General features: G+C 45.5%; 7 protein-coding genes, 4 long non-coding RNA genes, 1 other non-coding gene and 7 pseudogenes across 15 annotated transcripts; 14 read left to right on the forward strand and 5 right to left on the reverse strand.

Moving 5' to 3' along the window:
• The first annotated feature begins 15,013 nt into the window (after positions 1 to 15,013).
• LOC117978029 (putative uncharacterized protein FLJ44672) lies at positions 15,014 to 15,788 on the forward strand (annotated as a pseudogene).
• LOC117978028 (putative uncharacterized protein FLJ92257) lies at positions 15,721 to 16,210 on the forward strand (annotated as a pseudogene).
• Positions 16,211 to 16,308: 98 nt separating this feature from the next.
• On the forward strand, positions 16,309 to 19,347 carry LOC130541155 (uncharacterized). The gene is made up of 3 exons (XM_057301052.2): positions 16,309 to 16,353; positions 16,684 to 17,012; positions 17,250 to 19,347. Exons 1-3 carry the CDS (start codon positions 16,309 to 16,311, stop codon positions 17,710 to 17,712), a joined length of 837 nt encoding a protein of 278 aa, XP_057157035.1. The 3' UTR covers positions 17,713 to 19,347.
• Positions 19,348 to 57,538: 38,191 nt separating this feature from the next.
• LOC129395312 (olfactory receptor 4F3/4F16/4F29-like) lies at positions 57,539 to 58,473 on the forward strand (annotated as a pseudogene).
• Positions 58,474 to 144,670: 86,197 nt separating this feature from the next.
• Positions 144,671 to 173,257, forward strand: LOC117977634 (uncharacterized). 3 transcript variants are annotated; one of them, XR_008622805.2, is made up of 4 exons: positions 144,671 to 145,693; positions 145,911 to 146,787; positions 170,829 to 170,964; positions 171,148 to 173,257. It is a non-coding gene; the product is annotated as an uncharacterized LOC117977634 (long non-coding RNA). The 3 variants fall into 3 exon arrangements; XR_008622804.2 differs by lacking the exons at positions 170,829 to 170,964; positions 171,148 to 173,257 and adding an exon at positions 148,681 to 154,214; XR_008622806.2 differs by lacking the exons at positions 170,829 to 170,964; positions 171,148 to 173,257 and adding an exon at positions 150,309 to 154,214.
• Positions 173,258 to 178,134: 4,877 nt separating this feature from the next.
• Positions 178,135 to 178,943, forward strand: LOC117977587 (uncharacterized; annotated as a pseudogene).
• A 38,156-nt stretch (positions 178,944 to 217,099) lies between these two features.
• LOC130541161 (uncharacterized) lies at positions 217,100 to 252,708 on the reverse strand. The gene is made up of 4 exons (XR_008955208.1): positions 252,666 to 252,708; positions 229,779 to 230,001; positions 217,473 to 217,698; positions 217,100 to 217,179 (listed from the first exon to the last, which is right to left on the reverse strand). It is a non-coding gene; the product is annotated as an uncharacterized LOC130541161 (long non-coding RNA).
• Positions 252,709 to 256,633: 3,925 nt separating this feature from the next.
• LOC117977588 (tubulin beta-8 chain-like) lies at positions 256,634 to 378,754 on the forward strand. Its single transcript, XM_055106589.1, is given in 8 exon segments — positions 256,634 to 256,756; positions 262,902 to 263,042; positions 282,534 to 282,636; positions 286,821 to 286,913; positions 372,956 to 373,064; positions 373,143 to 373,253; positions 373,748 to 373,828; positions 373,831 to 378,754. Coding segments are annotated over 7 exon segments (1,623 nt in total). The 5' UTR covers positions 256,634 to 256,756; positions 262,902 to 262,908; the 3' UTR covers positions 374,823 to 378,754.
• LOC130541170 (uncharacterized) lies at positions 283,742 to 289,784 on the reverse strand. The gene is made up of 3 exons (XR_008955220.2): positions 288,489 to 289,784; positions 287,744 to 287,934; positions 283,742 to 286,366 (listed from the first exon to the last, which is right to left on the reverse strand). It is a non-coding gene; the product is annotated as an uncharacterized LOC130541170 (long non-coding RNA).
• On the reverse strand, positions 314,371 to 318,995 carry LOC134729798 (uncharacterized). Of its 2 annotated transcripts, none has more exons than XR_010111233.1 (2): positions 318,840 to 318,995; positions 314,371 to 316,712 (listed from the first exon to the last, which is right to left on the reverse strand). It is a non-coding gene; the product is annotated as an uncharacterized LOC134729798 (long non-coding RNA). The 2 variants fall into 2 exon arrangements; XR_010111234.1 differs by lacking the exon at positions 318,840 to 318,995 and adding an exon at positions 318,720 to 318,814.
• LOC129395355 (histone-lysine N-methyltransferase PRDM7) lies at positions 323,200 to 349,136 on the reverse strand. Its single transcript, XM_055106595.2, is given in 9 exon segments — positions 323,200 to 333,777; positions 334,606 to 334,673; positions 335,075 to 335,346; positions 335,555 to 335,656; positions 336,764 to 336,920; positions 340,025 to 340,074; positions 348,030 to 348,137; positions 348,465 to 348,588; positions 348,956 to 349,136. Coding segments are annotated over 9 exon segments (1,299 nt in total). The 5' UTR covers positions 349,025 to 349,136; the 3' UTR covers positions 323,200 to 333,428.
• Positions 378,755 to 381,002: 2,248 nt separating the features above from the next.
• LOC117980851 (fibrous sheath CABYR-binding protein-like) lies at positions 381,003 to 466,980 on the forward strand. The gene is made up of 18 exons (XM_063601717.1): positions 381,003 to 385,418; positions 394,853 to 395,048; positions 415,213 to 415,288; positions 425,169 to 425,278; positions 426,344 to 426,475; positions 429,768 to 430,422; positions 431,186 to 431,251; positions 433,406 to 433,464; positions 434,551 to 435,075; positions 440,809 to 441,044; positions 443,866 to 443,930; positions 446,127 to 446,316; positions 453,109 to 455,735; positions 456,574 to 456,638; positions 463,145 to 463,335; positions 465,395 to 465,452; positions 465,546 to 466,021; positions 466,150 to 466,980. The coding sequence occupies exons 17-18, from the start codon at positions 465,622 to 465,624 to the stop codon at positions 466,905 to 466,907; spliced, it is 1,158 nt and encodes a 385-aa protein (XP_063457787.1). The 5' UTR covers positions 381,003 to 385,418; positions 394,853 to 395,048; positions 415,213 to 415,288; positions 425,169 to 425,278; positions 426,344 to 426,475; positions 429,768 to 430,422; positions 431,186 to 431,251; positions 433,406 to 433,464; positions 434,551 to 435,075; positions 440,809 to 441,044; positions 443,866 to 443,930; positions 446,127 to 446,316; positions 453,109 to 455,735; positions 456,574 to 456,638; positions 463,145 to 463,335; positions 465,395 to 465,452; positions 465,546 to 465,621; the 3' UTR covers positions 466,908 to 466,980.
• LOC129395484 (U6 spliceosomal RNA) lies at positions 441,675 to 441,778 on the forward strand. Its single transcript, XR_008622915.1, has one exon. It is a non-coding gene; the product is annotated as a U6 spliceosomal RNA (small nuclear RNA).
• Positions 466,981 to 467,418: 438 nt separating the features above from the next.
• LOC129395353 (putative uncharacterized protein FLJ44672) lies at positions 467,419 to 469,252 on the forward strand (annotated as a pseudogene).
• A 20,937-nt stretch (positions 469,253 to 490,189) lies between these two features.
• On the forward strand, positions 490,190 to 509,419 carry LOC117976331 (cytosolic phospholipase A2 beta-like; annotated as a pseudogene).
• On the reverse strand, positions 509,195 to 536,016 carry LOC117976172 (spectrin beta chain, non-erythrocytic 5-like). Its single transcript, XM_063601595.1, is given in 46 exon segments — positions 509,195 to 509,331; positions 510,583 to 510,673; positions 511,568 to 511,653; positions 511,775 to 512,563; positions 512,895 to 513,029; positions 513,338 to 513,439; positions 513,525 to 513,701; positions 513,959 to 514,148; positions 514,283 to 514,488; positions 514,751 to 514,906; positions 515,483 to 515,677; positions 515,925 to 516,129; positions 516,250 to 516,446; positions 517,087 to 517,226; positions 517,229 to 517,271; positions 517,709 to 517,895; positions 518,094 to 518,350; positions 518,429 to 518,563; positions 519,461 to 519,607; positions 519,749 to 519,839; positions 521,441 to 521,613; positions 522,274 to 522,351; positions 522,590 to 522,778; positions 522,985 to 523,147; positions 523,394 to 523,515; positions 523,655 to 523,768; positions 524,569 to 524,683; positions 524,774 to 524,889; positions 526,692 to 526,787; positions 526,922 to 527,113; positions 527,228 to 527,377; positions 527,843 to 528,010; positions 528,422 to 528,526; positions 528,955 to 529,104; positions 529,284 to 529,487; positions 530,725 to 530,904; positions 531,127 to 531,237; positions 531,330 to 531,444; positions 532,259 to 532,404; positions 532,666 to 532,801; positions 533,186 to 533,343; positions 534,376 to 534,492; positions 534,729 to 534,929; positions 535,176 to 535,362; positions 535,723 to 535,877; positions 535,978 to 536,016. Coding segments are annotated over 43 exon segments (6,654 nt in total). The 3' UTR covers positions 509,195 to 509,331; positions 510,583 to 510,673; positions 511,568 to 511,653; positions 511,775 to 512,152.
• Positions 536,017 to 545,552: 9,536 nt separating this feature from the next.
• On the forward strand, positions 545,553 to 548,980 carry LOC117977743 (putative uncharacterized protein FLJ44672). Its single transcript, XM_034950490.3, has 3 exons — positions 545,553 to 545,951; positions 548,015 to 548,072; positions 548,166 to 548,980. The coding sequence occupies exon 3, from the start codon at positions 548,242 to 548,244 to the stop codon at positions 548,863 to 548,865; it is 624 nt and encodes a 207-aa protein (XP_034806381.1). The 5' UTR covers positions 545,553 to 545,951; positions 548,015 to 548,072; positions 548,166 to 548,241; the 3' UTR covers positions 548,866 to 548,980.
• A 492-nt stretch (positions 548,981 to 549,472) lies between these two features.
• LOC129395351 (putative uncharacterized protein FLJ44672) lies at positions 549,473 to 550,459 on the forward strand. Its single transcript, XM_055106592.2, has one exon. The coding sequence runs from the start codon at positions 549,480 to 549,482 to the stop codon at positions 550,224 to 550,226; it is 747 nt and encodes a 248-aa protein (XP_054962567.1). The 5' UTR covers positions 549,473 to 549,479; the 3' UTR covers positions 550,227 to 550,459.
• A 57-nt stretch (positions 550,460 to 550,516) lies between these two features.
• LOC129395352 (putative uncharacterized protein FLJ44672) lies at positions 550,517 to 552,114 on the forward strand (annotated as a pseudogene).
• Positions 552,115 to 576,716: the final 24,602 nt, after the last annotated feature.

The raw sequence follows: 576,716 nt of genomic DNA on the forward strand, positions 1-576,716 counted from the left end.
ATATATGCTTAGGGACTTACACAATTTTGAAGGTTAATCAAGCACAGTGAGAATGAACTTGATTTGCATTGTCTGTCTCTGAGAGTGGTCAGGGACTTCACCCTCAGCCCAAAGACAATCTGGTTGCCACGTCTCCTGGTGAGAGCTGAGATGTACATCCTGATTTATGTTTTTAATGTATCATATGGGACTCAGTTTTCTTTTATACTCTTACCAACCTATATGACCTCTAAGGATTTTTATTTTATTCTTTTTTTCCTCACATCTGTACTATGTTATTGTAAATCCTATGATACTTCTAAAATGAATGTGTCAGATTTACTGAAAGAAAATATAAGGAACACAGTAAAGTTTAAAATTGGGATGAGCAATGAATAACATTTTAGTATAGCTAAGCAATATTTGCATATTTGTGTGTAATGTGTTTAAGCAAGTATTGGAGGATATTTATACAAATAATAACATTACCTACCCCAAATTCAAATTGAGTCAAGTGTCTTATAATTTTTTAATTTTTAATTTTTGTGGGTACATAGGTGTATATATTTATAACATAAATGAGATGTTTTGATACAGACATACAAAGTTAAATAATCACATCACAAAGAATGGGACATCCATCCTTTTAAGCATTTATTTTTCGAGTTGTGAACAATGTAATTACACTCTAAGTTATTTTAAAATGTACAATTATGTTACTATTGACCATTGTCACCCTATTGTGCTATCGAATAGCGACTCTCATTCATTCTAATTATTTTTTGTACCCATGAACAATGCCCACCTCACCCTAGCTCCCCACGATCCTTCCCAGCCTCTGGTAATCATCCTTCTCTCTATGTTCATGAGTTCAAGTGGGTTGATTTTGAGATCCCACAAATAAGTGAGAACATATGATGTTTGTCTTTCTGTGGCTGGCTATTTCGCTTAACACAATGATTTCCAGTTCCATCCATGGTCTTGCAGATGACTGGTTCTCATTCTTTTTTAGGGCTGAATAGTACTCCATTGTGTGTATGTACCACATTTTTTAATCCATTCTTGATGGACACTCAGGTTGCTTCCAAATCTTAGCTATTGTAAATAGTGCTGCAACAAACACAGGAGTACAGATATCTCAACATACTGATTTCCTTTCTTTTGGGTATATACCCAACAGTAGGATTGTTGGATAATGTGGTAGCTCAATTTTTAGTTTCTTGAGGAACCTCCAAACTGTTGTTTATAGTGGTTGTACTAATTTACATTCCCACCAACAGTAAATGAGGTTTCCCTTTTCTCCAAATTCTCGCTAGCATTTGTTTTTCCTGTATTTTGAATATAAGCCATTTTAACTCCAGAGAGATGATATCGCACTGCAGTTTCGATTTGCATTTCTCTATCAATGATTTTGAGCACCTTTTCATATGCCTGTTTGCCATGTGTATGTCTTCTTTTGAGAAATATATCTTCAAATCTTTTTGGCCATTTTTGACCAGGTTATTAGATTTTTTCTTGTAGAGTTGTTTGAGCTTCTTACATATTGCAGTTATTAATCCTTTGTCAGATGGATAGTTTGCAATCATTTTTTTCCCATTCTGTGGGTTATCTCTTCACTTTCTTGGTGTGTTATATTTTATTTTTCATTTATTATTTTTATTTTATTTTTTCATAAGTTATCGGGGTACAGATGGTATTTGGTTACATGAGTAAGTTCCTTAGCGGTGATTTGTGAGATTATGGTGCACCCATTACCCAAGCCGTATAGACTGCACCATATTCGTAGTCTTTTATTGCTCGCCTCCCTCCCACTCTTCCTCCCAAGTCCCCAAAGTCCGTTGCATCATTCTTATGCCTTTGTGTCCTCATAGCTTAGCTCCTACATATCAGTGAGAACATACAATGTTGAGTTTTCCATTCCTGGGTTACATCACTTAGAACAATAGTCTCCAATCTCGTCCAGGTCACAGGAAATGCTGTTAATTCATTCCTTTCTATGGCTACATAGTATTCCATTATATCTATCTATCTATCTATCTATCTATCTATCTATCTATCTATATCTATCTATATCTATCTATATCTATATATATCTATCTATCTCACAGTTTCTTTATCCACTTGTTGACTGATGGGCACTTGGGTTGGTTCCACGATTTTGCAATTGTGAATTGTGCTGCTATAAACATGCGTGTGCAAGTATCTTTTTTGAATAATGATTTATTTTCCTCTGGGTAGATACCTAGCAGTGGGATTGCTGGATCAAATGGTGGTTCTACTTTTAGTTATTGAAGGAATCTCCACATTATTTTTCATAGTGGCATACTAGTTTACATTCCCACCAGCAGTGTAGAAGTGTTCCCTGTTTACTGCATCCATGGCAACATCTACTGTTTTTTTATTTTTGGGTTGCAGGAGGTAAGGTGGTATTGCATTGTGGTTTTGATTTGCATTTCCCTGATCATTAGTGATATTGAGCATTTTTATTTATGTTTGTTGGCCATTTGCATATCTTCTTTTGAGAACTGTCCATTCATGTCCTTAGCCCATTTTTTGATGGGGTTGTTTGTTTCTTTCATACTGATTTGTTCGAGTTTGTTGTGGATTCTTGATATTAGTCCTCTGTCAGATGTATAGATTATAAAGATTTTCTCCCACTCTGTGGGTTGTCTATTTACTCTGCTTACTGTTCCCTTTGCCATGCAAAAGCTCTTTAGTTTAATTAAGTCCCAGCTCTTTATCTTTGTTTTTATTGCATTTGCATTTGGGTTCTTGGTCATGAAATCCTTGCCTATGCCAATGTCTAGAAGGGTTTATCCAGTGTTATCTTCTAGAATTTTTATAGTTCAGGTATTAGGTTTAAGTTCTTAATCCACCGTGGGTCGATTTTTATATAAGGTGAGAGATGAGAATCCAGTTTTATTCCCCTACATGTGGCTCGCCAATTATCCCAACATCATGTGTTGGAAAGGGTGTCCTTTCCCCACTTTATGTTTTTGTTTACTTTGTCGAAGATCAGTTGGCTGTAAGTATTTGGGTTAATTTCTGGGTTCTCTCTTCTGTTCCATTGGTGTATATGCCTATTTTTAAACCAGTACCATGCTGTTTTGGTAACTATGGCCTTATTGTACAGTTTGAAATCAAGTAGTGTGATGCCTCCAGGTTTGTTCTTTTTGCTTAGCCTTGGTTTGGCTACATGGCTCTCTTTTGGTTCCATATTAATTTTAGAATTGTTTTTGTAATTCTGTGAAGAATGATGGTGGTGTTCAGATGGGGATTGCATTGAATTTGTAGATTGCCTTTCACAGAATGGTAATTTTCACAATATTGGTTCTACCCATCCATGAGCATGGGGGTGTGTCTCCATTTGTTTGTGTCATCTATGATTTCTTTTCTTTTTTTTTTTTTTCAGAGGGAGTTTCGCTCTTGTAGCTGAGGTGGGAGTGCAATGGTGTGATCTCAGCTCACTACAACTTCTGCCTCCTGGGTTCAAGCGATTCTCCTGCCTCAGCCTCCCGAGTAGCTGGGATTATAGGCATGCGCCACCATGCTTGGCTCCATCTATGATTTCTTTCAGCAGTGTTTTGTAATTTTCATTGTAGAGGTCTTTTGATTCCTTTGCTAGGTATATTCCTAAGTTTTTTTTTTTTTTTTTGCAGCTATTGTAAAAGGGGTTGAGTTCTTGATGTGATTCTCTGCTTGGTAGCTGTTAATGTATAGAAGAGCTACTGATTTGTGTACGTTAATCTTGTATCTGGAAACTTTGCTGAATTCTTTTATCAGTTCTAGGAGCTTTCTAGAGGAGTCGGTAGGGTTTTCAAGGTGAAAGATCATATTGTCAGCAACCAGTGACAGTTTGACTTCCTCTTTACCGATTTGGATTTCCTCTATTTCCTTCCTTTGTCTGATTGCTCTGGCTAGGACTTCCAGTACTATGTTGAAGAGGAGTGGTGAGAGTAGGCTCCTTGTCTTGTTCCAGTTCTCAAAGGGAATGCTTTCACCTTTTCCCCATTCAGTATTATGTTGGCTGTGGGTTTGTCATAGATGGCTTTTATTACATTAAGGTATGTCCCTTGTATGCCTATTTTGCTGAGAGCTTTAATCATAAAGCAATGCTAGATTTTGTCGAATGCTTTTTCTGCATCTGTTGATATACTCGTGAGTTTTTTTAAAATTCTGTTTATTTGGTGTATCACATTTATGGACTTGCATATGTTAAACCATTCCTGTATCACTGGTATGAAACCCACTTGATCTTGGTGGATTATCTTTTTGATATGTTGTTGGATTCAGTTAGATAGTATTTTGTTAAGGATTTTGGCATCTGCGTTCATCAAGGATATTGGTCTGTAGTTTTCTTTTTTGGTTATGTCCTTTCATGGTTTTGGTATTAGGGTGATGCTGGCTTCATAGAATGAATTAGGAAGGGTTTCTTCTTTCTCTGTCTTGTGGAATAGTGTGAAACGATTGGTATCATTTCTTCTTTGAATGAAAGAAGACATTCAATTTCAATTTTCTTAAATTTATTGAGACTCATTTTATGGCCTATCATATGGTCTGTCTTGGAGAAAATTCCATGTGCTGTTGAATAGAATGTGTATTCTGTGGTTGTTGGATGAAATGTTCTGTATATATCTGTTAAGTCCATTTGTTCCAAAGTATAGTTTAAATCCATTGTTTCTTTGTTGACTTTCTGTCTTGATGACCTGTCTAGTGCTGTCAGTGGAGTATTGAAGTCCCCCACTATTATTGTGTTGCTGTCTATCTTATTTCTTATGTCTACTAGTAATTGTTTTATAAATTTGGGAGCTCCAGTGTTAGGTTAATGTATGTTTAGGATTGTCATATTTTTCTGTTGGATGAGACCTTTTACCATTATATACTGTCTCTCTTTGTCTCTTTTAGCTACTGTTGCTTTAAAGTTTGTTTTGTCTCATATGAGAATAGCTACTGCTGCTCGCTTTTGGTGTCCATTTGCATGAAATGCCTTTTTCTACCACTTTCCTTAAGTTTATGTAAGTCGTTTTGTGTTAGGTGAGTCTCCTGAAGGCAGCAGATAGTTAGTTGGTGAGTTCTTATCCATTCTGTGGTTCTGTATCTTGTAAGTGGAACATTTAAGCCATTTAAAACCAACATTAGTATTAAAAAGTGAGGTACCATTGCTTTCATCATGCTCTTTGTTGCCTCTGTACTTTGTTTTTGTTTTTGCTTTTTAACTTGTATTTTTGTTTTATAGGTCCTGTGTGATTTATGCTTTAATGAAGTTCTGTTTTGATGTGTTTCCAGGATTTGTTTCATGATTCAGAGCTCCTTTTAGCAGTTCTTAGAGTCCTGGTTTGGCAATGGCAAATTCTGTCAGCATTTGTTTGTCTGAAAATGACTGTATCTTTCCTTCATATATGATGTTTAGTTTTGCTGGATACAGAATTCTTGGCTGATAATTGTTTTGTTTGAGGAGGCTGAAGAAAGGGCCCCAATCCCATCTAGCTTGTAAGGTTTCTGCTGCGAAATCTGCTGTTAGTTTGATAGGTTTTCCTTTATAGGTTACCTAGTGCTTCTGTCTCACAGCTCTTAAGATTCTTTCCTTTGTCTTAACTTTGGATAACCTAATGACAATGTGCCTAGGCTAAGATCTTTTCGTGATGAATTTCCCAGGTGTTATTTGTGCTTCTTGTATTTGGATGTCTAGGTCTCTCACAAGGCCATGGAAGTTTTCCTAGATTATTCCCCCAAATATATTTTCCTGGCTTTTAGAATTCACTTCTTCCTCAGGTATACCAATTAGTCTTAGGTTTCATCATTTAACAGAATGCCAGACTCCTTGGAGGCTTTGCTCATATTTTCTTATTCTTTTTTCTTTGTCTTTATTGGATTGGGTTAAATCAAAGACCTTGTCTTTGAATTCTGAATTTCATTCTTCTACTTGTTCAATTCTATTGCTGAGACTTTCCAGAGCATTTCACATTTCTAAAAGTATGTCCAAAGTTTCCTGATTTTTTATTTTTATTTTTTATTTAAGCTATCTATTTCCTTGAATATTTCTCCCTTCACGTATTGTATCACTTTTTGGATTTTCTTGCATTGGGCTTCACCTTTCTCTGGCCCCTCCCTGATTAGCTTAATAACTAACCTGAATTTTTTTTAGATGAATCAGTGATTTCTTCTTTGTTTGGATCCATTGGTGATGAACTGGTGTGATTTTTTGGGGGGTGTTGAAGAGTCTTGTTTTGTCAGATTACCAGGGTTGGTTTTCTGGTTCCTTCTCATTTTGGTAGACTCTGTCAGAGGAAAGGTCTAGGGCTGAAGACTGTCGTTCAGACTCTTTCGTCCCACGGGGTGTTCCCTTGACGTAGTACTCTCCCCTTTTTCCTATGGGCATGGCTTCCTGTGAGCCAAAGTGCATTGATTGTTGTCTCTCTTCTGGGTCTAGCCACCCAGCAGGTCTACCTGGCTTTGGGCTGGTACTGGGGGTTGTCTGCATAGAGCCCTGTGATGTGAACCATCTTTGGGTCTCTCAGCCATGGATACCAGCGCCTGTTCCAGTGGAGGTGGTGAAGGGTGCAATAGACTCTGTGTGGGTCCTTAGCTTTGGTGGTTTAATGCTCTATATTTGTGCTGGTTGGCCTCCTGCCAGGAGGTGGTGATTTCCAGAAAGCATCAGCTGTAGTAGTGTGGAGGGACTGGCAGTGGGCAGGGCCTTAGGACTCCCAAGATTATATGTCCTTTGTCTTCCACTACCAACTTAAACATTTGTGACAATTTCAATATCAGAAATTTATGTGTAATCAAATTTATTCTGGTAGCTTATTTTCTTATATGCTTCAATCTTTATAATTTAGTTCTCACATGAGGGAGATCTAATATTGGAAATATTTTCAATGTGTATATTTATGTATTTATTCTAGTTGTCCTGGCACAAGGTTATCGATGTTGCTGTGTGACCAGCCATTGGCTTTTCACATTTACAACCCCTCTGAATTTTTTCTTGCCTTATTTCTGGTGCTGGGAAATTCTGATGTTTTCTCCTCATCTCCATTGAACATTTTAGGGATTCTTGAAACTTTTGATGCACAAACATCCACACTTTCCACATAAGTAAAATATTTTACTTAGATATTTTCTAGCAGACACTGAGTTCTCATGAGAAATCCTCAGTCTCTTTATTTGGAACACCCCCTCCCCAGTATTCCATATGGAGTAGTTATGTGTAGAATGTGATTACTTCATTAATATGTCAAAGTATGGATACATTTTGAACACATTTCTGAAGCTGTAATTCCTTCTTAATGAATTGTACCTGCGCATGAGCAGAATTGATGTTTTCTCTGGAGCAGTAAGTTAGCACTGGTAGAATCTGTTCTGTGATCCCAGGTCCTTGGGCTCCAGTGTCAATGCTTCCTCCTTAGATCCTCCCTGACACTGTAAATTTACCTCAGTCCCTATTTCTTAATCCAATAGCTATTTAAATTGATCTTCAATTACTTTGTATGTGGCCAGATATTATTTATGGGTTATATTCTAATTCACATTTTTCTGATGTAATTTCAGAGAGCCTAGAAAATATCACCTAGTGAATATCTACTTCCATGAGGTCAGTGACACATTTTTAGGTCTTAAACTTCAATATTTAAAATATTTGTCTCTGGAATTTGAAAATAATATGTATGCCTTGTTTACTGGATAAAAAGGCTAATCAGTTGTTCATCTGATTAGTAATCAAAGTTTCTAAAATTTAATACTTCATGTTACTTTATGTTTTATATAAATGTGTATTTCTATGACAGTTTTAGTGTCACCTAATATTATTTACAATGTTGTAATTTTTATTTATATGAATCTTTGTGTTATACATTTTAATGTCATTGGTATTAAAACTATATGTGCAAATAGCTTGAAATAGCACCTAACACATCATGGATTCTATGTAAATATTCACCACTCTATTTCATCACATTTTAACCAATTCATACCATTCTTCATTTGCTAACATTTTGTTTGTCCTCATTCTAATTTGTGTTGGTGTCCTGTCTACATATTAATAAAAGAGAGGAGGTAGGCCCAGACTTCCATCTTGATTAAATACTAAGACAAATGGCACATTTTCCTAGTTCTATTTATATACAACATTACATTTGTCTCACACTATAAATAAGAGTATTCAGTTAAGTACAGCAAAAAAAAAAAAAGTAATCTTAACCTTCCTACAACAGATGTTGGGATATTCGCGGATTGTCCACAACTTCCTTCTCCCAACATTATTTTTATTCTTACGTCTCAACTGCCATGAAAACCTAGAAGCATGAAATACTACAAATTAGAAACAAATTCCCTGCTATACACAAATTGTAAAATTAAATCAAGAAGAAAGAGAATATATGCATACTCATACAGCAAGTAAATAGATTAGACTAATGAAAACTCTTCATCAGTCTAGCCCAGGCTCACATAGCTTCACTAGTGAATTCTATTAAACACTTAATGAATAACCAATCCTTCACAAACACTTGCAAAGCAGAGAAGCAGGAAAACATCAATTCATTTTTGAGGCCAGTATTACCCAGATAACAAATCAGACAAAAGCATCACAAGAAAATAAATGTGCAGACTATTAACCCTCATGAATGAAGACAGAAATCTCCAAAAACTCTAGCAAACTGGATGAAGCAACACATAAAAATGTTAGATAAGCCTGGCATGGCGGTGCACACCTGTAGTCCCGGCTACTTAGGAGGCTGAGGTGGCTGGATCACTTGAGCCCAGGAGTTTGAGGTTATAGTGAGCTGTGACTGTGCCACTCCACCCCAACCTGGGTGACAGAGTGAGGCCTCATCTCTAATAAAGATTAAAGAAAATTAGAAAAAAGTTAGACAATATAACCAAGTGGAATTATCCTACCAATACAAATTTAAAAATCAGTCAGTGTAATACATCATATTAATAGAATAAAGGAAAAGACCGTGATGATTTCAATGGACGTCTGACAATGTCTGACACTCATTCCTAATAAATCTTCCAGAAATCTAGCAATAGAAATAACTTCCTGAACCTCCAAAAGACATCCATGAAAATTTAATAAATTCCACTAGGGTATATTGAAAGGCATATTGATACTTCCAACTCTATGGTTTTAAAAATTAACAATGAAATCAGAACTAATAACAGTAATCTAACCATCTGGAAAACATTAAACACCTTTCTAACAATATTTCTTTTGATGTGATAAAGGTAAAAATCCAAATTTAATAAGAGGAGTGCTTTTGAGACAACTGAAATTTGGTGTTCCTAATTTTTCTGACTTATTAGCAATCAGAATCTAATTATCAATAATGCCAAGAAGACAGGAGTACTCTCCAATGACATTAAAATGTATAACACAAAGATTTATAGTTAGGCATAATGTATAACACAAAGATTCATTGTTTGGAGTAACAACATTTCATATTTGAATCAGTTAATAACATTGTCATCATTGCATATTCTCCTGGAAGTAACACACAATACAGACTTCAAAAACCCAGAGCTTTTGCTGGGGATATATGCTCCTTCCAAAGGCAATAGATTGTGTGCAATATTATGAGAATTAATTCCTCCAAAGGTAAAGTGTCGCTGTGTGGGCTTCTGGGAATATCCCCAAAATCCACATATTCTAAAAATCTTTTCCACTACAAACCACCATAAATGCTGAACAACAGAACATGCGCTCAACTGCGCAAATTATACTTTGGGGCTTTTGTATACAGTCTTTGCACAGGAATATTTAAGTGAATATAAATTAATTGAAATGTTTTCCAGGTGGATATTGAGGGAGAAACAGAAAAATCCAAGAGAGTCCCCTGTGGAAGAAAATTCTCCAACCCAAAACTCAACCGAACTCAAAGCGCTGAACAGCGCGTCAATTAAGACTTGTCAAATATAATCACACGATCTAATAGTTTTAAATATGCAAAATAAAGAGCACCAAAGTCAATGTCATTCAGAAATAACAACAACAAAACCAGAGCTCCCCGATGCATTTAGGCCTCAAGGAATTCCAAAGTATTGTATTAGGTATAGTAAATATATATGTAATTAGAAATGTTTACAGAAATTAGAGAGATGTGTTTTTTTTAAAAAGATTTGGCCTCTAAAACAGTTAACAATTCCAGTAAAGAAGAAAACAGAAATTCAATGTTTGATATACATACATAAAAATACATTTCAGGAAAATGAAAAGTCCGTGTGATAACAGAATCCAAATTATATAAAAGATAGAAATCTCAATGTTTGTTTTTACACATTTTAAGGAAAAAACAACCCCGAAAGCATAAAATGCAGAAAATAATGTTAATAAGTCTTGAGTTTTCAAGTCCCTCTCACTGGCTTTGGCACTTAGAGAACAGCCAGCACAGGCTCAGGATCCCCTAATGGGCATTTCTGCCAAGGAGACCATCCTCATGAAAATGGAGCCGAAAGCTATGCGCACAAGATGGATGGATGCTCCTGTCCCAGAGACCAGCAGGTGCAGGTGTAGAGGGAGTGGGCCAGGGAGGGGCTGTGAGCACCAACCTGGGAGGGGTGGCTAGACCTCCATTGGACCCTCCTGTCCGCAGGGGCCTCAGAGGGTTCCAGCAGAGGCCAGTCCTAGGTTCCTTGTCCCATGGCTGGCCCCTGAGACTTGCTTCACGTGCCAGCTCTTTCCACAAAGACATCAGGATGGCAAACCCAACCCAGCCCCCTCACAGAGAAAGGGGATTAATGTCAGGGCCCACGCCCATCCTGGTCTTTTCAGTAACTGTTTAAATAGTGAATAGGTTAGGCCAGAATGTGCTGCTGTGGCCCCTGGGATCACATCCCTGGAGGGAACCTGCCTGGGGTTGTGAACTGAAGGGCGAGGCTGGACAGCCAGCTTGGGGTTCAGTGAGCCGAGACTTAGTTTTCGGCTCAGTTCCCTCTGCCACTCGTGGGGGACTTGGGCTTGTCTAGAGCAGGCATTGAGGATGCCCCTGCGCCGGCGCTGCGCCTTTGCGAAGCTGGAGCTGCGTTCTCCTCAGCACAGACCCGGAGAGCATCGCGAGGGCGCAGCTGCGTTCTCCTCTGCACAGGTTTCCGGAGTACCGTGAAGGCGGAGCAGCGTTGTCCTCAGCACAGACCCGGGCGGGCGGACAGGCCAGGGGCACCGCGAGGGCAGAGCTGCGTTCTGCTCAGCACAGACCTTGAGGGCACTGCCTCGTTTTGGGAAAACTAGGGGCCACAGCGACTGTGAATAAAATCCTTCCTGTTTGCAGCCCTGAATATTCAGGGTTAGAGTCCAGTTAGAAGGGTTCCGTGTGGACAAGGAGAAACCAAAAGCCCCCGTGAATCCTGCGCACCTAGGTTCTCCCCACCCAAGGTGAGGCGACTGCAGTGCGAGGTCCACACCGCGGCCTTGGAACACAAACGCAGCATTCCTAATGCACACATGACACCAATAATATGACACACCCATTGCACATGTAACAAGCACCTGTAATGCTAATGCACTGCCTTAATACAAAAAGATTAATATAAGATCGGGCATCCCCACGCTGCCATGCAGTCCTAAGACAGCGATCACAATAATCAACATTGACATAGTCAATATAAACGTGGTTAGGGTTAGGGTGAGGGTGAGGGTGAGGGTTAGGGGTTAGGGTTAGGGGTCAGGGGTTAGGGCTCGGTTAGGGGTTAGGGGTTAGGGTTAGGGGTTAGGGGTTAGGGTTAGAGTTTAGGGTTAGGGTTAGGGTTATTGGTTAGGGTTAGGGGTTAGGGTTAGGGTTCGGGGTTGGGGTTGGGGTTTAGGGGTTAGGGGTTAGGGTTAAGGTAGGGGTTAGGAGTTAGGGGTTAGGGTTAGGGGTTAGGGTTAGGGGTTAGGGTTAGGGGTTAGGGGTTAGGGTTAGAGTTATTGGTTAGGGTTAGGGCTAGGGTTAGGGGTTAGGGTTGGGGTTAGGGTTCGGGTTGGGGTTGGGGTTTGGGGTTAGGGTTAGGGTTTGGGGTTAGGGTTAGGGGTTGGGGTTAGGGGTTAGGGGTTAGGGTTAGGGTTAAGGGGTTAGGGTTCAGGTAGGGGTTAGCAGTTAGGGGTTAGGGTTAGGGGTTAGGGTTAGGGTAGGGTTAGGGTTAGGGTTAAGGGGTTAGGGTTAGGGTTAGGGTTAGGGTTATTGGTTAGGGTTAGGGTTAGGGTTCGGGGTTGGGGTTGGGGTTTAGGGGTTAGGGGTTAGGGTTAGGGTAGGGGTTAGGAGTTAGGGGTTAGGGTTAGGGGTTAGGGTTAGGGTTTGGGGTTAGGGTTAGTGTTAGGGGTTAGGGTTAGGGATTAGGGGTTAGGGGTTAGGGGTTAGGGTTAGGGGTAGGGTTAGAGTTATTGGTTAGGGTTAGGGCTAGGGTTGGGGGTTAGGGTTAGGGTTCGGGTTAGGGTTCGGGTTGGGGTTGGGGTTTGGGGTTAGGGTTAGGGTTTGGGGTTAGGGTTAGGGGTTGGGGTTAGGGGTTAGGGTTAGGGTTAAGGGGTTAGGGTTCAGGTAGGGGTTAGCAGTTAGGGGTTAGGGTTAGGGGTTAGGGTTAGGGTAGGGTTAGGTTTAGGGTTAGGGTTAAGGGGTTAGGGTTAGGGTTAGATTACAATTTCTAATCTGTTTTGTTCTGTTTTTTTTTTCTGAGACAGGGTCTCCCTCTGTTGTCCAAGGCTGGAGTGTAGTAGCGCTATCGCAGCTGACTGCAGCCTCAACCTTCCAGGCTGAAGCGATCCTCCCACCTCAACCTCCCACGTGGCTGAGACTACAGGTGCTTGCCACTATGCCCAACTAATATTTGGAATTTTCGTATACGTGGATTCCAGAGGGGTGACAGCGAAACGTGAGTAAGCATGGATTTTGGTATATGCAGAGATGGGGGGCTGGAACTGATTCTGTATACTGAGGGATGGCAACTGTATATGTTTTTACAATTACGCTGTAGGATACATACTGTTGCATAGCCTTGAAAATAATAATTTTTAATTCAGTGGAATAATAATAATATTGCTAAAAGTAGCAGCTGGCCAGGTGTGGTGGCTCACACTGGTAATGGCAACACTTTGGGAGGCTGAGGCAGGAGGATGGCTTGAGGCCAAGAGTTTGCGACAGGCCTTGGAAACAAAGGGGGAGTCACCATCCCTACAGAAAAATACATGAATTAGCCTAGTGTGGTGGCATGTTCCTGTAATCTCAGCTACTTGGGAGGCTGAGGTGGGAGGATCACTTGAGCCCAGGGAGGCTGAGACTGCAGTGAGTCATTATCAGGCCTCTGCACTCCAGCCTGGGTGACAGAGTGAGACCCTGTCTCAAAACAACAAAAAAGTAGCAGCTAACATCAACTGACCTTTTATACCAGGTGCCTATGGATACCATAGTTTAATTTCTTATAACTGTTTCTTATTTCACTTACCAACTCTGTCTTCAGTTACTCCCAGATTTTTACTGTGTGTGTACAGATGACCTTTTGTTTAGATTGAATTGTCTCCCCAGAAGTAAGATTACTGTGAGTCATGGTGAATGGACATTCTCATTACCATTGATGTAAATTGACAGGGTTTTGGGTGCCTCCCAGCTATAATCTTAGCACTTTGGGAGGCTAAGAGAGGAGAATTGCTTGAGGCCAAGAGTTGGAGGAGGCAGTATGGCAGTATGGTGAGACCCTGTCTCCATTATTTTAAAAAATTGACAGGCTTTACCCTGGAAGGCTTATACACAATTTAAACACCCCTCATAGTATAAGAAAGTGCCCATTTCACTGCACCTTTGCCAGCACAGGGTATTATAATTTAGTAAGCCATTTAGTAAAGACCTCATATTACTTTACTTGTCACATTTCAACATCTTTCCTCAGCTTATTAGCTCTATTTCTTTTCTGTCTGTAAACGGTTGTTGTTGTTTTGTTCTTTGAGACAGGGTCTTGCTCTGTCACCAGGCTGGACTGTAGTGGCATAATCATGCCTCACTGCAGCCTTGACCTCCCAGGCTCAAACTTCAGCATTCCGAGTAGCTGGGACTACAAGTGTGCACCACCAGCCCCAGCTAACTTTTTTCTTCTTTTGGATAGAGACAGGGTCTCACTGTGTTTTCCAGACTGGTTTCTAGCTCCTGGCCTTAAGCAATCCTCCTGCATTAGCTTCTCAAATTGCTGGAATTTCAGGCATGAGCCACCATGCCGGGCCTGGGCTAGTCCTATATTCTCTAGAGTTCTCTTTACTTTGTGCTAGCCAATCTCTCATTATGCTGTTCACCTGTTATAATGAATAATTCTCTGTATTAAATTTTACCACTTTAAACTTTTGAGTGGTTTATGCTTCCTGATTGGACTCTGACTAATATGTTAGGAAGGGTCCCAGGAGATAAACCCACACAGATGGGATTTGGGCATAGGTTTGGTTTCCCAGGGGGCAGTGCTGAGCTCTTTGCCAGTGGGAAATGGGATGCTGGTGATTTCCAGTAGGTGACCTCACAGTGACTCAAGCTACCACTTACTGTTGATTGTGACGAAATGCCAGCTGAGGCAAATACCTTGGGAGCTAAGTGGTTGCTGCCTTTGACCACTGTGAAGACTGTTTTGGGAAGGGTCGTTTTGGATGCACTTGAGCAGGGGTCCCCAACCCCTGAGCCATGGAGCCGCAAGGAGCCACACAGCAGGAGGTGAGCGGTGTTGAGTGAGGGAGTGAGGGAAGCTTCGTCTGTATTTACAGCCACTCCCCTTTTCTCACATTCCCGCCTGAGCTCCACCTTCTCAGATGAGCAGCAGCATTAGATTCTCATAGGAGAACGCACCCTGTTGTGAACTGGGCATGTGAGGGATCTAGGTTGCGCTGTCCTTATGAGAATCTAATACCTATTGATCTGTCACTTTCTCCCATCACACTCAGGTGGGAACATCCAGTTTCAGGAAAACAAGCTTAACACGCCCACTGATTCTACATTATGGTGAGTTCTATAATTATTTTATTATATATTACAGTGTAAGAATGGAAATAAAGTGCCTAATAAATGCAAATGTGCTTACATCTTTTGGCCCAGCTCCTACCTCCCGGCAGCCTCTCCAGGCCCAGAACTTTCTCCAGTCAGCCTCTACAGACCAAGCTCATGACTCACCATGGCCTATTTAGGCCCATACCGTACATCACGGCAGTCTCCGCAGATGAGCCTACTGCCTCACAACAGCCTCCACAGGCACAGCTCCATCGTTACAATGGCCTCTTTAGACCCAGCTCCTGCCTCCCAGCCTTCTCTCCAGGCCCTGAACTTTCTCAAGTCGACCTCACCAGGCCCAGCTCATGCTTCTTTGCAGCCTCTCCAGGCCCAGCTCCTGCATCTTGGTGGCCCCTCCAGGCCCACCCTCTACCTCCCGTCAGCCTCTACAGTCCCAACATCTGCCTCACAGCAGATTCTTCATGCCCAGCATCTGCCTCACTGTGGACCCCCCAAGCCAAGCTCCCAACCTTTCAGCAGCTTCTACACACCCAGTGGCCTCTTTAGGCCAAGCTCATGCTTCACAAGGGCCTTTCCAGGCCCAACTTTTGTCTCATGGCAACCTTCCCTGGCCAGATTCCTGCCTGTCTCCCAGCAGCCTAGACAGGCCCAGGTCTTGCCTCACACTGGCCTCTCTACATCCAGCTTATGCCTCATGGTGGCCTCTCCAGGCCCAACTCCTGTCCCAGGACGTCATCTCCGGGCCCAAAACTTACTCAAGTCAGACTCTCTAGTCCCAACTGCTGCCTCCTGGTGGCCTATGAAGGCCCCAAATCTCCTCAAGTTGACCTCTCCAGGCCCAGCTCTTGCCTCCTGTTAGTGTCTACAGGCCCAACCTCTGCCTCATGGGGGCTTCTCCAGGCCCACCTCTTCCTCTTGGCTGGGTCTACAGGCACAACTGCTGCCTCACAACAGCCTTTTTTGGCCCAGTTCCTGTCCAGCTCATGGCGGCCAATGTAGGCCCAAAACTTCCTCAAGTCAAACTCTCCAGGCCCACCTTCTGCTTCCCGGTGGCATGAACAGGCCCAGCTTTGACTTGAGAACAGCCTCTGCAGGCCCTGCTCTTGCCCCCCAGGGGCTTTTTCCAGGCCCAGCTCTTGCCTCATGGCAGCTGCCCCAGGCCAAATTTCTGCCTGCCTGCCAGCAGCCTCAACAGGCACAGCTCCTCCCTCACAGTGGCCCATTTAGGCCCAAGTCATGACTGTCGGGCCATTTCCAGGCCTAGTGCCTGCCTCGTGGCTGACTCTTGAAGCCCAAAACTTCCTCAAATCAGCCTTTTGCCCAACTTCTGTCTACTGTCGGACTCTACAGGCCAGCCTCTGCCTCACAGTGGACCCTCCAGACCCAGATGGTGTCTCACTGTGGCATCCTCAGGCGAAGCTCCTGCCTTTCGGCAGCCTCTCCAGGCCCAGCTCCTCCTGCCTCCCAGTGGCCTCTTTCGGCCCAGCCCAGCTCATGCCTCCTGGCGGCCTTCCCAAGCCCCGCTTTTGACTTTCGGTGGCCTCTGCAGGCCTCGACAAGGCCCAGCCTCCTGCCTCCCGAAGGCCTGCACAGGCCCAGCCTCTGCCTCACAGCGGACTCTCCATGCCCAGCTAGCTGTCGCCTCACTGCGGCCTCCCGAGTCCAAAGCTCCTGCCTCTCGGCCGCTTCGACGGGCCCAGCTCCCGCCTGCCAGTGGCCTCTTCAGGCCCATGGGGCTCATTCCTCACAACGGCCTTTCCAGGCCCAGTTTTTCCCTTCCGGCGGCCTCTCCGGGCCCAGAACCTCCTCCCGGCGACTGCCGCAGGCCCAAGTTGTCCTGGAGTCGGCCTCTCCCGGCCCTGCCTCCCAGCAAGTAAGCAAGCTCTTTTGGCTCAACTCCTGCCCAGCTCCCAACCGCCTTTGTAGGCCCCGAACTTTCTCCAGCCAAGCTCTGAGGGCCCACCTCCTGCCTCCTGGTGGCCTGTACAGGCCCAGCACTGGTTGGAGAACAGCCTCTGCAGGCCCCGCCCTTGCCTCCCAGGGGCCTCTCCAGGCCCAGCTCTTGCTCCCACGGCGGCCTCTGGGGGCCAAGTCCCTGCCTGCCTCCCAGCAGCCCGCGTGCAGCCCAGCTCCTCCCTCACGGTGGCCTGTTGATGCCCAACTCATGCCTCTGGCACCCTGCCCAGAGGCGTGAGCCCCTGCCTCACACCGGCCCCTCCCACGTGGACAGAGGTCAGCGTGAGCCCCTTGCCTCACACCGGCCCCTCCCACGCTGAGAGAGGTCAGCGGGAGCCCCTGCCTCAACAGGCCACCGTGAGGGAGGAGCAGGGTCGCACGCGGGCTGCTGGGAGGTAGGCAGGGACTTGGGCCCGGGAGGTCACGGTGGGGCGAGAGCTGGGCCTGGAGACTCCCCTGGGAGGCAACAGCGGGGTCTGCAGACGCCCTTCTCCAGCCGGAGCTGGGACTGTTCAGTCACTGGGAGAAGGGATGTGGGTCTGAAGAGCTTGGTTGCAGAAACTTCGGGGTCTACAAACGCAGGCGGGAGCTGAGCCAAAAGAGCTTGTTTGCTGGGAGGCGGGAGATGCAGCCAGGAGGAACAGCTGGGCCATGTGGGAGGCAGAGGCCAGGCCTCCTCAAGTTGGCCTCTCAGACCCACTTGCAGCCTCCCGGCGTCCTCTCCGGGCCCAGCTCTTCCTCCCGGCTGCATCTCCGGGCCGGACTCTGGGCCGACTCCAGGTCCCAACAACGTCTTTGGACTCAGCTCCTGCCCAGCTCCCAGCGGCCCTGGTAGGCCCACAACTTCCCTAAGCCAAGCTCCCCAGGCCCAGCTCAGGCCTCACGGTGGCCTCTCCAGGCTCAGCTCCTGCCCTCCGATGGCATCTGCAGGCCCCAAACGGCCTCCGGTTGGTGGGCTCCTCTAGGCCCAGCTTGGGCCTCCCGGCGGCCTCTGCAGGCCCAAGTCGTCCTCAAGTCGGCCTGGAAGAGCAGCAAGTCAGCCTCCCCGGGCCCAGCTCCGTCCTCTCGGCGGCCTCTCCAGGTGCAAAACTTCCTCGAGTCAGCCTCTCCAGGCCCAGCTCCTCCGGCCTCCCAGTGGCCTCTTTCGGCCCAGCCCAGCTCATGGCTCTCGGCGGCCTTCCCAGGCCCCGCTTTTGACTTTTGGCAGCCTCTGCAGGCGCAGAACTTGATCTCCAGTCGGCCTTTGCAGGCCCGGCCTCCTGCCTCTCGAAGGCCTGCACGGGCCCAGCCTCGGCCTCAGCCTCATAGCAGACTCTCCACGCCCAGCTAGCTCTCGCCTCACTGCGGCCTCCCCAGTCCAAAGCTCCCGCCTTTCGGCCACTTCGGCAGGTCCAGCTACTGCCTGCCAGTGGCCACTTTAGGCCCAGCTCATTCCTCACAACGGCCTTTCCAGGCCCCGTTTTTCCCTTCTGGCAGCCTCTTGGCCTCTAATTTGTTTATCTTTTGTGTATAAATCCCAAAATATTGAATTTTGGAATATTTCCACCATTATATATTTTGGTAGGTAATTTATTTGGAGTGAGTTTCTGCACCATGCCTGAATTTTTTATTTTATTTTCCTTATTATTTGGTGTTAAACAGGTTTAATGACGGTCATGGCAGCTTTTTGGCACAATGAAAAATATCGCCCATGATCAACGTGTTCTGTTCTGGGGAAGGGGGCAAAGGCAGGGTGAATCACTTTCTTAAAAAGTATAGCTCAAGTTGGGAGTGCAGAGGGAATGGGGAGAAAACCCTCCCGCTGCCTGTGTCGAAGTGCAGGAGCCCCCACCCCCATACTCACCTGAGTCCAGCCCCTCTGGGGAAAGAAGGGGTGCATGAACTCCCCCTAGTCCACAGGCGCCTCCCTGTGGCCCAAGGCCCTCTTCACACTCCATCTTGTAGCCCCAGCAGGAGCTATTTTCCGAAAAGTTAAAAGCTCTGAAGGTCCCACAATTCATGGTATGTACAGGGGCTCGGAGGAGGGAAACTGCCCAGCTTTCCCCCCGGCACAGCTGCAGGGGTAGGGGGTATAGATAAGAGGAGCAGGCCTTGGCCAGGCGTGGTGGCTCACGCCTGTAATCCCAGCACTTTGGGAGGGGGAGGCAGGCAGATCACGATGTCAGGAGATCGAAATCAGCCTGGCCAAGATGATGAAGCCCCGTCTGTACTAAAAATACAAAAATTAGCCGGATGTGGTAGCGTGCACCTGTAATCCTAGCTACCCGGAAGGCTGAGGCAGGAGAATGGCGTGAACCCGGCGGGAAGAGGTTGCAGTGAGCCAAGATCACACCACTGCACTCCAGCCTGGGTGACAGAGCAAGACTAGGTCTCAAAAAAAAAAAAAAAAAAAAAAGAGGCAGGCCTTACTCCGTCCCAAACTGAAAGGATTAAATGGCTTTACCTGGGAGAAGATAACCATCCTGCCCTCCATTGCTACCCCCACATACTTTCCATGTTCTCAGGGGGTACTGTGAGTCCTGGGATCTTTGGGGTTGCCCACCTGCCTGTGGTAGTTATGGAGACCCCCAGGTGTTGAGGCAGGGCTGGGGTGTCCCTTTCCAACCAGGCTGTCAAGGCCCCAACTCTGGGGCAGAGGCAGTGGCAGGGCAGCCAGGGTTGCGCCAGAGCCTGAGCAGGTTGAGGTGGGGTCAGGCAGGGCTGGGAGTCAGGGCAGGGGCAGCAGCAGTGGACCCGCTATGCACACATCATCTTCTCCAAGGTTTGTGTGCAGAACATCCTGCCTATGCTGCCCCAGCAGCTTCACTTGGCACCTGCCCCAGTCCAGCCTCTGGGAACCATGCAGCAGCTCCCAGCAGCCCTGCACCCACCACCAGCATCCGTTTCACCTGCAGCTGAAGATCCGTGAGGTGCCCAGAAGATCATGCAGTCATCAGTCCCACGGAGCAGCCCGCGAGGCTGAGGCTCCTCCCACTGGACCGCCCCCCAACTGGCACCACTGCTGCCCCTGCCCCTACTCTCAGCCTCACGTGACTCTCGGGCAGAGGCAGTGGTGGGGCAGCCAGGGCAGCGTCAAGAGTCTGAGCCAGGTGAGGTGCGGTCAGGACCCTCACAGGGCTGGGAGTCAGGGCAGGGGCAGAACAAACCTTGGAGGGGAAGATGTGTGCATAGTGGGCCTGGAGGGCGGCTGTGGCCTAGTGGACAGGAAGAAGAAGTGGGCCTGGAAGAGCTGCTTGATCAGGGCCGGCACTGGTCCAGGGCACGTGCAGTGAAGAGGACAGCGCCTTCTCAGTCTCCGGTTCCCTGAGCCTGTCCTCGTCTTCTGCACCTGTACAGGCAAAGGGGAAGCTGTCCCCATCACACATGGCACACTTGGGGGTGTCGGGCTTTGGACTGCAGCTGGAGCATCTTCTCATCTTGCATTTGGGCATGGTGGGGGTCCTCCAGTGTGGGATCCATGTCCGTGGGGTTCCCTCTGCCCCGACCCCGAAAGCCCAGTCAGTTTCTTTTCAGGCTCTGCCCCCCGGGTGGCTCAGCTCAGCTCCTGCCTAGGAAAGCCTTAGTGTTGGGAGGGACCCTGATGACTGAGGAGCCTGGTAGCTCCAGGTCGCCCACACTTTCAGGTCTCTTGCACCAGAAGGTGGCAGGATCCATTGGGAGGAAACAGGTCACCTTGGAAGGCATCCCTGGGCCCCCATCCCCAGGGGTAGGGGCCGTAGGGGGCCCGCTCTGCTGCCTTGACCAGACTCCTGGGCTTTGAAGGCTCCTGGGCCCAGTAAGCAGGAGGTGGGTGCCAAGGTTGAGGAGGAAGCATCCGAGTATGTGTAGGAGGAGGACAGGGTGGGACCATAGACTTTGCCAAAAGCTGCAGGTGGATCGGGGGACCCTGGGGGCTCAGGATCCAGCAAGGGGCGGCACGAGTAAAGGAGGAAGGAATGACAGGTGCAAATACCTTCCCACCAAAGCCCTTGTTGCCCTCTGGCTCCTCCCCAGAGTTGTCCCCACTCTCAGTCGGTCACCCACTCCTTGAACTTGAGATCGGTGTCAGTGGTGCTAAAGCCATCATCAGCAATGACATCATCACCCCTTCCTCCTCATGGATGACCGTGTGCTCCTCGTCACTCACTATGTCCTCACTGGCCATGTGCTGGGAATGAGCAGCTCAGGTGGGCAGCAGCAGGGCTGCCCACTGGTCACCTCCCTCACCAGGGGCTGCAAAGTGGCCTGGAGCTCCATACTGAGTAGAAGGCTTTGGGCCAGAGTATGATGCAGTGCCAGACACCACCTGTGTCAGTTCCTGTAGTGCCTGACCGTCTATTTCCCTGCCATCCAGGCTGTGTACCCCGCTGTGGGAGAAGGCTTGGGCCAGGCTGAGCCAGGTTCCCTGACTGTGTGCAGCCGTTCTGCCCCACAGAAGCTGCTCCTTGGTATCCGAGCTCTGGAGTGTTTGGGCTGCAACTGACAGGAGTTCAGAGGACACCCCAGGGGCAGTGGCAGTGCCCGTCTCTGATATGCTCTGCTCCCACGAGCCCTTGTTACACTCCTGCTAGCCCCTGGCTTGTGGGCTTGGCCTCTGAGCTGGACTTCTTTTGGTCTTTGTTGCAAGTGGGCCACCTTCACCTGGAAGGCCAGGTCATATTTCTGCATCTCATTGGGCCCCAGTGTGTACCACCGCTCACTCAGCATCTGGCTGATAGTCCAGTTATCCTGGTTGGGGTGACCCTGGTGCGCCCCGCCAGGGCCTGGTGCCGCTTGCTGAAGATCATGACTGCCACTCATGGGCCACCGGATGTGGTCCTTGTCCCATTTGTTGGGGCTGCATCCATCCTTCTCAGAAGATGAGTCCTGTTCCTTGCGCAGGGCACTGAGGGACTGGGCCTGACATCATCTGAGTGGTAGAGGCAACTGGGTGTCAGGAGACATGATGGAGAGGAAAGCATCATCATGGTCATTCTCTGTCTCACTGTCCAGCAGGGACTCCCCTGAGGGGCCCAGGGCTCCTCCTCCATGGTGGGAGGTGAGCTTTTACCAGGTTCCACCACCCCCAAAGTGTGTGGGGTTGCGGGCCCTGGGCTTTCAGGGCAGGTGGCTCCAGGGAGCCGCCCAGGGTCAACACTCCCTGTCCCACCTGGTGGACGCTCATGAGCAACAGCTGCCAACTTGGCAGGTTGTTTTCTCTGGTTGGAGGCCACTGAGTGACTGGCAGGTTGCTGGGCCTCGTGTGGCTGCAGGGAGGGGTGAGGAAGGGGATGGAGTACCAGGGGAACATGGCCGCAGAGTGACCTTCCACATTCCTCCACACAAACATGCTGACGCCACGGGAGGCCTCACTGAACGCAGGCCTGGGGGCCGAGTACTTGGTCCGGGCAGGGGGTTCCTGGCAGGGGCTCACACCTCCTCGCCCCCTCCTCAGCCAAGGTGGCTTGGGCCCAGAGAAGGGGAGGTTGGAGAGGAGCAGAAGGCCAGGCCTCAAGTTTTGTTTTTTTTGTTTACTTTGTTTTTTGTTTTTGAAATGTAGTTTGACTCTTGTCACCCAGGCTGGAGTGCAGTGGCACGATCTCAGTGGCCTTCATACCTGGCTAATTTTTTGTATTTTTACTGGAGGTGGGGTTTTGCCATGTTGGCCAGGCTGGTCTTGACCTCCCGACCTCAGGTGATCCACCCACCTCAGCCTCCCAAAATAGGATTACAGGCATGAGCCACCGCTCCCAACTTCATTCATTTTTACTTGAAAAACTCCGTTAAGCATTTTTTTAAGGTAGACCTAGTGGTCCTGAATGCCCTCAGCTTTGTTTGTCGAGGAAACACGTTATTTCTTTTTTCTTTCTGAAGGACAGCTTTGTCAGACATAGTATTAGTTGCTGGCAGTTTTTTTCTTTCAGCACTTTGAATGTATTATTCGATTCTGTCCTGAGCTGCAAAGTTTCTTTAACTTTTGACTATTTGATTATATTGTGACTTGGTGAGTATCTATTTGGTTTGAACCTCTTTAGGAATCTTTAAGCTTCATGGATTTAGATGTCTAAATCTTTCCCATGATTTAGGCAGTTTTCAGCCATTCTTTAAATAAGCTTTCTTCTCCTTTCTCTACTTTCCTTCTCAAACTCCCATAACCTGACAATGGTTTGCCTAATGGTGTCTTGTTGGCTTTCTTTTCTCTGTCTCTTTTTTTTTTCTTTTTTTTTTTTTTGAGACAGAGTCGTGCTCTGTCACCCAGGCTGGAGTGCAATGTGTGGTCTCGGCTCACATTGCACTCCAACCTCCGCCTCCTGGGTTCAAGCGATTCTCCTGCCTCAGCCTCCCAAGTAGCTGGGACTACAGGTGTGTGCCACCACACCCGGCTAATTTTTGTATTTTTAGTAGAGATGGGGCTTTGTCATGTCGGACAGGCTGGTCTTGAACTCCTGACCTCTTAATCTGCCTGCCTCAGCCTCCCAAAGTGTTGGGATTACAGGCTTGAGCCACCACACCCAGCCTTCTTTTCTCTTTTTTATTCTTTTTTTCTTTGTCCTCTGACTGGATAATTTCAGAAGATCTATATTCAAGTTTACAGATTCTCTCTCCTGTTGAAGTTTACTATTGTGTTATATCACCCAGTCTGGTCTTGAACTCCTGGGCTCAAGCGATCCTCCCACCTTGGCCTCCCAAAGTGCTGAGTTTACAAGCATGAGCCACTGCATCCAGTCAGCCCCAGCACTTTGGGAAGCTGAGGTGGGAGGATCACTTGAGCTCAGGAGTTTGAGACCAGCCTGGGCAATGTACTGAGAACTTGTCTCTATATTAAAAAAAAAAAAAGTCTTTGGGAGGCCAAAGCGGGAGGATCACCTGAGGTCAGGAGTTCGAGACCAGCCTGGCCAACATGGCAAAACCCCATCTCTACTAAAAATACAAAAATTAGCCAGGTGTGGTGGCACACGCCTGTAGTGGTGGTGCATGCCTGTAGTCCCAGCTACTCAAGAGGCTGAGGCAGGAGAATCACTTGAACTGGGAGATGGAGGTTGCAGTGAGCTGAGATCGCACCAGTGCCCTCCAGCCTGGGCAACAGAGTGAGACTCCATCTTATAAAAGGAAAAGAGAAAGAAAAGAAAAATTCCATATGTGAGTGTTTACTCCTGAGTTTTTGAGATTGTTATTAAGATCGTGCTCTACTGTGATGATTTGGGTTTGTTTGATAATCAGAAAAAAGCATATTCTTTTGGGTGTTCAGCCACACTGCTTTGGTGTCACAACTGCACATTGGTTTCACAGCTGCAGGACAAATTCGAGCATCTTAAAATGATTCAACAGGAGGAGATAAGGAAGCTCGAGGAAGAGAAAAAACAACTGGAAGGAGAAATCATAGATTTTTATAAAATGAAAGCTGCCTCTGAAGCACTGCAGACTCAGCTGAGCACTGATACAAAGAAAGACAAACATCGTAAGAAGCAATAGTTTCTCTTACTATTCTGAGAGCCTTATCATTCTACATCCCATCTTCCTGTGAGATTGTCTTTGTAGCATTTAACTCTAATTGCAGTTCTCTTTTTAAAAATTGGCTTGCTTATTGTATATTTTCCCCAACTAAAGCGTGAACTCCTAGCAGGGCGTGGTGGCTCATGCCTGTAATCTCAGCACTGTGGGAGGCCGAGGTGGGTCGACTACCTGAGGTCAGGAGTTCGAGACCAGCCTGACCAACATGATGAAACGCTATCTCTACTAAAAATACAAAAATTAGCTAGGCGTGGTGGCTGGGACCTGTAATCCCAGCTACTTGGGAGGCTGAGGCAGGAGAATCACTTGAACCCTGGAGGTGGAGGTTGCAGTGAGCCGAGATCTCACCATTACACTCCAGCCTGGGCGACAAGAGCAAAACTCCATCTCAAAAAAAAAAAAAAAAAAAAAAAGGGTGAACTTGAAGGCAGGTCCTGTGTCCATCTTTTCAGATTCGGTATCCCAGCACTTAGGACATAGAGAAACACGAAGATGACAATCAATATTTGCCAAAATGTAAAAACAAAAGAAACATGTAACATCATGTAAAAGAAGCCGGTTAGGTGGAGAAATTTCTTTACCATAGTCTTGCTTGTGGATCCAGTAGTGACTTTTACATTTTATATCTAAATAGAAGCTGGAGGTTTTGTTGGGTACTCATAGGCATAAAATATTATGTTATTTATTATAGAGTTAAATGCTACAAAGACAAATCTAATTAATAGGCCTATTTTCTTTTTTAAGTTCTACTCATAATTTCTTCATAGTTTTTATGATAAAAGGTTGGATTTTGATTAGAACTCCCATGCTTTTGTGTCAGAATTAAAACTGGTATTAGAATAAATAATTCAAAAGCTAGAGAAAGAGTACAATGAGAAGCCATGAGTTGCATTCGAATTATAATATTATGTCTTACAGATTTGGGGTATATGCTAAAGTTACCAAAGTTGTAGAAAATAAGGCCGGGCATTGTGGCTCACATCTGTAATTCCAGCACATTGGGAGGCCGAGGTAGATGGATCATTTGAGGTCAGGAGTTCGAGACCAGCCTGGCCAACATGGTGAAACTCCGTCTGTACTAATAGTACAAAAATTAGCCAGGCGTGATGGTGTGCACCTGTAGTCCTTGCTACTCAGAAAGCTGAGGCAGGAGAATCGCTTGTACCCAGGAGGCAGAGGTTGCAGTGAGCAGAGATTGTGCCACTGCACTCCAGCCTGGGTGACAGAGTGCTATGAGTCACCACACCTGGTATGAGCCACCGTGCCTGGCCCACAATGACTTTTACACATGTTGTTAAATCATCTTACAGATTTTATAATTTGGGGGAAGAAAAGTTTTACTAAATGGTCTTTTAATGGAAACTCTACAAGAACCAGAATCTTTGCTTTGTTCACTTATGTATCCATTCCTAGGCCTAGAAAAATGTCTGACACATAGCGGCAATTATTCATTGAATAAATGGACCCAGCGATAGTACATTAGCTATGCTATATGCATACATTAAAGATGTAGATTATTGACTTTCAAAAGATAATTAATGTAACTTCTTACTGCTTCTGAACATGTTTGTGAGTTATATTGCTGAGGGACCTTTATCTTCTCATTCTTTCATCGTAACCCAGTGTTATAAAATGGAAATCACCAATATTATTCCATATCTAAAATTAATATCTACCTTGTAAAAAATACCACTCTGCTGCATTTGACAATAGACTTTTTAGGTAATAATGATGCAATCCATAGGGTTTTTTGGGGGCACAGAGGGATTCATGCTAACAGAACATTTTATTTTCTATTTTCCCAGAGCTGTAAAACATGAAATTGGGGTAGTATAAGGCATATTTTTACTCTTTTTATAATTTTGTCTAAAAAAATTAGTGTTTGTTCCCTATATAACTTTTAACTTTATAGGTAAATATTTGTCTCTTTCAGCTCCAGTTTTATGTGAAATAGAGTTTTCAGATTTATGTAGCATGGAAAGTTTTAATACGTCAGAGTTACTGATTTTTGCCATTTTCTCAATTATTTCTTTTTTATCTTTAGTTGATTTTTTTGTAGTGACACATTTTGTTTCTAGTCTCATTTCCTTTTGTTTATATTCTATGTATATTTTGTTTTTGGTTACTATGAGAATTACATATAACATCCTAGAGTTATAACATTTTAATTTGAATTTATTTCAACTTAAGTTCAATCACATACCAAAATTCTACTGCTATACATATAGCTCTACTCTTTTTATGTTATTGATGTAACAGATTATATCTTTATTCATTGTATACCAGCTAACAGATTTACAATTACATTTTATGCATTTGCCTTTTAAATTATGTAGAAAATAAAAAGCAGAGTTAGAAACCAAAATTACAATAGGACTGTTTTTATGTTTGTTTATGTATTTACCTTTACCAGAGAGCTTTGTATATTCATACAGCTTGCTTATTTACTTATATAGTTATTGCCTAGAGTTCATTTATTTCAACCTGAAGGACTTAACACTTCTTGAATGGCAAATTCAGGGATAAATGGATTTTTTTTCAGTTTTAAAAAAAAATCCGGAAATGTCTTAATTTCTCCCTCATTTTTGAAGGATAAGTTTTCCAGCTATAGATTTCTCAATTGACAGGTTTCTTCATTATTTTAAATATATAATCCACTGCCTACTGGCCTTCAAGGTTTCTGCCGAGAAATCAGCTGCTAATGTTATCTGGATCCCTATCTGTGAGAGTTGCTCTTCTCTCTGAGTTTTCAACATTCTCCCATTATCTTTTGTTTGTTTGTTTTTGAGACAAATAATTGTACATATTCATGGGATACAGAGTGATATTTTGATACATGTATACAATGTCCAATGATCAAATAAGGATAATTAGCATATCCATCACCTCAAATATTTGTCATTTATTTGTATTGTGAACAGTCAACATTCTTTCTTCTAGTTTTTTAAATTTATAAACATTTAAATTTTATTACAGAAATTTAAATTTTTTGATTCTGAAAATGTCATATATGTATGCAACATCGTTTTATCATTTATTTATATATTTATGCATCTTTCCTTTTAGTTTTGACAGAGATTTTCTATTTTATCATTATTTCAAAAGAACTCTTACCTGTGTTTATTTATCAATTATATTTCCCTTGTTTTTTCCTACTATATTAATTTATTTACTTATCTTCTAAAAATCCTCCATATAATCTGTTTATTTTGTTTCCTTTCTGTAATTTCTTCAATGATTAGTTCTGTTCTATTTTCCATTAAAATATTTAAATCTTGTATGAATTTTTGTCAGATTAGAAATTTAGGGCATTTCTTAATTTCTCTATATTCTAGCTTTTGACTTTTTTTTTCTGACCTAAGAGGTATTTAGAGCACATTTTAGATTTTTAATTTTGACTAATCATTTAAAATGTATACTAATCTTCAATTTAAATAAAAAACTGGTCTATAGTGACAAAAATTACAAATGAGCCTAACTAATAAATTATCAGCTGTGTTTATATGTATAAGCATGCACAGATTTTGGTAAATATGTACATAGTATATTGGTGAGCTTATTTTTATCATTCTTAACTCATTGTGTAGTCTAAACGTTGGGGAAAAAATAAAATACAATAATCAGATGGTGTGAATAAGAAAATTGTTCTATTGTTTGTAAACCAAGCAACTGTTTTAACTGCTCCCCTCTTCCTGATTGACTTCTAAAAGGGATTAATCCATATTGGGTCCTATCATATATGTCACGGTATAACATCTCCAGCTATAAAATGGAAATTTGAGAATAACTTTGCTGCTACTCAGATACATTTTATTTCAAAAACATACACTAAGGTGTTGCTGTTTTATCTTTCCAAAAACATATTCACACAGAACTTTCAATCACACTGAGCCATATTTGAACAATCTTTCAAGGTCAGCTCTGGCATAAGCTAACATTATACCATTTAACTCAGAAATTTCTTTAGTATTTGATTAATGGGTTTATGTTTGATATGTAATGTAATTTTCTAATGCTAAATCAAGTGGTAATTTTGTTAGTCAAGTTGATTTAGTGGCTTGGGAAGAAAGCTTTTAATGTTCCCCTAATTTTTCTTACCTTTGACATGATGCTTCACATGTCTTATTTTGCTTAGTGATTTTTCTTTTTTTTTTTTTTGAGACAGGGTCTTACTCTACCACCCAGGCTTGAGTGCAGTGGTGCGATCACAGCTCTTTGCAGCCTTGACCTCCCAGACTCAAGCTATTCTTCCACCTCAGCCTCCCAAGTAGCTGGTACTACAGGCACATGCCACCAAACTTGGCTAATTTTTGTATTTTTTGTAGAGACAGAGTTTTGCCAAATTCTCAGGCTGATCTGGAATTTCTGGGCTCAAGCAATCCTGCCTTGGCCTCCCAACATGCTGATATTACAGACATAAGCCACAGTACCTGGCCAGTTTTCTTTTTTAAAAAATCTATTGGTTATTAATTTGAAGCCTTCCTTTTCATAGCTGTGCTCCTTAATTGGGAGCAAACATGAATGGACCACAACTTAGCCAATTTTCTATATACGATCTTTGCCATCCTAATTTAAAGGAATATTAATTCTTTCTTTTCCTCTTTCATTCCACAAACCTGTATTGACTACATCTAAGTTCTAAATGGTGCACTGGATGTTGAAAAAGTTGATGATGAGCAAGAACAAAATTCCTCCTTTCAGGAGACTTACAGTTCAATATGGGAAATATAATTTGTAAAAATATAAAAGTGCAATTGTGTTACATGCTGTACGAAGTACATGTTGACATGTGAGTATATAACAAATGTGCTGGAGGCCAGAGGATTGCCAAAGAGAATGGGCCTCCTGCTGAGATGAAAAGTTGAACAGGGATTAGTTGGCGAAAGTGGAGGGACGATCCTTTCTAGGCAGGAGGAAGAACATGCACAGAATCTCTGAGGTGTGATGCAACAAAGTCTATATAAAAAACTGAAGAAAGGTCTAATGTGGCTTAAATACAGAAGCTAGTAGGAGAGGAGTTGAAAAGAGGCTGGAGAAGTAGAAAGTGTCTGCATTCTGCAGGAACTTATATCGTATAAAAAGAATTTCTCTTTATTCTAAGTGCAATGTGAAGCCAATGAAGTGCTTTAAACAGGTGATGTGATTTGATTGAATTTATTACTTCACTTAACAAATATTCATTACATGCCCACTGTTTGTCAGATATTGCTGTAGCCCCTGGTGATACAGTAGGGAATAAAACAGGCAAAAATCCCTGTCCTCTTGCAGCTTATAATGGACTGCAATGTTTAATATGTCAGAGGAGGTCCACGGAGGAGTGACTTCTAAGCAAGAATCTGAAAAAAATGAGGATATCTAAGGAGGGAACAAATGGTTCAAAAGCCCTATAATTGCAAGCAGGCATGATGAAGCAATTGCAGTTGTCCTGACTCTCAACACCGTGGAACTCAAAGGAGATGGAAAGATTCCTTCTCTCCCTCATATATTTTCTCTCTTTCTGTCTATACATATATATATGTAATTGTAATTACACATAATGATTAGGGAAATGTCTCATATTCTTCTACTCAGAAATAAGCAATATAGCAATTACTGTTTTTTTACATTTTACAGTTACAGTTTCAGAGAAAGTTTGATATTTATCTAAAATTTTTCAATGTATGAACTTTTTCATTTGACAAACCATAATTGTACATATTCTTGGGATACAGAGTGATATTTTCTTTACATGTATAGAATGTGTAGTGATCAAATCAGGGTAATTTCCACTAATTTAAAATGCCACCTTTATGTTATTGTAATTTATATATATACTATATATATACACACACATATATATACATGTCCACATACAGTGTGTGTGTGCATATGTACACACATGCATATGTGTATATAATGCCCAGTATAAGCAATGTGCACGAATAAAATTAGCTAACAGAGATAGTATAGAGTGAGAGGAGAGGCAGATTAATCTTTGAGGAAAAGCACAATTTTATAGCTGAATGGAGAAAGCTGAGGTGGTTTCTAAGATGGAGAATAAGACGAAAAATGTAAGTACGTTGTCTGACTGAATTCAAGAAAGAAGGGTAAAAGAGAAGAAAGTAGTGGTCTTATCATTAAATGCCACAGAGAGGTAAAGATAAAAGCAACATATTGTTTTGGGTTTGGTAATTTAAGGGTTACCAAATTCCGTTTTGGAGGAGGAACAGATTCCATGTCCACTAGAATGGAATGAACAAGAAATGGAGGAGGAAAATAGGTAGTTTTTCAAAAGTTTTCAAAAATATGAAAAGAAGAAATGAAATGGTACTTGGAAGAGATTGTTGAAATGGGAGAGACTATGGTGGCTTGTTTAGAAGCAGCTGAGATAGATCCAATTGAGATAGAGATATTGACTACATAAACAAAAGAATGACAAATTAATAGTGTAATGGATAACTTGACTTTGGCAAATATTGTGAATTTTTGTGAAAGTACAACTAAAAGGCAATGTCACTCCAATAATCACCAGAGTAATCAATTTGCTTATTGCTGTCCCTTTAAATATAGTTCTCTGGTATCAACTAACATATTTTTAACTAATGATGCTTCTTAAAGAAAAGGGAAAAGACCTTTTTCTTTCTTTCAGTCTTCAATGATTCACTGCTTCATCTCGCTCCACCAAAGATAAATGAAATCTACATCTCTTATACATTAACAATGCATGACAATTTATAAATAGCTAAATTTTTGAAGCTAACTTTAAGTACCTGAATGGAATTTAATCAACCCACTAATCTCCTTCTCACTTCTCAGTTATTTATCAAGTTTATGTCAAGGGACAAGGAAAAATTATCCAAACATTGTTTAAAACAATCATCATTAATTAGTAACACTTATCCAGGGGGGTTTTTAACCTTTCCCCCACTCAAGGATTATTCTAATGTCAGAGTAGAATAAAAAATAAGGGCAGCGATGTTGACTCTTCCAAGCTTAACATTTCTCACAAGTCAATTAGCTTTGTACTGGGAGGAGGGCGTGAAGGGCTGCTTGCGGTAGTTGTGTAGCAGCAGCACAATGGCCGCAGACAAGGAAAACAGTTTCTAGAAATTCCTCATATATAATTTTATATTTTTGACAAGATTAATGACCCATGCTCCCTTCCTCTCCATTTCTTTTTCTGGAATTCTGTGTTGGTATGTAGTTACTATATTTTATTAAAGGAAATTAGCCTTATCTCTTATTATATTTTATTAAAGAAAATTATTATATTATTCCTTTATATTTTTATTAAAGGAATTTATTATTGTTATTATTAAAGAAAATTAGCCTTATCTCTTATTATATTTTTTATGACCTTCAAAGTAGTGTCTCTGCTTAAAAGTGTACCCTGGCCGGGCGTGGTGGCTCACGCCTGTAATTCCAGCACTTTGGGAGGCCGAGGCGGGTGGATCACGAGGTCAGGAGATCGAGACCATCCTGGCTAACACGGTGAAACCCCGTCTGTACTAAAAATACAAAAAATTAGCAGGGCATAGTGGTGGGCGCCTGTAGTCCCAGCTACTCAGGAGGCTGAGGCAGGAGAATGGCGTGAACCCGGGAGACGGAGCTTGCGGTGAGCTGAGATCGCACCGCTGCACTCCAGCCTGGGCGACAGAGCAAGACTCCGTCTCAAAAAAAAAAAAAAAAAAAAAGAAAGTGTACCCTGAAGCACACATCAAGCGACATGTAGAGTTCATAAATTCTGGCCAAATGGTCATACCTCAAACCTAATCAGAACTAAGGCTCTTTACTTGCACTGACAAATATGAATGCCGGGGAATTTGGAAATGATATCTAATATATAATATTATATATATAATATATATATAATATATAATAACATATATATAATATATAATAACTTTGCATGTGATTTTCCTCTTAATTTTTTTTCTAGCTGATCCATATGAATTCCTCTTATTAAGAAAAATAAAGCATCCAGGATTCAATGAAGAACTGACTATCACCTTGTTAATCATTCAGAAACATGTTGCAGGCTTAAGCCATTTTTGATATAGATACTGAAACAATTACTTGCTAAGAGCAAACTTGAAGGTATGGATAAGGCCCTGAGTCATCTTCCTGAGCTGAATGATAGTTAAGCTGAATGTACGTATAAAATATGATTTTCTAACCACTTGCTCACCAACAAGGAAAACTTTTAAGTAGAGCAGAACCTGAATAGACAAGACATTTCTTTCTTTTGGTAGAAAATGATTTACCATCACTGTCTAGTTAATTGTAGACTAGGTAATTTTAACTTTGTGATTTATTGCCGGAGATATTTTCTTCTGTACTGTAAAGTGTGTGTCAAAAAAAAAAATAGCGATTTTGGAGGATTAGGGGACTTTGATAAATTGCCTGCAATTCTGGCAGTATGAACTGCATATTAATTTCTCTCTTTCAAGAACATTTTTATTTATTAATTCCTTACAAAAACTCCCTAAACTTTGGAACAGCTCTCAATTGCCTGTATTCTTTTTTTCTTATTATGGTACTCTTCTAGAGATTTGGCTTGCATCTGTGAATAAGCCAGGACATCTTCAGAAATTGTCTGATTAAAAACACCACCAATGGAGTTTCATTAAATTTGTATTGCTCTGACTAGTGAAACACAAGCATCTATGTTGCTTAGGATATTTTACTGCGGTTTGAGTTGTAATAATAGCTCTGTTTAAGATCCATCAGTCACTTGAATCTTCTCTAAGGCTTTGTATGTTAGAAGTTTATTTGCTTTCTTACAAGGCCACATTCTATCTTGTAACTAAACAACTGAATTTTATGTCTTAGCGTAGATGGTTTATTACTTTCTGGTTTTTCTTTAGTAAGATTCCTATAAAAACACTAGTATTTTTCTCTGAGTTTAAAATTCAACACATGCCTACTGATATGGTTAGGCTTTGTATCCCCACCTGAATCTCATCTTGAATTGTAATCCCCATAGCCCCCATAATCCCCACAGGTCAAGGGAGAGACCAGGTGGAGGTAATTGAATCATGGGGGCAGTTTCCCCTGTGCTGTTCTTGTGATAGTGAGTTCTCACGAGATTTGATGGTTTTATAAGGGATTCTTTCCCCTTTGCTCGGCACTTCTTCATGCTGCCTTGCGAAGAAGCTGGCTTGCTTCCTCTTTGTCTTCCGCCATGATTGTAGATTTCCTGAGGCCTCCCAAGCTGTGCTGAACTGTGAGCCAATTAAACTTCTTTCCTTTATAAATTACCCAGTCTTGGGCAGTTCTTTATAGCAGTATGAAAACAGACAAATACACCTACTATGTAAAACTTAAAATACAAAAAAAAAAAAACATTATCTCACTAACATAGGAGCTAATATTTTGGTGTACTTTGTTTAGTATTTTATATTAAAAATATGTACATATATATTTATATATAATTAAGAACATGTATGTACAATCGTGCATACATCATGCACATACATCTACTTAAGAAAATAGCTATGTAATATACCATTACTCAACTATATTATAATTTTTTCTCCATTTCTTTATTGTATGTTATTTATCATTTTCTACTTTTTTGTTTTCTTATTTTTATTGCATAATATTTAATTATGCAAAAAATACATTAAATACATAGAAAATATATAATGTAGCTATAAGAATAAAGAACGATGGTAAAACAAATGCTAATACCCACTACCTGACTTAAAGAATATGATACTATTTTTTTCCAATTGAAATCCCCTCAACTACTCAGAATTACTGCTATCCCTTTTATCCTTTCATTAATTTTCTTCTAGTTTTCTCACATGTGAATCTATTTCTAAATACATTTCTTTATTTTGCAAGTTTTTGGACTTCATATAAATGTAACCATATTGCATATATTCTTCTTCAGCTTCTTACTTTTTCACTAAACAATATGTTTTGCTGATACTTACATTCATATGTACAGTAATAGTTGATTTATTTTAATGGCTATATATTATTCCATTGTTAGAATACACCAGGATTTATTTTTACTTATTTTTTTTGCTGGAAAATTGGGTGTCTTTTTTATTTTTTGATAAACAATGTTGTAATCGTTTTGTATTTACTTCCTAGTCCACTCCTCTAAGTTTCTCTTGAATACATACTAGCAATGAAGATGCTGAGTCACTGCATATACATACTCACAACTTTATTCTATAATGCAATATTCTATAAAGTAGCTGTATCAGTTTATACTTTAACCAGTAATGGACAAGATTTTCTGTTACTTCCCATCTTTGTTAATTATTACTTTTAGACTCTAACTTTTATCAGGCTCATGGATGTAAAAAGCATCTCAGGGTGGTTTTAATTTGCATTTATCTGCTCATCTATGAAGATGAGCTTCTTTTCATATAATTATGAGTCATTATTTTTGTTTTGCCTTCTTTTGTTTATGCATTTTGCTTGTTCTATGTCTTATTTTTCCTGTTGATTTTTGGGAGTTCATATATATTCTAAATGTATATTTATTCACTCATATATATGTTGCAAATATTACAGTTTATGATTTGTCACCTTATGATATCATCCAAATAGAGAAGCTTTATATTTTGATGTAGTCATATGTTCATTTTTCCTCCTTAATGTTTGTTTTTTTTGGTTCTACGACCTACCAAAAGTAACAAAAATTCTCATTTATTTTTAATCTAAATGTTTTAAGTATTTTCCTGGAATTCACCTTGAATTGATTTCTATTGGAGATAGGTATCCAATCTAATTTGCCTCATATGGATAACCACTTGTTCTATTACTGCTGTAATAAATTTCTACAAACTAAGTGACCTAAAATAACACAAACTTATCATCTTACAGTGTACACAAGTCAGAAATCAGGCATGAATTTTAGTGAACTAAAATCAAGTTGTCGACAGGCATGTTTCTTTATGGCGGCTAGGGTAGAATCCATATCCTGGCCTTTTCTATCTTCTAGAGAACATCAGCATTCCTTTTCTCATTGCCTCTCCTCTCTCTTTTTAAAGCTGGCAATGTCACATTTCTCTGACCATTCTTTCATTGTCACATCTCTCTCTGGACTCAGCTAAGAAAGTTTCTCCATTTTTAAGAACTCATGTGATTAGACTGGGCCCATCTGGATAACCCAGGAAGATCTCTCCATCTCGGTTTGCATCCTTAATCACATCTGATAAGCCTTTATTGCATTCAGTGTAACATATTCACAGGTTCCAGGGTTAGGCATGGGCATCTTTGAGGGCCATTATTCTCCCTACCACATTATTTGCCTAGCATCTTTCATTACATTGTCCATCTATTTACTTACTGATTTCTAATGACATCCAAATCAGTTACAACATTTTATGTAAGCATTGTTTTTATTTTTATGTTATTCCACTAGTCTATTTTTCTACTCATGGATTATGGTACATGAGTTTATTTTTGCTACTTTAAGCTCCATAACATGTTTTAAGATTTCCTCAACTTTCTTTTTCCACTTCTTCAGAAGTTGACTCTTTTGGCCCTTTGGTCTTCTATACACATTTTAGAAATGCTTCGTTGAGGACTAAGAGGAATGCTAAGATTTTGATAGGAATTTCATTGAATTTTGAGTATATTGGCATGCTACAATGGTTAGTGTTTTATACATGAAAATAATATATCCCTTCCTCTTTTCCTAGTATCATGAGATGTTTGTTAGGCAGACATGAATATTGAGTTGTATCAAATGTGTTTTTCTGCATTATTGTGGTGGTGATGTGATTTAGCTCCTTTAATTAGTTAATGTAATGAATTACGTTTGTAGATTGCTCTAACTATTGAAACAAGCTTGAATTTCTGGAATAAGCCCAATGTGATATTTATTCAACAAATATTCATTGAGTATACCTAGTATGTAACATGCTTTAAGAATACACCAGTGAACCAAACAGAAATATCTGACATTACAGAACTTAACATTCCAGTATTTGGAGACAGACGATAAAAAAGTGAACATGTATATTTACAGTTTGTCAAGGAATGATAAATGAAGACTCTTAAAGTAGATGGGGAATTGGGAGTGAAGTCTGTAATTTAAATAAGGTGGGCAGGAAAGCTTCACAGAGAATGGGACATTTAAGAATAGACTTGAAGGACAGGCAAGAGCAATCTCTATGTTTATATGGGAGAAAAGGCTCCAGGCAGATGCAGTAACAATGGCAAATATCCTGAAGTAGGATCATGCTGGAGTTTTTGTGGAGCAGCAAGGAGACTAGTGTGACTGCCACAGAATCACCCAAGGGAAGATGAGAAGATCAGACCAGACCAGCACTTGGGCATCTAATGGGAAAAGTTTCTCAAGCCATCATAAAAATTTCACTTTTATTATAAATACTACGAGAAACCATGGGATGTTTTACAGTAAGAAAGGTGGCATAATATGTTACATGTTTTAAGCAAACTCTATAGCTTCTGAGTTGAAATAGATTGTAGGGGCTCATGGCAGAAGCAGAGGGAATATTTAGGAGACTACTGTAAAGAATATCATGAAAAGAACAAACAACGCTATGTAACATGCTTAAATGGACTGAAGAAGATGTATAAAATCAAAATGATGTTACCTTCACACCTTGAATCAGTACGATAAACCCCCTTCCCCAATCACAAAAGAAAAACTAAACACAAAAACCAGGCTTTGGTTGCTCAGACAATTTTACAGGTGAGTTCTAGCAAACATGCAAAGAACGTTTAATTGCACTGTTACAGAAATTCTTCTGGAGACAATAAAATAAGACACATCACCCAACCAATTTCATGATAACAATGTCAATGTCTAATAACAGAAAAAGTGGATCTCCGAAGAAATAAATTTATTTGGAAATAAACAAGGATTATAATCTGAGATATTTGTGCTATGATCAATCATAGGTGCATCCCAAGAGGTTGAGGTAAGGAAAATATTTAAAGACAAAAAGAAGTCTATGCAAGCTGTTTTGAAACAAACATCATTGGTCACAGGGCCTGATGCAGGAGCTGGTGTTAACTTACTGGCAGAAACAGCCATTGCTAGGCAAGTGTTCTTGTGAGGGTGGCTTATCTGAAATGCAGCAGTCTTGAGGAATTTTTTATGATAGGTCCTATTATAGAGACACCTACAGGATGAGCTGGACAAACAGAGTGTGCTGGGTGGGCAGAAATTTCTTGTGAGTTTATAGAAAGTCCTTGTGATAGTGCTTATCGTGGACACACACACAAGATCCCCTTTTTCATGACCCGGCTCCACTTTGCTTTGGGTCTGATGTAAGTGACTTTGCCTTGTCATTGGCAACTTTCACTGTAGTATAATCTGCACATTAAAGTTACCTAACAATAGTACAAAGAAAGAAAATTAAAGGTATATCTCTTTCAAAAATATAAACCCCAAAATTGTTAGGAAATTGTAGTGAGTATAAAAGATAATTCATTATAATAGACATCTCAAGCTTCACAGAATTCTGACCTTTGCTACACTCTCATCCACAATCTTTTCTCCTAGTAAATGGCAGCTCCTTCTGTTAAGTTGCTGAGGCTTCTTATTGCTTTTTTCTTCAAATAACAGTCAGAACTGAACAACTGTAATCATCCTAGTCCATACAATTGTTATATTTTCATTTAAAGAAGATCAATGTGTGATTCTTTTTTATATATTTCTGGACAATTCTTTATATTTTAATAGTAGTCAGAATTTGATCAGGAAAACAGAAGACATCCTAAGTATTATAATGATAAAAGTTTAATATTAATTAGGGCCTTATGCTATTATTGGAAGAGCTTGGTGAATAGATATTAGAAAAGCAGCTAGACAAAATCAGAAGAGGTCTGTTTTATATCAGAGATCTTAGCCTGACAGTCTAGAGTGTGGGCACAGAACCAAAGCTTATAGGAATTTCTGAAAGGTCTGTAAATCTTATCCAGATGGACAGTGGGAGCTCATAAAGAATTCTGCAAGCCATCACATCTGTCAAACCTGCTATGTCTAATCCTTAAGCCTGCTTTATGTGAAGACCTCCTCTTCACTCCTCACTTCCAGCTCTCATGAGTTTCTTTCATAGGCAAACCCAAACCTGGAACAATGTGCCTGAAGACTCCGGGTGACACAGTACCCAGACTTAAATAGGAGGGGAGCCATGGTGGAAGTGGCCATCCAGCACAATTTTCTTGGTCTTTACTCATAGTTTTGATTCCTTAAAAAAATTAACCACATTAAAATATGTATTTCATAATCTACATCTAATAATACAAATATTTAAAGTCTTTTCAAGTTTGAATACGCTACCCATGTTGCTGCTACCCCCATTTTGTGTGTGTGATTTTTGTGTGTGTGTTAGAAGCTCATGACCTTTGAAACCTGCTCTTATGAGCTTGCTTTGATGATTTATTTGTCCAGAGAGAATTGTTTTTCCTACCTGGCATTTTGGACTGCTATCAACCTGAGACCACTTTGAATTAAATTCTCAGCTTGCAAATTTGGAAGCCACACAGATTGTGTGAGTTCAGGCTGAAACCTGTTTGAGAGCTGGATTCTGGCTATAAACTCTACAGGGAACATTTTCTCTCTCCACTCAGAGCTGAGAACATAGGGAAATTTATTTGCTAGCTCTCTTTGAAGGTTTATTTTATTTTTTTTTTAATTTCTAGTACACGTGCTCACTGAAGGTGTAATACTTATGTGAGAATCTCAAAATCAGTTGTGTTCTTTGTATGACCCTGGTTTTGTTTCCTCCTGCTCTCTTACTTTCAGTGTGTCTCAATATGTCTGCTCAATATGTCATCTTAAATTTCAACTGAGGGTGGATCTTCTTCCCAGCTCACTCACATGGTTCTTAGCTAGATTCAGTTTCTCTCCATTTGTAGGACTGAGGACCTCAGTTCTTCACTTAGGGTTGGCTACAGGTAATCATCAATTTCTTGTAACAGGACTTACACTGGGCCACTGACAGCATGCCAGTTGGCTTCATTCAAATGAGAGGGCAAGAGAAAGAGAGAGAGGGAGAGGGCACAAGATGAAATTCACAGTATCTTATAATCTAATCTCAGAAGTGGCATCTCATTACTTTTGTCCTATTCTATTCAATAGAAACAAGTACCTGGGACCAGCTTATACTATAGGAAAGAGGTTATATAAGGGTATAAATACCAAGAGGTAGAGATCATCAAGAGCCATTCTGGTAGCAGCCACAATATCTTATCCAGAATATTTCTTATTCAGGCCTTCAAATGTGCTGTCTTTTCTGGTCTAATGGAAATGAACCTTCCTTCCATACAATTTCTTCTCCTAAATTGTACTCTGGCTCTCTTATCACATACAAATGTCTATGTTAGGTATTTGTGTCTGTCTTGATTCTTGGTAGGCTTTTAAACTCTGTGAGTGTTGGACTGTGATGTAGACATCATTTCACCGCACACTCTGTAACCACCAAACCTTAGCAGCTTATTCAGTAAGCACATACTTGGCTCTTAATGAGTATTGCTTAAATTGATGAATTGAATTAGTATTTTACCTTCTCTGTTGCTTAGCTAAGCAGAAGAATTTGTCATTTTTTAAATTTAGTGACTGGTTCTATTAAAAGCTACCTTTGTCTATATCATTTTGTTATACTAAAGCACAAATGTATAAGGTCAAAAAACATTCTCAAGATTTTGTTTAAACCACAGCCCTCAGTTGTGTTTATTTATCTCTTGTTTTCATATGCAAGATTTCTCCTGAAATGGGCAACAATTACAAGAGTTTTTTTCCTCTTCTGAACTAAGAAAATAAATATTTAATTCACAAGTTTAGAAAAGTGAACCTGAAAAATCACAGGGCTAGGTGGGTTATGAGGCCCACTGGTACATGATAGTGTTGAATGTGGATTAGAATGAACTCCGTGGATTAGAATCTCAGACCATAGGCAAACATTTACTTGTTTTAGAATAAGCACATTTGAGTCTGCAATAAGTATTACTATTTTTAAGTTGAAAATGTAATTGGTTTCTAATAATAACCATATTGGCTAGCATTATTTCAATCGTGTTTAATGTTTTCCAATGTCATTTCATGTCAGATATATCTCTTCATTCTTAGTAACAATTTGGACAAGACAGCAAATGCTATTGTCCAAGTTTTCTAAAGAAGAATCTGAAGTGAAATGACATCAAGAGACCTATCAAGACCTGTATCCAGGAAAAGGTAAATCTGAGCTGAAATTGTAGCCCTTGTAAATTACCTACGTGACATACCAGATAGTGTTCATGATCCATTTAGTACTCTGTTCTAAAAATGAGACAATATCCATTTATTCACTTGTTCATTTATTTAGTGTTTGTTCAGCCCTTACTGCATATTCCAGGCACTATTCTGACTGTGGCAGGAGTGAACAAACAGGCATGGTTCTTACTTGCATGTAATTACAGTCTTATAGTGAAAACAAGTGTTAAACAACAAAATCTCCCAATTATTTTAAAATTATAAACTTGATTCGATACTATGTGGCCATGTAATTGTTCCTAATTTGGTTGGAGAAGGGAGGCAGTTAGGGAAGCCTTCCCTGAGTTAGTGCCATTTAACCTGAATTATGATAGATGATAAGTAATTTGTCAGGGGAAAAATACTCCAGGAATAAAGAACAGGTACAAAGGTCAGGTTCTGGGAAGAGCTTGTCTTGGTCCAGGAACTAAAAAATGTTAGAGTGGCTGGATCTGGGAAAGAGACAAAGAGTTATTAAATGAGGCAGCAGGCTTCAGCAGGTGCCACATTGCTCAGGGCCTTGTAGGCCATGCTAAGGATTTGGGATGTTAATGTCAGTACAAACAATTGAGTCATAAGCGGAAAGTAAAAGCATGATTCCATCAAATGTTATTCTCTAAACAGTAATTTTATAAATGCAGGTTAAATGTGTGTGGTCCCAGCTACTCAGGAGGTCCCAGCTACTCAGTATTCCTTTTCAACAAATATTAGGTGCCTACTATTAGCCAGGTACAGCCCTTAGCTACTTTGAATGAAGCATATATTACAAACTGGCAGAATTTCTTAAACAAAGAATCTAAAGTTGTTTATACACCATAATCTCAGTATTTTATAAATTTCTTGAAATTATTTTTATGTACACTGCTTTGCAGAATTTTAACTGGCTTTGAAATAAACAATGACAATAGTCCTCCATGTTACTAGTTTCAAATTTTCCCAATACCTACTAAGACATTACTTAATCCACAGATTTACTGTCAATAGTTTGTATCAAATTGTGATAACATATTTGAAGTTAATATTTCAAATTAAAGCAAAATCACAAATTTATACTTTATATTATGAATGAGATTCACAAAAGGAGCATGATAATATATTCTGTTGTCATCGCATACAAAATAATAACATATAGAGTATGAATCAATAATTTTTCAAATACAAAGCTATTACAATTAGGAATACAAAGAAATCATAATTAGGAATACTTCTGCAATATTAACACACAATAGTGGTAACACTTGCAAAATGATGGTGGTGGTTTTTTTTTTTTTTTTTTTTCCCGACAGAGTCTTGCTCTTGTTGCCCAGGCTGGAGTGCAATGGCGTGATTTTGGCTCACTGTAAACTCCACCTCCTGGGTTCAAGCGATTCTCCTGCCTCAGCCTCCCTAGTAGCTGGTATTACAGGTGCCTGCCACCACACCCAGCTAATTTTTGTATTTTTAGAAGAGATGGGGGTTTCACCATGTTGGCCAGCCTGGTCCCGAACTCCTGACCTTAGGTGATCCACCAGCATCGGCCTCCCAAAATGCTGGGATTACAGGTGTGAGCCACTGCGTCCAGCCAGTGGTGGGTCTCATATCTCAATGTGGACTTTTACTAACTCCCGATGCCTCAGTTTCCTCATCAGTTGAAAGGAATGAATGAAAGATATGTGTTTTTCATATTACCAGGTAGATGATAAGGAGATTTTAATTTTCTTTTTTTTTTAACTTTTATTTTAAGTTTAGGGGCATTTGTTACATAGGTAAACTGGTGTCACAGGGGGTTATTGTACAGATTATTTCATCACCCAGGTATTAAACCTAGTACCCAATAGTTATCTTTTCTGCTTCTCTTCCTTTTCTCACCCTCCACCCTCAAGTAGACCCCAGTGTCTGTTTTATTCTTTGTGTTCATTAGTTCTCATCATTTAGCTCCCACTTATAACTGAGAGTATGCTGTATTTGGTTTTCTGTTCCTGCATTAGTTTGCTAAGGATAATAGAAGGTCCATCCATATTCCAGCAAAAGACATGATATCATTTTTTAATGGCGGCATAGTATTCCATGGTGTATATGTACAGCTTGCATATAAACTGTGGGCTAAAGACCTGCACCAGAGCAGTCTGACAGAACCTCTCTGAAAGACTTCTCCTAGGCTGTAATCCTCAGTCTCTTGTTCTCAGACCCCTAAATAAATCTAACTTTAATTTCTTAAAAGCTTAATTTTTTTCTTTAGTTGACACCAAAAATCTCCCCAGCCAGATCCACAAACATTTTTGGTATTTTTCCTATTTTTTATATCATTCCAGGCAAGCGTTTTCTAACTCTCCCATCAGAATATGACTTTGGTGCGTTTTCCTTAGCCTCCACTGATGATTTTTTCTCATTATCCTTAAAGCCCTTTCCAGTAGACTTCTTAAGCTCTTTCAAGTTTTCAGTCTCCTTAAGGACCATTCAGTGTTTACTGTCAGTTCCCAGAATGCTTTTACAGGTTTTGCTATCATTTTCCTTGAAGTCTGTTCACTTTTCACTAACAGTCTTTGTGAAATCCTTCTGGCTTCTATCCATTGTCTGATTCCAAAGCCAATGCCACATAGTTTAAGTTTATATTATATTAGAGTGACATCTTATTCCAGGTACCACAAACCACCTCAAAACTTAGCAGCTTAAAACAACAAACTTAAAAAAAATTGTGGACTTGTATTAGTGCAAGCAGGGCTTAGCTACATGATTCTGCTCCATGTGGTATTAACTGTAGCCATCTGTGGTATTCAGCTGGCAGCTGGGTAGTCTGGAGAGTTGAAGGTGGCTTCAGTGATGTGCCTGTTTTATTAGTGGATTGGATGAAATGTTGTGGTAAGGTGGGCCTCTCTTGCTCTCCGTGTAGTTTGAGAGCCTGTCTACATGATCTATTCAGCAGCAATATGGTTTGGCTGTGAACCCACCCAAATCTCATCTTGAATTGTAGCTCCCATAATTTCCGTGTCTTGTGGGAGGGATCCAACGGGAGATAACTGAATCACAGGAGTATTTCCCCCATACTGTTCTCGTGGTCTTGAATAAGTCTCACAAGAGCTGATGATTTTATAAGGGGGTTCCCCTTTCACTTAGCTCTCATTCTGTCTTGTCTGCCTTCATGTAGAGATGTGCCTTTTGCCTTCCACCATGATTGTGAGGCCTCCCCATCCACCTGGAAATGTGAGTCCATTAAGTGTCTTTTTCTTCATAAATCACTCAGTCTCAGGTATGTCTTTATCAGCAGCATGAAAACAGACTAATACAGTACATTGGTACTGGTAGAGTGGGGTGCTGTTGTAAAGATAACCCAAAAATGTGGAAGCGACTTTGGAACTGGGTAACGGGCAGGGGTTGAAACAGTTTGGAGGGCTCAGAAAACGACAGGAAAATGTGGGAAAGTTTGGAACTTCCTAGAGACTTGTTGAATGGCTTTGAATAAAATGTCAAATAATGATATAGACAATGAAATCCAGGCTGAGATGGTCTCAGATGGAGATGAGGAACTCACTGGGAACTGGAGTAAAGGTGTCTCTTGCTATCGAGAGAGACTGGCAGCATTTTGTCCCTGCCCTAGAGATTTGTGGAACTTTGAACTTGAGGGAGATGAGTTAGGGTATCTGGCAGAAGAAATTTCTAAGCAGCAAAGCATTCAAGAGTGACTTGGGTGTGTTAAAAGCACTCAGTTTTAACAGGAAAACAGAGCATAAACGTTCAGAAAATTTGTAGCATGACACTGTGATAGAAAAGAAAAATCCATTTTCTGAGGAGAAATTCAAGCTGGCTGCAGAAATTTGCATAAGTAACAAGGAGCCAAATGTTAATCGCTAAGTCTTCAGGCCATGTCAGAGATCTTTGTGGCAGCCCCTTCCATCACACACCCAGAGGCCTAGGAGGAAGAAATGGTTTCATAGGCTGGGCCCAGGGCCCCTCTGCTGTTTGCCTGTGTACAGCCTAGGGACTTGGTGCTCTGTGTCCCAGCTGCTCCAGCCATAGCTAAAAGGGGTCAAGGTACAGCTCAGGCCATGGCTTCAGAGGGTGCAAGTCTCAAGCTTTGGCAGCTTCCATGTGGTGTTGAGCCTGTGGATTCACGGAAGTCCAGAATCGAGGTATGGGAACCTCCACCTTGATTTCAGAGAATGTATGGAAACGCCTGGATCTCCAGACAGAAGTTTGCTGCAGGGGTCCTCATGGAGAACCTCTGCTAAGGCAGTGGGGAATGGAAATGTGGGGTTGAAGCCCCCAACACAGAGTCCCCACTAGGGTACTGCCTAGTGGAGCTATGAGAAGAGGGCTGCTGTCCTCCAGACCCCAGAATGGTAGATCCACCGACAGCTTGCACTGTGTGCCTGGAAAAGCTGCATACAATGCCAGCCTGTGAAAGCAACCAGGAGGAAGGCTCTCCCCTGCAAAACCACAGGGGTGGAGCTGCCTGAGACCATGGGAACCCACTGCTTGCATGAGTATGACCTGGATGTGAGACATAGAGTCAAAGGAGATCATTTTGGAGCTTTAAGATTTGACTGTCCCACTGGATTTCGGACTTGCTTGGAGCCTTTAGTCCCTTTGTTTTGGGTAAATTTTACCATTTGGAATGGCTGCATTTACCCAATGCCTGTACTCCTATCGTATCTAGAAAATAACTAAATTGCTTTTGATTTTACAGGTTTATATGCGGAAGAGACTTGCCCTGTCTCAGGTGAGACTTTGGACTGCCAACTTTTGAGTTAATGCTGAAGTGAGTTAAGACTTTTGGGGACTATTGGAAAGGCATGATTGGTTTTGAAATGTGAGGACATGAGATTTGGGAGGTGCCAGAGGCAGAATGAGGTGGTTTGGCTGTGTCCTTCCCCAAATCTCATCTTGAATTGTAGCTCCCATAATTCCCATGTGTTGTGGAGGGACCTGGTGAGAGATAATTGAATGATGGGGTGGCTCCCCCATACTGTTCTTATGGTCGTGAATAAGTCTCATGAGAGCTGATGTCTTTACAAGGGGCTTCCCCTTTCACTCAGCTCTCATTGTCTCTTGTCTGCTTCCATGTAATGCATACTTTTCACCTTCTGCCATGATTGTGAGGCCTCCCCATCCACATGGAACTGTGATTCCATGAAACTCTTTTTATTCATAAATTACCCGGTCTTGGATATGTCTTTATCAGCAGCATGAAAATGGACTAATGCAAGCAGAATAAGCAGAATTCTTCGATACTGACTCAGCACCCCACACACGTTGCTTCCAAGATGTAGAAATGGAAGCTTCAAGGCTTTTAACATCTGGACATCAAAACTGGAAGTTTTACTTTCACTGTATTTTATTGGTCAAAGCAGTCAAAGAGCCCACCCAGGTTCAAGGAGAAAGAATATGTCCCCATATTTTCAACGGGATGGTGCCACAAAATTTCTAGTCATCTTAATTCACCACAGATAGAAATATGAAGAGCTCATTTGTTATGTTATTTGTGAATGCAGACTAAAGATATTTGTTGGTTTATATAGTAGTGGGAAAATGAGAACTTTTAAAATATTCAACTTTTAGCCCTTGACATGCAAAATGAGTTCATTACATGGTAAGGATGAGGGAGAAAGAAAAGATCGGAAAAAGTAGAAGAGTGATGGATTCAGAAAGTATAGGACGATTGTCAGTGTGATTGTTTTATCTAGCCACATATAGCTGTGTGGTATCAAGATGTAGAAGGCAGAGAGTTGGATTTAACAGGATTGTTGTTTGGAAAAGTGAGTACAATCATTACGAGGGAGCAAGGTATTGAGCATGGAATATAAAGTGGGAAAAGAGGTAAGGTAAGAAGGATATCAGTAAAGTGAATGACAGCATAAATATGGTAGAACCATTGGATTGGTGGCTCTGGAGGAATTGAATAATTATTAGACTTGAAGCATTAGATGGTGCATTAGTGAGGGCATCTCCAACTAAGTCTACCATCAAGTCCTGGTGATTTATTATCTCAAATATATGACAAATTTATCTACTTATTTCCAAAACTCCCATATCTAGTTTAAGTAATCAAATTTCTTGCCTTGGCAAGCATGTTGCTTTCTAATTGACTCACCTGTATCCAATTTGAATTCCTTAAAATCCATTCTATACATTGTAACCATAGTGATATTTACAAATGTGAAATCTGGTCAAATCTTTCTTCTGCTTAGTAGTCTTGGATTTCTCATTCTCTTAGGAAGCATCTTCCACTACTTATTTCAGCATTATCTGCACAATGCTTCCCCTCACTTCCTCACAATGTGGTTTCAGGCACAACTCCCAAGGCCCCACTCTGGCCTTGGGGAGCAGATTGTTCCCCCTGCAGGAAAACCTTTGTTCTCCACTCAGTTAACTGCTGTTTACCCTTTAGATCTCAGCTCCAGTGTTGCTTTCTTAGGGGAAACTTCTCTGACTCACATCAAATCCCTCTCTTATAGTAATTTTCATTGTATTTCAGAGTAATTTTTATGGTTGCAATTTTACATTTGTGTGATTGTTTGATTAATCTCTGTCTCCTCCACGAAAACTCCAAGATGCAGGAACTATATCTTACTGGCATTCAGCACAATACCTGGCACATAGGTGTTCAAAAAATACTAATAGGGTAAATAAATGAATTAATTTTATGCTTTTATTTTAATATTTTCATGGTATTAATATTTCTCTCTATGTGATATTTTGTATGTACATATTTTCTTTTAATTTGAAGATTTATAGTTTATTTTAGTTATGTGCTGTATAAATTATATTTAGTTCTTTAATTTTTGTGTTATTTCCAAGGGTACTCTCCATTGACTCTTTTAATATAGTTCCACTTTACCCTTTTAACCCACTTTCCTCTCCCACCTTCATCATTCAACTTTATTTGATTTTGTTATTTTTAATTTTTCTAATAATGACCTTTATCTTTTAAAATAATATTTAATCACCCATAACATAATTTGTTGATTCTCTCCCACTGTGAAAGTTGAATGGACCAGAATATATTTCTACTCTCTTTCTCTTCTTATTTTTGTTATGAATATAATTAGTCTTTATACAGTTATGGTTTGTAACATTTGCATTCTGTTCTTTCACCGCAACCCCCAGAACATTTTGATATTAGGCTTCAGAATGCTCACTTGTATCATGTTATCTCTATTCATTTTTAGTGGATAGTTTTCTTTTTTAAGTTTTTCTGATAGAGATGGGGTCTTGCTATGTTGCCCAGGCTGGTCTTATCTTGAACTCCTGGGCTCAAGTGATTCTCCTGCCTTGGCCTTTCAAAGTGTTGGGACTGTAGGTGTTAGCCCCTGCGCCTGGCCTCTAATAGTTGTCTTCATTAAAGCCTCATGGGGACTCTATTTTTTTTTTTTTGTGGGTTGTTTATTTTGTGTTTGTGAAGTCCGGTAAATTCAGTTGCATCTGCCTTGATGTGGTCGTACTATAACACATTTTTTCTGGATAAAGATAAGCCCTTTAACCATTAGATTCAATGTTCTCTTCATTTCAGAAAAGTTTTCTTTTATCTTTGAATTTTTTAACCAGATATTGTGAGCTCTTTCACACTAATTTCTCATTTGTTGGACCTGACTTTAATGTTACATTTCACCTTCTTGTGTTTTCTATTTCGTTTTGCTCAGGATATATTTAAGCCTGTCATTTATATTCTTATCTGTGTTTTTAGCAGCATTATTCTCTCCACTTCCCACTTTTTTTCCTGCTTTTATTGATCTTCATTTCTTTCATGGTTGTCTTTACTCATTACATCCTGAATTTTGCCAGATTATTTTTTATCACTTTATTTTGTATTTATTTTCAATTATGTCTTCTAAATATCATTTCAGAGAGAAAACATTTTAGAGAAGGCATATTTTTAAAAAACATAGAAAATTTGATCCTATTTTTTACTGCTTCATGGTATGATTTGTATGCTCTGTACCTTATGTAATTTTCCCTTTTTCTTCTAGTATTTTTATAAAGGTCATCAAGTTTTATTTTTGTAATACAATTATTATAAATAATTATATAATATTATTAGTCTTTGAATATTCTAGATACCTGTGAAAGGATATTGTGGAGGAGGAGCTGGGGTAGTAAGTATGATGGAAGGCAGACGAGTTTTGGAATCTTGTCTCCAAAACACTCTCATCTGTTAGAATGACTCCTAGGCTATAGGATTGACTATGGCCTAGAGTGGATTCATAGTTGTTAATTTCATCATGTGACTTGTGACTTATCCTTTTCTTTTCATAATAGAATGAAAATTGCCATCTGTCTGGCTTCTTCCCCATCTTCTTGCCTTCTTTCATTACACCACACATGTGTCCTAATTATTCCAAAGGTGATACATTTGCATGTTTCCCTTTAAACTCCTTTCCCTCTGTCACTCTGTGGAGGGTTCACATGCTGCAATATTTCTGTTCCAAGTAAAGATCACAGGTTTTGATCCTCAGTCCTCAGTATACACACCTCTTTTAGGGATTTCTGGGCTTCTTGACTAGCTCAAGCTCTTCAGAGGCATGCACTTTATCTTGGTGTTCAGTCTTGACTGGTTTAAACTTTTGATGTCCAGAAGGTTTTCTTCATGTGTTGTTGTGTGGAGTTGTAAATATTTTCTAGCTTTTGTAAGGTTGTGGCTCATATTTATATTTCTCCTGGTTTGAAAGAAGAGAGAGAAAGAAGTATCTCAAATTGAGACTCTTAGATTGGAAATCTGAACTTATTTACACGATTGAGATTGATCTAGAGTTTTATTTTTTCTGCTGTAACTGAAATTTGGATTCAAGATTATATGTGTTTTGTGAATATGTTTGGTAACATTGTGACTTTTCTATAATTTAGGGAAGTTTGACGTAGGAGAAAGAGAAAAAATTTTTGAGAGAATCCTAAATTCATATATGGCCTAACCTTTTAATATCTATGTAATTTTAGATAATAAATAATTTGTTTGAGATTATGTGGCTCTAACAACACCTGCTTCACAGTGTAATTATGAGGATTTCATAGAATTTGTATAGTGAGCGTTAGTTTTGATGTTACTTTAAACCTCTTTGCCTTATACATTCTGTTTTTTCCATGGAATATTATATGATTTCATGTCCACATATTAATCTCATACTTTCAATTACATTTTATGTTTAAATTGAATATTATGGTAATCGTTATGTAAATGATTAAAAATTTAAAGGGACAACATTTAATGTTGCTCTGGAATTCACCTTTAGTCATAAAATAAAGATTTAAAGTATCTGTAGACAATGGCAAAAGGCCTTTTTTGTCATAAGAAAATCAAATATGCTTTATTTCACCCAATTAACAGTCTCTGGGCTTGGCTACCCCTGGAAAACCAAAATGACCATAGGCGGTAATTCCCCAGGCCGTGTGATCTCAGTCTGGCATTCTCGGATCTCCAAGGCATCACTTTGGCCACTACCCTCTGGGGCTGTGATTAGCAGCTCTCTTCCTGTTTTATGCAGCTCTGCGTGTATGTGTGCAGTGATGCCGTACTGGATCTGGTTCATCTTGTGAGAACTATACCTATCTGAATTTTGGATGATGCTGTTTTCTTAGTTCCCTTGGCAAAACAGGTAGGTGAGGGATAGAAATAAAATCTATACTTAGTAGATCGGTGAGCCAAGGTCTGTGACTGGCGATGAGTGAATTACATTCTCCTGAGTTGGGTGCAGTGTCCGCCTTCTGTGTGGCCATTTGCTGTTGCCACTAGAGAAGGAGGATGCAGCAGGGATCAGGCACCGTGGAGAAAAGTCGCCGTGTGTAGGCAGCTAAGAATGTAGGAAAATGAACATCTCGGCTCCCAAAGGACGAGAATAAAGCTGTAGAAGAATGTCAGGGAGGAATCTGAGTTGATCGTATGACTATTCATCCTTCTTCCCACATTTTCCCAACTGTTTAGCCCTACTTTTTTTCGCGTTGGGTCTCATTTTCCTTCCTGTGTGGCCTGTGCCTTATGGTCAGCTCAGACGTCCATCAGTCTATCAAATGCCTAGAAACCTTTCGCCCTTTGTCACCTTCTGTGTCACCCAGCATTCCCCTTCTCAGCCCTTTTCATTCTCATGGTGGAATCCTTTTGGTTTGATTTCAAGGGTCCGGCACCGTTGATGTCACAACAGAGTGGCATGGAAAGTTTCTGAAAATTTTGTCATCTAACCTCTTGTGGGGACTTTTAATTAATTCAGCTTTTGACAACTCCATCACATTCATTATATTATCCATTCATTCATTCATTAATACATTTGACATTTATAATGCGTGCCAACAATGTGCCAGGTCAAAACTGCCCACTTACAATGTAGAACATTTCTGTAAATTTTATTTCAATTTTCTTGTATTTCTTCTCCTTTATTCTACCATCCCACTTGATCTTCTGCCACAGAAGTTCTCTTCTCTCTCTCTTTGTTCTCTCTTCTCCTCCTTTATTCTTGATACCTGCTTCTGTGTTGGCTCCTTGAGGCCAGCACTTGTCCTCCTACCTCTGTGATGTTCTGTCTAGTTTATTGGTTCCTTTTCCTACTTTACATAATCAATGTGGATAGTTTCTATAGTTGGGTCTTTGCTTTTTAATCTTTTTTTCCTGTGTATTATTTCCTTCAGGGACCTTATGCACTCTTACACATCCGTCTATTATTTTTATATGGATTACTATACAATTACATGTTGGATTTGTACTTTTCCCCCATATATCCTGTCATATGTTTTCACCTCAGCATCTCAATATCTAATACTCTTATTTGCTTAAAATACACGTGATTATTTTCTCCACCCTGACATATTTTATGTTCAACTTTCTAATTTCTAAAAATGGACCTACCATTGTCCTATTTATTCGTGCTTAAATCTTGATATTTTCTTTGAGTTCATGCTCCTTCGTATTCACTCCAGCTGTGATAAGTCACCAATCCTTTGGGTTTTTACTTATCAGTATTTCTATTTCTGTTTCCATAGCCTTAAAGCTGGAACTGTGTAGTCCCAGTGCCTCTGTGTGGCCCCCAAGTCTGCTCCATTTCAATCTTCTCTTAAGGGAACTCCTTCCCTCCGTTTTTCTTTTCCTCCATTTGATACCTCGCACTTATAGATGGGGCATCTTCCCTAATTACTCGCCTCATCCTCAATTCCCGGGACCCATACCTTCACTGGATCCCTAAATTTATTTAATAATTCTCATATACCTTTGAGAAGTTTCTAATGATAGGCAACAAATGAATCTTGACTACCTTTCTTATTTTCCTTTCTTCACCAAAATGATTTTTAGGATGTAGACAATCTGTATGCTTCAACATACACCAACTTACCATTTTTGAAATATTTTACAATCTACTTGAAAAGACTTCTTTAGACCCTATATTCATGTATTGTAATATTTATCCTCTTTTATGGCTATACTCAAATGCCACATCACTATAGTGCCTTCCCTCATCACTGTAGCTATCTCTTTTCACTCTACTTATATTGTAGAGGATTTGTTACACTTCTTGAACTGCTGATCTCAAGCGATTTGCTTGCTTTGGCCTCCCAAAGTGCTGGGCTGACAGGCGTGAGCCACTGCACCTGGCCTGATTTGTTCCACTTCTACTATATGCATCACACATGCCTGATGCATATTTTAATGCACGTTGGATAAGGATCGGCTTTGTACGACTTCAATCTTTCTTGATATGTGACACCCACTTCTATTTTGGCTGCACTTTAACAAAATGAATAAGTGAGAAGGTAATACTGGAAACAGAACATAACTGTGACTAGGAATTTGGTCTTGACTCGCCATTTAATTTTCTGATGTGCATGACTGTTTTCTTCACATGTGAAATTTAACATGAGATTGAAACTGGAGAATTTTATATTTTTCATGAAAAAGGCAATTTGGGAGAAAAGTCCATTTTCCTGAGGATAAGGTATTGTATGGTTTGACTGCTTTGCCTTGGCTGGTCAACACATTTGTACACCTGGATAGGCACAGTTTTCAGAAATCCTTTCAAGCATCTACCAATTCTCCTGTCTACAAGTTTACCTTCCTCCCATTTCTCATTCCTAATGACAAGGGAAATATCCAGTGTTATCTGAAGTGGTCATAAAAGACATTTTTTTTCTTTTTATGTGAGGAATTGAAACTTATGGCTTTAGATTATGGGGCTTACCATCAAGGAAAGGGCGTAGCGTGGTCAGAGGACAAAACTTCTTCCTGCATTTCTCAGGAAGTCTTTGATTAGTGTGTCCACCTAGGAGCAATTTTTTTTTGGTGGGGGGGTGCTGGGAAATATACTTAAGTGATTAAATCCAAGTGTAGACATGAGAGCTTTACCTAAAGCCAGGTCTAATTACCATACCTGAGAATCAGGGAGTATTTAAAATTTGAGAAATAATTTTCTATACTTGAAAGTCACTTATGTAGGTAGGCCTCAGATTATAATAAATAACGTTTATTGTGCTATACTATGTGGTAGGTATGAGGTTAAGTATTTTTACCTATATTATATCACTTATTTCTTACAAATGGAGCAAGGGAGCAAGCAAGCAAGGGAGGTATTATTATCCCTATTTTATGTATTTATGTATTTGTTTTTGATTTCTATTCTTTTGGTTTTTTTGTTGTTTTTTATTGATGTATCATAGTTGTACATGTTTTGGGGTACGTGTGATATTTTTGATACATGTATACAATATGTAATGATCAAATCAGAGTAATTTGGATATTCATCACCTCGAATATTTATCTTTTCTTTGTGTTGGGAACATTATAATTTTTCTCTGCTAGCTATTTTAGAATATATAATAAATTATTGTTCCCTATGATTTCTCCATTGTACAATTGAATACTAGAATTTATTATGTCTATCTACATATCCCCAGTTCAATAACTATAATTTCTCTGCTGTGCAATCAAATACTAGAACTTCTTCCTTCGAACGCTATATCCCTAATTCAATAACAAGTAAACTGAAGCTCAGCATGGTCTAGGAACTTTGTTACGTTAACACAGCAAGTGAGTGTTGCAGCCTGGATCCAAAAATCAGGCCTGGTCGACCTCAAAGTCCAGATTATTGACCTTTCTATCATAATGTATGGAGGTAAGTTTGTGAATTTATTCAAAAATCAGGCCTGGTCAACCTCAAAGTCCAAATTATTAACCTTTCTACCATAATGTATGGAGCTAAGTTTGTGAATTTTCATAGTTTTAGGATTTGAAGATAAAAGAGGTGAAAATTTGGAAATGGTTTCTGGACTTTTGAATTTTGGCAAACAGCTATGTGATAAGTCCACCCTGCAGACCCACAACTTTTGGAAATAACTCTACTGTGACCTTCAGTAGCAGAAGCTGCTCCTGGGGTGGTAGAACACAAGGAAAACACACACTAGTAAAAATTTCATGTGCCTTCTTCGTTCTGTACATGTGTTTCTCTTGATTAGTATATGGTAGTATCCTCAAATCATAATAACAAGTATACTTTTTCCAGTGAATTGCATGTGTATATTATTGTATACTATAAAAGGCAATATTTCCATTTATTATCATCTGTGCTTTTCAAAGAAACTCTGTGAGTCCAACAGGGCAGATAATAGAAGCAACTGCCCTTTCTCTCCCCCTTTAAATGCAACCCAATGTCAAAGTCCGTAGCATCCCCAAATGAGTGTATTAAAGGTGAGAAATTCCCAAAGTCAAAGTCAGTAGCATCCTTGAATGAGTGTATTAAAGGTGATAAATTTATTTTATTTATGTTCTTTTTAACCTGTGTTCTCAGAAACAGAGACTACTGTATTTCATCCTACCTTAGTCTTACTTAGCAGTTTCTCTTCTCCTTTGAGGCTCTTTTATTTTTAAATCATTGTTCATATCTTCTAATCTCCCCTTTCTCCCATTCTTCCCATATTTTTAATCTTTTTTTAACTTTATCTCTGTTCTACTTTTTCTGTATTTCAAATTGATCCATAGACTTTAGAAAAATGAGTTGAATGCTGGCTGTAGGCTGTCTTATCCCCAGCAAGAAACATGTTGTAAAGTCTTAGTACCTTCCCACTGGAAGATCATTAGTCATGGCTACTATGTTTTTAAATGAGAATTGTTTTAATTATGCATTTTAAAATTATTGGAAAACATGAGGGAGAGGAATGAACCATAAGTAATAAAGATTATTGGCTTGAAGTTAAGACCTTACTATGATCTGGGATTATTAGTCTTACTTGTCAATCAAGAACTATCCACTTTCTATTTGTTTGTGGGTATCTAATATGGTTATATACACAGAAGTAATGATAATTGATATGAAAAGGTCTCCTCCTGTTATATCAATTTAGGTGTTTTTCACACATTGTATACCTCATTCTTCTCCTATTCAATTTTCACTAATTCCTAAAGGGTCAGGTCAATGTCCTTGGCATAACCTCCTCCACCTGTTCTTAATGGCAATTGTATCTTCTGCCCTCCAATATCTATAACACTTTTTTCTTTAAAACTCTTTGAATGTTTATCTTAATACTCATTTGATATATATTGTATACCACATATGATTGTTTGTTATATGTACAATACAGGTTTTTTCAACTTTTTTTGGTTCTTTCTATTTACAGGAATTAGAGAAAGAACAAATCAGTGTGAAGGAGAATTGTCAGTAAAATTACAAGAAAAGATTGAGATCATAATTGACCTTTGAGGATAATAAAATTTAAAGACCAAAAGGATGGACTTCACAGAAACATGACCTTAGGTTGTTTTTGCAGTTGTAGTAACTGGTTATATGACCAACAAAATATGAAGAATGGGTAAACAAATTCTGATAGTAATGATCAGTCACTTTGCAAACATAAAGTTACTACTTACTACTGTATTGTACAGGCTCAATAATCTTCGTGTATACATTTTATGTATTTATTGTCAGGCTGCTATATAATTCAGTATTTATAATAGATACTATGTATAGCAATCTATGGTTAGTTTTGGTCTTAACCAGGAAAAATCACTCTTTTGAGTTTTGCTGTTTTTACTAGATTATTTTTACTGGATGATTGCTCATATTATTTGATTATTATTGCAATTTGTCTTTCTGGAATAGGAATCAAGAGGCCTGGATTCTGGTTCCTATTCTATCAATTGTGTGAATTTTGGAAACTCAGTTTACTTTTCTGGGCCTCATGGTTTTCATCTGAATGATGACCAACTTGGATAAAATGGTCTTTATATAATTTCGTAGGCATTTCCCTTGCCAAGGGCTTGAGTCTTTTTCAACAATTACAGAGTTTTCCGGTCCCTCTTCCCAGTGCCTCAGCACCTTGCTATTCATGTTCATCTGATCAGTTGTTTGCACGCTGACTTACATTACCCTGATGGGCAGTACCTGTGGCTGTTTCTGCTCCCTCACCCAGTCCATAGGCTTCTGGTTGTAAAAAGTGTGCATCTTGAGACTGTGGACAGTTAGCTCCAGAGGTGACAGTAGAATCACTTCGCGTAGAAGAGGATAGAGAGAGACTCATGCCAGTGGTGGTGAGCAAGTATTAGAGATATGATGTGTGCCTCTGTGAGTTTTAGGGTCTAAGATAAATTATGGCACTAGGAAGATGGTCCTTTGTGTCAGAAGAACTGGAGTTGTTGGTGCAAAAAAGTGTGATGTCAGCATAGCAGTTTTATTTGTACCTCAGCAACTTCTAAAACTCTATTAAGTGTTTTCAGGAACTACTTTCTACTATAGGAAAATCATTGAGGTGAGTATCCATCTGGACACAGAGAAATATAACACTGTTTTCTGCTCACCCTCCACTTCACATATAAATACAACATGTGTTAAAGGACTAAATTTCTAGTGTCACAGTTTGTGCTTTATAGTTTGAAGTCAATAAGAAAGCTCATATACCTTCCTAAAAGTCACTTGTTAATGTTTGATATTAATCTAATTTTATCATAAATTAAAAGTATAAAACTACAAATTTCTTAAAGATAAAATATCCAAATGGATTCAGTCAAATTAAGCATGATAATATCAAATATCAGAATAGGTTACCATGCAGGAGGTACTGAGTACTTAAAAGGGTGGGGAATGCAATGAACATAAAAGCTGGTACCAAGGGAAGGAGGAGACAGTGATGAATTAAAACATTATCTTAACTAATCCAAGTGCTGGTCTTCAATACTTTCATGTGTATAGACAAAGAGAAACTGCAGAGATTTCTCACAACCTCTGTGGCCATTTTATACATCTTAGCAAAAACTCTGGTGAAATCCCTCCAAAACATATTTATTAGGCATGGAAAAAGCCTTACATGACAGGTGGCATAGGCTCCTTATGAAATCATTGCAGGATGGGAAGCCATTTAGGGCTTCGTAATTGTGAAAGATTGTATAGAAACTGAGGCACTTAAATAGCAGTGAGCATGAGAAAATGTGGTAGATAATGGTGGTGATTCTATTTCTTGTGAAAGTCCACTTACTCTGTTCTGCTACAGTTGTGGGCTTTCCGATTTCACATACCCCAGTCTCTATATTCTGTCTCAATCCACAGCCTACCTCAACTAAGTCCGTCCCAGGCACCTCTTACTGCAGGTGATAATCCATCTGTTAATCATGTTTTCCTCTTATGTCTACTTTCTGTCAGAGAATTGTGGGTGCAAACTGGGAAGGGAAGGAAATTATAAGAATATGTATAAGTACAAATGGAATATGTTGGAAATGAGGAATAGTTAATATCACAGGTCATTTAAACACCTGATGAACTTCACGGATAGTCAGGAATCTTGTTCTTACCTAACCTGTTAATTTTAGATCAGACATTACACTGAAAGTATTGATGATGGGTTTAAATCAGGTTGCAGCTCACATGTTGTGATGATATTATGTTGATTTTTTGTTTTTAATATGTGAGGAACAGAATAACTGTATACTATTTATTCATAGTGACATTGCAATATTAATGATTTTAGTACATATTATTATCTTCATAATCACAATTTCCTCCCCATTTTCTTAGTTCTCATAATTTTAGCCACAGCCCAGTTGGCTGGACCAATGGATGGAGAGAATCACTCAGTGGTATCTGAGTTTGTGTTTCTGGGACTCATTCATGGGAGATCCAGCTCCTCCTCCTAGTGTTTTCCTCTGTGCTCTATGTGGCAAGCATTACTGGAAACATCCTCATTGTGTTTTCTGTGACCACTGACCCTCACTTACACTCCCCCATGTACTTTCTACTGGCCAGTCTCTCCTTCATTGACTTAGGAGCCTGCTCTGTCACTTCTCCCAAGATGATTTATGACCTGTTCAGAAAGGGCAAAGTCATCTCCTTCGGAGGCTGCATCGCTCAAATCTTCTTCATCCACGTCATTGGCGGTGTGGAGATGGTGCTGCTCATAGCCATGGCCTTTGACAGATATGTGGCCCTATGTAAGCCCCTCCACTATCTGACCATTATGAGCCCAAGAATGTGCATTTCATTTCTGGCTGTTGCCTGGACCCTTGGTGTCAGTCATTCCCTGTTCCAACTGGCATTTCTTGTTAATTTACCCTTCTGTGGCCCTAATGTATTGGACAGCTTCTACTGTGACCTTCCTCGGCTTCTCAGACTAGCCTGTACCGACACCTACAGATTGCAGTTCATGGTCACTGTTAATAGTGGGTTTATCTGTGTGGGTACTTTCTTCATACTTCTAATCTCCTACATCTTCATCCTGTCTACTGTTTGGAAACATTCCTCAGGTGGTTCATCCAAGGCCCTTTCCACTCTTTCAGCTCACAGCACAGTGGTCCTTTTGTTCTTTGGTCCACCCATGTTTGTGTATACATGGCCACACCCTAATTCACAGATGGACAAGTTTCTGGCTATTTTTGATGCAGTTCTCACTCCTTTTCTGAATCCAGTTGTCTATACATTCAGGAATAAGGAGATGAAGGCAGCAATAAAGAGAGTATGCAAACAGCTAGTGATTTACAAGAAGATCTCATAAGTGATACAATAAGCCCTTCTCATTAAACATGATATGGCTTTATGTTTCTTTCTTTGATATTTTAGATTCAGGAACTATGAGACATTACGTATTGATTTGAATGTTATTAGACCTGTAACATAATTCTTATCTGATGAATATATGATGAATATATTCCTTGTTCAAAATGAGTCATAAATTCAACACATCTCTACATCTATATTATGCCCATTTAATTTCTTTCAGCAATGTTTTGTAGTTTTTGGTGAACAGGTACTTTATGCATATGTACTTTATATTTATCTCTAAGTTTTATATTTCTGATGCCCTTTTAAATGACATTTTTATTTCAATTTACAATTGTTTATTCTTAGCTTATGGGCACATAATAGATCTTTGTTGGACATTATATCCTGTAAACTTGCAAAACTTATTAGTTCCATCAGTTTTTTATAGGTTATGTAGGATTTTCTTTATAGATGATTATGTTGTCAGTGAATAAAGACATTTGCTTTTAAAATTCTAGTATGAATTCATTATATTCATTTTGTTGAATGCTGAGTAGAATTAGAGCAGACATCTTTGACTTGTTCCTGTTATGAAATATATTAAATATTTCATTATTAAGTATAATGTTAGCTATAATTTTTTTCATAGGTACTCTTTAACAGGCTGAGAAAGTTTTCTGTATTCACAGTTTGCTGAAAATTTCTTTTATCTTTAGTCAGGAATGGATCTTGGATTTTGTAAAGTTTTTTTGTTTCAGAATCAGGGTAATGCTGGCCCTTTAGAATGAGTTGGGAAGCATCTGCTCTTCTTAAATTTTCTGCCATAATTTTGTAGAATTCATATAATTTTTTTCTTTAAAAAGGGAAGTACTTAAGTATTTTTTCCCATAAGTTACCCATAAGTAAATCTAAAGGAAAATGGGAAACTTTGATACACATTGGTTGCCCCCTGGTGGAAATTTCTGGGTTCTTGATTATTTTAACACTGGAGATAGAATCTGGTGGAATGACGTCAATGCTACCGTGATTAAGAGGTGTGTAGGAAATGCTTCATGTAAGAGAGAAAATAGTCTTTATGAGAATCTGCCTGATGGAAAGGAGTTGGTGCGACAATAACAATATAAATTAGTGAAAAAATTTAAATTGACAAATAATAATTGTATCTATTTATGGGGTACAATGTAATGTTTTGATACATGTTTAAATTGTGGAATGATTAGGTCTATGTTATTGACATACATATCTTTTTTGTGGTGAAAACATTTAAAATCTACTCTTAGTCATTTTGAAACATACAATACCTTGTTATTTATTACAGTCACCATTCTGTGCAATAGTTCACTGAAACTTTGTCTAACTGAAACTTTGAACCCTTTTATCAACATCTACCTTTTCCATGTCTACCCCCAACTCCTAGCCTCTGATAATCACCATTCCATTCTCTACTTCTATGAATTCAACTTTTTTAGATTCCACATATCAGTGAGATCATGTGATATTTGTCTTTTCGTGCCTGGCTTATTTCACTTAGCGTGATATCTTCTGGGTTAATTCATGTTGTCACATATATCAGGTTTTCCTTCCTATTAAGGCTGAGTAGTATTCCATTGTATATATACACTACATTTTCTTCATCCATTTGTCAGTTGATAGACACCTGTGTTGATTTCATATTTGGGTATTGTGAATAATGCTGCAATGAACATGAGCCTGGAGATATCTCCTCAGCATACTGACTTAAATTCCTTTGGATATATACAAGGAAGTGGGATTGCTGGATCATATAGTAATTCTAGTTTTAGTTTTTTGAGTAACTTTTATCTATTTTTCATAATAGTATTAATTTACATTTCCACCAACAGTGTACGAGGGTTCCCTTTTCTCTGTATCCTCTTCAACACTTGTTATCTTTTATGATTTTGATAGTAGCCATTCTAACAGGTATGAAGTGGCATCTCACTGTCATTTTAATTTGCATTTCCCTGATAATTAGGATGACAAACTTTTTTTATGTTAGCCATTTGTGTGTATTTTTTTGAGAAATGTCTATTTAGGACCTTGCCCATTTTTTGACTTGGTTATTTGTTTTCTTGATATTGAGTTGAGTTTCTTATACATTTGGAGATTAGCCTTTCATCAGATGTATGCTCTGCAAATATTTTCTCACAACTTGTAGGTTGTCTCTTCACCATATTGTTTCCTTTGCTGTGCAGAAGCTTTTTAGTTTGATGCAATCCCATATATTTTTGCTTTTGTTGCCTGTGCTTTGGGGGTTATATCCAAGAAATCTTTGACCAAACCAATATTGTGGAACTTTTCCCCTATGTTTTCATCTAGTAGTTTTACGGTTTTATGTTTAAACCTTTAATGCATTTTGAATTGATTTTTGTGTATGGTATGAGATAAGGATACACACCATACACATTCGTGTTCTTCTGCATGTGGATATCTAGTTTCCTTAACACCATTTATTGAAACAAATGTCTATTCTTCATTACGTTTTCTGGGCATCTTTGTTAAAAATTTATTGGCCATAAATGCATGAGTTTATTTCTGGGCTCCTTATTCTGTTCCCCTGGTCAATGTGTCTGTTTTTGTGCAAGTGTCATATTGTTTTGATTACTATGGTTTTGTGATACGTATTTGTTTTGGGGGGGATCGATTTTTATTTGGGTTTCTCACAGTGGTTAGAGAACAACCACAGCACAGGAAATGCATCGCCAAGATTGCCCAGAAAACTGACCAGCTGCATCTTATTGCTTAAAAATACACATATTCACAATAACTGACAAATGGTGATGTGCCTCACACAGGAATGTGTTCACATTTGCAATGCTGTGTACAGACTTCACTTCATTCAACATAGATTTTGGTTTAGTGGAATTCAAATGCAGATGCTTGTTCACTTCACAGCCTTGGATTTGTCTGTTTTTGGAGAGCTACAACCTCTATGAGTATATCTGCATGAAAACCACAGACAATGAAGGCATTTCTTCGTTGATTTATTTATTCCTTTGACTATAGCAACAAACCCTGGATGACACCCTTCCTTTTAATTCACCTGGAAACCAGACTCAATCAAATCTCCCTGGTCCCCTCACTATTCCTTCAAATTCCCTATTTCTATCTCTTCCTGAGGAGGGTAACCTCCTGTAGCAGGGGTCAGACTGTGACTTGGGAATCAAGCCTAGGTCTGCAGGTTGCATTTTCATCTTCTTGTAAAATATGGTAGGACACTGCAGTGAATCCAACAGTTAACACTCAGAGCAGTTCCCTGCTCTAACTCAGGAGAGAGACTTCAGAGGGTCAGGATTCATCCATTTGATCAGTTAACTGAGAAGGATTCATTTTGGTAAAACTTGTTCAGCTTTGAGACACTTCAGTGAGTTGTTTGAGATTTTTTTTAAAATTGTACTTTAAGTTCTGGGGTACATGTGCAGAACGTGCAGGATTGTTACATAGGTATACACGTGCCATGGTGGTTTGCTGCACCCATCAACCCATCATCTACATTAGGTATTTAACCCAATGCTAACCTTCCCCCAGCCCCTACCCCCAGACAGGCCCCGGTGTGTTGTGTTCCCCTCCCTCTGTCCATATGTTCTCATTGTTCAACTCTCATTTATGAGTGAGAACATCGGGTGTTTGGTTTTCTGTTCTTGGATTAGTTTGCTGAGAATGATGGTTTCCAGCTTCATCCATGTCCCTGAAAAGGATATGAACTCATCCTTCTTTATGGCTGCATAGTATTCGATGGTGTCTATGTGCCACATTTTCTTTATGCATTCTATCATTGAATGGGCATTTTGGTTGGTTCCAAGTCTTTGCTATTGTGAACAGTGCCACAATAAACATATGCATGCATGTGTCTTTATGGTAGAATGATTTATAATCCTTTGGATATATACCCAGTAATGCGATTGCTGGGTCATATCATATTTCTAGTTCTAGAACCTTGAGGAATCACCACACTGTCTTCCACAATGGTTGAACTAATTTACACTCCCACCAACAGTGTAAAAGCATTCTTATTTCTCCACATCCTTTCCAGCATCTGTTGTTTCCTGACTTTTTAATGATCGCCATTCTATCTGGCGTGAGATGGTATCTCATTGTGGTATTGATATGCATTTCTCTGATGACCAGTGATGATGAGCTTTTTTTCATATGTTTGTTGGCTGCATAAATGTCTTCTTTAGAGAAATGTCAGTTCATATCCTTCACCCACAGATGAGTTTGTTTGTTATTTTCTTGTAAATTGTTTAAGTTCTTTGTAGATTCTGGATATTAGCCCTTTGTCAGATGGATAGATTGCAAAAATTTTCACCCATTCTGTAGGTTGCCTGTTCACTCTGATGATAGTTTCTTTTGCTGTGCAGGAGCTCTTTAGTTTAATTAGATCCCATTTGTCTATTTTGGTTTTTGTTGCAATTGCTTTTGGTGTTTTGGACATGAAGTTTTTCTCCGTGCCTATGTACTGAATGGTATTGCCTAGGTTTTCTTCTAGGGTTTTTTATGGTTTTAGATCTTACGTTTAAGTCTTTAATACATTGTGAGTTAATTTTTGTGTAAAGTGTAAGGAAGGGATCCAGTTTCAGTTTTCTGCATATGGCTAGCCAGTTTTCCCAACACCATTTATAAAATAGGGAATCATTTCCCCATTGCTTGTTTTTGTCAGGTTTGTCAAAGATCAGATGGTTGTAGATGTGTGGCGTTATTTCTGAGGCCTCTGTTCTGTTCCATTGGTCTACATATCTGTTTTGGTACCAGTACCATGCTGTTTTGGTTACTGAAGCCTTGTAGTATAGTTCGAAGTCAGACAGCGTGATGCCTCCAGATTTGTTCTACTTGCTTAGGACTGTGCTAGCTCTGTGGGCTCATTTTTGGTTCCATATGAAATTTAAAGTAGTTTTTTACAATTCTGTGCACAAAGTCAATGGTAGCTTGATGGGGATAGCATTGAGTCTATAAAAACTTTGGGCAGTATGTCCATTTTCATGATATTGATTCTTCCTATCCATGAGCATGGAATGTTTTTCCATTTGTTTGTGTCCTCTCTTATTTCCTTGAGCAGTGGTTTGTAGTTCTCCTTGAAGAGGTCCTTCACATCCCTTGTAAGTTGGATTCCTAGGTATTTTATTCTCTTAGTAGCAATTGTGAATGGGAGAGTTCACTCATGATTTGGCTCTCTGTTTGTCTGTTTTTTGCATATAGGAATGCTTGATTTTTGCACATTGATTTTGTATCCTGAGACTTTTCTGAAGTTGCTTATTAGCTTAAGGAGATTTTGGGCTGAGACCATGGGGTTTTCTAAATACACAATCATGTCATCTGCAAACAGAGACAATTTCTTTCTCTTGCTTGATTGCCCTCGCCAGAACTTCCAATACTACGTTGAATAGGAGTGGTGAGATAGGGCATCCTTGTCTTGTGCTGGTTTTCAAAGGGAATGCTTCCAGTGTTTCACCATTCAGTATTGGCTGTGGGTTTTTCATAAATAGGTCTTATTATTTTGAGATACGTTCCATCAGTACCTAGTTTATTGAGAGTTTTTAGCATGAAGGGCTGTTGAATTTTGTCGAAGGCCTTTTCTGCATCTATTGAGAGAAGCATGTGGTTTTTGCCATTGGTTCTATTTATATGGTGAATTATGTTTATTGATTTGCGTATGTTGAACTAGCCTTGCATCCCAGGGATGAAGCTGACTTGATTGTGGTGGACAAGCTTTTGATGTGCTGCTGGATTTGGTTTGCCAGTATTTTATTGAGGATTTTTGCATCGATGTTCATCAGGGATATTGGCTTGAAATTTTCTTTTTTTTGTTGTGTCTCTGCCAAATTTTTGTACCAGAATGATTCTGGCCTCATAAAATGAGTTAGGGAGGATTCCCTCTTTTTCTGTTGTTTGGAATAGTTTCAGAAGGAATGGTACCAGCTCCTCTTTGTACCTCTGGTAGAATTCAGCTGTGAATCCATCTGGTCCTGGACTGTTTTTTGGTTGGTAGGCTATTAATTACTGCCACAATTTCAGACCTTGTTATTGGTCTATTCAGGGATTCAACTTCTTCATGGTTTAGCCTTGGGAGGGTGTATGTGTCCAGGAATTTGTCCATTTCTTCTAGATTTTCTAGTTTGTGTAGAGGTGTTTATAGTATTCTCTGATAGTAGTTTGTATTTCTGTGGGATCAGTGGTGGTATCTCCTTTATCATTTTTTATTGCATCTGTTTGATTCTTCTCTCTTTTCTTCTTTATGAGTCTGGCTAGTGGTCTATTTTATTGATCTTTTCAAAAACCAGCTCCTGGATTCATTGATTTTTTTTGAAGGTTTTTTTGTGTCTCTATCTCCTTCAGTTCTGCTCTGATCTTAGTTATTTATTGTCTTCTGCTAGCTTTTTGTATGCTCCTGCCTCTTGAGTTCTTTTAATTGAGATGTTAGGGTGTCAATTTTAGATCTTTCCTGCTTTCTCTTGTGGGCATTTAGTGCTATAAATTTCCCTCTACACACTGCTATAATTGTGTACCAGAGATTCTGGTATGTTATGTCTTTGTTCTCATTGGTTTCAAATAACTTATTTATTTCTGCCTTAATATCTTTATTTACCCAGTAGTTGTTCAGGAGCAGGTTGTTCAGTTTACATGTAGTTGTGTGGGTTTGAGTCAGTTTCTTAATCCTGAGTTCTAATTTAATTGCACTGCGATCTGAGAGACTGTTATGCTTCTCATTTTTTTTTGCATTTGCTGAGGAGTGTTTTACTTCCAAATATGTGGTCAATTTTAGAATAAGTGCAATGTGGTGCTGAGAAGAATGTATATTCTGTTGATTTGGGGTGGAGAGTTCTGTAGATGTCTATTGGATCCACTTGGTCTAGAGCTGAGTTCAAGTCCTGGATATCCTTGTTAACTTTCTGTTTCGTTGATCTGTCTAGTATTGACAGTGGGATGTTAAAGTCTCCCACTATTATTGTGTGAGGGTCTAAGTCTCTTTTTAAGTCTCTAAGAGCTTACTTTATGCATCTGGGTGCTCCTGTATTGGGTGCATATATATTTAGGATAATTAGCTCTTCTTGTTGCATTGATCCTTTTACCATTATGCAATGCCCTTATTTGTCTCTTTTGATCTTTGTTGGTTTAAAGTCTGTTTTATCAGAGACTAGGGTTACAACCCCTGCTTTTTTTTGCCTTCCATTTGCTTGGTAAGTATTCCTCCATCCCTTTATTTTGAGTCTATTTGTGTCTTTGCACGTGAGATGGGTCTCCTGAATGCAGAACACTGATGGGTCTTGACTCTTTAGCCAATTTGCCAGTCTGTGTTTTTTAATTGGAGCATTTAGCCCATTTACATTTAAGGTTGATATTGTTACGTGTGAATTTGATCCTGTCATTACGATGCTAGCTGGTTATTTTGCTGTTAGTTAATGCAGTTTCTTCATAGTGTCAATGGTCTTTACAATTTGGTATGTTTGTGCAGTGGCTGATACCAGTTGTTCCTTTCCATGTTTAGTGCTTCCTTCAGGAGCTCTTTTAGGGCAGGCCTGGTGGTGACAAAATCTCTCAGCATTTGCTTGTCTGTAAAGGATTTTATTTCTCCTTCACTTATGAAGCTTAGTTTGGCTGGATATGAAATCCTGGGTGGAAAATTCTTTTCTTTAAGAATGTTGAATATTGGCCCCCATTCTCTTCTGGCTTGTAGAGTTTCTGCTGATAGATCTGCTGTTAGTCTGATGGGCTTCCCTTTGTGGGTAACCTGACCTTTCTCTCTGGCTGCCCTTAACATTTTTTCCTTCATTTCAACCTTGCTCAATCTGACGACTATGTGTCTTGGGGTTGCTTTTCTTGAGGAGTGTCTTTGTGATGTTCTCCGTATTTCTGAATTTGAATATTGGCCTGCCTTGCTAGGTTAGGGAAGTTCTCCTGGATAATATCCTGAAGAGTGTTTTCTAACTTGCTTCCATTCTCCCCATCACTTTCAGGTACAGCAATCAAACGTAGATTTGGTCGTTTCACATAGTCCCATATTTCTTGGAGGCTTTGTTCATTTCTTTTCATTCTTTTTTCTCTAATCTTGTCTTCTTGATTTATTTCATTAAGTTGATATTCAATCTCTGATATCTTTTCTTCCACTTGATCGAATCAGTGCTTGATCCTTGTGCATGCTGCATGAAGTTCTCATGGCGTGTTTTTCAGCTCCATCAGGTCATTTATGTTCTTCTCTAAACTGGTTATTCTAGTTAGCAATTGGTCTAGCCTATTTTTCCAGGTCCTTAGCTTCCTTACATTGGGTTAGGACATGCTCCTTTAGCTTGGAGGAGTTTGTTATTACCTACCTTCTGAAACCTACTTCTCTCAATTCGTCAAACTCATTCTCCATCCAGTTTTCTTTTGTTCCCTTGCTGGTGAGGAGTTGTGATCCTTTGGAGGAGAAGAGGCGTTCTGGTTTTCGGAATTTTCAGCCTTTTTGCTCTGGTTTCTCTCCATCTTCGTGGATTTATCTACCTGTGGTTTCTGATGTTGGTGACCTTCTGATGGGGTCACTGAGTGGATGTCCTTTTTGTTGATGTTGATGCTGTTCCTTTTTGTTTGTTAGTTTTCCTTCTAGCAGTCAGGCCCCTCTGCTGCAGGTCTGTTGGGGTTTGCCCTAGGTCTACTCTAGACCCTGTTTGCCTGGGTATCACCAGCGGAGGCTGGAGAACAGCAAAGATTGCTGCCTGTTTCTTCCTCTGGAAGTTTTGTCCCAGAGGGGCACCCACCAGATGCCAGCCAGAGCTCTCCTGTATGAGGTGCCTGTTGGCACCTACTGGGAGGTGTCTCCCAGTCAGGATACACGGGAGTCAGGGACCCACTCAAGGAGGCCATCTGACCCTTATCAGAGCTCGAATACTGTGCTGGGAGATCTGCTGCTCTCTTCAGAGCCATCAGGCTTTTCAAGGATGCTCAAAGTCTGCTGAAGCTGTGCCCACAGGCGCCCTTTCCCCTAGGTGCTCTGTTCCAGGGAGATGGGGGTTTTATCTATAGGTCTCTGACTGGGGCTGCTGCCCTTTTTTCAGAGATGCCTTGCCCAGAGAGGAGAAATCTAGAGAGGCAGTCTGGCTGCTGTGGCCTTGCTGAGTTGTGGTGGGCTCCACCCAGTTCAAACTTTCTGGTGGCTTTGTTTACACTGTGGGGGTAAAACTGCCTACTCAAGCCTTGGCAATGTGGAAGCCCCTCCCCCCACCAAGCTCGAGTGTCCTAGGTCAGCCTCAGACTGCTGTGCAAGAATTTCAAGTCAGTGGATCTTAGCTTCTGGGCTCTGTAGGGGTGGGACCCGCTGAGCCAGACCACTTGGCTCCCTGGCTTCAGCCCCCTTTCCAGGAGAGAGAATGGTTCTGTCTTGTTGGCATTCCAGTTGCCACTGCGGCATGAAAAAAAAAAACTCCTGCAGCTAGCTCGGTGTCTGCCCAAACAGCTGCCTAGTTTTGTGCTTGAAACCTAGGGCCTTGGTGGCAGAGGCACTGGAGGGAATCTCCTGGTCTGTGGATTGTGAAGACCGTGAGAAAAGCATAGTTTCTGGGTGGAGTGCACCGTTCCTCATGGTACAGTCCCTCGGGGCTTCCCTTGGCTAGGGGAGGGAATTCCCCCAATCCCTTGCACTTCCCGGGTGAGGCGACGCCCCATTCTGCTTTGGCTCACCCTCCGTGGGCTGCACCCACTGTCCAACCAGTCCCAGTGAGATGAACCAGGTACCTCAGTTGGAAATGCAGAAATCACCTGCATTCTGCATTGATCTCACTGGGAGCTGCAGACTGGAGCTGTTCCTATTTGGCCATGTTGCCAGCAAATTCTGAGATTTTTTTTAAAAGTGCAAAGAAGGACATCTGAGGGGTGCTGACATATTCGGGTCACCTCAAGCCACATGCCAGCTTGCTTGCCCCTGTTGGATTCAGCAGAGGGAGATAGGCCTTGCTATACCTGTGGTGTCTGCCAAAGCTTCCTCCTGGCAATTCTTGGGAGTGCTGATACCTGGGCCACAGTTAGTCCAAGTTTATCACTGAAGATCCTATCAAAGTTTTGTCTGAAATTCCACTTTTGCCTTTTGTCCTAAGTGGTTGTGGACATCTCCAGGGGCTGATACCAAGGACTAGGAACAGCTGAGGGAGGCAGAAATGTTCAGAGTACATCTCTATTTACAGGGAACAGAACACCGGCCTCTGAGAGTCCATGGAGCAATGGGAAAATTGCAGTGATTACTCATCACTGTGAAACCTCTACTTTGAATACAGTATCTTCTGGCAAGCACTGGGGACTGCAGTCGACAATGCTGCTGAATATACCTGAGTACATAGTAAGACATTTGTTTGGTAAACAGTCAATGCATACAATAAATTACCTTGAGAGGGCCATCTGTGCTTCAGATGTGAGAGTTCATGTGAATAGAATGGCCACAATTCAAAGAATCTTCACAGGAAAACGGCTCAGAGCTCATCTACAATGGACAGACAGGGAGGGAAACAGGTGGAGATTAGTTCACCACTTCCTCATAAGAAGGTAATAAATAGTTTGGTGAAATAAAATGGTAGCACTGAGTAATTGCGGGCTTCTGGATAGGCAGTCAGGTTGATTTCATGTTGCTACTGCTGGACTTGAGGGCTGGCTGGGCTGTGGTGGCAGACACAGCAGCAGCTCAGGATGATGGTGATGGTCCATGCCAGCCAGAACCACCAATGTTCATAGTAGTAGTTACAACACTGAGACTGCCCATAGCAGTGTCCTGTTGTGTCACAGATGTAGCTTTGATTGTTGGTACACACACAGGCTTCCTTATCCTGTGGGGGTTCAGCCCTGGCTGACACAGGGCTGGGCAGTGCCTAGAGGTGCAAGAGCTCCATGCCACCCAGGAGTCTTCCCTCCATACTCCTCCTGCTCCTCCGACCCAGCGCGGGCACCTCCCTCCACCCTTGCTGCACTTCTCCTCTACCCTCTTCTTCCTTCTTTTGTTCTTTTCCTGTAATATGTTTTGAAGTCAGATTGTGAGGCCTTCAGCTTTGTTCTTATTGCTCAAGAGTCCTTTAGTTATTCAGGGTCCTTTGTGGTTCCATATAAATTTTCAAATTGTTTTTCCTATTTCTGTGAAGAATGACATTGAAATTTTGATAAATATTGCATTAAACCTATAAATCACTTTGGGCAGTAAGGACATTTTAAGAATATTTATTCTTCCTACCCATGAACATAAAATATCTTTCCATGTATTTGTGTCATCTACAATTTTTTCACCAATGTTTTATAGTGTTCAGAATACAGATCTTTCACCTCCTTGGTTAAATGTACTCCTAAGTACAATCCTAAATGTGCTCCTAAACAAAAAAAATACGGTTTTTTTGATGCTACCGTGAATGAGATTGATTTCTTTATTTTTGTCATATAGTTTGTTGTCAGTGTAAAGAAACTACTGAGTTTTGTACATTGATTTTGAATTCTGCAATTTTATTGAATTCATTGATCATTTCTAATAGCTTTTTGGTGGAGTTTTTAGGGTTTCCTATATATAATATGTCATCAAACAGAGACAATTTTACTTCTTCCTTTTCAATTTGAATATCTTTTATTTCTTTATTTGACTTAATTGCTCTGGCTAGGACTTCCAGAAATAAGTTGAAAAGAAGTAGTGAGAATAAATATCCTTGTCTTGTTCTTGATCTTAGCAGAAAAGATTTCACTTTTTCATTGTTGGGTATGATGTGAGCTGTGAGCTTGTTATATATGTCCTGTTTTGTGTTAAGGTAGATGCCTTCTACGCCCAATTTGTTGAGAGGTTTTGTCATGAGAGGATTTTGAATTTAGTCAAATGCTTTTTCTGCATATATAGAGATAGCTATTTTTTTATCCTTCATTCTGTTAATGTGGTTTATCACATTTGATTTGTGTTTGCTGAACCATCTGGAGGATAAATCCACTTTATCATGGTAAATGTTCTCCTAATGTGTTGTTAAATTCTGTTTGCTAGCACATTTTTTTGAGGACTTTTGTATCTATGTTCATCAGGGATATTGGTTGGCCCATACTTTTCTTATAGTGTCCTTGTTTGCCTTTTTATTTTTGTTTTTATTTTTTTGTTTTTGTTTTTTTTATTATACTTTAAGTTTTAGGGTACATATGCACAACGTGCAGGTTAGTTACATATGTATACATGTGCCATGCTGGTGTGCTGCACACATTAACTCATCATTTAACATTAGGTATATCTCCTAATGCAATCCCTCCCCCCTCCCCCCACCCCACAACAGGCCCCAGTGCTAATATCCGGAATCTACAATGAACCCAAACAAATTTACAAGAAAAAAACAAAAAACCCCATCAAAAAGTGGGCAAAGGATATGAACAGACACTTCTCTAAAGAAGACATTTATGCAGCCAACAGACACATGAAAAAATGCTCATCATCACTGGCCATCAGAGAAATGCAAATCAAAACCACAATGAGATACCATCTCACACCAGTTAGAGTGGCCATCATTAAAAGTCAGGAAACAACAGGTGCTGGAGAGGATGTGGAGAAATAGGAACACTTTTACACTGTTGGTGGGACTGTAAACTAGTTCAACCCTTGTGGAAGTCAGTGTGGCGATTCCTCAGGGATCTAGAACTAGAAATACCATTTGACCCAGCCATCCCATTACTGGGTATATACCCAAAGGACTATAAATCATGCTGCTATAAAGACACATGCACACGTATGTTTACTGTGGCACTATTCACAATAGCAAAGACTTGGAACCAATCCAAATGTCCAACAATGATAGACTGGATTAAGAAAATGTGGCACATATACACCATGGAATACTATGCAGCCATAAAAATGATGAGTTCATGTCCTTTGTAGGGACATGGATGAAGCTGGAAACCATCATTCTCAGCAAACTATCACAAGGACAAAAAAACAAACACCGCATGTTCTCACTCATAGGTGGGAATTGGACAATGAGAACACTTGGACACAGGAAGGGGAACATCACTTTAAAAAAAAAACAATAATGCTGATCTTTTAAAATGAGTTTGGAAATACTGTTTCTCCTTCAAGTTTTTGGAAGAATTTCAGAAGGATTGTATTATTATTTTTTAAAATGTTAGAATTCAGCAATGAAGTTTTCTGGTCCTGGGATGTTCTTTGATGGGAGATGTTTTATTATTGATATACTCTCCATACTCAGTATTGTTCTGTTCAGATTTTATCTTTCTTCTTGACTTTCTCTAGGTAAGTTGCATTTTTCTAGAAATTTATCTGCTTTTTCTAGGTTATCCAATTTGTTGGCTTGTAATTGTTTATAGTGGCCTCTTATGATCCTCTGTATTTCTGTGGTATTAGTTGCAATATTTCCTCTTTCATTTCTGATTTTATTGCTTTGAGTATTCTCTCGTTTTTCTAGTCTAGCTAATGGTTTGTCAGTTTTGTTTATCTTTTCAAAGAACAAATTCTTAGTTTCATTGATCTGTTCTATTTTCTTTCACAGTCTTTTTTGTATTTGAAGGACTCGTATTTGTTAACTGGCTCAAGCCTGGAAATTTGTTGAGGTGCTATGAGTCTCTATTGCTCTCATTTCTTTTCACTAGACATAGAAATTTTCTGATTACACGAATCAAATAAGACTAATAAGCTTCCCAGGGATGAATCCCACTTAAGCATGGTGAATTTTTTTGCTGTGTTTTTTAAAAAATAATATTTGCTAATATTTGGCTGAGGGTTTTTCCATCTAAGTTCATCAGGAGTATTGGTCTGCAATTTATTTTTATTATAGTGTCCTTCTCTGGGTTTGGTATCAGGGTAATGTTGGTTTTGAAAAATGAATTTGGAAGTATTCCTCTTCTTCATGTTTTTGGAAGGGTTTGAGAAGGATTGGTGTTAGTTATCTAAATTCAGCCACCAAGCCATTCAGTCCTGGGTCTTTCTTTTATGAGAGACCTTTCATTGGTGATTTAATTTCCTTATTCATGATTTCTTCTAAATTTTGAATTCTTCATGATTCAGTTTTGGTACGAGTTTATCAATTTCTTCTAGGTTATCTAATTTGCTGGTGAATAATTGTTTATAGTAGTATGTTATGATTTTTTAACTTCTGTGGTATCAGTTGTAATGTCTCTTCTTTCACTTCTGAGTTTGTTTTCTTTTTTCTTAGTCTATGTAAGAATTTGTTAATTTTGTCTATCTTTTCAAAAAACAATTCTTATTTTTATTGAAAATTTCAGTTTCTATTATATTATTTCTGCTCTGATCTTTGTTATTTGTTTCCTTCTGCTATCTTCGGGCTTGTATTGTTCTCTAATTTTCTCGCTCCTTTAGGCATAATATTAGGTTGCTTATTTGAGATCATTTTTTCTTTTTTGATGTAGGCATTTATTGCTCTAAATGTCCCTCTTATAACTGCTTTTGTTGCATCCCATATGTTTTAGTATGTTATGTTTCCATTTTCATGCTACCTGATTTTAGAATATATTTCAAACCATGGTGTACAGTGCTTTTAAAAAGAGGCTATATATAGGTATATATAAAAACAATACACACATTATATATAAACTATGACATGCTTGTAAAGAAAAGAGAACATAAAGTTTCTGAGGAAATAATTAGAAGAACAAGAGGATGCAAAGTGGTCTGTCAAAGATTCAGTGAAATGAGGGTTTTTGGATATTCACAGCTAATAGATTAATGCATTAGGAATGAGCAAAAAAATTGATGGTAGTCAAACAGAGGGAGGGAGGTAGATTTTGAATGATTCAAAGCAGGAGTGTTTTGAAGATAAACAGAATAACTAAAAAGAAAGACTCAGATGAAAAGCCTAGATTTAAAGCATTTGAATCAAGAGGTGGTAATCTAGGAATTAGGTTGATTTCTTTTTTTTTAATTTGTGTAGCTTTTTATTTTATTTTTAATTATACTTTAAGTTTTAGGGTACATGTGCACAAAGTGCAGGTTTGTTACATATGTATACATGTGCCATGTTGGTGTGCTGCACCCAGAAGACTGGTTAATTTCAATAACCTAAAAATCCACAAGGTGGGAGTGTTTCACTGAAGCCAGTTGTTTGAGAAACGTTAGAACCAACTTCCTTTTTTTCTCTGTCCCTTCTTCTCTGCTTTCTTCTTTTCTCCTCCTCCTCCTCCCTTTACTCTCCTTCTTCTCTCTCTGTTTTTCTAATCATGAAAACAAACAAAAAAAAACTATGAGCAAGAGCACAGAAAAAAGACTAGCAAAGACTGCAGTTATTGAAAGTATCACATACAGAAAATAAAATAACTATACTTAGTATGTCTAAAGTAAAACAAAAAATTAAAAATATCATAATGGAACAGGAAACTCTGGAGAATGGCCAAGAAGATTACAAGAAAACAAATAGAATGTCCATAGAGAATAACATAATTGAAATTTAAACCCAAATGAATGGTTTTAACAGAATATTAGTATGTTAGAAGCAGTTGAAGAGTGAACTAGTAAACTGTAATATAGGTCAGAAGGGGCTATCCAAAATGAACACAGGAATAAAGACATGGAAAATAAGAAACATGTAGTTAGGAGACATGGAAGACAGAGGGGGAAACGCTAAAAAATTTTAAAGAGTGTTTCAGAAGGAGAGGAAGGAGATCATGAATCAGTGTATATATTTTTTAAATTTTATTTTATGTTCTGGGATACATGTGCAGAAAGTGTAGGTTTGATACATAGGTAAATGTGTGCCATGGTGGTTTGCTGCACCCATCAACCCATCACCTAGGTATGAGGCCCTGCATGCATTAGCTATTTGTCCTGATGGTCTCCTACCCTCTGTCCCCCTGAGAGGCCCTGGTGTGTGTTGTTCCCCTCCATGTATCCACGTGTTTGTCCTGATGGTCTCCTACCCCTGTCCCCCTGAGAGGCCCTGGTGTGTGTTGTTCCCCTCCATGTATCCACGTGTTTGTCCTGATGGTCTCCTACCCCCTGTCCCCCTGAGAGGCCCTGGTGTGTGTTGTTCCCCTCCATGTATCCACGTGTTTGTCCTGATGGTCTCCTACCCCCTGTCCCCCTGAGAGGCCCTGGTGTGTGTTGTTCCCCTCCATGTATCCACGTGTTTGTCTTGATGGTCTCCTACCCCCTGTCCCCCTGAGAGGCCCTGGTGTGTGTTGTTCCCCTCCATGTATCCACGTGTTTGTCCTGATGGTCTCCTACCCCCTGTCCCCCTGAGAGGCCCTGGTGTGTGTTGTTCCCCTCCATGTATCCACGTGTTTGTCCTGATGGTCTCCTACCCCCTGTCCCCCTGAGAGGCCCTGGTGTGTGTTGTTCCCCTCCATGTATCCATGTGTTTGCTCTCATTGTTCAACTCCCTCTGAGTGAGAACATGTGGTGTTTGGTTTTCTATTCCTGTGTTAGTTTGCTGAGGATGATGGCTTCCAGCTTCATCCATGTCCCTGCAAAGAACATGATCTCATTTATTTTAATGGCTGCATAGTATTCCATGGTGAATATATATCACGTTTTCTTTATCCAATATATCATTGATGGGCATTTGGGTTGATTCCATGTATTTTCTATCGTAAATAGTGCTGCAATAAACATATGTGTGCATGTATATGTATGTGTGTGTGTATATATATATCGTAGTTACATACATGTATATATATGTGTATATATGTGTGTATATACACATATATATACATTTACATATATTATATATATCTATATATGTATATGTATGTGTATATACACACATATATATACATTTACATATATAATATATGTATATATGTATATATATGTGTATATATATGTATGTATATGTGTATATATATATTTTTTTGAGATGGAGTTTTGCTCTTGTTGCCCAGGCTGGAGTGCAATGGTATGATCTTGGCTCACTTTAACCTCTGCCTCCTGGGTTCCAGCGATTCTCCTGCCTCAGCCTCCAAAGTAGCTGGTATTACAGGTGTCCACCATTATACCTGGCTAGTTTTTGTATTTTTAGTAGAGATGGAGTTTCCCCATGTTGGCTAGGCTGGTCTCAAACTCCTGTCCTCAGGTGATCCACCCGCCTTGGCCTCCCAAAGTGCTGGGATTACAGGTGTGAGCCACTGCACCCAGCCGTGTGCATGTATGTTTATAATAGAATGATTTATATTCCTTTGGGCATATACCCAGTAAAGGGATTGCTGGGTCAAATGGCATTTCTGGTTCTAGATCTTTGAGGAATTTTCACACTGTCTTCCACAGTGAATGAACTAATTTACATTCCGACAAACAGTGTAAAAACATTCCTATTTCTCCACAGCCTTACCAGCAACTGTTGTTTCTGGAGTTTTTGATAATCACCATTAAGACTGGTTTGAGATAGTATCTCATTGTGGTTTTGAGTTGCATTTCTCTAATGATCAGTGATTTGAGCTTTTTTTCATATGTTTGTTGGCCACATCCATGTCTTCTTTTGAGAATTGTCTGTTCATGTCCTTTGGCCAATTTTTGATGGTTTTTTTTTTTTCTTGTAAATTTAAGTTCTCCATAGGAGCAGGTGCTCTAATTGCTTGGAGGTCTGCCTATGTGTGGAGATGAGAGGGCCCCACTGCACTATAATCTCAGCACAGGAAGGTTGGGGAAGCTCAGGCTGCTGATCCAGTCAAGTGGGTACTCCCCATACCTGGAAATCTGCCTGGCCATAGACTGGAGAGGGCCCCACTGCACCACAACCTATGTTTATAAGTGGTGGGGTAGCTCAGTATGCTGGTCCAGGTAGGCAGGTGCTCCAATGCCTGAATTTCTGCCTGGGGGTGAAGCAGAGAAAGCCCTGCTGTATCACATTCTCAGGGGAATAGGCTGGGGCACCCAGCAATGACACCTGCAGACTGGTTGTAGGTCTCCAAGCTGGCCCTGGCTGCAAGTTTCATCACCTGGGAGAAATTACAGCTGTAGCAGCTTTTCTGCTGCCCCGAGGCTGCGATGGGGGAAAGCACCATTCCAGCACATACTGCTGAGGTGTTTTCCACAATATGGCTGTGAAGGTCCCTACCAAGCCCCAAAGCAGTTGTTCCAATCTTTGGCCTGAGACTAAAATGCCTGTGCAGGCATTCTGCTGGGTCACAAAAAGAAAAAAAAAAAAAAGCTGACTTTGCATGCATCCAGATTGAAAATGGCATCTTGCTCTTACTTCCTGGTCTGGGAAAATGTCTGCAGCTGTTCCCAGTGTCTTTGCTTCACAGCATCTCCAAGCCTCTCCCCATGTTGACTCCAGGCCTTGGGAGAAACAAAATGCGACAACTTGGCTGGGGTTGCTCAGATTCACAGTGAAAATGTCAGTTACAGAGGGAGGCTCTCTGCCTCTCTCACATACTAGGACTTCACTCACTTTTATAAGCTGGTTGCTGTCATGTTGACTGTTTGCCCACATTCTCCTTCTTGGGATCTAGGATGTCCTTCATGATTCTGGTGGATTCCCATTTTCCTTCTTGACTTAGAGCTCACAGAGTTGACCTTTGTGCACTCTCTTGCTATTTCTAAGTGGCCGAGGCACACTAAAAGCCTCTAATTTATCATCTTGGGGGAAAAAAACAGGGAAGTTTGCTTTTGCAAATTGTTGTCTGTGGGGGTCTGTCCTGCAGACCCCAGCTGCACGAGGGATGAATAATGTACTCAGACACCAATTATTCAGTGAAAGAGCCGCTAGGGGGCTGGGCCATGCACAGAAAGAGTTGTGGCAGCCACGAGCCCTGACTAGCTAGCCCTGCCAGCATTTATTGAAAAAACATTAAATGACAGGGGCTTTTAGTCAACACAAATAGAGGGTAATTAACCTGGTCACCCTCCCCCGAGAGAGAGCCATCCTGCCTGTGAATGATCAAAAGTTGGCTTCAGGACCACATGAGTAAACAAGTTATTTAGATAAACTCCCTTACATTCCTTTGCACCTACTTTAAGCTATTTACTCAAGGAAGGATTAGGCTGCCTTCATTCAGATCTATTACTGAAGCTGTGCAACACCCCCAGCCTTCCATGACGGTTTGCGTCAATTTCTTATAACTATCTTTAAAATTTTTCCCACCAGCCTGACTGAACTCCCACAGTTGTTGCTATTTTTTGAAACTGAAATACTTCTAGGAAGACTGATTAAGAACAATATAGAGAAAAGACATTTTTCAAACTCCTGATGAAAAAGAAACATCCGTATTAATATATAGCTAATAAAAAGATAAGAGATGTTATGGAAAACTTCATACAAGGGTGCCCACTCTCAGAACTTCTATTCAACATAGTACTGGATGTCCTAGCCAGAGCAATTAGGCAAAAGAAAGAAATAAAAGGCAAGAAAATTGGAAAGGAAGAAGTTAAATTGTTTCTGTTTGCAGTTGACATGATCTTATATATAGAAAACACCAATAACTCTGCCAAAAAAATTTAGAATTCATAAATGAATTTAGTAAAGTTGCAGGATACAATGTGAACATACAAAATTCAGTAGCATTTCTACACATCAACAACAAACTATACAAAAAAAGAAATCAAGAAAACAATCCTATTTATAATAGGAACAAAAAATAAAATACTTAGATGTAAATTTAAACAAAGAGGTGAATGATCTTTACACTGAAAACTACAAAACATTGATGAAAGCAATTGAAGAAGCCACAAATAAATGGAAAGATATCTCATGTTCATGGATTGGAACAAGTAATATATCTGAAATGTCCATACTATCCAAAGTGATGGACATATTGAATGCAATCTCTATCAAAATTCCTATGACATTTTCCCACAGAAATAGAAAAACAACTCTCAAATCTGTATGGAACCACAAAAAACTCTGAAAAGCCAAAATAATCTTGATCAAAAAAAGCAAGGCAGGAGATATCACATTACCTGACTTCAAATTATACTACATAGCTATAGCAATCGAAACACCATGGTACTGGCAAAAACGCAGACACATAGACCAATTACACAGAATAAAGAGCCCATAAATAAATCTACATATTATAGTCAATTGACTTTCAACAAAGGTGCCAGGAACACACATGGGGAAAGAACAGTCTCTTCAAAAAATGGTGTTGAGAAAACTGAATGTCCACAAGATTGACATTAGGCCCTCGTTTCATGCCATATAAAAATATAAACTCAAAATAAGTTAAAGACTTAAATGTAAGACCTAGCACTATAGAACTCCTAGAAGAAAACAGGGGAATAACTCCAAGACATTGGTCTGGGCAATAATATTTTATGATATGACTCTAAAGCACAGGAAAGAAAAGCAACAAAACACAAATGGAATAGCATCAACCTAAAAAGCTTCTGCACAGCAAAAGAAATTCAACAGAGTGAAGTGATAACCTACAAAATGGGAGAAATTATCTGCAAACTATACATTTGATAAGAGGCTAATGTCCAAAATATCTTAGGAACTCAAACAACTCAATAATAAGAAAAGAAGTAACCCTAATGAAAAATTGACAAAGGATCTAAATAGACATTTCTCAAAAGAAGACATACAAATGGCCAACAGATATATAAAAATGCTAATTATCACTGATCATCAGAGAAATGCATATTAAGACTACAATAAAATGCCATTTCACATCCGTTAGAATGGCTGTTACAGAAAAGGCAGAAGATACCAAGTGTTGGGGAGGATGTGGAGAAAAGGAAAACCTTGTAATTGTTGAGAATGTAAATTATTTCAGCCATTGTAAAAGACAGTATAAATGATTCTCTAAAAATAGAATTACCATATGATCCAGTAATGCTATTTCTGGGCATATATTAAAAAGATATCAAATCAGTGTGTCAATGAGTTATCTGTACTCCCATATTTATTGTAGCATTATTCACAACAGCCAAGATGTGGAATTAACTTAAGTATCCATCGACACATGAGTGGATGAAGAAAATGTGGTACACATACACAATAGAATAGTATACAACCTTAAAAAATAAAAAAAGTATCATTTGTTGACAACATGAATGAACCGGGAGGACATTATACTGAGTAAAATAATCCAGGCACAGAAAGCCAAATACTGCATAATCTCACTTGTATGTGGAGGTCTAAGAAGGCTGAACACATAGAAGTACAGAGTAGAATGATGGTTACCAGGAGGATTGGGTAGATGTTGGTCAAAGGGTACAAAATTGTATTGTACAGGAGGAATGAATTCAACAGATCTATTGTGCAATATGGTGACTATAGTGGATAACAATGTATTGTTTTTAAATTTAATTTTTGTGGGTACATAGCAGGTGTATACATTTATGGGGTACATGAAATATTTTGGTACAGGCATGCAATGTACAATAAGTACATGATGGAAAATTGGATATTCATCCCCTCAAGCATTTATTCTTTGTGTTATAAACAATCCAATTATACTCTTTCAGTTATTTTTAAATGTATAATTGAATTTTAGACTGCAATCCCCCTGTTGTGCTATCAAATACTAGGTCTTATTAAATCTTTCTTTTTTTGTACCCATTAACCATCCCCCACCTCTCCCAACCCCCACTACCCTTCACAGCCTCTGGTATTCTTCCTTCTACTCTCTATCTCCATGAGTTCAGTTGTTTGCTTTTTAGATTCCACATATAAGTGATAACACATAGTATTTGTCTTTTTGTGCCTGGCTTATTTCACTTAACATAATGACCTCCAGTTTCATCTATGTTGTTGCAAATGACAGGGTCTCATTCCTTTTTATGGCTGAATAGTACTTCATTGTATATAAGTACCACATTTTCTTTATTCATTCTTCTGTTGATGGACACTTAGGTTGACTCCATAACTTCGTTATTGTAAATAGTGCTGCAACAAATACGGGAGTGCAGATATCTCTTCGATATACTGATTTCTTTTTTGGGGGTTATATATGCAGCAGTGGGATTGCTGGACCACATGGTAGCTCTATTTTTAGTTTTTTGAGGAGCCTTCAAACTGTTCTCCATAGGAGATGTACTTGTATTCTTCAAAATTGCTAAGAGTAGATTTTTAAGTGTTCTCATAAAAAAAGATAAGCATGTAAGGTAATGCATATGTTAGCTTAACATGGCTATTTTACAATGAATATATATTTCAAAACATATATAATTTTATTTATCTGATAAAATAAATATAAAATATGAAACTTCATATTAATAAATTTGACAATCATAAGGAATAGTCAAGTTCCTATGAAAAACACCTATTTTTATGAAATGATCAGAAAAAAACTAGAAAAACTGAGTAGTTTTTTTTTCATTGTAGAAATTTTATTTAGAAAAATTTTTTTTTCCTGTACAAAGAACTCCAGGGCTAGGTGGATGCAATATTTAATAAAGAAATATTACCAAATATTTAATAAAGAAATAATGCCAATGTTACATGAATATTTTTAGAGAATTGGGAAGACATAACACTTTCCAACTTGTTTTATATGGTGGTACCTCCTTGATAATAAAACCATACAAGGATATTAAAAGAAATGAAATTACAGACTAATATACTACATAATAATTCTAAACAAAAATGTTTGCAAATATAATCCAACAATATACTCCAAAGAAAAATACATCGTGACTAAGTGCAGTAATTTCAAGAATGTATGGTTTAAAATTAGAAAACCAAACAATTAAATTAACCACATTAACTGAATAAAAGAAAAAAATATGGTTATTTCAATAGCTGCGGGAAAAGCACTTGTTCACATTTGAAACTATTTGTAATAATAACTCAACAAACTAGGAATAGAAGAGAACTGATGTAAATATCTTAATATATACACAAAAACTACTCAACATTATAAATAATCATGACATATTAAACAGTTTCATTCTAACACAAGGAACAAGGTACACATGTCCAGCTCAACACTTTATTCATCATTAAAATAATACTGTGCAGTAAAATTAACAAGGAAAATTTTAAAAAGAACACAAAAGTACAAATCCTTATCCCTGATCAACACAGATTAAAAATACTCAACAAAATTCTAGCAAACTGAAGCTAACAGCACATCAAAAAGATAATTCATCATGATCAAGTGGGCTTTATTCCAGGGGTGCTTGAATGGTTCAAAATAGACAAATCAATAAACATGATTCACCACATAAACGGAACTGAGAACAAAAACCCTATGATCATCTCATTAGATGCAGAATAAGCATTTGATAAAATCCAACATCTGTTTATGATAAAAACCCTCAACAATATAGGTATAGATGGAGTATACCTCAAAAAATGAGTCATCTATGACAAAGCCACAGCCAACATCATCCTGGATGGGCAAAAGTTGGAAGTGTTGCTTCTAGAAACTGGAAAAAAGCAAGGATGTTCACTTTCATCATTCCTATTCAATACAGTACTGGAAGTGCTAGCCAGAGCTATCAGAAAGGAGAAAGAAATAAAAGGTATACAAATTAGAAAAGAAGTCAAATGATCTCTGCTCACTGATGACATGACTGTAGGCCTAGAAAACCCTAAAGTCTTCAGAAGACTCCTAGACTTGATACACGACTTCAGTAAAGTCTTGGGATAAACAAGCCACAAAAATCAATTGTATTTCTATACACCAAAAACATTCAAGCTGTTTGAATGTTTGTTGAGATTAATTTGTTGAGAACCAAATTAAGAACTCAACTGAATTTACAATAGCCATGAAAAATACCTAGGGATGCATAACTATATAAATGAAAGATCTCTACAAGGAGAACTACAAAATACTAATGAAAGAAATTATAGATGACATAAACAAATGGAAAAACATCCCATGCTCATGGATTAGAAAAATCAATAGCTAAAATGACCATATCACCCATACAATCTATAGAGTTAATGCAATTCCCATCAAATTACCAACGTTATTTTTCACAAAATTAAAAAAAAAATCCTAAAGTTCATATGGAGCCAAAAAAAGATCCCAAATAGCCAAAGCACTTCTAAGCAAAAAACAAAGCAAAACAAAACAAAGCCCCCAGAACAAAATACAAATATCGTTCCTACAAATGAAGACCAATGGTAATGCTTATCTGTTCGTGGTAGAAGTGTAAATTGGTAGGATTGTTAAAAAAAAATAGTGTAGCATTTCATGGTAATGTTGAATAACTCAATAATTTTACTTTTAAATGTATACCCCAGAGGATATCTTGCACATATGAACCAGGAGATTTACAAAAGAATGTTCATAGCAGCATTGTTTGTAATGGTTAAAAACTGGAAAAATTTCAAGTGTTCATCAACAATAGATCTGAGGAATGAAGTCCGACATATTCATGTAGTAGAATATCATATAGCAATATGAATGGATAAATTACGGCAACATTCAACAAGGTTGTAATATGCAAACTTATTATTGAATCAAGGTGAAAGTACCTTCTGATAAAGGTGAAAGAACTTCTACAAAATAATTTCATTTATATAAGTTTCAAAGAACCAAACTAAATAATGCATCATTTGAGAACCATTAAAGTCTATTAAAAAACACATACAATGCAATGGAAGGATAGTGGTCGTATCCAGCAGGAAATAAAGGAGAACACAATTGGCAAGGAGCACCCAATGGGCGTCTAAGGCACTAGTAAAGTTCTATTTTGTTTCCAATCCTCCAAGACATCTAGTTTTTTTATTTTTCTGAGACATGGTGGCCCAGGCTGGAGTACAATAGTGTGATCTTGGCTCACTGCAACCTGTGTCCTGGGCTTAAGTGATCCTCCCACCTCGGCCTCCCAAAGTACTGGGATTACAGGTGTGAGCCACCATGGCCGGCAAATGTTCTATTTCATATCCTGTATGGTGGACACATAGATGTTCTCTTTTTTATTATTCCTTGAACACTAAGTATATTTTTTTTATATTCTCTGTGGAATACCTCCTTATTTCTGAGTCAATTCAGGATACCTCCTTACCCCCATCCCCTTTTTACTTTTCGTCATGTCATATAGTTTCTGAAATACAGAAAAGCTTACATATTATCCTGTCATCAGAGCGGCATGGAGGCATTTGGTAGAATAAATATTATTTGTTGATTATTCATCCTTTCCTTTCACTTTACAGAGTCAATCAAACACCAGGTCATGTTAATTTTACTGTCACGCACATATCTTGAATTTGCCTCCTTATCTCTATTTCCACTATTCAGTTCAGACCTTGATAATCACTCATCTGCGTTGTAGTTGCATTTTTCTAATTATTCTGTTTCTAGTCTTGTTCTAAAACCTTTTTTCCTCCCACAATGCAGCTAGAGTGGTCAATTTAAAGCATCATCTATCTCAAGAACAAAAAACCAAACACCGCATGTTTTCACTCACAGGTGGGTCTTGAACAATGAGAACACTTGGACACAGGAAGGGGAATATCACACACCGCGGCCTGTTGTGGGGTGGGGGGAGAGGGGAGGGATAGCATTAGGAGATATACCTAATGTAAATGATGAGTTAATGGGTGCAGCACACCAACATGGCACATGTATACATATGTAACCTGCACGTTGTGCACATGTACCCTAGAACTTACAGTATAATAAAAATAAATATTAAAAAAAGAAGCATCATCTTTATTAAAACATTTAATGGTCCTACTATTCCTTATGCTATAAATTTCTTATAATTTAATAAATATTTTTCCGTAATTGTGACTCTCTTCTATAGCTCTTGTTACTCCCGATATTCTTCTAATTATCAGGCAGTAGCACAAAGCTGCTTACACCTCTTTACACATCTCTTTATTTTAGGCCTCCTTGCATTTGCTCATGCTGTTCCTTTTTGTTTGAAAAACTTACACATTTCTTCATTTGGTTAATCCTTGCACACTTTCAAGATTCATTTGAGGCCTCATTGACTTTGGAAACCTTCCCTGTAATCTTGTATTATTAATTTATCTTAGTTTTCACTTATTAGCTCTTATTAGATTACTGTCCTTACGTGTATAACTCTTCCACTAGATAGTAAGCTTTTGGACGGCACAGATGATGTCTCATTCATCTTTGCATCTTTAGCACCCAGCCTGGTTTCTGGTTTCCTATAGTCACTCAGTGTTGAGCTAAACCATATTTTTGGGGCAATGACTTGACAATGCAGTATCATGATGGAACTATCACAGATGGACAGAATGAGTCTCTTGATTCCTACATTTATTTTTCTATTGATATAGCTGATTTAAAAAGAAACCTCTGTTAATTATATAATCATGTAATTACCCTGACATAACATCAAACTCCATAAATTACTTTCCATCTCTGCCTCTCTCTCTTTCTATATATATAACATATACATGTTACAAAAATGCACAGGGAATAAATATGAGCAAAATGGTAAGAAGTGCAGGTTCTAGGTCAGATTTCCTGCATTTAGTTGCAGGCTACACCAACTTTAGAGAAAAGATTTAGTGAAAAATAAAAATGAATCATTAATACACCACTTGGCACAGATAAATTATTCAGTAAACATTAACATATTTGCATTTATGTTTAACCATGGGTTTAAGTGATTATCCAGAAATCTCCCTCTCTTTGACTATGTTTGAATATTAGATACTTCTTAATTTATGTTTGCTCTGAATTTTTTTTTCACTCGTTGTATACTCATGGACCATTTTATGTGTTTAAGGAATTGATATTTTATTTAAAAACTGTTACTATAGAAATTAACTTTTGGATAGTCCTGTTGAGACTAAAACTATCATTTGTAAGATCTGTATTACTGCAATCATTGGTGTTAATACTTTGCATTAATTAAAATTTTTTATGGACATATAATAAGTATTTCTCCCACCTAGATATTTGTGGCTATCATTTTATTCATTCCATTGCTTTTTTCTCCCAGTTTGCTATGAGGAAGTTGATAAGTACGTAGGCAAAACGATAGATTGTTTTGGCAGCTTCAGTGTATTTAAGTGCCTGTGATGAGGCTATGGTTTATTTTTCTAATGTAGAATTCATAATGTAGAATGAATTTTAAAAACATAAATTTTACTCCTGCACATTGTGCACATGTACCCTAGAACTTAAAGTATGATAAAAATATACATATATAAAAAACTAAAAACATAAATTTCTTTGCACAGCTTTTTCTTTCTGCTATTTTTATTCAATGATTATTTGCTTCCCTTGTTATTTAAGAGCTGACTTTTGGCTTCATGGCCAAAAATAAAATTCTTAGTAGGAGAAAGTAAATGTGATTTACTGATGAAGATGCCACCCCCAAGTGACCCATTAACCACTTTCCCTGCGTTACCCTGGGAAAACCAAAGAGATTCCAGGAGACAATTCCCGTGACAAGTGATTTCTGGCTGGCAATGCCAGGTCTCTGAAGTTCCACTTGGCCACTGCCCAAGAACAATTAGTGCCGTTAGTTAACTACCTTTACTATGACAGCATTTTGTGTAACTCTTTGCACAGGGGAGTTTTATGCAACAGACAGAAACTTTCTGAGTTGTTCTGATTGCCTGAAGATGCCCTGTTTTAGAGGAGCAAAATTTTCCCTGTTTACTGTGTTTCAGTGTTAAAAATATGAATGCATTGTCAGGGTTAGCTCTGACAATGGTAGTTAAATGCAGATATCCAGACAAAGGAGGTTATAGATTGGAGACTTTGTGCTACTTGATAATGAAGCCTTGGTTTTGATTTTATTTATTTTTAAGTTGAAAAACAAAACACACACAATACAAAACATGGCACAAAACAAACTTATAGTTTAATATTTGTAAACATCCCTGTAATCATCACATAAGTCAAGATATAGGACTTTGCCAGCCCTGAAGTCCTGCATGTGACTCTCCTCAATTGCAGCCACTTTTCTCCTGAAAAGTAACGATAATCATGACTGTTACAATAGAGACGTCCTTGCATTTTCACGGCTGTATCCTTCATGTATGCATTCCAAGACACTATGATTTAGTCTTGCCCATTTTTTTTCATTTGTCATGTTTTTAAAATCTCTTCTAACATACAGGTTTCTTTTCAAAGTTTTCTTTCCCATACAATATATTTGTTGAAAAATTTGGGATTTTTGTCACTTGATGTCCACACTGTGAATTTTGCTGGTTAGACTCTCAGTGAAGATCAACATTTTCACTATCCTTTGCATTTTATCCAAATGACAGTTGAATCCAGAGGTTTGACTAGGACACGTGCTTGATTCTATTTTTGGTAAGATTGTAGGTGATGGTGTGTTCATTCACCAGGAGGTTTAATTATGGCTTTTATCTTAGCACCTACTACTACTTTCTACTAACACCTGTTAATACAAAGAAAGTTAATATTTTCTACTAGCACCTGTTAATCCTCAATATGTATATATAGGATATGTATAGACACACGTGTGTCTATGCATATAATATATAATATGTACATATTATATATTTTTTAAGAGAAGGAAAGAGCATGTGAGAGAGCACATTGTATATTTATGTTGATAATACTGATTCTAATGTAACTCAGTGGGCTGCTTCTTTCCTTCTCTTATTCCATATCTGTATCTCTGTCCTTTCACAGTGAGAATCTGGGGTTCTAGCAATACAAATATATGAATATTTACTCATTGGCTTAATCTTACAATGCACATACATTTGTTTCAGAATTGCTATATTTATACTAATATAAAAAGAAAAAATCCTATCATGAAGATTTAATAATTTTTTGCAGATATTTTATTTTTTCAAGTAATAGTATGTAGTCAAAGTATGTTCAAAAGTCAATTTGAAATAAGAGAACAGTCAAAAATTAATCAGATTAATTATTATTTTCCCCTTAAGTTTGATTCTGTCATTCATTCATTGGAAATATATTTGGATTCACTTGTTTCTCATTGCATTCGGTTTTAGAGTCTTGTAATAACTTATCTTTGCTTGCTTAATATCACACGTTGAGAGTGTAAAAGATTAACTTAATTAAAAATGTACAATTATGCACAAAAGCATTCACAGAGCAATGTCCCATTCTCCCATATTTCTTTCACCAAATTCCCCTCTAATTCTTCATAGATAATACATGTTTTCAGATTCTGGTACATTTTGGCTACATTTGTTTGTTTCATGCTTGTATTTTTGGTGTATTATCTAAGAATGCATTGCCAATCCACAGCAATGTTTTATTTCCATGTTTTCTTCTAAGCATGTATGGTTTTCACTCTTATATTTACATTATTGATCCAATCTAGATTTTGTATATAATGTGAGGTAGGGGTCCAGCTTCATTTTTTTTGCATATGAATATTCAGTATTCCCAGCACTTTTTGTTGAAAAAGCTATTATTCCCCACTGAATAATGTTGGCTCCCTTGTAAAAAAAAGTCAGCTGAATAGAGATGTTTTGCTTAGTCTATGTAAAAGTGTATTAATTTTATTGATATTTTAAAAGAACCAACTTTTAGTTTTGTTGATCTCTGTATAATTTTTTAATTCTCAATTTCATTTATCTCTGCTCTAATCTTTATTTCCTTCCTTCTGCTAGCTCTGGATTTTGTTTGCTCTTCCTTTTATGGTTTATTGAGTAAAGTTTGGTTATTGATTTGACATGTTTCTTTTTTAAAATGTAGGTGTTACAACTCTGAGCACTGCTTTTGATATATCACACCCATCTTGTTATATCTTTGTTTTCAATCGTCTCTAAACATTTTCTAATTTCCCTCATGATTTGTTCTTTGATTCATTGGTTGGTAAATACTGTGTTGTTTAATTTCCAAATATTTGTAAATTTTCTAGTTTTTCTTTTGTTATTGATATCTTATTTCATTCCATTGTGGTCAGTGAAGATACTTTGCATGATTTCAATCTTTTTAAGTTTATTGAGCTTATCTTATGGCCTAACATATCATCTATGCTGGAGAATGTTCCATGTTCACTTGAGAAGAATGTGTATTCTGCAGTTTTTGAGAGAAGTGTTATCTATAGTTATTGCTTATAGTTTTATTCAAATCCTCTAATTCCTCCCTTGATATTTGCTCTAGATGTTTTATCCTTTATTTAAAGTTGGGTTTTAAAATGCCCAACAATTTTTGTGGAATTGTCTGTCTCTCCCTTTAATTCTCTCAATGGTTACATTATATATTTTGGAGCCCTGTTAGTTGGTGTACATATATTTATAATTGTTATATCTTCTTGTTTAATTTTGAAATCAATATATACTGTTCTTTGTATTTTGTAACAGTTTTTGACTTAAAGTCTATTTTGTCTGATATATTTGCCTCAGATCTCCTTTGGTTATTACTTACATGGAATATTTTCTCCCATCCTTTCATTTCAACTCATTGTGTATTTTGATCTAAAGTGAGTATCTTGTGGACAATATAGTTGGATCATTTTTTAAAAATCCATTCTGTCAATCTCTTTCTTTGGATTGGAGAGTTTAATTCATTTGTATTTAATGTAATTACTGATAAAGAGGGGCTTACTCCTACCATTTTGCTTTTGTTTTCTGTATGTCTTATACCTCCTTTGTTCCTAATTTCCTCAATTATTGCCTTCTTTTGTGTTTAGTTGCTATTTTGTAGCATATCACTGTGTTTACCCTCTGCTTTCCTTTTCTGTATTTTCAAAAGATGTTAACTTAGTGGTTACCATGGGGATTTACAATTAACATTCTTAATTTGGAACAATTTAGAGTAAATTGAAACAACTTCAATAGTATACAAAATCTCTATTATTATTTAGTTTCCTATGAATTTCTTTATGTTGGTAATTTCACAAACCACATCTTTATACATCATGCTTCATTAACATAGATTTATAGTCATTATTTTACACATTTGTTTGAAAACATATAGAATATTTAAAAAGACTTACAAAAATATGATAATTGCTTTTATATTTACCTATGTAGTTATCCTTACTGGAGTTATTTCTTTATGTGGTTTTGAGTTACTTTCTAGTGTTTTTTAGTTTGTATCTGAAGGAGTCTTTTTTTTTTAAAGTGTATCTTGAAGTACAGCCTACCAAACATGAGCTTTTAAAGCTTGCTTGCTTTTCTTTCTTTCTTTCTTTCTTTCTTTCTTTCTTTCTTTCTTTCTTTCTTTCTTTCTTTCTTTCTCTTTCTCTCTCTCTTTCTTTCTCTCTCTCTCTTTCTTTCTCTCTCTTCTTTCTTTCTTTCTTTCTTTCTTTCTTTCTTTCTTTCTCTTTCTTTCTTTCTCTTTCTCTCTCTCTTTCTTTTTTTTTTTAATCTGGGAATGTGTAATTTATCCTTAATACACTTGAAGGGGCATCTTCCAAGTTATAGAATTTTTGGTTGACAGTGTTTTTTTCTTTCAGAACTTTAAAATGTCATTCTAAGCTCTTCTGGCACCCATGGTTTATAATGAGCTCTCTGCTGTCAAACTCACTGAGGATCCTTTGTAAATGATGCGTTGCCTTTTTCCTAAGCTCTTCTGGCATCCATGGCTTATAATGCACTATCTGCTGTCAAACTTATTGAGGATCCTTTGTAAATGATGCGTTGCCTTTCTCTTGCTGCTTTCAAACATTCACTTTGCCTTTTGACAATTTGAAACATAGTGTGTCTTGGTGTGAATATCTTTGTATATTTCCTTGATGAAGTTCACTGAGCTTTTTGAATGTATATATTTGTTTTTAGTGAAATTTGGGAAGCTTTCAAACACATTTCTTCAAATAGTCTTCCTGCCCCTCACTCCCCACCAGGATTCTGTATGTAGGCATTCTTGATGTTGTTACACAGGTCTTTAGGCTCTATTCTTTTTTGTTGTCATTCTTTCATTTTCCTGCTCTTCAGAATGAATCATTTCATTTGATCTATCAAGTTCACTGATTCTTTTTTCCACCTGCTCAAATCTTCCATTGGAACCCTAAGTAAAAAGTAACTTTTTACTTAGTTATTGTACTTTTCAGCCTCAGAATTTTTTTGTACCTTTTAAAAAATTCATATTTCTTATTTATTTATATGTCATTCTCTTGGGTTTCTTTAGCTCTTTAAGTTTATTTAAGACAGTTATATAAAGTTTTTGTCTAATATTTCCAATATCTGCTTACTCAGGGAGAGTCTCATTTATTTCTTCTGTAAATGGGCCATAGTTTTGTGTTTATTTGCATGCTTCTTAATTTTTGTTGAAAACTGGACATTTTGGATATTATAATGTGTTTATTCTGGAAACCAAATTTTTCCCTTCTTCAAGGTTATTTTTGTTACCCACTGTGGGATGTAGTTTTTATTTGTTTAGTAACTTTTGTAAACTGGTTTTGTAATATCTGCATTCTTTTTTATGTTTGGTGTTTGAAGGCTCGGTTCCTTTAGCTTGTGTTCATTTAGCATTTAGTGATTTAAAAATGATTTCCTTGACTGCAAGGAGCCAAAAAAGAAAAAAATATGAAAAACATCTCCCAGACTTTGCTTACTGACTCTGTATTGGGGCTCCCTCAACACTTAGCGGAGCCATATATAATTCTGCCTTAGCCTTCATTTTTTCTTGCTGTGAGCCTAGGAATTACTAAAGGTGAGTTATTAGTGTCTTCTCAGGCCTTTTCTGAGCATGTGTCCCACCTTGGCCATGCTTATGGATTTCCAAATTTTTCATTGTATGTAAGCACTTTTGAGTATTCGAATTTCCCAAAGGAACTTTCTCTCCTGCTTTTTCCTCAAGTTTTCAGTACAGTATATCTTGCCTCAATTGTAATATTTTGCCTCAAATGGCTGAGGGTTGTTAATTTGCCTTTGGACAATCTGATTTCTAAAGGTTTAGTGGAATTCTTTGTGAAAACATCTAAACCTAGTGTTTGTGTGTGTGTTATAATTCCATGACAACTGTATTTCTCTATGGAAATTGCTCACATAAGTGCTGTACTTCTTTTTTTTTTTTTTGAAGTCAATTGTGGTGAATTGTATTTTTCTGGAAAATTACCCATTCCCTCTAGCTTTCAATGTTTTTCATAGATGTGAACAACATTGTTTTTAATGATTTTTTATTTGCTGATTATCAATAGTTATTTCTCTCACCATTCCTTATTCATTTTTGTGCCTTCTCTTTTTTTAATTCATGATTAAAAGATCTAATTTTTTGTCAACTTTGTTGATTTGTTTAAAGAGCAAGATTTTTGGTTTACTGATTTGATCTGTTTTTTGGCTTCTTATTTTATTAATTTTCACTTTTTTCTACTTTGGGTTCTTTCTTGTACTTTCTGCTTACTCTTTTAGATACTTTTTACATTTTTCAGCTGATATTTTAATTCCTACACTTTTATTAATAAATGTGTTAAGGCTATAGATTTTCCTCTGATCACTGCTTTAACTATATCCCATATACAGATGCTCCTTGATGTATGATGAAGTTATGTCTCAACAAACCCCCGTAAGCTGAAAATATCATAAGTTAATAATGCATTTAGCACACCAAAAATTATAGGTTAGCCTACCTTACTTTGAACATGCTCAGAACATTTAGATTAGACTTCAGTTGGTCAAAATAATCTAAGAAAATGTCTAAATAAAGTATTGAATAACTGATATTTATTAAATATGGTACTGAAAATAAGAAACAGAATGGTTGTATGGGTACTCATCATTAATGTACGTAGCTGAAATTACACAGGGCCTGAAGAATTTTTGAAGCATTGAGCTAAAGTTAATTGCTGAATGATGGGACTAATACTTTGACACAGTCAGTGTCTGTCTCTTCCGATGATGAAGGTTGAGAATAGCTGGTAGAAAGTATTGATGCTTGTTGATGGTAGGCAGGAATTATGTTCTTCAGGAAGATATCAATAATATTGATATCAGGAAGATATCAATAATGTCACAGATTATGCTTCATACTTGTCTTCCTGAGTCTTCTTTATCCCGAACACCCTGAGTTTTTGAATGGTTGACATGCCAGCTGGCTTTCTGCAGATGTACTTCTCGTGTGTAAATTTCCTTCTCTGTGAGATATTCATATTGAACATGACCTCCAAGTGTGTTTGGGTCTGTGCAGAAGACAATAGGACTGTGATTTCTGATGATTAAAACCTGGATTGTATATTACTGTGATCAGACCCTGAGACTGCGTTAGCAAGTTTTATAGCATCTGAGTTGCTCTGTTGGAGGAAAGTGCATGTGATGGGCATTTGCTTGCTTCCGCACCAGATTCTCTACCTTCACCCTTCCTGCAAGATTCCCTAGGAAGCTGACTTCTGCTGAATGCAACACTCAGGTTCTCTGCTTCCTAGATTCTAGTTGAGTTTGGTCCATGGGAGGCCTTGGCAGAAATTTTGAGAGTAAGAGCAAATAATTACTTAACCATTAGAAAAAAATAACATGAATGTGTCCTTCTATCCATGGCCTCAGTTCCTGTTGGGGAGCCTCGGTGCCAATCCCTCGGTGCATCACCATTTCTAATTAGTTCCTGTTTTAGTCTGCTTTTGCGTGTGTGTGTGTGTGTGTGTGTGTGTGTGTGTGTGTGTGTGTGTTGTTATAAAGGAATACCAGAGGCTGAATAATTTTAAAGAAGAGAGGTTTATTTGGTTCACAGTTCTGAAGGTGTGCAAGAAGCATGGTGCCACCATTTGCTTCTGGTGAGGGCTTTAGGCTGTTTCCACTCATGGCAGAAGGGGAAGGGAAGCTGGCATGTGCAGAGATCACGTGGCGAGAGAGAGGGGTTTGTGCCAGGCTCTTGTTAACAACCAGCTCTTGTGGGAATTAAGAGAGCTAGAACTAGGTAGGCACGGTGGCTCACGCCTGTAATCCCAGCACTTTGGGAGGCCGAGGCAGGTGGATCACCTGAGGTCAGGAGTTTGAGACCAGCCTGGCCAACATGGTGAAACCCCGTCTCTACTAAAAATACCAAAAATTAGCTGGGCATAGTGGTGGGCACCTGTAATCCTAGCTACTCTGGAGGCTGACACAGGAGAATGGGTTGAACCCGTGAGGTGGATGTTGCAGTGAGCCAAGATTGCACCACTACATTCCAACCTGGGCAGCAAGAGTGAAACTACATCTCAAAAAGAAAAAAAAGAGCGAGCAAGAACTCACTTGGATGGCACCAAGACATTCGTGAGAGGTCCACACTCAGGACCAAAACACCTCCCATTAGACCCCACCTCCAACAATGGGGATCACATTTCAACATGAGTTTGGAGTGGTCAAATATCCAAACCCTAGCAGTTCCCTTAACCCTGGAAAGAGACCCTTCATTAAACTCTTTCTGCTTAATCCTTTGAGAGTGCAACAATTTCCTGCTAGGACCCTGACAGATAGAGGGACCATACAGATCACTAAAATGCTGAGGAATTTTTCAAATGAACTGCACCCAACAGACCTCCCTGATTCTGAATATATCAAACTTTTATTTTTTATTTTATTTTATTTTATTTTTTGAGACAGAATCTCACTCTGTCACCCAGGCTGGAGTGAAGTGGTGCGATCTCGGCTCCCTGCAACCTCCACCTCCTGGGTTCAAGCGATTCTCCTGCCTTAGCCTCCCGAGTAGCTGGGACTACAGGCATCCACCAGCAGGCCCGGCTAATTTTTTATTTTTAGTAGAGATGGGGTTTCACCATGTTGACCAGGCTGGTCTTCAACTCCTGACTTCATGATCCACCCACCTTGGCTTCCCTAAGTGCTTGGATTACAGGCGTGAGCCGCTGCACCCAGCCAAACTTAAAAAAAAAAAAAACCCAAATAGTACTTTGAACTTCACCCGCAGGGAGTTATTCAAATTGGTTGTCAGCCAGTTATTTCAGGTTGTTGAGATCATCTGGCTCTTGATTTTATTAATCATCTTAGCCTTCCCTTTCAACAATTTGCCGACTTTGTGCAAATTTTATTAATATGTGATCTCTGTCTTTATCCATGGAGAGGCAGTATAGTATCATGAGGAAAAATAGACTTTGGAGTAGGCAGAAATTAGGTTTGAATTACTAGCCACGAGGCTTTGGGAACATTACTTAAACTCTATAAGCTTCAATTTCTTTATCTGTAAGGTAGGTATAAAACCTGAAAGTTTTGGCATGAGTTTAGTAAAACTGTCTGTGAAGCCCTTGTGGACTGCTTGGTCCATGTAGGCATTTGATAAACGGTGGCTTTATATAGAGGAGGGAAATGCAAGCTATCTCAAAAAGAAATCAGGGAAATAAGAATGCCATCTGAAATCTGTCATATGAGAATGAAAGGAGCATAGACAGGTTTTGAGTGTGGGGTGAGGAGTAGGGGAGGGGAGGAGATAAGTGAACTGCCCCTCAGACTTCCAGGGAGGAGAAAAATGATGTCACTGGGAACTGCAGTCATTTGAAAAGATAGCAATCAAGCATTTCTTTCAGAGCCCTGTTCATCTTTCAGTGGCTTTGCTTCTCCAGATGCGTTTGCTCCTTCAATTATCTCTGCCTTCTCCCACCTCGTCTCCAACCATCTCTTCCCTTCCTTAATTCACAATTTTTCTCCCTCTTTTCAAGGCATAGTGCTTTGATTTATAAATTAGTTCTATGTTTCTGTTTTCTAATTTATTAGTTTCTGCTTTCTTATTTATTTATTTTGAGATGGAGTGTCACTCTGTTGCCCCAGTTGGAGTGCAGTGGCATGATCTTGGCTCATTGCAACCTCTGCCTCTCAGGTTCAAGAGATTCTCCTGCCTCAGCCTCCCAAGTAGCTGGAATTACAGGAGTGCGCAACCAAGCCTGGCTAGTTTTTGTATTTGTAGGAGAGACAAGATTTCACCATGTTGGCCAGGCTGGTCTGGAACTCCTGACCTCAGGTGATCTGCCTGCCTCAGCCTCCCAAAGTGCTGGGATTACAGATGTGAGTCACCGTGCCTAGCCTGCTTTCATATTTATTAATACATTATTTCCACTTTCCTAAGGATAGTTGTTGTTCAACCTTTACTAGCTTTTTTGTTGTTCATACTTAATACATTTATTTTTATTGTGCTATAGCTATTTCCCACATGTGATTTTTTATTTTTATTTTTTGAGATAGGATCTTGCTCTGTTGCTGAGGCTGGAGTGCAGTGATATGATCATGGCTTGCTGAAGCCCTGAACTCCTGAGGTTGGGTGATTTTAAATTTCCATGCTGTAATTTCTATGCTTTTAAATTTCCATGCTTTTAAATTTCCATGCTGTAATTTCTAGTTTTGTTGTGTCATAATCAGAGAATAGAATCTGTAGCATTTCTACATTCGTTACTTTGCTTAGATGTTTTTAGGGTAGGGTGTGTAATATGTACTCAATTTTGTAAACATTTTATGGACATACAAATTTCAATGTTTACTTTTTCAGGCTATAGGCTTTGCTACATAATTTTTGTGTATTTTGTAGTCCTCATATAGATTTTTTACTTATCTTTTTGCTGTGATAGAGATTAGAAGGGTAAAATAATGTCTCATTTACCATCATTTTTCTTTCTGTATCTCTTTTCATTTCCTGATGCTTTGGCTTTATGAAAACTTTATGTATAAAAATTGTGCACACATATCTTTATGCACAGTGTTTTGGATTTTACCCTTCATAATGAGCTTTTTTCTCTCCTTTGAATTTGACCTGGCCTGGTGTTAACAGCCCAGGTGTAAAATTCCAGTGAGAAAGAAGTCTGATGAGGAGTCAGTAGGATCTTTGTGTTGCTGAGAACTGCTCAGTACCACGGACAGCTCCCTGCACTCCAGGAAACATCCTGATTCAGTGTCTTGAGTATTGTGAAGCACAGTTAGAGCAGAAACATGGAGAATCACCTTAAAATGGCAAATTGGCTTCTGGTCTTGCATAAGACTTCATTGAGGCCTAAGGGGCTGTGCAGGTCTACTGTCCAAAGTACAGAGGTTATTCCTAGTGTCTTTAATATTACTGTCCCTTTAGGCAAGATTATCCTTATGATAAGAGAGACTGAATTAAGCTATTTTGGCTGAGGCATATTTTTATAAATTCATCCAATTAGCTTTCCTTGTTGTAGTTTTGGCTCACCAAACATTGTTCTGATTATAATTTAGCATCCCATATAATTTCATCTGCAGGGAGAGTCTGTACTAGGCATGGCGATGCTTACATGTCAGCCCGTGTGACTGCAAGAGTCTCAGTATAATTTGATAACATGGCACTCAGATTCTAGACATTATTCTCTGTGTACTTAGTGAGTGTGATGACATAACCTTCAGAAAGATTCATCCTTTCTCACATATTGATAAATCAACTTTTACATCTACAAAGTTGAGAGCCAGAAATTAAAACCTTATTAATTCACTAAAGCATCCCTATGATGGCAGTCTTCCAACTAGCTCCATTCTGGGGCACTCTGACATCATTATACACTTTCCAATGAAAGCAGGGAGTGTATGTGATTAAAGGGAGAGCGCTGTGGCACTCCTGAAAAATCTCCCCTCCCAGTTCACATTGACTTATTAACCAACACTCATGATCATGTGAAACTCTAGAACTGGATCTGGGTGCCTGGCAGGATGACATGGTGTGAGGCTCAAGCAGCACTGTGGGAATTCAAGCGTCTGTTTATTTCTGAGAGAAAAAGTGTAAAGCAAAATAATATCTTTTAACAAACATTTGTATTTGACTAAAAAGGAAGCAAGCACTTAATTTATGAATTTGCTAATTGCTCTTCTGAGCTGAGAATATCTGTGTTGAATATTAGTCATTATCCATATTTGGCACAGAATAATCCCGAGGGTTAAATGACATTGTTCCTACAGTGGGCACCTGAAGACTGGCTATAAAAGCAATCCTGGCCAGGGGCGGTGGCTCACGCCTGTAATCCCAGCACTTTGGGAGGCCAAGGTGGGTGGATCACGAGGTCAGGAGTTTGAGACCAGCCTGGCCAACATAGTGAAACCTCATCTCTACTAAAAATACAAAAAAATTAGCTAGGCATGGTGGCAGACACCTGTAATCCCAGCTACTTGGGCGGCTGAGGCAGGAGAATCACTTGAACCTGGGAGGCAGAGGTTGCAGTGAGTCAAGATTGTGCCAATGCACTCCAGCCCAGGCGACAGTGTGAGACTCTGTCCAAAAAAAAAAAAAAAAAAAGAAAGAAAAAAAGAAAAAGGAAAAAAAAAAAAGGAAAAATAAATAAATAAATAAATAAAAGCAACCCTAACACTACTGAGGCTATTGACAGTGGCACTTTGCTCTTCTGTTAGAACCTTGGGAAAATTTTTTCCCCCTGAATACAGTATAATAAACTTGGTTCTTATTTCTCTTTCTCTCCCCCTCCTTTTTTCTTCCCTCCCCACTACCACATGCACACACACAAATAGACAGATTTGTTTATATTTGACTTTCTAAAAACCTGTTACAAGAAAGGCACATTAATACATTTCTCCTGTGCTGATTGTAATCAGGCAACTCCGGTTTCTATCAGAGGCAATTTCTTAAGTATTAAATGCCAGAAAAAGGGCATCCCTCCGTTTTTGTAGAGAGCCTTTCTTTATGAAGACTAATAACCACATTAGTTAGTCAGTCAGTCAATAATACTTACCAAATGTCAGTAGAGCAGAAGTGAACACCAACAGAAAATCACATTTTACAAATGCAATTTACTTGGTATCCTAACATGCCATGTCATAATAATTATTGAGGCTTTTCTTCTCTGCTGCATTGGTCTAATGAATGTGGCTAGAAAAATATGAGTGCCCATGTAGCCTCCTGGAAGCACCTGGATGACTTTTCTAGAAGCGAGGTTCCTGGATAAAGATGAATTTTTAAAAGCTGGAATGAATGAGCAGCAATAGCAGAAGGAGAAAAGTGAGTGAGGGCTCTCCAAGAAGCCATCTGGCAGGCTAAGGGTTCCGAGGGAAGCTCTGGTTTCAGAAGCAACTCAGGAATTACTTCTGTCATATTAGGATGGGATGGTAGGAGATTGGGAACTCTAGGGACTAGAAGTCATTTAATTTCCTGTCTACAATCCTTAGAAGAGGTTTTGAGACTTGCAACCTAGGACCTTAACTAATCATCTTCCCTCAGCATTGATAGAATTCTTTATTATACATGTTAATATCAGATTAGTCAGGATGGGCTGGATTATGCTGTGTTAACAGCCATTCTCTAAATCTCTGTGGCTCAACAGGGAGCTCTGCCTGTCATGGTCACTTGGGACCCAGGCTTTGGGTATAAGGCTACAGCACATGGAAAACGTATGAATGTCTCTCAGATTCTTAAAGCTTCTGCTGGAAGTGACATGTCATTCTGCTCACAGTTCATTGGCTAAATGAGTCACGTGGCTGTCTCTAACTTCAAGGATGGTATGAAATTGCAATCCTACCATGTCTCTAGAAGGAGAACCAGCCCTAATCACAATGCTACATGTTTATAGCTTGCCTCATAGAGTTTACTGTATTCTCCTGGTATAATTTTCTTACATGCTCAACTGGAGAGGAAGCTCTTAAATAGAAAAAAATCACAGTAAATTTCCTTTAAAAGATCTATTTTACAACTCTGGCATGATGGAGCACAATGGAGTCCTTAGTAATGGACTCCATCTCTTCCATCAGATAAAATCTTGAGAACTGAAGTTAAAATTTGAATAACGAAACCAAAGGAAAAAAATTAAATGAATTTTAAGACAATTGAGATAAGAACAACTGTGGCGTCAGCATAATTCAATTTAATAATGTATTAAATATTTTGCAGAAAAGTGAAAACAAATTGATAGCCAAATCAATGCAGCATTAAGCCACCATTTGGTCTAATTTCTTGCTGAATTGACAAAACAAAACACTAGTTTAGCTATATAAACATGGCTGATGTTTATACAAACAACAGAATTTGCCGGTAGCATTATCACTGGAAAATAAGATATGTACTTAATTCTTGTATGTTCTGAGCCCATCTAGGAAGAACATAAAAGACGAAGAACAAAGCAATCACAGGATGTTATCATGAAAATATCACCTTTGGCTGGAGTAAAGTTTTGGCTAAATGTGGCACTAGTATTTATTACAGCTCACCTTTTTATAATGAAGGGCTGTGGACTGAACATTCTTATTATTTCCCATTTTCTTACCACTCTATCCCAACACACATGCAGATGCATGCACACACGCGCACACACTGGCACCCACACCCATGCATGTGGGACACACAGAGCAGCCCAGGCAATTTCAATTGTTGGCAGCTTTGCTTTTATTAGGTATTAGTCTACCGACTTGCTTTCTCTTTAGAGAGACTAAGTGAAACCAAACTCATTTCCACCCAGTTAGCCTGCTGGAACCTGTAACAGTTACTGTAATGTTAAAAGCAGTAAAACAAAATAAAAACCAGCCAGTTCACTTACTCCCGAAGTCCGCAGTTTGGTGTTCAGCTTTAAAACATATGCTCTGGGTGTCCTGTGGTGGCTACCAGAGGCTTTGGTGAGTCATTGTCAACCCAGTGGCTAGAGAAGTGCTGGAATGCCCCTCTTAAATACAGAGCCACGTTTGTCCTTCAGAATGGCTGCTTGAACGTATTATTGCTCAACTCGAAAGGCCATTTTTTATAACCCACTGCAGTTGTGCTTCATGGGTTTCTCCACCTATCCTGTAAAGTGTATTGGGAAATTAATTTTGTAGATTTCCTCACACTGCAGTGACTAGGGAAATCACCCATTCGTTATTATCTAATGAGGAGAAAGTGGAAACATCTAGAAGCACTGCTCCCATCCTCCTCCCCAGCCCACACAGACACCTACCTCAGGCCCTCCCTGTCCCGGGTGAGCAGAGGGCCCCACCTTCGGAGGTTGCCTCCCTTCCACCTTCACCAATCCTATGACCAGGTTATCCCCAAGGAAATGTCAATTTCCAGGCAGCAAGGGAATCATATAAAGATAAGATCATTGAGAGATTTTTTTCCTCCGTGATTGGCAGTTTATATTTTCTTGGGTCTACAAATCGGACAGCATTTATTAAATTTTCTAGTTTGATACTGACCTCTGTCTGATGCTGGGCTGTCACCATGCCCAAGACTGAGGGGACCCACAGTCTAGCTAGAAGGCATGGATCAATTCCAACTGTCTACCCCTAGCCTGTGGGCAGGAGAAAGCTCTCAGGCTCTGGCAGAGGAGTCCCAGGGGCAGGATGCATGATCTTCCACTGTGCCTCCCAGCCATGCTGAGCAGCAAAGCAGACCATGAGCAGGTCTCCCTTAAATTCATTTGCTTGATTTGTCCTTGAGTGTCCTTGGATGGCTTTGTTCCCTCCTTGTCCAGTATGTCTTGGTCATCCTGATTCCTGGGCTTGGCTCCCAGGTTGATTCTTTCCCTGACACAAAACAGGCACTATGGGCAAAGACACCTGCAGCCTTGGAGAGACCAGAGATGCTGGATGTTTCCTGTTAGCACTCAGGAAAGCTCAGAGCCTTTGATGAGCATCTTTTGAGCCATTAGTTAAAACCACGCTGGGTTCTTTATAGTGGTTAGTTAGCTCTGGGCTATGGGATTGTGGAAGACATTTATTTCTTCTTTGGATTCACCTGGATTTTCTGCAACGGACATGTATTGATAAAATACATGGTGCTTTTCAGAAATTGCCCCATCGTCATGTTGCTGTTGTTGTTATTGATATTGTTGTTTCTGATGGATAGAGATCTAGGCCTGACACTCCAAGCAGTGTGAACAGCATTTACCTTGATAAGCATCCTTACATCTTAACCCTCGGGAATTTTAAATAGAAGTGTTCCGTGTGATTAAATTAACAGGTTTAGAGATGGGTGTCCTGGTTATTTCCTTTGTTCTCATCCTGGTAGCTGCCTGCACTCACAGCATGTTGGGAATGGTGATTATAAATGTAACCATGCTCTCTTCTTGTAAGTGGAGAGCCCAGGTACCTCTTATCCAGCATGTGGCCCTCTTTCTACCTCAGGATAGTCATACTCTTAGGCTTCCTGGATTTATTCAGGGCCAAAGGAGTGGTCAAGTTCCTTTTTGTTTTGCCCTATTCCCTTTGGAAAACATTTAGTTTATGCCCATGTTACAGATTGCAAAATACAGGCACATATTCTCACTAATGTGGTCTGCATGTCCCTTTGCAAGGACATGCAATGTGACTTCACTACTCCTTTCATCAAGAAAAGGAGCCTCTTGGTTGGGCACGGTGGCTCACGCCTGTAATCCCAGCACTTTGGGAGGCCAAGGCAGGCGGATCACGAGGTCAGGAGATGGAGACCATCCTGGCTAACACAGTGAAACACAGTCTCTATTAAAAAATACAAAAAAAAAAAATTAGCCGGGCATGGTGGTAGGTGCCTGTAGTCTCAGCTACTTGGGAGCCTGAGGCAGGAGAATGGCATGAACCCAGGAGGCAGAGCTTGCAGTGAGCCTAGATCGCACCACTGCACTCCAGCCTGGGCAACAGAGCGAGATTCTGACTCAAAAAAAAAAAAAAAGAAAAGGAGCCTCTTTGCCTCTTTACCCTAATCTGGGCAAGCCTTGCAACCTGATTTGCCAAAAAAATATGAAGGAAGGAATGTGATGTGATTTTCCAGGCTAGAATGTAAGAAGCCTTGGAGCTTCTGCTTTTACTGTCTTCAGATGCTGCCTGAAACCACTGTAAGAAGCTCTAACCTACTGGAGGATAAGGGGTGAGCCCAAGAGCATCAAGGCTCCCATCAACAGCCAGTCCTGTGAGTGAGGCCATCTTGGACCTGCCAGCTCAGTAAACCCTTTTGCTGAACACAGCCCAAGGAAGGAACCCTTGCAAAATGAAATCATGTGGTCAGTTTGCGGGGTGGTTATTACACAGCAGTAGATGATTGAAAAGGCCCAGTGTCTTTCTGGGGACTGAAACACCCACCTCCTGTTCATGTTGATACACGGTGAGCAGCATATGGATGTGGGAGTGGTGTTGGTTGCAGGTGAGGTAGAGAAGCAGTGAACAGAGCACGAAGACCTGATGTTCCAGGGTCGGGAGTTTAGACTTGATCCTAACAGCGGCCATAGGTGGATTTAGGCAAGAGAGTAACGTGGTCAGATTTTCATTTTAGAAAGTTACTCTGACATCCATGTGGAGAATGAACTTGAAGGTCACAAGGCTGCTGGAGCCAGGAAGACCATTTGGGAGGTGATTGTAGTAATCTACTTAAGAGTTCATTATGAGCTGGGGAATGGGGAGGTGTTAGAGAAGAGAAAATGGATTTGAAGAGCTGAGGGATGTTAAAAAGGCAAAACTGGGCCAGGGATGGTGGCTCACGCCTGTAATCCCAGCACTTTGGGAGGCCAAGGTGGGCAGATCATGAGGTCAAGAGATTGAGATCATCTGGGCCAATATGGTGAAATCCCCTCTCTACTAAAAATACAAAAATTATCTGGATGTAGTGGCACACACCTATAATCCCAGCTACTTGGGAAGCTGAGGCAGGAGAATCGTTTGAACCCAGGCAGCGGAGGTTGCAGTGAGCTGAGATTGCACCACCGCACACCAGCCTGGTGACAGAGCAAGACTCCGTCTAAAAAAAAAAACAAAAACAAAAAAAAAACGGAAAATTGTTGGGACTTGTAATTAATTGGGTGAGGAAACTGAGTGGCAAATGGTCTCAGCTCTACACATGGAGAGCCCTGGGGACATAGGGAGAGCACATTTGGAAGGAAAGATGATGATTTTCGTTCTTAAAATTTTGTGGAGGAGGCATTCAGACAGAGAATTCTGTTGGGCAGTTTTATGTAGAGAACTACATCTAAAGAGGTCAGAAGTGAACTTCAATAAAATTGAGGTGACCAATGATCATCAGTTTTAAAGAGGACATATTTTCTTTTTCTGTTAAAGGGAACACACCTATGAGTCAGAAAGCCAGACTTTTATTTTTTCTCGCCAAAGGTTATTGTACAACCTACAGAAGAGAGTGGAAACACTGGTCTTTAAGATGAATTGTAAAGCTCTAAAGAGAATAAGAAAAATTGTGTTTCATGATTTATGACGGATAACATTTTAGAGTTGATTTCATAAGAATTCGTTAAGCCAATAGACAACCGTAGCATTTTAACTGTAGTGTTTAAGTATCTTTAGCTCTGATTTTTTAATTAGCAGAAGCAAATAAAGAGAGCTTCGTTTTAACCATGAGAAATCTCTCTTCTGTATTTCATGTGACTAAATTTGTCCAGATGCTGAAGTTCAAATAATCACAGTGATTGCCAATATCATGGTTAATTTCCTGAGAAGTAAGTTCATGCTTTGCCACAGTTTGCTCCCCTGTAAGATCAGACAGAAAAATAAGAATAAAACCGGCTAATAGCTATTGATTGCCTCTGGAACAGCTATCAATATAAAGAGCCAGACAAAACACATAATAAAGAATTGTGTTAGTGCCAGAGAGACTTTAGAGATCATTTGCCCATCTCTTTACCTTCTCCCACTTCTTTCTGTCCCTCCACCCCACCAGCTCTGATACAGACACACAGGATATTAGTAAAGGATAGTATTTGTTGAGAGCCTTTTGCATGTCAGGCACTGCTTCTAAACGTTGTATAATACCAGCTCATTCAATCTTCAAATCAATGCTATACAGTAGGTACTCTTCTTCTTTTTTTTTTTTTTTTTTTAAATTTACAGCTGAGGGACTGAGGTATGGAGAGGTTAGGTAACTTGTTCAAGGACACCAAGCCAGTCAGGCTGCCACTGGACCTAAGACAAGGTAACCTGGCTCTGAGACCAACCCCACAGAGAAGTATGTGGATGCTGACAACTGTAGGAAGTTACAAGGAGCAAAAGAATAGCAGCCTCAGCCCTGAATTCCACTGTAAGCTTCCCTCTAATCTTCCCTGCCTCACTCTCAATCAAATAAAGAGCTGATCAGGAAGCAACTATGCACGGTCTTCCCCTCCACACCTCCAGCCCCAGCTCCCTTCCCCAGACTCAGTGCCAGCCTGTGCCAGCCCCCAAGATGGCAGTGTGGAGCCATGCACTAGATCTGCTGTGCACCCAGCTGTCGGCTGTGGGTTCTTTGTATCTGTCAGAGTCCTGGCAGGAAATGGTTTCATTCTCAAAGGGTTAACTAGGAAGAATTTAGTGAAGGGTCAGTTTACAAGGTTCAGGAACTAACTGAAAATGGTGAAGCACCCAGGGACTGGCACTGGAGCTTCCCCACAGGAGCTGAGGCCAGAGAAGTATACATCCATTGTTGTTTTAAAGAGTGGTTAACTATCTATTTGCTCTTACTTTCAACATTTCTGCTGGGGCCTTGCATTGAGCAAACTCAACTGTAATCTAGAGAGCAGGGGCTCCTGAGTGGCACATTCAGTGGGAGTCAGCTTCCTAGGGAATCATTTATTTATTTATTATTTATTTATCAGACAGAGTCTCACTCTGTAGCTGAGGCTGGAGTGCAGTGGTGCGATCTTGGCTCACTGCAACCTCTGCCTCCCGGGTCTCTGTTCAAGCAATTCTCCTGCCTCAGCCTCCTGAGTAGTTGGGATTACAGGCACGTGCCACCATGCCCATCTAATTTTTGTATTTTTAATAGAGACGGGGTTTCACCATGTTGGCCAAGCTGGTCTTGAACTCCTGACCTTGTGATCTGACTGCCTCGGACTCCCAAATTGCTGGGATTACAGGCGTGAGCCACTGAGCCCTGCCTTCCTAGGGAATCTTGTAGGAAGGACAAAGGTAGAGAATCTGTCTGATGGCGGAAGCAAATGTATGCCCATCACATGCACTTTCCTCCAACAGAGCAACTCGGATGCTATGAAACAATGCTAAGTGAGTCTCAGTGTCTGTTGCAGTAATATTGTACATACTGTAGGTCTTAATCATAGGAAATTACATGCCCATTGCCCTGTGCATGCACCGGAGCGCACTTATGGGGGGCCCGTAGTCCTCCTTTCAGACATCTTTTGTTTCTCTGCCCAAACAAGTGGCCTTCCCATAGAAGACTGCCCAGAGAACCCTATGGCAACCCTACCCTCTTATTCCACTTTATTTTTCTTCAAAGTGTTTATTACTCCCTGTTGTTATGTTAGACTCTATATTTCTGTATTTGCTGTCCTCCAACTTGAAAAGAACCTCTGAGAGGGGAGGGACTTTCCTGGTCACATTCACTTGTCCCAGCACCTACGATGGTGCCTGACATATCTCAGGGGCTCCTTAAATATTTATTGCTTGACAATGGGCATCATGGCTCAGCCTCCTCTGGGGTTAGGAGGCTGGAGGAAAGAAACTTTAGCATGAGTGCAGTGAGAGTAAAAGAATTCAGCAGCCCTCCAGAGTTAGTCCTACCTCAAGACCAGGAGCCTTTTGTGCCCTTCAGCCAAGGGTGTGAGGTGGAAGGGGGCCTTCTGTTTCAGTAAGGTCAGTTCTCTGGGGAAAAGGGCAACTGTGCGCTTCCAACTCAAAGCAATTGGAGGATGAATGTTTAGGCAGGGTGCCAGCAACATCCACAAGCCACCCATGTGTACATTGCTCAGATCCACCTGCTTCTTAAAGTTCATTCCATCCAGGTAGAGCTGCTCCATGTTTCTAACTGGTCACCGGTCCTGGGGGAATGTACAAGAGAAGGGTCAATGGGAAAGGACAAACCATAGCCCCTGCTATTGTAGTTGGACCCCATGCAGAGACTGATACTTGTCACCTCTCATCCTCTGGCTAGCACTTTTGCTGGTCTAGGTTGTTTGCCTGGTGGGTTGATCCTGCTCCTCTTGCCTAATGGGGTCTGAGCCCCTGCTTACTATGCCTTTATGAGGCAGTGGTTGATAACACTTAAATAGTTATATCTAAACATGCAAGTACCAAGAGACAGCATGAATCATCTGAGTACCAAATACATTGCTCCTTCCTATTATTATCTGGCAACATCCTTTCTTCCTAATGACGATTACAGGCAATCACCTCTTTCCAGAATGCTAACTCTGCTTGCCAGTTACAAACGCATGGACTGTCTAGGAAGCAGCCATAGCTTTGTGTTTAGTGAAACTCTTACTGTATCACTTGGTGGAAATGCCTCCCCCACTCCCCACACTGCCACTCACAGAGTCCAAGACTTCAGCTCACAGAGCCTAAAGCTGTAGACACAAACACAGATTCCCCAAGTGTGTCACTGAGAGTGCTAGCGAGCGGGGCACTCCTATGTCCACTCCTTGGTTACTAGACATGTTGGGGACATAAAACCATATAATGAATATTAAGTTGTATATCACATCATGAAGGACCCCATCCTTACAGGGTATCATATCCGAGATCGACATCTCTGCTATCCACAAAGATAGGAAAGACTCAGAAGTGGAGTGACATCAGGAAAATGGCAGAGTAGACAGCTCCAAACTCCTGTCCCTCTACAGAAACATGGAGAAAAAGCAGCAGAAACTTTGCCAGAACTCTGGAAAAAGTAAAAGACTTATATCAATCAGGAAAGCACTGAAATGAGGAAAGGGCAACTTCAAAGTGACAGAAAAGTGCTGTGGCATTTTCACTTGCCCTTGCCCCACGCCTTCATCAGCTCGATGGTGATCTTGAAGAAAGTAGTCCACTTGCCCAATTTAGGACCCAGGTCCCAGGTTCCAGAGGGAGCAAGGCAGACCTTATTCACAAATGACTTTGTTTGTCTATTCTAACCGGTCAGAAACTATCTGAGAGACTAAAATGAGGCATTTGTCTGTTTTGCCCAAGTCTGAATCCACTCAAGGTAGAAAAGTGGCAGGCATTGCTTGAAAACATTCTGAGATGACCAAAAAACCCACAGCTCCCTGGGACAAAAAGTTGTGGTTCAGACATACAATATATTACATAAAGCCTGGGAGGAAAATCTGGGAGAGTTTCTTTGGGAAATCAGGACATTCAAAAAATACTTGTGTTTATTGGGGATTTCAAATGTCATGCACATACCCAGGGCAGGTCACGCATTCAGGAAAGATCTGAGAAGACCCTAAGCTTTTTCCTTTGGAAGATCTCTAGGGTTATCAAGAAGTGAAGGCTAAGACAGAGTTGTTAATATCCTGGTTAGGTGTTGAAGGAATGCCCCAGCACAAAGCCAATCTGCAAAGATTGAAAGAGATGCTTAAAAAAAAATTTTTTTTCAACCACGGATGAATAGATAAAGAAAATGTGGCATATACGTACAATGGAACATCATTCAGCCTTTTTAAAAAAGGAAATCCTGGCCTGGCGCAGTGGCTCACGCCTGTAATCCCAGCACTTTGGGAGGCCGAGGCCGGCGGATCACAAGGTCAGGAGATGGAGACCATCCTGGCTACGGTGAAACCCCATCTCTACTAAAAATACAAAAAAAAAAAAATTAGCCAGGCATGGTGGCTGGCACCTGTAGTCCCAGCTACTTGGGAGGCTGAGGCAGGAGAATGGCGTGAACCCAGAAGGCAGAGCTTGCAGTGAGCCTAGATCACGCCACTGCACTCCAGCCTGGGCAACAGAGCGAGACTCGGTCTCAAAAAAAATTAAAATAAAACAAAATAAAAAGGAAATCCTTCCATTTGCAGCAAATATACTAAGTTAAAGAAGCCGGCCACAGTAGGACAAATACTACACGATCTCACTTACATAAGGAATCTAAAATATTCAAACTGAGAAGCAGAGAGTAGAATGGTGGTTGCCAAGGGCTAGGAGGAGGAGGAAACAAGCAGGCATTGCTCATTGGGTGCAAAGCTTCAGCTATGCCAGAGGGATAAGTCCTAGAGACCTCCTGTACAGCATAGTGACTATAGTTAACAACACTGTATTACATACTTAAAGATTTACTGGAAATAGATCTTATGTTAAGTGTCCTTATCACAAAACATAAGAATTAGAAATGAAGAGAGAGGGAGCAAACTTTTTGAAGTGATGAATATGTTTATGGCATTCATTGTAGTGACGTTTTTATGGGTATATACTTATTTCAAACTCATCAAGTTGTATACCTTAAATATGTATATCGATAAAATGGTTTTTAAAAATACATGAAGCAAATGCACATTTCTCCAAAGAAAATATACAAATGGCCGATAAGTACATGAAAAGATGCTCAACATCATTAGTCATGAGAGAAATGCAAATCAAACCCAGAATGAGATGCCACTTACTGGTAATGAAAAAGATAATAGCAAGTGTTAATGAGGCTGTGGAGAAATCGGAACCCTTATACACTGCTGAGGAGGAAGTAAAATAGCGCAGGCACTTTGGAAAACAGTTTGGCAGTCCTGGAATGGTGAAACATCGAGTTAACCCTATGATCCTGCAAATCTACTCCTAGGTATACACTCAAGAGAAATGAGAATATGTGCTCACAGAAAAGCTTGTATGTGAGTGGGCATAGCAGCACTATCCATAATAACCAAAAAGCTGGAAATAATCCAAATATCCATAAAATGTGGTATATCCACACGATGAAATATTACTCAAAAATACAAACAAATGAAGTGCTAATACATGCTACAACATGGATGAAACTGAAAAAAAGTATGTTGAATGAAAGACGCCACGTATAAAGCACCACAGGTTGTGCGATTTCATTAATATGAAATGTCCAGAATAGGCAAATCTACAGAGACAGAAAGATTACTGAACAGAAAGATTACAGACAAAAATAACAGATTAGTGGTTGTTTAGGGTGGGGGGTTGCCGGTGAAGTTGGGAAGGAATTTGGTGGGGGCCAGGAAGCTAAGGGTACAGATTTTCTTTTTCAAGTAACGAGAATACTTTAAAATTAATTGTGGGTGGGTGCAGTGGCTCACGCCTGTAATCTCAGCACTTTGGGAGGCCAAGGCGGGCAGATCACTTGAGGCCAGGAATTCAAGACCAGCATGGCCGACATGGCAAAACCCCGTCTTTACTAAAAACACTAAAATTAGCTGGGTGTGGCGGCACATGACTGTAGTCCCAGTACTAGGGAGGCTGAGATGAAAGGATCGCTTAAGCCCAAGAGTTCAAGGCTGCAGTGAGCTATGATTGCACCACTACACTCCAGCTGGGATGACAGAATGAGACCCTGCCTCTAAATAAAATAAATACATAAATAAATAAGAGAAGTCCAGCAGCATATTAAAAGGATAATACACATGACTAAAGTGGAGTTTATCCCAGGAGTGCAGTGTCAGTTAAACATTTAAAAATTATTTAATGGGGCCGGGCGTGGTGCATTTTTAGTAGAGACAGGGTTTCACCGTGTTAGCCAGGATGGTCTTCATCTCCTGACCTCGTGATCCGCCCGCCTTGGCCTCCCAAAGTGCTGGGATTACAGGCGTGAGCCACGCGCCCGGCCTTGTGAGTCCTTTCGCCAGCATTTTCTAAACTGTATTCCATGGAATGGAAGTGTCTCTGCGTATGAGAATAGATGGTTAGCAAAAAAGTAAGGACTTATGGGGTGGGGGAGTATGAGGAATCAGTGATCAAATGAGCATGAAGAAAACTGAAAATTAGGCCACATCCTCTCTTAAACCCTCTTATCCTCTTTAAAATCCCCTTTATTTATGTACGTATTGAATCTTTCACACAATGCTGCAGTAGAGAGTCCTGTTTCACTGCTACGGTGAAATCTGTGAACATGTTTCCCAAGTTTTCCATCCTAGAATTAGCTTTTGTTTTTATGTTTTGTTTTGGAACACCCATTACCTTCTGGGCCACTAGTACTGGTTTTAATTGAGAAACAGTTTCATGTGGGCGCAGGCTGGCTGTTCAGGAATATGTGTAGGCGCAGGCTGGCTGTTCAGGAATGTGTGTGGGCGCAGGCTAGCAGCTCAGCCGGCTTTTGGGGTTTCTGCTGGAACTTGTGGGCAGAGGCTGAACAACCCAGTAGTCACCACATCTTCCAAGAGGGAGAACGTTGCCAAGAATATTGCTTAGTCATAATTGTTGATATGTCAAGCTGAAGTCTTTGTGGTATGAAACAACTGAGTAGTTGATTATAATTATACTCATGGCAAATACTTTTGCTGGAACATTTTCCCTCTCCAATACGCTGTATGAAGAGCCCGTCTTTTTTCCTCTTCACTTAAATGTTGTTAACCTCAATGCCCATGTAGCAACTATGGTGTTTTGCTTATAAGATTTCAAAGTCCATTCAATTTTAATCAAGGCCAATAATGAAATTTCATTACAGCTTGTGGGCATTTTCACTGAATTCAGTAGCCAATGCTGGCAAAAAAAATCCTAACTAGTAAGTACCTTCAGATTACTTAAAAGTAAAGCATTTTTATCTTGTTGAAACTATTGACCAGATATTAATGGAGGGCATTAAATTTTTATTTTCACAGTGAACAGTGTTTCAGTACTTAATACACCTTGTTCCAGAAATATTAGAGCCTGGAATTTGTGACAATAATGAGCCTTGTTTTATTGAAATAATAGAGAAAAATGGATTGCAGAAAGAAACATGGTAAACAATAAGTCGGACAACTGCTGTGATAAAATCATTCATTTTGGGGCAATATGTACCGCGTCTGGAATTATGAAACAGTTGGATATTGCGAGATTGAAACCAGAGTTGTTGTGCAGAGCTTGGCACAACACCAAGGACTGCTGACTCCCAAGCCGAAAATGAAGGATGAAAGTTGCTGTGTGCAGTGTCACGGTGACGGGAGAAGTTCTGTTCTTTTTTTAAAAAAAAATTTTAAATTTCTTGAGACAGAGTCTTGCTCTGTCACCCAGGCTGGAGTGTAGAGGGACAATTGCAGCTCACTGCAGCCTCGACCCCCTGGGCTCAAGCAATCCTCTCACCTCAGCCTCCCCAAGTAGCTGGGACCACAGGCATGCACCAGCAGGCCCGGATAATTTTTTAATTTTTGTAGAGGTGGGGTTTCACCATGTTGCCCAGGCTGGTCTCGAACTCCTGGGCTCAAGCCATCTTCCCGCCTTGGCCTCCCAACGTGCTGGCATTACAGGCGTGAGCGGCGGTGCTGGCAGAAGCTCCTTTCTTGGATTGCGTGCCTGGCTTCGCGCTGCTGAGGGTGACCTGGCTGCGGGGTCCCCTGAGATGCCAGGAGGGAAAAGTGTTTTCAGCCCCTCCCTCCTCCATTTGATGACAGCATGCCGGCTTCTGATCTGCTCTGCCTTTAGCCCCTCCTTACCCCAAAATAGTCACCAACCTTTGTAAGAGCTGTCCACCTATCAACCTGATAGGCTTTAAACCAACCAACCAAACAAACGACGCTTTATCACGGGACTGAGGAAACAGGGCTGATGACCCCACGCACCGCAGCATCTCAGCTGAGTGATCTAGTGAGAAGGAAGACAGGGCTGTGTCTTTCATTCCCACTGACCTGCAACTTCCCATCTGGGATTTTGCCCCCAAATTAGTCCAAAACGTATGCTCAGATTGAACCAAATCACTGCACCGTTTTCGGGGTTGGGATCATGTTAAACTGTTCACACTGTGTTGTAGAAGAATGTTTAACAACGTAGAAAGCTATGGAATGAGACCATGCCATGGGTTTGCTCAGAGCCCCAGCAGCCTCAGGGCAGATGTGGACGGGAGGGCTCCCAGCGACACAGACGCGCAGCCATTGCATCAGCGCTGGGGACCCAGGAGCAAAAATCGACTCTACAGTGCTCCCTTTGTCCAGCACTCAGCGGCGTGGAGGTTTTGTGGAGATGGTCACGTGGGACCCTGGAGAGGGGAAGGAGGATAGCGGGGCCCTGAGTGATCACCATTTGGCACGACAAGGGCCTGAGCCTCCTGTGTAGACGCCTTTCATGTACGGCAGTGGAGTTGGAGCCATGTGGGTGGGCCTCGAGGGCAGTCTGATGGATTGGGGTCCCCGAGCAACAGCAAGAGGCTGCGGGTGTGGTCCAGGGAGGAGGGGATGGGAATGTCCTGACCGTCCAGGGACTCAGCCAGCAGGGTGGAGAGGAGGCAGGAGTGTTGAGGTCTGGGAGCCGGGGCGGAACCCGCCACCACCCTCTCTGACGCCCCCTTCACAGCAGGCCTGTAAGCCTCAGGGAGAGGGTGCGTCTGCTGTGGTGGAGGCCGGTTGGGGCAGGGACCACACCCTCCTGCTGCGTCTGACCCCTCAAGTGCCCACTGAGATCCAGAGCCCCAGCTCGGGTGACCCTGGAAGGGCACAGCCTCCATTTCCCTGGCCTTTGCAAAGCCAGACTTTGCCACCTGACTTGCAGGTTGAGAGGCCACGTGTCTCCTTGGTAATTCGGGAGCCCCTGCCATCCATGGTTTTGGGCAGATGGTGTCCCGGTCATGCCTGGCACCTGGGTGTACATAGGCCCCATGACCCTCTGGCCAAAGTGCCCTCTGCACCATGCCATGTGTTTCTTATGGGGCTGCAACTTCTTGGGGATTATTTATTTTATTTTTTGAGATTGGATCTTTGTCTGTTGCCTGAGCTGGGACTAGAGTGCAGAGGTGCGATCATAGCTCACTGCAGTCTCAACCTCCTTCAAGTGATCCTCTCCCCTCAGCCTCTTGAGTAGCTGGAACCATCAGTGCCTGCCGCCATACCCAGCTAATTTTAAAAAAAAATTTTATTTTGTGGAGATGGGGTTTTGCTATGCCGCCCAGGCTGGTGTCGAACTCCTGGACTCAAGCGATCCGCCTGTCTTGGCCTCCCAGAAGGTTGGGACTGCAGGTGTGAGCCACTGTGCCTGGCCAATATTTTGAATATGATGAAAAATGTCTGAGGCTGGCCAAGTTTTCAGTGAAGAGAGAGTGGAGTAGGTTTGCTGGGGCAGACATGAGGAGAACTCAAGTTGTTGGTGACTGTACCCCAGTAAGAATTGTTGATATCTATGGAGTTAAATGGGCAAGTTACAAAACCATGTAGTATGTACTGGCTTTTATAAAAGAACTGTTTTTTTCTATAGCAACTTCTGCCACTGGAGGTTTATGGTCTAAAACACATATGTACCCAAAGGCAGTAGCACACAGGTATGCATGCACACGCATGTACACACATGCACACAGGAGTGTGTCAGCTCCAGGAGGGCAGTGTTCGGTCTTGCTTGTTCCCTTGGTGTTCTCAGGACATAGACACAGGCCTTGCCTGTCATGCGTGGGCCTCGGGAGTGCCAATTGCAGGTGCACCAGTGAGGGAGGGGGAGGGATGGCGAGAGGGGTGAGTGCCAGCCAGCGGGAGTGAGGTCCTCACGCCTGAGACACTTGCTCAGGAGGGCCGGCCACAGGAGGAGCCTCTGGAGGGAAGGACCCTCTGCCCCCACAGCCCAGCTGGGCTTCCAGGCTGCTCCTCTGCCTGGCTCCTCATGGTTCCCTAAGGAATCCTACCTACTTTGTGCTAACCCAGGAAAAAACGGAAGTGCTAATACAGCAATAGTGGTGTCTAATGCCAAGGCCTGAAATTGATTGCTCATAATACTGCTTGCTTTTAACATAAAAACGAAATGATGTATAAAAATAAAGCTTTAGGGAGACATAAAAAGTTAATAGAAAAGATAAAGTTGACAACTGCAGTCACAATGAAATGAGAAAAATTAATCCAATGAGAAATAACAATTGTTAACAGAAGAAAGAATAGGATTAATCAAAGGAAACTTTTTACAGCCAAGGAGAGAATGTAAACAATCTATTATGGTTTTCAGACTTAATTTTGTGTGACTACCTATTAAGTTTTACAGATTGTATTCCTTTATAAGATATTTTGTAGATCTGAGATTCAAACATCAGATTAAAACAGATTAAATCCAATTATGCCTTTCTATTAAAAAAACTAAGTCTTATAAAAGTTAACTATTTTTTATCACATACGAGAAATCTGCAAGATTAAAATGCTATTAGAGAACAATGGCTTGTCCAGGTGCGGTGGCTCATGCCTATAATCCCAGCACTTTGGGAGGCCGAGGTGGGAGGATCACTTGAGACCAGGAGTTCCAGACCAGCCTGGGCAACATGGTGAAACCCAGTCTGTGCAAAAAAAGCAAAAACAAAAATTAGCCAGGCGTGGTGGCATGTGCCTGTATTCCCAGCTACTCAAGAGGCTGAGGTGGGAGGATCATTTGATCCTGGGAGATGGAGGCTGCAGTGAGCTGTGATTGAGCCACTGCCCTCCAGCCTGGGTGACAGAGCGAGACCCTGTCTCCAAAAAACACAAACAAACAAAAAAGACAACGGTTCCTTACTTTTTTGACCAAAAAGTACACTTATATACAAGGGATGGAAATTACCATTTCTTCAGGTAGTTAAATTAATTTGTGAATTAATATTTTGAAAACTCTTAGTTCTTAAAAGACCTCACATTTTCAAGAATAAGTAGGTGACATTGTTTGGAGAATGGAGAGTAAGCAGATGATTCTGAAAGAGAAAGAGGCCATTTTGGCTCCAAAATACATGAGGTCAGGGTTTTCTTCAAAACCTATACTATTGTGTGATTATGTTCCTGTTTATTTTTCTTATTATATCATAATTTTAATGCTATACATTTAAAATCCTGTTAAAGGACAATTCTGCATCTTACCCTTGCAAAATGTATGAAATGTCTCATTTGCAACTTGAGGCTGGACAGTGGTACCTGCATGAACTGGTCGTTTTACTGAAGCTCAGAAGCAACTCAGGGTCAGCTGGGGGTGGCCCCTTCTGCTGCCAGGTCATCTCCATCAAAGATGAAAATGCCCTCTACATCACCCGAATCAAAGGGAGCAGGTATCAAGCACGCACGAATGCAGGTCTTCCCTTCCAGAACTGTGACGTCGCACATCATCTCCAGAGCCTTGGATAATCGCAAGGTTTCCAAACCAATAGGGCCTGATTTTCACACCTCAGGTTCTTACCTGCCAGCATATTATTACTGCTCAGAAAGCACTTTAAAAGCAAATGCATAAATGATGTGGACAGACATGGAAGGTGTCTTTAAGTCCTCTGGTGGACTGAGACACTGAGATGAAGTCAGGAGAGGAGAGAATGTGAAGCTCAGGCCAAGACCCAGGCTGGAGATTGGACAAGGGAAGCCTCACATCACAGTGCAGACAGCAGGTGCAGATGTGACAGGTGCGGATGTGACGGGCCCTGAGGGAACCCAGGCTGGGCCCCCAGTGAGGGGAGCCCTGGGGAAGCCCTACCGAGCTCCATTGCTGGCTGGCTGCTGGGAGGAGTGTGGCCCTGCTCAGCAGGGGCTGTGGGCTCAGTGGCCTCCTTGCAGCCAGCAGCATGTGCTCTCTGTAGGGAGGTCTGCATGGTGCACCTCCACATCTTAACATTGACTTTGGGAGGAAATGGCAGCTTGCTGTGTCCACTCAGCAGTATGTGTTGGGGAGGCACCGCCAGAGCCACTGCCCCTGCTCCAGGTCTCAGCCCATTGTGATGCCTACGCCATGTGGTGCCACAGAGACCATTTTCCATGAAGACTCTGTAATCAGTAATGTGTCAGGCCTGGCGAAGCACAGCCCAGATTCCGCCGCTTCAGTCACTCAACTCTGTGCTCATTTTCCACCCACAGTCCCCAGACACGGAGCAGAGTGTGGTGGGAACCAGAGAATGTCGAAGGCAGTGCTCCAGCTTTTCATTCTGCTTGAGGCTCTGAGTTTCTGGGCCATGTTAAAATTTGAATTTGAAATAGTTATAAGCTTTCAAAAGTATTCTCAAAATAGTACAAGTAATTACTCTTTACTCAGATTTCCCAAAGGTTACCATCATACCACACTTGATTTATGATTCCTGCGTGTGAATGTGTGTATTCAGATAGACAGGAGCATGGATGGATGGGTAGGTAGGTGGGAAGTAGATGTGTGGAGAGATGGGTAGTTGGGTAGGTGGATTGTTAAAGAGATAGGTGGATGGGTAAGTAGATGAGTAGATAGGCAGGTAGATGGGTAGGCAGATGGTTAGATGGATAGGTGGGTAAGTAAATGGATGAATAGATGTGTAGAGAGACAGATCAATGGGTAAGTAGATTGTTAAGAGATGCATAGATGGGTGGGTAAATGCATAGATCGGTAGGTAGATATGCAGATACATGGGTAGGCAGATGGGTAGGTAGGTGAGTAGATGGGTAGGTAGATGAGTATATGTATAAGTAGATGAGGAGATGGGTAGGTAGATGAGATGGATAGGTGGATGGCAGATGGGTAGGTAGATGAGGAGATGGGTAGGTAGATGAGGAGATGGGTAGGTAGATGAGTAGATGGGTAGGTAGATGAGGATATGGGTAGGTAGATAGGTAGATATGCAGATATATGGGTAGGCAGAGTAGATGGATAAGTAGATGAGGAGATGGATAGGTAGATGGGCAGATGGGTAGGTAGATAAGTATATGTATAAGTAGATGAATAGATGGGTAGGTAATGAGGAGATGGATAGGTAGATGGCAGATGGGTAGGTAGATGAGTGTATGTGTAAGTGGATAAATAGGTGGGTAGGTAGATGAGTAGGTGGGTAGGTAGATGGACAAGTGGGTAAGTAGATGGGTAGATGGGTAGGTAGATGGTAGAGGGCTAGGTAGATGGGTAGACAGCGTATTAGTCTATTTTGGGACTTCTATAAAGAAATACCTGACACTGGGTAATTTATAAATGAAAGAGGTTTAATTGGCTCACAGTTCTGCAGGCTGTACAGGAAGCATGATTCTGGCATCTGCCCAGCTTCTGGGGAGGGCTCAGGAAACTTACACGCATGACAGAAGGTGAAGGGGAGCATGGAGTCTCATGTGGTGTAGCAGGAGCACCATGAAAGTGGGGAGAGGCGCTGCACACTTTTAGACAAGCAGATCTCGTGAGAACTCTATCAAGAGAACAGCACTAGGGGGACAGTGCTAAACCATTCATGAGAAACTGCCCCCAGGATCTAATCACCTCCCACCAGGCCCCACCTTCAGCATTTGGGATTACATTTCAACATGAGATTTGGGTGGGGACACAGATCCAAACCATATCAGCTGGGTAGGTATGCAGAAATATGGGTAGGCAGATGGGTAGGTAGATGGTAGATGGGTAGATAGATGAGAAGATGGGTAGGTTGATGGGTGGACGAATAGGTAGATGGCAGATAAGTAGGTAGATGGAGACGGGTAGGTAGATGGTAGATGGGTAGGTAGATGGGCAGGTGGGTCAGTAGTTGAATATATGTTTTCATCACTGGAGACTTCCTAAGGTGCTTGTTGTATTGAAAATTTCTTGATTACTAGAGTTGCAGTTCACCTACATCCATATTAAAGTATCCATATTATGAATATTTTAATAATAATTAATCCCATTAATTGACTTCATTTATGCTTTTTTACACTTACAAAACTGTAATATCTTTTTTTCACATTGAATTTGCCAGCGCTGAAGGCTCTGTCTTTTGTGGAGCTATATGCCTGTTTTATTTCCGTGTGTTTTAGAATCGACATGCAGTCGGGTCCTGCCTTCTCTTCCGAGGGCTGAAGCTTCACGACTGCACTCTCTTTCTCATGAAGAAGGGCTTTGTCAGGGTATACGCCAACGTCTAACCACTGAGAAATTATGGACTTAATAGGGAAACATTTATTACAAATGAAACGGCCATGAAATCATGAGACATCCGTTCAGTTTGAGGGTTCCCACTGGCCAGCACCTGCGCTGCAGACTGGACGGCACCATCCAGGGAGAAGAGCCGGGCAGAGAGGGTTCCACGATTTTATGAGCCAGGAGACATCAGGGGGCCTGTGGGGCTCAGTCTGAGGGGACTTTCTGATGGAGAGGAGGGGTGAGGTTTCACATACTGGGGAGCCTAAAGGCCTGGCACACCACACAAGTTAGAATTGGCAAGAAGGTGGATTTCAGAGCCACGCGAGGATAATTCTCTTGGGAGCAGGACTCTTTGGTGACACGAAGCTTCCTGGGAGAGAAGCTAGCCACCGCCTGTGGCTGCTGGGGAGGAGGCATCCTGCAGGCAGTGAGAGATGCTCTTTTATTGTTCAAGGTCTGAATTTGATGGCTGCCTCTGTATTGGTCCAGTTGGGAAACAGAAACCACCCTGGTATTTCAAATGAATGTGAGGTTGAACTTGGGCATTGTTTGCATAGACACTGGAGGATGGGGAGGGCACTGGGCATGTTAGTTCTCTATTGCTGGGTAACTGGTGACCCTCGCTCAGCCAACAGCAACTCATTCATCACCCATGGCTCTGTGGGCCAGGGTCAGGGGCTGCACTGGGTCCCCTGCTAAGGGTCTCACAAGGATGAAATCGAGGCGTTGACTGGGCTGGGCTTTATCTGGGGGCTCTGAGAAGGGAACCTGCTTCCAGGGCCATCCAGGGAGTGTGCAGAGTCCAGTCCTTGTGGTGCAGGACAGGGGTCCCCCTTCCTCGCCACTCTCAGCCTCTCAGCCCCGTGAGGCCGTCTGCACTCCCCATCATGTCCCCTTCCCCACCCGACGTCTTCAAATCATCAGGAGTGGCTTGAGACCTTCTATCGCTTCAAACCCTCTGCAGTCCCTTTCTGCAGACTCTCTTCCATGTCTGCTTGGAGAAGCTTCCCTGCATTCCAGGGTTCATGTCATTGCCCTCTGCCTGCTGGATTGTCCCAGATACTCCCCCTGTTTTAAGGTCAGTAACCTTATTTGCATCTGCAAAGCCCATTTTGCCGTGGGACAGCGTTTGCTCACAGGTTGTGGGGACTGGAGTGTGGGCGTTTTGGGGGGCATTTATCCCAGGGCAATGGGCAGCCCTGATATCAGAACCGGAGGGAGGCAGCAGCTGCCCTGAGGCCCAGGAGTGAAGAGGGGGATTGGGCTCCCAGCATGGCAGAGCTCAGAGGAGAGCACTCCCCGGTAGGCACGCAGGCCCAGAGGGCAGGGGAGTGTGACTCGGAGGTCTTGAGCCCCAAGGCCAGGCTCCAGCGGTGACATGAGACCTGGCAGAAGCTGGAGCCGGTCGGGTGCTGGAATGGAGGGTGGCTTTCCTCTCTCCCACCTTCCAGGTCTCTGCCAGTGCTGCTGTTTGGCAGAATGTTCTGGAACTTCCCTGCTGGTGGTGATCTGGGAAAGGTTTGCAGATCTCAGTTCCAGAATCCCAGAGCAGAATATGGAAGCGGGGACTCCGTGGGAATATTCAAGCCACATGCCCTCCGAGAAACCCTCAGACTGGGAGATTCTGGGACTGTAGATGGTATTTATTCTGTAGACAGCATTTTTATCACTGAGAATACTTGACAACATTCTGCACATGGTGAGTGAGGAGGGGTGGCTCAGGGTGCACCCAGGGTGTGTGTTTGGCACTGGGTCTTTGCATCCTGCAGCTGGGGACTGACTTGGTCCTGCAGGCGGTCGGGAGTTGCTGCCAACCCAAGATCGCTTCCCAGAGGGCGGAAGGCTGTGGAGAAGTGTGGGCGAAACCCAGTTTCTCCGTTTAGACGCTGTTGTGTAAACTGTGCTTGCATATCAGGGGATATGTAGATTCCAATGAGTTTATCAAAAGCAGGACATATGTTCTGAGGTGCAGAGCAGATGGCGTTCTACTGAAATAGGCAGGGGAGTTGATGCCAAGCCATGCCCAGGTCGTACTGACAGGTGGCATGGGTGAGATGGCTCCCGGGAGCTCCGTGGAGACTGCAGGGTGGGCGAGGGACACAGGTAATGAGGGGCCTTCGAAGAGGCCGTTGCACACAGTCTCACAGTCTAGGCTTTGTCCCTACCCCACGTGGAGTGCATTTTCCAGGACGTGTGGAACAGAAAAATCCATGCGATGTTTGCCTTGAGAACAGCTTATTCTTATTTATATTTTTATTTATAGAATAGCTATTTTTCTACAAAAACATGATTTTATTTTATCATGGAATCACAATGTTATTTATAAGGGATAACTTCATGGGGAGCCGTGGATAGAGGCCTGCAGCTGGTGGTGTTCATCATATAACTGATTGATGGGAATTTGCGTAGAAAGTCCGAACATTGTTTCGAAAGTGAGCCAAGGCAAGCTGTGTAGACAAGATAGTTTTGTTGTGTTCTTGGGGGAATATCCAGCGTTCATCAATGGCCCTGGAGCACCTGGCAGAGACTGTCAGCCCTGAGTGGCCAGCAGAGACTGTGCCGCAGCCACGGGGAAAGGAGCCATTAGACTCAGCACCTTCTGTTCCCACTTGGTGATCTGCCCGGTCCTGGCAGGAAATAGGTTAACCACGGCCAGGGAAGGACCAAGGCGGCCCCGGTGGGCATCACCCCACCTGCCTGGAGGCAGTCGCCACCCGCAGCTCTGCTCCCACCCTTCTGGTACGGTTTGATGTGTCCTCTCCAAGTCTCCTGTGGAAACATGGCCTCCAATGTGGAGGTGGGCCATGGAGCAGATCCCTCATGAATAGCTTGGCACCATCCTTGCCATGGGAGCTCATGCGCGATGTGGTGGTTTAAAGAGCCTGGTACCTGCCCCTGCTTGCTCCCGCTCTCGCCCTGTGACGCGCAGGCTCCCTTCACCTTCCACCACCAGAGGAAGCTTCCTGAGGCCTCACCAGGAGCCACTGCTGGCGTCAGGTTTCCTGCATAGTCTGCAGCACGGTGACCAGTTAAACCTCCTTTCTTTACACTTCACCCAGCCTGGGGTGTTCTTTCATAGCAATGTGAAAATGGACTGGCACAGGCCTTCTGGGCACCGCCTGACAAACCCAAGCGAAGCCCCAGCCGGAGCCTGCGGTGGGAGTGGGCCGGGCAGGTGGGGCTTGGGGCAGAGGGTGCAGGGCGGGAGTGTGTCCAGGTGGAACCAAGTTGTCCAGCGCCACCCAGGGGTTGCCGTGGCACCAGTGGGCGTCTGTGGCTTTCCGATGGTCCCTACGTAGGGACCAGGCACAACAGCTCTCAGATGCACCACGAGGCCTGATGGGATTTGCACAGGTGCGGGGACACTGCAGCCAAAATGGCTTCAGATGATCTTTTTCAGGAAAATATTGTCTCAGCAGTTTGCAGCACCCATGGACCATGGTCACCCCTGACCTGTTTTACAGACCTCACTGACTGTGAGAGGATGTGTGTGATCTGAACTAGGAAGTGTGGGTGAAATGAGCATGCACGCGTGTGTGTGCGTGCGTGTGTGGGTGTGCGTGTCTGTGCATGTGTGTGCGTGGGGGTGTAAGTGTGCACTGTGCGTGCATGTAAGTGTGCATGTGTTTGTGTGTGTGCGTGAGTGTGCATGTGTGTGCGTGTGAGTGTGCCTGTGTGTGCGTGTGTGTGCGTGTGAGTGTGACTGTGGGTGTGTGCGCGTGTGAGTGTGTGTGTGTGTGCATGTGAGTGTGCTTGTGTGAGTGTGTGGCCATGGCCGTGGAGGGAAGTTCATGCCAGTGAGCTGGGCTGTCCCGAGACGCCTTTAATGTCAGGATGCACGGGGTCTGCAGCTCACTCGTTACCCACTCCACATGGGCTTTGCTGAGATAGGCAGCTAACTTCACTTTTTTTTTTTAAAAATAATAACAACAACAACAACAAAAAAACAGTGTCTCACAATGTACTTTTATTATGCAAAATCAAAACTCACCCACAGTACTAAGGAAGTTTAAGGCTTTCTAAGAAGATGGGAAAGGACAAACCCGCGGGACAGACAAAAAGACAAAAGGAAAATGGAAGCGTGTGTGGGCAGCAGAAGGGCAGCCCCCGGAAGGGAGCACTGAGTGCGGTGCGCCCAGACCCCCGTGCGCCCAAACCCCCATGTCCCTAAACCCCAGGGTGCACAAACCCCAGGGCCTAAACCCCAGAGCGTCTAAACTCCCGTGTCCCTGAACCCCGGACTTAGCTGTTCTTTAAGCTTCCCTATTTTAACAAACTTCCAAACAATTTTAGTGGAGTTTTATATTTACAGGATGACGGAGAAGAAGGCAGAGTCCCATGGACCCCACGTCCACGTCCCCGTACTGGTGCATGTGTCGTAACTGACCAGCCCACACTGATCACTGATCCATCATTATCGACAGGACAATATTTCATTCCGCTTTCTTAGTTTTCTCCCTCTTTCTGTGCCAGCCCCGCCTCTGGGACTACATGTGACGTTTAGTCACCCGACCCCTGGGGCTGCCCTTGGCTGGACGTTTCTCAGGCTTTCCTTGTTTCTGACGACCTTGAGGGTTTTGAAGGGTTCTGTTAGGAACTCTGCGGAACGCCCCTCTTGGGGTTTGGGTTTTCTCGTGCACCGACAGGACCATCCCTGACCCCGAGCTGGATCACGTGCTGGGCTCTCCTCGCCCAGCGGTAAATCTGTCCAGAGCTTCTTTCTATCAGTGTGGACTTGCGGATGCTTTCGTGACACCTCGGGTTACCGCCCAGCGCTCCGCTGTTTTCCTGTTCAAATGGTTCCGGCGTTGGCCTCGGGAGCGCTTTTCACGAGCCCCAGTGTCCTCGCGGCGAGCCCCGTCGTTGTGGTGTGTGTTTGTGCATCTCCTCACTTTCTGACACTACAGATACTTCCAGTGTCTCCAGCTCCGATCCGTCGGTCGCCCCATGGATCGTTCTGGCCCCGCCCTTTGCCCCTGCAGCCCCACCCCCCACCACAGTGAAAAACCCACGCCCGCACCTGCCGTCCATTCACGTCGCTGCCCAGATCCAGCGTCCACGGGTAGAGGTTTCAGAATTTCACACGGTGTTTCCATTTACTGTTTGCATGTGTGTGTGACGCAGAGGCGATGGGAAGCATTCTGTTTATCTGTGGCCTGGGGTGAGGCTCCCTGTGCAGGGCCATCTGCCCGTGGGCCTGCCCAGACCTGGGCTTACCGTCCTGGAACGGAGAAAGGAATCAGGAGCAGTGGTTTCGGGAGGCTGGGAGGGGCGAGGCCCGTGGAATGGGGCTGGGGCAGGGAAGGAGGTCACGTGCTGTCTTCATAGGCTTTGATATTTGAGGCATGTGGCTTGTTACTATTTGAGGATAAAATTTGAAAACCGTAGCACGAAGGACTTAGGTTAGACATCGGAAAGCACTTCCTGGCAGTGGTTACGGGGCAGCTTTCTGAGCTTTTCCTAAGCCACCCTGTCACTGTGACGGGGAATTCCCTCAACCTGCCCTCCAGCGACAGCCTCCACCTCATGGCCAACCCCCGAGGGCGGCTTCCGGGGCTTGCCCTGCTGTGGATGAGGCCAGCTTTGCTCCCCACTCTCTCTGGACTGCGTGGGGAGTGACTCCTGGACTGTCTGCAGCCTTCTGGACCCTGGCTCCGAGTCAGATGAGGGTTCTCATCTGGTTCTTGCAGAGTCTCCTGCTGAGCCGGGTCTTCTGTCCACACCTCGGTGGTGGAGGCCGCCCTAGGAGCCTCTTTCTCCCCCTGCACGGGAGGCCGGGTCTGCTCAGCCAGCGCCCTCACCTGCGGTCGGTGAGCTGTGCACGGGGAAGCAGAGCCTGGCAGCCACGTCGGCCTCCTGTGAGAGGGTCGAGGGCTCCAGCCCCGAATGGGACTTGAGCAGTGCTTCCGCGACGTGTCTGTGTGTGTTCATGTGTGTGTCTGTGTGGTGTGTATGTCTGTGTCTATATGTGATTGTGTGTCTACGTGTGATCATGTGTGATTGTGTCTGTGTGATGTGTGTGTCTGTGTGTGATAATGTGTAATCGTGTGTGTCTCTGTGTGTGTCTGTGTGTGTGATGTGTAATCATGTGTGTCTCTGTGTGTGTGCGATTGTGTCCGTGTGTGATCATGTGTCTGTGCGTAATGATGTGTGTGTCTTGGTGTGTGATGGTATGTTTGATTGTGCATGTGTCTGTGTGTGATTCTGTGTGTGTGATGGTGTCTGACTGCACATGTGATTGTGTCTGTGTGTGTGATGTGTGACCGTGTCTGTGGCTGCACGTGTATGTGTCTATGTGTGTATGTGTGATGGTGTGTCTGGTGTGATGGTGTGTGATTGTGTGTGCGTGATGGTGTGTGAGTGACTGCATGTGTGTGATGGTGTGTGTCTGTGTGTGATTGTGTGTGATGGGGTGGATGTGTGATTTTGTGTGATGGTGTGTGATTGTATGTCTGTGTGACTGTACGTGTGTGTGAGGTGGGCGAGCAGGGCTGCGGGGCACAGGGCAGAGGAGAAAGGTTGCATGTGGGGGTTGATCCCTGGCTGGAGGAGGCTGGAGAAGCCCTGGTGGGCAGGGATGCGGTGGCCTCTCCGGACCCCTTTGCTGCAGCATCACAGAAGGAGACGCGGTCTCTGTCCGGCTTGTGGGCACGGAGCTCCCACTCTGGATCTTCTCACTCTTCGATGCTAAGGGGGCGGCTCCCGGAGGGTGGGCTGGTTGCCAGTAGAACCGGAGCGGGTCAGCCCGGCGCACCCAACCCCACCCCACCCGAGAGGGAGAGGCCCGGATGGGGTCAGTCCCCAGAGGCCTGTGGCCTAATCGGTCATGTCTGGAACCCCATAAAAACCCCAAATGAGGGTCCAGGGGCCTGCATGGCAGTGACCATGGTGGTTCCCGGAGGCCCCCCCACCTCTCCTGTGCCTGGCGTGTGCCTCTCCCAGGTGGGTGACAGTGAGGCGCCTCCGCGTCCTGGGAGCTGTTCTGCTGAATCTGGAAGCCGGGGGCCAGGGGTGCTCCATGTACCGTGGGTGTTGGAAGTGGGGGCGTCTTGTGGGCTCAATGCCTGTGGAGAGTGGGTGAGCACTCCCTGGGCCGGGTGGGAGCTGAGGACTTACTGGTGTGAGAAGAAACCTGCACAGCCGCGGTCAGGGGGCCGTGGGGAGAGCAGCACCGGGGACCCCACCTCACAAGGGGGACGGAGGCAGAGGGAGCCAGGGGAGGCAGGAGCCCTGGCTTGGGGTGTGCTTTGGGTGAGGTCCTCTCATCTCTTATGTGCCCCCTCATCCTCGCTGGCCCTAACTCCAGTTCCCAAATTGCTCTGAGGGAGGACTAAAGTTCCAGAAAGGCTGTGTGAGCCAGCCACCAGTGCCAGCACGAAGCTGCAGGGACCACAGCACCCACTGTCCTGGGAGGTGCCTGCTCCCCCACAGCCTGTCCCCCCGAGAGGAGCCAGGCTCCCCCCATCTCCCATCCCCCTAGAGGAGCCACGCTCGCCCCAACCCCCATCCTTCCTGGAAGGAGCCGTGCTCCTCCTATCCCCCGGAATCCTCCTTAAGAGAGGCCATGATCCCCGGTCCTCCTGTCCTCCCTGAAAAGGGCTGTGCTTCCCCTGTCTCCATCTTTCCTGACCACAGGTGCTCCACCTGGCCTGTGCTGGAGGCTGGGAGGGTGGGCCCAAAGGGGGAGTCTGTGTGAGGGAAGCGTGTCCCTGTGTGTGTGTGTGCATGAATATGTGCACACATGCGGCTGTGTGGGTGTGTTTCTCTGTTTCTGTGTGCATGGGTCCGTGCATGAGCACAGGTGTGCATGCGTGTGTCTGTGTGCATGGGTCCGTGTGCGAGCACAGGTGTGCATGCGTGTGTCTGTGTGCATGGGTCCATGTGTGAGCACAGGTGTGCATGCGTGTGTCTGTGTGCATGGATCCGTGTGTGAGCACAGGTGTGCATGTGTGTGTGCACACGTGTCTGTGTGCGCATGCTGTCTCAGGGCTTGTCTGTGCGTACAAGTGTCTTTCTGTGTTTCATGGTTGTGTGTGAACACACGTGTGTGTCTGCATATATGCCTGTCTGTGTTTTCCCGTGTCTGTGTGTGCGTGTGTTTGGGGTGGGTAAGGCTCCATTGTTTAGGACGTGTGTGACCTGCCTCGCCATCTCCCCTGCCATCCTCTGGGTCATTCTTGCACAACAGTGACCTGCTGTTTGGAGCCGAATGGGCACAGTGAATAATGTGTTTCATTTATTTTCCCAAACCTGTGGTTGCAAAGCCAGCGTGAGACGCAGGTGAGGCCGTCACACCCCTCGTCCTGGCGGAATCCACGCCTCCTTGGGCCCCTGCTGCCAGGACCCCACACCTCTTTAGAGTAAATAAACCTTGGCGTAGGGGCAGTTTACGGAAACGAGAGAATTGTGTAACTATCGACCCTGTGGACAGGTTTGACTCTTGGGTTTGAAGAACCACGGTGACGTCTTCCTGATGCTGCTGCCTCCTCTCGTCAGTGAAGGGAGTGGGACTTGCCGGAGAAGGAAGCAAAGGCTCCAGCCCTGGCTGGATGAACCCTGCAGCTGGTCCTCACCGTCTCGGGAGGCAGCTCCGGCTTCTGTCCACTAGGTGGAGCGCTTGCTGTTTGCGATGAAATCGTGGAGCCTTGAAAATTCCCAGGCTGGCGAAAGGCTAAGCGGCATTGCTGGTCAGCAGGCGGGGCCCGTGCTGGTTGGAGCTGCTGGGGCTGAGATGGAATGGCGATGCCATTGGGGTATTCCCTGTGGGAATGCAGCTGCTGTCCGCAAGCCCCCGCGACCTTTCTCCAGGCAGAATGTGGAGCCCAGAGGGGGTTAGGGCCGTGTGCTGCAGGGCGGGGCCTCGCCTGGTCGCGTGGCAGCCTCGAGGTTTGTAGCAGGTGATGGGGTGAGGAGCAGCTGGGCCCCACTAGCTCTTGGCCGCATTGTCCCTCCTTTCACCCCTAGAAGTTACCCCTGCACTGTAAACCCCATGGGGCATTGAGCCTCCTGTTTTCTTCTCCTGCTTCACAAGTTTAGAGTATTTGCTTAAATGCAATGCTTAAAGCCGCCCAGACGTTTGAGAAAATAAGTTCAGTGAGAAACAGGAGGCTTCACCTCAAAGCATTTAAGGCTGCTGTGAGAAATTATCCCCATCCTTAAAAGCCTCCAGATGTTTGAAACTCCTGTTTTGTGTAAAATAACAGCAACAAATAAGTAAAAACAAAAACCTCCATACCGACTGCATTCCTTTCAAGTGTTTAACTGTTTAACTTCAAAGTCAGAAGTGCCCTAAACTCAAAAACGGCACCAACAACTACTTGAGTGGGACTCTTTTGTTTGCAGTCATCAGGAACTCACTTCAAGCTGATAAAAGCCAGAAAAAGAATGTCATTGAAGGGGCAGGGGTTGTTGATGTATGCAATTACTAACTGCAAAGGGGCATTCAGGAATGGGTGGATCTAGGGGCTTCAGTGGTCTCTATCTCTTACCTATGCCTTCCTCTGAAATGAGTCCCCCAGATTTCTCCTCCTGCCAGCTCCTGGCAGCCACGGTCATTTCTTTGGAGCCTCAAGTCTACTCTGAGATTTCCTCTTCCCAGCAGTTCAAACAGGAGCCTCTGATTGAGACGCTTGCACTGGCTGGGGCCTTGTGCCCACCTCTGAGCCCATCACTGCAGCGGGGCATTGGGTGCTCTCATCGGCCAGGCCTGGGTCACGGGACCATCTCGGAGGGCAGGGTAGGGCAGCCCACGGAGCCCAGGCTGCGTGTCTCCGGAAGAGAATCGAGGTGGGACTCGGGAGGGAAGGGTGCTGGGCAGGGAAGGTAGGGAGTGCTCAGGAGCGCTTCAGCGGAGGGACCTGGAAATGGCTCTGGCTGGCTGTGGTCAGTTTCCTGCTCCTTGCACATCCAGAGAAGGAAAGGACTTTTTTTTTTGAGATGGAGTTTCACTCTTGTTGTCCAGGTGGGAGTGCAATGGTGAGATCTCGGCTCACTGCAACCTCCGCCCCCCAGATGTGGGTGATTCTCCTGCCTCAGTCTCTGTGGTAGCTGGGATTACAGGCAGATGCCACGACGCCCAGCTAATTTTTGTATTTTTAGTAGAGACAGGGTTTCACCATGTTGGTCAGGTTGGCTTCCAACTCCTGACCTCAGGTGATCTGCGGGCCTCGGCCTCCCAAAGTGCTGGGATTACAGGCGTGAGCCACTGCGTCCAGCCAGGAAAGGAATTTTTAAAGCTTTGGATTACAAGAATGGGTGATGATCTCTCTCGGCTTGCCTGGCATCATTTTGAGAGAGGGTTGTCTGTTAAACCCTTTTAAATACAAATAAGATGCATATTAACGTTTAAGGAAATCTAATGTTTTCCATGATATGACTTTGAGAGCCTTAAGCTCTTGCGTGTATATTTACCGGGGACGGACCGTGCCCTTTGTGGAAACCCAAGCCTCACTGTGATGACATCTGGAGGTGGGCCTTTGGGAGGTGATTTGGGTTAGATGGGGTCATGAGGGTGGGGCCACATGAGGGGATGCGTGCCCTCCTAGGAAGAGGAGGAGACCAGAGCTCGCTCTCCACCGCCTGCTGGCCAGGAAGCCGCCCTAGCAAGAACCTGGCCCGGCCGGCCCGACCTCAGACACGCAGCCGCCAGACTGTGAGCAATGGAGGTCTGTGTGCGCCCCCTCTGTGGTGTTGGTTGCAGCAGCCCCTCAGACGGAGAGTGAAGAGTGTTTAGCTTGTTCTCCGGGAAGCAGCGCCTGAGATACAGGCTCAGGGCTGCCGGCTCACTAGGGAGTGAGGCTCAGGGGAAAGGGGTGGGGGAAGAGCAAGGTGGGTGCGGGGGGCAGGCGAGGGAGAAGGGGGGAGAGGGAGGGGAAGGGGTGGGGGGAGGAGAGGGAGAAGGGAGGAACCGAGGGGACGGGGGGCTCAGCGCACGGGGGCATCTTCCAAATGGCCACATAAATGAGCGCAATTCCGGGTCCACCCAAAGGTGCGGGGGGAGGGTCCTCTCCCGGTTTCCACCTCACACAGGATGCTGTTTCCCCGCACGCGGCTGCTCCTGGAGGGTGAGAAGGGGTTGCAGTGGTTCCGCTCAGGGCCAGGTGGGGCAGGAGGCCGGACCCCTGTCTTGGTGGACGCTCGGCTGCAGCCCTCTGTTGTGGCCTCAGCAGCGACTCCAACCGAATCTGTGGCCAGAGGCTGTGGGGAGTGGGAAGCTGGAGGACCCAGGCTCTGAGGGCGTCTGACCCAGGGAGCCCGCAGCAGGCAGCTCACCCCCACTTCTGGCCCCGTGATGCTGCAGGGACCCCAGCTGTGGGAAAAGCCACGCTACTGTGCCCCAGAGCAGAGGACCAAGTGCTCAGCTGCACAGCCCGGCCGGGGGTGCTCGGCCGCCGTGTCTGCAAAGGCCTGGAGCAGATGTACCCAGGCCCCGGGGAGGAGCCGGACGTGCCCAGGCCCCGGGGAGGAGCCGGAGGTGCCCAGGCCGCGGGGAGGAGCCGGAGGTGCCCAGGCCCCGGGGAGGAGCCGGAGGTGCCCAGGCCGCGGGGAGGAGCCGGAGGTGCCCAGGCCGCGGGGAGGAGCCGGAGGTGCCCAGGCCGCGGGGAGGAGCCGGAGGTGCCCAGGCCGCGGGGAGGAGCCGGAGGTGCCCAGGCCCCGGGGAGGAGCCGGAGGTGCCCAGGCCCCGGGGAGGAGCCGGATGTGCCCAGGCCGTGGCTGTCCTGAGGTCTCCGCTGGCCCGTCGCTGTCCTCTCTCTCCTGTGCCGGGGTGGCTGCCCTGCAGGCTCCAGTGAATATAATTTTCTCTTGGCTTAGCTGCATCCTGCAGTTTTGATGTGTCTTTTCTTCATCACCATTTATTCAACACATATCCAAATTCTGCTCTGATTTCTTTTGGCCACTGGATTACTTAGAAGCATATTATTTAATTTCCAGGATGTTTAGCATTTTTTAGTATTTTTTTTCACTTTTAAGTTTACTGAGGTCAGAAAATATGCTCTGAATTTTAAATTTAGATCCTTTGAAATTATTTGTGGCTTTCCCTATGTCCCAACATATGGAAATTTTGGTGAATGTTATATGTACACTTAAGAAGAAGAGGAAGCAAGCCATTTTGGATACAAGGTCTGAGGCAGAACAATTGGGCCGCTCTAGTTGATTATGTTGCTCAGGTCTTCCTTATCCTGCCTAATTTTATGTTATCCCAGTTACCGAGAAAGGCATGTGACAATTCCCCTATGCTTGTGGATTTTTCTCTTTGTATTTGGCTCTCATTACTCTTAGTAGGGTGCTCCAAGGTGGGATTTACATGTACCCCCCTTGGGATTTGCTGATCTTCATGAATCTGTGGATTAACGTCTTCCAACAGTTTTCAAAGATTCCCACCCATTATCGTTTCAAATATTTCGTCTGTCCCATTAACTCTGATCTCTCTCTGGGATTATGTATATCTCAGACCTATTGACTATGTCTCATCTGTTATTTTTTTCCTTTCTGGATTTTCTATTTATTTTTTCCCATTCCTTTCATTTGAGTATTTTCTATTACTTCTGTTGAGGTAGTTTCTAATGACTTGCATTTATGTTTACAAATTCTATCTTCTGCTGCGTTCAATTTTTATTAAACCCACCAATTTCATTCTTAATTTCAGATATCATACTTTTCAATTCAAGAACGTCCGTGTTATTATTTTAACGTTTCCATTTCTTTGTCGGAATCCCTCATTTTCCCATCTCTTGTGACTGAGCTCATTCATCACAGCTGTCTTTAAGGTCCTTCTCTGGCAACACCATTTTGGATCATCCGTGGGTCCCTTTCTGCTCTTTCTTTCCCTCTTTGTTATCAGTCACATGGTCTTTATTCTTGACACACTCTGGTCATGTGTACCGAATGCTGAAGCTGGTGAATTATCATAACAGCAGTGCCCTGGTGGTTCCAAGCCATATTGTCTTTAAGCATAAAGTGCTCACCGTTTCCTCTTCTGAGGAATGGATTGAGGCCTGATCATTCTTGGTGGAGGATGGAGCCTGGTGAGAGTGAACTGCACTTTCTGTTGCACTGAGGCTTACCCAATCTTGTCTTGCCCCTCAGGGTGGCTTCCCAGGGCTCCCAATCCAGAGCCTGGTGGCCCCCTGTCTCCCCAGTACTGGAACAAGCAGGACAGAGAGGCAGGCCCTCAAGGGAGGGAGACATGGGCGTTCAAGGGGGAGAGACATGGGGGTGTGGAGGAGAGAGGTGTGAGTGTGAGATGTGGTCATGCACAGGAGGAGGCTGCCCTGCTGCAGGACAGGCATCCACCTCCTCTTGATCCTCCCCTTTCCAGGGAAGAATGGGATCGACGTGTCCCCTTTCCAGGGATAGGAGGGGGTGGAAATCTTTTTGACGCTGCAGGAAGCTTAGAGTGGCCATCCCTTTGTCCGCCTGGGGTGAGGGTTTTTGCGGAAAGGAGACATCAAGTGTCTTGGTGTCCGATTGATTGGACACGCTATTTGCCTGTTATTTACAGTACTTCTTTACATCCACCCCTTAGGATCATTTTTCTCCTCCCCATGGGTACGTGTCCTCAACCTTGGAAAAATAAACTTTCTAAAGTAACTGAGACAGGTCTCACAGCCTCAGGAGGCCCTGATGACATGCTGAAGGCAGTCGGAGCACGGTTTGGTTTTATACATCGTAGACACGAGACATCAGTCAGCATATGTAAGATGAACATTGGTTTGGTCTGGAAAGACGGGAAGACTGGAAGCAGGGAGGGGGCTTCCAGGTCATAGGTAGATAAGAGACAAATGGTTGCATTATTTGGAGTTTCTGATGAGCCTCTCCAAAGGAGGCAGTCAGATATGCATTTATCTCAGTGAGCAGATGGGAGACTTTGAAGAGAATGGCAGGCAGGTTGGCCCTAAGCAGTTCCCAGCTAGACTTTTCCCTTTAGCTTAGGGATTTGGGGGCCCAAGGTTTGTTTTCCTTTCACACCTGTTAGGCATTTGGGCTGTTTCTACCTTTCGTCGGCTGTGAATAATGCTGCCATGAACATATGTGTACCTTCTGCCATGAACATATGTGTACCTGCTGCCATGAACATACGTGTATCTGCTGCCATGAACATATGTGTATCTGCTGCCATGAACATATGTGTACCTGCTGCCATGAACATACGTGTACCTTCTGCTGTGAACATACATGTATCTGCCACCATGAACATATGTGTACCTGCTGCCATGAACATACGTGTATCTGCTGCCATGAACATGTGTACCTGCTGCCATGAATATGTGTACACACTTTGAGGCATGAGGACGAGCAATGAGCAAACTGCTGAACCATCTGCCTTCAGGGGCCACACATGACAAGCCTGACCCTAGACACCACCAACAGTGCACACGTGAGGATGATGGGCAGACATGGCAGGGTCAGGGCGAGTGTGGCAGTGGAGGGCAGGGAGAGTGGCAGGGAGGCCTGTGAGGGGCAGATGTGGAGAAGGAAGGCAGGGGTCTGCAGCTCTTGGGGGGTGCCTAGGGGCACTCGATGTGAGGGGCAGCTAGGACGGGAGGTGGAGAGTGTCGAGGGAGCTGGCCCAGGCAGTGGATGTCATCAAAGACCCCCAGGAGCACAGGTAGGGCTCACCCAGGGCTGGCTGGGCAAGGGCCTGGCCACATTGTTTGTGTTGGACAGTGACTTGAAGGCAGCTGGGCTGGGGAGCTTCACAGTGGAACAGATAGCCCTGGCGCACCCTGGTGGAGGCTGTGGCTGGGGGGAGCGGGGGTGGCCTACGGGCTTGGTAATGGAGCACGTGTGGCTTTCCCAGCTTGGTCTTGAGTTGAAATGCGATGAGGAGTCCAACTCAGGAAGCCACAGTCATTGACCAAGTCCTGGCTGTCTGGGATACGGTAATGTGGCCCACAGCTTAGCGTCACTGCACTCCAGCCTGGGCGACAGGGTGAGATCCTGCATGTGAGTCTGTTCTTGCATTGCTATAAAGAAATACTGAGGCTGGGTAATTCATAAAGGAAAGAGATTTAATTGGCTCATGGTTCTACAGGCTGTACAGGAAGCATAGTGCCAGCCTTTGCTTCTGGGGAGGCCTCAGGGAACTTCCAGTCATGGTGGAAGGCAGTGGGGAGGCAGGATTACGTGGTGAGAGCCGGAGGGTGGGTGGGGGCAGACTCTTAAACAACCAAAGCAGTGAGGAGGCAGGATTACATGGTGAGAGCCGGATGGTGGGTGGGGGCAGACTCTTAAACAACCGAAGCAGTGGGGAGGCAGGATTACATGGTGAGAGCCGGAAGGTGGAGGGAGCAGACTCTTAAACAACCAGCTCTCCCGAGAACCAACCGAGCAGGAACTCACTCATCACCCAGGGCATGGTGCTAAGCCATTCACGAGGGATCTGCCCCCATGATCCCACACTTCCCACCATGCCTCACCTCCAGCACTGGGGAGCAGATTTCAACGTGAGATGTGGAGGGCACACATCTAAACCGTATCACTCCGTCTAAAAAACAACAGGAGTTTATTCTCGCTTTTGGAGACCAGAAATCTGAGACCAAAGTGTTGGTGGCCTCACTCCCTTCCCAGGCTTGAGGAGGGAAGCCTTCCTGCCTTTCTTAGCTCCTGGTGTCCCGAGGTGTCCCTGGGCCTGTGTTTTTGTGCCTGCATTGCTCCCATCTCTGCCTCTGTTCATGTGGCCTCTCCACTTTCCTCTCTCTTCTCCTGTTCTGTCTGTGCCAATCTCCCTCTTCCTTTCTCTTATAAGGACACCACTCAGTAGATTTAGGGTCCACCAGGGCAACCCAGTGTGATCTCATCTCAACATCCTTCACTTAATTACATCTGCAATGACCTGATTTCCAAATAAGGTCACATTCACAAGTACTGAGGTGTATTAGCGCGTTCTCATGGTGCTATGAAGAAATACCCAAGACTGGGTAATTTATAAGGAAAAGAGGTTTAATTGACTCACAGTTCTGCATGGCTGGAGAGGCCTCAGGAAACTTACAATCATGGCAGAAGAGGAAGCAAGCATGTCCTTCTTCATATGGCGGCAGGAAGGAGAAGTGCCCAGCAAAAGGAGGAAAAGCCCCTTATAAAATCATCAGATCCATTAGGCATGGTGGCTCAGGCCTGTAATCCCAGCACTTTGTGAGGCTGAGGTGGGCAGATCACAAGGTCAGGAGTTTGAGACCAGCCTGGCCAACAAAGTGACACCCTGTCTCTGCTAAGAGTACAAAAATTAGCCAGGCATGGTGGCATGCACCTGTAATCCCAGCTACTTGGGAGGCTGAGGCAGAAGAGTCACTTGAACCCAGGAGGTGGAGGTTGCAGTGAGCCGAGATTGTGCCACTGCACTCCAGCCTGGGTGACAGAGCGAGACTCCGTCTCAAAAAAACAAAAACAAAACAAAAAAGACCCATCAGATCTCATGAGAACTCACTCACTATCATGAGAACAGCATGGGGGGAACCACCCCATGATTCAATCACTTCTCATGACAGATGAGGATTATGGGAACTACAGTTCAAGATGAGATTTGGGTGGGGACCTAGCCAAGCCATATAGGGTTAGGACTTAGACATATTTTTGGAAGACATAATTCAACTCACTACTCCAGTCTTCCCTAACTCGGCTATATATCAGACCCTCTTGGGGATCTTATAAAAGTTACATGTTATTATAATTTCTGTTCCAGAATCCCAGTAGGTTGCTCAGTGCCTGGTTCTGACGCTATCCCTCAGAGCCTGTGGAAGTTGCTGATGCCAGGATGCAGTTGCTCTCCTAAAGCAGAGTGGGAGATCCTGAGGAAGGGAGCCTACTGCTTGTGCGTCTGCGGTAAGAGCGGCTGCACCGACGCACGGGAGATATGAGGAAGGGAGCCTCGTGCTTGTGTGTCTGTGGTAAGAACGGCTACGCAGACGCTCTGAAAGTCCTTATGCCTCTGTGCTGTCATAAGAACTGTTATGAAGACTCAGCACAAAAAATCCAGACAAGTGGCTTCTAGGCTGATGCCTCCCCAGCAGCAATCAGCATTTTCAATGAGTCATCAGCAGGTCCTGCAATCAGCCTCTGCAATCTATAAACTTTGTTTCAAAAAAGCTCACAGGAACTTTTCCCTTTTGCCTTTAAAAGCCTCCCCAGCGATGCCTGGGGTCTGCCATGGCTCACATGTGCAGGATTACAATCTGTTGCCACTTCCAAATAAACTCACTTATCCTGAGAGCCGCTCCCTTTGCTGCTCAGGATGGCACAATCTGGTGCCAGAAATAGGACCAGAAGCAAGATGGCCTTCAGAAGGAAGTGACAATTCTTGGAACTGCTGTGTAGTGCCCGCCTGAGGCCTCTGAGCTCTTCCTTTCCGCGGCCCACCTCTTCTGCCACGTGCGTCTTCTCCCAGGCTGAGAGCCCTCCTTCCGGCAGAAGCTTGACTTCGCTCGGGATCTGCCTTGGACCAGGCCACCTTAATATAGGACCTTGCATCCGTCCTGGGACCCTGTGAGGCCGGGTTGTCCTTTCTGGTCCTGGGGAGTGCTCTGGTTTGTTTGTTTCTGTGCGTCCATAAGTGATTAAGTGATTTGGCTTTTTTTACTTCTGCTCTCCCTGCTTGTTTCAAAACATCTTTAAAGAGCAAATATCACATACAGCGGTTATATGAATTTCTTTTTGCTCTCAAAAGTGCAGTAGGAGACAGAATGGGATTCTCAAAGTGTAAGGCACACCCGGCTTTCGGGGGCTTAGCTGGTCGTACGTTCAAACATTGTGGCCCTTTGTGCACATTTTAAGCTCATGGACAGATGACACCAAGGGTGATTTGGAATTCCAGTGGCCATTTGAGAATCATTCCAACTCCCCAGACTGGTTTCCTAGAACTATATTAGAAAATTGCAGCTATTGGGTTAAACAGTCTGAATGAGGCACGTATTTTTAATTGCCATCTTGAGGCTTCAAAGTGCATTCAGGACTTTAAAAAGGCCTCGCTGCAAAATACTGTCTCCACGCCAGCCAAGGCGCCTCCTTCCCAGAGCCCTTCCTTCCCCTTCCCACGCACATCCTCCTCCTCCTTCTCTGGCTGACCTCCCCACCCCCTTTATTCAGAGCTCCCCAGCTTTTCTCCACAAACACCAATTCATCTTTTAACACATGGAACCTCTAGGGAAGTTCTAGATGAAGGAGATAAAGTAGTTAAATATGCTCTTCTGGCATATTGACAATTTAGTTAGAATCACTTGAAAAACAGCAGGCTTGCTTCTTTTTCAAAGCTACCCATGCTGATTGCAGACATAAAAAAATGTTTTCTCCCCACTATTCCTTAATGGGCTCTACCCTGAAGTTAGCAATCTAATCAAGAAACAAGCAAAGTTGAAAAGACTGTCTATCAAACTAAACACTTTCTGGCATTTAGCTGGCTATTTTGAAACTGTTTTGTAAAAACTCACGTCTATAAAGGAAAACAGCTTTTGGCTTCCAGAGGCAAAAACTATGAGAATAAATGAGTGAAGTAAGATGTAATTAGGATTCCCCTGCTGCCATCTCTGTGCTGGTAAGAGTTGTGTCCAGTTAAGAAAATTAATATCCTTCTTCAGATGGAAGGAAAAATAGAGCCCTTCCTCTGCTACTTCTTCATTGCTTTTAGCAGAAAAGAATATTTGTGTTAAAGAAGCATCATCTGGAATGGTCCTTCCTAACTCCTTCAATGGCCAATTTTGATTAAGAAGGAATTAAAGCATAATTGTAGGTGAATGTAAATGACTTTAAAGTTCATCAACTTTTCAATGATAGTTGTTTTATAAACTGTGTCTACTTAAAATGAAGTCCAAACATATTTTGGGGGAAACTTGAAGCCTTAAAATGAACTTAAATAATAGATATTCATAAAATGAGTCATTTTCAAATAAGATAAAACCCAGTGCTACAACTATAATTAAAACAAAACCAAAAAACACACTGATTTCAAAGCTGCCTGGAGGTTTTTTATTCTCACCAGCCCTAGCTGAAATGTAAACATCCAAGAAATTAACTTCTACACCCATTGGAGACCATAAATAGGGGTGAAGGAAGCAAGGAAGGACGGAAGGAAGGAAGAAAAGGCAGCCTTCTTATCTTCAAGGATGAGAAGCTGAAGCAGACAGAACATTGTACAGACCTTGTTAGATAACTCGTATGTTTTAAGCCCCCTGGAATAATTTAGTGAATTGATAACGGCCTCTCTGGGGTCTTCATTTCCATACGGGGGCTCCCATGCTACGTAAAACCTGTATGATGCTTCTCTCCTGCTAGTCTATCTAGCGTCCAACTGGGACGCTAAAGGCTGGGACATCCCACTTTGTCCTCTCCCCGGAACCTGCAGGTGGAATTCCAGGACACCTGACACAGGGCAGAGGCAGGAATTCTTCCCAAAGTCAGCTCTCTCACGCCACTACCTGGAATGCCTGGTTGAGAAGGTAAAAGGTTTTCTTGTCCCTTTTTAAATTTGGATCGAAAGGAGAACTTTGTAAGAAGTGGTTCTTTAAATGGTGACTCTTGTGAATTTGGTGCTGGGTGCCCGTTGCTTTTTGGCCACAGCTTCCCAGAAATAGCCGCTGTTTTCTTTGTCTCTGCCTTTTGTGGGGTTTGTCCTAAGGCCTGTTTTCTGTCTTGAGAACTTGGTCATAACCAGTGAGGATGCTGTCTCTGGTCTCTGCCCACTGAGAGATCCGTGTTGCCAGGCATGCTTCTGATGGCGGTCACCGGCCAGGACCGAAACATGAAGTGTCTCTGTTCGACCACATCAGCTCTCAGGAACTTACCTTAACTGCCTTGCCATGGTTACCTTGTTACCAGTGAGCATCTTTACTTCCTTAGCCTATCTTCAGGAGAAATTTTGGATCCTGAAGGGGGCTACATCCTTTGCATCCTTTCTGGGGACCTCTTGCATCCATGGTTAAGCCATACAGGGCTTACTAGTTTTGAATCACAGCGGAAGTAGGTTTACCTTTGGTTTGCAAGTTGGTTAATATTTGGAGCATTATAGGAACTTTTTGTTTGTTTGATCTTCTGTCCTAAGCTAAAATGGAACTAGAAGGGAGGAAAGAAAGACTTCAATACCACTGGGAATGTTTACTGTTGTCCTGGTTAAAAGCTGATAATAACATATTTGAAAAGGGACTTTCTTTAGAGCTCCCTGATGAGAAGTCAGGCTAACTGGAAGCTGATGCTCAGGCTATAACTCTTGGTGGCTCTGTGTTTTCTCTGCCAGACTCTGCTTCTCCCCCTGGGAACTTCTCAGCCAGCCGAGCCATCCTTTCCCAGCACTGCTGACTGTGTGCTGTGCACATTTTTTGATTGGCGTGATTCTTGACTGTTTACAAATGCAGCAAATAAAATATCTTTAAGGTCTTTCCTACTTAGTAAGAGGCATTGTTTAAATTGACTTAGAAATAAATGAGCATACCTACAACTGTAAAAAAAAAATAGGAACTAACCCAAATGTTTTTAAAGTTCACTTGACCTGGGGTAAACTTTGGTGAATAAAGGTGAGTTTAGATTTGCCGGTTTGATAAAAGCAGGTGTCTTCAGAGTCCTCAGCGTTAAAGATGATGCAGACACACAACTTTCATTTCTGCTAAATGTTTAATTGTAAAGCATGAGTCTGACCTAAAAACAAGTGTGCCCGCAGAAGTGAGGCGGCCCGCCCGTTACTCCTCACGTGGGAAGCGCAGCAATGAAACAAAACGCCGTGCGTTTAACGCTTCGGTCTCTTGATTTTGAGATGACCGCCTGACAGTCACATGCTGTAAAAATGGTTAATAGGAAAACACCTCAAGATGATGGATGCTTAATATCTCAGGAAGTTTCTCAGGAGTAACACAGACAAGTTAAAATACTAAAACATTAATCGCTGAACATAAGTGTAAGCTTATTCCTGGCTTCGAAAGTTCTGTGGAAAGATAAAATTTGTTTGGGTCTATTAGAAAACATTGTGTCTTGTTCTACATTGAGAAATTGTTCTATGAGGAAGCACGTTTCTGAAAAATTATAAAATATGTATTCATAAAATGTTATCATATAACAGTTCAAAATTGCTTACTTCCTAGGTTCCACTAAAAATTAAGGGCACCAAGATTTAAAAATTCTAATTAATGTGTGTAACTCTATACACAAAGTATGAAAAATAATGATACAATTTTTGGTATTTTTGGTAAAAAAATTACAAAAGACATGAGGGTTTTTTTTAGAAGAAGAATAATTTTGTCTAATTTGGAGGTTATTTAAAGGTTGCTTGAAAATGCAAATTTTGAAAGGAAATAGAAACAAGGCAGAAAGGAACCAGTAAATGGGACAAAAAATAAGCAAAGAAAGTTATATCTTTGGTAGGGAAAGTTGAAAAGAAAAAGAGAATAAAAATTTTTTTTATATGAGAAAATCTTGTGTGTCCAAAATTATAAGGGAAAAAAGAGTAAATTTTTATCCTAAGTTAGAATGATTGGTTGTTCCAGTATAAAAAAGAGGAAGTATAGAACGAAACTGAAGGTTTGAACAAATTCTAGAAGGTTTGAGAAAATTGCAAAAGGTTTATGGAAGATGAATTTTATGAAATACATTTTGTATGTGATCAAGTTGACTAAAAATAGAAGGAAATAATTTATAAGTCTTTCTAAAATAGAACATTAAGATCTAGGCTGGGCGTGGTGGCTCATGCCTGTAATCCCAGCACTTTGGGAGGCTGAAGAGGGCAGATCACTTGAGGTCAGGAGTTCAAGACCAGCCTGGCCAACATGGTGAAACTCCTTCTCTACTAAACATACAAAAATTAGCTGGGTGTGGTGGTGCATGCCTGTAGTCCCAGCTACTAGGGAGGCTGAGGCAGGAGAATCGCTTGAACCTGGGAGGCGGAGGTTGCAGTGAGCTGAGATTGCGCCACTGCACTCAAGCCTGGGCAACAGAGTGAGACTCTGTCTCAAAAAAAAAAAAAAAAAAGAAGAAGAAGAAAAAAGATCTAAAGTTTGCCAACATGAAACTAGAATTTGGTCCTCTCTGTTAATACGACAAGATTTTCTTGTAGTATTGATCTACCCCTGATTAAAAAATAATCAGGGTGTTCCTTGCCTTTTTGGTAACTGTTGCAGGTGAGTGGTGACCCTCTGGAGCTGGTGGTGTGGTGAGAAGAAGAATTTACCAAGACAGTTGCAGATAAAGAAAAGCAGATTTATTAAAGAAAGTATGAAAATACATTGTGAGAGTGCAATGGGCAAGTTAGCAGAGAGGAGCTGACTGCAAGGAGGCACAGGCTTAGTGGGGGTTTTATAAGACAGTCTTTGTGCTGTGAGCTGAAGAGGCTTTGACAGTGCTGAGAACGCCAAGGCTGCCGTGAGCTAACTTGTAATTTTTCTATCAGTCAAGGGTCTGGTGATAGCTGGAAGACTGAGTTATTTGTGCAGGAGGGTTATGTGTTCTGGACCATGAGAAAGGCAGACTTAAGGCTTATGTGCCTTCTCTTTTTGCTTCCTTCAGTCCCGCCAGCCCCACTCCCCCTCCGTAATGAGGCCTCCACTGTAACTGGCCTAGAAAAATTTATCAAGATAATGTTGTGTACTTTGCGCTGTCTTTATTAGGTTTTTGATTGCTTGGAAAAATTCTTCCTTTAAAGAGTTAGGGTTTTTTTTTTTTTGTCTGTGTAACTTTATTTGCTTTTAAAGTATTTTAATTATCACTATAGTTAAATGGATGACTATTATTTCACAGTGACCTATTATCCTGTTTTAATTAAGTGTTTTAAACCTTTGACATTTTTGACAAGCTTTCCCAAGATCAAATTCTAAATTAAATCTTTTTATTCTTACCTTGTAAAAGAGATATATTAATTAAGTTTATTTGACATGCTAAATTATTAAATATGTGGGAAGCATTGTAAACAAGAAATGATGTTTAACCTTTTTTTTTTTTTTTTTTTTTTGTGAGACGGAGTCTGGCTCTGTCACCCAGGCTGGAGTGCAGTGGCGCGATCTTGGCTCAGGGCAAGCTCCACCTCCTGGGTTCACGCCATTCTCCTGCCTCAGCCTCTCAAGTAGCTGGGACTACAGGCGCCCACCACCACACCCAGCTAATTTTTTTGTATTTTTAGTAGAGACGGGGTTTCACCTTGTTAGCCAGGATGGTCTCGATCTCCTGACCTCGTGATCGGCTTGCCTCGGCCTCCCAAAGTGCTGGGATTACAGGAGTGAGCCACCGCGCCCGGCCTTAACCTTTCTTTAAGTTATATTTGTATGGATACAGTATTAGTGTATTCCAAAAGTTATATAAAATTCTTAAATATCTGATATATCTTGGTATAATGTTATCAGTGGTAGTTCTAATTATTGTGTTAAAATGTTCTATGCTATGGAAATAACCAAAGTTCCTTGTCAATTTCTCATTATAATGAACTCTCATCAGACTTTTAACCATGACCCGTCTATGTTTTTGTCATCCATGTAAAGATTCAAATCCAAATTATTGTTTTGATGTTTCTCTAAAAGCTTTTGCAATCAACTACAGTCCAAATTGCTTCTAATGAAATGACTTTGGCAGTCCTCTTGAACTCTGATTGCTGATACCTTTAAGATCATACCGTTGGACAGAGTCGATATTTTTGGGACTCTGTTGAAGAAACTGATGGGTTCATAAATCTGCTAACCTAGATCAAGCAGAATGAGAATTAATTACATGGGACTGAATGAATTGACGAAAAGGAATTATGGGTTTTTACAGTTTTAATTTAAAATATTTTTGGTTCTCTATTTTAATGTTTTGTTTTCCAGGTTTAAGGAAAATAGTTTTCTTAAGCTATCTATAATTTACACCAATTTGGTAAAGTATAACTTTGTGAACAAAAATTGAAACATAGGCTTCTTTCCCTACCTTATCTCTCCAAAATTTGTGAACTATTTGTGAGTATGATTATGTTTTTGGCAATACAGTCATTTGTGTAAGTTCAATAAGAGCCTGTTCTCTTCACAGCAGCATACAATGGAAAATATTGGTTATATTACCAGGTTTTGACTGGAATGCCAGGCTTAACGTTGCTCAGAAGTTGCTTCTATGAGGACGTCTCCCAGCAGCTGTCAGTGTTTCCAATGAGTCATCGCCAGCCCCTGCAATGAGCCTCTCAGGCTGGTAAGTTTTGTTTCAGAACCGCTTCCTCAAGCTTCTTTTGCCTTTAAAAGCTTCCTCTTGCCCCAGCCTCCCAGGGAATGCCTGTGGTCTGTCATGGCTCACACATCCTGGTTGATAATCCACTGCTGTTCTCCACGGAATGCCTTCATTTTGAGAGCTGCTCGCTGCCTGTTGTGGTTTCAGTTGACAGCCCACCGCTGTGTGCAGAGTTCACCAGCCGCTGTGGTGTGCAGTGCAGCACCTGACCTGCCTGCCTTGTGGTTTTCTAATCCCATGGAGGGGACGTCTTAGGTGTTCTCACCAAGAATGCACAGCAACAGTGCTGGGTGGGCCACATCCTCCCTCATGTTTGGTGCCACCAGTTTTATAGATTTTGGCTACTGTGGGTGTGTGTGGTGGTTTTTGTTGGTGTTTACGATGCAGCTTCCTGGTGCTCGAGTCTGTCGAGCACTTTTTCTTGCGTTTATTTGCCATCATTTGGCAAAGTGTTCAAATCCTTTGACCGTTGTTTCACCAAGTTGTTTTATTATGAAATTTTAGGGGTTACTTATTCTGGATGTCAGCACTTGGATCAATATTTGAGAATATTTTTTGCGGTAAGTGACATCGTTTTATGTGGATGAACAGAAGATTTTAATTTTGATAAAGTCTAATGGATATATGTGATGTTAGTGTATTTTGAATGCATACATATGTATATTTAATGCATTCTTTTATGATGATTGTGCACTTCATATGAAATGCGGCAACCTTGCCTTGCCATCCCGGAGGCCTCTGCTTCTCTGATCTGTGGGTGTCACAGGCACTTCGCTTACTCACACCTTACGGCACGGTTTCTTTTGCTCTAAGCCTGCACGTGTGTTTTAAAGGTAATTTCTTCCGTTAGAGAAGTCGCGTATGCTCACCCTGCTATTTGCCATTTCTGGAGCTCTTTATCTCCTTCTTCATATCTGCATTTCCCTCTGGAATCCTTTCCATTCAGCCTGAAGAACTCTTCTGCCTGGGACTCCACCTTCTTTTCTAGCAGCTGGTCTCATTGGGAGCTCTGTCCTCTGGTGGGTCTGGCCAGGGGACGCTGGGTTTTCTCTTAGGGTTTCAGTTGGCCCGTGTGGTGCCAATGTCAACGTGTCTGTAGGCCGGAGCCAGCAATGAGCACCCCCTTGGTCTGGCCCTGAGCTCCAAGGCCCCACTCCCACGGGATCTTGCTGCCAGGACCCCACTCTCTGCATCTTGTCCAGAGTGTCGAGGAGGGCAGGGTCCAGCAGGATCTCTCGGCCCTCCCAGGGCTGAGTCTGTGCTCTGACCTTTCCTGGGAGGCGCTCAGGGCCAACAGAGCAACAAGGGGCCTTTCCCTGTGGCTCCCTCCCCTCTGGAGAAAATGGGTCAGACCTGGGTTTCTCCATAGTCACTGTCCCTAAAATGAAGCTGGGCTGCCAGAGGCGGTTGCATCTCCCGGCACCAAGACCCCAGAGTCCCTGTGAGAAAGAGGACCAATGACGATGGAAGGCTTTCTCTAATGTGCGCACAGCCAGGCCGCTCCTCTCAAGGCGCTGAGCCGCCTCTAATCACAGCGCCACACTGGCCGCAGGTCGCTGGGTATAGGATGAACCCAGCTGTGAAGAGGCTGCATTTCCTGGGAGGTTTCTGTGAAGTTACTGAACTGCCAAAAGGTAAGCAGTTTTAATTGATTTGTGAGTCTTCAATTAAGCACAGCAGAATGCTAATTAAATATTCTCTGTTCTTTAAATAGAGAATGCTTTAAATAATTCAGCACAATCTTTGCATAAATCACACCTTTCAGCTGAGGTGCCTGTCAGCAGTCAAGTGATTGAGAGCACAAATTGTCCCAAAGACACAGCCCCCTTCCCTCTGGGGATGCGCACAGCCTGCAGAAGAGATGTCACCTGATGCAGCGTTGTGGTTTAAAAACTCATTATGGGAAGCATGAGGCTGGACCCAGGGGACCCTGGAGGCGATGCAGGGGCTTTGGCAGCCTGGAAGCTGTTGGAGGAGGGGCCCTTGGTGGAAGTGGGGACAGTTTGAGCCTCCGGCCTCCAATTCCCTCCCGCTGGCTTCTGGGCCGCACCTCCAGGGATCCAGCTAGACCCGCAGGGCTCTGACTCCAGACTTTATTAAATGTTTCCTCTAACGGTTCTGGCCATTCTGCTGGGCCATTAAAGGCTACCCCAGGGCCTCAGATATGAGCGTCGTGTCTGTATGTGGTCCTTTCATGGAGGGCAGGAAGCATCATAATTACTTTTTTAACGGTTTTCAATTTGTGTTGACAAAGAGCCTTAGTGAACCTGTTGGAAGAAGAGTGACTTGAAAATGAACCTGACTCCCTGTATCTTAGGAGTCCATATTCTCTGATACAGTTAACGTTTTCCTTCCAACCTCTTCACTGTTCAAGCAAAGTGGTATTTTAACTATTCACTGTTTGACACTTTAATAGGAGTTCTGATGAGCAATTTCAGGATGTGGAATTGCTACACTGCACCAGGTTCCTGCAGGAGCAGCAGCCTCAGCCTGTGGATGGGACGTGAGATCTTGGTGTTTCTCCTGGAGGAAACGCTGTGCTGCTGTGTTGATGACGGGGCGTGTGTGGGGTTGATGATGGGTGACAGAGCGTGGGGATGATGATGGGTGATGGAGTGTGGGGTTGACGACGGGTGATGGAGTGTGGGGATGATGATGGGTGATGGAGTGTGGGGATGATGATGGGTGATGGAGCATGGGGATGATGATGGAGTATGGGGTTGATGACGGGGTGTGGGGTTGATGATGGGGTGTGGGGTTGATGACGGGGCCTGGGGTTGATGAAGGGGTATGGGGTTGATGATGGGGTGTGGGGTTGATGACGGGGTGTGGGGTTGATGACGGGGTGTGGGGTTGATGACGGGATGTGGGGTTGATGACGGGGTGTGGGGTTGATGATGGGGCATGGGGTTTATGACAGCTTGTGTCAGACGAAGCCACATCAACTCATTCTGAGCACCCCGTTCCTCAAAACATAAGGATGAGCATGATCAAAATCTCAAGACATTTTTCCTAAGTCCTTAAGATGGATGAACTTCTACAGGTAAGTAGGTAGATTAATAAACAGAGGTAAGGAATGTTGGCATGAAGAAGCTCCCTAGGCCGCTGTGTGGCTGAAGCTCTGACTGGTCATGCTGGTTAAGGATGCGTCTGAGCAAGATCGGTCGCTGACAGGTAGGTGTGTAGAAAATAACCTATATGTGGTGGTCCATTTTCAATTCTAAGTGCCTTCATATAGGTTTAAGCAGGCTATGTGGAAATAGAGAAATAAAGAAGCAGAAATGTACTGAGTCCCCACCCTGCCCTCCTTCCTGCTTTCCCTTTCACGCAGCGGCCATGTGCCTATCAGTAGGAGCCCCCTCAACTACCCTCTCCTCACCCCACCAAAGAATTTAGTTTAGGCTAGCTTGCAACATAAATAATTATACCCTTTCTTATCAGCTACGTGCAGCCACCAGGGCCATAGTCAAATGTTTGAAGACTCCTGAGACAGTTGCAATGCATGGTGGGCTGCAATAAAATGCAGCAGAAAGATCCTAAAGAACATACTTGAAATCTTAATCCAACGACCAATAGGTGATGTCCAGGAAGATTGTAACCCCATTTAGTCAGTCAATGAGGAACTGGGGGAGGGACCTGCACACTAGGGGATAAATTGCTTGTTGAAACTCTGCTGGGGGTGGCTGCATGCCAGCCAGACACCCAATCTTGCAAGACTGTCATTGAAAATCTCCGTTTTGCTGTTCTCCGGGTCTCTGCATCCAGTCTTTGGGTTTGGACGGGTGAGTTTGTCTCTCACAGGTGCGACTCTGTCTCTATTTGCATCAGGTTCAGTTTCTTCCTGGTTGAACTTGTGGGTGTGAATGTTGTCACAGACCTGCCGGGCCATCTTTCTGAAAGAAGATAAAGGAAGACCAGGAGTGCCTGCCGAACTCCTATGGAGGAAGTCTAGGAGAGGAAGGGGTAGGACCAAGGGCACTGCTGTGGGCTGAAGGTTTGCATCCCCACAAATCCTTACATTGAAATCCTAAACCCCAGTGGGATGGTGTTTGTAGATGGGACCTTCGGGATGTGATTAGATCATGGGGTGGAGCCCCATGAGGGGATTAGTGCCCTTGTAAGAAGAAACACCAGAACCAGCCTCTTCTCTCTCTACTCACCACCCTTCCTCTCTGCTAAGGACAGGGAGGAAGATGGTGTCTGCAAACCAGGAAGCAGCCTTGCCAGACACAGGATTGGCCACAACCTTGACCCCAGACTTCCAGCCTCCAGAACTGTGAGAAATAAATGTCCATATTGACTAGGGGCACAGGGCATGGGGGAACTGGTTCCAGACCTGCCTCCTGGGAAGTTGGGAGGGGGCATTTCAACCTGTTAATTTCTCAAATTATGTAGTCATTCAAAAAGAAATAGAAACACTTCATTAACTTTGTGATTGCCAAATTATTGATCAATTCTCATAGAAAGTTATAACATTTCCCCTTTTGGTACATTTCTGTTAAAAAGAAGGTTGTCTTTCCAGCCTTATGTTTTGTAGTTTAATTTGCTCACATTCATTATAATCCATTATTTAATACATTTTTCTTCCATTTGATCATATTACTTGCTGATAGGAAGGACTGAGTTCATTTTCAGCATGTCTGGCTTTTCCATTTCTGTGGCCTGGGAAGGTGGGTGGCTACATCATCATCCATGGTCTCTGAAATATCCTGTGTTACCAAGGCCTGCTTGTTCCACCAAACTGCTCCATAGGCAGTTGTGACACCCAGAAAAATGCTGATATGGTTTGGCTGTGTCCCCACCCAAATCTCATCTTGAATTGTAGTTCCCATAATCCCCAGGTGTCTGGGAGGGACCCAGTGGGAGGTAATTGAGACATGGGGGTGGGTTTTCCCATGCTGTTCTTGTGATAGTGAATAAGTCCCAAGAGATTCTGATGGTTTTATAAACAGGAATTTCCCTGCACAGGCTCTCTTGCCTGCTGCCATGTAAGACCTGCCTCTGCTCCTCCTTCACCTTCCGCCATGATTGTGAGGCCACCCCAGCCATGTGGAACTGTGAGTCTATTAAACCTCTTTTTCTTTATACATTACTCAGTCTCAGGTATTTCTTCACAGCATTATGAAAATGGACTAATACAGATGCAGCTAGCATGAGGGAACTGTCCTTGCCAACTTGGAGTTGTTCTCAGAAACTGCAGTAACTCAATATTGGGAACAGAAATGCACTACCCTGAGGTCAGGGATTTTAGGATACAGTCCCGGAGCTTCTGTTGCCTTCAATGCCTTCACTGACGTGGGATTTAGGGATTCAGAGTCCTGAAGCTTCTGTTGCCCGGGTAAGCCCTCAGTGCCTTCACTGACATGCACAGAGCTGCTCTTTCTGTGAATGGATGCTATCCCAACCAGGAGGCCTGGAAACTGCAGCTTTGCGATTTTGAATTTATGGAAGGAGTCCTTGGTGACCCTCACAATCTGGAGGCTGAGAGTCCAAGGTCAAGCAGCTGGTTCCTCTGGAGGCTCCATGGAAGAAGCCCTTCCATGCTGGTTTTCTTCCTCTGGTGTTCCTGGCAACCCTTGGTGTTCCTTGCCTGGTGAATGAATCACCCACCTTTGCCTCCGTCTGTCCATGGTGTTATCCCTGTGTCTCTGCCCAAATCTCTCTCTCCTTATGAGGACACCGAATGGATGAGCTCATTTCAACTTGATCACATGTGCAAAGACCCTATTTCCAAATGAGGTCACATTTTCAGGTGTGAGGGTTAGAACTTCAACTATCTTTTTGGGGGACACAGCACCATCCACAGCCGTGAGGACATTGGACAAAGCCCAATTTGGACCTGACTCGGGTCGGGGGGGAGGGGCACAGGGAGATTTGCCTTTTTCCTGTTTTGCCATTTTCCACGTAACTCGTATTTGCTACTTTAGAGGAACCATTTATGGAAAACTACAGGATAAAGGAAAAACAAATGGTGGAGGAAAGGAAATCTGTCAGCAATCAGAGAGATTGTTAATTTCCTTGATGAGGAGCCAATTGGTTGAAGGGTGCCTGTAATTTACAACTTCAGTCTTGGGAAAAATGTACACAGTTATTTTTTGGTCTCCATGAAGGAAACGTTTAGACAGGCACTCATGGGGCTGATTACCGATTCAGAGGAACATGCAGGGAGCATCCACCCTCCAGGCGTGGGAAGAGAGAAGCACATGCTTCCGGGAGGCCGAGGCTGAGCCGGGCTTAGGAGTGTCCTCTCCGGGTACTAAGTTAATTTTATGGGAGCTGAAGCCTCGCTGCTTCTCGGAGCCTGGGGAGTTGGGAGCACTGGCCCCGGGCTCTGTGTGGCCTGGAACTGTGACTGCAGCTTGGAATTCTCGGGCTCAGCTATGGCGGCCTGTGCCCTTCTCCAGGCATGGTTTGGGCCGTGTCCCTGGAACAGCAGCTGAGGTCCTGGTGCCAGCCCCATCACAGATGGCAGGGGACCTGAGACAGACATGGCCCCCTCTGCCCAGGCCCCCTTGCTGGAAAGGCAGAGGCACATCTTACCTCCGGGGACCCCACTCTCACCTCGGAGGATGTTTTAGGCCATGCTGTGTGTTGCCATCTTTGGGAAAAACTAGTTTAATGAAGCAGTCATGAATTTGGCGAGGGGCCGCCTCTGCTGACGGTGTTTCCTGAGTCCCTGCCCTTCACTGGGGCATGAGGGCACATGTGCCTCCGTTGCGCACCTGGGTGGGTGGGGCTGGCCGTGACCGGCTGTTCCAGGTGACGCTGCCCTGGGAGAGCTCCTTGGCAGGGCTCTGGGGTGAGCTGGGCAGGGACCCGGGAGGTCAGAGGCCCCTGGGTCTTGGCCAAGCAGCTGGAGAGCTGGTGCTGGGAGTGTGTGCTGAGGAGTAGCACGGGCCGAAGGGCTCCTTCCCACTGGCTCTGTTGGCTCAGCCTCGAATTGTCTGCAGGGACGCCTGCTGGCCACACATCACCATGAGGATGCACTTGACTGAATCTGGAAGAATCCCAGGGCTGTGGAAGATTTTGGAAGATAAAATGCCCCCAAGGAAGCATTAATTAATAAATGAATAAATATGCCCAGGCTTAAACGAATTTCCTGCAACAACTATTCACTGGGCAGGCCCTGGTAGGGTCCTTGCCTTCCCCACACCTGTTTGAAGTGTAGGTCCTTCTCAGAATAGGCAGAAGGAGCAGGTGGCACTGATGAGATGGAGCGGTCGTCACCCACATTCCCACACCTTACCAAGATGAGGATCTCCAAACCGGGGCAGAGCTGGGCTCCATGAGTGAGCATTGCGTTGAGAAACCACCCTGTGTAAGTACAAAGAGGCTTGTCCCACAGCTCCTGGTCACCAAAAGCTGTCAGCAACTCTCACTGGACCTTGGGTCTTGGGCACGTCCCTCCAGCCTCAGTGCCCCGGGAAGGAATTCACAGAGAGCGGCTTCAACCTCCCAGGGCCATGTAGAGGCCAAACCAGAGCGACTGTGGGTAGAGCGCCTTGCCCAACCTGGGCCCGGCTACAAGGGCATCGCAGGCCAGACCCTTCACTCGGCTCTCCCCATGTGCCCACGTCCTCCAGGAGCTCCGGCTGTCACAGCTGAAGGTAGAAATCTTCTTACGGTCCCCCACACTGTGTCTGCACAAAGTGAGATGCTGACTTCCCAACTCACCCACCCCCTGCGCTGGGTCAAGCTGATAAGAGCAGCCCCTGAAGCCACAGAAAAATCCTAGGCATGCCAGGAAAGTATGAAGCCCCTGGGGGCCCTGGGATGTGAGCTCTGTGCGTGGAGGTGTGTTGGCTTGGGGTGATCTTTCCAATGGACTTCAGAGCCTCCAGGAGACCAGAGAACAGAGCTCTGGGACGGGGGGCACAGGAGCGGTGTGGGGTCAGCTTGTCTCCCCGAGGAGACTCCACAGTCCAGAGCTCTGGGACAGGGGGGCACAGGCGTGGTGTGGGGTCAGCTTGTCTCCCCGAGGAGACTCCACAGTCCAGAGCTCTGGACAGGTGGGCACAGGCACAGTGTGGGGTCACTTGCCCCCCTCACCCTGGGAGACTTCACAGTCCAGGCAGAACTCACCGGAAGGAAACAAACTCAGGTCTGCCAGGGCACATTTTGCACTTGCCATGAGTGTGGTGGTTCTGTTAACATTCCCGGTAAATCCGCGGTCCCATCAGGACACAGGAAGGGAGGTTCCTGGGGCAGGGGCCTTGCCAGGGGCATGTGACTTCTGGTGGAGCTCTGGGCCCCGCAGGTCTGGACATGGCTGTATTCTTCATTAGTGCCATCTCTGGGCCATGTTTCTTTAAAGACGTGACGAAGAGTCTCTTTATTTTTATTAATTGAATCATTAATTAGTTTTTGCATAGGGAAGTTGCCAGGTTTTAGTTGTTTTAGAGAATTCTCAGCTTCCCAAATAGGTATTAATGATCAAAGCTCATTTTCAGTCATTGGAGGGGGGGCAAAAGGAGATGTAATTGCTAATTATTTGGAATCATCTGAATTGCAATCACTCGAATGGCAGACGATTTACGCAACAGCCTGGAACCTTGAAGCTTGTTTGGAATTCTTCCAGGTCAAGAGGCTGGGAGGTGCCCTCTGCCTTTCAAGATCAGAGAGTAGCTGATCCCCCTCCTGCCGTCATTTATGGACTGAATAACCACAGAGAGTGTGAGGCCGGTGGAAACTTGGCAGTGCCTGTTTGTCATTGTCAGTTTCAAATACTTTTTAATTTTGAATAGTTGTAGATTTTCAGAAGGGTTATGAAGATCGTGCAGGCAGTTTCTGCAAGCTGCTGCTAATTTCCCTCAGCTTCCACGTCTTCGCTGCCATGGTCCACCTGCAGCAGCCAAGAAAGCCGCGTTGCATCGCCACGAGCTAAACTCCAGCCTTCGGATTTCAGAGCTTCCATCCATGTCCTCTCTCTGCTGTGACCCCACCTGGTGTGCCACGTCGTGTCTGATCCTCCTGTGTCCTCGGCTTCTCTGGTCTGTGACATTTCCGTCTCTCCTTTGCCACGACCCTGGCAGTGTGGAGGAGCCTGTTGGGCACCCTGTGGATGCCCCTCAGTCTGGGTTCATCTGTCCTTTTCCTCGTGGTTGGCCTGAGGTGGTGGGCTTCCGCAAATAATACCAAGGAGGTGAAACGTTCTTCCCCTCACGGCCTCTCAGGGGCATAGAACATCCTCTTGACTTCACAGGTGGCGTTAACCCAATCGCTTGTGTGAAAATAACGCATTGGGAGGCACTAGGCTGAGGGCTTCAGTACCTCAGAAGCAAACCCAGTTCCTGCACACAGAAACCCCATTCAGGGTAAGGGGTCCTGTCCTAGGAAAGAAAATTCAAGTTTAATCAGAAACTGCCAGCTAACTCAAAACAGAGGCTTTACGACTGCTGTTTCACTTTAATCAATCCTTTTTTTGTTCTTCCTTCCAAGAACACTTGAGAAAGGTTTTTTCCCTCGTGCTCCTTGGTAGAGCCCAAACTGCTGTAGTTCAGTGCTGCCCAGCTCATGGATTCCTGTCTCCTCAAATAACTCTTTACACTTTCACGTGCCTACATTTATCTTTCAACACTTGGATCAGGTGGCATCCGCCAGGTGTCTTCGCTGTAAAGTCACTGTCTTCCCTTCCACCGCTCCACTCTTTGGGATGAGTCACGAAGCCTGTGCTACCTTCAGGGGAGGGCTGGGGAAGAGTTAAACTCCATCTCCTGGAGGGGCTGCTACATATGATCATATGATGTTATTTGGAGTAAGAAAGATTTGCCTCTTCTCCACATTTACTTGTTTATTCAATTATTTATACCAGTATGGGCTCATGAATATTTACTTTATATTTTTTATTATAATTCAATCATCCAATATATTATTTCTTTTGTTGTTCAAATTTTTCCATCTTTGGCCATTGGCAGCCCTTTCACGTTGGCATCTGTGTCCATTGGACAATCCCCCATCCTTTTGTTTTTTTGAAAATTTCCTTACTTTTTGATATCATGAGATACTCCAGGCTCATCTTGTCTTCTCTCTGATCCACCCTAGAATCAGCCATGGTTCCCCTCATTGGAGAATGATATTTAGAAACAAAAACCTGGGTGCTGGGTGTGCTCAGTGGGACGAGGGTGTCACTGCCTCCAGCCCTGTCAGTGAAGAGAGCTGCGTAATGTGCGTGCAGATAATACCCTATGTGTGAACACATACTTCAGATTATCTCTGGATCTGTCCATCCTTATATCGATGCAAAGCTAAACATGAGTTCACACTGATGTCTCTGATTCTGATCTAGTACCACAGGGTTCAGTCTAAACTTCCTCTTATTTACAAATAACCTTCCCCTCCAACACAAGAAGCCTGCCTCCCATGGTTTGCCATCCGTTGACTTATCTGTTCAATCCCAGTGTTTGTGAATTGTTAACTTGTACCCCTGTGGGAAATTTACCAACAAAGGAATGATATTAATGTCCTTTTGTCTTTAGCTTTACAATTTCCACTCAAAACATCATATTCTGAAGTTACTCAGGTCAGCTTCCTGTTTCTTTAAGTTTGCCCTCATTACTGTCTGCGCTTTGTGATGTGCAGTCATGTGTTACCACCCCAGTGCCAGAAAGAAGAGCTCCTCGTGTGTCCGCCGATGGCCAAGCACTCCTCTCCCCAGCCCCTGGCAACTGCTAGTCCAAGCTTGTCCAACCCACAGCCCGTGGGCTGCATGCGGCCCAGGATGGCTTTGAATGTGGCCCAACACAAATTTGTAAACTTTCTTAGCACCTTATGAGATTTATGCATGGATTTTTTTTGCTTAAGAGCTATTGTTAGTGTTAGTATATTTTATGTGTGGCCCAAGGCACAATTCTTCTTCCAGTGTGGCCCAGGGAAGCCAAAAGATTGGACACCCCGGCCCTAGTCTGTTCATTCCTATAGTTTTAATTTTTCCAAAGTATCATATGAATGGAATCATGTGATATGTAGCCCATGAATCATGTATATGGGTTTTTCACTTAGTAGAGCACATTTAAGATTCATCATTGTTGCTATGTGAATCAATAGCTGGTTCCTTTTATCTCTCTGCAGCTCCCACTGCACTGAGAAGCACGTGTTCTCCATTTCCCTGGGGGAGACCATTGTATTGGGCAGTTTGGAACAAAACACCATGGACTGGGAGGCTTACACAACAGAAATTTATTTCTTGCTGTTCTAGAGGCTGGGAAGCTCAAGGTGCTGGCTGCATATTCATTCTGAGGCCTCTTCTGATGTGCAGGCAGCTGCCTTCTGACTTGTGCTCACATTGGAGAGAGGGAGTCAGCTTTGGTGTCTCTTCTTGTAAGGACACTAACCCCATTCACAAGGGCCCCACCCTCATGACCTAATCACCCCCAAAGGTCCTGTCTCCAGACATATCACATGGGGCAGAGCTTCAACGTACCAATTCTGGGGGGTCACAAACCCTCCGTCCATAGCAGACATCTTGGTTGCTCCCAGTTTTTAGAGATTAAGAATAAAACAACTGTAAATATTTACATGCAGGTTTTTGTGTGAACAAGTTTTCATGCCAGCTGGGTAAATAGCTAGGGCTGTGATGGCCAGATCCTGTGGTAAGATTCTGTTCCACATTCTAAGAAACTGCCCAACTGTCTTCCACAGTGGCTGTGCCATTTTGCAGTTCTGACAGCAATTCTGTAGCTCCACAACCTCATCAGCACTGGGTGGTGGTGCTTGAATTTTGCATTTTAGCCATTCTAATTGGTGTGGGTAGTTGTTCTCATTTGGGGTTCAATTTGCTTTTTCCTTTTTTTTTTTTGGCAGGCTGGACATCTCCTAGAGGGCAATAGATTCTGGTTTTGTTTTTTTTTTTAGACAGAGTCTCATGCTGTCACCCAGGCTGGAGTACAATGGCATGATCTCTGCTCACTGCAACTTCTGCCTCCCAGGCTCAAGCAATTCTCCTGCCTCAGCCTCCCAAATAGCTGGGGTTACAGATGCTCACCACCATGCCTGGCTAATTTTTGTATTTTTAGTAGGGATGGAGTTTCACCATGCCAGCCAGGCTGGTTTTGAGCTCCTGAACTCGAATGATCCACCCGCCTTAGCCTCCCAAAGTGCTGGGATTACAGGCTTGAGCAACTGCACCTGGCTGAGGGCAATCGATTCTGAATAAATAGGTTGTGAATTGGAGATTTGCATTAACCCTGCCCAGGGCCGGGCTGTGTTTGCTGTAGCTGTGTGTGTGTATAACTTCAGATTCCTCTGTGACCTCCTTTTGTCTCCCTTTGTGGTTTCGGGCTTTCCTTTGCTGTTCCTCGGACAGCCTGTGTCTCTCAGGTCTCTTAGCTGTAATCCAGTTATCCCAGAGCTTGTCAGTTAGAGGGGAGGGAAGGGTTGGGGAGGGGCAGTTCCCTGGTCTCTGTCTTTGGACTTCATGGGGCCTGTGCCCCTTCCTGCCATGGCCTTCACAAGAGTTTCTGTCCTCGCTCCAGAGTGAGGCGCCACCCATCCCCTCCCCACCCCCATCCCATCCCCTCCCCATCCCCCACCCATCCCCTCCCTATCCCCCACCCATCCCCTCCCTATCCCCCACCCATCCCCTCCCCATCCCCCACCCACCCCCATCCCCCACCCCTCCCCTCCCCACCCCATCCCCCATCCCCCATCCCTTCCTCATCCCCTCCCCACCCCCTCCCCATCCCCCATCCCCTCCCCATCCCCCTATCCCCCACCCATCCCCTCCCCATCCCCCACTCCCAGCCTCGGCAGGGATGCCTCTGTTCCTTGTCTGTGTCCTGGAGTCCAGCATGAAGACCTTTGCTTGTGAATACCCTTCCCTGGGACCAGGACCCTTGGGGAAATGCCTGATCCCACATCTGGAGTAGGAGAAGCACAGGTTGACCTTGGGAGCTGTTGCCCTGTATTGCAGCTGCTGTGTGCAGGGGGCATGTAGGCCAAGCATGGGTGTGGTGCTTCCATCCAGCTCAAAGTGCATTGTCTGCTCTTAAGTGTTCTTGGCAACACGTGATCCCCAGTTCAAGGCTGGTGTGTATTAAGTTCTCATTTCTTTGGAGAGACAAAAAAGATGGAAAGCGGCATTGCTTGCTGAGCCCAGGGAATACAAAGGAAAGGCAGGCCGAGGGGGAAACCAGTGTCAACAGCAGAGGTGGCTCTCTGATAACCTCGTGGAGCTGGAGTTTGGAGTGCAAGTACTCAGACGTCCAGAAACCCTCTTTCTCTGTAACTCAGCTATCCATGGACGAAACCAAAGGAATGGCCTACATTTGCAACCCACTCTTGATTTCTCCCTTTTGCAATGCCAGGGAGCTGTGTTGGTCTGCTCAGTGAAATACCGCAGCCTGGGTGGCTTGAACAACAGAAGTGTATTTTCTCAGCACTCTGAAGGGAAGAAGACTGAGATCCGGGTCTCGGCAGGGCTGGGCTCTGTGGAGGCCACTCTCCGTGGCTTGCAGATGGAGCTTCTTTGCTGTGTCCTCACAGCATTGTCCCTCTGTGGGTGTCTGTGTCCTCATCTCCTCTTATATAGGACACCAGGCAGGTTGGATTAGAGCCCACACTGGTCACCTCATTTTAACTTTATCACCCTTTTTAAAAGGTCCTATGTCCCAAAACAGTCACATTCTTTGGGGCTTGGGGTTAGAGCTTCAACACATGAATTCGGGAGGAGCACGACTCTGCCTGTAACACCAGCAATGGATTCGGGCCTGTGGACTTCAGCAGCGCTGCCCTTTGTGTGGAAGTGACGGAGTCAGCCTGCCCCATAGGTTCCTGGGTGTGAGCTTCGGCCGCACGCAAATGGTCTATTTGGCGACTCTGGCCACGCTCTTAGGACAAAGGACATGGATTGACAAGTGGCGGGCACGGACGGAGGTGCAGATGATGTCCACGGACACGACAAGTCCATGAGGCCTGCGAGGGCCCCGGCCACCCTGGCCTCACGTTCCCTGAGTCTCTCCTGTAAGCCCAGCTTCCCACCCTTCAGGGTGTAGATGCCCATGTTAAAATCCAGATTCCAGCCCGGGAGGCCTGAGGTGGGCCTGAGACTCTGCATTTCCAGCAAACACCCAAGTGATGTGCCAGCATCCCTGTTCTCATGCCATCTCTGTGTGCGAAACTCTAACTCACTCGTGGCCGGTGCTCCTACCTCCTTGTCACTCTGCAGAGAATGCAGTGATGTCAAGTTCACTTGAAGGCTCGTGGCCAACATGCTCACGTGGACACCCGCAAAGGGGCCACCCAGACTGTGGTATTTTATTGAGCGACTAATACAGCTCCCTGGCATTGCAAATGGGAGAAATCAAGAGTGAGTTGCAAATACAGGCCATTCTTTTGGTTTTGTCCACAGATAGCTGAGTTACAGAGTAACTGTGTAGTCTGTGTGGTGCGGGGGGTGGCAGAGGGGAAGGGGCAGGTGAGGCTTGGCATGAGGGGCTTCTCATTGCAGGCGTCCGAGGGAGTTCAGTGGAGGAGTAAGACCCAGGGAGAGGCCAGCTGGGCTGAGGCTTGTTTTCTGCACATGGGTTGCTCCACTGTGAATAGTTAATGAACTAAGTGTCATTTTCACTAAATCTTTCCTTTGCACCAAACTCACTACCATTCTTCATGGAGTCTTTCTGGGGCTTCTGTTTGCAATGACTCATCTGGGGAGAGGAGGGAGGGACAGTCAGTGTCCAGCTTGGTTGGTAGATGGGTAGGTCAGATGGAGATGAGAAAGACCTTTTCCCCTCATCACTCTCACGCAGTTAATCCAGAGCCCCTTAGAGAGGTTTACAACTGGAGCTGCTATTTAAAGGCCTAAATGAGAATGTAATAGTAATAATGATCCTCATTTTTATTCTCAGCTGACAGAGCAAGGGAATGTGTGTGAATGCTAATCCATGCACATACATGTCTATAAATATTCTGCATGGAACCGTCTGTGTCTATGTCAAGCTAAACTGGGGTTCATACCAGGGTCTCCAACCATAGCCCATCCCCACTGGGGTCCTTCCAGCTCACTCGGCTTCTGGATGTACGACTCCCACAGGTGGAGGAAGGCCCCCAGAGAAGTCTGCTGAAAATTGTTATTCATGAATGGAGGTTGGACTTCTTCAGATACGCTTCCTGAGTCTGTTAACATGGTGATGTGACGTTTGCCCTTCATGTTACTCATAGGGACTATTCTGTTAGCTACCAATTCTGCTGCTTTAAATAAAAACACCATTAAAAAACAAAAAGAAACAAATTGTAATAAAATATTTGCATACATATAAAATCTGAAAGACATATATCAAAATATAAAGGTCCTTCCTTTACAAATCAATAAATATACCTTTTTAAAAAAACAGACAAGACAGACATTAGACAAAAGGTGATACAAGAATGACCAATAAGCAAATTGAAAGCACTCAGTATCCTCGGCCATCAGGAAATGCACATTCATCATAATGGGATGCTGCGTGACGCACGTTGAAATAACTGGATGTGAAGATCCTGGCCCCGCCCTGTGCCGGGAGGGTCTGGAACATCTGGAATATTCACGTCGCCGGCGGGGAGGAGATGCACAGGCACAGGCACTTTGACCATAGTGTGGCAGGTCCCCCACAACTATATGTACACCTGCCCTGTGCCCAGCAAAATGTAAATGTCTTCCACAAATAGTCCTGGACAGGGTCTCTCAAAGGGGCTTTAACTGTAACAGCCCACACCTGGAATTGTCCATCGTCCTGGGCGGGGTCACTCACAGTAACAGGCCACACCTGGAATTGTCCACAGTCCTGGGCGGGGTCGCTCACAGTAACAGCCCACACCTGGAATTGTCCACAGTCCTGGGCGGGATCACTCACAGTAACAGCCCACACCCGGAATTGTCCACAGTCCTGGGCGGGGTCACTCACAGTAACAGCCCACACCTGGAATTGTCCAGCGTTCCTCAACAGGAAACAGTTAAAGAAAGTGTGTCTAACCACACATGGAAGGCCACTGGGCAATAAAAATGCATGAACTTCTGGCGTCCACAATCTAGTGGATGAATCTCAAAAGATACTTCGAGCAAAAACACTGGACGGAAGCGTCCGTGCCGGCCCCGCAGGCTGCCTGTGTGCCAGGCTATCCCCTGCCATCTGATCCAGGAGAAGCAGGACTTTCTTGCACAGGTACTCAGCGCTGTGGCTGTGGGAGGAGCCGGGAGGTCCCTGGCGTGGGTGGGCTTGGGGAAACTGTAGGAGCTGGAAATATTTCATATCTTATTTATTTGGGGTGTTGTTTACGGGGGAACTTGACAAACTCATCTAATGGTACAATCGAGACATCTGTGTAAATAAAGTGTCAAAAATCATCCTGCTGACATCCATGCTCCCCGCCCCACGGCGCTTCCCGGCCCTCAGCCCTCCCATGCGGCTCCTGCCCCCTGGCCAGGGCATCTCCCAGACCAGCACTAGGCAGCAGGCACTGTGCTAACCCCAGAGCCTGTGGGCCTTGGGCATCAGTGAGGAGGAGGCTGAGGACTGATGGTTTGCAGGTTGCTCCGGGAGACCAGAAACCTGGTGAGGAGAGGCATTAGGAGGTGAGGTAGGAGGTGTTACGAAGGCCCCCGAAAGCTGCCTGTTTGTTTGGTTTTAGTGGGGAGATAGTTTTCCAGTACAGAATTTCTACCAGAAATTTCTACCATACATAAAACATAACAATGACATGAGATGCTTAGGGGCAGCCTTGGGGTGGATGGGACCTGTGTCCCCCTCTGCAGTCCTCACAGGCACCCCCCGTGTGGGTCTCACGCTGAGATGCACCGAGCCAGCTGGAAAATGCCGGGTCAGGGGGCTGCTCAGGGGTGGCTTCTCTTTAGGTAAAGTCAGTGAATCCCGATGGCCAAGTGCGAGGCATCGGGGAGATCGCAGAAAGGGTCAAGGGACTCAGGCCCAAGCCCGGGGTGACAAAATCTTATAAGTGGAATCATAGAGTATGTAAGATGGCCTGTGTGTGTGTGTGTGACAGAGAGAGAGACAGAGAGGAGAGTGGGGGTCTTGGTAACCTTTAGGTCACATTTGGCAGTTTAAATATAAACCTGCTTCCAAATTAACTGTCTTTGGAGACGTCTGTGACTCATGGGCACACCCTGCCCCTGAGTGGAGAATCTCACCATCAGCTTCTCCGGCTGTTGATGCACTGATCGGCACCCACTGACACTGAAAGGATGCTGATTTCTTTCTGAACCGTGAAATGTTGATCTGATTCTGTGTCATGACATTCTGCTGACTTGCTTCTGAATCACGAAGCTTTGCTGGTTTGTTTTGGAATCATGAAGCTTTCTGATTGCCTTGCATGGAGACGTTTTAGCCCTCATGGTATGATCTGTGTGCACTGGCTGTGCCCTCCAACCTGTCCCCCCATGAGAAGGATGCCTCTGTTGTGAGGAGTCCCCTCCCTTCTAAACTTTTCCGGAAAGTCTTCCACCTAGTAGCCGACCCCAGAACATGCTCAGTTCTGTGGGCGTCTTCCCAAGTGGATCCCCGTGTTCAGCTTCCAGTAAAACTTTATCCAGTTACTTCTGCCTGCACAGCCTTAGTTTCCATCAGAAGTCTACACGTGTGTATGTGTATAGACACACACACACGTGCACATGCACACACATGCACGTTTTGTGTCTGGCTATTTTCACTTACAATTTTTTTTTTGTCAGCCTAACAGGTGAATCTGATTTTGATTCTTTAGATGCTGCCTAAGGAAGTTGAAGAAAAAAATTCCTTTTTTTGTAGTAGCTGGATCTGTATCCAAAATTTAATGTATTGTAGCTCTCCTCCTGTGCCAGGCTCAGTTTGTTTTAAAGATTTCCCGGAGGGGACGACTCAGAAAGAGGCTCTGAGGGTGTGGCATCCTTTGCACACTTTGGGTGGCACCAGCTGACGTGTGACTGTGACTTCATGGGTGGTGCCCCGGCCTCATATGCTTCGTGGTTCTCTGTCTCACTCCTGCTCACGGGCGATGCCCTGGCCCGACATGCCTTGTGGTTCTCTGTCTCTCTCCTGCTCACAGGTGGTGCCCTGGCCTCACGTGGCCCGTGGTGCTCTGTCTCGCTCCTGCTCACCTGTGGGGCTTTCGTCTCTGCCCAGGGATGAAACCATCATGTGGCTTAATTGATATTTTGTGAAAGCTGCAAATTATGTGTGCAGTCCTGTCAATAATTCTTATTGGCTGACTTTCTCTTTTCTCCAATATTCTACAACCATATGTACAGTCAAAGCTGTCCACCTTTTACATTCATGATTGATGCTACATAAATATGCTGGCTAGATAAAGCCACAGCTGTTAGGCAAAGGAAAGAAAGACACATTTATCTGAGACCCGAGGCAGCTGTCAAGCAGTGGGAATGGCCCTGAAGGCCATAAAGAACCCAGAATGACCGACTGGGATCCGGGTGGACAGGAGCAGGGGGGTGGATTCTGACCCCATCCACGCCCACACCTCCTATCCTTGCACTGTTCCGGGGATGAAGTGGATTTTGGGAGCTGGGCATGGGGCACAAACTCTCTCTAACAGCTGTGGTGGAACCAGGGCTCACTGCAAACCCCCTTTCCTGTTGGGGCGCCTCATGGGCTGGACCCCATGAGGGCTCTTCAGAAAGGTGAGAACACGCAGTAAGACCTTTCTCCAAAGTTACCAAAGATGACAGCAACACACGGTTAGCACAATTTTATAAAGACTGAAAACTTGCTGAGCCTGTGTAGTTAATAAGTGGAGACACAAGGCAAAATCCAATGATAAGCAAGTGAAGATCCATCGTTATGCGATGAACAGTATTTCCATGAAGTTCTGCTTAGTGAGAATAGAGATCACACGCTCCCTTCCATTTTTCAAACATTATTTCTTGTTCTTGCGGTCTGGAAGAAAATGACTGAAAGATTACTTTGTTTCTCTTTGATTCACTTTAAAAGATGTGGGAAAGGGAATGCGAGCTGCCCAGCTGCCCGCGAGACCAGGTTACCTTCCTTTACCCCGGAAGGCAGCCTGCCCTGCTACAGCATTGCCTCATGCTCCGATCACCACACACATCAATGGCAGGAGGAGAGGGTCAGGATAACTCGGGACGGACTCCTCCCAGGAGCTCCCTGGGCAAAGGCGGTCCCATCGGGGAAGCGGGATTCCCTCCTCCAGTAGGGAAGAAGCGCCCTCAGCAAGGAGACTGCCAAGGCGTGGGGACGCTCTGCTCTGCGTTTGTGGAAACTAGCTACTCGCCTGGCACAGGGTCTCACACCCCGGTCTTGGTGCAGCCTTGTGTGGGTCTGGTGCTTGGGAGGGCGCGTTCCCCACGTGCCTACTGAGGAGCCGCTCCCTGGCTCAGGGCTCCTCCTCCACCCAACACCAGCATCTCCACATGGTCAGGTGCAGTTTTAAAAGCCACTTTCTCAAGATATTCTTCACATATCATGACATGTGCACAGGCAGAGTGCCAATCAAGTCCTTTCAGAGTACTCGGAGATCCAGTCACTGCGTTGGGTGTACTCGGAGATCCAGTCACTGCGTTGGGTGTACTCGGAGATCCAGTTGCTGTGTTGGGTGTACTCGGAGATCCGGTCGATGGCATTGGGTGTACTCGGAGATCCAGTCGGTGGCGTTGGGTGTACTCGGAGATCCAGTGGATGGCATTCAGCGTACTCAGAGATCCAGTTGATGGCGTTGGGTGTACTCGGAGATCCAGTCGGTGGCGTTGGGTGTACTCAGAGATCCAGTTGATGGCATTCAGCGTACTCGGAGATCCAGTCGGTGGCGTTGGGTGTACTCGGAGATCCAGTCGGTGGCGTTGGGTGTACTCAGAGATCCAGTTGATGGCATTCAGCGTACTCGGAGATCCAGTTGATGGTGTTGGGTGTACTTGGAGATCCAGTCGGTGGCGTTGGGTGTACTCAGAGATCCAGTTGATGGCGTTGGGTGTACTCGGAGATCCAGTCGGTGGCGTTGGGTGTACTCAGAGATCCAGTTGATGGCATTCAGCGTACTCGGAGATCCAGTTGATGGTGTTGGGTGTACTTGGAGATCCAGTCGGTGGCGTTGGGTGTACTCGGAGATCCAGTGGATGGCGTTGGGTGTACTCGGAGATCCAGTCGGTGGCGTTGGGTGTACTCAGAGATCCAGTTGATGGCATTCAGCGTACTCGGAGATCCAGTTGATGGTGTTGGGTGTACTTGGAGATCCAGTCGGTGGCGTTGGGTGTACTCGGAGATCCAGTGGATGGCGTTGGGTGTACTCGGAGATCCAGTCGGTGGCGTTGGGTGTACTCAGAGATCCAGTTGATGGCATTCAGCGTACTCGGAGATCCAGTTGATGGTGTTGGGTGTACTTGGAGATCCAGTCGGTGGCGTTGGGTGTACTCAGAGATCCAGCTGATGGCATTCAGTGTACTCGGAGATCCAGTCGATGGTGTTGGGTGTACTCGGAGATCCGGATTGATGCTGAATATAGGGGGTCAGGAAGATGCAGTTCCTGACTGCTGGGTGTGGTCCCCGGAACAGCCAGGCTGCGCTGGGTGCTGAGGCCACTGCTGTCAATGAGGAGAGACCTACTTTTGCAGGTGGATCAGAGAGTTCTGAACTCCTCTGTCATTTCATTAGGAAACAGGTTTTCAGGCCCTGTGCTGCAGCTCCTGGTGCTGAGAACTTTCCAGAAGGTTGGTGGCTCCTATTCTACGCCTTGTCAGGGAAGATGTGGGTTCGCCCCAGGTGCTCCAGAAAGGTCATGTTCTCTATGGAGTGAAGACGGGTGGGCATAAGCATGGGTCCGGGGCCACCCTCTGTCGTCCGCTGGCGTGTTTCTCATCCAGCCACGTCTCGGAAGGTCTGTGACTGCTGAAAACATTCTGTGCATGAACGTTGGGGAAGGAAACCCACCCAGAGGAGGGGCAGGCGCCACCCCAGGCATCAGAGCACCAAGCCGCAGAGAACGGAGGCAGCAGGTGCCCGGGACACACCGGGGAGACCGCAGGAGCAGCCCGTGTCCTCTGTGGCTCGGTCCCACGAGAAACTGGAGGCCAGCGCTTCACAGCTCCCATTTGCAGAGACCAGCTCCCGTGAATGAAGCAAACAACCTGATGTTTGCATTTGCAAGAGGAACTATGATTGTGCCAGGGACGGGGTCTTCAGGTTGTGCATGAGAGTCTGGGGTCCATGCGTGGAGAGGGAGTGGTGTCAGAGGGTCAGAGCCCATGGGCGGTTCTGGGACATGGAAGCTGGTGTCGAGTCAGTCGGGGACGTGGCCTCCCCAGCACAGCCAGGGTGAGTGTCCTCTCTCTCTAAGGCGAGGCAGGAGGGGCCTCTTGTTTCTCAGCCCCCGTAGCTCTGGCCACCCCAGGCTTATGGCACACGGTAATGGATATTTCTGAATGTCTCTTTGGCCAAATGAGTCTGGAAAATGATGTGCTAAGGTGCTCTTGGGATTGTTTTCATGGATCCCAGGTTCGTCGTGTGTATAATGTGGCAATCTGCACCGTAAACCCCGAGCTGCACAGCCTGGCGCGGCGTGCGTCCGTAACGCATTTAACCACCATTTATTGTTGTTATTATCATTTTTATTATTGTCATTATTTGGGTAATAGTAAAGAAGTGTGCTTTATGTGGCTTTTCATCATTTTTTAAGCCAAGTTGGCAGTCTTTTGTTTTATGCATGTTTCTCTTATTTTTAATTTCTTGAAATGTTCCTCCCTGGGTCCTCAAGGCAGATGATAAAATAAATGTTATGCGTTTTTCACATTTCCAAAGAAAGAGTAGGGAAGTCCTGGAAAGATTTGCTAAATGTAGGAGCCAAGGATTTCAGAAAAAGCAATTTCTGTTTTTGCAGAAAGAAATCAGGCATTTCAAGTGAGTTACTATTTATTTAAGTTAATCATTTATTAAGCTATTTTCATATGGTGCCAATGTAATCACTGGACATACATGTTAAGTCTAGGAAAAAACTATCATTTTTATTAATTTAACTAATTAATTATCAGAAATGCTGAATTGTGGCCAATGTATGTGACGTTAACTCATCAGAATCCCTAAATTTAGGACCAGATGGGGCTGGCGGCAGGACACTGACACTCCCGGGGCGTGGGACCAAGGGCCACAAAAGAGCAGGTCCCCTGAAACCCTGAGAGCTTAGCAGAGGCTGGGCCTTTGTTGAGAAACTGGTTCCCTTCACAGAAGAGCAGCCCTGGACACACCCTTTCCTCTCCACAGGCTCCGCTGCACCCACCTGGTGAACCTGACACCAGCTGGCGCAGAGGGAGGTGAGACCTATGTCCGACTCAGCTCTGCTGCAGTGGAGAAAGTGCCATACCTTGTGACCTAGTTCACCATTTCTCACCTCTGAATTTGTCTAAACTTCCTTCTCCATCTATTCATCTGTCCTTCTCTCCACTCACCTCTCTCTATATTAAACTACCCATCCATCCATCCATCCATCCATCCATCCATCATCCACCATCCACCATCCATCCATCCACCATCCATCCATCCATCCATGCATCCATCCATCCACCACCATCCATCCATCCATCCATGCATGCATCCATCCATCCATCCACCATCCATCCATCCACCCACCATCCATTCATCCATCCATCCATCATCCACCATCCACCATCCATCCATCAATCATCCACCATCCACCATCCATCCATCCACCATCCACTATCCATCCATGCATCTGTCCATCCACCATCCATGCATCCATCCATCCATCCATCCACCATCCATCCATCCATCCACCATCCATTCATCCACCATCCATTCATCCATCCATCCATCATCCACCATCCACCATCCTCCATCCACCATCCATCCATGCATCCATCCATCCGCCATCCATGCATCCATCCACCATCCATCCACCATCCATGCATCCATCCATCCATCCATCCATCCACCATCCACCATCCATCCATCCACCATCCATCCATCATCCATCCACCCATCCATCCATCATCCATCCATCCATCCATCATCCACCATCCATCCATGCATCCATCCATCCATCCATCCATCCACCATCCACCATCCATCCACCATCCATGCATCCATCCACCACCATCCATCCACCATCCATCCATCCATCCACCATCCATCCCCATCCATCCACCATCCATCCATCCACCCATCCACCATCCATCCATCCATCCATCCATCCATCCACCATCCACCCATGATCCATCCACCATCCATCCATCCACCATCCATCCATCCATCCATCCATCCACCATCCATCCCCATCCATCCACCATCCATCCATCCACCATCCATCCATCCATCCATCATCCATCCATGATCCATCCACCACCATCAATCTATCCAGCCATCCATCCATCCATCCATCCATCCACAATCCATCCACCATCCATCTATCCACCATCCATCCATCCACCATCAATCCATCCATCCATGATCCATCCACCATCCATCCACCCATCCATCCATCCATCCATCCATCCACCACCATCCACCATCCATCCATCCATCCATCCATCCACCATCCATCCATCCATCCACCCATCCACCCATCCATCCATCCATCCATCCATGCATCTGTCACTCTGTTCTTCTACCCACCCATTTAGCCACCCACCTCTGTCCATCTGTCATCCCTGTCCAGCTATTTATACACATCAAGACGTAATCTGGCACTGCTGGGCAAGGTTAGTGAATAAACTCTGAAATGTTTTCCACAGAGGCAACCTTGGCACTCAAGTGACCAGAGTCGCCCTGTATTAGCTTCAGATGCTGTAACAAAATCCCCTAGACTGTGGCTTATCTGACAGGAATTCATCCCTCAGAGTCCGGAGGCTGGAAGGGCCAGGGCTGGCAGGTGCCACGTTTGGTCTCTCTCTGTGGCTTGAGGATGGCCCCCTTCTCCGTGTGTCCTCACATGGCAGGGAGAGAGACAGCTCCGGCCTCTTTCTCATCCTATAATCACCCCACAGAGGCTCCACTCCTAATCCCATCACGTTGGGGTTAGGGCTTCAACACGTGGGTTTTGAGGGGACACATTCCGTCCCCCCTGTATTCAGCATCAATCAGGGGAAGGAAGATGAAGTATGAAATCGCCAAGCTGTAAAACCCTAAAAGGGAAAGTGAACGCTCCTCTGCCAGTGGCTTTGGGCTTTAGTTTGACGTTTTGAAATTCAGACCTAAACCAGGTCTTTGACATTTGATACGGTTTGGATCGTATCCCTGCCCACGTCCCACGTGGACGTGGAATCTCCAGCGTTGAAGGCGGGGCCTGGTGGGAGGTGATTGGATCACGGCCGGCGTTCCCACGAATGGTTTCGCACCGTCGCCTCCGTGACGCCCTCGTGACACTGAGTGAGCAAGTTATTGTGAGACCTGGTTGTTTGAAACTGAGTTGGAGGGGCCCAGCTCAGTGGGCACGACCCTGCTCTGGGCCACGCTTAGGCGCTTGTTCCTAACGCAGCCCGTCTCTCCCTCCCGAAGAGCCTGCTTCCCTCACCTTCGCCAGGACTGAAAGTTCCCTGAACTCCCCAGAGGCCGAGCAGAAGCACGAGGCTTCCTGTACAGCCTGCAGAACCGTGAGCCAATTAAACCTCTTTCCTTGATAAATGACCCATCTCAGGCATTTCTTTATAGCAGGGTGAGAACAAATGAATACACCATTCTAAGTATTAATATCATAACTTGTCCGCTGGTCTCACAAAACCTACCCTTGCTGTATATTAACTTTGTGATAATGCGTATTAATTTATAAGTACGTTTTAAATTCTTTGGCAATTTTTATTTTTATAAATTAGATATGTCCTTAGTTCTTTTTACATTTGATGAAAACATTGAGTCTTCCAATGAGTGTCATAACAAAATAGGTTTTTTAAACTTTGTATACAAATGTTATATACAATATTATAGAGAGATATTTTATAGAATGTGCCCAATGTTGAGAAGTTAAAATATTTTTATTTTGCATTGGGTAGAAAAAAAGGAAATGGGATAGATGCAACCTCTATTAAAAGACATTTCTCTTCCACTTGCAACCGTGATGTGTAACCAGCAGCGCAGGGGTCACGACCTTCCTTCACACATGCAAAGGGTAAGGAAGACCCCGGCCAGCAAGACACTTCTTGAGTGGGGGATTTTTAACATTGCGCTGAAATGGAAATGCCAGCTCTGTAGAAGGCATCATATTTTTAATTTTTAATGTAATGTAATTTATTTTAAAGACAGGATCTCGCTCTGTCACCCAGGCTGGAGTGTAGTGGCACGGTCAGTCACGGCGCACTGCAGCCTGGACCTCCTGGCCTTAGGGCTCCTCCTACCTCAGCGTCCTGAGTAGCTGGGACTCCAAGCACATGCCACCATGCCTGGCATATCATTAAAAAAACCTACACTTTCTTTTATCTGTTTTAAATAATATTTTAATTATGCATTAGATATTTTAGTATTTTTGTGCGTGGAAGTGGCTTTTGAACGTGTACTAGGAATTGCCTAATGGTTTCAAAATGCACATTTTTAAAAGCATCTTTGCTCTTTATCTAAGAAATGCGGTATATCATTTTACAAGGTTAATTATTTGATATATTTGGATTATTATAATAAGTGTTTTAGTTATCCTATGTATACTGAAAACACATTGCTGTAGTATCACGTAGCTGTGTAACAATTACTTAAATGATTTGTGTTGTCCATTTGTATTTGAACTTTCTGGATGGAAATGTTTATACTTGGCTTACCTGAGATGGAAAACACTTCTGTCTGGGGTTTGAAGAGGGCAGGGTGTTTGGCGCTGGTGACGTTTGCACCCAGGATGCTGGGTCTCCCCAGGACCCGTGGGTGGATTCAGCCTCTCCCAGCCTCCGCCCCTGCTGCCCCAGCTGGGACCAGTTCCCAACTCAAGGCTTAGTCCCAAGCCTGGTTAGCAGAAGGTCAGCTTATTCCCTTGAGTCCCCTAGTGTCAAATGAGAGGCCCTTCCTCCTCTCATCACGGAGATCGAGATTGCGCTCCCTGTACTCGACGGCCAGCCACTGCATGAACCACTGACGGAGCAGCTCAGATGACAGACACCCCCGTCCCCAGCTCCTGAGGCAGCTCAGACCACAGACACCCCGTCCCCCAGCTCCCGAGGCAGCTCAGGCCACAGACACCCCGTCCCCAGCTCCCAAGGGGGCTGAGACCACAGACACCCCGTCCCCAGCTCCCGAGGTGGCTCAGACCACAGACACCCCCGTCCCCAGCTCCCAAGGGGGCTGAGATGACAGACACCCCCATCTCCCAGCTCCTGAGGCTGGACATCCAAGGCCAAGATACCCAAGGGCTTGTTCCTTCCAAGGCTGCGAGGGAGGCCTGTGCTTGGCTGTCTTCCCCCGTGTCCTCACCTTGTCTTTCCCTTGTGCGTGTCTTTGTGCCCAAATTTCCCCTTTCCATGAAGACCCCATTTGCACTGGATCAGGGTGCACCCTAATGAACTCACTGTAATTTGAACTCTGTGAAGACCCCATCTTCAAACAGTCACAGTCTGAGGTCCAGGAGGTTCAATCTCCAGCATGTCTTTTTGGAGGGGCCCAGCTCAGCCGGCACGACCCTGCTCTGGGCCACGCTTATGGCGTCTGTCCCTTACGGGGCACCACAGTCACCCCACCGCCACGCCATGCACTGACACATCCCCCTCGGGGCTGGGACTCTGCTGGACATTTCCCAAGTTATCCAATTGGTTTCTGAGTCTCTCAAGGATTCTTGAGAACAATGAATATCTCCTTTCAGGACAGAACTCCTGGCAGCTTCTGCTGGGTCCACTCCTTCACCTGGAGCCGACCCTGCCTGCTGGGCTCTTGGCCACTGGCAGTTGCAGAAGGAGATGGGGTGGGGAGGGGCCCACCATTCTCCTCACATTCTGATTCTTGCTGAGGTGGTGACTAAGGCTTCACTCGGTACCTCTGCGATAGGGGAGAAGGTCACACTCAACTCTGAATAGAGCAAAGGCGGCTGACTTGTGCCGATGAGCACAGTTGGGGGACAGAAAATGACCAGGAGGAGATGTCGAGGCACAGGTTTCTTGTTGAGGGCAGGGCAGCGGGATCAGACAGGAAGAGTGAGGTTGGGGAATTTGGTCAGACACCAGGAGTGGAGTGTTCTGGATGAATGGATGTCACAGGATTCTTGCTAAGGCTGGGCAGGCCCAGCAAGCTCAGCGTGGACACAGAAGGTCAAGGTCCAGGCGTGTCGGAGAGGCTCAGAGGAGCCCGAAGGAAGGAAGGCTGGTCCAGGAGGGACCTTTGCCACCACCGAGGTCCTCTGACGCCACCTCATCTGCTCGACCTGACAACATTTCCCCCCGGGGAGGCGGTGCTGCAAGTGTGGAAGTGTCTCCTGGACTGACCGCCCGCCCTCATCATTGGATTCCATCTGCAGGTGCTGAAGGTGCCCTGCACAATGGGAAACGGTTGGAATTGGAACTTTAACCAGAGTGATAACCGTGAGAGTTACCTTGCAAAGTGCCTCCACCTGTTCCTTTTATTTCAGAGTCGGCTGCTCCCACACTCTGTGTCCAAGACTCTCGGACGTGAGGCTGAGAGTGGGAGTGGCAGAGCCTTCTTTAGCTTCACCTGCAGCTGCCGGCCACGTGCTCTGACACCTCTGAGGCCTACATCTCCAGATCGCACCTTCCATGGGTCCTTGCTTTGTATTTTCCCGCAACTGGACTCATGCCTTCTTTCTCATTCTGCAAACCTGCCAAGGCCATGCAGGCGCTCTGGCTCTCAAAACCAGCTGGGATGCCAGGACTGAGGCTCACTCTGAACCACCTGCGTGCCCAGGGCTGGGCAAAGACGTGGTGCAGCCAAACCTCAGAGGAGGAAAGGCAACGTTGTGACCAAATTAGAAAGGGGTCGGGGGAGAAATTCATACACACATACACATATACATGCATACACACATGTATACACACACATGCACATACATATATACACACATTACATGCATACACACACACATATACACACGTATACACACATGCACATGCACATACACACACGTATACACACGTATACACACATACACACATGTACACACATACATACACATACACACAGGCACATTGGTATATACAAGTATACATAGCGCTGATCTCAGTTTACACAAAGTAGTCTTTTCAAATGTTTGCCTTGGAATAAACAATCTTTCTCTAGTATTTTTAAAAAATAAAACCAAAGACACTGACAAGTCTGATGCAAAGAACGAAGCTACTGCTGATCCGCCTGCTTCTACATGGGCAAGATTGACTCTGGGTAAAAACAAGAGAAAGCAGGGAAAAGTTGAAAATAGGGACAGAGCCAGCCTACAGACACTACCTTCCTATCCTTCCCTTCTCCCCTGCCTGCCTGAGGAGCAAAAAGCCTTGTCTAAGGGAGGCTGGACAGAATCTAAACAGATAAGCCAGCAGTGAAACCGCTTCCCGGGGCACGCGCAGCAGGTGCAGTTGCTGGGTCAGCATCCCCTCCTCCCGGCCCACAGCTTTACTGGAGGAGAGCAGCAGGACAAAGCCAGGCTTACCTGGGCCACGCGGGGCCTAAGTTCTGCTGTGTGGGAAGGGCGGGTGCTGGAGAGGGGTCCCTGTGTGCAGGGCATGGGTCTCACCTTGGCTTCTGTCAAAGCTCAGCCTGCACGGTGTTCCCAGGATGCAGCTGGTGATCGCATCTGTCCTAGGAGGACACAGTAACTGGTATCCAGGGCACTCCTAATGTGGCGTCTGATGCCTGGGGGTCTCTATGGTAATCTCGGCTCACTGCAACCTCTGCCTCCCGAGTTCAAGCGATTCTCCTGCCTCAGCCTCCCGAGTGGCTGGGATTACAGGCATGCTCCACCATATCCAGCTAATTTTTCTAGTTTTAGCAGAGACGGGGTTTCACCATGTTGGCCAGGCTGGTCTTGAACTCCTGACCTCAAGTGATCCACCCACCCTGGCCTCCCACAGTGCTGGGATTGCAGGTGTGAGCCACTGCGCCCAGCCCACCAGCCTCCTTCTCAATGTGCTTTGTAAAACTTGCTCACAAGCATTTTTTGAATCTTGTCTAACAATTGACACACTGGTCATAAGCAGAATTTGCTTCTCAGAGGAATTCACACTGTATTTCTTGACAATATTCTTTTGCAGGATCCCCAGGGTTCCCATGGCACAGCTGCGGTGGACACTGTGAGACCTCCCTTGTCCTGGGGAGTGGGTGGTGGCCTTCGTCGCAGGCAGAGCTGGTTGGAGGAGACGCCTGTCCTGGCCTGCTTGTCACAGCCAGGTAGGCACCAGGCCAGAAGCTGCAGAGCCCAGGCAGTATTGCTCACCTGTCCAGCGCGTTGTCCGTATTTATGGGAAGTTTTCATACGCGCATGCAATGTGTGATGTTCAAATCAGGGTCGCTGGGATGCCCACCGCTTCAGACATGATTTCTTTGTGTTGGGAACATGACTTTCTCTTCCAGCTCTCTGAAATACACAATAAGTTACTGTGAACTCTACTCACCCTACCGTGCTCCTGAAGGCTGCAACGTATTCCTTCTATCTCACCATACGTTTGCACCCATTCACCTGCTCCTGAAGGCTGGAACATATTCCTTCCATCTCACCATACGTTTGCGTCCGTTCACCTGCTCCTGAAGGCTGGAACGTATTATTCCTTCCATCTCACTGTACATTTGCGCCTGTTCACTGACCGCTCAGCTTTTTCCTGCTTCTGCCTGTGAGTTTGGAAGTGACAGAGGATACGCTGTTTATGCGTTGGAGCTAACACTAGAATTGCTAATTATTTTTATCATTACATTTTACTTTATTTTGTAACTTACTAGCTAAACTCATTGCTGCGTTAATTTTGTGGTTGCTTTGGGTTTCTGATACACATGGTTAACATACCACAGTCTTCCTCCGAGCAACCCTGTGCCATTTCACGGCAGTGAAAGGCCCGGGAAGGATCCCCTTCCATTGTCTGCCCGCAGCCACAGTGCTATTACCAACGTACGTGTTATTCTATGCATACTATAAACCCAACGATGCGCTGATACTAAACTTGTTTTAGGAGGTCAAGTATCTTTTAAGTAGATGAAAATAATGAGAAGTATTTTCTGCGAAGCGTGCAGGAGCCATTTCCCTTATTCTCTTCCCTTGCTGGAGGGCCAGCTCCTTACCCGGCGCCCTTGACTTCACTCGGTGCATGTCCCCCGTAAGTGCGTGCCGCCAACACTGGCCATGGATGTCGTCATCTTTTCTGCTTGTGAAAATGTCTTCGTAGCACCCTCATTTTGGAAAGATAAACCTGCTGAAAAAATATTCCAGTTTGACCATGTATTCTCTCGTTAGTTAAGACCTCCCACTCTGCCCGTTTGCTGGGTTTCTTGGCTGTTTCTCTCTGCAGTGTGCCCTTTTTCTGGGTCTGCGAAGCAGGAGATTTTGCCATTTCATTAGAATGTTCCCTGATGTGCTTTTCTTCATGTTTCTTGTGCTTGGGGTTGCTGGAGCTTCCTGGATCTGTGTTGATAGTTTTTATGAAATTTTGATGTTTTGGCTAGTTTTTTCCTACACATTTTCTTATTTTTCCCCAAATCCACTCTCCTTTGTGGACATCAACTTTGAGTATATGAGGCTTTGTGAAGCTTGCCACAGCTCACAGGTCCTCTGTCTCCGTTTGAGGGGTCTCTGTGGCCGTCTTCAAGTGAACCGATTTCTTCTTTTGCAATGTTCACTCACCCTCCACCCCACCAGATTTGTTGTGTTTTTATTTCTGACACTGATGTTGTTATCTTCAAACTTGGATTTTGGCCTTTCTGATTTTCCCTGGCTCTATTTAATGCGTCCTGTCTTCCCTCTTCCTTCCCGAACATCCAGAACACTATCCATATGGCTGTTTTAAAGTCTGTATCTTCTATTTCTATTGTCTGTTCTGTTTCTGGGTCTGTTTCCATAGATTGATTGATTCTCCTCTTCTTGGAGTCTATCGACCAGGGGCTCGGGGTGGGTGGCTGTCCAGACACCCTGTGCTCCTCTCCAGAAGGAAGTCTTATGAGACCACTGCTCTCCCAGAGGGCAGAGGAAGCTGCTCAGCTCTCACAGCATCCACAGGACCCCCCAAAACCCCTGCCCAATCCTGAGTCTGAGTCCCTCCTCTGAATGCACAAGGCCTCAAGACACAGTGTCACAGCCTCCGCAGGACCCCCCCAAGACCCCTGCCCGATCCCGGGACTGAGCCCCTCCTGTGAATACACAAGGCCTGAAGACACAGCGTTCAGAGGAAGGAGCTCAGACCTCCCCGATCAAATGGTATCTTCTTTGAAAGAATATGGCGCCATGTTTGGGGTTGTCAACTGCGGCCAGATCAGTACGTCTTCACTTTGATCAATTGCGGCCAGATCAATACGTCTGCACTCTGATTCCCTTGTGTCTGTGCCTCTCTGCTCCTCAATGCAGGGCCCCGGATGAAAGGAGTGAGTGCTGAGTTTTGTCTAAATCCAATCCTTGCAAGAGTCACTGAAAGTAGCATTATAAATTGTTTGCAAGAGGCCTTTGACACTGAAAACTTGGCCATGTGACTGTTGTCCAAAAATCCTGCTTTCACATCTATGAGTTGCTTATTTCTAAACTTTTTTGGTGAGAATAAAGTTATCTAATACTCAATGACTCAATGCTGTGTCATTTTTCTTTTATGGCACTTTGCATCAATCAGAGGAAATTTCCTCAGTTTTATTTAACAAGCACTCTGCTTTCATCAAAAATCACAGCTCTTGAATCGCGCTCAACACCCAAACTTAAACTTTACAAATGCATTAAAAATTATGTAGTATCCTCCATGTGACTGTATCCATAACTGCCTTGAAACTCTTGCACAAAATAATATTATGAGTACTTTTTTTTCAATCAATGAGAATGCTTTCAGATCATTAAATCATATATGAAACGAACAGGCAGAAAGGTGTTAAGAAAGCAAAAGGAACCCTCTTTCTCCAATCTGTCCTGAATATTACAAACAATATTACAAATGATAGCATGTATAAATCTACACTCAGCCATCAGAAATAACCCAGAAATAACGGCTGGTGCACACTCACCACCCGAGTCCTGTTCCTGAGGCTGTGCTGCCTCCTCCTGAGTGACGGGCAGTGCACACTCAGCTCTCAGGGCTTTCTTCCTGGGTTGTCGATAGGAAGCAGCATTCAGGAAGCCGGAGCCCAGTTCATGACACTGGGGTTTGCTCAACATTGCTCAGTGTCTGCTGTTTTCCCCCGGGAGACCTGGGTGGGACCAGAATCAGGGCTCCCATGGGTCAGGTCAGCGCTCGGCCCCTGACCCATCCCCTTGTGGACTTTCTGGGCAGGCTGGCGATCTCTGCGTGGTGAGAACACAGCTGCACGGGGTCTGTCCTGCTCTGTGGTCCAGGTGTGGTCCAGGTGAGCCCGCTCGCCAGCTGCAGACAGGATGAGAAGCTCATGAAAGAGGCTTCTGCAGGTGTGGTGGCCACAACATTCTCTGACTCTGGGAGCTGATCCTAGTCTTGTAGCCGCTGGGCACAGACCCTTGGGCTGGATGTGAAGACCCCAGTCTTCTGCCGCCTTGTTCCATGGTCCCCCCCGCCGAGTCCCAGATGGTGGATCTTCTTGTGTGTTACCAGAGGGTGGCAGGAGGGGACGCTGAGCCTGTCCCCAGACCCCTGACTCTGTGTAGTAGCACATCCCGTATGCAGACTTGTGTTAGAATAGTCTATGTTGATATCTTAATGTGGTAAATTCTAGACTCAGGATAAATTAACTTAACATCTCTACCAGGGTGTAATGTAATATTGAACACGTGTAACGTGCTTTAAAGGTGAGTCCACACTCCAGACCCAGCTCTTGTTCTTCCTACACGCTGATTACCTATGCATTGTACCTAAATTGGCATATAACCCAAATAAACACCAAAGTATCATCCTTAGATACATTTTGGGTGGAAAACCTCATAATTATCAGTCTTCTAAAGGCAAGTATTTACGTGCTTGGGCTCATAATTATTATCCTAATTGTGTCATTTTTTTAAGTCAAAAAATGCTAAACACAGAGCATGTAGAATCAGAAATTGCATAGATTTGCCTCAGAGAAAGACGCCCCTTTTTATAACAAACATAAAATATAAGACATCTGAAAAAAGCTGACCCTGAAAAATTATCTTATGGTCACATTTAGTTTCCTTTTTTCTAAAAAACTGTATTTTATGACTGTTTTAATGGAAACATTAAAATTTCTGTTACATTATGGAGTAAAAGTGGTAGCTCATGCTAGTGTAATTATATGTAAATTATTCAACCTTTAAAGACAACAGTGTCTCCTGAGTTTCAAAAAATACAATTTTTTATTTTAGCCTTTTCTCCAATATTAGGAGTATATTTTACTCTACCAAATTAAATAATTTAAGCTTAAAGTTGGATTTCCTTATGTAGCACTTTAAATATAAGAATCTCTCATAAGTCTAGCTACCTTCAAAAACAGTTGTGATAAAACAACTGTTTATGCCTCAGAAACATTTTTGAGATTTATATTCTGCTCCTTATGTTAATATTCCGAGGATTATATTCATCCCATTTTTAGTGGACCTCAAATTCATTTCATGAGAAGTAAAGACGCACTCAGCAGCAAAGTCAGACAGCTTGACATGTCATTAAAAACCTCATTCTCTTCCTCTGTTTCCCCTTCCATGGTGAATTTCTATGTGATATCTTATCACCTCCAGGGTGGAGAGATGAAATCAGCTTTTTGAATCATTCCTGAGAAAAGAGGTGTGTGAGAAAACACAACTGTGAAATGTTGTACCAGCCAAACCGAGGCATTGACAATCCCCTGGCCACTTCCCTCGGCCGATCGTCTTCTCGTTAATGCTTCTTAGTGAAATGCATTAATAGAATTTTAAAAAGTGTGCTCCATTTACTTTAGACTTGGGAAGAATAAATTCTCATCAACTCTTCTTTACCCAAAATACAAATGGCCGCTTTTTAATCTTCTCAAGGCCTATTTTCCTATTAGTTTAGCTTTTTGGTAAGCCTCATTCCCGAGCTGTGCAATTCATCCTTCTTGGTCTCCCTGCAAAAATTGTAGAAAAGGATGGAAATTTTCTCAGAAACACAACAAAACCTACTGGAGTTTTGAAAGGAGTTGCATTGAGTTACTGGTCAGCTTGAGGTGGACAGACTAAAGTGGAGTCTTTCAATGTAAAAACAGTATAGCTCTCGCGTGTTTAGGATTGACTTAATTTCTGTCAAAAACATCTCACGATTTTCTGTGTAAGGCTCTTACATATCCTGCTTAGATTTTTTCCTACCTATTTATAGTTTTCCAATTTCATTTTCTGTTTGTTTCTGATGTAAAATTGTGTTTTTGTTTCATTACCTTGTATCTAACACACTTACTCAACATATTAATTAATTCTCATAATCTTTCCATAAGTTCCTTGTGGTTTTCTATAAACACAATCATGTCATCTTTGAACAAAATGAGTTTATGTCTCATTTTCTAATATTTTAATTTTATATATGATGTGAGGTTATGATCAAAGTTTCCTTTCAGAATTCAAGTTTTCAACTGTTCCAGTGCAAATTATTAAAAAGATTATTCATTCCCCACTGAATTTCCTTGGGACCTTTGTTCAAAATCCATTGACCATATGTACCTGGGTTTACTTCTGAACTCCTGTCCTGCTCTGGGGACCCCTGTGTCCAGGCCACCCTCCAAGGCCATGGGGACCCCTGTGTCCAGGCCACCCTCCAATGCCATGGGGACCTCTGTGTCCAGGCCACCCTCCAATGCCATGGGGACCTCTGTGTCCAGGCCACCCTCCAATGCCAGGCTGCCCCAATGACGGTGGTCATAGTTGGTCCATCTGAGCTACACTTGATCTGCTTAAACTGTTCATTTCTTTTATTCTAAGGAGATTCTGCTGATATCTTCCTTCCTCCTGGGTATCTGATTATCATCAATTAAGTGTCAACCATTTTAGTAGAAAAATCGAAGAGGTAATTTTTCTTACTAAAGTGAGATAAGAAGAAAGAAAGAAGTAACATTTGCTCTGTAGGGCATCTGCACATTCTACTAAAACTTTGGGGTAATCTTGGCCCAGTTCCAGAGACTTAGTTGGCTTATGGGGAGCTGTGTTCACGGGGCGGACCAGCCTGGGGTCATGTGGATCTGGGCTCGGCCCCAAGCCCCTCACCAACCCTCAGCCTCTGCGGCTCTACCGTTGGGAAACAGCCCCAGGGGAGGCTTGTCCCTGAGTGAGCACTCCCCAGCGGGGCCCTGTTCTACAGCATATTCTGACTCAGCAGCCCCTTCCTTACTATCAGCCCTCTCGCATCTTCAAGGATGTTTTCTTACATCTCTTTCCAGACTTTTGGTTGTTTTCTGTTGGAGGGTGGTATGGGGTTACTTGGTAGAGCAACACTCAAAGCCTTCCTTTTTAAACGAGTACAGACAGGTAGCAGTCAAGATAAAAACCAAAATAAAGAAATCAAAAAAGCCCAGAGGAAACAAATAATCAGAGAATACGGATAATTTCCAAAAAATATAATGACTACCCTCCAAGAGATGATGGGACTATGCATTCATGGAACAAGAACAGATTGCTGAGAATAATTATCCAAGTATTAAGTGTGGGAGCTTGATAAGGCTTGGCTCCGTGTCCCCACAAAATCTCCTGTTGACTCTTAGTCCCCAGCGTTGGAGGTGGGGCCTGGCGGGAGGTGCTTGGATCTCAGGGTGGATTCTCATGAATGAGCTAGCACCATCCCTTGGCACTGTCCTCGAGACAGTGAGTGCGTTCTCATGAGATCTGGTCATTTAAAAGTGTGTGGCAGCTCCCACCTCGCTCTTGCTCCTGCTCTGACCCTGTGAGACGCCTGTTCCTGCTTTGCCTTCCACCATGATCGGAAGCTTCCCGAGGCCTCCCCAGAAGCAGAAGCTGCCATGCTTCCTGTGAAGTCTGCAAAACTGTGAGCCAACTAAACCTCTTTTCTCTATAAATTACCCAGTCTGGGGTATTTCTTTATAGCAATGTGAGACTGGATTCATACAGAGCTCTTCCTGAGAGAAAAAAGAATGCGAAACACAGTGAGTGATCAAAGAATCAGGCAGGAAGTTCTAACATTTGAGAAGGGCCTGGGAAGGCGGAGGTGGCAGACAGCATGGGAGACAGTCAGCAAGAAGGCGGAAGACACGTCCCAGGCCCCGGCAACGGAGGGTCCCACCGTGAGAGGACCCCCAAGGCTGGAGCTGGGTGAGAGGGGAAGAGAACCCGTTGAGGCATCCTGGTGACTCCTTAGGGGAGGAGACCCTGTGCACTTCCAGAGAGAGAGAGGGGATTTCCCAGCCCTCACACATCTGAGGGCCTGGGGCGAGGGGGTGCTGCAGCAGTGGCACCGTTCCCCTCAGACTCGCTCATCAGGACTTCAGCACTGCCCATCCATGAGGACGTCTGCACACACAGTGTCCTCGGCACTGCCCTCCGTGGGGACGTCTGCACACACAGTGTCCTCGGCACTGCCCGTCCATGGGGACGTCTGCACACACAGTGTCCTCGGCACTGCCCTCCGTGGGGACGTCTGCACTCACAGAATGTCCTCGGCACTGCCCTCCATGGGGACGTCTGCACACACAGTGTCCTCGGCACTGCCCTCCATGGGGACGTCTGCACACACAGTGTCCTCGGCACTGCCCTCCGTGGGGACGTCTGCACTCACAGTGTCCTCGGCACTGCCCTCCGTGGGGACGTCTGCACACACAGTGTCCTCGGCACTGCCCTCCGTGGGGACGTCTGCACTCACAGAATGTCCTCGGCACTGCCCTCCGTGGGGACGTCTGCACACACAGTGTCCTCGGCACTGCCCTCCGTGGGAACGTCTGCACTCACAGTGTCCTCGGCACTGCCCTCCGTGGGGACGTCTGCACTCACAGAATGTCCTCGGCACTGCCCTCCATGGGGACGTCTGCACACACAGTGTCCTCGGCACTGCCCTCCATGGGGACGTCTGCACACACAGTGTCCTCGGCACTGCCCGTCCATGGGGACGTCTGCACACACAGTGTCCTCGGCACTGCCCTCCGTGGGGACGTCTGCACTCACAGAATGTCCTCGGCACTGCCCTCCGTGGGGACGTCTGCACACACAGTGTCCTCGGCACTGCACTCCGTGGGGACGTCTGTACTCACAGAATGTCCTCGGCACTGCCCTCCAGGACGTCTGCACACAGTGTCTTTGGCCCAGCTCGGGTTAGGAGCACTCGCTCTGGAGGCCTGACTGTGCTTTTGTAAATTTTCACAAACAGTCACTCAATAGGTTTTATTTTTTGTTTCTAATGATTCAATGACCAATTCTGCTAAATTTCACAGAGCTGAAACACTTGAGAAAATTGGTAGTAAAGAACATTTGGAATCCCTGAGGATTTTCAGAGTTGAGCGTGTGTGGTGGTTAGCTGTATTCCTCCACTGGGCTGGGCCACGGTGCCCAGGTCTGATGGGACATTACTCTAGAGGCCTCTGGAAGGCGTTGGATGGGTGGGCTGTGAGGAAAGAAGATGAGCCTGCATAGCGTGGGTGGGTCTCCTCCGATCCGTTGAAGGCCTGAGTAGAACAGAGATAACGCCCTGCACCAGGAAGGAACTCTGCGTCCGATGGCTTCAGACTAGACTGGCAGTGCTGGCTCTTCCCCGGGTCTCCAGCCGAGGGTCCACCCTGCAGACCTTGGACCTGCCGGCTTCCACGGTCACACGAGCCAATTCCGTAAAGATAAATCTCTCTCTGTGTCTCCCTCTTTAACAAAAGGCCACCTTTAACCTTTAACAAAAGGCAACCTGCTGAGAAGTCCTTGTGCTCTGTGCTTTGAACTGGACATCAACAAACAAAATGGCACTTAGTGTTTTTAAACTGACCAAGGGACAAGCCTGGAGCAGCCTCTTCCGGGGCCTCGATTAACCAGGAGGAGGTGGCTGCTGTGCCTCAACCCAGGTGACAGATTGGGGTGCCGGCACCTTCCCTGAGTCTCAGAGTCCAGGGAGTCACAATTCTATAGGGACGACAGAAACACACAAAAGTGGGCATAAAATAATCATCCATAGAAGGTTTGTCACTTTGATGTCTCTGTGAACTGATTTAATGTGGTATAGAAAGATGGTCCCGTTACTTTAGAGGTGGTTAGATATCTCTGTATAATGCCTGTATATAATAACTCTTACGTGATATAGAAAGATGGTCCCATTACTTTAGGGGTAGTTAGATATCTCTGTATAACACCTATATATAATAACTCCCATATGATACAGAAAAATGTTCTCATTACTTTAGAGGTAGTTAGATATCTCCATATAATGCCTGTATATAATAACTCTTACATGATATAGAAAGATGGTCCCATTACTTTAGAGGTAGTTAGATATCTCCGTATAATGCCTGTATATAATAACTCTTATGTGATATAGAAAGATGGTCTCATTACTTTGGGAGTAGTTATAAATCTCCCTATAATGCCTGTATATAATATTCATATGTGATATAAAATGATGGTCCCATTACTTTAGGGGTACTTGGAAATCTCTGTATAATGCCGACATATAATGCTCATGTGTGATGTAGAAAGATGGTCCCGTTACTTTAGGGGTAGTTACAGATCTCTGTAGAGCTCCTGTGTGTAATACCCATATACTATGCCTCTGTTGATTCAGATAGATCAATTACTTCATAGAATGAATCTGCGTGTCTATTTTTAGGTGGATGAGTTGCTATGTTTTACCATTACTATTCTTGCTACATTAGTTCAGCTTCTACAGGTAACCAAATGATTTTCATTATCATATATTTATAATGTCTAATCCAGTTATTTTCTGGAATGAGAGTACAAATAAATGCATTTCTCAAGCTGAAAACATACTTGTTTCTCAGACAAAGTCCACTGAGTTTGCACTTGCCATTAGTGAAAAATGCAGTAAAAACCCATACCCCTGCTGAGGCCTCGGAACCTGAGAGGTGTGGCCTGTCTCCTCTAAGCCGTTTATCATCCGTGGTCCACGTACACATCAGAGAGTCTCCAAACACTTTCCTGATTGCTTCTCCCAAGTACCCCGGGCAGGCACTGTTGTTGGCACCAGGGAACACCCCTGGGAACAGAGCAGATCCAACACCAGGCCCAGGAGAGTCACCTCCCGGTGACGCCTGAGATGTCTGTGGACTCCAGGCAATACTTGTGCAAGAGGCCGTGGGGGCCAATGGGGCATGATAGTGTGATCTTCAAATTACCAGTGTGCACGGCACACGGAAGGAACACACAGTGTGGCTGTGTGATTGCCAGTGCACACGGGGGGGGACACACAGTGTGACCGCATGTTTGCCTGTGCATACGGGGGGAACACAGAGTGTGACTATGTGATTGCCAGTGCACACGGGGACGGGGGGACACACAGTGTGACCACGTGATTGCCAGTGCGCACGGGGAGGGGGACACACAGTGCGAACACGTGATTGCCAGTGTGTACGGGGGGAACACACAGTGTGACCATGAGATTACCAGTGTGCATGGAGGGAACACACAGCGTGACTGCATGATTGACAGTGCACACAGGGGGGACACACAGTGTGACTGTGTGATTGACAGTGCACACAGGGGGAATGCACAGTGTGACCACGTGATTGCCAGTGCGTACAGGGGAACGCACAGTGTGGCTGCGTGATTGCCAGTGCACACGGGGGGAAAACACAGTGTGGCTGTGTGATTGACAGTGCACACGGGGGGAACACACAACTGCGCTTTGGGAAGGACCGACTGGTCGAGGGGAGGAACCATGAATGGTCATTTAAAACCATTTTAAACCTTTTTATTAAACAAAAAAAGCAGAAATCACAAAAAAAGGAAAAGCAAAAGTCAAAGTTATACAACACAAAGTTGAAGTTTTCAAAACCTGAAAATGGAGTGTGTGTATTGAAGGGAGTTTCATATCTTTCATAAATGATCACTAATGCAGAAAATTTCACCTTCAATTACTATCAGTGTATTCATCAGGCGTTTTGGAATTTGGTTTATCTTAAATGCCTTCTATGTTTGTAGGTTTTTTTCTTTGAATTAGAACATTTTAAGGTGTGTATACCTGTATGAAAATAGACGCGTGACAAACACGTCATAAATGGAAGATGTCTTCACTCTAAAGATGCACACAGGTTTTTAAGTTACTATAAGTTTTTACTAGTTACCTACTCAGGTAGCAAGTTAATAGGACCACAATCAAGACTGTCTACTTTTGAAAATATCAACCAGGTAGACAATTATGGGACAAAACGACGTCCCCAAAGGACTTGGGGCTGTGGTGTGGTAAGACTCATCGGAGATGCTGGACACCAGTGCTGATGCCAATGGAAAGAAAGGGCGTGGGGGGCTGTGGGTTTCCTCATGTTATGACCACGGTTTCCTGGGGGTGCAGCGTGTTCTCTGATGCTCTGACCACGGGTTCCTACATGGGGTGTGTTTTCTTCATCATCGTGGGCCCTGTGTTTTAAGTTCTATAACCAACATTTCCATGGAGTCTCTTTCATACTCAAAACCCATGTTTACATTTGTAAAAGAAAATTTACAGTTATCTATTTAAACCTTCCAGTGGATAATAATGAAACTCTTTAAAACACAAGCTACTAGGCAGAAAGTCCACACCGAGGTGCTGGGGTCGCCTCAGAAGCTGACAATGCCAGGAGCTCCGTCCAGCCCAGCAAACTGAGGCAGGAGGCTGGGTTTCAGGTCCTGACCGGCTCAGAGAGAGGGCGGTTTCCAGTCTGGGTTCGTTTCTTGCTGAGAATGTACTGTGGATGCAAGGTTGGTACGGGGTGAACAGATGCTTAATTCACTGGGGCCCCTTCCCTGGGCAGGAGGCCCACGAGGCTGAGGAAGTCAATGAATAAGGACAACCACCTAGCGAACAAAACCCAGCCCAAACCAAAGCAAATGAAAGCAGCCTTCCGTGTCGCTGGTGCTCTAGTGGGTGGAAATTACTAGCAGCTTCTTGCATATGGTTGACTTTTGTGCTTAATATCTGGTGTTTTCTACTTTTGGGATTTTGTCCTTGGATGCCATGCAGAGGTCGTGCTGGAGTGGATAATCCCAGCTCCACGCCCGTGCCCCACATCGAGGTGACTTTGGGTGTGAACGAGGCAATGGAATGCTAGACTGACGTCTTCATGCTGTTGACCGACAGCTTCGCAGCGATGGCAATGGTGGGACAGGGGTCATTCCGTGGAGAGTCGGGCGGGTGCTGAGAGGTCACAGCCGCCACCGCCCTGCTCCGAGCTCCAGGTTTGGGATGGTGTCACCAAAGAGAACTCGGCCTCTGCGAAGGGCTGTGCGGGGAGATGCGGTGGAGAGGAAGAGCCGCCGGGGTGTTGAGACACGATGATTTCAAAAACTTCTGCTGAAAGTGAGGAATGCATAAGAAGTGGGTGGTTTTCAGTTCTGCTCTTCATGGCTCCCACACTGCTGGTTACGGCCCATTTCCATCTTTCTTTTTTATTTATTTATTTATTTATTTATTTATTTATTTGAGACGGAGTCTCACTCTGTCGCCCAGGCTGGAGTGCAGTGGCGCGATCTCAGCTCACTGCAAGCTCGGCCTCCCGGGTTCAAGCCATTCTCCCGCCTCAGCCTCCCGAGTAGCCACGGTTACAGGTACACACCACCACGCCCGGCTAAGTTTTTGTATTTTTAGTAGAAACGGGGTTTCACCGTGTTAGCCAGGATGGACTTGATCCCTGACCTTGTGATCCGCCCGCCTCAGCCTCCCAAAGTGCTGAGATTAATAGGCGTGAGCCACTGCGCCCCGCCCTTCCATTTCCATGTTTCTTACACTGAGCCCTGGTGAAATATTTTTCATTTATGTAGCTTTCTCATCTAAATCATTCCAACTCTCCTGCCAACATTGCATTAGCGTGACCTTCCCCTTCTGAGATCGTCGTAGGGCAGTAGAACGTTTTATACCTAATTTTAACCTCAGAATCGAAGTGTTGGGGGGAGTTTTGGGGGGAGTGAAAAGCCGTCTTAGCCTCAGTCAGGCTCTGCTTCTAACACGTCTACAACATTCCCGTCAGTAGTTGGACTAAGATTGATTAAAGCAAAACAAACAGAAAACCGTTTTGAAACAGGGATGACGGCTGCATGTCGGGGGAGCCTCCCTCACCGCCTCGGGCTGGGCCACGCAGACCCCGGCCAGGCCCCAGCCAGGACTGCCCGACCTGGTCCCCGGGGCGATGGATGGAGAGAGGACTCTACACTGCTAGGTGAGTAGATCTCAGAGGCTCCACAGAGAAGGGGGAGCCGGGGCCTGTGCAGCGAGTGGAGTCCCAGGGATCCCGCCTGGAGCCTGCGGTGGGGTCGGGCAGGCCTGGGGGGTCTTCGTGGCCCAGCCCGAGGTGGCCGGGGAGGCTCTCCAGGGATGCAGCCATCGTCCCTGTTTCAGTGCAGTTTTCTGTTTGTTTTGATCAAATCCTGGACCAGCAACCGACAGGAGAGCATCGGGGGGTGCGCGTGGGACGTGCCTAGCCCCTGCCAGCCCGGGCAGACTCCGCACATCTGCAGGACACACTGCGTGTCGTTACAGGCAGCTGCAGGCCTCTCTGGGGGGCGTGGGGTGCCCTGCACCCCTCCATCCTTCTGCGGGGCTCCCCTCCTTCCATGCCCTGGGCTTCATGCCCCGTCAGGGGACACCCATGGGTCCCACCCAGAGCTCCGCCTTTCGCATCCCCAGAGACGGCTAGTGTCTTGCTCCTCTCGAACCCAGCAGTGCTGCGTCCTGCCTTCCAGCCCGCCTGGAGCGGATGAGCTGAGACAAGGGGCCGGATGCGAATCACAGCTGAAAAGGCCGCTCCGGCCTGGTGGGCAGGATGTCTGCACTTTCACAAGACTTTTCAGCCACCTTGAAAAGGGATCCTGAGAATATTAGATCCTATTGCAGGGTTACGGGTGGGAAATTGTTTTAGGAACTCCCGATTCCCTGATTCTCAGAAAGTCAAGCTGAACCTCCTGCCGACAGGAAAGTTTGTGCGCAGCTGAGCTTGGCGAGGCTGCCAGGCCCCGCGTTCCAGAGAGAGGCAGGTCAGGGCCTGGCTGCCCTGCAGCTGCCCCAGAAAATCCGCAATGGAAATTTGCCTCTCAGTACTGAGGACATTGCTCTCACATGTGGTGAGTTTGTTTTCTGAAGAATCCATCCACTTTATCTGAGTGTTGAGTTCATGTGTGTGGAGTTGTCATGTTATTCCCTGTTTATCCTTTAGTGCCTGCAGTGTCTGCAACAATGACCCATCTTTCTTTTCCAATGTTGGTAAACTGTGTCTCCCTCCCCTCCTTTTTTTATTCAATGGTAGTGTTAGAAGTTCACCAATTTTATTCAAACTTATTCAAAGAATTGGGTTTGGTGTCATTCATTTCTCTATTGTATTTTAAAATAATTTTGTTGTTTTTGATCTTACCTTTATTATTTCCCTACTCCTGCTTGGTTTTGATTCATTTTGGTTTCCTTTTTCTACCTTTTAAAAAGTGGAAACCTACATTATTGAGAACTTTCTATCTTTTTTGTATAATCTCTGTTAATTCCTGACTGTGGACTTTTGTCCATTTCTATTTTGGGTTTTTAAAATTTTTGTTTCAAGTGTTTTAGAGTTCTGGCACTTGGTGAATTCACATGTAGGACTGTTGTTTTCTTGACCCTTTTGTCATTATTTATTTCTTCTCTTTATCCCTGGTGATTTTGTTTGCTGCAAAGCCTACTTTGCCTGATACTAACGTGGCTTATCCTGCTGTCTTCAATGAGGGTTTGCATGGTGTTTGCTTCACTTTTCATCTTTTGATTTTCATTCTATCTCTATCATTCTATTTGGGGTGATTTAATTTTACACAGTGCATCGCTGTCCAGGAAATAAAATGTACATCGTTAACTTTTCACACTTTGCCTGGAACCCATATTTGCTAGTTGGAATTTGTGAATCCATCTTCATGTAGGTCTCCTTCACCTGCCCCTCCGGTGACAGGAGAGTTATGAGCTAGGTCTGCTCACTGAGTCTCCACGAGAAAATATTCTCATTTAAAACATTCCTTTCTCATATTTTTCTCTGTTGTTAAGATTGGATAATTTCCGTTTAGCTATATTCAAATCCACAGACTCTTTGTTCCATTCTGATATTTCTTTACCTTCTGCTGTAAGTCCCATCCAGTGAGGATCTTTTTTTTAATATTGCCCCTCCATTCTAAGATGTCCATTTGTTTTGTATTTACATCTTCTAGTTCCTTCGTGAGATTTTCTCTGTTCCCAATGGATTCAAGAGTGTTTGTGACTATGGGTGGAGTGATTTTCATGTTTCTGTCAGCAGATCACACAGCTCAGTCATCTTGCCACGGGCATGGGCTGGCTGGCTCCTGTGTGAGTTATTTTCCTGGTTCTTCATATCCTAGTAAGGTTGAATTGCATTCTTGACACCATGAATATTATGTCAGGAGACTCTGCATCTTATTTCATTCAGTGAAGAATGTTGATTTAGTGTTTGTTTGTTTTAATGAGCATTAACCTGATTAAATTCAGGCTGCGAGTTTCAATAACATTTTGTGGTCTAGGCTTCCACAGCCAGTTCCTTTCTGAAAGCCTTCAGTACTGTTTGCAACTGCCCTGAGTGTGCACCACCAGGGTCTAGGCTGAGGTCTGTTCATGAGCTCAAATACATGTGAGCAACTCAGGGCAGCCCAGGAGGCCACACGCCACTTACCAAGACTCTCCCTCTCTCGAATCTCCCTCAAATGTCCTCTCTCCCTGGGACCCCTCATTTTTGTTCTTGAGCTAGAAAGCCGGGGATTTAGTTACCTCCTGAGCTGTGCACTCCCACAGCTGAGCCAGGCCTGGGCCAAGTGCTGGGCAGACGGAGGGAGAAAGAAGCAGTGGGTCTGGCCCCATCTTGCTGGAGCCCCACATGGAGAGGAGGTTCCCCTGTGGGGCTGGGTCCTGCCCTCTGCCATTGTTGGCACAGTTGCTGCCACAGACCCAGGTGATTGCCGAGGGCAGGGGGCAGAGGGAAGGGTGTGGGGAGGGTGGGGTGTCTGCCCTTCCCCTTAGGTCCTCTCTCTGTGGCCCCAAGCTCAGACTGTGTGGTCCTTCCTGGAGTGTCCTGCACGTGGCCCCTGAGCGCTTTTGGACCCTGCTGCCTCAATGCGGGCAGGGGATGCAGGAGGGATGCAGGAGGGGACGCAGATGCACCCTCTGCCTGGTCACTGCTTCTTGTGTTCTGCACCATTGTTCTTTCCGGAGTCTGTGGTCAGGGACTACCTGGGAGAAGTGGGTGGCATGTCTCCCCTCCTCAACCAGGAATAGAAGCTCCCTGAGCAGGGCCTTTGCAGCGAGGACTCCATAGGGCTCTGGCCGCAGACCTGCCTCAGCTTGCTTGTATGTTCGGTCCTAATGCTCAGGAACGAAACTCGCTTGGATATTTATGCAAACTTTTGTCCCTAGAGTCGTGCAGCTTCAACCACTGCGTACTTTTCATAGAGTCCTTGTTCACATGCATTAGTTTCCTTTTCTAATATTTATACTTTCATGGTACATTAAAATTTGTTCTGTAATGTTTCTGTCCCCTAAAAATGTCTTTAAAAAATGAAATTAGATACATATAAAATACCGACGCTTCTTCAGTTATGTCTTAGCCCATCCGCATGATCACGAGCTGGGATGGGTCAGCTCATGCGGTGCTGAGGAACCACATGGCTTAAGAGTTGTGACGATCTTCAGGACTTTGTTATGTAGAAGATGGTTTCTGTTTCACTTTGAATATGAATGTACATTGGTAGGAACAGGACGGGAACGCCACCTCGTGGCATGTCACTATGTGTTAAGAATTCTAAGATGTATTGTCCCGTGAAGAACTTCCAAAGGGATGGCTCACTGACTGACGGTTCCTGACCGCGTTTCACTGCTTCAGGGATGGTTCTGCTGCACTGGTCTTTCCTCGTGGATGATGGCCAGGATTTCACCCCAGTGCAACCTACTGAAGCCCCACTCCTCTGACTTCAGAGCTGTCCAGGGTCCAGCCAATGAGGCAGCTGCCAACAGGTACCACATACAGGTTGAAAGCACCTTTTTTCAAGGAACTTATAGGACAGCTCCGGGAACTGAGGCCTACACAACAATGGAGAATTCAGGCTTTATTTCACTTTCTTAAAAAAGAAGTCCAATTAGATGTATGAGTATGACCATGACCATGCATAAATATAACTAATTTCTGAAAGTGCTGCATACGTGAGTGCTGGTTCTTGGGTGCCAGTACAACGCCACGTGTGTGAGGCTGTCAACACTAGGAAGAAGAAAGACACTCCCAAAATACAAGTCAGAACAGGGGCAAGCGCTGGAGGAGGCCAGTGAAAGGCCACCCGCCACCCCCAGAGCCTGGTAGAAAGCAGCTCGCCCAGGAGGGGTGGCCGGGTTCTGTGCCAGCTTCCCGGGGCTACTTAACAGTGCTCCAGAGACTGGGGCTTCAACAACAGAAACCTATTGTCTCACAGTTCTGGAGGCCAGAAGTCTCTGAGATCAAGGTTAGTCGGAGGTGGTGGCAGGTGCCTGTAGTTCCAGGTACTCAGGAGGCTGAGGCAGGAGAATCGCTTGAACCTGGGAGGTGGTGGAGGTTGCAGTGAGCCGAGATCACACCACTGCACTCCAGCCTGGGCAACAGAGTGAGAATCCGTCCACAAAAAAAAAAAAAAAAAAAAAAAAAGGAGATTCCAAGTACTATGAAGAAAAATGAAGCAGACTGGACTTGGTGGCTTATGCCTGTCGTCCCAACACTTTGGGAGGCTGAGGTGGGAGGATTGCTTGAGACCAGCCAGGGCAACATGGCAAAATCCTGTCTCCAAAAAAAAAAAAAAAAAAGTTTAGCTGGGTGTGGTGGCGTGTGCCTGTAGTCCCAGCCGCTGGGGAGGCTGAGGAGGAAGGATTGCTGGATCCCAGAAGGTGAAGGTTGAAGTGAGCCAAGATTACACCATTGCACTCCAGCCTGGGTGACAGAGCCAGACCCTGTCTCAAAAAAAAAAGAAAGAGAAGAAAAAAAAGAAGAAAGAAAAAAGAAAGAAAGAAAAAAAGAAAGAGAGAGAAAGCAAGCAAGCAGAGATGGGGGCATGCAGGGGAGGGGCTGGGGACGCAGGGGAGGGGCTGGGGATGCAGGGTAGGGGCTGGGGATGCAGGGTAGGGGCTGGGGACGCAGGGGAGGGGCTGGGGATGCAAGCTTCCCTGAGCTTCCACAGTTCTCTGCTCCTCTCCTGTCTCGCGGGGCGTGGGACCCCTGGGGCTTGCGGTTGTTTTGCGCCAAGCTAATATCTTGTTCTTCCCAACAGACGGAGGCCGATTGAGGCTTCTCTGTCCTCCACGGGGAACAGCATTGGCCTAAACCTGCAGACACCATTGCAAAGTCAGCTCAGGTGAACCCGCTGGCAAAGGATTCCAGCGTGGAGACACAGAGGTTGACATTTCTTGCCGTGGGTGATTTAATGTTGGGCCTCAATTTTTCACTTCCCCCGTAAGAGTATGACACAGCCCCAGCCTTCCTAGGGCCCGAGGGAGGGTGGATGGACTTATCCATCCCATAGGTGCTGCTCGAGACTGGGTGACTTGCTTCTGCCAATGAGATTTTCACAGACATGGCACAAGCAGAAGCCTGGAATGTGTGGGCACTGCCAGGCCTGCCCTCTAAGGCTCTTGATTTTCCCCACGAGATGTGTGAGCCCCAGGGGAGGGTGACTCTGGCTGTGGGATGAGAGGCGTGTGGAGCAGGCATGGTTCCCATCCTCAGCCTGGAGTCAAGGCCAGACTAGATCAGCCTGAGCCCAGCCACGCCACGGGTGCAGGAGTGAAGAGCAAATGCCAACGGTCCATGACAGTGACTTTCAAAGGGGCGTGTCATGTGCCTCATCCCAGCAACAGGGAAGGCATTTCTCTATCAGTCAGTTGGTAAATGATTATTGACAATGTGTGGGAAGGTGGAGTGATTTGAGTAGATCTGGCCTCTACTCTCATGGAGCTTCCTTTCTAGAGGGAAAGGCAGATGTTGGATGGATAAACATAAATGATTCTAATAGGTTGGTGCAGCAGTCATGAAAAGTAATGGCAAAAAAAGAAACGGGGAGGAGCCGCTGCTGCGGTTCATTAATAGTAACGGCAAAAACCGTGATGACTTCTGCACCAACCTAACACGGTAACCACAGGTGTGTGAATGTGGCGATGGGCAAGTTCCGAGAGCTAGGAGAGCATCTAGCTTCCTGGGAAGTTCCGAGTGGTAGGAGAGCATCTAGCTTCCCGGAGTCAGGAGACGGGGGTTGGCAACCTGACCAAGGTTAAGTCCAAGGGAGGGGGGTGGGCAGGGAGCGATATGTCAGTGGAGACTCCAAGGATGAATGGTATTTAGAGAGTAAACCCCAGTGGTGAGAGGGGGTGTGTGTCCGGCACAGAGAAGAGCCTGTGCAAAGGCCGGCGGGGCGAGAGGACACCGGGTGCTCTTCCACCTGAGGGGCGACCAGCAGGCTGGAGCTGAGCGAGCTGAGGATGTGGAGCCCGGGAAAGGCACCCCAGGCAGACGGCACAGCAGGGGAAAGGCTGGAGTCAGGCCTGAGCCTGTGTGGTTTGAAGAACTGACAGAGGCCTGTCCGGCAGAGGGGAGAGACCTTAGGCCAGAGTAGAGGGCAGGGCCATGAGGGCACTGTGGGCTGTGGATGGAGCTGGCATTTAAGAGGGGAGACCATAGACCGGGGCAGAGGGCAGGGCCATGAGAGCGCTGTGGGCTGTGGATGGAGCTGGCATTTAAGAGGGGAGACCATAGACCGGGGCAGAGGGCAGGGCCGTGCTGGGCACTGTGGGCTGTGGATGGGAGCTGCCATTTATGCTCGGGTGATGGGAATGTGTTAAAAGATTTTAAGGAGGGGAATAACAGTTGGGATTAATGTGTATTCTGGGAATCTCAACAAAGTAAATTCATAGTTTGAATTTTCATAAGGCTTCTGCACAGGCAGAGAGAAATAGATCGTGTCTACAGCTGTGTGATGATTATATTAAAAATATTACTAAGTTTTTAAACGTCATTTCAAATGGTGTGTTTCTATCTCACATTGGTCATAAGTAGATTGCAAGGTTAATGGAAAGTAGAAAAGTTAACTCATGAATGTAAGAGACATCGGTTTGAAAACAAAACATTTATTCATTTACTTCTGCTGCAGTTTTCTTGACTGCTGAATTTCATGAGAAGGGATTGTTCAGGGAGGGTTGTGGGGCGGAAGACTTGGACGGCAGCTAGTGATTCCGCTGTTCAAACCTGAGGGTGGTGGAGCTGGAGCCTTGGGGAGGGGCCGATGCTGCCCTTTAAGTCTGAGAGTCGTTGAGCTGGACGTCCACGGAGGAGCCAGTGCTGCCACTGATGTCTTAGATTGTGGAGCTGAAGGCAATGAAGGAGCTGGTGTGGCTGTTCCTCTGTGAGGGTTGTGGAGCTGGAGATCCAGGGGGAGAGGTGTCCTAGTTTGAGGTTCCTGCAGCTGCAGACCCAGAGAGGAGCTGGTGTTTCTTTTGTTTGAGGGTCGCACAGCTGTAGAACCCGGGAGGAGCTGGCGTTTTTCTAGTATTAGTGTCCTGCCACTGGAGAGGAGCTGATGTTCCAGGAAGCTGATGTTCCAGTTAGAGGGCCGTGCAGCTGGAGACCCGGGGGGGGGAGCTGATGTTCCAGGAAGCTGATGTTCCAGTTTGAGGGCCGTGCAGCTGGAGACGCGGGGGGGAGCTGATGTTCCAGTTAGAGGGCCGTGCAGCTGGAGACCCTCGGGGGAGCTGATGTTCCTGTTTGAGGGCTGGGAAGCTGATGATCTGGTTTGAGGGCCGTGCAGCTGGAGACCCTCAGGGGAGCTGATGTTCCAGTTTGAGGGTCATGCAGCTGGAGACCCTGGGAGGAGCCGATATTCCAGTTTGAGGGCCGTGCAGCTGGAGACCCTGGGAGGAGCTGATGTTCTAGTTTGAGGGTCATGCAGCTGGAGACCCTGGGGGGAGCTGATATTCCAGTTTGAGGGTTGGGGAGCTGATGTTCCAGTTTGAGGGCCCGGAAGCTGATGATCCAGTATGAGGGCAGTGCAGCTGGAGACTGGCGGGGAGCTGATGTTGCAGCTTGAGGGCCGTGCAGCTGGAGACCCTGGGGGGAGCTGATGTTCCGGTTTGAGGGTCGTGCAGCTGGAGACCCGGGGTGGGAGCTGATGTTGCCGTTTGAGGGCCTTGCAGCTGGAGACCTGGAGGGAGCTGATGTTCTAGTTTGGGGGTCATGCAGCTGGAGACCCTGGGGGGAGCTGATGTTCCAGTTTGAGGGCTGGGGAGCTGATGTTCCAGTTTGAGGGCCGTGCAGCTGGAGACCCGGGGGGAGCTGATGTTTCGGTTTTAGGGCTGTGAAGCTGGAGACCCGGGGGGAGCTGATGATCCAGTTTGAGGGCCGTGCAGCTGGAGACCCTGGAGGGAGCTGATGTTCCAGTTTGAGGGATCTGGAGCTGATTATGCAGTTTGAGGGCCTTCCAGCTGGAGACCCGGCAGGGAGCTGATGTTCCAGTTCGAGGGCCGTGCAACTGGAGACCCTGGGGGGAGCTGATGATCCAGTTTGAGGGCCTTCCAGCTGGAGACCCAGCAGGGAGCTGATGTTCCAGTTTGAGGGCCTTGCAGCTGGAGACTCTGGGGGGAGCTGATGTTCTAGTTTGAGGGTCATGCAGCTGGAGACCTCGGGGGAGCTGATGTTCCAGCTTGAGGGCTGGGGAGCTGATGTTCCTGTTTGAGGGCCGTGCAGCTGGAGACCTGGCAGGGAGCTGATATTCCAGTTTGAGGGCCCTGCAGCTGGAGACCAAAGTGGGAGCTGATGTTCCAGTTTGAGGGTCATGCAGCTGGAGACCTGTGGGTGAACTGATGTTCCAGTTTGAGGGCTGGGGAGCTGATTTTCCAGTTTGAGGACCGGGGAAGCTGATGTTCCAGTTTGAGGGCCGTGCAGCTGGAAACCCGGTGGGGAGCTGATGTTGCAGTTTGAGGGCTGTGCAGCTGGAGACCTGGCAGGGAGCTGATGTTCTAGTTTGAGAGTCATGCAGCTGGAGACCCTGGGGGGGCTGATGTTCCAGTTTGAGGGCCAGGAAGCTGATGATCCAGTTTGAGGGCGGTGCAGCTGGAGACCGCGAGGGGAGCTGATGTTCTAGTTTGAGGGTCATGCAGCTGGAGACACTGGGGGGAGCTGATGTTCTAGTTTGACAGCTGGGGAGCTGGTATTCCAGTTTGAGGGCCATTCAGCTGGAGACCTGGGGGGGAGCTGATGTTGCAGTTTGAGGGCCCTGCAGCTGTAGACCCGGGGGTAGCTGATGTTTTGGTTTTAGAGCCGTGCAGCTGGAGACCCTGGGGGGAGCTGATGTTCCAGTTTGAGGGCCCTGCACCTGGAGACCCAGGGAGGACCTGATGTTCCAGTTTGAGGGCTGTGCAGCTGGAGACCTGGGGGGGAGCTGATATTGCAGTTAGAGGGTGGTGCAGCTGGAGACCTGGGGGGGAGCTGATGTTACAGTTTCCTGGTCATGCAGCTGGATATCCCAGGGGGAGCAGGTGTTTTTTAATTGGGGGGTCATTCTGTAGAACCTGGGAGGAGCTTGCCTCTTTCTAGTATGAGTGTCATACAGCTGGAGACCCGGAGTGGGGCTGATGTTCTAGTTTGCGAGTTGTGCAGCTGGACACCCGGGGAGGAGCTGGTGTTCCTGTTTGAGGGTCATGCAGCTGGAGACCTGGGGAGGAGCTGATGCTGTAGTTTGAGGGTTTTGCAACTGGAGACCTGGAGAGGAGCTGATGTTGTTCTAGTTTGAGGCTCCTGCATCTGGAGACTCAGGTAGCAGCTCATGTTTTCTGATCAAAAGGTCCTGGAGCTGGAGACACAGGGAGGAGCTGGTGCTGCTCTTGTTTAAGTCTGAGGATAAGCTGATGTTCTAGTTTGAGGCTCCTGCAGCTGGAGACCCAGGTAGGAGTTCATGTTTTTCTGATCAGAGGGTCATGGAGCTGGAGACGTGGGGAGGAGCTGATGTTTTCCTAGTTTGAGGGTCGTGTCGCTGGAAACCCGGGGAGGAGCTGCTGGTGTTCTAGTTTGTGGGTTGTGGAGCCGGAGATCCGGGGAGGAGCTGGTGTTTTTCTCATGTGAGGTTTGTGGAGCTGGATACCCAGGGAAGGAGCTAGTGTTTTTCTAGTTTGAGGGTCGTGCAGCTGACCCTCAACTGACCTCAAACTAGAAAAACACTGACCCCCAAGGGTGTCCAGCTCCACGACCCTCAAACTAGAAAACCACCAGCTCCTCCCTGGGTGTCCAGCTCCATGATGCTCAAACTAGAAAAACACCAGCTCTTCCCTGGGTGTCCAGCTCCACGATGCTCAAACTAGATTAAAATCAGCTCCTTCCCAGGTGTCCAGCTGCACGACCATCAAACTAGAAAAACCTGGGGAGTTTTTTTAGTTTGCTGCTGTTTTTCTAGTTTGAAGGTCATGCAGTTGGAGACCCGAGGAGGAGGTGATGTTCCAGATTGAGGGTCGTGGAGCTGGAGACCAGGGGAGGAGCTGGTGTTTTTTCTAGTTGGAGGATTGTGCAGCTGGAGACCCTGGGAGGAGCTGATGTTCTAGTCTGAGAGTCCTGCGGCTGGAGACCCTGGGAGGAGCTGATGTTCTAGTTTGACAGTCGTGCAGCTGGAGATCCAGGGAGGAGGTTGTCCTGTGGTTCAAATCTGAGGGTCCTGGAGCTGGAATCTACGGGAGAAGTTAGAGACCTGCAGAGGAGCCGGTGTTGGTGTTTGTAGTTGAGGGTCGTGGATCTGGAGATACAGAATGGAGTGGTGTTGTTCTAGTTGAGGGTCATGGAGCTAGAGACCCGGAGGGGAGCTGCTGTTTCTAGTTGAGGGTCGTGGAGCTGGAGACCAGGGGAGGAGCTGGTGTCTTTCTAGTTGAGGGTCGTGGAGCTGGAGACCTGGGGAGGAGCTGATGTGTTTCTAGTTGAGGGTCGTGGAGCTGGAGACCCAGGGAGGAGCTGCTGTGTTTCTAGTTGAGGGTTGTTGTGGTGGAGACCCATGAAGGAGCTGATGTTCCAGTTGAGGGTCGTGGAGCTGGAAACCCAGGGAGGAGCTGGTTCTTCTGTTGTTTAAGTCTGAAGATCGTCGAGTTGGAGATCCAGGGAAGAGCCAGTGCTGCGGTTCAAGTCTGAGGGTCTTGGAGCTTGAGCCCCCAGGAGGAGCTGGTGCTGCCACTAATGTCTTAGGTTGTAAAGCTGGAGACCCGCGGAGGAGCTGGTGTTGCTGTTCTAGTGGGAGGCTTGTGGAGCTGGAGGCTGAGGGAGGAGCTGGTGTGTTTCTAGTTGGAGGGTCGTGCGGTTGGAGACCCGGGGAGGAGCTGATGTTTTCCTAGCTTGAGGGTCATGGAGATATAGACCCACGGATGAGCTGGTGCTGCTGTTGTTTAAGTCTGAGGGTCATGGAGCTGGAGATCTGGGGAACAGCTGGTGCTGCAGTTCAAGTCTGAGGGTCTCAGAGCTGGAGCCCCCTGGGAGGAGTAGGTACTGCCACTGATGTCTTAGGTTTTGGAGCTGGAGACCTGTGGAGAAGCCGGGCTGCTGTTCTAGTTTGAGGTTTGTGGAGCTGGAAACCTGGTCAGGAGCCAGTGATGCTGTTTAAGTCTGAAGTTCATGGAGCTAAACGTGGAGCTGATGTTGGGGAAGTAGAGAGAGAGAGTTTCAGGACGCCGTGGAAACTGTACATGTAGCTGAATCCCAAGCAAGTTAAGCCTGGGAGCTTCTCAGTCCTCGGGATTAATGCATTCCTTTTTCTCTTACACAGTTTGGATTTGTTTTCTGTCTCATGAGACAGAAAGACCCTGATTAATACCCTCAGGAATTGAAAAGCTTAAAAAAACTAAATGATATTGGAATAATAATAATAGAAATTAAACTATGATTATCCTGACTGACAGACAAAATCACACACCACACACAATATATATTTTCAATCAGTTAGTAAAATAATATATAAATTGAAACATAGACCCATGAAGAGCTGTAAAAAGTTATTTCATGGAGAAGTGATGGATGACAGAGATTAATCTGAGAGTTACTGTTAATGGAGAAACTTAGAACTTACCATTTTTCCTGTGAGGTTTCGGTGTGATACTGATACTCTGTGAGTTCTGACAGCTGAATCCATTCACACAGCCTGGTGATGCAGCAGGTGTCACAGAAGGACCCTGTCCCAGCTGGTCCTGCTCCACTGCTAGGATGGTGTGGCCTCTGATCTCTGACTGTGTCTTGAGGGGAGACCAGGCCCTTGATCACAAGCGTATCCATGGTGAGGTTCCGTGGATGGAAGCTCATGGATGTTCCTTCCTGATGTTCATTGGCCATCTTGCTATTGAATGCATCTTGTTAATAACTGTCTTCTAAACATTGAATAGAAATAAAGTATTTGTACAATATGGGTAAGGTATAAAGAATATTGACACATTGGACACAGAGGACCTCCACCAGGTTTAGGGAATAGAATCTGAAGAGACATAACTTTGGATGCTCCCTGGAGGCCCTGCCTGAGTCCCAGTCCCTTCTCTTCTCCTACAGAGGGAACCACTTCCTGCTTTAGTCTTTATTATTCCCACACTTTTCTTCATAGTATGTTTCTTTCACCGCGTATGTGTACATCCCTAAACAATAAGCCATTTAGTTTTTGAACTTTGTTTTCTTTTTGAGGCAGGGTCTTGCTCTGTTGCCTTGGCTGTAGTTTTGAACTTTGATGTGAGGAAATTCTCCTGCGTGGCTGCTCCTGCACTGCATGGCTCTGAGCATCTGCTCTATGTCTATTTCTGTCCTCCATTCTCTCCTTGAGACCCACCCACACTGACATGGTTCATTTTCATTGCTGCGTGATCTCCTGTCTCCATTCTCTCCCTGAGACCCACCCACACTGACATGGTCCATTTTCATTGCTGCATGGTCTCTCGTCGTCTGAGGGGAGCATGGGAAATGTCTTCATCTTCCCGTGGATGAGTGTTTGGCCAGGTTGGGGCCCTGAGGACTGCGTTTTGCTGGGAACATTCTTGGGCATTTCTTTTGTCCACAAGTGCAGGTTGCTTCTGGTCAGTAGCTTTCAAGTTTTAAAATTTCATCCCAGGTAAAAAATGTAATTTTCCTCATAACCCACAACACACATCCTTTCATATACAAGCATAACAAAAATATACTTCACAACCATTCTTAGCAGTGCCTGGTGTTCCTGCTTCTCTCCATTCTCCCCAACACCTGCATGGATTGGGTGGTGGGATTTTTGCCCATCTGGTGGGTGTCACGTGATATCTCCCCGTTAGGCTGAGCCCCTCTTCATGTTTTCATTAGTCATTCCTCCATATTTCCTCTTTTGTGGAGGGCCGGTTCAGCTCTTTTGCCCAGTTTCTGTTAAGTTGTTTGAATTTTTGCACTTTTCTTTTATTATTCCTATTGTTATGTGTTTGAGACACAGTCTCACTCTGTTGCCCAGGCTGGAGTACAGTGGCACAATCTCAGCTCACTGCAGCCTCCACCTTCTGGGTTCAAGTGATTTTCCTGCCTCAGCCTCCTGAGTAGCTGGGATTACAGGCGCCCACCACCACGCCTAGCTAATTTTTATATTTTTACTAGAGATGGGGTTTCACCATGTTGTCCAGGCTGGTCTCAAACTCCTGACCTCAGGTGATCCTCCCATCTCAGCCTCCCAAAGTGCTGGGATTACAGGCATGAGCCACCATGCCTGGCCTGCATTTTTCTTTTTCAAGAGGACTCTTTATAGATTATGCGTGCTCATTCTGGTGACTATGTGTGTGGCAAAGATGGGTTTGAATCCACCAGGATGAATGTGCAGGATATCCTCTCTGGTGGGAGAAGAGACAGAGAGGTGTAGACGGGTACAGAGAATCAGAGCCAAGAGGAGGCCGAGTCAGGCGGGGGTTGCAGCTGCTGTGAGGACTTGGCTCCTTCTCTGAGGCAGGTGGGATTAGCAGGGGATTTAAACGGAGGAACTGTGGGATCTCCCTTATGCATTTCTGCCATGGTTGGCTCAGCTGAATGCACCTCTTGAACAAGACTTGGCCTTGGACACCCAGAGGCCCTTGGTTGAGGGTTTACCTCCTGGCATGGCCACTGACACATCCACGTTTGGCTCCCACAGGGCTGGGCGGCCCCAAGACCTGCTCTGCCTGGGCCTTTCATTGGTGGCATTTCTCAAGTTTGTCCCCTCTCAAGTCTGCTCCCTCCGGAAAACCAAACACCTCTCTCTCCCACATGGAAACCCCCATCAGCACCTCCCCCAACTCACAAGGCATACCGTCAACATCACAGTCCCGACCTTCCCACACGGACAAGCTCACGGGACCCCCCCCCGATGGACCAGGACAGCGCCAGCACTAAGACATGCCCTGAGACTCACAGGAAGAGTGGACCAAGAAGACAGGAACAGCACGGGGCACTGGGAGCTGCAAATGCCCACGATACTGTGAGAGACGGAGAAAGGTATGACAGGAGGAGTGGACCAAGAAGACGGGAGCAGCATGGGGCACTGGCAGCTGCAAACGCCCACGATACTGTGAGAGACGGAGAAAGGTATGACAGGAGGAGCAGACCAAGAAGACGGGAACAGCACGGGGCACTGGCAGCTGCAAACGCCCATGATACTGTGAGAGATGGAGAAAGGTATGACAGGAGGAGTGGACCAAGAAGACGGGAACAGCACGGGGCACTGGCAGCTGCAAATGCCCACGATACTGTGAGAGATGGAGAAAGGTATGACAGGAGGAGTGGACCAAGAAGACGGGAACAGCACGGGGCACTGGCAGCTGCAAATGCCCACGATACTGTGAGAGATGGAGAAAGGTATGGCCATGGCTGACACAAAATGTTACTCAACATTTATCACAGGCCTAAATGGAGAACATAACGCTATAAAACCCTTAGGTAAAAACACAGGGGAAAATTTGTATGGCCTGGGGTTAGGCGAAAAGTTCTTAGACATGATACCAAAAGCATGATTCATAAAAGATTGACAAATTAAACTTGATCATAAATTTAAAATTATAATTCTATAAAGCAATATAAAAATCTAAAGAGAATGAAACACCAACTATGGTCTAGAAAAAAATATTTGTGAATCACACGTCTCACAACGTACTGGCACGCAGAATATATGAAGAACCATCAAAACTTAACCATAAGAAAGTAAAAACCCCAGTATTACAGAGAGGGCAAATATTTGAATGGAGGCCTCATCAAAGAAGGTATAAGGAGGGCATATTGCCCGAGAAAGAGGCTCAACGTCATAGAGATGCTGGAGAAATGCCAATCAACAGAACCTCTGCAAATCTATTAAAAGGGCTAAAAACAGACAAAAACCATGGGCCAACCCAGGTTCTAATGATGATGCAAAGGAACTGGGACCCTCATAAGCTGCATGGGAATGGGAGGGGCCCCACCATGCTGGAAAGTGGTCCAGGAGTTTCTTATTAAGTTAAGCACATCCTTACCATGTCATCCAGCAACCCCACTCCTGAAATTTCCCCCAAGAGAAAACTTAAATGTGCACACACAAAGCTGCACACAAGTGTTTAGGCCTCATTCCTCATTGCCAATAACTGGAAGAAAACAAAATGTCCACTGGCAGGAGAAGGTGTGAACCAACGCGGATGCTTCCACATAGGGAGCACCAACCTGCAGTGGAAAGATGCACCCACAATGCCCCAGGTCTCCCAGGCCACATGCCTGGTGAAGGAAGCTAGTTTCGGTGGGCACAGGCCGAAGGATGCCACCACGTGACATCTTAGAGAAGACAGTGTACCGTGTCGGGGAGCAGGGCAGTGGTTTCGAGAGGCTACGGGTGGAGGGGCAAATGGAGGAGCTCTCTGGGGAGATGGCGTGAGCACCTGAACCTCACTGTGGGCTGCTGCAGTTGAGAGGCTGTACAGCAGACACTGGCTTCAGTACACACAGACTGAAGGAGGAAGGCTCCCACAACTCAAAGACAGAGGGTGTCACCTCCATGAAACAAAAATATATTTTAAAAAACTCCTAAAATTAAGAAAAAACCACAACAAGTATTTTATAAGCGCGTTGGACTTTGAGTTGACATAATCGACCTGGGAGCATGGAACTGAAACCACAGGCTTGGCAATCCCGGAGGGAGAGAGTGGAGGGTTTAGACCTCAATTGAAGGGCTCAGTACCTGGCTATAGGAAATAACAGATTTAAAAAGCGGCAGGGAGGAAATAATTTCTGCTGATGAGGCTGCATTTCTCCAGATAGCCGGCAGAGTAAATTAAAGCAATATAGTAAAACAATGCACATCTTGATGGAAACTCACGATCACAAGGTTGTGGTGAAGGAGATTTGAAGATGTCCAGGAAAGAAAGACAAATGAGATGCATGTTGCAGCTGCCCTTCAAGGGGGGTGTGGGCCAGGTAGCTGTGATTCTCCGTGACGTTGCAGGAATTCTCCTGGCTGGGTCCTCAGGAGCCGTTTCTTCTTGTCCACACTCACCTCCAGGGGCTGGTATGGGTCCCTGGTGGTCATGACTGCACTCAGGGCCGGGGGCCTGCTGAGGCTGCTCTCCCTGTTCCCGAAACACAGGGGTTTGGTCCAGATCCCGCTGCTCACCACACAGAAAGCCTGTCACTGAAACGACGCTTACTGCCAATGAGGAAGGCATGCATCAGGAGCTGCAGGCCTGGAGATGGGAGGTCAGCTTCAAATCCATCTTCCTGACTGACTATATAGCAGGGAAGAAGTGTGACTGTGTGTAAGGAAAACAGGAATTAGGGAGAGTGAGGAAGAGGAGTTGGTCAGGAGGAGGCAGGTGGCTGGTCAGGCACTCATGATGGGTGAGGGGTTTGGCATCTCACTGTCCAGATGCCGTGATCTGGTGAGTCTCTCTTCCTTCACACTACCCGGGAGCCCTGATGGTCAGTTTCCTGAGAAAGGAACTCAAGACAAATGTCAAGTTCTCAAGTTTCAAGACCACAAGGATCCATTTCTATGTTATTCAGAGAAACCATGAACATCAGTTCTATGGGACAATCGGGCCAGTTCAACACCAGATCTGATCTGCCACGACACCGGCTGCTCGGCCCTCAGATAAAGCCCAGAGTCCAGTGTCCTCTCCCCAACCCCAGCCTGGCCCCACACCCACACCCCCCCACTTCACCCTGGGCCTCAGTGCTCTCCCACTGCAGAGGGGTCAGGGAGCTGCACACGCCCCACGTGCACCTGGGCACGTGGTGTATTTCAGATGCACCTGGTGTCACTGTTCGCACAAACCCAAGTGGGAAGAGATCCAAATTCTCGTTCACCACAGATGGATGAGGACGTCCCAGCAAGTCCCTCAGTGGAGTCAGCCAGCACAAGGCGAGTGAGGGACCTCCGGAGACATGAATGGGTCTCAGACAGTGTGTGAGTGGACGAAGCAGGAAAAACACATGCTGCTAGTTAATTCATTTATGTTGAGCTCAAAATAGTCCACATCAGAAAGACTGTTTGGGGCTGCAGGAATTGAGTGGACAATTGCAAACAAGGCAAGGAAAGGAGGACTAGAGAGGTGAGGAGGACGCTCCCTTCGGGGGCGGAGAGAGTAAGACCTGGCATTGCACATGGGACGGGGGGCCCGTCGAGGCACCTCTTTGCTTCTGAGAGTCTGTTTTCATGGACAGTCTTCTACAAAATGTACATGGCAGCTTTTCAGGGCCAGGGTCACCGGGATTTGTCTTTACACCTCCCCAGCCCGGGAGCCACCACCTCTACCAGCCCCGTCCACACAGTTGAATCTCATCTTAAGTTCTCTGGAGCCCGACCCCCCACGCACACCCTCCTGGTCTGGGCGTCTCACCTGCATCCGCACAAGTGCCTCAGGAGGGTGGAGTGTCTGGTGCTCGGCACTGGAGGCTCAGCCCACACTGTGCCGGACAGTAGCAGGCCTCCTGGATGAATGAAGCATGAACGAATCCCGATCCTGTTACCACAACTTCTCCCCAAGCATCCCCAGCAGAACGTTGTGTAAAAACCACACCAGGATTCGTACATGCCAGAGGACTGAACTTCTGCGTGTTGAAGATAATTCGTCTTCCTGAATCACTGCCGATCTGCCATGTGGTTAACCACGGAATAAACATGGGGGAGAGTGTAAGCACCGCCCTAACAACCTCACGCTTCTTCCGTTACCCTTTAAAATTACAGGGTACTGACTTCATAATTGTGTTTCTCTTGTAAATGAGACTCTCATGGAAAAATCAGCTATGTAGGTGATAGCTTTGTAAACCTTTAGATTGAAATGTCACTTCGATTATTTCAAGTGTAAAAGTGTTTCAGCTTTTTTGAGGTATAATTGATACTCAGAGAGCTGCACACATTTCATGTGTACACTTTGGTGAGGCTTGACCTGAGCAAACACCTGTGAAACCATCACCAAATCAAAGCAATCGAGGAATTCTGCACCTCCTGGAGGCTTCCTTGTGCCTGTGCCCGTGGTGAGGACACAGCACGAGATCTTCCCTCTCAGCCAGTCGCAAACAGCCAATAAGAAAATAACACCAGGCCTCCTGGTGAACACACACCTGTAATTTAATTGTTGATCTTTTAACCTGGCATTCACATTCTTCATCCAGAATACGGCAAAGACTTTAGAAGTCATCTAAAGTATCAGTAATTTGAAGTCCTTTAATACAAAAAGTATAGAATATTACCTTTCGTCACATAGCAATAGGGAAATGAAAAAAGAAAATTGACTTATGTTCTTTACTGGCTAGGAAAATATTCTTAAAAAGATACGTGCAGGTGAATCTAACAAATAACAAATTTATTTCTTTACGTAGATAAATATAAGGTTAGATCCGTGTAAATAAATGAAGCCATTAATGGTAGAGTCCCACAGATCACAGAACTGACCCAGCATCCAGCTCTGCTCACGATTTCAGGGAGTCATTTTCAGGCGCAGGTTGAGCTGGAGAAGCTGGGGACCCTTGTAGCCCCACTGTCCTTCCTGCCTCACAGGGCCTCTGAGGGGTGCCTGGAACATCTCTCCTCTTGGTCTTTGAAGATCATTTCACTTATGCAACATTTTCCAGGTGCCATGGACCCGAGCCCAGAAACCACGGTACCAGAACAACCCGAGAGCCGGGGTAACCCGAGAGAGGGCAGAGGGTAGGCGGTGGCTCCCCAGGAGTGAGCTGAGAGCCGGGGTCACCCGAGAGAGGGCAGCGGGTAGACAGTGGCTCCCCAGGAGTGAGCCGAGACCCAGGGTCACCCAAGAGAGGGCAGAGGGTAGACGGTGGCTCCCCAGGAGTGAGCTGAGAGCAGGGGTCACCCCCAGGAGTGAGCTGAGAGCCGGGGTCACCCAAGAGAGGGCAGAGGGTAGACAGCGGCTCCCCAAGAGTGAGCCGAGAGCCGGGGTCACCCCCAGGAGTGAGCTGAGAGCCGGGGTCACCCGAGAGAGGACAGAGGGTAGACAGTGGCTCCCCAGGAGTGAGCACCAGGCACTGTCAGGGGTTCTCTCCCCAGCACATTTACAAGGGACTCGATGGGTTCTTCTTCCCTCAGGAGCAATCCCAGTGGGCAGAAGGAGGGGATGGGAGGCCTGGCAAATGCTCCTCCCCAGTTCCATTCCAAGCTCCACGGGGCTCCGGCAGGCCCCATGTCATGTGCAGATGAGGGATTAGGGTTCCTGCCTAGCCTCGCTGCTCTCAGGCCCTCATGGGCTCCTCTCCCCACCCCCCATGCAGCCGGCAGACCCTGCTCCCACCCAGCTGTTCTCAGTGTTTCTCATCCTTCCTGGATGACGCCCTACCTGGGGCACCCATTCCTGTGGCACCCCAGCCCTTCACTGCAGCACGCATCCCGTCACCTCCACAGTGAGACCATCCTGGAACCATGATCAGCCCATCAGTTTCATCCACCCTCCTCCTAGCCCATTTTCTGTGCTTATTTATTGTTCCCCAAACTCCTGCCTATGATTTAAAACTAAGTGTGAGTCTAGTCTGTTACAATGATATGGATTCCAGATCTTCGGAATCAAAATGCTCCAAGGTTTAACTCACAACCTTGTCTTCTTTATTTTGCATTTTATGTGAATGCCTTTGGTAATACCATCATCGGTTGCGCCGATAGAGGGAGCAAAGATCTCATGGTGTTGGTTAAAGGGAGTGTGGCCCAGGGCCTGAGGTCTGAGAAGGAGCTTATTCCTCGGCGAGGTGGAAATAACACAGACTGCAAAGCCCACCTTGGGGGCACCACAGAGGAGAAAGCAACCACATTACTGAGAGGCCACAGAATAACTGAGCTCGTTTGGGGGTGAGAACGAGGCTGCATCTCTGCCCTTTCCCTCTCCCCTGCCCTCATTCTCTCTCTCTCTCTTTTTCTCTTTCTTCCTTTCATCTGGGTCTAAATGGGCTCATTTGTCTTCAGCATCCCTAGGAAACTTCATGAAACCAGTGTTATTATGATAAATTTGCAGTTTAAAAATTCAGTGCAGAAAGGTTAAACAAATTGCTCAAGTTTGCCCAGCCAATATCTGGCAGAGTCAACGGCACTGGAATTCAGATGTGGCTACATGTTTTGTGGTCTTTCTATTCTTTCTGATACATAAAGTTTTCATTTAACCAGACTTATAATGCATAACACGGTTTTGAAAGGTGAAGACAAAGTGAGGTGCACACTAAGGGGCAGCCTCCCCTGCAGGAGTGAGGTGTGAACGCTCCCGGGAGCCAGCAGCCAGCAGCAGGCTTGGCCTGAGGACAGAGCCTGTGATTCCACCCATGATTTACCAGTGCTTTCAGCTATGAACAGGCGTTAAATAAATAGAGCTGTTTTCAAAATTAAATGAACAATACATTCTTTACAGCATTTCCACCTAATTGCAATTCCTTTTTCTTTTATTCATGAATTCAATAGTCTATGCTTTTTGAAAACTGATATTCCCTGTAATGAAGCCCTGTGGTTTCACTGAGTGTCGGGTTTGAAATGTTGTAAAATACATGTAACACTCATCCCATTCAAAAGGTGTAGAAATGGATTACTAAGGGGTACTCAGGGGAGTTTTGCTTGGAAGCTGAGGCAAAATCATAGTTGATGCAGGTGAAAATATTTAATTTAATAACCTTTAATGAATAATTCAGTTTTCAGGTTACATGAAAGCGACACCTTTATTTGCATTACACATCTCTGCCCCCAGTCATGTCAATGTGTCTTTCCTGAATGCAGTTTTAGGATAAGGACAATCCTTGGAAATCCACCTTCCAGAAGGTTCCACTGTTGCGGCTTTGGGATCAGGAAAGGGGATTTGCAGGAAGGGACAATTGAGAGGGCTTCTCCCTGCTATGGAGACACAGAGCTGTCTATACTTCACGGGACCCCCTCCTTCAGATCCAGAAGACACTGAAAAGAAACGCAGGGCTTTGAACCTGGGCTGGGGCTCCTGGGGCTGGGCGGCTGCTGCCTCTCGCTGAGGGAATCCACACTCTCGAGGCAGCACCTCGCAGAGCAGGTCACCTCGACTGCCCCATGATGTCCATGAGGCTTGTTCCTGTCTTACTACGATCGAGAAGACAGCATGTGATTTTATGAACACCCCATAAAGAAAACCTGAAAACCGTGTTCAAATAAATGCCGTTGAGCAAAAGGGCAGCTGTGGACCTGGCAGGTGGGGCCTGCGGTGCCTGAGGTCATGGCCAGCAGCTCTGGGAACGGCTCCATCTCAAGGACATCTTAAGGCCAGTAGGGGCATTTGGGACGGCAGAGGCCTCACCCTGAAAGTGGTGGTTTCCACAGCTGGACACGTCCACAGGACCTCAGAGGGGAGGGTCAGAGCTGAGAGCTGAGATCCAAGCCGTGGTGTGGGTGAAAGAAGGAGCGGGCAGGGATGGCTCTCCGGGAGAGGCCTGGATCTGGGCCTGAGCAGAGCCGCTGCGGACCAGACACAAGTGGCCACGGCAGCCAAACCAGATTCCCGGATCCCAGCCGACGCCCTTGGAATCCGGGTCACAGAGCCTTTCTCACGCGGTTTTCATTTTGCCTGGCATGGATCGAGTTTCTTAGTCTACAAACGTACAAGGGCTCACTTCAAGGCCACAATCCATCAACACAGCCAGCCAGGCTCATGCTCTCAGTCAATTTTCTTACTTTAAAAACCTATTTTACCTCAGCCTGCAGTCCCTGAGATGGATGGGTGTGAGCAGAGCTGTGAGGAAAGCAGCCCCTACTTGTGAGAAACACCTGCGCCTCACTGGGCAGACTGCAGGTGCGACCCACGCAGCCTGCAGGTGGGAGGCGGGACCGGGCTGGCTCAGAGGTCGGGTATGGAAAGCCATGGCCGAGGCTGACATCCACTCACTCCCCCCACAGTCCTCTCAGCTGGACAGCAACACACACCCACACTCTCATGCCAGTTTGCACACACAGCCATGATCATTGCACACACACGCACACACAGGCTGCTGCACAAGTCACACCTACTCATTCACACTCATGCACACTTACATGATAGATGCAAAATCCTTGTGTTCCAGGGGAGGATGTGAGGACGCAGGGGTGTGTGGCTGTCCATCCCACCGTGAGGGTGCAGGTGTGTCTGTACTCCTCCGTGCTGGGTCTTGGGGTGTGTGTGCAGGTGTGTCTGTCTCCACCTCCGCACCAGGTCCTGAGGTGAGTGTGTGGCTGTCTGTCCCACCGTGAGTGTGCAGGTGTGTCTACTCCTCCACACCAGGTCCTGGGGTGAGCATGTGGCTGCCCGTCCCGCCGTGCGTGTGCAGGTGTGTCTGTCTCTCCTCTGCACTGGGCCCTCACTCTGCTGCTCCCCCATTTTGTGGCTGGGAAAATTGTGATATCTGTGATTTTTCTCATCAGTCACAGCTGGAACTTGCACGACTCTGTCTCACACCCATTCACACAGCCGTGAGGACATCGATGTGCAGCCTTGACCTCCTGCAGCACATTCATCAGGCTCCCATCACCGCTGGGCCATTGTCAGGGCCTGGTTGCCCACCTGGCTGAAGCCTCCCCGTCATCACACCCCTCACCGGAGCAGCCCCAACTCACAGGCTGTTAGTTGTCACCATCAAGCACACCAGAAATTTTAAAATGATTTCTCTAAGCCAGGCACAGAAAGGCAAACATTGCTCTCTCTCTCTCACTAATTTGTCAGATTTAAAAATTGAAACAATTGAATTCATGGACATGGGGTGGGGAAGGACGGTTGCCAGAGGCTGGAAGGGGTAGCGGGGCCGGGAGAGGTGGGATGGTTAATGGGTGCAAAAATAGAAAAATGAGTAAGACCTGGTGTTCGATAGCACAACAGGGGGGCTACAGTCAGTAAGAACTTGACTGTGCATTTTAAAATAACTTAGGGAGTGTAGTTGGGTTGTTTGTAACTCAGTAGATAAGTGCTTGAGGGGACAGACGCCCCGTTTTCTGTGATGTGCTTACTTCACACTGCATGCCTGTATCCAAACATCTCACATACTGCATAAATACATACACCTATGTGGCCACAAAATTTAAAAAAATCATTTATCTAAGGATAAAAGTGAAGTTCCCCTCGTTTCATGCAGCTTCTCTTCAGTGCTTTTGTTTTTCGAGATGAACCTTCCTCACTGGTATTGTCGGCACCAGGAGTCTGTTCGGGACAAGCTCCCGCCATTTCTCACCACTCCCAACTTCGGGGGAGTCTCTCTAAACACACGTGTTTTGTGGTATTTGGCTGACATTCTGACTACTGTAAGAAATCAATGCATGACATACAAATTCACACAATTTTGGGGAGGGAGAGACTGCAGGTTATGCTTTCAAAAACTTTCATGATTTTAGATTGTTTTTTCTTTTTAGAAGTTTTCTTTTTACGTGAGATATTTGACTCAAGCATTGTTAAAAATGCAACAACATCATAAAAGTTTGGTGGTTCAAAAAATAATGATGACACAAAACTCTAGTGCCTCTACACTTGGACAGTTTTAATTTTTTAATTTGGTAAATCTGGTTACAGAAGCCAAGTGATTTTTCAGGCACACCAAGTTTTCAGCGCTTGGCAGGAAGTAGAAATGAACATGTCTAGAATTTTCCACCATGCAGACCTTCAGAGCATGTGTGCCTGTGTCTCTATGTGTATGTATACACATATGTGCAGACGTGTTTGTGTGTATGAATGTGTATCATGTGTGTACATGTGTGTTATTCATGGATTGCTTTTGCTAAGCAACCGATAATATAGTGATTCCAAAGGAGTTTCAAGCTCATCTTTATTCTTTTTTATTTTGCTGAGTAAAAAGTACAGCTGTAGCGGAACGTCCTGCTTAACTCACTGTGCGAGACGGATGTCACACGGATGACTATAAAACGTAGCATGCATGACGTATGCAATTTATAGAAAGAAAACCAGATGGAAATAAAAGAAAAATAAAATTGGCATAAATGACCCCAAATCACACCTGAAACACACTCTGTGGCCACTGATGGCTTCGGGCGCTCTGCTTTCAGGAGGCCTGGAAAGTCCCAGCTGTGAACATCTCCGCGGCCCCGTGACTCGGTTCACCGCATTGCTCAGACATCCACGCCTCCCGTTACTTTACCTTAAGCCTTGACTTATTTTTCACCTTTTTAAGTTAAGATCCGTGATCAGTGAGTGCCACTCTGTGGGGAGTCACGTGTTTGAGACGGGAATTTCCACAGGCAGCTGAGAGAAGAGGATGGAGTGGGTGTCCCTCCGAATGCTGGTGTCTGATGCCTCAGTGAAGGCGAAAGGGTTGATCCTGAGAGGAGAAGAATGAGCTCATTTGTGGAGGAAATGATAACTGCTGACCACAATACAGGCCTTCAGGAGTGGTGCTGAGTCCAGGGAGCATGTATTAAATGCCATTTATGTGGCAAGCACAAAGCTAAGGACTGACCAGTCTGTGGAGAGTAAATCTCCTTCCTGCCTTGCAGGCTGACAAAGTCCAATCATTAGTGACCATTCATGCCAGGAAGGTGGAGCTGCCTCCCCAGATGCAAACAAATCCTGTGGCTTTTCCCTGGTAGCCTCGGTGGCAGGTCCCGGTGAGGAAACAGTGACAGATGGGGGTGATTCCCAGGGGTCCTGCGAGAGGCCATGGTCGGAGGGCTGGAAGGAGGCGGGAAAGGTGCTGGTTCATTCACAGCTCCAGGTGAGCTGGAGGCATCCAGGCGGGACTGTGCCTGGGAACACAGGTGCCACCCATGGGGAGCTGCTGTTCTAGAGAAGGCCATGGGCACCTCTGGGAACCCAGGAGACCCAGTGACCCACAGCTTTTATCACCTGGCTTCACAGATGGGATCTGGGACTTGGCAGTTAAACTGCTTAGGGAGGTCCCATGACTGCCAGGTGGGAGGGCTGGATTCGAATCCCAGAGGGAGGTTGCCTCCACCTTCCGCCACCGTATCCCCGACTCACTGCCTCTCCACCCTGGAGATGGGGAGAGGGAAGAACTTCGGAGACCAGGGTGGGTGGGTGTGTCCCTTCACCCCGGGGACTGAGGCCTCCCTCCTCCCCGTGACATGTGACCCCCAGGGCCTGCAGGTGCCCAGACAGCCCAAGCTCACGGCACCCTACAGGGAAGCCTTTGATCAGGTATGGAAATCAGGGCTGAGAGTCGATATCCTAAATCAACCTTTAATTTCCAGAAGTGCTTTAAGGCCCACTTGAAAAGGGAAGGAAAAGGCAAAAGTTTATGGTGGGGGTGGGGAGTACCGTTGGCCACAGCCTGGCCACTGTCACCACTTCAGATGGTCACTGTGGCACTGGGACCAGTGCTTTTGAAGGACAGACACACTGGCTGGAGCTTTGGAGACTGACAACCTTGACCCCTGCCAGGCATCCTAATTACAGCCTGGAGGCGCTGGGACAATGCACTCCCAGCTCTTGTTTGTTTGTTTCGAGACAGAGTCTCACTCTGTTGCCCAGGCTGGAGTGCAGTGGTGCAATCTCACTGCAACCTCCACCTTCCGGGTTCAAGCGATTCTCCTGCCTTAGCCTGCAGAGTAGCTAGGACTGCAGGTGGGTGTCACCACACCCAGCTAATTTTTGCCTCGGCCTCCCAAAGTGCTGAGATTACAGGTGTGAGCCACCGTGCCCGGCTAAACTCCCAGCTCTAATTCCGGTTTCTCTCTGGAGTTTTGTTCTCCTCAGTTGTTGACTCAGCAAAGATGAATCCAACCTTTTAGAGAATAAAAGTCAATGGGGTTCATTCCACCAGCCAACTGAAGCAGAGAGAGTGCGAACGAGGAACATCCCACACAGAAAATTGAGACCCACAGAGGACAGAGGGGCCACAGACACCTGGGGCCGCTGAGTCTGCAGAAAGTGAATCCAGCCTGCAGGGCTGAGGCTGCTCAGATGTAGCAAAACTTGAGACGCCACTGTTGAGTTTTCTTCCCGGGGAGGATGGACCCAAGAGGCCGTTCCCCACTTGGACGGCAGCCAGCGGTTTGCACCCCAGATAGTGGCCCTGGCTGAAGGGTCATCTGTGTCCATGCACCCCACGTACAGTTAGACACACACACACACGTGACCTAATGTGAGGAGGAGAGAGGTGCAGAGCCCACAGGAGGGAGAGCTCAGCGGGAATTGATGGAGAGGAGGACTCAGCTCCCTGTGGCCCAGACCTGGCTGACCATGTGATGGCCGCTCTCCGCCCATGCTGGGGGACACAGGCAGGTGGTGTCCGCCCCACGCCTGTCCAGCGGAGTCTTACTACCAAGCATGCCCCAGGTTTACCTGCCCAATCTCAGGTGCTGCAGCAGTGACCTGTCCACCCACTGTGAGCTGCTGGAGCCCTGGTACGGGTCCTTCAGCCTCTGCACTGAAGCTTCCTTATGTCGTGTCAGCAGCAGGCTGGGCGCACTGCCGTCAGGATGAAGAGCATTGCCCTGGGTGCACCTGGGCAGAACGGAGGTGTTGGCTCCTGCCGATCACATGCCTGTGGAGGGCCCAGCTGCCCTGCAGATGCGCGTGTGCATGCGTGGAGCATCATGAGGGTCACTGGGCAGTGCACACTCCTAGGCACAGCCACTGAGAGTCCGCTGCTCGGTGAGGACAGCATGGATGAGGGGCTCAAACAGGGGCCTCCCAGCCAAGCCAGGCATGTGGAGGAAAGTGAGGGCTTCAGCCAGCTGTCGGGACCCTGGCTGGTGACACAGGAACCCTGGACCCTGCCGGTGGGCCCAGAGCAGCGATCCTGGAGCACCATGGTCAGGACACCTCTGCGCCAACAGCTTGGCTGCCGGCCACACCCCGGCCGAGGCGGCCTTCCCTCCCCCAGGCTTCGCTCACTCCAGACAGATTTCTTCCTGACTCGGGTGTCAACCTCCCCTCTCCAGAGGACTGCCTTTGGAAAACATAAAATTGTAAACTCTCTCTGCCTCTTCCAGGTGTAAATCTTCTTCCAGCCACTGGCCAGTTCCACAGCCCAGGAAATGTGCTTCTTCAGGCCTGGGAGCTGCCTTGGAAAATGAGGCATCGAGAAAGAAATGGCCCAGCCCCCCAAGCCCTGTGGAGGGTTAGGGGGCCTCTGACGAGGGTTAGGGGGCTGGCCCCCTGCTGAGGCCTCCAGGGCTCTCCCACCTGCTCGGTGGCCCCTCAGGCTCCTCAGCCCTCCTGCCATGTGCTGCAGAGGAGCTGGGTGCTCTCCCTTACCGCATGGTCTTGAATAAAGCCTTTCTTGCTTGTTTAAAACCGTCTGATACAATTTTTGTCACTCCAATTACTTGTTCTCATAAGAGACTGTGCATTGGGGTGGTCATCCACACCCTGTGGGTGGAGACGGGGTCCTGAGGCCCACCTGCATCCGTCACCAGGGTGTGCACAGAGAGAGTTTTGGGGTCACCAAAGAAGCATCCACTCGACACTAAGAAATGAAGGATGAAAAAAGCAACACCTACAAAATTTAAAAATAAAGGTAAACGAAATGGCACCTAAGAGTGTGATTAACATAAACGAGAATAACAGATGTGCACACATGCACGTGTCCGCCCTCCCAGGTAGAGACACCCCTAAATCACATCAGAACCTTCTACAGGGCCAGAGCGGTGACAGCAAGGGACACAGAGAATGGGGATGAAGGGAAAGGACAAAGAAACCCACCTGGAACAATGGGTTACCTTGGAGGAGACAGCATCCTGTCCGGTGGGGCAACCGGGGCAGTGACCCCTCCAGGTACCTAGGCAGAGAGTCACACAAGGGGCTGAGAACCCACAATATGAGAGGGTGGGTTCTCGGCTGAGCTCCAGGAGTGATTTGGGGATTAAGAGAATGGCCACATCAGGAACCCCACCCCTGAGGTCCCCTGGCCCCCACCATGCTGCATTCCTGGGTCATTCCAGGCCCTAGCTGCTGTTGCCACACCTGCTGCTGCAGAAACCCGGGTCCCATTTAAACCCTGATATGGTTTGTCTGTTTCACCACCCAAGTCTTATCTTGAACTGTAGCTCCCACATTTCCCATGTGTTGTGGGAGGGACCTGGTGGGAGGTGATTGAATCATGCGGGCAGGTCTTTCCTGTACTGTTCTCATGATGGTCTCATGAGATCTCCTGGCTTTCTAAGGAGGAGTTTTCCTGCACAAGCTCTCTTCTCTTGCCTGCTACCATGTGAGACGTGTCTTTCACCTTCTGCCAGGATTGTGAAGCCTCCCCAGTCAAGTGGAACTGTAAGTCCAATAAGCCTCTTTCTTTTGTAAATTGCCCAGTCTCGGGTGTGTCTTTCTCAGCGGCATGAAAATGGACTAATACAAACTCCCTCTGGTGAGGGCCAGTTGTGGCTGCTCAGCCGCTGTGGAAACCTGGGTTCGCTGCCGCAGACTCAGTGGTGTTTCCAATTCCAGTTCTGGCCTGAGAGATGATTGATGGGCTTTTGATCATAAAGTTAGAAATACACACATTTATATTAAGAAAGTAGCCAAGAAGCCATCACTGTGTGCCCCATAAAAAGTAAATGCTAATTTTTTTGTGAGAGAACTGAAATCTCCGATGTGGTGTTTGGAACATGGAGCCACTTGATAGGAAGGCAAGGAAGGCCCCAAAATGCAGCCCTGATGGAAGTTCAAACATCCTGGTAGGCAACAGAGCAACAGAAATAGAAAAGGAGAAAAATAACAGAAAACCAAATGAGGAGCCATGGACAAAGAAACCCAGGATGGAGCAGGTGCGGCTGTCACCTAAGGACGGAGCAGGTGCGGCTGTCACCTAAGGACGGTGCAGGTGCGGCTGTCACCTAAGGACGGAGCAGGTACGGCTGTCACCTAAGGATGGAGCAGGTGCGGCTGTCACCTAAGGACGGAGCAGGTGCGGCTGTCACCTAAGGACGGAGCAGGTGCGGCTGTCACCTAAGGATGGAGCAGGTGCGGCTGTTACCTAAGGATGGAGCAGGTGCGGCTGTTACCTAAGGATGGAGCAGGTAGTGGCTGTTACCTAAGGATGGAGCAGGTGCGGCTGTTACCTAAGGATGGAGCAGGTAGTGGCTGTTACCTAAGGATGGAGCAGGTGTGGCTGTTACCCATGAACTAAATGCAGCTCCACATCAGAGAAGAGAACACAGTGAATACAGCAGTGCTTGAATTGACATACTTCACATTTAGAAACATACCTTCTATAGTCACAATTTCATTTGCCAAATTAGACACACTTTGCTGACACTTGTGTAGGTTTTATTGCTTTGGATGAAGGCAATCTATCATAGCATAATCGGTTTTGCCCTCCCACGGAGCTTCTCAGGACACTGTTTAATCAGACTTCCTTAAAGCTCCCCTAAAAGAGGTCTCCTCCCTCCCTTATACTGACATCTGAGAAACCCAAGGTGCTCACACAAATTTAAGATATTCATCACCTTTCCCAAATTTATGGCTCTGGCTCCTTTCACACCCTGACATGGGGCATTTTGGTCGGCAATGCCCTCCCAACCCCAGTGCCGCCTCTGATCAAATTCCACCTGGTTCCTTGGCTTTCCTTTCCCATAAATATCATCGAAACACTCAGCTTGCCTCCTGATGGAGTGATTTTATGCAAATTTCCTTACTCATCATTAATTTTAAAGAACAACATTCATCAAGGAAGAAAAACTGTTTCTAAAAGGCACACACATCTTATATAAAACATTGCTTAATACAAGAAGATCTGATTTTGTGGGAACCATTGCTTTGAAGCGGTTTCTATATCCAGTAATTTGATGCTATTCTGTGGGACTTTAAGACAGAGAGCCTCTGCTAGCAGAACTGGGGCGGGCACACAGGGAACTGGAGTGGGCCCGTAGGAAACTGGGGTGAGTACACGGGGAACTGGAGTGGGCACACAGGGAACTGGGGTGGGCACGCCGGTTCAGAGCTGCCCACGTTTGTTCTCAGCTTGCACATCCCAGAATGCATTTTCATATCACGCTGTAACAATTACAGACGTCCTTCACAAGGCAAGGGCTGATAAATGTGCAATTCTGGGGAATCTGAAATGAACATCTGGAAAGGAGAAGGCAGCCTGGCCAAATGAATGTGCTCATCAGACACACTCGCCAAGGTCTCCCTCATCTGGCAACCTTGTTCCTCCTAGAAGCAGGGGCCCCTCAGAGCCGCCAGAAGTTGGGGAGGGGCCTCCATAGACATCTGGCTGAGGCTTCACTCTGAGCCTCCTTAGCCATCAGCGAAGCGGCGTGGGGATGCAGTGAGCCTGGACCTTCCTGCAGGATGCAGCACTGGGGGGTGCGGGGTCACCTGTGGCCCCCCAAGCCCAGCTGTGGAAACCTGAGTTCATCCCTAACAGGAGCTGGGCTTCCCTTGGGATCTTCTTTCCTGACACACACTCCATGTCAAGGGGTCGCTAACACAGAACTGGCTTGGTGTCAAAAATAGCTGCAACCTTTTTTGCACCCCTTGAATATGCAAAATCAGGTAGACAGTCATCTGAACTCTCCACACCCAGCGTCACCTCCACACAGACCACACAGGGGCCCTCAGTCCAGCCTTGTGGACAAGTCCCCAGGCTGTTACGGTGTCAGAGGCAAAATTACAACAAATCTAGTTTAAAGACTGAATTGGCTTCTATTTGTGATTCTAGACTTGGGAACACCTGGCCTTGGAAGCAGGATGGGTGCAGTGAACTGAGCGATGGTGTCCCATGAACTGAGCAGGGGTGTCCCACGAACTGAGCGATGGTGTCCTGTTAACTGAGCAATGGTGTTTCGTGAACTGAGTGGGGGTGTCCTGCGAACTCAGCGGGGTTGTCCTGTGAACTGGGTGGGGTGTCCTGTGAACTGAGTGGGGGTGTCCCGTGAACTGAGCGATGGTGTCCCGTGAACTGAGTGGGGGTGTCCCATGAACTGAGCGATGGTGTCCCGTGAACTGAGTGGGGGTGTCCCATGAACTGAGCGATGGTGTCCCATGAACTGAGCGGGGGTGTCCCGTGAACTGAGCGGGGGTGTCCCGTGAGCTGAGCGGGGGTGTCCCGTGAACTGAGGCTCTGCAGATAGAAGAGCCTCTGGAGAGCAGGAATGAAACACAGAAGGCAGGTGGGTCGTTTCCAGGCTACTTTCCTTCAAGGGTTAAAAAATAGAGGGCTTCTGTGTTAGGTGGACTCAGGTTGATTTCAATGGCCTGAGATTTTTTGAAAACTGCCCATTTCCACCGTCAGTTTGGTGATGTGGGCCTTAGCACGGGGGACTCCATTCTGGCTTGGTCGGTTCTGCTGGGCCTAGACCAGGACACTATTCAAAGGCTGGTCCAAAGTTGTTAACCAATTTTGTTTAATAACCGCATTATTGCATACTATGGAGATTAATTTGGTATTAATTTGCAGTAGTTTGCTTTAAGATAAGATTTTAATTACATTCTCCAGAACAACCACTGAGCAAGTAAATTAAAAAGGAGTAAAAGGAACATCAAAATAATTAAAATTGTATAAATGAAATATCTATTTAACATAAAAGTAGGCAGTAAAAGAAGAGTAAAGAAACAAAACAGATACAAGCCATAAAGAAAACAACTGGTAAAACAGTGGACGCAAATCCCACCTTTTCAGTGATCACATTCAGTGGAATCGCGGCCAGAAAGCAAAGGGCGGCAGAACAGGAAGCAGCGCAGCCCAGAGATGGGCTTCCCACAGCAGAGAGAGACGCCGGGGCCGCGACGGGCTTCCCACAGCAGAGAGAGACGCCGGGGCCGCGACGGGCTTCCCACAGCAGAGAGAGACGCCGGGGCCGCGACGGGCTTCCCACAGCAGAGAGAGACGCCGGGGCGGCGACGGGCTTCCCACAGCAGAGAGAGACGCCGGGGCGGCGACGGGCTTCCCACAGCAGAGAGAGACGCCGGGGCGGCGACGGGCTTCCCACAGCAGAGAGAGACGCCGGGGCGGCGACGGGCTTCCCACAGCAGAGACGCCAGGGCGGCGACGGGCTTCCCACAGCAGAGAGAGAAGCCGGGGCGGCGACGGGCTTCCCACAGCAGAGAGAGAAGCCGGGGCGGCGACGGGCTTCCCACAGCAGAGAGAGAAGCCGGGGCGGCGACGGGCTTCCCACAGCAGAGAGAGAAGCCGGGGCCGCGACGGGCTTCCCACAGCAGAGAGAGACGCCGGGGCGGCGACGGGCTTCCCACAGCAGAGAGAGACGCCGGGGCGGCGACGGGCTTCCCACAGCAGAGAGAGACGCCGGGGCGGCGACGGGCTTCCCACAGCAGAGAGAGACGCCGGGGCGGCGATGGGCTTCCCACAGCAGAGAGAGACGCCAGAGCCGCGATGGGCTTCCCACAGCAGAGACAGACGCCGGGGCCGCGATGGGCTTCCCACAGCAGAGACGCCGGGGCGGCGATGGGCTTCCCACAGCAGAGACGCCGGGGCCGCGATGGGCTTCCCACAGCAGAGAGAGACGCCGGGGCGGCGACGGGCTTCCCACAGCAGAGAGAGAAGCCGGGGCGGCGATGGGCTTCCCACAGCAGAGAGAGACGCCAGGGCGGCGACGGGCTTCCCACAGCAGAGAGAGACGCCAGGGCGGCGATGGGCTTCCCACAGCAGAGAGAGACGCCAGAGCCGCGATGGGCTTCCCACAGCAGAGACAGACGCCGGGGCCGCGATGGGCTTCCCACAGCAGAGACGCCGGGGCGGCGATGGGCTTCCCACAGCAGAGACGCCGGGGCCGCGATGGGCTTCCCACAGCAGAGAGAGACGCCGGGGCGGCGACGGGCTTCCCACAGCAGAGAGAGAAGCCGGGGCGGCGATGGGCTTCCCACAGCAGAGAGAGACGCCGGGGCGGCGATGGGCTTCCCACAGCAGAGAGAGACGCCAGGGCGGCGATGGGCTTCCCACAGCAGAGAGAGAGGCGGGGGCCGCGATGGGCTTCCCACAGCAGAGACGCGTCAGAGTCCAACGGGGAAAGGTGGAAAAAGACGAACCGTGTAAACAATAATCAAAAGGGACATCGGGTGGCTGAATGCAGACAAAATAGACTTTAAGCCAAAAGTCGTTGTTTGAGACACCAAAAGGACATTTTATAAAAACAAAAAGTCAATCTCTCCCAAGACATAACAAATATGGACACATATCACCCAACACCAGAGCCCAAAGTATGCAAAGTAAAAACGGACAGAATTAAAGGGAGAAATATATGGACACACATCACCTAACACCAGAGCCCCAAAATACACAACGTAAAAAACGACAGAATTAAAGGGAGAAATAGACAATCTGACAGTGAACGTTGGTGACTTCACTGGTTCCACCTTGAATGAGTGATGGAGCCACTAGGTAGAAGATCAACAGACAGGAATGAACCCCGTGAACCAACCAGTGTATCCAGCATATGAGCCTCTGCCAAACGGTCCACGCACAGCCGCAGCCACGTTCCTCTCGAGAGGAGAGCGAGACATTCTCCAGGGTGGACCACATACCAGAGCCTGAAGAAGCCTCAGGAAATGGAGAAGGACTGAGATGCGAAAGTTATGCTCCCTGAACAAAACGGAATGATAGGAGGAATCAATACCAGGAAGGAACTTGGGAAATTCAAAAACAGGTGAAACAATGCAAATAACCAAAGAATTCAAGAACACAATTTAATAAAATTATAAAATAACTGAATACTAATTAAAAGGCAAACACAAGATACTAAAATTTATGGGAAATAGTACTTAGGAGAAAATTTAAAGGTAAAAATGCCTGTATTTAAAAAGAAATATTTCAAGTCAATAACGTAATCTTCAATCTTAAGAAATGAGAAGAATAAACACAACTCATGTGCAGCAGACACAAGGAAGGAAATAAAGATACGATGGGGGGTAAATTAAATAGAGAATTAAACAACAGTAGCAACAATTCTTGAAACCAAAAGTTAGTTTTTGAAAACCTCAGCAAATTTAACAAACCTTTAGATAGGCTGACCGAGGAATAATAAAGATTAAAATTACTAAAATCAGCAATGAAATAAAGGGCATTACTACTGACCTTAGGAAATGAGAAGGATTATAAGCAAATATAATAAATAATTGTATGCTAAAAATTAGATAAACTAAAAGAAGTTGACAAATTTCTGGAAAATCTCCAAAAGAAATAGAAAATCTAAATAGAGCAATAACAGCAAAGAGATTGGATTAGTAATCAATAAACTTTCCACAAAGAAAAGGCCAGCCCCAGATAGCTTCATGCATGAATTCTACTAAATATTTAAAGAAGAATTAATACCAGTCACTCAAAACAGGTCAAAAGGCCAAAACCAAAACAGAAGAAGAGAGAATATTCTCAACTCATTCATTCCATAGTCCCAGGATTACCCTGGTACCAAAACTGCACAGAGAACTCACAAGATAATAATCGATATCCCTTATGAACAGAGATACAAATATTGGCAAAAATATTAGCAAATTGAATCCAGCAATATATAAGAAGGAATTATACACCATGAATGACTGGGATTAACTTCAGGAATGCACAGTTGATTTAACATAAGGAAACAAATGAAAGCAATACACTGTATTAAAAGAATTTTAAAAACCATAATAATCTCAAAAGATGCAAAAAATTCATTTGACAAAATCCAACATCTTTTTAAGGATAAAAGATGAATGAGCTAAACATAGAAGGAAACTTCCTCAATCTGATAAAATCCTTCTAAGAAAAGCCCACAGCACACTTAAATTTGAAAGACCAAATGCTTTCCTCTTAAGATCAGGAACAGTACAAGGACGTTCACACTCTCAACTTCTATTGAACATTGTCATCGATGTTCCTGTGAGGCAATCAGGCAAGGCAATGAAATGCAAGTCATCCGGATTGGAAGAAAGAAGTCAAACTCCTGCGATAGTTTGCTGAGAATGATGGTTTCCAGCTGCATCCATGTCCCTGCAAAGGACATGAACTCATCATTTTTTATGGCTGCATAGTATTCCATGGTGTATATGTGCCGCATTTTCTTAATCCAGTCTATCATTGTTGGATGTTTGGGTTGGTTCCAAGTCTTTGCTATTGTGAATAGTGCCACAATAAACATACGTGTGCATGTGTCTTTATAGCATTAGGAGATATACCTAATGCTAAACGACGAGTTAATGGGTGCAGCACACCAACATGGCACATGTATACATATGTAACAAGCCTGCACATTGTGCACATGTACCCTAAAACTTAAAGTATAATTAAAAAAAAAAAAGAAGTCAAACTCTATTATGGATGACATGAACTTGTATATGGAAATCTCTAGAAACACACACACACAATTTTAATGAATAAATGACTTCAGAAATGTTGCTGGGTACATGAACAATATACAAAAATCAATTGTAGACCTATATGATGGCAATAAAAAATTCAAAAATCAAATTAAAACAATTTCATTTACAATAGCATCGATGAATCAAATAGGAAGAAATATAACAAAAAAGTTATGACTTGTTACTGTAAACTACAAAACACTGTTTAAAAAATTAGATACATAGAATGATATTTTATGCTTATGGATTGGAAAACTTAACACTGTTAAGGTCAGATTGATCTGCAGATTCAACAAAATCCCTTTCAAAAATTTCAACTCAGCTGCTTTACTTCTAGAAATTGACTAGTTAATCCTAAAATTCATATGGAAATATAAGGAGCTACAAACACCAAAAACAATCTTAAAGAAAATTTTAAACAAAGTTGTTGGATTCGTGCTTCATGATTTCAAAGTGGCACGGCCAAGCTACAGTAGTAAAAACAGTATGACAGAGGCATAAAGATAGATACATACATCAATGAAATTGAACTGAAAGTCTAGAAATAAGCCCTTATATTTATGGCCAATTGATTTTTGACAAGTGTGCCAATGGAATTCAAGGAGGAAAGAATGGTCTTTACAACAAATGGTACTAGGACAACTGGATATCCACCTGCAAAAGAATGTAATTTGATTTCTACTTCACACCATATACAATTTTAATTCAAAATGAATCATAGGTCTAAAAGTAAGGTTAAAACTATAAAACTTTTAGCAGAAAACATAGGAGTACATTCTATGTGACCTTGGATTTGGCAATGATTTATTAGAACTGACACCAAAAGCACAAGCAACAAAAGACACATCAGATAATTTGGACTTTATCACAATTATGTAAATATTCAAAATAAATTTAAAGATTATTTTGCAGTTTCAAAAGACACCCTCAAGTATGTGTAAAGACAACACACAGAATGGGAGAAAATATTTGCAAATCACAAATCTGATAAAGCATTGGTATAAAAATATATAAAGAATGCTAATAACCAGTGATAAAAAGAAATACAAGCAAATTAAATGAACAAAAACTAGATAGTTCTCCTAAAAAGATATACAGATGACCCATAAGCCTTTGAAAATGCTCAAAATTATTAATTAGGAAAATGCAAATTAAACCACAATAAAACATCACTTCACAACAACTACATTGACACGAGAGAGAGAGAGAGAGAGAGAGAGAGGTGAAAATATCAGAAGCTTCAATCATTGCTAATGGAAATGGAAAATGCAGCCACTTTGGAAAACAGTTTGGCAGATCCTCAAAACTGCAACAGAGTTACCATATAATTCAGCTATTTCATTCCTGAATGTATACTCAGGAGAACTGTGGTAATATTCACACACAAAAGCTGGTACACAAATGTTCATAGCAACATTTGGTATTGATCATAATACCAAAAAAAGGAAACACATCAAATGTTCAACAACTGATAAATGGAGAACCAAAATGTGGTATATTCATACAACAGATTATTATCAGCAATAAAAAGAAATGAAAAAATGTTGTAAAATAGTTGCACCATCAAAACATCGCTTTAAATGAAATAAACCAAAGATTCTATTTACATGAAATGTTAAGATTCCATTTGCATGAAATGTCTATAATCAGCAAATCCACAGAGGCAGAAAGTAGATTTGTGGTCGCCAGGGCTTGGGGGAGAGGGAGGAAGGGGAATGACTGCTATTGAGTCCAAGGTTCATTTTAGGATGATTTAAATGTTGTAAAATTATATAGCAGTGATGGTTGGACATCTCTATGAATACACTAAAAATGTTGAAGTGTATAGTTGAAAGTGATGACGATCGTGGTCTGTGAATTACATCTTAACAAGCCTATAATTTAACAGAAATTTGCAGGTAGTCACTATTATTGGAATCATAACATAGAGAAGAATAATGAATAAGCTTCAAGAAACTGTGTTATGAATATGAATCTGGAACAAAGAATGAACGACGAGAACACATGGACACAGGAAGGGGAACATCACACACCGGGGCCTGTTGTGGGGTTGGGGGAGCGGGGAGGGATAGCATTAGGAGATATACCTAATGCTAAATGACGAGTTAATGGGTGCAGCATACCAGCATGGCACATGTATACATATGTAACAAACCTGCACGTCGTGCACATGTACCCTAAAACTTAAAGTATAATCATAATAAAATTTAAAAAAAAAAGAATGAAATACAGAGCCTGCAGCCTGAGTTCTAAGCTCCATTATATTTTGGCAGCCAATGACATACTGAACATCCAGTGGTGATTCTCCACCGTGTCTCTTCTGGACTCAAGGGTAGCCAATGATAGATACTGAACATCGGGTGGCAATTCTCTGCCGTGTCTCTTTTGGACGCAAGGGTGTGATGGGGATTTGCCGGGAACTTGTGCTTCCTCCATGGGTTAATGAGGGGCTAGTCATTTACAGACTGGTCGGGGGCAGTGCCTGACACTCAGGGGCCTGGGGCAGTAGGGAGGGTCAGATTTTGACATTTTAGGGAGTTTGGTATTGACTTGAGATGAGAGAGGTCGCCGAGGACTGTGATGGTCGCTCTTGTATTTGAACAAAATGACTGCTGCCAAGGTGTAGGACTGATGGAGGGAGACCCTCAGTGTGGACAGCACTGCCCCAGACACCTTGCAGCGTCACAGATGGGCACTGCTGCAGTCACAAGGGGGTACCCACCACTGGCAGGAGCAGGAGAGGGCAAAGCAGGCAGCATCCAGGGCTCTCATGACCAGGAGACAAGGAGAATGGAAAGGTGGTCACTGGGATTCTCGCCTGGGTGACTCCAAAACTGGGGGCGTGGTTAACTAAGATCTGGAATTGGAGGGAAGAACCACATTTAAACATAAATGATCTTTTTAAATATAAGGATGATGATGATGATAGTGTGTGTCTGTTTTGATGCATGTCACATTAAAATCTGGGGGTCTGTGAGCCATGAAGTTGACAATTTCCAATAAGCATAAAGTGTGTTTCCTTAGCTGAGAAAATTATTTACAATAAAGGGAATGCTAATGTATGTTTCATTGCTATGTGCAAGGAAGCTGAAGTTACTGATATATAATTTCTCCCAAGGAGAATTGTGGCTTCAGTGGAGCCGAGAGATGTATCCTTGGGAAACCAGCATATTTAGATACAGCTTAAGAAACAGGTGCCCCTGAAAACACAACCTGAGCCCACTTGGAGACATGAGCAGCCTTTGACTATTTGGAGGCCCAAATAGACCTCCAGCAGCAGGGATGGGATGGGGCCCTCTGTGGAGCTTCGAGGGACAGATATGGGCCACAGAGTGTAGATGGCTCTGTGAAGACAGGAGGTGTTTGGAGAAAATAAAGGACAAAGTGGACAGAGGGACGGAGACACAGAGAGACAGATATACAGACACACAGACAAGATAGAAGGACAGGGGACAGAAGGAGAGGGGACAGGGGACAGAGGGGCTGGTTCTTCCCCCAACTCTTTGTTCCCTCTTCTTCTTTTGCAATGAGCTAAGCCATCCTCTTAAACTATAAAATAGTTGTCACGCATCCTGCAAAACTTTTGTTCCTTAAGTTATGTTAGGGTGTAATTTTCTCACATCTCAGTCTTTCCAAAGAATATTTACTCTCCTTAGAAATTAATTACAAGTCCTTTTTATAGAGACTACTCCCTAGTTGAAAAAGTATTGCTGAAAAATTATATGCTGTCATTGACTTATGACTGATCAATTGATGTCATTTGACAATTATAATTCATACCGTATTGCCACTTACAGCTAAGTGTAGTTATTTACTTAGCACTAAATTGTTTTGAAGGTTACTTAGAGCAGTACCAATTTATTGTATGGGATGGTATAATGGCATTCGATGGCATAAAATACTACATGCCTTTATCATCCTTGTTATATTTTATTACAACACTTAATTTTCCATTGAAATATGTATGACAGCAATTTTGCTGCATAAAAGAGAATTTTATATTTTAAAACTATGACTTTCCCTTGAGAGATAACGTAATGCCTTTGAACGCGGCAGGAGCCCTGCACGATGGCTGTACATGTGGAGGCAGCGGGTGAAGCCTCAATCCTGTCACCTGCTCCGTAAACAAGCACTCGATTGGCTGGAGCACACACGAAGCTTCTCTGCAAACTTTGGCTGCCCACTCGGATTTTCAGCAGCACAAGGCCATTGTTAATGAGATGCTAAATGTTCTACCCTCAGAGCTGCGCCCCTCGATGACAGAGAAGGAATAGAAAGTAAGGTTTGATTGAATGGCATTTAGTTATCCATGCTCGCCATGTTTAAACACCTCAGGCAGGGGTGGAGGGGGCTCCCTCTTCCTTTTTACACTTTGACTTTTTGGCTTGGACACTTGATGTGGCTCTGTGACAGTCCTGAGTGGCTTCATTCCTGGTGACTGCCTGTGGACGTGCTCCTGCCAGGCTCACCTCAGAGGAAGCAGAGGTCGCTGAGGTGTGCAGTCACTAGAGCTGTGGATGACTTCAGCCCCCAGGGCCCAGAGTACATGTTTGCCAAAATGTGGAGGCAACATGCATGGCCCTGAACACCAACTGAGAGTAAGATGGAGACCAAGAGCAACCAGCAGGAGTTTGACCTCTGGATCGAGCCATACCTGAAGCCTCCCCTTTTTGAACTGTCCAGTTAATGAGAGTTCATTTTGTCCCTTTTTTGCATAAGTGCATTTTGGCTGATTTCCCTCACTCGTAACCAAAGCTTTTTGATGCAGAGATGGTACTGGATGTGGGTCTGTTCACATCACAAGCTTCAAAGGGGCAATGAGCAGAGTTAAGTGTCTCCTGGCTGGAGAGGGTTGAAGCTTTGTCATGAGGTAGGAAGACTCCTGCCAGACCTCAACCTGGCAGGTGATAGCCCGTGGGGATCCCGACAGCTATGCATTCCCAGAGAAAGGGCAGCTCAGGGGAGTTTGTGGTTTGGAGAGAAATGGTGCGTCCAGCTGATGTCAGAGGAGACAAGGACGAGCTCCAGCCCCAGTTAGGTTCCGGGAGTGCACAGCCCACACTCCTGGGTGTGAGCAGGACGGGAGCCCGGAGCCAGGGCCAGCATTCACCCACAGTTAGGTTCCGGGACTGCATGGCCCACACTCCTGGGTGTGAGCAGGACGGGAGCCTGGAGCCAGGGGTCCTTCCAGTCCATGACAAGGAGGCTGGGCTTGCTCTGAACAGAGCCGGAGGCCAGACTGGCTTGAATGGGGGAAGAGGAGCAGCGGCCGGAGAAGTGTGGGGGTTGGGCGGGGTCGGAGGGCTTCCGAAGGGCTGACCGCATCTCTTAGAAAACAAGCGGGAACAACGCGGGACCCACTAAGAGCAGGTGTTTGTCCCGGCCTTGGAAGCGGTGCTGGGACCCTTACTCAGGTCAGCAGGCCCGGGAGGCCATGGCCCCCATGGCTCCTGACTCAGAGCTGGACGAGGTTCTACGGTTCCAGGGTAGGATCGGTCCCTCCCACCATTTGTGCAGAGCCAGGGGCCTGCGAGACCCAGAAGAAAGCTGTGCCCTTGCTCCTGGCGGCTTGTCCCAAGTGGGCGGCTCTGGGCCTGGTCGCCCAAGGGCTTTGCGGCTGACATGCTTCTCTCCATGGCGCCCTGGGACCTGCCCTGCTCAGCACCATTCCCTAGGTAACGGGGGGACCTGGGGTGTGCTGCCAGGAGCAGGCGGAGGAGCAAGCCCCCTCTTCCCAGGCTCCACCCTTTAGGCACTGACTGGGAATGGTGCTCCCCGGTGTGGCCGTTGTCTCCTCAGCCTGGGGAGCAGGCCCTCTCTCCGGATGGCCGAAGCGTGTCCCTCAGAACTAAGCTCTGGCCAGGCAGACCTCTGTCCCCATGTCTGTTTATGAACCTGCACTGGGACCAGAAGTTAAGAATCCAAGCATTCAAAATAAAAGCGGTAAAAAAATTTCCTAAACTTAAGAAACTGCACATTTTCTGGAACGCACAGTTAGGACGGGTTTATGAGGGGCAGTGTAAAGCGTGTTGTAAAGCCCCCAAAACCTAAAAAGGACCCAGAAAGTATTGACTGCATCCTCCTGGATATAATCTATGTGCGTTGCAAGCGCTAACACCGCCTGGCCAGCGAGAATGGCTGCTCGCACATCCTGTGGGCTTTATGATTTACTCTCATAGAAAAGACACACATATCTAAAAGCACATATCACCAGCAGAGTTAATCACCTGTTGGACACACAATGCTGCCGCACACCCCAGATCTGGAGCCGCCTCCAGGTCTGCAGAGCCTGGCGGGGTCAGAGGCATCCATCTCTTCAAATGACGCTTTCTCATAATTCAACAGCCTTCAGCCTATGAACAATAATTTAGTTTTTGTAAAGAATAAAAAACACATCTTTTTATAAATTTGTTGAAAGGTAAAGTTCATTTTTTTTCTCATTCCCCTCTTCTTTCCATCTCTTCTTGATGATTATTTTTTGAGGTTACTTTAATCCAGGATTAAATACAGCAATTAGAAAATAACATGCATTAAATCTTACAGTATATTAGAGAAAATAGTCAAAATTAATAAAAGCAGAAAGAGTCCTCTTTTGTAAAGAAAAAAATGAAGAAACTAATAGTCTAGAAATATGCGTATGCATTTAGTGCATAAAAATGGAAAATGGAGGGTAATTCCGTGCAAGCTGGACACCTGTATTTGAATAAGTTTAGTAATGAAAAAGGGCCAACCTATTTTATTTTAAGATGAGGATTCAGGGGGACTGGAGGGCCGTGGGCACCTGTGTCTTCCAGAGGCAACCCCGGAATGAGTTTGTTTCCATTTCTTGCAGTAGCTGGCTTAGCTAACCACACAATCTGAAAGATGCCTGAAGGCAGTTAAACAGTCCTCACCTATTCAGCCGTAATTCACCCAATTAGGTGACAGGTCCGACCCGAAGGACCTGGAGAGGCTCTCACAGTCATCACATCTTCTTTTTGGCCAGTTGAGAGCTGGCTCCGACTCGGAGGCGTGGGGGGCCCTGCACAGACCCAGGGGAGCTGCTGGGACGGAGCCCACCTCAGGGGTCTGGGACGTTGCTTCAGACTCGCCTTTCAACGGAACATGCTGGGCTGACAGCCTTGTGGTTTGCCTGACTTTGAATCGGGTCTGTTTGGCATATTTGCTTAGAGACCTAGTCTTGAAGAGTTCGATGGTTTGGCTTCAGAAATTGTTTTAGAATATTTTCGAATAGGACAGAGTGATCAAGGGAAAAATGCTGAATAGGAAACACTACCATGTAAACGTGGAATCTTTTAAAGAGCTAAAATATTAAAGTACTGAAACAATATGAAGATGTTTGATTTACTTATTTTCACACATACAAGATGTGTGTGTATTTGTGAGTATATGTGTATCTGTGTGCATTCCTGTGTGTGTGTGCACCTGGGTGTGCACACCTGCGTACCTCTAAGCACCGTTCTAGCTGTGGGGAAATAGCAGTGAGCAATAGTCTTGCCCTCCTAAAGGGAGAGAGAAATAGGAGAAACGGGTAAGGAGCCTGGTACGGGTGGAGTGATAAACGCTGTGGAGAGCGAAGCAGAGGGGCTGGGGTCCCGGAACGCCAGGCAGGGTCCACACTGAAGTTTTAAATTTAGGGGATCGGGAGGGTTATTTTGGTCAAATAGGAGGGGAACCTGCAGGAGCTACTGTGCTCTGGACGAGGAATGAGGCTGGCAGGCCTGGCCGGGGCATCCAGCTCTGTGGACCTGAAGCTTCCGTGACGATGGCACTCATTTAGGGATGACAAGCCTTAGAGCCAAAGGTGGAGGTGAGCGCGAGACCAGGTTGAGCAAAGCCCCATCGGCCACGAGGCTTCCTAGAGGGCAGGGGGACTGGAGGACACAGGAGCATGAGGGCAGGAGCCCTGAGAACAAGGGGCCATGCTGGCGGGCGAAGATGCGGCTGATTGTCTGGGAAGGGGAGGCCAGTGCTGGGTGAGGGCGTGAACCTGCGTGCCCTTACATTTTGTGGTAGCCATATTTACAAAAACGAAACAGTAACCGGTAAAATTCCTGCTGCCGATGTATTTTACTGAACTCAGTATATCAGAACAACTATCCACTCACCCTGAAATCAATGCGACACATCTTTGGACATTTGAGACTCTATGCCACATACCAAGTCTGTAAAATCCAACTTGTATTATACATCTATAGCCCCCGCCCCATTCAATCCAGGGCAGCATTGCAGTGCCGTGGCCCCGAGTCCACACTGCAGTGCTGCTGCCAGTGGCCCGCAGCAGCCCACATCAGAGCCTGGGTGCTGACGTCCTGGCAGGAGGAACTGGAGGCGCCAAAAGGAAATGCCTTCTTCAGTAGGGGAGTGTCCCCCGCCCCACTGCTCTGGGAACAGCTGCAGGCAGGTTCCCTCTCTCCAAGCACTCTCAGACAGTGCTGTGATGAGACCCTTGTCACAGGTATTTGTGGGGACTCTGTGTCTTCTAGGAAAGGCTCCCGGGTCGTGGTCTCCCTGACAAGAGTCCTGCACTATGCAGGTTGCTCTCCTGATCCTCAAATGTGTCCTGGAGCTTCCCCTGGACCCTGGACACCCCAGCACGTGGGTGAGCCGATGTCCAGTGCAGGCCACGCACGAAATGCATGCACAGTGGGAGCCAGTGGTCATCCTGGTCAGGGCCAGCCTGCAGTTACCCCTGCCTGGCAAATAAGACATGGAGGTCGGGAGGGCTGGTTCCCTACTCCTGGTCATGTCACGGGACATTCTGGAACTGAGGCTCCATGTCTAGAAGCAGTGCCTGCTGGTGTCCCTGTGAGCTTGGGGCCCATCTTCCAGGCCAGTCCTTGGTTCCTGCATAATCATTATGATACTGCCTTTCTTCTTCATAATTTTATAGAGGCTGACTTTATTTTCATTTCTCTGGTATATTTTTAAAAACAAAAAGCAAAGTAGAAAGAATAATATAAGACAAATACCATTTGTTTTCTACCCGATAATATTCTGTAATAATTGTAACTCTCTTTTAACAAAATAAAAAACATGAACTGTTGCAGGCAAACCCCTCTGTCACCCTCCACTGTCTTTGCCATTTCTGATCTTTGCCAGAATTGTCTTTTAAAATTTTATTAGTGGTGAAATATGGCAGTTTCCCACCTAAGATCGGAAGCAGCAGAGGGCTGCCTGTGCTCACCAGAGCCATTCACGATGGTGCCAGGAATCCTAGTCGGCTTACTCAGACAAGCAAAAAACACATCACGTTTGGAAAGAAAAGAGTGAGATTATCATTACTCACAGAGGGCATCATCATCTGTAGAAAATTCTGCATAACATGTAAACCAAAAATAAATTCTAAGCCCCCCAACAATCTAAACAGACCCCTCCCCTTGGCCGAGGGCATTCCAGAGTTAACCTGAAAAAATAGCTCAGCCCATGATGGGAATGGGGTCGACGAGCCTCGTTATTCCCTCTCCCATTTGGAATTCAGGAAAAGCTGACTAGCATTAATATCAACACAGATCTCTTAAGTCTGGGAAGAAACATTTACAGTCTATACCTGGAGGCTTCATTTGCATGATAAAACCTTGGTCTCTACAATCCCCTATCATAACCCAGACACTCCCTTCTATTGATAATAACCAATTGCCAATCAGAAAATCTTTAAATCTTAAATGACCTGGAAGTCCCCCACTTAGAGTTGTCCCACCTTTCGAGATGAAACCAACGTACATCTTACATGTGTTTGATTGATGCCTCATGTCTCCCTAAAAGGTAGAAAACTGAGCTGCCCCCGACCACCTGAGGCACATGTTCTCGGCATCTCCTGAGGCTGCGTCACAGGACATTGGCCACTCTCTTTTGTCTCAGAATAAATCTCTCCAAATACTTTACAGAGTTTGACTCTTTTCATTGACACAAAAAAATGCCTAGAACTAAGAGGGAAGTTACCAAGGCTGAGGATACGCAGAACAACTGTTTCTATAAACTTGCAATGAACAATTGGGAATTTACATTTAAATATCATTTATAAAGTCATCAAAATATGGAACATTTTGAGAAATTTTTGACAAATATTTTTAAGACTTGTAAAATGAAAACTAGAAAATATTGCTAAGATAAGTTTTAAAAGACCTAAATAAACAGAGAGGAAAACCATGTTCATGGACCAGATGACTGGATATTTGGATGGTGTCTCTCTCCTTAAATTAATCTGTTCAAAGCAATCCCAATAAAATCTCAGTAGGTTTTTTTTTTGTAATTAACATCAATTTTCAGCTGCTTCTTAAATTCATAGAAAATAGCCAACAGGCTGAACAAAACTGGAAGGCTTACCTCATCTGATTTCAAGACTTCCTCTAAAGCAACCGCATTTGGTACTGTGGTATTGGCCTCAGATAGACACTCAGACCAAAGAGACAGAACAGAGCTCAGAAACAGGCCCATAGGTCCCATAGGTGTAGAGCTGACTTTTCAGCTGGGATGCTAGTGACTCTTGAGAGGAGCATGTGTGTGTTTTGTTTTTGCTCCTGGGATATTTCCTTTATTTCTTCTAAGCCTGGAAATGAAAAACACAATCAGGATCTAGTTAATCTATAGCAGGAAGTTTCTTAGAATATCTGGTCTAAAGGTGTAGAAAATCTGCATGGTTACTCATTCCTGAGTGTCTGCAGGGCTCTGGGCATTCAGCCAGGCGCTTTGCATGCATCTTCTATTGAATCCTCCCAACAACTCTGAGGACATTTCTGCAACCAATCCTTTTACAGGAGCCCAGAGACTTGTGCAGCTCGTTCTCCAACACATCCCAAACCTGTGTCAGAGCAGAGAGTTGGTGTCAGGCCTGCGACCTCTCAGTAGCCCCAAATGGACTCATTTCAATGATTAACAAGTTCAAAGAATCCCAGACAGGAGATCAGCTACTAGAATCTCAACAATTAACACCCTCACCTGGGTGCTTCATTTAAATGTTAATAGCCTTGCAGTAAAGCTGCACAGGAAGGCGGGGCAAAATCAAGCCTGCCAAACATAACTTAAAAAAGACCCCAGGAGATGTGTTTGAGGCTGACAGATTCTTCTGTGCACCCAAATTGCCAGTGAGCCCGTCATTTCCCGATCTCCATGGCATGAAGGGAGGCCTGCTCTTCTTAGATGCTTCAACAAGAGACTGGTGAAGGAAGATTAGGCGTGGAAATGGATCCTGTGTCTCAGTGGCCTTGAATATTTGAGTTGAAAACATAATAAAACAAAAGAAGAGGGCTCCTCTCGGCATCCCCATCTTCCTTTTCTTACCTGGGATGAAGGGTGTGATGTGCATTAACAAGAAACAGGAGGACCCTCCCCAGACACACCAAGGTGGGGGGTGCAGTATGAGGGTGCCACGAGGACCCTCCCCAGACACACCCAGGTGGGTGGTGCAGTACCAGGGTGCCACGAGGACCCTCCCCAGACACACCCAGGTGGGTGGTGCAGTACCAGGGTGCCACGAGGACCCTCCCCAGACACACCCAGGTGGGTGGTGCAGTACCAGGGTGCCACGAGGACCCTCCCCAGAGGCACCCAGATGGGGGGTGCAGTACCAGGGTGCATGGCTCATTTTTTTATTTTTTATTTTTTAGTATTTATTGATTATTCTTGGGTGTTTCTTGGAGAGGGGGATGTGGCAGGGTCACAGGACAATAGTGGAGGGAAGGTCAGCAGACAAACAAGTGAACAGAAGTCTCTGGTTTTCCTAGGCAGAGGACCCTGTGGCCTTTCGCAGTGTTTGTGTCCCTGGGTACTTGAGATTAGGGAGTGGTGATGACTCTTAAGGAGCATGCTGCCTTCAAGCATCTGTTTAACAAAGCACATCTTGCACCGCCCTTAATCCATTTAACTCTGAGTGGACACATTACATGTTTCAGAGAGCACCGGGTTGGGGGTAAGGTCATAGATCAACAGCATCCCAAGGCAGAAGAATTTTTCTTAGTACAGAACAAAATGGAGTCTCCTATGTCTACTTCTTTCTACACAGACACAGCAACAATCTGATCTCTCTTTCTTTTCCCCACATTTCCCCCTTTTGTTTTTGACAAAACTGCCATCGTCATCATGGCCCGTTCTCTCTCGATGGTCGCTGTCTCTTCGGAGCTGTTGGGTACACCTGCAGAAAGGCTGTCACTTCACACTTGGAAGATTGCACAGCGGCCAGGCAGACGGGCTCCTCACTTCCCAGACGGGGCGGCCGGGCAGAGGCGCTCCTCACCTCCCAGACGGGGTGGCGGCCCGGCAGAGGCTGCAATCTCGGCACTTTGGGACGCCAAGGCAGGCGGCTGGGAGGTGGAGGTTGTAGTGACCCGAGATCACTCCACTGTGTGTGATGGAGTCTCACTCTGTCACCCAGGCTGCAGTGCAATGGTGCGATTCTGCAACCTCTGCCTCCTGGGTTCAAGCAATTCTCCTGCCCCAGCCTCCTGAGTAGCTGAGATTACAGGCATGCACCACCACACCCAACTAATTTTTATTTTGTAATTTTAGTAGAGACAGGGTTTCACCATGCTCATCTCAAACTCCTGACCTCAGATGATCCACCCACCTTGGCCTCCCAAAGTGCTGGGATTACACAGGTGTGAGCCACTGCACCTGGCCTCATTTCTTAAATTTTTCAGTTATGATTTTTCTAACACATTCAGCCTCATATGATGTCCTAAGGCAATGTGCACCTGATAATCTATTGATTGGAAAATGTAGTAAAATGTTTTACTATATTTCAGAATAAGTAGATTCACAATGATAAAGTAACAATATCAGGAATGGTCAATATTTATTTCACTAAACATCTTCTAGGAAATAGTATCTTGCAATTTGTGAACCTCGAATGTCTGAGACAGGTCTCAGTCCATTTAGAAAGTTGATTTTGCCGAGATTGAGGACACGTGCCTGTGACCCAGCATCAGGAGGTCCTGACGACGTGTGCACAAGGTGGTCGGGGCACAGCTTGGTTTTGTACATTTTAGGGAGACAGGAGACATCAATTCATATATGTAAGATGTACATTGGATCCATCCAGAAAGGTGGGGACAACTCAAAGCAGGGAGGGGGCTTCCAGGTCACAGGAACGTAAGAGACAAATGGTTGTATTCTTTTGAGTTTCTGATGAGCCTTTGCAAAGGAAGCAATCAGATATGCTTTTGTCTCAGTGAGCAGAAAGATGACATTGTCTAGAGTGGGAGGCAGGTTTGCTCTGAGCAATTCCCAACTTGACTTTTCCCTTTAGCTTAGTGATCTTCCGGCCCCCAAATTTATTTTCTGTTCACAAATTGATACTATTGTTGACCGAAAAACCCCCCAAACTCTGTAAAATATGTAAAGAAGTTTCTTCTAAGCCAATATGAGTGACCATGGCCCGGGGAACAGTCTCAAGAGGTCCTGAGAAAGTGTGCCCAGGGAGTCGGGTCACCGCTCGGTTTTATACATTTTAGGGAGACAGACGTTACAGGCAAAGACATAGATCAATACGTGGAAGGTGTAAATTGGTTCTGCCTAAAGAGGTGGGACATCTCCAACTTGGGGTGCTTACAGGTCACAGGTGGATTCAAAGATTTTCTGATTGACAATTGGGTGAAAGAGCTAAACATTTTTTAAAGACTTGAAGTCACTAGAAAGAAAGGCTTGGGTTAAGATAAGGGGGTTGTGGAGACCACAGTTCTTGTTATGCAGATGAAGCCTCCCAGGTCACAGTCTTCAGAGAGAATAGAAGGTGAATGTCTCTTTTCAGACTTTGAAAGTGTCAGACTCTCATTTAATCTCCCTTAGATCCGGGAAAGGACTAGAAAGGAAGGCCTGGCTGCATTAATGGAGATTCTCTACAGATGCAAATTTCCCCCACAAAAGATGGCTTTGCAGGGCCGTATCAACATAGGTCAAAAAAATACAGTTTGGAGTGAAATATTTTGCTTTCCTACAGGGTCTTCAGGAACTGGATGTTGTGCCAGCCAGTTTTCTGTAATTAGTCATCTCAGAACAATTTTTCTCCCTGAGCTGCCGCCCCTCCCAAGGCTCAGCTTGGAGGACACCAACAATGAGCACCTCCTGGGCAGCCCTGAGGACCCACACATGGAGGCCGCATAGCCCAGCCCCTACCCTGAGGCACACCGTCTACACAAACCCCGGCCTGGACCCAGCCTCATGGCCCACAGGCAGGTCCTGAGGACACCCACAGCATTGCTGTGAGCCACTTCCTGCACAGTGTGCAGGATCAGGACACAGCTGCTGGAGCCTCCACCCTGAAAACCCCACTCTTCCCAGTGCCCAGAGGCCAGGGCAGGTCCCCAGCTGTGCACAGCGCTGTTTAACCCAGGCCCTTGCTCTTTGAGCCCAGCCTCTGGGAGAGTTTAACACAGAAAAGGCCCTGCCCTGGCCTCCCAAGATGAAAATCTAGGTGGGGACGGGGGGCACAAGTGTAGTTAAACACCTGTGAGCAAAGCACTGCTGTGGACGGATTTGCGGGGAACACATTGACACCCTACCCTTTCCACACAGAGAAACACAAACATACTCATGCACACTCACACACATGCACACTCACACACATGCATGCACACTCACACGCATATACACATTCACACTCATACGCACAATGTTCACACACGCACAATGTTCACATTCACAATGCACATAATCACACATGCATTCACACTCACACGCATACACACACATGTTCACACACACATGCACACACACCCATATTCACCCATACACACACTGACACACATGCTGAAACACACCCACACATGCATACACACAATGCATGCATACTTACAAGTACACACATATGCACACACATTTGCATACATACAGTTGCATGCAGAGAGCTTCACACATGCACACACTCACAGGCATTCACAAGCTGTCCCACACATGCACATACACTCTCACTGACACTCTCAGACACACATGCACACTCGCGCTCACACTCATGCACACAACACAAGCCACGCGAGCAGCAGCCAAGAAGCACATGGCGTCAGGTGCGCCCTCCCTCACCTATGACCCAGCCAGGCGGCATCCTGCATTTTAAATACAACGGCTCCCCCCAGCCCTTCAGGTCTTCTTCTCACCGATCAAGTGTGTGTTCACGCGTGTGTTCCTGACATCCCCTTTGGCATGGGGCTGTGCTTCCAGCCTGCAGAATCTGCATGTGGCTGGTGAGAGCGATCCCTGGGGACATTGCCAGGAAGCCTCCCACAGCCGGGAAGCAGCGCTGAGGTATAGGAGGGAGCTTCTCTGGGGGCCTGGAAGGGTTAACTGAGACTGTTAGGCGTGCTCTCAAATGATTACACAAATCACTGTTGTAAATCACAATATCCCTGACTTTGGAATTTTTATCTTGTTTTCAGGTAAAGATCATCTTGTTCTGCTGAAAGTCAAAAGCAGCCCCTATTGTTGTTTTTTAAATAACTCTCTAATTAAAACCAAACAATTCTGTAGACTCTTCCATAGGAAATATATTCATGAGGCTGATGCTTATAGAAAGTTTTATCTTGTGAGTTATTAAATAAAAATGCATTCAAATTTCAAGAACTGTTTATTGGGCCGCAAGCATAGTTAATTTTATCAAATATTGAAGACGTTTTAAAATGGCACATGCTGGGTTCAGGTTGCGGTTCCAATGATCCACCTATGGTACGTGTTTATCTACCATAAACACAGATTCTTGCATTTGAAACAGAACACTGAAAGTGAAACTTAGCAGAAAAGCAAACGTATCAACGTCCTTTGAGAAAGAATAAGCACAGGGGTGTGGAGGAGAGCCGGGCCAGCCTCGAACTCAGCCTCCCTGGAGCCTGAGACGTCCACTTCCGTGAGGTCCCGAGGGAAGCGGATGTGGGCCTCTTCTAGCTAGCCACATTTTCCTTTAAGTAAAAAGGCAGCTGACAATCTTTCTCAAGTCATCAAAAACTCAAGGAAAATCCATCCAAACAATAACGACAAAAATCAACCAAAGAAATAAGCCAAGAATACGGGTGGCAAAGTTAAAATTTACTTCAACAGGCTGGGCGCAGTGGCTCACACCTGTAATCCTAGCACTTTGGGAGGCCAAGACAGGCGGATCACCTGAGGGTGGGAGTTTGAGACCAGCCTGACCAACATGGAGAAACCCCGTCTCTACTAAAATTACAAAATTAGCTGGGCATGGTGGCCCATGCCTGTAGTCCCAGCTACTCGGGAGGCTGAAGCAGGAGAATCGCTTGAACCCGAGAGGCAGAGGTTGCGGTGAGCTGAGATCAAGCCATTGCACTCCAGCCTGGGCAACGAGCGAAACTCCATCTCAAAAAAAAAAAAATTTCACTTCAACAGAGAAACTAAGACTCAACCAATGTGAGCATTATAAATAAAGAGAATGTAAATGTTATGAAGTTGAAACATTAAGTTGGAGTTTTCTGAAGAGAAAGCTTTTTCAGGGCCCATACCTCTCCTGCCTTTATAGATTTTCTTTTCCTCGAGCTACCAAAAGATGCCTTTGTCCTTGAGGTCTGGTTACAAGTCAAGGTATTTTACGATATCGATCTTTATCACTTTTTTTCTTGGAACAGAAGATAAACAGGTACAAATGTTTCATTTTTTTAAAGACGCTTTGTGTTCTCAGCTCTTTGATTTTCTTTATTTCTTTAGTCTTCTTTAAGAGTACCAACTGCACCCATGCTATTTCCCGTCGTCTCCATAGCTACCATCTTCTCTGAGGTCACTGCAGTCGCATTGCTATTTTTCGTGTCATCCTGTGTGACTTCCTCAGATCTGTTCCACGCGTCAAGGGCTGTTTCCTGTCAATTTATTCTACTTCCTTGGGCTTCTCTGTCAGCTAACATGTTTACATCTGGAAGGTTTTCCTCTTGCATTTATTTCCTGAGCCATCAGAGCTCATTCTTCCCTCACTCCGCAACCTGCCCCTGGGCCCTTACACCCTTCAGTTCTTTTCCCTAGAAGGGCTTAACTGGACTCTTACTTTGGAGCGATTTTGTTGTTTCTTTGGATTTCTTCCTTCTTTGCCCTTTTCAGTTTTGATTTTTGTTTGTTTGTTTGTTTTTTGAGATGGAGTCTCAGTCTGTCACCAGGCTGGAGCGTAGTGGCACAATCTCGGCTCACTGCAACCTCCGCCTTCCGGGTTCAGGTGATTCTCCCACCTCTGCCTCTTGAGTAGCTGGGGCTACAGGTGTGTGCCACCACGTCCAGCTAATTATTTGTATTTTTAGTAGAGATGGGGTTTCACCATGTTAGCCAGGATGGTCTCGATCTCCTGACCTTGTGATCCACCTGCCTCAGCCTTCCAGAGTGCTGGGATTACAGGTGTGAGCCACTGCGCCCAGTCTTGAAACATTTTAAAGACAAAAAAAAGTACAAATAATTTTATAAAACAGTCATATTCCCACAACCAGAATTAACAAAATATTTTGCCACGTTGGTTTCTAGTCCTTTGGAAAGGACTCTGGCGAGGTAGAAGGATCCTTACAGCAACACAGTTGCAGCCTCTCCCACCCGGGGCGGCCAGTTTGAGGTATTTGGTTTGTATTTTTATATGACTGTTTTTTAAGTTTCACATATCCGTATATTTGCATTTATCCGTGACGTAAACCTGTCTTTTGAGCATGTTACTGACGTGATGGGCACTGACCTGCATTGATGACTCTGCTCCTTCCTCTTCTCACAGTGCTAGTTATCCCAAAATCCATCTGGTCTATTTCATTCTACTAGTTTTTGGCTGTTCACACCTAGGCTTCTATTTATCTAAAGTATCCTTTTGAGGGTGGAATGAGGCAGGAACCCTGTTCCCCAGATGAAAGCCCAGTCCCTGGGCTGTGTGCTGAGTGCCTTGTTCCCAAACTTAGGAAGCTATCTCCATCGGGTCACAGACTCCCACGAGAGTCTGTCTCTGAGCTCTGCACTTTTCTGCCAACCTATTAACGCCACACTGTTTTCATTACCATACCTTTGTATATATTTGCTTTCTCTTCCAATTTGGCTTTTTTTTTTTCCAAAAAAAAAGTTTTAACTGTTTTTTCTCCTCAAACCTTTTAAACGTTATGTTATTTTTAAAAATGTTAAAAAACAAAAGTAGATGGGATAGGAGAGTGAGCTCCTATGTGTCTGTCCTCAGCATCAAAAAATCACCAAATCAGGCCCAATTTCATTGCCTCTGCTCCCCCACCGGCCTCTCCTCCTCCCCCAGACTCTTTTAAAACCAATTACAGGCACTACACCATGTCATCTGTGAGCATTTCTGAAGATATTTATTCACATATATTCTTCCATATGTGCTCTGGAATCAGTTTGTTAAAGTCCCCATATATTTTGATGAATCTTGATGGAATGTTCACTGAATGCTAAGATGTTGGAGAATTTACTGTTATCCAAATACTCCTGTCCGAAACACTGGTGCTTCTCCTCCTCAAATTCTTCCTTCGGGCCTTTCAATAACATGTTTGTAGTTCTCTCCAGGAAGGTCTTGCACATATTTTTGGATTTTGCTCAACTCTGACTGTCATAGATTTTACTGTGGCCACGAATGGCCCACATTTAGGGTTCTATTCCCCATCTGGTGACTGCCAGAGTAAATGCTAAGAACTCCCAGTACAGCTCTTGTTCTCTGCACTCTTGCCGAACTCTTGTATTGATGTCTGTAATTTATTCAAAGATTCTCTTGAATTCTATATGTATAGAATCATAGCATCCGCAAGAAAGTCAATCTTTTGCTTTACTTTTTTATTCTTGTAGTTATTCGGGTTTTTTTGTTTGTTTGTTTGTTTGTAATTTTGAATTGTATTGCAATGGCTTGGGATTTCAATGTGTTGCTGAATAAGAGCAGTGATAATTGGCAGCATTTTCGTGTTCTTGATATTTATGGGCAGTGTATGCTTTCCATCTGCCTAATGTCTTTTTCCTGCCTAAGTGTTTGATTTTTCCTGGTGTCTCTGCGTAGCCCTGTGCGGTTCCTGGCTGGTGTCGTTCCTCTGTTTCCTGGTGTCTCTGCGTAGCCCTGTGCGGTTCCTGGCTGGTGTCGTTCCTCTGTTTCCTGGTGTCTCTGCGTAGCCCTGTGCGGTTCCTGGCTGGTGTCGTTCCTCTGTTTCCTGGTGTCTCTGCGTAGCCCTGTGCGGTTCCTGGGTGGTGTCGTTCCTCTGTTTCCTGGTGTCTCTGCGTAACCCTGTGCGGTTCCTGGCTGGTGTCATTCCTCTGGGGAAGGAGGCAGCTCTGCTGAACCAGCTACATCCCTAGGCCCGGCAGGAGGCAGGGCGAGGGAGTGAGCTGTGGAAAGAACACATCGACCTGGGCTTGCTCCCCTGAACACCTTCAACACTCTTACCCTCCGCTTTCACTTCATTCTCCTCTTCTCAGCTTTCCTGGGTCACCAATGGGTGGAGGCGGCCTCTCGCTCCTGTCCACCTCGTCACAGGCGGAAACCCTGATCATGAACAATGGAAACTGTTTATGGACTCAGGCGCATTCTCGCCTCCCGCATCTCCATTCCTCCTTCCCAGTGCCCCTCAGCTGCGGTGCCCATCTGCACCCAACACTGGGGCAGAACCTGGCTTTGGGGCAACAAGTACTCCACAGAGTAGGTCAATGGGGTGGGGCATTCAGGCAGAGTGACACACGGGTTTGCCCCAAACTTCACCTCTGGTAGGGGGTCTCCTGGGAATCCCACAAAGGTTGGGCCTGGCAGGGATCGGTGGCAGGACTCTGCCCTGGCTGGGCCTGTTTCTGTCCATCTGCTCTTTCCCTTCCCTGCCCAGCTCGTTGCTGAGTCTGTGGACATGAGATGCGCCAGGGACAGAGAGCTTGTGCGTGGGGGGGCCTGTGACCCTGGGGTCTTAGGGAGCCTGCTTGGGTCACACCATATCTCCTCTCTGCCCTGCGCCTGGCACTGAGCTGCCTTTCAAGGCTGAAAATGTGGGCTCTGTTTTCCATCTGTCTGCATAATTTATGTTGAGACGCTCCCAGTCATCTGATTTTCCGTGTTATCACCTCAGGACATTTAAACAATTAACGGTTTAGCAGCAGGAAGATAACTGCCACATACACAGTCAGTGTCCTGGTTAGAAAACAAGCAATCAGAGAAAATATGTTTTGAAAAGAATTAGTGGGCGGGCTGAGCTTCCTATCTTTCACCTGGTAGATTAATGATTGTATGTCAACACAGCGACAGGCTAACATTTTCAAATAGAAAGATATGTGATTAAATCTCTCTTTTGATGTGTTCTGCAAATTGCTTCTCTAAGCTCTGCTTCCAAAGGGCGGCTCTCCAATTAGAGTCAGATTATTATTACGGGTTAGCGATCACTCCTGCTCCCGTAGCTGACTCATTCTTTAACATGCTAATTAGCAAATACATCCAGTGCCTTGCATCGTATTTGACCTTCAGCGTTCTTTTCTAACTGGAATCATTTCATGCCATTCCGATGAAATGGAGACACTGTTCTGAGGTTTCTGACCCCTCCCTCCTAAGGGCCCCGTGATCTGCCACAAAGCCCGGGAAGATCAGCCACACACACACCCCTCTCCAGATCATTCTTTTCCAGAGGTCAATGACTTAATAAATTCACTTTCGTTCAGCAAGTTTACCGTTGCTCCTCTTAAAGGGACAGCTTGTGTGTTCGTGACAATTTGGTATTGTTACTGAAGTGGACCTCACACTGGGGTCAAGAATTCCTAAATTGCTACCTAATGGTCACTGTGAAGAGAGGATGCTGTACTGACCACAGCTGCATCCCACGGGGTCTGGAGAGGACCAGAGGCCTGGGCCCCACCAGGTCACAGAGTTGGTCATGAATTCCCCTTCTCCTTTCTCTCCTTACTTCATGTAGGTATATTCTTTCTAAAAAGATTAAGTGGCATCATATAAAATTGATATACATGCTTCTCACTCTTTCAGCTGCCAGAGGCTCCAAGGCCCTTGGTCCTGGCTAGGCCCCTCCATGGTCACAGCAGTGATGGCCTCGTCCTTCCCACATGAGGACCCCAAGGGTAACCCTCGGTAACTCCCACCCAAGGGCCCTGCTTGGAGCCTGAGTCCACCTGCAGCTGGGTGTCCTTTCCCCCATGCCCAACACACTCAGTCTCTGGGGATCAGGGTTTGTGCATCTCTGGGTGGCTGCTCCACCAGCCCCAGCAGGGCGCCGTGGGTGCGTGGGTCCTGTGCCAGCATCTGCCTGGCTGTCACCATGGGCATCTGCCTGAAGGCAGCAGTTCCCCGCCTTCCCGCCTGCTGTGAATCTCGTTTCTGCTCCCTGGTTTCTACCTGGCTGTCACCATGGGCATCTGCCTGAAGGCAGCAGTTCCCCGCCTTCCCGCCTGCTGTGAATCTCGTTTCTGCTCCCTGGTTTCTGCCGGCTGTCACCATGGGCATCTGCCTGAAGGCAGCAGTTCCCCGCCTTCCCGCCTGCTGTGAATCTCGTTTCTGCTCCCTGGTTTCTGCCTGGCTGTCACCATGGGCATCTGCCTGAAGGCAGCAGTTCCCTGCCTTCCCGCCTGCTGTGAATCTCGTTTCTGCTCCCTGGTTTCTGCCTGGCTGTCACCATGGGCATCTGCCTGAAGGCAGCAGTTCGCCGCCTTCCCGCCTGCTGTGAATCTCGTTTCTGCTCCCTGGTTTCTGCCTGGCTCCCACGGAAAAGATCATCGCATTCTCTGCTTCTCTCCACTGTCTGCCCTGCTCCTGTAAGCACAGCCATTTCTGTCAAGTGCCTCTCAACCTCAGAGTTCATGCAACGCTTGAGGTGAACAAAAAGCCCAGGCCTCTCCATCTGGAGCAGGTTTGCAGATTCTCATAGCCCCCATAATTGTCGCTCCGGAGCGGGTTTACAGACTCTCATAGCCCCCATACTTGTCGCTCTCAGCAGCTATCTCAGAACCTGTTATTTATTAGCCAAGTGATGTGATTGGTCTCTCTTCTCATTAGATCACGACCCCTATGGGGACACGAACCTGTTTATTCCCACACTGAGGTTTCAACCCAGGGCCTACGCTTAGGAAATACTTGACATTTGTTGAGTTTGTGAACAGACGAACACGTCCCCCATTAAATGAAGCTGAGTGAAGTGGAGGCTTAGAGGAGATGGTGACAGCAGGAGATGCAGCCGTGGGAGCAGATTCTCCCTGTCAGTGACATCACCAGTGCAGCAGCTGACCGGCGGCTGACTGTGTGTGGGGGTCAATTGGGCAGCTTCGGTCTGTCCCTCTGTAGAGATGGCTCATGGTGCAGATGTGCAGCGAGCAGGCCTGGCTCTCCTGCAGGCCAGTCCTCACCCACCTGTGCCTCAGTTTCCTCTTTTGTAAAACAGGGACAAGGCACTCCTCCTCTCGTAGCAATGTGGGGGTGGCCGAGGGAGCTGTGAGCATTTGTCCGTGGACCTAGGACAGGGTCTGGTGCGCCCTTTGAGACTGGGCCACCCTTTAAGCTCCAGCACTCCAGTGACTCCAGCAGCATCAATTGTGCTCCACTCACACGAAGATGCTCTAGACTGTAGACACACCATTGCGTTCATGGAACCGAGAGAGGAAAAACACTTCCAATTAAACTATGACAAGCCATGTAACTAAGATACATTCTGATTCCTGAAATGTGAGGCTGTGAACACCATGTGTGCCCCAGCATCTCTAAGACACCAGTGTCCCAAGGGAAGACACTGAGGACCATGACGGGGCAGTGCCCAGCGGGGCACGATGGCTGAGCGGGCTGCTGGGGGCCAGCTGCCAAGTCAGGTGGGCTAGAGCCCCACTCCCATACCACCTCCCCGCCCAGGAGCTGGCGGAATGCGTCTTCACGTTGTTTTTGCTGTGGCTGCTGACTCTGCCAGCATGAAACACAGTTATCTCAAAATTTCTCATGAACACATACTTGATATTATTGTTCTCAGAATATTTACTGGGAAAGGGCATAAGGACAAAAAGGCACTTTGTTTAGTAACATTTTACTGAATTTGTATTTAATTCATCACAAAAGCATCTAAGCACCTTGGTGGACCCAAAACCACACCTGGAGACATGTCAGTCTCAGACCACAGTTGCTTGAAGGGCCCTTATGACAGCTCAACATATTCCCAGGGGTCCCAAGACCACAGCCTGGGACTCTGCACTCCAAAATGAGGTTTACAGCCCTTAGTCAGGTCTGCAAGTTCTTAGCTTCTAGAGCAGCCTCCAAGATGGGAGCTCATTTAGAATGGCCCCATACACCCTTGAGCACCCCAACTCTGAGCCTCCCCAGCAGCCAGGTGTTGTCCTGCTGTGCAAAAACCCCTGATTGTTTTTAAGCTGGTGTCGACACGCTTCCCTGTCATTGACCCTCATTGTGCCTGTAAATCTGTGCTACACAATTCAGTTGTATGTTGTGGGATTCACTAAGAACCCTGCTGCAAGGTGGGTTGTTGCCCCCGAGGCACCTTCTTCAGAAGCCTGGATTTCTATTAGTTCGTCTTCACGGGTGGAATGGCTGCATGCATTTCCCACCCGTGCACCCTGCCCACGGTAGATCAGAAGGAAGATTAGCAGGAAGGAGTTTGCAGCAAAAGAAATGTTTTTTCCTAATCTCTAAGCACGCTATACAGACTGTCCTAGCCTTATCTCAGAGCCAGTAATGAATTAATCAAAACGCAGAGAGCTGCTTCTGCAGGTGAAATGAGCACTGCTAAGAAGCTGCTGATAACATCCTTCAGGTGATCCTCTTTTTTAAAAAAACATATATTTTGTCTCTATTGGATTATTTTCCTTCTCTCAGGGACACTGCAGCGGTGTATGCCCAGATCAGCATGAGCATGCCCAGATGCTCCAGGGTCCAGCACAATGACCACACCCAGCCCCTCTGTTACCTGCAGTGAGCACTGGTGAAGGGGAATGAGGAAGGCCCTGCTGCAGGGTGGGCAGCGTGGAGGGAGGGACTCGAAGGGGCCGCGGGTCTGCTTTCTGGGGGAGGGACCATGGGTGCGGGCGACAGACACACCTGAGCACTTGCGGAATCATCTTCCTGACTTCTCGGCTCCGGGCTCCAGGGTCCAGTCCAGCTCCCATCCACACGGAAGGAAAAGGATGAACAAACTGAAAATCAACAACTCTTCTTCACCCGTCGGAGAACTGAGTCACCAGGCAAAGCACGGCCCCCAAATCTGGAGACACAGACAGGTGGGTTCCGAGAACCTCAGCTGACAGGAGCAGAACCTCTGCGGGGCCAGTGCCAGGGACTTGAGCTGCCCCTCATGAATTTCTGGAGATGCCACATGGACAAGTGAGAGAAAAACTCCAGGGGAACCCAGTCATGGGGGACCTGCGCTTGGTGAATTTTACCTCCGAGAGCTCGACCAGGTTCCCACATTAGAGAGGAAAAATCGGCCGGGCGCGGTGGCTCACGCCTGTAATCCCAGCTCACTTTGAGACGCCGAGGCAGGCCAATTGCCTGAGCTCAGGAGTTTGAGTCTACCCTGGGCAACATGGTGAAACCTCATCTCTACTAAAATACAAAAAATTAGCTGGGCGTGGTGGCGCGCGCCTATAGTCCCAGCTACTCAGGAGGCTGAGGCAGGAGAATCGCTTGAACCCAAAGGCAGAGGTTGCAGTGAGCCAAGATCGCGCCACTGCACTCCAGCCTGGGTGACAGAGGGTGACCTTGTCTCAAAAAAAAAAAAAAAAGGGAGGGAGGAAATATCCCCTTTTACTTACAGCCAGGGGAAAAGGATTATTTTGAAATACACCCTGTTCTCATGAGGGCTGCTTTAGGGGGAATTATTTCACCAGAGTCTAACAGACCCAAGTTTTTCATCAGTCTAACCTACTTGGGGAAAAGCAAACCCCAACTCCAGCCCCCTCTGGCCTTCCAGTCCCACCCAAGGGGGAAGGGGAGATACAAACTCAGCAGCACTTTGTGAGGTCATGGCACAGGGCACAGGCTCTGGAAACTCTGGTCCTAAATCATAGGGCCGTGCGCACACCTTCCAACCACCACAGTTCCCTGTCTACAGGCCCCTCTGCAATAACGGGTGATTCCCAGGAAGAATGCTTGTTTCAGGCCTGGCTCTAGGAGAACTGCCTTTCTGATGTTAAGGTGTCAGAGGGCTGGCTTCTAAACCCTGGGTTAAATCATTTAGTGGCACATTTAGCCATCACCCCGTGAGAGTTCAGAAAGGACGCACGTTCACATGCACAGAAACAGTAAACAGGCCGGTGCCATGGCTCACGCCTGTAATCCCAGCACTTTGGGAGGCCGGAGGCGGGCCGATTGCTTGAGCCTAGGAGTTCGAGACCTGCCTGGGCAACGTGGCGAGAGCCCTCCTACACAAAAACTACAAAAATTAGCTGGGCATGATGGTGCATCCCTGCAGTCCCGACTACTTGGGAGGCTGAGGCAGAAGAATCACTTGAGCCTGAGAGGTGAAGGCTGCAGTAAGCCGAGATTGCCCCGATCCACTCCAATGTGGGCCGCGGGAGTAAAACCCTGTCTCAAAAAAAAAAAGAAAAGAAAAGAAAAGAAAAAGAAACAGTAAGCAAGCTTGCTTCTCTACTCCTCCTCAAGGAGAAGCAGCCATTGTCCCGTAATATTCATAAACCTGCTGTTGAGGGTTCTCAGGGAGTCTTGCCTTGCACACCTGTGTATGTGCAATGGCCTCTCCTGTGCCCTGGTGACGTCTCCCTGGCATTGTTTCTGCTCCAAGTGCCAACTTGGGGATCAGGCCTCACTGTTACCAGCCTGGTGTCTGCACCACCCCTTGTGGTTTTCTTAAACCCTCCTCACAATTTTGTACACTGTCCTTTTATTAAACACTCCTTAAATGATCCCAACTTGAATGTTTCTTTGTTTCTTCTCTAGTGGGACTCTGACTGACACCCCTGAGAAGGGACAGGAGGATCAACAATGTAACATAGACCTCTTTCCATCCCCTTTGGCAGATACACATGTCACGTGGTTGCTGTTCTCTGTCTTAATTTGGGTGGTGTAAGTACTTGCAACTTCACAGATCTCTCCCTCACCTCCTCCTGGGAGAAGGCCAGAGGAATGTTGAGGCCACAGCAAACCACAATGAGGACCCAAGCGTCTGCAGGACCACAGGGAATTCTGGGCACAGCTCTGCCAAGAATCCTTCCTACCCCCTATTTTCTCAACCAAAATGCTGTCTAATATATTTTCATCACTTCCCTGTACCCACTATGAAAAGTGCTCTTGGAAACTGACATTGGGTCAAGCATACAGAAATAGTTAATATTTAGTTTTACCTCAGAAATTGTGGTCGTTCTGTTATTTATAGCATCTGTGGGAAATGCTTATTTGCTCTTGGAATCCAACATTCTTAATAGGACATCAAGCAATGTTTTCCAGGCACACAGGGTTTATATGGTAGAGCCAGGAGCGTTTCATTTGTCCTTCTTACCGGCACCCACCTGGGTCACACAGTACCTGGCCATTCAGCACAGGAGGAGCAAAGGGTGAATTGAATATTGGCATCCAGCTGGGTCACGCCTGGAGGTTGGCAGACATCCGAGTACGTTACGCTTTCCTCCTCCTGTGCTGTATTCATTCCACAAATGTTTATGGCATATTGACCACACCCAGACCCTCTGTTACGTCCCCTGTGGGAGGTCAAATACATGAAAATGACTTGGTGCTGTCTTCAGAGGCTGCAGTTCAGCCCAGCCACGTGAGGCCACCATCAAGACCGCCTTTCACCCAGAGCCCCTCAGGACTAGTGTGGAGATTTGGGGAGCCTGAGTCTGCCCAGATTCTCTGATTTGAATAGAGCAATAAAACTTTATTTGCTTTACATGTTAACTGAAAGCCCAGTCAGTCACTGGAACAAAGAGTTTGAGCGTTTCAAAGTCAGGTAGGAATGCACTGATCTGTAGCAGGGTTCCAAGCCTGTCTACCCAGGATCAGCTGGAAAGATGTTTGATAATGGAGGGCACAGGTTTTACCACCATTAAAATGAACGACACCTGGTGGAGGTACATTCCAGAGCTTTAGCAAGCTCTGCAGGTGAGCCTGGGTGCACAGCCTGGCAGACTTGGGAGCCGTGTGTCTAGACCCAGGGTGAAGGCGGTGCTGTGCATTAGGGCAACAAGCTGCTTGTTTATGCCCAGACCCCACCCCAGAAAATCTGTGTAGGCACGACGGGGCTTGAGCATCCATATTTGACATAAATAGTACAATACTGCAGGTGACTCTAGTGCAAGCAGCTGGGGACCACAGGTGGAGAAGCATGGTGCAGAGGACCCTGAAATACAGGAACACAGCGCCAGCACATCTGCTGTGCTGGAGTTCTGCAAATGATGGCTTCAGCTCCACAGATGGTGGTTTCCCTTATAACAATTTGAGGTTTAAAAATAGGGCTTCACTTAAAAAGAACAGTGGATATTTCTGAGTGGTGGAATGATGAGTGGTTTCTAAATGTGTCTTCCTTATGTTTGTCTGAACTTTCTGGGTTTTTTTCTATCTTTATCCATTTATTGATGCAATAAATCTTAAGCATATAGTATATGCCACCTACTATATTGTTTCAGCAAAATGATAGTAATTAATAATGTAATAATATACTAATTAATATAGGAGTGCAACTAAGAAATCTGTCTGCTTTCTAAGCAATAATTTTAGAGAGGCATTTTTATCCTCCATAGTTTGGTTCTTGGCCTCCTCATTCATAGAAATCACATTATATACACTTCCCAGGGGCTTGTCAAAGCCTATTTAATCAATGGCAAGCTGACATATTTTATTTGCTCCCTTCGAGTTGACCCATCTATTTTATAAATGTGCGGGGTGAGGCTTCCTCTTCTTCAGGTTCCTTTCCCGTATCTTTTTATTTTCTGCAACCTCTTATGTTGTTCATAACCACATTTCTCTTATTAGTCATCTTCCCTGCTTTGAATCTCTAGTTAATATAGGAAAAGCTTCATACAAAGTACTGACAATGGTAGCAAATCAGTATCTTAATGTTCTACAGCTGTATTAAACAAGCAAGGAGACTGTCAAACTTTAGTAAGTAAAACAGCAACAGAATCTGCACATCTCCATTTACCAACCTTCTTCGTGCATTCTTTCAGTTACACCGTGTAATGAATAGACTCTTCTGGCCTAGAACAATAACATCCACAGATAAGACTGCTTATATGAGAAATGTGTTCTGTAATTTGTCCATTCATTCATTTATTCACCAAGTATTTGTTTAGTGTCTGCTATGTGCCTGGACCTTGGATGCAGCAGTGACAAAAGAGACAAAAATTTCTGCCCTGGTGAAGCTTATGTCCTGCGGGTAGAGACAGAGAGAATAAATAGGTAGAAGACACAGTATGTTAAAAGGTGGAGAAATAAGCCCATGTGAGGGGTCCCTGAGTGTGCGGAGTGGCAGCTCTAACTGAAATAGTAAGGGTAGAGCTAATAAGAAGTGGCTTTTGAGCAAAGCCTTGACAAGGTGAGGAACCACTCACACTGTAAAAGACACCTGCAGGTCAAGGTGTCCTCAGGTTGAGAAGTGCCTCATCTCATGCCAACTTTTCAACTTAAAAGATACAGTTTTTGTATGATACTGCACAGATACTGTCTTACTGGGCAATTTTCCTTCCATCTCAGGATAATAAAAGGTAAAACCAGAGGGCACTTCACACATCATAGCCAGAATCACAGTAAATCTGTGTTTCCTTCTTATAAGTGCTCTTTTAAAGTTTGATAGCTCAACAAGTATTGTAGACTGTACAGTTGTCCTTCAGTGGAAGGAGAAACATCTACACAAAGTATGTCATTTATTTTCTTCTCAGGCTCTTTCTTTAGAATACCTGCCATTTGTCATGGACCTCTAAGGCTGTCTGGCTCATAATGTTAGCAGAATCTTTTCTATTAGTGTAATTTGCTCCCAGTAGGGCAAAAAATCTCAAAATAATAATATTCTTACGTTTCTTTCCTCTACTTCCTTCTGCATGACTTTGCACTCACTAGTTGACTACAGCATCCACATTGCCTTGAAAAGAAGTAGGATTTTTTTTTTAGCTGAAATGAAAAGTGGAAGAAAGAGTAAATTTTCCTTTTTTTCCTTCCCAAACAGGAACAGTACAACATGAGGAAGCAGAATCAATGCACAGAAATTAAGCTAATGTCTTCAGTCTTTGCAACACCACTTGAGCAGCTTGACCAAGTCACTCACGCCTAGTGGCCCCGTTAGTTGCTCTTCTCCCATCAATGAGCTTTGGAATTTTCGTCAGTAGCTGCCTATGCATTACTCATGGATCAGAGAGCAGAAAGACACCAGACATTGCCAAGTCCCACCTAGGTAGCTACACAGGGAGCCCTGTATTGACCATGGCCCAGAACATGTGCAAGCACCTTCCCATATGAGAGGGAGGGGCATTGGATTAAGAACCTGGTGACTCAGGAGGAAATATCCCCACCAGTGCTTTGGTGGGACTAGAAAATGGAGCCCACTCCTGACACCAGGAAGTGCTCATCTGGAGTTTAATTGAAGACAAAAACCCCAATGTTGGTGCCCAAATGTCTCTGCCTTTTGAAATTGTTGTGTAAATTCACTGATAATTCTCTTAGATTCACGTGGAGACATTAGTATTAACTGTTATTCATCCCTTTAAGGTCATCTTTAGAAGACCCTACATTGTGTTCTAATTGCTCAGCAGGGCTCCCTCCTAGAAGTTTAGACACTAAACTTATGCACATGTGGACTGCACCATCAGTGCCCTGGTTATGTTGGAGTAAAAGTATAGAGAATTTTTAGGAAAACAGGCAGAAGTGTGGGTATTTTTGCTATTCTTTGCTTCACCTATCCACGGAGGTGGATAAAGACACCTGGGAAGGGGAAAATGTGGGCTAGCAAATAGAGAAGAGGCTGCTACTAGGCTGGGAAGTGCCTCCCTCATTTACGACTAGCCAGAGACACTGAACTTGGCTGTCCAGGCAAGCTTGGGTCCTGGGATATACCGAAATAAACCTTGGCCTTTATACAGACTTATTCCTCAAGCCAAGTTGTTTCACCAACTTGGTTCTGAAGATCCAGACCCCAGTTGGCATGAATCCATCCCCCTTAGACCCCAGCTGGCACGAATCCATCCCCCTTAGACCCCAGCTGGCATGAATCCATCCCCCTTTCCATCTTGCCATCTTCAGCCCTCCCGGTGGAGCGGAGGTTCTCACCTAAATAGAGAAGCTAAATTTCTACCTTCTGATTTTACCTTTTCCATGTGTGCATCAGGCACTTTCTCCAAAAGATAAGAATCATTTGTGTTGACATCTTCACTTATTCAATTCCACTTTCTCTTCTAACTTAGTAAGGATTTCTGCTAGTTAAATTGGCTTTAATTTCTTTTGCTCCCAGAAGTTATTGGAAGAATGCCCATTAACCATTTCATCATATTATTTCTATAACCCAAATTAATTTTCCAGAACATGCAGCATATCACCGTAATGATTTGCTATGACCAGTTGCATTAGAAAATATTGCCTTTCTATTTTTTCTGTATTTTTAAATTCAATCAAAAAGGAATAAACTTCTGCTGACAAAACTGCTTGGAAAAACCCATGCTGTTTAACATGCACTTTTACTATCTTCAGTTTACTAGCTTCTTTGCTGAAACCCTGGTGACCAACCATCTGTGGCAAGTTGTCATCATTTGTACAACCAGTGGCCCTAACTGGAAACTTGGAAAATTCCCACTCCTGGACAATCTGGCACATAGAAACATTCTTCTCAAGATGTGCTAGAATTAAGACTCATTAACGAACAGAAAACACCAACAGCTCTCATAGTTTACAATAGCATAGGCCCAGTGGGGTGCTGGAGGTGGCTGGAATCGGCTTGGGGGAGTGGACCAAGTGCACCCCTTCCTGGCTCCTCATTCAGTGTTGTCTCATGGGCAGTGTGAAATTAGCCATGGTTGGAGTCTATACATAACAGAAATTAGCAAATGCTACAAGTAAGGGCTTCCTCACACTCCTGCCCCTCTTTGGAAGAGCTGGGTTTTCAGCTCACCCCGGACATAATGCACTTGGCTACCTAGGCCATGGCCAGGGTATGAATGTTTGGTTCCCCCACAAGATTCCTGTGCTGAAATCCTAATCCCCATGTGACGGTGTTAGGAGGCAGGGTCTTTGGGAGGTGATGAGGTCACGGAGGGGAGCTCTTGTAAATGGGATTAGTGCCCTTAGAAGGAGACCCCAGAGAGCTGCCTCTCCCCTCCAGTCATGGTGGACAGGAGATCAGGGTGAGTGAAGTCAGAGGCTGTCTGAGGGCCAGCCCTGCCAGTGCTGAGAGGTCCTGCTGCCTGGACACCCAGCCACTAGTGGCCTCATATTTGGTGGACATAGGGAGAAGGCTGTAGGAATTCCAGGCTCAAATGACAACAGAGACAGACACCACCTGTTGTATGAACAAATTGCAGCCAGGAGTTTGGTCCGGGTCTGAGTTCTGCCATCCCTGCTTGGGCTGTGTGCATCTCATTGCTTGGATCTCATGTAAGGCAACAGAGAAACAAAAAAGCCATGTCACCATGGAAATAATCATTAACACAATGGGCAAACACTGATACCACATCTGACTGACTTTGCGGCCTTGGCCCCCTCCCGGGGTTTCAGCAAAAGTCGTGCCCTTTGGATTGCACATTTCCAGCTAGATGTGCAGCCCGTGTGTTGCACCTCTCTTTCCATTCCTTCTCCACAGTTAGAGGTAGACACTCAAGACTCCAAAAAGTATAAGACTTTCATCTCAGCCTTCAGAGGGCTTTCAGTCTCCATGGGGAACTGAGTTTTTTGTTTGTTTGTTTGTTTCATTTTGTTTTGTTTTAAGTAGAGAGCAGGGCTGGGCTAAGATTTAAATAACTGAAACAAGTCATAAGGTGCTGATTTCCTGGAAGACAACCTAGGCAATACCATCCTGGACACTGGAAAGGGCAAATATTTCATGAAGAACACACCAAAAGCAATAGCAACAAAAGCAAAAATTGACATACGGGATCCGATTAAAGTTAAGAGCTTCTGCACAGCAAAAGAAACTATCAGCAGAGAAAACAGATCATGTGTGGAATGGGAGAAAATATTTGCAAACTATGTATCTGACAAAGGTCTAATATCCAGCATCCTTAGGGAACTAAATTTACAAGAAAAAAAACAAACAACCCCATTAAAAAGTGAGCAAAGGACATGAACATACGCTTTTCAAAAGAAGACATACATGTGGCTAACAAGCACATTTTAAAAAGTTCAACATCACTGATCATTAGAGAAATGCAAATTGAAACCATCATGAGATACCATCTCACACCAGTCGGAATAGCTATTACTAAAAAGTCAAATAATAACAGATGCTGGCAAGGTTGCAGAGAAAAGGGAACACTTATACGCTGATGATAGGAGCGTAAATTAGTTCAACCATTGTGGAAAGCAGTATCGTGATTCCTCAAAGAGCTAAAAGAATTACCATTCCACTCAGCAATCCCATTACTGGGTACATACACAGAGGAATAGAAATTGTTCTACGGTAAAGATGCATGCATGTGTTTTTTCATTGCAATCCGCAGCTCACTTCACCCTCCACCTCATGGGCTCAAGAAACCCTCCCACCTCAGCCTCCTGAGTAGCTGGGACTATAAGCCCACACTACTCTGTTCATAATAGCAAAGGCAAGGAATCAATCTATTGCCCAAAAATGATAGACTGGATACAAAAAAAATAAGTGGTACGTATACACCATGGAATACTATGCAGCCATAAAAAATAATGAGATCCTGTTTTCTGCAGGAACATAGATGGGACTGGAGGCCATTATCCTCATATCCTGAATTATGAGAACACATGGACACACAGAGGGGAACAACACATACTGGGGCCTACTTGAGGCTGGAGGGTGGGAGGAGGTAGAGGATCAGAAAGAATATCTATTGGGTACTAGGCTAATACCTGGGTGATGAAATAATCTGTACAACAAACCCCCAAGACATGAGTTTACCTATATAGCAAACCTGTACATGTAGCCCTGAGCCTAAAATAATAGATTTTTTTTTAAAAGATACTGGGTTTATGAAGTCCCCAGGAGGTCAGGAGGAAGAGAGAATGCTTGAGACAAGCATGGTTAGTGAGGAGCTTGCAGGGATGGCAGAGGGGCAGGGAGCAGCAGAGTTTGAGTAGAGGAACCAGAAGCCCAGCCCTGGACCCATCTCTGCCTTCCTGTGTGTGCGCCTAACTCAGCTTTCAGGTGAGAACTGGGGCTCAGGAGGTTATGTACTCACTTGAAGTTGCACGTCTAGGAATCCAGATGATGGTCCCATGTCTGCTGTGCCCCCGCCCTACTCTATTGCTAGGACAGCCAACCTCTACTCAGGGGCTGCAGCCGGTCAGCTGGCATCTACCAGGCTCAGCTGAGAGGGGTTCAGAGCCTAGAGGAGCTGTGGCATGCCAGGTCTAGGCTGCCTGTTGGCTGCTGTCAGGATGAATGCTGTTGTAGATAGATTCTTTTTGGCAACCAGAGACTTTCAGACGTCAATGGCCATGCAGTCTCCATGTTGCCCTTCCCATCCTGACACCACACACTCCTTATGCTGCAGCCACCATGGATGCCTGAGTGAACAGCCCTCAAATTCTATTCTAACTCCTTATTTAAAAGATAAGGAGACCCAAGACTGAGGAATTTGACATAAATAAGCAAACCGGCTTGCCTGAGCTGAGTACTGCCTTTGGCCTCACGATAGCTGCCTGCTGGCGTCTGATTTTCACAGCTAGTACAACCTTCCAGCACCTTCCAGGATTGGTTTCTGAAAGAGGGGATTGTTTTTGCTCCCAGTACCCCTAAACATTCTGTAGGTAATTACAGCACTCATGGCCCCATTTTCTCACTGTGTATTTGCCACCTTGGGTCTGTTCAGATGGCAATCTCCCGAAAACCAGGCACCTCCTCCTTGTACCCATGGCACTGTCGTGGTGCTTGGTTGCTGTCAGCACAGAGCATTAGCTCTGAGACACCTCCTCCTTGTACCCATGACACCTTTCGTGGTGCCTGGCTGCTGCATTAGCTCTGAGACACTGCTGTGTTTCCCTCCCAGTTTCGCATCAGGTGGTTCTGTTTTGTTTTGGTGGCTTGGTTCATTTTTTCTTATTGCAGTATTATCACTGCATAGAAAGCAGAAGTGGTCTTCCCATATTGTGTAAAGACCCCATTAAACATATGCCACATGCTTCAGAGCGGCAGGAACAGGAAGAAGGAAGGGATTCCCTGTGCCCAAAGGTAACCAAGTCTACATTGTCCTGAGAGTTAGGGACTACATACACCTGTCTGTGCAGCATTTGGGAAGGTCAGAGGAGACGACTGTGTGGTGTGCATTGGAGAAGTGTGGGGCCCCTGTGCTCACCACCACCCTAAGCCCCTGTGAGGCAGGGGGCACCTGGTGCACTGTGACCAGCACTCTCCCAGCTTCCTGCCAGGAGGAGCTCTGACTGGACGGTGGCTGTAACAATGGGCTTAAATTTCCCCAGCTCCTTAGATACTGTAGGGTTTGACTTAAAGAAAATTTTAAAACATGATTTTTCAATAAGTTGGTTGCCAAAAAATCTCTGTGGTCAAGGAGGCACCTCCCTCCTGGTCACTACTTCCCCCTGCCGAGCCTTCTGCCCGGGCAACTGCACCACAATCTCCAGCTGCACCATGTGTTTTGAAAAACGTTTCTCCCCGCCCCTCTGGGGTTTTCCTCCTCCTCCAGTGGCGAAATTCCAGAGGGCATTGAGTGGGTTACTCTTCACAAGCACAGAGCTAAGCCCAGTCCTGGTAGAAAGCACACACAAAGAAGACCCAAGACCATGAATATGCTGACCTAAGTTGGACAGAACTGCTTCATGGCTTCCTGCTGTTACTCCATGGGTTTCTGATCCTGTTCTGTAGGTTTCTGCTGTTACTCTGAGTTCCTGCTATTACTCTGTAGGTTCCTGCTGTTACTCTGTAGGCTCTGCTATTACACTATGGATTCTGATGTTACTCTGTGAATTCCTGCTGTTACTCTGTGGGCTCTGATGTTACACTGTGGGTCCTGTTTTTACTCTGTGGGTTCTGATATTACTCTATGGATTCTGATGTTACTCTGTGGGTTCCTGCTATTTCTCTGTGTGTCCTGCTGTTACTCTCTGGGCTCTTGTGTTACTCTGTGGGTTCTGACATTACTCTGTGGGCTCTGCTGTTACTCTGTGGGTTCTGACGTTACTTTGTGGGCTCTGCTGTTACTCTGTGGGCTCTGAAGTTACACTGTGGGTTCTGCTGTTACTCTGTGAATTCCTGCTGTTACTCTGTGGATCTCTCTGTGGTTACTCTCTGAATTCCTGCTCTTATTCTGTGGACTTCTTTTGTTGCTTTGTGAGTTTCTGCAGTTAGTTTACCTCTTTACCATCCAGCCAGGAATTCTTTCACTAGGAATTGTGTGGATGCTGGCCAATTGGGCTAAATTTAATATTACTATGTCCCCTATTGTGGTGGTGGGGTCTTGGCTTGGCAATTTCTACTAGTATTCCATATGCAGTTAATCTTGACACATCAGTGAAAGAAAAATAAAATCTCAGGCCTCCAAACTTACTATGCCAAAGGGAAAAGTTAATATTGGCAACACACACACACACACACACACACACACACACACACACAGCCTTCTTTTTGTTCCCAAAAGCTTACTTTATCTTATGTGAAATGTAGATCTACTGAGTATGAGACAGATGTATAACCCTCCCCCATACCTTTCTTTTCACATGTGAAATGTAAATTTGCTGTACTCTAATCAGAGCCTCACAAAAATGTGACCACTTGCCTCATAGCCTACTCTCCCCTCTTTCCCCTCCTACCGGCGCTTTTCCCTTAAATATTTGGAAAAAAGTACAGGCCAAAAATCCTACTGTAACCTGTGTTTCTTTTTCCCCAGGCAAATCCACAATTTTGGCAAAATAAACCTCTATATCACAACAATCCAATCATAGCGATTTATTTGGAAATATACCTTCACAAGTTAAATCAAACCACAGCGCTACTGGGCATTATTTATAATGGCAAACTATTGCAAACAATCTAAAGCCAATCATAGACATCATAGAAACTATTCTCATAAATTGATACATTTATATAATGGAATAATCCGCAACCTTGAAGGGAATGAAGGAAGGAATAAAGAGAGAGGGAAAGGAAGAAAAGAAAGGAGAGAGGGAAGGAGGGACAGACAGGTGTTTAAATTGGGGATGTGCAAGCAATATTGCCTACTTCATTGCCTTCACATTATCTAAAAGCATGTGGTCAAGAAACACTATTACAATAAGCACATCAGAAATAACTTCTAAAATTACTTTTCCAAAATATGAATCCATACTATACACTTCCTGTAATGTGCACCAAATGTAGATGCACACATTTTAACAAGGAAAAGACTAATACTCATATTTGCTTGCTACACACCAGACACTGTTTTAAATGTTTTGCACACGTTAACTCATTTGTTCTTACAGAAATCCTGTAGCGTGCACCGCCACCTCCATGTTTCTAGGAGGAAACTGAGGCACGGGGGCTGCGGCTCCTGGACGCACCTGGCCTTCTCGGCCTGCCTCTCTCCCTCCAGCTGCCCCACATTCTTTTTTCCTAATTGGAAAAAACTGTTCACGCTGCTCCTCCAGGGCATTTCAACCTTCTAGAAAGATCCGACAAGATTCGAAACTGTTTATAAAGAGAACGTGCTTGTGCCTGAATGCTGACTGTGAGCGCGCAGTGATGCCCTAGAGTGCAGTCATCCCGGGCTTGGCGCCCAGCGGGTGCAAATACAGCCGCAGGGTGGAAATGCGGCGGCGGGGCTGCCCAGGCTCCTGTGGGACCCGCGCGGCGCGGGCACGCACATTCTCGGGGACGCGCGTCCTCAGGCCACAAGAACGCCTGAAGGCCCCGGCCAGCGTCCTCCCGTGAAGACCCGGACCGGCGTCGTCACCCGCCGCGCAGGCCTAAATCTCAGGTCTTCACCGTCATCTCCCAGCGATCGCAGGTATCTCGGGCACTGACCGCGCCCGTCCCTGCGCACCCGAGCCCCACCCCGCGCCCCCACGCCCCCACGCCTCCACGCCCGGCACTCTGGGCGCGCGCGGACGGCGGGGCAGTGCCTACTACGCAGGCGCACGCTGCGGGCGTCAGGACCTGGCAGCAACACTGCCACGCGAATCCGCGCCGGCCAATCAGCATGGCCAGGGGCGGGGCTTCCCTGAGGCGCGCCGAGAGGCGGTGGCCCACTTCCGGCAATAATCGCCTGGTCGCCGTCAGGTGCCGGCCCAGGTGGCAGGCGCGCCCGTTGGGCACTGGGGGACGCGGGCGCGTCAGGTGAAGACTGGGGGCTGCAGGCGCGCTAGGTAGGTACGGGGTGCCGCGGGCGCGTCAGGTGAAGACTGGGGATCGCGGGCGCGTCAGGTGGGGACGATGGGCCACGGGCGGGTCAGGTGAAGACCGGGGACGGCGGGCGCGTCAGGGGAAGACATGGGGTCGCGGGCGCGTCAGGTGGGGACGGGGCCTGTGGGAGGGTCAGGTGGGGACCGGGGGTCTCGGGCGCGTCAGGTGGGGACGGGGTTGTCGCGGGCGCGTCAGATGGGGACGGGATTGCCGCGTGCGCGTCTGCTGAGGTCTGGGTCCGCGGGCGCGTCAGGTAGGGACGATGGGCCGCGGGCGCGTCAGGTGGGGTCTGGGGGCGGCCGGCGGGTGTGGAGGGTTCATTCAGGGAGCTGCGGGCGAGTCAGGTGGGAACGGGGGCCGCCCACAGGTGCATCGCGTGTCCTCAGCCGCTTCCCCTGCCCACCTTCTGCGACCCCTTCCCGCCCCCACCCTCCTGGGCCGTCTTGCAGGCCCGAGCTTGTGTCCGCCTCGCTGGGCAAGGTGTTTCGGGGACGACTCCTGCCGGCGTTTGCCCTCCGGGCTCAGCCCTTGCCTCTTCGCCGGTGGACACCTGCTAGGTGTGATCCCTCATTCCTCCAGGCCACTCTGCCCCGTCTGCTGCTTACCTTTTTTTCCTACTCCTGGTCTGTGGCTCTGGCTCTGTCTCCTCCCTTAATTTCTTTCCATGCTTATTTTTCTTGCAGCAGACACTAATTTTGCATCCTTCTCCTCACAGTAAGCTCAATTTGACCTTTTTCTCAATTAGATTCCACCTCTGTCCTTGGGTCTATTCAAACTCATTTTGAAAGACTAAAGAATCTAGAGAACCATTTCTTCCCTTATGAAGCTGTCTCTTGCTGCCTCCAAATCCTTACCATCCGGCCCTAATCAAAAAAGACGTTTACTCTTTCATATTCTGTTTTCTCCTCGTCTTTACATGTTTACCTTTCCCATGAGGAATCTGTGATTATCTGTAAGTCCTTACAGTAAATCTTATTTCTGACTCTCAGCCCTCAGTGTGCCATTTTTTAAAATGTCCTTTCTGGATCAAATTTGTCCACACTTTTAAGCAAAACAAATAGGGAAACACATGTGGTCTTTTAAAATGGATTAGAGTTTTCTTTCCTGTCTTGTTTTCCTTGTTTTAGTGCCTTTATATTTAGATTCATCATTACTTGAAATCATATTAGTGATCTGTAATAGACGGTAAAAAAAAAAAAGTTAAAAGGCTTATAATTTAATGGCATCTGTTTTAATAGGGTTTTCAGGAACTGCTATTATAAACATAGTGGTTAGGAGCATGGATCCCGGAGTGAGACTCCATCATTTTGAATCCCAGCTCCACTGAACTCTTTGCCTCAGTGTCTTCATCTATAAAATAGATAATGAAACTTGTAAAACAAGAATAATGTTTTCTATCTTGGAGGACAGCATGAGGATTAAATGAGACAACATATGTAGATTGTTTAGAGTAATGCATAGCCTATAGTAAGCTCTAATAAAAGTTTGCCATTATTATTGTAAAGAAAAAATATGCTTGTTGAAGGAAAGACTTTTTTTTTGTTCTGAGTCTCTCATGCCAAGAGTTTCCACCAGCAAATGAACTTCATGAAGTCCTTTTCTACTGAAGTACCCCACCCACATGTCCTACCACATGAAATAGAAATTAAGGGAAGATTTAAAATAGTTAATCATTGTAGGCTGTCTGAAATAAGTTGGCATAAAATGTGCTTAAAATTTGCAAATTATACAAGCTACACCCTTTGAGTGCTTGCTCTTAAAAGTTTAATAATTTTCAGGAGTAATTTCTAGTTTTTTTTGTATTTGCAAATCCCAAAATAAAGGTAATTTTAATTAAAATAAGCATACAAAGCTCTAGCAATTCACATTTTTTTAGCTGAACAAATACATTCCCATTAAAAGCCGTGGGTTGTCATCATTCTATAAAACTTTAGTAGCATTGTTTTCTGATTTACAAACTCAGAAGCCTCAGTTTGGGAGTATTTTTGAAAACTTGAGATCCAGACCCCAGACCTTTTAAATTGCAACTTGTCTTTTTTCGTTGTTGTTGTTGTTTTTAATCTGCATCCAGAGTTTGTGCTTTAGTTCATGAGCTGTATAGATTATGCTTTAAGAAAAACTTCATTGTGATCCAAAGAGCATACCATAACAAATCTGTGAAGCACACACATCTTCAGAGAAACAAATCTTTTCCTCTGTGTTGAAAATAAGCCTTTGGGCGTGGACTATTTTTTTATTTCCATGGCTGCATTTCACTCCTTTCAACCCTTAAAAAAATCAAACTTAGCAGCTGAGAAATTCAGACCAAACTATTCATTTCTCACTGAGTTGCCAAAATGAATTAACTGTAGAGTTTAGGTAGTTGTAAAAGAATTGGTTATATTAATGGAAACAGTAGGCAGGCTCTTTATGTAAATGTTATAAAGATTGTTTGTGAAACTAGAAGATAAGTGTATTAAATGATGAGTGGGCATAATGTCTAAATAGGTAAGTACAATATTTGTGTGTCATCAAGTTTTAAAATATTTTGTCAGCTGAGGATACCGGGATGTACATAGGACAGTCATCCAGATAAGGTTCTGTTGGCAAGATATTTGTTGCCTAGTTGTTTTTTTCTGTCTCCATGTTTTTCATTTAATCTATCCTACAAGCCCTAGAAAATTATTATTCTCAGAACACCACTGCTCACACTGATCTGTTGCTGAAAAACATTTAATTACTGACAGAATAAAGTCTAAACACCTTTGATATTCTTTGATATTCTTCTATGACCTGGCTTCTAGTCACTTTTCCAGCTTATGTACCAGTCCTCTGATAAACTTTCTCCATTTTATCCAATCTTTTCTGCTTATTTTTCTCAAACTGTGGCACACATTTTGACCTTTATACTTATGCACCCACCATTCCCATGATTGATATTTTTTGCCTTGCCTCTCCATTCATTTAAGATCTAACCATGCTTTAGGGCCAAGATCAAGTCCTAGTTTGTCGTCAGAGCTTTCCCAGCTGATTTGCTTTCTGCTCAAATTAACTTTATTCTCTCTTTACCACAAGTTACAAGATTGTGGACATATGTGTATGTATGTATACATGCACACTCACATATCTACATGTAAACACACTTTATTATAGTACACTTGTATGGAATTTGTGTGTGTTTTGCTATTGTTCTTTTTTAGTTCCTTAGCTAAATTGCACACTTTTGAGGGCAGGAACACCTAGCATAATAACATGTAGTTGGTGCTCAAATGTTTGTCGTTGAAGTAATCCTGTATTTGTTAGCAGTAACAAATACAAATCCTGTATTTGTTAGCAGTAACAAATACAAATCCTGTATTTGTTAGCAGTAACAAATACAAATCCTGTATTTGTTAGCAGTAACAAAATCTGTTAGCAGTATTTTTCAGGATTATCCACTTGATTTTTTTTTAAATATATATTTCTGAATCCACAGTTTCAAGTTGATATTGAGAGATAATTTGATAATTATCAGAGATGTTCCTAGCAGCCATTTTCTGTTGAATGTGTTTTATGAGACTCAAGGTGCCACTTAAACAGTCATCTGCTACTTCATGGTCTTTTCTGCCTTTGGTGGGAATGTTCTTGAAAATCATAAAATCAGCTGTATGCTATTAGAGACAGTTTTAGATAACTCTAGATTGACTGAACATGGGCATTGAGTTTTGCATTTTAAGATGTTCAGTAGTTGTGAAGCAGTTCTGTGAGACAAAGTTTATCAAAATTGTGCTGAAATTTAAGGAATAAAGTATTTTCTAAAGCAAGAATTTAAATTAATCATTATGTGACTGAAAAAGACATGTTCTGACTATAAGTCAGTTTAGCAAGGTTTGAGATTTTCTTCGTGTAAAGAATAATTACTTCATCATACATTTCCTACACCAGTCAAGAGTTAAGCATTTGTGGTTGATCCAGGAATATTGTTGAAGTCTATGTAATTTCCTTCCTTTTTTTTCCTGTATCTTCTAGGATTGTATAAGTGCCCATTTAATAACTTGTTTTTTGTTAATTATACTAAATATAGTTGGGAGGTGGTGTTTGGAGATGTTCATCTCTCATTTATTCTCCATGATGTAAATATTCTACATTATTCTCTATGATATAAATATTCTACATTATAAAATACTCAAGTCTGTTCGGGACGTGAAATTAAAGTAACACATTACAGAAACCACTTTTGCTTGAGTAATTCAGCTACCTTTCTGTAGCTAAATTCAACGTATATTTTCAACTCTTGCCATGCTTGGCGTTTTTATAACATTTTCGTCTCTGTCGATCATTTCTTTCTTGAAATACATTTTTCTCCTGACTTCCTACTTCTCCCTCTACCTTTTTGGCTCTTCCTTTTCAGTTTTTCTTCTTGGCTTATATCTGCTGGTCCCTTAAATGGTGATGTTTCTTAGGGTTTTTTTCTTGGCTCTCTTGATTTCCCTCTCGACATATTCTGTGATATTATTTGTGTGGTCTTGATTAGTATCTAAATGCTCATGATTTTCCTCTTTCTCTCTAGTCCAACTCTCTTCTGAACCATGGATCTATATATTTATTCATTCAGTAAATAAATACTTATAGAGCTCCTGTTGTTTTCCTGGCATTGTTCAAGGTAATAGAATACGGACCTGAACAAGACATTGCATTTTCTTGGAGGAAAACAGATGATGAACACGCTAATCATTTCAGACAGCCCTTACAACTATGAAGGCACTAGATAATGGCTTAGACTGGTAGGGATGGGGTTGAGGCAGCAGAACGGCACTGTTTGGACAGGGAGTCAGGGAGCCTTTCTGGGATGTGACATTTTGAATCAGCAGTGTGAACATCTGAGGTGGTTTTTAGCCTCATGCACAGTCTCACTGTGTATGAGAATCACCTGTGGACCTTTAAAAACTATTTAAACTTAGCCTTCACCCCCAAATATTCATATTTAACTGAACTAAAATGGGACTAAGCACTTGAATGTATAAAAACCTTCCTGTGATGTTAATGCACAGCAGTAGTTGAAAATCACTGATCAAGAGGAGCAGAAATCAAGTTAATGGGAAGAACTAGCATTTGAAGTCTCACTCTTATCAAATTGTGAGCTTCATGAAGTTAATCACGAAGTTGCATCATTTTTTAAGTCATAATTTTTATACCTGGAGTCTAGTATTTCAAACTGAACAGGCATGTCCAAAGCTGAAATTAATATCCCTTATCTCTCCTTTCCTAATAAAACCCTGCTGTTCCTTCTGTATGTCTTATCCCAGAACCAGGGGCTACAAAACAAAATCTAGATAACTTCCTTGATTTCCTCCTCACGTTTCCAGCCAGTCTTCAAGTACTGTTTGACTCTGTTTCCTAAATGTTTCTGTAGTCTCTGCTCTTCTGTTTCTTTTGCCACTGTACACTCTCACCTTTTAAAGATCAACATTCAGAAGCCTCCAGTCCCAACTACTTTCCTGCAGGTGATCCTCACCCCATACCTTCTCCCAGTGTGATACTGAGTTCTTTGTAAACCACAAATCTAATTGAGTCACTTACCTGCTTACTTCCCTTTTTTGGCCCCTCATTGCCCTCAGAATAGCATCCAACTCCTCTGACTTGATCCAGCCTTAAATGACTTCTCCATCCTTAATTCTGGCCCACTCCCTCTCATCTATTCTAAGCTTCAACCAAACTGAACTACTTAGAGTTGCTGAACATGAATACATTTCATTTTTGGTTGCTCCTAACTTCTGGTAAAGAGAGAATACTTGTTTGGGATAATATTCCCTATTCCACACTCCCTGACCCCTGCTTGTTTTTCAGGTATGAGCTTGAATGTCACCTCTGGTAAACCTTTCGTGGGATATGCAGTATTAGGCCAGTAAAACCACGTTTACTTACCCCATTTTACCACTTTAGTACAATCAAAGTACTGTGTTATTGTCACTGTCACCAATGTCCAGCCAACATTTAATTAATGAGCAGACATTTAAATGTTAAGAACTTTAATCTTTAAAATTAATGAATAAATGTTCTAAGTGAAAAGAAACTTTTATGAATTATATATACTTTTTAACATAAATTAACTTTTTCATAGGAGAACTATGCCATTTTTGGGTCAGGACTGGAGATCTCCTGGATGGAGTTGGATTAAGACAGAAGATGGCTGGAAGAGTTGTGAATCTTGTAGTCAGAAACTTGAAAGAGAGAATAACCATTGTAACATCAGTCACAGCATGTAAGTTACAGCTGAGCAGAACCATGCCATTTGCCAGTTTAGCATGTATGGCCTTACCTATTTTTCAAGTCCCTGCAAAGCTCCATAACTTTTGAGACTTGCCCACCCAGAAGGCTGGTGTGAAGAAACAAGTTATTTAGCTAAAAAATGAGGCTAGTAGATTGCCTAATATTCATACACAGATGCTTTTTTCTTTTTTTTTAATTTAAAACATTTAATCCTCACAATAATTGGGAGAGAGGTATTATTATTAATCCCACATTATAGCTGAGGAACCTGAGGAAATTAAAATACACAGTTTTGGTGGCATGTATCAGAAATGTAATAATAGTGGCTTACACAAGACAAATCAGTTTTTCTCCCTTGAAAGCCTGAGTTGGCATGATGACTTTGCTCGTAACATTGTCAAGGGGCCAAGCACAGTCTGTCTTGTTGCTCTGCCATCCGAAGAGTGCAGCCTTACCTGCATGGTCCAAAACGGTGTATTACCTGCCACATTTGTGCTCAGGCCGAAGGGTAGGTGGGGTTGGTGAGACACAACCTGTGTTTCAGTGGCACAGCCCAAAAGTTACATGCATCACGTTGCCCACACCTTGTTGGCTAGAGCACTAGTGCAAGGGAGGCTGGGGGTTGTGGCCCAGCCGTGTGTCCAGATAAAAACCAGAGACTGCATGAGCACAGAAACAGGGTAGGTGGCTATCGTATGATGACTACAGTGTCTACCACAGTGGTGTTTGAGAATTTGGAGGGCTAGGAAGGTCTTGAGATAGCCTCCTCTAGAATGTCATGGGTCTAGTCATTTATTGTATATTATTTTACATTTGTGTAATTATCAACTGTGTGCTTGATGGGCCATATGTTTTTCTGACAGAAGTTTAGTAATGTTAGACCAGAGACTGGTTTTTGCAGTATTTGAAGCAGAAATTAATTTTCTATTTTAGTTACAGTGAGGATAACACATAATATTTGTTAAACTTATATTGTAGCAGTTCTCTGCCACACTAAGATGTATTTAATGTTGATAGCTGTAAAACATATTTAAAGTTTGTAATTATGCTGTTGGTATTGCATAATGTTATACAGTTATGAATTCTCTAGGTCATTTTTACTATTTTTTATGGCAATTTTTTAAAAATTTAAAGTTGGTTGGCTGTATCTAGAAATGTTAGGTGTCTCACATTTACTCCCAATAGCCACTATTAAATGTGGATTTTAGGATGGGGAGATATATTACAGAATGTCAATTTAAAAAAAGCTGTAATGCTTGAAGTACAGTGTTACTGCTGCATCTGCGGTGAGGAATTTGTGGGAATTTGTTTTTTTCCCTCATGTATTCTTTTTCCCATCATCTCAAACACATTTTAAATGTCAGAGAATTGGTTTTTTTTGCGCTGCACACATAAAATTAGAGAATACAGTCGAGATATGTTTTCTTTGCATAACTGGCTACCCTTCTGTCTCCCTTTCCCCTTCCCCCAAACTTACCTACAGATCCGCCCCTTTGAATCAATGGCTGCTAACACAAGCATCCCTGTGCAAAAAGGTTTTATGACAGCAACCCTGGCTACCCTCTGTGGGGCACAGTGAGCGAGAACTAGTCAGCACCACCTTTTACCCCACCTAGTTGCTTTGCAGTACTGGGACCGCCCCGGCTTCCTACTCTGCCATTTCGTTCATCTTTCGTTCATCTTCCTCGGACTTCTGTCCGTTCCTACCAAAATGCAAATCCAAACCTGTGGGTAGAGGCTGTTGGTGACCTGAAACTGCAGCAGATGTTTAATATATCCTTTCTCTGGAAGGAAAAACCACTTAACTTTGAACCTAAAATTGATTTTAAAAAGATAAGACCATATGTAATCACCATTTAAAATCACTATATAAATGACCTTCTCTTTCCCCCACATGTCTTTGAGAAACATAGCACCCCTAATTCTTTGATTTAAGGTGGGCTTTCAAAACTTAGAAAAAGAACTATAGTAAAAATAATTTAGGTAATCAAGATTCTACGTAACTTTGTTAATTTTCTTTTTTGTGAACGTGCGGGAAAATAGGCCTTTAGTATCCTTCTGCTTACTTTTCAACTCATTTTAGTATTCAAAGTTTAGAGAACATAGGGAAGAAATTAAGCAATTCAACATGGTTGATCTGGGGGAAGCCAGCCAGTTCATACTCTGAATCCTTGATTAAGCTGCTCTTTCAAGCAACATTCATGATATTACTGAGGTTTAAACATAGTTTGATGGACAGAGGATTCATCTTAACCCTGACCTAAGGAAGCCTTTTATTAGGCTGTTGATTCAGAATAGAAGGTAGATCAGCTGGGGTCCAGATTGAAGAGAGGACAGCCAGTTAAGGGTTTCAGTAGACAGGTGAGAAATGTTGAGTGCTGCCTATGGTGATGTCTGCACAGCTGGACAGAGGGTCAGGATCAGTAAAAGAGTGAGTCACAGATTGATTGGACTAGCCAAAAGGGTGGCCCTGAGAAGGACTCTGAGGGTTCAGCTGGGGAAATGGTGTAAGTAAATAATCTGGCTGGGTCTTCTCTCCAGCATAGTGTTTCTGCCACTCAGTTTTATGTTTGACGACAGAAATTGTATGATTCCTGTAAAGGAAAGATATTGAAGAAGAGTGTCTAGATACTATATATCTTTAAGAATTTCTAACTTTTTCCATCGTATTTCAGTGTTATTATGGGCACTGTAATTGCCTATAGTTATTTCAGTATAACTATAGGCACTGTTGAGGATATATAAGAAGTTGTTCCTTGTCTTTTATGAAGTTGACATTTGACAAGGGAGTGTGTAGTCAAACATAACGCATTCAGCTCAGTCTTGGCAGAGATGCTTCTGGGTTCTTTGCATTGAATTTTCTAAATCTTTTTTATTGCATTATTTTTTATACCTCATAAAACATTATATTTTCTATTCAAATTTGAATGTCTTAACACTTACTTTGGTAATTTGGTTCTCAGTGGGCTTAGCAATGGGGGCCATCGTATTTTAAGGTTCTACCAAAATTATCTTCAACTCTAGTAGTTCCCAGGATATCCCAAGATAATGGAATTCTATAAAAAGCATTTTTAAATTGTGCATCCCCCAAGGAAACAAGATAGAAGAAGCTACATTTTTGGTTCCCTTATGAGAATGTGAACATAGTCTCTGGTTACCATGAGGGATAGAGAATTCAGGGGATCCTTCTAGCCCTTGAAGTGTGTACTGGGCTCGAAAGCCACTGTACCTTGGAGAGGAGACATCCTGTATCCATTTAAGTAAATATCCTTGTTAGCACATTGGCATTTTCCCCTTAGGATCTTTAGAGTATTGTTACAGGTTTCAGCAAAAATCCGGATGGCCTTCCTGATACCCTTTCTTTAGTGACTGGAAAGAAAAAGAAAATTAATTTCAGTGTCGGACTCAGCACTGTTTCAAGCAGTATTTGTTAGTGCTTCTTAAATTAATGATTTTCTCTGGATTGTAAACTCTTTTCTCTGACTTTAATATTATCTCTTCCCCAAATTTGTGGGTTTTGTCAATTATAAAGCAACATGTGCTCTTTGTAAATGAAAAACAACAGAAAATTCATGCAGTCCTGAAGCATAGAACGTGAAGGGTGAAGTTCCCCTTTTCTAGCTCAGATCCTTTTCTGCACAGTCACCTCCTGCATAGTCACGCTCACCAGATGTCAGGGTCTGCAAAGAATCGTGGTCATTTTCTCCACCCCAGTCCCTGCTGTTGCCTGGTGGTTTCAGTGTCCACCTGTGGGACTCACAGCCTCTGGCCTTAGTACTGTCCTCTTTGTTCCTAGGATCTCCTTCTCTCCTCTCCTCTTCTCTTCTCTGTCTCAGCCACCCACTCCCATGGTCCAGACTCATGAATTCGGGCATCCCAGTCCTTAAGCATAATCTTCTCACCTTCCAGATTTCCTGACTACCACCTCAACCGTTGCCTTATTTTTTCTATCCTATCAACCTTCTTTTTATCATGTCTCCTTTTGTCCAGCTTATATTCCATGATCCATTGTTTCAGTAACACTCTTGCCGTTACCCTAAACTCCATCCCAGTCTTTTTTTAAAAAACACACTCAAATGGCATATTCCCAACCCTAAATGAACCAACACATGAGCAGCTAAGAAATATAAGAAAGAAGATTCACACCAGAGAACACAGTGGGGACATCATCAATTCACTCACCTGCTTTCTTCTGAATTTATTCTCCCATTGCTTGCTCCTCCTTGTTCACCCACTCATTTATTTGCTCTTTTCACTTGCTCACTCATTTATTCTTCCACTCATTCTGTAAACTGATGTTTCTTGGTCATCTGCTATGTGCCTGTAGGGCCCCCATGCGGCCCACAGCCCCACTGTGTTTGCTTGGTTGGCCTGCTCTACTCCTCTTTGTGTTATCAATATTTCAAACTCCTTCACTCTCCTCTGATGTTCGGCTCCCTACATACTCCTTCTCCATCTTTTCAAAACAACTGGATCTCTTGTGTCACCAGGAAATCCAGAGCCATCAGACTTTTTCTCAGAACCTTAAGTTGATTTAAAATTTTCATCTTCATTAACTTTATCCTCAATCTTTATTTTTTGTCCAGAACACCTGAGATATTCTGAACAGAGGCTTATTTTTGTTAATTATCTCACAGGGAACAGTAAGTGTGTTGCCCTTTGCCTGTTGATTACCCCCAGGGGTAGAGTCATAGGGATTTTTCCTACATAAGTGGTAGTGGCTTTTCTTTGCTCTTGATGGGAAGGACACAGCTTTCCCCACCCCTCCAGAAAGAGTTTCCTTGGAAATGGCATGGGCCGGAGTCCTACCTCTACTCCTTTGTTGGGTAGATAAAATCTACCCAGGAGCCAGACTTAGAGATGTCTCTCGTCTTATTATTACACATACTGTTACACCTGTTTAGTCCACAATATATTAAGGATTTACTATGTGCTATGGTGTCAGGATACAGCAATAAATGAAACATGAAAACCCATGTCTGATGGAGCTTGCATTCTGGTGAAACAGATAGGCAGTGGACAAGATGAGTTCCGCAGTGTAGTAATTGTGATAGTATGTGGGAGATAAGAAATGCTAAGGATGGGTGGTGTTAGAGGAAGATCTACAGAGAGTGGCCTCTAAGAAGCCATCTGTGGAAGCAAACCTTAGGCAATGAGAGCAGGATGAATGGATGTCTGAGGGCAGGGCCTCCCCGGCAGGGAAAGAAAAAGTGCAAAGACCTCAAGGCAGGAGTACATCATCTGGCATATTCAGGGACAGCAGGGTTCCAGCATGGATAAGGGGAGCCCAGAAGTGGGGCCGGTAGGAGACAAGATCCCAGCCTGACTGGGTCCCAGCTGTGAAGTGCCTGTTGTCATAGTAAGGACTTGGGCTTTTCGGAGTGAAGTAGGGAGTCAGGGTTTTGAGCAGAGGAGTGATTTGTTTAGGCCTATGCTTTAACAGGATTATTCTGGCTACTGTGTTAAGAACAGACTTCCAAGAGGCAGGACAGAAGCAAGTGGACCAGTTCTTAAGAGGCTTGGGTTAACCCCCATGGGAAATGATCATGGCTTGGAGAGAAAGGAGGTGGTGGATGAGGAAGGGCTCAAATCCTGGGTGTATTCTGCAGGTGGAACTGACACGTGGAATGTGTATGGTGCAGTAAGAGGGTCGAGGGGTGAGACTAAGACTTTGGCCTGAGCAGCTGGAAGGTAGAGTTCCATTAACTGAAATAGCATCTAAATCTGCATTGCCTTGCACAGGGTCCTTGGGTCTGTGCCTAGGAACAGAACCACAGTGTCACAGGTCATGCACCTCTTTCCCTTTCCAGTGAGGTGGTGTCAGCATGTTCTCCTAATGCATTGCATGTTCATCCTTTTCCTCCACTTGTATTTCCTGGAAGTTGTTCCATGTCAGTGTGCATTGAGTTCCTCATTCATTTTAATGATGGCATTTCATTGTTTAGGTATACCATAACTTATTTGTCCAAGCTTCCACTGACATCATTTTGGCTGTTTCCCACTTTTCATTATTTCTGGTAGTATAGCATGGGTCATCTGTGAATATCTCTTTGCATACTTGTGTGAATATTTATGAAATCTAAGTTCCTAATAGAATTGTATATTTAAAATTATAGTATTGTCACATTACCTTCTGTAATTTTGCACCAGTTTATACTCTGAATAGTAGTGTACACAGATTCCCATTACTTCACACTTCACCCAAGATGTGTGTGTGTCAGTTCAGGTTACACACTGCACAAGGGGAGGGTTTCATCATGAGGGAATAATGGCTGAAATGCATCTGTGTGCCTTGTGTAGGCTGCATGTGTGTCTTCATCTAAAGGTGCTGTCTGCTCCCATGCCATCTGCATTTTGGGGACAGTGCACAAGGTGTTTACAGCAGCCTTGTCTTTGTAATTACTTTAACTAGTTTGGTGGGCAAAAAACATTAGACATTTTATTTCTTTTCCTTTCCCTTTCCTGTCCTTTCTTTTGTTCATTCGTTTGTTCTTTTTTTTTTTTTTTCCGAGATGGTGTCTTGCTCTGTCACCCAGGCTGGAGTGCAGTGGCGTGATCTCGGCTCACTGCAACCTGTGCCTCCTGGGTTCAAGCAATTCTCCTGCCTCAGCCTCCTGAGTAGCTGGGACTACAGGCACCCACCACCACACCTGGCTAATTTTTGTATTTTTAGTAGAAACAGGGTTTCGGCATATTGACCAGAATGGTCTTGATCTCCTGACCTCAGGTGATGCACCCGCCTCAGCCTCCCAAAGTGCTGGGATTACATGCGTGAGCCACCGTGCCCAGCCTGTTTCTTTATTAAGTAAGAGAGCTCTTTTAAAAGAAATTATATTTCCCCTGTTTACACTTATAAAAAACTAAGAAGATAAGAATAGTTAATTTACAAAACACTAGGATGCACAGTGCAACAACAGGAGAAATCAAAGTTTTTTCAACCAACATAGTTCAATTGGGAAGGGAAAGATTTTTTCAACTGGATAAACATGCAAGGAAAAATGAAACTCTACTACTCACTGTTACTGTGGACATAGCATTAATATTAGATGGATTGTAGAATGAACTGTAAAAGGCTAAAACTGTAAAGTTTTAAGAAGAAAACAATATTTTCACAATGTAAAGTAGGCAGATTGCTTACCACACAAAAACCACAAGCTGTGAAAGAAAAAAAGATAAACTTTATATTAAAAACTTATACCTAAAGTCATCATTAGAAAGGCAGAGCAATGGCTGGGCGTGGTGGCTCAGGCCTGTAATCCCAACACTTTGGGAGGCCAAGGCGGGCAGATCACCTGAGGTCAGGAGTTCAAGACCAGCCCGGCCAACATGGTGAAAACCTGTCTCTACTAAAAATACAAAAAAAAAAAAAAAAAAAAAATTAGCCGGGCATGGTGACAGGTGCCTGTAATCCCAGCTACTCAGGAAGCTGAGTCAGGAGAATCACTTGAACCTGGGAGGTGGAGGTTGCGGTGAGCAGAGATCCTGTCATTGCACTCTAGCCTGGGCAACAAGAGCAAAACTCCATCTGAAAAAGAAAAAAGAACAAGATTTACTATAAAATGTAAAATCACCACAATCAAGAGAGTGGTATGTGGTATTGGTGAAAAGATAGATACACAGGTCAGTGGAACAGAACAGAGGACCCCAGATAAGTCCATACAGATATGGTTGGTTTATTTTTGACAGTGGTGTAAAGGCACCTCTTAATATATTCCATGGAGAAAGTGTAATCTTGTCAACAAATGGACTAGAAAACTAGATGTGTATATGCAAAAATAAATAAATAAATAAATAACCTGTACAGCTCACATTTTATACAAAAATGAACTCAAAATGGATCATATACCTAAATGTAGAATGTAAAACTGTAGAACTTATGGAAGAAACCCAAAGGAAAGTCTGCATGATCTTGGGCAGAGTTTTTAGATATGATACCAAAAGCACAATCCATAAAAGAAAAAAATCTATAATTTGCATTTTATCAAAATTTTAAAATTCTGCTCTCAGAGAACACATTTGTAAGTCACATATCTGACAAAGGGTTAGTATCCAGAATAATAAAGAACACTTAAAACTCAACAATAAGAAAACAACCCAGTAAAAAATTGGGGAATAGTTTTGGTGAACCTGTACTTCACCAAACAACTTGCATGGATTGCAGAGAAGCCCATGCAAATAAGCAGAGAAAAATAAGCATGTGATGCCCAACATAATTTATTGTTAGGGAAACAAATGCAAGCAATCCAGAAGGTAAACACTGCAGCTAGCCTAAGGCCACAGTACCATTTGGGGCAAGCAGCTGACCAGCTAGAGATATAACAGTATGTTCTGGGGAATGAGACTGCCACAGTGGGCCTAGGTGATTTGGAAGGCTGTGCACCTTCTTCATAAGGTACCAGCACAGGCCTACATCAGTAGCTAAGATGAAAGAACAATCACGAAGCATCCCAGTGCTGGCAAGGGCAGTGCCAAGTGCTGGCAGGAATATGCTCTCCAACCCTGCTACTGGGAATGCAGAATGGCACAGCCACTCTGGAAAACAGTGTGGCAGCTTCTTACTGTATTACACTGCCTTAGGACCTGGCAGTCTCACTCCTAGGTGTTTACCCAAGGTAAGTGAAAATTCATGCTCACACAAAACCTGCATGTGACTGTTAATAGAGTTTTATTCAGTAATTGCCAACACTCAAAATCAGATATCCTTCAACTGGTGAATGAATAAACAAATTGTGGTAACATCTCTACAGCAGAATACCACTCAAAAGTCAAAAGGAACAAACTATTAATTCCCACTACATGGATGAATCTTAAATTCGTTTTGTTTAGTGAAAGAAACCAAACCTAAAAGGCCTCCATACTGTATGATTCTATTTAAAGGATGCTCTAGAAAAAGCACAACCGTAAGGAAGAAGAACAAATCAGTGGTTGCCAGGGGTTAAGAGTTGGGGAAAGGAGTTGATTACAAAGAGAGCGAGAGGCAGTTTGGGGAGTGATGGGACTGTGTTAGATTTGACTGTGCACCTGTCAAAACCCATGGAACTGTGCACCACAAAATTTCACTAAAATCAACAAAGATGTTTGTGTGTGTGTTACTGGGGGGAGTGCCCAAGTGATACAAACTGTGACAGATGAATCAAATGGTATTACAAACTTATCCCATAATCCAGGGGTCCCCAACCCCTAGGCCACGGATCGGTACCTGTCCGTAGCCTGTTAGGACCCGGGCCACAGAGCAGGAAGTGAGCAGAGGGCAGGCAAGCATTACTGCCTGAGCTCTGCCTCCTGTCAGGTCAGCAGCAGCATTAGATTCTCATAGGAGCATGAACCCTGTTGTGAACTGTGCATGTGAATGATCTAGGTTGCTCACTCACTCCTTTTGAGACTCTAACTATGATGTTAGAGTGATGATCTGAGGTGGCACAGTTTCATCCTGAAACCATCCCCCCTCCTCGCCCCAGTCTGTGGAAAAACTGTCTTCTAAGAAATTGGTCCTTGGTGCCAAAACGGTTAGGGAATGCTGCCATAACCATAGTGAAATGGATGTGGAATTAGCTGACCTATCAGTAACTTTGGAAAACAGTGTTTTGACAGGATGCTGTAAGGCTAAAGATAAAACCTCTGGTTAGTGCACTTGTTTCTCATAGGGGCATGGGTTAGCAATCTCAAAACTGTACGTATTCTAGGAAGAAGTTACAAATAAGGAAGGATGGTGCTAGAGTTATCCTGTGGTTCTGGATCAGGGTTGGAGGTGTCAGCATGAACTAGGGCTGTTGGTTTTTTCAGAGAGAGAGAAATGTGTGTCTATGCATGTGTGAGTTAGTGTAACACATCTGTTTTCTAAGTCTGTCGACAGAGGGCCTTAGAGCAGTGACACCTGCATCAGTGACCAGAGCCAGCCTGAGATGGTGGATCCTAAGGGCTCCTGAGGGAAGGGGTTGGTTCCAGGGCTGGGGTAGGGCAAATGAAAGGTGAGTGATGGCAGTCTGTCAGATATCAGAAGGGTAGATGTCCGTCAAAAAGTGCTGCATTGGCCAAAGCTGGAGCAGTTCGAGCCACAGGATAGACAACAGTAGTAATGGATTACAACCTAAAAAAGAAAAGAAATAGCCATCCATTTAGGCTGATATCAATACATAAATGAATGCATAAGTGAAGGATAAGGAACAGTTCTTCCTTGTAAAATTCCAGTTAATAAATGTAGAAGGAATAAGGGAAATAGAAAATCACCATGATAATTGTTATAAGCACAGTCCCTTGACAGATGCAGCAAGGTGAAATCTAACAGGTGAAAGAATTAGGAGAAATAGAATATCTGCCAAGTCTCCCCCCAAATAGCTATTCATTACAAAGGGAACAATACTTTACAGTGGAGAAACCTGGTAGACACAGCCCCAACCAAGAACTCAAAGGTGGCATCATATTGGCAGCAGGTACCTGTGATGTGGTGCTGTGTGAGTGGCACATCATCTGTGGTGGTTTTCCCTAAGCTGAATCAGGAGAAAACAGCAGACAAACCCAATTTGAAGGACATTCTACAAAATAATTGACCAGTACTCTTCAAGGTGATGAGAGGAGACTACAAACTCTTCTGGCATGGGGGGCCATGGAAGTGTGTCAGCTAAGTACAGTGTGGATCCTGGACTGGGCCCAGCAGCAGACAGGCTCTGGTGGGTGGCCTGGCAAAACAACAAAGCCTGTGATTGAGCTGGGAGTACCATGCCAGAGTTCCTCTTCTGGTGTTGATCCTTGTTCTATGGCTGCATGAAGGTGGGTGGAAACTTGGGGACACCGTGTGTCCTGCCTCTGAAACTCTTGTGCAAGTCTAAAATCATCTTTAAAAGTCTTCTTAAGTCATCATTAAGAAAATTAATAGGCAAGCCAGAGACATCACGTAGTCTGACTGTGCTGTCAGTCATGTCTGGGGCCTGCGTCAGCACAGGACTCGTGATGGTGGCTTACCTCTTAGCTCCCAAGGAGAGGCAGAGTGGTGAGCCTCCCTGGTGATTGACTTAATAGCTATATGGAGCTTTCTATGGTGTCTTGATTGGGTATGTGTTACAGGAGGTACACAGGTCAGGACTCCCTGAACTGTACTTAAAAGTCTATTCTGCTGTATATGAATTATGCCTCAGGAGAGAGAAGAGAACTTATGCTCCATTTGGAATTTATCTTGGAGCATGACGTGAGGAACAAATCTGTTTGTGTCTTTGTGCAGTAGCTGTCCAGTTACTGCAGCAGCACTACTAACTGAAAAGCCCCTTCCCTGCTGTGTTGAGATATCTCTTTTTCCCATACTAAATTTCCATGGGCAATTGGGGCTACAGGGTTTTCTCTCTGTCTTCATGGACTTCCCTCATCACACTGATGTAAATAGAGAGGCTTAATACTGTGTTTTTATGTCAGCTGGGGCTAGAGTCTTCACCATTGTGGTTCTTACTCAGAGTTGTCTGGTTATTTGTGCTTACTGGTTCTTCTTCTCCTTTTATTTTAGATACAGAAGGTCCATGTACAGATTTGTTACATGAAAATATTGCATGAGGCTGGGGTTTGGAATACAGATCCTGTCACCTAGTTAGTATAGTACCCAATAGGTACTTGTTTTTAACCCACCCCCACTCCCTCTACCTTCTAGTAGTCCCCAGTGTCTGTTGTTCCCATATTTGTGTCCATGTGTGCTCAATGTTTAGCTCCCATTTATAAGTGAGAACATGTGGTATTTGGTTTTCTGTTCCTGCATTAATTTGCTTAGAATTAAGTCAAGCTCCATCCATGTTGCTGCAAAGGGTGTGATTTTATTCCTTTTTTATTGCTGTGTAGTATTTCATGATGTATAGGTGCCACATTTTCTTTATCCAGTCTACCATTGATGGGCACCTGGGTTGATTCTGTGTCTTTACTGTTGTTAATAGCACAGCAATGAACATGTGAGTGCCTGTGTCTTTTTGGTAGAATGATTTATTTTCTTTTGGATGTATACCCAGTAATGGGGTTGCTGGATAGAATGGTAGTTCTATTTCAAGTTCTTTGAGAAATCTGTAGACCACTTCCCACAATGGCTGGACCGATTTACATTCCCGTCAACAGTGTATAAGCATACCGTTTTCTCCTCAGCCTTGCCAGCATCTGTTGTCTTTGACTTTTTAGTAATGGCCATTCTGACTAGTGTCAGATGGTGTCTCATTGTGGTTTTGATGCATTTCTCTAATGCTGTGTGGTACTGAGCCTTTTTCATGTTTGTTGGCCACTTATATATCTTCTTTGAGAAGTGCCTGTTCATGTCCTTTGCCCATTTTTTTTTTTTTGAGACGGAGTCTCACTCTGACGCCCAGGCTGGAGTGCAGTGGCGCAATTTCCGCTCACTCCTTTGCCCATTTGTTAATGGGGTCGTTTGTTTTTTTGCATAAGTTCCCTGCAGATTCTGGATATTAGGCCTTTGTCAGATGCATAGTTTGCAAATAGTTTCTCTCATTCCGTAGGTTGTCTGTATTCTCTGTCAATAGTTTCTCTTGCTGTGCAGAAGCTCTTTCATTTAGTTAAATTCTAGTTGCCAATTTTTGTTTCTGTTGCAATTGTTTTTGGGAACTTAGCCAAAAATTCTTTGCCAAGGCCAACGTCAAGAAGAGTATTTCCTAGGTTATCTTCCAGGATCTTACAGTTTGAGGTCTTACATTGAAATCTTTAATATATTTTGAGTTAATTTTTGTATATGGTGAAAGGTAGGGGTCTGGCTTCAGTCTTCTGTATGTGGCTAGCCAGTTATTCCAACACCATATATTGAATAGGATGGTATTTTTCCACTGCTGCTTTTGCTGGCCTTGTCAAAGATTGGATGGTTGTAGGTGTGTGGCTTTATTTCTGAGTTTTCTGTTCTGTTCATTGGTCTATGAGTCTGTTTTTGTACCAGTACAGAAGCTGTTTTGGTTACTGGGGCTGTATAGTATAGTTTGAAGTTGAGTAGTGTGATGCCTCTGGCTTTGTTCTTTTTGCTTAGGATTGCTTTGGCTATTTGGGCTCTCTTTTCATTCCATATGAATTTTAGGATAGTTTCTTCTTGTTCTTAAATGCATTTTATAATTAACTTGTTTAGCTCTAAGAAAAAAACTTGATTTTGTATTGGAATAGCATTAAATTTAATATTTTTAAAAAATGTTTCATCTACTTCTAACTTACTGCAAAGAGTTTTATAAAGTTGCCTGTAATGAATTTTTAATGTTTTTCTTCATTTTTATAAAGGAAACATCCTTGTAACCACACCCAGGTCAAGGAATAGAACTTTATCAATCATCCCAGAAGCGCCCACCACATGTCCCATTTCTATTATAACCTACTTCCTCTCCTCAAAAATAACCACTTCCCAAACTCTTATGGTAATCATTTCCCTAATCTTTATAGTTTTATCACCAAGTGTATATCCCTAGACACTATAGTTTAGTGTTGTTTTATTCTTAAAATTTGATATGTTTTTAAAGTCTCTTTTAATCTACACATTTTTCTCTCTATCCTTTTCTTTTCCTTATCTTTTACAATGTTTAAATTTTCTTCTGTTAGCACTTGTAACTTTCTTATTTTTTTTTTTCTAATCAGATACCTAGTGGTTTGTTTTGGTTGATTATTTTCTCTTGAGAGCCAGCTTTTGGATTTACTTCTTAGTTCTATTCTTTTTCTACTTAATAATATCTGCTTTTATTTGTAATAATTCACCCCTTTCTTTTGGTTCACTTATTCTTTTTCTGGCTTTTTCAGTTATATGTTTAAATAATTTATTTTTATTATTTAAATTTGTATTGATATAGGTATTTAATGCTATAAAGTTTCCTGTGACAGTTACTTTTTTTCTGAGTCTATAAATTCTCTATATATTTTCCCAGCCTTTTATAGCTGTATATCTTATATGCAGTATGGTGTTTGATTTTGCTTTGTGAGCCAATCCAAGACTGTTTTCCGTTTAATAGGTGAGCCAAGTCCATTTTTTACATCACAGATAACAGGGAACCACCTTGTTCTATTTTATTTGCTTTTACCCTTTTGGTATTTAAGAGGGCTTTCTTCCTCCCTTTTTTTTCCCACTTTTATCCTAATGCCTTTATAGCAAACACTTAGTTTCTTTGGTTGGCTCCCCATAGTACCTGATACTGCAGTTAGCTGATGGACACCCCAGTCCCAGTTGGCCCCTGCACATCTTCTGCCCGCCCCTACCACTTCTCTGGTGGTTGTTCTTTGTCTGCATTGTCCAAGCTGGTAACCATGGCATGCTGCACTTTTATCACCGTCATGTGCCAGCAGCTCCACAGATAAATACAGACCACCCGGCAGCTCACCTTTGCGTCTGCCTCTAGTCATTTTGGTTTCCAGAGCTTATTCTTTAGTGGGTCATCCCTCAGCTCCTGGTCACCGTACTTCCTGTGTTTGTGTGTACTCATAAAAAATATGTGTGACTTTTACCCTTGATAGTCACTATTTAGATGTTAAATCTTTGGCTTATATTTTTTCCCTTAAATATCTTAAATATGTTACTGAACCTATTCTATTCTGGACCTGTAATCCCTACTACAAAGCTACTCACAAGTCCAGTTTTCATCATTTCTGATTTTACAGACATGCATTCTTAAGGGGGAGGAATTTATAGAACTGGAAGCCATGTTAATATCCTAGTCCTGAGGTGGCTGAGATTTAGTCTGTCCAGGTAAGATAGTGCAGGTAGGGAGTGTGGTGGTCCAAGTGGCACACGCAGGAAGTCACAGAATGTGGGAGGCATTGTTTTGTGTACCCTGTGCACAGAGTGTCTGATGCCCTTTGATAGGTTTGAGGCCTCATCTGGTGGACTTTCTGGCACAGCCCTTCTTCAAGATTGCTGCATCTGAAGCTCTTTAAGACGGCCTTTCCCTTCTGCCAGATTGCACACTGTGCACAGTGCAGTTGCTTCTCCCTGCGGTGTGAGATGGGACCACATTGGCTGTGGCTCCACCTGGCCTTGGTGCTCTTATCGCCCTCTGCTCTGCTGCTCCCTTCATGTAAGAAGGGTGTGTTAAGAGTCCGTAAGTGTGTCGTGTTAGATATTTAGGAAGGAAATGTTAATTCTAAAAATAGGTTTCACATCTTTTTTTTTAACTTATATAAAATTGACTGGACTTTCTCTTCTGGATTATCGTATAATTAGAGACTAATAACACACTGATACGAAGTAGCTTTATATCGGGAAAATGGATAAATGTAAACATTTGCCTACCAGGAGAAAATAATACGACCTGATTGGAAAATGTACAGATAAAAAGCTAAGTTTAGTAGGTAGCCATTGATGAACACAGTCTAACTTAAGACAACAATTGGGGATTGTTAGAGCAGAGATTGTAGCTCCCTTCTGGGGAGGAGCTGACCAAAATGTCGTCCAGCTCCTGCTTGACAGAAGAGGTGCAGCCAAATTGATCCAAAGGAAATGTCAGAGGAGGCCAGGGTGGGAATTATCAACAACTGTGTTTGAGGATTTGTTCCACTTTGTTTTGGTTTTGGTGAAATTATCACAGTTTGCATGTTATATTACCTTGGCACTTAGAGTCATGGCAACTTGTTGCATTTATGTGAGATTTTTTCTCCCTAAAGTCTCTTCTGTTTGATAGCATATATGTACCTTTCATAATCAATATCAAACTGAAGTAACTTGAAAAGATAGATAATTTTATTCATTTTCTGGGATTCCATAACCACAAACTCAGTGGCTTAAAACCACAGAAATGTATGTCCTCACAATTCTGGAGGCCAGAAATCCAAAATCAAGGGCTCGGCAGGGTTGCTTCCTACTGGCAACTCAGGGAAGTTGAGTTTATGAGTATGTATTATTTTTTATTATGTGTAGTGTAGTACTTTAATAATTATTAAAAATTAAATCATTCACAAATGTTGGTCATTTTTCTTACTGGTAACAAAAGTTTTGTGACATATCTTACAGCACTATAGTTAAGAACTGATGCCCTTGATTAGCAATTTTAAAAACCGGAGGCTTATCCTAGCCTGTCTTATTTTCCTAGACTTGTGTGGAAATGATTTGAAGATGATGGCCCATAACAGCACATTTCTGTAAAGCCTGTGCTTAGAACCCTAGAGTGGTCTGGGAGATGAAGATTAAGACCTTGTTATCCATCTCTTAAGGAAAATACCATCAGAGGAAAATGCAAATCTTATTATAGGTCATCACTAGAATGAGGATTGTAATTTATAGAAATTGGGGTTTAATTATGAGAAATAGTTCCGTTCTTGGCTCTCGTTTACTTCTATTTGGAGTTGTTTTGTTGATTCTTCTCTATTCTCTTCTCTTCCTTTTCTTGAATGGAAAGGAACTTGGAAAACTCATGCCCTGTCCTTGGGCTTGTCAGAGGAAACTTGGAATGTCATTGCCTTTTGGGCACATTTGCAAGCAAGGGGGTGACATATGCTGTGGTGCAGCCTGGGTGTGGGGAGTTAAGGGCTGTTAGCTCCATCATTCAGACATGTTTTAAGTTTATGGAAACTCTGTGTTTTATACAAGTGCGTTTGTGCCCTGTATTTTCCGCTTGTGTTGTATAATGTTCTATTCTTTGTTTTTAACACTTCCCGCCCCCACCCCATCCCTCCGACATGCACCTCAGACAGCATGAACAAGACAAGCTGCTACTTCCTCTCCTCTCTTGCACACTGTTTATCTTTAATTGCAGCAAAATACACATAACATAAAATTGCCATCCTAACCATTTTTAAATGTACAGTTCAGTGGTGTTAAGTACATTCACATTATTGTGCAACCATTACCACCATACATCTCTAGAACTTTTACATCTTCCCACACTGAAACTCTGTCCCCATTAAACGCTAACTTTTCATTCTCCAGCACCCCCAGACCTGGTAACTGGCTTTCTATTTTCTGTCTGTATGATTTGACTTTTCTGAGTACCTCATATAAGTCAAATCAGACAGTATGTGTCCTTTTGTGACTGTCTTATCTCAGCGTAACATCCTCAAGTTTCAGCCCTATTGTAGCATGTGTCAGCACTTCCTTTTTCAGACTGAATAATATTCCATATTGTGTATAGTGTACACCACATTTTGTTTATCTATTCATCCACTGATGGACATGTGGGTTGCTTCCATGTTTATCTGTTGCAAGTAATACTGCTATGAACGTGGGTATACAAGTATCTTTCATTCTCTGCTTTCAGTTCTTTTGAATATATTCCCAGAAGTGGAATTGCTGGATCATATGGTAATTCTGTGTTTAATTTTTTGAAGAACCTCCATACTGTTTCCTATAGTAGCTATACCATCCTCCATTTCTACCAACATTGCACGAAGGATCCAGTTTCCCCACATCCATGTCAACACTTGTTAAACTTTCTTTTTTTTTTTTAATTTGCCAGTAGCCTCATAATGAGCGTGAGGTAGTATCTCATTGTAGTGTTAATTTGCATTTACCTAACAATTCGTGATGTGGAGCATCTTTTCATGGGCTTGTTGGCTGCTGTGTCTCTTCTTTGGAGAAGTGTCTGTTGAAGTTGTTTGACATTTTTTAATCAAGTTGTTGGGCAGGTTCCCTTGTTTTTAAGTCAGAGTAGGTGATGTTTGTCTTGAAGGTTATAAAAAGAGAACATGTTTGCTATGACATGTAGTTGATACATGCAGAATAGAAAGATTTATAAATTAAACACTCCTTTATTAACATTTTAATGCGTCGAATTTAAGTTTCAGAAGCATTCATCTTTCTTCTCTACTTGTACATTTTTATTTACCTGACAGTGTAAAACCCACAACCAAAAAATAATGGCTTTTTCCCCATTTAAAATACTTTGTAAAAATAGTAGCCTAGTTGTCATTTGTGAGCCCAGGCTTGGTCCTCAAGTCTGACATAGACTCCCCAAGGCCCTAACGCTGAAGTTCTCTGAGCCCTACCACTGCCCAGGCAGGCCCAGGAAGTGTCCCAGCAGTGCCCAAGAAGGTCACCTCCACCTGTGGAATCCACAGTGTGGGTAGCCCCCAGGGAGCCACAGCCATGTAGGCCCAGATTCACAGGAGGATGCGGTTACTGCAAGCATCTGAACCTGGCCCCACCACCTATGGGCAGAGTTGGTTCCAGCTCAGTGTGTCCATGGGATGTCTTTAGGTTCACCTTGCTTTTCTGTCCCACGCTCACATGTTGGAGCTAAGCTGCATGGAGTGTCCTTCTCCCTGTACATATGAGATTAGTCAGCAGTCCTGTCTCCTTCCATATTCTGTCTTTATTTCTGCGACACTATTTCTGGAGAACATTGTATTTGTGCTTTTCCTTTGATATGTTTGTAATTTTCGTTAGAAAAGCCCTTTTAGATTCTAAAGCTTCTACATTCAGTATTTCAATCAATGATAACAAACTGGTGTAAGACTAAATATAAAATACAAACATCAACACATTTCCATAAATTGCTGTTATAATGTCTGCCACAAAAAGTTCAGTTGTTTGTGTTTTTCAAATGTGCTTTGCTTGTCTTGATGATTTACAACTGTTGGCACTGCTGTTTAAGTCTGTTCTGACAGTGAGAAAGTGACTCATTTGGCAAAGTCAGCTGTTTTTTACTAAAAGTGAATAGTGGTGAGTGGAAAGGGGCTTGTATACAATTTTCTTGTCAAAGAACGATGACCGGCAAATAAGCAATTTTAGTTCCTTGGATTTGAGCACCACTCTTGCATGCCTCCACCAACCAGCTTGTCTCCACAGAGCTTCCTTCCTCACTTTACACTGAAAATCTGTTGTCAGTGTGTGGAAAATTAGAATTTTACACATCTTTAGTTTTGAGGATGTGGATTACTATTTACAGGTTTTTTTTTTTTCTGTAAGGAAGACTTTTTTAAAAAAGTAAAAGGTGTTCCCATTGTTTAGTTATTGCCTTATGATTTGATTTTCTTGTTTCACAAAGAACAGCTTTTAATTAAATGTATTTAAATAGTAAAAATATACATGTCACTTCACCTGGTTCCAGTTAAATGTGTTAACAGTGTATGTGGTTGGTGCTTAATAAAAACATGTTCAGTGCAGTAATAATTAACTTCAGTTAAACCCTTAAACATATAGGGAGTAAACAGAAATGTTGAGTGGTTACTCAGCATGGGGTAAGGGATACATCAAGTCATTGGTCAGTATTGGGTATCATCATGTTCTTACTATCTTTTTTCTGGAGTTTTAATAGTTGTTTTTTAAAAAAATCTCTGTTTTAATAAGCCATTTTGATGTTTGAAACTACCTTGGATAAGCATATCAAGACCCTTCAGAGATTCTAAAACATGTTCAGCACTTTCTGGTACAATATTCTCAAAGAACCAGGATACATCTTATTTCTCAAAATGAAACAAAAATGTATTAGACATTACCCCTGTGATTTCAAGCCCACAGTCTGTCACTTTGAAGTATTTGTATCCTTTTACAAAAGAAAAGCCAAATGAAGATCTCCCTGAAAAAATATTTTAATAGAATATGTCTTTATTTCAGTATCTTAAATAGCGAAGATGGAGAAATAGTCAATAATGAAGAGCATGAATATGCATCCAAAGAAAGAAAAAGGACCATTTTAGAAATGACACAAATACTCAAAGTAAGATCATTCTCATTAATTTTATTTTACTTGTTGATTATGTTGAAATACTAAATTACTCTGACAATGCTATCTTATGAAATAAAAGGTGATACAAATATGTAAATAACAGCCCAGTATCCAGCATTGCCTACATATTTACTGATCAAACTTTTTGCAGCCCAACGTTTCAGTGGGTAAGATGTGCAAAAACAAAATAAGAGATAGCAAAACCCACAAAACAGCCCATGAATCGGAATGCTTGAATTATGGTCATGAATTCAGCTTAATCTTGAGCAGTGAGGCCAAACTGAGAGGTGTCCTGACTTGAGTTTCGAAGTCACTGAAGATTCACAGCAGGAGACAGACATTCAGAGCTGGAGTTTAGGATGTTAGATGGCAGCAGGGGAAGGCTGGAGGTGGGACCTATCTGTGAGCGGGCATAGAGTTCTATCATGCAGCATATCTGTGAGTTACCAAGACACATGTTAATGTATAGTAGGCTCCCTTACCTCGGGATAGACCTCCAGTGGATGCCTGAAACTGTGGATACTACCAAACCTTACGGATACTATGTTTTTTTTTTCTGTATATACACACTTATAATAAAGTTTAATTTATAAATTAGGTGCAGTAAGAGATTAACGAGAATAATAATAAAATGAAAGAGTTATAGCAAGATGGCCACCATCACTGCTCTTGCACTTTGGGGCTATTATGAAGTACAATAAGGGTTCTTTAAACACAAGCACTGTGATATCGCAACAGGTGATCCGATAACCAAGACGGCTACCGAGTGACCAAGGGGCGGGTAGTGTAGGACTCGCTTGACAAAGGGAGGATTTGCATCCCAGGCAGGACAGAGCAGGACAGTGTGAGATTTCATGACACCACCCAGAATGGCACACAATTTAAAACTTATGAATGGTTTATTTCTGGAATTTTCCACTTAATGTTTTCAAACCAAAGCTGACTGTGGGTAATTGAAACTGTAGAAGATGAAACTGTGAATACGGGGGGACTACTTTATGAAGAAGATAGGGTCACATGGAGAATACAGTTAGTGTGATTCTTGAAACTTTTAAGATTTATCTGAAAAATTTGTTTCTATGGAGTACTATACACAGCAACAGAAGAATAGAACTTTTTATTAGGGTACATAGGAATGTAGTAATGTAATTGTATTTTATAATCATTTATGTCTTCATATGGCTTCAGTCATTAATAATACTAATTTTCTTCTAAGTTACTAGGACTTGGTACTGTCTGAAATCATTGTTCATATCTTAAACTGATTTAAGAAACAAAGCAATTCTGTTTGCATTCAACCAAGTAAAAGCATTTCTTGTCAATATAGTAAGTCAGATAATTTTGTTAACATGTCCAATTATTTAAATTCCTTTAAAATCTTCATTTTGAAATGATTTGCCAGATTTTAAAAACAAAGGTAATTTTTATTCTAGGTTTTTATCGTGAAAAATGGATCTATGTTCATAAAGAAAGCACAAAAGAAGTAAGTATTCTATTATAAATAAGAGAGTATCTTGGATTGTTTCTGTTGAATATGGAGTCACATTAAATAAATGTATGAATAAAGTTGCATAAAACACATTTCTTTTGCAATATCAGATCTATGGTTCACATTCTGACAGATAATAGCATATGAGGAGCTTTTGAGGCAGTGATTCTCCATTGTGTGTGCTTGCATGTGCATGTGGTATGTGGCTGTGTATTTGTGCACACATTGGTGTGTGTTGTGTGTATGGTGTATGTGTGTTGTATGTATGGTGTGTATGTATGGTTGTGCATGTATTTGTGCACACATTGGTGTGTGGGATGTATGGTGTGTGGTGGCATGTGGTATATGTGTGCAGTGTGTGGTTCCTGCCTACCTGTACATATCTGAGTCAACAGCAGGGCTATTTAAACCAAGCATGGACTCCTGCAGTCATACGCATTTTCTCTGTGTTAGCATGAACCCCTGATGCTGATGGGAATGTGTCCTCCCTGTGGCGTGTTTTGGAGGGCAGGGCATCTGTGAGCCCTCTAATTCCACATAAAGAGTGGCTAACATGAAATTAGTAATTGGGTTGGGTTTGTGCAGAGCCATGTGAACTCTTTCCCTGCCTTTCTTTTGCCAAGTTGGGCTAAAGCTTTTTCATGAGCCATAAAACAAACCAGAGAGCTTCAAGCTGTTTCCTGTTTCTTTACTAGGATCCAGGAAGTTGAGTTCCTTTTATAGTCCCAGAAACTCTGCATTTGCTTTATTTTGCAACAATTGGGGAAATAATTTAGGGAATTACTGTCTATCATATGTTATTTCAGGGTAAGTTAAATATTCCAGAAATGTTTGTAGATGCTCTGAAACTAGTCCAGCTTCCAAGAAACTGAAGGATTAGATTCCGAGAAAGAAAACTTAATCTGTTTGGTTATGGTTAGTGGGTATAGAATGAATCAGATCCTTAATATACACTCGAGTACACCATTAGACGATTATTTGACAGAATCTAACCTAGTTTGTAAAAAACAAAATTTAGTGCTCATGAAAGACCATTAAATATTTCATCTGCTCTGTTGCCATACTGATTACAGAACAGAGGATCCCATCCAAGCTAGCATATACAGGAAAGGAGGATCTTCTTGTGAGGCTGTGGGGATGTTCCCTGGAATCCTAGGAACCAGGACCTAACAAGGCTGAGAGGGACCAGAACTAGGACTGGGTGCTGGTGTCCCTGCACCACGTCATGTCTCCACACCCTCACCTGGTATAGAGCAAGTGCCTGCTGCTTGTCCATGCTGGCTGGTGTCTCACTGCTTCCGAGGTTACATGCTGTGGTTCTAGGTCCAGACATGCTCTTTGTGGTCTGCTCTGTGAATCAGATTTAATTTCCTTTTGTGAGATGGGTGGTGACCTTGGAAAGTGTCTGCTACACCATCGTGTGGAATATCAGCTGTGATGGATTTCAGATTATAATCTATATCAAAATGAGTGTTTCCTTTCCCCAAAGTTCCCAGGAAAATGTTTTCCACATAGCAGGCACTCAGTCAACATATTTGGATGTTTTAAATGAGTATATTTTGTTGAGTTGTGCACCCGTCAGGGCGATTGGGGTTGACGCACAGAAGCACATGAGCCTCTGAGTGCATCGGCTGTTAGAGACAAAGGTGCTATGACTCCAGCTGCTTTCTCTAGGACATCTCAAGTCACCTGTTTGGAATTTGAGACCAATCATCTCATGTTTTCTATTATTGTTTTCTAGCTTACTTATCTCTACAACTTTGACCTGAAAATCTGTAGATTTTAAATATTTCAAATATGGAGGATGAAGATGGAGTTTAAAATGACTTCTGAAACCTAATGTGCTAATCTATACAAACCAATACAGGATAAGGGTATATCATGGAAGAAAAACATCTAAGAGAATAGCAGCAGTGTTTACAGTACTGAAAATAAATTGTTTCATTTTCTTCCTTCGGTTCTTGGACCTGTGGGTCTAAGCACCAGTTTTTTTGGTGTTTTGGGTTCTTGGTGTCCGTGCTCCCAGCCTGAAAGCTGCCCATGGTCACATCCAGCACTTGCCTTCAGCCCTCTCCATCCCAATGCTGGTTTTCAGAGGCACCTTCTTGCTACCGAAGCGCCTCTCCCAGCCCCGATCCTTGTGGTTGAGCCTACTTCCAGCCTGGGCAGTGCATGGCTGCTCTGGAGAGAAATCCCATGTTATACTTCAAACTCGGGCAGTGCATGCCTCCCCTGCAGAGAAATCCTGTGTTTCAACTAGATATTTATAACACCTACATCCTTACAATGCAGTTAATCAGATGATTTATGTATTTTTAGTTGCGTAGCCTAGAATGAATCCAGTTCTTTTATGATCTTAGCTTTAACGTCGTCCACACCCCAGTTTGTCCCCAACAAAACAAACCAGCAAGATATTTAATAAATGTTTGTCTTTGTCATTACTTCAGCAGGTTCTAAAAAATGTCAGTTAACGGTGTCTCAGGTATACATAAACAGCTTAAATTATTAGCATTGCTACAATTTTACTATACTCTCATCTAAATCTAAAATCTTAAATAAAATTGTCTTCAAAATGAAAACAAATTGTCCTTTGCCAAAAATTTTTTTAATCGCACAATTAATTGACATTAATTGCCAATTCTTTTTGGCTAATTGACTAATTTTAACTTCTGTGTTGCTCTTCCAGAGGCATGGCTATTGCACCTTGGGAGAAGCCTTTAATCGGTTAGACTTCTCAAGTGCAATTCAAGATATCCGAAGGTTCAATTATGTGGTCAAAGTAAGTGTTCTATTTCAAAAACTACTTTGATGACTCTTTTGAACAACTATTTTGAAGATTGTAAGTGTACAACGTTTAAGATGCTTTTGGCAGCTTGAAGGTGTGCCTGTTTGCTGTGTATTAATCGAAAAACAGAAGGGAACAAGTTCAGGAGAAAACAGTGAAGTAGGAGGATTTCTCCAGTATTGGTGGCTGAGGTTGCAGAGCCTCAGTGGGAGCAAACACTCATCTGCCCTGTGGCTCTGTGGTTGCTGAGGATGCCACAAGGTGGTCCCTTGGGGGTTGTACCATGTACCTACATACTGTGTCAGTGATAGAACGGTCGTGGGATCTTTACCTGATGATTTCACGAATGTTTTCTGCTTCGTGTTTTTCACAAGGAATGAGGCTTGTGTCACAGAGGAAGAAGTAGCTAATAGAAAACAGGAATTTCGTACAAAATAGAATTCCACAAAAGCCTTATTGCATTAATGTTACCCTTTTGGAAGAAATTTTTATCTTTGGCCACACTAAAAAAGAAAGGATCTTAGCCATATATTCCATTAATTGTTTGCTTTTGTCCAAAGATTAATTACTATGTGGTTTATGCACCTTCATTCTATTATGGATAAAATAGAAGCTATAGTTTATGAAGCTATTAATTTCGTGTTTCTAATGGTTCTGTGAGACATTGGAAAAATGTTTCTTTTAATTGCTTTTAGGCATTTGAAAGTGCTACTGGGAGGACAGAAAATTTAGGGAGTTAAATAATTGTAAGCTTTAGATAATGTTATTTGTTCAGTTTGGTTCTGAGCGGAATTTCCAGGGCTGCTGATGTAACTACTACTTACAACTCCTGTTGTGCTCCATGCTTCACTGAAGCCCAGCCACCACGTGCAGGCTGGACTTCCCCGGTGTTTTCTGAGTCCTCCTTTAGATATTTACACACTGGCCAGCAGGGTGTTCTCGATAGGTACCTTTCTTATAGATGATGAAACGCAGATTTGACTCAGCCTTGTGGAAATTTTCAGGACTTAAGTAGCTGGGAAAAACATCAGCAGAGAGGTCGGTTTAGCAGTAACTATTTCTCCATGTAGCTCTCTGATAGTTCAGACCATACTGAGTTGCTTTATAGTAGCAATTCTTGACCATCTGTCTACATAAAAGGATTTAATTCCTGGTGTGAGTGAGAGAGTAGGATGGAGCACAGGAGGAAGTCGTTGGCTCCTGGTGGTTTCTGTGCTGGGTGCCCTGCTCTCTCATCTTTGGTCACTGACTCTGGAGAAGGTGCGAGTATTCTGTGCTTTGTCAGAGGGGGAATCCATAGACCAGGACCAGCATTTTATCAGTTTCAGTCATTTGGACGACTGCATAATTTTTTTTTTTGTCTGTGTACCACATACTACTATAATTTGCTGGGTAGCTTTTCTTCAAATTTACTTTTTTAAACAGAAATACCTACTTTAGCCTCATCCTAAACACTAATACCTGTGAAATGGTAAATTTTCTGTCGGTCGTTTGTCTAGTACATATAAAATAAATGCATAACTATAAAAATTAAAATGTGCTGTGCACTCATGTACCAACTAAACTTACCTTGCAACCCTCTTGAGAAGGGCTGTGTTTCTCCAAACCACCTCTCAGAGGTGGAGCGAGGGAACTGGTGAGCTTAGGAAGCAAAAGGGCTGCATTGTTGCATGGCTGTCCCGGCACCCTCACAGGTCTGTGCATCTCTGTTGATTGCTGCCTTCTAAGCAGGGCCTTGCTTGGCTCATCTGTGCTCCTGCTCTGTGGGAATCCCACCTTCCCTCTCCTGCAGTCGCTCTGGACCTCGCACACCATTCTTCACAAGTCCAGCAAAGTTACCTCTAAAAAGTAATTTGCTCATGCTTACCTTCTGCTAAAAACAAAAACAAGAAGCAGCCTTTGTGACTGTGGTAAAGCCTGAACCTGTGTCTTGCCTTGGATTGGGCTCCTCCATGTCCCCATCCCAATTCTTGCCCTCCCTGGCCCATGCCCAGTGCCCTCTTCTGTTGGCTTTCTTTCAGTGTGTGCTATTTTTTTTTTTTTACTTTATCATATGCATTTATCATACATACTGTGCAGGTATTTGGTATTTTTTTGCTGTTTTAAATGTTTATAGCAACACTTACTACAACAACTGAGAGGATTGTCTTGCAGTTCTACTAAATAATTTGATTTTCCATAATTTAGGCTAAGTTGTCCGTAATGTCACGCAGTATTATTAGAATACCTATAAATAAGAAATGTAGAAGCATTTTTTAAAAATGCTTGATAAAAGGTTTCCTTTTTTTCTAATGGCATTTAGTAATATCTGCCCTTAAGAATTTGTGTGAAAAACTTAATGTGTATCTTTTTTTTTTTTTTTTTAGATGGAGTCTCACTCTGTTGCCCAGGGTGGAGTGCAGTGGCACGATCTCTGCTCACTGCACCCTCTGCTTCCTGGGTTCCAGTGATTCTCCTACCTCAGCCTCCTGAGTAGCTGGGATTGCAGGCATGCACCACGATGCCTGGCTAATTCTTTTTTGTATTTTTAGTAGAGATGGGGTTTCGCCATTTTGGCCAGGCTGATCTTGAACTCCTGACCTCAAGTGATCCACCTGCCTCAGCCTCCCAAAGTGTTGGGATTACAGGTGTGAGCCACCATGCCCAGCCTGTATCTTTCAACTAATGTTTTATGTAAAATCATTTTTTCCATCTAAACAGCAATTTTAAACGGAGACTAATCAATAATTACTACACAGTCTTAGGATAAAAGTTAGTAATAGAATTTAGTGTTCAATTACAGATTGTTCCAGTTGCCAAAATAAAGTTAAGTAGTTTGGAATGGAAGTTTCGTTTTTACTCTAATCTTTGAAGTTGAGTTTGAGCCAGATGTCTTGTTGGAGGCATAAAATGGCCCCACCTTTTGTTCACTGTCCAGGGGCAGATGCTCTTCACTCAAGGCAGGAGGAGCCCATCAGTGCTGGCGTCGCTGAGCACCTCCTGTCTGCAGATCAATGTACCTTGTCTTTTCTAACTAGTGCTTTCAAGAAACTTTGAAATCCAGTTCTAGTCACACTCCCACCATGAAATCTTGTTTGCCAGTGATCACAAGGATGTAGCAATACCAACCAACTCAAGCCTACCTGGCTGGGACCTTGGCCTCGCCACCCCCATCATGTCAGCAGCATTCCCTGGCCCTTAGGTACGCCAGTGGTCACGGGTTTAAGTTGTCTGCGTCCCCATCCCAGTTGAGCCCCAGGAGCAGGGGCTTGGTTTGTTCACTGCTGTTCACCCACTGCTGAAAATAACACCCCCTTTGTCAAAGTGGAGTAAGTGTGTCCCAACTGCAGTGAGGAGCTGCACTTCCATGAACTCGGAGGTGCCCAGCAAACCCAGGATGGCTGTAAACAAAGAAAGGGAGACCAGTACCCAAAAGCTGTCTGGAGGAAGTAGAACTGGGTCCTGAGCCTATAGGTTAATGTGACTGTGGTTTTCACACATTTGTTATCATTCCCTTGGAGTCCTGGGCTTGCTTATAGCACTGAGAAGAACAGCCTGCCCCCTCGCCCCTCTGGCACCAGCAGGTGACTTCTGACAGCCAGGCATGAACAGCCCGAAGCTTGGGAGGTGCATGCAGGGCAGTGCACGGTGTGAAAGCTTCCTGAAAGCTGCACGGTGTGCAACTGAAATTTATAAAAATGTTAAATATGCTGTGTTTCCTAAAGTACACACATCTGTAGGAAAAAAGTTTTCAGAATCGTAAAGTTTATATATCTAATTTTAGTTATTTGATAAATTAACTTATCTGAAGTACTTCATTCTCTGCCTGTGGCAGACCAATTAGATAGTACATCCAGTGTCACATACTTTCAGGGGTAGTGTATTTTTAGTTTAGTTTCTTGCCATCATTTATTTTTATGTTTTCATTTGCTTTAGATGTAGGCGAAGAGTCGGTCTCTCTTGTCTTTATTCAAAAGTTTCTGTGTCCCTGGGCATTGCTCTGCCCCTCCAAGACTCCCCAGTCCTGTTTCCTTTAGTCCACCTGCTCCTCATGTCTGGAGATGGACTCCTGCTTCGCAGTATCCCAGGGATCTCTTAAATGTGGAAAGGTGGCCAGGTGCGGTGACTCATGCCTGCAATCCCAGCATTTTGGGAGGCCGAGGCAGGAGGATAACTTGGGCCCAGGAGTTTGAGGCCAGCCTGGGCAACATAGGGAGACCCTGTTTTTACAAATAATAATAAGCAAATAAGGAAAGACATCTCAGGCTAGAATCTCTGGCTATATGAAGATTTTTTTTCAAATTTTTTCATAATTTCTACTAATGACTACTCCATAGTAGCAAGTTAATAGCAGCAGCCTCACAGCAGCGCATGGGAAAGATGCTTAGTGAGTGACCCTGAGCCCTCCCAGGCGGGGACTCGAGGGTGAGGCAGGGAGGGAGAGAGGCTCTGCAGCCACACGGCCGCTGTTGGAATTCTGTCTCTTTCTTATTTACTCAGGGATCTCAAGCATATGACTTCATCATCTCATCCACAGTATCTGGTAGATTTTAGCATCTACCTCAGAGCACTGTTATAAAGATTAGATTAGTTCCATCATAGGAAGCTCTTGGAACAGTCTGTACTCTGTGTTAGCCACTATTTTGATTTTCTTTTGAGGAGGATTTAGGCAGAGGGATGACAGCTGCATGGAGATCCATTTATGACCCAAGAGGTAAAGACAAGAAAATGGGGCCCAGAGAGATGGGCTGAAGGTCACAATGGAATCAAGGACAGAGACCAAAAACGTAGCTGTCCTGACAGCCGTGAAGAGCTTTTTCATTACGACTTTATTTCCTAAGTCTATAAACTTTGATTTTCCTCTGATGTAAATTAAGTGACTTTCTTAAATGCATCATATGACTTTAAAAAAAATTTTTTAAATTATACTTTAAGTTCTGGTATACATGTGCTCAATGTGCAGGTTTGTTACATAGGTATACACATGCCATGGTGGTTTGCTGCACCCATCAACCCGTCATCTACATTAGGTATTTCTCCTAATGCTATCCGTCCCCTAGCCCCCCACCCCCCGACAGGCCCTGGTGTGTGATGTTCCCCTCCCTGTGCCCATGTGTTCTCATTGTTCAGCTCCCACTTATGAATAAGAACATGTGGTGTTTGGTTTTCTGTTCTCGTGTTAGTTTGCTGAGAATAATGGTTTCCAGCTTCATCCATGTCCTTGCAAAGGACATGAACTCATCCTTTTTTATGACTGCATAGTATTCCATGGTGTATATGTGCCACATTTTCTTTATCCAGTCTATCACTGATGGGCATTTGGGTTGGTTCCAAGTCTTTGCTATTGTGAACAGTGCTGCAATAAACATATGTGTGCGTGTGTCTTTATAGTAGAATGATTTATAATCTTTTCATCATAGTACCTGACTTCAGACTATATTACAAGGCTACAGTAACCAAAACAGCATGATACTGGCACCAAAACAGATATATAGACCAATGGAACAGAACAGAGGCCTCAGAAATAACGCCACACATCTACAACCATCTGATCTTTCACAAACCTGAGAAAAACAAGCAATGGGGAAAGGGTTCCCTATTTAATAAATGGTGTTGGGAAAACTGGCTAGCCATATGCAAAAAACTGAAACTGGACCACTTCCTTACACCTTTATACAAAAATTAACTCAAGATGGATTAAAGACTTAAACATAAGACCTAAAACCATAAAAACCCTACAAGAAAAGCTAGGCAATACCATTCAGGACATAGGCATGGGCAAAGACTTGATGTCTAAAACACCAAAAGCAATGGCAACAAAAGCCAAAATTGACCAATGGGATCTAATTAAACTAAAGAGCTTCTGCATAGCAAAAGAAACTATCATCAGAGCGAAGAGGCAACCTACAGAATGGGAGAAAATTTTTGCAATCTATCCATCTAACAAAGGGCTAACATCCAGAATCTACAAAGAACTTAAACAAATTTACAAGAAAAAAACAACCCCATCAAAAAGTGGGTAAAGGATATGAACAGACACTTCTCAAAAGAAGAAATTTAGGCAGCCAACAAACATGAAAAAAAGCTCATCTCTGGTCATTAGAGAAACGCAAATAAAAACCACAATGAGATACCATCTCACACCAGTTAGAATGGCTATCATTAAAAAGTCAGGAAACAACAGATGCTGGAGAGGACATGGAGAAATAGGAATGCTTTTACACTGTTGGTGGGAGTGTAAGTTCAACCATTGTGGAAGACAGTGTGGTGATTCCTCAAGGATCTAGAACCAGAAATACTATTTGACCCAGCAATCCCATATGACATTATAAAATAATGACCTGGCAAATTAGATGGAACTGTTGAAAAGGGCTGTTTTTAAAATTTCAGATCATATTGCTAATCAGGCTTTTGTTTGCTCTGGTGAGTGTTGTTTTAAGCAACACAATCCAATGCTAATTTACTGTTGTATAATAATTTATTCAGTAGGCCCTGCTATATCCCAAGCACCTGGCAAGTAGTAGGCACTTGTTATTCCTAAAATGAATGAGTGACTGAGCATACAAACCAACTATTGTATACATAAATGTTTTCTAAGTTACTCCAATTATTTTTTTTTTTACCACAGTTAAACTCCTTCATAAGTTCTACTTGAAGTAGGAACTATTAAGATACTCTAAGATAATTACATTTGTGCTGATAGTTGTACTGCACCTACAGGTTACTTTTTTTTTTTTTTTCAAGCAAACTGCATAGTTAGAAGCAGAGGAAGTTATTTCCACTTTATTTTTTTATTTTGTATTTTTCTGAGACAGAGTCGCTTTGTCGCCCAGGCTGGAGTGCAGTGGTGTAATCTTGGCCCACTGCAACCTCCGCCCCCCGGGTTCAAGTGATTCTCCTGCCTCAGCTTCCCGAGTAGCTGGGATTTCAGGCACCTGCCACCACACCTGGCTAATTTTTGTATTTTTAGTAGAGAGGGGGTTTTGCCATATGGGTCAGGATGGTCTTGAACTCCTGACCTCAGGTAATCTGGCTGCCTCGGCCTCCCAAAGTGCTGGGATTGCAGGCGTTAGCCACCATGCCTGGCCTATTTCCACTTTATAAAAAGATTCTACACAAAGATATCCTCTAATTTCCTAAGTTAGCAGGACTTTTCTTATATAGAAAAAGATATATTTACATATATATTTTTCAGTTTTCCTAATTGTTGATCCAAGAATTGGTTGTAGGCTATTTAATTCCAGGCATTTCCTATAATTACCCCCATAAAAATGCCAGATTAAATGTATTAGCAAAGTATGTTAATGCTCCTGAGAACAGATTTGTTAAAGAAGGTCCAAGAAATGACAGTGTTGTCACCACTCAGAAATGGCCATTTCCATTGAAGGAAGTGCTCCTCAGCTCCCCTGAGAGTCTGACCTCAGTTGAATTAAATTTGACCTTGTAACTGATGTTTTTAAGAAAAATTGAACATAGATTGCTGACGACGGTGGATAGGTGGTGTCAGGGCAGTTTGAGCACACTGGGAATATAAGGCTCCTCATTATATGGCATGCCAAAAAAAGTTTGTCTTCCAGGCAAATATCCAAATTATATTGGAAGTTTGAAATGCCGGTATTGATAATAGTCTGCAAATATCCACTACCATCTTCATTTTTCTTTAATTCTCACCATATTTATCCTACCAACAAGATAATTTGTAGAGTATGACTAAACACAACAACTAAGAATGCTTTTACCAAAATAAAATTATGAGTTGTGTAACAGTTCAGTTTCAGATAAAAAAGCAGACGTTCTTTCTGCCAGTGCTAGAAGTCAGTGAACATTTGACAGAGAGTCAAAATGGTTCCCAAGAAAAGCAGAGAAAAGGGACAACCCCAAAAATAGAATCACTTCTCACAGACCACTGCTTGAGCAACTTGTGAGCTGTAGGAGGGGCGCTGGTTCCTAAGCCTGAAGTGGAGGACATGTTTTAATCCAGCCTGCATGAGGTTGTAGTGTGGTGCTTCCTTACCTCGGGGCAGCGGTGGGTGAGCAGTCCACACATTGCTAAAGGACCTGAGGAAAGTGGCTGGAGCGTCCAGAAAATTGATGAAAACTACAAAGTCTGCTTGGTTCTGCTTTGGCTTGCTAGATTACATCCCTTTTTTGTAAAAGACAATAAACTTGAGAGGTCTTTTTAAAATTAGATAATCAAAGTTGAGATCACTGAGGGCTGTGTCCAGCACACACGCTAGCTGGGAAGCAGCAGAGCAGGAAGGCACAAGCACAGATTGTGGGATCCCCCTGCTTTCCAGGTCTGGCCCCTCCCTCCTCAGTGGTGTGGCCTTGGGGCCAGCTTCTTCATCTCTCCCTGCCTCAGTTTTCTCATCTCTAGAGCAGGGATAATAGTAAGACCTACTTCACAGGGGCATTACAGCATTAAAAGGGCATCAGGTACTTCAAATGGTGCCTTTATAATAATCACTCAGTAAATGCCTACAGTTCATTATAAGTCTAAAGGAACCCAAAGGCAAAGATTGAGCAAAGTTGATTTGGTCTGCCCAGTGAAGAATACTTTCTGTATTTTGTAGTAAGGCTGACTTTAAAAATAGAGGTAGTGGATGTTGTTGTTTCTCTTTCTCTGCCCTTCCCCACGTATGTGAGGCCTTTCAGGAGCCCAGGCACACATGCAGTGCCAATTTGCTCCCAGATCCAAGGGTGTTCAGAAGTGGACTTCGAATTTCAAATAGCTGTGATTTTATTTAACTTTATTGAATTCTAGTTTTATTATATTACCACCAGAGAGTTTGGCCTTTAAGATCTCTAATTCTTTGAAATGATTAAGTTTTCCTTTGTGGCCTTCTTTATAATTGATTTTTGTAAATATTCTATTGATGTGTGAAAAAAAATACAGATTCTCTATTTGAAGGATGTACTTTCTTTCTGTTTATCTAATTCTTCCACATCTTTACTTGTTTAGAATTGTCAGATTTGAGGAGATATGCAGTCATGCACTACATAACGATGTTTTGGTCAATGACCGACCGCGTGTAGTGTAGTGGCCACATAAGATTGTTTCCTTTTTTTACTGTACCTTTCCTATGTTTAGATATATTTAGATACACAGATACTTGCCATTATGTTACAGTTGCTGTTCAGTGCATTAATATGTTGTATAGGTCTGTAGCCTAGCTGTGTAGGTGTTGTGTAATACACTCTGTGATGTTCACACAATGAGGAAATTACCTAGCAATGCATTTCTCAGATCAGATTGTATCCCCCTTGTTAAGCGACCCATGACTGTATAAAAAACTTCCTATAATATTTGTGTTTTTAAGGAATGTTCATTAAATTCCCAACAGACTTTGCTTTATGGCTAATTAGGCTGATGGACGATTACAGTTTCTTTGTTAATTGTCTTTTTCCCTGTTATCTTAGTTACCAGTTTAACCTGAAATGTAATCTTGTCAACTATGAACATGGCCCTTCTCACCTCTATGCTTATGTTTGCCTCGTGATGTCCATTCTGTAGTCCTCTGTGGGTAACTAGTCTAAACTGACTGTGCTAAGCTAATCCCGTGCCTTCTGCTGATGATTTCAGTCTTTTAAAAGGAATTTTAAAACATGATATTAAAGAAATGTAGAAAACTTATTTCGATGATAGGAGGGGAGGTAGTCGGGAAGGCCTTATCTCCCAGGGAACACATATTCTCTGTTCTGGTATTTCTTCCCCTAGTGGAGCAGCAGTTCCAAACCCAAATGTTGTCTCAGGGGTCCTTTTCACTTTTTAAAATTACTGAGGACCCCAAAGAGATTTTGGTCATGTGAGTTATATCTATTAACGTTTGCCACATTAGAAATTAAAACAATTTTAAAAATATTTCTCCATTTATTTAAAAGTAAGGACTGGGCTGGGTGCAGTGGCTCACGCCTATAATCCCAGCACTTTGGGAGGCCGAGGTGGGCGGATCACCTGAGATCAGGAGTTTGAGACCAGCCCGGCCAACATGGTGAAACCTGTCTCTACTAAAAATACAGAACTTAGCCAGGCATACAGAAAATTAGCCGGGTATGGTGGCATGCACCTGTAATGCCAGCTGCTCGGGAAGCTGAGGCTGGAGAATCACTTGAACCCAGGAAGCAGAGGTTGCAGTGAGCCGAGATCGGGCCATTGCACTCCAGCCTGGGGGACAAAAGTGAAACTCCGTCTCACAAAACAAAACAAAACAAAACAAAGAGTAAGGACTGTATGTCTCACACCTTGGCACACCCTCCTGGTGTCTGGTGTGATGGAGGGGATTATTCCTCATCTCTGCTCCTGAGTTCAGTCTTCCATAATGTAGCATGTTGGACTGTATGTCTCACACCTTGGCACACCCTCCTGGTGTCTGGTGTGATGGAGGGGATTATTCCTCATCTCTCCTGAGTTCAGTCTTCTGTAATGTAGCATGCTGGGGCCTCTGGAGCACTTCACTGCACACTAACGAATGTGAGGATGGAAAAGGAAAATCATATCTTAGTGAAACTGTGGAAATAGTTTAGACCTCGGGCTCCCCTAACAGGCCCCTAGACGATGCTTTGGGAACCGTGGTGGTAGAACTCTCTCTCCCAGACTCACTCTGCCCTGACGCCTCTTATTGGTGAGAAACAGGCATGTGTAACTCTTCTTTTTCCTTTGAGGAATAAAAGATATTTGTACATTTTGGTCTGTTTCTTTCATGTCTTCAGTGCTGTAGGGCAAGAAGCCTATCTGGGGAGGCTTTGGTTATTAAGCAATGCTTACGGCTGGCTGGCTTCATCTCAGTCTAGGATTCAGATTAGGAAATCCATTGTTGTGTGAATCTGAATCGCATCCGCCAGTCCAGCTATTATTAGCGATAATGCTGATAACCTCAGTTGGCCTGAATCCTTTGTCTCTAAATTGATTCTGAAGTGAAGCAGGGAAAAGGGGTGCTATTCAACACTAAAACAAGAAATTTAATAACAATATTCAGTTAATTTGAAAAGATAAAGGAACAGGATTGAAATTTTAACAATGGTCTTCTCAGCTTTGCTTGGCCTAACCTAATCTTATCTCTGGCCAGTGCCCTCAACTGGTGTGTTTTAGTGTAAGATATTTTTATGTAAATATGTTAGAAATCACAGAATGTTTTTCCCCCAAAGATTATCATGTAATTGTCACATTTATAATGTTATTTGTGGCTCAGTATATGACTTAGTGATTTCTCATTCTGGAAATCAAGAAAGGCTGGAAGGAGAATTGGAAGGAAGGGATGAAAAACTCCATTTTCAGAGAAATAAGAGGCAGATGCAATTCACACACTCTAAAATGTGCATGAGGCTTACCAAAAGCAGCTAAGCCTGGGCAGCGATAGTATAGGCGGAACTGAGCAGAAGGGCTCAGGCTAACAAAAGCACTCGTCAGGGCCAGGTCTAGAAGTCGAGCCCCACATACCCTGTGCACTGAGAGGCTGAGTCGCAGATGTTCAACTCCAGCTTGCAGAGTGCAGAAGTTCCAGGGAGGACCACTGACAGCAAAGGGCTTCCTGGATCCAGTTTTACTCAGAGACATGGGCTGTGGGGTCTCCCAGGGATTCACATGCAGGTAGCGGCTGGGGGAGAGAGTGCTGGAACTGGGAAGGCTGGAAGCTGCCCTTCCCCCACCCTGAGGGCATCTGCAAAACAGGTGCCCTAGGAAGTCCCACCTCACTCTGAAATGCCTGTTAGAGAAGGTGACCATCACTGCATGGATATTCTCTAAGGAAATTGTGGGAAATGTGTCTGTGAAGCAGGATGGAATCATGACCAGACAGTTCATCATAAATGAAAAAAACAGGAAACTCATGAAGCAGTTCTGTGGCAGAAGATCCCAGTGCAGGAATGCCACAAAACAGAAAAGAGATTTTAATGAGGTTGAGTATCCCTTATCCCAAATGCTTAGAACTGGAAGTGTTTTAGATTTTGGATTTTTTCAGATTTTGGAATATTTACGTATACATAATGAGATAACTTGGGATACAAGCTTAAACACGAAATTCATGTATGTTTCACATACACCTTATACATATAACCTGAAGGTAATTTTATACAGTACTTTTAATAATTTTGTTCAACCCATCACATGAGGTCAAGTATGGAATTTTCCACTTGTGGCATCATGTCCATGCTCAAAAAGTTCCGGAGTTTGGAGGATTCTGGATTTTGGAATTAGGGATGCTCAACCTGTACAACCAAGTGAGACAGCAGGAGACAAAGTCAAGTTGGCAGAAGAAAGGATGGCAGCAGCCAGGAGAACCACCACAGAGGTGAAGGTGCGATTGGAAGGGCCCAGGAGAAGACAGATGTTTTGGGAAACACAAAAAAGGTGATGGAAAAATACGAATGAGAGAATTAATAAGAATGAAACCGTAATCATGAGTTTAAAAGGAACTAGAAAGAAAATTACAGCTGAAGAGAACAGGGAGAGGGGTTCCAGCATATTTATCATTGGAATTCAGACAGGAAAACAAAACAAAAGGACAGAACAAATATTTAAAGATAATGTTCAGGAAAATTCTGCTCAGGTAAAAATAGATGGAAGTGTACATTGTGAGAGGGCAAATTTTATGCTGGGGAAGGTTGACTGAGAACAGGTTATGAGTGTGCCATATCCTACAGGAATTATTAAACTCTGAAGATGAAGCAAGAACCTCCCAATGGGTAAACAAACATGTCATCTCTTACTGAGGGAAAAGATCAGGGTGGCTTCAAATTTCTCCAAATTCTTCAGATAGTGGAGTAATCCTTACTTATGGGATCCTCCAGGAAGAAAGGATGGCCCATGAATTTTATGTCCAGTCAAACCATCTTTTGTATCCAGTCTGCAAACAAACACTATTGATCATGTGAGAACTCAGGGAATACTCACTGTTCTCATGAGCAGTTTCGGCTGGAGAAACAGTGTCCATCAGACTGGATGTCAGTGAATCTCTACAGCGTCAGCTGTGTGGCTGAGGGTGATGGAGCAGAGTGTGAGTGGAAGGCAGAGGAGAAAAGGTCGGTGGTTAGAGGTTTGTTGACTGTCTCACCTATAATCACAGGAAGTTACTAAGATGTTATTCACTAAAATCAAGTTGTAGAGGAGAGGGATGGAAGGAAGAAGGAGCAAGATGAATGACAGTTTTATCACAATGTGGAACAGGAAACTAACAGGCTAAGATGTGTTGTATGAGGATTCCGAAGGAGAGGGAATTACATAGAGTTAAAATTCCAAAAGTAACCCCTAGTACAAAATAGTGCAAACATTTCTAAATTTCAGAAGAACTACAGAGAGAACGCAAACTTTTTCAAAAAGCTACAAAAACATGTTATAAAAGTAAGACCAAACGTTGTATCTATACATGTAAACACATAACTTTATACACATAACCTGAAGGCTGGTAAAAGTAAAAGATTTCAGATTGAATCAAAAAGTGAAACCCAACTCCAAGTTGTACGTAAGAAGCACACCTAAAACAGAGATTTACAAAAGTTGAAAATAAAAGAATGAAAAGATATACTAGGCAAAAGTAAAAAATAAAGTGGGACAAAAAGCATTAAAGGACACGCAAATTCGTGAAGCGTTCCATATTTTAAAAAAAAAAAAAAAAAAAAAAAGCATTAAAGGAAAGCAGCAGCCCACTTTTTCCTGCCATGATGCACATCAGAGTAAGGGCAACTGGAAAAGCAGGGCAACCCTGTAGGGGCAGGTGGAGCAGCGGCGAGGGCCTCGGTCATCATTCCCACAGGAGACCTCTACTTCGTGGGTTCTGTCACAGGGATTTGTTACTGTGGCTTCCCAGAATACAAATTCTACAATTTTGTATTTTAGTGCAATTTATTTGCTATTTAATAATGAGTTTTCAAATACAAAATGCTATTTAATAATGAGTTTTGGTGTTGTGTTTCCTTCTTAATTTCTACATGGAAGGGCTGTTTGATTTATTGATTGTCTGTTCAGCAAACAACTGTGAGTATGGGCTTAGGTTGTGAAAATATTTGTTAGTGCCCAACCATTCATTCTAGCCTCTTTCTGGTGTGCCCTTTTGATACAGAGGCTGGAAAGCTAAAAGCTCCATTTCAGACTCTTGCAGCCTGGGCTCTGGGAGGAGATATGCTTCCACTAACTAAATGAATGCCTGCAAGACTAGAAGACAGAGCTGCAGGCTGCGGCTGCCTCAGCTCCCTTGTATGAAGGTCTCTTCAGGTTTGCATGGGTAGTGACTGTTTCCTATACTTGGACTCTGACTGATACAGTGACTTAATTTAGGATGGCATGTTAGAAATCTTCATGCGTGTGTATTATATCACTGTGGTTTGTAATTCCATATTAAATTCTATTCCATTTGAGTCCATTCCATTCCAAGTGGGGCTATTTAAAAATATATGAAATAAATAATAGTAGAGGTAATTGACAGAGCAAAATTATGAAGGCAGGATGAGAATGACTCAAGTTTGGGAAATGCTGAGAAAGCAGATGCCCAAGGGCTATGAAAACTTAAAAAAATAGGTAGCACTTGATTTTGATTGGCTGAATGAGATGATGTGTTTGATCATTTATGGGGTTGGCATTTGGCAACATGCACTGGGTGGCTGGGATCACTGTTTATTAAAAAATATTTGAGTCTCTACTTTGCACTAGATACTCTTTTAGTCTCTTGGAAAAGGGATTGGGGGGGCAGGCAGGATAAAAACAAATCATTTATGCCCACAAGAAAATTGCAGGAAGATAAAAGTCATGAAATAAACTCTGTGCTTCTAATTTAATTTTTTTTATAGATTATGAGGAAAAAGTTTTGCTCACTATCAGCTAGGAAAGCTGTCTTAGCACAACCATTCATTCTTGCACAAATCAAAATCAAGACGAGCCAGATTTAATTTAATATTTTTTTACAGATTATGAGAAAAAAGTTCTAATTTAATTTTTTTATAGATTATGAGAAAAAAGTTTTGCTCACTATCAGCTAGGAAAGCTGTCTTAGCACAACCATTCATTCTTGCACAAATCAAAATCAAGATGAGCCAGAAGTCTCCATTCTGACAGCTTCTAATGGAGAAGCTACATTTACTGGACATGGGGAAAGTTGCTGGGCTCTAAGGACTGTGCTCATTTCTTGAACTAGATAAATGGTCTTGGTGTAGCATAATACCAAAACTTCTTGTCGCAGCCCATAAGGACAGAACTCAATCAGCCTGAAAAGGAAGTCAGTGACTCCGACTCAACACAGGAATGTTCTGTGATTCCTAAAGAAGGATGTAGGAGTGTGGCTCAATTCAACCACAGTCTGTGGCCCTGTGCCTCTGCCTTGACATGAGTGGGATTTCCCAGCTGGTCATTTTCTTCTTATCTAAGACATTGGGAACAAATTACTTGACCTCCTCTGGGCTTCAGTACTCCCACTCATCAAATTAGAGGACTGGGCCATCGCTAGGCTCTCTTTAGGCATCATATTTTAGTTTCTGTGATTTTAAATTTGAGAAGGGGTGTCTAAGGGAGAATACATAGGGGAGGGGGAAAGGCTTATTAAAAGTGTAGTTAGACACTGCATTTTTAAGAATTGCATTTTGTAATAATACCTTTACCTAATCAGGACTGACAATCTTACCTGATGATAGCACCTGGAGGAATGGCTGCATTCAAAAATAAAAATGAAATAAAACAAGACCTTATTTGAACTTAGCAATAATGCTGATTCCTCTTTTTGATTTGAGGAGGTTATAGCTGTTGTAAATGCTTGAATTGGGTCTGCCCAGGCAAAACGGAGTCAAGAGTCCATGTCTGATGAATTTTAACAATGTAGACAATAAAAAGGGTTGCTTAAACTGCCCCTCTTTTACCAAAACACATTTACAAATGAAAGAACAACACTTCCATTTTTTAAAAACATTTTTTGAGATGAAGTCTTGCTTTGTCACCCAGAGTGGAGTGCAGTGGTGCGATCTTGGCTCACTGCAAACTTTGCCTCCCGGGTTCAAGTGATTCTCCTGCCTCATCCTCCCGAGTAGCTGGGACTACAGGCGCCCACCACCATTCCTAGCTAATTTTTGTATTTTTAGTAGAGACAGGGTTTCACCATGTTGGCCAGGCTGGTCTCGAACTCCTGACCCCAGGTGATCCGCCGACCTCGGCCTCCGAAAGTGCTGGGATTACAGGCGTGAGCCAACACGCGTGGCCAAAAAATTTCCATTTTTAATTGCAGGGTCTGGGGAATTAAAATGCATCCATAATTTCTTGCATCTCTCCGCTCGGGCTTGCATGAATGCAGAGGGATGGGGAGGACTTCTTGAGGCAAGCATCCCCCTCTTGTCGCCTGCCATCTGGAGAGAGAGGGCTGTGATTTATCTCACTTTAATCAGGAAGGACCCGATGGGTGGATGGAGAGGTCGGATGGCTTTGTTGCTCCATGTGGGAAAGAAACGGACAGAGTGAATTTGTGTATGATCCCTAAGGAGAAAGCGTCTTTGTGCTCTATTTCTTTTTGACCTGGAGCCCCTGAAAGCAAGCTAGTTACAAGTTGAAATAGGCCGTTTCTAAAGTGTGATTTTGTTTGTGTATGAGCCTTGATTACAAAGGGGAAAAAAACCCGCTTAATTTACATACACCAGATGTAGTGCAGGATCCCCCGGGCTGTCTTTTCAGGTATCAGGAAACTTTGATGAAAGTCGCTTGTCTCATCTAGGAGTCATTTCATATTGTTTAGCAGAGCCTGGTATTAACATTTCCTTCCAACTGTTTACTGGAATCTGTGTGTTCCCTTCAAGTGATGCATACTAGGTGCACAGGCTTCCTGCCACTGTCATCCTAATCTTTCCGTGCAGACAGGAGCAGAGGGGAGAGCGCTGAGCCAGGCCCCAGCTTGCTTTTCTTTCCTGACTCAGCCCGGCTCCGCTGCACTTCTCAGCTCTTGCTGTAGGTGGTGCTGTTTGACCATTTTCCTCATGTGACCCTCCACTTGGTAATATAAATTCATTCGGAGGATGACCTGATATCAAAAAAAATTCCTTTTGATTAGTAGAATCAACTTGTTTCTTCACACGATACTCTTCCCACTGAGACACATGGAGACAATTCTGACTCCAGGTTTGCAACCTTGAGATTTCTCTCAGATGCAATAAAAAAAACAAAAAAGCATTTTGAGTGGCACGGTGATGCCTAGTGCATGATCATGTTTGTCTGCTCAAACATAAAAGGGAAACTGGTGGGTTTGAGGATGCCCAGCAGCACGATAGCTGCCAATGTAAATGAGCGGTGTAGAGAGAGAGGGGGCGGGAGGGGACTACAAACTTCAGAATATGAGCTGATCGTTTATAAGTTTAAAAAAAAAAAAAACAAGTCAAAAGGGAGCCCAGGATGGTGCAGGAAAAAGGAGAAAGGAAGATTTTCCTTGCAGCTAATCAGGAGAGTTCATAAGGGCTGATTACATGTGTGGAAGCCTTAAGTTCTTTTTTTTAAAAAATGTGAAAGTTTGCATGTATGTATGTATGTATGTATGTATAGCTTCGTGTATTACCATTATTATTGCAATCAGCAAATGGATTTACTTCCTTTATCTCATGGGCTCCTTCCCACTCACTTCTGGCAGCACATTTTCCTTTCTCCTTCATCCCAGAACACCAAAGAACAGATGCGCTTCCTAACCCTGGCTCCAGGGGACTTTATACAATGTAAGCAGTGCACCTCTAACGTGGGTCACTGCTTAGAGAACGTGTGTCCCATTTTAAAACTGTGACTCCTGTATATTTTGCAGTGCTTATTTTAATAAGAGACATTGGACTTGTGACTTATTTTTCATGGAGGAGTGAGCTTAATGGTTGAAAGTAATCGATAAACTTGTTTTTCCTCTGATGCCATCAGCCAAGATCCTATGGCAATAGTAAGAGGATGACACTGGGCTGGCACCCCCTCCATAACATATTTGGACCATTTTTTCCCCCCAGAATGCACATGCAATAGCTTTGGTTTGGTAAGAGAGAGATGGTGTACTTGGTTTCCTTCTGTCACACTTTTGGTGAAATGAATTAGACTTTTAAATCAGGAAATTCAGCGAGATGAGTTAGATTTTTACACAAGAGCAGTGGAGGACTTCCAGCTGGTTGGGGGAATGATACGGAAATATCTTGCTAAATCAGGGTCTGGTGGAATGCTGCTACCCTGGCAGGCTCCTCTTCACAGGGAGCAATCTCTGGGTTGCTTATAGAACAGAGCGAGCAGGAGGCATAGCATGGTCTTGCTCGTGGGAAGACCCGGTGTTCAGATGTTTGTCATTAGGAACTGGGTGTGAGCTTTTTCAAGCTAAACTGAAGCAGCAGTTCTATTAGGAAGAGCCTCCCAGATCAGCATCTTCTGTTTCTGGATACTCTCCCTTTGAAAAGCCAGATTTCAGCAAAAAGCTTTGCTAATGGTGAAATTGCACAACTGAAACCCTATGGGAGCAATGGGAAAGATGGAGAAAGAGGTGGTTATATCATGTACTTCAACAGTTTATTTAGAGGCTGTTGATGTTAGAATAACAAGCCAAGACAAACAAAAATACTCATTTTGGATGAAAATATTGTCTTTTCATGTTATTATAGATAGCTGAGTCCTAAGACTTATACAGAAACACATTTTCCTAATGAGTGGCTGATTTTTCTGGTTGTGCAAGTAATATCCAAATTATTGTACAAATTTTTGGCTCAGGAGCAAACATTGTATTGCATATTGAGCTAATCACTTGCCCTTTCTAAGGTAAGCCCTTACCTCTGCTTTCCCTTCATCTTGTCATTTCTGTTTGTTGGGTACAGGTTTCCTGTTGGTTCTTTCTGTTGGCTCTGATGTAACATGAATGAAGTTCTTAACATCCTTTCAGACATAAACACAACTTAGCTCATTGTTTCTGAGTTCCTATAGAGGTTTTCTTGCCCCTGAGACTTTCGTGTCAGACAGCTGGATGTTGCTGTGTTCAAGGCTCTATATGTTGATTTTGTATCCTACAACTTTACTGATTTCACCTATCAGTTCAGTTCTAACAGTTTTCAAATTTTATTTATTTGTTTTTGTTTTTTAAATATTGTATGTTTCATTTTAGAGTCAGGAGGGTAGATGTACAGGTTTCTTACACAGGTATATTGCATGGTGCTGAGGTTTGGGCTTCTAATGATCCCACCACCCAAGCAGTGAGCATAGTAATCGATAGGTAGTTTTTCAACCCTTGCTCCCACCATCCTTCCCTCCCACCTTTGGAGTCCCCCAGTGTCTATTGTTCCCTTCTTTGTGTTGAGTTCTAACCTTTTTTTAGTGAAGTTTGTAGGGTTTTCTATATATAACAAGATCATGCTGTCAGTAGAGACAATTTCACTTCTTCCTTTCCTATTAGGATGCCTTTTATTTCTTTCTATTGCCTAATTACCCTGAGAAGTGGTGTCTGTGGGCATCCTTGTCTTGTTCCTGATGGTAGAGGAAAAGTTTCAACTTTTCACCATTGATTATGGTGTTAGCTATGGGTTTGTCATATATGGCCTTTATTTTGTTGGGATACAGTCCCTCAATACGTGATCTGTTGGGTTTTTTTTTTTTTAACCATGAAAGGGTTTCAAATTTTGTCAAAAGCTTTTTCTATATCTATTGAGATGGCCATATAGTTTCTATCCTTTATTTTTCTAATATGGTATATTATATGTATTGATTTGCTTATGTTGACCCATGACATGATCATGGTGAATGGTTCTTTCAATGTGCTATTGAATTTGGTTTGCTAGGATTTTGTTGAGGATTTTTGCATCTATGTAGATCAAGGATATTGGCCTGTCATTTTCCTTTCTTGTAGTGTTCTTGTCTGGCTTTGGAATCAGGGTAATGCTGGCCCTGTAAGATGAGTTTGGAAGTATTCCCTCCACTTCAGCTTTTTGGAAGAGTTTGAGAAGGACTGGTATTAGTTCTTCTTAAAATATTTGGTAGAATTAATCTGGGAAGCCATCTGGTTTTGGGTTTTTCATTGATAGGAGACATTTTCTTACTGATTCAACCTCCTTGCTTGCTATTAGTCTGTTCAGATTTTTTAATTTCTTCATGAGTCAATATTGGTAGGTTTTATGTGTCTGGGAATTTATCCATTTCTTCTAGATGATCCAGTTAGTTAGTGTGTAATTATACCTAACAGTTTCTTAGGATCCTTTGTATTTCTGTGATATTGGCTATGATGTTTCATCTTTCATTTCTGATTTTATGCTATATTGAAAACATGAGGCATAGCAGGTAGGGGGCACTGGTCAGGACTTGGGGTATAAACTGGCAGATGTTAAGGTGGGTGATTCTGGTTAACTCAGAAACTCCGAAGTCCCGTGTGGAAGAATTAACTGCCTGTACTCACCTAGTAATGTATATCCTTGGTCAAAAAAAGATCCAGCTGAGAATGTTGGATGAAGGGACCAAATCAATATTCATCATTATATTGAAAACAAGTCAGATTGGCTGTGGTCTTTTGACAGCAGGTCAGTGGCTAAGTCTATTTGAACAAAGTTAGGGCAGGTTCAAGGGAGAATCCTGAGATCGGTATTCTTTGTTCCATACAAACTTGCCTTTCAGTTTCTTCTCCCCATGCCTCCAGGATGTCCCTGCACAGCCCGTAGGGGCCCCTCCTTCAGTACCTTGCCTTACGAAGGGGAGAAAATGAGTTTTCCAATGTTAGCATATATTTAGCCTTCCAAAATTTCTATTTCTATTTTAGGGGAGCTCTAGGAAAACAGCAGATTACTCTAAATCCCCAGGTAAAAATCTGAAATGGTGGAATTTCATATGACCAGGAGACATATTTTGGGGCAAGTGGGCTTTTCACAATCACTTGGACATGAAGGCATCTGCTTCTTCTATGCCTAAAATATTCCTTCAATTTAGTAGTTTAATTCCTCTTCCTCTTTTTCAAATTTCAAGACAATACATGTAGTGACTGAACAATTTGGATCCAAGTTTCACTATTTAACTGCCAGTGTGACCTTGGGCGAGTCACTTAATCTTTTCAAGGCTCAATTTCATCATGTAAAGTAGAAGTACAAACAATCCCTGACTTACAATATTTTGACTTATGATTTTTCAACTTTAAGATAGTTTGAAAGCAATACACATTCAGCAGAAGCTGTACTTTGAGTACCCATACAACCATTCTGTTTTCCACTTTCAGTACAGTATTCATTATATTACATGAGATATTCAAAGCCCACTTTATTATAAAATGGGCTTTCTGTTAGATGATTTTGCCTAACTGTAGGTTAATGTGAGTGTTTAAGGTAGGCCGAGCTAAGCTATGATGTTTAGTAGGTTAAGTGTATTAAATGCGTTTTCAGCTTACAATATTTTCATAAGTTTATTGGAATATAACCCCATTGTAAATTGAGGGGTATTTGTAATAATGATATCTCTTCAAGGAGACTTTGTGAGCCTCTCATAGGAAAACGCATACACAGATGCGTAAAAATATATAATCTTTCTTTTCCATACATATGATATTCTTTAAGGATATTCAAAAATCTGGAAACAGTTGCCTCCAGGGAGATAAATGGTAGTGGGTTGGGAAACTTTTAACTGTATATGCTTTTGTACCTTTTGCATTTTGAATCAGATGAATGTATAATCTACATAAAATATTAAGATTAAAACATCACCGAATAACTTATCAGGAGTTTGGTGAACATAAGGGAAGGACACCTATGGTGGCTGTATTTTATTCAGTGTTGGTCACTGTTGGGCACTTCATAGAGCTTATTTCATTTCATCCTCACAAGCGCCGTAGGAGGAAGGGGCCCCAGAGGGATTCATGGTTAGAATAGCAGAGTAGGAGCATTTGGCAGCTATATTCTGTGTAGGTGATAACTTTAAAGATATTTTTGTTATAAAATGTTTCAAATATACAAAAAATATAGAGAAGCAGTTTTCTATAGTTATTAAATATTCTTAATGGGTAGTCACAGAAATTATCATCCAAAGTGGGATATTCTTGTGAGAAAAAGGAGGTTCTATTTATAATTATGGTGGGATAACAAACTTAAGATGAACAGCTCTAGACAAACTGGGTTGTATGGTTCCTGGAAAACAAGGATTACTGTAAATGTGAGTCCCGCCTTGTGCTTCTCTCTGTCCCACCAAGAAAATATGATCTTGATACAGATGTTCATTGTGTCAAGGCAACCATGGCAACCATGATCTAGATACACTGTTTAAGTTTTATGCTGATCCTACCTATATATGTCTCAGGAACTTTCCAGAGTTTCCTTTGAGTGCTTCTAAATTTTGCATAAATGGTATGTTGTCCCTTGTCTCTTTTTAAAACCAGTAAGCCATTTTCCCTTATTTTCCTGGAAAATTAAAGGAACAAAGACCAGGAAATAACAATGTATTAGCTAAGGTTCTGTTGATTGAAAGCAACAGAACCTAATTCTGGCTAGCTTAAACCATGCTAGGATTTAATGAAGAATACTGCAGAATCTTAGATATCTTATGACTGGGAAAGAGGAGGTTCAGGCAGTTCCTGGGATGTCAGCAACAGGTAGCTGTCAATTAACTGCCCCCACACCACCCACTGCTGCCGTCATCAATATAGCACACCACGATGGCTCCCAGCCTCTGTACGTCTGGGTTCCAGTGTTCAAATTCTAGAGACAGCAAGAGAAATCCCATTGAGTCAGGGATCCTTCCCTGGGTCACACTCCCTGCATATGGTCAGAAATGCAGGATTATGTAGTAAAGACACAGCTAAAGAGGACCCACTTCACTGTTTTGGGACCATTTGCAGGGGAGGCAAAATTATGAGCTACGCACTTAAAGAGGTGATAACCATAAGTTTGCAGGAAAAAAAATATTGGAGAAGAGAAGGATAACACTATGCTACAGTTTCTTCTGAAAATGGACGAAGGGAACAGCATTTCCATTTGGAAATTCTCTCCTGGCATTTCAATATTTATGGATTCTGAATTCTGAGAAAAATCAGTTGAGAAATTAGGAAAATGGGAAGGAACATTCTAATTTTCCTGTGAAAATTACAGCTTAATAGTCAGTATAGAGAACTTACTGGCTTGAAGAAATGCACTGACTTCAAGTCAAGCAAGATGAGGAAGCACTGACATGTGGAGATGAAAGTTAAGGTGAACAGGACAGGAGCAGTAAAGGAGCCTCAGTCAGACTTTCTTGTATCTGTTGCTGTGTTATAAGTGTGTGTTCATGGCCTTGTCCACTGCTAACAGTGAACCATTTCTGCAAATAAATATTAATGTGTTCATAGGCATAGTATATGTTTTACAAATCCTATGAGAGGTTTTCTAAGAAATGCCAAGTTTTAGAAACAAAATATGCCCTTAAATCGGCCATTTTGACAGTTGCTTCTTTCTAGTGCTGTTCATCTTGCCAGGAGATCAGAATGTTACGTTATTTAAATGGTATTGGAGGGGATGATTGATGCCTTGTTTACCAATGTCATGTAAACAATGATTAAAGCATTAAGTATTTGTGGTGTTACCTTTCAATCTTTAAAGGACTTTTCTTTAGCATTTATTTTGTGATAATAATCATTTCTTTTTAATGTTTTCTCTATTAATGCTATTGGATTTTATAATCTTGTTACAATATGTTGGCTCATAATAATAAATCATCATTTGTTATCATATCTTTTTAAAACAGAAGACTACTAAAACTTTTCATGTAATCCTGTTACAGAAAAAAATGACTATTTGCTTGTTATTATAGTCACTTATTATTTTTCAAAAACTTGTAAGTGAAGTGTTATGAAAATCATATGAATTTGGGAATTCCCAAGCATTCTCAGAAATTCTATTTCCTTGTTCCCAAATCCCAATGATTAATATCTGCCAGGAGTCGGAAAACAGTGAAAGGAAGTAACATCCTATGTTGGATACCTGATAGGGGTAGTGAAGAAACGTTATTGCTGAGCTCTGTGTTACGCTCACGAATGATGCCATTGAGGAAGTCACGCTTGTTGAAAGGAACGCAGATACACAAAGAGTTTTGCTGCTGTCTGTTGGATAAGAACCCCCTGGTCGATTTCAGCTCCTACTGCAAGTTACAAAAATCAATCCAATGATAAATGAAAAGTGACCAGTGTGCTGGGAAATAACTTATTTTTTGGCTTCAGAGGAAATTTTAGAAACAGTGCCAAGTGAAACGTAAAAACAAACTACGAAGACGTTCATGAATTTCCCTCTGAAGCTGACAGCCGTATTTTAGCAGATGGAGCTCCTACTATTAGCCCAACTCTTGGGTTGAAACAGTGTGTCCAGGAAACCCTATGTTAAAACGCAATGTGTTGGGGATATTGTTCCTCTATTTGCTTGAGTTAATTTTCAAATTAGTGTACTCTTGCTTAGCTGTGCTCTGAGGGAATGAACAAAAGATTGGTAAACTCTGATGGAGAACACTGGTCAGGCAGGGCACATAGAATCCCTGGGGATGGTGGTTCCTGACAAATGGGGGGGAGGACCTGAGCCAGGCTTGGGCTGGGCTGGAGGAACATGAAGATGGGATCTACTCACAACCCCCAAAACTGAGGGGTCCTGATAACACATTATTTCACCCTCAGCCATGCAAATTCATTATTTTTATGGATAAAATAGCTTTAAAAAACTAATTTACATTGAAATGTTAAAATATTTATGTAGAGATTAGAAATATTTATATAGAGATTATTGGGAATCCCCTCCTAAAGCCCAAACATAAAAACTACCAAAAAAAAAAAAAAAAAATTCCGTGTAGGCTAAGATTGCAAATGACTGATGGAATGTAATTTAAATTAAACATGGAAAATATATTTCCTCTTTAATAAAGATCTAAATTCTATTCTTTTTAGGAGCCTTCAGAAATGAAATTCAACTATTAAAAAAAGTATAGAGAAGCCTTTAGAAAAGAAACTTTTCTTTTGCTGTATTATATAATAAAGAACTTTGATGAGAATAGTTCTAAAGTGTTTAATAATCGATTACACTGATGTTTCTAGGTATTGCGGGGAACACCTAGAAATTAAATCTTCATCTTTGGCAGATCAGAGGCCTATTATTTTTAGGTAAAACAATTAAAATCTGCTTTTAATAAATCACAAATTTTGCAAGTTAGCCATTAATAGTAAGTGCTTTTCAAAGTTGGGCCCAATACATGAAAAAGCCAGAAAAACATACCTGCATTAGTTTTGCCCATCACCTTCTTATGCTGGCCTCAGGAGATTTATTAACAGCATTCAATATTTTAGGTAGGCTGGATGTGGTGGCTCATGCATGTAATCCCAGCACTTTGGGAGACTGAGGTGGGAGGATGGCTTGAGGCCAGGAGTTCAAGACCAGCCTGGTCAACCTAGTGAGCCCCTCGGTCTCTCTGAAAAGAAAAAAAAAATTTAGGTATCCTGTGGCTACCTCCAAAAACAAACTCCAGAGGAACTGAATTTTTTTTTTATTTCATGTGTTGGGATAATGGCTTCTTTTGCAGTTACTTACGAAGAATTTAAGGGTCAGTAAAAATATTTTTTCATCCTTAATAACATGAATTCTCTAATTTGTATGTGATATAATGCTAGATATTGTGCCAAAATGGTTACATAGACATAATCCATGCCCATTTTCAAAGATAATACTAATATAGAGAATAAGAATCATTATTATTGTAGTAATTATTATTTTAGTAATAGTAGTAATAATCAAAACAATTACATCAAACACTTATTAAACCCTTATTATGTGACAGGTACTGTGTAAGCAATTTCCACATATTAGCTCCTTAAATGTGATCACTAACCCCATGAGGTAGGTAGCATTATGTCCATTTTATAGATGCAGAAACTGAGCTTTGAAGAGGGAAAGCAACTTGCCCAAGGCCATGCAGGCAGTCATTGATAAGGGTGGGGAGCGAGAAGTTGAAGTCTGAGATGTAAGTTCACAGACACGAGTACGCAAACATGTACAAGATACTCGTATGACATGTGGGGTTGCTTGAAATATGTAATTGACTTTCCCCAGCACAAGAAAGTGTTTGGACAGATTTCAAAGGGATCTAACACTTCCTTAGAGGACTGCCCTACGACATTTTTCCGTGTGCTTTTCTGCCTCTTGTCCTATACTTTTGGCATTTCTTCTGCTCTTAGAGGCAGTGAGTCAACAGCATATTTTTAGCACCTCCTGTGTGCATAGAAGTGGCCCCTGACTCAATGGGAGTGTATAACTACCATGGGCCAAATCAGTGTGCTTTCCTGTCAGCCAGGGGATTATAGAAGAACACGCTCCCCTGATTCCAACAGAACTTGCTGCCACTCTGATGTCTTCATTGTAAGGTCTCTAAATGAATGTTCAAGAAATTCATGTTAAAGGCATGTGTCATATGTGTAACTTGTAAACATTTGTGTACTTGTCTCCGTGTCCTTACACCTCATGCTTCAACTCTTGTTTGTACCTTTATCAATGACTACCTGCGTGCTGTGTGGCTTTGGACCAATTGCTCACCCCCTCTAAAGCTCAGTTTCTGCATCTGTAAAATGGATATAATGCCATATATACATAGATATAGATAGACATACACAAATATATATACACACACATATATGTGTGTATATACATATATATATAATATACAAACTGAAATATATAGTTATATAAATATTTCAGTTTAAGTTTCAAAAATCACTGGAGGGTATTTTTATAATACCCTTCGGCAATTTTACCTGCTGCCTTTGCACATTCTGGTGAATTTCTAAATGGAAGTCTGATAGAGATTAATCTTTTAATGCATCATAAATAAAAAAGAAAATCACAGAATGATGTAGCTGGAGAGGACCCTGGGGATCTAAAGTGTTTCATGAAAGATTAATGTCCTTGATCTGTTTGTAAGTGTTTTGGAAAAATCTTCCATGGTCAAATAAAACTTGGCAATGTTGGATTAAAGTTAAATAGGTTTTTTTTCCTGCAGAACTTAATAGTCTTTAATATACTAATGTGTTTTGTGAATCTACAAGGAATGAAGTGTTTCAATACTTATTTTACCCAGATTCTCATTTTGGGACAGGCTGGTCAAGCTGAGTCAGCTAGTATATTCTCTAGATGGAGATGATGGCTGATGCCTTTTTGAGAGCAAGAGAGTCCCCAGGGGAAGCAAGGGTCTATCAGTTGCTCCTATTTCATGCCAAGGATCCTCAGTCTTTAGAGGCTCAGAGAAGGCTGAAAGGCTACTCTAGGCTATCAGGGCTATCATTCATTGTGACCCATGCTACAGAGAAGCTTTGAGCTCAGTGCAAAGGAGTGACCAGCCCTTGAGAATCAGGAAAATTTATTTATTCCTGACCTAGTCCACTGAGGACATACAAGGAATGGGGCAGGGGAGTGTCACCAGCTATGGTTACAAGCTAGTCTGATTCTCTTTCATTAAGAAAACTGGTCCCTGTGAGTTTAGATTGGGAAGCACCAGGTTAAAAAACTTTTAGGCCAGGAGTGGTGGCCACTGTACTCCAGCCTGGGTGACAGAGTGAGAATCTGTCTTAAAAAAAAAAAAAAAAGTTAAGTGATGTCTTCTGTTGAGGACCTCTCAGAACTTTTAATATGAAAGTGTGCATTGTGAAGAATGGGAGTAGAGTGTACAGGAGTTTTAAAAGCTACTTGGTCATGAAACTCTTGCTTTGTGCAGGATTCGAGGGGCACTAACATTCTGAGGAAAATATTTTGGGAAACATTGATCTAATCGAAACTTCTCATTTTACCAGCAAACAACTGTGGGGCCCTCTAAGTTTCCTTTCTCCATCATTGTGACAAATTCATTGGAATTAATTCAATTAAACCTGGGGTCAGCTTTGAAGAGATTTATTTAGCAGGTAAATCTGTTTTGTACATTTTGAGGGAGTTCTGAGTTTCCATAGTCAAAAACCACAGATCAATTTAACCAACCTTTATGGAATATCACCTATGGCCCAAAGACCCTTTAGCTACAGTGATGGTCTACAAAAATATAAACTGTAATTCTTGCAATACAGGAGATTAGTAATAATGGTAAATATAATGATGATGACACCATGAATAACTAACATTTATTGAATGCCTTTCTATTAGTCAGGCACTTTACTAAGTATTTTAATCCTCCCAACAATTTATGAGGTAGGGATTATAATAATTCCCATCTTATAGTGAGGACACTGAGGTTAGGAAATTATTCTAGCCTAAATGTTAAGTATAAGCATGAATAGAAAGGTGTTATCAGCCTATAAGACATTCCTTTATGAGTGATACAAAGTCCTATATAAATTCAGAGAAAAGAAAAGTGGTTTTAGAAATCCTTGATCAGTGAGTGTGAAGCACGTGGTGGCCCGGTTACTGTTTGGTTGCCCATCTGTCCTCCCTCTGGGGATCAGCACCCCCTTACTTTGGAAGAATTGTTTTCCTTTTCACTGTAAGGTTCTTTCTGGCTATGTGGTAGGGCACATTGCCTCAAACTAGCCCTGTTCCAGTCTTTGAGAACCTTGAAATTGGAACCAAGGGAAGAGGATTGCCTCTTGAATGGTAATTCTCTAAAATCTAGTCTGAGGTGCTGGTGCCTAATCCCTGGGTCTGTGGAAGGAGCTGGGCTGTGAGAGGGGAGAATGATGTTGATGTCAAGAGAGAGGCAGGTGCTAGGAGAAGAGAGATGGAGGCCTGGAGGGTTTCTGGGCTTCTCTGAGGCTTAGGGTTTGGATCATTGTCTTCGTTACTGGAACAAAGGATTTACCATACCTGCTCTTCTGGGAATGAAACTGTCCTGCTTTGCAAAATGAAGTGTCATTAGAAAGAGATCTTAAAAACCCCACACCATAGACAGGTGCACAGATCCGTAGAAGTGTTAAAGTTCTGTCTGTTGGATGCTAAGCCAAGACTCTTAAGTATGTTCTAAAGAGAAACTGGTGTGTGTAGGCTGTGCACTCCCAGGGAGATAAAAAGTTAGGAACTTTATGGGTTGGGCTTGGTGGCTCCCACCTGTAATCCCAGCACTGTGGGAGGCTAAAGTGGGCAGATTGATTGAGCTGAGGAGTTCGAGACCAGCCTAGGCAACATGGTGAAACCCCATGTCTACAAAAACTACAAAAATTAGCTGGGCGTGGTGGCATGTACCTGTAGGCGGGAGGATCGCTTGAGCCCAAGAGGGAGAGGGTGCAGTGAGCCATGATTGTGCCACTGCACTCCACCTGGGTGACAGGAACTTTATGGGGAATGGGATCTTGGAGACTGAGTACAGACTAGAGGAAAAAAAAAAAAAAAACTACCTCCCCGACTGGCCACACTATTCTTTTAAAAACATGTTAATTGACAAATTAAAATTCTATGTATTTACGGAGGTATAATGTGATGTTATGATATATGTGTACATTGTGGAATAATTAAATCCAGAGAATTAATAGATTCATCACCTCAAAACCTATCTTTTTTGTGGTGAGAACATTTGAAATTTATTGTCTTAGCAATTTTGAAATACACAATACTTCATTGTTAACTACAGTCACCATGCTGTGCTGTAGATCTCAACAAAATGTATTCTTCCTGTCTCAACTAAAACATTGTACTCTTTGACAACATTTCCCCATTCCTCTCACCCCCTCCAAAAACACCCATTCTTTATGTTGAAGAGAATGGCTAAAAAGTCCCAGCAGGTTTCAACTGACGGCTTCAGTGGTTTTCCCATCACACTTCAATGTTATTAACAGAAAGGGGAGGGGCAATACATAATTCGGACAGGCGGAAAGTACCATTGTAACCACTTTCTTGACTTCACAGAAAAAGTCCTCTTGTTTTCATCTGTAAAATGGGAACTGCGTGAATACCATTCTTCTTTTCTTCAGCCTCCAAAGAAGAAACAGATGCAAAGCCTTTTATCAATTGCAAAACACAGTATACAATGTGTGTTATTACTCACAGTTGTCTTACTGTGACCAAACACTTTATAAGCCTGCGGCAAGTCAGCCTTACTCTCAGGAAGTGGACAATACTTGGGGAAGGAGAAGCAGCAGGATCTTTCAGGACAGTAGCCTTGGTGGGTCCAAAAATTCCTTGAGAGAAATGGGAGACAGAACTTTCTTCCTGCTTTGGGTTTTATCCTGTTAGTCTTTTCTCTCTTCACTCCTATTTTCTATGGAGAATTTCCTGGTTTTGGAGTTTGGGTGCGTTTTATGGAGAGGAGGCCGAACATCTTTAGCTCCAGCAGAATGAAAGGATCCATGCAAAGGAAACTAGCACAGCATCTGGTACCCAGTTCTCCTTTAACTTGGCTTTATTCATTCACTCCTGGTAGGGCATTAATAAGGGATTTAGCCCCCTCCTATTGAAAACGATTAATTCAGGGAAGAGTTCAGACAGTGTGGACAGATACAGTGTAGGCCAAGCCTGTTTCTAAGGCAGGAGCTGGGTAGGGAGGGTGAGAAGGGCGAGAAGAATAGGGAAATATGTGTCGTCTGTGTTGCTGCTGTTGCAACCACCACAACAAACAAATAAGTGAAAAAAAAAAAAAAGAATCGTCCATACCGGAAAGTGTGCTGTTTTGGAGGAGGCTGGGGAAAGTGTGGATGGCTCGAGTGGGTCCTGTTGGATTGAAGTCTGACAGTGGTAATTCCCTTCAACAAATGGTCGGGGTGGGAGGGTACACACACACACACACACACACACACACACACCCCACACGCAGCGCCCAGCCTCCGATTTCAGCGCTGGCAGGAGATAACCATTCTTAGCTCGCCTTTCCAGGGTTATTTTTGGCTGAGGCTGTTTGCTGATGGCAAAAGGTTTCAGCCCCCTCCCAAATCCCTCCCCGTCCTTGTTCTAAAGAGAAACTGGTGCGTGTAGGCTGCGCACTCCCAGGGAGACAGGGAGACGGGCCTGGCGCCGGAGAGGAACCCGGACTCTGCCCAAAGTCTCGCCGCCCGCCGGCTGTTTTCTGGTGGAGGGTGTGCCCCGGAGGGCGGCGATCGCGCGTGAAGGCTGGGGCCAGGCGCGGGTGCAGGCGTCACCGGGGTCGGGCTAGCAGGCCCTGGAATCAGGCTTTTGGGACACCCCGAAAGTGAGTCCAACTTGGGGAGAAACTGAGGGCACCTCCGGCGGTCTGGCCGCGGAGAAGATGGGCGGGAGAAAACTTTACAGGAAGGCAGAAGCAATCTCCGCCGAGGGAGTCAGCGAGCGGCCGCGCGGAGAGGAGGGGCGGGCGGTCCCCAGGCGGGCGGTCCCCAGGCGGGCGGGCGCAGGGCGCAGGGTGCTGACCTGCTGGAGAGGGGGCCCGGGCGCGAGGCGGAGTCCCGGCGCGCGGCCAGGCTGGTGGAGGCCCCCGGCAGGCTGCAGATTCCCTCCGGCCCCGGGAGCCGCAGCAGGACCGGCCAGGAGGCGCCACGGAGGGGAGCCCCATCCCGGTGCTGACAGTGCCCACCGCGCCCTACGAGGACCGGCGGCCGGCCGGCGGCGGGGGTCTGCGGCGACCCACCGGCCTCTTCGAGGGCCAGCGCAACTACCTGCCCGACTTTATCCAGAGCGTGCTGTCGTCCATCGACCTGCGCGACCGTCGGGGCTGCACCACGGTGGTGGGCAGCGACGGCAGGTGCTTTAGCAGGACGGCCATCGAGATCGTGGTGCAGATGGCCGCGGCCAACGGGGTGAGTGTCCGGATGCCCCTCGCTTCCCGCCGCGCCGCCGCCATGCCCTCTCCTAGCCCTTGTCCCCCTGCTGCCTCCGGGCCCAGCTGGGAGGCCCCTGCCCGGCCCCGGCTTTGCTTCTTCACTCCCGCGTCCTCACCCTCCAGCGCCCCACTCCCGCCGCGCTCGCAGCCTCCCCGGCGCACCCCGGACACTGGGTTCTATTAGTACCCACCGCCCCCAAAAGCCTTGAGGGGTTTCCGTCGTTCCTGGAGCCACTCCGGGCGCCCTGGACTGTTCTCCGACTCTGCGCACATCCCGCACCTGCTCATTTTTCTTTCGGACATTCTCTTACCCGGCCCTGTAGATTCCAAGGCAGCTCCCAGTTTTCCGTATTGTTCCCAACGCGTTCACTGCCCACAGTCCCCACACAAACTTCTTTCGCAGGCTCCCAACATAGTCCCTCTGCCCCGTGCCCTTTTTGCAATAATCTGCCAGTCCCCTAAGTGTTAGCTCTGCCTATTTAACAGTAGTGGTGTCTCAGAACACACACACACACACACACACACACACACACACACACACACACACACACACACACACACACACGATCCCTGACATATTTGGCAAGAGTAGGCCCTGAAGGTTAATATTTTGGTTCTTTAACCCAGTGGAATTACTGAATGATTTATTTAATTAGGGTAGGGATGGAGTGGATCCATTTGTTTGATGCTAAACAGCCTGAGCTCGCAGTTCCCAGGGAGCATATCTCTAAATGGTCTGAAATGAGATTTGCAGTGGTTTTCTTAATGCAATTCCCAACTTCTCTCCAAATGCCTTTTGACATTTGACAACATTTCATGCCTCTTCCCCTTTCGGTTTTCATCCTTGTTTTCTCTCCCTTCTCCCACGACCTCGGTAGTCTTCTGCAATCCAGATTCTCAGACTTCGGGTTTTTCTCCCTCTGCCCCTTTCCTCTCTGTCCTATAACTAGAAGCACCTTTTGGCATAGCCCCGTATCCCAGTTTCCTCTTTCCCAGGTCCAGCAGCATCTCAAGGACATCTACAAGAGGGATACCTAATTTCAGGGGTCTCTGAATGATATGTGGGAAACATCGTCTAAAAAAGTAATTTTATCCTTATTCATGCAACCAGACCCACACTCATAGAACTTTTCTTTAAGGGGAGTGTCTTGCAGATGTATAAATGAGTGTTAACATCTTTAAAAGCGAAACTGAACAATTCCCTGGCATTTGAATTCCCTCCTTCCTTCCCAACCCTCTCCTTTTCATTTTCTCATTTATTATTAAAAATATTTTTAAAGGATCTCCGTGCTTCATATTTATCTACTATAATTCCTCCTTCTCGGTGTTGCAGGGATGGGGAAAGAGGATTTTTTAAAAAACACAATAAAAAGCAATTGGGAGAAACAGGGCCAGTGGTGTTGGGTTGGGTAGTGGAATTGTGATTTTTGACTCCAGTAGACAATGATGCTGGATATATGGGGTTTGATTTCTCTCTGGCTCCTCACTTGGGATTGATGAAGTTTGGCTAGAATCAGGGAGTTGAAGAGAGGTTGACAAATGGTCTTTCACTCTTCTCTGACAGGCTGTTCCTGTGGAGTGATGGAGAATAATGAGCCTTGGGAGAGCTATGGGAGCTCTCATACTCCTTCCCGAGCCAATTTTTTAGGGAGTGAGAGAAACATGGCCTGTCCAATACTTGTTGTGGGTCAGGATATTTTTGAAGCTACGGTTGTTGATTTGCATGGGAAAATTATTATGTCTTATTATTTCTTGTCCCACTTTACCATAAGGGCTCCTCAGCTTCTTACTTCAATGGGTCTTCCATGACAAACACACTTTATTAACTCTAAGAGTGGAATTTATTTTAACAGATAATTAGCATAGGTCAATATATGCTTAAAATAGAGTCAAACCTACTAGCTGTTATAAAGGACAGATGACAAAATCCACATAGAAGCATAGACTCTTAAATAATCTGAAAGTACTACTTCTAAGAGGGGTGGGCATGGGTGAAGGGAATGGTGGACATGTTTCAGAATTTCAAACAGCCAACTTTAACCAATCTTTTCCTCATTTTGTTCACCTTCTTGGGGGCTTATGCTAAAGTGAAGTGAATAGCCATAAGGCTGGCTTCAGGAGAAAGGCGGTCTAAAAGAACTGGATAATTATAAGCAAAATTGGTCTCGAATGATTGAAAATTGATGAGAATGTGCTTGTCTCCTGATTTGGCATCCTGAGTTAGACTCAGGAATACTGAACTTGGATCCCAAAGGCTTTGGTCTTTTTTGATATCCTATTGGATAATCATAAGCAGGCTAGAAAAATAGGAAACTAGAATTTATTCTCTTTGAACTGACAAATCTGACCAGTGGGCTGCATTCTCTATATCTGAAAAATCTTGGTTTTGATTGAAAAAGTTAATTTTACAAAGCAATTTTCTTTTTTTAAATTAAATTTCATTTTTTTTTTTGAGACAGGGTCTCACTTTGTTGCCCAGGCTGCAGTGCAATGGCACAGTCTTGGCTCACTGTAGCCTTGACCTCCCCAGATTCAGGTGATCTTCCCACCTCAGCCTCCTGAGTAGCTGGGGCTATAGGTGCATGCCACTACGCACAGCTGATTTTTGTGTTTTTACTACTCATAGGGTTTCTCTGTGTTGCCCAGTGTAGTCTCAAACTCCTGATCTCAAGAGATCTGCCTGCCTTGGCCTCCTAAAGTGTCATGAACCACCATGCCCAGCCTACAAAGCAATGTTCTAGGAAAAACTACAGTTACTCTTTGATTATGTAATTGCTGGAGAAGAAAAACATGGCATTTCTAAAATGATGAACTATATTACTTATATTTTAATATCTCATAAAGTTTGAAATAGACATTTCAAACATAAACATGTATAAAAATTTTTATAAATTAAAAATATAAAATCAAAAACATTTTAAAATTATCTTATTATAAAATTATTATAGAATCAAAAACATTATAAATTTAAACAACTTTTTAAAAAATTTATTTTGGGATTTCCCATGGAGTGATGGAGAATAATGAGCCTTGGGAGAGCTATGGCAGCTCTCATACTCCTTCCTGTGCCAACTTTTTTAGGAAATGGGAGAAATATACCCTGTTCAATGTTTATTGTGGGTCAGGATATTTTTGAAGCTATTGTTGTTGATTTGCTTCAAACTTTAAAAAATTCATTATAAAATTATGGGATGTAAAAAAATTTATTATAAAACTTTGAAATTTTCAAACTTTCAGAAAAGCAGAGAGATGAGATTAATGGCACTCACAGGCAAACATAGAACATAGATTGTAAACATTTTGCTATATTTGTGTCATGATTATTTTTTGCTTGTGTTTGAAAGTATATTAAAGAAAATGATATTTTACCCCTAAATTCTTTAGTACAGATTTCTAGAAAATAAGAACATTTTCCTGTATAGTTACAAAATCATCTTTTCAAACAAAATAAAAAATGGCTTTTTTATAACATTTATTACCCAGTCCACATTCAGATTTCCTCAATTATTATGAAATGTCCTTTTATTTTTTGAGACAAAGTCTTGCTCTTTCACACAGCCTGAAGTGCAGTGAAACAATCATAGCTCATTGCAGCCTCAAACTCCTGGGCTCAAGTGATCTTCCTGCCTCAGCTTCCTGAGTAGCTAGGACTATAGGTGCACACCACCATGCCCAGCTAATTTATTGTTTTTGTAGAGATGGAGGTCTTACTACGTTGCCCAGGCTGGTCTCAAACTCCTGGCCTCAAGTGATCCTTCCAGCTTGGTCTCCCTGAAATATCTTTTGTGGCTGGTTTGTTCAAATTAGTTTCTTCTAATCAAGGGACACACATTGCATTTGATTATTTAGCTCAAGACTTTTTTAACCTGGAAAATACCCTCACTCTTTGTTTATGTATTTATTTAGTGAAATTGACTTGTTGAAAAAACTAGTCAGTTGTCCTGTAGAATATTTCCCCTTCTGGAATTTTCTGGTTGCTTTTTATGGTGTCATTTAACTTTTCACTCTGTTTTTTCCTGGTTAACTGGAAGTTAGTTCTAAAGGCTTTTAGGCCTGGTATAACAAAATACCAAAAACTGGATGACTTATAAAGAACAGAAATTTATTTCTCACAGTTCTAGAGACTAGCAAGTTTAAGATCAAGGAGCATGCGGTTTTGATATCTGGTTAGGACCAACTTTCTGGTTCATAGATTGGCCTTCTTGCTGGGCCCTCACATAGTGGGAGAGACTAGCTAGCTCTCTGGGGCCTCTTTTATAAGGGCACTAATTCCAATCATGAAGGCTCTGTCCTTATGATCTAATGACCCCCTAAAGGCCCCACCTTTTAATACCAGCACCTTTGGGGTTAAGATGTCAACATATTAATTTTGGGAAGACATACACGTTCAGCCCATTGCAAGGTTTAGTTAGATTCAGGTTCAACTTCCTTTTTTAAAGACTATTTCATAGGCAATAATGTGTATTCACATCCCATCATTAGTGATGGTGAGATGATCGCAAGGTTAGGGTGATCACTGCCTATCTCCTCTGCTATATTCCCCCTTGGGTCAAGCCAGTAGTCTGTGATGTGAACTTTGTACCATGTGTATATTCAGTTATATTCTGTATCAATAGTTACTTGATTGTTTTAGCATTTATTAATGATCCTTGCTTGAGTTGATTATTTCATTAGGGGTTTCAAAATGGTGAATTTCTAATTCTCTAATTCTATCTACATGTTTTAGCTGGCATTTTTCTATAAGCAGACCATTTTCTTCACAACTGGGTTATTTGGCTACCCTGAAACATAGTTCCTTCCGGGAAGGCAGAACATATGTTTATTTCTGTCTTTTAAAAATTACTGGTGTTTGGAGTGAAGATTAGGTGAGGTAACTACCTCCACAGTTGACAAATGAATTTTGTTTTGACTCACTTTTGCTTTTTTGAATATCACTGTGGATGCTTGGATTTTTATATTTAATTTGAATGGATTAGGGAATAAATGAGAAGATAGGTTTTATCTGTTTCTGTAGTTTTTATGTGGCTGTGTGAACTTACTTTTAAAAATTCCCAGAAATATTTTAATTCCCCTTTAAAGATATAAACTATGTCATACTATAAAGCAAAAGAAAAACCAATCATGTGAAGAGTAAATAGTATCGTTTAAACGAATTGTGGTTAAGCTTAGTTTGTAACTAATTAGTTTTTTATTTTCTTTCTACTTTTATCTGCTTCAGAGCCTCTTCAGTGGTTTAGATCTTCTATGTGTCAAATTATTCTAATCTCTTAAAAAGTTTAAGAGCTAAAAGACAACACAATGACTACAAGAATGCCTTTGTCTTTTTCTGGGTAGGTACACCTAAGGCAACTTCTTTTTCTCTTCTTTGTTCTCTTCTTCTTTCTTATTCTTAAATCATCTTCAATATTGGACAGATGACAGCACTGTGCCTGCCTCAAGATGTTTCTGACTTTTTCTTTTTCTTTTTTTTTTTTTTTTGAGATGGAGTCTTGCTCTGTCACCCAGGCTAGAGTGCAGTGGCACAATCTTGGCTCACTACAACTTCTGCCTCCTGGGTTTCAGTGATTCTCCCAACTTAGCCTCCTGAGTAGCTGGGGTTACAGGCATGCACCACCATGCCTAGCTAATTTTTTGTATTTTTACTAGAGACGGGGTTTCACCATGTCGGCCAGGCTGGTCTTGAACTCCTGACCTCAAGGGATCTGCCTGCCTTGGCCTCCCAAAGTGCTGGGATTACACGTGTGAGTCACTGCGCCCGGTCGTTTCTGACTTTTTCTAAAGTCTTCTTTCTCTGGAGATGACATTATATAATAGCACTGTTCAATAGAAGTTTCTTTGATGATGGAACTGTTCTATAATCTGCATTGTCCCAGCCACTAGCCATATGTGACTACTGTAACACTTGAAATGTGGCTAGAGCAACTGAAGAACTGAATTTTGCATTTTACTTAATTTTAATTAATTAAAATAGAAATGCAAATAACCATAAGTGGTTAGTAGCTACCATACTGGACAGCAAAGATCTATAATTCAGCATTTAAAATCGATTTTGTTTTGTTTTCAAAAATGGAGTCAGACTGTTACAACCCAAAAGAACTGTAGGTTAAATTAAGGTAAATCACCAAATACTACATACACATTTGGGAAATCCAAGCCAGATTTTTTCATGTGATAACCACACCCTCTTTTGACTTTAGCCTTGGAGGTAATGGAGTATGGCAGAAAAAACCCTGTATCAGCAGCTGGAAGACTCACCTTCTTTTCCTAGCTCTGCCATATATTGACCAAAAGAGTCAAAGTCCATTCAGATGGTTGAGGGGCCTTGGAATTTTGTTTTTGGTTTTCACATACAAGTTGGAGGGCAGATGCGTTAGCCTCTTGAAATACCCAGAAACCACTTGTTTCCTCATCTAAAAATCAGGTATGACAGGATCATTTAATTATCCTGGAAATCAGATGAAGCACTGCATATGAAAGCACTTTGTAACATCGATAGCACTGGGAAATGTAAAGACCTTTTACTGAAATATAAAGGTGTATGGTCAACTGAATATATCTCAGATAATTATGATTTGACTGTATATATTGAATATAACCTGTAGTGGGCCCCTTTGTAAACAGCTTACAGTTTTGTTGCAAGTTTTAGCCAAGAGAAAATTTATTTGTTGACTAGTCATGCCCTTTATTGGCCACATGATGAGCAGCAAAGATATTAACACACAGTGCACCTTGCAGAATTCAAGAATGTCTCAGTGTCTTGTGAACTAGGAAGCTGAAATGCAGTGGTATGCAGAAGGCTGGCTCAGTAGGAGCCTTGGGAGTGTCCTCCAGATAGATGTTTGTGCAGGTTGTATTTGATTCCAGTTGGCCATGAAAAGCTGGTTGCTCTAAAGAATGAGAATATACTTGGTTTTGCATTTACTAGAACTATCTGGGGAACAAATCTTGGGGTGGAAGAAAGAAGGGAGGGAGGGAAAGCTGTGCTTCAATACCTAGGGCTTCTTTCCTGGAATGGATCTGAGAATCTGGGATTGGGTGGCTAATATCTCATCTCTAGAAGGGAGAAAGAACTGGGTGGTGATGGCTTTGTATTTTCTACTGGAGTTCACTACAGAATAGGTGAATGGAATGGGCTGCTATGATCCAGACATTAGGGAGGACAGGTTTGTGATACATTAGAAAACTTGAATGAGCCCTTCTATGATTCTCTCTTCCCTCTTTCTGCTTCCCGTTCTTAATCACCATCCGCAGGTTGTGGAATTAGCAAATCTATTATGTGAGCAATAGCAAACTTACAGGAGCCCTTGGCTCCATCTATCTCCCTGTTTGTGTCAGTTCATTCTGGATGCTTTTAGTCTGTGGTCTTCATTCACTCTTTTTATGAGGAAGTAAAAGGAGTGGGACAGATTATGAGAACAGCTGGGTCCTCCCAGTTGCTGGGGTGGTTATTTTAAGCTTTGTTTAATGTGTCCAGAGACCCAGATGGCATTTTTAACTAAGCTGCTTTATTAAATCTTGTGATAAAGCATAGTGATGTTTATTGAAAAGGCAGACACACATCAGCAACATTATGCGTGAAACTTGCTCTAAGAATTTTCTATAAAACATCTGTTCTCTTTGAGCCTTTTGTGAACTCTGGAAGTTTGCTAGTTTCTATACAGACTTGAGGACAAGAAGCTGGAACCCACTTTTGGAGATGTCCAAGCATAGGTATTGGAATCATTAATCCTAACCCTCTCAGTTTTAAGGCCCCGGATACCCTTCTGTTAGACAACAGTAACATGAGCAAGCACTGTAATAACATTTAAACAAGATTATTTGGAAATAATGGACAAGAAAAATTAGTATAAATTGTTTGGGGATTTTAAAATTAAAGATAAAAAGCTAGGGCTTCAATGACCTGTGCCAGCCTATAGCCTTAAGAGTCAATTTGCAAACACTCAAGATTTGGCCAATATGCCTCTACTACTTCTACTTAACACAGTCAAAGGGAAATTTTTAGATTCTTTCATCTGATTTGACTCTCTTAGTTATGAATAAGAGGATATCTAGAATATATATGTGACTTGTTAAAATGAAAATCCACCTTCTCTGAGTCTTCAAATATCTTTCATATCTTACATTTTTAGTAACATCAACTTTTGAAGTCATGTCCGTAGTTGTATGAAAAGAAAAATTTCAGGAACATTCAACCTCAAAAGTTCTTTTTCTTAGTCTGAAGTCGTAGAAGCATTTGACTTTTACTTTCTCTTTTTAATTTTGTACTAGTAGGTATTTTGTATAAATATAATATTTAATTATTGCCTTTGTATTCCTTTTCTCTAGTAAACATCCTGGTTTTTAGCTATCAATATGTAGTTTTACATTTAGGGATTTCTAATGGAAAGACAAAGGAATCTGAAATCAGAGGACAAGAGTTTATTCTACTTGACTAAACACATACAAAATACTGGAAGGAGAGTTTTACAACAAATATTTAATATCTATGACATGTAAAAACGTTTTCGAAATCAAGAAAATTCAAACAATTCAATACAAATATCATCAATAATAACACATGAACAGGTGGCCAACCTTATTAATAACCAGAGAAATATAAATTAAAACAATCCATCAACTTGTAAAAAAGATGAAATTTCCCAGAGTTGGTGTAGGTGATGTAAAATTGTCATGTTTGTATACTGTTCATAGAAGTTAAATTGACATAACTTTTTGGTCAGGCAATTTGGAAGTATATATCTAAATTAATAGAGTAGTTTTCTAATAACCTGGGAATCTCTTAATCTAAGAATCTTTACTGTAGATTTTTCTAGAACAAATGTACAAACATCTGTGTACAAGGGTACTCACTGCAGCATTTTGCTAAGGAAAAACTCAGAAAAAATCTATATGTTCAACAGAGAACAGGTACATAATTTATGACACAACTGCACAATATGCACCACTAAAATAAAGGATATAAATTTATATGTAGTATGAAAAAGATGTGAATGATAGCTTGTTGGTGAAAAACAGCAATGACTGGAATATTCTGTGTAACGTAATCCTGCTTTTCTATATATAATGTAGGCATAGAAAATAGGATTGAAAGGACATACTCTAGTCAACAGTGTATATAGCTTGGGTGGAGGGGCTGTATAATGGGGAAGGAGAGTCCCTTTTCCTATCTATTCCATATACATCTCTGGATTTAAAAGATCATACATGCATATGCATTACCTTCAAAATTAAAATGATAAAGACAAAAGGAGAAGCTTTGGATTTGAATCATGATACTACTGTTTGCAAGTTATATGACCGTGGGGAAGTTGCCTAGCCTTCTGGGGTTTATTTCCTCATTTATAAAAATAGGGAAAGTAATAATACTTGTCTACATATCTTCTAGGGTTGTTGGGAGGATTGAATGTGATAATGGGTTACAGCATTATGAATTATTTATTCATATAACACAATTATTATAAAAATATTTTGCTCTGATTAAAATAAAAGAAGGATGAGATCATGTGTGTTTTTCAGTCCCGGTAGTTTTACTAACCAGAAAGCCCCTGCTGATGTGATCACAGTTGCTTTGGTGCAGCTTCCTCTTGACTTTTGGCATTTCTCCATGCTGCTAGCTAAGGCTGAGGTGGCGACTGTGGAAGGTGTGATCTCCTCCCCCTCCCAGCACACATTTGTGTGCATACTCACACTCATGCACACACAAACACACACATGAACACTCTATCACAGTACATGAGGTGGCAGCAGCTGCTCCAGCATAGACTTTCACACAACATAAAGGACCTTTTTGGTGTGGTCTGTGCATTATTTCCTGTTAAGCATGAGCTGAGTCAGTGCCATGCTTTTCCATCTGAAACCTTTCTGAGGCTCAGGCTGTGTTAAGAGCAAACCCTCTCCCCTCCATGCCCACCCCATGGCCCTCTACTGAAGCCAGATCTTAATCTGCTCATTTCATGAGTATTTTCAAACCGAATGGACTGGGCCATGTGAGAGATCACTGAAAGGAACAGACCAAGCAGAGGCTAAGAGACTCCACGCTAATCTGCTGAGTCGTCTGAAAATGCACAGCTGTGGGAGCTCACGGTGCTTTAAAGTACTTTGGCAGGATGTTTGTTCAGGGGTCTGTTCCTGCAGCCCTGCTGAATGTTTGGTTAGGAGGCATAATCTTTTTTTGGACAGGATCTCCCAAATGTAAAGTGATAGATGCTAATGTGGAATATAATACAGAGGATCCAGCTTGGATGTCATAAATAACAATAAATTGTTTAATCTTGCTGAGCTGTAAATCTATGATTGCCAGAGGTCTTTAGTTCACTGGAACATAGTATGGGGGCAGGGGCACTTAGCAAATAGGCAGTTATTATTTTCCAACCAGACAGAAACTGGTCTGATGGAATTTATCTAAAAAGGCATACACATGTATTTTAATTAATTGTGACAATTACTCAGAGAAAACACATGGCCCTAAAGAGGCTGAGGGGTTTTTTTGTTCTACCTATAAATGTATATGTATATTCACCTATATTCTACCTATGTATAAGTAAGAGAATGAGTTTTTGTTTTGGGGATATATATTTATATGTATCTATACAGATAGATATACACATACTTAATTTCTGTCTACCTATTAAGGTGTGGTGCCAGATGGAAAGTATTTTTAAGCATTTAGATAGCTTATTCTATAGCATATGTGTGCATATAGCCCCCCCATAAAGCTTTGTCTCTTTTCTGGATATATTTAACAAGAGGCTAGAACAGAGTCCAAAATGTCAGAAATGTTTGAACATTCCATAGAAATGAAGGAGGTGTTTCCAAATGACCTATGTTTCTATGGTAATAAATAGAACTTGTGCTGCATTGGATGGGTCAGGAGTAAGGAATATAAACAGTGTAAGTATGACTATTCCAGGCAGAAATCTACCTTGTAAGAACAGCTTTGTGCAGTGAGCTCAACAACATTGATCAGTTAGCAGTCCGGTTCAGTACAACATTGATCAGGTAGCAAGCCGGTTCGGCAGTGCCAGTCGGAGACACAGATGGGGACAATCAAAGAAGATGCAGGTCAGGACAAGGATGCAGACATGTACCTGTCACTACCATGGACTTCAGCAGCTTCTTAGTGAGCAGGTTTATGATTAAAGAAGAAAGACATCGTTGATATGTCAGCATGTTACAATTAATTTGCTGTTTAGTTATTAGCAAACTACATCCAGTTTTTAGTTTTTAGGGTTTTTTTTTTCTTTTTTCTTTTTTGAAACAGGTTCTTGTTCTGTCATCCAGGCTGGAGTGCAGTCGTTATCCAAGCTCACTGCAGCCTTAAACTCCTGGGCTCCGTGGATCCTCCCACCTCAGCCTCCCAGGAAGCTGGGACTACAGGTGCACGCCACCATGGCCAGCTAATTTTTCTTATTTTTTTGTAGAGATGAGGTCTTGCTGTATTGCCCAGGCTGCTCTTGAGCTCCTGGCTTCAAGCCATCCTCCTGTCTTGGTTTCCCAAAGTACTGGGACTATAGGTGTGACTCACCATGCCTGGCCTACATCCAGTTTAATTTATACTACAGTGTGGGTTTAGTCCTCAAACATGTTTTTGTTTTACATATAAAAATTTGAGGTAAAAGAACATTTTTACATTGGTCAATAATGGTACATTTAAACAATGGACGACTATATCCATTAAAATCATGTTGTGGAAGAATATTCAGTGACATGGAAAGATTGACTCAAGGGCAAGTGAAACGTGTCAAGAGTCTGTTAGGTACTAGACACTGTAAACTGGGTCTTGGCTGTGTTACTTGCTTACATCCTCCATCATGTGATCTTTTAGATAACAAAATCGAGATACATAGGGATTTGGGATCTTGCGCAAAGTCACTCAGGCAGTAGGTGACAAAGTCAATTCTTACATTCTTTCCCATTGAACACCAAAATCTCAGCTTACCTCAGGGCACTCAACTCTGCTTTCTTGACCCACACCCAGGTAGACCCAATGGACACTTGTAGCTCTTATCCAGCTGGGGTGGTCACCTCATAAAATGGCAACAAGTGGGGCCCTTTCTTGTTCTAGTGAGTCAGACTGTATACCTTAAAGATTTCAGAGCACTTCCTATGTACTGAAATTGCCTCATTACCAGGAAGGACATACTTCCAATTTTCACCACCTCCATTTTGCATCCAAGGAAGATTAGATTTCTTGATCTTCTCAATGAAATCTTGAGAAATGGGTGGGCCGATTGAAGAACAGGACTTGGGCCACACTTCTAGATGCCTGTGACTTTTCTGCACTTATTCAGATATTAGGAATTGATTATGAAATCCATGGTGGTTTGATGCTAATGAACTCTCATCTATCTCTCCAGCATGTGTGTAAAGACTTCCAGAGGTACAGGAAGTTGAGGATGAGCTCTCTTACTTCCATCTGGTCTCCATGTAACAAATCATATAACTGCACAATTATCCAAATGCAAATGAAGGAGTCCCTTGATGTTTGGATAACCACATTCATGCCTTGAGTTTGTTATTTCTTGAAATTGCCCTTTTCCGTCTCCTGTTTACCCATGGACAACACTACTTAAGGGCTGGCACTCTGCAACCCATGGCAGCTTGGCTTTGGGGTTCCTTCCAGTGTTTTGTTTTTGTTTTTAACAGAGAAGACAGGAAACAGGCATCTTTGTATATATGGCTTGCCACAGCCCTTCATAGATGGACATGGTGGAGGCTGTGTGGTCCTGGAGAACACTTCCTCTGTGAAGCATCAGGGAAGTTTCTGTTCATTGTGTCTTCACTCTCTCCAATTCACTTGGGGAGTGATAGGGATTATAACACAGTGAGCAGAGGATATTGGGGAATGTCATGCTTAATTTTCTTTTCTTTTTTTTTTCTTAAATGACATTTAAAGCTAAAAGAGAATCACAAAGGGTAAGTCTGATTTAAGACATTTCACACATGAAGGAAATCCTGCTTTCATGCGTGTTATGTCACAGGAAAAACTCATTTAGAGTCAACATTCTGCACCTACTCCGAAATTTTAGCCTGAGGGTTTAAATATTACCTCGCTGCTCTCTAGGACTTTAAATTGAGCTAATTAGAAATGGAACTCATACTAAAACTAATTTAGGAAAGAAGCTGTTGATCTTCTGAAGAAAAACAGCTGTCAGAAATAAGATCATTAGAAAACCATAGTTGTATATGGGACAAAATGTAAAGGAATAGAAATGCTGGGAGAAAGCTTTTATAGAATAACATTTTATCTTTCTTTGGACACTGGTCTAAGGCATGTGAAAGGGCATATTGATTCCCTTGGCACCTGGTATGCTCATTTATGGATGAAAAAGCCCAATGACATAATTTAGGTGAGGTTTAAGGCTTGATGGGAGGCATTGGTGCCATTAGAAGGACGGACACAAAGAGTTCTTAAGTAACGGCATCATGGGAAATGATAATTGCACACTCCTTTCTACTATGTATTGGTTTCCCCAAGCATTTAGAAGTCACGGCTGGGTAGGAACAAATTTATCATGAGTCTGTCTGTGTGTTTGGGAATGCATATGCCTCACAGATGTGTCTGCAGGGGTCTGTGTGATAATGTTCATATATGTGATAGATGTGGACTCTGGGATCTGTATCTGTGTGGACCCTGGGATCTGTACATGTGTGTGAGTGACAGGCTAGGCTAGGCTGAATTTGAGTATCCTCATTCAAAAGGACATATTTAATTGAGGACTGTTATGTGCCTGGTTCTCCATCAGGAAGTGTGATTCAGGTTGGCCAACACAGAGTGGTCCAGGTCCCACTGACTAAAGGACTGTGGGTCCTGCTGCGCCAACTAGGTGCATGGACTGCTTCTATTTCAGATTCCACAAATCATAAAATGAGAATATGCTCTTTGTCAGGCTGCACATCAAGTATTCATGTTTGAGTTATTTCATTCAGTCTGAACCCATTTTAAATATAATAGGAAGTCTTGTTTCAAAATATATCCCTACTCAGGCTTACTGCCATGCTCCCCACCTTCATCCTGCCCACCGTTTTCTCTCACTTGGAAACTGGAGCAGCTCTGAAGGGATGACCCATGGCAGCCTATTTTCCAAAAATGAACCAAAGCTGAACTCTTTCTGGCCTCAGGACCATTGCACTAGCTGCGCCCTGTGCCTGGAATCCTTGGCCCACAGGCACTTGCACTTCTCAAATGCTGTCTCCTTAGAGAAACCTTCCCTGACAATCCCCTGCAACACTCTACTCTCACCTCACACTGACCCCCAGGTCTCACACTGACCCCCAGGTCTCACACTGACCTCAGGTCTCACACTGACCCCCAGGTCTCACACTGACCCCCAGGTCTCACACTGACCTCAGCTCTCACACTGATCCCAGGTCTCACACTGATCCCAGGTATTCTTTCTGGATTCATTTTCTTCAAAGCACTAATCGCCATCTGATATTACACATATGTCTGTGTGTATTCATATGGTTCCCTAATTCACAAGTCATCTGTTCAAGAGCAGTTTTTTTGATTGTCTTGATCAGTCTGTATTTACACTTCCTGCAACATCGTCTGGCACAGAGTAGGAATTCACATGACAGCTAATTGAGATAATGAATGAATGAATAACAACATATGCATATCATTAAGAAATATCAAGGAAATGCCAGAAGAAACTACCTTGTTGGGAGAGCTGGTAGGTGTTTGAGAACTTGATTTTTGTCTTTAAGTCTTTGAGCACTGTATGCTGTTATATACTTTGTGCATGAAGTACTTTGAATATAAAATCGGAACAAAGATTTAAAAATATAAAAACTGTTCCAAAGAGGCAAAGGCACATAACATGAATCTTTAATTTTGGAGCCACTGATGTAAAATTTTACTGACTTTAGACGGCGTTTTAGTCTACTTAAGTGTTCAATCATGAAAATTCTCTAGGATAATTCTTTCTTTCCTGTCCTTTTAAAAGAGTAATAGTGATGCCTACCTCTCCCTGCCATGAGCTCTTTCTTCCACTTGATGCCCCACTTGATGCCCAGTTCCTGGCCATACTCATCCCCATACCAGACCAGCAGTTCACAGCCTGGCCTAATGACTTGGCAGGTTCTATAGAAGATCTGATGCCCAGTTCCTGGCCATACTTATCCCCAGACCAGACCAGCAGTTCACAGCCTGGCCTAATGACTCGGCAGGTTCTATAGAAGCTCTGCCTGTGGTACTGGAAGGCCACCAGGTTCTGCTCTTCATCATCCCGGGCACAGTTCTCATACCTGGGGTCAAGGCAGACAAAGGGAAAGAAAAGAGGCAGTGAGTTCCCTCTAGGCAGGATGACTACAGTGCTCATCCTGCCTAGAATGCTTCCCTGCTGTGCCTAATCAGCCATTTTTTCAAAGCCCAACTCCAGACTTACCTCCACCTTGATTGGCCATAAAACACATTGACCTCTAGCTTCTCTAAACTCTAAATTAATTCTGTTTTATACCACAGAACTTGGTGCTTGATCACGTGCTCTGCTTCTAGATTAGCTCACATCATTCTACACTCAGCTCAAGTCCATCTTTCTTTGACAGGCCTTCCTCTAATCACCCTACAGTTCACTCAGCTGCCATTCATCTGACTTCTTCAGATTCCTAGAGAAACTCAGAAGCCTCTTTCTCTTGGCCCAATAACATAGAACAGTAATAGTTGATTCATTTTTCTATTCTCTGATAGAACGACAGCCCATTGTGGAAAGGGGCTGGGTCATCCTGCAGCTCACTTCTGTTCAAGTAGTGAACTTCACTTCCTAACCTGGAACATACTAAGTGTTTAACAAATGTGGATTACATAAATTAAAGCATGAATTAACCTTGTCAAGGTTTATCTTGGTGCCTCAATTTTGTCTAGCATACATATTTGTGTTTTGATACCAATAAATCATAATATCTATATTTTTATTTTTTATTTCTAAAAGTTGATGGTATAAAACAGCATTGTATGGAGAAAAATAGAAATAGGGGATGTGAAAATCATTGAGGGAGGCATAATGAGAAGGAAGGAAGTCCGGGTTTGTGAGAGATGGAGGTTCTCTCTGAAACTAAGAGAGCTAGTGGCCTTACCTCATCCAGTTGGCCCAGGATTTATCTTTTCCATCCACATACTCATAGCAGTTTCTCCCCTTGGTGATCTGAGTTTCAAAAAATAAGGTAAAGACTTTTTAGAGGGTAAAAATCTGAAGAATTATTTTACTCCACGGTCATCAATGGCCTTTGGACCTGCAGAGCTTCAACTGCCAACTGAGACCACATGGCATGCACCTTAGTCATCATCTACACATCTGAGTTGGTTTGTCCAATCAGAGCAGAAGCTCCAAAAGGGAGGATGCACTTCTTTGTCTTTGTACCACTCTGCTCCCACGTACCCTGTGATCTCTAAATAGGAGTTCCATGTTCATGCAAAGACCCTTGAGTACACAGAGCTAACCATGTTATCCCTACCTATATCCTAACATGTAGAAGGTGATGTCCCACCAAAGGCACAGAAGGGATGTGGCAAGACAGAACAGGGGAAACAGCAGGCTCTTCTTACTAGCCAGGAATATCCACTGTTGGCTGCCTCTTAGTCTTCTGTAATTCGGCCCTCACAGGGGCCAGAGTGCAGACCCAGTGGCAGATCAGATGCCTCGTTCCATACTCCAAGCCCAGCCTGAGGGATGCCTGATGGCCCAATTCTCAGCCCTGGGGGCAGACTGAGGGCTGAACGGTTGGGATGCCCCTTGTCCACTGCACTGTCCTTTACAAATGTAGGGGGCCCATGAGCAGCACAGCTGTCAATGAAGAAGTTCTGACACATCTCACAATCTGGAAGTGAGGGAAGCAGGGATTAGGAAAGTTGTAATGCATGTTCCTTGATATAAGAGCTTCAGAAAGAGCTTGGCACTCACATTATTTAGCCCCAATCCTGTACTTTAATTCATTCAAGTAAGGGAATGATTTGTGGGCCAAATGATGAAATTATTGTACCAGGACATAACAGCAAGCTGTGTGAGTGGCTGAAAGGGTCACTCACAGAGGTAGTCATCATCCTGTGGCTCGCTGATCTCTTTGTATGCATGACCCTTTCTTTCTCGCAGGCTATACATCTTTCCTTCAGTCTCCTTCCTCCTGAGTTCTAGGTTGGAGAAGAGTAGATGGGTAAAATTGGGAGTCTGGGGTGTTTGTCCTTGTTTCATAAGAAAATGTGAAATCTCCTACCATCAAATTAGCATCTACCTTTCTACATACTCTAGTCTCCCCCTCTTTACTGCTTCAGAGAGACTTAGACCCCACACCCACACTGACTGTAGATGCCTATTCAATTTTAGTTTCTAGCTGTTCTCATTATCCCATTAACCTCCCAGCCTTTCTGCTTACAAAATGGTTCATTCATGCATTTATTCATTCAGAAAATATTTTTTGAGAGTTCATTACATCTTAGGCATTGAACAAAGGCCTGGACATACAACACTAAGAAAGTATAGTCTCTATAGGGGATCTTCTATGTACTAGTTGACATGTGATGGAAAAGGAAATGTAGAAACGCACAAAAGAATATATATTATCAGAGAGGTACTTATTGGACACCTCACATGTATCAATTCATTTATATTTAATTTAATGATTTCAAACAATACATGAGCTCTATATACTTGGTCTCATTTTACAGATTACCATTCAGGAGCCCATGGAATTTATAAGATTTGCCCAAGGCCCCAATGCTTCTGTGTGGATTATAACCCAAGTGAGTGACTTCAAAGTTAATGTTCTTACATGCTATTCAATACTGTATCCAAGGCTAGGCATGGTGGCTCAAGCCTGTAATCCCAGCATTTTGGGAGGCTGAGCTGAGCAGATCACTTGAGGCCAGGAGTTTGAGACCGGCCTGGTCAACATGGTGAAACTGTCTCTACTAAAAATCAGCCGGGCACGGTGGTGCACACCTATAATCCCAGCTACTCGGGTGACTGAGGCATGAAAATCGCTATTTTTGTGGAGGCAGAGGTTGCAGTGAACCGAGATCTCACCATTGCACTCCAGCCTGGGTGACAGAGTAAGACTCTGTCTCAGTGAACAAATAAATAAATAATTTTAACAAAATACTGCATCTAACTTCTGGTCTCACAGTTGAGTCCAGCTTAAGCCCAGGCCTATCCAAAGTCCACCCCACATAGGTAGACCATACTCACCAACCTTTCTAGAGGACATAGCAGGACTAAATTCCCCTCAAATTTTTTCTTACCCAGTTTTAGTCTAGAGTGCTGTCCAGAGGTACTTGCTTCTCCAGGAGGGGACACTGGTTTCTGAGCCTGCTCTGAGCCACTTGTATTCAGTAAATTTGGTGTTCCTGACAATTCTTTCAAACTAGATTCATTATTGAGTGACACCTTGGGCATTCCCTTTAATGTGAGAATCACATATTAAAAGACAACGTGCATTTATTTAGTTCTTTACAGCTTGCAACATGTTTTCATATGACTGTAGTTAATGTTCAAACCTTGGAAATACCTAGAGTGTCTAAATACTAGAGGGAAAAGACAAGGTCTAAGTGGGTAGTGAATCTGGGACTCTAACCCATGTCTTAAGGCTCTTTCCTTCAACTTTCTCTCAAAACGTTCTATGTAAGTTAAAGGGAAGGAGGAAGAATACTTGGGAAGACTAGCTGGAGAATCAGCAAGATCTGTGAAAGAAGGGGATAAGGGCTTACAGAGAGAAGGAGGGAATCTTCCATAAACTAGTAGACTTTTGATGGAAGGGGAAATGTAGAAAAGCACAGAGGGACAAAGCACATCTGGAAAATGAGGTAATAGGGCAGTAAGGTTCGGAACAGAACAAAGAGATGATTGGCAAAAATATATCTAGACAACTAAGAAAGTGAAGTCAAAGTTGCATGTTGCCATATCCTGGAAAGAATATTTGGCTTTTGAATTAGATTAGTTAGTTCCTGTACCAATTCTGCTTGTCTGCTTGAATAAGGGTGTATTGTTAGCTAATTTCTCTTTAGTTTCCCGATCCAGAAGTTGACATACATGGTTTTGTTTTGTTTTGTTTTGTTTTGTTTTGAAAAGGAGTCTTGCTCTGTTGCCTAGGCTGGAATGCAGTGGCATGATTTCAGCTCACTGCAGCCTTCACCTCCCAGGTTCAAGAGATTTTCCTACCTCAGCCTCCCGAGAAGCTAGGATTACAGGCACGTGCCACCACACCCAGCTAATTTTTGTATATTTATTAGAGACAGGGTTTCGCTAGGTTGGCCAGGCTGGTCTAGAACTCCTCACCTCAAGTGATCCACCCACCTCAGCCTCCCAAAGTGCTGAGATTATATGTAAGAGCTCCCGCACCCAGCCCATGCTAATTCTTTTTTTTTTTTTTTTTTTTGAGAGGGAGTCTCACTCTGTTGCCTAAGCTGGAGTGCAGTGGCATGATCTCAGCTAACTGCAGCCTCCATCTCCCAGGTTCAAGCGATTCTCCTGCTTCAGCCTCCCGAGTAGTTGGGATTACAGGTGTCCACCACCATGCCCAGCTGATTTTTGTAGTTTTAGTAGAGATGGGGTTTCACCATGTTGGCCAAGCTGGTCTCGAACTCCTGACCTCAGGTAATCTGCCCACCTCTGCCTCTCAAAGTGCTGGGATTACAGGTGTGAGCCACTGCCCCCCGCACTAATTCTTAATATTGTAGTGAACATGAAAGATAATAATGTTCACCAAAGTGTTTTTTGAGCTACTTAATACAGTATGAATGTGAGATTAATAATTATTCTCGCCAGGCACAGTGGCTCACACCTGTAATCCCAGCACTTTGGGAGGCCAAGGCAGGCAGATCACCTGAGGTCAGGAATTTGAGACCAGTCTGGCCAACCCTGTCTCTACAAAAAATACAAAAAACTAGCCGGGTGTGGTGGCGGGCACCTGTAATCCCAGCTACTCGGGAGGCTGAGGCAGGAGAACAACTTGAACCCAGGAGGTGGAGGTTGCAGTGAGCCGAGATCACGCCACTGCACTCCAGCCTGGGTAACAAGACTGAAACTCTGTCTGAAAAAAAAAAAAAAAAAAAAGAAAGAAAAGAAAAGAAAAGAAAAAAATAATTTTTCTCACAGACTGGGTGCGGTGGCTCACATCTGTAATCCCAGCACTTTGGGAGGCCAAGGTAGTAGGATGGCTTGAGCCCAGGAGTTCAAGACCAGCCTGAGCTACATGGCAGAACCCTGCCTGTACAAAACACATAAAAATTAGCTGGGCATGGTGGTGCATGCCTGTGGTCCCAGCTACTCAGGAGGCTGAGGCAGGAGGATCACACTAACCTAGGAGATGGAGGCTGCAGTAAGCCGAGATTGAGCCATTGCACTCCAGCCTTGGCGCAAGAGCCAGACTCTGTCTCAAACCACCCCCTGCCCCTGTAGAAAAATAACAAACGAAAATTATCTCATAGTCCTGATATATCTCTACAGTTAAAATCTAACTCAAAGATATTTTCAGCATTCCTTGACCCTGTTACTTATAGTTTAATTCATAAGCTTGGAATCAATCATTCAGAAAACACTCAGGAGGCTCTCAGAGGCCCTGAGCTGGGCTTGGGAGTTCTGAGAAGAATCAGGAAGGGACTAGACTCCTGAAGAGCTCACAATGAAGAGGCAGCAGGCAGGCTAAACAAATAATTCCAAATAACATGAGAGTTCCCTAATTGGAGCCCAGAGGAAGGAGCCGTTACTGCCTTCTACAGGAATGAGCATTTGAAATTGGTTCCAGAAGAATATATTTTTACTTAATAGGGTGTAACCTATATGAAGTCCTAAACCATTTTCTTATTTGTTGTTTCTCAATCTTCGAACCTGAAACTCCTAAGGGCTGGAAGCTGCTTCCTCTGATCAGAATGGGTCCCTTATGAGGGTAGGGACCCTATCTTCTTCTGGTACCATCCACAGTATGAATTGTCTATTTACTTGGAAGCTTCCCTTAATCAGAGTGTTTTAGTGCAAATCTGACTTCACTACAACAGAGAAAAACTGAGGTTGAAAAATCAATTGGACGAACGATGTAAAGACATATGGGTAAGACAGCATAAACTTTATAAAACTATGAAACTTTTAATGATCTTGTAAGTGCTTTAGAGAAGGAGTTTTGGATTAGACTGCACCAACACTGAATGTGATCCCAGGGATATAACTGAACATTTTTATACCTCAGTTTCCTAACCTGTAAAATGGCTATAGTTATAGTACCTACTTAATAGGTACTATATGTGAAGTTGAATAGGTACTATACGTAAAGTTTATTCATGTAAAATGCTTAAAATAAAGTCTGAAAATACTGAGAAAATAACCCATGGTAGCGATTATTGTTGCTGTTCTTATTAACTCTTAAAATAATGATGATGTCAGACACTGCGCTAAAGAGATCAGGAGAGGAAGGCAGTAGTTCCTAGGATAGTCTGTACATTCTCCTTCTCTTACCTGTATTTGGATCTATGAGGAAGGTTTCTTGTCAACAGGATTTGGGAGATACTTACCTTCTGGTGTTTACTCTGTTCTCCTCTGAAGGCCATCCAAGGAGGTTTGACTAAAAGGTGATGAGAAATTAGTGGTTTGGTTGGTAAATGTTTCCAAACTCTAGAGATTTTTTTTTTTCTTTTTGAGATGGAGTCTCCCTCTGTCGCCCAGGCTGGAGTGCAGTGGCACAATCTCCCCTCATTGCAATCTCCGCCTCCGAGATTCAAGCAATTCTCCTGCCTCAGCCTTGTGAGTTGTTGGGAACTACAGGTGTGCACCACCACACCCAGCTAATTTTTGCATTTTTAGTAGAGATGGGGTTTCTCCATGTTGGCGATGCTGGTCTCGAACTCCTGACCTTAGGTGATCCACCTGCCTCGGACTCCCAAAGTGCTGAGATTACAGGCGTGAGCCACTATGCTCGGCCTAACTCTGGAGTTTCTCATTAGAGACAGAGAATTCTGAATCAGAGAGTGATGATTCCAAGTATTATCCAAGGGCAATTTGGAAATGTTTTCTGAAGTATCATTAAGGCCTATGCTTCTATTGGGGGCATTGCTAATTTTCTTAAGATTTAAAAAAATAGATAAAACTTCATCTTTGTTTCAGCCTATCTGTAAAGGTATACCTAATAAGGTGTTTGTTACATTAATTTTTAAAATGTAAATTGACCTTTCATGACAAACACACTGAACAAACTAGGAATAGAAGGAAATCACCTCAATGTAAAAAGGTCATATAAGAAAAGCCCTTTTTTTTTTTTTTTTTTTTTTGAGATGGAGTCTCGCTCTGTCACCCAGGCTGGAGTGCAGGGGCGCGAGGTCGGCTCACTGCAAGCTCTGCCTCCTGGGTTCAGGCCATTCTCCTGCCTTAGCCTCCCGAGTAGCTGGGACTGCAGGTGCCTGCCACCACGCCCAGCTAATTTTTTGTATTTTTAGTAGAGATGGGGTTTCACTGTGTTAGCCAGGATGGTCTCGGTCTCCTGACCTTGTGATCCTCCCACCTCAGCCTCCCAAAGTGCTGGGATTACAGGCGTGAGCCCCCGCGCCCAGCCGAAAAGCCCATTTTTTAACATCATAGTCGATGATGAAAAACTGAAAGCCTTCCTTCTAAGGTCATAAACAAGGTAAGGATTTCCAGTCTTGCTACTTCTATTCAACATAGTCCTGTAAGTCGTAGCCTGAGCAATTAGGCCAGTAAAATAAATAAAAGGCATCCAAATGGAAAGGAAGAAGTAAAATTATCTCTGTTTGCAGATGACATGATCTTACATGCAGAAAACTATAATGATTCATTAGCTGGGCATGGTGGCGGGCACCTATAGTCCCAGCTACTCGGGAGGCTGAGGCAGGAGAATCACTTGAATCTGGGAGGCAGAGGTTGCAGTGAACCGAGATCATGCCGCTGCACTCCAGCTTGGGCGACAGAGCGAGACTCCATCTAAAAAAATAAATAAAAATAAAACTATAAAGATTTTACCAAAAAATTGTTAGAAGTAATACACGAATTTGGGCTGGGCATGGTGGCTCAAGCCTATAATCCCAGCACTTTAGGAGGCCGAGGTGGGGGGATCACGAGGTCAGGAGATCGAGACCATCCTGGCTAACATGGTGAAACCCCATCTCTACTAAAAATACAAAAAATTAGCTGGGCGTGGTGACGGGCGCCTGTAGTCCCAGCTACTCAGGAGGCCGAGGCAGGAGAATGGCATGAACCTTGGAAGTGGAGCTTGTAGTGAGCCGATATCATGCCACTGCACCCCAGCCTGGATGACAGAGCGAGACTCCGTCTCAAAAAAAAAAAAAAAAAAAAGAAGTAATACATGAATTCAGCATTCAAAAGCAACACCCCAAATCAGTTGTGTTTCTATTTAGTAAAAATGAGCAATCCAAAAACGAAATTAAGAAAAAAATCCCAATCACAATAGCATCAAAAACAATAGAATAATTAGGAATAAACTTAACCAAGGAGGCAAAAACTTGAACACTGAAAACTACAAAACAGTGCCGACAGAAATTTAAGGAGACACAAATAAATGGAAGACATCCTGTGTTCGTGGATTTGAAGACTTAATATTGTTAACATGTTCATACTATCAAAATGATCTATAGATTCAATGCCCTGTCTATCAAAATGCCAATGCTATTATTTTCAGAAATGGAAAAATATCCAAAAAATCATATAGAATCTCTAAGGACCCAGAATAGCCGAAACAATCTTGAAAAAGAAGGATAAAGTTGAAGGCCTCACACTTCCTGATTTCAAAGCATATTACAAAGCTACAGTAATCAGAAAAGTATGGTACTGGTATAAAGACAGACATATAGACCAATGGAACAGAATAGAGAGGCCAGAAATAAACCCTTGTGTATATGGTCAAATGATCTTCAGCAATGATGCCAAGACTACACAATGGAGGAAAGGACAGTCTGCAAGAAATTGTATTGGGAAAACTGGATATACATATGCAAAAGAGAAGACAGACTCTTACCACATATCTCATATAAAAATTAACTCAAAATAGATTAAAGACTGAAATGTAAGGACTATAAGTACAGAACTTCAAGAAGAAAACACCGAGGAAAAGCTTCATGACATTGAAATGAACAATAACTTCTTGTATATGACACCAAAAGCATAAGCAATAAAAGCAAAAATAGACAAGTACGACTACATCAAACTTAAAAACTTCTGTGTAGCAAAGAAAACAATCAACACAGTGTCAAGGCATCCTACAGAGTGGAAGAAAATATATGCAAACCATGTATCTGATAAAGGGTTAATGTTGCTGAGTGCAGTGGCACATGACTATAGTTCAGCTATTCAGAGGCTGAGGTGGGAGGATCACTTGAACCCAGGAGTTCGAGACCAGCCAGGGCAACATAGTGAGACCTCTGTCTCAAAAAAAAGAAGATAAAGAGTTAATATCCAGGCCAGGCACTGTGGCTCATGGGTGTAATCCCAGCACTTTGGGAGGCCGAGGCAGATGGATCACTTGAGGTCAGGAGTTCATGACCAGCCTGGCCAACATGGTGAAACCCTGTCTCTACTAAAAATACAGAAGATTAGCTGGGCGTGGTGGTGTGTGCCTGTAATCCCAGCTACTCGGGAGGCTGAGGCAGAATAATCGCTGCAACCTGGGAGGGGGAGGTTGCAGTGAGCTGAGATCGCGCCATTGCACTCCAGCCGGGGTGACAAGAGCGAAACTCTGTCTTAAAAAAAAAAAAAAAAAAAAAAAAAAAAAACCGAAGAAAGAGTTAATATCCAGAATATATGAAGAACTCCTATAATACAACAACAAAACAAATAATTAAATAATGGGTGCTATGGGCTGAATTTTGTTTCCCCCAAATTCATATGCTGAAGCATATTTAATACCTCAATATGATGGTATTTAAAGATGGAGCCACTGGTAGGTAATTAGGGCTAGGTGATGTCATGAGGGTGGAACCCTTAGGATGACATTAGTGCTTTTGGTCGGGTGCGGTGTCTCATGCCTGTAATCCCAGCACTTTGGGAGGCTGAGGTGGGCAGATCACTTGAAGCCAGGAGTTTGAGACCAGCCTGGTCAACATGGTAAAACCCCATCTCTACTGAAAATACAAAAATTAGCTGATGTGCCCCTGTAGTCCCAGCTACGTGGGGGGCTGAGGCAGGAGAATTGCTTGAACCCGCGAGGTGGAGTTTGCAGTGAGCTGAGATTGCACCACTGAACTCCAGCCTGTGGCAACAGAATGAGGCTGTCTAAAAAAAAATCTTCTAGTAGGTATTATTGCTTTTATAAGAAGAGGAAGAGAGAAATTCCTTCTCCTTCCTGCTATTGGCACACAAATAATTCATGTAAATACACAGTGAGCTGGAGGCTGACTACAAGTCAGGAAGAGAGCCCTCACCGGAACCCAACCATGCTGGCACTCTGATGTTTTACTACCAGGCTTCAGAAATGTCAGAAAACAAATTTCTGTTGTTTAAGCCACTCAATGTGTGGTATTTTCTTGTGGCAGCCTGGGCTGACTAATACAATGGGCAAAAAGCTTGAATAGACATTTCTCAAAAGAAGATACATAAATGGCCAAGAAGCATATGAAAATATGCTTAACATCACTAATCATCAGGGAAATGAAAATTAAAACCACAATGAGATATCACCTTATCCTGTTATGATAGCCTCTGTCAAAAAACCAGAAAATAGCAATATTGGCGAAGATGTGGAGAAATTAGAACACTTGCTTATTGTTGGTGGGTAGCTTAGTCTGTTTTCTGCTGCTTTCCTAGAATGCAAGAGAGTGGGAAATTTATGTGTTTGTTTGTTTTTTTGAGATGGAGTCTCGTTCTGTTGCCCAGGCTGGAGTGCAGTGGTGTGATCTCGGCTCACTGCAACCTCTGTCTCCTGGGTTCAAGTGATTCTTCTACCTCAACCTCCCAAGTAGCTGGTAATACAGGTGCATGCCACCATGCCTGGCTAATTTTGTATTTTTAGTAGAGATGGGGTTTTGCCAAGCTGGCGAGGCTGGTCTCGAACTCCTGACCTTGTGATCTGCCTGCCTTGGCCTACCAAAGTGCTGGGATTACAGGCGTGAGCCACTGTGCCTGGCCCAGAGTGGGTAATTTATAAAGAAAATAATTATTTGGCTTGTGGTTCTGGAGGCTGGGAAGTTGAAGAGCATGGCACTGGCATCTTGCAAGGGTCTTCAAGCTGCATCATGACATGGTAGAAGGGTAAGTGTGCATGTGAGACAGAGAGAAAGACAGGGAAGGGCCCAACTCATCCTTTTCATCAGGAACCCACTCCTGCAATAACTAACCCACTCCTGTGATAATGGCATTAATCCATTCATGAGGTTGGAGCTATCATTACCGAATCACCTCTTAAAGGCTCCACCTCTTAATACTGTTACAATGGCAATTAAGTTTCCAATACATGAACTTCCACACATTCAAACCATAGTAGTGGGAATGTAAAATGGTGCAGACACTGTAAAAAAACAGTATTGCGCTTCCACAAAAAATTAAAACCAGAACTACCTTCTGATCCAGAAATTCCACTTCTGGGTATATAATATATTAAAAAGAATTAAAGGCTGGGCGCGGTGGCTCATGCCTGTAATCCCAGCACTTCGCGAGGCCGAGGCAGGCGGATCATGAGGTCAGGAGATTGAGACCATCCTGGCTAACATGGTGAAACCCCATCTCTACTAAAAATACAAAAAAATTAGCCTGGTGTGGTGGCAGGCGCTTGTAGTCCCAGCTACTTGGGATGCTGAGGCGGGAGAATGGCGTGAACCCGGGAGTCAGAGCTTGCAGTGAGCCGAGATTGCGCCACTGCACTCCAGCCTGGGCGACAGAGCGAGACTCCGTCTCAAAAAAAAAAAAAAAAGAATTAAAAACGATCTCAAAGAGATATTTGCACACTGATAGTTATTACAGCATTATTCACAATAGACAAGAGTTGAAGCAACCTAATATCCATTGACAAATGAATGGACTTTCAAAATGTGGTATATACATGCAGTAGAATATTATTCAGCCTTAAAAAAGAAGAAAATCTTGTCACATGCTGTGACATGGGTGAATCTTGGGAACATTCTGCTAAGTGATTAAATAAGCCAGTCACAAAAAGACAAATGTTTCATGGCTGATTCCACGTATATGAGGTATCTAAAGTAACCAAATTCATAGAAACAGAATTGCAGTTGCCAGGAGCTGGAGGGAGGAAGCAATGGAGTGTTATTGTTCAATGGGTTAGGGTTTTAGTCATGCAAGATAAAGAGTTCTAGGGATCTATTGCACAACAGTGTGCATATAGTTAATAAAGTTGTGCGCTTAAAAATTGTTAGAAGAGTAAATATATGTTGTTTGATTTCCACAATAGAAAATAAATTGATTTAAATTGGGGATTTTAACTGAGTTCAGATAAAGATGTATAGATGTGTGGTAAACCAGGGGAGATAGATTCCCTCTAAAGAGACATTCTTTTCATGTCAAAACATTTGCAGAAAAGCAAACGCTGGCCTTTCATTCCTCTTACATTACATTAAGGTCTTAAGGAATCTCAAATCCACAGATGGGGAAATCGTAGACCCAATCCAAGTTGCTTTCTCCAGTTTGGGCAGATTGACTGTTTTTAATTCTAAACTCTCCTAACCAAGCAGTAGAAGAGGAAATGAGCTTTGCACTTCTATTTTATAGTTATGGTACGTTATTTTATCTACTTGATGCTGTCTCTGGTCAGTGACTTATGGGAAAGATCAGGGCAACTAAACAGCTCTCTCAAACCCGCTGCAGAATCGAGACGAAGAAGTAGATACATTTTGGTATAAGAGGATCATATAGTATGATTAAATGTACATAAATGATGTATCTTTACTTAATATTATTTCTTCTAAGACATTTAACTCAATAACTATTATGAGATTGGTGTTAGAAAGCTTTTTTGTGGATTTGCAGTTTAATTGTTTTCTTTAATTGTTCTGTGATTTATTAACATTGTTTAGCAAAAACAATGTTTTCTTTTTTTAAAAAAAAGAATGACAATTTTTTTTTTTTTTTTTTAAGATGAAGTCTTGCTCTTTCGCCCAGGCCGGAGTGCAGTGGTGCTATCTCGGCTCTCTGCAAGCTCCGCCTCCTGGGTTCATGCCATTCTCCTGCCTCAGCCTCCTGAGTAGCTGGGACTATAGGCGCCCGCCACCACGCCCGGCTAATTTTTTGTATTTTTAGTAGAGATGGGGTTTCACCGTGTTAGCCAGGATGGTCTTGATCTCCTGACCTCATGATTCGCCTGCCTCGGCCTCCCAAAGTGCTGGGATTACATTGTGCTGGTTTGTTGAACATTTATGTTTTTGAGGGAAGACTCTTTTTCCTTTGTTAAATTCTGAAATGTAGCTGAGACCTAAACCGAGGCCAGTTTCAGGAGGTCACTTTTTTTTCCCCCCTGAGACGGAGTCTTCTCATTCTGTTGCCCAGGCTGGAGGGTGGTGGCATGATTTCGGCTCACTGCCACCTCCACCTCCTGGGTTCAAGCTATTTCCCAGCTTCAGCCTCCTGAGTAGCTGGGATTATAGGCACCCATCACCATGCCCAGCTATCTTTTTTTGCATTTTTAATAGAGATGGGGTTTCACCATGTTGGCTAGGCTTGTCTCAAACTCCAGACTTCAAGTGACATGGTTGCCTCAGCCTCCCAAAGTGCTGGGATTACAGGTGTGAGCCACCATGCCTGGCCAGGAGGTCACTTCTAAATCTTACTGGGGGCTATGCACGGTGGCTCATGCCTGTAATCCCAGCACTTTGGGAAGCTGAGGTGGGAGGAACACTTGAGCCCAGGAGTTTGAGGCTGCAGTGAGTTATGATTGTGCCACTGCACTCCAGCCTGGGTGACAGAGTGAGACCTTGTCTGTAATAATAGTAACCATCATCATCATCATCATCATCATCCCAGCATTTTGGGAGGCCAAGGCAGGCAGATCACTTGAGGCCAGGAATTCGAGGCCAGCCTGGCCAACACGGTGAAACCCCATCTCTACAAAAAATACAAAAATTAGCTGGGCAAGGTGGTGCACATCTGCAGTCCCAGCTACTCGAGAAGCTGAGGTGGGAGAATTGTTGAACCTGGGAGGTGGAGGCTGCAGTGAGCCGAGATTGTACCACTGTACTCCAGCCTGGATGACAGAGCAAGACTCTGTCTTAAAAAAAATAAAAATAGGCCAGGTGTGGTGGCTCATGGCTGTAATCCCAGCACTTTGGAAGGCCAAGGTGGGTAGATCATCTGAGGTCAGGAGTTCGAGACCAGCCTGACCAACATGGAGAAATCCCATATCTACTAAACAAAATTACAAAAAATTAGCTGAGTTTGGTGGCGCATGCCTGTAATCCCAGTTGTTTGGGAGGCTGAGGCAGGAGAATCGCTTGAACCTGGGAGGCAGAGGTTGCCGTGAGCCAAGATCACGCCATTGCACTCCAGCCTGGGCAACAAGAGCGAAACTCTGTCTTTAAAAAAAAAAAAAATCCTCCTTCCCTTCCCTCTTACCTTGCTGCCTAGGTGTCCATTCTTCATCGGAATCTTCTGTGTCATCCACCTGGAGTTTGATGGCCTGCCTTCGGTGACACATGAAAGCTGGTCGAGTGGCTCTGAGACCTGAAAAGAAGCAAAAAATTTTGCTCTGAAACGGAAGAGCTGGGAGGAGGAACAAAGGGCAGTGGCAATGGAAAGCACCACAAAGCCGGTGCTGCTCAGTCTGATGAGCTGGGAGAGTCTTGAACAAGGTCAAGATGTGACCTCTGCATGGTCAGTATCCACACACAACCCTGCACTGATGCAAAAGAACAATATTTCCCTCCAGATTTGTCTCCGTGCAAAAGGGAATTGTGGGCAGATGCCGCCACCTGATAATTAAAATAATATAGGGACCAAAGACCTGTTTTATATCGCCCAGGCTGGTCTGTGCCCAGCACTTCCTGTTACCTATAGTAATCAGTGCATTATAGTTCATTTTCACATTCCTATAGTGAGTTTTCCCCCAGTCTCCCATTTCTGCCCATTCTTCCTTGGTGAAGTATATGGAAATGTCTTTGAAGGCATCTTTGACCTAGAGGAAGTAACAGATTCCATCAGTGATTTACTAATACACATCGAGCTGGTCCTTTTCCTCTACCCTGTGTGTAGGGCATAGCCTGGGGCCTCTGGGAGTCTCTGTGAAACATAAAGACCTTCCCTCCTTCTCCAGATTGTGTCCTGTTTAACTGAGCAGACACTGAGCATTTTCCTAGCTCTCTGCTGACACAGAGCAGTCGCTGATGCTAGTGTTCTTTTCTCCCCCATGTCCTGGCCAGGACCAGCTTCCCCCATTCCATGCACATTCAGACAGAGTCACCCAAGGGTACAGGCCAGGAGTCTGCAGCACTCCAGAGATCAGCTCCTGCTGGGAGTCTGGCTTCGCCTCCCCGACTTCTCACCATGGGCTTCCGCTCTGTTCTCTCTGTGTCTCCTTCTGGGCTCTCCTCTTGGGACCTTTCAGGGCTCATGGTGCTGGGATTGTCTAGAAGGCCCTGCTCCAATCCTGCGTGTGGGAAAGGCCCCTGAGTCTCCCAGCTCCTAGGCCAAAGGCTCCTGTGGAAGGAGAAGGTGCTGAGATGGGGCAACAGCCCTGAGCACTACCCAGAACCAGGCTCTGTCTTCTCCATCTGGCTGGGGTGTTCAGAGCAGGAAGACTGGGTTCCTGGTGAGGTCTCGAGCACCCCAGGGAGGTCTGGGGGTACTGATGGGATGGGAAGGCCTCCACTGGCCATGAGCTGCCACCTAATGTAAGCTGGATTTTGTTCTTTTAGTTCCCCTGCAGCTTGGCTCATTTGGAGAAGGGTGGCACAGGTGCCTGGAGGGTTGTAGCTACCGGTGTTTGAGGGGAGTCCTGAGGTGTGAGAGCCAGAGGAGTCCCAAGGAGACCTTGAGGCCCCCTGACTGCTGGGACTTGGGTCACACTGAGGAGCAGGGTTCTGTTTTAGCGAGGCAAAATGAACATTTTGCATAAACAGGATTTGGGGATCTCTACCTGGGGATTCTAGAAAAATCCAGGAGTAAAGCAGTCTGCATCTCTAAGGGGAAGCTATCTCTCAGGTTGAGATTTGGGGTCCCTCAGGCTGAGGGGATTTGAGATGTCTTAGACTGAAGAAATTGGGGTTTCTCAGGTTGAGGGAATTTGGGGTATCTCGAGCTGAGGAGCTTTGGTATCCCTCAGACTGATAGTATTTGTGGTTTTTCAGGATGAGTTTAGGGGTCTTTTAGGCTGAAGAGATTTGGGGTGCTCTAGTTGACAGGATTTGAGATTCATCAGGTTAAGGGGATTTGGGGTTCCTCGGGATGAAAGGATTTGGGATATTTGAAGCTGAGGAAATTCTGGGTCTCGGGTAAAGGAGATTTGGGTCTCTCATTAATGGGTTTTAGGGTGTTTGACACTGAGGTTATTTGGTCCTTGAAGCTGACGGGATTGAGTTGTCAGGCTATTTAGGTTATCTGTGGTTGGGGAAATTTGGTCTCTCTGAGATATTTAGGGTTCCTCAGGCTGAGGTATTTGGGGTGCCTTAGGGTGAGGGAAATTGTGGCTCCTCAGGCTCAGAATATTTGGGGATCTAAGCATTAGGAGATTCGATGTTCCTCTGGGCGAAGGGATTTGGGGTGTCTGAAGCTGAGGTACTTTGGGGGTTTCATGCTGAGGGGATTTTAAATCCCTCAAGGTGGCAGGATTTGGGGTCTTTTGAGGCTGAGAGGATTTGGAGCTTCTCAGGGTGAGGGGATCTGGGGTCTCCTAGGCTAAAATTTGAAGGTCTTGGGATGAGGGTTTACAAGGGTTTCACGCTGCACGACAAAGGCTCCCCGTGCTCTTCACAGTCTCCCGTTTTCTCCTGCCGCGGTGTTCACCCTGGCCGGGCGTCTTCTCGGAGCCGCTCAGGAGGTGAGACGCGGTGGGCGCCAGCCTGTAGTGCTGCCAGCCAATCAGCGTTGAGACCAAGGCCAGCCCGCCAATCGGCAGTCAGGAGGTGCTAAAGGGAAGGGGAGTAGGGCGGAGCCTTGCCTGTCAGTCATGGGCACAACCCGGTTTTGGGCTCAGGAGGTCGGGGAGGGGCCTGGCTTTTCCCGCCCCTGGGGAAGGTCCCGCCCCTGGGGAAGGTCCTGCCCCACCCCGCTGGGATTGCGTGCAACCATCTGGAATCCTCCCGCGCACAGGCGCAGTTTCGCGGTTTTATTACTTGGTTTTCCCCAACGCCGGTGTTTGCGACTGAGCCGGGAGTCGGGGCTGCTCCTCACGTCCCTCCTCAGGCCTGGGTCTTCTGAGGGGACACTGTGTCTTTTTGAATTGCCAGAGTTCTTGCACTGACTCTCATCTGGGAGGGTTGGTGTTCCTTTAACTGCGGTGTAAGTTGGGTATTGTCAGCTGGCTTCGTTTCTGGATGCTTCAGAGGGCCAGGGTTCTGTACAGGACCCTTACGGGTGGGTGAATTGTGCTTGGTTTCACAGATGTTGTATTAGCTGGCCAATTTTGGTGTTGTAGTTAGGGCTGTGATCCAATAGATGGTGCTTAAGAGGAACGGCTGCTATCTCCAGCAGCAAGGTTCTTTTGTACTTCGCGTTCGCAGGTGTGCTTTGCATTGAGACGGGAGAGCGATAGCCCCTCATCAGCTCCTGGACCTTGAGGGGAGCCTCCTGTGATCACTGGCGCCTGCCTGCGTTTCTTTTGTTAGGTGTTCTGAGCTGCGGGGCTCCCTAGGGCAGAGGCTGCATAGGTCGCCCCCTTTCTGGACTGGCCCTCTGGAGGGAGGCATGCCTCGCTCCCTCGTTGCCCAGGATCCCACATGTCTCACCTCTCTCAGTGCTCTGAGAGTGGGGGTTCCTCCTCCGTTCGAGTGCTGGCCACAGATCTCCCCCTCGGTATCCCTAGCTACGTGCCACAGCCCTGGGGACACCAGGAAGTCCTATGGCTTGGGGTTGGGCTCTCGCTGCGCTGGGGAATCCAATGTGCTCCTGGGTCACGGGGAAGGTACTCAGGTGGAGCAATGCACTCAGGCTGGGCTGCAGAGGCTGCACTGTGCACCTACTCTTGCAGAGTGGCTAGGCATGGGCCCTGGGAGGGGCCAGTGGACAGGAGGACTTGCAGAACGGAGGCACCCAAGTCCCACAGGGAAGCTGCCACTGCTGTCTCCTGGCTCAGACGTCAGCTGCTGCCAGAGTCTCCTCCAATTAAAATTGATTTAATTAGCTTATTGTTCTGCGGGCTGTACAGGAAGCATGATGCTGGCACCTGCTTGGCTTCTTGGGAAACTTACACTCATGGCTGAAGGTGAAAGGGGAGTCAGCACTTGACATGGCCAGAGCAGGAGGAAGAGAGAAAGATGGGGAGGTGCTATACACTTTTAAACAACCAGATCTCACTGTACAGTTCCAAAGACGGATGGTGCTAAACCATTCATAAGAAGTTTGTCCTGTGATCCAATCACCTCCCACCAGGCCCGACCTCCAACACTGGGGATTACATTTCAACTAAGTTTTGGACACAGATCCCAACCAGATCATTCCATTCTATGGAATGCTACCGTGTAATGCATCATCTATTATCATTAATTCAAAATAAATTAAAGACTGAAATGTAAGACCTAAAAGTACAGAACTCCACGAAGAAAAAAAATAAAATCTTTATAACATTGTAATGAACAATTACTTCCTGGATATGACACCAAAAGTATAAGCAACCAAAGCAAAATTAGATAGATGGGAGTACATCAAACTTAAAAACTTCTGTGTAGCAAAGGAAACAATCAACAGAGTGACAAGGCAACCTATATAGAAAGGGAGAAAATATTTGCAAATCATATAACTGGTACGGAGTTAATATCCAGAAACTTATAAAAAAAGTCTTATAACTCAACAACAAACAATAACTTGACTAAAAAATCAGGTGGGGTGCAGTGGCTTATGCCTGTAATCGCAGCACTTGGGAGGCCAAGGAGGGAGGATTGTTTGAGGCCAGGAGTTTCACGTTAGCCTGAGCAACATTTTGAGGCCTATCTCTACCAAATTATGTTTTTTTAATTAGCTGGGTGTAGTGGTCCATGCCTTAAGTCCAAGTTACATGGGAGGCTGAGGTGGGAGGTTAACTTGAGCCCAGGAGTTCAAGACTAGCCTGGGCAACATAGGGAGATCCCAACTGTACAAAAAAATTAAAAAATTAGCTGGGTGTGGCGGCACTTGCCTGGAGTCCTAGCTACTTGGGAGGCTGAGGTGGGAGGATTGCTTGAGCCCAGGAGTTTGAGCCTAAAACGAGTTATGGTCACACTTTTCTGTAATGTCACAGAAATGGGATCACACATTATGTGATCTTTTCAGAGTGGCTTCTTTCACTTAGCGATGTGCATGTCAGATTCATCAATGTCTTTGCATGGCTTCATAGATCACCCCTGTTTCTCGCTGAATAGCATTCTATTGCATGGATGTACCCAACTTGGTTATTCATTCACCTATTGAAGGTCATCCTGACCCCTTAAAGTATTTGGCCATTATGAAGAGATCAACTGTACATAACAGCATATTGGCTTTTGTTTGGACTTAAGTTTATAAAGTTGTTATCTAAATACCTAGTAGTTGGCCATGCGCAGTGGTTCACACCTGTAATCCTAGCACTTTTGGAAGCCGAGGTGGGTGGATTGCCTGAGCTCAGGAGTTTGAGACCAGCCTGGGCAACACGGTGAAACACCTTCTCTACTAAAATACAAAAAATTAGCCAGGCGTGGTGGTGTGTGCCTGTAGTCTCAGCTACTTGGGAGGCTGAGGCAGGAGAATGGCGTGAACCCAGGAGGTGGAGGTTGCAGTGAGCCAAGGTCGCACCACTGTACTTCAGCCTGGGTGACAGAGCAAGACTCCATCTCAAAAAAACAAAAAACAAAAACAAAATCAAATAAACAACAACGAAAAAAAAACAAAAACAAAAAAACCCCCCAAAACCTAGGAGTGCTTCTATGGTGAAGCATGTTTAACTTTAATATAAACTGCTGTATTGTTTTCTGAAGTTGCTGTATCATTATGCATTCCACTATCATTGAATGAGAGTTCCTGTTGCAACTTATTTTAATTTTATTTATTTATTTGTTTTTTTGAGAGAGAGTCTTGCTCTGTAGCCCAATCTGAGTGCAGTGGCATGAACATTGCTCACTGCTGCCTCTACCTCCCAGGCTCAAGCAATTCTCCCACCTCTGCTGGGATTACAGGCATGTGCCACCAGGGCTGGCTAATTTTTTTTTAATTTTTGTTAAAGATGGTCTCACTATGTTGCCCAGGCTGGTCTTGAACTCCTGGTTTCAGTTGGTCCTCCTGACTTTGCTTCCCAAACTGATGGGATTACAGGCATGAGCCACTGTGCCCCGCCTCCTGTTGTAATTTTTATTGCATTAAAAAAAGATTTTAGTCAGTTTAGTAGATGCTCAGTGGTATACCATTGTTGCATTAATTTGCTTTTCCCTCTTGACAAGTGCCATAAGCGTTCTTTTGGATGCTTGTTTGCTGTCTTATATCATTTTTAGTGAGGTGTCAACCTTTTAGTTGTGTTGTTTTCTTGTTGAGCATTAGAATTTCTTTGTATATTTTGCATATAAGTCCTTTTCAGGTTTGTTTTATAAATATTTTCTCTCAGTCAGTGGCTTTGTTTTTGATTCTTGTAACAGGATGTTTCACAGAGTAGACATTTCAAATTTTAATAAAGTCCACATTATCAATTTCTTTTTCTTTTATGGACTAGCTTTTGCTATTGTATCTAAAAATTTATCACCAACCCAAATCCATGTAGGTTTTCTTCCATAACTTTTACTATTTTATATTTGGAAATTTAAGTCTATAGATTATCTTGAGTGATTTTTTGGTTGAACCGTGAAGTTTGTGTCTTTGTTCATTCCCCCACTATGGTTTCTGTTGTGCTGTCACCACTTGTGGAACAGACTTTTCTTTCCCCATTGAATTGCGTTTGCCCCATGACAAAATCAGTTAACTGTATTTATTCGGGTCTTTTGGGTTCTCTATTGCGTTCCATTTATCTTTTTGCTTATTCCGTCACCAATATCACTCTTCATTACTTTAGCTTTGTGGTAAAGATAACAATAGTAAGTTATTGTTTCTAAACGAGGACTATCTTCATTTATTTATATATTTTTTATTCCTCTCAACCATGATTCAGTTTCCTGAATGCATATTTGTGTTTTGTTAGATTTATACTCAATGAATTGAAATTTTAAAGAGTATCATTTACAATAGCACACCCAAAATTTAATTCATTAAGTTCAAATTATTCCTATACATTATTGGTGATATAAAAAAAATCAGCTAGGGCTGGGCGCGGAGGTTCTCGCCTGTAATCCCAGCGCTTGGGTGGCTGAGGCGGGAGGATTGCTTGATCCTTGGAGGCGGAGGCTGCAGTGAGCCAAGGTCATGCCACTGCCTCTCCAGCCTGGGCTACAGAGCAAGCGTCCGTCTCTAAAATAAGAAAGAGAAAAAGAAAAAGAAAATCCATTGACCTTTGTCTACTGGCCATCTTCTTTACTTGTTAAAAATCTCCATGCGTTCTGATCAAGGCATGTGATGGTGGGCTCGATGTCAGTTGAAATTTCCAAAATCATGGCCCGGAGTAATCTGGAGGCTGAATTTCAGAGATTCCCGAGGGCTGCCGCGAGGGGGCGCCCAGCCCCTGCAAAACCCGAGCGCTGCGCGCTTGAGCCGCATCTGATCCGCAAGGCGGCGTTGCGGGGCGTTTACCGTGAGGACAGAGCTTCCTCCCCTCAGGACGCGGCTGGGAGAGGCTGCGGCCTCGGGAGACATGGGGACACTTGGGGCCGCGTCCACAGTGAGACAGGGAGACGCTGCTGCAGCTTCGGGACACCTGGGGCCGCCCAGGCGAAGATGAGGAAAAAGCTTCCTGTTGCCGTTGAGTGTAGCGGCGGGAGCGCGGCCGTGTTTCCCTGTCCGCCGTTTGTAGCGGGACCTCACTTTATATTAATAAAAGCGTCCCCTCATGAGGGCTTGGGCTGGTCACCCCCAGCGCAGGCCAAGATGCAGGTTATGGATGTGAGTTTGTTTCTGGGGAGAGACCCTGGTACCAGGAGAGGAGACGCGGTCAGGAGGTTGGGGACGGGAAGGCGCCACAGCCTGAGGCCAAGAAAACAGGCGCCCCCGGATCAGTGCTCGTTTTTTTTTGTTTGTTTGGTGTGTGTGTGTGTGTGTGTGTGTGTGTGTGTGTGTGTGTGTGTGTGTGTGTGTGTTTTGAGACCGAGTTTCGCTCTTGTTGCCCAGGCTGGAGTGCAGTGGCGCCATCTCAGCTCACTGCAACCTCCGCCTCCCAGGTTCAAGCGAGTCTACTGCCTCAGCCTCCCGAATAGCTGGAATTACAGGGACCCGCCACCACGCCCAGCTAAGTTTTTGTATTTTTAGTAGAGATGGGGTTTCACTATGTTGGCCAGGCTGGTGTCAAACTCCTGACCTCAAGTGATCCACCTGCCTTGGCTTCCCAAAGTGCTGGGATTGCAGGCAGGCCTGAGCCACCATGCCCGGCTGCTTTTTTTTTCTAAATTAAAAAAAATTTTAGGCTGTCTTTGCTTTGATAAAATACATAGGAGTATTTTGTGTGAAGTTGCTGTAACTGCTGGGGAATCCAAGAGAAGGGATAAGTTAAACTTTGCTATCGCAATATTCCTAGAAGAAGGAAATTATTGTAAACTATAAACAACCACATTAATACCTTGTCAGTAAAGCAGAGACATCAAACTTCATTATAGAGGCCAAACCAATCCAAATCCAGGTCAGTGGAAGCTGTATACCAAGCGCCCTGCTGTCATGTCAGTATTGCGGCTGTCATATCAGTATTACAGGTGTCATATGAGTCTTAGGGGTGTCATAGTACTCTTGTGGGTGTCATCAGTATTGCGGGTGTCATGTCTGCATCGTGGGCGTCATATCACTGTTGCAGGTGTCCCATCAGTCTTATGGGCATCATATCAGCCTTATGGGTGTCATATCATTATTAAGGGTGTCATATGAGTCTTAGGAGTGTCATGAATCTTGCGGGCTTCACATCAGTTTTAAGGGTGCCATAGCAGTCTTGCAGGTATCATCTGCATTGTGAACGTCACAGCAGTGTTGTGGGTGGGTATTACGATATGCCATGATATGTTATACCAGTATGACACCTCTTCTGAAAACAGTTATACCTAGACATAGTGCTTTGTTTGTTTGTTTGTTTGTTTGTTTTGAGACGGAGTCTCGCTGTGTCGCCCAGGCTGGAGTGCAGTGGTGTGGTGGAGTGGTGTGATCTCTGCTCACTGCAAGCTCCACCTCCCGGGTTCACGCCATTCTCCTGCCTCAGCCTCCTGAGTAGCTGAGACTGTAGTCTCAGCCACCATGCCCGGCTAATTTTTTTGCATTTTTAGTAGAGACGGGGTTTCACTGTGTGAGCCGGGATTGTCTTGATCTCCTGACCTCATGATCCGCCCGCCTCGGCCTCCCAAAGTGCTGGGATTACAGGCCGGGAGGCGGAGGTTGCAGTGAGCCGAGATTGCACCACTGCACTGCACCCTGGGTGACAGAGCGAGACTCTGTTTTGGGGGGAAAAAATAAACTCATACATGGAAAATTCCAAAACATTGCTGAAATAAATTCAAGAAAACTTTTGGCGGAAATTCACAAGCTGATCCTATCATTTATATGAAATTTCAAGGGATGCAGAATAGCCAACATAGTGTCAAAGAAACCAACTCAGAGGCTCACATTTCCAAATTTCAAATCTTACTAGAAAGCAACATTAACAAAAACAACATGATTTTGGCATCATCAATGGAATAGATCAATGGAACTGAATTCTGAGTCCAGATAAACCCATACTCCTATGAGCAATTGTTTTATTTTTTGAGGCAGGGCCTCACTCTGTCTCCCAGGCTGGAGTGCAGTGGCACAATCATGACTCACTACAACCTCTATTTCCTGGGCTCAAGTGATCCTCCCACCTCAAACCTCCCAAGTAGCTGGGACTAGAGGTGTGCACCACCAGAGCTGGCTAATTTTTTTTTATTTTTTTCAGGTAGGGTCTTTCTCTCCTGCCCAGGCTGGCCTCAAACTCCTGGCCTCAAGTGATACTCCTCTCTTTGTCTCCCAAAGCATTGGGATTACAGGTGTTAGCTACCATGTCCAGCCTGCTGATTTTTAAAAATGGAATTTCTTTTTCCTTTCTTTTTTTCTCTGGGCATGGTTTTGCTCTGTTGCCCAGATTGGAGTGCAGTGGTGTGAACGCAGCTTATTGCAGCCTCAACCTCCTGGGCTCAAGCAATCCTCCCTCCTCCGTCTCCTGAGTAACTAGGACTACAGACGTGCACCACCACACCTAGCTAATTTTTAAGTTATTTGTAGAGAGAGGGTTTCCCTGTGTTGCCCAGACTGGCCTGAAACTCCTGGGTTCAAAAGATCCTCCCACCTCAGCCTCTCAAAGTGCTGGGATTACAGGTGTGAGCCACCACCCCTAGACTGGAATTTTTTTAATAATTACATTCTCACGTTGTTTGTTTCTAGTGTCTAGAAATATAGCAGATTACTGTGTATTGAGATTTTGTGTTGTAACTTTGCTTACTTTACTAGTTTTAATAATATTTTGGGGGTTCTTAATGATTTTCTGTATGTAAGATAGATCATGTGATCTGTGAGTAGACAGTTTTGCTGTCCCCTTTCACATATGAGTGCTCTTTACTTCTTTTTCTCTCCTATTTGTTGTGGATGGAACTTCCCATACAGTGTTGAATACAGTGATGAAAATGAGCATTGATGCCTTGGTGGTGATCTTAGGAGTAAAGCACTGGGCCCTGACAATGGAGATGGTGCTGGAGGCCGATTGTTGTGTTTAGAAAATTCCTATCTCAAGGTCAGGGGTCAGGGTCAGTGGTCAGGGTCAGGGTCAGGGTTAGGGGTTAGGGTCAGGGTCAGGGTCAGGGTTAGGGTTAGGGTTAGAGTTTAGGGTTAGGGTTAGGGTTAGGGTTAGGGTTAGGGCTTTGAATAAACTTATATGGTAGCCAAGTTGTGGTTACAGTGGTCCTTGGGTGAGACCAAGTTCTATGCCTACTTCAAGTGTGAACCAGCACAGTCTCAGTGGTGATGGCCTCAGGGGTGCTTATGTTACCCTAACTCCAGCTCCACATGCCTCAGCACAGAAAGAGAGACTGCTGGTTTCAGAGAAAGAAAGGGAAGAGAACAAGAATCTCTACTTGATAAATCAAGAGAATTTTTCTTAATGTTAATCCAAGGCCACCAAAGCAGTACCTCTACGTGTTTGCTACTGTGTTTTTGGGCTTGGGACCTAAGTGTCTTTGAACACCTGGAAAATGTTCCCAAAACTAATGGGCACAAAGAAGCCCAGACTGTGAAGACTACAATAAAGACTGAACTCTTCAATGCCCAGATATGGATGAACATCTACAAGTATCAAGGCCATCCAGGAAAACATGACCTCACCAAACAAGCTAAATAAGGCACCAGGGGCAAATCCTGGAAAAATAGAGATATGTGACCTTTCATACAGGAAATCCGAAATAGCTGGTTGAGGTAATTCAAAGAAATTCAATATAATGCAGAGAAGGAATTCAAAATTCTATCAGATAAATTTAACAATGAGATTGAAACAAAGAGAATAAAGCAGAAATCCTGAAGTTAAAATGCAATTATCATACTGAAGAATGCATCAGAGTTACTTAGAAAAATTGATCAAGGAGAAGATTTAGTGAACTTGAAGTCAGACTATTTGAAAAGACAAAGTCAGAGGAGACAAAAAAGAATGAAAAATAAAGCATGCCTACAGAATCTAAAAAATAGCCTCAAAATAGGAATCTAAGAGTTATTGACCTTAAAGAGGTGGTAGAAAAAGAGATAAGAGCTAAACATTTATTGGCCCGGTGCAGTGGCTCATGCCTGTAATCCCAGCACTTTGGGAGGCTGAGGCGGGTGGATCACAAGGTCAGGAGATCAAGGCCATCCTGGCTAACACGGTGAAACCCCATTTCTACTAAAAATACAAAAAGAAATTAACTGGGCGTGGTGGGGGTGCCTGTAGTCCCAGCTCCTTGGGAGGCTGAGGCAGGAGAATGGCGTGAACCCAGGAGGCGGAGCTTCCAGTGAGCCGAGATCGCGCCATTGCACTCCAGCCTGGGCTACAGAGCGAGACTCTGTCAAAAAAAAAAAAAAAATTAAACATTTATTTAAAGAAATAATATTAAAAACAATTCCCCAACATTTGATATCAACATTCAAGTACAAGAAAGTTACAGAACATCAAGCAGATTTAACCCAAAGAAGACCACCTCAAGGCGCTTAACTGAACACCCAAAGGTTAAGGATAAAGAAATGATTCTAAAAGCAGCAAGAGAAGAGACACAAATAACATTCAATGGAACTCCAATACATCTGACAGCAGACTTTTCAGGGGAAAATTTACAGGCTGAGAGAGTGGCATGACATATTAAAAAAGCTGAAGGAAAAAAAAAAGACTTTTACTTTAGAATAATGTATCTGGCAAAAAGTCCTTTAAACTTGACAGAGAAATAAGAACTTTTCCGACAAACAAAAACTGAGGTATTTCATTAACACCAGACCTGTCCTACAAGAAAAGCGAAAGGGAGTTCTGAGCCTGAAAGAAAAAAAGTGAGTGAGCAATAAGAAGTCATCTGAAGGTACAGAACTCAGTAGTAATAGCACATGGAAAAACACAGAATATTATAACATGGTAATTATGGTGTGCAAAAATCTCAAATAGAGTAAACAATAAACCAATAAAAAATAACTACAACATATTTCCAAGACATAGACAGTAAAATAGGGAAGGAAGAGAAACAACAAAAAGTTTAAAAGAATGGCAATGGAGTTAAAGTGTAGAGTTTTTATTAGTTGCTTTGCTTGTTTCTTTGTTTATGCAATCAATGTTAAATTGTCCACAGTCTAAAATGATGTGTTATAAGATATTATATTCAAGCCTCATGGTAATTTTAAATCAAAAAGCATACCACAGATGTACAAAAAGTAAAAAGCAATAAATTAGATAATATTAAAAGATAAATCACCTTCACTAAAAGGAAGACAGGAAGAAAGAAAAGAACAATGAGAGGACAAAAATCAATCAGAAAACAAGTAACAAAATGGCAGGAGTAAGTGCTTATCAATAATAACATTGAATGTACATGAACTAAATACTCCAATCAAAAGACAAATAGTGGATGAATGGATAGAGAAGCAAGACAATAATCTATGACCTACAAAAAATACTTTACCTGTAAAGATACATTTAGACTGAAAATAAAACAATGGAAATAGTTATTCCATGCTGATAGAAACCAAAAAAGAGCAGAAATAGCTTTACTTATACCATACAAAAATAGATTTCAACAAAAGACTGTAGGAAGATATTAAGAAAGTCATTATATAATAATAAAGAGATCAATTCTTCCAGAGGATATAATAAGAAATATATATGCACCCAACACTAAAGCACCTAGATAAATGAAGCAAATATTATAAGAGCTAAAGAAAGAGACCTCAATACAATAATGGCTGAACACTTTGACACCCTACTTTAGTCATTGGATAGACCTTCCAGACAGAAAATCAACAAAGAAACATCAGACTTAATCTGCACTGTATAACAAATGAACCTAATAGATATTTACAGAAAATTTCATTCAACAGCTGCAGAATACACATTGTTCTTCTCTGCACATGGGTTATTTTCAAGGATAGACCATATATTAAGTAACAAGTCTAAAAACATTAAAAAAAATTGAAGTAATATCAAGCATTTTCTCTGACCACCATGGAACAAACTAGAAATCAATTAAAAAATGAATTTCAGAAACTATACAAACACTTGGACATTAAACAATATGCTCTTGAATGATCAGTAGGTCAATAAAAATGTTAAAAAGAAAATGGAAAAATTTCTTGAAACAAATAATAGAAACATAGCATAGCAAAACCTGTGGAATATGGTAAAAGAGGTACTATTATAAAAGGAAAATTTATAACTGTAAGTGCCTATATAAAAATCAGAAAAGCTGCAAATAAATAACCTAACAATACATCTTAATTCACTAGAATAAAAAGGCCAAACAAAACTCAAAATTAGAAGAAAAGAAAGAATAAAAATTAGAGCAGAAATAAAATGAAGAAAACAGTGCAAAAGATCAATGAAACAAGAAGTTGGTTTTTTGAAAAGTAAAACAATTAATGAATATTTAGACAGCTAGCTAAAAAACAGAGATGACACAAATTAATAAAATCAAAGGTGAAAAAGGAGACATTACAAGTAACATTTCAGAAAATCAAAGGATCATTAGTGGCTACTATAAGTAATTGTATGCCAACAAATTAGAAAACCTAGAGGAAATTAATTCTTAGACACACATAACTTACCAAGAGTGAACTAGGAAAAAATCCAAAACCTGAATAGACCAATAACGAGTAACAAAATTAAAGCCATAATAAAAAAATGTCTGTAGGACCAGACTGAAAAATAGAGAAGGAAAGAACATTTCCAAACTCATTCTTTGAGGCTAGTATTACACTGATATCAAAACAAGACAAAGACACATTTAAAAAGCAAACTACAGGCCCATATTTGAGAATATTGATGCAAAAATTTGCAAAAAACCTAGCAAACTCAATTAAACAATACATAAATAGGTAATTCATAATGACCAAGTGGAATTTATCCCAGAGATACAAGGATGGTTCAACATGCAAATCAGTCAATGTGATATATCATATAAATAGAATGAAGGGGCCAGGTGCAGTGGCTCACACCTGTAATCCCAGCACTTTTGGAAGCCGAGATAGGCGGATCTCCTGAGTTCAGGAGTTCAAAACCAGCCTGGCCAACTTGGCAAAACCCCATGTCTACTAAAAATACAAAAATTAGCCTGGTGGAGTGGTGGGCACCTGTAATCCCAGTTACTTGGAAGGCTGAGGCAGGAGAATCGCTTGAACCCGGGAGGCAGAGGTTGCAGTGAGCTGAGATCATGCCATTGCACTCCAGCCTGGGTGACAGAGGAAGACTTCATCTCAAAAAAAAAAAAAAAAAGAATGAAGGACGAAATCCATATAATCATTTCCATTATGCTAAAAAAGTATTTGATAAAATTTAATATTCTTTAATAATAAACCCTTTGAAAACTGGGTATGGAATGAACATATCTCAACATAATAAAAGTCATATATGACAGACCCCCAGCTAGTATCATACTAAGTGGGGAAAAACTAAAAGCCTTTCCTGTAAAATCTGGAAGATGACAAGAATATCCACTTTTACCACTGTTATTCAACATAATTCTGAAATTCCTATCTGGAGCAATCAGACAAGAGAAAGCAATAAAAGGCATCCCAATTGGAAAAGAAGTCAAATTATTGTTTTTGCCAGTGATATAATCTTATATTTGGAAAAACGTAAAGACTCCTCTGATAGGGTTTGAATGTGTGTCCCCTCCCAAATTTAATTCTCAATGTTGGAGGTGGGCCAGGTGAAAGGTGATTTAACCATTGGGGTGGATTACTCATAAATGGCTTAGCACCATCCCACTTGGTACTATCTTCATGATAGTGAGTGAGTTCCCATAAGACCTGGTTATTTAAAAGTGTGTAACAACTCGCCCCTCTGTTTTTTTGCTCCTGCTTTTTGCCCTGTGATGTGCAAGATTCTGCTTCAACTTTTGCCATGACTGTAAACTTCCAGAGGCCTTCCCAGAAGTGCATACCAGTGCTGTGTCTTCTCTACAGCCTGTAGAATCATGAGCCACTTAAACCTCCTTTCTAAAAAATAAATTACCCAGTCTCAGGTATTTATAGTGATGGGAAAAAAGCTTAATACAGAAAATTGGCACAAAGGAGTGGAAAATTGTTATAAGAATACCTGAAAATGTAGAATCAGCTTTGTAATTGGGTAAACAGGCAGAGGTTGGAAGAGTTTGTAGGATTCAGAAGAAGACAGAAAAATGAGGGAAAGTTGAGATTTTCTTAACTTTGAATGGCTTTGACGAAAATGCTGATAGTGATCTGGACGGTGAAGGCTGAGCTGAGGAGGTCTCAGATGAAAATTAGAAACTTATTAGGATTGAAGCAAAGGTCATTCATTGTTGTCTTAGCAAAGTGCTTGGCTGAATTTCTGTCATGCCCTAGGGATATATAAAAGTTTGAATTTGAAAGTGATGATTTAGGGTTTCTGTTGAAAAAATGTCTAAGCACTAAAGCATTGAAGATGTGGCCTGGCTGCTTCTAACAACCTATGCTCACATGTTGCAGCAAAAAAAAGTAAGTTGTAATTTATTTTTACTTGCAAGGGAAGCATAGCGTAAAAGCTTAAAAACTTTGCAGCCCAGTCATGTGGCAGAAAAATAAAAAGCTTTTACAAGAGAGGAACTTGAGCAGGCTGTGGAGCAATCACTTGTTAGAGATATTTGTATAACTTAAAAAAAAAAAGCAAGTGTTGATAGCCAAGACAATGGGGAAGAGGAATTGAAGGCATTTTAGAAATCTAAAAGGCAGCCCCCCATCACAGACCCTGAGGCCTAAAAGAAGAGAATAGTTTCTGGGATCAGGCCCAGGAACTGCTGCCTTGGGTAGCCTTAGAACATGGCTCCCTGCATCCTGGCCACTGCTCCAGCTCCAGGTGTAGCACAAATTGGCCCAGTTACAACTCCAGTCACTGCTTCAGAGGGTGCAAGCTATAAGCCTTGGTAGCTTTCATATGGTGTTAGGCCTGTGAGTGTACAAAATGCAAGAGCTGAGACTTGGGAGCCTCCACCTTTACTTCAAATAATGTATAAAAAAGCTAGGGTGTGCAGGCAGAAGCATGCTGCAAGGGTGGAGCCCTCATGGAGAACCTCTACTAAAACAATGCAGCAAAGAAATGTAGGGTTACAATCCCCATGTGGGTTCCCCACTGGGGCATGGCCTAGTAGATCTGTGAGGAGAGGATCACTGTCCTCCAGATCCCAGAATGGTAGATCTAGCTACAGCTTGCACTTTGCACCTGGAAAAGCCAGAAGCACACAAAACCAGCCAGAGGCACACAATACCAGTCCATGAGAGCAGCTGTGGGGGCTGAACCATGCAAAGCCACAAGGTCTAAATGTCCCAAGGCATTAGTGTGCCCTGGAAATGGGACATAGAGTCAAAAATAATTATTTTGGAGCCTTAAAATTCAATAACTCCCCTTCTGGGCTTCAGACTTGTATGGGTCCTGTGGCCTCTTTTTTTTAGCTGATTTATTCCTTTTAGAATAGGAGTATTTACCCAATGCCTATGCCCCATTTGTGTCTTGGAAGCACTTAATTTGTTTTTTATTTTACAGGCTTATAGGAAGAATAAACTAGCTTTGTCTTAGATGAGACTTTTGACTTTTGAGTTAAGGCTGAAATGAGTTAAGACTTTGGGGATTATTGGGATGTCATGATTGTATTTTGAAATATGAGAAGGATATGAGATTTGGAATGGCCAGGGGCAAAATGATACAGTTTAGGTATGTGTTCCCACCAAAATCTTATATTAAAATGTAATCCTCAATGTTGGAAGTGGGCCTAGTGGGGAGGTGATTGAATCATGAGGGCAGGATTTCCATGAACAGTTTGGCATCATTTCCTTGGGTGCCATTCTCACAATAGTAAGTTTTCATGAGAGCTGGTTATCTACAAGTGTGTAGCACTTCCCCCCTGCCCTCACACTTACCATGTGATGTGCAAGCACCGGATTTATTTTTCACCTTGATTGTCAGTTGTCAGAGGCTTCACCAGAAGTGGAAGCCAGTGCTATGCTTTCTGTACAGCCTGTAGAACCATGAGCCAATTAAACCTATTTCCTTTATAAATTAACCAGTCACCGATTGTTTTTACAGCAATGTGAGAATGGCGTAATATTTCCATCAAAAAACTATTAGAAGTAATAACTTGAGTAAATTTGCAGAATACAAAATTAACATATACAAATCAGTAGGATTTCTATATGCCAACAGTCAACAAACTGAAAAAGAATTCAAAAAAGTAATCCTATTTGCAATAGCCACAAATAAAACAAAATGTGTGGGAATTTACCAAAGAAATAAAAGTTCTCAACAATTAAAAATGTAAAACACTGATAAAAGAAATGAAAGAGAAGACAAAAAAATGGAAAGTTATTTCTATGTTCACAGATTGGAAGAATCAGTATTTTAAAAAATGTCCATATGATCCAAAGCAATCTATACATTTCATGCCATCTCTATCAAAATAACAATGACATTCCTCACAGAAATAGAAAAAAAATCTGAAATATATATGGAACCACAAAACACCATAATAGTCAAAACTATTCTGAGTATATAAACCAAAACTGTCGGAATCCCATTACATGGTTTTAAATTGTACTATCAAGCTATAGTAATTAAAACAGCATGACACTAGAATGAAAAGACATAAAGACAAATGGAATGAAATAGAGAACTTAGAAACAAACTCATACAGCTAAACTAATTTTCAACAAAAGTGTCAATAACATACAACAAAAAACAAGACAGTTTCTGTAATAAATAGGGCTGGGAAAACTGGCAAGCCATAGGCAGAAGAATGAAACTGGAACCCTATTTCTTGCAAAATACAAAAATCAAATTAAAATGAATTAAGGACTTAAACCTAACACCTCAAACTATCAAAATTTTACAAGAAAACACTGGGGAAACTCTTTAGGGCATTGGTTTGGACAAAAATTTCTTAAATAATGCCCCATAAGCACAGACAACCAAAGCAAACATGGACAAATGGAATTACAGCAAGTCAGAAAGCTTTTTTAAAGTGAAGGAAACAATAAACAAAGTGAAGAGAAAACCCACAGAATGGAAGAAAATATTTGTAAATTACCCATCTGAAAAGCAATTAATAGCTACATGATATGGTTAGGCTTTGTGTCCCCACCCAAATCTCATATTGAATTGTAATCCCCAGGTGTTGAAGGAGAGACCTGGTAGAAGGTGATTGGATCATGGGGTTGGTTTCCCCCAGGCTGTTCTTCTGATAATGAGTGAGTTCTCATGAGATCTGATGGTTTTATAAGGGGCTCTTCCCCCTTTGCTTCACATACATGCTCTCTCGCCTGCCATCATGGAAGAGGTGCCTGCTTCCCGTCTGCCATGATTGTAAGTTTCCTGAGGCCTCCCCAGCCATGTGGAACTGTGACTCAGTTAAACCTATTTCCTTTATAAATTACCCAGTCTCGCCAGGCGCAGTGGCGCATGCCTGTAATCCCAGCACGTTGGGAGGCTGCGGCGGGTGGATCACGAGGTCAGGAGTTCAAGACCAGCCTGGCCAAGATGGTGAAACCCCGTCTCTACTAAAAATACAAAACTTAGCTGCGCATGGTGTCAGGTACCTGTAATCCCGGCTACTCAAGAGGCTGAGGCAGAGAATTGCTTGAACCCATGAGGTGGAGGTTGCAGTGAACCGAGATCATAGCAGTGCACTCCAGCCTGGGCGACAGAGCAAGACTTCATCTCAATACATAAATAGATAAATAACCCAGTCTCAGTTTTTTTATAGCAGTGCAGAAACAGACTAATACACTACAATATATTGAGTTCAAAACATTCTATAGAAAAAATATAATCAATTAAAGAGTGGACAAAAATTTAAATGGACATTTATGAAAAGAAGACATACAAATGGCAAATAGGCAAGTGAAAAGGTGCTCCACATTACTGATCATTATAGAAATGCAAATCAAACCCAAAATGAGATATCATTTCACCTCAGTTAAGGTGGCTTTTATGCAGAAGTCAGTCAAAAACAAATGTTACTAATAGCCAAGATTTGGAAGAAACCTAAATGTCCATCAACAGATGACTGGATAGAGAAAATGTGGTACATATACACAATGGAGTACTATTCAGCTATAAGAAAGAATGAGAGTCTGTCATTTGCAGTAACAGAAATGGAACTGAAAGTCTTTATGTTAAGTGAAATAAGTCAGGCACAGAAAGACAAATGTCACATGTCCTCACTTATTTGTGGGTGCTAAAATTTGAAATAATTGATGTCATACAGAGTATAAGGGTGGTTACCAGAGGCTGGGAAGGGCAGTGGGGGAACAGGGGGTTAGTGGGGATGTGAAATGGGTACAAAAAATTGTTAGAAAGAATGAATAAGACAGTATTTGATAGCACAACAGGGTGATTATGGTAAAAAAAATTTTAATTATATATTTTATAAAAACTAAAATAGTATAATTGGATTGTTTATAACACAAGCTATAAATGCTTGAGGGGACGGATACCCTGTTTTTTATTATATATTACTCGTTACATGCCTGTATCAAAGTATGTCATGTACCCCCATAAATATATACACCAACTATGTACCCATAAAAATTAATTAAAAATTACAATTAAAACCAAAGGGAGGAGAGTCTAACGAGGCAGGTGTGACCCATGGCTTGAACTAGCTTTTCAGGGTAACTTTGGAATGTCCTTATCCAAGAAGAGGGGTCCATTTACTCAATAGGGGCTTAGAAATTAATTTTTAGTTTGTAAGTGGAAAAAAGAGAATTTTTAATCCTGAGCCATAGCTCTCAGTCAGTCAGTCCCTGCAGGGAACTCTGTTCTTTACTCTGGAGATAAACACTATTTTTCTTTTCCACTGAATAACACCACATTTCAAAATGAGGGGAAACATCTTGAAACTAAGAGGTATGGCCTTATTAAATTTGATTTGCTTTCCATTGTAATTAATTTAATCACATGTGTTCTAGAGTTTGTCCTCAGTCTTCTCCTACTTTAGGCTCATGATCTGTTGAATTTGCTCAGCTCCCTGCTCAACAGCAGGAAATCAGAATTATTTAAAAGCCTCATTGTGGCTGGGAGCAGTAGCTCATGCCTGTAATCCCAGCAATTTGGGAGGCCAAGGTGGGCAGATCACTTGTTGTCAGGGGTTTGAGACCAGCCTGGCCAACAGAGTGAAACCCCATTGCTACTAAAGATACAAAAATTAGCTGGGTGTGGTGATTCATGCCTGTAATCCCAGCTACTTGGGACGCTGAGGCAGGAGAATCACTTGAACCTGGGAGGCAGAGGTTTCAGTAAGGCAAGATGGTGCACTGCACTCCAGCCTGGGCAGTAGAGCAAGACTCTGTCTCAAAATAATAATAATAAATAAAAATAAAAATCTCATTGTGTTTCAAACAAAATTTCTTTTGCGTATCAACTGTGTCAAGTTGCATATTAACTATAATCATTTTGTTTACTTTATATCCAATCTTGAGAAATCTTTGAGGACTAATTTCACTCTTTTCTGCCATTTTGGTAAACATACCAAATGCCACCATACAAAATGCACAAAATTCCTGAGAAATACATTTTCTCCTTGAGGAGTAGACTTGCTGTGTTAGAGGAACTCATGGTTATCAAGCTTCTAGTTTAGTAAACATGACTAGAATTCTCTATCTTAATATGAGTAGCTAGGTACTCACAAGGCATCTAGAAGATTAATACCTATGGTCTGGAAATAGCCACATTTTTTTACTGGCCACAGATTACAATTGCAGAATATTTATGGCCATACAAGACACTTCCACCAAGCCTGAAAAATGTATAAATGTCCTAGGAGTGCAGCATTTTTTGTTAAAGATAATATTAATGAGCTAGCTTAGGTCAACGGGTTAATGGTCATCGTTAAAACGAATAGCCCCGACTTTAATGAGTACATCTGCACCTTCCAAGTTTAATTATAACTCTTTCTCTTTATAGTTAGAGTACAGACACTAACAAAAGACAATGCATTCCTGCTCTTGTTTTCTGAGGATGTCCAACTCTGTAATGGAGTCATTTCTAATAAACTTGCTTCTTTCACTGTGCTCTCTGACTCACCTCAAATTTCTTCCTGCACAAGATCTAAGAATCCTACTTTGTGGTCTGTATCAGGAACCTCTTTTCCAGCAACATCTTTCAGCAACACCATGAAGGGACACCAAGACAAGACCCCCACTCCAAGGAAAACAATCCACATAGAATTAATCAGCTGGCAAGTGGGCTGTCTTTTAGAGTCGCGAAGCCATTCAGGTTGGCAAGAATGATTACCCACTATTACTTAAGTGAGAGGCCCTAGGGTATAATATTAGGGTGAGAGACTCAGCCCAAAGTTAGAGACCTGGGGGTGTCATAATCAGATTAGAGGCCAAGCCCACAGGGTTAGAGGCCCTGGGGAACATTGAGAAGAATGGATTTGGCTAAACAAGATGTTTGCCACTTTCTCTTTTTGGACTGTCCACCTTGTGCTTTGTCCCTCACCTGAGTGCTCTGCATATTGTTGCCTTTCTGCCCACCGCCTCCGTTTTGCAGTAGCCTGGAGGCTGCCCCAGGAAAGAGGCCCCAAACAGTTTAGCTTTTATTTTCCTCAGCGATCCTCTGACTTTTAGCCTTGATGTCTTAGAGCTATTGCTGCTACCACTTTTCTAGTTGGCAAAGCTAATAAACTAACATTAGAACAGTACCTACAGGTTTTTGACCCCACACCAAGGGAAGGGGGTCCTAGAAGCTAAAGGGCACCAGTGGATAATAGGAGAATATTTATGAAAGTGTGAGGCCTTATTGCTAGACCGACCCTCCAGACATAACCCTTAAAGCCTGGCAAACCATAAACCCAGCTACTTACCTGTCAGAGTCCACAGGTGCTCCCAGCCTTTCTGGCATATAGGTTGTATCAGTCTGTTCTCATGCTGCTAATAAAGACATATCTGAGGCTGGGTAATTTATAAAAAAAGAGGTTTAATTGACTCACAGTTGCACATGGTCGGAGAGGCCTCACACTCATGGCAGAAGGCAGGTGAGGAACAAAGTCACATCTCTTACATGGCAGCAGGCAAAAGGGCTTGTGTAGGGAAACTCCCCTTTATAAAACCATCAGCTGTAATCCCAGCACTTTGGGAGTCCAAGGCAGTGGATGACCTGAGGTGAGGAGATCGAGGCCAGCCTGGCCAACATGGTGAAACTCCGTCTATACTAAAAGTACAAAAATTAGACAGGCATGGTGGTGGGCGCCTGTAATCCCAGCTACTCGGGAGGCTGAGACAGGAGAATCGCTTGAACCCGGGAATCAGAGGTTGCAGTGAGCCAAGATCATGATAATGCACTCCAGCCTGGGCAACAGAGCAAGACTCTGTCTCAAAAATAAATAAATAAATAAATAAACCATCACATCTCATGAGGCTTATTCACTGTCACGAGAACAGCATGGGAAAGACCCATCCCCCGATTCAATTACCTCCCACTGGGCCCCTCCCACGATATATAGGAATTATGGGAGCTATAATTCAAGATAAGATTTGACTGGGGACACAGCCAAAGCATGTCACAGGTTATGAAACAAATTTATTCTAGCAGGCCAGACGTAGGAGAGATGAGCCCCTTGACCATCCCAAGGAAGAGTGGTTAACAGATGCAAGTTGTTTTATGCATCAGGAAAACAGGAGGGCTAGATATGCTATTAGTAGTCAGCACAAGAGAATCAAGGCACAAGCCTTGCTGGCCTCGACCTCAGCTCAAAAAGCTGAGTTAATTGAACTTACTAGGCCCCTGCAGTTGGAAAGGATTTAAAAGTTAACATTTACACTGATTCCAAGTATGATTTTTTAGTGCTTCATGCTTATGCTGCAATTTGGAATGGGTGGGGACTCCTGACCCCAAAGGGCTTTTCCATACAACATCATTCAGATTTTGAGCTTGTTAGAATGCTGCTTTGCTGCCAAAAAGTGACTATAATTAATTGCAGAGGACATCAAAAGACAGACTGACCATGTAAAAGGAAATGCCCTTGTAGATGCCGCAGCCAAGGCCCCTGCACTGGAAGGGCCAATGAAGCTTATGGGCGTGCTGGTCAGCATACATAGAACTGGGCCGGAATACCCTGAAGAAGAACAAAAATGGTCCAGGGATTGCATTTCAGTCCAGGGCCCCTCGGGCTGAATGATGGTAATAAATTACTAATGCCAAGTACCAATCACAGGAGTATAACTCAGCACTTTCGTGATTCTTTTCACCCTAGAAGGGATTCTTTGTTTCTGTTAATGTCTCATTTGTTTATAGGGGTAAATCTTTTCAAGACACTAAAACAGGTGACTCAGCCCTGTGAGCTCTGTGCCTGACATGACCCAAACGGCCAGCAATTTTCTCCTTCTCCAGTTAAACCTGTCCAAAATTGAGGACCCTATCTACATGAGAACTGGCAACTCTAATTTACCCTGAAGCCTTTCTGCAGGAGATTCAAATATTTGCTAATGCTTACTGATACCTTCACTGGTTAGATCGAGGCATTCCCCACCCCATCTGAAAAATGTTTACCAGAAGAAATAACTCCTCAGTTTGGGTAATCCAAAAGCCTGCAAAGTGACAATGGCCCATCTTTCACAGCAGGCGTAACCCAACACCTATCCTCAGCTTTAAGAATCCAATATTACCTTCACTCTGCTGGAGACCACAGTCCTCTGGAAAGGTGAAAGGGCTAATCCTAAAGAAGACTAGCTAAATCAGAGGCCTGACTATCTCTAACACCCATAGCTTACTGCGGGTTTGAACTGCTCCAAAGTAAAACGTATAATTAAGTCCTGTTGAGTTCACATACGGAAGGCCTTTCCTAACCACAGATCTCCTAATAGATGAAAAGACTCATCAATTACAAAAATATGTCATCAATCTGGGACAGGTGCAAAGGCACTCTGTGAATATGGAAACAAGAGTCTTCCCCTCCCACATGGGAGGAAAATTCAGTTTCAGCTCAGCTAGGAATTTAGTCTTACTAAAGACGTGGGAGGAAGTTCTCCAGCTGAGCAGCTTTCCCCAACGTGGAAGGGACCATAGCAAGGACACCTGAGTTCTCCAACAGACGTTCAACGCCAAGGGATTCACAGGTGGGTGCACCTGTGTGGAAGTAAAGCTGTTGCTTATTCTGGGAGCCAATCGGAGGCGGAGGGAGGTGGATGCGGGGCTATTTAAGCGTTAGCGGAGGGCGGGCTGGGTCGCTGCGCCTCTGCTGCTCCTTCTCGCGCTTCTGTTGCTGCCCTAATCCTGCTTTGGCCATGAGGGAGATCGTGCTCACGCAGATCGGGCAGTACGGGAACCAGATCGGGGCCAAGGTTGGCAGCCGGGGCTCTGAGGGCCCAGCCCGGGCCTGCCGGGTGGCCGGGGAAGATGTTGGCAGTGGCGGGAGCGGTGCCCCTGCATTGCGGCCCCTGGGCTCCTTGCCGGGGATGGTGGAACTGGGTGGCTGGCGAGGCGGCTGGGGTGGACCCCAGGGACAGGGCGGCCTAGGGATGGGGGTGCGGATGAGGGTGGGGGTGGGAGAGGGGCTGGGGCGCCTCCGTGACTCAGCCCCGGCCTGTCTGGCCCCTCCTGTCTCTTGCAGTTCTGGGAGGTGATCTCTGATGAACATGCCATCGACTCCGCTGGCACCTACCACGGGGACAGCCACTTGCAGCTGGAGCGCATCAACGTGTACTACAACGAGGCCAGCGGTGAGACCCTCGTCCTTCCCCCACCGCCCTCCTGGGAACGTGGCTCTCCCCTCGCTCATGCCCTCCCGCCCCACGCAGGTGGCAGGTACGTGCCCCGCGCTGTGCTCGTGGATCTGGAGCCGGGCACCATGGACTCTGTACGCTCGGGTCCCTTCGGGCAGGTCTTCAGGCCAGACAACTTCATTTCCGGTGAGCTGCGGGCGAGGACTGAGGTGCGGCTCCTTAGCCAGGGCAGCTCAAAATCTAGGAACACCCCAAGGTCATCCTGTGGGAACTGTGGCGCCAGGGCCCCTGAACACCCTCCTATCCGCCGAGTCGAGTCGCTCAATCTGCCTGTCCTAAACGGGCTTCGGGAGGAAGGCCCGGGTGTCTCCTCAAGGTGAGGAGCTACTGATGTCCTTGCCGGGAGCTGAGCTGGGGCCGTGGCTACTGCCTTTCCTGAGAATGGGCAGGAGCCACCTGCAGCGAGGTCTGTGAGCCCGTCTCAGGTTTGACTCCTGTCTTAATTTCTAACAGGGGAAGCTGCTGTCCTGTAACTCTGGAGGAGGGGGTTTCATTTGCTCCACCTGCAGGGCGAATGGTGCTTTCACCTCACACGTGACACTGGTGCTTTCTGCATTATGGTGGTGACCACTGATGACCGTATACCTGGCCGTCGAGTGACTGGCTGTACTGTCTTACAGGTCAGTGTGGGGCCGGAAACAACTGGGCCAAGGGACACTACACCGAAGGCGCGGAGCTGATGGAGTCAGTGATGGACGTTGTCAGGAGGCTGAGAGCTGTGACTGCCTGCAGGGTTTCCAGCTGACCCACTCCCTGGGTGGGGGGACTGGGTCTGGGATGGGTACCCTTCTCATTAGTAAGATCCGGGAGGAGTACCCAGACAGGATCATAAACACATTGAGCGTCCTGCCCTCGCCCAAGGTGTCAGACACCGTGGTGGAGCCCTACAACGCCACCCTCTCAGTCCACCAGCTCATGGAAAACACGGATGAGACCTTCTGTATAGACAACGAAGCGCTATATGACATATGTTCCAAGACCCTAAAACTGCCCACACCCACCTATGGTGACCTGAACCACCTGGTGTCTGCTACCATGAGTGGGGTCACCATGTGCCTGCGCTTCCCGGGCCAGCTGAATGCTGACCTGCGGAAGCTGGCCGTGAACATGGTTCCGTTTCCCCGGCTGCATTTCTTCATGCCCGGCTTTGCCCCACTGACCAGCCGGGGCAGCCAGCAGTACCGGGCCTTGACTGTGGCTGAGCTTACCCAGCAGATGTTTGATGCTAAGAACATGATGGCTGCCTGTGACCCCCATCACGGCCGCTACCTAACGGCGGCTGCCATTTTCAGGGGTCGCATGCCCATGAGGGAGGTGGATGAACAGATGTTCAACATTCAAGATAAGAACAGCAGCTACTTTGCTGACTGGTTCCCTGACAACGTAAAAACAGCCGTCTGTGACATCCCACCCCGGGGGCTAAAAATGTCGGCCACCTTCATTGGGAATAATACAGCCATCCAGGAACTCTTCACGTGTGTCTCAGAGCAGTTTACAGCAATGTTCAGGCGCAAGGCCTTCCTCCACTGGTACACAGGCGAGGGCATGGATGAGATGGAATTCACCGAGGCCGAGAGCAACATGAACGACCTGGTGCCTGAATATCAGCAATATCAGGACGCCACGGCGGAGGAGGAGGAGGATGAGGAGTATGCCGAGGGAGGAGGTGGCCTAGAACTCTCCTTTTCTAGGTAAAGGGGGGAAGCAGTGTGGATTCTTTCCTGTGTTCTGACAGCCATGTGTCACTATGCGCTTGTTCATTTGTGTCTTCACATCTCCTGCTGCTTTTTAAAGCATTTCTATAGTATGCAGTTTTGACTAATAGTGTTCTCACAGCATCTGGTTTCACCTCCATCTTCCATGGGCCCTCTGGCTACTGCTGCCAGATGCACACAGTTGTCCTGCAAGGCGGAAGCTGTCTGGGCTTATCACATGCCCAGGAACAAGCATTCCAGTGGCTCCAGGAGGGCTCGGCATGGGCTGTGGACATGGCAGGCAGGCTTCACGCAAACTTGGGGATGCCGTGGGCCTTGGGCATCGACGTGGTGGAAAACCTGTTCCTGAAGACAAGCCTTGGCTTATCCCATGTACCAAACTTCTAGGGGACCAGCTGGCCATGTTTCTGGAACTTTAAAAGGGGTCAGTGAACCCTGGTGGACAATGTCCCCAAAGTCCCTCTCGGGGTAGGAATGTGGTCAGACCGCTGGCTCTGAACCAGCAATGAAGGGTGTGCAAGTTGGACCCCAGCCACTCCATCACCACGATGGCCTGGGTGTGATTGTGTGGCCTCATTCTCTTAATGAGGTGGGCATGGGACATCTGGCAGGGACTAGGCAGGAATCGAGCCCAGGGTTTGCTAACATGCACTGAACCCTATGTAGAAGGGGATTAGGTCCTGGGGGCTGCAGATGTGGTTGCTGGGCCTGTGACATGCACTGAACCCTATGTAGAACCCTATGCAGCCCCTTGAAACTTCCCAGGATGGCTGGTTTTGGGGGTTTATCACCTTATTTTTCTCCCTCTGGTTTTAGCCACTGTAGGCCAGTTTGTTCACAGATTTTTACCAACTTTGGCTCATTTCATTACCTTATCAGAGGTGGGAATTCTGAGGTCCCTAAGCCAGAGGCTTTCAGGGATGTGGCTCCCTCTGCCGCCCTGGCAGGGAGGGCGCAGGGGTCCCAGGTGGAGCCTCTGACCTAGAGCCTTTGGCTCTAGAACCTGGAGCCTTACGGCAAGGCTGCCTGTGGATTTGGCATCAGGAAACAACCCAGCCTGGAGCCCAGGCTGCTGGTTATCTGGAGACAGCCTCCCCGTAAGATTTCTCTGAGACAAGAAACAATTATGCAAATTGTCCTAATTCTGTTTTAAAGAATAGAGAGATTGATTGCAGAGACAAACCATTTAGGCAGGCAATGTAGAAGGTGTTTCCACGGCTAATCTGCCTTCAAAGGAGAGGGATTTTGTTTGTAAACTTCAGACCCAGAAAATTGATTGTTCTGTCAAGTTTAGATAATTATCTGTCCTCCCTGAGGCCCTAAGCTTAGCAGAAATGTTCTTTCTCTGAATCAGTACTCAGCTTTGGATCTCTGTTGGGTTCCCTGTGGAGTGCTAAATCAGAGATTCCCCCAAAGCAGTGGATCAGGAGCCTTCCTCCAGCCACAGTGCCCATCCTGCCTGCAGAAGAATGGACAGAGGGATGGGAGGGCTGCAGAGCTGGCACTGTGTCCCTGGAGGGGCTGGTGGGGACTCACTGTTCGGGGGACAGGGGAGGCAGAGTCCACACTCAACTGCTGCGTGGAGATGGGCATGAAGGGCAGGCAGGTCTGGCCTTGGCCTTGCGGTTTGTTTCCATTAAAGACCTTCAAGACCAGAAGGGACCAATAGGGCCGGACTATGCAGGGAGAGAAGAGGTTCTAGGGAACTGAGTTCCGAAGTCTTCGTCTTCTCACTGTGCAATGGGGTTAGCCTATAAAGCAGGCTGCTTGTCCTCGGGAGAGCTCATTGTGGAGAAACATCACTGGACAGAGCCCCTCCTTATCTGCATCAGACTCCTCTGGTCTCCCCGGTTGCCTTTTTCTCTGCCCCTAAGGGCACCTGTCCCTGGAGAGGCTCTCAGGACAGTATCCTGGACACCCCCTGCCTGGACACCCCTTGCCTGGCACCCCTCCTCTCCACAATGTCGTCAGAGAGCTCCACCTGCCCTTCTAGCCCCCTGGTCCAGCACTGCTGGTCATGAGGTTTGGGCCCTGTGACCTGCCCAGATCCAAGCTGTGGGGAAAGTTTGCTGAGACCAGTTTGGGGAACAGAGGGGCCTTGTTGTACCATTTGTTCTGGGCACAGGGGACCTCCTGCATCGTCTATCTCCTCCATGAGATGCTAGTTTCAGGGATTCCTTGGGGACACTGGAGAGCAGGGCTGGCTCAGGCAGGGGCCTGACCATAGTCCAGACAGTGCAGACCCTACCTGAGGTGCCACACGGGCCCTCATCAGTCTTCTCTTCACACAGTGGAGTCACTCCTGTGCCTCCCCTGTCTGCACTCCATTGAGCCGGGAAAGGCCTGCAGTAGCCAATGCCCACATTTGAGTTTCAAATGTGAATATACCCAGGGATTGCAGTTTACCAAAAGATGAAGGAAAAGGCCTCTCCCAGTACTTGGTCAACATTATTCTGTGGTATTTTTCAGATGAAATTAGCATTTAAGCCAGTATACTTTTAGTAAAGCAGATTATGCTCCATAATGTGGGTGGGTCTCATCCAATCAGTTGAAGGCCTTAAAGGAAGAAATACTGACCTCCTAGGGGAAGAGGGAATTCTGCCCCTGGACTCAAGCCACTCTTCCTTGGATTCTAGCCTCTGTAATCACACGAGACAATTCTGGACATCTCCTCCTCTCTTTTCTGTTTCTCTGGAAAACCCTGACTAATGCAATTCTTGTTAAGCTGCTTTTAAGAAGTGTGAAGAAAATATTAAAAAGATGTAACTAAGAATTTTGAGTGGATGATCTAATTATTTCACACTGGCTGAGATCTCCCTGATGTTGACATTGCAATGACACTGTGCACTTCTTGGGGTAAGAAAAAGTGCAGTCTCAGTATCCCTCCCACTAAATAGGCAAATTGCCATTTCCCGAAAAGTCCAGAATAGTAAGTAGGTTGATGAGTAACTCTTGAAGTTACATAAGACAAATCAGTTGCAACAGAGGATCATAAACCCCTCGTGTACGGAAGGAAAACAAGTTTGTCAATGTGCAAACTGTAAGTCTAAGTTCCTACTTCTGTAAAAAGTAGAGTTTCCTCTTCAAAGACTTTCCTTCCCATCTCATTAGAAATAAATAGTAACTTCTCTTAGAAGCAAAATTTATTCAAAGACCTGTGCTAACATTCTTAAATATCTGCTAGCCCTAATAAAGAAATCAATGTACTTTATGTTCTTAGCTCCCACAATTTAGCCTAAATATTTGCCCTGGCATGCTTATACTAGTCCAAGCAAGCTTTAGGTCATTGCCTGTTCCTCTTCTTTATTCGAAGGTGTTTTTACTTTTTTCAGCATTCCACAAGTTACTTCCTCCTTCCTTTGTTCTCCTCTGCCTTTTCCTCTCTAAAAAAGTTCTAAGTTGCTAGCCAATCGGGACAAATACAGAATGTGAGGTCCCATTCCAGCCACTGGAAACTGGACACAGCAGTAGGGTGGATGCGTCAGGTTATAAATGACCCTGTCTCCTTTGCTCAGTATACTCTTGTGGCAAAACTGCTGGTGAGTGTACCCTTTCTGCAGAAATTAAAAAAAAATAAAAATGGCCTTGCTGAGGAAATTAAATTTACATTCAAGTGCTATTTCTTTACCACACTGGGAACAAGCATGTCAAACAATTTCAACCCTGCTGGACCGCATCAAGTGAGGGCCGGGATGGAAAAGCGGCCGTGCCGAGGTGCCCCGGAAGCAGCCTCCGGAGTGTGCGTCAGAGTTTCTGGCCATTTCAGCTAAGACTTTTCTTCTGACAGACTAGAAGTGAAAAAAGAATTATTTACTTTGTTGGGAAATGTGACAAAAGGTTAAAATTCTACTAGTTCATAAAATATTTGAAGCTAACTTTGTTTTTATAAATAAAATTCTATTTACAATTTAAGTTTTAGTTCTCATCCTTGCTGTTATAAAAGTTATTCTAAGTTATGTCAGTCTTTGAGGGTAAATGTACAGTATTTAAAATAGCCTATATTTGGAAAACTGAACAGTGTTTGTTGTCATGATTTTACTTTGTTCTTGACCACATTGGTCCCAGAGAAAGTCAAGGTCTTCACCCACGGATTCAAGATTCTTGTGGCAGCTGCTGAATTCTTTTCCAACAATGCTTGGGCCTCATCAGCGTCATGTTTGTGCACTACCCCAGCCCCAACCACAGACATGGGCAGGAGGAACAGAGCTCTACTGTGTAGCGTCACTGCCAGTAAGAGTCTGGCTCTCCCATGAAGCATTACTCTTCCTCTGCATGTATCTTAGAATTTCAAAAGCCATTTGGCCTCCATTTCTTTAGATTGTGGATAAGATCCATAAACTTGTACTGGGGTCACTGTTCCTCCAGCCTCTTTAGCACGTATCTGCAGTCTCATTTCCAGGCTGTTTCCTCTATGGGCCACTGCCTGCAGAATTCCCAGATGAATCCATTGCCCATTCCCTGTAGCCACATCTCCAAATCCACAGCCGTTCTCAGCAGCTGCCTGCACACTCACATCCCAGAGGTCAAGTTGCCACAGCTGGTGTGTGTTTCCAGCCACTAGGCAACCCCAGGTCTTCATCTGAGCACCCAGGGCCAGAAGTCTCACCCTGTCCCCCATACCATCCCTTCCCAACCAGCCACAGTTTCCTTCCTTCTGTTGCTCACACAGTGCTCTCAGCCCCAGATGCCCTTCCTGACATTTCCTCCCAAGGAAACCCAAGTCCTCCGTCAGGGTCCACCCAAATGTCCACACTCTCTGGTAGCCTGCCCAGCCCCAGAGGCTCCCTTGAGCTCCCTTCCCCCATTAGAGCCTACAGAGGCAGTGCTGCCCAGCAGACATCTCGGCTGGGAGTCAAACAGAGCAAGGCTATTTTGGTCCCTCTCTCCACTCTATGTGACCCTGAAATGTGCCCTGGCCTTAGGAAACATTCAGCTACATCAGAGAACGTGAGTATGCATGTGGTTTGTATAACACAGGCAAGACATGGTTTTTAGATACGTTCAGAATAGATAGTTACAGAGAACAGGTATGTTACATGTGGGAAGGAAGAGACACAAGGGCCAAGAGATACTTAATATGCATGAGGCTCCTGGGCACTAAATGTTCAATTCACAATGTGCCTTTATACAAGAGACACCTAAACATGCAGAACCATGGGGCCTTCGTTCACCACCATTCCTGGTGCCCATTCTGGTCGCATGCGTCCTCTGCCCAAGAAACACGTAGAACCCATGGCAGTGCGACAGCTGCTTCTTGGCAACTCCACCATGATCAGGCACACTTGTCCCATGTCTGTCCCATTGAGCTGGTGTGTGTCATAAGCCCTTCAGCTGTGAGCACTCTTGCCCAGACCTCGGCTCTGGTCCTCGTGGTCACACCTGAGGGGGTGAGGTTGACTAGCAGAGAAAGAAGAGAACCGATGAATGTTGACAGCACAGGAATCAGGTCATACGGCCCTCCCATCTCCTTCCCTCAGCTGCTTGCTGTGTTTTACGAATGGATTTTATAAACCTGTGATTCAAGCATCCTCAGTTGCTTCTCAAGCCTTTCCGCTCCATGAACTCTGGGACAGCTTGCCTGGTACTGCAACTGGAGGACATCATTGCATCCAGAGAGCTTCCCACATGACAGTCTGTGAGCAAGGGACTTCGCCTCCCTGGATGGTGGTTTTCTTTTATGTAAAAGATGTGATCGTAGTCTCTATTTCTCAAGGGTGCTGTGAGAAACACACAGAATAAGTCACGTGAAACTGTGTGGCAGGTAGCGGATGCTCAGTAAAGTGAAGCCTGCCCTTCCCGTAGCCTTTCTCTTCCTCCACTGGGTCTAGACTTCACATTGTCCCATGGTTCGAGATCCTTGGTTCATCCCGAGTCTTATCATCATCCCAGAAGCTTGGAGGGAGCTCCTGGGGAAATCCAGCTTCACGGTCCCACACTGATCACTTCCCCTGGGCATGGCCTGGTAAATGCAGCTCAGATCCGCTCCCCAGGCAAGTCAAGGAAGTTGCTGCCCAGAAACCAAGTGAGGACATTTACAAGAACCGGCAGCAGCAGCGGCAGCGGCAGCGGCAGCGGCAGCGGCAGCGGCAGCGGCAGCGGCAGCGGCAGCGGCAGCGGAAGAGGAAGGAAGAAAGAAGAAAGAAGAAAGAAGAAAGAAGAAAGAAGAAGAAGAAGAAGAAGAAGAAGAAGAAACTGGATTTGCTTTTTCACCAGAGGATCCAGATTTCCCTGTGGCCTCGCAAACAAAAAAGAAGGAAGACGGAGCAGCACAGTCATCCCTTTGTGAAAAAGGCATTCAGGTAACTGAGTGACTCAGCAAGCCTGGGTCTTGGGGAAATTACGAATACCTGGTTGAAGGGCAGTCCTCAGGCAGAGCCCCTGAGACCTGTTGAACTCTAGAGTGTGGGAGCAGAGGAGATTCAGGGCCTGCCCAGGGGCAGTGTCCACAGGGGCAGAGTGCCCCCAGGACTCGCCCTGGCTCAGTTAAGGACTCCCCTCAGGATCTGCAGAGGTGCAAGGCAGGGTGCAGCTCTGCCTGGACTGAGCTGGAAATGCAGCCGTGTGGCTGAAGTGGCCACTTCCTGCTTTCTGTAAAGCAGCCACAGGGACCTGTGAACAGGTAAGACCCTTACTCTTGATTACTGAAGAACTAGAATCCAGGCTCCCTTGACCTTCTCTCCGAAAACCCAGATGACACGAGGACCCTCTCCCAGCTGAAGGGGCAGATTCATGCTTTAGAGTGTGGGGAGTCAGCGTGGGGGCACGTGAGTGTTTAGCTTAGGTGTGGGCCTCACAAAAGAGTCAAAACAAGTCAGCCAGGACTCCAGCAGCCTTCATTGTGTGAGAGATGCCAGCACTGTGGCCACAGCCTGACAGCTGCACAGGCCACATAATGTGTGGGGCCGAGTGGAAAACATGGGTTTTTTTTTGTTGTTGTTGTTGTTCAAAATCATGAGCTTCCAGGGGCGGCAGCAGAACTTTAAACTACTCTGAGGCCCTTCTGAGCACAGGACTTGGTATGACTGCACAGGGATACCCGGCAGGCCAAGTGCAGGGACAGAGCGGTCTGCCCAGAGGCCAGCAGGTCCCCAGTCAGTGTCTGGCACCAGCTCCCTTCATGACCTGGGCTGGCTCAGTTCCACGGGACTCCCAAGGCTGGACGCTTCCCCGGAACATCATCCTCAGGGATTTCCCAACAGGAGCAGCCTCTGGCTTCAGATCTGTCCTTGTTTGACTCATAAATTATCACTCAGACTGAGAAAATTAACACTCAGTGATTCCTGAAAGGGTGCCCAGTGCAATAGATAATTTTCAAAGTGAGTTCATCGGGGGATTTAATAGCCAGGCAATGTCCATTAAAACAGCGACAAACATGGTGAGAAAAGGAAAAGTTCCAACTGGAAACTCATGCTGGCTTGACAGTTGTTCTCAGGGAGCAGAACAGAAGTGGGCATTTTCATTCTGGTTACACCATCAGCGATACCTCCACGGAGCTTCTCAGCTGGTTCCTCCTGGGTCTGGGCCACAGGCCTCCCAGTATTGCCGGTCTCGGAAGACATCTGTGGGCAGGTTCTGTAGAGGGAATCTGAGGCTGTGTGGGATGAGCTGCAGGACCCCATGTGGGGAAAGGCAGGAGGCAGCACCAGCTCCTTCACCAGGACCTGAGGGTACTGTGGCTCATCGGGGGCCATCGAGGACATGGAGACCCTGCACAGTGTTTGAGGAGTCCTGCTACATCAGTTTATTCTGGTTTAGGTGGTTGAGGGGAGACTCAGTGAAGTCTTGGGGGTTCAGGGCTACACTGCCAGCCTCTGGGACAGCAGCCCCAGTGTCCCCCGACCCAGGCCTTGCTCCTCCCTGCTGATGAATGCCCACTCTGCTCCCAGATGCACACCTGTCCTGAAGACACCCGGTTCTCATGCTCTTCTCTGCAGCACCTGAATTGGGCATTCCTGGGTAAAGTAGTTTAAGTTACTTTCACTTTTATCCACCTTGTTTCCGTTATTTCAACCATGCATGTCCCTTGTGTATGTAGGATAAAGGTGTCTAAGAATAAAGGTCCATGATTTAAAGTTTTTTCCTCTTCTTTCCCTGTCCTGACCACCTGATCATAAACTTGTAGAAATAAAGTGGATCTCATGTTGTGTATCTTTCGATGCATCTAGAGAGATGGTTATATTCATATAAATAAACGGGCACATCCAGCACACTATTTCTAGTTGTCGTCTGCTAATAAGTTTACATCTGGTAAATGCCAGTGTTTCATCAAATGGCTGCATTGCACATGAGTCAATCTGTGTGACAAAGAATATGGCAGGCTTTGTACAGCCTTTGTAAAGACATTCTTCAATGCTGCCTTTTAAAATAGAAATGTTAAATCCTGTAACTAATCAACCTATGCCTTGTTAGAGGGCTGACATTTTCAATAATTCCTTTACAAAGGGTAGTGAGATGCATCAGATCCCCCAGTGGCCCCCAAGTAGGGACAGTGACAGTCAGCAGTTCTTTACGGACCTCTGCTCCATGGCAGGTTCTCCGCCGGCCCTGGCTGCGGGCGGCCGTCATCTAACAAGATGCTTCAGTCCATGGGTGGAGGACAAAGGCCTGTGGGCTTGGGGAGCGAGTTCTTTCGTCTCCTACATGACCTTCATCTGCTCGCGTTTCCCACGAAGTGCATCTGGGTTGGAAGGAGATGGTGGTTTCCCACGGAAGTCTGGTCCCTAAGTGACGCCTCTGCTGCCTACATCAGAATCTCCCAGGCTTGCTCCACAATGGTCCCGTCACGTGGTGCAGACTCAGGCGCGGTCTTGTGTGTGCAGAGGCAGGCTTGGTCTTGTGTGCTCTTGATCATGCGCCTAGTCACATCTGTTCTACAGTGTTGCATTCTTCTAATTTCCATGCACATCTTTGCATAGGCGTGTTCCCATTGTTCCCATGCCAATAAGTGGTGTGCAAGGTTCCAGAGTGCGCCAGTATTTCTTTAGTCGGTGTCATGCTGTTGGATATTCAGGTTTTTTAACCTAGTGTAAATAACATTCACATTTCTAAAAACCAGAAGAGTGTTTGTGATTAAGATATCATCTTAGTGGATATTAAATTGCTGCATCTGATTTCATTTCTCTTTCCCAAATAGTCAGTTGTGTGAGCTAGTCTCACTCTGAAACTGCACACTCCCATCCCAGAGGTAGAAAGCGAGATCTCCTGCCTGCATTTCACGGAGCATGTGATTATGGAGGTGTCCAGTCCCAGCAAACAGACCCTACATTCTTTTCCTTCAGTGACTCAGACGCAATATGTGGACAGTCCCAGACAGTATCGCTCCCTCACGTTCATTAACCTCCAGAGATTAAACATCACCTGATACACAGAACTGTGGGCTCCCCATTTGGCTAAGCATCAGGTGCAGCCAGGTTCTTACCTAGGTGCACTTGACAAGGTGCTGCCAGATGCCACCAGCGCAGACAGTCAGCGAGCCCACCTCATGAGAGGGCACATGAGATCCCCAAATGAGAAAGAACTCTAAGGAGCCAAAATCTGCCAAGATGGGTACATTAAAGCTTGCAACTTTGCACGTGAGTGCACCCTCAGACTCAGCCAGTTTATTCTCCTTTGCAGTCCGTTCTGAAAAGTCCAGCCAGATGATGGCTAAAGAGTAGAGAATGGAAGGTGGAAGGCGGTTGCTGCTTGCAGAAGAGGCACGCTGGCAGCATTGGCAGGGAGGAAGAGACTGGAAACTGAGTAGCAGATCCGAGAAACCAAAATGTTCAGCAAATGAGGGCAGGTGGCATGGAGCTACTTCCCTGGGTCCAAGAGCCTAATTACGTTATTGTTCCATAAGTTCATGGCCTGCGGTCATCAGGGAAAATAAAACACTGACTGGGGGTCGGTCTTTTCTGTTTAGAGGAGGCTCCCTGAAACCTCCCCCTCCCGGGTTCAAGCGATTCTCCTGCCTCAGCCTCCCGAGTAACTGGAACTATAGGCGCCCGCCACCACTCCCGGCTAATTTTTTATTTATTTATTTTTTTGTAGAGACGGGGTTTCACCGTGTTAGCCAGGATGGTCTCGATCTGCTGACCTCGCGATCCACCCGCCTCGACCTCCCAAAGTGCTGGGATTACAGGCGTCAGCCACCGCGCCCGGCCTCAGCTGGTTTTTCAAAAGTCATGGCAAGTAATTGTCAGAACAGTGAACTTCGGAGATTCACCGGAGGGGCGAGGCCACAGCTCGACCGCGAGCACCTGAGCATCCTGCACCGCCTGCGACGGCCGTCAGGGGGCGCGATGCCGCCTCACAGAACCTCAAGAGGCGCCCGGGTTCCGGCACAGACGCCCTGCGGCTCCAGGGGGCGGAGCCGAGCCGCCTCCTCAGGACCTACGCAGGAGACGCCTCCATCCCTACAGGGACACCTGAGAGGACCCAGCCTCCTCCTCCTCAGGACCCACTCGGGAGACGCCGCTGGCTCTATAGGAACACCTGGGGACCGTGGCCAGGGACGACCCAGCCTCCTTCTCTTCAGCTCCTCAGGAACGACTGGGGAAGCTGTGGCTTCATGGTCCCCGAGGCTGCCCGAGGAAAGGTGAGGAAAAAGCTTTCTGTCCCGGCTCAGCGTTGAGGAGGCCGCGCTGCCTCGCGCTCCACTTTCTCAAGTTGTATTTATTTTATTTTACAAAGTGGCCCATCATTAAGTGGCTTTGTTATTCATTATTACAGCATACCTGAGTTGTTTCATTTTTTAATTTTTGACCAATATGGGTTTGTTTGGGGTGGATCCGGGACAGAGAAGGGAGAAACCCTGAGGGCAACATGGAGAGCCCCAGGGAGACGCGCACCCCACGACTTGCTTTTATTTGCGCTCCAGTGGCTCGTTTTTCTTAGAGTGTTAAAGTACTTGAAAAATATTGAAGAGCAGATGTAGATGTGAGTTTTCACAACCGTATTTTAAGTGTAAATACTGGACTTTGTCTGTTAAAAGGATTTTAGGTAAAATAAATTTAAGCGGAGTTTATTTCAGCGAAGGAATGGTTCATGAATCACGCAGGAAGCACCAGAACGGAAATCGGCTTGGGGCTTTGAGCTCTTAGGGTGGCCCCTAAGTGAGGCTCCTCAGTGGCTCCAGCTAGGCGACCGCCTGTTATGGGAATGGTTCCCTCAGCGTCCCTAGTCATACAGCCAACTGGCTGCTGAGCTTTTTGGCATTGACTGTGGTTGGTTTGTTAATTTTTTTAAGTCAGTTCAAATGCCTCCAAGTTCGGTTTCTGTTTGCTTAGGGAAGGCCTCAGGCTAACCCCCGCCTTATTTGCTTTAACATGTCAAAACCATAATTTATTTTTCATTTTACTTTCCTGGCATTAATAGAAGTAAATTCACATTTGTGTGTTATTCAGAAAGTCGGTTTAATTGGCAACCTATTTGTGATGGTGCATAAAATAATGTTTTTTAATTATTGGCATCTTAGGTTAGATGAACTATGTTAACTCTCTTAAGCTTTGTTATTAACCCATAACAAGAGTTAAGTTTCTTTTTTTCTCCTAGGCTTTGACCATTTAAAGTACACTCAGGCATCTCGTAACGATGTTATACTTTCTGAGAAATCTATCCTTAGGTGATTTCATCTTTGTGTGAACACTGTAGAGTGTCCTTATAAAACTTAAATGGTGTAGCCCACTCCACACCTAAGTTACATAGTATAGCCTATTGCTCCCAGGCTACGAACCTGTACAGCATGTCTCTGTACTGAATGCTGCAGTCAACTATAACACCATGGTGATTGTAGATTGTGATCCCAGAATATCTGAGACAGGTCTCAGTCAATTTAGAAAGCTTATTTTGCCAAGATTAAGGACACACCCTTGACACAGCCTCAGGAGGTCCTGACGACATGTGTCCAAGGTGGCCAGGGTAGAGCTTGCTTTTGTACATTTTAGGGATAGATGAGACGTGTAAGATATACAGTCATTTGGCCCAGTAAGGCGGGACAACTGGAAGCAGGAAGTGGGGGTGCTTCCAGGTCAGAAGTAGGTTGGAGACAAAAGGTTGCATTCTTTTGAATCCTTGATCAGCCTTCCACTGAATACACAATTTAGTCTGGCTCAATGAATCTGCATTTTTACATAAATAATAGGGCAGAGGAAGCAATCAGATATGCATCTGTCTCAGGTGAGGGATGACTTTGAGTGCTGTCTGTCCTTTGTCCAAAAGGAAATTCTTTGTGGGCAAATTGTGAGTGAGGTATGTAGCTTTTTATCTTTGTAGCTATCTTAGGAATAGAATGAGGGCAGGTTTGCCTGACCGAGCTCCCAGCTTGACTTTTCCCTTGGCTTAGTGATTTGGGGGTCCTGAGATTTATTTTCCTTTCATGGTATCAAAACAGAGAAAAGGTAATGCTTTGAGCCATGAGCTTATGACAAGATGGCCAGGAAGGAATTTTTCAGCTCCATTTTTATCTCATGGGACCACCATCATATGTATGCAATGCATGAGTGTAAAATCACATTTAGTTAAGTCAGCTTACACTAAGCTATGGACCCAGATGGTCCTGGGGCCTTTTTCCACTGGGAGATCTTTAAGGACCTTTCTTAGCTTTTCTATGCTAATTGGTATATTCATAGTTGCCTTATTTCAGTGCCCATTTTGTTAATGTGTATTTTTACTAGGAAATCACCCATTTTTTCTAGGTTTCCAGTTTGATGCAATTATTTGACTTTTAATTTCTCCTCTGTTTTTAGTTTTGTACATAATATTCCTACCTACTTTTGCACTCTTTTTTCCATCAACAATATTTTTAAAAAATACTTTTTAGCTTTTTTTGAAGAATTGTTATGTTTGACAATTTTTTATGACCTAATCATGACCGTAAATGATTTTTGATTAATTTCAGCTTAATGTCTTTTGTAGGGCACAACTGTTAAAATACAAAATTACAACAAATGTGCGTTTGCAGATCTTAATTGGCTTTTTTTTTGTGGTTCTAGAATCAGGCAGCAGTCCAGACCAAAAATGGTTCAGAATGATCTGCCACACAATATGTGCAGGTTAAATTTATAGCCAGAGAAAAAAAGTGACATACAGAAAACAGAAGTGAGGTATAGAGGTGGCTGGATTGGTTACAGACCTGGTTACAGCCCGGATTTGCCTTCTTGGAACTTGTTTTGAACAGCTGGCTGCCGGCCATTGACTGACACTCGGCTGATGTGATTGGCTGAACCGCCGCTATTTGTTACAATGATACATTCCCAAGTCAGGTTTTCAGTTTGTTTCTATAGTAAATTAGGTTGCGATTCTTCTTCTTCTTCTTCTTCTTCTTTTTTTTTTTTTAGGCGGAGTCTCGCTCTGGAGTGCAGTGGCGCGATCTCAGCTCACAGCAAGCTCCGCCTCCCGGGTTCATGCCATTCTCCTGTCCCGGCCTCCCGAGTAGCTGGGACTGCAGGCTGCCGCCACCAAGTCCCGCTAATTTTTTTGTATTTTTTTTTTTAGTAGAGACTGGGTTTCACCTTGTAAGCCATGATGGTCTCGATTTCCTGACCTCATGAGCCACCCGTCTCGGCCTCCCAAAGTGCCGGGATTACAGGCGTGAGCCACGGTGCCCAGCCGCGACTCTTTACAAGGACTCCTTGGGAGGCTTCTAAAGCCCAAATGTTGTTTGATGTAAGAATTCCTCCCTTTTGGTCAGCCTCTCAATTTTGAGATATTGATCAAAACTTTGGGCATTGGTGTCACTCTTTGTTATCGTTGTAAGTTGAGTTATTAGGACTTATTTGCTTTCAGTGTGGCATTTTCAACTTTTATTTGGTCTCAGTGCCCTCTGGGCAATAGCAGAACACTGTGTTGTGTAAGGCGGAAATAGAGCAATAGAAAATAACAACTGATTTGTTAATATCAGATTACTTCAAGTTACTTGTTTTGGTAAGAATTAAAGCAGAGGGGACTTCTTTATGCTGACTCAGGTAGACTGGAGTCTCTTCAGGGAAAAAGGGAGCTCTTTTGGGATCTATCTACTTCCTTAAAGTTTCAGCTTCGTTGTGTGTCATTCAGCGTGAGTGTCTCCATTCTGGTTTTGCCTGCTCAGTGTGGCCTAATGCAGGAGTTGTGACCAAAACAATGACCTCCCGTAATTTGTTCAACAGTTCTCCCCTTTTGGTTAGGTTCCTACCTAGGTGAGGGTGTGACTAAAAACTTAGGGCTTTAGCACTATTCTCAGTAACTATCATTTTAGGTTTCCGGTCTCAACACATCATTTAAGAAGTCAGTAAAGCTTTCTTCTATTGTGACAGCATATTTAATACTGAGAAGGAAAAGAAAATTTTTATCTAGCAAATGTGAGCTTCCTCTAAATTATCAGGTCCAGAGAGGCGTGGGAATGAGGCAGCAGTCACGTCCCATTTCCCGCTTAGCTAAATAATCATATCTTGAAGCTGCTTGCTATGTAGACTAGACTGACTGTCATCAGCTATAGATTAACCTAAGAGTGTCTTTGAATATTTTTTCCAGTGGCAAATATTTGCTTCTGTTGTATCGTAGCTGAAAGAAATGCTGGGAAACAAAATAAAGGCAAGCATTCATTAGAATAAGTGATCCAGTCACAAGGAATCAATTTGAACTTTTTTTTTTTTTTTCACAAAGTCATACTTTGAAAACATCCAGCCGTAAATTGAAATAGTCTCCAAAATGTGAATTTTTTTCCCTGGTTCTAAGATGACCAGCTTTCTTAGAGAGTCAACTACACCATAAGAAAAATGATATGACCATGTTTACACATATATGTTATCTTAACATAAAACATGTAAAAGGGGCATTTCTTTGAAAGTATGTATTAGTCTGTATAATTTACTTTGCAGTATCATGAATGCTCTTGTTTTTAAAAGTAGGAGTAGTTACTGCCAATTAATAATTTTTAGTAGAAATAATTTAGCAGATATCTGAAAAAATTACAATTTTTAAATAGAGGTTTTATTTTAAATTAGTTTTAGATTCACACAGAAATTGGGAAGAAAATGCAGATTTCCCATGTAGACGCAACCTAGTTTCCCCTCTTTTTAACATATCAACATGTATCAGATAGGTTTAACATCTTTTTTTTTTTTTTTTTTTCAGACAGAGTCTCAACCAGGCTGGAGTGCAGTGGCATGATCTCGGCTCACTGCAACCTCCGCCTCCCAGGTTCAAGCAATTCTTCTGCCTCAGCCTCCTGAGTAGCTGGTATTACAGGCGCCTGCCATCACGCCCGGCTAATTTTTGTATTTTTAGTAGAGATGAGGTTTCACCACGTTGGCCAGGCTGGTCTTGAACTCCTGATCTTAGGTGATCTGCCCGCCTCAGCCTCCCAAAGTGCTGGGATTACAGGCATGAGCCACCACTCCTGACCAACATCTTATATCATTTCTTGTCATAGTTAATGACTGGATATTACTATATTATTAAATAAGCTCACATCTTATTTGGTTTCCCTTAGTTCTGCCTTTTTCTCTCCCAGGATCCTATCTAAGATCCCATAGGACATTTAGTCATCATGTCAGGCTCTTCTTGGCTGTGGCAGTCTCTCAGACTTTACTTCTGAGGACCTGACACAGTGTTAGAAGGATTGGTGAGGTATTGTGTAGAATGTCCTCCATTGTGGTTTACTTGGGGTTTTTCTCATAATCAGCCTGGGTTTAGGGGTTTGGGGGAAGCAGAGCAGATGTGTAGTGTGTCCGCAAAAAGAGTCAAAGACTAAAATATTTGAAGAGATGTATTCTGAGCCAAATATGAGTGACCATTGCCCATGACACAGCCCTCAGGAGACCCTGAGAACATGTGCCCAAGGTCGTTGGGGTGCAGGTTGGTTCTATACATTTTAGGGAGATAGGAGACATCAATCAAGTGTATTTAAGATATATATTGGTTTGGTCCAGAAAGGTGGGACAACCCAAAGGATTAGGGTGGGGTGGGGCTTCCAGGTTATAGGTACCTTTAAAATTTTTCTGATTGGCAGTTTGTTGAAAGACTTACTATCAATAGAAAGGAGTGTCTGGGTTATGATAAGGGGTTATGGAGACCAAGGTTTTATCATGGAGATGAAGCTTCCAGGTAGCAGGCTTCAGAGAGAATAGATTGTAAATGTTTCTTATCAGATTTAAGGTCGTGTTGATGTTAAATGCTGATTGGCTTTTCCTGAATTCCAAAAGGGAGGAGGGCATACTGAGGAATGTCTGACCATCTCTTTCCCATCATAGCCTGAACCAGTCTTCCAGGTTAACTTTGGTGTCCCCTGGTGGAGAGGTGGTTGTGGGAAAGATCTTTGAATTTTATTTTTGGTTTGCAAGTGCTAGTCTAGTCACTTCATGCTCTCAAGATGTGTTATCACCATTAATGTTAACTTTTATCACTTGGTTGAGGCAGTGTTTTCAGGTTTTTCACCGTGAAGTTACTTTTTTCCCATGTCTATATTGTATGTATGCTTTTGGAGGAAGTCATCATGCAGAGCTCATACTTAAGGAATGGGGAGTTAGCCCCACCTCCTTGATGGCTGAGTGTCTATATCAGGTATTTGGAATTCTTCTGTATAAGAGATTTCTATTCAGCCCATTTGCATATCTGTTTAATCATTTATTTATACCAGTATGGATCCACAGATAGTTACTTTAATCTTTTGGTTGTTATCTAATTCTACAGTATTTTGTTGCTCTTTGTTCATACCTGTGGCCATTGGTAGCTCTTTCCACTGGCTCCTTTTACATAATTTCATGTTTTTTTTATAATGTATTTCTGTTACTTCAAAAGTACCCTGGCTCATATATTTTCTGTCCCAGTCCTAGTTTCAGCTATTTCTTCTAATAGCCCTGATTTATTTTGTTAGAGAATGGTATGAAAAACTTACATCTGGACACTAAATGTGGTCATTGCATCATGACACTTACAGCTGACAGTGCAAAGAAATATATGTGTGTCTTCTAACTTATATGTACCCACTTAATTATAAAGGTTTCTATGTGGAACCATCTGTGTATATGTTAAGCTAAATGTGAGTTTATACTTATGTTGTATATATATATTCTGACTCATTATGACAGAGATCATTCTAGGCTTCCCTATTTTTTATCTGTAACTTCTCACTGTAATCGTGAGGAACCTGGCTCCTACTATCTATCTGCCATTTATTTCATCCCTTGTACCATTGGGAACAAGGAATTCATTCTTGATCAAGATTCCAGGTTGGGACTTAATAAGAAATATATGTTTGGTCTGTGTCTGCAGTTCCTGGTACAGAGCTCCTAAAACTATTACAATTTCCTGAACAGTAGGAGCATCTTGTGTTCTAATATTTGGTCTTTGGCCCTGGTTCCTGACGCAGAGTTCCTAAATCTCTTGGAATCTCCTGGATAATAGGAATGGCTTCTGTTCTAATAAGGACACTCTGTGGGTTCCTGGATGGTTTCAGGATGGGGATGGTCACCAGGAAGACCAAGCCATGATAAGAAGGTTGTAACTTTTAGCTTAACATGCAATCCTTTGAGGGTGTGAAGGGACTGGAAATTGAGTTAATAATCTGTCATGTCTACATGATGAAGCTTCCATAAAAATTCCTAAAATATGGAATTTGGAAAGTTCCAGATCAAGGCTGACAGATTTGATGTCTAGTGAGGGCTCATCTATCATAGATAGTGCCTTCTAGCATGTCGTGACATGGCAGAATGGGGAAACGGGCTCCTAGACGCTTTTATAAGGGCACTGGTTTCATTCATGAGGACAGCACCCTCATGATCCGATCACCTCTCGGTTATCTCTGAATACCATCCCTTTGGGGATTACATTTCAAAATAGGAATTTGGGGTGGGGGTGTACACACATTGAGACCATAATAACTGGTAAACATAAGTAAGTATTTCCTAGTTCCATAAGCCATCATAGCAAATTGTCAAACCTGAAGAGGGGGTGTAGGAATGCCTAGTTTCTAGCCAAGTCATATAGAAGTTTGGGTAAACTGGGGATTCATTACTTGTGATTGGCATCTGAGGTTGTGGACAGTCTGGTGTTACTAAGCCCTTAACCTGTAGGGTGTATACTAACTCCAGGTAATCAGTGTCACAGTTGAATTACAGGATACCCAATTGTTTTCCAGAGAGTTGGAAAATTGGTTGGTGTGGGAAACACCCCCCCCCCCCACAATTTGCTGTTAAAAGTGGAATGTTCATAGTATAGAGGAAAATCATGGTTATTTTTCTTTTTACAGATATAGTGGTTTCAAAATTAACTATTATCCCTATGGGAAATAACTTTATAAAATAGAGTCCACTGTTCATGTATATAGTACATTTTGTTTTTAGTCTATGGATTCTACTCATTTCCAGCTCAGCACCTTTGGCCCACCACTTGCAACATACATTGGTAATACAGTTAGATTCTTGGTTGCACTCTGTATTTTGTCCTTAGATACTTCCACATCCTAAATAATTTAATTTGTGTAGATTGTGATTTGTTCTTTGTGCATTAAAATTCTGTGGGTTTTATCAAATGCATACTGTCAGATATCCACTACTGAAGTAGCATACAGAATACTTCAGATCCCCACCCCAGACAGTCACTGATCTGACTATCATCTCTTTGGTTGTGCTTTTTCCAGAATGTCATATGAATGGAGTCATATAATGTATAGCATCTTCATACTGCCACCCTTTACTTAGCAACATAGATGCAAGATTCATTCATTTCTTTTCATGGATTGACAGTTCATTCCTTTCTGTTGGTGAATGGCATTCCATTGCATGGTTGTACTTCAAATTGATTATGCATTCAGCTATTGAAGAATGTTCTGATTACTTCAAGTTTTGGCCATGATGAGTAGAGTGGCTCGTATATAATTACATGCTAGTTTTTGTTTGAACATAATTTTTCAAAGCAGCTGTCTAAACATACACAATTTAGGGGTGCATTTGTTGGATTGTAAGGTAAGACTTGTTTATCTTTGGGAAAAACTGTCAAACTGTTTCCCAAAGTGGCTGTACCCATTCATGCATTCTGCCAGTAATGAATGGCCGTACCTATTGTTCTTCAACCTCCAATTGTTACTGTTGAGCTTTTTTAAGAGTCCCACAGTTGTACTAGGTGTGCAGTGATATCTCAGCATTATTTTAATTTCCAGTCTCCTAATGAGATATATTGAGCATCCTTTTGTGTGATTATGTGCTATCTGTATATTTTCTTTTTTTTCTTTTTTGTTTTTTTTTTATTGAGATAGAGTCTTGTTCTGTCACTCAGGCTGGAGTGCAGTGGCGTGATCTTGGCTCACTGCAACCTCCACCTCCGATGTTCAAGCAATTCTCTTGCATCAGCCTCCCAAGTAGCTGGGATTACAGGCACCCACCACCGTGCCTGGCTAATTTTTTTGTATTTTTAGTAGAGAGGGGGTATCACTGTGTTGGCCGGGCTGATCTCAAATTCCTGACCTCAGGTGACTCACCCGCCTCAGCCTCCCAAAGTGCTGGGGTTATAGGCATGAGCCAACACACCTGGCCTGCTATCTATATATTTTATTTGGCTGGATGTCTGTTCAGATATTTACCCAGTTTTATTTGGGCCTTTAGTTTTCTTAGTGTTCGTTTGAAGAGTTGTTTGTGTATTTTCAATACAGTTTTTAAAATCACGTTTGTATTTTGTAAATATCTTCTCACAGTGTGTCTTGTCTTTTTGTTCTCTGAATAGGGTTTTTCATAGTAGAAAATTTAGTTTTATAAAGTCTGTTCTCAGTATTTTCACGAATTGGCACTTGATGCTGTGTGTTAAAACTCAACACCAAATCCAATGTCTCTTAGGTTTTCTTTTAGATTATTTATAGTTTTGCATTTCAAGTTGTAGTCTCTGGACTATTTTGAGTAGGTTTTGGTGTTTTAATTTGTGTATAGAGTCACTTCATTCTATATGGCTTCCAAATAATTCTTCCATCACCATTTATGGGAAAGGTATGGATATAGTGGCCTTTATTTCGGTTTGAATTTCCAAAATTATGAAACTGAATAAACTGAATATTGAATTTTATAGGTATTTCAGGACAGCCAGGAGGGGGCGCACATCCGCCGAGAAACTGTGAGCAAGAGCGTCTGTGCTGAACCATGGCTCCACCAGAGGGCGCGCGATCCCGCCCCAACCAACTTCCCGCTGAGGTGCCAGAAGCAGCGAGGAGCTTCAACTTCCTCAGGGCAGCACGAGGGTCATGTTAATTTGGTGTTCTTCATTGGTGAGTAAAAAGCTCCTGTCCACGGCCCTGAGTGCCAAGGAGTGAGTCTTTAGAGTACTCAGCAGAGGAAGAAATTAATCTAGAAAAATAAAACCCCCAAATCTCACTGTTTGGAGTATACCCTAGTATCATGGTCAACGTCCAAGACACAGTGGCTACTAATATATATTCTTACAGTGGCCTCTAATATAATAATCACACTGTGCTCTACATTACTATGATACCCACACCGTGCCCTAACACCCATATAATATTCGCACCATGCCCTAACACTGATGTAATCCACACCATCGCTTCCAATACTAATGTAATAATATCCACACCATGCCCTATCACTGATCTAGTCCACACCATCGCTTCCAATACTAATGTAATAATATTCACACCATGCCCTATCACTGATCTAATCCACACCATCGCTTCCAATACTAATGTAATAATATCCACACCATGCCCTATCACTGATCTAATCCACACCATCGCTTCAAATACTAATGTAGTAATATCCACATCATGCCCTATCACTGATCTAGTCCACACCATCGCTTCCAATACTAATGTAATAATATCCACACCATGCCCTATCACTGATCTAATCCACACCATCACTTCCAATACTAATGTAATAATATCCACACCAAGCCCTCCCACTCATCTAATCCACACCGTCCCTTCTAATACTAATGTAATAATATCCACACCATGCCCTATCACTGATCTAATGCACACCATCGCTTCTAATACTAATGTAAAAATATCCACATCATGCCCTACCACTAATGTAACGCACAGCATTGCTTCTAATACTAATGTAATAATATCCGCACCATGCCCTACCACTCATCTAATCCACAACATCCCTTCTAATACTAATGAAATAATATCCACACCATGACCTATCACCGATCTAATGCACACCATCGCTTCTACTACTAATGTAATAATACCCATACCATGCCCTATCACTGATCTAATCCACACCATCGCTTCCAATACTAATGTAATAATATCCACACCATGCCCTAACACTCATCTAATCCACACCATCGCTTCTAATACTAACGTAATAATATCCACACCATGCCCTAACACTGAGGTAATCCACACCATCGCTTCCAATACTAATGTAATAATATCCACACCATGCCCTATCACTGATCTAATCAACACCATCGCTTCCAATACTAATGTAATAATATCCACACCAGGCCCTAACACTCATCTAATCCACACCATCGCTTCCAATACTAATGTAATCATATCCACAACATGCCCTATCACTGATCTAATCCACACCATCACTTCCAATAGTAATGTAATAATATCCACACCATGCCCTACAACTCATCTAATCCACACCATCCCTTCTAATACTAATGTAATAATATCCACACCATGCCCTATCACTGATCTAATGCACACCATCGCTTCTAATACTAATGTAAAAATATCCACATCATGCCCTACCACTAATCTAACGGACAGCATTGCTTCTAATACTAATGTAATAATATCCGCACCATGCCCTACCACTCATCTAATCCACACCATCCCTTCTAATACTAATGTAATAATATCCACACGATGCCCTACCACTCATCTAATCCACAACATCCCTTCTAATACTAATGAAATAATATCCACACCATGACCTATCACCGATCTAATGCACACCATCGCTTCTACTACTAATGTAATAATACCCACACCATGCCCTATCACTGATCTAATCCACACCATAACCTCCAATACTAATGTAATAATATCCACACCTTGCGCTATCACTGATCTAATCCACACCATCGCTTCCAATACTAATGTAATAATATCCACACCATGCCCTAACACTCATCTAATCCACACCATCGCTTCTAATACTAACGTAATAATATCCACACCATGCCCTAACACTGAGGTAATCCACAACATCGCTTCCAATACTAATGTAATAATATCCACAGCATGCCCTATCACTGATCTAATCAACACCATCGCTTCCAATACTAATGTAATAATATCCACACCAGGCCCTAAGACTCATCTAATCCACACCATCGCTTCCAATACTAATGTAATCATATCCACAACATGCCCTATCACTGATCTAATCCACACCATCACTTCCAATAGTAATGTAATAATATCCACACCATGCCCTACAACTCATCTAATCCACACCATCCCTTCTAATACTAATGTAATAATATCCACACCATGCCCTATCACTGATCTAATGCACACCATCGCTTCTAATACTAACGTAATAATATCCACATCATGCCCTATCACTGATCTAATGCACACCATCGCTTCTAATACTAATGTAATAATATCCACACCATGCCGTAACACTCATCTAATCCACACCATCGCTTCCAATACTAATGTAATAATATCCATGCCATGCCCTATCACTGATCTAGTCCACACCATCGCGTCCAATACTAATGTAGTAATATCCACATCATGCCCTATCACTTATCTAGTCCACACCATCGCTTCCAATACTAATGTAGTAATATCCACACCATGCCCTATCACTGATCTTGTCCCCACCATTGCTTCTAATACTAAAGTAATAATATCCACACCATGACCTATCACTGATCTAGTGCATACCATCATTTCTAATACTAATGTAATAATATCCACAGCATGCCATAACACTCATCTAATCCACACCATCGCTTCTAATACTAACGTAATAATATTCACACCATGCCCTAACACTGATCTAATCCACACCATCACTTCCAATACTAATGTAATACTACCCACACCATGCCCTATCACTGATCTAGTCCACACCATCGCTTCCAATACTAATGTAATAATATCCACACCATGCCTTATCACTGATCTAGTCCACACCATTGTTTCTAATACTAATGTAATAATATCCACAGCATGCCCTAAGACTCATCTAATCCACACCATCACTTCTAATACTAACGTAATAATATCCACACCATGCCCTAACACTGATCTAATCCACACCATCGCTTCCAATACTAATGTAATGATATCCACACCATGCCCTATCACTGATCTAATCAACACCATCGCTTCCAATACTAATGTAATAATATCCACATCATGCCCTATCACTGATCTAGTCCACACCATCGCTTCCAATACTAATGTAATCATATCCACAACATGCCCTATCACTGATCTAATCCACACCATCACTTCCAATAGTAATGTAATAATATCCACACCATGCCATACCACTCATCTAATCCACACCATCCCTTCTAATACTAATGTAATAATATCCACAGCATGACCTATCACTGATCTAATGCACACCATCGCTTCTAATACTAATGTAATAATATCCACACCATGCGCTATCACTGATTTAATCAACACCATCGCTTCTAATACTAATGAAGTAATATCCACACCATGCCCTCCCACTCATCTAATCCACACCATCCCTTCTAATACTAATGTAATAATATCCACACCATGACCTGTCACTGATCTAATCCACACCATCACTTCCAATACAAATGTAATAATATCCACACCTTGCGCTATCACTGATCTAATCAACACCATCGCTTCCAATACTAATGTAATAATATCCACACCATGCCCTAACACTCATCTAATCCACACCATCGCTTCCAATACTAATGTAATAATATCCACGCCATGCCCTATCACTGATCTAGTCCACACCATCGCTTCCAATACTAATGTAATAATATCCACAGCATGCCATAACACTCATCTAATCCACACCATCGCTTCTAATACTAACGTAATAATATCCACACCATGCCCCCTAACACTGATCTAATCCACACCATCGCTTCCAATACTAATGTAATAATACCCACACCATGCCCTATCACTGATCTAGTCCACACCATCGCTTCCAATACTAATGTAATAATATCCACACCATGCCTTATCACTGATCTAGTCCACACCATTGTTTCTAATACTAATGTAATAATATCCACAGCATGCCCTATCACTCATCTAATCCACACCATCACTTCTAATACTAACGTAATAATATCCACACCATGCCCTAACACTGATCTAATCCACACCATCGCTTCCAATAGTAATGTAATAATATCCACACCATGCCCTATCACTGATCTAGTCCACACCATCGCTTCCAATACTAATGTAATAATATCCACATCATGCCCTATCACTGATCTAGTCCACACCATCGCTTCCAATGCTAATGTAATAATATGCACAACATGCCCTATCATTGATCTAATCAACACCATCGCTTCCAATACTAATGTAGTAATATCCACATCATGCCCTATCACTGATCTAGTCCACACCATCGCTTCCAATACTAATGTAATCATGTCCACACCATGCACTATCACTGATCTAATGCACACCATCGCTTCCAATACTAATGTAATAATATCCACACCATGCGCTATCACTGATCTAATCCACACCATCACTTCCAATACTAATGTAGTAATATCCACATCATGCCCTATCACTGATCTAGTCCACACCATTGCTTCCAATACTACTGTAATAATATCCACACCATGCCCTAACACTGATCTAATCCACACCATCACTTCCAATAGTAATGTAATAATATCCACACCATGCCCTACCACTCATCTAATCCACACCATCCCTTTTAATACTAATGTAATAATATCCACACCATGCCCTATCACTGATCTAATGCACACCATCGCTTCTAATACTAACGTAATAATATCCACATCATGCCCTATCACTGATCTAATGCACACCATCGCTTCTAATACTAATGTTATAATATCCACACCATGCCCTAACACTCATCTAATCCACAGCATCGCTTCCAATACTAATGTAATAATATCCACACCATGCCCTAACACTCATCTAATCCACACCATCGCTTCTAATACTAATGTAATAATATCCACACCATGCCCTATCACTGATCTAATGCACACCATCGCTTCCAATACTAATGTAATAATATCCACACCATGCCCTACCACTCATCTAATCCACACCATCCCTTCTAATACTAATGTAATAATGTCCACACCATGCCCTATCACTGATCTAATGCACACCATCGCTTCTAATACTAATGTAATAATATCCACACCATGCCCTTACACTGATCTAATCCACACCATCGCTTCTAATACTAATGTTGTGATATCCACACCATGCCCTCCCACTCATCTAATCCACACCATCCCTTCTAATACTAATGTAATAATATCCACACCATGACCTATCACTGATCTAATGCACACCATCGCTTCTAATACTAATGTAATAATATCCACACCATGCCCTATCACTCATCTAATCCACACCATCTCTTCCAATACTAATGTAATAATATCCACACCATGCCCTATCACTCATCTAATCCACACCATCTCTTCCAATACTAATGTAATAATATCCACACCTTGCACTATCACTGATCTTGTCCCCACCATTGCTTCTAATACGAAAGTAATAATATCCACACCATGCCCTATCACTGATCTAGTCCATACCATCATTTTTAATACTAATGTATTAATATCCACAACATGCCATAACACTCATCTAATCCACACCATCGCTTCTAATACTAACATAATAATATCCACACCATGTCCTAACACTGATCTAATCCACACCATCGCTTCCAATACTAATGTAATAATACCCACACCATGCCCTATCACTGATCTAGTCCACAACATCGCTTCCAATACTAATGTAATAATATCCACACCATGCCTTATCACTGATCTAGTCCACACCATTGTTTCTAATACTAATGTAATAATATCCACAGCATGCCCTAAGACTCATCTAATCCACACCATCGCTTCTAATACTAACGTAATAATATCCACACCATGCCCTAACACTCATATAATCCACACCATAGCTTCCAATACTAATGTAATAATATCCACACCATGCCCTATCACTGATCTAATCAACACCATCGCTTCCAATACTAATGTAATAATATCCACACCATGCCCTAACACTCATCTAATCCACACCATCGCTTCCAATACTAATGTAATAATATCCACATCATGTCCTATCACTGATCTAGTCCACACCATCGCTTCCAATACTAATGTAATCATGTCCACACCATGCACTATCACTGATCTAATGCACACCATCGCTTCCAATACTAATGTAATAATATCCACACCATGCCCTATCACTGATCTAATCCACACCATCACTTCCAATACTAATGTAGTAATATCCACATCATGCCCTATCACTGATCTAGTCCACACCATTGCTTCCAATACTACTGTAATAATATCCACACCATGCCCTAACACTGATCTAATCCACACCATCACTTCCAATACTAATGTAATAATATCCACACCATGCCCTACCACTCATCTAATCCACACCATCCCTTCTAATACTAATGTAATAATATCCACACCATGCCCTAACACTCATCTAATCCACACTATCGCTTCTAATACTAATGTAATAATATCCACATCATGCCCTACCACTAATGTAACGCACAGCATCGCTTCTAATACTAATGTAATAATATCCGCACCATGCCCTAACACTCATCTAATCCACACCATCGCTTCTAATACTAATGTAATAATATCCACACCATGCCCTACCACTCATCTAATCCACCCCATCCCTTCTAATACTAATGTAATCATATCCACACCATGCCCTATCACTGATCTAATACACACCATCGCTTCTAATACTAATGTAGTAATATCCCCACCATGCCCTACCACTCATCTAATCCACACCATCCCTTCTAATACTAATGTAATAATATCCACACCATGCCCTATCACTGATCTAATCCACACCATCACTTCCAATACTAGTGTAATAATATCCACACCCTGCGCTATCACTGATCTAATCAACACCATCGCTTCCACTACTAATGTAATAATATCCACACCATGCCCTAACACTCATCTAATCCACACCATCGCTTCCAATACTAACGTAATAATATCCACACCATGCCCTAACACTGATGTAATCCACACCATCGCTTCCAATACCAATGTAATAATATCCACACCATGCCCTATCACTGATCTAATCCACAACATCGCTTCCAATACTAATGTAATAATATCCACATCATGCCCTATCACTGATCTAGTCCACACCATCGCTTCCAATACTAATGTAATCATATCCACAACATGCCTTATCACTGATCTAATCCACACCATCACTTCCAATAGTAATGTAATAATATCCACACCATGCCCTACAACTCATCTAATCCACACCATCCCTTCTAATACTAATGTAATAATATCCACACCATGCCCTATCACTGATCTAATGCACACCATCGCTTCTAATACTAACGTAATAATATCCACATCATGCCCTATCACTGATCTAATGCACACCATCGCTTCTAATACTAATGTTATAATATCCACACCATGCCCTAACACTCATCTAATCCACAGCATCGCTTCCAATACTAATGTAATAATATCCACACCATGCCCTAACACTCATCTAATCCACACCATCGCTTCTAATACTAATGTAATAATATCCACACCATGCCCTATCACTGATCTAATGCACACCATCGCTTCCAATACTAATGTAATAATATCCACACCATGCCCTACCACTCATCTAATCCACACCATCCCTTCTAATACTAATGTAATAATGTCCACACCATGCCCTATCACTGATCTAATGCACACCATCGCTTCTAATACTAATGTAATAATATCCACACCATGCCCTTACACTGATCTAATCCACACCATCGCTTCTAATACTAATGTTGTGATATCCACACCATGCCCTCCCACTCATCTAATCCACACCATCCCTTCTAATACTAATGTAATAATATCCACACCATGACCTATCACTGATCTAATGCACACCATCGCTTCTAATACTAATGTAATAATATCCACACCATGCCCTATCACTCATCTAATCCACACCATCTCTTCCAATACTAATGTAATAATATCCACACCATGCCCTATCACTCATCTAATCCACACCATCTCTTCCAATACTAATGTAATAATATCCACACCTTGCACTATCACTGATCTTGTCCCCACCATTGCTTCTAATACGAAAGTAATAACATCCACACCATGCCCTATCACTGATCTAGTCCATACCATCATTTTTAATACTAATGTATTAATATCCACAACATGCCATAACACTCATCTAATCCACACCATCGCTTCTAATACTAACATAATAATATCCACACCATGTCCTAACACTGATCTAATCCACACCATCGCTTCCAATACTAATGTAATAATATCCACACCATGCCCTATCACTGATGAATTCCACACCATCGCTTCCAATACTAATGTAGTAATATCCACACCATGCCCTATCACTGATCTAGTCCAAACCATTGCTTCCAATACTAATGTAATAATATCCACACCATGCCCTATCACTGATCTGGTCCACACCATCGCTTCTAATACTAATGTAATAATATCCACAGCATGCCCTAACACTCATCTAATCCACAACATCGCTTCTAATACTAATGTAACAATATCCACACCATGCCCTGTCACTGATCTAATCCACACCATCGCTTCCAATACTAATGTAATAATATCCACACCATGCCCTATCACTGATCTAATCCACACCATCGCTTCCAATACTAATGAAGTAATATCCACACCATGCCCTATCACTGATCTAATCCACACAATCGTTTCCAATACTAATGTAACAATATCCACACCATGCCCTATCACTGATCTAATCCACACCATCGCTTCCAATACTAATGTAGTAATATCCACACCATGCCCTATCACTGATCTAATCCACACAATCGTTTCCAATACTAATGTAACAATATCCACACCATGCCCTATCACTGATCTAGTCCACACCATCGCTTCCAATACTAATGTAATAATATCCACACCATGCCCTGTCACTGATCTATTCCACACCATCGCTTCGAATACTAATGTAATAATATCCACATCATGCCCTGTCACTGATCTAATCCACACCATCGCTTCCAATACTAATGTAATAATATCCACACCATGCCCTATCACTGATCTAGTCCACACCATCGCTTCCACTACTAATGTAATAACATCCACACCATGCCCTATCACAGATCTAATCCACACCATCGCTTTCTATACTAATGTAATAATATCCACACCATGCCCTATCACTGATGTATTCCACACCATCGCTTCCAATACTAATGTAAAAATATCCACACCATGCCCTATCACTGATCTAGTTCTCCCCATCGCTTCCAATACTAATGTAATAATATCCACACCATGCCCTGTCACTGATCTATTCCACACCATCGCTTCCAATACTAATGTAATAATATCCACACCATGCCCTGTCACTGATCTAATCCACACCATCGCTTCCAATACTAATGTAATAATATCCACACCATGCCCTATCACTGATCTAGTCCACACCATCGCTTCTAGTACTAATGTAGTAATATCCACACCATGCCCTATCACTGATCTAGTCCAAACCATCGCTTCCAATACTAATGTAGTAATATCCACACCATCCCCTATCACTGATCTAGTCCACACCATCGCTTCTAATACTAATGTAATAATATCCACAGCATGCCCTAACACTCATCTAATCCACACCATCGCTTCTAACACTAATATAACAATATCCACACCATGCCCTATCACTGATCTAATCCACACCATCGCTTCCAATACTAATGTAGTAATATCCACACCATTCCCTATCACTGATCTAGTCCACACCATCACTTCCAATACTAATGTAATAATATCCACACCATGCCCTATCACTGATCTAGTCTACACCATCGCTTCCAGTACTAATGTAATAATATCCACACCATGCCCTATCACTGATCTTGTCCACAGCATCGCTTCCAATACTAATGTAATAATATCCACAACATGCCCTATCACTCATCTGGTCCACACCATCGCTTCTAATACTAATGTAATAATATCCACAGCATGCCCTACCACTCATCTAATCCACATCATCGCTTCTAATACTAATGTAAGAATATCCACACCATGCCCTATCACTGATCTAATCCACACAATCGCTTCCAGTACTAATGTAACAATATCCACACCATGCCCTATCACTGATCTAATCCACACCATCGATTCCAGTACTAATGTAATAATATCCACACCATGACCTATCACTGATCTAATCCACACCATCACTTCCAATACTAATGTAATAATATCCACACCATGCCCTATCAGTGATCTAGTCCACACCATCGCTTCCAATACTAATGTAGTAATATCCACACCATGCCCTATCACTGATCTAGTCCACACCATCGCTTCCAATAGTAATTTGATAATATCCACACGATGCCCTATCACTGATGTAATCCACATCATCGCTTCCAAAACTAATGTAATAATATCGACATCATGCCCTAACACTGATCTAATCCACACCATCACTTCCAATACTAATGTAATAATATCCACACCATGCCCTATAACTGATGTAATCCACACCATCTCTTCCAATACTAATGTAGTAATATACACACCATGCCCTATCACTGATGTAATCCACACCATCGCTTCCAATACTAGTGTAATAATATCCACCTCATGCCCTAACACTGATCTAATCCACACCATCGCTTCCAATACTAATGTAATAATATCCACACCATGCCCTGTCACTGATCTAGTCTACACCATCGCTTCCAATACTAATGAAATAACATCCAAACCATGCCCTATCACCGATGTAATCGACACCATCGCTTCCAATAGTAATGTAATAATATCCACACCATGCCCTATCACTGATCTAGTCCACACCATCGCTTCCAATACTAATGTAATAATATCCACACCATGACCTATCACTGATCTAGTCCACACCATCGCTTCCAATACTAATGTAATAATATCCACACCATGCACTATCACTGATCTAATCCACACCATGGCTTCCAATAGTAATGTAATAATATCCACACCATGCCCTATAACTCATCTAATCCACAGCATCGCTTCTAATACTAATGTAACAATATCCACACCATGCCCTATCACTGATCTAATCCACACCATGGCTTCCAGTACTAATGTAGTAATATCCACACCATGCCCTATCACTGATCTAGTCCACACCATCGCTTCTAATACTAATGTAATAATATCCACAGCTTCCCTATCACTGATCTAGTCCACACCATCGCTTCCAATACTAATGTAATAATATCCGCAGCATGCCCTATCACTGATCTAGTCCACACCATCGCTTCCAATACTAATGTAGTAATATCCACACCATGCCCTAACACTGATCTAATCCACACCATCGCTTCCAATACTAATGTAATAATATCCACAGCATGCCCTATCACTGATCTAGTCCACACCATCGCTTCCAATACTAATGTAGTAATATCCACACCATGCCCTATCACTGATCTAGTCCACCCCATTGCTTCCAATACTAATGTAATAATATACACACCATGCCCTATCACTGATCTAGTCCACACCATCGCTTCTAATACTAATGTAATAATATCCACAGCATGCCCTAACACTCATCTAATCCACACCATCGCTTCTAATACTAATGTAACAATATTCACACCATGCCCTATCACTGATCTAATCCACACCATCGATTCCAATACTAATGTAACAATATTCACACCATGCCCTATCACTGATCTAATCCACACCATCGATTCCAATACTAATGTATTAATATCCACACCATGACCTATCACTGATCTAATCCACACCATCACTTCCAATACTAGTGTAATAATATCCACCTCATGCCCTAACACTGATCTAATCCACACCATCGCTTCCAATACTAATGTAATAATATCCACACCATGCCCTGTCACTGATCTAGTCTACACCATCGCTTCCAATACTAATGAAATAACATCCAAACCATGCCCTATCACCGATGTAATCGACACCATCGCTTCCAATAGTAATGTAATAATATCCACACCATGCCCTATCACTGATCTAGTCCACACCATCGCTTCCAATACTAATGTAATAATATCCACACCATGACCTATCACTGATCTAGTCCACACCATCGCTTCCAATACTAATGTAATAATATCCACACCATGCACTATCACTGATCTAATCCACACCATGGCTTCCAATAGTAATGTAATAATATCCACACCATGCCCTATCACTCATCTAATCCACAGCATCGCTTCTAATACTAATGTAACAATATCCACACCATGCCCTATCACTGATCTAATCCACACCATGGCTTCCAGTACTAATGTAGTAATATCCACACCATGCCCTATCACTGATCTAGTCCACACCGGCGCTTCGAATACTAATGTATTAATATCCACACCATGTCGTATCTCTCATCTAATCCACACCATCGCTTCCAATACTAATGTAATTATATCCACACCATGCCCTATCACTGATCTAGTCAACACCATCGTTTCCAATATTAACGTAATAATATCCACATCATGCCCTATCACTTATCTCGTCCACACCATCGCTTCCAATACTAAGGTAGGAATACCACACCATGCCCTATCACTGATATAGTCCACACCATCGCTTCCAATACTAATGTAATAATATCCACACCATCCCCTATCACTGATCTAGTCCACACCATCGCTTCTAATACTAATGTAATAATATCCACAGCATGCCCTAACACTCATCTAATCCACACCATCGCCTCTAACACTAATATAACAATATCCACACCATGCCCTATCACTGATCTAGTCCACACCATCGCTTCTAATACTAATGTAATAATATCCACAGCTTCCCTATCACTGATCTAGTCCACACCATCGCTTCCAATACTAATGTAATAATATCCACAGCATGCCCTATCACTGATCTAGTCCACACCATCGCTTCCAATACTAATGTAGTAATATCCACACCATGCCCTAACACTGATCTAATCCACACCATCGCTTCCAATACTAATGTAATAATATCCACAGCATGCCCTATCACTGATCTAGTCCACACCATCGCTTCCAATACTAATGTAGTAATATCCACACCATGCCCTATCACTGATCTAGTCCACCCCATTGCTTCCAATACTAATGTAATAATATACACACCATGCCCTATCACTGATCTAGTCCACACCATCGCTTCTCATACTAATGTAATAATATCCACAGCATGCCCTAACACTCATCTAATCCACACCATCGCTTCTAATACTAATGTAACAATATTCACACCATGCCCTATCACTGATCTAATCCACACCATCGATTCCAATACTAATGTAACAATATTCACACCATGCCCTATCACTGATCTAATCCACACCATCGATTCCAATACTAATGTATTAATATCCACACCATGACCTATCACTGATCTAATCCACACCATCGCTTCCAATACTAATGTCATAATATCCACACCATGCCCTATCACTGAACTAGTCCACACCATCGCTTCTAATACTAATGTAATAATATCCACACCATGCCCTATCACTGATCTAGTCCACACCATCGCTTCCAATACTAATGTAGTAATATCCACACCATGCCCTATCACTGATCTAGTCCACACCATCGCTTCCAATACTAATGTAGTAATATCCACACCATGCCCTATCACTGATCTAATCCACACCATCACTTCCAATACTAATGTAGTAATATCCACACCATGCCCTATCACTGATCTAATCCACACCATCGCTTCAAATACTAATGTAATAATATCCACACCATGCCCTATCACTGATCTAATCCACACCATCGCTTCCAATACTAATGTAGTAATATCCACACCATGCCCTATCACTGATCTAGTCCACACCATCCCTTCCAATACTAACGTGGTAATATCCACACCTTGCCCTATCACTGATCTAGTCCACACTATCGCTTCCAATACTGATGTAATAATATCATTACCATGCCCTATCACTGATCTAGTCCACACCATCGCTTCCAATACTAATGTAATAATATCCACACCATGCCGTATCACTGATCTAGTCCACACCATCGCTTCCAATACTAATGTAATAATATCCACACCATGCCGTATCACTGATCTAGTCCACACCATCGCTTCCAATACTAATGTAATAATATCCACACCATGCCCTGTCACTGATCTAATCCACACTATCGCTTCCAATACTAATGTAATAATATCCACACCATGCCCTATCACTGATCTAGTCCACACCATCGCTTCCAATAGTAATGTAATAATATCCACACCATGCCCTATCACTCATCTAATCCACACCATCGCTTCCAATACTAATGTAATAATATCCACACCATGCCCTGTCACTGATCTAATCCACACTATCGCTTCCAATACTAATGTAATAATATCCACACCATGCCCTATCACTGATCTAATCCACACCATCGCTTACAGTACTAATGTAGTAATATCCACAGCATGCCCTATCACTAATCCAATCCACAGCATCGCTTCTAATACTAATGTAATAATATCCACAGCATGCCCTATCACTGATCTAATCCACACCATCGCTTCCAATACTAATGTAGTAATATCCACACCATGCCCTATCACTGATCTAGTCCACACCATCCCTTCCAATACTAACGTGGTAATATCCACACCTTGCCCTATCACTGATCTAGTCCACACTATCGCTTCCAATACTGATGTAATAATATCATTACCATGCCCTATCACTGATCTAGTCCACACCATCGCTTCCAATACTAATGTAATAATATCCACACCATGCCGTATCACTGATCTAGTCCACACCATCGCTTCCAATACTAATGTAATAATATCCACACCATGCCGTATCACTGATCTAGTCCACACCATCGCTTCTAATACTAATGTAATAATATCCACACCATGCCCTATCACTCATCTAATCCACACCATCGCTTCCAATACTAATGTAATAATATCCACACCATGCCCTGTCACTGATCTAATCCACACTATCGCTTCCAATACTAATGTAATAATATCCACACCATGCCCTATCACTGATCTAGTCCACACCATCGCTTCCAATAGTAATGTAATAATATCCACACCATGCCCTATCACTCATCTAATCCACACCATCGCTTCCAATACTAATGTAATAATATCCACACCATGCCCTGTCACTGATCTAATCCACACCATCCCTTCCAATACTAATGTCATAATATCCACACCATGCCCTATCACTGATCTAGTCCACACCATCGCTTTCAATACTAATGTAATAATATCCACACCATGCCCTCTCACTGATCTAGTGCACACCATCGCTTCCAATACTAATGTAATAATATCCACACCATGCCCTGTCACTGATCTAATCCACACCATCGCTTCCAATACTAATGTATTAATATCCACACCATGACCTATCACTGATCTAATCCACACCATCGCTTCCAATACTAATGTAATAATATCCACACCATGCCCTATCACTGATCTAATCCACACCATCCCTTCCAATACTAATGTCATAATATCCACACCATGCCCTATCTCTGATCTAGTCCACACTATCGCTTCCAATACTAATGTAATAATATCCACACCATGCCCTAGCACTGATGTATTCCACACCATCGCTTCCAAAACTAATGTAATAATATCCACACCATGCCCTGTCACTGATCTATTCCACACCATCGCTTCCAATACTAATGTAATAATATCCACACCATGCCCTGTCACTGATCTAATCCACACCATCGCTTCCAATACTAATGTAATAATATCCACACCATGCCCTATCACTGATCTAGTCCACAACATCGCTTCTAATACTAATGTAATAATATCCACAGCATGCCCTAACACTCATCTAATCCACACCATGGCTTCTAATACTAATGTAACAATATCCACACCATGCCCTATCACTGATCTAATCCACACCATCGCTTCCAATACTAATGTAATAATATCCACACCATGCCCTATCACTGATCTAATCCACACTATCGCTTCCAATAGTAATGTAATAATATCCACACCATGCCCTATCACTGATCTAGTCCACACTATCGCTTCCAATACTAATGTAATAATATTCACACCATGCCCTATCACTGATCTAGTCCACACCATCGCTTCCAATACTAATGTAGTAATATCCACACCATGCCCTATCACTGATCTAGTCCACACCATCGCTTCCAATACCAATGTAATAATATCCACACCATCCCCTATCACTGATCTAGTCCACACCATCGCTTCTAATACTAATGTAATAATATCCACAGCATGCCCTAACACTCATCTAATCCACACCATTGCCTCTAACACTAATATAACAATATCCACACCATGCCCTATCACTGATCTAATCCACACCATCGCTTCCAATACTAATGTAGTAATATCCACACCATGCCCTATCACTGATCTAATCCACACAATCGTTTACAATACTAATGTAACAATATCCACACCATGCCCTATCACTGATCTAATCCACACCATCGATTCCAATACTAATGTAATAATATCCATACCATGACCTATCTCTGATCTAATCCACACCATCGCTCCCAATACTAATGTAATAATATCCACACCATGCCCTATCACTTATCTAATCCACACCATCGCTTCCAATACTAATGTAATAATATCCACACCATGCCCTATCACTGATCTAATCCACACCATCGCTTCCAATACTAATGTAGTAATATCCACACCATGCCCTATCGCTGATCTAATCCACACAATCGTTTCCAGTACTAATGTAACAATATCCACACCATGCCCTATCACTGATCTAATCCACACCGTCGATTCCAATACTAATGTAATAATATCCATACCATGACCTATCTCTGATCTAATCCACACCATCGCTCCCAATACTAATGTAATAATATCCACACCATGCCCTATCACTGATGTAATCCACACCATCGCTTCCAATACTAATGTAATAATATCCACACCATGCCGTATCACTGATCTAGTCCACACCATCGCTTCCAATACTAATGTAATAATATCCACACCATGCCCTATCACTGATCTAGTCCACACCATCGCTTCCAATACTAATGTAAGAATATCCATACCATGCCCTGTCACTGATCTAATGCACACCATCGCTTCCTATTCTAATGTAATAATATCCACACCATGCCCTAACACTGATCTAATCCACACCATCGCTTCCAATACTAATGTAATAATATCCACAGCATGCCCTATCACTGATCTAGTCCACACCATCGCTTCCAATACTAATGTAGTAATATCCACACCATGCCCTATCACTGATCTAGTCCACCCCATTGCTTCCAATACTAATGTAATAATATGCACACCATGCCCTATCACTGATCTAGTCCACACCATCGCTTCTAATACTAATGTAATAATATCCACAGCATGCCCTAACGCTCATCTAATCCACACCATCGCTTCTAATACTAATGTAACAATATTCACACCATGCCCTATCACTGATCTAATCCACACCATTGATTCCAATACTAATGTAACAATATTCACACCATGCCCTATCACTGATCTAATCCACACCATCGATTCCAATACTAATGTATTAATATCCACACCATGACCTATCACTGATCTAATCCACACCATCGCTTCCAATACTAATGTCATAATATCCACACCATGCCCTGTCACTGATGTAATCCACACCATCCCTTCCAATACTAATGTCATAATATCCACACCATGCCCTATCACTGAACTAGTCCACACCATCGCTTCCAATACTAATGTAATAATATCCACACCATGCCCTATCACTGATCTAGTCCACACCATCGCTTCCAATACTAATATAGTAATATCCACACCATGCCCTATCACTGATCTAGTCCACACCATCGCTTCCAATACTAATGTAGTAATATCCACACCATGCCCTATCACTGATCTAATCCACACCATCACTTCCAATACTAATGTAGTAATATCCACACCATGCCCTATCACTGATCTAATCCATACCATCGCTTCCAATTCTAATGTAATAATATCCACACCATGCCCTGTCACTGATCTAATCCACACCATCGCTTCCAATACTAATGTAATAATATCCACACCATGCCCTATCACTGATCTAATCCACACCATCGCTTCGAATACTAATGTAGTAATATCCACACCATGCCCTATCACTGATCTAGTCCACACCATCTCTTCCAATACTAACGTGGTAATATCCACACCATGCCCTATCACTGATCTAGTCCACACTATCGCTTCCAATACTAATGTAATAATATCATTACCATGCCCTATCACTGATCTAGTCCACACCATCACTTCCAATACTAATGTAATAATATCCACACCATGCCGTATCACTGATCTAGTCCACACCATCGCTTCCAATACTAATGTAATAATATCCACACCATGCCCTGTCACTGATCTAATCCACACTATCGCTTCCAATACTAATGTAATAATATCCACACCATGCCCTATCACTGATCTAATCCACACCATCGCTTACAGTACTAATGTAGTAATATCCACAGCATGCCCTATCACTAATCCAATCCACAGCATCGCTTCTAATACTAATGTAATAATATCCACAGCATGCCGTATCACTGATCTAATCCACTGCATCGCTTCCAATACTAATGTGATAATATCCACACAATGCCCTATCACTGATCTAGTCCACACCATCGCTTCCAATACTAATGTAGTAATATCGACACCATGCCCTATCACTGATCTAGTCCACACCATCGCTTCCAGTACTAATGTAGTAATATCCACACCATGCCCTATCTCTGATCTAGTCCACACCATCGCTTCCAATACTAATGTAATAATATCCACACCATGCCCTATCACTGATCTAGTCCACACCATCGCTTTCAATACTAATGTAGTAATATCCACACCATGCCCTATCTCTGATCTAGTCCACACCATCGCTTCCAATACTAATGTAATAATATCCACACCATGCCCTATCACTGATCTAGTCCACACCATCGCTTCCAATACTAATGTAGTAATATCCACAGCATGCCCTATCACTGATCTAATCCACACCATCGCTTCCAATACTAATGTAGTAATATCCACACCATGCCCTATCACTGATCTAATCCACACCATCGCTTCCAATACTAATGTAATAATTTCCACACGATGCCCTATCAGTGATCTAATCCACACCATTGCTTCCAATACTAATGTAATAATATCCACACCATGCCCTATCACTGATATAGTCCACACCATCGCTTCCAATACTAATGTAATAATATCCACACCATGCCCTATCACTGATCTATTCCACACCATTGCTTCCAATGCTAATGTAATAATATCCACACCATGCCCTATCACTGATCTAATCCACACCATCGCTTCCAATGCTAATGTAATAATATCCGCACCATGCCCTATCACTGATCTAATCCTCACCATCGCTTCCAATAGTATTGTAATAATATCCACACCATGCCCTATCACTGATCTAGTCCCCACCATCGCTTCCAATACTAATGTAGTAATATCCACACCATGCCCTATCACTGATCTAGTCTACACCATCGCTTCCAATACTAATGTAATAATATCCACACCATGCCCTAACACTGATCTAGTCCCCACCATCGCTTCCAATACTAATGTAGTAATATCCACACCATGCCCTAACACTGATCTAGTCCCCACCATCGCTTCCAATACTAATGTAGTAATATCAACACCATGCCCTAACAGTAATGTAATATCTGCACCATTCCCCAACACCAATACAATATCCACACCATTCCCTAATGCTAATCTAAATGTCCATACCATGCCCTAACACTAATATATTGACATAATGGCCTCTAATACTAATAAATATAATAATATCTACTGAGTGGACTCTGTTGACATTGAGACTTTTTTAAGGGTTTTACAGCTTTGGCTGAACTATAGCCTCTGCCGTGGATTTTGATGATGTGTCTGCTTTCCTGGCATGGTATTGACATGGTTGTTTTAAAAAGTAACTTAGTTTCCAATAGTGTCATATTTCTAGGCAACTTCCCGTAGTAGTACAAAGTACAACTTGTTTCTTCCCTTTGATTCCCCAACAGTTATTGCTGCACCAGATTTGCAGTGTCGCACAAAATACTGCGGTATATTGCACTGAAAGCATGGACACTCTCCCAGGTAACTACCACATAACCGCTAGATCAGGAAATCAGCATTGTTCCTACATGATAATTCGGTCCACAAACTCACTTCACTTTTACCTCCTGCCACACTTGGGAGTATAATGTGTTTTTTTTTTTTTTTTTTTTTTTCCATTCGGATCCAGTTTTCTTTTCCTGGAACTGTTCCCCAGACTTTCCTGCATATTTATGACCTTGGCACATTTAAAGAGCACACAGGTTTTTGTTTGAACAGCTGTTTTCAAGTCTTTGGGGTATATACCTAGGAATGGAATCATTGACTCATATGGTAAATCTATTTGTAACTTTATGAAGAAACATCAAATTATTTTACACGTAGGCTGCACCATTTCATATTGTCACAAGCAGTGTTTAAGAGTTCAAGTTTCTGCACATCTTTGTCAACACTTGTTATTTTTTAGTATAACTATTCTTGTGTGAGTTAAGGGTTATCTCTTCATGGTTTTAATTATGGTAATGATGTTAAGCATCTTTTCATGTGCTTGTTGGCGAAGTGTGTATTAAAGTCTTTTGTGAATTTTTAGATTGGGTTGTCTTTGCTGTGGAGTTGTAAAAGTTCTTTATACATTCTGGATAACAGACACTGATGAAGTATCTAATGTGCAGACATTTTCTTCCATTTTATAGGTTGTTGGAACGTAATAAGAGTTAATATGTGGACTCTGCTGCAGTGTCCTGAAACAGAGCGCTAAGCCTTGGGAATGTACGAAGTAATGTGTCTTTCGTATGCTAATGAAATGATTGATGGCTGGGGGCACCTGGACAGCCTCAGTGGGGCTGGCTGCCAAGGGAAGCAACCTTGTCATGAGAGAATTTGAAATTTCTTCCCCCGTCCCGTCTCTGTGAAGGGGAGAGGTGCTGATGGTTGAGTTGATCACCTATGGCCACAGACGTAACCAATCTGCCTGTGTAATAAAGGACAGGGTTGGGAGAGCATCTGTGTTGCTCTCCCAACACAGGAGATACTGGGAGGATCATGTCTGGTGAGGGCATGGGAGGCCTGCATTCCTTCCATATACCTCACCTTGTGCATCTCTTCATCTGGCTTTTCATTTGTAGCGTTTAAAAGATCCTTGGTAATGAGTCAGGAATAGTAAGTACACTGCTTTCATGGGTTGTGTAATGTGATGTATCAAATTACTGAACCCAATAAGGGTGTTGTGGGAGCCTCCAATCTGTAGCAAAGTCAGACAGAAGGTAACCTGGGAACCTACTGTTTGTGGTTGGCATCTTAAATGGTTACAGTCTTGTAACTGACTACCCATATTTTCTTAAAGAAGAAATGAATTAGTTTTACCATTTTGCTGTTCCTGCACTTAGCTCTTTAGGAATGCAATTATAAGCTTTACTGTCTCTCCACCAGACACTTCCTATACTGCAAACTTTTCCAACTGTGTGATAACTTAAAAGTTCCACGGACCAAACCTTGAAACAAACTGGCACTTCCATATCTCTCCCCCACCAGGAGATTGGCAGCAGACAACAGTCAATTTACAACCTGGCTGTGCCCGTGGTGGTGCTAGCAAGACCACCTAATGGAGAAAACATCAGAGCATGTCCCATAGACCCCGCACCTCCTCACCTCATCCCCTGCATGCCATTCTGGCAAGTCCGAAAGCCCTGCTTTCTGCCCAGAAAGTGGAAGCGCTTCCCTTAAGGCAAGAGCCTGTACGTTTCCTTCAGCTAACCTCTGGCATAAAGTCACTTTCTTTTTACCATCCTTGTGTTTGTCATTTAAATTTGCAAGCAACAAGGGGCATGACGTGTATTCCTAGGACTGAGTCCTTAGCCTGTGGGGTCTGATGCTTTCTCCATTTACTGTCACAATTGGGTTGCACTGTAGGACACCCAGCTGGTACCCAAGATTTGGTCTGTGTGGGGAAAAAACCGATGTATCTGGTAACAGAAGTGTTCTGTGTTGAGTGTTGAGAGTATACTATAAGACAGTTGTTTTTCCTATTATAACATTTTGTCTTTCAACTTTTTTCTTCATGTCTTCTGAGACGTAAAAGTTGTAAATTTTGAGGAAATAAATTGATTTATTTTTCCTTTTGTGGTCTGTGCTTTTGGTGTCAGATGTAGGAAACTATTGCTACATGTAAGGTCATGAATGCTTAACTGTATGTTTTCTTCCAGAGTTTTTAGTTTTCACCTGTTTTGGTCTTTGATCCATTGTAAGTTAATTTTTTTATGTGGTATGAGGTAAGGATACAATTTCATTTGCCTTTATGTGGACAGCAAAAGTTGCCTTACATCACTTGTTGAGGACAGGATTCTTTCCCCAATTTACTGGTAATGGACCTTGTCTAAAATCAGTTGAGCATAGAGGTATTGTTTTCTGTCTGGACTCCCAATTCAATTCAGTTGATCTTTCTGTTTATTCCTGTGCGAGGATCCCACTGTTTTTATTACTGTTCCTTTGTAATAAAATTTGAAATTGGGATGTGATCAGGATCAGCTTATCCACTTCTGTCCCAAGGCCTTTGGGATTTTTGTAGGAATAACATCGAATCCACGGATTGCTTTGTGTACTTTGGGAAACTTAACAATGTGGTCTACAAATCCACAAATAAGATACATTTTTACATTTATTGGAAGTTTAATTTCCTTAAGTAATGTCTTATAATTTTCCTCATCTAAGTCTTGTTGTTTCATTCCATTTATTCCTAAGTATAATATTGCTATTGGTATTGTTTAAGGCAGAATTTTCATAATTTGGTTTAGAGATTATTCATTCCTAGCATATACATATAAAATGGAATGTTTGGCCAGGCACCCGGGCTCATACCTGTAACCCAAGCAGGTTGAGAGGCTGAGGAAGGGTTAGGGTTAGAGTTAGGGTTGGGGTTGGGGTTGGGGTTGGGGTTAGGCTTAGGGCTTAGGGCTAGGGCTAGGGCTAGAGTTAGGGTTGGGTTAGGGTTGGGTTAGGGTAGGGTTAGGGTTAGGGGTTAGGGGTTAGGGGTTAGGGTTCGGGTTTGGGTTCGGGTTATGGTTAGGGTTCGGGTTTGGGTTTAGGGTTCAGGTTTATGGTTTGGGTTAGGGTTCAGGTTAGGGTTCGGGTTGGGTTTAGGGTTAGGGTTTAGGGTTAGGGTTTGGGTTAGGGGTTAGGGGTTAGGGTTAGGGGTGAGGGTGAGGATGAGGGTTAAGGGTTAAGGGTTCGGGTTAGGGGTTAGGGTTAGTGTTAGGGTTAAGGGTTAAGGGTCAGGGTCAGGGGTTAGGGTCAAGGGTTAGGGTCAAGGGTTAGGGTTAGGGGTTGAGAGTTAGGGGTTAGGGATTATGGTTTGGGTGAGGGGTGAGGGTGAGGGTTAGGGTTAGGGTTTTAGGGTTATGGTTAGGGTTAAGGGTTAGGGTTAGGGGTTAGGGGTTAAGGGTTAGGGGTAGGATAAGGGTAAGGATTAGGGTTAGGGTCAGGGTAAGGGTAAGGGTAAGGATTAGGGTTAGGATTAGGGTAAGGGTAAGGGTTATGGTTAGGGTTTTAGGGTTAGGGTTAGGGGCTAGGGTTAGGGTTGGGTTAGGGTTAGGGTTGGGTTAGGGTTAGGGTTAGGGTTTGGGTTAGGATTAGGGGTTAGGGTTAGGGTACTGTAAATAATTTCACATTATTACTAATAAATTATTATTTGTATTACACTATTACATAATGTAAAGGCTATTAAGACATGTTTGTCTTCAAAGAATGGCCTTGGTTTCTGTGGGCAGTTCCTCCTCATGGAAGGGTCATGCATTCCTGCTAAATCATGGACAAAACGGGCTTCCAGGAGCTACAGGCTGCAGCTGCAGCTTCTCCTCTACATCCTTCACTGCCTCAAACTGTTGTTGACTTTGAAAGCTTCTTTCAGTCTAGTTTTATCAACAGAGCTAGTATTTCATGAGGTTCTACTACATACCAGGTTCCAGAAAGCTAAATGCCTTTTGTTTGTTATTATTCACTAAATACAAATCACAACTCTCTCCTCATTACTCACACAACAAAATTTAGCTGAGGGAGATTGAGTGACTTTCCCAGGGTCACATAGCTACTAAGAGCAGAGTCGTGTTTAGATTCATGTGGGAATATTGAACACAGAAATGAACCAGTGGAAACATCCTATGTTCCAAAAGCCTACTCAAGCCGTTTGTTCTTATTTTAAGGAAAATCTTTATGCTAATTTTAAACTCCAAATACTTATTCATGGCAGAGATCTACAGATTTGATTCTGATGTAAGAAATGATGGTCACCAGCTGGTTACTGCTACCACCCCACAACCCCGAGCATACTGGACGAATGTCTAAGCCTTGTGGTTAGTGGGGACAATGCTGGTGGAGTCTGAAGTTGTCATGCAGTGACTCATGCAAGCTTAGGCAGATTTGGTGATGTATGACACAGAGATGCAAAGAAATGTTGTAGCTGACACACACTGGCTGGCTCTGGGAGATGCAGAAGGAGCACGTCACCCAAAATAGAGCCAGACAGACATCCTTAAGGAAGGAGCAAAGGGGCTGCATCTTAAAGAATGTAGAAAGGATTTGTCATGAGAGATGGGGCAGGAAGTTCTTGAGAGGCAGAGGGAGAGCATGAGAATGTTGGGAAGGGAGGAGAGATTCTCGCACATCTGGGAAGCTGACAATCCATCAGCATGGCCAGAAGGAAAATAAGGAGGAGGAGCAGAAATAGATGAGGCTGGATATAGAAGCAGGGCTGAAGCTGTGTCGATTGTGGTAAAGAGTTGTGATTCTATCCAGAACGCAATAGGTAGCATTCTAAACAGAGATCTTTTAAAACAAGAGTCAGCAAGTATTTTCTGCAGGGGGCTAAATGTTAAATATTTTAAGTTTTCCAAGCCATATGGTCTCTCTCTCAATGACTCAGCTCTTCCATTATACCATGAAAGTAGCCAGAGACATTATGTAACACATGTATTGGCTGTGTCCCATTACAACTTTACTTACAAACGCAGACTGTGTCAGACATGGTCCATGCATGGTAGTTTGCCACACCCTGTTTTAGAAAGCTCAGGTTTATGATGTGATGGAGAATGCCTACAAGAGCTCTTGTTTTAAATGGTAGAGTGAACATACGCTGGAATTCTATCCTGCTTGACCCAAGCTCTTGATAGCGAAAGGTAGAAAAGATAGATGGTAAATAGATAGATAGATGATAGATAAAGAAAATACATAGCTGTTCCAGAAAACAGAAATGGATAACTTCATGAACCAAAATCAGAGTAATATACTTTAGAAAGGAAGCAGGCCGGAAAACCCACAGTTGCAAAACAAATAGAATTTCCAACTGCCTCTTGTAGCCCCTTCCTGGAAGTAGTCACAGCCCAGGGTGTTCGGCTTCTTCCTCTGTTTTTTGTTTGTTTGTTGTTTGCTTTTCTGTGGGGTTTTTGTTGTTGTTGTTTGCTTTTAAAAAAAAAAATTCCCTTTCCCTGCTTTTTTGTCACAGCAGCCTTTGTCACTTCAAACACCGCAAGTGTTCTTTAAAAAAAATTATATCAACCTTTCAATTAAAATGCAACATGTCTGAAACTTGGTATCTGGAGAGGTGAGTTGGACAAAGGAGCCCTTGTTACTGCACGTTTTCATTCTTCAAATTTCACCTTGCACGCAGTAACAGACAGTGCACAAAGCCACTTCCTTATGGACGGAAATTCTGAAATCCTTTTATGCCTGGCCTTTCCATCCTTCAACTTCCCCTCTCCCACGCTGTGAATGATTGTATTGGGCATTTTTGTTTTAATGTCAGTGACAGGGGAACACAGGTAGCTCTAATATAGCTGTGACCCAGATGCTTCTGTTTCTAGCATGTATTTATTTTGCAGCAAACATTTACATCCATGATGTTTCACTGTCTTTTGAAAATAATTAGGCAATATCTCATCTGAGGTAGGATGTTTCTAGGGGTTGTGTTCTGAGGGAGGAAAACTAATCTGTTCTCTTTCCACTGCATTCTAGGAACAGTAAGAGGACCTTGTGCATGAATAATTTGTTTCCACACTACAGAGTGGGTAATAAGCAGATTAGTAAAAACAATTCTGCTTCACTTCAATAACAGCCTCCTCCAACTCATTTTTTCTCAACAAACTTATTTTTCCAGCAGAAGAATCCCAGACTTCTTAGAGAACCCAGTGACTTTTTGCACCTTAAATCTGTGAAATCCTCATGTTTTCTTCTGCCGTATCCATAGTTCAAACAAAGATGAGGCAAAGCTAGATGCATTCCTGAAGGAACCCAAGAAATTCCTCTCTTTCTGTCTCTGGAATGAAATGAATTCTCTAGACCACCAGTTCTAACCTTCAAAAACCAAACCTGTTTGTGAGATCTCCTTCAAATACTACTGTAGACCCCAGTGTTTATTCATTAAATTTTTTAAATATTTGTTTTATTTGGAATCCATGTGTTTGTAGTTTTAGTGTTTGTATTAATAGCAGGGAGAAATGTTTAAATCTGTCTATGCCCTATGTGCCTCTGGCTTATTGCCCAATTAATTGTAGTCTCAGGCTAAACTTTGGTTTCTGTCTTTAATTTTTGTCAGAAGAAATATAACTGATCTCAAAACATCTGCTTTTATTGTAGGGGCTTGTGCTGCCATCTCCATTCCTGTCTCTTTTCTTGCAATCTGGGTGGAAGTTCTTTAATATGAACATTTCAACCACCTTCATTCTACCATGTCCACTATCAGCACATTCAAACTGATCCAGCCAAGGCTGTCATCTCAGGCCAGGGATTTTTTAGGAATCTATTTTGCTGTGATGCGCCTGGCACCCCTTTGACTCACTGTATCACCCCAGGGTTCTTTTCATTTCAGAAGCCCAAGAGGGCAGAAAAAGAAGTAGGTGAGCAATTAAACACTCTGAGTCAGGAGCGTCTCCCCTTGCGTTAAGCAATGTTGTAGAACATCGATGTTCTACATCGATGTTGGCGACCTTGGTACCATTTTGTCCACTTGATTGGAAAAGCCAGTCAATAATTTCAGGTCACTGTTGGCCTTAGAAGAAGAGCCCAAAGGCAACAAGCAAAGGTGCTCGTGTCCAGTCGCCTTCTAGAAGCATTTTCACTTTCCCTTAAGGTTTCCCTTGATGAACAGAGAAATACTGTATGTAGAATTGACCCAGTGCCGCCCTGGCAACTTTGTATATTAGGCCAAATTTACATTTCTTACCTTTATGAGAGGCACCCTGGTAGGCTAGTGGAGTTACACACAAAGTCTGATCTCAGCTGCACTGTCCAGAAATGCAACACGGTCCAATCAAATAACATTCTCTGAGCCTGTTTCTTTAGCTGTGAAAGAAGAATAACACACCCATCTAAAAAGGCAGCTTATTGTATTTGATTGGTCTTTTATTTTCTATGAAACTGTGTTTAACACAGTAATTATTTTCATTTGTGTACTACATTTGTGTTGTGTTTTTGGTTTTAGTTTTGTTTTTGAAATGGAGTCTTTTTTTTAGTGGTTTTTTGTTTTGTTTTGTTTTTGAGATGGAGTCTTTCTATTGTCACCCAGGCTAGAGTGCAGTGGCGTGATCTCCGCTCACTGCAACCTCCACCTCCCAGGTTCAAGTGGTTCTCCTGCCTCAGCCTCCTGAGAAGCTGGGATTACAGGTGCCCACCACCATGCCCAGCTAATTTTTAAAATATATTTTTAGTAGAGATGGGGTTACAACATGTTGCCCAGGCTGGTCTCAAACTACTGACGTCAAGTGATCCACCCGCCTTGGCTTCCCAAAGTGCTGGGATTATAGGCATGAGCCACAGCGCCTGGCTTGTTTTAAAATAAGGGTTTCTTGTCTAGGCATGGTGGCTCACACCTGTAATCCCAGCACTTTGGGAGGCCAAGGTCAGTGGATCACCTGAGGTCAGGAGTTCGAGACCAGCCTGACCAATATGGAGAAACCCTGTCTCAACTGAAAATACAAAATCAGCCAGGCGTGGTGGTGCATGCCTGTAATCCCAGCTACTCAGGAGGCTGAGGAAGGAGAATTGCTTGAACCCAGGGGGCAGAGATTGCAATGAGCTGAGATCGCACCATCGCACTCCAGCCTGGGCAACGAGCAAAACTCTGTCTCAAAAAAAAAAAAAAGATTTCTTAAAATGATATTTTCGGTATTTTATAGATGATGTGTAAGCAGCAATCTTAATAGGATGTTACCCGACACTTTGCGAGACTGGCAGCTGATTTGATCCAGATGTCTCTAATTCTTTTTTCTTTTTCTTTTTCTGTTTTTTTTTTTTTTTTTTGACAGAGCCTTGCTCCGTCCCCCATGCTGGAGTGCAGTGGCACGATCTCGGCTCACTGCAACCTCCACCTCCCGGGTTCAAGCGATTCTCCTGCCTCAGGCTCCCGAGTAGCTGGGATTACAGGCACGCGCCACCATGCCCAGCTAATTTTTTGTATTTTTGGTAGAGACAGCAGTTCACCATGTTGGCCAGGCTGGTCTCGAACTCCTGACCTTAGGTGATCTGCCTGCCTTGGCTTCCCAAAGTGTTAGGATTACAGGCGTCAGCCACTGTGCCTGGCCCAGATGTCTCTAATTCTAACATGAGATGTATTGCAGGATCATAGCAGAGTGAGTTGCTGATGTATCCAGAAGGAAACGAGCATGGAACTCTCATGACAGCTGTCCTGAGAAGTGTGTGTGTGCTGTGCTTGAATATCTCTCTGCTCATTTATACACAGGCTTTCTGGTGACTGAGTTAACAGTATCTGTTTCATAAATAATGTAGCCCTCTTTCTTTCTCTCTCTCTTTTTTTTCTTTTTTTTTTTTTTTGAGACAGGGTCTTGCTCTGCTACCCAGGCTGGAGTGCAATGGTGCAGTCTCAGCTCACCGCAACTTCAGCCTCCTGGGTTCAAGCGATTCTCCTGCCTCAGCCTCCCAAGTAGCTGGGATTACAGGCATGTGCCACCATGCCTGGCTAATTTTTTCTTTTTTTTTTTTTTTGAGACAGTTTCGCTGTTTTTGCCCAGGCTGGAGTGCAATGGCACAATCTCGGCTCACCACAATCTTTGCCTTTTGGGTTCAAGGGATTCTCCTGCCTCAGCCTCCCGAGTAGCTGGGATTACAGGCATGTGCCACCACACCCGGCTAATGTTGTAGTTTTAGTAGAGACGGGGTTTCCCTATGTTGGTTAGGCTGGTCTCAAACTCCTGACCTCAGGTGATCTACCCGCCTCGGCCTCTCAAAGTGCTGGGATCACAGGCATGAGCCATCACTCCTGGCCTAATTTTTGTATTTTTAGTAGAGAGAGGGTTTCACTCTGTTGGCCAGGCTGGTCTCGAATTCCTGACCTCAAGTTATCTGCCTGCCTCGGCCTCCCAAACTGTTGGAATTACAGGCGTGAACCACCATGCCTGGCCAGCTCTATTTCTTTAAGCCTACATGTTTTGCACTTGTTAAAAGTATTTGAACATACAATTACTCAGCTTCCCTTGTTTATGCGTGAATTTTGTATAATCTTAAATATTTTTTCCAATCTAAGCTTTATTTTATCCCGTTTCTTCTATATTTGTATAACTTTAGGTGGCTATTTCTTCATTGAAAGTTTTTTCTCAAAAGCCTTAAGATAGAACATAGTTCTTGGCAGCAATTTGAAAGTTATTTGAGGAGAAGGGGAGACTTACAATGATGATTCAAATGAAGGAAACTAAAAACTAATGAAGCAAGGCAGAGGAAAAAGCAATACTCACTTGAGCACATCCCAAAAGAATAACATTTCAAATGTAACTAGAAAAAAGTATGCTGAAGTTCGCAATACAGAAATAATTATTAATAAGATAGCTTTAAAGCCCTGCTCAGCTTTTGAATGTTGGGAATTGACCCAGAGGTGGCTGTAACCTAAGATGGTTCCTTCAGTAATGACCATTTTTTCTTTTTCAAGATGATGATTATTCCCCACCTTCTAAGAGACAAAGACCAACGAGCCACCACAGCCACCAGTCCCAGAACCCGCCAATGCTGGGGAACGGAAAATGAGGGAGTTCAACTCTGGTAAGTTCTCAGCGAAATCCATGACCTTTTCCTTTATCTTCTGGACTCTCAATGTGACTGATGAAAGTTACCACATGCTCTGCAGGGGGAAATGGTTTAGCATGTGTTACTACATCTTAATCACATCTTTGTAAAGCCAGGAGCATTTTACAAGTCACGTTACAGACATTGTTTAAACATAGTCTGTATTTACCAAAGTATAGGACATTGTATCATCTCATATTAATTAGTTAGTTGGCTCAAAATGAGTGCTAATGACTTAGTAATTCAGTGATTTCTGTTAGCTTTAAAACCTTTATTTCAGAACTATTTCACCTCTTGGTTTTCATTTTTGCTGTGTGTCACTGCCTGCCGGCTGCTAATTTATTAACTCCCAGTGAATCATGTGTCCTGTGAAGGGACTGAATATTAGTGGCAATTTATGTTGATGATTTGTATTTTGAATAAATAGTTTGAATACATAGAACATTAAGCTTGTATACATTTTGAAAATAGTATTTTAATATTCTACTGTGTCATAGTTACAATGATTGGATATATATTGAATTTATATGTACTTTAAGTTGTTATATGTTTATGGTCTTTAGCATTCTAACGTGCAATTGTATATCTGTTAAGTCTTTTTTTTTTCAAGATTAGACTGATTTATTGAGGCATCTGTTTGATGCCACATTAAGTGGCCCAGGCTTTGTGTAGGGGTTGAGGTTAAAGCAGGAAGAAGGGTGGTGAGAGGCGGGGTACCAGGATTAGGTTGGAATACCTGGGGGTGCTCTGAGGCTCCCCAAGTTTCCCTGGTCTTGGCCGGCTGTGCTGCTGGCCTGGGCATCTGATGGGCCTGCAAGGGTGGTCCAGGGGCTAGGGCAGGGACTTTGGAGTCACTCCGTTGGCTTTGAATCCAGACTCGTACACTTGGTAGCTGTGAACTCTCCATGCCTCTGGGACCTGCAGAACTGAGCTCTGTCTGAGCCAGGTTCCATCCAGGCACTGCGCATCCATCCAGAGGGGCACTGCCTCAGGCTGCTCGCTATTCACTGCCTTCTCAAGCAGACCCTTGTCTCCTTCTAGGCCCTCACAATCCAGTGGAGGAGACGAAACTCATCTGCCTCTGTCCCTCTGGGCACGCCTCATGCTAGGTGCATCTGTGGACAGGGGCCATGCTCCTGGGCTTCCAAAGTTGGAGAAAGCTGCCAGGCTCAGGTGGGTACATCACAGTAGCTGCTGCCCTCTGAACACAGTGACAAAAGAACACTCTGGGCCTGGAGCCCTGGTCTGGGGCATTGGGCAAGGCTGTTGCACTTCTCTGATCCCATTTCCCCATCTGGAAAGTGCGCTGATTGTATCTCCCTGTGGGTACTGAGGGCTCAGTGTTAGTTTGAGAGCCAGCATCTGGGGTTTGGGCTGTAATTCCCCGTCAGCCCCATAGCTGCGGGGAACCAGGGACTTTGTTGGGATTACCCTAGGCATCAGTTTAGCTTCCTGCCCCTGGCTTGGGCTAAGCACCTGAAGTAGTCTAGGGGGTAGGTGGTCCTGGTGGGGGCTGGGGCTTTTACCCAGACTGAGGTCACACCCAGAGCCAGAAGTCTTGGTGCCTGCTCTGGGCAAAGGTGCCAGCCTGTGCGACAAGAGCGAAACTCCGTCTCCAAAACAAAAACAAAAAACCTTGCATCATTTCAAGGGGCTCACACCTCCCTAAGGGCCTGGTAATTGGCTGGCTCTGGCCTGCATCTGGCCCCGAGGGTGTAGGTAACACCCCACCTTACCTGGTTTCTTCCTGCCAGGGCCAATCTTCAGACCTCAGGACTTTACAGCCTATCCCACCTCCCCTCTGGCCAGCCTTGAGCCCTTGTGGGTCCAGCACTTTTTCCAGGCTGTCTCCTGGTTGTCCTTCTGCCTCGAGGCCTGGCTCATGCTGCTCCCCCTCCCACTCTCCAAGACCCACAAGGACCACTCCACACCCAGCTCAGCCCCATCCCCTCAGATAGTCCTTTCTCTTTCCTCAGGTGGCCAGGTGCATATCTTGGTGTGAGGACCTTCGCTGTATCTGGGAATGCCTACTGGTTACCTCGGTAACAGAGAACAAGGCATTTACCTGATATGAGTGTCTTGGTTCACTGTCTACATGGCTAGGGAGGGAATCAATAATAGGCTTTTCACTTGCTGCAAGGGCCAGTTCTCCTGGCCCCATGGCTCTAGGGATGGAGGACGCTGCAGGAGATGCAGCGCTCACTTCCCAGCTGAGGACTGTGGGTCATCTCAGGGCGATTTCACAGTCCCCACATGCCCCACCCCCTCAGCTCTGCAAATACCAAGCAGTGCAGCCTGCCTAGGGGATGATGGGCTCGAGAGTGCCCAGGTAGTGCCCAGAGTGCCCTTGGCAGGCCCCTCACCTGGCTGCTTCCACAGCTCTGTAGCAAGAGTTCTAACCTTTTTTGACCGTGAAGCCTGCTGAGAATAAGAGCTGTGGACTGTTTTCCCAGAAAGGCATGTACATGCTCTCCACACAAAACCTTTCATCGTGGCCAAGCACAGTGGCTCATGTAATCCCCGAACTTTGGGAGGCGGAGCCAGTCGGATCACCTGAGGCCAGGAGTTCAAGACCAGCCTGCCCAACATGGCGAAACCCTGTCTCTACTAAAAATACAAAAAATTAGCCAGACGTGGTGGCAGCCACCTGTAATCCCAGCTACTCCAGAGGCTGAGGCAGGAGAATCACTTGAACCTGGGAGGCGCAGGTTGTAGTGTGGTGAGATCACGCCACTGCACTCCAGCCTGGGCGACAGGAGCGAAACTCTGTCTCAAAAAACAAAACAAAACAAAACCTTGCATCCTTTCAGGGGGCTCACACCTCCCTAAGGGCCCAGTAATTAAACCCTTTGGGCCTGAGGGTGAGAAACTTTGTCTCAGTTCTTCCCCGAGTGATCAGCCCAGGGGTAAGGAAGGAGAAGCCAGAAAGCAGGACCCATGAGAAGGGCCCCCTCCTGGAGTTTGAGGCCCACTCCCTCCTGTCCCTGCCTCTCCTCTGTCCAGGACTCCTCCCTGCTCTGACCCACTCCTGGGGCCATAACCATGGGGAGTTGTGGTTTTCTACAGGCCCCTGGGCACAAAGTGGGCAGGCTCACCTGGAGGTGATCAGAGTAACATGGCAGGAAGTGAGGGGGAAAGCCACCCTGGAACTGCGCCTCTCTGCCCCCTGACGTCACTGGCGTGCACTCCTCCCTCCCCTCAGGCAGTGGCATGAGTTCCATGTGAGCGCTGTCCTGCTCCCTCTGCTGCCTCTTTTTTTTCTTGGGGCTGCCATAACACTTTCCCTTCCCCAGCCCTGCCAACCTGGTGGGACATTGGGCTTCCCTCTCACAGGGTCCTGGGGACAGGCCCATCCTTTATCATACCCACAGAGAGACCCTTTTTTTCTTCAGGACCTGGGGAGCAGCCAGGTTCCATGAGTTAAATGCAGATCTGAACCAAGCTGGGATTGGGGTACACACTCTCCTCTACTGAAAAGTAGCTAGGGATTCCAACTAGGTGAGGAGAGTGGGGCAGAGCCAGACCAGACAAGGACTGATCACCTGGAAAAAGCCTGCCATCAAAGGTCTTGGCAAATGCTGGGTGCAGTGGCTCACTCCTGTAATACCAGCACTTTGCGGGGCTGAGACAGGTGGACTACTTGAGGCAAGGAGTTCGAGTCCAGCCTGGGCAACATGGCAAAACCGCATCTCTACTAGAAATACAAAAATTAGCTAGGCATGCTACACTCCTGTAATCCCAGCTACTCAGGAGACTGAGGCAGGAGAATCACTTGAACTGGGGAGGCAGAGGTTGAAGTGAGCCGAGATTGTGCCCCTGCACTCCAGTCTGGGAGACAGAGTGAAACTGGCCTCAAAAAAAAAAAAAAAAGAATATGGCCTTGGCAGAGAGGGGCCAGCCCAGCAGTGCCTTCCCTTAGGTTTCTCCTGGGTAGGCCTCTGCCATGACGAGGTGCTTCCTTCTGCCTGTCCATGGCCCACAGCAATGGAATGTCTGCTTCTGGGGGTTGGGTGGGAGACTGCTGGCAGAACTGGAAACCTTCAGGTGGGGTTTTTTTGTTTTGTTTTGTTTTCGAGATGGAGCGTCGCTCTGTCACCCAGGCTGGAGTGCAGTGGTGGAATCTCAGTTCACTGCAACCTCTGCCCGCCTGGGTTCAAACAATTCTCTTGTCTCAGCCTCCTGAGTAGCTGAGATTACAGGCATGTGCCAACATGCCCGGCTAGTTTTTGTATTTTTTGTATAGATGGCATTTCACCATGTTGGCTGGGCTGGTCTCGAACTCCTGACCTCAAGTGATCCACCCACCTCGGCCTCCCAAAGTGCTGGGATTACAGGCATGAGCCACTGAGCCCAGCCCCTTCATGGGGGTTTTGAGGCTTCACTACAATACTAGTTTCCTGTGGCTGCTGCAACAAATTACCACACACTTAGTGACTTAAAACAACCAAAATGTATTCCCTTACAGGTCTGAAGGCCAGAATTCTACAGTAAGTCCTACTGAGTCAAGGTGGGAGCAGGGTCGGTGGCTTCTGAGGCTCTGCGGGAGAATCCGTTTCCTGGCCGTAAAGGTGGCCTGCACTCCTCAGCTTGTGCTGCCCATCTCGAATGACTGGAGTTTCCTGCTTCTGTCACTACACCTCCCACCCTCTCCATCACCTGCTCTGCTCTTACAAGGATCCGAGTGAGTACATCAACCCCAAAAGCCAAAGACCCTTAACTTCATTATATCTGCAAAGCCCCCTTTGCCATATAAGGTCATGTTCACCAGTTCCCGGGATTAGGATATGGGCATCTTGGGGGCATCAGCCTGCTACAGCTAGGCTGCAAAACTGTTACACCCTCCTGGTGTTTCAATGATTGGGAGAAAAAGGGTTGGCATTTTTTGCTTAGGGGTCCCTCTTAAACTTGTATCTGTAAGGTCGGGGGTCCCTCTTAACCTTGTGTTTTTGTTTTTGTTTTTTTTGAGGTGGAGTCTTGCTCTGTCATCCAGGCTAGCAGTGGCATGATCTTGGCTCACTGCAATGTCTGCCTCCTGGGTTCAGGTGATTCTCCTGCCTCAGCCTCCTGAGTAGCTGGGACTACAGGCGCCCGCCACCATGCCCTGCTGTTTTGTATTTTTGGTAGGGACGGGGTGGGGGTGGGGCTAGGGAGGGGGGTTTTGGCTATGTTGCCCTGAGCTCAAAGCGATCCGCCTGCCTCTGCTGCCAAAGTGCTGGGATTACAGGCCTGCACCACTGCACCCGGCTGCTGTAAAGTCTTTTTTTTTTTTTTTTTTTGAGACGGAGTCTCGCTCTGTTGCCCAGGCTGGAGTGCAGTGGCGCAATCTCGGCTCACAGCAAGCTCCGCCTCCCGGGTTCACGCCATTCTCCTGCCTCAGCCTCCCGAGTAGCTGGGACTACAGGTGCCCGCTACCACGCCCGGCTAATTTTTTTTTTTTTTGTATTTTTAGTAGAGACGGGGTTTCACCGTGTTAGCCAGGATGGTCTCGATCTCCTGACCTCGTGATCCGCCCGCCTCGGCCTCCCAAAGTGCTGGGATTACAGGCCTGCACCACTGCACCCGGCTGCTGTAAAGTCTTATTTCACACAGCTGAGACATGTTTTAGGAAGTTTGCTAAAAGACCCCTGGAGACCGCCTCATTGTGACCTCCCTGTCATTGTGTTTAATTTGATTGAACTTTTCTGCCCTCCTGCTTTTCAGCTTCTCTAATAGTCTCCCATTAAACCAATTCTAAGAACCACCAAAAAGGGGAAATTTTTTCTTGAAAGCAGTAAAATGATATGGACTGTTAGAATGTAAAATATATGAAATCAGTCATTATACGTTAGTGCTGCTCTGACATAGGGACATGTTATTGAGAAGCAACTTTTGCTTGATTTTCAGAGAAATGGAATCATCGTATCGCTGATCTACGTAAACAAACTGAAGAATTGTCTGAAAGAAAATATGGTATGTCTAAACTGGAAAAGTCCTGTAATCTTATGTTCATGGGCATTTACACAATGGAGTTACTGTTCATCATGGGGGTACCGTGGACAAGCCCAGGGCTGCCGGCGAGTCATGCCATCCTTACACGTTTCTCCTTGTAAGGTGCTTTGTAGTGTCTACACACTTTGTTTCTAGATTGTTGCAAAGCTGAGGAAAAGTTGTATTTCTTTAGTTATTAGTTAGCATTTCTTTTAAACTTTCAGTATGGAGATTGGAAATTTATTTACATATTTATTGCAAAGCCCTGGATCTTAGGAATTTCATTGGATAATTTATTTATTTTTTTTGACACGGAGCCTCACTCTGTCGCCCAGGCTGGAGTGCAGTGGCACGATCTCGGCTCACTGCAACCTCTGCCTCCCGGGTTCAAGCAGTTCTCTGCCTCAGCCTCCCGAGCAGCTAGGATTACAGGCACCAGCCACCACGCCTGGCTGATTTTTGTATTTTTAGTAGAGACGGGGTTTCATGATCTTGGCTAGGCTGGTGTTGAACTGCTGACCTCCTGATCCACTCACCTCAGCCTCCCAAAGTGCTGGGATTACAGGTGTGAGCCGCCATGCCTGGCCAAATATTATTTTTTTAAATGAATTGTTTCTCTTAGTCTGCTTTGTTAAATTTGGAATTCATCTGGGTGCGGTGGCTCACACCTGTAATCCCAGCACTTTGGGAGGCCAAGGCAGGCAGATATCTAGGTCGGGAGTTCGAGACCAGCCTGACCAACATGGATAAACCCCGTCTCTACTAAAAATACAAAATTAGACGGGTGTGGTGGCGCATGTCTGTAATCCCAGCTATTCGGGAGGCCAAGGCAGGAGAATCGCTTGAACCCAGGAGGCAGAGGTTGCAGTGAGGCGAGGTTGGCACCATTGCACTCTAGCCTGGGCAAAAAGAGCAAAACTCCATCTCAAAATAAATAAATAAATAAAATGTTCAGTACTCACCAAGGTGCCCCTGTTGTCTCTACTTTTATCTTGATGCATCACTGAATTGATGTTAGATTTCAAATTCATCATTGCCCTGATACTATTCTATCCTGAAGCCACCTTTATATAGTGATGAAAGAAATTAGCGATTTGTTATTATCCTCTCTCTGTTGGTATACATCAAATACTCACCTAAAAAAGAGCAACAACCAGTGGAAAACATGATGTTTTTATTCGGGTGACTATTTACTTGTAACCTACTAGCAAACTATAAAATTGTATGATATGCAGAATTTTAACTGAATTGCTTTAAGTGAACATGTAAACATGATAAACAATATTGATGGTATTTATGTTAATATACTTAAAATGAACATTTTTCTTCATCATGAGTAATATAACCTCCTCAATGAAAACCTAGCACTAAATTTGCTAATGAATTCAATAACATTTCCATAATATTTTTAGTTACATGCTTAAGGTTCTCTTAGTGTTTCTCCCACTTTTTAATAGCTTATGCCTTTTTCACCTTTGGTTTTTTTTTGGTTCATTTTAAAGCAAAAATCTCACAACATGTGATATCTGGAAACACTGTAACCTAGTGGTAAGACCATAGGCCCTGGGGACACAGGCTGGCCACGTCTCTTCTCCTGTCTGAGCTTTAGTATCCTCTTTTGTGGTCATGAGAACTGAAGATCTGTCCCGAAGATTTGATAAGATAGTAAAGTGCTTCACATAATACCAGACATATAAATACACAGTAAATGCTTCCTCCTTATATTTTTATTGATTGATTGATTGAGACAGAATCTTGCTCTCTTGCCCAGGCTGGAATGCAGTGGCGTGATAATGGTTTCTGCAACCTCCACCTCCTGGGTTCAGGCAATTCTCCTGCCTCAGCCTCCTGAGTAGCTGGGATTACAGGTGCCTGCCACCATGCCCAGCTAATTATTGTACTTTTAGTACAGACGGGGTTTTACCATGTTGGCCAGGCTGGTCTCGAACTCCTGACCTCATGATCTGCCTGCCTCGGCCTCCCAAACTGCTGGGATTACAGGTGTGAGCCACTGTGCCCAGCCTGTCTTTTCTCTTCACACCCGCAGTTCATGATGAAATATTAAATATGTACTAGTGGATATTACTTTGCTGAATATTGCCTAGTGAATATTAAGTATTTATTCTCACCTTTCAGACATGAACTTATGAATTCAACAGGTGAAGATTTACAACTTAATAAATCAACTTTGTGAGGTACGTCTTCAGTCTTAAGTCAGATTAGAAGATTATGTGAGGTAATTAACACTTAACATTGATTTAATGGTAGCTTCCACATGAAATAGTATGCCTCTAAGTATTAATTATGTCCTAGGACAGGAGAATTGATGTTGTCAAAATTCTCATACTCTCTAGAACAATAAACTCATTTTCTTTTTATTAGTAAATATTGCATTTATGGGTAGACAAAACTGAAAGGACAATATTTGTTCTACTTTTGAGATGCAAGATTCATCTGGCATAATGCATTGAACAGGTTATTATTGAAGTCTACACCAGTCAACTGAATAAGCATTCATCAAATGTCCATGATATGCGGGACATAAGTTTTCTTTTAGAGTATGGAACCATGCATATTATCTTTTAATTAGATGATTTAGTTAGATATGTTTTTAAAGAACTAGAAATATAATTGGTTTTCTTGTTTTGGCTCTGGAGTGGAGTGGGGACGAAACAGAATGGATTCACACTGTTTAGATTTACTAAAATGGAAGGATTGCAGCAAGATCATATCCCTAGTCTCCCCATAGCAAATGTCACCTGCTAGCTGTTTTTTTTTTTTTTTTGGAGGTTGAAGTTTTGTTCTGTCACCCACGCTGGAGTGCAGTGGTATGATCTCAGCTCATGGCAAGCTCACCTCCTGGGTTCAAGCAATTCTCCCTGCCTCAGCCTCCTAAGTAGCTGGGATTACAGGCCTCTGCCACCACGCCTGCCTAATTTTTGTATTTGTAGTAGAGTTGGGGTTTCACCATGTTGTCCAGGCTGGCCTTGAACTCCTGACTTCAGGAGATTCACCCGCCTCAGCCTCCCAAAGTGCTTGGGATTATGGGTGTGTCACTGCACTTGGATTTAATGGGATATTTCACTACAGACTTTGGTAAACAGAATATTAGCATTTTTGGTGTTCTTTTTATTTTACTCATACTATTTTTCTTTGGACTCAATCACAATAACAGAATTAAAGATCAAAGTGTAAAAGTTAAAGACCAGTACAGATTCAATAATTATTCTTTTCTACATACTGTGTTTAAATGATATCCCTTTTTCTTTTTGTTCTTATAGCTCGAGCTGTAAAAGCCAAAGGTCCGGTGATGATCCCATACCCTTTTTTCCAGTCTCATGTTGAAGATTTTTATGTAGAAGGCCTTCCCAAAGGAATTTTTTTTTTTTTTTTTTGAGATGGAGTTTTCACTCTTATCACCCAGGCTGGGGTGCAATGGCGCAACCTTGCTGGTCACTGCAACCTCTGCCTCCTGGGTTCAAGAAATTCTCCTGCCTTAGCCTCCCAAGTCGCTGGGATTACAGGTGCCCACCACCACACCAGGCTAATTTTTGTATTTTTAGTGGAGATGGGGTTTCACCATGTTGGCCGGGCCAGTCTCGAACTCCTGACGTCAAGTGATCTTCCCGCCTCGACTCCTGACATCAAGTGATCTTCCCGCCTCGGCCTCCCAGAGTGCTGAGATTACAGACGTGAACCCATGCCTGGCCAGGAATTTTGTTTTTAGGAAGGATTTCTACTAATGGAATTCCTGGCCTTGAGAGGATGTTACTTTCGAAGGAAAGGATTTTTTTTGTTATTAAAAGGTAAGATGCCTGGATTCTTATTGGATTGTTATCTCTGTTATGAGTAATCCATCTTTAGTCATTCACCACTAGGGTTGTATTTAATTAAGTCTGAGTTATTTTATGGTGGTTTTGTTTTGTTTTGTTTTGTTTTTACCGAATTTTGTTCTCATTGCCGTGGCTTGAGGGCAATGACGTGATCTCAGGTCACCACATTCTCTGCCTTCCAGGTTCAAGCAATTCTCCTGCCTCAGCCTCCTTAGTAGCTGGATTTACAGGCATGCGCCACCATGCCTGGCTAATTTTTTGTATTTTTAGTAGAGATGGTGTTTCACCATGTTGACCAGGCTGGTCTAGAACTCCTGACCTTGGGTGATCCACCCGCCTCGGCCTCCCAAAGTGCTGGGATTACAGGCATGAGCCACTGCGCCCAGCCTGGGCCTGCTTCTTTCTCTTTTTCTTTTTTTTTCATTAGCAGCTTAAAATTGGTGCCTTATTCAGACACAAGCAAAAGGACATTAGCCCAGCTTTGGAAATAGGTGAGAGCCCATATATGATTTTCCTAGTTTCTCCTCCCCCTTTGCTTTTTGCTCTCTTGTTAGTATATTAATTGTTTTCACTCTCTGAATCTTTTTTCCCCATTTCTTTGGCAGACATTTTTACTTGTCTTGGAAGAGTAGGTGAAGAGCTGTTTTTAGGAGTCTTTGAAAGGGTACAGTATGGGTGACAGTCTTGGCTAATGGTAACATCCGGGGAGCTGGGGTCAGCATGAGCTGGAATCAATTCAAATTAGCAAAGCACTGGCACTCAGTGGCAGGAATACAAGTGACTGCAAAGTGTTAAACACATCTGGAAAGGGATACTGACATCATCCTCAGAATCTGTGGGGAGTTCACATAGCCAGTTAAGACCCATTCCTCTTTGACCCTATAAAGATTCTTTAAAGAATAATACCCTTAGTGGTTTTCTAGCCAGCTTGCCTGCTTATTTATCTTTGAGGACGACATGCCTTGTGGAGCTCCACAGGCCCCAGAGGGGTATGGATTCTGCATTTAAAAGTGCTGAAGCTGAGAGACTGGGTCTTGGTGGGCCCCAAGAGGTCTGTTTCTCCTCTACTCATTGTTCCTTTTTTTACCAACAGCTGGCATTGCTGTTTAAATGGGTTGTTCTTTGCTGTTTTAAGTTGTTTCATAGTGGTGTGTCAGGATTTGGGTTTTCTTAATACTTTCCAAGCTGGTGACTTGAGTGGTGATTAGGGAGGAACTGTTTTAGGGCTGTTCTGGAGCTATTGAGGTCAGGTGTCTAGATACTCCCAGCTTGTCTGTTGAGGAGAATGCTATTCTCATTGTGCTGCCTTTGGTGGTGCTGTGTGTGGCTCTTTAGATGTGGGTGGAGGTGAGCTGGGGGAGTTAATGAGATCTTTTTTAGGTGCTTTTGATAAAGTAGCCTGCACTACAGGATTCACTGTGACTTTTTTCCTTAACCTATGCATTTCTCTCTGCTAGCTTTTGCTGTCTTTCTCATGCCTTTGATTTTCCCAGCTCCTCTTAGTTGAATTAACCTAAGTGCTCTGCTATGGTTTAAATGTGTCCCCCAAAGTTTATGTGCTGGAAACTCAATCCTCAATGCAACAGTTGGGATGTGGGGCCTAATAAAATAGCCTTCATGAATGAGTTAATGTTGTCATTGTGGTAATAGATTAGTAATCACAGAGTGGGCTTATCATAAAACAGAGTTCAGTCCCTTTTGCCCTCTTGCTTTCTTGCACTCTCTTTTCCTTCTGCCTTCTGTAGTGGGATGATGCAGCAAGAAGACCCTTACCAGATGCAGGCCCCTCAACCTTGGACTTCCTAACATCCAGAACTGTTAAGAAATAAAATTTATTACTTTCCTTTCCTTTTCTTCCTCCGTTCCCTTCTCTTCCCTTTTCTTCCCTTCCCCTCCCTCCCTCTCTCTCTCCCTCCGTCCCTCCTTCCCTCCCTTCCTCCTTCCCTCTTTCTCTCTTTCCCTTCCTTCCTTTCCTTCTTTCCCTTCCTTCCTTTCCTTCCCTCCTTCCCTTTTTCCCTCCTTCCCTCCTTCCTTCCTTTTTTCTTTCCTTCCTTTTTTCCTTTTTATAAATTATGCAGTCTGTGGTATTCTTTTATAGAAGCATGAAATGGACAAAGACTCCATTTTCAAGAGCAAGCACTTTTGTAGTTTCTGAGTGAATTATGACTGCAAAGGAAGTTCTATAGGTAGCCTCAGATCCACTACCTAGGAAGCATGCTACCAAGCAGACCTAGGATCTAGGATTTGATCAAGTGCTGGGCAACATGATACCTGTGCAATTTAGCACTTCCCTATATACCTCCAGTTGGCTCAGCCCATTAGGGCTAAAACTACCCCTCATGTCCTAGTGTCTCTTGTAGGCAGAAGCCTTGCCTAAACCCTAAGCTGCTTGGCTCACATTCTGTCTTGTGCTTTTTTTGTAGGGGGTTCAAATATACACAAAAGAAATATGTTGACCCTCCATGCACCCAACCCGCAGATTAAGCAGTTACCTCCATTTTTCCAGATTTGTTTCGTCTGCTTCAATCTCCCTAAAAATTTATGTTTGTACAGGAAAGACGGAATAAATAGCTAATTCTCCACCGTACCTCTCATCTTAAGTCACTTTTCAGAGTAGTAAATTAGTGACCTAGTAACCTTCCCTCTAATGACCAGTATTTTTTTTTTCTGAATACCATTATGAACTCATAGATTATTGTTTGCATTTGATGTATTTCAGGCCATTGCAGTCTTTATTGTTTTGGATGCTTACATTGTCTCATCTAGGTTAATAATTATCTCTTCAGGTTGACTTTCATGTCTTTTTGACGTGATCCTGTTGGACTTTGATGGCTTCCTTCCTTTCTGGCAAAAAAAGATGTTCCAGGATCAATATACTGCACCATACATGGAGTCAGCCATTTCTCTAGGGAGCCTTGATTCCTTTTAGTAGAGAACACAGTTTGAGGTCTTGGACTGAATGACTTTTGTGAACCTCCTCTCCTGAGACTACAGCCTGCATCCCTGCATGGAGTCAGCCATTTCTCTAGGGAGCCTTGATTCCTTTTAGTAGAGAACACAGTTTGAGGTCTTGGACTGAATGACTTTTGTGAACCTCCTCTCCTGAGACTACAGCCTGCATCCCTGCATATAGCCCGTTTGGAGCTCTTGCTGGGCACCAACAGATCTCCTAAAACTGCTATATAGTTCTGCCTCACTCTTACAAAGATTCATCTCTTGAGAGTTTTGTGCTCTACCCCCAGATGTGGTCTTTCTGGTTCTGAAGCTTTTGCTTCAGTCACCCTGAATTTTGCCAGCCCTATGCATGCTACACCTTGGATTGCCAACTTGCCCTCACTGAAGCCAGTTTCTCTGGTTAGAATAGTTGCCCCAACCCATGCCTAATACTCTAGTAAACAAGGTTCTACCTGGGCTTAGGTTAACTTTTGCTCCTTTGGGCCCTGTGTTCTACCAGCATTCCATTTATCTGAAACTCTCCCTCACCTTAAGAACTTATCTGTTCTTTAATGATTTACTGCTGCTTCCTGGGCTCGAAAGAACCCAGTTCAGGAGTTTCTGTTTTAGTTTGAGATCTTATAGGCCTGTCTCATCAGGTTGGTGTCAGCCCAGCTAGGATTAGGCAGAATTGGGTGGAGGCTGTAGTGCATTTTTGGCACAGCATGTACCTGCCTGACTAATTCTCTGTCTTTTCTTTCCTGTTGCAATTCATGGGTCTTAGCATCTTCTGAATGGTGTTTAGTAGGTCATCCTGTTGATTTCCTGCTAGGGAGTAGCATACTCTGGCTCTGTACCATTGGCCAAGGGACTTAAGGATAGATGAAGGGCTGCAGTTTTGTTAAATGGAACAATATGAAGAGATGGCATTGTAAAAAAAAAAAAAAAAAAAAAAGGCTTGGCAGCAGGGCCCATTTGAATGGTTGGTCCTTGGCTCCTTTGTTGATATAGGCAGATCCTTGATGGGAATTTGGAATGATCCCAAATATTGTAGATCACTGGTACATCAAGTCATCCTCAAGGTTGTCTGTGTAACAGTCTTGAATGATATTTTGTCAGTCTTTGGAGATTCTCTGTATAGGGTTTAATCATTTAGTTATTTCAGTTGAGCCTGTTTAGTTTCTTTGCAAGGAGATAAGAAATGTGAAAGAGATGCAGACATTAGGGAAAAAAAGTCAGGAGCCTTGTTTCCCCATCCTCTACTTGGGTTCTGGAACTAGACTCATAGGTGAGTAGTGAGGAGCTGGGTCCAAGCACATTAATCCTAGATCTAGCTCTGCTTTGCGCTCGCTCCAGTTCTTGTATCAAATTCACTTCAAGCCACCCAGAGTAGTATGTAGAGGAGTCATTCAGGACCGTGCTCATGCTTCATTGTATCAAATGGGAGATCCAGTAATTTATGGCCTATTGTTTCTGGAGCCTGGAGATGGCTCTGCATAAGATTTGCCGAAGCAAATTTTATTACATTAGAAGAGAACCTAGCTGGCTGCATCCTACACTGGAAGCTTTTAGATGCTAATAAGGAGGTCATGTAAAGGTCACAGAATGACTCTGGAATCCATTCCCCGCCAAGAAAGAATAATGACATTCTATGTTGGCCTCTTTTTATTTCCCTTTGATTTTGAGTAATAAATTCTCTCCTCACTTCCCAGTTGAACTGTTTGGGAGTCTCTATTCCCTAGAAAGACTCTGGTTACATACCCATCAGATTAAATTAGGTGAAAACTCTTTGGCCTTCATGAATGTTGAAGGATTTCAAAGGGCTAATGGAAATTCTTCTAGAAGTAACTGCAACCTCCGCCTTCCGGGTTCAAGCGATTTTCCTGCCTCAGCCTCCCGAGTAGCTCGGATTACAGGTGTCCACCACCATGCCTAACTAATTTTTGTATTTTTAGTAGAGACGGGGTTTCACCATGTTGGCCAGGCTGATCTAGAACTTTTGACCTCAGGTGATCCACCCGCCTCAGCCTCCCAAAGTGCTGGGATTATAGGCGTGATCCACCGCGCCCAGTTAAACTTCAGTTTTTCATGTTCCATGCATTGGTCAGGGTCTTAGGGAGTGATTCATTCTAGCAGAACTCCCTGGATTTTAAGGCAGATGTTCCATTTATTAATTGACAAAGGAGGCATATTTCTCCCCTGGTAACCCAAAGATTTAGGTCATTTTCCCAGAGACTCCATTTCCGCGGTGAGGGTTCTTGGAAAACTAAGCAGAGGATGAGGAAAAGTCTGTGAACAAGCTTGCTGGTCTCTCCCTGTCCTACAAAAGAGCATACCTCTTCTGTAACCAGAAGGCCCTTTTGATTAGTCAAGGCTGGACAGACTGAGATTGGGGGTGTGTGTGTGTGTGTGTGTGTGTGTGTGTGTGTGTGTGTGTGTTTGTGTGTGTCTTGAGACAGGGTCTCACTCTGTCACCCAGGCTGGAGTGCAGTGGTGAGATCAGAGCTCACTACAGCTTCCACTTCCTGGGCTCAAGCGATCCTCCTATTTCAGCCTCCAGAGTAGCTGGGACTATACGAATGTTTTACTGCACCCAGTTCCTTTTCTAATTTTTTGTAGAGATGAGGTTTCACTGTGTTGCTCAGGCTGGTCTTGAACTCCTGGCCTCACGGAATCCTCCTGCCTTAGTCTCCCAGTGGGCTGGGATTATAGGTATGAGCCACCTCACCTGACCTGCGACGATTTTTCAACAATGTAATTTCTCTTTTACAGAGCCACCTAAGCTGAAGATTCCCTTGAGAACAAGTACTGTCCTGCGGTTTCATGGCCTTTCTTCCATTTGTGGTTCTTGCGAAGTGGAATTTAAATGACATCTTATCAAGATGGATAAACCCTAGTTTCCCAGTGCTGGAATATAGAAAATGGATGGACAAGTAAATCCCACTCAGCACCCATAGTCCAGGCATGGGGACCTCAACACACCTGAGCCCCAGACATCACCTTTCATTGTGAGTAGCTCTGAGATGACACTTCTGCTGTTTCCAATTCCAGCATTAATTGGATTAGATAGTTATTTTATGAAGAATTTTCATATGCCACAATCCTGACCATATCTTCAAGTGAACAGAAAAATTCTATTAAAAAGTCAACCTTCTGTCTCACTCTGTTGCCCAGACTGGAGTGCAGTGATGCAATTATGGCTCACTGCAGCCTCAACCTCCTGGGCTCAAGCAATCCTCCTGCCTTAGCCTCACAAGTAGCTGGGACTACAGGTGCTTGTCACCACACCTCACTAATTTTCCCATTTGTGTTATATGTGGATTCCACAGGACTGACTTCGAAAACTTGAGTATGCGTGGATTTTGGTATACACAGAAATGGGAGAGCTGGAACTAATCCCCCCATATACCAAGGGACAAATTGTATCTGTTTTTACAATTATACAGTAGGAGACATTACGTTCCATGACAATGGTAATTTTTAATGACAGTTTTTAATTGAGTGAAATTACCATAAAAATAATAATAGTAGCAGCTAATATTTACTGAGCTGTTACTAGGTGCCTATAAATAGCATAGATTTTTAAATTCTCCATAATTCTTCCTTATTTCACTTAACCACTCTATCTTAAATTACTCATGCTTGCCTCAGTAGCACACATACTTAAGTTGGAACAATAGAGAGATTGGCACGGCCTCTGTGAAAGAATGACATGCAAATTTGTGAAGCATTCCGTATTTTTTTAAAAAAAGAGAAAAAAATTACTCCCAGATTTTCACTGTGTTTGTGCATATGACCTTTTGTTTAGGTTGAATTATATCCAAAGGTGAAATTTCCAGAAGTGAGATTACTGTGAGTCACAGGGCATGAGCATTCTTATTACCCTCGATGTAAATTGCAAAGCTTTCAGGCATGGTGGCTGTCAGCCTGTAATTCCAGCACTTTGGGAGGCTGAGGTGGGAGGATTGCTTGAGGCCAGGAGTTGGAGGAGGCAGTATAATGAGTCACTGTCTGTATGATTTAAAAAAAATTTCCCAGCTTTATGCTGGAAGGCTTATATACATTTTAAACACCACTAATACTACAAGAAAATGGCCATTTCACTGCACCTTCGCCCACACAGGTATTATAATTTAACAAGCTATTTTCTGTGTGATAAATGAAAGACCTCATATTATTACTTTGTCACCCATTCTTTTTTCTTTTTTGAGACACAGTCTCGCTCTGTCGACCAGGCTGGAGTGCAGTGGTGTGATCTCGGCTCACTGCAACCTGTGCCTCCCAGGTTCAAGTGATTCTCCTGCCTCAGCCTCCTGAGTAGCTGGGATTACAGGCACATGCCACCATGCCTGGCTAATTTTTGTACTTTTACTAGAAACGTGGTTTCACCATGTTGATCAGGCTGGTCTCGAACTCCTGATCTCGTGATCTACCCGCCTTGGCCTCCCAAAGTGCTTGATTACAGCTGTGACCCATGTGCCCAGCCTATTTGTCACATATTTTATCTTTCCTTATGTTAGCTTATTAGCTTTATTTCTTTATTGTCCTTTTTTTTTTTTGAGATGAAGTCTCGCTCTGTCTCCTAGGCTTCAGTGTAGTGGCACAGTCTCAACTCACTGCAGCCTTGACCTCCTAGGCTCAGGTGATCCTTCCACCTCAGTAGTTGGGACTATAGGCACATGCCACTATGCCTGGCCAATTATTTTTATTTTTTTATTTTTACTAGAGAGGAGGTCTTGCTTTGTTTCTTAGGCTGGTCTGGAACTCCTGGCTTCAAGCAATCCCCCCACCACCCCCTCCCAAAGTACTGGTATTATAAGCATGAGCCACCATGCCTGGGGTATCTGTGTCTTTTCCATTTATTTATAGAGTTACTTTGTCTTTTACTAATTCAATGATCTGTTTAATCTTTTATTAAATTATAAAAATAATAAATACTTTTAAATAAGTGAAAAATGTCCTTCACTCTTTAGACCCATAATCTTATCTCAGGAAATAATTGCAGTTGAGAAAATGGGCCATATCCTTCAAGATACGTACATGGTGATTGAACATCACTTCATATTTTCATATTTCGTGGACATTTGTGCCAATACCTATTGATCTATCTTAATCCTTTTCATGGTTGCATAATATTTTATTATATGGATGTATCACAATTTACCAGTACCAGTCAACTGCTGGAGGCATTTAGGCTCCTTCTAATATTTGCTTTGAGCTCTTTATATAATTAAAAATTAACCCCCTCAGCCAGGTGTGGCAGCCACACCTGTAATCCCAGCATTTTTGAAGGCTGAGGTGAGAGAACTGCCTGAGTGTAGGAGGTCACCACCAACCTGGTCAACATAGTGACACTTTGTCTCTACTAAAAATTAAAAAAAAAAATGAGCTACACGTTGCAGTGCACACCTGTAGTCCGAGCTACTGGGGAGGCTAAGACTGGAGGATCGCTTGAGTCTAGAAGGTTGAGGCTGCAGTAAGCTATGATCACACCATTGCACTTTAGCTTTGCTAAGAGCAAGACTGCATTTCTTAAACAAAATAAAAATTAGATGGGAATATTGCTCAAGCCCTGGAGGTTGAGGCTGCAGTTAACTGTGATTGCACCACTGCAGTCCAGCCTAGGCGATAGAGCAAGACCCTTTCTCTAAAAATAAAATAAAAATTAACCTTCTATCATATTTCCCAGTAACACCTTCCCTCCTACATTTCTCCTAGAAGCCCTTAAATTTTGTTTTTCACATATCATTTATAACTTTTAAGTGCTGATGTCTTTCTGTGTCATCCCTCTTTTTTTTTTTTTTTTAAATGTCTTTTTGTCACTTCTAGCTGGACCTACCATGAAAGACTTCTGAATCCAGGAAGAGAAACTGACTGGGCAACATGTTATTCAGGTACAAAAAGACTTGGACTGTAACTCAAAAATGATCAAATAATAGTGCATGCATCAAGTGCAATCGGAAGCTCTTCTGGAGAGGGAGAGAAGCTTCCAGTTAAGGTGACATTGAAGCCAAGTCCTGTAAGATAAGGAAGAGTTGTATGAGAGTGGGGAGGGAAGGGGGAGGTGGAGGGATGGGGATTGGGCTGGGATGGGATGGAGTGAGCTGCCCAGGCAGGGAAACCAGCACTATACAGACCTGAACAATGAAGATGGCACATTTTGTTCAGGGAATGGTGAATTAAGTGTGGCAGAAATGCTTTGTAGAGACAGTAATTTGCTTGTATGGAATTTTGCCCAAGAGACCTCATTACAGTTTCTAATTTTTTGATGTTATCATGCATCACTGCCCTTGTCAGATAGTATCATGATCACAATAACATCAAGCATAATATTTCATTGATTCTCACAAAAACAGGTGGATGACACAGTTATCCCCATTATATGCACAAAATGATGAAGACTTGGGGTTAATGAGCGATTTGCCCAAGCTCACCTGAATATTAGGACTGAGTCAAATGTTAGTCTGGTCTGACTTTAATGCTTGCCTTGTTCATGAGCACCATGCATTGCCTCTCCTATGCAGTTAAGCAGGTAGACAGGTGAGAGAAGAGCCCGTGTGATATTGGGGGAAATTCACCCCTGATATTTCATGTAGGTTCTTTTCTATTTTCCCTGAGTGTCATCCAGTCTGAGAAATAAAGGGAAACAGTACAAAAGAGAGAAATTTTAAAGCTGGATGTCCAGGGGAGACATCACACGTCGGCAGGTTCCGTGATGCCCCCCAAGCCGCAAAACCAACAAGTTTTTATTAGTGAGTTTCAAAAGGTGAGGGAGTGTACGAATAGGGTGTGGGTCACAGAGATCACATGCTTCACAAGGTAATAAAATATCACAAGGCAAATGGAGGCAGGGCAAGATCACAGGACCACAGGACCGGGGCGAATTGTCATTGATAACATCTTATCAGGAGAAAGGGTTTGAGAGCAGACAACCCATCTGACCAAAATTTATTAGGCGGGAATTTCCTTGTCCTGATAAGCCTGGGAGCGCCACGCGAACCCAGGGCTTATTTCATCCCTTATCTATGACTGTAAAAGACAGCCGTCCCCAAAGCAGCCATTTCAGAGGCCTCCCCTTAGGGATGCATTCTCTTTCTCAGGGATGTTCTTTGCTGAGAAAAAGAATTCAGCAATACTTCTCCTATTTGCTTTTGAAAGAAGAGAAATATGGCTCTGTTCCACCCGGCCCACAGGCAGCCGGAGTTTAAGGTTATCTCCCTTGTTCCCTGAAATTGCTGTTATCCTGTTCTTTTTTCAAGGTGCCCAGGTTTCATATTGTTTAAACAACTTGTGCAGTTAACGCAATTATCACAGGGTCCTGCAGGGACATTCATCGTCAGCTTACGAAGATGACCGGATTAAGAGATTAAAGTAAAGACAGGCATAGAAAATCACAAGGGTATTGATTGGGGAAGTGATAAGTGTCCATGAAATCTTCACAATTTATGTTCAGAGATTGCAGTAATGACAGGCCTAAGAAATTATAGAAGTATTAATTTGGGGAACTAATAAATGTCCATGAAATCTTCACAATTTATGTTCTTCTGCCGTGGCTTCAGCCAGTCCCTCCGTTTGGGGTCCCTGACTTCCCGCAACACGTTTCTCTCTACTCACAGACTTCTGACCAAATGTGCGTGCAGAGTTTCTACACCAGTTCTCCAACTCTCTGGATACCAACCGCATATCCCACAATTCCATTCTGACACTACCTAGAGTTAGCGCAGAACCCACAGGTTAGGGGCTCAGTCCCACAAGACCACCCTCACTTCAGATGCCAGTTGCAAGTCCTAGGTTGTCACCTGTATTTTGACCAACCAGTTAGAAATCGGGGTTTCCCATGACCCTCTTCTTGAGTTTAATTATTTACTAGAACAACTCACAGAACTTAGAAAAACAGGTTTTTTTTCTTTTCTTTTTAAGAGACAGGGCCTCGCTCTGTTGTCCAAGCTGGTGTGCAGTGGTGCAATCATAGCTCATTGAAGCTTCAACCTCCAGGGCTCAAGTGATTCTCCTGCTTCAGCCTCTCAAGTAGCTGGAATTACAGGGTTCCCACCACCACATTTGGCTAATTTCTTTTATTTTTTGTATAGACGGGGTCTTCTTATGTTGCCCAGGTTGGTCTCAAATTCCTAGGCTCAAGTGATTCCGCCCACCTCTGCCTCCCAAAGTGCTGGGATTACGGGCATGAGCCAGCGCATCTGGCCACCTTATTTTCTATTACTGCCTCAATGTAATGGCTCCATCTCAGGAACAGCCAATGAAAGAGATGCACAGGACAAGGTAAGTGGGGAGGGGCACAGAGCTTCCATGCCCTCTGTTGGGCACACTACCCTCCCAGGACCTCCTTGTGTTTAGCAACACAGAAGCTCTCCAAACCCTGCTGTTTGGGTGTTTATGGAGGCACGATTGATAAAATCATTGGCCATTGGTAGTTAAGTCAATCTCCAGTTCCTTTTGCCTCCTGGTGTTCAGCAGGTGAGGCTGAAAGTTCCAAGCCTCAAAAAATGTGGTTGGGGCCAGGTGCGGTGGCTCACTCCTGTAATCCTAGCAGTTTGGAAGGCTGAGGCACATGGACCACTTGAGGTCAAGAGTTTGAGACCAGCCTGACCAACATGGTGAAACCCCGTTTCTACTAAAAATAACAACAGTTAGCTAGGCATTGTGGCACATCCCTGTAATTCCAGCTACTTGGGAGGCCGAGGCAGGAGAATTGCTTGAACCCGGGAGGTGGAGGTTGTAGTGAGCTGAGATTGTGCCATTGCACTCCAGCCTGGGCTACAAGAGCCAAACTCTGTTTTAACAAAAAAATGTGGTTGCTTTCTCTGGCAGCTAGCCCTCCTCCTGAAGCAGTCTAGGAGCTTGCAGCCACCCTATTAGCTCAACAGCATCCCACATGCATTCTTACCATGCTGCAGATCTGAAAGACCTTAGAGGCCCTTGTGTCAGGAACCTAGGACTAAGACTAAATATCAAAACAGAAAATGCTCCTATTACCTCTGTCACGAAGGGCTTTATAAGAGCTTTGGAAGCTCTATGCCAGGAACCAGGGGCAGAGACCAAATGTATATTTCTTTTCTTATATTGGAGACAGAGTCTCACTCTGCCACTGAGGCTGGAGTGCAGTGATGTGATCTTAGCTCACTGCAGCCTTGACCTCCTAGGCTAAAGCAATCCTCCCACCTTAGCCTCTCCAGTAGCTGGAACTACAGGCATGCATCACCATGTCCAACTGATTTTAATTTTAATTTTGTAAAGGCAGGGTCTTCCTATTTTCCCCAGGCTGATCTCTAACTCTTGGCCTCAAGCAATCCTTCCTCTTTGGCCTCCCAAAATGTTGGGATTACAGATGGGAGCCCCCATACCCACCAATCACAAGGATCTTTATAAGAGAAGGATGTAGGAGAGTCAGAATTAGAGAAAGTGATGTGGTAATGGAAGAAGAGGTGAGAGGGAGATTTGAAGATGCTGCACTTCTGGCCTTGAATATGGAGTCACGAGGTAAGTCAAGGAATGGGGGTGGCTTCTAGAAGCTGGAAAAGGCAAAGGAGTAGATTCTGTCTAGAGCCTCCCGCAGAAGGAATGAAGCCCCTCTGACACCTTGACTTTAGCCTTAATAGACCTAGTTGGGCTTCTGGCCCCCAGAACTGTAAGATGGTAGATTTGTGGTGTTTGATGCCACTAAATGTAGGGTACTTTGTTGTAGCAACGACAAAAAATGAACATGAAGCTGGGACTTCATGTTACAGTTGCTCATGCCTGTAATCCCAGAACTTTAGGAGGCTGAGGTGGGAGGATCGCTTAAGCCCAGGAGCTTAAGACCAGCCTGGGCAGCATAATGAGACCTCATGTCTAAAAAAAAATTTTTTAAAAGGCCAGGCGCAGTGACTCACGCCTGTAATCCCAGCACTTTGGGAGGCCGAGGAGGGTGGATCACGAGGTCAGAAGTTCAAGACCAGCCTAGCCAAGATGGTGAAACCCCATCTCTACTAAAAATACAAACATTAGCCAGGTGTGGTGGTGGGTGCCTGTAATCCCAGCTACTCGGGAGGCAGAGAATCACTTGAACCCAAAAGGCAGACATTGCAGTGAGCCAAGATCGCACCCTTACACTTCAGCCTGGGCGACCGAGACTCCGTCTCAAAAAAAAAAAAAAAAAAAAGCCATGTGTTGTGGCATGCAGCTGTAGTCTCAGTTCCTAGGGTGGCTGAGGTGGGAGGATTGTTTAAGCCTGGGAGGTTGAAGTTGCTGTGAGCTGTGATTGCACCAGTGTACTCCAGCCTGGGCAATAAAGCAAGACCTTGTTTCAAAAAGAAAGAAAGAAATGAGCATGGTGGGAATGGGGACAGATGGCAGTGTTAAGTAGAGTGATCAGGGTTGGCCTCATAAGTGAATATTGAGCAAAAGTTTGAAGCAGGTGATGGAGCTGGCCAAGGTGCTGAGGGAAGAGCATTGTAGGCTGAGTCAACAGGATAAAGGCATTAGGAGGAAACTCTCTGGTGTGTCTGAGGCTCTGGAAGGAGGCCAGTGGAGCAAAGAGATAGAGGGAGTGAAGTCAGCGAGGAGGCCAGGGAGTTGCTGGGCTGGGATCGGTACAGATCGTGTAAGCCCTGGGACGCTATTGCTGGGGCTTTGGCTTTTACTCTGACTAAAATGGGAACCACCGAGGGCTTCTGAGCAGAGAGGCGACATGATCTGTCTCCTGATTTAAAAGCACGACCTGGCTGCCAAGTTGAGAAAGACTATGGGAAGATTTGGGTAGAAGCATGGGGGCCAAGCTGTGGCAACATCCCGGTGGGAGATGATAGTGATCCTGACCGGGTTCACGGTGGTGGTGAGAGATGGTTAGAGCCTGGATACATGTTGAAGTCAGTCAGTAGGATTTCCTGACAGACTGGATGTGAGCTGTGAGAGAAAGCAGTGGTCAAGGTTGAGTTTGATTCTGATTGAATTATTAAGTAATTTTAAAAAACACTACTGCCTTTCCCAATCCTACCAAGTAAAGGATGCTAGATAAAAGAAATCTCAAGTCAGGCCAGGTACAGTGGCTCACACCTATAGTTCCAACAGTTTGAGAGGCAGAGATGGGAGTATGTTTTAAGGCCATGAGTTTGAGAGCAGCCTGGGCAACACAGCAAGACCTCCTCTCTACAAAAATAAAAAAAATAAATTTAATAAAATAAAATAAATATAGCCAGGCATGATGGTATGTACCTATGGCCCCAGTTACTCATGTGGCTGAGATGGGCAGATCTCTTGATTCTAGGAGTTTGAGGCCAACTTGGGCAACATAGCAAGACTTATCTCTACAAAAATGAAAAAAATGCCTGACATGGTGGTACTTGCCTGTATTCCCAGGTATGGGGGCAGCTGAGGCAGGAGCATCTCTTGAGCCCAGTTGGTCAAGGTTGCAGTAAGCTATGATTTTACCACTGCACTCCATCCTGGGTGACAGAGTGGGACCCTGTCTCAAAATACAAATACAAATGAAATCTCAAGTCAGACCAGTCCCTTCTAGGCTATGTAGGCCTTGTAACCATATAGCTGCATGATCGGGTTTGTGTGGCTGTGGATGAGGAGACCCCTGTCCAATTGTTGGCTATGTAATCAGTTTATTTTTCAATATAGTAATCAAATATATTTCATCATACTTGATAGTCTCAGATATGTGTGGATTTTGGAATTCCCCTTGGTACAGGTTGTAACATCTTATTGGCTCCATAATTCCATAATTTTTAAAATCTGATCAGTTTTTAATAAGATCAGAATTTATATTAGACTACTTAATCGGTTTTGTTAATGAGAAAATGAAATTGTGTTGTTTGCATTTTATCCAAGATGGGTGTCATATTGGGTAAATCTCATCAATACTTGAACAAATGCAAAATTAGAGCTTCTTTATCATGAAACACGATGTAATTCTTGAAGAAGATGCCATTTCTTTTTTTTCTTTTCTTTTTTTTAAGATAAGAGTCTTTCTCTTGTCACCCAGGCTGGAGTGCAATGGTGCGATTGTGGCTCACTGCAACCTTCACCTTCTGGGTTCAAGCAATTCTCCTGCCTCAGCCTCCCGAGTAGCTGGGATTACAGGCGCCCGCCACCATACCCAGCTAATTTTTGTATTTTTAGTAGAGATGGGGTTTCACCATGTTGGCCAGGCTCCTCTGGAGCTCCTGACCTCAGGCAATCTGCCTGCCTCAGCCTCCCAAAATTCAAGGAGTACAGATGTACAATGTACAGCTGCTATCATTGCAGACTTGCTGTTTAGGCACTTATGAATTTTTCACTAGAAGGCATGTAAATAAAGACCATGGGCAATTGTAATGAATTTAGCATTCATTCTTTGACTACATGACTGTCCCCAGAGCTGTAACTTTATTGAATTTTTTAAGAAACCATTTAGCTAGCAACTGAGCCTAACCAGCCACTCACCGTCATTATTCAGTGCTCTTTTATTATTGTCTATTTCTCCTCCAACTTGGCTACACTCACAAAGTGATAAAAACTTGCATTTGTTTTCTTTCGTTTTCAGAGACAGCGTCTTGCTCTGTTTGCTCAGGCTACAGTACAGTGACATGATCATGGTTCACTGTAGCCTCAAACTCCTGGGCTCAAGCGGTTCTCTCACTTCATTCTCCCAAGTAGCTGGGACTACAGACATGTGCCACCATGTCCAGCTAATTTTTTATCATAGAGATGGGATCTTGCCACGTTGCTCCGACTGGGCTCAAAACTCCTGACCTCAAGTGATCCTCCTGCCTCAGCCTCCCAAAGTGCTGGGATTACAGGCAGGCATGACCACCTGTGCCCAGCCCCCTATTATTATTATTTTAAATAATAGCTTTATTAAAATATTCACATACCATTCACTTTATTTATTGAAATCTGCAATTCAGTAGGTTTTAGAATATTTACAGAGCTGTGCATCGATCACCACAGTCACTTTTAGAACCTTTCATTACCCTATAGAGAAATCCATACCCCTTAGCCACTACCTCCTACTCTCCCCACCTACCTTTGCCCCCAGCCTTAGGCAACCATTGATTAATTTTTTTGTCACTATAGATTTGCCTAATCTGGACAAAGAGAATTGTACAATATGTGATCTTTTGTGGCTTTTTTTCCCTCTTAGCACAGTGTTTTCAAAGTTCCTTTATGTCATAGTGTGTATCAATATTTCATTCCTTCTATGGCAGTATTCCATGGTAGAGACACACTGCATTTTGTTTATCTGTTCATCAGTTGGTGGATATTTGGGTTGTTTCCATGTATTCCATGTATTGGTCATTATGAATAATGCTGCTATGAAGATTGTTGTACAAGTTTTTGTGTGGACATATATTTTTATTTTTCTGGGATATATGCCTAGGAGTGAAATTGTTGCATTATAGGATGACTGTACATTTAGCCTTTTGAGAAACTGCCAGACTGTTTTCTAATGTGGCTATACCAGTTGGGTGCAATGGCTCACACCTGTAATCCCAGCTACTCAGGAGTCTCAGCTAGGAGGATGGCTTGAGCCCATGAATTCAAGACCAGCCTGGGCAAGATAGTGAAACCCTGTCTTGATTTTTTAAAAATCCAATTAAAATGACAAGAAAAGAAATACCCAAACAAAATGGTTACACAATTTTATGTTCCCACCAGTAATGTATGTGGGTTCCAATTCCTCCACATCTTCACTGACATTTTTTTTTTTTCTAGATAAGGGCTTGCTCTGTCTCTCAGGCCACAGTGCAATGATGCCATCACAGTTCACTGCAGCCTTGACCTCCCAGGCACAAGTGATTCTCTCATCTCAGCCTCCTGAGTAGCTGAAAATTACAGGTGTACGCCACCATGCCTGGCTAATTTTTATATTTTTCTGTAGTGATGGGATTTTACCATGTTGCCCAGGCTGGTCTCATACTCCTGGCCTCAAGTGATCTGCCCACCTCAGCCTCCCTACGTTCTGGAATTACAGGCTGCCACCATGCCCGGCCTTCACCAACATTTGCCATTATCTGTTTTTTTTTTTCCTTTATACCTTAAAGCAGTATAAGAACAAGTGTCTTCAATTATAGGAAACAGTATAATCCCAGGGCATTGGGAGGCTAAGACAGGAAGATGTCTTGATGCCAGGAGTTTTTATTGTTGTTGTTGTTTTTGACAGAGTCTCGCTCTGTCACCCAGGGTGGAGTGCAGTGATGGGGTCCACTGCAACCTCCACCTCCCGGGTTCAAGTGATTCTCCTGCCTCAGCCTCCCGAGTAGGTGAGACTACAGGTACACGCCACTACTGCCCAGCTAATTTTTGTATTTTTGATAGAGTCAGAGTTTTACCATGTTGGCCAGGCTGGTCTCGAACTCCAGACTTCAGGTGATTTGCCTGCCTTAGCTTCCCAAAGTGCTGGGATTACAAGCATGAGCCACCATGCCCAGCCTGATGCCAGGAGTTTTAGACTAGCCTGGGCAACATAGCAAGACCTTGTCTCTACAGAATATTTAAAAATTAGCCAAATGTGGTGGTGCCTGTGTATAGTCTCTCTCCCTCTCTTTTTTTTTTCTTTCTAACTTTTTGTGACATGGTCTGGCTCTGTCACCCAGGCTGAAGTGCAGTGGTGTGACCATGGCTCACTGCAGCCTGAAACTCCTGGGATCAAGGATCAATCCTCCCACCTCATCCTACCAAGTAGTAGGGACAACAGGTGTATGCCACCCAGGTCTTGCTATGTTGTCCAGGCTGGTCTTGAGCTCCTGGCCTCAAGCAATCCTCTCACCTTGGCCCCCCACAGTGCAAGGATTACAGGTATGAGCCACCATGCCTGGCCCCTACCCTGCCTACTGAGAACCAAAAGAAGGACCCAAATTCTCCTTAGCTCAACTCGAGCCATTTCCCGATTGCTTCATCAGCAAGGAGCTGGTTATTGGGCTGTCCAGGCCTCCCAAGCAGCACAGAAATGAGGTGAAGGAGTTTTCCTGTTGCTCCACTCTGTAAGGAGTTGGAGGGTGATGTTTACTCGTTTGCAGAGAGAGATACCTTGTAGGCACCTCAGGATGGAGAGGACCCTGATTCCAATGTCCTTTTTTTCTTCAGAAACAGGACCTTGCCCTGTCACTCAGGATGGAGTTCAGTGGTCCTATCATGGCTCATTATAGCCTCAAACTCCCAGGCTCAAGCAGTCCTACCATGTCAGCCTTCCCAGTAGCTGGGACTACAGGTAAGCATCGTGACACTCAGTGAATTTTGTTTTTATTTTGTTGTAGAGATGGGACCTCAGTATGTTGCCACGGCTGACCTTGAACTCCTGCACTCAAGGGATTTTCCTGCCCTGGCCTCCCAAAGTATTGGTATTACAGGCATGAGCCATTGTGCCCACCGTCTCTGGTTCTTAACCTTCTGCCTCCCTCTTCCAGTTTTAAAGAATGCTTGTAATTACATGGGCTCTCCTAGATACTCCAGGATAATCTTGTTTTAAGGTCAGCTGATGAGCAACATTAATTTTATCTGCACTCTTAATTCCCCCTTCCTATGTAATTGTGCTGTGTAACATAGGACATGAGCAATTGGTGGTGGTGGGGGTTATCACTTTGGCCACCACAGTAACTATTTTATGCCAGGTACTCAGCTAAGCACTGGTGAATTAAGCATGAATAACACACACTCCCTAATCTCCATCCATTCATGGGAGGAGCACTTCACCTGCCATGCTCCTGAGAATCTCGGGAGTCAAAGAAGTCTTCTATGAGGAGGTGATGCCAAAGCGGACAGGTGACAGAGGAGTCGAAGCTAGCTAGGAAGAGAGTAGAGGTTTAAGGGGAAGCATATTATAAGCAGAGGATATTACCCACTTCAGAGACTCCCAGAGGAGAAAGAGTGTGCGTTCAAGGGGCAGATGAGGCTCAGTTGGACTCCATAGCAGATGAAATGGAGAGGGGCAAGCAGTGAGGCTGCCTTGCAAGGCAGGGCAGAGCAGGGGCTGTTAAGGAGTTTGGACTTAATCCCTGAGGCAAGGAGAAGTGATGTAAATGGGGGAGTAACATGATGAGATTCATGGATTAGAGACATGGCTCAGGCTGCTATAGAGAAGGCACCAGGGAGAGCAGATGGCTCAATGGGTGTGCAGGAGACCTCTCCCTGAGTTTAGGGAGAGGTTTTTAAAACAGAAGAAGTTTGAGTAATTTAAATGATGATGGGAAGGAGCTAAAAGTGGGGGATAGGTTAAAGATACAGGAAAGTGGGAGGAAGAACCGACAAGTGAGGTTCCAGAGAGGGCAGGAGAAGAGGAGATTCCCTTAGGGGGATTAACACTTTCTTTTCTTTTTTCTTTCTAAGACAGGGTCTCACTCTGTCGCCCAGGCTGGAGTGCAGTGGCACAATCTTGGCTCACTGTAGTGTAGACTTCCCAGGCTCAAGGGATTTCTCCCACCCCAGACTCCCAAGTAGCTGGAACTACGGGTGTGCACCACCACCACACCTGGCTAATGTCTCTTTTTTTTGGTAGACACAGAGTCTCACTATTTAGCACTGATTGGTCTCCAACTCCTGGCCTCAAGCGGTCCTCCTGCCTAGGCTTCCCAAATTGCTGGGATTACAGGCATGAGCCACAATGCCTGGCCTCTGCTAGTTCCGTATTCTCTAGAGTTGTCTTTACTTTGTGCTGGTGTGTCCCTCATTGTGCTGATCCTCTGTAAAAATTAATACCTTTTTTTTTTTTTTTTGAGATGGAGTTTCACTCTTGTTGCCCAGGCTGGAGTGCAATGGCGCTATCTCGGCTCAGCGCAACCTCCACCTGCCGGGTTCAAGCGATTCTCCTGCCTCAGCCTCCCGAGTAGTTGGGATTACAGGCATGTGCCACCATGCCTAGCTAATTTTGTATTTTTAGTAGAGATGGGGTTTCTCTATGCTGGTCAGGCTGGTCTTGAACTCCTGACCTCAGGTGATCTGTCTGCCTTGGCCTCCCAAAGTGCTGGGATTACAGGCATGAGCCATTTTGCCTGGCCAAAATTAATACTTTTTATATTAAATTTACATATATATATATATATATATGTTTTTTCTTTTTGATACCGGGTCTCACACTGTCACACAGGCTGGAGTACAGTGGCACAACCTCTGCTCACTGCAGCCTCCACCTGCCAGGCTCAAGCAATTCTCCTGCCTCAGCCTCCCGAGTAGCTGGGATTACAGGTAAGTGCCACCACACCCAGCTGATTTTTGTGTTTTTTGTAGAGACGAGGTTTCGCCGTGTTTCCCAGACTGTTCTCAAACTCCTGAGCTCAAAGCAGTCCACCCACCTTGGCCTCCCAGAGTGCTGGGATTACAGGTGTGAGCCATCTTGCTCATTCTAGTTTAAACTTTTGAGTGGTTTGTGTCTCCTGATTGGACTCCTACAAATACAGAATTGATGCTAGGAAGGGTACCAGGAGATAGACGTACACAGATGGGGTTTGGGAATAGGTTTGGTTATCCAAGGAGCAGTGCTGAGCTCCTTGCTAATGGGATATGGGATGCTGGTGATTTCCAGGAAGTGAGCTCACAGTGACTCAAGCTGCCACATACTGTTGATTGTGAAATGCCAGTTGAAGCATATGTCCTGCGAGCTTAGGGGTGCTACAGTTGACCACTGCAGCAGTAAAGATGACTCTGAAGAATGGCGTGGGATGGATCCTTTCCAATGCACTTGAGCAGTGGTCTCCAACCACAGGGCCACAGAGCTGGAGGTGAGCAGCAGGCGAGTGAAGGGAAACTTCATCTGTATTTCTAGCCCCTCCCATCGCTTGCATGACCACCTGAGCTCCATGTCCTGTCAGATCAGCAGCAGCATTAGATTCTCATAGGAGCACAAACTCTGTTGTGAAGTGTGCATGTGAGGGATCTAGGTTGTGTACTCCTTATGAGAATCTAATGCCTGATATTCTGTTACTGTCTCCCATCACCCCAGATGGACAGTCTAGTTGCAGGAAAACAAGCTCAGAGATCCCACTGAGTCTACGTTATAGTGAGTTGTAGAATCATTTCATTATATATTACTATGTAGTAATAGTAGAAATAAAGTGCACAATATATGTAATGCACTTGAATCATCCTGAAATTATTCCCTCACTCCCAGTCTGTGGAAAAATTGTTCCACACATTCACTCTGTTTTTCGGTAGAGGCAGGGTCTTAATATATTGCCCAGGCTGATCTGAAACTCCTGGCCTCAAGTAATATACCTCTCTCAGCCTCCCAAAGTGCTGAGATTACAGGCATAAGCCACCACCCTCAACCAAGACTTTCTTAAACCAAATAAAAATTAAGTGAGATTACTTGAGCCCAGGTGGTCAAGGCTGCAGTGAGCCTGATTGCACCACTGCACTCCAGCCTAGGTGACAGAATGAGACTGTCTCAAAAAATAAAATAAAATACAAATTAACCCTTTATGACATTCCCAGTAACTTCCTAAGTGTTCCCCACAAGTCTTTGAATTCTGTTTTTCACATAACATTTAAGACATTTAAGAACTTATGTCTGTCTGTGTCATCCCTTTATGTCAAAAGATGTCTTTTTGTCACTTCCAGCTGGATCTACCATGAAGGACTTCTGAATCCAGGAAGAGAGTCTGACTGGGCAACATGTTATTCAGGTACAAAAAGATTTGGACTGTAACTTAAAAATGATCAAATAATAGTGCATGCATCAAGTGCAATGGGAAGCTCTTCTGGAGAGAGAGAGAAGCTTCCAGTTAAGGTGACATTGAAGCCAAGTCCTGAAAGATGAGGAAGAGTTGTATGAGAGTGGGGAGGGAAGGGGGAGGTGGAGGGATGGGGAATGGGCCAGGATGTGCAAACTGCCCGGGAAGGGAAACCAGCACTGTACAGACCTGAACAACGAAGATGGCATATTTTGTTCAGGGAATGGTGAATTAAGTGTGGCAGGAATGCTTTATAGACACAGTAATTTGCTTGTATGGAATTTTGCCTGAGAGACCTCATTGCAGTTTCTGATTTTTTTGATGTCTTCATCCATCACTGTCCTTGTCAAATAGTTTGGAACAGGTATAATGATCACAATAACCCCAAGCATAATATTTCATTAATTCTCACAGAATCACATGTAGGTGCCACAGTTATCCCCATTTTATGAATGGAGTGATGAAGCCTTAGGAATAATGAATGATTTGTGCAGGCTCACCTGGATATTAAGACTGAGTCAAATGTTGGGTCTGGTCTGACTTTAATGTTTGCTTTGTTCATGAGCACCACATATTGCCTCTCCTATGCAGTTAAGCAGGTAGGTGACAGAAAAGCCAATGTTTGTCTCTACTCACACACTTCCGACTGAATGTATGTATGGAGTTTCTACACCAAATTCTTCAGTGCTCTGGATATTAACTGGGTATCCCATGACTTTATTCTGACACTACCTGGAGTTAGCACAGACCCCACAAGTTAGGGGCTCAGTCCCACGAGGCCATCCTCACTTCAGATGCCAATGGCAAGTCCTAAGTTGTCACCATACTTTTGACCAACCTGTTACCAATCGGGGGTTCCCATAACTGTCTTCTTGGGTTTAATAATTTGCTAGAACAGTTTACGGAACTCAGAAAAACAGTTTATTTTCTTTTTTTCTGAGAGAGAGGGTCTTATTTTGTTGCCCAGGCTGGTGTGCAATGGTGCAGTCATAGCTCATTGCAGCCTTGATTGTCTGGGTTCCAGTGGTTCTCCCACCTCAGCCTCCCTAGTAGCTGAGACTACATGCCTGCACCACCACATCTGGCTAGTTTCTTTTATTTTTTGTATAGATGGGGTCTTGTTGTGTTGGCCAGGCTGGCCACAAATTCCTGGTCTCAAGTGATCCTCCCGCCTCAACCTCTGAAAGTGCTGGGATTACAGATGTGAGCCACCACATCTGGCCAGTTCATTTCCTATTACTGGTTCATTGTGAAGGATACATCTCAGAAACAGTCAATGAAAGAGACGTGCATGCTTGATGCAGTGGCTCATGCCTATAATCTCAGCACTTTGGGAGGCCAAGGTGGGAGGATCGCTTAAACTCAGGAGTTTGAGACCAGCCTGGGCAACATGGTGAAAACCTGTCTCTATAAAAAATTAAAAAATAATAATAATAACCGGTGTGGTGTTGTGCACCTAGAGTTCCAACTACTAGGGAAGCTGAGATGAGAGGATACCTTGAGCTGGGGACTGGGAGGCTTAGGTTACAGTAAGCTGAGATTGTGCCACTGCACTCCAGCTTGGACAAAAGAGCCTGATCCTGTCTCAAAAAAAAGAAAGATACCCAGGGCAAGTTAAGTTCGGAGGGGCACAGAGCTCCCATGCCCTCTGTTGAACATGCGACCCTCCCAGCATCTCCTGTGTCCAGCAACCCTGAAAGCTCCGCAAACCCCTTTCAGGGTGTTTATGGAGGCTTTATTATGCAAGCATGATTGATAAAATCTTTGGCTGTTGGTGATTAAGTCAGTCTCCAGCCCCTCTTCCCCCTGGAGTTCAGTGCATGAGGCTGAAAGTTCCAAGCCTCTTACCATGTGGTTGCATGGTAATCAGCCCTCCTCTTGAAGAAATTTAGGAGCTTGCAGTCACCCGGTCATCTCAACAACATCCCCAAATGCATTCTTACCATGCTGGAGATCCCAGAGTTCTTAGAGGCTCTTGTGTTAGAAACCTGGGACCAAGACCAAATATTAAAACAAAAGATGTTCCTGTCACATCTATCACTGAGGTCTTTGTAAGAGCTTTAGAAGCTCTGTGCCAGGAACCAGGGACAGAGATTAAATATATATTTCTTTTCTTTTTTTTGAGACAGAATCTCCCTGTGTCATCCAGGCTGGAGTGCAGTGATGTGATCATAGCTCACTATAGCTTTGGCCTCCTGAGATCAAGCAATCCTCCCATCTCAACCTTCCAAGTAGCTAGGACTACACATGCATGTCACCCATGCCCAGCTCATTTTTGTAGAGTCAGAGTTTCACCATGGTGGCCAGGTTGGCCATGTTGGCCAGATGGGGTCTTCTTTTGTTGCCCAGGCTGGCCACAAATTCCTGGGCTCAAGTGATCCTCCCACCTCGTCCTTGTAGAGATGAGATTTAGTTATGTCGTCCAGGCTGATCTCAAACTCCTGGGCTAAATCGATTGTCTCACCTCAGCCTCTCAAGTAGCTGGGACTACAGGCGCATACCACCATGTCGGGCTAATATTTATTTTTATTTTTTTCTAGAGGTGGGGGTCTCACTGTGTTTTTCATGCTAGTTTCAAACTTCGGGCCTCAAGTGTTCCTCCTGCCTTGACCTCCCAAAGTGTTGGGATTCTGGGTGGGAGCCACCATGCCCAGCAATCACAAGGGTCTTTATAAAAGAAAGAGAGTAGGAGATTCAGAATTGGAGCAGGAGATGTGGTGATGAAAGCAGAGGTAAGAGAGGGAGATTTGAAGATGCTTCACCTCTGGCTTTGAAGATGGAGTCAGGGGCCATCATCCAAGGAATGGGGGTGGCTTCTAGAAGCTGGAAAAGCCAAGGGAACATATTAGAGTCTCCAGAAGGAATGCAGCCCTGCTGACACCTTGACTTTAGCCTTAATAGACCTAGTTTGGGTTTCTGGCCCCTAGAACTGTAAGATGGTATATTTGTGGTGTTTTAAGCCACTAAATGTAGGAAACTGCAAACTATGTTGCAGCAGCAAGAAGAAATGAACATGAAGCCAGGCATGATGGCTCATGCCGGTAATCCCAGCACTTTAGGAATTTAGGCAGGAGGATCACTTGAGGCCAGGAGTTCAAGACCAGTCTGGGCAACATAGTAAGACCTTGTCTCTACAAAAAATGAAAAAACTGGCCAGGCGTGGTGGCTCACGCCTGTAATTGCAGCACTTTGGGAGGCCGAAGCCGGCAGATTACCTGAGGTCAGGAGTTCGAGACCAGCCTGGCCAACATTGTGAAACCCCGGCTCTACTAAAAATACAAAAATTAGCTGGGCGTGGTGGCACGCACCTGTAATCCCAGCTACTTGGAAGGCTGAGGCAGGAGAATCACTTGAATCTGGGAGGTGGAGGTTGCAGTGAGCCGGGATCGCACCGTTACACTACAGCCTGGGCAAGAAGAGTGAAACTCTTGTCTCAAAATAAAATAAAATAAAATACTAAAAAATTTAGCCAGGCATGGTGGCATGAACCTGGAGTCCCAGCTACTCGGGAGGCTGAGGTGGGAGGATCGCTTGAGCCTGGAAATTTGAGGTTGCAGTGAGCTGTGATTTCGCCACTGGAGTCCAGTCTTGGTGATGGTGAGATCTTGAAAAAAAGAAAGAAGAAAGTAAAGAAAGAAGAAATGAGCATGGTGGGCATGGGGACAGATGGCAATGTTAAGTAGAATGGTCAGTGGTGGCCTCCTAAGTGAAAATTGAGTAAAGACTTGAAGGAGGGGAAGGAGGTGGCCAAGGTGCTGAGGGAAGAGGATTGTAGGCAGAAACAATAGAATAAAGTGTCTGAGGTGTGTCTGAGGCTCTGGAAGGAGGCCCATGGAGCAGATGGAGAGAGGGAGAGAATTAGGGGAGGGAGCCAGGGAGTTGCTGGGTGGGGATCAGTACAGATCACATAAGCCCTGGGAGGTTATTGCTGGGGCTTTGGCTTTTACTCTGACTCAGATGGAAACTGCGGGAGGGTTCTGAGCAGAGAGGCGACATGATCTGTCTCCCGATTTAAAAGCATTCTCTGGCTGCTGAGTTGAGAAAGACTGTGGGAAGATGTGATAGAAGCATGGGGGCCAAGCTTTGGCAACATCCAGGCGGGAGATGATGGTGGTCCTGACCAGGGTCATGGTGGTGTTGAGAGATGGTCAGAGGGGAGAAGTAGGGGAGGAGGCCAGGGAGTTGCTGGGTGGGGATCTTTAGTACATGTCGAAGACAGTCAACAGGATTTCCTGACAGACTGGATATGGGGTGTGAGAGAAGGCAGGGGTCAAGGTTGAGTTTGATTGTTACTGAAATTATTAAGTAATTTTAAAAAACACTACTGCCTTTCCCAATCCTACCAAGTATGGGATGCTAGATTAAAGAAATCTCTTCAGGCTCATTGCAGTGGCTCATGCCTGTAGTCCCAGCTGTTTGGTAAGCAGAGGTGCGAGTATCTTTTAAGGGCAGGTGTTCAAGACCAGCCTGGACAACACAGCAAGATCTGCTCTTTACAAAAATATTTTTCAAAATGAAATAAATGTAGCTAGGCATGGTGATGTGTACTTGTAGTTTCAGCTACTCAGGAGGCTGAAGTGGGCAGATCTCTTGAGGTCAGGAGTTTGAGGCCAGCTTGGGCAACATAGCAAGACCCCTCACTGTACAAAAAAATTAAAAAAATAACCAGGCATGGTGACACTCAACTGTACTACCAGCTACTGGGGAGCTGAGGCAGGAAGATGGCTTGAGCCCAGGAGGTCGAGGCTGCAGTGAGCTGTAAGTGCACAGCTGCACTCCAGTCTGGGTGACACAGCAGGACCTGTCTCACAATACAAATAAAAATACAAGTAAAATAATATCTCAAGTCAGAGCCTTTTGGCTCTGCAGCCCTTGCAACCCCTCAGCCGTGCAGTGGGGTTTGCGTCCCTGGGAATGAGGAGACCCCTGCCTGGTGGTGTTGCCTGATTAATGAGTGTTTTAAAACATATATTAATTGGGGTGGGCGCGGTGGCTCACACCTGTAATCCCAGCAATTAGGGAGACCCAGGCGGGTGGATCACCTGAGGTCAAGAGTTCAAGACCAGACTTGCCAACATGGCAAAACTCCTTCTCTACTAAGAAAATACAATAATTAGCTGGACATGGTAGTGGGCGCCTGTAATCCCAGCTACTTGGGAGGCTGAGGTAGGAGAATCGCTTGAACCTGCGGGGGCGGAGGTTGCAATGAGCTGAGATTGTGCCACTTCACTCCAGCCTGGGCAAAAGAACAAGATTTTGTCTCAAAGAAAAAAAAAAGTATTATATCAACATGTAATGGTTTTATTATTAATATGTAATGAATATTAAATATTTTTAAAATCTTGTATTATATCAACATGTAATGGCTTTAATATGTGATGAATAATATTTTAAAAATTGTGTCTTATTTTCTAGTTTTAATATAATTATCTGCAGAAAGAAATAGTCTTAGAGATCTTCAATAAAGCTAAAAAATGTAAAGGGATGTTAGACCCCAAAAGATTGAGAATTTCTAGTTTAGAAATATTCAGAGTAAGCCACATACAACTTGCTACTTGAACTATTTTTTTTCTTTGCTTTTTATTTTAGGAGACGGGGTCTCACCCTGTCACACAGGCTTGTGTACAGTAGTGCTATCACAGCTCACTGCAGCCTTGAACTCCTGGGCTAAGGATCCTCCTACCTGAGCCTCCTGAGTAGTTAGGACTGTAGGTATACATGACGATACTTGGCTGATTTTTAAATTGTTTGGTAGACATGGGGTCTCACTTTGTTGGCCAGGCTGGTGTCAAATTAATGGCCTCAAGTGACCCTTCCACCCCTGCCTCCCATCCTCGAGGTATGTGCCACCACAAGGGGCACTTGTTCAATGTTCTAAAAAAAAATTTTCTAAAGTAAGGCTGTGGGATGATGGCAGGAATGTAAAAGAAAAACAGAAGAATAAGTTAAAATGACTTATTCACACATATTCTTTTGACAGCAAGAAGAACTTTTAGTATCTACATTCCTTACAAACAAACAAAAGGCAGATAAACAATGTTGTATAGGAACTTCAACACACACTGTACAATATTCCCACTTTGCTGACATAAGTTATGGAAATTTCATGGTTTACTTGAGTGTCGCTACCAGTATTTTGCTTCTCTGATGATTTTTATCAACTTCCTCATCTGTTAACTTCTCTCCAAGGTATGTCATGTCACGACATACTGCCGCTGCACGAACATGGCCAGTGTCTTCCTATTCAACATGTAGAATGCTTTCCTAATTTCTCTTTTTACTCTCTGTCTTTGTGTTCTGCATTTTCCTTACTTTTATTGTCAGAAACTCCAGAAGGTCAATTGTACTAATTTATCACGATTTGCTTTATTAATTTATACTTTGCTTATATGGAATTTTGCCCAACAGACCTCATTACAATTTCTAACCTGTTTTATTTTGTTTTTTTTCTGAGACAGGGTCTCCCTCTGTTGTCCAAGGCTGGAGTGTAGTAGTGCTATCACAGCTGACTGCAGCCTCAACCTTCCAGGCTGAAGCGATCCTCCCACCTCAACCTCCCACGTGGCTGAGACTACAGGAGCTTGCCACTATGCCCAACTAATATTTGGAATTTTCGTATACATGGATTCCAGAGGGGTGACAGCGAAACGTGAGTAAGCATGGATTTTGGTATATGCAGAGATGGGGGGCTGGAACTGATTCTGTATACTGAGGGACAACGACTGTATATGTTTTTACCATTACGCTGTAGGATACATACTGTTGCATAGCCTTGAAAATAATCATTTTTAATTGAGTGGAATAATAATAATATTGCTAAAAGTAGCAGCTGGCCAGGTGTGGTGGCTCACACTGGTAATCGCAACACTTTGGGAGGCTGAGGCAGGAGGATGGCTTGAGGCCAAGAGTTTGCGATAGGCCTTGGAAAGAAAGGGGGAGTCACCATCCCTACAGAAAAACACATGAATTAGCCTAGTGTGGTGGCGTGTTCCTGTAGTCCCAGCTACTTGGGAGGCTGAGGTGGGAGGATCACTTGAGCCCAGGGAGGCTGAGACTGCAGTGAGTCATGATCAGGCCTCTGCACTCCAGCCTGGGTGACAGAGTGAGACCCTGTCTCAAAACAACAAAAAAGTAGCAGCTAACATCAACTGACCTTTTATACCAGGTGCCTATTGATACCATAGTTTAATTTCTTATAACTGTTTCTTATTTCACTTACCAACTCTGTTTTCAGTTACTCCCAGATTTTTACTGTGTGTGTACAGATGACCTTTTGTTTAGATTGAATTGTCTCCCCAGAAGTAAGATTACTGTGAGTCATGGTGAATGGACATTCTCATTACCCTTGATGTAAATCGACAGGGTTTTGGGTGCCTCCCAGCTATAATCTTAGCACTTTGGGAGGCTAAGAGAGGAGGATTGCTTGAGGCCAAGAGTTGGAGGAGGCAGTATGGCAGTATGGTGAGACCCTGTCTCCATTATTTTAAAAAACGGACAGGCTTTACCTGGGAAGGCTTATACACAATTTAAACACCCCTCATAGTATAAGAAAGTGCCCATTTCACTGCACCTTTGCCAGCACAGGGTATTATAATTTAGTAAGTCATTTTTTGTTTGATTATTTTACATAGACAAAAGACCTCATGTTACTTGTCACATTTCAACATCTTTCCTCAGCTTATTAGCTCTATTTCTTTTCTGTCTGTAAACGGTTGTTGTTGTTTTGTTCTTGGAGACAGGGTCTTGCTCTGTCACCAGGCTGGACTGTAGTGGCATAATCATGCCTCACTGCAGCCTTGACCTCCCAGGCTCAAACTTCCGCATTCCGAGTAGCTGGGACTACAAGTGTGCACCACCACTCCCAGCTAACTTTTTTCTTCTTTTGGATAGAGACAGGGTCTCACTGTGTTGTCCAGACCGGTCTCTAGCTCCTGGCCTTAAGCAATCCTCCTGGATTAGCTTCTCAAATTACTGGAATTTCAGGCATGAGCCACCATGCCTGGCCTGGGCTTGTCCAGTATTCTCTAGAGTTCTCTTTACTTTGTGCTAGCCAATCTCTCATTATGCTGTTCACCTGTTATAATGAATAATTCTCTGTATTAAATTTTACCACTTTAAACTTTTGAGTGGTTTATGCTTACTGATTGGACTCTGACTAATATGTTAGGAAGGGTCCCAGGAGATAAACCCACACAGATGGGATTTGGGCATAGGTTTGGTTTCCCAGGGGGCAGTGCTGAGCTCTTTGCCAGTGGGAAATGGGATGCTGGTGATTTCCAGTAGGTGACCTCACAGTGACTCAAGCTACCACTTACTGTTGATTGTGATGAAATGCCAGCTGAGGCACATTGCCTTGGGAGCTAAGTGGTTGCTGCCCTTGACCACTGTGAAGACTGGTGTGGGAAGGGTCGCTTTGCATGCACTTGAGCAGGGTTCCCCAACCCCTGAGCCATGGAGCCGCAAGGAGCCACACAGCAGGAGGTGAGCGGTGTCGAGTGAGGGAGTGAGGGAAGCTTCGTCTGTATTTACAGCCACTCCCCTTTGCTCACATTCCCGCCTGAGCTCCACCTTCTCAGATGAGCAGCAGCATTAGATTCTCATAGGAGAACGCACCCTGTTGTGAACCGTGCATGTGAGGGATCTAGGTTGCGCTGTCCTTATGAGAATCTAATACCTATTGATCTGTCACTTTCTCCCATCACGCTCAGGTGGGACCATCCAGTTGCAGGAAAACAAGCTTAACACGCCCACTGATTCTACATTACGGTGAGTTCTATAATTATTTTATAATATATTACAGTGTAATAATGGAAATAAAGTGCCTAATAAATGCAAATGTGCTTACATCTTTTGGCCCAGCTCCTACCTCCCGGCAGCCTCTCCAGGCCCAGAACTTTCTCCAGTCAGCCTCTACAGACCAAGCTCATGACTCACCATGGCCTATTTAGGCCCATACCCTACCTCACGGCAGTCTCCGCAGATGAGGCTACTGCCTCACAACAGCCTCCACAGGCACAGCTCCATCGTTACAATGGCCTCTTTAGACCCAGCTCCTGCCTCCCAGCCTTCTCTCCAGGCCCTGAACTTTCTCAAGTCGACCTCACCAGGCCCAGCTCATGCTTCTTTGCAGCCTCTCCAGGCCCAGCTCCTGCATCTTGGTGGCCCCTCCAGGCCCAGCCTCTACCTCCCGTCAGCCTCTACAGTCCCAACATCTGCCTCACAGCAGATTCTTCACGCTCAGCATCTGCCTCACTGTGGACCCCCCAAGCCAAGCTCCCAACCTTTCAGCAGCTTCTACACACCCAGCTCCTGCCACCCAGTGGCCTCTTTAGGCCAAGCTCATGCTTCACAAGGGCCTTTCCAGGCCCAACTTTTGTCTCATGGCAACCTTCCCTGGCCAGATTCCTGCCTGTCTCCCAGCAGCCTAGACAGGCCCAGGTCTTGCCTCACACTGGCCTCTCTACATCCAGCTTATGCCTCACGGTGGCCTCTCCAGGCCCAACTCCTGTCCCAGGACGTCATCTCCGGGCCCAAAACTTACTCAAGTCAGACTCTCTAGTCCCAACTGCTGCCTCCTGGTGGCCTATGAAGGCCCAAAATCTCCTCAAGTTGACCTCTCCAGGCCCGACTCCTGCCTCTCAACAACCTCTTTGGACTCAGTGCCTATCCATCTCCTGGCAGCCTTGGTCGGCCCACAGCTTCCTCAAGCCAAGCTCCCCAGGCCCAGGTCAGGCCTCACGGTGGCCTCTCCAGGATAAGCTCCTGTCCTCCGATGGCATCTCCAGGCCCCAAATGGTCTCAGGTCGGTGGGCTCCTCCACGCCAAGCTTGGGCCTCCGGGCGACCGCCGCAGGCCCAAGTTGTCCTGAAGTCGGCCTCTCCCGGCCCTGCCTCCGAGCAAGTAAGCAAGCTCTTTTGGCTCAACTCCTGCCCAGCTCCCAACCGCCTTTGTAGGCCCCGAACTTTCTCCAGCCAAGCTCTGAGGGCCCACTTCCTGCCTCCTGGTGGCCTGTACGGGCCTAGCACTGGTTGGAGAACAGCCTCTGCAGGCCCCGCCCTTGCTTCCCAGGGGCCTCTCCAGGCCCAGCTCTTGCCGCCACGGCGGCCTCCTGGGGCCAAGTCTCTGCCTGCCTCCCAGCAGCCCGCGTGCGGCCCAGCTCCTCCCTCACGGTGGCCTGTTGATGCCCAACTCATGCCTCTGGCACCCTGCCCAGAGGCGTGAGCCCCTGCCTCACACTGGCTCCTCCCACGCTGAGAGAGGTCAGCGTGAGCCCCTTGCCTCACACCGGCCCCTCCCACGCTGACAGAGGTCAGCGTGAGCCCCTTGCCTCACACCGGCCCCTCCCACGCTGACAGAGGTCAGCGTGAGCCCCTTGCCTCACACCGGCCCCTCCCACGCTGAGAGAGGTCAGCGTGAGCCCCTGCCTCAACAGGCCACCGTGAGGGAATAGCAGGGTCGCACGCGGGCTGCTGGGAGGTAGGCAGGGACTTGGGCCCGGGAGGTCGCGGTGGGGCGAGAGCTGGGCCTGGAGACTCCCCTGGGAGGCAACAGCGGGGTCTGCAGACGCCCGTCTCCAGCCGGAGCTGGGACTGTTCAGTCACTGGGAGAAGGGATGTGGGTCTGAAGAGCTTGGTTGCAGAAACTTCGGGGTCTACAAACGCAGGCGGGAGCTGAGCCAAAAGAGCTTGTTTGCTGGGAGGCGGGAGATGCAGCCAGGAGGAACAGCTGGGCCATGCGGGAGGCGGAGGCCAGGCCTCCTCAAATTGGTCTCTCAGACCCACTTGCAGCCTCCCGGCATCCTCTCCGGGCCCAGCTCTTCCCCCTGGCTGCATCTCCAGGCCGGACTCTGGGCCGACTCCAGGTCCCAACAACGTCTTTGGACTCAGCTCCTGCCCAGCTCCCAGCGGCCCTGGTAGGCCCACAACTTCCCTAAGCCAAGCTCCCCAGGCCCAGCTCAGGCCTCACGGTGGCCTCTCCAGGCTCAGCTCCTGCCCTCAGATGGCATCTGCAGGCCCCAAACGGCCTCCGGTTGGTGGGCTCTTCTAGGCCCAGCTTGGGCCTCCCGGCGGCCTCTGCAGGCCCAAGTCGTCCTCAAGTCGGCCTGGAAGTGGGCCTGGAAGAGCAGCAAGTCGGCCTCCCCGGGCCCAGCTCCGTCCTCTCGGCGGCCTCTCCAGGTGCAAAACTTCCTCGAGTCAGCCTCTCCAGGCCCAGCTCCTCCTGCCTCCCAGTGGCCTCTTTCGGCCCAGCCCAGCTCATGGCTCTCGGCGGCCTTCCCAGGCCCCGCTTTTGACTTTTGGCAGCCTCTTCAGGCGCAGAACTTGATCTCCAGTCGGCCTTTGCAGGCCCGGCCTCCTGCCTCTCAAAGGCCTGCACGGGCCCGGCCTCGGCCTCGGCCTCAGCCTCACAGCGGACTCTCCACGCCCAGCTAGCTCTCGCCTCACTGCGGCCTCCCCAGTCCAAAGCTCCTGCCTTTCGGCTACTTCGGCAGGTCCAGCTACTGCCTGCCAGTGGCCTCCTTAGGCCCAGCTCATTCCTCACAATGGCCTTTCCAGGCCCCGTTTTTCCCTTCCGGCAGCCTCTTGGCCTCTAATTTGTTTATCTTTTGTGTATAAATCCCAAAATATTGAATTTTGGAATATTTCCACCATTACATATTTTGGTAGGTAATTTATTTGGAGTGAGTTTCTGCACCATGCCCGAATTTTTTATTTTATTTTCCTTATTATTTGTTGTTAAACAGGTTTAATGACGGTCATGGCAACTTTTTGGCACAATGAAAAATATCGCCCATGATCAACGTGTTCTGTTCTGGGGAAGGGGGCAAAGGCACGGTGAATCACTTTCTTAAAAAGTATAGCTCAAGTTGGGAGTGCAGAGGGAATGGGGAGAAAACCCTCCCGCTGCCTGTGTCGAAGTGCAGGAGCCCCCACCCCCATACTCACCTGAGTCCAGCCCCTCTGGGGAAAGAAGGGGTGCATGAACTCCCCCTAGTCCACAGGCGCCTCCCTGTGGCCCAAGGCCCTCTTCACACTCCATCTTGTAGCCCAGCAGGAGCTATTTTCCGAAAAGTGAAAAGCTCTGAAGGTCCCACAATTCATGGTATGTACAGGGGCTTGGAGGAAGGAAACTGCCCAGCTTTCCCCCGGCACAGCTGCAGGGGTAGGGGGTATAGATAAGAGGAGCAGGCCTTGGCCAGGCGTGGTGGCTCACACCTGTAATCCCAGCACTTTGGGAGGGGGAGGCAGGCAGATCACGATGTCAGGAGATCGAAATCAGCCTGGCCAAGATGATGAAGCCCCGTCTGTACTAAAAATACAAAAATTAGCCGGACGTGGTAGCGTGCACCTGTAATCCTAGCTACCCGGAAGGCTGAGGCAGGAGAATGGCGTGAACCTGGCGGGAAGAGGTTGCAGTGAGCCAAGATCGCACCACTGCACTCCAGCCTGGGCGACAGAGCAAGACTCGGTCTCAAAAAAAAAAAAAAAAAAAAAAAAAAGAGGCAGGCCTTACTCCGTCCCAAACTGAAAGGATTAAATGGCTTTACCTGGGAGAAGATAACCATCCTGCCCTCCATTGCTACCCCCACATACTGTCCATATTCTCAGGGGGTACTGTGAGTCCTGGGATCTTTGGGGTTGCCCACCTGCCTGTGGTAGTTATGGAGACCCCCAGGTGTTGAGGCAGGTCTGGGGTGTCCCCTTCCAACCAGGCTGTCAAGGCCCCAACTCTGGGGCAGAGGCAGTGGCAGGGCAGCCAGGGTTGCGCCAGAGCCTGAGCAGGTTGAGGTGGGGTCAGGCAGGGCTGGGAGTCAGGGCAGGGGCAGCAGCAGTGGACCCGCTATGCACACATCTTCTTCTCCAAGGTTTGTGTGCAGAACATCCTGCCCATGCTGCCCCAGCAGCTTCAGTTGGCACCTGCCCCAGTCCAGCCTCTGGGAACCATGCAGCAGCTCCCAGCGGCCCTGCACCCACCACCAGCATCCGTTTCACCTGCAGTTGAAGATCCGTGAGGTGCCCAGAAGATCATGCAGTCATCAGTCCCACGGAGCAGCCCGCGAGGCTGAGGCTCCTCCCACTGGACCGCCCCCCAACTGGCACCACTGCTGCCCCTGCCCCTACTCTCAGCCTCACGTGACTCTCGGGCAGAGGCAGTGGTGGGGCAGCCAGGGCAGCGTCAAGAGTCTGAGCCAGGTGAGGTGCGGTCAGGACCCCCACAGGGCTGGGAGTCAGGGCAGGGGCAGAACAAACCTTGGAGGGGAAGATGTGTGCATAGTGGGCCTGGAGGGCGGCTGTGGCCTAGTGGACGGGAAGAAGCAGTGGGCCTGGAAGAGCTGCATGATCAGGGCCGGCACTGGTCCAGGGCGCGTGCAGTGAAGAGGACAGCGCCTTCTCCATCTCCGGTTCCCTGAGCCTGTCCTCGGCTTCTCCACCTGTACAGGCAAAGGGGAAGCTGTCCCCATCACACATGGCACACTTGGGGGTGTTGGGCTTTGGACTGCAGCTGGAGCATCTTCTCATCTTGCATTTGGGCGTGGTGGGGTCCTCCAGTGTGGGATCCATGTCCGTGGGGTTCCCTCTGCCCCGACCCCGAAAGCCCAGGCAGTTTCTCTTCAGGCTCTGCCCCCCGGGTGGCTCAGCCCAGCTCCTGCCTAGGAAAGCCTTAGTGTTGGGAGGGACCCTGATGACTGAGGAGCCTGGTAGCTCCAGGTCGCCCACACTTGCAGGTCTCTTGCACCAGAAGGTGGCAGGATCCATTGGGAGGAAACAGGTCACCTTGGAAGGCATCCCTGGGCCCCCATCCCCAGGGGTAGGGGCCATAGGGGGCCCGCTCTGCTGCCTTGACCAGACTCCTGGGCTTTGAAGGCTCCTGGGCCCAGTAAAAAGGAGATGGGTGCCAAGGTTGAGGAGGAAGCGTCCGAGTATGTGTAGGAGGAGGACAGGGTGGGACATAGACTTTGCCAAAAGCTGCAGGTGGATCGGGGGACCCTGGGGGCTCAGGATCCAGCAAGGGGCGGCAGGAGTAAAGGAGGAAGGAATGACAGGTGCAAATACCTTCCCACCAAAGCCCTTGTTGCCCTCTGGCTCCTCCCCAGAGTTGTCCCCACTCTCAGTCGGTCACCCACTCCTTGAACTTGAGATTGGTGTCAGTGGTGCTAAAGCCATCATCAGCAATATCATCACCCCCTCCTCCTCATGGATGACCGTGTGCTCCTCGTCACTCGCTATGTCCTCACTGGCCATGTGCTGGGAATGAGCATCTCAAGTGGGCAGCAGCAGGGCTGCCCACTGGTCACCTCCCTCACCAGGGGCTGCCAAGTGGCCTGGAGCTCCATACTGAGTAGAAGGCTTTGGGCCAGAGTATGATGCAGTGCCAGACACCACCTGTGTCAGTTCCCGTAGTGCCTGACGGTCTATTTCCATGCCGTCCAGGCTGTGTACCCCGCTGTGGGAGAAGGCTTGGGCCAGGCTGAGCCAGGTTCCCTGACTGTGTGCAGCCGTTCTGCCCCACAGAAGCTGCTCCTTGGTATCCGAGCTCTGGAGTGTTTGGGTTGCAACTGACAGGAGTTCAGAGGACACCCCAGGGGCAGTGGCAGTGCCCGTCTCTGATATGCTCTGCTCCCACGAGCCCTTGTTACACTCCTGCTAGCCCCTGGCTTGTGGGCTTGGCCTCTGAGCTGGACTTCTTTCGGTCCTTGTTGCAAGTGGGCCACCTTCACCTGGAAGGCCAGGTCGTGGTACTTCTGCGTCTCATTGGGCCCCAGGGTGTACCACCGCTCGCTCAGCATCTGGCTGATGGTCCGGTTATCCTGGTTGGGGTGACCCTGGTGTGTATACATATATTTTCAAGATGGAATCTCACTCTGTTGCCCAGGCTGGAGTGGAACAGCGTGATCTTGGCTCACTGCAAACTCCACCTCGTGGTTCAAGAGATTTTCCTGCTTCAGCCTCCCGAGTAGCTGGGATTACAGGTGTGCACCACCACGCCTAGCTGATTTTTGTATTTTTAGTAGAGATGGGGTTTCACCATGTTGGCCAGGCTGGTCTCGAACTCCTGACCTCAGGTGATCCACCCACCTTGGCCTCCCAAAGTGCTGGGATTACAGGCATGAACCACCATGCCCGGCCACTTTGTATATCTTGAACTTCAGAGTAATTGTGAAGTCAAGTAAGTAACTAAAATAAGAAAGGATGAAAAACAGAGTGGTGATTACAAAAAGAAAATGAATATGTAGCAACGGAAAATCCAATTAAAGAAAACAGACTTCTACTGTAATCTTGCAGAAGTTGAAATTAAATAAAGGGGGTAAGCAGATACATTCCATAGCTCAGCTGAGGGCCCGTGTGTGGACACATGCTGGACACAGCCAAAAACATTTTGCGAGGATTTGGATGCTAACCTAAGTACCTAATGCAAGGTCTGACATGCTGAGGTCAGACAATGTCAACTTCCCATCTGCACAAGGGTCGTTTAGCAGAAGCATGCACTGTGCAGCCTGGCTACCGCTGAGAGGATGGACTTGGAGAGATGACGCTAAACCTTTCTGTCACCAGCAAACTTGTTTATGTACTTATTTTTCAAATGAAGACAATTGAAATGATTTACAAGATTCTTAGAGATAACTTGAGAAACCCGAAGTTTGGGATCCGTTATTTAGAATCCTGGGATTTAACCGCTGTGATGAGCAAGTGGTAAGATACCAACTCCTTTGCCTCCGACTGTGAATGCCTGGCTTGGTGTGGGTGGGCTGGGGAGGGCCAGGGCTGAGGGAGCACCCTTGGATTGGAGGAGCTGCCACGTTCCATCAGGGAGAACCAGCTGCTCACCAGCTGTCCTTGCATCATTTCCTTGGCCTCCACCTTCCTGGCAACTCTGGACTGGGCCTATGAGTATGTTCTCTATGTATACCTATGTATACCTCTTTCTTCTGTGCTCAGGCTCACCCCACCCTGGAGCCACCCTAAGGGAAGCAGGAGGCCCCCACAGCTGCTCAGTCTCCCAAACACAAGGGCTTCTTATTGAGACCACCCCCTTCCCTGCTCTGGGGCCTAGCCCTGGAGCAGCTGCCTAGGCCTCTGTAGGGCTTCCCAAGACCCCTCACCACATACTAGTAAGGTATCTCTGAGCCGCCAGGCCCCAGCTCAGGGAGGGCTTAGTTCCCGCTCATCTGGCTGACTCCTCACCCACTCCCTGCTGCCCACCCCCCGAGGTTGGGCACACTGTTCCTGAACACTCCCTGGTGCCCAGAGCCTGCTTTACCTGCACTGAACTCAGCTGATGTGCACCTGCCACACCCTCCACCCATTGAGTGTCACCTGCTCCCTCGTCTCAGTCCTCATGGTGTTTGCTGGCTGATGACCGAGGTGGCCCCGACACTAGGCCTTCACAGCCCTGATAAACCTGGGGCTGATCTCGTGCCAGGTCTCAACTCCCTCCTCCTTCCGCCAGCTTGGTGTCACCTGAGTCATGACCCTTAGGTGACCTGCTCACACTGTGGCTGCTCTTGGTCCCAGCCTCCACTTCTAGGAAGTTCTGTTAGCGAGGTTTGTGGAAGTCTTCTGTTACGCTGCCTCTGCATGTCCACCCGCGTCCTGCCCTTCCTGGTGCGCCCTAAACAATAACCCAGGGCCAGCTTCTGTGCACAGACCTGCTTTCAGAAGTTCATCAAGTTGGCCAGGCACGATGGCTCATGCCTGTAATCCCAGCACTTTGGGAGGCTGAGGCAGGTGGGTCACTTAAGGTCAGGAGTTCGAGACCAGCCTGGCCAATGTGGTGAAACCCTGTCTCTACTAAAAATACAAAAATTAGCTGGGTGTGGTGGTGTGCTCCTATAGTCTCAGCTACTCGGGAGGCTGAGGCAGGAGAATAGCTTGAACCCGGGAGGCGGAGGTCACAGTGAGCTGAGATGGCCCCACTGCACTCCAGCCTGGGTGACACAGCAAGAATCCGTCTCAAAAAAAGAAAAAAAAATTCATCAAGTCACAAGGTAAATTATAATCCTTAGCATCATGGAATACTGAAACTGGAAGTGACCCCCCAATATCTACTTTAATTCCTGGTTCCAGGACATCCATGTGACTCACTCAAGGTCACACAGCTAGTTGGTAGATACAGAGCTGGCACTAGCATCCAAGTGCCTCGTTCCTGTCCCTAAAGAACTAATGACTCCCTGTGGGTATGCATTAATAATCTTACTGAAGTTGTTCAAAATCTGGAATTCAAAATGAACTGTGTCCCATAGAATGAGTTTGGAAAACTTTGATCTGAGGTTTGACTTCTGCTCGTGCCTAATTCACTGAGAGGCTTTGGAAGGGTCCTTTATTCTCCCTTTCCCCACACATCAAACACGGACACAATGATGGCACACAAACGTCGGGACACCACATGGGAATGCGGGTGAAGACTGTGAGCTGCTGGCAGGATGGCATCCTGTCATTTTCTAAAGTCTTCTGGTAAACAGACGGGACAGCTTGAATGGCTAAAATCCACAGTCAGCCTCCAGAGATCACTCCTGCAATTATGTGTCAAAGGTGTCTCCAAATACATGCCAGACCCAGGGCCAGACCTGGCGGTTGTCCCTGGGGAAGGAGGTGGAAACACTTGGGTCTTCTGACCTTTATAACAAGAGAAAACTAACTGGGAAGAGGAGGAGTACGAAAGAGAAGAGGGGGACTAGACCTGGAGCTGGAAGATGAGGCTCAGGCCCCGTGACCACTGCCTACCCACTGAGCAACTTGGGGCCAGGCATGGGATCTCCGCCTCAGCGTGCTCATCCACAAATTAGAAATGACAACAACATTCATCTCACAGAGTTATTATGAGAATAGAAGAGGTCATGCATTTGAATGCACTCTGCTCACTAGAAAGAGGAGCAAATGTAACTTCTTATCAACTAATGGCCAAAGACCAACAGCTGGAGGTACAGTAATGAGAGAGGGCTCCCGGCTGGTTACTCCTTACCAAATAATTAATAAACTCTATTTAAATAGTAATATAATGAATTTGGGTTCCAAGTGTTTAATTTACATTGACCCCTGGGGGCTTTTGAACATTCGTATCTTGTTCAAGTCATCCTTTGCCTTGTGTAAATTTGCAGAAGCCCTAAGGCATCTAATGGGGATGACTGGGGGAAATCAAATGGATCAAAATGACAAAATGACAATTTTTCTCTAGGCTAATAACTCAATGAGCAGAAAGGAAAGTCCTTCCTTTTAAATGTATATGAATGTATATGTAGTTCACACTTACACTCTGACACAGATCTCATTGTGTCCAATGATGTGTGTGTGTGTGTGTGTGTGTGTGTCTCCAAGACTGAGACACATGTACTAAAGAGTGATACTGGCCACATCTACTCTGGGCTTGGAGGATAACTTCAGCAAGTGCTGGATGCTGGAAGCGACCAGTGCTGGAATGAAAAGCTTCATGGAATGTGAGGATCAGGCAGTAGTTTGGGGAAGGCGGGCTGGGAAGGCATGGTGACACACTGTGCCACGCTCATCTGCAAACTTAACGCGACCTGCTGGAGACCTGCGGCCGGAAGCCCAGCTCTGGAAACCTGCATAGAGTATTTAAAGCCAGGGTATCAGCACGTTTATAAAGTGGGTTTATCATAATATAAAAAATTCAGTTAATAAGCCTGAGTCCCAAAAGATGAACCCATGGGGTAACAAGAGTGTGAGACTGTGAGAGGCAGAGAAGGGCAGCTGACGTGTTCCCACTTGAGCAAGGGTTTGTTATTCTGTTCAGATCAAAACTGGCACCAATGGCACGTGTAATTCCGTGCAGCCTTAAAGGGGACCGGATGGGGCTGCACACTTGTCTGAGGTCACCCTTCAAAGAGACATGCTTCCATTTATGGGCTCAAGCACTGACACACACACATCCACAGCAGCTCAGGGCTGCTGACTGAGTTATTTTTAGAGCCCTGCCGAGGACTAGGCAATACCAGGATCTTCATGATCCATTATATCATGATTCTCACACGCTTTAGCCTGAATCCATTTGGTGCACAAAAAATGCCTCATTTCTTTATAGGAGAATTTTCTTTTTTTTTTTTTGAGATGGAGTCTTGCTTTGTCGCCCAGGCTGGAGTGCAGTGGCACGATCCTGGTTGACTGCAACCTCCGACTCTTGGGTTCAAGTGATTCTCCTGCCTCAGCCTCCTGAGTAGCCAGGATTACAGGCGCCCACCTCCACGCCCAGCTAATTTTTGTATTTTTTGTAATTTTTTTGTAATTTTTTTTGTAATTTTTGTATCCAGCACTCGCTGAAGTTACCCTCCCAGCCCAGAGTAGATATGGCCAGTATCACTCTTTAGTACATGTGTCTCAGTCTTGGAGACACACCCACACACACACACACATCATTGGACACAATGAGATCTGTGTCAGAGTGTAAGTGTGAACTACATATACATTCATATGCATTTAAAAGGGAGGACTTTCCTTTCTGCTCATTGAGTTATTAGCCTAGAGAAAAACTGTCATTTTGTCATTTTGATGACATTTAGTAGAGACGGGGTTTCACCATGTTAGCCAGGCTGGTCTCGAACTCTTGACCTCAAGTGATCTGCCCGCCTCGGTTTCCTGAAGTGTTGGGATTACAGGCATGAGCCACCGTACCCAGCCTATAGACAAGAAAGCCAGGCTCTGCACATCACATGTGACTGAGAAGAGTCTACATTTGAAATAAGCTAAATTCCACAGAACTATAGTGAACCTTGAAAATCACTGACCTCTCCTCTTCTTTCTCAGTTTTACTTGTTTCTTCCTCAAATGTTGCCTCATTTTTGTTGAGCAAAGATCTCCAAATGGGTGACAGCCTTTCCTATTCTTGGGCAATAAGCTTCTAAAGGGTGGGGTCTGATAGTGAACTTGCATTGTTTGGGATTTGTATGAGTCTAATTTCTTTAATTTGGCTATTTTAATTATAGCTGAATAAAAGTAAATGACATTTTCCAAACCCTTTTTTGGGCTTTCCCAAAATAGCTTCCTTTAAAGAATCATGAAATGAACCCTGACTGGCATCTCAGAGTGTGAGCCGTCTTCCAAGAAGGATGTCTACTGAGATTGTAAGAAGTGATCTTTGAGGCTAACCAAAAACCCACTCTAAAGTTTCCCTGTTCCTTAAATACAGAGATGTGAAAAAAATATATAAACAGAAAAAGAAGGGAAATAAACTTCAAGAGCTCTTTGGGAACAGTATCTATCTACTTTTCATATTATTAAAATGTCACCTTTATGACACTTCGAGTTTGATTAAAACGGCGCACTTGCTTTATCTGGATGGGCCATGAATCCTGGTTAATTATGGTGTTCTATAAATAAACATACCCCACAACCCAACTCAGACTTGACATCTCTTAGCTGACATCTGAAAACTTACCCTTTGCGTGTTTTCAAAGTGTCAGCTTCATAAACCTAAACTTTGTAGGGTTTCTGTGGATGGAGACTTTTATGGAATAAATAGATTAACAGATCAGTGCAGAAAACAAGGACACAAGGGAGGAGGTACTGTAGCTGCTGTTCACTCCCGATTTCAGGTGACTGCTTTCTGGACTGAGGTGTCACACTGACCTCAGTTTGAAAGTACACTGACTGAGGTTTGAACGTATACTTTGCAGCTTACAGGCTGTGAAGCCTCGGGGACATAACTTCACCTTTCTGAGCTTCCGTTCCCTCAGGTGGGAAATGAGGACAAAAATGCCCAACTCTGTAGTTGTCAACAGGATCAAACAAAAAAACACACATAATGCAGACTACAGAGCTTTGGAACAGTTGGTGTGAAAAAGGAAAACTGGATCAAGAGAATGGTTAATAAACCAAAATAAAAGCACTTTTGGAAAATATAAACACTCCAAAAAGAAAAACTCAGGTAAGCATCTGTCCATTTAAGCAGAAACAAGTTCAGCGGTGGAACATGAAACTGCAGGTGGCGTGAGGTCAATGTCATGAGTTAGTGGCCAAGGCCGCCGTGCTGAGTCCGGCTTCTCCTCCGGGTGAGCCCGCTTCCTGTCCCCGCTCCTCAGCATGGCACTGCCCACGAGCAACTGGCACTGAGAAGCTCCGGCTGCAAATACCCAAACTTCAAACATTTTCCTTTGTGAAAAGGAACAAGCCAGATACTATTCTTAGGAAGAAAAAAACCACAAGCCTTTTTCCTGCAAGTAAGCTCAGCAAGTTTGACCGTCCCCCACTCCCCGCATCCACACAAGGGTTTTCATTATTCACAGTGTCAGAATACAGAGCAGCGTTCTGTGCCTCCAAACCCAGGCCGCGCTGGCCCGTTCAGAGGGCCCGAGGCTCAAGGATGGCAGGGAAGCTCTATGGGTTAAGGCGCTTGGCATTTCCAGTGAGCTTTCTGCTCCTTATTTATTTATTTATTTATTTATTTATTTATTTGAGACAGAGTCTCACTCTGTCACCTAGGCTGGAGTGCAGTGGCATGATCTTGGCTCACTGCAACCTCCGCCTCCTGGGTTCAAGCGATTCTCCTGCCTCAGCCTCCTGAGTAGCTGGGATTACAGGTGCCTGCCACCATGCCTGGCTAATTTTTGTATTTTTAGTAGAGACAGGGTTTCAATATGTTGGCCAGACTGGCCTTGAACTCCTGACTTTGTGATCCACCCGCCTCAGCCTCCCAAAGTGCTGGGATTACAGGCATTAGCCACCGTGCCCAGCCTCCTTATTTATTTATATGACTGAATACAGCAGCATCTCCAGTCACTGGGTTTTCATTTACCAATAACTGGTAAATGAGGAATGTCCATGAGCATTTAAAAATAGTTTTAAAAAATCTCAAAATCTGCAAAGGCTATGACATGAGTCACCAACTTTGGTTATAAAATAATGTGGGGTGTCACACACCTTGAATATTGTTCAGTTGTACCTGCTGGAGAAAGGAAACACCACAAACCAAGGGATCACCGAGTGGAAAAACAGCCTTCCTGCTACCAAGCATTAGGCCCAGGACAAGGGCGAGGGCAAAATCATTTCAGGAGAGCTGCACGTAAGTGGATTTACAAACTAGTTAGCACATCTGCCTTGCAGAACTGGAGCAAAAATGGCTTGTAGTTCTGGAAAGGAAGCCACTTGGACCAGGAAGAATGGATAAAGAAGGATGACTCACACAAGCACCACACCACTCAGGCTCAGGTTAGCTGAGCCATATGGGAGGAATGCGTGCACACGCACTGGGACACACGTGACAGAGAGGGACACAGGACATCGAGGTCCTGTGTGAGGGGCAGCAGCAGCCAGGAAGGTGTTTGTTTTCACCCAGGCAAGAGGCTGCCCAGTGAGCACACTGGCACGAGGACAGGCTGCTAATGAGCAGCAAGAAGGAGGAAGAATTGTCCCCATCTTGGCTGTCCCCATCAGGGAAGCCCTCCCTGCCTCCTGGCCAGGCACCTAGTCACCCTTCCCAGGGCACTCATGGCAGCATCCACACCATGACTGGCACATAGCCAATCACCTAGGGAGCTTTACACACACACACACACACACACACACGCATGTTTACACACATGCATATGCACACATAGCCATGAGTGCACGCACACCCCTATATCTGAGGCTCTGGGGCAGGGCCTGGGAATGTATGTTGCTTCTGATGATCAGCCAGGTTTGAACTTCACTAGGACTAGATAAAACTCTAAAGGCACTTCCAGCATTAGAGGACAATGATTTTATGAAACATGCACATATTTTTTAAAGAGCCATTTTTTTCTCTGTATTTTCTCTTGGAGGAGGGATATGCTTTTCTCTCTTTGGAGACATGAATTGACTCTGTCACTTGAGGGATGTCAGCAGGTCACCTCTCACTGCCCCATTGGGCACACGCTCCTGGGGCTGCTGAAAGGCTCAGCTATGAGGCAGGTGAGCCAGGAGCCCAGGCATGCAGGCTAACAGCCCGTAGCCCAGAATGAGGATGCGGGGGTGACCCAGAACCAGCACACTCCAAGAGTAAGACTGAGCCATACTTCTTCCCAGGGCTCCCCTGGATCCAGGTGGTAACACTGGCCTTTGGTGCACAGGGACTAGCAGTGGCCTCTCAGCATCCTGTCGGTCTCACCAATGCCACCTCTCTCAGGTTTGGCTGGTTATATTCCTATCGTCCTGACATCCTAACAGCTACCATGTAGTGAGTGCACTGATCGATCCCCCTCCCTGTGCACCAGGCACTATGCCAAGTGCTCTGTCACACTGACCAACTGTCACCCCAAGTTCTTGTGAAGTGCTCTTATTAGCTCCATGGTACAGATTGGAGAACAGGGTTAGTCATCTGCCCAGGAGTGCAGAGCCAGGAGCTAGGGTGTCAGCAGGGCCACCTGACCTCGAGGCTGTATTCTTAACCTAGCGCATGTTCATTCCTTAAGCCTTCTGGAACGAAGCCTCCTCCCACCCATCTTGCCTCTGGAGAGGAAACAGCAGAGTCCCAGCCCCTGGCCTCTGTGCAAGGCATCTCCTGGCTTACCTTGGCCAGCCTCGCTCGCTTGATGAGGTCGTTGAGCTTGCGCACCGCTGCCTTCTGGGGGAGGCTCTGGATGTCTCTGAAGAGGTCCTGGGCCTCAGCCTCGAAGAGCCGGCGGTTGTCCGTGTTCTGCAGGGGCTGCGCCCAGAAGGAGCCAATGTAGACGCGCAGTACCTCGGGCATGTTGATGACCTTGCCTAGGGACCACACGAGGGCCCCGTAGACCCGCATCAGCTGCTGCGTGTCCACTTGGTCAGCCTTGTTCAGCACGACACGAATCTTGTCATCCTGGCACCGGAAGGCCTTGATGGCCTCTGAGAATTCATCTGAGATGTCCAGCTTGTGAGCGTCAAAGAGCAGGATGATCCTGTCCACCCTCTCGGCAAACCACTGCAGGACCTGGCAGAAGTCATAGCCTGGGTGGAGAGAAGGACACGTCAGTGTAGCCACTGCTGCAGGAGACACATTTAATAGGGGGCTCAGGAACAGTCTCGCTCTCCAGCAGCTGCCAGGGAGAGAGCCCTGTCTCCAACCTGGAGGCAGTGGAGGCCTGGTGACATGAAAATCATGGGCTGGATGAATCCAGGCGGGAAGGACCTGGGGAGCCCTTCCACAGGAGGAGGGAGGAAAGAGAATGGGGCTCATGGTCACTTTGGGAATTGCTGACTTCCATATCTGTGATTTCATTTAGTCCTCATGAGTGTTTTATTTCACCTAATACAGACCTTTTTCTTGATGGCAGAATTGATCAATGGTTTTATAAAAACACAGGCCATGGGTCAAAAGATCTTACTTCTGAAAAGTCTCACTTTTCTGAAAGCCCCAGATAGAGAAGAAAGAGAACCAGAGGCCACCTGGCATCCCATGGGGGTATCCAGTAAGCATAACAGAAGAGGCATCGCCTTCAATTAACCCAAGTTTGTAGAGTGCTGAGGAGGTCAAAGGTTGGCCCAGCCAGTGTTGTGATCAATATTTATCTTTGGACTATTTATAACTCAGGTATATTGTGAATATTTTTTTAACATTACGTATCACAGCCATTGTGTAAAATGGTCTCTTGCCAATTTCTTTTTTTAAAATGGCCTGGCCCACAGCAAATTCTGTCCAGCCTATTCTGACCACCTCCACAAAAATCATGCAGCTGCGTAAACACTCTTCAGCCCAAGGTCAAGGCTCTCAGGCCTTTCCCCAGGGAGGCAGATTCCCACGAAAAGCAAACAAGAGGAGGCCAAGCCCACAAAGTTGACTTTTAATCTCAGTCTGACTAGTTGTAGAAGCAGAGTCTCAATCCAGCCCAGCTAGTGCTGAGATGTCACCTGCCTGACCCCCATGCTAGGGGTCGTCTCCCCTCTTCTTTTAGATTTTGAAAACTTTCAAACATACATAAACATCTGTAAGTCATATAATGAATGCTGATGTACCTACCACATAATTTTAACAAATGTTGACACTTTGCTTTGTTTGCTATTTCAGATATGTTTTAAAACCAAGTATCGTTTCTTTAGATAACAAAATACCATACAGTGGTGAGAAGGAACTAGATCTTCACTTGTCAACACAGGTAAATCTCCAGAAAAGAACAAGAGTAAAAACTTAGTTTCAAAAGGACATGTACAGCATGATAACATTCACGTAAAATGTTAAAATACAAAATACTCAACCCTCTGTGGATACAGACTATAGCACAAATACAAAAACGTCAACATCGATTGTGAGACCCTGGTTGGCTGTGGGGGTGGAGAAGGTGTGGATCTAAGGCAGAGGAAAAAGCATCTGAAGTGAATAATCTATTAGGTGAAAATAAAGAGGGTCTGCGGACTAAGGTTTCCACGCATTTGAAGAACAGATGTTAGAGGAATAGCTGAACAAGCAAACTGGATTCAGGTCCATTTTTCATAAAGAAAACAAGATGCTTGGTAACGTTGAAGCCCCCTGTGCACCCCTCCCTGAGCCCTTCCCCCCACTAGGAGGCCGCTGTCCTGAGTGTGGTGTTTATGCCGCCACACGCGTGGATACTTCCAGTTCATGCTTTTCATTTCTCTGTTCTGTCTCACTGCGGCACTCCCTGACTCCTTGGGGATAAGGAAGACAAAGGCAGTTCTCGGAATGTGGGCCAGCGTTTATTTTCATTGCTGTCAGCAGCTAGTTTAGGTCAGAGGAATATCAAAGACCTACTGACAGGGTCACACATAGTCAAGGTTTCACTCTGAGTTCTGTCCCCGAAGGGCCAGAACAAACTGCCTCCTAGGGTAACACTAAGTGCTACTGTCATTTGAGACAGACGTGTGCACAGACAGCCCTAGCCCACAGGATTGTAGGTCCTCAGCGGATGAATGAACTGGCTGTTTGCTGGGTGCCGGGAAGATGCTTTGGAGCCACTCATAGATGGACCTGCATGGGGACTTGCTTTTCCAGGAGAGATGATTGATTCACCATGCTGACATGACCACTCTCCCACGTGGTCTTCCTAGTGATCAGATGGGGTATCTGAAGGTTCAGAAACAGATCAAAGAAAATGCTGTGCACATGGAGTGAATGTGAGTTGCTTTTGCTGAATACCCTTCCTGTTGGGTCAGGAGGTATCCTTTATGGGTTGTGGAGGCTGAAGGTGAGGCAGAGAGTCCCTCGCCCCATTCCTTAGCAAGCTGGGGCATAAGCATGTGATCTAGAGTTAGACATTCACTTCCTTCCACCAGAGAGGAGTGCTGAACCTTGGGGAAATGACACGAAGACACAGTGAAAATAAGAATTTACTCATGGTGGTGGCGGCTTCCTAACTCTTTTCTAAGCCTAGTTCTCCAACTTTCCCATTAATCCTGTGAAAAATTCTCCAAAACATTTTCTTTTCTGCTTAAATTAGTTAGAATCAGCTTCTTTGGTTTGCTATTGAAAGTGATGATAAGGCTGGGCACGGTGGCTAATGCCTGTAATTCCAGCACTCTGGGAGGCAGAGGTGGGAGGATTGTTTGAGGCTAGGAGTTTGAAACCACCTGGCAATATGGTGAGACCCTGTCTCTACAAAAAATAAAAACAAATTAACTGGGCATGGTGGCGTATGCATGTGGGCTCAGCTACTTGGGAGGCTGAGGCAGGAAGATCACTTGAGGCCAGGAGTTTGAGGCAGTGAGCCATGGACACACCACTATACTCCAGCCTGGGTGAGAGAGTGAGACCCTGTCACAAAAACAAAACAAAACAAAACAAAACAAAACCACAATTGGTAAACAATCCTCCCCTCACCCCCATTTAAGATTTCGGAATACCTCTTACTGTCAGTTCCGAAAGAAACCTGCCACCCAAACTGAAACACAGCTGCTGCCACTAGCTGTGCTGGCACCAACCCTGCCGTGCTTGTGCCAACCCAGCCGTGCAGATGCAGGCTCTCTTCCTCCCAGGGCCACCTGGGTTGAATGGTTACCTTTGATTGCAACACTTGTGTTTAAACTTTAACTTAAATTTGAGTTCCTAACAGTTAATTTAAGTATCTTTAAAAAAGATGCCATTTCAATGCTATAGTGAAATCGAAAGTTATTAGGAACAGAGCTGCCAGATTTAAGTTTACTATAAGTGACGCCAATACTCATGTCTGGAGGAACAGGTACATATCCATATTTTCTTGTGTTAAAGTAACAATGAGAGCTTAATACAGTTCGAGAAGTACAGGTAGGCAGAGCTGTGTTTGTTCTGTCCCTGAGCAGGTGTAAGAGGACGGTCTGTCACACATCAGGCAACACAATCAAAGGAGTAGAAATCACCGTGTCCAAAAGAGAGCAAGGAATGATCAAAGCTGGGAGAGGTTGGTCTGCTTACCACCTCCCACTACAAAGTTAGGATTATTTTGCTACTTTAAGCATTTTAAGTGTACTGCACAGTGGCATTAAATAAGTCACATTGTTGTACAACCACCTCCACCATCCAACTGAAACTCTGAACCCATTAAGCACTAATTCTCCCCTCCTCTCTCTAGCCCCTGGCGACCACCATTCTACTTTTTGTCTCTATGAATTTGACTACTCTAGGTACTTCAGAGAAGTGTCCTTTTGTGCCCGGCTTCTTTCACTCAGCACAACGTCCTCAAGGTCCATCTGTGGTGTAGCATGTGTCAGAGTCTCTCCCTCCTCCTAAGGCTGAATAGGTCGGCTTGATTCTTGTGTCATGAAGGACTCAGGCGGCAAATACCTAGCTACCCAAAAATCCCAGCGGATCTAACTCCCAACATGTCATTTAGTCTGCCTGCTAAAGGAAAATGGTGATTCAGAAGGACCTAGAGACCACTGATCCTGAAAGCCTGTTCCTGTGTTGGAATGAAATAAGGGGCTTGCTAAAGATTAGACTCCTAGGCCCCACCCCAGAGCCACTGAATCAGAATCCCTGGGGCTGAGCCTGGTGATCTGCACTTGGAAGCTCCCCAGGTGATTGCAATGCATGGTGCAGTTTGAGGATCACTGTCTAGACTGAATACCAGAGTGGGGAAATTGTACAGACAGGTTTATGTTCCTGTTGGTTAGCAAGCAACAAAGCAAATCAAATACATTTAAAGTAGTATTAGTTTCTTTTATTCCAAAAAGTTACCAATAGATGTTTAGGTGGTGCATCACAGGTCGAGGAAACAGAACTGAAACATGCTTATCTGAAGACAGATTTTAAAACTCACCCAAGCTCCCTGCTTTTGCCCATGCTGGGCTATGGCCCTGGTGAACCCTTCCTCTATGGTCTAGACTGAGCCTAGAAAGCCAGCCCAAACCCTAGTCATTCTTCATAATATCTGGGCCAACTTTGATTAAGTTAGACATTACTTAACTTTAAGCTCCAGTTTTTTTCAACTGTAAGATCGGGTTGTTGAGTGATTACCTGAGAAAATGTGTTTATCCATAAGGCATTGAGACTTTGTTAACTTTCAGCAAATTTGAGCTGTGGTTACTCTGGTTTCCTCAACTGCTCCCCATCCTGAGTTCCCTTGCCTGTGCTGCCTATGGCACCACTTCACACAGGGTATTAAAATCAGAGGGATGGGCTGGTCTCTTTCATTAGATTATATATTCTCTAACCACAGGAACCGTGTCTTCATCATGGTCACACAAGATAGTGGCGGACAATGTGGGCCTTGGACCCAGACTGCCTGGGACCTTTCTGGCTCCATCACTTACTAGTTCTGCGACCTTGGGCAAATTACTTCACCTCTCTGTGCCTCGTTTCCTCATCTGTAATAACGGTGTCTTGGGGATACCCTAGGGCTGATAATAGTATCCACAGGCCTCAGGAGCTGCAGAGTTAATATACGTGAAGCATTTAGAATCACCTTGGCACCTAGAAAGCTGTCCAAAATGCTATCTACTGGTTATTTAAAAAATCTTTGTATCCAGTGCCTGGCATACAGGGGGGATGCAAGAAATATTTGTGGGAGAAGCACAGTCTGCAGTTATAGAAGGAAATAAAATTATTTAGGGTGAAGGCGACAGTGCACTGATGCTTGAGCCAAGTGAGAGAATCAGTGCTCAGAAGTAGATAACAGAAGACACCAAGGGAACAAAAACGCTGCTCATATGCGATCAACAGAGCAGCAGACTCACAGAAGCCCGGTGGCCTTCCTTTTCTACCAGCAGGTCTTAAAGATTCCAGCTTGCTCCTAAATTGAATCTATGATTTTAATCACAGACACTCCCCAGCTCAGGAAAGTCCTATACATACCCATGCTGGCTGGGATAACGCAGGGCACACATTTGTACCCAGAAGGATGAGAATAATGCATTTTTCCAAAGGTTCTATTAGAGGGTGGTTAGGTTCCCAGGAACACTAGAGGTTAGCTACACTGTGCTAAGTAGGCCTGTGAAAGAAGCGATCACTTAGAACAAGGTTGAAAACCAGTGGGCCTCAGACTGAATGTGGTGCTCAGCTGCTGTTTTGTTTGGTCTGCATAGCAGTTTGTTTGTTTGTTTTAAGACAAGGTCTCACTCTGTCATGTGGGCTGGAGTGCAGTGGGGTGATTATGGCTCACTGCAGCCTTGACCCCCCTGGCTTAAGCAATTCTCCTGCCTCAGCCTCCCAAGTAGCTGGGACTACAGGTGCCCGCCACCACGCCTGGCTAATTTTTGTATTTTTAGTAGAGATGGGGTTTCACCATGTTGGCCAGGATGGTCTCGATCTCCTGACCTCGTGATCTGCCAGCCTCAGCCTCCCAAAGTGCTGGGATTACAGGCGTGAGCCACCACTCCCGGCTCTGTTATAATTTTTGTTTGCCTGCTCAAGAGCGATGGGGTGCAGAGTTTCCAGAGCCATCTTGCTTTTGTCATACTTTTTTTTTTTTGAGACAGAGTCTAGTTCTTGTCGCCCAGGCTGGAGTGCAATGTCATGATCTCAACTCATTGCAACCTTCACCTCCTGGGTTCAAGCAATTCTCCTGCCTCAGCCTCCCAAGTAGCTGGGATTACAGGTACCCACCACCACACCTGTTTTTTTTTTTGTATTTTTAGTAGAGATGGGGTTTTACCATGTTGGCCAGCCTGATCTCGAACTCCTGACCTCAGGTGATCTGCCTGTCTCAGCCTCCCGAAGTGCTGGGATGATAGGCATGAGCCACTGTGCCCGGCCTGTCATACTTTTTAAAACCCTCCTGACTGTGACATTCTAGAAGGGGAAGCAGGAGACTAGAAGGTGGTATAAAAAGAGAAAGGAGTTCAAGACCAGCCTGGGCAACATGGCAAAACCCCATCTCTACAAAAAATACAAAAATTAACTGGGTATGGTGGCATGTGCCTGTAATCCCAGCTACTTGGGAGGCTGAGGTGGGAGGATTGCTTGAGCCCAGGAGGTCAAGGCTGCAGGGAGCTGTGATGGTGCCATGGTGCCACTGCAGTCCAGCCTGGGTGACAGAGCGAGACCCTGCCTCAAAAAAAAAAAAAAAAAAAAAAAAATGAAGGAAGGGCTGAGCCAGGGTGGCATGAGCCTGTAATCCCAGCTACTTGGGAGGATGAGGCAGGAGGATTACTTGAGCCCAGGAGTTCAAGACCAGCTTGGGCAACATAGTGAGACCTTGTCTCAAAAAAACAGAGAAAGGAAACAGGAACAAGGAAAGAGTAGGAAATGGAGAAAGAAGGAGGAAATAAAAAACAGGAAGAGTTGAGGGGTTAGAGGAGAAAATGATGTGACTCAGGAATTCCACAGCTGTTGGTCAGCCTGGCAGTTCTGGGCATATCTAGTCACATCGGAGGTCCCAGTGTCCCCAAATTTGCATATCGAAGTGGTTTATTGAGCCCAAGATGCTTAGCCCTCACTAGCAACTTGCACCTACCTCCCTTCAAGTTTCCAGCCAGTAGTGGCATTCAGATATGGGGGCTGCAGTGGGGTCCCACTAGGGAAAATTAGGTCTGGGGGAAGTAGCTGTCTCCTCTTTCTCTCCTCCCTGCCTTTCCTATTCGCAGTCTCCAGGCTTGCTCTTGTCTGCAATTTCCAGTGCTAATGAAGAGTTGAGGCAGAAGGGGCAACGGGCCAGGGCCTGCTGACAGGCAGGAAGCCTAAAGAGAAGCTGCCTGGCTATTGGCCTTTGGCTTCTTGCCCCCGATTCCTACTACCCAGCTTCTGTCTCCGGAGCTGCCTCTGGAAAGGCAGGACCTGATTCCATCCAGCAGCCTTGCTGCCTGGCGGGAGAGGTTGCCCCCACCTTCTCTGTGAGGCAGGCAGAATCCCTGATTCTGCTTCTGGCAGTTGGGGGGCTCTTCTCAGGTTTCTTGGGGCCAGAGATTCTCAGGGTGGGGCTTGGGACCTCTGTGGCACTGTAAGGCTTTCCCAGGCCTTCTCAGGCTATCTCTATCCCCCACCCCATCTTACTGAGCCTCTCTGCTGTGTGGCCCCTGCCTCGCCTCCCACTTCCTTCCTTATTCAACACATGGAGGGTGTGGGGGGCCAGCTCTTGCCAAGTACACACGTGGGTGCACACGTGAGAGGCCTTACATCTTAAGGCACACATGCCTGATACACGTGTGGCCCCAAGCCTGTGAACGGGCTGTGCACCCGAGGCCTGCTTTGCCCAAATCACATTTCTTCTTCCCTCCTGCACCCCTTCCTGGTGTATGCACAAGGGCTGCGGGATGGCCTGTGTCCCTGCTGCCCTTTGTGGGTATGGCCAGAGATAGAGCTGGTATTTAGGGGCCTGGCTGGGGGGACAGGCTTCCAGGGAACCCTTTCACCCTCATGGGGCTACAGAGATAGTTCCTCTTGGGTGGGGAAAAGGAGCAAGAACAGGTTGCTAGGAGAAGGCAGCGGAGGCTGGGCACGGTGGCTTATGCCTGTAATCCCAGCACTTTGGGAGGCCGAGGCAGGTGGATCACGAGGTCAGGTGATCGAGATCAGCCTGGCCAACATGGTGAAACCCTGTCTCTACTAAAAATAAAAAAAATTAGCTGGGCGTGGTGGTGGGCGCCTGTAATCCCAGCTACTCGGGAGGTTTAGGCAGGAGAATCGCTTGAACCCTGGAGGTGGAGGTGGAGGTTGCAGTGAGCCGAGATCGCGCCATTGCACTCCAACCTAGGTGACAAAGCTACACGCCATCTCAAAAAAAAAAAAAAAAAAAGAAAGAAAAAGGGTTACAAAATGTTCCCAGCTCCGGGGCATCAGCCTGAGTGCGCTTGAGCTGCTCCAAACCTGGCCCTTCCCCACTCCTCTAGCATCGCCACCTGCATGGCCCTGGAACTCCCGCGGCGCCGGGGGCCGGCCCGTGCCTGCTGTGCCCCGACTTCCCACACCAGCCGCGCCCACCGCAGGTGGGACTCAGGTTCGCCCTCTGGGCCAGGTCCTTCACGAGGAGGCAGCTACCCTTCGCCAGAAGTTTGTGAGAATGTGGCCGCCCATTTCCTGCCCTCTGCCCCATGTGGGTGGGGGGCCTCGTGGCCCGGCCGGCGCCCCGTCCCCTTCTGCATGTCTGAGGCCACCGGCAACCGCCGCCCCACTCCAGATTTGCCCCCGCCCTGTTTTGAAAGCCCCTTATTTATAACTTTTATACTTTGTGCAGGTCGCGGCGCTTCCCTCCTCATCCTCGGCTGCATGGGGCGGGGGGGCTGTTTTTAACGTGCCCGTTTGTACTGATGTATGAACTTGTCAATAAACACAATTGTTTGTTAACCCTGGGATGCCGGCCAGTGGGGCAGGCCGAAGCGGGCGCTGCCAGTCGCTCCACCGCTTCGGTGGCAGAACCCGGTGTGTGTCCAGGGGCAGGACGGGGCGGGGTGCTGGGGGTGTGGCCTGCGGCGGGGAGGGCGGGGCGAGTGCTGGGGGTGTGGCCTGCGGCGGGGACTCCGGGGAGGGCGGGGCGAGTGCTGGGGGTGTGGCCTGCGGCGGGTGCCTCTGGAAGGGCGGGGCGAGGGTCTGGGGGTGTGGCCTGCGGCGGGGACTCCGGGGAGGGCGGGGCGAGTGCTGGGGGTGTGGCCTGCGGCGGGGACTCCGGGGAGGGCGGGGCGCGTGCTTGGGGTGTGGCCTGCGGCGGGTGCCTCTGGAAGGGCGGGGCGAGTGCTGGGGGTGTGGCCTGCGGCGGGTGCCTCTGGAAGGGCGGGGCGAGTGCTGGGGGTGTGGCCTGCGGCGGGGACTCCGGGGAGGGCGGGGCGAGTGCTGGGGGTGTGGCCTGCGGCGGGTGCCTCTGGAAGGGCGGGGCGAGTGCTGGGGGTGTGGCCTGCGGCGGGGACTCCGGGGAGGGCGGGGCGAGTGCTGGGGGTGTGGCCTGCGGCGGGGACTCCGGGGAGGGCGGGGCGCGTGCTTGGGGTGTGGCCTGCGGCGGGTGCCTCTGGAAGGGCGGGGCGAGTGCTGGGGGTGTGGCCTGCGGCGGGTGCCTCTGGAAGGGCGGGGCGAGTGCTGGGGGTGTGGCCTGCGGCGGGGACTCCGGGGAGGGCGGGGCGAGTGCTGGGGGTGTGGCCTGCGGCGGGTGCCTCTGGAAGGGCGGGGCGAGTGCTGGGGGTGTGGCCTGCGGCGGGGACTCCGGGGAGGGCGGGGCGAGTGCTGGGGGTGTGGCCTGCGGCGGGGCGTCGGGGAAAGGCGGGGTCTCGGCCGGCGCTGACGCAGCCATGGCGGAGGCGGCTTTGGAAGCCGCGCGGAGCGAGTGACGAGAATTCCCGGCCGCTTGAAGGGGTGAGTGGCTCTCCCACAGGCTGCGGCGATTTCCGAACACGGGAGGGGCCCTGGGATGCCGCTGACACCGGGGGCTCGGAACCTCGTGTGTGCGACTGCCCCGAGGCCCCGCTCGGGTTGCTCTTCTGTGGCAACCTGCTTCCCTTCTCCCGTGTTCGCGCGCTCCCGCGGCTTCCTGGGTGATTCTGTTCACGTTATTCCCAAGGCCCGGTGCCGTCTTGACCGTGGTCGCGGCGAAGCCCTGTGTTTCCTACAGTCTTGAGCAGCTTGCTGTTGCCCTTGTTGAAAGCTCATGGAAGGCACACAGGTGGTGGTCGGATTCCTCCCCCACGTGCGCCGCCTCCGACCTCAACTCCCTTGTCGCACTTTGGGAGGATTGCAGGCTGACCAGATGGTCCCTGGCTCTTCCCCTGCTTGGTTTTTATTCCTTTTCTTTCTTTCTCTCTTCCCTCCTGCCTTCTTTTTTCTATTTTTAAATGATTTCTTACCACTGAACAGCAACACAGGCTCATGTGTATGTGATGTAATATCCAATGGTACGCAATGTAAATGAAGCGAGGTTCCCTCCCAGCCCCAGTTTGCATTCTTACAGAAAGATTGTTTATATCCGTGCACACACGACTTTTTACCCTTTTTTTGTACAAATAGTAGCCTGCTAAACACACTCTTCTGCACCGTGTATCTTGGAGATCATTTCACATTCCTCTACCTCAGTCTTTTTCACGTCTGTGTGCTAGTGCTGTATTCACTTAGTCATTTAGGTCATGTCCAATCCGTTGTTTTCTATAATGCTGCAACGAATACTTTGAGGATTGATTTAACAAATACTTATTCAGCATCTCTGTGTGCCAGGCTCTGTTCAGTGTGTTTGAGATACATCACTGAACAAAACAAATCTGTCTTTTACAGTCTATGTCCTGTTACATTCTAAGTGAGAAGGTGGACAATTAACCACAGGTGTACTGAATGAGTACATTGTAGAGTAGAAGAAGTAGGTTAGAAGGTAAGTGCAGGCAAAGCCCTCTGTGGGAGTGTGCCTGATGTGTTTAGGAAGCAGTGAAGAAGCCAGTCTGCAGGAGCAGCGTCTTCTGCACATGTGTATGTTTGTTGGTTAAATTCTTTATATTTTTTGAGACACGGTCTTACTGTGTCACACAGGCTGGAGTGCAGTGGCACGATCATAGCTCGCTGCACCTCGACCTCCCAGGTTCAAGAGATCCTCCTGCTTCAGCACCTGGGAGTAGCTGAGACTACAGGCATGCGCCACCACGCCTGGCTAATTTTTTTGAAATTTAGTAGAGACAAGGCTGGTCTCAGATTCCTCAAACAATCCTTCCACCTCAGCATTCCAAAGTTTTGGAACGCCGTGGAACACATAAGCCACTGCTCCCGGCCTTGTTAAATTCTTAGCAGAGTTATGGGGTCAAAGCAATTGTTTGGATCCCTTTTGAAATTTTCTCACTTGGAAGCCCCAGGAGAGGAAAGCAGCCATTCTCTGAAGGAAATGGTGAGCAAGTAAAACAAATCCCTAATTGCAGAAGTCCAAAGGGTGAAAAAATGGCAGTTTCCATGTATTTTCAGAATCCCAGGCTGTGTGCAGTACTCACGCCTGTAATCCTAGCACTTCAGGAGACCAAGGTGGGAGGCATCTCTTGAGGCCAGGAGTTCAAGACCAGCATGGGCAACATAGTGAGACACCATCGTGTGGTGGCATGTGCCTGTAGTCCCACCTCCTGAGGCAAGAGGATTGTTTGAGTCCAGTAGTTTTGATGACAGTGGTGGGCAGTTTGAAGCAGATGCTGTCATCATGCTGGCTGCAGTGGGGAGGCACAAGTCGGGCAGCAGAAGCGGCTCTGGGAGCAGCAGTGGTGGTAGTCAGTCCCCTGTTCCCTGCATCCCCAAGGCAGCCGACTGCACCACCCCCACTCTCACATGGCTGGGCAGGACCTGCTCCTAAGCCCAGACCCTCTGCTGCAGCCTGAACCTCGCTCCCTGCCACATCCCAGAAGCCTGCGAGCACCCTGCCAAAGGTGCAACTGGGACTTGTAGGGACTTGTACTTGTGAGTACGAAAATACTCACACATGTGCACAAAGACCCTGCTCCTGCAAACTGGCTTCTTCACTGTTTCCGGAACACAGGACTACTAGGCTCATTTGTTTGGGGTGGTCAGAGCTGCCATGCCATATGCACCTTGCCCGCCGCCGCTGTGGGGAAAATGCGAAGAGGAGAGGCAGCTGGGGCCACATGTTCCACAGAGCTGGCGGGAACTGGGGACAATGGGAGCCCCACCCCTTCCAAGTTGGTAGAGTGGGAGCTCCCTAGGCGCAATTACAGCCACCCAAGCCAGGACTGCAACTCAGGCACCCCTGTGCTCTTGGGAGCCAGGAGCAGGCAGGAGCCCCACCTTCCTAGATGCAGCTGCAGCCTCCCAAGCTGCAGCTGTGGACCCAGGCATGTCTGCACTTTTGGGGACTCAGGAAGGCCCCTTCCTGCTGCCGCAGGCTTGGAAGTGCCTGATCCTGCTGTCTGGCTTCTCCCCACTGTCAGCACTTGATCAGATCATGGAGCAAAGTTGAGGCTGAGCCTGGGTGCTATTGCAGTGCTGACACACCAGCCCCCTGCCTCCTTGGCCCCCTCTGGCCTTTGGGTGCCAACGAGCATGGGAGGGAGGCCAAGAGGGGCTGAGGGCAGCTCAGTGCTGGCCTGCAGGCACCCCTTGGCACAAACAGCTTGGGTGCCGTGAATGGTGGCAAGAGGCAGACAGGTTCCTGGGCGGAAGGTGGCGGGTCCCGGTGAAGCCCGACCTTCAAGCCAGGGAAGGCCTGAAGCCTGGGGGCTGGGCTGCCGGTTCCATGGACCGGAATGGGAACTTTTGGTGCTTTTTCCGGCCCACCCGTGGCTGCCCATGGACCAATAGGCATGTACGTCCTCCCCTGTGAGACCCATAAAAAGCCCCTGACTCAGCCAGACCAGAAGAGACGATGGGACGACCAGCTGCGGGGAGGAGCTGCCCTCTCTGCTGAGAGGTGGAGAGATGACAGGACAACCTGCCCACAGAGAGGAGCTACTCTAGCCAGGGAAGCAAGCAGGCATGCCAGCTCTTTCTTTTCCAGTATTCCTGGGCCCAGTGGGGTCTTCTCACTCAGTTACAATATTTGATCTAAGAACATTCACTTTCCAACTGATCAGAAAGTAAAGGTGACTGGCATGGTGTTGCTGTGAGAGGTGCAGCGTAACCTCAGAGGTGAACATCAGTGCCGGGACCATTTGGAGCAGCATGTGGTAACCACCAATCGGAAACCACGGCCTTCTGGCTCGACCTAGAGCATGAATGTAGCAAAGCGAAGCCCTGTACACTTTATAACAACCAGCAGAAAGACACTCCAGTCTGAGTGAGCAGCTGGAACAAAGGTACCACCTGAATAGAGGGTGTGTGGCAAGGGCAGGCACGAGACAGGAAATCAGGCTGGAAGAGTAGGTTGGGCCTGGACGTGCGTGCCAAGGCAGGTGGCATTCTCTAAGGAGCAGTGGTAAGCCATCGAGGCATTTGTTACTAGGGGTATGACAATATGAGATTGTATTTTCAGAAGATGACTGGGGCTATGATGATGAATGCTTTGGGAGGGAGTGGAATTAAGCCAGAGAAACCAGCTAGTTCACTACTGCAGCCATCCAGCCAGGATACTGGAGACTTTTATTCAACATTAGGCAAATACTTGCTGAGCACATGCTGTGTGCTAGGTACTGTTCTAGGTCCCAGGGGTGCATCAGTGAACAGACAAGTGTCTCTGCCCTTGTGGAGTTCACATTCTAGCAAGGGTGAAAGAATGATAAACAGTTTATGTAGGTGAAATATATATATATATATATATATATATGTTTTTTTTTTTTTGAGATAAAGTCTTGCTCTGTCACCCAGGCTGGAGTGCAGTGGCACGATGATAGCTCATTGCAGCCTCTACCTCTTGGACTCAAGTGATCCTCTGGCTTCAGCCTCTAGCGTAGCTAGGAGTATAGGTGCATGCCACCATGTCCAGTTAATTTTTAATTTTTTTGTAGAGATGGGGTCTCCCTACGTTGCCAAGGCTGGTCTTGACCTCCCGGCCTCAGCAATCCTCCTGCCTCTGCCTCCCAAAGTGCTGGGATTACAGACATGAGCCACCACGTCTAGCCCTAAAATATATAGCATGTCAGATGGTGATGAATGCTAACGAGAAAAAATACGGAAAGGGATATAAAGATTCGCGGCAGGGGGACAGATTATAAATTTAGAAAGTATAGTCGGAGAAGGAAGTCTTATCAATGTGATATTTGAGTGAGGACCCAAAGGAGGTAGCTGGAATGTGGATGCCAGCGGAGGAGAGGAGACGGTGGGTTTGAGAGACATAGGAGACAGAATCAACAGGACTCAGAGCCAACCAGTAGGATGACGGGAGTGAAGGAGAAAGCTGAGTCAAAAAGATTTTGATTAGAGGTGACACAGGGCCACTGTAGACCCCTGCGCAGGCGGCACACCACGCAGCCTGCCCAAGTGTACGTGGTGGCCCTGGGTGTCTGGAGATGGTGATGCTGTTCAGCAGGACCCAAACCATAGCCGAGCCCTTCCTTTTCCTCCATTGGTGTCATCTGGTAGTTTGTCTTCCCGGGTAAGAAGGTTGTAAATTTCTTAAGATGATGATTGTGTCATCCCTGATAGCCCCAGATTAGCCAAGCCAAGTGCTGAGCACATTCCTGGTGCTCAGTAAATGTCACTGTTAAAGGGGGCTTCCCAGAGCCACACAACACCCAGAATAGCCCGTGGCCATGGGGCCTCAGCCTTACTCATTCTGGAGCTCCCAATGCCACTTCCATGGTGGCCTTTCCTGGTAGATGGTAGGAGGCTGGCCTCTCCAGGGTGGGAAGGCATAGGGTCCACTGTGCAGACACAACCCCACAGGGGATTTGGCTTATGGGCTGGGTAGCAGCCTCTGGCCCCGTGGACGGTCAGGGCCCATGCTGGTGTGTGTGCGTGATGCTTTCTGCTTTCATTTTTCCATCCTCATCTTTCTATTACTGGTTGTCCAGGGTCCTTTGGTCACCAACGAGCATTTCCCAGTGACACAGCGTGGCCTTTCCAGGGAGGGCATCTCTTGGGCAGGGACTGGGTGCTGCAGACATCAGCCCTTCCATCCCCTGTCTTCTTCTTTCTCTCAGAGCTCTGCGTGCCTCTTGCTGTGCCCTACCTGGACAAACCCCCAACTCCGCTCCACTTCTACCGGGACTGGGTCTGCCCCAACAGGCCGTGCATCATCCGCAACGCTCTGCAGCACTGGCCGGCCCTCCAGAAGTGGTCCCTCCCCTATTTCAGGTGGGAGCTGCCCTGGGGTCAGGTGTGAGCAGTGATTACTGGCATCTGGGCATGGGCTGAGTGTCCATTCCTCTAGAGCCACAGTGGGCTCCACAGAGGTGAGTGTGGCCGTGACCCCAGATGGTTACGCGGATGCCGTGAGAGGGGATCGCTTCATGATGCCAGCTGAGCGCCGCCTGCCCCTGAGCTTCGTGCTGGATGTGCTGGAGGGCCGGGCCCAGCACCCTGGAGTCCTCTATGTGCAGAAGCAGTGCTCCAACCTGCCCACCGAGCTGCCCCAGCTGCTGCCTGATCTGGAATCCCATGTGCCCTGGGCCTCCGAAGCCCTGGGTGAGTGGAGGTGGGGTGGTCCTGGCCCTGGACAGGGAAGATATGGGAAGGAGGGGGGTCAGCCTGTTTGCCCTTAGGTGATGACCTGGCCTATGGGCTTGGTCCTGTCAGCATCTGGTGCAGCTCACTAAATACATTCCCAGGCCTTGACTTAATCATAGATGAACTGCCAAAGATTGTTGTCCTTCCTTCTGCCCCAGGGAGGGAGGACCCCTTCCCCAAGATTTCCCAACCTCTGCCTCTTCTCCCTGACCCCTTTCTTGGGATTCTTCTGTGCTCAGCCAGGTTTTGGCTCTGGCATCACTGGATGGCAGCTTTCCCCAGCCTGGCCTTCCTAACTTGCTCTCTGCCTTCTGCCCTGCCGGAAAGATGCCCAATGCTGTGAACTTCTGGCTGGGGGAGGTGGCTGCGGTGACTTCTCGTAGGTGTAAGGGGAATACAAAGGTGGGGAAGGAGCAGGTTGGGGCAGAGGGAGGGAAGGCGAGGCCAGGAGTGGAGGGATGGCCCTGGGTGGAGGTTGGGCTGTTCTCTAAGATTTCTTTTGGCTTCTAGGACTCGGGCACCACAGAGGGTTTCCCCTGACAGCTGAGGTTGGGGAATGGACCCATGGCATTGGGGGCGGGTGCATTGTTTCTTCTAGACCCAAAGAAACCTCCCTGAAGGCCCGCTGGGCCAGGGGGTAAGTGTAGGAGAACTTCCCCTCTTGTTGAAGAGGAGTCCAGGGCCTGGTGAGCATCAGGTCCCTGGTAGGCAGAGTTCCAGAATGCCCATCAGAGCCCCTGGCATCTCCAGCCCACTGGCTCTGTGCGTGCTTCTCTTTTGTCATAGGCCGTCTTGGGGTGCAGGGCTCTCAGCATGATGGTTTGCCTCCTCCCGTGCCCCTGCCCTCCATACCCTGCCCCCGGGCCTTCTTTCTGTTGGCAGTGCACAAGGACCACTATGAGAACCTCTACTGCGTGGTCTCAGGAGAGAAGCATTTCCTGTTCCATCCTCCCAGCGACCGGCCCTTCATCCCCTATGGTAGGGGATGTGGCCTGCAGGGAGGGGCTGGGGAACAGCTGGCCCAAGGGGGAGGGAGGCAGCAAGAGCCTGGGAGGCCAGTTCCCAGGCCTGAGGTGTGGCTGTGGCATCCCCAGTGCACCAGGGCCCCTGATCCCCTTGCCCCTGCCCAGGGCTGGCTGGGGTGGAGGAGGGTCTGGCAAGTTCCAGGCTGTTTGCAATTCCCCCACACCCTTCTCCCTTGGGCTCCAGAGCTGTACACGCCGGCAACCTACCAGCTAACTGAAGAGGGCGCCTTTAAGGTGGTGGATGAAGAGGCCATGGAGAAGGTGTCTGTCCTGTTCTTGGACTCTAGGGAGGGAGAAGGGCAGAAGCCTGGCTCTGAAGAGCAGGCACAAAAGATCTGGGGAGGTGGCACCTTGCTCTGAAAAGTCCCTAAGTCTGAGGCCTTTCAGTGCTGAGCCAAGCAGGGCCTGTGGTGTTGACCTTTGGAAGGGACAGAGCCTGAAGTCCTGGGGGGTCTGGGGGGCTGCTCCCTGGCATCTGATGTGTTCCCAGGTGCCCTGGATCCCACTGAACCCCTTGGCGCCAGACCTAGCACGGTACCCTAGTTACAGTCAGGCCCAGGCCCTTCGCTGCACGGTGCGGGCCGGTGAGATGCTCTATCTGCCGGCTCTGTGGTTCCACCACGTCCAGCAGTCCCAGGGCTGCATCGCAGGTAAGGAGTTGCCCAGGCCGCCTGGGGACAGGCCCTGCCAAGGTCCAGCAGGGCCTCTGGGGGGAGGCTTGGGAGGCTCTAGGTCAGAAGAGGGATCTTCATGCTCAGATCCCCGTTCTTCCCACAGTGAATTTCTGGTATGACATGGAATACGACCTCAAGTATAGTTACTTCCAGCTGCTCGACTCCCTCACTAAGGCTTCAGGCCTTGACTGATGGAGCACTGGTGAACACGACCAAGCACGCCTCGGGGGACGGGGCCAGCCCCTCCCTGGCCGGGTCAATTCTCGAGAGAGCCTGGAGTGTGCATGCTGGCTGCTGGCCCCGGGTCCAGCATGGCTTGAGATCAGCTTTGGAGGATCTTGGAATGTGGTCATAAGGACTCAAGGTGCCAGGCAGGTCTGGGTGAGGGTTCTCAGGAAGTTGCCACACAGGTGAGCAGAGTGGGGATCAGGTGCAGCGGCACCTCTCCCCAGCGCTGTGATGTTGGGTGAGTCACTGCGTCTCAGGCATTGGTGTCCTGTCAGTAAAGAGATAATAATGGCTGTACCTCGCGGGGCTGTTGTGGGCTTGGAGATGATGTCTATGAGGACCAGCATGGAGCTGGCACACAGGACATGTTGAATAAAAGGTAGCTGTGAGTCGTATGTCCTTTTTTTTTTTATTTTTAAGATGGGGTCTCGCTCTGTCACCCAGGCTGGAGTGCAGTGGTGTGATGTCAGCTCACTGCAAGCTCCGCCTCCCAGGTTCACACTATTCTGCCTCAGCCTCCCAAGTAGCTGGGACTACAGGTGCGTGCCACCATGCCCGGCTAATTTTTTTGTATTTTTAGGAGAGACGGGGTTTCACCATGTTAGCCAGTATGGTCTTGATCTCCTGACCTCGTGATCCACCTGCCTCGGCCTCCCAAAAGTGCTGGGATTACAGGTGTGAGCCGCTGCGCCTGGCTTATGAGTCGTATGTTCTGATCCTCCCTCTTGAAGTTGCCTTCTGTGGTCTAAGGAGGGCCTGAAGGTTCAGGTAAAAACTTCAGGGTGACCTTCACTGGGGGTGAGGGCTGGATCCCAGCCTGGGCCCAAAGAGCCGTCAGCTGCCCAAGTCCCGCTGTCCATGAGAGCCACCGCAGCCCCTCCCTGGGACAAGCAAGCAGACCTGAGTCTTGTAGCTCTCTGGTCCGGACCTCTTTGGCCCAGGACCTTGAGAGCTATTCCTAGCTCTCCTATGGTTACTGTCCTCCCCCAGTTCAGGGGCAGCAGGTGGGACCTGGTGCCCTGGGGATAACCCCTGTTTCTCCCATAACAGGCACAGGCAGGAAGGGACGGAAGCCCCCGCCTCTCCTGGGGCTGTCCCTCTGAGGAAAGAGTTGGTCTCCACACACTGACCCCCCCCACAAACCATGCCCTGGAGGCAGAAGAACCCCCTGCCCCTGAGTGCCGACCCACAGGCCTCATCCCTGGCCACTCAGCCCCTAGCTTTGAAGGGCTGTTTTATGTGACAGCCACTCCCCTGCCTGTCATGAGGGGGCCCGGGTGTTCATCTCAGATTGATGGAGCCCTGCCATCAAGACTGGGCATTCCTGTCCAACAGGTGCCAGAGTTGCGAAAGGCCTGTGACAGGGAACTCCACTCTTCCCTTGGCTGCTGTTCTGGGACTCACCCCTGCTTTCCTTCTGCTCAGCCCCTGGCAGCAAGCTCTCCAGGCTGGGATTGCAGGGCTGGGTGGGGCAGGCCCAGCTGGTAAAGGCTGGCGAGTGCCACAGAGGTATCAGGAGCTCTAGTATAGGCTTAGGGTGCCTCATTTCCTGGACAGGTGGCTGGTTCAGGAGTGGGTGTGGAGCTTAGGTGGAGCAGAGGCGGCGGGTAGGAGGGACTTGGGACCAATTGGGACATCACATCCCTGGCTCTGGGTTAGAAAGCTGACAGTCCTTGATCCTGTGGCCACTGCCCCATCATTCCTGCTCCTGAGGACTCAGTCTCATGGCTGTGGTAAGGCCTGGCAGGGCCCTGGGTCCCTACTGGGACCCCTGGTCTCTACCTGGGGCCTAGTTAATATGTTTCTTATGGGAGCTGTGGTCTTCTCCAGGGGTAGGGAGGGGAGTTTATTTACCACAAGACCAGGGTAGTGGGCAGAAGCCAGGGGAGAAGGAGGCTTGGGGATGAGGGATCTGTCCTGAGTGTTTTCTGTCCTGGGAACGGGCTCCTGGCAGAGCTCCCTGGCACCATAGATTTGGGCCCTGGAGACTCAGAGGCTCCCAGCTGCCGCCCTGAGGCCCTGGAAGCAAGTGGCTCCTCCATGCTCCTCTGACTCAGTTGCCTGGAGTGTGAGGGCCCTGGGCTGACCCTGGTGGATGAGGCCCTCCAGCACTGCCCTGGACCTGGTTGCTCCCTGGACTTGACCTGTTAGGGTCCTTGCGGAGGCAGGTGGAAGGCCGAAAGGAAGCAGTTGGCACAGGCTTCCCTGGTCCCGGTGCGCCTGCCAGGCTGCATTCCCAGAACCAGGGGCATGGGTTTGGAGGGAGCTACCGGGGGACCATCTTCAGCCTGACCTGGCAGGACCTGGAGGACATGACAGCCTGTGAGGGGTCTGAGCTAGGAGCCGCCTCCCCTGCCCAGGAGAGAGCCCATTTCCAGGATGCTCTTCTGACCGGGGTGGAGGGAGGGTACGAGAGCAGCTCAGCCTGGGGCCCAAGGCCCTGATGTGCTACTTCCCCTCCCTCGATAGCTTATGTCCCCTGCCACCCAAGACCAGCCGGAAAGCTGCTTAGCTGGGGTGTGGGCTGGGGATGTGGGGTGGAGAGCCTAAAGGATACTAGCCCGAGAAGGTGGAAGCAGGTCTGTGTGAGGCATAAATCTGGAGCCAGCCTGCCCGGGCTCCAACCCCAATTGTGGACCTCAGGCAAGTGACTGCTTCTCTGTGCCTCAGTTTCCTTGTGGAGTGGGCCATCGTAAATAGTATCTGTGCATAAGGTGGTTGTGCGATAAATGAGTTAATGTATGCAAAGCCCTTGGCCCAGAGCTGGCGCAGAGCATTGTGTAAGTGCTGGCAGGCGTCGTGATGGAGATATCATGTCTCCTCTTGTGGATTCAGGATTCTGATGAGATGGAGGATGGGCCTGGGGTTCAGGATTAGGCCTTGAGGCACTGCTCCAGCCTCCTTTGTGGCCCCTGTCACCCTTGGCTTCATCAGCCCGTAGCAGGTCTCCCCTCTCCCACCTCTGCAGGCAGAGGTGTCCAGGACCTGCCTGCTCACGGTTCATGTCCTGCAGGCCCATCGCCTACCCTCTAAGGACCTAGGTGAGTGTGCACCGCCCTGGCCCCTGTGCTGGGCTGAGGGAGGAGGAGGGTGCTGTGGCTGGATTTGGTGGAGGCGGGTGGGCCGGTGGGCAGGGCCTAGAGGAGGGAGCTGAGAGGAGCTTCTGGGTGGAAGGTGGCAGCTGGGGCTCTGCCTCTGGCCCCCACTTCCCCCCACTTCCCCTCCCCCTCAGTCTTAACCCACATGGGGCTCTAGGTGATGGAAGTGGGTCTGGGCGGCTGGGAACGGCTCTTGTCCACTGCTGGGCACTTGTTCCTTCCCGCAGTGACCCCCTCTGACTGCTACGGGACTCTCTGGCTGCCCACGGCCTGCAGCCACAGGCTCCAGACACGCACGGTCAAGAACAGCAGTAGCCCTGTCTGGAACCAGAGCTTTCACTTCAGGATCCACAGGCAGCTCAAGGTGGGCCAGGCATCAGCGCTGACTCTACCCACATCCTCGCCGCCACTGCCGCTGCCCTGCTCACCTTTCTGTCCCCTCCGTCCTGCAGCCCTGTCACTCTTTTCCCCTCCAGAATGTCATGGAACTGAAAGTCTTTGACCAGGACCTGGTGACCGGAGATGACCCTGTGTTGTCAGTACTGTTTGATGTGGGGACTCTGCGGGCTGGGGAGTTCCGGCGTGAGAGCTTCTCACTGAGCCCTCAGGCAAGGCGGTGTTTCCACGGCAGCCCTAGCTGGTGTCTGGGTTGAAATCTCCACGCGCACACATGCACACACACGCATGTTTCTCATACTCACTGACATATGTGCACTCCTTCTGACCCTTTCTAACTTACTTCTGGCTCTCTTCCCAGGGTGAGGGGCGCCTGGAAGTTGAATTTTGCCTGCAGAGTCTGTGAGTCAGGGGCCTGGGGCAGTTTGGGTGGGAGTGCCGTGTGGGAAGGACAGCACTAGTGCCTGGGGGATGCCCAGGTCTCTGTGGGGTGGGAACCTGGACTCCTGCTAAGGGGGCTCTGGGGGCTCTTTCCAGGGCTGACCGTGGAGAGTGGCTCGTCAGCAATGGCGTTCTGGTGGTGAGTGTGCCAGTGCTCTGGGAGGCGGTCTGGGGTCCCCGGGACTCCCTCATGCCAGCGACTTGAGGTACAGGCCCACCGCTGCCTCAGCCTGGGGACCCTGGGATTGCAGTTTGTTAAGGGAATACAATCTCAAGGGCCCAGGTAATGAAGTGCAGACCAGCAGCAGCCAGGGTGCTGCGAGGGTGGGGTCCCTGAATGGGGGGTGGGGTTAGTGTCTGAGGGGCTGTCTTCATGACTCAGGCCCGGGAGCTCTCCTGCTTGCACGTTCAACTGGAGGAGACAGGAGACCAGAAGTGTGAGTCCCCAACCCACTGGGACAGCCCCTGGCTCTCAGCTCTTGTCTTCCCCCTTTAAGCATTGGACAATTCTCCCTGGGGCCTGAGCTTTCCCCTTAGGCCTTCTCGGGGGACCGTGGTGGGGGATCCATCTCCACCAGACGATTTCAGCGGGGAGAGGGAGGTGCCCTCCAGGCCACGCAGCAAGATGGGTTCTGTGGGCAGAGATACCGTCCCCAGCCTCTCTGCTCTGGTTCCTGTTTCCAGCCTCAGAGCACAGAGTTCAGCTTGTGGTTCCTGGGTCCTGTGAGGGTCCACAGGAGGCCTCTGTGGGCACTGGCACCTTCCGCTTCCACTGCCCAGCCTGCTGGGAGCAGGAGCTGAGTATTCACCTGCAGGTAGTGTGCCTCGCTCCCTCGAGGTGGGGCCCCCAGAACTTCCTCCCTCCCTCTGCACCTCCTCCCAGTCTGACCTCTGCTCCACCTGGCAGAGTGGGCACCCTGGCAGCATGTGTGGGCCCATGCTGGCCTCCCCTTCCCGTCCCTCCCATACCTCTATGGCTGCCGGCGGGAGTTTGGTGAGGTCTTTGCTAGGAGTGGAAGCGTAAAGATTCTTAGGTCTCCATTCTTTGTCCCCTGCAGGATGCCCCCGAGGAGCAACTAAAGGTGCCACTGAGTGCCCTGCCCTCTGGTCAAGTGGTGAGGCTTGTCTTCCCCACGTCCCAGGTACTGGCCTCCCAGGGAAGGAAGCAAGGTGCCTGGATGGGGCTGGGACCCAGGCCACAAAGGGAGGGGCCTGCTTCCCGCTTCTCCGTGGGTCACACCCTGAGCAGGTGCTGGGGCCAGGCTCTTTGGGGAGTGTCCTCTGAGCATCCCTGCTTCAGGCCTGGCGCCTGTGGAGACAGTGGCGGGGCGGGGGTGGTGTGCCGGGGATCAGGGTAAGAGGACCAGAGCTGGGTGGAGGTGGCTGACCTTTTGTGACTGGGGCCTTCACGGTTTTCAGGAGCCCCTGATGAGAGTGGAGCTGAAAAAAGAAGCAGGGTGAGAGGCCTGGCTGGGGACTGGGCAAGGCCCTGGAAAACAACCAGGGCACGGGGCTGGAGGAGGCCTGGAGGAGTGAGGGGGAGAAACAGCCACCCCTCATCCTCATGCTCTCTGAAGGGGCTCAGGCTTGTGCTCGGGGGGGCACGAAGTACCGGGAGGAGTACTGGGAGGAGTCTTAGCACCTATGGTCAGAGGGGTGAGTGACCGGCCCAGTGCCAGGCACCCGGGGAGCCCTTGATAAATGTTTGGCTGGAAAACGCAGGGAGGCGAGGATGGAAAATGGTAACATGGTTTGGGGCGCAGAGAGGGCAGGAAAACCAAGGGAGAGAAGAGGGGAAATTGCGCCCTTTTGGGTGGAAGCTGTTATGGCTGGACCTTAAATGATCTTCGTAGAGTTGTCGCCCACCCTGGCCCTCTGTCTTGAGAGAGTGGCTTCTCACCTCACAGATAACAGGATTATTGGTCCTTTTCTGCCCCGCCCCCTGCCCTTTTTTTTTTTTTTTTTTTTTTTTTTGAGATGGAGTCTCTCTCTGTCGCCCAGGCTGGAGTGCAATGGCGCGATCTTGGCTCACTGCAACCTCCGCTTCTGGGGTTCAAGCGATTCTCCTGCCTCAGCCTCCCGAGTAGCTGGGATTACGGGTGCCCACCACCACACCCAACTAATTTTTTGTATTTTTAGTGGAGACGGGGTTTCCCCACATTGGCCAGGCTGGTCCTGGCCTCAAGTTATATGCCTGCCTCAGCCTCCCAAAGTGCTTTGAACTCCGTGGGTAAGGGACAGAACACGAGACTTGGAGGGGGGGATCTATGGTATGGGGCCTGCCTGGGGGCCTGTCTGCACGTGGGACCCCAAGCAGCCTCTTTCGGCCACGGCATTCTGGGTCCTGCCAGTCTGCTTTGCTGCATTCCCAAGCATGTCCACATGGACACACTCTCCCCAGGTGTCAAACTTCAGTCTTGTGACACGGGAGTGGCATTGAGGGTTGGGGAGAAGAGGGAGGGCAGTAGGTATTACAGGTGGGGCAGACCCAGCTTTCCATTCTCTGGGGAGGGTTGAGAGCTGTCTCACAGTCTCTTCCTTCCCCGGCCAGACTGAGGGAGCTGGCCGTGCGACTGGGCTTCGGGCCCTGTGCAGAGGAGCAGGCCTTCCTGAGCAGGAGGAAGCAGGTGGTGGCCGCGGCCTTGAGGCAGGCCCTGCAGCTGGATGGAGACCTGCAGGAGGATGAGGTTTGGGGGCTGGGCTGGACGGGTTGTCCCCGGGCTTGCTTGGGCCTAGCTCCTGGTGCTGAACACTGGAGCTGCTTGTCCCCGATCTAGACCAGAGCTCGTAGCTGCCTGTCCCCACCCTGCTTCCTCTCACCTGGTGTTAGCAGGGACTTGGTACAGGCAGAGTGTTGCCTGAGGCACCTGGAGCCCACATGGGAGCTACCTCATAGGGCTGGCTTTCCTACTCTGTTTCTTGGTTCTCAGCCTAGCCTGTCTGAGGAGGGAGACAGATATCTGGTATGAGGCCTGTTGGCCCAGGGTGCTTCAGGAGGTTCATATTAGCCTGGGCCATCTCCTGGGGGAGTGATGGCAATTTAGGAAAATTTTGAGGCGGGCCCTGGGGCTTCCAGAAAGTGAGCATCAGGCTCGGGGGCTGAGGGCAAGGAGATGAGGCTCAGAACTTGCCTGGGCCATTTTTTCCTGGAGCCCTTAGGACTGGAGGAGCTGGGCACTCAAAAGGCTGTTTCTGGCCCCCAGGGCTGACTCAGAACTGGTCCCAAGACCTGTGATCAGGCCTTAGCTGTGGGCTGGGTGGCCACTTGACCTGCTATCTCTTCTTCCTGTGACTTGGCCTTCCCCATCCCTAGGGCCTCTACAGGCCTGGCTCTCTTCTTTTCCAGATCCCAGTGGTAGCTATTGTGGCCACTGGTGGTGGGATCCAGGCAATGACTTCCCTGTGTATGGGCAGCTGGCTGGCCTGAAGGAGCTGGGCCTCTTGGATTGCGTCTCCTACATCACCGGGGCCTCGGGCTTCACCTGGTGAGCTGGGGGCAGGCTGATGCTGGACCCTGTGTGGCAGGGGGTGCTGGTGCCAGGGTTCTCCTAGGCCTCTGAGAAAACTAGAAGGGCTGGGAGAATGAATGTGCCAGGGAGAAATGTGCTCAAGGGGACCCTGGGAAGGTCCCTGCCAGGCCATTGTCCTAGAAAGCCCGGGGTACGTGGGGTCTAGACGGGGTCCTTCAGTGACAGCCCTCTGGCTTTGGCTTTTCCCAGGGCCTTGGCCAACCTTTCTGAGGACCCAGAGTGGTCTCAGAAGGACCTGGCAGGGCCCACTGAGTTGCTGAAGACCCAGGTGACCAAGAACAAGCTGGGTGTGCTGGCCCCCAGCCAGCTGCAGCGGTACCGGCAGGAGCTGGCCGAGCGTGCCCGCTTGGGCTACCCAAGCTGCTTCACCAACCTGTGGGCCCTCATCAGCGAGGCGCTGCTGCATGATGAGGTGCGGGGGCTGCGGCCTGGGGGCAGAGCCAGGGCAAGGGCTGGAGCTGGGGCTCGGTGCTGGACAGCAGGGTGGGAAAGGCCCTGGGCACCCAGGCCACTGTGGGTTTAGGTTCTACGCATCTTTCCCCAGCCCCATGATCACAAGCTCTCAGATCAACGGGAGGCCCTGAGTCATGGCCAGAACCCTCTGCCCATCTACTGTGCCCTCAACACCAAAGGGTAGAGCCTGACCACTTTTGAATTTGGGGGTGAGTGGCCCAAGAGCTGAGACCTGTGCCCTTGCAGTTGGTGGAATAAGGGGAGAGGGGGCCTGTGTGCAGATTGCAGATGTCACACCCACCTCTCCTGAGCCAGGTCCCGTGCTTTCTGGAGACCGGCACCCTACCGGGGTCCCTCAGCCCTTTGGGAAGGAAGCAGGGGCCTTAGGTCCTATGCACAAAGCCCAGGCCACAAGGTCTGGGCCTCCTGGTCCTCAGCTGCCCTAAAGCAAAACCCTGGGTCGGGGTGGGGGTGTGGGTGCCTAAGGGCTCTGCACCACGAGGCTGAGGGGTGGACTCCTCACAGAGTGGTGCGAGTTCTCTCCCTACGAGGTCGGCTTCCCCAAGTACGGGGCCTTCATCCCCTCTGAGCTCTTTGGCTCCGAGTTCTTTATGGAAGCTGATGAAGAGGCTTCCTGAGTCCCGCATCTGCTTCTTAGAAGGTGAGGGGCACTGGCAGGCCGGGGAAGCTGGGCCGAGCAGGGAAAATGGGTCCTGGGTGAGAGGGCAGCCTCAGTCAGAAGAGTTTCCTGGGCCAGGACTGGCCATGGGGAAGGGTAGGGTTGGGACAAGAGTCGGGGGCCCTCTTCCCTCACGGCCGCTCTTTCAGGTATCTGGAGCAACCTGTATGCAGCCAACCTCCAGGACAGCTTATACTGGGCCTCAGAGCCCAGCCAGTTCTGGGACCGCTGGGTCAGGAACCAGGCCAACCTGGGTAAGTGCTCCGGCCCCTTCATAAGGGTGCCAAGGGGCAGCCAGCTGGGGCTGCACCAGGGGGCGGGGGGTTCACACCTCTTCCCCCTCCAGGGTCACCACCAAGGTGGGGATAAAGGTGCAGGAGTCCCCATTTCCCCACCTTGCCTGTGTAGACAAGGAGCAGGTCCCCCTTCTGAAGATAGAAGAACCGCCCTCAACAGCCGGCAGGATAGCTGAGTTTTTCACCGATCTTCTGACGTGGCGTCCACTGGCCTAGGCCACACATAATTTCCTGCGTGGCCTCCATTTCCACAGAGACTACTTTCAGCATCCTCACTTCTCTACATGGAAAGGTACCTGCTTCTCTCCAAAGTCCTCCTGTGGCCACCTGAGCCTTCAGTCCCCAGTCCAGATACCCCTCACAGTCCACTCCCATTCTCCTGCTTTGAGCTTGATTGCCTGGACTACTTGGAACAGGGGTCTTTTTTCCTTGTCTTGGGGACCCAGGGCCCACCTGCAGGGCTGTGGGGGTGTTGGTTTAGCAGGAGAGCAGGGACCAGAGGCCAGAGTCTCTCCTTCCAGCAGGAATCTGGTACCCTTGGTGTCTGTGACAATTGCTGCTCTCCCCAACCTTCCAGCTACCACTCTGGATGGGCTCCCCAACCAGCTGACACCCTCGGAGCCCCACCTGTGCCTGCTGGATGTTGGCTACCTCATCAATACCAGCTGCCTGCCCCTCCTGCAGCCCACTCGGGACGTGGACCTCATCCTGTCATTGGACTACAACCTCCACGGAGCCTTCCAGGTTGGGAAGGGTGGGCAGCCCACCAGGGAGGCGGTGGGTGGCCCCTGTCCCCTGAAGAGGGGGGCTTTGGAGTCCAGTGTCTGGTTCAGCTTCCTTTAGGAGCTGTGACTGGGACACCGGAATCTTAATTTGCCACCAGAGGAGCTCATTCTTTTCCGGAAGTTGGGAAGCTGGCGAGGTTCTCCTGGTATCTGGTAGCTGGGTCCCCTTTACTGACCTGCGAGGTGTGGTCCTGGGCCTCTGGGCCCACCTGCTGAGTCTGCTTTGGCTCCCAGTGTCAGAACTGGAATGCTGGGAGTAACCCGGCTCCGTCTAGCCCCAGAGGAGCTGCCACCGAGGCCTGTCAGGTGTGGAGAGTTTTTTCCAACGACTGGCTTCATAGGCCCCACTGGAGACCGTTTTGGCATTTGAGCCCCAGATCCTGTGCATCTTACGTCAGCCCCAGTGTTGAGGATACCAGGGGCCCTGTCCCTCTGAAGCCCCTTCTGCCTGCCCTGCAGCAGTTGCAGCTCCTGGGCCGGTTCTGCCAGGAGCAGGGGATCCCGTTCCCACCCATCTCGCCCAGCCCCGAAGAGCAGCTCCAGCCTCGGGAGTGCCACACCTTCTCCGACCCCACCTGCCCCGGAGCCCCTGCGGTGCTGCACTTTCCTCTGGTCAGCGACTCCTTCCGGGAGTACTCGGCCCCTGGTGAGCTGCTGTTCACCTCCCCATCCTGCTGCCCCAGTCCCCCATACCTCCTCCGTCCCCTGTGCCTCTCCAAACCCGTCTTCCCCACAACGTGTTCCCCATGCCAGGCTGCACTGTCTCCACAGGGGTCCGGCGGACACCCGAGGAGGCGGCAGCTGGGGAGGTGAACCTGTCTTCATCCGACTCTCCCTACCACTACACGAAGGTGACCTACAGCCAGGAGGACGTGGACAAGCTCCTGCACCTGACACATTACAATGTCTGCAACAACCAGGAGCAGCTGCTGGAGGCTCTGCGCCAGGCAGTGCAGCGGAGGCGGCAGCACAGGCCCCATTGATGGCCGGGGCCCCTGCCACCCCTAACTAACTAACTCTCATTCATTCCCTGGCTGCTGAGTTGCAGGTGGGAACTGTCATCACGCAGTGCTTCAGAGCCTCGGGCTCAGGTGGCACTGTCCCAGAGTCCAGGCTGAGGGCTGGGAGCTCCCTTGCGCCTCAGCAGTTTGCAGTGGGGTAAGGAGGCCAAGCCCATTTGTGTAATCACCCAAAACCCCCTGGCCTGTGCCTGTTTTCCCTTCTGCGCTACCTTGAGTAGTTGGAGCACTTGATACATTACAGACTCATACAAATGTGAGGCGCTGAGAAGGGCCATATCATTCTAGGCTCTTGGCTGTACATGGCAAGGGCTGGTACAGAGCTCGCTCATCAGTGTTCTTCCTCCAAAGAGCACATTCTCTGCACACATCTGCGTCTACCTGTGCTCAGAGTCACCCCTTCCAAGCAAGGAGGAGGCCACATGGGCCTGGGGTAGCCCTGGCCTTGCCCACCTGCTCTGCCGTAACACGTCTCCTCTTCACCCAGACAGGAATGCAGGGGGAGGCCAGGCAATGGCTGTTTCCTGCCACATGGTAGGGCCCATCTAACCAGAAAGAACTGTCTATTCCAGAAGCTGGGCCTGGGGAACTGGGTTGAAGCAGCCACGGGAAGGAGCCCTTTTGCCTGTAGCTGAGTCTCATTCTGGTCCCTTAGATGTGTCCTCGCTTGTGCCCCTGAAGTTTGCTGTTGCACTGGGGTTCACCTCAGGGATCAGACCTGTTGGGAAAACGGAATGAATTTAGTAGGGTATGGCCACCCCAGAATCTTCTCCAAATAAACACTGGTGCCCCTGCCCTCCCTTGGACCAGCCAGCCTCCTAGAATAAGCATGGGAGTGGATTCCAGAGCTGACAGGTGCTGCGGCAGCGACCACAGTGACGGGTGAGTGGGTGGGAATTGCCTCGACTTTCATAACCCAACTCTACATCTGTCAGCTGGCCTAGCGGCCCCAGCCCTGGGTTAGAGACAGCAGAAAAAATGGCTGTCCTGGTAGCCTCAGGAGCCACTGTGTCCAGGACAAGGCCTGTCCCGTCAGCAACACATCATCTAAATCATATATTGGGCTCTGCAGGACTGGGAGCAGATGGTTACACTGGAGACCACAGCCGTGGCTGCCACCCCTCATGGTATGAGCCCTCCAGGCACACGGCTGTATATGCGTGTGCACGTCTAGGCACATCCTGGCATGGGGCCCATGCACGGAGGATTTGCCTGTCTCCAGTCCCTCCTCCACTTTCACCTAACCTCAGGTGTCCCCTCCCCCTGGAGAGCCTGAAGCCCTCTGGTTTGGAAGGGAAGGACATGTGGGTGAGGGGGGTTGAGCATCGAAATGATGCTGGGATCTACAAGGAGGGACTGAGGAGCCAGGTAAGAGCCTCCTGCCCCCGCATATCCACCTTCGCATCTCCTCCCTGGCCTGCAGGCCGGGACGTGCTGGCCCTCTCCATTGCCATGGAGTGGGGATTGGGGAAAGCAGGGGAGGACCAGGTACAGAACGGGTTGGAACAAGGGTGGGGCAGGGTCTGGCTGTCCTGCCAATGTGCTGTGCCTTGGAGAGGGGAGAGGAGGGAGGAAAGTGAGGAGTGCACGGGAAACAAACCCAGGCAGGCTCTCAGCACTGGGCAGAGGGAAACCTGGCTGCTCCTCCCACAAGCAGCCGAGCAGGAAGGGCACAGGGAGCCTGGGCAGCTTCGTCTACAGGGTCCCCACACCAGAGCATGGAGTGAGCCCTGGGAGGGGACCACTGTCGAGTCTGTGGAAATCTGGGGAGTCTGTGGAAATCTGGGCTTTGTGGCCTGGATTCCTCTCAGCTGAGAGTGGGCAGGGGCAGCTGAGGGTTCCAATAGCATTTCCCTACAGCCCGACAGAGTAAGTCTGAGGCCCAGAACCTCAGGCTTCAGAGGACAGCGCCTGCCAGCCACTGAAGCCCAGGGCTCCCCGCCCTGCTTCCCCCACCCAGGTGTCCCACCTGAGTAGACATCCAGGCCGGGCATCCTTGGTCGTGCAGTCATTCAGAGAGCTGACAGGTTTGGCTTTGAGTTCTGGGCTCAGACTCCAGGCTGCAGAGCAAGGGAATAACCACTGTTAGCCCGGCCCAGACCATCTGCAGGCGCCAGGTCTGGCTGCTCCTTCCTCCAGCTTCTGGAGGCTCAGCACAGCCTTAGGCAGCCTGGCCATGCCAGGCCCTTCCCACGTGGGGGTGTGGGGCGGGCTGAGCACCTGTGGGCAGGTTTTTCCCCCATGCGTCCTGCCTCTTAGGAAACTCCTCACAGGTGAGTTAAGAAAGGCTGAGCCTTTCTTAGGAGGTGGGGGATTCTGGAATGTCGAACAACTGAAGATCCCTTTGGGCTTCTGGGAAGACAGACTCCTGGGAGGAGAGTCCAGGGGAACCAGCGACAGAGCTAGGATCCCAGACACATTCCCTGAACACACTGTCCACACGGAGCCTCAGCAGAGCACGCTGACCACGGAAGAAAGTCCAAAGGGTTGTCTCTATATATTCCTCCAAGTAGAACCTGGCTTGCTTACTGTCTGCAAAACAACTCGAGGGTGGTGACATTCAAAGTTGTCTGAGGACTAGAAGGTTAGAGAAGCACCCAGATCAGACAGAACAGAGCCTGGAAAGCCCTTGGAGGAACACAGTCCATGAGGATTGTGGCAGGAAGGGCTTGGGGCAGTCTGAGTGGCAGACTCCAAAAGGGGCAGAACAGGACCAGGACACAGCTGGGGGTTCAAAACTGGCCCCATCTCTGCTAATTAGCTGTGTGATCTTGGGCAAGTTGCGTAACCTCTCCAGGACCTAAATTCTTTGAGAAAAAACAGTAAGTCCCACTTCTTGGAGGTTAGAGATGCTAACTGTGAAACCTCCCTAGGATGCGTAAAACACTAGGGGCCCAGGAGCGTGGGGCCCAGGGAGTCGGCCGCCCTCCCCGCATCCTTCCCCTGAAGCCCACCTGCAGTGCTGCCCAGGGCTCGCCACCAGCTCTCAGCCTGCTCTTCGGACGATGCTGCAAACAGGATCTCTGCCCCACTGGTCAGCCTGGCACCCACACAGTCACAGGTCAAACTCCACTGTCCCTTTGGGGACCCCCATGCCTCCAGCCCCCGCTGAGCCAGGTGGCTGCTGGGGGCGATGCCGGAGTCCATGTCTCTCCGCTCACCTTAAGGAGAATGTGTGTTTCCTGCCATGGCGGCCCTGCAGCCTCACACCGGGCTCCCGTGAGGTCAAGGAAGGCTATGGAAGCTACTTTCTGAGGAGAGATGAGAGGCAGGGGTCACTGCGGCCATCTCAGCTTTTCCCTGTGGGGTCCCTCTGTCCTGGGGCCCCTCTGCTTTGTTTCCCAGCACCCTGATGTCTGCATCTCCCCTACCCCGCTTGGTACCTCCGCTGCCATCCTCTCATCCAGGAACAGGCTCAGAGAGCTGCCCTGCAAGGTCCCGCGGCAGCTGTCCCAGGAGCTCGAGCTAGGCTGTGGAGAGGAGGCGGGAAGGTCGCATGAGCCACACGCAGGAAGCCAGAGCTAGGGCCTGTCCACGCCTCACCGTGTGTGTGGAGCTTCCCAGGAAAAGCGGTGGATTGGACCAAAGTCCCAATGGGGAAAGGGAAGCCACAGAGGGGCTCTGACGGGAAACCAAGCAGAAGGGGAAGAGCAGGTGGGGAGGAGGAATCCCAGCACCTCCTGGGGGGGTGGGTAGGTGGGGGCGGTGGCAGAAGCTGGGAAGGGTCCCAAGGAGCCAAACTGCCTGGACAGCATGGTGGGGGGTGGCATCTGCCCAAGTTCACAGTGCAAGGGTGCCAGGCCCAGGTGGCTCTTCGAGCCACTCAAGTGCTGCTGCAAGTGGGGAGCTGCCTGGAGAAGGAATCTCCAGGCACTCACCTGCCTCCCACCAGGCAGCAGGTGCTGCTTGAACTCCAAAGACCCCTCCATGGTGGGGGTACCCTTTGCATCCTGAAAATGCAAGATGGGGCCCAGAAATGTCAGGACCAGCACCCTCAGGAAGGTGGGCAAGGCACCCACTGCCCCCGGCTCTCTCTATTCCTCCCATCCAAGTACTAACCAGGCCTGACCCTGCTTAGCTTCTAAGATCAGATGAGATCGGGCATGTTCAGGGTGGTATGGCTGTAGACAGCCATCTTTATCCCTAATGACCTTCAGCTCCTGTGCCCGGGCTCCCAGCACTGGCTCCAGGGTGTGGGCCCTCACCCCCACAGCCCCAGCCCCACTGCATGCTCCAGGGAGACCACGGCGGGGGTGCCTGCAGCCCCATGGGGACACCTGCCTGGGGGTCCCTCGTCTCAGCCAGCTGTGCTCCTAGCCCCTGGTGTCCAGAGGGCCTCCACTGAAAGGATGTCAGCGAGCTGCCAGCTCTCCCGGGCTTCAGCTCCTGTGGCTGCAGCAGGAGCTCCTGTTCCATCTTGGGGAGTGGGCAAGGTGAGCCAGGTCAGGGAGACCAGCCACACCTCGGGTTCCCGTCTACCTCCCCTCCCCCAGCCCTCCCGGTCAGAGGGGGCCTGCCTCCCCATCACTAGCTCTTTCAGCTTTGGCTCTGGAGGCTCACACCCAGTCCACAATGGTGCCTCTCCCACCACCGCAGCTGGCCAGGGAAAGGAGCAGGTAAGGCAGGGCCGGGTGAGGGCTCAGTGCCCTGGGAGACACTGATTTGCAGGCTGAGAGGGACTGTTCCCCCACCAGCCCTCAGCCCCTAGCCGAGGCAGTCGTCACCTCTGTCTTCTGCATTTGGGCAAACTTCTCTTCCTGGGCTGCCAGCAGCTTTTCTAAGTCCTGGTGTCTGTGCAGCAGCAACTCCACATCTGACACTGAGTGCTGGGGAGAAGCATGTTCAGGTGAGGCCCAGCTTAGGGGGGGCCCAGAGCCTGGTAGCCAGCTAAGGGGCAGGACCCCCACTCACCCCATAGTCGGGTTTCAGCAGGAGGCCCTCCCGGCAGGCCAGCCAGGCCTCAGCCTGCTCCAGCCTCTGCCGAAGCTTCCGCAGGCCCCAGCTCTCGGCACAGCGTTGCCAGCGCAGGGCCCAAGCCTCCTCCAGCTCCTGCAGCCGCCCTTCCAGCTCCTGCAGGCACTCTGTCACCTGGTGGGGAGGGGCTGCTATGGGTGACAGCTTGGGTAGGGCTCCCACCATGGGCAGGGCAGGGCTGGAGAGCCAAGTGTTAATGGAAGTGCAGAGGGAAGGCTGTGAGACCCGCACCTGCCCCTTCCCAGCCTCTCTCCCTGCCTGCGCCCAGCCTTCCTTTCCCGCTGGTTTCCATGCCTGTGAGGGGCCCTGAGGCCCTGGGCAATCAGGCTGTATCCCCAGCCCAACCCCAGGCCCACCCTCTGAGTTCACACCTCCGCAGACATGAAGTGGCTGTTGTCCACCAGCTGCTGTCCTTCCTGCCGCAGGTCCTGGGCTTGAAGGCGGCACTCCCTGATTTCTTGCCCCAGCTCTTCATGCTGCCCAAGGAGCTGCTCAGCCCCCGCCAAGTCCTCAGCCAGCTCCTCGGAGGACGCCAGCTCCTGCCTCTCCTGTGCTCATGCTCTGTGGGGCAGGGAAGGGAGCTGTTGTCAGGGCTGGCTGGGGAGCAGGGGAGGGAGGGTCCAGCTCCCCCAAGAGCCAGGATACCCCCACCCCACAGGGTAGAGCTGAGCCGGCAGCTGAGGTAGGACACCTACAGCAGTTCCTGGCAGTGCCTGAGGAAGGCATGGCCCTGTGCAGCCTGCGCCAGCCACTGGCCTCGCTCCTGGGCCTTCGCCTGCATGGTGGCCCAGGCCTCCTGCACCTTGGCCAGGCCCCCCGGAGCTGCAGGATGTAGCTGGCCCAGTCGGCAGGCCTCCGTCTGTACCCGTGCCACCTCCTTCTCCATAGCTTCCAGCTCTCTCTGCAACCAGAGCATGAGATCAGGCCTCAGTCCCCCAATTGAGCCGATGCGTGCTCTGCATTCAGGAGCACCAGGCCTCTCTGAGGAACCACCTCCACTCTGCTGCACAAGCTGGGCCAAGTCCTAGGGCCCCTCGGGGAAGGATCTGGGTTTCTGGAGAAGACGCTGAAGCAGGCTGGGGTGGGAGGGCTGAGACAGATCCCCTCAGCCACCGCCTTCGGGCAGGGACTCAGACAGGCAGGCTGCAGGGCATGGGCCTCACCTCCAGGCGCCTGTGCTGTTGCTGCAGGGTCCGCACAGATGACAGGCTGTGGCCTCCGTCCTCTCCCTTCATCAGGGCCGTCTTCTCCTGCATCCTTCCCTGGAGCTCAGCCGCTGCCTGCTGAAAGCTGTGGACCTCATGGGCTGCAGCCAAGTTCTGGAAGAGGAGAAAGGACCTGCTCAGGGCTGTTCTCTGCTCCCAGGATTCCTTTCTCCCTGGAGACACGGTCTTCTGGGCCACCTCCTTTTGAACAAGGAGGACCATGGGGCTTGATGTGTCCCCAGGTACAGAAACCATCCTCCATGCTGCAGCCCTCAGTGAACGTGATGATATGAGTCTGCGGCAGGCCAGGGGGTGGGGAGGGCGGGGAGAGGAGAGGGCCTCGTGCATCTCAGGGAAAGGCAGACGCGAGGTGTTGGGTCCACGTGAGGGAGCAGGCCGGTTCTCGGGGATCTGGCTGGCCCTGGCAGTACCACCTGCAGTGCCTCTCATGGGGCTGGGGGACCAGGTCAGCTCAGGAGGCAGCCCCAGCCCAGGACCTACAGAGATGGAATGTCCTGGGCTGCAGCCAATTCCTGGAAGAAAGCTGAGCAGGTGAGGGAGAAGGCGCATTCACTTGAGGCCAGCAGGGTGTGTGTCTTGTTGGAACCAAAGCCTGTGGTAAGGAGGGCTTAGAGGGATTTTTTGAAGACTCTGACACCCCTTAGCTTGGCCCGGCCTGTGATCACCTACCTCTGTGCGGGCTTTTATTGCTTGGTCCAACCTCTCCCAAGCGGCCTCAATGCGGCTCCTCTGGGCTTGGATGTGGGGATAGCGCCTGGGTGCACCCCGCTCCAGGGTGCCTGCCAACTTCCTCAGGGCATACACCTTGGCCTGGCCCAGGCTCTGCACTTCCTTTCTGAAAGCATCAAACTTCTCTTCCAGCACCTGCAAAGGTATGGGGCCCAGCAGGGTCACTCGAGATGGTATCATGAGCTCTCAAAGCTCATGAAGAGCTCAGCAGACTCTGATGGCTCTGAAATCCCTCAGCCCAGGTTCTGGAACCATCGGGATCCTCCCTAGGACACCCTCTCCAGGCTCCTTTCTGCTGACTCCCCAGCAACCCTTTCATCCCAAGGCAGGCCTTCCTCAGCCTCTGCCCACTCCCCGTGAGGTTTGCTCAGGAGTAACTCACCTTGACACCCTCCAGGTCCTGCCCGTAGTCCTGGGACTCGGCGGTGGCCACCTTGGTGGTCAGTCAGGCGTCGAGGAGCAGGGTCTCTCGCTCCAGCTGGTGTAGCTGCAGCTGCTCCTGCAGGCCATGCCCCCTGGCCTCCGCCCTCCGCAGCAGCTCTGCGTGGGCCTCCCGAACTGCCTGCAGCTGGGCTAGCACCTTGGGGCTGTGGGAAGAGAGCGACAGTCTGGACTGCAGCCCTTCCTTTCCAGGCTGGAGCAGTCTCCTGCCATCTCTGTAGGGGGCTTCTCTCTGCTCCTTCCCAGATGGTGTGGCTTCCGCCCACCTTTCTGGGTTCTTCCTGCTCTCCAGGAGTGCTGCTGTCTGCTGCAGCCGCTCGATGCATGGGCTGAACGCTTCCAGGTCTCTCTTGGTGGCCTCCAGCCGCCGCAGAAGGGCCTGTGTGGCTTCAGCACTGTGGCCCATGTCCTCGCTGTCCAGGACATGGCCCCGCTCAGCCAGCCAGGATCCCGCCTCCAGGAGCTGGGGGTGACAGAGTGGAGATCTGTTTTCCTGGGGCACCCTCCAGGGCTCAGGATTTACAGCCACGATTCTCAGCCTGGCTGCACAGGGGAATCACCTGGGAGCTGTCATGCTCCCTCGGCCTGGCCCCACTCCTAAGCAGCCTCATCTGGTCCGGAACACAGCCAGGGCAGCAGTGTTTTGTAAAGGGTCCAGGTGATTGTTTTTTTCCATGCAAAATAGACATTTTATTCTTGGTTCATAGGCATAGATTTTGTCACTTAAAACCAAGTTTTAGCAAATATTCCTTGCAGTGTTTCTCCCTTTCATTTTTTAGCCTATTTACTTCAGTTTTCCTTCCTTTACAATTGTATTCACCATTGTGAAGTAATTGAGGTATAATTGTCTGAGTGAAGGTTCCAGGTGATTCTCATGTAAAGCCCTGGTTGAGAACCACTGATCTAGAGGGAAAAAAGACAAAAGCCAACCCAGCCAGCAGCTATGTTCTGGGAAACATGTGGAAGGAAGCCCTTGGGGGCAGGAGACCACTGAGTGGAGGAGACGAAAGGTGCCCAGGCCAGGAGCCCCGGAGTGACCTCCCGGCCGCACTCGCCCTGTGTTCCAGGCCTGCCTGCTGTGCCCTGCCCATCACTCCCCTCACCTCAGTCAGAAACTGCTGGGCCTCCTGAGCCTGCTGCAGCAGAAGCCGCCTCCGCGCCGCCTCTGCCCGCAGGTGGGCCATGGCCTTCTCCAGCTGCTGCACCCGGGCGGCCACCTCGTGGGCGGCAAAGTGCCCAGCACCACCCGGGTCAGAGCCTCGTGGCTGCTCATCTCACTCTCCAGGTTCTGTGGGGGAGGAGGCAGGAGGATGCGGATGTCGCTGACCCTTGGGGGACTCCCACAGTTGTGCTTGAAGTTTCACGGGACCCCACTAACTTGTCCCCAAGGAGTTCCCTGTCCCCATGACTCCCAAAGAATCCAGGGCATCCCCAAAGCCCCACAGGCAGAGAGTTCCTGGCTGGGCCACAGAGAGTGCCATTTCCTTGGCTGAGAAGCCCTGCTCACGTGCGAGGCCGGCCCTCCCCGGGTGGGCCCACACCTGGTGCTGCTCCTGCAGGTGCCGCACCGCACTCAGGCTCTGGCCATAGTCCTGGGCAGCGGCCAGAGGCAGCTTCTCCTGCACCCAGGCACCTGGTGCTGCTCCTGCAGGTGCCGCACCGCACTCAGGCTCTGGCCATAGTCCTGGGCAGCGGCCAGAGGCAGCTTCTCCTGCACCCAGGCACCTGGTGCTGCTCCTGCAGGTGCCGCACCGCACTCAGGCTCTGGCCATAGTCCTGGGCAGCGGCCAGAGGCAGCTTCTCCTGCACCCAGGCCATTTCCTCGTCGGCGTCCCTGAAGAACTTCAAGAGGAGGCTCCGGGCCTCCAGGGCCGTCCTGCGCTCCTGCAGGGGCTCCCTCAGGCTCTTGAACCTGCAGCGGTGGAGGGTGGGACCAAGGGAGGCAGGGACCAGGGTGTCAGTATTAGGGATACCTGGTGACACAGATCACCCAGCTGTGGCCCTCACCATGGGCAAGGGGAGAAAGTGAGAAGACATCAGTTAAGAGGGCAGGGGTGGGGGTCCCTCCAGGAAGGCAGGGAAGAGAAGCTGAGGGCACGAGTGGATCTACCTCTGAAGCAGCCGCTGGGCCTGTTCTTCCACATCTTGGGCAAGGCAGTGGCCTTCCCTCACAAAGGCCTGGGCCTGGCCCAGCAGTGCCTCAGCCTGCCTGGCCTTCTTGTCCACTGCTGCCTCCAGCTCCCTCTGTGTGCCCAGGAGCTCGCCCACCCCAGGCAGGGCCTGGCCCACAGTGGGGGCTCTCAGCTCAACCTCGATGGGCTCCAGCCAGTTCTCCAGTTCCTCCATGCTCCGCCGCAGACGCAGGGCCTAGGGTAGGAAGTGAGGTAGGCAGGAGGGGAGTGGCCTGGAGCCCGGCCAGCCAACCCTCGGCCTGCACAACCTCACCTCACAGGCCTTCTGGAGCTTGGCCACCTTCTGGGAGTTGTCTTGCAGCTCACCCCAGAGTGCTCCCAGCTCCTCCAGTCGCTCCTGGATGGCCTCCGAGGCTGGGTGGCCCCCCTGCAGCAGCCTCTGTCCCTCCTGCAGCCACAACATGAAACACACCTTGTGGACTCAGGACTGCCGGTACCAGGGCACTTGTGTTGACTCTGACCACCAGCACTAGAGCTGCAGAGTCCCTGCGGTCCAGCTGCATGATCTTGAGCAACTTTCTTTACCTAAGCCTCATTTTCCTCGTCTGTATCATAGAGAAAATAATGGTTATTTTGTTTAAATGAGATAAGTCATATAAAATACTTAGCAGGGTGATTTATATCAGAGGGAGCCAGCCTGGGGTCAGGACCTGCCTTTGCAGGTGGAAAAGAGAATGTTTTAAAAAGTGCTATGCTGGGCACAGTGGCTCATTCCTGTAATCCCAGTACTTTGGGAGGCTGAGGCAGGTGGATCGCCTGAGCTCAGGAATTTGACACCAGCCTGGACAACATGGCAAAACCCCATCTCTACCAAAAATACAAAAAAGTAGCTGGATGTAGTGGTGTGGGCCTGTGATCCCAGCTACTTGGGAGGCTGAGCTGGGAAGATCACTTGAGCCTGGGAGGCGGAGGTTGCAGTGAGCTGAGATCTTGCCACTGCACTCCAGCCTGGGTGACAGAGCAAGACCCTGTCTCAAAGTGGCTATGTTTTGACTCTTTCGCTCACAGGACTGGTGGCTATGTCCTGTTCACATCAAAATGTTATCTTTAAAATTACTGAAAAGGTGCCATTTTTGGAGAGGGTGCCCGCCCCCCCCCGCACCGCCGGAAAGCAACTTCTTCTCACTACACTTCTGCCTAAACAACCGCTTAGCCAGGTGCCTGCACACAGAAAGTACTGGATAACGCTGGCCACCGTTACTGTGGTTCAGCACCAGCTCTGGGGCACTGTCCTGTGTTCTGCCTGGAGAGCTGTCCCACCACCCTCCTGCCTGCAGGGCCTCACCCGCTGCAGCTCCTGCTGTTGGTGCATGCTCGCGTCCAGCTCCGCCTGGAAATTCTGCTGCTTCTGTAACTGTGCTGGCAGCATGGCTGTGTCCAGCAAACCCTCCTCCAAGGCCACCAGGTTCTTCTCCCTCAGCCACGCAGCCACCTGGGCACGTGGGGAGGACAGGCCTGCTGTCCAGGGCTTTCCCCTTCCCCTGACCTCTGAGATACCCCAGAGGAAGGGTGGCCTTTCCCTGGGTCGACTCCTTCCCCACCATGACCACCTCCCTCTCCAAGTGAGGTGAACCTCCTGGGAGTCCTGCAGGAAGGCCTGCAGCTGCTGGAGCTCCTCCAGGCGATGGCGGCGGGTCCCGGCTTGCCTGAAGAGCGCCTCCTTCCTGCCAGGAGGAGAGGCTCATGGGCCTGGAGCCATCCCCAGGGCCAGGTGGGGTGCCCGTCCAGCCTAGGCTTTCTCGGGTATGAATATACTCCGAGTCTGGAGTTTCCTTTGGAATAAAGGTACATTGCACTCCCCCTCTGTATTTGTGTCTGTTATGCGCCGGATTTTGTACCCCCAAGTTTGTTTTTGTTTTTGAGACAGAGTCTCACTCTGTCACCCAGGCTGGAGTGCAGTGGCACAATCTCGGCTCACTGCAACCTCCACCTCCCGGGTTCAAGCCATTCTTCTGCCTCAGCCTCCCGAGTAGCTAGGACTATAGGCTCACACCTCCAGGCCCAGCTAAATTTTGTATTTTTAGTAGAGGCAGGGTTTCCCCATGTTGGCCAGGCTGGTCTTGAACTCCTGACCTCAAATGATCCACCTACCTCGGCCTCCCAAAGTGCTGGGTTTACAGGCGTGAACTACTGCACCCAGCCTGTACCCCTGAGTTCTTATATTGAAGGCCTAACTCCAGAAGTGTTTTTGGAGACAGCGTCTTTAAAAGAGGTAATTAAGTGAAAATGAGGTCATATGGGTGGGTCCTAATCCAGTGTGACCTTGTGAGAGGAGGCAACTGGGGCAGACACAAGCACAGGGGGACGATCTGCCTCCTGCAGGAGGGCAGAAGCCAGGGGCTAGAAGTCAGGGTGGCACTGTGCTGGGGGAAGCTGAGCCTGCCAGGAACCACCTAAGGTGACTGGGGGAGGGGGTGGTGACAGAGACCAGCAAAGCAAAGTTTGCATTCTGTTAATTCAAAGACCTCCACAGGTACCCAGGTGTGGTCCACCTGCAAGAATGGAGAGGGGGTGGCCCCGACCACTGCCAGGACACCAGCACAAGGAACCATGGCATTTGTGGGTGCTGGTTGGCTCTCTGATCGGCTGAGAAGGACAAAAGCCCCCACCAGCTTGGGATCTGGCTTTTGACCGTACCTGCCTTGATCTAAAAGTCTGAGGAGCTGCATGAAGCAGCCAAACCTGATGAGCTTTTACAGGGAAAAAAAACTGCAGAGCTGGGGTCTCATGGGCCATGCAGGTCACATGCATCTGTGTCTGAACTTCAGTTAGATGAGCTAAGACTTCTGCTAGCCTGCCTGTGGGGCCAGCACAGTGCTTTCGTCCTCATCACAGCCGTTAAAGCCCAGGATGTGAGGCTCAGCTGCCGTGAGGAGGAACTTGTCTGAGTCCTGCCATTAGTGGGCAGCACAGGGACTCAGGACTGTGACCCTGGAAGGCCGATGCTTGACCTCTGTGCCCTGCGACCTTCCGTTTCGTGAGATGATTTCCTCTTGGTCTCCTAGCATAAGCCTCCTTTAAACTCCCTTTGATCTCAACTGAATGAAGAAGGAAGTGGGATTTTCCACGTGGTGTTTGATGTCCATAACAGGCAGACACATTGCAGGGCCGGGGTGGTGGGGACCCCCGGCATCTGACCTCAGTCCTTGGACAAGGCTGGTGAGCCTGGGCCAAGTAGTGGAAGGGTGGGAAGGGAAGAACCGGGATGCCAGATGCCTGTGCCAGCCTGCCCACAGCACCCCTCACACCCCAGAGCCACCACTACCTCAGAAGCATGGCCGGGCACCTGTCCAGGGCACTCTGGGCCTCGGGGTGCCCACCCTGGTGCAGGCCGCGGGCCGTGGCCTCCAGAGCACTGATCTTTCCCGCCTGCACCTCCAGGTCCCACTCCAGCATCTTGTGCTTCCACAGAAGGGGCTCCATGGGGGCCAAGGGGTCCTGGTGGGAGTGGGGAACCCAATACTGTCCATGAGCCTCCCCCTCCCATCCCAGGCTACCTGCCTTCCCACCTAGAACCATCCTACCAAATGCTCATCCACAGAGCGGCTGCTCCGCCCAAACACATCCCTCACATCCCTCAAGGCTGTTTCCAGCTTTAGGACAGTGATTCCCAGCCAGGGGAGGCATTTGGATTAGGGATCAAGAGCCAGAATCTCTGAGGCAAGCAGAGCTTTTTCATGTAAGGTGAAAGCTCCCTCCTCTGCACTCCCTGGAGGACCATGTTAGTCCCCAGTTATCCTCTGAGGTCTCCTATAAGTTACACTCGTCTGCTTCAGGGTTGGGGCAGTGGCGGGAAAAGCCAACCTCTACGCATTTGGGAAGTGAGGAGGGCAGGGGTGAGGTGGCAAGAATGGGTCAGGCCCACACAGGCACTCTAGAAGCTCCTTGGTGTTCGCGGTGGGGCCTGCCCACAGCTGCATGGGAACTGCTCTAGATGACGGGTAAGTAACTGCCCAGTGACGGATGTGGCCCAGGGTGGGGAGATGGCCCAGAAGGGGAGGATCCCTGGCCTAGGGAGCTCAGGCAGCACTGGCTGGTTTGACCCCTAATGCTGCTCTTATAATTCCCCCCTCCTGCCCATTCCTGCTGGGCACCTACCCATAGACCCTCACTGGCTAGGGAGTCTTCCTTGCTGCAAAGCCAACGTTCCATCTTCTCCACTGAGCTCAGAAACAGCTGAGAACAAAGGAAAAGACAAGAGACAGTCGGTGGAGGGTCCAGCCACTGCAGTTGGAGTGACTGTTCCAGTGGCACAGGTTAGGGAACCAGGGTCCTGGAAGGCAAGAGTGCTGAGTGGTGGGGAAGTCCCTGGCACAGCAGCCCCTCCAGTCTTAGCCTTGACCAGAGGCTGTGGGGTCAGCGCAGGCCCTGTTCGGGGGGGCAAGATGCAGGCTGGGGATGGGACTGTGCCTGCCTGTAGCTCCAGGGCCTGCTGCAGCTGTAGCTGATGCTCCTGCCAGGCCCCTTCCAGGCTGCTCAGCTCCTGTTCTAAGCCAGCCAGCACCTGGCGAATGTCGGAGCTGAAGGGGTGCCCCGCTGTGAGCAGTCGCTGCCCAGTGCTTCGGGCCAGGCTGATGCTGTCTGTCCAGGAGTCCAGCTCGGCCTGGAACAGGACTGGGCTCAGATCACTGGGGGCTGGAAGCAGCCCAGCAGGCAGGAGAGAGGTGGGGAAGCAGCTGAGGAGTGGGAGGCTGGAGGAGATAGGCAGGGCGGGACACTCAGGAGGCCCAAGAGCAAGGAGATGAGAGGAAGGGGAGGGCAGGGCGGAGCTGAGAGCCTGGGAAAGGCTTGGGCCAGCTGCCCATTCACCTTGCACTCCTGATGCTCTTCTAACATATGCCGGGCTTCCACAGGGCTGCGAGGAGCGGGACTTGTGTCCATCTGAGCCCGCAGCCTCTGGGCACTGACCAGCAATTCCTGCAGCGTTGCCTGGAGTTTCTGAGCTTGGTGCAAGGCATCCAGCGCCTCCCTCCTGCCCACAGAGCTCATCAGCTAGTCGTCAGGCCTTCAAACCCCTCTCCCCCATGCCCACTGGTGTCTTCTGTCCCTTAATCCCCTCAACCACAGGAGGGCCCACGGGCTGGGAGTTACTGGGAGGACAGTACAGTTATTTGAAGGGTGGAGAAGGAATCCTAGGGGAACACAGGGGCTGAGGGGAGCTGTGGGGACTGAGATGCTGGAGGATGGGTCGGCGAGGGCAAGGCCTGCGGGTTCATACCGCTTCTGGGCCCTGCTCCGGAGCTGCCACCAGCTCTCAGCCACCTCCTGCTGCCTGTGCCTGAGGCCGTGGGCTGCCTCAGGGCTTCTTTGGCAGAGGCGGCCCACTTCACGCTCTAGGGACTGTGGGGGAAGCCGGGGTCAGAGGCTGGGGCAGGGGAGCTCTGGGCCACCCTGGCATCCCAAAGCCCCTCCTCCCCACTTGTGCCCAGGGTCCTACTGAGGAGATGCCCTGGGCCCAGCTCTACAGCCAGCTACGCACCTCCACCTGGGCCTGGATGGGGTGCACTTCCTGCTCCAGCTCCTCGTGTTTCCGCAGCAGCCTCTGCACGCTCTCCAGATCTTTCCCACAGTCCAGGGCCTGGATCAGGGCTTCCTGGAGGAGGGGCACGGCCAGTTACCTGCTGGGCCTTTGCTTCGGCTCCTCCTTCCTGGCAAAGGGCCCAACCAGTGGCTTCTGTGTGCACAGCAAGTCCCTAGCGTGATTTCCTGGCCCCGACTTTGAGGGCCAGAGATCTCTTCCTTATGTGAGGGGGACGATTCTGAGGAGCAACTCTGGATTTGGAGTCTCCTCTGAGGGAAGAACCTCACGTGTGTGCTGCTTCCCTGTACAGTCTCACTCAACTCTCATCCCTTGAGGAGCGAGAAAGAAAATAGAGCAAGGATGGACAGTCAGGCCTATGCCGTCATTTGAGGGCAGAAGCCAGCGGAGGAAACAGCCAGGCATGCCCAGCACAGGCAGCAGCACCTGTTTCACACAAGGGCTTCCTAGACTGGGTTCTAACTCTGCCAGATTCCAGCCCGGGGCTCTGTGGTTATGTACACAGTCCCAGGGCAAACCTCCCGAGGGTTTGGGCTTCCTCAGGGATGGGAGGAAACAGAGAGTTTGTTTTCTGGCCTCTGGACCTGCCATGTATCTGGGGACCAGATCTGGGGGAGAAAGGAGACAGGGAATCCCCCACTGAGCTTGCAATGGGTGCTTCTATGGTCCTGAGTTGATCCCGAGGGCCAGCCCATCAGATGTCCCTGGTGCAGACTGCTGGGACCCACCTCCAAGTACCCAGCTGAACAGGAGAGGCCAGTGAGGGGGGAGACGCATGGGAGACTCTAGGCAGCGCCCCCTCCCCTGACTGCATTTGCTCACAGCCCCCACCGGGACCTCTTTCCACCACGTACCTTCTCCTGAATCCTCTTGGTGACATTGTCCAGCTCTCGGGACAACACGTGTATCTCCAAGGCCCCTTCGAGCTGCTGCTGGTACCAGAGCAGGTTGCCATGGAAACTCGCCCACCTGGCCAAGGGGTGGTGGTGTCATGTGGAGCCTGAGGTGGCCTTCCACCCCTCTTCCCGGCCCTTTGGTTCTCCCCAGCCTGGGACTGGCCTGTTGTTGAGCTGGCTTCGCCGCTGGCAGATGATCTTGACTTCCTCAGGGTCCCGGTTCTTGAGCTGCAGTGACAAGTCACTGATGCTCCTGATGCAGGCATCACCCACTGTGTCCTGCAGGGGAGGTATGGGTGAGGGCATTGGCACCCCCCACGCAGAGCCCCTTCTTCCCACCTCAGCAGGCACTGGAAGCATGCCTGGGCCCCGGAGCACGAGGAACTGCATATTTGGGCAGTGGGAAGAACTGCCTCCTGCCTCCTCTACTGCGGCAGGTCCCTGAGGTCACCCCGTCCAGGTGAAGTGAGCAAGATCAGCTTGGAGCCTGCAGCCCCAGAGTCATCTCTAAGGCCAGAAAATAGGATCCCTGCACTGGGTACCATGTAGGAGGGGGAGAGTGGGCACATGCTCACTAACAGAGACTCTTGAGACGGAGTCTCCCTCTGTTGCCTAGTCTCCCTCTGTTGCACTGTTGTTATAGTGGCACAATCTCAGCTCACTGCAACCTCCACCTCCCTGGTTCAAGCGATTCTCCTACCTCAGCCTCCCGAGTAGCTGGCACTACAGGTGCCTGCCACCAAGCCTGGCTAAGTTTTGTATTTTTCGTAGAGACGGGGTTTCACCATGTTGGCCAGGCTTGTCTCAAACTCCTGACCTCAAGTGATCTTCCCGCCTTGGCCTCCCAAACTGCTGGGATTACAAACATGAGCCACTGTGCCCAGCCACAGAAACTTTTAAAATGAAAATTCAGCTTCTTGGTTGAAGAGAAGCAAAGGGAGGTTGTGGAATGGAACAGTGAGCTCTGGCTTCCTGGGGTTTGGGTGTCCCCACCCCAGGACTCGTCTGAGCTGAGGCTGGTGCTGCTTGGACACTGGATGGGGTTTAAAGGTACACAGGGAGGGGGTTCACCGCAGGGTGTGGTTGCAGATCTCCTGCGTCTGGCATCTGTAGAGCTTGTTTAAATTTCCAAAGCACTTTCCTATGAAGTGCCTCATGCAAGGTAGGCAGGGAAGGACATTCTCCTCCTTTTATAGATGCCGGAGCAGAGCTCAGAGGCTAACCTGGCTCCTTTGTGGCAGAGCCAGGATTCAAGCCCAGCTCCTTTAGAGTCTAGCTCTCTTCCTACTGCAGCATCTGGCACAGCGTCTGTGAAATTCCACCATTAACAAGGGATGTCTTGGGTGTAAGCACTGCCGCCTCTTAAAAAGTAATACATACATGTACCGGGGGACAAGGTTAGCACATTTGGTCTTTAACACCTGATTGTCAATACATTTGCCATTTTTTCCCCCTGTATACCACATAAGAGAAATAGATGTTTGGTGTGTGTATGTGTGAGGGGGCGGGTGTGGGGTGAGGAGAAGACGCTGAGACGCCGAAATAGTCACACTGAAGGTGGGCGCTGATTATCTGCCACACCCAGGCATATGTCCTATCTTTTTAAGATTTTTTGAAATAATTATAGATGCCCAGGAAATTACCAAAGTCCTGCAGAGAGGTCCCTGTGCCCTTCCCCAGCTTCCCTTACAGCAGCATCCTATATAATGATAACATTAAAACCACAAAGCTGACGTTGGTGTAATACTACCAACTAGACCAGACCTCATTCAGATTTTATTAGTTTTTGCAAGTACGCATCTGTGTGGGGCAGTGGGGGATAGGTCTATGCAGTTTTATCACAGCTAGAGACTCACGTACCTGCCACCACACACGTGCTCTCTTACCTCTGAGGTGGGTGCTACCCCCATTCTAAAGAGGAAGGAGTGAAGGCGGGTGAGAGGAGGGAGCCTGCCCGAGGGCGTAGGAGGAGCAGGCATGGTGCCCACGCCCTGCTCTACAGCCCACACTCTTTCCCTGCTCTCAGTTGGATTTTCAGTGCGGGATGCATGGCCAACCTCTACCCAGCAAGGCCCCCTTACCCCGGCCGAGTTTCCTCGGAACTCGCAGAGCCGCCGTCGGAGCTGCAGGCAGTGCTCCAGGTCCTGGCCCAGGTCACCAACATTCATCTTCATCTCCTGTGAAGGCGGAGGGTGGGGAGGGAGCGCTCTGAGCACCAGCCCAGGCCCCTGGCACCTGCTGCTGGGGATCCCTCCTGTCAAGGGAGGGCTCCTCCCCCCATCTCTCAGCCCCCACCCAGCTGGGGCTACACCTTCTCCTGGATCCAGGCCTCTGCAAGGTCCACTCTCTGCAGGAACTCCAGGAAGTTCCGCCTGTCCTCCAGCTCCTGGCCCCTGAGGGCCATTGCCCGCCTCAGGTCCTCCCAGTGCTTCCGCAGGCCCTGCAGCTGCTGGGAGACCTCTCCGGCTCGAGGGTGACCCTGTGCCAGGAGAGCCTCTCCCTTCTGGAGGGAGAGAGGGGACACAGGACATCTTGCCTGCTGCACTTCCTCCTAAGACTGACATGGCCCCTGGGCCACACTTTGGGGCAGGCATGGGGCTGAGGGCCCTGTTGTTACCTTGGCAACAGAGGTCATGACCTCCTCATGGGCCTGGACTTCAGCCTCAAAGGCCTGGTGTTTCAGCAGGGGCTTCAGCTTATCTCTCAGGTCCCCAGGAGGGATCGGCTCCTTCAGCTGCTGGGCCCACGCCTGGATCCAGTCCTCAGCCTGGTGGGGGTGGGACATGAATGCTGCAATGTTCTGCAGCCTCAGGCCCCAGACGCCACAGGCCTAGCCCCCAGCCATTCCCAGGAGGCTGGCCTCAGGGGTGGGGCGGGCAGCACCTGGTAAATGAGCCCTGAAGGTTCCAGCTCCGGAAGGTTGCTGCAGGAGGCAGCCGGGCAGGGCCTTGGGTGGGCTCTCGTTTTGGAGGTGTGGCCCCTACTCCTGGGGCCCTGGGCTGCTCTGCTCCCTTCCCCACCTCTCTTGCCCTGGCGCTGCTAGAGCTCGGGACACTGGTGGGGTCTCCACACAAAGGGGCTTAGATCCCATGTTCTGGGCTCCAGCACAGCCTCTGGGAAAGCCATCCACCCCCGAACCTGTTTCCGCCTCACAGTGTTGCGGTGTGAAGGCGGCTGAAAACTGTCGAGTGTGGTTCCAGTGGAAGGCCCTGGGCTGGGGGTGCCCTCTGACCTGGGTTGCGGCCTGGGTGAAGCTGGCCATCAGCAGGGAGGCATGCAGGGCGTGTCCCCGGCTCTCCGCCAGCTCCTTCACTCTCACCCAGCGCTGCAGCAGGATGGGAAGCTGGTCCCGCACCCGGGGGCGCCGGAGCGTCTTCAGCCGCTCACGCAGGGCTGCCTCCTGTGGGGCAGGGGCACAGCTGCTGCTCTCCCACCCTGGGCTGGGGCAGGGCCTGGCCTGCAGGGCTCACAGTCCTTTCTTTGAGGGCCCCGGAGCCCTTACCTCAGCCCCATATGGCTGAGGGGTGTCTGATCCTCCCAGCCACAAGCCAGACCAGTCTGCTCCCCAAGGACCACACGGTGTGGACAGAGCCGAATGCCCCGTGTGGGTCTCTGCAGTGTGGCCCATCTCCCCCTGGGCCCTCTTCTTGAGCCACACGTACAACTTGCTCAGTCAACCCCAACCAGGCCCCCAGCCTCGCAGGCTCATCAGCACTGCCTCCAGGAACGCACCAAGCGCCCCGTGACCCCCTTCAGGACTCTCTCCCAACCACCACATTCTGACCACGCCCAGGCCTCCTGACTCCATTACCTTCTTGTCCTGGGCAGTCAGAACCTTCAGGAAGACCTCGTGCTTGCCAATCAACTGCTCTACCTCTTCCACCGAGCTCCCCAAGGCACTGGTTTTCAGGGAGACCTGGATCCACAGAAAAGTCAAAGAGGCCACCAAGCCTTCCAGCCAGCCAGCCCCTCCAGCTGCAGTCTGTGCCCATGGGCACTCTGGGTATGGCAGGGCCTTAGGAGTGCCCACTGAGCTTGGCATGGAGCTGTGAGGAGTGGGAGTCCAGGTTGGGAGGCTGTGACACCTCAACCTCTGCACCATGTGGGGAGCATGACCAGCCTCTGGCCAACTTCCTCGGGGCTCAGTCTGGGATAGGGGCTGGGGATGTCAGTGGACGCTCAGGGGCCTCAGCACTTCACCATGGCCACCTGGAAGGACTTGTGCACAGCTGCCTCATATTAGAGAAAAAGCCAGAGAGGCGGGAGGAAAGGGACTGAGCAGAGAGGGGAATGGAAAGGAGGAGCAGGAGGCTGAGCGGAGTGTGAGGGCGGGAGGGGACCTGCCTCCTGGGGCACGAGGATCTCCTCCAGGCGGCCGCACTCTCTGAGGAAGAGCTGCTCCTGCTGCTCGGCCTGCAGCCTCTCTTGCTTCCGTGCCCAGGCCTGATACACCTGGTCCCGCTGGTCCTGCAGGGCTCGAAGCTCTTCCTGGACCTGGGGATGGACACATGAGGAGCCTCAGCTGGGGAGGGTGGTGTGGGTGAGGTGAGGACCGGATCCTGAGGGAAGCTCCTGAGGAGAGGCCAGCATGGCACAGTAGGACGGGGCACCAGGTGGCCAGGCACAAGCTTGGTCAGCTAGGGTATGTGGGGGCACCAGGGGAGCGGGCCCACCTCCTTGGTGGGTGTCCCTGCAGCAAGAAGTGCCTGCTGGCCCAGCTGGGTGGCCTGCTGCCACAGCTTCTCCCGGGCCTCCGGCTCCGCCCGGAGCCACTGGTGGGCACTGAGCTTCAGCGGGCCGCTGCTAGGCTCTTGCGAACTCTCCTCCACCTGCAGGTCCTGGCGCATGCGGGCTGCCCAGGAGGCGTAGTCACGCACCTGATCCCGGGGACACGGAGGGAGAGCCGGGTGAGGGCTGGGCTGGGCAGCAGGAAACCAGGTGCTGAGGCAACTGCAGCCCACCTGAGTCCACTCACACAGCCCAAGCCGACCTGGGTCAGGGCCTCGGGTGAGGCACGTGTGGCCCTTTGTCACTTGGTTTCTCCGTTCTCATCCAACCCGATCCTCCCAGAACCACGAACCCCCTACATGAGCCAGACCCTCACCACGACACATCTCTGCCCTTTGTTCCTCCTGCCTTCCCGTCTCTACAGAGCTCACCTGGATGAGGCCATGAGAGGACTGGCGGCTAGCAAGATCAGCCCCATCAAGACTGCTTGATGGGGAAAGAAAGTTCACCTGCTCTTCAAAGGCCCCTTGGCCGCCTTTGCCTGGCAAAGCCTTCCCTGGTATTTGACATTGCACTGCTCTCCTTGTTCTCTGAATTACTAATTTAACCCTTACAGTCTTCTGCTGATTTGGGTACAACTATACAAGATTGGTGCTGGAGGGACTTCAGGCCCTTGTCCAAATATCTCATTGCATGGAGGAAGGAAGGGTAAATGGCACAAAGAGTCTTGTAAACTCTAAGTGCATGACAAACCCAGGGTTAAGTGCCTTGCTCAAGCTCACACTGCTAGCAAATCAGCAGTTAGGTCCCTAAACTCAAGCCTTTTTGCAGTGTCAGTTTGGGCCTCCTGGTCTGCCAGGTCCCAGGACAGTGGGATGCCGGGGACATCCCGTGGCCAGGACCTACTGTCCCAGTCTGATTCTCTGGGTTTCGGGCTCATCTCCCCAGGAAGCAGGGCTCCATGAGGGCAGCAGTTCCACTGTCCATAGCTTCTATATTGCCCTCCTCTCTCCACCCGTGGCTTCAGCAGGGAGCTGAAGACAGACATTAAATAGATACTGACTGATCCAGAGGTCATTGTCTAACATCTGGGTCTCCAGTTATGAGCTTTCCTGGGCAGTTCTTACTCCCAGCCCTGGCTGGGACGCTGCATGACTGCCCTGCCACTCACCTTGCTGGCACTGACCCAGACCCTAAGGTGTCACTGCTACGCCCATGTGCTCAGCCCCTGACCAGCCAGACTGACATCCCGTGTGCTTGTGCTCTCCCACCCGAGTCCATGCTTGTTCTCCCTCCGGAGCTGGAGGGCCTCATGCGTGCATGCCCATGCATGGTGCAGCACACACACGTGCACACACACGCCACCCAAGGGGCAGGAGCCCTCACCGCCGTGCGGAAGCGGGCCAGGAGGCGCGCCCGCTCCAGCTGGGCCCTGCACTGCTCCATGCCTCGCTGCAGCACTGCCCACGCCTGCGTCACAGCTTGCTGCCTCTGCTGCACCGCATGGGCCTGAGGCCCCGGACACAGCTTCTGCACCCTGCCTGCAGTCTCCAGCAGTTCCTGCAGCTGCGGGAGGGGCAGGGAACAGGGAGGCAAGGGTCATGTCCTCCTGATTATCTCGCAGATGTATCCCTCGCCTGGGAACTCTGGCCCCCTTGGGCCACGTCCTGCCATGCACAGTAGGCCCATGGGAGGCTCTGAGGGAGAGTGGAAAATCGAGAGGAACAGGCGGGCCAGCCTGAGGGGGCTGCAGGGGCCTGGGTCGGAGAGGCAGCCAGCTGGGCTCACCTGCCGCTCGGTGCCCACGAGTTCTCGCTCCAGCCCCTGGTGGCTTCTCAGCTGGGCCTCCAGCCCACGCAGGTCCCGTGCCACATTGTTGGGGAGGCTCGTGGCTTTCTCCTGAGGAAGGGAGAATGCCGAGGAGATGAGGGATGGAGGGTGGGCACTGAGCCTGGAGTGTATCCACTTCTAGCCACCCCTCCGGCTCACACCTGGACCTGGGTGAGGACTTCCAAGAGATCTCTGTGAACTCTGAGGGTGGTCTCGGCGTCTCGGAGCGCGTGGCCTCGGGCCTGGGTCAGCTCCCACAGCTCCGACCAGGCGGCCCTGCCCACGGCGTGTGGAAGACCAGCCGGGGATCAGCTGCCGGGCCGTCTCATTCCTCCCTCCCGCTAGGCCTGGTCAGCCCGCTCCTCTCTGAGTTGTATTGGGACTTGCCCAAAGCTCCTCCTTCTTAAAACCTCTCCCGCCTGTGGCCCTGCCTACGCACCTTCTTCCTGGGAGCCTGTCTTCTAGCTTTACCATGAATTCAGTGCTTTGCTGCTGTAATGCTCGGCACTGCATGGTATCTGTGCTGTGATACTCCTTACATCCTGTGCTTTGACTCATAGTGCGTCACCCAGGTTATGATCACAGACGCTTTGTGGGCAGAGGCCACATCTCTCCGTTCCTCGCTAACTCTGCAACTGGCTGAGCTCCTAAGGCTTCTGCCAGGCCAGGCTCTGGGCTAGGGGTTATGAGCAAGTCATGACCTTGCCTCAAAGCTCACAGGCTGGGAGTGGATCCAAATCAGCCAAGTGGACAGCTAGGAACCACACGAGTCATGGGCTGTCCCGAGTGAGCACAGGAGCTGGGGTAGCTCAGGGGAAGGCCCTGATGTCTGGCCCCACCATCTTCCCACAGCTCCTGCTCTCAATCCTGGGAGCAGGACTCTGACCTGCACACCCAGCCTCACCTCCCTTCACAGACCAGAGCCTGTGGCGGGCTCAGCTTCTCTGCAGCTAGGCCCCCTGCAGAGCCCTGTGGGCAGCCAGGGCCAGCGTGGCCCTCACAGCATGCCATCCCCTCTTACCACTCTGGGCCCTGCCTGCCCAGCTCCTTCCCCCAAACCCCATGCTGGCCTGGCCCGCTGGGCACTCACTGCAGATCTTGCTGCCTCTGACGGACCATGGGGCCAGCACTGTGCCCATGCTCTAGCAGGCTCTCTGCCAGCAGCCGGCAGGCGGCCACCCGCTGGCTGCCCATCTCCACTTGGTGCTGAAACTTTGCAAACTTGGTGCAGAGGTGCTGAGAAGAGGGGAGTGGGTGACAGGGTAGCCCCCGGCTGGTTAGGCGTCAAGCAGCCTGGGAATTGAGGCACCTCAGTGCCCAACTGGGTGATGTGGGCTTGGACAGCCACGGCGTCTGCCCGCTCCACTCAGGAGGCCCCACCTCAGCCAGGGCTCACCGCTCTGCTGCCACCTTCTTCCTCCGCCCCGCCAGAGCCAGCTTCCCCACCCCATAGGCTCTTCCCCAGGGCACCCTCCTTGACCCTGGCCCTCTTCTCACCAGGGCGTGCTCGGGGTCCTCCCCCAGGCTCTCACCTCCTTTGGCTGCCTGCTTCTGGCTTGCCAGCCAGCCCTGCAGGTCCTCGGCCTCCCTCAGGAACTCGTGCAGCCTCAGGGTCCCCTCCAGTTCCCGGTCCCTGTGGTGACAGTCCGTGGTTCCCCAGAAGTGAGTTGCCCACCCCACTGGGGGCCAGTCGGGCCAGCCAGAGGGGCCAGTCTGAAAACTGGAGTTACTCATGGTCTCTGTCCAAGCCTGCAGCTCACGATTCAGGGAGTAGTAGACACAGCAGTGCAGGTGTAGGGGCAGAGGAGGGTGTGGATGTGGGGAGATGGACTGCAGGGAGTTGTGGGGCCTCACTGAAGAATTTATGGAAAGAGGTGAGCAACACACACCCTTCTCCCAATGCATCTCTACAGCCTGGGGTCATGGGTTCTGATTGACTTTGGGCCATGGCATGGGAACAGTCAGCTGTGGCTAGGCCTCCTGTACCCACTGATGAGAGGGGTTATGGTGTCCTCACCGTGTGGCCGCCAACTCCTGCAGTGCCCGCAGCTGCTCCCGGAGCCTCTCCCACACCACACGCGGCTGCTCAGGGACTTCGGGGCCAGTGAGGGTTTGGGCCGTCTGGTCAAGCTCCTCCATGGAGCTCCAGTAAATGGCTAGTTCCTGCTGTAGAGCCTATGATGCATGAGGACCCATGCCAGGCTCAGCCTGGGTGACTCATCCACCCACCTGTCCGTCCCCCACCCATCCAGTCACCAATCCCCATCCATTCACCCACCACTCACATGCCCATCCATCTACCTCAACTCATTCATCCACCCACCCAGCATCCATCTACCCATTACTGATGGAGTAAGTACTTATTGTTCCATAAAGTGAACACCTGGTCTGTGCCCACTGAGGGCTCATTATTTAGCAGGGAAAGGTGAATGCTGGCTAATCTGGGCCAAGGAAGGGAGGGCACAGGAGGCATTAGACTGGACCCCAACATCCGTGTGTAAGAGAGAGGCAGAGTTAAACAAGCTGCCCAGTATAGCCGGGAGATGGGTGCTCCGTGAGGCCAAGGCTACAGGCCTTTAGAAACACCTTCTCTGAAGGTCCTGTCGCAGAACACACTGGAACTGGGGCTGTGCAGGAGACATGCCCAGACAGGAGGACAGTTCAGTGACAGCAGGAACCGGGACTGCCGTGGGCTCCAGGCTTTGAAGCTTGTGTGGTTCTGGGAGTCCGAATTCAGGAGTGAGGAAGGGGACTTCGAGACCTCCCTCCCTTCAGCCAGGGGATGTTTGTGGGAGGAGGTCGGCTTCATGAAGGGCATTGGGTTAACTCAGAGGATGACGGGTAAAGCCTGGGAGGAAGACACCTGTGGGAGATGTGGAGCGGGCTGGGCAGGTGACCTTGACAGAGGAGAAAAGTGCCAGGGGTGGGGTAGAGAGGAAGCAAGAGGAGGCGGAGAAACCCCAAGGCCGCAGGGAGAGGCAAGACTCGTAAGAAGATGAAGGGAGAAAGCGTGTACATCACAGTGCCCAGGTTGCCTTGGAAGAAGGGGCACTGTGGGATCTGGGTGGGCAGTGGGGATGGGGCTGTCTGCGTCTCCAGGAAGCAAGAGCAGGACTCTGTGCCTCTGAGAGAGGGAGGGTGACAGCCCTCTCCCCGTGGTCCATCATCACCCAGACCACACTGCAGGGGAGGCTCAGGACGTGGTACCTGGTGCTTGTTAATGAGCCTGAGGGTGGCTGCCTCGTCTCTGCCATAGTCCCGACTGCTCACCAGCGGCCGCTTCTCCTCCACCCAGCCCTCCAGCTCTGACACATCCAGAAAGTACTGCCAAGAGTGGGGCCAACTCACCTGGAGGATCTCAGACAGGACCCTCCGTCAGCCCTGGAGACATCTGCCCCTGCTCTCCAGCATCAAAGGGGCTTCTGTGCCCATAGGGGCACCCATCAGCTCCCAGCCCAGAGCCCCCACCACTGATCCGCCTCCCTGAGAGTCCCACAGGTGGCCCCTCAAGGAGCCCTGACTTCTGCCTCTTCCCCCAACCCCACCTCTCTGCATCCTACCTGCTGGAAAGCGACAGCCTGCTGCAGACACTGGGCCCGCGCTTCACATGCCCTCTCCAGCTCTGCCCAGTGGCCTTCCAGCTCCTGGCACTGCTCCACGATGTGTTGGGCTTGGGGGTGCCCTGAGGCTGCTAGGCTCCGCCCAGAACTCAGCACCCGTTGTACCTGCCCCTGGTGAGCTTTTACCTCCACCTGGAGCTCCTGCCACAGAGTGGCTTGAGAGGCTGTTGCTCTTAACCCAGGGGCGTCCGGAGCAGAGCCATGGATGTGGCTCCAGGCCCCAATCATGGCAAGACCCCCAGGGTCAAAATAGCTGGGGCAGAGATTTGGAAATTGGGATACCCAGGGGTGAGGGCTTAGAGGCCAGGACACCTGAGTAGGGGCAGAGGGTTTCTAAGGTCTGGGAAGCGGATGTCGGTAATCCTGCAGGAAGAAGAGGGCTATTACCTTGTGCTTGCGGTGAAGGCTGTGGGCACCATTCAAGCACTCGGTATAGCTGGTGGGGCTGCCATGGGGCATGTGCTCGGCTACCCAAGAGAGCTCCATGTTGCTCAGGTGGCAGAACTGGTGCAGCTCCACTGAGGCCTGCAGCTGCAGGCCCCGGATGGCCAGATGCCCCTGCAGAAGCTCCAGCCTAGGAGGAGGAAGAGATTGGAGAGGGTGGGAACAGAGTGAGAACAAGGCTCCTGGTTCTCTCCTTGGCCAAGCCAGGGCCCGTGAAGAACAAGACCAGGGAATAGAGCAAAGCCCCATCTGACAAAGGGAGGCAGTGGAAGGGCGCCAGGGCCCCACCTCATGGCCTAGATGACTCGCCTGACTGCACTGTGGGGGTCCTGCTAAGGAAGCATAATGGGGTCTCCGACCCTCCCATCCCAGAATGACTCTACTCATAAGGGAGGAGGTCTGGACACCCTGGTCCTGTGGGTGCCATCTTGTGGGACCTTAAATTCACATGGAGGAGTGACACACAGGTGGGTGGGAGGACAGACCCCACCTCTGGAGGTGCTTCTGGGTCTCTTCCAGGATGGCCGAGGAGGCGGCCACACCATGGGCCTTGGAGGCGAGGGCAGCCATCTTGGCAGCCAGGGTCCGGCTCTCACTCTCCAGCTGTTGGTGCCGTTTCTGCAGCCTCTGGCTGGAGCGCAGGTCCTGCGCTCAGGGGGAAGTGGGCGAGACATGTGAGCATCCACCCATCATCCACTCTGGGCACTGATCACCCCCGTTCCTCCTCTTTCCCTACACCTCATACCCCTCCTGGCCCCCGGCCGAGGCCCAGGCCTCGTGGCATCAGCTCTAACACTCCCTTCTTGCCAGCAGGAGTTCTGTTACGAGATCAAGCATGGGGACCTGGCCAAGAAGTCCCTGGAGGTCACCGTTTGGGATTACGACATTGGAAAATCCAACGATTTCATTGGTAAGGGGGCATAGTGGGAACACCGTCTCACTGTGTGCCTGTCCTGGATCAGGCCACAGCCCCTCTTTCCTGGTCCATGGGGAAAGCTGGAGCCATGGACCACCTGCCCCTAGGTCAGACCTTCTCCAGCCTGACCCTTGTGCCCCAGGAAGAGACAGGCCCAGAGATGGAAGGAGTTCTGGGAGGGTCACACAGCACTCTGTGGTGGAGCACAGACAAGAGACAATGATGGGCAGTGCCTCGGGCTGGACTCTGAGCCCTAGAGGCCCCAAATTCCCAGTGGGCCTGGTGGCTGTGCATAGTGGGGCTGCCTGGCCCTTTCTCCCCTCTTCAGGCCCCCATTCCTTGACCCCTGATGCTGCCTCTGCACCCTGCCCCTATCCCTGCCCTGGTGGAAGAGAGACAGGATGGCTGGGCCCTGACGGGGCCAGAGTGTGGCATGGAGGTCAGGTCCTGTTCATGCTCAGAACCCAGTGGGCAGTGGGAGAGGCTGGCCTTCGAGCACAGAACCTGGGAGGGGGCATGGGCCCCACGCCTGGGAGTTGGGGGTCCCTGTGCCCCAGCTGCCCCTCCTGTCCTCCTGCAGGTGGTGTGGTTCTGGGCATCCACGCCAAGGGGGAGCGCCTGAAGCACTGGTTTGACTGCCTGAAGAACAATGACAAGCGCATCGAGCGCTGGCACACGCTCACCAGCGAGCTCCCAGGGGCTGTGCTCAGCGACTGACGCCCACCCGCCACTCCTACCCCTGCGGCCACCTGCGCCCAGCACGGCCGGCCCCGGGCTTCCCCAGCAGCCACCAAGGCCTGTGGCCCCCACACTGGGGGAGATCCAGAACCCCTGCTTGGACACAGAGCCACTGCAGTCCCCGCTCGGAGGACGTGGAGGGCTCAGCCACTCTGGGACGGGGAGGGCAAGGAGCTGGGGTGGGGGGCTCTCAGCCCTCTGGGGCCCAAGAGGCCGGTGGTGGAAAGAGACCTCAGCACCTGCCCAGGGGAAGGGGACACGCCCATCTGGGAGCAAAGACCCTTCTAGAGGCCAGCCCTGGCTGAGAGGACAGGAGTGTGGGGGCGCCTTGGCAGACAGTGGGAACAGAGGAGGGAGGTGGTGAGCAGACAGACAGGTGGAGGATGGGACCTTGAAGACTGGCTGCTCCAGCCCAAGAAAGCCTGACTGCATCCCTCATCTCCTTCGCTGCTGGGCAGATGGAAGAAGTGGGCTTGCCGGCCGAAAGTCTGCCAGAGTTCCCGGAGGCTCCTGATGACGGGTAAATTGGCACATGCTTCACTCAATGATTCCACAAGCCCTGGGGGTGAATGAGACACAGGGCCTGCCCTCAGGGAGTTCCCATCTAGTCAGGAAGCCGGAACAAACCATTCCAACTGGGGTGAGAAATACCAAGACCAGCTTGACCAGTCTGCAAGTACCGTGGGCTCTGCTGACTCTGCCGGGAGGTCAGGGAAGGCTTCCTGGAGGAGGCGGTGCTTCCGTAAGGCCTTGGAGGGTGAGTGGGGGCTTCTAAAAGCAGTCCAGGCAGTGGGAGTGGTCTAAAACGGCCTGGAGAGAGAAAGCCAATGGGACCGGGGTGCTGTGGACCCGGGGTCTCCTCTCCAGGGGAGGGTTTGTTAGGAAGGTGTGAGGCTCGAGGCAGGAGGTGGGGGACGTGATGGAAACACCATGGAGAAACTGGTGTAGGCTCAAGTTCAGGCCTCAGACCCAAGTCTCCCACTCTGATCTCTTTCTACTCCTGAGGGACCTCAAGGATGGATCCCGCCCCTCCTCCTTCCCGGCATAAGCATCAGGTCAGCTGCGGTGGAGAAAAGGGTCCCTTGTGCTTCGAAAAAAGCAACCATTCCTACACGTCCTGACTCTGCCCTTTCCCCTCCCCTCCACTCCCTGGCTCACACTGGGGGCCTCCGGGTGCTTGCTCGTGGCATCTTGGTCCCGCTACCGCCACAGATGTCCCTTTTGGGAGTAATCAGTGGCAGTCCAGGGCCGTGTCTCTGGGGAGGCCTGTGGGGCCAGCTCCACCCTCCAGGAGCTGAGCAAGAATCACCCTGGCTGGTGGGCCTGTCTGCTCCCCTGAGTCAGACTCCCCAGGAGGCTTGAGAGTATCTGAATCTTGGGGCCCATGCCTGAAGCCCACAAACTTTCTCTGCCTACCAAGGGCCCCTCAGGAACGCTGGGTGAACAAATGCAGAGCCAAGGAGTTGCACAGCCAGAGTCCCAGTGTGCTCAGCCCATCAGTGTGTGATGGAAACAGAGGCCCAGAGAGGTCAGGTGACCTGCCCAGGGCCTTCCAGCCCCACACATCAGGCCTTTCCCAGGTTGCAGGGAAAACAGGACCCCAGCCCCTACACAGTCCCTGGCTACCTGCTGCTCATGGAGACTTGTCTCCCCATCTTTAGGAAGGGTTTTTATGTGAAGGTTTTTGCATGCACTCGTCTGAACGCATGTTCACAGCCCTGCAAGGTGGGTTTGATTCTCATCCCCATCTTGCAGGTGAAACAGGTTCCCAGAGTCTGAGTAGTTTGCCAAGGCCACACAGCCAGGAAGGGCTGAACCAGGACTCAAACCCAGGTCCTCTGACTGCCACTTTCTCTCTCTGGGGGTCGGTACCCCCAGTCCCTTCCCTCCTGGTCTGTCAGAGACTCAGCAGAGACACCAGGTGAAGGCTCAGTAAGCTCAGGTGCATGATGGAGACCTGGGGTCTTGTCACTGTCCTGCCACCTCATCCGCTGGCTTTGAAACCATCGGTGCTACTTCAGGCTTCCCCAGAGGTGTCTAACCTGGCCCCCAAACTCAGCCACCCCACCCTAGCCTCTGGGGGCAGAGGCAAGGGCTCCTCTTTTCTCCACACAGAATGGGCACCCTCTGGGGGCCTAAGGTAAGAGGTGGTCTATTTCTAAAAGGCCTGGTGTCTAGTTAAGCTTTGGGTATCTTCTTAGCTTTGCTTTTTTGGGGGTCTCATTCAGAGAGGAGATTTGACAGCCTCTCTGAAGACACAGAAGTGAATGGCAAAGCGAGAAGAGGCTGTATCCCCCACCTACCATGACTTCCTTATTAGGCACATGGGGAATAAGGGGCCTGAAGGGGCACAGCTGGGAGAAGAACCCAGAACTCCAGCCCCCCAGTCCAGGGCTCTCTACTGCCCAGGCTGTGCAAATGGGGCTGGGACTGAAAGATGGGGACAGTCAGGCTGGGAGGCAGGCTTACTGGCCAGCCAGCCCAGGGGCAGCACGGGCACTCGGGCAGGAACTCCCCAGGAAGTTTGGAAACCTTCCTTTCCTAGGATCTCAGGAAAGATTGTCTTTCCCGTGTCTAGATCCCGTGCAGATTGTCTTTCTGTTAAAGCGTTTTGAGGCCGGGCACGATGGCTCACGCCTGTAATCCCAGCACTTTGGGAGGCCGAGGCTGGCGGATCACCTGAGGTCGGGAGTTCGAAACCCGCCTGGCCAACAGGACGAAACCCCGTCTCTACTAAAAATACAAAAATTAGCCGGGCGCGGTGGTGCACGCCTGTAGTCCCAGCTACTCGGGGAGGCTGAGGCACGAGAATTGCTTGAACCCAGGGGGTGAAGGCTGCAGTGAGCCAAGATCGCGCCACTGCACTCCAGCCTGGGCGACAGAGCAAGACTCCGTCTCAGAAAAAAAAAAACAAAAAACGCTTTGAGAAGCTGCAGAAGCGGCTCTGCCTTTGACCCCGAATGGGCATCTTTACTCGGGTCCATCATCCCCACAAAGACAGGAAATCTGATGCCAAAAAAAAAAAAAAAAAAAAGTCATTCCAGGTGTCAGTAACCAGGCGCTGCCTCCAGCCCCGCCCCGCCCGCCGCCCCGCCCGCCGCCTGCGCCAATCCCCGACGGGCCCGTCTTCCAGCCCCGAAGGGGTCACCTCCTGACCTCTAGTGGCGAGCGCGGGGAACTGCGCCCCGGCCCGTCCGCCCGCCGAGCCCGGGCCGTGCATGCCCTGCCCGTTGTTCCTTCGCAAACCGAGTGAACCTCCCGATGCATGGACTCTGGCTGTCGTCGACGCAGACTCTCGTGCACTGCTTAACCCCGTTTTGCTGCCATGTGACGGCTGCAGACAATGTTGCAGACACTGTCCTCAAACTGCAGTCCCACAGACAAGTTTTGTATTTTGGTCTGACCTACCCGAAGGTGTCCTTTTTAAGTCTTATTTGTTAATATTTATAATGACATATAATCCAAAGTAAATGGAAACGTCATATTGCGATCTCATTGCCTTGGCGAGACTCTCACCTTTTAATAGATTTGAAGGGGGTGGGGGCGGTGGCTCACGCCTGTAAGTCCTAGCACTTTTGGAGGTCGAGGTGGGAGAATTGCTTGAGGCCTGGAGTTCGAGACCAGCCTGGTCAACATGGATAAACCACGCCTCTAAACACACACAATGACAATTAGCCTAGCGTGGTGGCACACACCTGTAGCCCCAGGTATTCAGGAGGCTGAGGTAGGAGGAGGAGGATCGCTTGAGCCTGGAAAGTGGGGATTGCAGTGAGCCGAGATCACGCCACTGCACTCCAGCCTGGGCAACAGAGGGAGACCCTGTCAAAAAAAAAAAAAAAAAAAAAAAGATTTGGAAGGGTAGGAGGGGAGGGTGGAAAGACGGAGGAAAAGGCAACTGAAACCTACTCCGGATATAGTCTTGTTACTCTTCACCAGGAACCCATTTGAGGTAGGCCCTCAAGTTACAGATGGGGAAACTAAGGCCCAGAGAGGTTAAAATACTTTTACAGAATCACACGGCTGGTCGATGGCAGAAGCAGGATTCAAACTGAGGCAGCCGAAGACTTTTTGCACCAGGACCTCTCGGCCATGCTGTTGTCCACTCATCCAACAAACAGCCGTGGAGTATTGACTAACGCCAGCCCGTCTGAGGCTCCAAGAGTCGTACATTTTAGAAGGTAATTTAAGACATGTACTGCTTAGGTTTGGAGGGAAAAAAATAAACCTTCCTAACCACAGATTAGTGTATTAGGACTAGTAGCAATCCCCACACTTTATATTTTCATTCCACCTTGTTAGAAAATGTTGATCAATGGTTGAATACAGTTTATTGTACATCATTCTTTAGGTCAGAAATTTCTCGAGATAAAAGCCTTTGCTTTCTAACATCGACTAACGAAGAAAATGTATGTCACTGAATGTGCAAACCTCTCAATCTCTTTCCTCTATGTCCCCCTTCAGGGTCAGGGTCAGGGTCCATGTCCGGGTCAGCGTTTCGCATTTAGTCAGGGTTTGGTGTTCGGTTTTGGCCGGGTTAGGGTGGGTTAGGACTCGGGTCATAGTTTTGGGTTGGCGCGGTTGGCATCCGTGCTGGAATTTCCTTTCTGGCTGTCACCGTGACCGTAACCCGAATTGTGGTTCCACTGCTCTCCCCTGTCTAATTATCAGGGCTCTTTTCACCGCTGGCTCCATTCATTGCTTGCTCCTCCTGCTTATCTCTCCTGTCCAATCTGCCGAGCTCGCCACCTTCTTGTTCCGCCCTCTTCTCCCTAACATCCAATAGCAGCCTTCTCCGCAGTCCTTGCTCCGACCACTCCTGTCTCTTGCCCAATCAGCAGGCTCTACCAATGCTTACTCCGCCCACTTCTCTCGTCCAATTGGCAGGGTCTCCTCAGTGCTCGCCCCACCTACTTCATGCCCGTCCAATTGCAGGATCTCAGTGCTAGCCCCGCCCGCTTCTCGCTCCTATCCAACCAGTAGAGACTCTACCAGTGGCCACCCTGCCCACTTCTCTTTCTTATCCAATGACAGGATCTCCTAGTGCTCACTCAGCCCACTTCTCTCCCTCATCCAATCAGCGAGCTCTGCCAGTGCGTTGCGTTCCTGTCCTTGGGGGAGGGAGCCCGGGGTCTCTCGGGGAAACGGAAACGCAGGCTCAGATGTGCGGGTCCAGTTTCGAGGCGACGCGGCCGAAGCGCTCTTCCGCCACACAGTGGTTTTGTGGGGCAAAGGCCGCGCGATTCCGCAGGCCCTGACCCTGCAGGGACTCAGGATGGCCCTGGACGCTTTGTCCGGGTGGAGCAAGGGCCCGCCCGGCGGGACGTGTGCGGGCGGCTGCGCAAATGGCCCCGCCGGCACCGCGCGGGCCTGGGGATGGGGGCAGCCTGGGGAGGCAGCGCCTGCGGGTGCCGCCCACGCCGAGCGCTCTCTGCCTCCCCGAGCACTCGCTCCGGACTCCAGGGCACCGTGCACCGAGTGCCATCCCCACTGTCCGCACAGGGGCTCGGCTGGGCTCCCGCTCCCTCTCGCGGTGGAATGAGCTTTTGCAGAATGAGGGGACAGACTTCGAAGGAAACACATGCAGGCCTGACACCTAAAGAGAAAGCCAGCTGTCCCTGTGGTTTATTTCTAGTATTTTGTCTGATTGCTTTTCAGTGAGTCAGTGGTAGCCAACATCTTTAGTTCCTAGTACGTACCAGTGCTGTTTGAACACTCTCCCTGCGCTCTGTGCTCTTCCCATGATGAAGTGAAAACTTCATGTAAGGACAGGGAAAGTGTATCCTGGCCAGCTGTGGGGCTGGATCCACGTGGGGTCAGCCCATGGCATGTTTGGCCATCACACCGTGCTCACTGCTGCTCCTTCTTTTCCTTATACTGTTATGACATCAGCGTCTCTCCTGACACCACCTGTGCCTGCTCATATTTAGGCCTGATACTGCCCAGGTGTGTGACCCTAGGCATGTTCTCAAACCTCTCACCTGTAAAATGGGGATGGTGCTAGGACCTGCCATGGGGTGGTTGCAAAGGTTAAGCGGGGGTGGTTAACCAAAGCCTAGGAGCATCAAGGAGCACCATTGAGACACAGTGAGTATTTGTGGAATATTAATTCTTAATTCTTTAATAATTCTCTAATGAATTATTTACTTAATTCCTTTAGGATCAATCATCATTTATTCACTCAACTGTTAGGCTCATCATTTTCAGTTAGGTTAGGGATAGCATAGGGTTATGACTGTTAGGGTTAGGGTGGGGATTAAAATTCTATATGAGATTTGGGTGGGGAAACAGAGCCAAACGATATCATCAGTCCAATATTTTATATTAAGCGTTACAGAGATGTCGAACTCCTTACCAACTGATAACTATAGTGCCCACATTTTGCTCATGGGGAAACAGAATTAGAAAAATAAAATATCTTGCCTAGACTCCCAGCTAGCAAGTGACCTATGCCAGGCTTGAGTCTACTGACAGATCTGAGGTCTTGGACTTTTAATTACTATTCCTATTCAAGTCTATCATTTTGGATGTATTTCCTGGGTGACAGGGTGAGACCCTCTCTCAAACAAAAAAAGAAACCCAAAAAGTTTGTTTGTGAAGAAGAAGGAAAACTAGTTTTATGTGGTGTCATCAAGAAATGAGAAAAGAAAATGTCTTGATCATAGAGCATGATCTGATACTTTAAAAGTTGCCGAGAGGTCAAATAATGAAGGCAGATGGGACCTTTTGAGCTTACTGGTGACCTTCATATGAGCAATTTCACTGTTGGAGATGAAGCCATGTTGGTGTTCAGTTACTCAACATTATTCAACATCCCTTCATGCTAAAAACTCTCCATAAACTAGGTATTGATGGAACGTATCTCAAAATAATAAGAGCTATTTATGACAAATCCACAGCCAATATCATACTGAATTTGGACCAAAGCTGGAAGCATTCCCTTTGAAAACTGGCACAAGACGAGGATGCCTTCTCTCACCACTCCTATTTAACATAGTACTGGAAGTTCTGGCAAGGGCAATCAGAGAAAGAAATAAAGCATATTCAAAGAGGAGGAGAGGAAGTCAAATTATCTCTGTTTGCAGATGACATGATTGTATATTTAGAAAACCCCATCGTCTCAGCCCAAAAACTCCTTAAGCTGATAAGCAACTTCAGCAAAGTCTCAGAATACAAAATCAATGTGCAAAAATCACAAGCATTCATATACACCAACAATAGACGAGAGCCAAGTCATGAGTGAACTCCCATTCACAACTGCTACAAAGAGAATAAAATACCTAGGAATACAACTTACAAGGGATGTGAAGGACCTCTTCAAGGAGAGCTACAAACCACTGTTCAAGGAAATAAGAGAGGACACAAAACAATGGAAAACCATTTCATACTCATGGATAGGAAGAATCAATATATTGAAAATGGCCATACTGCGCAAACTAATTTATAGATTAAATGCTATTCCCATCAAACTTCCAGTGACTGTCTTCAAAGAATTAGAAAAAACTACTTTAAATTTCATATAGAACCAAAAAAAGAGCCCGTATAGCCAAGACTACCCGAGGCCAAAAGAACAAAGCTGGAGGCATCACACTACTTCAAACTATACTACAAGGCTACAGTAACCGAAACAGCATGGTACTGGTACCAAAACAGAAATATAGAACAATGGAACAGAACAGAGGCCTCAGGAATAATACCACACATCTACAACCATCTGATCTTTGACAAACCTGACAAAAACAAGCAATGGGGAAAGGATTCCCTATTTAATAAATGGTGCTGGGAAAACTGGCTAGCCATATTCAGAAAACAGAAACTAGACCTCTTTCTCACACCTTATGCAAAAATTATGTCAAGATGGGTTAAAGACTTAAATGTAAAACCCAAAACCATAAAAACCCTAGAAGAAAACCAAGGCAATCGGGTTAGGGTTAGGGTCAGGGTCAGGGTTAGGGTGAGGGCAAGGGTTAGGGTCAGGGTCAGGGTTAGGTTAGGGTGAGGGTCAGGGTCAGGGTTAGGGTCAGGGTAGGGTCAGGGTTCGGGTTAGGGGTTAGGGTGAGGGTTAGGGTGAGGGTTAGGGGTTAGGATGAGGGTGAGGGTTCGGGTCCGGGTCAGGGTCAGGGTAGGGTCAGGGTTCGGGTTCGGGTTCGGGTTAGGGGTTAGGGTTAGGGTTAGGGTAGGGTTAGGGTTAGGGTTAGGGTTAGGGTAGGGTTAGGGTTAGGGTCAGGGGTAGGGGTAGGGTCAGTGTTAGGGGTAGGGTCAGGGTCAGGGTTAGGGGTTAGGGGTTAGGGTTGGGTTAGGGTCAGGGTCAGGGTTAGGTTAGGGTCAGGGTCAGGGTCAGGGTCTAGGGTTAGGGTCAGGGTTAGGGTCGGGGTCGGGATCAGAGTCAGGGTTAGGGTTAGGGTTAGTGTTAGGGTTAGGGTTTTAGGGTTAGGGTTAGTGTTGGGTTAGGGTTAGGGCTTAAGGGTTCGGGTTAGCGTTGGGGTTAAGGGTTAGGGTTATGGTTAATGGTTAGGGTTAGGGTTAGGGTTTGGTTTTGGGGTTCAGGTTGGGGTTTGCGATTACGGTTGGGGTTGGTGTTGGGGTTAGGGTTAGGGCTAAGGTTTGGGGTTAGGGTTAGGGGTTAGGGTTAGGGTTAGGGGTTAGGGGTAGGGTTCGAGTTCGGTTTGGTGTTGGGGTTTGGGGTTAGGGTTAGGGTTTGGGGTTTGGGTTAGGAGTTAGGGGTTAGGGGTTAGGGTAGGGGTTAGGAGTTAGGGGTTAGTGTTAGGGGTTAGGGTTGGGGTTAGGGTTAGGGTTAGGGTTAAGGGGTTAGGGTTAGGGTTAGGGTTAGATTACAATTTCTAACCTGTTTTGTTCTGTTTTTTTTTTCTGAGACAGGGTCTCCCTCTGTTGTCCAAGGCTGGATTGTAGTACTGCTATCACAGCTGACTGCAGCCTCAACCTTCCATGCTGAAGCGATCCTCTCACCTCAACCTCCCACGTGGCTGAGACTACAGGTGCTTGCCAATATGCCCAACTAATATTTGGAATTTTCGTATACGTGGATTCCAGAGGGGTGACAGCGAAACGTGAGTAAGCATGGATTTTGGTATATGCAGAGATGGGGGGCTGGAACTAATTCTGTATACTGAGGGACGACGACTGTATATGTTTTTACAATTACGCTGTAGGATACATACTGTTGCATAGCCTTGAAAATAATAATTTTTAATTGAGTGGAATAATAATAATATTGATAAAAGTAGCAGCTGGCCAGGTGTGGTGGCTCACACTGGTAATCGCAACACTTTGGGAGGCTGAGGCAGGAGGATGGCTTGAGGCCAAGAGTTTGCGATAGGCCTTGGAAACAAAGGGGGAGTCACCATCCCTACAGAAAAATACATGAATTAGCCTAGTGTGGTGGCATGTTCCTGTAATCTCAGCTACTTGGGAGGCTGAGGTGGGAGGATCACTTGAGCCCAGGGAGGCTGAGACTGCAGTGAGTCATGATCAGGCCTCTGCACTCCAGCCTGGGTGACAGAGTGAGACCCTGTCTCAAAACAACAAAAAAGTAGCAGCTAACATCAACTGACCTTTTATACCAGGTGCCTATGGATACCATAGTTTAATTTCTTATAACTGTTTCTTATTTCACTTACCAACTGTGTCTTCAGTTACTCCCAGATTTTTACTGTGTGTGTACAGATGACCTTTTGTTTAGATTGAATTGTCTCCCCAGAAGTAAGATTACTGTGAGTCATGGTGAATGGACATTCTCATTACCCTTGATGTAAATTGACAGGGTTTTGGGTGCCTCCCAGCTATAATCTTAGCACTTTGGGAGGCTAAGAGAGGAGGATTGCTTGAGGCCAAGAGTTGGAGGAGGCAGTATGGCAGTATGGTGAGACCCTGTCTCCATTATTTTAAAAAATTGACAGGCTTTACCCGGGAAGGCTTATACACAATTTAAACACCCCTCATAGTATAAGAAAGTGCCCATTTCACTGCACCTTTGCCAGCACAGGGTATTATAATTTAGTAAGTCATTTTTTGTTTGATTATTTTACATAGACAAAAGACCTCATATTACTTTACTTGTCACATTTCAACATCTTTCCTCAGCTTATTAGCTCTATTTCTTTTCTGTCTGTAAATGGTTGTTGTTGTTTTGTTCTTTGAGATAGGGTCTTGCTCTGTCACCAGGCTGGACTGTAGTGGCATAATCATGCCTCACTGCAGCCTTGACCTCCCAGGCTCAAACTTCAGCATTCCGAGTAGCTGGGACTACAAGTGTGCACCACCACTCCCAGCTAACTTTTTTCTTCTTTTGGATAGAGACAGGGTCTCACTGTGTTGTCCAGACCGGTCTCTAGCTCCTGGCCTTAAGCAATCCTCCTGCATTAGCTTCTCAAATTGCTGGAATTTCAGGCATGAGCCACCATGCCCGGCCTGGGCTAGTCCCATATTCTCTAGAGTTCTCTTTACTTTGTGCTAGCCAATCTCTCATTATGCTGTTCACCTGTTATAATGAATAATTCTCTGTATTAAATTTTACCACTTTAAACTTTTGAGTGGTTTATGCTTCCTGATTGGACTCTAACTAATATGTTAGGAAGGGTCCCAGGAGGTAAACCCACACAGATGGGATTTGGGCATAGGTTTGGTTTCCCAGGGGGCAGTGCTGAGCTCTTTGCCAGTGGGAAATGGGATGCTGGTGATTTCCAGTAGGTGACCTCACAGTGACTCAAGCTACCACTTACTGTTGATTGTGACGAAATGCCAGCTGAGGCACATGCCTTGGGAGCTAAGTGGTTGCTGCCCTTGACCACTGTGAAGACTGGTGTGGGAAGGGTCGCTTTGGATGCACTTGAGCAGGGGTCCCCAACCCCTGAGCCATGGAGCCGCAAGGAGCCACACAGCAGGAGGTGAGTGGTGTCGAGTGAGGGAGTGAGGGAAGCTTCATCTGTAGTTACAGCCACTCCCCTTTGCTCACATTCCCGCCTGAGCTCCACCTTCTCAGATGAGCAGCAGCATTAGATTCTCATAGGAGAACGCACCCTGTTGTGAACCGTGCATGTGAGGGATCTAGGTTGCGCTGTCCTTATGAGAATCTAATACCTATTGATCTGTCACTTTCTCCCATCATGCTCAGGTGGGAACATCCAGTTGCAGGAAAACAAGCTTAACACGCCCACTGATTCTACATTATGGTGAGTTCTATAATTATTTTATTATATATTACAGTGTAAGAATGGAAATAAAGTGCCTAATAAATGCAAATGTGCTTACATGTTTTGGCCCAGCTCCTACCTCCCGGCAGCCTCTCCAGGCCCAGCACTTTCTCCAGTCAGCCTCTACAGACCAAGCTCATGACTCACCATGGCCTATTTAGGCCCATACCCTACCTCACGGCAGTCTCCGCAGATGAGGCTACTGCCTCACAACAGCCTCCACAGGCACAGCTCCATCGTTACAATGGCCTCTTTAGACCCAGCTCCTGCCTCCCAGCCTTCTCTCCAGGCCCTGAACTTTCTCAAGTCGACCTCACCAGGCCCAGCTCATGCTTCTTTGCAGCCTCTCCAGGCCCAGCTCCTGCATCTTGGTGGCCCCTCCAGGCCCACCCTCTACCTCCCGTCAGCCTCTACAGTCCCAACATCTGCCTCACAGCAGATTCTTCACGCCCAGCATCTGCCTCACTGTGGACCCCCCAAGCCAAGCTCCCAACCTTTCAGCAGCTTCTACACACCCAGCTCCTGCCACCCAGTGGCCTCTTTAGGCCAAGCTCATGCTTCACAAGGGCCTTTCCAGGCCCAACTTTTGTCTCATGGCAACCTTCCCTGGCCAGATTCCTGCCTGTCTCCCAGCAGCCTAGACAGGCCCAGGTCTTGCCTCACACTGGCCTCTCTACATCCAGCTTATGCCTCATGGTGGCCTCTCCAGGCCCAACTCCTGTCCCAGGACGTCATCTCCGGGCCCAAAACTTACTCAAGTCAGACTCTCTAGTCCCAACTGCTGCCTCCTGGTGGCCTATGAAGGCCCCAAATCTCCTCAAGTTGACCTCTCCAGGCCCAGCTCCTGCCTCCTGTTAGTGTCTACAGGCCCAACCTCTGCCTCATGGTGGCTTCTCCAGGCCCACCTCTTCCTCTTGGCTGGGTCTACAGGCACAACTGCTGCCTCACAACAGCCTTTTTTGGCCCAGTTCCTGTCCAGCTCATGGCGGCCAATGTAGGCCCAAAACTTCCTCAAGTCAAACTCTCCAGGCCCACCTTCTGCTTCCCGGTGGCGTGAACAGGCCCAGCTTTGACTTGAGAACAGCCTCTGCAGGCCCTGTTCTTGCCTCCCAGGGGCTTTTTCCAGGCCCAGCTCTTGCCTCATGGCAGCTGCCCCAGGCCAAATTTCTGCCTGCCTGCCAGCAGCCTCAACAGGCACAGCTCCTCCCTCACACTGGCCCATTTAGGCCCAACTCATGACTGTGAGGCCATTTCCAGGCCTAGTGCCTGCCTCGTGGCTGACTCTTGAAGCCCAAAACTTCCTCAAATCAGCCTTTTGCCCAACTTTTGTCTACTGTCGGACTCTACAGGCCAGCCTCTGCCTCACAGTGGACCCTCCAGACCCAGATGGTGTCTCACTGTGGCATCCTCAGGCAAAGCTCCTGCCTTTCGGCAGCCTCTCCAGGCCCAGCTCCTTCTGCCTCCCAGTGGCCTCTTTCGGCCCAGCCCAGCTCATGCCTCCCGGCGGCCTTCCCAAGCCCCGCTTTTGACTTTCGGTGGCCTCTGCAGGCCTCGACAAGGCCCAGCCTCCTGCCTCCCGAAGGCCTGAATGGGCCCAGCCTCTGCCTCACAGCGGACTCTCCACGCCCAGCTAGCTGTCGCCTCACTGCGGCCTCCCAAGTCCAAAGCTCCTGCCTCTTGGCCGCTTCGGCAGGCCCAGCTCCCGCCTGCCAGTGGCCTCTTCAGGCCCATGGGGCTCACTCCTCACAACGGCCTTTCCAGGCCCAGTTTTTCCCTTCCGGCGGCCTCTCCGGGCCCAGAACCTCCTCAAGTCGGCCTCTCCAGACCCACTTGCACCCTCCGGGCGTCCTCTCCGGGCCCAGCTCTTCTTCCTGGTTGCGTCTCCAGGCCCGACTCCTGCCTCTCAACAACCTCTTTGGACTTAGTGCCTACCCATCTCCTGGCGGCCTTGGTCGGCCCACAGCTTCCTCAAGCCAAGCTCCCCAGGCCCAGGTCAGGCCTCACGGTGGCCTCTCCAGGATGAGCTCCTGCCCTCCGATGGCATCTCCAGGCCCCAAATGGTCTCCGGTCGGTGGGCTCCTCCACGCCAAGCTTGGGCCTCCTGGCGACCGCCACAGGCCCAAGTTGTCCTGAAGTCAGCCTCTCCCGGCCCTGCCTCCCAGCAAGTAAGCAAGCTCTTTTGGCTCAACTCCTGCCCAGCTCCCAACCGCCTTTGTAGGCCCCGAACTTTCTCCAGCCAAGCTCTGAGGGCCCACCTCCTGCCTCCTGGTGGCCTGTACAGGCCCAGCACTGGTTGGAGAACAGCCTCTGCAGGCCCCGCCCTTGCCTCCCAGGGGCCTCTCCAGGCCCAGCTGTAGCCCCCACGGCGGCCCCCCAGGGCCAAGTCCCTGCCTGCCTCCCAGCAGCCCGCGTGCGGCCCAGCATCTCCCTCACGGTGGCCTGTTGATGCCCAACTCATGCCTCTGGCACCCTGCCCAGAGGCGTGAGCCCCTGCCTCACACTGGCTCCTCCCACGCTGAGAGAGGTCAGTGTGAGCCCTTGCCTCACACCGGCCCCTCCCACGCGGACAGAGGTCAGCGTGAGCCCCTTGCCTCACACCGGCCCCTCCCACGCGGACAGAGGTCAGCCTGAGCCCCTTGCCTCACACCGGCCCCTCCCAGGCTGAGAGAGGTCAGCCTGAGCCCCTTGCCTCACACCGGCCCCTCCCACGCTGAGAGAGGTCAGCATGAGCCCCTGCCTCAACAGGCCACCGTGAGGGAGGAGCAGGGTCGCACGCGGGCTGCTGGGAGGTAGGCAGGGACTTGGGCCCGGGAGGTCGCGGTGGGGCAAGAGCTGGGCCTGGAGACTCCCCTGGGAGGCAACAGCGGGGTCTGCAGACGCCCTTCTCCCGCCGGAGCTGGGACTGTTCAGTCACTGGGAGAAGGGATGTGGGTCTGAAGAGCTTGGTTGCAGAAACTTCGGGGTCTACAAACGCAGGCGGGAGCTGAGCCAAAAGAGCTTGTTTGCTGGGAGGCGGGAGATGCAGCCAGGAGGAACAGCTGGGCCATGCGGGAGGCGGAGGCCAGACCTCCTCAAGTTGGCCTCTCAGACCCACTTGCAGCCTCCCGGTGTCCTCTCCGGGCCCAGCTCTTCCTCCCGGCTGCATCTCCAGGCCTGACTCTGGGCCGACTCCAGGTCCCAACAACGTCTCAGGCCTCACGGTGGCCTCTCCAGGATCAGCTCCTGCCCTCCGATGGCATCTGCAGGCCCCAAACAGCCTCCGGTCGGTGGGCTCTTCTAGGCCCAGCTTGGGCCTCCCGGCGGCCTCTGCAGGCCCAAGTCGTCCTCAAGTCGGCCTGGAAGTGGGCCTGGAAGAGCAGCAAGTTGGCCTCCCCGGGCCCAGCTCCGTCCTCTCGGCGGCCTCTCCAGGTGCAAAACTTCCTCGAGTCAGCCTCTCCAGGCCCAGCTCCTCCTGCCTCCCAGTGGCCTCTTTCGGCCCAGCCCAGCTCATGGCTCTCGGCGGCCTTCCCAGGCCCCGCTTTTGACTTTTGGCAGCCTCTTCAGGCGCAGAACTTGATCTCCAGTCGGCCTGTGCAGGCCCGGCCTCCTGCCTCTCGAAGGCCTGCACGGGCCCGGCCTCGGCCTCGGCCTCACAGCGGACTCTCCACGCCCAGCTAGCTCTCGCCTCACTGCGGCCTCCCCAGTCCAAAGCTCCTGCCTTTCGGCCACTTTGGCAAGTTCAGCTACTGCCTGCCAGTGGCCTCTTTAGGCCCAGCTCATTCCTCACAACGGCCTTTCCAGGCCCCGTTTTTCCCTTCCGGCAGCCTCTTGGCCTCTAATTTGTTTATCTTTTGTGTATAAATCCCAAAATATTGAATTTTGGAATATTTCCACCATTACATATTTTGGTAGGTAATTTATTTGGAGTGAGTTTCTGCACCATGCCCGAATTTTTTATTTTATTTTCCTTATTATTTGGTGTTAAACAGGTTTAATGACGGTCATGGCAACTTTTTGGCACAATGAAAAATATCGCCCATGATCAACGTGTTCTGTTCTGGGGAAGGGGGCAAAGGCAGGGTGAATCACTTTCTTAAAAAGTATAGCTCAAGTTGGGAGTGCAGAGGGAATGGGGAGAAAACCCTCCCGCTGCCTGTGTCGAAGTGCAGGAGCCCCCACCCCCATACTAACCTGAGTCCAGCCACTCTGGGGAAAGAAGGGGTGCATGAACTCCCCCTAGTCCACAGGCGCCTCCCTGTGGCCCAAGGCCCTCTTCACACTCCATCTTGTAGCCCAGCAGGAGCTATTTTCCGAAAAGTGAAAAGCTCTGAAGGTCCCACAATTCATGGTATGTACAGGGGCTCGGAGGAGGGAAACTGCCCAGCTTTCCCCCGGCACAGCTGCAGGGGTAGGGGGTATAGATAAGAGGAGCAGGCCTTGGCCAGGCGTGGTGGCTCACGCCTGTAATCCCAGCATTTTAGGAGGGGGAGGCAGGCAGATCACGATGTCAGGAGATCGAAATCAGCCTGGCCAAGATGATGAAGCCCCGTCTGTACTAAAAATACAAAAATTAGCTGGACGTGGTAGCGTGCACCTGTAATCCTAGCTACCCGGAAGGCTGAGGCAGGAGAATGGCGTGAACCCGGCGGGAAGAGGTTGCAGTGAGCCAAGATGGCACCACTGCACTCCAGCCTGGGTGACAGAGCAAGACTCGGTCTCAAAAAAAAAAAAAAAGAAAAAAAGAGGCAGGCCTTACTCCGTCCCAAACTGAAAGGATTAAATGGCTTTACCTGGGAGAAGATAACCATCCTGCCCTCCATTGCTACCCCCACATACTGTCCATGTTCTCAGGGGGTACTGTGAGTCCTGGGATCTTTGGGGTTGCCCACCTGCCTGTGGTAGTTATGGAGACCCCCAGGTGTTGAGGCAGGGCTGGGGTGTCCCCTTCCAACCAGGCTGTCAAGGCCCCAACTCTGGGGCAGAGGCAGTGGCAGGGCAGCCAGGGTTGCGCCAGAGCCTGAGCAGGTTGAGGTGGGGTCAGGCAGGGCTGGGAGTCAGGGCAGGGGCAGCAGCAGTGGACCCGCTATGCACACATCTTCTTCTCCAAGGTTTGTGTGCAGAACATCCTGCCCATGCTGCCCCAGCAGCTTCAGTTGGCACCTGCCCCAGTCCAGCCTCTGGGAACCATGCAGCAGCTCCCAGCGGCCCTGCACCCACCACCAGCATCCGTTTCACCTGCAGTTGAAGATCCGTGAGGTGCCCAGAAGATCATGCAGTCATCAGTCCCACGGAGCAGCCCGCGAGGCTGAGGCTCCTCCCACTGGACCGCCCCCCAACTGGCACCACTGCTGCCCCTGCCCCTACTCTCAGCCTCACGTGACTCTCGGGCAGAGGCAGTGGTGGGGCAGCCAGGGCAGCGTCAAGAGTCTGAGCCAGGTGAGGTGCGGTCAGGACCCCCACAGGGCTGGGAGTCAGGGCAGGGGCAGAACAAACCTTGGAGGGGAAGATGTGTGCATAGTGGGCGTGGAGGGCGGCTGTGGCCTAGTGGACGGGAAGAAGCAGTGGGCCTGGAAGAGCTGCATGATCAGGGCCGGCACTGGTCCAGGGCACGTGCAGTGAAGAGGACAGCGCCTTCTCGGTCTCCGGTTCCCTGCGCCTGTCCTCGGCTTCTGCACCTGTACAGGCAAAGGGGAAGCTGTCCCCATCACACATGGCACACTTGGGGGTGTTGGGCTTTGGACTGCAGCTGGAGCATCTTCTCATCTTGCATTTGGGCATGGTGGGGTCCTCCAGTGTGGGATCCATGTCCGTGGGGTTCCCTCTGCCCCGACCCCGAAAGCCCAGTCAGTTTCTCTTCAGGCTCTGCCCTCCGGGTGTCTCAGCCCAGCTCCTGCCTAGGAAAGCCTTAGTGTTGGGAGGGACCCTGATGACTGAGGAGCCTGGTAGCTCCAGGTTGCCCACACTTTCAGGTCTCTTGCACCAGAAAGTGGCAGGATCCATTGGGAGGAAACAGGTCACCTTGGAAGGCGTCCCTGGGCCCCCCTCCCCAGGGGTAGGGGCCGTAGGGGGCCCGCTCTGCTGCCTTGACCAGACTCCTGGGCTTTGAAGGCTCCTGGGCCCAGTAAGAAGGAGGTGGGTGCCAAGGTTGAGGAGGAAGCATCCGAGTATGTGTAGGAGGAGGACAGGGTGGGACCATAGATTTTGCCAAAAGCTGCAGGTGGATCGGGGGACCCTGGGGGCTCAGGATCCAGCAAGGGGCGGCAGGAGTAAAGGAGGAAGGAATGACAGGTGCAAATACCTTCCCACCAAAGCCCTTGTTGCCCTCTGGCTCCTCCCCAGAGTTGTCCCCACTCTCAGTCGGTCACCCACTCCTTGAACTTGAGATCGGTGTCAGTGGTGCTAAAGCCATCATCAGCCATGACATCATCACCCCCTCCTCCTCATGGATGACCGTGTGCTCCTCGTCACTCGCCATGTCCTCACTGGCCATGTGCTGGGAATGAGCAGCTCAGGTGGGCAGCAGCAGGGCTGCCCACTGGTCACCTCCCTCACCAGGGGCTGCAAAGTGGCCTGGAGCTCCATACTGAGTAGAAGGCTTTGGGCCAGAGTATGATGCAGTGCCAGACACCACCTGTGTCAGTTCCCATAGTGCCTGACGGTCTATTTCCATGCCGTCCAGGCTGTGTACCCCGCTGTGGGAGAAGGCTTGGGCCAGGCTGAGCCAGGTTCCCTGACTGTGTGCAGCCGTTCTGCCCCACAGAAGCTGCTCCTTGGTATCCGAGCTCTGGAGTGTTTGGGCTGCAACTGACAGGAGTTCAGAGGACACCCCAGGGGCAGTGGCAGTGCCCGTCTCTGATATGCTCCGCTCCCATGAGCCCTTGTTACACTCCTGCTAGCCCCTGGCTTGTGGGCTTGGCCTCTGAGCTGGACTTCTTTCGGTCCTTGTTGCAAGTGGGCCACCTTCACCTGGAAGGCCAGGTCGTGGTATTTCTGTGTCTCATTGGGCCCCAGGGTGTACCACCGCTCGCTCAGCATCTGGCTGATGGTCCGGTTATCCTAGTTGGGGTGACCCTGGTGAGCCCCGCCAGGGCCTGGTGCCGCTTGCTGAAGATCATGACCGCCACTCATGGGCCACCGGATGTGGTCCTTGTCCCATTTGTTGGGGCTGCGTCCATCCTTCTCAGAAGATGAGTCCTGTTCCTTGCGCAGGGCACTGAGGGACTGGGCCTGACATCATCTGAGTGGTAAAGGCAACTGGGTGTCAGGAGACATGATGGAGAGGAAAGCATCATCATGGTCATTCTCTGTCTCACTGTCCAGCAGGGACTCCCCTGAGGGGCCCAGGGCTCCTCCTCCATGATGGGAGGTGAGCTTTTACCAGGTTCCACCACCCCCAAAGTGTGTGGGGTTGTGGGCCCTGGGCTTTCAGGGCAGGTGGCTCCAGGGGGCCGCCCAGGGTCAACACTCCCTGTCCCACCTGGTGGATGCTCATGAGCAACAGCTGCCAACTTGGCAGGTTGTTTTCTCTGGTTGGAGGCCACTGAGTGACTGGCAGGTTGCTGGCCTCGTGTGGCTGCAGGGAGGGGTCAGGAAGGGGATGGAGTACCAGGGGAACACGGCCGCAGAGTGACCTTCCACATTCCTCCACACGAACATGCTGATGCCACGGGAGGCCTCACTGAATGCAGGCCTGGGGGCCGAGTACTTGGTCCGGGCAGGGGGTTCCTGGCAGGGGCTCACACCTCCTCACCCTCTCCTCAGCCAAGGTGGCTTGGGCCCAGAGAAGGGGGGTTGGAGAGGAGCAGAAGGCCAGGCCTCAAGTTTTGTTTTTTTTGTTTGTTTTGTTTTTTGTTTTTGAAATGTAGTTTGACTCTTGTCACCCAGGCTGGAGTGCAGTGGCACGATCTCAGTGGCCTTCATACCTGGCTAATTTTTTGTATTTTTACTGGAGGTGGGGTTTTGCCATGTTGGCCAGGCTGGTCTTGACCTCCCGACCTCAGGTGATCCACCCACTTCAGCCTCCAAAAATGGGATTACAGGCATGAGCCACCGCTCCCAACTTCATTCATTTTTACTTGAAAAACTCCGTTAAGCATTTTTTTAAGGTAGACCTAGTAGTCCTGAATGCCCTCAGCTTTGTTTGTCGAGCAAACACGTTATTTCTTTTTTCTTTCTGAAGGACAGCTTTGTCAGACATAATATTAGTTGCTGGCAGTTTTTTTCTTTCAGAACTTTGAATGTATTATTCGATTCTGTCCTGACCTGCAAAGTTTCTTTAACTTTTGACTATTTGATTATATTGTGACTTGGTGAGTATCTATTTGGTTTGAACCTCTTTAGGAATCTTTAAGCTTCATGGATTTAGATGTCTAAATCTTTCCCACGATTTAGGCAGTTTTCAGCCATTCTTTAAATAAGCTTTCTTCTCCTTTCTCTACTTTCCTTCTCAAACTCCCATAACCTGACCATGGTTTGCCTAATGGTGTCTTGTTGGCTTTCTTTTCTCTGTCTCGTTTTTTTCTTTTTTTTTTTTTTTGAGACAGAGTCATGCTCTGTCACCCAGGCTGGAGTGCAATGTGTGGTCTCAGCTCACATTGCACTCCAACCTCCGCCTCCTGGGTTCAAGCGATTCTCCTGCCTCAGCCTCCCAAGTAGCTGGGACTACAGGTGTGTGCCACCACACCCGGCTAATTTTTGTATTTTTAGTAGAGATGGGGTTTTGTCATGTTGGCCAGGCTGGTCTTGAACTCCTGACCTCTTAATCTGCCTGCCTCGGCCTCCCAAAGTGTTGGGATTACAGGCTTGAGCCACCACGCCCAGCCTTCTTTTCTCTTTTTTATTCTTTTTTTCTTTGTCCTCTGACTGGATAATTTCAGAAGATCTATATTCAAGTTTACAGATTCTCTCTCCTGTTGAAGTTTACTATTGTGTTATATCACCCAGTCTGGTCTTGAACTCCTGGGCTCAAGCAGTCCTCCCACCTTGGCCTCCCAAAGTGCTGAGTTTACAAGCATGAGCCACTGCATCCAGTCAGTCCCAGCACTTTGGGAAGCTGACGTGGGAGGATCACTTGAGCTCAGGAGTTTGAGACCAGCCTGGGCAACATACTGAGAACTTGTCTCTATATTAAAAAAAAAAAAAGTCTTTGGGAGGCCAAAGCGGGAGGATCACCTGAGGTCAGGAGTTCGAGACCAGCCTGGCCAACATGGCAAAACCCCATCTCTACTAAAAATACAAAAATTAGCCAGGTGTGGTGGCAGACGCCTGTAGTGGTGGTGCATGCCTGTAGTCCCAGCTACTCAAGAGGCTGAGGCAGGAGAATCACTTGAACTGGGAGATGGAGGTTGCAGTGAGCTGAGATCGCACCAGTGCACTCCAGCCTGGGCAACAGAGTGAGACTCCATCTTATAAAAGGAAGAGAGAAAGAAAAGAAAAATTCCATATGTGAGTGTTTACTCCTGAGTTTTTGAGATTGTCATTAAGATCGTGCTCTACTGTGATGATTTGGGTTTGTTTGATAATCAGAAAAAAGCATATTCTTTTAGGTGTTCAGCCACACTGCTTTGGTGTCACAACTGCACATTGGTTTCACAGCTGCAGGACAAGTTCGAGCATCTTAAAATGATTCAACAGGAGGAGATAAGGAAGTTCGAGGAAGAGAAAAAAACAACTGGAAGGAGAAATCATAGATTTTTATAAAATGAAAGCTGCCTCTGAAGCACTGCAGACTCAGCTGAGCACCGATACAAAGAAAGACAAACATCGTAAGAAGCAATAGTTTCTCTTACTATTCTGAGAGCCTTATCATTCTACATCCCATCTTCCTGTGAGTTTGTCTTTGTAGCATTTAACTCTAATTGCAGTTCTCTTTTTAAAAACTGGCTTGCTTATTGTATATTTTCCCCAATTAAAGCATGAACTCCTAGCAGGGCGTGGTGGCTCATGCCTGTAATCTCAGCACTGTGGGAGACCGAGGTGGGTCGACTACCTGAGGTTAGGAGTTCGAGACCAGCCTGACCAACATGATGAAACGCTGTCTCTACTAAAAATACAAAAATTAGCTAGGCGTGGTGGCTGGGACCTGTAATCCCAGCTACTTGGGAGGCTGAGGCAGGAGAATCACTTGAACCCTGGAGGTGGAGGTTGCAGTGAGCCGAGATCTCACCATTACACTCCAGCCTGGGTGACAAGAGCAAAACTCCATCTCAAAAAAAAAAAAAAAAAAAAAAAAAGAAAGGGTGAACTTGAAGGCAGGTCCTGTGTCCATCTTTTCAGATTCTGTATCCCAGCACTTAGGACATAGACAAACACGAAGATGACAATCAATATTTGCCAAAATGAAAAAACAAAAGAAACATGTAACATCATGTAAAAGAAGCTGGTTAGCTGGAGAAATTTCTTTACCATAGTCTTGCTTGTGGATCCAGTAGTGACTTTTACATTTTATATCTAAATAGAAGCTGGAGGCTTTGTTGGGTACTCATAGGCATAAAATATTATGTTATTTATTATAGAGTTAAATGCTACAAAGACAAATCTAATTAATAGGCCTATTTTCCTTTTTAAGTTCTACTCATAATTTCTTCATAGTTTTTATGACAAAAGGTTGGATTTTGATTAGAACTCCCATGCTTTTGTGTCAGAATTAAAACTGGTATTAGAATAAATAATTCAAAAGCTAGAGAAAGAGTACAATGAGAAGCCATGAGTTGCATTTGAATTATTATGTCTTACAGATTTGGGGTATATGCTAAAGTTACCAAAGTTGTAGAAAATAAGGCCGGGCATTGTGGCTCACATCTGTAATTCCAGCACTTTGGGAGGCCGAGGTAGATGGATCATTTGAGGTCAGGAGTTCGAGACCAGCCTGGCCAACATGGTGAAACTCCATCTGTACTAATAGTACAAAAATTAGCCAGGCATGGTGGTGTGCACCTGTAGTCCTTGCTACTCAGAAAGCTGGGGCAGGAGAATCGCTTGTACCCAGGAGGCAGAGGTTGCAGTGAGCCGAGATTGTGCCACTGCACTCCAGCCTGGGTGACAGAGTGCTATGAGTCACCACACCTGGTATGAGCCACCGTGCCTGGCCCACAATGACTTTTACACATGTTGTTAAATCATCTTACAGATTTTATAATTTGGGGGAAGAAAAGTTTTACTAAATGGTCTTTTAATGGAAACTCTACAAGAACCAGAATCTTTGCTTTGTTCACTTATGTATCCATTCCTAGGCCTAGAAAAATGTCTGACACATAGCGGCAATTATTCATTGAATAAATGGACCCAGCGATAGTACATTAGCTATGCTATATGCATACATTAAAGATGTAGATTATTGACTTTCAAAAGATAATTAATGTAACTTCTTACTGCTTCTGAACATGTTTGTGAGTTATATTGCTGAGGGACCTTTATCTTCTCATTCTTTCATCTTAACCCAGTGTTATAAAATGGAAATCACCAATATTATTCCATATCTAAAATTAATATCTACCTTGTAAAAAATATCACTCTGCTGCATTTGACAATAGACTTTTTAGGTAATAATGATGCAATCCATAGGGTTTTTTGGGGGCACAGAGGGATTCATGCTAACAGAACATTTTATTTTCTATTTTCCCAGAGCTGTAAAACATGAAATTGGGGTAGTATAAGGCATATTTTTACTCTTTTTAGAATTTTGTCTAAAAAAAATTAGTGTTTGTTCCCTATATAACTTTTAACTTTATAGGTAAATATTTGTCTCTTTCAGCTCCAGTTTTATGTGAAATAGAGTTTTCAGATTTATGTAGCATGGAAAGTTTTAATACATCAGAGTTACTGATTTTTGCCATTTTCTCAATTATTTCTTTTTTATCTTTAGTTGATTTTTTTGTAGTGACACATTTTGTTTCTAGTCTCATTTCCTTTTGTTTATATTCTATGTATATTTCGTTTTTGGTTACTATGAGAATTACATATAACATCCTAGAGTTATAACATTTTAATTTGAATTTATTTCAACTTAAGTTCAATCACATACCAAAATTCCACTGCTATACATATAGCTCTACTCTTTTTATGTTATTGATGTAACAAATTATATCTTTATTCATTGTATACCAGCTAACAGATTTACAATTACATTTTATGCATTTGCCTTTTATATTATGTAGAAAATAAAAAGCAGAGTTACAAACCAAAATTACAATAGGACTGTTTTTATGTTTGTTTATGTATTTACCTTTACCAGAGAGCTTTGTATATTCATACAGCTTGCTTATTTACTTATATAGTTATTGCCTAGAGTTCATTTATTTCAACCTGAAGGACTTAACACTTCTTGAATGGCAAATTCAGGGATAAATGGATTTTTTTTCAGTTTAAAAAAAAAATCCAGAAATGTCTTAATTTCTCCCTCATTTTTGAAGGATAAGTTTTCCAGCTATAGATTTCTCAATTGACAGGTTTCTTCATTATTTTAAATATATAATCCACTGCCTACTGGCCTTCAAGGTTTCTGCCGAGAAATCAGCTGCTAATGTTATCTGGATCCCTATCTGTGAGAGTTGCTCTTCTCTCTGAGTTTTCAACATTCTCCCATTATCTTTTGTTTGTTTGCTTTTGAGACAAATAATTGTACATATTCATGGGATACAGAGTGATATTTTGATACATGTATACAATGTCCAATGATCAAATAAGGATAATTAGCATATCCATCACCTCAAATATTTGTCATTTATTTGTATTGTGAACAGTCAACATTCTTTCTTCTAGTTTTTTAAATTTATAAACATTTAAATTTTATTACAGAAATTTAAATTTTTTGATTCTGAAAAAGTCATATATGTATGCAACATCGTTTTATCATTTATTTATATATTTATGCATCTTTCCTTTTAGTTTTGACAGAGATTTTCTATTTTATCATTATTTCAAAAGAACTCTTACCTGTATTTATTTATCAATTATATTTCCCTTGTTTTTTTCCTAGTATATTAATTTATTTACTTATCTTCTAAAAATCCTCCATATAATCTGTTTATTTTGTTTCCTTTCTATAATTTCTTCAATGATTAGTTCTGTTCTATTTTCCATTAAAATATTTCAATCTCGTATGAATTTTTGTCAGATTAGAAATTTAGGGCATTTCTTAATTTCTCTATATTCTAGCTTTTGACTTTTTTTTTTCTGACCTAAGAGGTATTTAGAGCACATTTTAGATTTTTTATTTTGACTAATCATTTAAAATGTATACTAATCTTCAATTTAAATAAAAAACTGGTCTATAGTGACAAAAATTACAAATGAGCCTAACTAATAAATTATCAGCTGTGTTTATATGTATAAGCATGCACAGATTTTGGTAAATATGTACATAGTATATTGGTGAGCTTATTTTTATCATTCTTAACTCATTGTGTAGTCTAAACGTTGGGGAAAAAATAAAATACAATAATCAGATGGTGTGAATAAGAAAATTGTTCTAATGTTTGTAAACCAAGCAACTGTTTTAACTGCTCCCCTCTTCCTGATTGACTTCTAAAAGGGATTAATCCATATTGGGTCCTATCATATATGTCACGGTATAACATCTCCAGCTATAAAATGGAAATTTGAGAATAACTTTGCTGCTACTCAGATACATTTTATTTCAAAAACATACACTAAGGTGTTGCTGTTTTATCTTTCCAAAAACATATTCACACAGAACTTTCAATCACACTGAGCCATATTTGAACAATCTTTCAAGGTCAGCTCTGGCATAAGCCAACATTATACCATTTAACTCAGAAATTTCTTTAGTATTTGATTAATGGGTTTATGTTTGATATGTAATGTAATTTTCTAATGCTAAATCAAGTGGTAATTTTGTTAGTCAAGTTGATTTAGTGGCTTGGGAAGAAAGCTTTTAATGTTTCCCTAATTTTTCTTACCTTTGACATGATCCTTCACATGTCTTATTTTGCTTAGTGATTTTTCTTTTTTTTTTTTTTTTGAGACAGGGTCTTACTCTACCACCCAGGCTTGAGTGCAGTGGTGCGATCACAGCTCATTGCAGCCTTGACCTCCCAGACTCAAGCTATTCTTCCACCTCAGCCTCCCAAGTAGCTGGTATTACAGGCACATGCCACCAAACTTGGCTAATTTTTGTATTTTTTGTAGAGACAGAGTTTTGCCAAATTCTCAGGCTGGTCTGGAATTTCTGGGCTCAAGTAATCCTGCCTTGGCCTCCCAACATGCTGATATTACAGACATAAGCCACAGTACCTGGCCAGTTTTCTTTTTTAAAAAATCTATTGGTTATTAATTTGAAGCCTTCCTTTTCATAGCTGTGCTCCTTAATTGGGAGCAAATATGAATGGACCACAACTTAGCCAATTTTCTATATATGATCTTTGCATCCTAATTTAAAGGAATATTAATTCTTTCTTTTCCTCTTTCATTCCACAAACCTGTATTGACTACATCTAAGTTCTAAATGGTGCACTGGATGTTGAAAAAGTTGATGATGAGCAAGAACAAAATTCCTCCTTTCAGGAGACTTACAGTTCAATATGGGAAATACAATTTGTTAAAATATAAAAGTGCAATTTCCACTAATTTAAAATGCCACCTTTATGTTATTGTAATTTATATATATACTATATATACACACACACACATGTATATATACATGTCCACATACAGTGTGTGTGTGCACATGTACACACATGCATATGTGTATGTAATGCTCAGTATAAGCAATGTGCACAAATAAAATTAGCTAACAGAGAAAGTATAGAGTGAGAGGAGAGGCAGATTAATCTTTGAGGAAAAGCACAATTTTATGGCTGAATGGAGAAAGCTGAGGTGGTTTCTAAGATGGAGAATAAGACGAAAAATGTAAGTACGTTGTTTGACTGAATTCAAGAAAGAAGGGTAAAAGAGAAGATAGTAGTGGTCTTATCATTAAATGCCACAGAGAGGTAAAGATAAAAGCAACATATTGTTTTGGGTTTGGTAATTTAAGGGTTACCAAATTCCGTTTTGGAGGAGGAACAGATTCCATGTCCACTAGAATGGAATGAACAAGAAATGGAGGAGGAAAATAGGTAGTTTTTCAAAAGTTTTCAAAAATATGAAAAGAAGAAATGAAATGGTACTTGGAAGAGATTGTTGAAATGGGAGAGACTATGGTGGCTTGTTTAGAAGCAGTTGAGATAGATCCAATTGAGATAGAGATATTGATTACATAAACAAAAGAATGACAAATTAATAGTGTAATGGATAACTTGACTTTGGCAAATATTGTGAATTTTTGTGAAAGTACAACTAAAAGGCAATGTCACTCCAATAATCACCAGAGTAATCAATTTGCTTATTGCTGTCCCTTTAAATATAGTTCTCTGGTATCAACTAACATGTTTTTAACTAATGATGCTTCTTAAAGAAAAGGGAAAAGACCTTTTTCTTTCTTTCAGTCTTCAATGATTCACTGCTTCATCTCACTCCACCAAAGATAAATGAAATCTACATCTCTTATACATTAACAATGCATGACAATTTATAAATAGCTAAATTTTTGGAGCTAACTTTAAGTACCTGAATGGAATTTAAGCAACCAACTAATCTCCTTCTCACTTCTCAGTTATTTATCAAGTTTATGTCAAGGGACAAGGAAAAATGATCCAAACATTGTTTAAAACAATCATCATTAATTAGTAACACTTATCCAGGGGGTTTTTAACCTTTCCCCCACTCAAGGATTATTCTAATGTCAGAGTAGAATAAAAAATAAGTGCAGCGATGCTGACTCTTCTAAACTTAACATTTCTCACAAGTCAATTAGCTTTGTACTGGGAGGAGGGCGTGAAGGGCTGCTTGCGGTAGTTGTGTAGCAGCAGCACAATGGCCGCAGAAAAGGAAAACAGTTTCTAGGAATTCCTCGTATATAATTTTATATTTTTGACAAGATTAATGACCCATGCTCCCTTCCTCTCCATTTCTTTTTTTGGAATTCTGTTGGTATGTAGTTACTATATTTTATTAAAGGAAATTAGCCTTATCTCTTATTATATTTTATTAAAGAAAATTATTATATTATTCCTTTATATTTTTATTAAAGGATTTTATTATTATTATTAAAGGAAATTAGCCGTATCTCTTATTATATTTTTTATGACCTTCAAAGTAGTGTCTCTGCTTAAAAGTGTACCCTGGCCGAGCGTGGTGGCTCACGCCTGTAATTCCAGCACTTTGGGAGGCCGAGGCGGGTGGATCACGAGGTCAGGAGATCGAGACCATCCTGGCTAACACGGTGAAACCCCGTCTGTACTAAAAATACAAAAAATTAGCAGAGCATAGTGGCGGGCGCCTGTAGTCCCAGCTACTCAGGAGGCTCAGGCAGGAGAATGGCGTGAACCCGGGAGACGGAGCTTGCGGTGAGCTGAGATCGCTCCGCTGCACTCCAGCCTGGGCGACAGAGCAAGACTCCGTCTCAAAAAAAAAAAAAAAAAAGTGTACCCTGAAGCACACATCTAGCGACATGTAGAGTTCATAAATTCTGGCCAAATGGTCATACCTCAAACCTCATCAGCACTAAGGCTCTTTACTTGCACTGACAAATATGAACGCTGGGGAATTTGGAAATGATATATAATATATAATATTATATATATAATAGATATATAATATATAATATATATAATAGATATATAATATATGTGTAATAGATATACAATATATAATATTATGTATATAATAGATATCTACTATATATAATAGATATCTATTATATAAATAATAGATATCTATTATATATAATAGATATATAATATTATATATAATAGATATATAATATATAATAGATATCTATTATATATAATAGATATATAATATTATATATAATAGATAATATTATATATAATAGATATATAATATTATATATAATAGATAATATTATATATAATAGATATATAATATTATATATAATAGATAATATTATATATAATAGATATATATTATATATAATAGATAATATTATATATAATAGATATATAATATTATATATAATAGATAATATTATATATAATAGATATATAATATTATATATAATAGATAATATTATATATAATAGATATATAATATTATATATAATAGATAATATTATGTATAATAGATATATAATATTATATATATATTATATATAATATTATATATAATAGATATATAATATTATATATAATAGATATATAATATATAACTTTCCATGTGATTTTCCTCTTAATTTTTTTCTAGCTGATCCATATGAATTCCTCTTATTAAGAAAAATAAAGCATCCAAGATTCAATGAAGAACTGACTATCACCTTGTTAATCATTCAGAAACATGTTGCAGACTTAAGCCATTTTTGATATAGATACTGAAACAATTACTTGCTAAGAGCAAACTTGAAGGTATAGATAAGGCCCTGAGTCATCTTCCTGAGCTGAATGATAGTTAAGCTGAATGTATGTATAAAATATGATTTTCTAACCACTTGCTCGCCAACAAGGAAAACTTTTAAGTGGAGCAGAACCTGAATAGACAAGACATTTCTTTCTTTTGGTAGAAAATGATTTACCATCACTGTCTAGTTAATTGTAGACTACGTAATTTTAACTTTGTGATTTATTGCTGGAGACATTTTCTTCTGTACTGTAAAGTGTGTGTCAAAAAAATAGCAATTTTGGAGGATTAGGGGATTTTGATAAATTGCCTGCAATTCTGGCAGTATGAACTGCATATTAATTTCTCTCTTTCAAGAACATTTTAATTTATTAATTCTTTACAAAAACTCCCTAAACTTTGGAACAGCTCTCAATTGCCTGTATTCTTTTTTTTCTTATTATGGTACTCTTCTAGAGATTTGGCTTGCATCTATGAATAAGCCAGGACATCTTCAGAAATTGTCTGATTAAAAACACCACCAATGGAGTTTCATTAAATTTGTATTGCTCTGACTAGTGAAACGCACACATCTATGTTGCTGAGGATATTTTACTGCAGTTTGAGTTGTAATAATAGCTCTGTTTAAGATCCGTCAGTCACTTGAATCTTCTCTAAGGCTTTGTATGTTAGAAGTTAATTTGCTTTCTTACAAGGCCACATTCTATCTTGTAACTAAACAACTGAATTTTATGTCTTAGCGTAGATGGTTTATTAGTTTCTGGTTTTTCTTTAGTAAGAATCCTATAAAAAACACTAGTATTTTTCTCTGAGTTTAAAATTCAACACCTGCCTACTGATATGGTTAGGCTTTGTATCCCCACCTGAATCTCATCTTGAATTGTAATCCCCATAGCCCCCATAATCCCCACAGGTCAAGGGAGAGACCAAGTGGAGGTAATTGAATCATGGGGGCAGTTTCCCCTGTGCTGTTCTTGTGATAGTGAGTTCTCACGAGATTTGATGGTTTTATAAGGGATTCTTTCCCCTTTGCTCGGCACTTCTTCATGCTGCCTTGCGAAGAAGCTGGCTTGCTTCCTCTTTGTCTTCCGCCATGATTGTAGATTTCCTGAGGCCTTCCAAGCTGTGCTGAACTGTGAGCCAATTAAACTTCTTTCCTTTATAAATTACCCAGTCTTGGGCAGTTCTTTATAGCAGTATGAAAACAGACAAATACACCTACTATGTAAAACTTAAAATACAAAAAAACAAAACATTATCTCACTAACATAGGAGCTAATATTTTGGTGTACTTTGTTTAGTATTTTATATTAAAAATATGTACATATATATTTATATATAATTAAGAACATGTATGTACAATCGTGCATACATCATGTACATACATCTACTTAAGAAAATAGCTATGTAATATACCATTACACAACGAGATTATAATTTTTTCTCCATTTCTTTATTGTAATTTATCATTTTCTACTTTTTTTCCTCATTTTTATTGCATAATATTTAATTATGCAAAAATACATTAAATACATTGAAAATATATAGTGTAGCTATAAGAATAAAGAATGATGGTAAAACAAATGCTAATACCCACTACCTGACTTAAAGAATATGATACTATTTTTTTCCAATTGAAATCCCCTCAACTAGTCAGAATTACTGCTATCCCTTTTATCCTTTCATTAATTTTCTTCTAGTTTTCTCACATGTGAATCTATTTCTAAATACATTTCTTTATTTTGCAAGTTTTTGGACTTCATATAAATGTAACCATATCGTATATATTCTTCTTCAGCTTGTTACTTTTTCACTAAACAATATGTTTTGCTGATACTTACATTCATATGTACAGTAATAGTTGATTTATTTTAATGGCTATATATTATTCCATTGTTAGAATACACCAGGATTTATTTTTACTTATTTTTTTGCTGGAAAATTGGGTGTCTTTTTTATTTTTTGATATAACAAACAATGTTGTAATCATTTTGTATTTACTTCCTAGTCCACTCCTGTAAGTTTCTCTTGAGTACATACTAGCAATGAAGATGCTGAGTCACTGCATATACATACTCACAACTGTATTCTGTAATGTAATATTTTATAAAGTAGCTGTATCAGTTTATACTTTAACCAGTAATGGACAAGATTTTCTGTTACTTCCCATCTTTGTTAATTATTACTTTTAGACTTTAACTTTTATCAGGCTCATGGATGTAAAAAGCATCTCAGGGTGGTTTTAATTTGCATTTATCTGCTCATCTATGAAGATGAGCTTCTTTTCATATAATTATGAGTCATTATTTTTGTTTTGCCTTCTTTTGTTTATGCATTTTGCTTGTTCTATGTCTTATTTTTCCTGTTGATTTTTGGGAGTTCATATATAATCTAAATGTATATTTATTCACTCATATATATGTTGCAAATATTACAGTTTATGATTTGTCACCTTATGATATCATCCAAATAGAGAAGCTTTATATTTTGATGTAGTCATATGTTCATTTTTCCTCCTTAATGTTTGTTTTTCTTGGTTCTATGACCTACCAAAAGTAACAAAAATTCTCATTTATTTTTAATCTAAATGTTTTAAGTATTTTCCTGGAATTCACCTTGAATTGATTTCTATTGGAGATAGGTATCCAATCTAATTTGCCTCATATGGATAACCACTTGTTCTATTACTGCTGTAACAAATTTCTACAAACTAAGTGACCTAAAATCACACAAACTTGTCATCTTACAGTGTACACAAGTCAGAAATCAGGCATGAATTTTAGTGAACTAAAATCAAGTTGTCGACAGGCATGTTTCTTTATGGCGGCTAGGGTAGAATCCATATCCTGGCCTTTTCTATCTTCTAGAGAACATCAGCATTCCTTTTCTCATTGCCTCTCCTCTCTCTTTTTAAAGCTGGCAATGTCACATTTCTCTGACCATTCTTTCATTGTCACATCTCTCTCTGGACTCAGCTAAGAAAGGTTCTCCATTTTTAAGAACTCATGTGATTAGACTGGGCCCATCTGGATAACCCAGGAAGATCTCTCCATCTCGGTTTGCATCCTTAATCACATCTGATAAGCCTTTATTGCATTCAGTGTAACATATTCACTGGTTCCAGGGTTAGGCATGGGCATCTTTGAGGGCCATTATTCTCCCTACCACATTATTTGCCTAGCATCTTTCATTACATTGTCCAACTATTTACTTACTGATTTCGAATGACATCCAAATCAGTTACAACATTTTATGTAAGCATTGTTTTTATTTTTATGTTATTCCACTAGTCTATTTTTCTACTCATGAATTATGGTACATGAGTTTATTTTTGCAACTTTAAGCTCAATAACATGTTTTAAGATTTCCTCAACTTTCTTTTTCCACTTCTTCAGAAGTTGACTCTTTTGGCCCTTTGGTCTTCTATACACATTTTAGAAATGCTTTGTTGAGGACTAAGAGGAATGCTAAGATTTTGATAGGAATTTCATTGAATTTTGAGTATATTGGCATGCTACAATGGTTAGTGTTTTATACATGAAAATAATATATCCCTTCCTCTTTTCCTAGTATCATGAGATGTTTGTTAGGCAGACATGAATATTGAGTTTTATCAAATGTGTTTTTCTGCATTATTGTGGTGGTGATGTGATTTAGCTGCTTTAATTAGTTAATGTAATGAATTACATTTGTAGATTGCTCTAACTATTGAAACAAGCTTGAATTTCTGGAATAAGCCCAATGTGATATTTATTCAACAAATATTCATTGAGTATACCTAGTATGTAACATGCTTTAAGAATACACCAGTGAACCAAACAGAAATATCTGACATTACAGAACTTAACATTCCAGTATTTGGAGACAGACGATAAAAAAGTGAACATGTATATTTACAGTTTGTCAAGGAATGATAAATGAAGACTCTTAAAGTAGATGGGGAACTGGGAGTGAAGTCTGTAATTTAAATAGGGTGGGCAGGAAAGCTTCACAGAGAATGGGACATTTAAGAATAGACTTGAAGGACAGGCAAGAGCAATCTCTATGTTTATATGGGAGAAAAGGTTCCAGGCAGATGCAGTAACAATGGCAAATATCCTGAAGTAGGATCATGCTGGAGTTTTTGTGGAGCAGCAAGGAGGCTAGTGTGACTGCCACAGAATCACCCAAGGGAAGATGAGAAGATCAGACCAGACCAGCACTTGGGCATCTAATGGGAAAAGTTTCTCAAGCCATCATAAAAATTTCACTTTTACTATAAATACTATGAGAAACCATGGGATGTTTTACAGTAAGAAAGTTGGCATAATATGTTACATGTTTTAAACAAACTCTATAGCTTCTGAGTTGAAATAGATTGTAGGGGCTCATGGCAGAAGCAGAGGGAACATTTAGGAGACTACTGTAAAGAATACCATGAAAAGAACAAACTACGCTATGTAACATGCTTAAATGGACTGAAGAAGATGTATAAAATCAAAATGATGTTACCTTCACACCTTGAATCAGTACGATAAACCCCCCTCCCCAATCACAAAAGAAAAACTAAACACAAAAACCAGGCTTTGGTTGCTCAGACAATTTTACAGGTGAGTTCTAGCAAACATGCAAAGAACGTTTAATTGCACTGTTACAGAAATTCTTCTGGAGACAAGAAAATAAGACACATCACCCAACCAATTTCATGATAAGAATGTCAATGTATAATAACAGAAAAAGTGGATCTCCAAAGAAATAAATTTATTTGGAAATAAACAAGGATTATAATCTGAGATATTTGTGCTATGATCAATCATAGGTGCATCCCAAGAGGTTGAGGTAAGGAAAATATTTAAAGACAAAAAGAAGTCTATGCAAGCTGTTTTGAAACAAACATCATTGGTCACAGGGCCTGATGCAGGAGCTGGTGTTAACTTACTGGCAGAAACAGCCATTGCTAGGCAAGTGTTCTTGTGAGGGTGGCTTATCTGAAATGCTGCAGTCTTGAGGAATTTTTTATGATAGGTCCTATTATGGAGACAGCTACAGGATGAGCTGGACAAACAGAGTGTGCTGGGTGGGCAAAAATTTCTTGTGAGTTTATAGAAAGTCCTTGTGATAGTGCTTATCGTGGACACACACACAAGATCCCCTTTTTCATGACCCGGCTCCACTTTGCTTTGGGTCTGATGTAAGTGACTTTGCCTTGTCATTGGCAACTTTCACTGTAGTATAATCTGCACATTAAAGTTACCTAACAATAGTACAAAGAAAGAAAATTAAAGGGATATCTCTTTCAAAAATATAAACCCCAAAATTGTTAGGAAATTGTAGTGAGTATAAAAGATAATTCATTATAATAGACATCTCAAGCTTCACAGAATTCTGACCTTTGCTACACTCTCATCCACAATCTTTTCTCCTAGTAAATGGCAGCTCCTTCTGTTAAGTTGCTGAGGCTTCTTATTGCTTTTTTCTTCAAATAACAGTCAGAACTGAACAACTGTAATCATCCTAGTCCATACAATTGTTATATTTTCATTTAAAGAAGATCAATGTGTGATTTTTAAAATATATTTCTGGACAATTCTTTATATTTTAATAGTAGTCACAATTTGATCAGGAAAACAGAAGACATCCTAAGTATTATAACGATAAAAGTTTAATATTAATTAGGGCCTTATGCTATTATTGGAAGAGCTTGGTGAATAGATATTAGAAAAGCAGCTAGACAAAATCAGAAGAGGTCTGTTTTATATCAGAGATCTTAGCCTGACAGTCTAGAGTGTGGGCACAGAACCCAAGCTTATAGGAATTTCTGAAAGGTCTGTAAATCTTATCCAGATGGACAGTGGGAGCTCATAAAGAATTCTGCAAGCCATCACATCTGTCAAACCTGCTATGTCTAATCCTTAAGCCTGCTTTATGTGAAGACCTCCTCTTCACTCCTCACTTCCAGCTCTCATGAGCTTCTTTCATAGGCAAACCCAAACCTGGAACAATGTGCCTGAAGACTTCGGGTGACACAGTACCCAGACTTAAATAGGACGGGAGCCATGGTGGAAGTGGCCATCCAGCACAGTTTTCTTGGTCATTACTCATAGTTTTGATTCCTTAAAAAAATTAACCACATTAAAATATGTGTTTCATAATCTACATCTAATAATACAAATATTTAAAGTCTTTTCAAGTTTGAATACGCTACCCATGTTGCTGCTACCCCCATTTTGTGTGTGCGATTTTTGTGTGTGTGTTAGAAGCTCATGACCTTTGAAACCTGCTCTTATGAGCTTACTTTGATGATTTATTTGTCCAGAGAGGATTTTTTTTCCTACCTAGCATTTTGGACTGCTATCAACCTGAGACCATTTTGAATTAAATTCTCAGCTTTCAAATTTGGAAGCCACACAGATTGTGTGAGTTCAGGCTGAAACCTGTTTGAGAGCTGGATTCTGGCTATAAACTCCACAGGGAACATTTTCTCTCTCCACTCAGATCTGAGACCATAGGGAAATTTATTTGCTAGCTCTCTTTGAAGGTTTATTTAATTTATTTTTTTAATTTCTAGTACACGTGCTCACTGAAGGTGTAATACTTATGTGAGAATCTCAAAATCAGTTGTGTTCTTTGTATGACCCTGGTTTTGTTTCCTCCTGCTCTCTTACTTTCAGTGTGTCTCAGTATGTCTGCTCAATATGCCATCTTAAATTTCAACTGAGGGTGGATCTTCTTCCCAGCTCACTCACATGGTTCTTAGCTAGATTCAGTTTCTCTCCATTTGTAGGACTGAGGACCTCAGTTCTTCACTTAGGGTTGGCTACAGGTAATCATCAATTTCTTGTAACAGGACTTACACTGGGCCACTGACAGCATGCCAGTTGGCTTCATTCAAATGAGAGGGCAAGAGAAAGAGAGAGAGGGAGAGGGCACAAGATGAAATTCACAGTATCTTATAATCTAATCTCAGAAGTGGCATCTCATTACTTCTGTTCTATTCTATTCAATAGAAACAAGTACCTGGGACCAGCTTATACTATAGGAAAGAGATTATATAAGGGTATAAATACCGAGAGGTAGAGATCATCAAGAGCCATTCTGGTGGCAGCCACAATATCTTATCCAGAATATTTCTTATTCAGGCCTTCAAATGTGCTGTCTTTTCTGGTCTAATGGAAATGAACCTTCCTTCCATACAATTTCTTCTCCTAAATTGTACTCTGGCTCTCTTATCACATACAAACGTCTATGTTAGGTATTTGTGTCTGTCTTGATTCTTGGTAGGCTTTTAAACTCTGTGAATGTTGGACTGTGATGTAGACATCATTTCACCGCACACTCTGTAACCACCAAACCTTAGCAGCTTATTCAGTAAGCACATACTTGGCTCTTAATGAGTATTGCTTAAATTGATGAATTGAATTAGTATTTTACCTTCTCTGTTGTTTAGCTAAGCAGAAGAATTTGTCATTTTTTAAATTTAGTGACTGGTTCTATTAAAAGTTACCTTTGTCTATGTCATTTTGTTATACTAAAGCACAAATGTATAAGGTCAAAAAACATTCTCAAGATTTCGTTTAAACCACAGCCCTCAGTTGTGTATATTTATCTCTTGTTTTCATATGCAAGATTTCTCCTGAAATGGGCAACAATTACAAGAGTTTTTTTCCTCTTCTGAACTAAGAAAATAAATATTTAATTCACAAGTTTAGAAAAGTGAACCTGAAAAATCACAGGGCTAGGTGGGTTATGAGGCCCACTGGTACATGATAGTGTTGAATGTGGATTAGAATGAACTCCGTGGATTAGAATCTCAGACCATAGGCAAACATTTACTTGTTTTAGAATGAGCACATTTGAGTCTGCAATAAGTATTACTATTTTTAAGTTGAAAATGTAATTGGTTTCTAATAATAACCATATTGGCTAGCATTATTTCAATCGTGTTTAATGTTTTCCAATGTCATTTCATGTCAGATATCTCTTTTGATTCTTAGTAACAATTTGGACAAGACAGCAAATGCTATTGTCCAAGTTTTCTAAAGAAGAATCTGAAGTGAAATGACATCAAGAGACCTATCAAGACCTGTATCCAGGAAAAGGTAAATCTGAGCTGAAATTGTAGCCCTTGTAAATTACCTACGTGACATACCAGATAGTGTTCATGATCCATTTAGTACTCTGTTCTAAAAATGAGACAATATCCATTTATTCACTTGTTTATTTATTTAGTGTTTGTTCAGCCCTTACTGCATATTCCAGGCACTATTCTGACTGTGGCAGGAGTAAACAAACAGGCATGGTTCTTACTTGCATGTAATTACAGTCTTATAGTGAAAACAAGTGTTAAACAACAAAATCTCCCAATTATTTTAAAATTATAAACTTGATTCGATACTATGTGGCCATATAATTGTTCCTAATTTGGTTAGAGAAGGGAGGCAGTTAGGGAAGCCTTCCCTGAGTTAGTGCCATTTAACCTGATTTATGATAGATGATAAGTCATTTGTCAGGGGAAAAATACTCCAGGAATAAAGAACAGGTACAAAGGTCAGGTTCTGGGAAGAGCTTGTCTTGGTCCAGGAACTAAAAAATGTTAGAGTGGCTGGATCTGGGAAAGAGACAAAGAGTTATTAAATGAGGCAGCAGGCTTCAGCAGGTGCCACATTGCTCAGGGCCTTGTAGGCCATGCTAAGGATTTGGGATGTTAATGTCAGTACAAACAATTGAGTCATAAGCAGAAAGTAAAAGCATGATTGCCTCAAATGTTATTCTCTAAACAGTAATTTTATAAATACAGGTTAAATGTGTGTGGTCCCAGCTACTCAGGAGGTCCCAGCTACTCAGTATTCCTTTTCAACAAATATTAGGTGCCTACTATTAGCCAGGTACAGCCCTTAGCTACTTTGAATGAAGCATATATTACAAACTGGCAGAATTTCTTAAACAAAGAATCTAAAGTTGTTTATACACCATAATCTCGGTATTTTATAAATTTCTTGAAATTATTTTTATTTACACTGCTTTGCAGAATTTTAACTGGCTTTGAAATAAGCAATGACAATAGTCCTCCATGTTACTAGTTTCAAATTTTCCCAATACCTACTAAGACATTACTTAATCCACAGATTTACTGTCAATAGTTTGTATCAAATTGTGATAACATATTTGAAATTAATATTTCAAATTAAAGCAAAATCACAAATTTATGCTTTATATTATGAATGAGATTCACAAAAGGAGCATGATAATATATTCTGTTGTCATTGCATATAAAATAATAACATATAGAGTATGAATCAATAATTTTTCAAATACAAAGCTATTACAATTAGGAATACAAAGAAATCATAATTAGGAATACTTCTACAATATTAACACACAATAGTGGTAACACTTGCAAAATGATGGTGGTGTTTTTTTTTTTTTTCTTTTCCCGACAGAGTCTTGCTCTTGTTGCCCAGGCTGGAGTGCAATGGCGTGATTTTGGCTCACTGTAAACTCCACTTCCTGGGTTCAAGCGATTCTCCTGCCTCAGCCTCCCTAGTGGCTGGTATTACAGGTGCCTGCCACCACACCCAGCTAATTTTTGTATTTTTAGAAGAGATGGGGGTTTCACCATGTTGGCCAGCCTGGTCCCGAACTCCTGACCTTAGGTGATCCACCAGCATCGGCCTCCCAAAGTGCTGGGATTACAGGTGTGAGCCACTGCGTCCAGCCAGTGGTGGGTCTCATATCTCAATGTGGACTTTTACTAACTCCCGATGCCTCAGTTTCCTCATCAGTTGAAAGGAATGAATGAAAGATATGTGTTTTTCATATTACCAGGTAGATGATAAGGAGATTTTAATTTTCTTTTTTTTTTTAACTTTTATTTTAAGTTTAGGGGCATTTGTTACATATGTAAACTGGTGTCACAGGGGGTTATTGTACAGATTATTTCATCACCCAGGTATTAAACCTAGTACCCAATAGTTATCTTTTCTGCTTCTCTTCCTTTTCTCACCCTCCACCCTCAAGTAGACCCCAGTGTCTGTTTTATTCTTTGTGTTCATTAGTTCTCATCATTTAGCTCCCACTTATAACTGAGAGTATGCTGTATTTGGTTTTCTGTTCCTGTATTAGTTTGCTAAGGATAATAGAAGGTCCATCATATTCCAGCAAAAGACATGATATCATTTTTTAATGGTGGCATAGTATTCCATGGTGTATATGTACCACATTTTCTTTATCCAATCTGTCATTGATGGGCATTTAGGTTGATCCTATACTTTTGCTATTGTGAACAGTGCTGCAATTAACATTTGTATGCATGTGTCTTTATGGTAGAATGGTTTATATTCATCTGGGTGTATACCCAGTAGTGGGATTACTGGGTCGAATGGTAGCTCTGCTTTTAGCTCTTTGAGGAATCACTATTCTTTGCATAATGATTGAACTGATTTGCACACCCACCAACAGTGTATAAGCATTCCCTTTTCTCCATAGACTCACTAGCATCTGTTATTTTTTGACTTTTTAATGATAGCTATTCTGACTGGTGTGAGATGGTATCTCATTATGGTTTTGATTTGCATTTCTCTAATGATCAGTGATGTTGAACTTTTTTTTGTATGTTTGTTGGCTGCATGCATGTATTCTTTTGAAAAGTGTCTGTTCATTCCCTTTGCCCAATTTTAATGGGGTTGATTGTTTTTCTTTTGTAAATTTCTTTACATGCGAAATGTTTTTATTATTAAGTTGAGCTGCCTCATCCTTAGTATGGTTTTTCACTTTAAAAAGCATAAATGTGGACATGGTGGCATATGCTAGTAATCCCAACTACTGGGGAGACTAATACAGGAGGGTTGCTTGAGCCCAGGAGTTCAAGGTTATAATGTGCTATGATCATGACTGTGAACAACCACTGTACTGCAGCCCGGGCAGAGTGACATAGTGAAACCATATCTCTAAAAAAATAGAAAATGTAATTTAAATCTTTAAATACATATGTATATGTGTGTATATATGTATATATATTGCATATATCAAAAATGGTTTGTAGTTTCCATTCACAGCACATAGTAAAATGTCTTAACCTCCTCCATCCTCCCTATGTGTGTTTTTCTAAGTGTGTGTCTTTTTTACCTTAATTTTTCTCTTAGTGTCTCATAGTCTTCTTAGGTCTCCCTCTTTCTTCTGTCTTTCACACACACACACACACACACACGCACGCATACACACATGTACCTTGAAAAATAGCTTTTCTTTTTCTTA

The sequence above is a fragment of the Pan paniscus genome, chromosome X (genome assembly GCF_029289425.2).
Source record: "Pan paniscus chromosome X, NHGRI_mPanPan1-v2.0_pri, whole genome shotgun sequence".
Taxonomy (NCBI): Eukaryota; Metazoa; Chordata; class Mammalia; order Primates; family Hominidae; genus Pan; species Pan paniscus.

Bases quoted from the DNA above. Each gene is read 5' to 3' on its own strand.
- LOC117980851 (XM_063601717.1), top strand. From the start codon at position 465,622: ATGGCCTATTTAGGCCCATACCCTACCTCACGGCAGTCTCCGCAGATG. The intron at 466,022-466,149 runs AAGCTCATGCTT...CTGGCCTCTCTA, and splicing joins CCCAGTGGCCTCTTTAGGCC to CATCCAGCTTATGCCTCACG.
- LOC117977743 (XM_034950490.3), top strand. From the start codon at position 548,242: ATGGCCTATTTAGGCCCATACCCTACCTCACGGCAGTCTCCGCAGATG.
- LOC129395351 (XM_055106592.2), top strand. From the start codon at position 549,480: ATGGTGTCTCACTGTGGCATCCTCAGGCAAAGCTCCTGCCTTTCGGCA.
- LOC130541155 (XM_057301052.2), top strand. From the start codon at position 16,309: ATGGTGTCTCACTGTGGCATCCTCAGGCGAAGCTCCTGCCTTTCG. The intron at 16,354-16,683 runs GCAGCCTCTCCA...CGGCCTTTCCAG, and splicing joins GGCGAAGCTCCTGCCTTTCG to GCCCAGTTTTTCCCTTCCGG. The intron at 17,013-17,249 runs GTCCCTGCCTGC...AGGGAGGAGCAG, and splicing joins CGGCGGCCTCTGGGGGCCAA to GGTCGCACGCGGGCTGCTGG.